The following is a 552,964-nucleotide window of genomic DNA, read 5'->3' as shown; positions in this document are numbered from 1 at the left end:
ACATGTTGGGTGCACATCCAAAAAAGGGGGAGAAGAACATGGAATTCACTTGGCAAAATGGGTGGGAGGGATAATAAAGAGCTGGGAGGGGGAAAGGAAAAGATGAGACAGAGAATCTGTGTAAGGGTAGGTCCTACATGGGTAAAGGGTCAAAAGAAACCTCTGTGGCAGGTGGACAAAGGGTATTTGAGCCCTGAAGTGTATGAAATGGTAGAAGTTGTTCATTGCACATGGAATGTAATCATTTTCTGTGACTCTCAAGACTTCAGTACAGGCCACACACTCAGGAATGCTTTCTGAGATGGGGCAGTTGTAAAGATGAGTGAGTAGGGAAACTGAGCAATGGGCTTTGTTTCTCTAAGTTGAAAAAAGAAACTACAGTCAAGACTATGAGAGCGCAAGCCCTTGTGGAATCTGCAGACATCCCCAGGTCGTCCAGCTTACAAGCATTATAAAATTTGAAAATTGAGGTTCAAGCTCATTGATTTAGATCTTAAAGAGGCAGGGAGGCCATATCTGATATTTGGGCTGTATCATTTGTGCCCCTAATAGCTACCTCCCTATTGCCTAATAGTTGAGCACCAGAGAGAGTACAAAACAAATCAAATTACATTGGACTGTCTTCATTTCCAGATCAAAGGCCAGGTAAGAATAGGAAGAAAGACAAAATTCTACCTTTTGCCTGGAATCAGACTGGCTAACAATTATGATTATTAAGAACCTCAAAACATTCTGAGCTCATTCACATCTTTTGTCTCAATTAGTCTTCCATGCAATCATGCAAGGTATGGATTGTCATCCTCTTTTTATAAATGAGGAAATAGAAGTCAAAAAGTTTAAGTGACTTTCCAAGGGCACATATCTGCTTAAATAGTTGCACTAGATAATAGGTCTGTCTGACTCCAAGTCCAGGGCTCTTTCTATTAGACCCCAGAATTGTGGTGGCTCAGTAAACATCACTGTGATTAAAAGTCTTACAAACAAGGAGCTCCCCAGTGGCTCAGTGACACAGTTATGTCACTGCTGTGGCGCAGGTTCAATCTTTGGCCCAGGAAATTCTGCATGCTGCTGGCATGGCTAAAAAGAAACGAACAAACAAAATTTCCTTAAAAGACTTTTCTAGTTGCCAAGAGTAATCAGTCTTCTCTAGCTCCCAATTTTTTACATGAAATATACAACTGATACTTTTTATTGAATAAGAATCAGTCACTTAGAAAAGGTAGTAGCCTCACTGTAAATCAACTATACTTCGATTTGAAAAAGAAAGATAGTAGCCTCAGTGTGGATGCCACTTGGAATGTTCAGATCTTTACAAGGTTCAGATCTATACCCCAGTACGAGTCCCTGATGGCCAGCCTAGGAATGTAACACAGGTTCTTTTTTTTTTTTTTTTTTGTCTTTTTAGGGCCACACCTGTGGCATATGGAGGTTCCCAGGCTAGGGTCCAATCGGAGCTGCAGCTGCCAGCCTACACCAGAACCAAAGCACTGGGGGATCCGAGCCGTGTCTGCCACCTACACCACAGCTCATGGCAATGCCAGATCCTTAACCCACTGAGTGAGGCCAGGGATCGAACCGGAGTCCTCATAGATACTAGTCAGGGTTCATTAACTGCTGAGCCATGACAGGAACTCCCCAGCTTAGGAATGTAGATGTGTGGTTTTCTCTGACTCCTTCAGTGGGTTGCCTCATATAATGAGGGAACTGAAGCAGGTACCAGGAAGTCACCACAACATGTAAAGCAGCTCTAGAAACACAGGGTTCCTGAGAGGGGTGGTAGAAGATAAGGCTGGAAAGAAAGGCAGAAACCAGATGGTCTAAGGCCTTATAAACCAGGTTAGAGTTTTGGGCATTTACCTTGCAAGCAAAGAGTTTGAAGCAATGGAATAACGTGGTTGCATATGCATGTAAGAAAGATAGCTCTGACTGTGGCGAGTGTGATAGATTGGATGGGAAGGATGAGAAGCAGGGAGAAAGGAGATCGGGAGCACAGATACAGATGGCCATAATAATCCAGGGGAGCGGTGAAGAGGACCAGAACTCACATCACTCGGGACAGTGGAACATAGAGGGATTTGATTTGTATTTAGCACCTGGTGACAGGTTAAATGGGAGATATGCAGGAAAAGGAATTGGCATCAACAACCAGGTAGGCAGTGAAGACATTTACTGATAACGGGAGGGGAGAAATTATTTCAGTTATCTATTGCTCTGTAACAACCACTCCCCAAAATTCAGTGGCTTAAAACGGCAATGGTTTATTACTTGTCACAATTCTGTGAGTGGCTGAAAGAGTTCATCTGCAGACTGTGCCTCAGATCACTCGTGAGCAGCATTCAGCTGGAAGGTCAGCTGGACTGGAAGGTCGAAGACGGCCTCACTCCTAGGGCTGGCAGTGGGGGATGGCTGAGGGCAGCTGGGTGCCATGGTTCTGCCCCATGAGGCTTCTGATCCACCAGTCAGCTAGACCAGTTTACATGGTGGTCTTGAGGCCGTGTTCCAACAGGGTAAAGGCAGAAGATACGATCTCTTAAGACCTAGCCTCAGAAACTGCATGACACCACATATACTGCATTCTACTGGCCAAATCAAGTCACAAGCCCAGGCCAGGTTCCAAAGGGCCTGTCTGAGAAGAAGAGCAAAGTCTCATCACAAAGGCAAAGGGATACAGAGAAGGGAGGAATCTATGGCCTTTAACCAGCCTAGCACAGAACAGGAACAGATTTGGACAATAATGAAAAATGACAAGTATCTCAAACACCACTTCATGCACTGATCATGCCTTCTTTCTTTGCTATGGTTCAGTTTTTTCACTTGTAAAATAAATGAAAATGCACACAGAAGACACTGCCCCATCTCTAGAGCATACCATGGTGAGCAGGGGTGGAATTGCTCACACACACACACACACACACACACACACACACACACACACACACAGACACAAAGCATCCAACAGGTGAATAGCAGAACCCAGGTCGCACCCACCACCCCTCCCTCTCCTTCACCCACCCTACCAGTCCTTCACCAGAGTCTGTGCCTGCTACCTCTTGAGAGCTCTCCATTCCATCCCTTCCTCTCCACCGCAGTCACAGCCTTCTCACTATCCTGCCCCCACAACTGTCTCCAAACTTCGTCTGTAATCCACACTCCAGGCTGAAGCAGAGGACTCCTCTTAAGCCAGCTTCAGTCTGTTTAATGTGCACATAATGGTTTCTGGTGGTCTGGCCTCACCTACCCTCTTGCCTTATTACTGGGCACTCCCCCGCATGACGTAAGCTCCAGCAACATTAAACTCCTTTGGGTTCCCAGAGTCTGACCTACTCCATAATATCTCCATGAATCTGCCTGCTTCTCCCATTACCTTGAACACCATTCACTCATCCATTCATTCACTCACACACCCACCCAGCAAATATCCCCTAAGCACCTGCCATACATCAGCGTGGAGAGCAAACAGTCCCTGACCCAAGCTGCTCAGAGTCTGGTGCAGGATAGCAGGCCATAAGATCCTCTGGTCTGAGTTCACAAAGGCATAGGCCAAATTGCAACTCAGCACGATGTATCCTGGATCATTCTTAGAAGGGTCAGAGAATATTTGCTGAATAAATAAGCATACAGATATTCACAAGGGATTCCTCGCATGCACCGTCTCATCTAATGTTCACGATAAACCAGGGATGTGGGCACCGATTCATACCATCGTGGATGTTAGGAAAAAATAATCAGCCCATGGTTTCTTAGCTAATTAAAGCAGAGAAAAGCAAAACTAAAATCAACCACATTAATGTATTTGGCAAGACATGGCTGTTTTCTCACTGTGGGACACATCGCCAGGGAGGAGCGTCAGAGTTAGGCCACATCCCATGCTGGGATGCAGGTCCTGGAAGGCAGACTTAAGCTGAGCCTTCAAGGATAAGTAGGAGTTAAACTTTTGGAGAAGAAACCCAGGCAGATGGACTAGCATGAGCAAACACTCAACGGTATGAAAAAAAAAATTTTTTTGGGGGGGGCTTTCTAGGGCTGCACCCGCAGCATATGGGGTCTAATCGGAGCTGTAGCCTCCAGCCTATGCCACAACCACACCAATGCTGGATCCAAGCTGCGTCTGCGACCTACACCACAGCTCACAGCAATGCTATGGGATCCTTAACTCACTGAGTGAGACCAGGGATCGAACCTGCGTCCTCATGGATACTAGTCAGGTTCGTTTCCGCTGAGCTTCAATGGAAACCCCAATGGTATGAAATTATATGAAAGTTTCAGGGAACTTTAAGGACTGTAAGTCCCTGGAAGCATAGTCACTATGGGCATAGAACAGGCAATGAGTGAGGTGGGAGGGAGAGTCAGAGCCAGAGGCCAGCCAGGGCCCAGGGAGCTATTCTGAGGATGGTGGACTCAAAGATCAGGCCAAGGCAGATCTGTTACACTGCTTTCTACAAGGGGAAGACTTGTCCAAATTTTTGCTTTGGAAAGATCTCAGCCGGTACAGTGGAAAATGGATGAGAGTTTCCCAAATACTGGGGACAGGGAGACTAGAGAGAAAGCTGGTGCAGTGACTTCAAAAGAGATTATGAGCCTGAGCTGGAAGAGGCAGGGGGACATTAAAGGAATGAAAAGGACATAATTTGGTGACTGTGTGGATGTAGATGGGGGAAAAGGAAACGGAGGCAACTGGAGAGCTTTCTGACTTGGGCGCCATTCCCTTTGAGAAAGGGAACAGGAGAGAGAGCCACGGGGAAAGACGGAAGACAGGGAACAAGAGCCTTGTGATAAAAGCAGCAACTGAGCTGGAAATAATTACTCATAATTGTCTTCATTAATTGTCTTCAGGTTTAAGCAAGCCCACCAGCATCTCAGTCAGGCCTAGCCCACAAAGCCCCGAAGCAGAATCCAGCACCATCCATCCCCTCTTCTCTTCGTCCCCTACCCTCTGAGCCTCTCTTTCCCTGGTCATTAGAGAGGTCAAAACTTGGCAAAGATGTGATCAGACAGCACCCTGATACCAGGGTTTTAGTTCAATAATTAAGATTTCACTGAGGAGCTAAAAGAACCTCAACTCAGCCCTCCCCCACCAATTCAACGTGGGAGCCCCCTCTAAAGGCTTGGCATGCTCACTTCCGAGGAAGGGAGAGTATCTTATTCAAGGCAAACTGCTTTGTCTCTGAACAACTCTTTTTGTAAGGAAAGTTCTCTTCTTTCCTGAAATACGCCTGTTTGTATCCTTCACCCCCTGCTCCTAGTCCTTCATCATCACATCATCCATCCCTTCATTCATTCTATAAAGATGCGTTAGTAGGTGCTAACCCTTTGTGGTGTTTTAGACACAGAGTACACAGATGTGTACTAAACAGACATAACCCCTGCTCATAAGGAGGTGATGAATTCTAGGGAGAGAGACAAACAATAAATGAGGAAACAAAATCTATAAGATAATTTCAGTTAGTGATGAGCACATTTAAAGAAATAGTCCAGAGTGCTAGTGGCTCAGCGAGTTAAGGATCTGGTGTTGTCACTGCTGTGGCTTGGGTCACTGATGTGGCCGACATGGGTTCTATCCCTGGTCCAGGAACTTCCACATGCCATGGGCGTGGCCAAAACAAAACAAAAAAGAAATAATCATACAAGATCATGGGGTAAAAAGGGACTAGGAGAGGGGTCGTTTTAGAATGAAAGCCTCTCTGAGGAAGTGACATTTGAGTTGAGACCGGATGGAAGAGAAAGAGTCAGTCCATTTTAAGGATGAGGGACTTAAGCGGCAGAGAGGACAGACAATTCTCCCAGGGTGAGACCATGGCTACATGACCAATGCTAAAGCCTTCTTCTCTTGCAAAGTGTTTACACAGCTGTGGCATGGGCTCAACTATAGTCAGTGGCTAGTGGTCCTTATGTCCACCAACCAACTCTCGGCACAACATCCCCCCTTGGTCTCATCAGTAATCAATGACTGCTGACCAGTCCTCTTTCTGGAACATTTCTGTTAAATAAGGGAATTCAGTTAAAATGAACTCCAAGTCTTTCTAAGGTTAACCAGTACGAGATCATTAAAAGAACACGCTTTGGAATCAGAGAGGTCAATGTTCAAAGTCAAATTTCACTGCTTGCTATTTATGAGATTGAATTTCTCTTGATCACATAGGTTGCTCATCTGTAAAAGGGGGATGAGAATTATTTCACTGGCTCCTTAAGAGATTTCAATTAAAAGTGATAACGTTAAAAAATGATAATGTATGAAGTTTTCGTCGTGGCTCAGTGGTTAACGAATCTGACTAGGAACCATGAGGTTGCAGGTTCTATCCCTGGCCTTGCTAAGTGGGTTAAGGATCCGGCGTTGCCATGAGCTGTGGTGTAGGTTGCAGACGCGGCTCCGATCTTGCGTTGCTGTGAGCTGTGGTGTAGGCTGGTGGCTACAGCTCCAGTTCAGCCCTAGCCTGGGAACCTCCATATGCAGTGGGAGCGGCCCAAGAAATGGCAAAAAGACAAAACAAACAAACAAAAATGATAATGTATGTAAAATAGGAGATGCATAATAGGGTATTTAAAAACTCAAGCTACTCTGGAGATCCTATTGTGGCTCAGTGGAAACGAATCTGACTAGTATCCATGAGGATGAAGGTTCCATCTCTGGCCTCACTCAGTGGATTAAGGATCTGGCATTGCCGTGAGCTGTGGTGTACATTGCAGACGTGGCTCAAATCTGGTGTGGCTGTGGCATAGGCCAGCGGCTACAGCTTTGATTCGACCCCTAGCCTGGGAACCTCCATATGCCCTAAAAGGACGCAGACACAAAAAAAGCCATAAGCTAATTTAAGGGGTCTGACAATACTTATAACTAAATACATCATAATTGCCAATGATTTCTCCCTTCAATACATGTCTACGGAACTTAAAAACAGTTGCCACTCACTTAGAATCTATAAAATGAATCAGGCTGCCTCTCTAATTTTGGAAAAATGTCTATTTCCTCTTTCTCAGAGGATTTGCAAAGGGACCCTTGCCAACCATGCCGGGTCACCCTTTGCAAAGATTTAGTTCCATACTCCCCCTTGTGCTCTAAATGGGAACTGCAGTCTCTCAGGGCTGACCAGCCCTCATGGTGCTGAAATCAGCCTGAGCACTGTGGCTGAAAGGAAGGGAATTGACATTTGGTAAGCACCTGCCAAATTCCAGAATCCTTCTGAGGTGCCTTCCATACATTATCTCATGTTTCTCATGAACCATTCAACAAGATGAAATTGAAGTTCAGCAAGGTTAAATGACTTTTCCAAATATCCACAGATAGTAAAGGGCAATATAGACTTATACAAGAGTTCCTACTATAGCTCAGCAAAAACAAATCCAACTAGTATCCACGAGGATGCGGACTGGACCTCGCTTAGTGGTTTAAGGATCCAGCGTTGTCATGAGTTGCGGTGTTTGCAGATGCAGCTCAGATCCTGAGTTGCTATGGCTGTGGCATAGCTGAAGCTCCGATTTGATGCCTAGCCAGGGAACTTCCATATGCCATAGGTGCAGCCCTAAAAAGAAGAAGAAGAAAAAAAAAAAGACCTAAACAAAGGAAAGAACTGGAAAAAATGCAACGTCCTTAACAAATTCAACCAGGTCCTTTTCTCTCCAGATTTATCTCCTACCACTAGTCCCCCTGGTCCTTGTTCTCTGGCTATGCAGAATGACTTATAGTCCCCAGAAACTGTTTAAACCTCAGCATTTTGCCAAGGCTTTTGTTTCTACATTGAGTGCCTTCCTGAACCCCTCTCCTTTACGAAGAAGACCCACCCCTACTCATTCTTCTCTCCACATCATCCTCGCTTGGAGAGAATTTAACCACTGCCTCCTTTGTACCCCTTCTGGACCTTAGGCTTGCACTTGGTACGTGATAGCTAAAGAGTTCAGCCCTAGGAAATTAACAGTGCCCATGCGTTAATTCAAGAATTATTCATTTATGGTATCCTAGGCATCACTAAGGTACTGAAAACCAGAAATACAATAAAGCAAAATAGATACAGTCCCCATTCTCACCGAACTTACATGCTAATGAGAATGAGAAAGGCAGACATTACACAAATAACCACATTAATGATTCCCATTGTGATCACTGTCTTGAAGGAAAAGCAATGGTAGATATAAAAAGAAAAAAGCTGGGAGTTCTGTCATGGCTCCATGATTAATGAACCCAGCTAGTATCCATGAGGACACGGTTGGATCCCTGGCCTCGCTCAGTGGGCTAGAGATCCAGCATTGCCATGAGCTGTGGTGTAGGTCGAAGACACGGCTCGGCTCTGGTGTTGCTGTGGCTGTGGTGTAGACCAGCGGCTGCAGCTCTAATTCAACCCCTAGCCTGAGAATTTCCATATGCTGCAGGTATGGCCCTAAAAAGGCAGATAGATAGATAAATAAATAAATAAATAAATGTAAAAAGCTATTTTGGTGCCACAATCAGGGAAGATTTCACAAAGCAACATTAGGTGGCATATCTGAAAGACAAGTTAGACAAAAAATGTGAGGATGGACCCTCCAAGTAGAGAGAACAGCATATATAAAGACCATTAGGAACTCTGAAAAATATAAAGAGGAGTTCCCTTGTGGCTCACTGGGTTAAGGATCAGGCATTGTCACTGCAGCTGCTCTGGTGCAGGTTCAATCCCTGGCCCAGGGACTTCCACATGACGAGAGCATAGCCCAAAAAAGGGAAAGAAAACAGATACGGCTGGAGTTTATGAGAGAATGAGAAAATGACATTCAATGAAGATGGAGAGAAAATTGGGAGCCAAATTATACCACCCATTTAAACAACAGTATTGATTTTGGATTGTATCCTGAGTAGTGGAGGAGAGACAATGAAGAATTTCAAGCAGGGAAATAATATGACCAGAATTCTATTATAAAGAGAGCCGTCTCTGTGGAAAATATTTGAGAGGGGCAAGGATAGCTTCAAGGAAACCACCTAAACAGCTCTTCATTTATTTAGCTATCTCATTAATATTTGGAGTGCCTACCACGTGCCAGATTCTATACAAGGCTTTGAGGATGCTGAAATGAACAAGATAGATAAAAGCCCTGCTCTGAGGGATCTTACACTGTAAAAGTCTAGGTGAAAGGAGTTCCCATTGTGGCTCAGTGGTTAATGAACCCGACTAGTATCCATGAGGATGAGGGTTCAATCCCAGGCCTCGCTCAGTGGGTTAAGGATCCAGCATTGCTGTGAACTGTGGTGTAGGTCACAGACACGGCTTGGATTCATGTTGCTGTGGCCATTGCGTAGGCCAGCAGCTGTAGCTCTGATGGATGCATAGCCTGGGAACCTCCATATGCCACAGGTATGGCCCTAAAAAGACAAAAAAACAAGTCTAGGTGACAAATCCCACATCTCCTACCATTACCTGAACTGAAAATATTTAGGCAGAGCTGTGAAGGCCAAAGCCATAGTGGAACAGGTAGAATGTCAAAGAGAAAATGAAGGAGATGAGAAAATTTTGACAGTGTGAGTCAGGCTGGAGAAACACATAAATTCTATGAATGGTTTATTTTTAGATGAGAAATACCAGTGCTTGTTTACATTTGCATAGGAATAACCCAATACAGATAGAGAGATTGACGATATAAGAGAGAGAAAGGAACACTTATGGTAAAAATAAAAATAAAGATAAAAATTAAAAAATATGAGGGCAAGGAGGGGATGACATCAGAACTCAATGGAAGGATTAGCGTTCGTTTTTGTTTGTTTGTTTGTTTTTGTTTTTCAGGGCCACAAGTGCAGCATACGGAAGTTCCCAGGCTTGGGGTCAAATTGGAGCTACAGCTGCTGGCCTACACCACAGCCACAGCAACACCAGTTCCAGGCCCTGTCTGGGACCTACGCCATCAGTCATGGCAACACCAGATCCTTAACCCACTGAGCAGGGCCAGGAATTAAACCCTCATCCTCATGGATACTAGTCAGGTTCATTTCTGCTGAGCCACAACAGGAACTCCAGGATTAGCTTCTATAAGTAGAAACCACCTCTTCTACTGGAGTAAGAGAGTAGGAGGAGGGGATGGGACAGATGCAGGCAAGGTCTATAGATTTGCCTGTGCAAAGTTGAGAAGATCTGGATAAGGTCCAAGCGTAATGGAAGGTGTTGATCAGTTAGGTTGAAAGGATAAACAGGTGGTGTGCTTAGAGAATGGAATTTCTGAATTCAAGATTTGAAAGATGGAAGTGCTAACATTTGAAGTGGGCAGCTGAAATAGAGTGGAGGTCACTGATGACAGGAAATCAAATCAATGAAAGGCCAAGGTATTAGATTATGTTTTTCATGGCTTTTAATGGCAAGTAATGGGAAACCAAGCTTCAACTGACTTAAATATAAAGGAATATTAGCTCATACATCTGGAAGTCTACAAAGCGGGATTCAAGGTTGACTTAATCCACTGGCTCCAACCACATTGCACTGCAGTGTTCTCAATCGTCCCCCACCCGCATGTGTTAGCTTCACACGCCATTGAGTGACAAGTAAAAATCTCTACCCTGTGAGACCTCCCAGAATTTCTAAAACATTACTTTGAATTATAAATCACTCCAAGGAATACATTGTTATCCAAACTTATTTAACCACAGAATGCCTTTCCGGGGGCACCAGTGTTGCAGTGGAACATCCTTTGGAAAATGCTGCTACACCTGTTAGGTTTGCCAAGGGAGGAACATGCAAGGCCAAGAAAATGTATTAATGCCACCATAGCAGACTGGGCTGAGATCATGATGGTGGGAACTTGTGGTGGGAACCATGAAGAGGGAGGAGGGAAGGTAAGGGGAAGGGTAGGGGGTCAAGTCACATGACAGAAGGTGGTTAATCTATTCAGGCAGTTGTTTCTGCCTGCCATTGTTTCTTGCTGCCCAACTTGAGCATCCACATTCTGGGAGAGGGAATAAATCTTGTGCCAGTCTATACCCATGTCCACAGCAGGTCTCTGAGGTGAACAGCCACACTGGGGGAGGGGGAGGTCTGTCACCATCCTCCTGGGAACCTATCATTCCAGCCTTCTGTTATACGGGATGGGGCAACGGTCCTATCTCCTGTAGCTACTTCCCACTGGCTAGGGGTGACGAGTCCTGGGTGGCTGGACATGGTACGTTCCTACTACGGTGGATGGGAAGAAAAGAAAAATAAAGTTAAGTAGGAGTTTGGGGTATAGATTGGTACTGGTACTGCTGAAGGAGGAGCATTTCTCTGGTAACTCTGTTGACCACAGTCTGGACAGTGTTTCATATGAAATTGATTAAGATATACATTAAACAAGGACCGAGGAGGAGTAATATTAAGAATTATAAAGGGAGCTATGAGGAGAAGAAGCGTAGCTTTATAAAGGGGGAGGAAAATGAGGCAAAGAGAGGTCCTAACCAGGAGGTTTCTAAGGCAGTGTGCTCTCTAGCCCTCTGTATTATTTCTTTTTTTTCTTTTATCTTTTTTTTTTTTTTTTTTTTTTTTTTGCTTTTTCGGGCTGCACCTGTGGCATATAGAGATTCCCGGGCTAGGGGTTGAATCACAGCTGCAGCTGCTGGCCTATACCACAGCTCATGGCAACACCAGAACCTTAACCCACTGAGTGAGGCCAGGGATCGAACCCACAACCTCATCGTTCCCAGTCGGATTCATTTCTGCTGCACCACAACAGGAACTCCTGTATTATTTTTATGTTATCTTTTAAATTTTTGTATTTTCTTCTCCTTGTCCTGTAGTATTGATATAAAAGCATCAGGTTTCATTATCTACGACACAAGTGCCTCGCGCTTCAGCAGTTAAAAGGTCTGGAGCGCTTCTATTTTGCAGACCACATCTGCTAGGCTATTAAGAGACCTCTGCTGGTCTTCGAATGCCTTCAGTGTGGCATTCCAAGCCTTTGTAAGGTCAGAGAGATGTTCAAGATAGATCTTTTTAGTAAGGGAATCTCTGCAAACCAGAAGAGACTTTACCATATGGAGGGGCCTATCCCTGGATGTCGAGAACCTATAGCCAAATCCAGGTGGGCCTATTTCCCTTGTCTTTATTTTGCATTTTTGTCTTTTTAGAGCATGTGCTAAGAATGACCCTAGATTAGGAATTAAATCTGAGGCAGCCATTGCCTGATGTCATAGGATTTGAGCACTGGGCGCTGGTGCGACTGTAGTACATGAACTTGACCAGCGACTTGGAAGTACTGGGTGGGTCCTACTGCCACCTAAGAAGTGTTCGGTTCCTAATAAAGAGAGGGATGTAGCGGTGGCAGTGGAGGCATCATATCTATGATCTCCTGTAAAATATTGGTCTGGACATAGGGCCGTATGGAGGTTACCTGGTTTTTTTTCCTTGTTGTCTTTTTGCCTCTGCTTTTGGAGTGTGCTGACAGGGTAGATTTTGGAATAAAAGATAAAAGAGGTTGTTTTGGGGGCCAGTTAAGGTAAAAGTTCCATGAGCCATGGGTTTAGTGAGAGTCTGTCCTGTTTGATACATTAGCCCAAAGAGTATAGTGTGAGAGTTACTAAAGATAAAGAGATTGGGTTCATAAGTTTTTGCATGGTAATTTGGAAATTTTCCGCTGTGAATTGTTACGTTACGTCTCCCACCAGGCTTATGGGCACCTAAAGGCCGCCACGTTCTTGTAGTGGCATTGAGTGGGAGCATGTGGTTGCAGTAGGAAATGCTCAGGTTCCCTAGGGGTAAGGACCAGTTGTAGTCAGATATACATTGGAAGCAGAGATAGGCCTTATCAGCCGAATAAGTAACTTTCCCTATCGGTTGAGACACTCATGGAAATGTACTTAAATCAATCCTTAACAGTTGATCTTCTGGGAAAAAAATGGAGGCTTTATGGTCATTTAAAGTTAGGCTGAGAAGGATCTCTGGACTTAGAGGAAAGGCCCATAAAACTATTGAGGACTCCTGAGAAGTTTTCAGACAAATCCAGCAATTGGTTAGGTTTGTAGCCTGTGCTATAGACTGGACAGTAGGGTTGAGGGGATGGCAAGATCCTCCAGAAGACAGCAGGTGTTGAAAGAGAAGTATTAGGGTTAGTAAGGTGGAGAAGGAAAGTTTGGGGGATCTTGTGCATCAGACAATCTCTCAAAGGATCCAGAAAAGTGTGTGATCCAATTCCATGGGTAATCAGAGTCTCCCTGCAGGAATGATTCCCACAAGAAGGTGAGGATATGAAGGCAAAGATGGAGAGAGGCCATGGCTAGTGTAGACAGTATTTGTAGAGGGAGGGGATATGGGGTGTTAGGATTTAGGGGGAAGCAGAGTGGGCAAGGATAATACAGTCTATTCACAGAGGACTCTTAATCTAGAGAGAGGAGCTCTTTTCCCAATAAATGCTTGGCGGAGGCAGTCTGGGAAGTACCAGGGAATTATGTCATAGGAAAGAGTAAGGAAGAGAAGAGAAAATGCTCAAATAAGCCCAACAGACCAAGTGCTATTCCTTCTCTTTCTATTGTATAGAGTTTGAAGGGTTGTCGTAAGTCAGGAGGGGAGAAAGCAGGGGCAGAGATAAAAAGCCTGCTCTAATTTATGGAAGAGAGCTTTAATGTTGACAGTCGGCTCCTTGGCTCCATTAGAGGCCCTAGTGGTGCCTTGGTACAAGGGAGGGGCCAAAAGCCTGAAGTTGGGGATCCAAATACTGAGGAACCCCCAAGGCCAAAGAAAGAGAGGAGTTCCTGTTTGACAGTGGGGGGAAACAAAGAGGCACTGAGCTGCTTTCTATCTACAATGATAGTGTGATGTGGGGGGTGTAACAGAGAGTCTGAGGTATTTGGCCTGGGGGGAGGAAAGTTGAGCTTTGGTGGGAGAGGCCTGATATCCTTTATCAGCCAGGTGGTTTCAGTGTTGCCAGGTGTTTAAGGGAAGTGTCGTAAGATGGGCTACAGAGTAAGATCATCCACACACTGGAGGACAGTACCAGGGGTGAGGTCGAGAGAGGTGAGATCTGAAGCTAGGGCCCGTCCAAAAAAAAAAAAAAAAAAAAGTGGAGGCTGTCCCAAAAACCCTGGGGAAGGACTGTCAAGGTAAGCTGACTCGACTGGTGGGTGTCAGGATCTGCCCAGGTGAAGGCAAAAAAGTCCTCTTCCAGAATCTGATAAACTACCTCTCCCAGGCTCCATTGTTTCGCCCCAGGTGTGGGATACCTCCACCACTTCCATAGCTCTGCATCGTGCTCCCTGGGTGTAAAGGGATAGTATAGAAGGCACACTTAAGACCGAGTACCATGAAATGGGCGGTATCTGGGGGAATAAGAGATAGGATAGTATGTGGGCAGGAACCACCAGGGGAACTGGAAGGACTGCCTGGTTTATAGTGTAGAGATCTTGGTCAAGGCAGTAAGAGCCATCTGACTAGGACTGGGTATGAGTGGGTCGGAGTAAGTTACAAGAAAGAAGCTGGTTACTAACAGGTTGGACGCCCCTTCTGCTCTCAAGGGAAAGGATATTGGGGTTGGCAGGGGTGTGTGGATGGGTCAAAGTTAAAAAAAAAAACTTAATTTGAATGGGAGCACGATGCTGAGCTATGGAAGTGGTGGAGGTATCCCGTACCTTGGGTGAAACAATGGAGGCTGGGAGAGGTAGCTGATCAGATTCTGGATGAGTAAGAAGGAGGAAGAGGGAGGGGTCAGACACAGAGATATGAGGGAGAAGCCAGTAAGGGAGACTCTGAATTTAGATAAAATGTCTCTGCTGAGAATCAGGGTTAGGCACCTGAGTAGTATCAGGAAAGAATGCTGGGTGTTCCTGATAAGGTGCAATTTAGAGGGGGTGTTGTTAAGGGTTTGGATATTAGGCCATCGACCGCCACAATGGAAACTTGAGAGGGGTCTATGGGGCCAGTAAGTTCAGGCAGTGCCAAGTAAGTGGCCCACATGTCAATAAGAAAAGAGATCAGCTCACCTGCCACCAGCAGAGTTACCCAGGGCTCCGATGGAGTGATAGGTGTGGGGATGGAGTTGGGGATGGGGAGGTGGTGCCAGGAACCGTCAATCTTCTTCAGCCAGGCCAAGGAGGCTCAGCAGGTTGAGGTCCAGTGATTCCAATCTCTCCACGGAGAAGGATGTGGCCTCCTCTGATGGGGGGAGGGGGGCAGGGAGGTGTCAAAGTCGACCTTCCAGTGGCCTCTCTCGCCACACTGTGGACAGGGCCTGGGGAAGATTGAGGGTCAGGGCAGGCTTTGGCCCAGTGGCCTTCCTTGTTGCACCTGTAACATGGGCCTGCAAAGGGCCTTGGAACTGTTGTTCTTGTGAGGGAGCCTATATCTCTGGGAGCCCTGATGGCAGTGGCTAGCATTTGATGTATAGCCTGATCTCTTTTTAAATTTTGGCTTTCAGCCTCTTCATCCCGATTATTAAAGACCTTGAAGGCGAGGCTCAAGAGCCCATTGTAGGGTTTAAGGGCCATCCTCCAATTTTTGCCATGAGTGTTTAAGACTTCCGGAGTTCCCATTGTGGCACAGAGGAAATGAATCCAACTAATATCCAAGAAGATGCAGGTTTGATCCCTGGCCCCACTCAGTGGGCTGGGGATTTGGTGTTGCCATGAGCTATGTTGTAGGTTGCTGATGTGGGTCAGATCCTGTGTTGCTGTGGCTGTGGTGTAGGCTGGCAGCTCCAGCTCTGATTCAACACCTCTCCTGGGAACTTCTATATGCCGTGGGTGCAGCCTTAAAGAGAAAAAAGAAAAGACTTCCTTCTACGGAGGATGGGTCTAAATTAGTATATTTTTGGAGAGGCTCCCTTAAGTGAGAAAGAGGACTGGGTTTTCATCTGAGCCTTGACTAATTTCCTTTAGTTTTTTCATTGTTAACAGCTGGGGAATCTACTTAATTGTCCCAGATTGGATCTTGTCTGGGGACCGATGCTCCTCCAACCAGCTGGTGGAGGGCGTCAGCATGGGCCCTGGGCCTAACCAGACCCTTTCCTTTTCCTCAGGGGAGAGGGTGGAGGAGAAGATGATATGCAGATATCGTGCCAGGTAAGGTCATAGGACTGAGTGAGATACTCGAATTCCTTAAGGTATGTAGAGGGGTCAGAAGAGAAGGAGCCTAATCTTTTTTCAACTTGAGAGAGGTCGCACATAGAAAAAGGGACATGGACCTGGACAATCCCTTCAGTTCCTATAACTTCCCCTAAAGGGAGTAAAGGGAGACAGGAGTTTGGGTATGAGGAAGGAAGAAAGAGGGGCTGGGATCTGGATTAGGATCCGGAGGAGCTGAGGAAGCCGGGGGTGGAGGAGAAGATGATTTGTGAGCTGGAGGGAGAGCTGGGGCATGGAGAGGGTTATACAGAGGAGGAGGATAATCTCAGGATCAAAAGCGGAGACATCAGAATCAGAGGTTGTGAATCTTTTGAATGAAGGAGAAGAATCTAAAGGTGGAGCAAGACGAACAGAGGGAGGGTCGGGAGCGGGGGGGTAAAGAAGGCCTGAACAGATGGCCAACAAGAACATGAAAAAATGCTCCACATCCCCGATTATTAGAGAAATGCAAATCAAAACTACCATGAGATACCACCTCACACCAGTCGGAATGGTCATCATAAGTAAGTCCACAAATAACAAATGCTTGGGGGGGAGGGTGTGGAGAAAAGGGAACACTCCTGCACTGTTGGTTGGAGTGCAAACTGGTACAACCACTATGGAAAACAGTATGGAAGCACCTTAGAAAACTGTACATAGAACTACCGTATGACCCAGGAACCCCACTCTTGGGCATGCATCCGGACAAAACTTTCCTTAAAAAAGACACATGCACCCGTATGTTCATTGCAGCACTATTCACAATAGCCAAGACATGGAAACAACCCAAATGTCCATCGACAGACAATTGGATTAGGAAGATGTGCTATATATACACAGTGGAATACTACTCAGCCATACAAAAGAACAAAATAATGCCACTTGCAGCAACATGAATGGAACTAGAGATTCTCATCCTGAGTGAGGTCAGAAACAGAAAGACAAATACATATGATATCACTTGTATCTACTATCTAATATACAGCATAAATGAAACTTTCCACAGAAACAAAAATCATGGACTTGGAGAATAGACTTGTAGTTGCCCAGGGAGGCAGGAGGGAAGTGGGCAGAATTGGGAGCTTGGGGTTAATGGATGCAAACTATTGCTTTTGGAATGGATTAACAATGAGAAGAAGAAAAAAAAAAAAGGAAGGCCTGAACATAGGGAACTTCAGACCACTTGCCATTATGACGACAAAAGCCAAGGAGATCACGCAGGATATTAAAATTGAAAATGCTGTTTTCGGGCCATTGAGAGCCATAATCCAATCTGTATTGTGTCCAAGTGTAACCGAGCAGGACCCTGTGAGTGGACCCTGCACTCATGTGCTCCACTTGCCTTTTTATCTATTAAAAACTTTAGTCAGGAGTTCCTGTCGTGGTGCAGTGGTTAACAAATCTGACTAGGAACCATGAGGTTGCAGGTTCGGTCCCTCCCCTTGCTCAGTGGGTTAACGATCCGGTGTTGCCGTGAGCTGCGGTGTAGGTTGCAGACGCGGCTTGGATCCCACGTTGCTGTGGCTCTGGCGTAGGCCGGTGGCTACAGCTCCGATTGGACCCCTAGCCTGGGAACCTCCATATGCCACAGGAGCGGCCCAAGAAATAGCAAAAAGACACACACACACACACACACAAAAAAAAAAAAAAAAAAAAAAAAAAAAAGAAAAGAAAAACTTTAGTCAAAGAACCAATTTAATCAGAGAAGGGAAAAAAATACAGAGGAAAAGGAAAACCATGGAGGAAGACAGAATAATCATCGTTTAGCCATTCAACAAAGTCAAGGACTTCTAGTTAGTTCTTCTTCAAAGACTATGGATAATATTCTGACCCATGTCCTTGGAGCTGTTTTGCAGGTGTTGAAACCCCACCAGCTGGAAGAGGTTAACTATGCTGCCTGTAAGCACACAGTCCCCAGACCAGCTGGAACCAGAAGGTTGATGACACTGACTCCTACCTGACTCTCAGTTACCTCCCACCCACCAATCGGGAAAATGTCCGTGAGCTGATCACACCCTGGTGCTCCAGCACTATACGACTCATCACTACCCCATCTAAGTGGGGGGTGCTGCCAGGATCCTTGAGGCTCTAGGCTGCTGTGTTCCCTCTTTGCCTGGCAATTTTTTCTTTTCTTTTCTTTCTTTTTTTTTTTTTTTTTTTTTTTAGTCTTTGTGTCTTTTCTAAGGCTGCAACTGCAGCACACAGAGTTTCCCAGGCTAGGGGTCTAATCAGAGCTGTAGCCGCCGGCCTACACCACAGCCACAGCAACACGGGATCTGAGCCACGTCTGCGAACTACACTGCAGCTCACAGCAACGCCGGATCCTTAACCCACTGAGCGAGGCCAGGGATTGAACCCGCAACCTCATGGTTCCTCGTCGGATTTGTTAACCACTGTGCCACGAGGGAACTCCTAAAGCTACATTTTCTGTTTCCTCCAACTCTCTCTGCATTTCTATTTGGCATCGCAGTACAGAGGCAGCGGGAGTTTCAGTCACACAAGTGGTATTATAAACTTAAGATGCTTGGACCTAATGTCTCATCTTAGTCTGAGACTAGCTGAAGTTCGTAAGAGGCAGCCAAGAGGCGTGTTCCTGGAGGAGTGGAGGAAGTGTTGTCCGTGATGAGAAGGAAAGAGGGGACAAGGGGACAAGGGAGGATGGAGGGTAAGTAAAGGACCATCTTTGGGAGTGCCCACTCCTCCGGCTGGGCGTTCTCCAGGGTCTGAGTGGTGGACCTGAGAATTGAGAGAGGCTGTGCTCTGATGGGGGCATCTCCCGCTCAGAGGAAATGGGACCCAGTGGCAGAGGAGTCTTCTGACCTAGTGCTAGAATCTGTTGAGAGGGTTGCACTCTGACGTGTCAGAGGAACCAGGACGCAATGGCCATGCCCTCAGAGGACCTGGAAAGGTGGCAATTACTCACCTGAGAATGAAGAGGCCGGTGGTGGATGTAGAGTCGGTAGTGGAAAGGCGAAGTTCCGGTTAGGCATTCCTGCCTGGCTGGGCTCCAGAGGCTTGGCAGGAAGGAGCTTAAGGATCTAACCCCGGGTGGCATCTGGAGGCTAGCCCAGGACAGACTGCCGCTCCTGCTGCTCTCCAGTTTGCATACACGGGGTTTGGGGCACCCCTGACCGGCTTCCTCTTCCCTCACCATTCTCCCCCAGGTTTCAGCACCAAATGTTAGGTTTGCCAAGGGAGGAACGTGCAAAGCCAAGTCAGTAAAGCGAGAGAGATTTACTAAGGCGTCCGAAGCAGACGGGCTGAGCTCAAGATGGCGCCAGCGCTGACTGAGGAGATGCTAGACTTACAAAGGATCTGTGGCTGGAACCCGGCGGGAATTTATGGCGAGAACTTGTGGTGGGAACCATGAAGAGGGAGTAGGAGAAGGTCAGGGGAGGGGGAGGGGTCGAGTCCCATGACAGAGGGCAGTTAATGTTATTAGGTGGTTAATCTATGCAGGCAGTTTTTTTCTGCCTGCCATTGTTTCTTGCTGCCCAACTTGGGCATCCACATTCTGGGAGAGGGTATAAATCTTGTGTACCCATGTCCACAACAGTTCTCGAAGGTGAAGAGCCACATTGCGGGGGTGGGGAGGGATCTGTCACCAACGTCCTGGGACCCTATCAATAACCTTTTTAAACGGCAGTGTTGTTTTGGTTTGGTTTGGTTTTTTGCCTTTTTAGGGTGCACCTGTTGCATATGAAAGTTCCCAGGCTAGGGGTCAAATTGGAGCTGCAGCTGTCGACCTACACCACAGCTCACAGCAACACCGGATCCTTAATCCACTGAGCAGGACCAGGGATGGAACCCATGTCCTCATGGATACTAGTTGGGTTCGTTACTGCTGAGCCACAATAGGAACTCCCACTCCCTAAACAGCAGTTATTGATTGCTATAGTGACTAGCCACAGAAACTTATTCTGGCTTATCTAAGGAAAAAAAAGAATTTATTAAATAACACTGACCCACTAAATAGATTACAAACTACCCAGGGAGGCTAGAGAACCCTCCTGGGTGGTTTGGGGGTGTGCAATGCAGACATGCTGGGAAAGACACCATTGCCGTCACCATTAAGCACTACACTGGTACTGCCAACACCACTAGCCCCCAACGCCAGACACCAGGAAGGCACTATAACCACCACTGCCCCAAGCACTCTACCGCAAATGCTGTTGCCTCTGCCGCAGAGGACTCTGGAAGGTGTATCTGATTTGCTGAGCCTAGGTTATTTTCCTATAGTCTAGCTGCAGAGGAGGCTGGAAAAGCAATTATCTGGTATTTCCAACTTCTAAAATGGAAAGGGGATCTGCCTCCCTCCGAAACACATAAGGTGAAGGACTTCTTGAATGTAAAAGGAAGAATTTATCAATGGCTAAAAAGAAACTTTTTTGGCCACTCCCAGGCATGCACAAGTTCCTAGGCCAGGGATCGAACCCACACCACAGCAGTACCCAAGCTGCAGCAGTGACAATGCTGGATCCTTAACTGCTGAGCCACCAGAGACTTCCTCATTGTAGTTTTAATCTACATTTCTCTATTGCCTAATATCACACATTTTCATGTGTTTGATGGCCATTCTTAAGTGTTTTGTGAAGTATCTGTTCAAGTCTTTGCCTAGTGGCAACATTGTAAATCCATTTTTCAATTCAAATAAACATGTTAATATAAACCTCTATGACAATTTAGTTTCAAATCCTAACTCTAAGATTGATTCCAAATTCTAGAAGGTGAAGACTTGTAATATATTTGTCACCTGGATAACTTCCAACTTCCATCTTCTCTTAGAACTCTCCCTTGGGAGAAATCCCTTCTTTAATAATAACTGAGAATTGCAAGAAGCAAATTTGCATACTTTCACTATACAGTATTTCCAAATTCTAAACACCTCCCAATGGTGCAGATCGCCCATTTCTAAAGTGAGTTTCCACTCTTGACAAACTGCTTACTACAACTAGGTATAAGACAAAAAGCCTCTAATCAAGGAAGCTTAGAACTATTTCCATTTCCCTTGGTTTGGTACCACAGAAGTTTTAACATAGTAGAGCGGAGCAATGCATCATATTAAAATTCAGGGTAAGAGGTATGCCTGTCTTCTGTAAAGTGAGAAAACATGAAGAGTGATAAAGGGAGGTGGGAATGAATCCTCTTGATGACATTTCTTGGGAATTTTTTTTTGTAATTTGTGTCCACTTTATAAATTATTTATGGTGTGTGTGTGTGTGTGTGTGTGTGTGTGTGTGTGTGTGTGTGTGTGCCATGCCCATGGCATGCAGAAGCTCCTGGGCCAGGAATGGAACCCAGTCATAGCAGTGACAACATGAGAGCTTTAACCCAGGGAACTAAGCCACCAGGGAACTCCTTGTTCTTTAATTGTGGTAAAATATACATAACAAAATTTATCATTTAAACCACTTTTCTTTTATTTTTTTTTTGGCTGCACCTGCTGCATGCAGAAGTTGGGCCAGGAATCAAACCTGTGCTCAGGTATTTCTCGTAAAGTCTCTATGTACCCCAGATTGAAAACTCTCGTTCCAAGTCACATCTTAGAACATAAAGGAGGTAATATGTGTGGTGGAAAAAGCATGAGTTTGTAGTAAGATAGGGGTGGTTAGAACCCAGTAGTGACTTAGTCTAGAAACTAAGGGGAAACCACTTTCCTCTCCAAAGTTTCCTTTTCCATAAAATGAGGCTAATGATACCTATCCCTTAGAACTGTGAATGGGATTTAAGAGGATGAATGAAAAGAACCTACCACAGAGCTTGACAATTCACTTAAAGAACATTGTTTTGGGTCCTTGGTACACAGGACAGAAGGGTCTCTGATGTAGAGGAGCAGAGCCTGAGGACAGCCACAGACCATAAACAAGTAACTACAATATGATGTGGTGCTGAGCCAAGACAGAGATATTGGAGGGAGGGGCATGTTATCCTCATGAGAAAAGCCAGGAGTTCCCTTCATGGCTCAGTGGTTAACGAACACAACTAGGATCCATGAAAATGCCGGTTTGATCCCTGTCCTTGCTCAGTGGGTTAAGTATCTGGCATTGCCATGAACTATGGTGTAGTTGGCAGACATGGCTCAGATCCCAAGGTGATGTGGCTGTGGCATAGACCTGCAGCTATAGCTCCAGTCTGACCCCTAGCCTGGGAACTTCCATGTGGGTATGGCCCTAAAAAGAAAAAAAAGAAAAAAAGAAAAGAAAAGAAAAAAGAAAGACCAGGAAAATCCCCCCAAAAGATGGCTCAAAACATGAAGAATAAGGGAGTTCCCTTTGTGGCGCAGCGGAAACAAATCTAACTAGAATCTATGAGGGTGAGGGTTCAATCCCTGGCCTTGCTCAGTGGGTCAGGGATCTGGCATTGCAGTGAGCTGTGGTGTAAGTTGCAGATGTGGCTGGGATCCCACGTTGCTATGGCTGTGGTGTAGGGCAGTGGCTACAGCTCCAATTTGACCCCTCGCTAGGAACTTCCATGTGCTGTGGGTGCGGCCCTAAAAAGAAAGAAAAAAGAAAGGTGAAGAATGAGTAAAAAGAACTTAGGCAGAGGAAACAAACCAAGCAAAGACGCAAAAGTATAAAAAGCATGTTGTGAGGGGGACTTGAGGGAATCTGGTATCATGACAACACAATACGCAGACATGATGGGAACAAATGATGTCGAGAAAGCGTCCTAAAAGGCCACAGGAAAGATCTTGACCTGATCCTGTGCCCTGGTTTCCTTGCCTGCTTCAGATTCTTCTATAAAATGGAGATGATAATAGTACCTTTCTCACAAGGCTGTTAGGAGATGGGATAATACACGTAAAGCACTTAGAAGAGTGCCTGGGTTAGTAACAGTCTCTCGACGATGGCAGGAAAGCCGCTAAGCCGTGGGTGATAAGTGCACGTCAGCACTTTGGAAAGATGAAAAGATGACTCTCGGGGAAAGTAAGGAGGATGGATTGTAGGAGAGAATACTGGGGACAAGCAGGCAAGTTCCAAGGCTGTAGCAATAAACAGACTAGGAAATGGACAAGGCCTGACCGGTACAAAGCAGTGATAGTGAGGACGGAGGGAATTCGGGTATTTAAAGAGTATAGGAGGAGTTCAGGTCATGGCACAGCAGACATGAATCCAACTAGGAACCATGAGGTTGCGGGTTCGGTCCCTGGCCTCGCTCAGTGGGTTGAGGATCCAGCGTTGCCGTGATCTGTGGTGTAGGTCCCAGAGGTGGCTTGGAGCTCACATTTCAGTGGCTGTGGCATAAGCTGGCAGCTACAGCCCCAATCTGACCCCTAGCTGGGAACCTACATATGCCATGGACGAGGCCCCGGAAAGACAAAAAAAAAGGTAGAGGAGAAGATCTCTGATGTTGACTCGTGTGTGGGAGGTGCTGGCCCAGGAGGAGTCCTAGTCAGAGCTCTTAGACCAGGCCTCTCAAGGTTGGTTAGTTTTCTTCCTGAAGTGCTCTCCTTCCCTCCATCCTCCAACAACAAAAAGGCCATCACAACAGATCTCCTTTCAAAGTTTTATTAAAGTGTAATGGAACAATTAATATTTTTTCACTTTTTTTGTTAACCCCAGTACAAAAATACAGTTGACGACTTGACAAAAATGGCTCCACCTAGGGCTTGAAGGTTTGAGTTTTCTCCAACAGTAACAGGGGAAAGCATACTTCCAGCTGGGGCTGAGTCCACGCACACAGCCAATCCTGCAAGTGCATGCGTGCAAACAGGGAAGCCAAGCCAGAGGAGAGGAAGGAAGATGCAGGGATTCAGGAAGAAGCCCAAGATTACTCCCAGGAGAAAAAGAGAAGAAACAGGCTGGTCCCCTTGCGGGGGGGCGGGGGGGCGGGGGGGGTGTAGAATTACTGATTTACATTTAGCATTTGTTGTTTTAACTGATAAGCTATTGCTGCAATTTTAACATTATAGAAAAGATGCTTCTGTTCTGTTCTCACCACCAAGGTGAGTAAAGCAGAAGGAAATGACAAGATTTAAATACTGCAGTGTGAGGAGTAAAACTCCAAATGGCTCAAGTTTTGTGTCAAAAGGTGTTATTCTTTACCTTCAGTGACAGAGAGACATTTTGGTGAGAGGGGACAGGAGAGGGATGTCTGCCACACTCTGCTGGATCCACGAACATGGAAACCAGCTTCTGGCGGCAGAAATTCCTCCGCAGTGAGGCCCCTTCCCTGTAGGCGGGAGCAAGGTTTCCTGATCCATTTAAACGTTCTGAGTGATTCCTCAATATTCCCTCCCCTGCGGCTTTCCTTCCAGAACAATAACTTTGATGAAAGAAGGGATACACTGAGGTTACAACTCATCTTCAAGATGTTTCTCTCTGAAGGCATCACCCGTCAGCCTTTCCTGAGCTTCTTTCATTCCCTGAACAACTGTGAAATAAAGGTTGAGGGGAAAAGCATAAAGCAGGCCTTTAATCTTTGACATTTGACAACCAATAAAGATTTTTTTTTATGTTTTAGGAAAAATATAAGAGGAGCACAGGAGCTGGATTCAAGATCTAGTGCTGGATTTTAGCTGTGGAAAGTCTGTTACATTTGTTTTCTCATCTACAAATAAGGTGATGCTACTTTCTTCACACAGAAATATTATAAAAATTAAATGAGTGAAACATAAATGTGCTTTATAAACTATGAAGTCCTACAAAAATGTTCGTAGTTACTTTGGCTTACCCTCCAGGATTCAAGCTGAACCCCCGACCTGTCAGTAGATGCTCACTTGACACTAAGGGGATAGATGAGATCTTTCTACCATCTCCATCCTATCTTCAGTGTGAACGCTGCATGTACTTCACTTCCTGTGGAGGTTACACTGACATGTGCGTGTGAGTGTGTGTGTGTGTGTGTGTGTGCCCGCGCGCGCACTTGGAGGGAGTAAGACAGTCTTCACTAAAAAGGTGGTCATGTCCAGTACCAATAACGTGTGGCAGAAGTCAAGTTCTCAGGCAAAAGAACCTGGAAGGGCCGGCGCTGGGTAGATGGAGATGTGGAGATGAAACGTCCTGTCTCAGGTGTCCCTCTTGTGGATTTAGACATCAAGGAGGGCTCCCCTCCTTGGTACAGCCTTGGTACAGGCTCCCATACAACAGCAGCCCAAGAGTTGGGTTAAGCCAGAGTCTGTGAATCTCAGCAGGTAAGAGCTGCCGCTGTGGTGCAATGGAATTGGTGGTGTCTTGGGAGTGCTGGGATGCAAGTTTGATCCCCGGGCCGGAACAGTGGGTTAAGGATCAGGCGTTGCCGTAGCTGTGGCTTAGGTCAAGACTGTGGCTCCAATCTGATTTCTGGCTGGAGAGCTCCATGTGGTGCAGGGCAGCCAAAAATGAAAAAAAAAAAAAAAAGAAAGCCAGGTAGTATAGTTTGTTAGATCCCTTTTGTTTCACCTAAGCCTTTAGTAAAGCCAGTTTGAATGTTCTCGTTTCATGTCAGCTGAGCCATGGGGAATTTAGGCAAGGTGTCCACATTGGAATTAATGTGTTAAAGGACAAGGCCAGTGTCGAGACAGCATGGTAACCTCCTGAAATATTCTGAAAGGAAGGTGAATTTCAAGGGTCAAGAGTTGGGGGTCTTCGAATCCCCATTGTGGCTCAGTGGTAACAAACCCAACTAATATCCATGAGGACGCGGGTTCCATCCTGGCCTCGCTCAGTGGGTTAAGGATCTGGCGTTGCTGTGAGTTGTGGGGTAGGTCACAGACGTGGCTCGGATCCTGTGTTGCTGTGGCTATAGGTCAGCAGCTGCAACTCCAATTTGACCTCTAGCTTGGGAACCTTCATATGCCGCGGGTGCAGCCCTAAAAATGGGGCGGCGGGGGGGGGGGGGTCCTGGGTCTGAAGTTCCGTTGCCCTTCTCCATGTGGAAAATTTCCCTCTATTTCTAACCTCCAGGGATCTGCATTTGGGTAAGAAAGATGGCATTCTCCTTACCATGGAAAGCAGAGGATAACCTCTCCAGATCTCTCTCTCCCTATCCTGAGAAAGAGTTCCAAGGACTCAAAACGTAAAGTGATCCACAACCCGGCAGCATGGCAATGGGAGGCACATGGCAACTTTCATGTGTCTGAGATGCCTTTTACAGGTGGCAGGGAGAACTTCAGAAGGAAGACAGTGACAGTATGTGGTACGAATCCCAACCTCTGCCTCGAGAATGACTGCGCTCAAGCAGTAGGAACAAAAAAGCATGAGTGACGTGAGAATTCAACCCTCCCTCAGTGTTTGTGCTGATGCTGTTCCCTCTGCCTCAGACATGCTTTCTGCGTTCTTCCGCTAGCTAGGTCTCACGTCTCAGGCCTCAATCCCGTTGCCATCCCTTTAGCATGCCTTACACGCTCTCCGTGTTGGGTGACACCCCCCCCACACACCCCCCTTGCTTCCCAAGCTTGAAATGTCCTTTTCGTATCTGTCCATAGAGATAATTCTTATCCTCCGAGGTCCAGCTAAAGTTTACTATCTGCGGAACCTTTTAGACTTGACCGGCTAACAGCATTCCCCTTCCTTTGAATTCTTACAAGAACAGCATTAGAGCACTGGGGAAAAAACTGGGTTCCAGACTGTCATCCTGGCTCTGGGAATTATTAACTGTGAGACTATGGGTGAGTGACTATTTCTGTGAGCCTCAGTTCTCCAGTTTCTTGTGGGTCAGTTAGCTCTCAACTGGATTGTTAGAAACAAGGGAAGGGGCTCAGCTTATCTTTCTCCTAGATTCAAGGCAGGAGCTAGCCAAAAGCTAGTCACTCAGTAAACACATTCAACTGAGTTTCCCATCACACCTTGCATGTGGTTTATCCTAGTTAAATGTAGCAGCAACCCTCCCTCTCCTCTCTCAACACAAGCATACCTTGCTCAGCATTGACGTAGAAATACTTGTAGCTGGGGTTTCCATGCTCATTGATGATTTCAGGCCGCACCTTGCCGCTGGGATCTATTGTAGACAAAATGGCACAGGGGTTGCAATAATTATGTAACAGAGAGGTATTTCCATCACTGTATGGTACACTAGGCCTTCTGGAAAACGAGACCTGCCCATCTTTGCAGCTCATTATCTCACTCCTTACCCCTTGCATTTTTATGTTGTAATCACAATGAATTCCTTGCAATTCCCTGAACACAACCCACCCCCTATTCCCACCATGCCTTGGCAAATGCTGTTCCCTCTTCCTAGCATGTTCCTTTTCTGTTTGATGATGGTGGGATCCTATGTTTTTATTTGTTTCCCTCATAGAATATAGAAGAATGCTGATCAAAGACTAGGTGGTCATTAAAATCTTTTATAAAATTGTTTCCGGAAAGACATTTGTCTGGTTATAGTATCCCATTGCCTCAGCCTCACTATAGGCTCAAGGGTGGGAATTGTGGCTTATCTTAGTCCCTGTAGTGCCTAGCACAGCGTCTGACACAAGACTGATGCACGAGTGATTGCTGAATGGATAATGAATGATCAATACTTTCCACTGCTCACAAAAGCAGTCAGTCTCCTGTTTTTTGTTTTTTATTTTTTCACAAAAGCAGTTACTTAATGGGAAAAGTTTCCCTGCAGATCTGAGGTTCTGGCCTTCAGAACTCCCCCATTCTCTTGAAACTGGTCTTTGGCTTTGTTTTTAACCATCCCAGTATTAATTTCACTAGGTGGAGTCAGTGCCTTGATTCATTTCTCTCCTCATCAGGGATCAGGTCCCCAGATTAAGACTTTTTACCTTACCCAGGAAAAGGATTCGTGGAATATAACCCCCATCAGGGCTGAAATCTTCATCTTTGGGTTCCTCTTCATCCTATTAAGTATAAACCTTAGGTCAGATCATGTTCCTTCTCTCCTCGAAAACTTTCAGTGGCTTCCCCTCTCACTCAGGATAAAAATTTTTAAGTCCTTGCAGTGACCTAAGAGGTCATACATCTCTGGCCTCATGGGCACTTCTCTAACATCATGTCCTATCCCTTGTTCAGTCGCTTCCAACCACACTAACTCACCTGCTTCCTGGCATTAAACAAGCCAGGCATGCTTCCAACTCAGGCATTGGTACTTGCTCTTACCCTCTGTCTGGACACACTTCCCCTATTACCCATGTGGCTCACTCCCTTTTTCTGCCTCAAATCTTTGCTCAAATGTCACCTTCTTTTCTAACCACCTAATTAAAATTGCAGACTATCCCCTCCATCTTTCATTTTTAGCTTCAGCATTTACCACATCTGACATTTTTTATTTGACTTGTTTGTATCCCCATATTTGATTCCCCGTGTGTTATTTATTTATTTTTTTATTTTTGTCTTTTTTGTGCTATACCAATGGCATATCAAAGTTTCCAGTCTAGGGGTCAAACTGGAGCTACAGCTGCCCGTCTTTACTACAGCCACATTAAGACGGGATCAGCGCCACATCTGCAGTCTACACCACAACTTGTGGCAACACCAGATCCTTAACCCACTGAGCAAGGCCAGGGATCAAACCTGCTCCTCATGGATGCTAGCTGGGTTCATTACCACTGAGCCACAGTGGGAACTCCCCTTGTGTATCATTTAACAATAGCAGATAATTTTGTTTCGTTCACTGCTGATTCCCAATACTCATATCACTGACCTACAGTTTTTCTTGACTGTATGAACTGATGAGACATTTTGCTACAATCAGAAGTCACAGTCCTCCCAGGAGACGTGACTACACAGTTCAGCTTTCTTTTAAAGAAATCTCTCAAGTTGGACAATGCTCCCTGAACACACTTCTCTTTCCTATGAGTGGTGATTCTAACTTACCACAGAAAGTGGTGAGCAGTCACTACTGAGGAATCAATAGTAATTTTGTCATTTATGGTATGATTCCCATATCAAAAGCTACATGGGGCCATTTCCTCAAGCAGTGAGTATCACTTTGCCTTCAGTGAGGTGTGTGAGCACTCAGGCTATCCATCAGCTCTGTAAACAATCCCTTATCTACTTCAACATTAACTGTTCATATGTTCAGAAGACTTCCAGTCCTATGTTTACATAAACATCATTTTATAGAAACTTAGGGCAAGGAGTATCATCATAGAGGATCTGAGGGTTCCATATTTGACGAGCACAGCCTCAAAGTCAGCACAGCGAGGTCACAGTACCATTCTTATCACTTATGAGGCTGTATGATCTTGACTAAATCACTCAACTCCTTCAGGCCTAAGATGCTCAGTCTGTAAAATGAGGACGGTACCAATGACCTAAGAATCCCTTCTAACTCTAAGATCTGATATTCTGACTTGGGATTCCAAGGCCTCTGGTCTCTGTGAAGTACATGAAGGCTATCTAATGAAGAAACAAGGAAGCTGTACATATAAGCCCAGCACAGAGCCGGGTTGTGGCCTGCATGTGTGACTATACTTTTAGTTCAGTTCTACAAAGATATAAAAACATGACATGGTCATAAACTAAAAATGAAGCGACCTTAAAATTTTGTCATCTTATCCAATCTTTCCTCTCCTGCTTCCTCCCACAAACGGGGGCTGGATGGCATGCTACCATATCTGTTACCATATGTTACCATATCTTAGAATTAGAGGTCAAGAGAAAAAACAAACGAGTAGCCACCTCTGCTGAGCAAGATTTTATACTATCAATGATACTAATTCTAAAATAGTAAAGACTTAAAATCATAGAAGAAAGGAGAAACTCTGGAAGTCTTACCTCAAGATTTACCATAACAAAATTATGGGCAAGTTCTGAAATTTCTGTAGATTCTGCAAATTTGGGCTTTAAAGCTGGGAGCAGGAGGAGAGAAAAAGATTTTAGAATAGAAGAAAACATTGTTATACCCAAACCCTAATTTACTGATTTTTTTTTTTTGGTCTTTTTGTCCTTTAGGGGTCCAATAAGAATGGTAGCTGCTGGCCTACGCCAGAGCCACAGCAACTCGGGATCAAAGCTGCATCTGCAACCTACAACACAGCTCACAGCAATGCCGGATCCCTAACCCACTGAGCAAGGCCACAGATCGAACCCGCATCCTCATGAATCCTGGTCGGGTTTGCTAACCACTGAGCCACGGCGGGAACTCCTACTGAGATGATTCTTGTAACTGATCCTTCTTCTAATCTTAAGACCTAGAAATCAGGACACTCAATTTCTGGTCCTGCTTCTGCCTTTTACTTGCACAGCTATGCATCCTTAAGTGACTGACTTCATTTCTCTGACACTTTCATTTATAAAATATGGATAATGGCATATGAATAAAAGAAATTATTACTATTTGCTTTTACATATTTCCCTAATTTAAGAATAGATATAATAAAGAATATTTAAGAATAGATATAATAAAGACAATAGAGTAACAATATTCTACCACAAATGTATATATATTATTACACTGATTTGTACTAATTTTATACTCCTTTTCCAACAAGATTTTATTAAGTGTCACATACAAACAAAAGAAAAAACCTGACTGGGAAGGGGCAGGGTGGTATAGCAGAAAGAATACATGCTACAAAGTAAAATAAACTGAGTTCTAATTTGGCTCCCACCTCCTCCAGACTTCCCTAACCACTCTTCATATGTCTCTCCGTACATACAACTGTCCGTACAACTATTGAGGCACTTGAACCCATATTCCACATAATTATATCTTAGTTGCCCCACCCGACAACCCCTTGCAAATGTAATTGCAAATTTCTCAAGGGCAGGGAATCTATATCATATATTTCTTTGGTATTCCTTAGAGCAATAAGCAGTGCTGAATCAAAGTCCACTGTAATATTTTTTAAATATTAGTATTTGTGAATACATCTGAGGTTTGAACATTTGCACCTACCTTTGCAAGCTCCACACCAGGATTTATGGATAATCACCATCAGGGGTAATCCACTTAAAAACAAAACAAAGAAATTATAATCTAGCAATTTCATTTCTTCAAATATATTCTAATAAAATGACCAGCCTATGAAGACAATGATTGATATACAAAGACTTCCATGTGGTATAATTTCAACTGGAAAAAAATTTTAGACAATATAAATATTCAATAAGAGCAGATTATTATAGCAAAATTATTGCTGAAGTTTGACATCCCAGTAAATTCTGCAAATTTGGGCTTTAAAGCCAGGGAGAAATGACTGTAGAAGAGAACAAATGTTACGGTTATACAACCATTGAAATGTTAATAAAATTTTTCATTGGTGCAATGTTAAATTAAAAGCAAGAATATAAAATTATAGTTTATACAAACATAGAAAAAAATTATGCCATTTGCAGCAACATGGACGGAACTAGAGACTCTCATACTAAGAAAAATAAGTCAGAAAGAGAAAGACAAATACCATATGATATCACATATCTGGAATGTAATATATGGCATAAATGAACCTATCCACAGGGGGAAAAAAAAAAAAAAAACTCATGGACTTGGAGAACATACCTGTGGTTGCCGAGGGGGAGGGAGTAGGATGGACTGGGAGTTTGGGGTTAGCAGATGCAAACTATTGCATTTGGAGTGGATAAGCAATGAGATCCTGCTATATAGCACAGGGAACTATATCTAGCCACTTGTGATAGAACATGATGGAGGATAATATGAGAAAAAGAATGTACATATATATGTATGACTGGTTCACTTTTTTGTACAGCAGAAATTGAGAGAACATTATAAATCAACTATAACTAATAAAATTTTAAAAAATATCAAAATATACAGAATCTAAAAGGAAATATACCAAAACATAATAGACATTATTTCCGATAAAAGGATTGTAGATATTCCTATACTTTTCCTACATTTTCCAAATTTTTCTTCAATTAAGTGTAATTTTTATAATCAAGAGGAAAAAGCCTTTTCTTTTATGCAATAACGAGCAACACAATTCACCTGAATCAATTTTGGCCAGTTGAAGCTCTTAGGCGCTTAAGGCTCAAATGTCAATGTGTAGAAGGGGCTTACATAGGAGCTCCCATTGTGGCTCTGTGCTAAGAAACCCGACTAGTATCCATGAGGATATGGGTTCGATCCCTGGCCTTGCTCAGTGGGTTAAGGGGCCAGCATTGCCGTGAGCTGCGGTGCAGGTCACAGATGAGGTTCAGATCTGGTGTGGCTGTGGCTGTGGCGTAGGCCAGCAGTTGCAGCTCTGATTCGACCCCTAGTCCGGAAACTTCCATATGCCTCAAGTGTGCTTCCTAAGGAAGGAACTCTTAGCTATTTTCTCTATTTCCCCATACCTAGCTAGCACAGAGAATTAATATTATTGGCAACGAAAACTTACATAGCATTTGCTATGTACCAGGCACTATTCTAAATATACAGTAGTTAATTTATGAATTATTCAGCTGTCTTTCCGTACACAGGCCTACTACAAATCTGGGACAGATTTGTGCCTCTCATACTTGTAAAAGCTTATAAACCAAATGAGCAGGACAAGCTTAGGTAAGTGGGATCTAGATGATCACAATAATAATAGCTAAATATGCTAACCATTTATTACATGACAATGTTGTATGTGCTTTACATGAGTTATCCCATTAAAATCTTCACAACAGGAGTTCCTGTTGTGGTGCAGCGGAAACGAAGCCAACTAGTTTCCATGAGGATGCAGGTTCAATCCCTGGCCTCGTTCAGTTAAGGATCGTGGTGTTGCCGAGTTGTGGCATAGGTCGCAGACATGGCTCACAACCCCGCATTGCTATGGCGCAGGCTTGCAGCTGTAGCTCCAATTTGACCCCTAGCCTGGGAACTGCCATATGCTGCAGGTGGGGCCCTAAAAAAAAAAAAAAAAAAAAAAATTTTAATTAAAAAAAAAATCCTCACAGAAATCCTAAGGCAGGTACCATTAATGGTCTCATAATATAAATGAGAAAACTGAGATATCTACGAGATTAAATATTTGGCCACACAAAATCTAGGTTCTGCCACTTAGTAGTTAACTCGTAAGTCTGTTTCCAAAATCAATGTTCTTTCTAACCATTACAGTCTACTTCAATTTAGAATGGTAATCGAGAATCCATAGGGTTAAACCCAATCTCCCAATAATCAACTAACCTGGAATTAGAGAATGAAGAATGGAAAAGACCTTAGAGGCTGCCTAGTCCAAGCCTCCATTTCATGCAGGAATCTACTCTCATATATCAGACACAAAAGGTGGCTCAATGAGCAAGAAAGACATCACCAACCAAGGCAGCCTATACTTTTAACAGTGCCATGCACGTACAGAGCAATTTAGAATGTCTTGCTTCCTCCTTTCTCCCAAACTCCAATTCATCCTCCTCGAGCAAAGGTCAGTAAACCTGTCTGCAGGCCTAACCCAACCCACTGCCTGCTTCTGTAGGGCTGTGATACACTGATGTGGCATCTTTACATTTTTAAATGCTTGGGAAAAAAATCTAAAGAATAGTATTTTGTGGAAGTCCCTGTGTGGCACAATGGGTTAAGGACCCAGCGTTGCCACAACTGGGGCGTGCATTCAAGCCCCAGCCCAGGAACTTCTCCATGCCATCTTGTGATGTGTTACAAAATTAAGTATTATTCACCTTCAATATACCTAGTTTCACTTAAACACATTTACACTCATTTGTGTACTTATTGTCTATGGCTGCTTTTGTGCTATCATGGGTGGTTGATAAGCTGCCAAGAGACTATGTCCCACAAAGCCTAAAATATTTACTATCTGGCTTGTTACTAACCCTTGCTCTAGAGCAACAGTTCAAATGTAAACCTTCTGTGACGCCTTCCCAAAACCACCTATCTCAAAAACTAGTTAATCCTATTCCTCCTCTGGGATCCCAAAGCATTCTAACCTCCAGACTTTTCATCCTCTAATCACCTGTTTACTTAATTTCTCAAGGGCAAGGACTGTACCTAATTCATCTTTGAAACACAAAGCAGTGGTAAAGGAGGTAGCTACCAATGTTTAAGGAAATGAATGAAAAAAATGAAAGACAAGCTTAAAGTACTATTTGCCTTGAAAAACAGAATGAAGCACAACAGTTATGGAATCTGTCATTATAGTTACTCTATAGTTAAGACCATAGTTGAAGACCAAAACATCTAGATTCCTGATGAGCACTATAAAAGTACTTTTGATCAAAGGTATAACAGGGAAACATGTGTATCTAAAATGTTACATTAAATAAGTTACAATAACATAAAGTTACATTAAGTGAAAGAGACGCCAGCAGACAGACTTCTGAAAGATTTTATTAGATGAAATAATCTAGTGGTTTTGTCTTTCACTTACACTAGAACCAAAACTTCCCAAAGCCAGAAACTAGTGGATGAGATCTGTGAGCCCAGGTCCCAGGACAAAGACTAGAAAAAGTAGGCAAAGTATTTTAAAAACTGTGGTATGAAAGAAGGCCCAGTTTAGACACTGAATTGTGCCATCTTCAGTGCTGTTCAGAATTGTTTTAAAACAATTCATCTACCCAGTCTCTCCTCCCACAGTTCAGATGAAAATCAATAGTGTGTGATCCTAACCTAAGCAAGCCCTATCCACCTGAGCTGTCCCTCCGGAGAAATTTGCGAAGATCCTCCAAGCTCCATTTCTTCATTTTCTCTAGTCTCAAATTATGCTCAAGATCTGGCACAGGCATTCAGGAAAGTATGAGTGAATTAGCCCCAACAGCACAAGTACCAGACATTAACAAAATCTGCAGAACTTTAGATTACTCTTCCCAAGGTGTAGAGGTGAGACAAGGAACCGTGGTTTTTCCCCACCAGTCCTGGTTAGTGCAAGCTCTGGCTCAGATACTGCAGAAACATGTTGGCTAGTTGAGGCAGGTTCTCATTGTTGGGATGCATTTTGGTGTAGGAAATAAACTGGCGACGGAGGCGACTCAGTTCTGCCATGGTCAAGGGCCGGGTAAACCGGAGGTGCTCTGTGGTGCCAGGAAGCTTAAGCAAGTCTCCGGGGACTGCGCTCTTCTGTGCTTCCATCAGTCCTGCCAACACCTGGCTAGTGACCTGGTCCAACTGGTGCAAAAAGCTGCCAGAGGCAAGTGGCTGGGACTGTGTAGACTGATGGGGTGGAGGAGCCCGGTTCTCAAAGAGGGCAGCCCTGATCTCTGCCAAGGGCAACGGCTCCTCTAAGCCCACCAAAGTGAACAGGGGCCGGTCCCAGCGGTTCCGAGAGTCGGGAGCTTCGAAGCGCAGCGCCAGAGCCTCCAGAAGTTCGGGAGGGTAAAAAACACCGGACACATGCTTTGCAGGTTTCTCGGATTCCGTATTCAAGACAGCTAGAAAATCTGACGCCCCGATTTCCTTCTGCTCTGGTTCCTTAAGTACATCTGTCTGGCGTCTCCCGTTGACTACGGAGTCCACTGCCTGCGGTTCCCCGAGAACACTGGTGTCCGCCGGCAGAGGTCTCCCTCCCTCCTCAGCGCGCGGTCTCCAACTCACACTGACGTTCAGGCTCCGATTCTCCTCTACGCCGGCCACCCGCGGTCCTCTGCCCAAACCACCTGGCCGCACGCAGTAGACCACGCACAGCGTGGTGCGCGCCGCCCGAGCCAGGCAATACAGCTCGTAGCGGAAGCCCTTGATGTAGTTAAGCGAGTCGATAATGACCACGTCGTGGCGACTCAAGCGCCGCTCCACGGCAGCTCGCAGGGCCCCACGCAAGGCCTTCTCACGGGCCGAATCGCCGTACACTGTCGCGTCCTCCGCGCCCAGCACCGCCGCTTCGTCCACCACGTATACCGCGCGGCCCTCGGCCGCCAGGGCGCGGCGGAGCTCTTCCGCGCGCCGGCTCTTGCCGGTGTACGGCAGTCCGCAAAACACCACGAGGGGCATCGTCCCAGGAGGCGGCCATGTGCAATTGCGCCGTCAACTTCCGGGTTGCCCGAGTTTCCGACGCAAAACGGAAATGCAAACTGCACTTCCTGCCTCCCACGACTCTTACAGGACCTCTTGTTGCTATGGAAACAGGAATTCTGGCCAACTAGAGCTAGGTCCCGGTCTCTCTGAAAGGAGAGGGAGCTTAGAATGGCTTCCGTTATTTATATAAAATATTACAAGTCTCAGAAGAATGTGATCTCTCAGTGGTCGAGGACTAGGTCCATCCATTTACAATGGGGCCTTAAAGAGCATTAAATATTGCAAAACCATTAGCACTAAGCACATAGAAGGCAGTTCACAAATGCTAATTCCCTTTCATTCCTTACAGCCTGTACACGCAGTAACTGTTTTTCGATAACCACTTCAATCATTAAACATCTTCATGATTGGGGATTTAGAAATGAACATAAAACAGTTCCCCCATAGGAGGCCAAAGGTCTGCATGGGAAAAATCAGGTACCTACTAGCAGAATAATATACACGCTAATGGATAGAGGTAGGTTGAGGTGTAAAAGAGAAAAACAAACTGCCCACAGATATTACTGAAGACTTTACCTAGGAATAGTCCTATTTCTTCTGGGTAAGGTTACCAGATAAAGTATAGGATACCTAGTTAAATCTGTATTTCAGATAATCAACAAAAAATGTTTTAAAAATAAGTATGTCTCAGAGTTACCACTGTGGCGCAACAGGGATTTGCAGCATATTTGCAGTGCTAGGACACAGACTGGATGCCTGGCACAGTGGGTTAAAAGATTCATGTAGGGAGTTCCCATTGTGGCTCAGCAGAAATGAATCTGTCTAGGAACCATAAGGTTGAGGGTTCAATCCCTGGCCTCGGTCAGTGGGTTAAGGATCTGGCATTGCCGTTAGCTGTGGTGTAGGTCACAGATGCGGCGTGAATCTGGCATTGCTGTGGCTCTGGCTTAGGCCAGCAGCAACAGCTCCGATTCAACCCCTAGCCCGGGAACCTCCATATGCTGCGGTGTGGCTCTAAAAAGACAAAAGACCAAAAAAAAAAAAAAAAAAAAAAAAAAAATCCAGTGTTGTTGCAGCTGCCACATAGGCAGATCTGATCACTGGCCAGGGAACTCCATATGCCCAGTGGAGGTGCCAAAAGAAAAAGAAAAAAAAAAAAAATCAATATATAAAAACAAGTGTGGGAGTTCCCGTCGTGGCGCAATGGTTAATGAATCCGACTAGGAACCATGAGGTTGTGGGTTTGGTCCCTGCCCTTGCTCAGCGGGTTAACGATCCGGTGTTGCCTGAGCTGTGGTGTAGGTTTCAGACTCGGCTTGGATCTGGCATTGCTGTGGCTCTGGTGTAGGCCAGTGGCTACAGCTCTGATTCGACCCCTAGCCTGGGAACCTCCATATGCCGCGGGAGCGGCCCAAAGAAATAGCAAAAAGACAAAAAACAAAAACAAAAAACAAACAAGTATGTCTCAAATATTGCTTGAGCATAATTAGAATTACTTATTGCTTACCTAAAATTCAGTAACTGGGCATCCTTTACTTTTACTTGCTAAATCTGGCAACCTTACTTCTGCAGAAGTAATGAGACTCAGCCATGAAGCTCTGTTCTGAGAAAAGCAAGCACTCTAGCTTGGTAGACACAGAAATATGAGTGTTTCTGTGCAAGTACGTGTGTGTGTATAAAATGCACATATATTGGGTCTCTGTATCTCTCCAATACAGTAGAGTAGAATGTTCAAGTCTTTTTTTTTTTTTGCTTTTTAGGGCCGCACCCACAGTATGTAGATGTTCCCAGACCAGGGGTCGAATTGGAGCTTCAGCGGCCAGCCTATGCCACAGCCACAGCAGTGTGGGATCTGAGCTGCATCTGCAACCTATACTACAGCTCACAGCAACAGCAGATCCTTAACCCCTGAGTGAGGCCAGGGATTGAACCCACATCCTCATGTATACTAGTCAGGTTCATAACCTGCTGAGCCACAAGAGGAACTCTGAGTATGCTCAAGTCTTGGCTTCGCCACTTACTAGCTATGTAAACTACTGTCAAGTTACTTGACTATTCTGTATCTCAGTTTTCTCTCCTGTGAAATAATAATGGTTTTTATTTCACAGGCTAAACCAACCTCATACACAGGTTTTGAAGATAAAAAAATTAATGAATGTAAAGCACATAGATCAGTGTTTAGCCTTTCCTCCCCCGCTCTGCCTTTTCCTCCTCCATCAAATCAGTTTTCTGTGCATATATTAAACCTACATGGAACTTAAGATCATTCAACTTGGGAGTATTAGGCAGCATGGTTTACTGGTGAAGTGTAGGCTCTGAAGCCAGGGTGCCTGGGTCTGAATCAAATTAGCTGTGTGATCTTAGGTAAGTTATTTAACTGCTCTGTGCTTTAGTTTTCTCATCTGTAAAATGAAAGAAATAGTACCCACCTCAAATGAGTTGTTGAGAGAATTAAATGAGTTAATTCATATAATTCAATGCCTGGTATGTTATAAGCACTTAATAAATGTTAGCTATTATTATTGTCATTCAGGCAACTACTCCATTCTTGCTCTGCCTGGCATAATCCTTTGCCTGAAATTAACGTGAAGCTGATGGCTGGAAAGGGTATTTACCATATAAACAACCTAAAACCATATCTTGTACCTGGCAGCTGCTTCTTTCTTCCCATCTTCTAGTGTCCTCCAATGAATGTGATCTCCAAAACCTGGAAGGAAAAAGCCTTATAAACATTCACGCATTAACAAAGGGCAAAGACCCAAGAAAGAAGTGTGGCGTGTTCACAAGATACCCATAAAAAATGTTATCCTTTGTCTACAGTGTGGTGTTTAAGTCCCAACTCCACCACTTTCTAGGTGTATGGGGCCACAGACAGTCCCATACCTCAAGTCTTGCTTTTCATTCCTGTAAATTGAGGGTAACATCGCCTAATTCACAATTTTTAAAGAGATTAAATAATGGTTATGAAATGCTTTGTAAACTAACTTAGAGTATGCAAATAATGCTATAAGAATGAATGATAATTTTCTATAGAGTAATAATAAAGCAGGTCATAACAAATGACTACTAACTGGAAACAATACAGCAATATAGTTTTAGAGTCAGAAAGACATGGGTGTGTGGCTCTACTTTCTATTAAATGTGTGAATTTTGTGAATGAAAGAAGCTCTCCAAAACCCAATTTCTTCATCTATAAAAATTAAGACAATCATATCTATACCTCCAAGGGGTGGTATAAGGATTTTGAGATAATACATTTTCAGATATTTAAGCTATTCTTGTTATCATTCCCCATACTTCAGCCAGAGGGATCTTTTAAAATCACATCTCTGCTGGGTTTAAAAAAAAAAAAAAAAAAAAAAAAAAGGCTTCTGTATGCCCTAAAAAGAAAAGTCAAATTCTTACATCAGGGTTTACAAAATCTTTCAGAGTACAGCACCCATCTGCCTTTCCAGGCTCACTTTTTTTTTTTTAATTTATTTTTTAAATGATTTTTATTTGTTCCATTATAGTTGGTTTACAGTGCTCTGTCAATTTCTCCTATACAGCAAAGTGACCCAGTCATTCATATATATATATATAATTTTTCTCACATTATCCTCCATCATATTCCATCACAAATGACTAGATCTAGGCTCCAGGCTCACTTTCCATACCTGTTCTAAAATCCTACACACAAAACTAACTTTCATTTCTTTAAATGCAGTATGCACTCTCTCCCCTCCAGCCTTCACAATCACCGCTTCCTCTGCCTTTCCTTCCATTCTCAACTCCAACTCATTCCTCAGGTATAAACCTAGAAGCCATTTCTTCTGGTAAATCTTCCCTGACTCCCAGAGCACCCTTCATAAAATATTGCTTCATAAAATAGTGCTTCATAAAATATTCATATTCTTGCCCCAAAAGAGCACTTACTAGGCTGAATTGTAAATGTTTATGTGTCTCTGTCTCTCCCACCCTAAAGGGAATTCTCTAAGGGCTAAGACCAAATCTGTCTTATTCCTTCCTGTTTCCCTAACATTTAGCACTACACATAGCCATAGTAAGTGCTTCACAAAATATTCACTGGGCAAATGAATCTTATATAGGCCTTATTACATAAATGACTTGATTTTATATCTAATAAATGTTAGCCATCAAAATAATGCTAGCTGTTATTTACCGACCACTTCATATGTGTCTGGCACACCACATGTGCTATGTCATGTAAATGTGGCCTTAACAATAACCCACTCTTACTTCTCTATACTTCCTTTAAAATAGGTATTAACAAATAGTTATATCTCATCAGATTATTGAATATTAAATGTTATATATCATATATATTATAGAGAGAGAGCTTAACATAGTGCTTAGCATATTATAACTGATCAGTAAATAACCCCTTTTTGATTCTTTATAGTTGAGATTTCTGAGGCTCAGAAAAGTTATATAACCTATACCAGGTCACATAGCTGGTGAATGGCCAAGGGGGGATTTAAACTTCAATTTTATGACTTCTTTTTTGGTTGCTTACTAGCTTCCAGGCCTTGTTTCCCAGACATAAGTTTAAATTTCCATCAGCATTACTACAGGAAAACAAACAGCTCACCTGGATTAGCACACAGAGACAGTATTCAAACTAACCATCGCCACTTTTCATTACTGATAGCATGGGCTGCTGGCCAAGAGAAAATGCGTCACTTGCCTAGGGCCCAAAGTCTGATCCTGAAGAGTGATTCACTGAGAGTGAAATTGGGAGGATGCCCAGGAGAACTGGAAGGTGCCTAATGTGCTCACCATCTTTCTACCTGTCAAGACAAACTCAGGCAACACAATCTTGCTTTGGAGGGATGCCTTGACTAAACAGTCTAGAGGGATGTCCACCTACAAAACAATGAAATCCTATATAAAATGGACTTTCAAAATGCACTCACTGGGCTCAAAGTAATAGACACAAACACAAAGTAAGGGAAAACCAGATGAGGAACTGTGAGCAACAAGCAAAAGGCAAAAGGCAAGGATGACCCGAAAGCAAATGTCTATGTGATGCAGCAAAATAGAGATGAACCTGAGGCTGCATTTTAACTCAGCTGTCAAAAGCGACTAGAATGCTTCCAGAGCAGTAGTTAGTACCTCTTGGTTTTCAGATGAATCAAATGCCAAACCTTTCTAGAGGAAAGCATTCCTAACTTTAGGCCTCCAAGATGGCCAATATGAACAACCATTATGAGCTCACAATCACAGATCACCAAATATGTAAGAAAAGAAGTTACAAGTTAAAAGTCAGCAGAAGCAACAAATAGGTTTAAACCCCTAAGGATTTCAGATATTAGACTTATCAGGCATAGGCTATAAAAATAACTATGTATAAACACTCAAAGAAATAGGACATGACATCACCCAAATGGGCATAAAATAATGCACAAAATAAAGAGGCAAATCTGCAAAGGCACTAAATAGAATCTTTTCAAAATTAAAAATGTAATTGTTAAAATACAAAATCAATTACTATTCAGTAATATATATAAATGAGCTGTTAAGCCACAAAAAAGACATAGAGAAGAGTTCCTGTCATGGCTCAGCAGTAATGAACTCAACTAGTATCTATGAGGATGAGGGTTCTATCCCTGGCCCCCACTCAGTGGGTTAAAGATCTGGCGTTGCCACAAGCTGTGGTGAAGTTCACAGAGGCAGCCTGCATCTGGCGTTGCTGTGGCTGTGGCGTAGGCCAGCAGCTGCAGCTCCGAGTCAACCCCTGGCCTGGTAACTTCCATATGCCATGGATGCAGCCACGAAAAAAAAAAAAAAAGACACAGAGGAAGAGTTAAGGATCTGGCATTGTCACTGCCACAGCTTGGGTCGTAGCTGTGGCGGGGATTTGGCAAAGGACAAAGAGGAACCTCAAATATTGCCAAGTGAAATATGCCACTCTGAAAAGGCTACATAATGTAGGATTCCAATTGTATGGCTGATGTTCTAGAAAAGGCAAAATTATGGAAATGGTGAAAAGATCAGTGGTTGCCTAGGGTTCACGGGGAAGGATGAATAGGTGGAACAAGGAATTTTTATACTAGTGAAACAATTCTGCATGATTCTGTAATGGCCGATATATGTCATGGACTAAATTGCATCTCCCTCCCAAATCCATACGTTGAAGTCCTAATCTCCAGTACCTCAGAATGTGACTGTATTTGGAGATGGGGTCTATAAAGAGGTAATTAGGTTAAAACGAGGTCATTAAGATAGGCCCTAATCCAATGACTGGTGTCCTTACAGAAAGAGATTGGACCATGTGAAGATATGGAAAGTAGACGGCCACGTACAAGAAGAAACCAATACTGCCAACCACTTGCTCTTGAACTGCTAGCCTCCAGAGCTGTGAAGAGAATGAATGTCTGTTGTTTAACCCAGTCTGTAGTATTTGTTAAGGCAACCCTAGCAAATAAATGCAGGTCATTATACATGTGTCAAAACCCATAGAATGTACAGCACAAAGAGTGAACTCTAAGGTAAGCCATGGACTTTAGTTAATAACATTGTATCAATACTGGTTCATCAAGGGCAACAAATGTACCACCCTGACATGAGATGTTCATAATAGGGGAAACTGGGGAGGGAGGTAACAGGCTGAGGGTTTATACCCGAACTCTGCACTTACTGCTGAGTTTATCTATAGATTTTGTTTTAATGGTTTTTATTTTTTCCATTATAGCTGGTTTACAATGTTCTGTCAGTTTTCTACTGCATGACAAGGTGACCCAGTCACACATACATTTACACATTCTCTTAGATCTTAAACTGCTCAAAAATAAACTCTACTAATTAAAAAAATTTCAATGGATAGGTTAAAATAGCAAATTAGAGACAGATAGAAATCTGGATCAGACATTATCCAGAATGCAGCCCAGAGACATGGGGAGATATAAAATGTAAAGGAGAGACTAAGAGAGAGTAGATTAAGAAAGACTGGTATATGTAAAGCTGGAGTCTCAGAATGAAAAGTTGAAGGAAAAGGACATATTTGAAGAGATAATATTAGTGGAGGGGGCACTCGGTGACTGGAAAACAAGAGTGGGAGAAAAAAATATACCTTTTAAATATTAAACCATGTTAATGTGTTATATCTACTAAAAATACATTTGCATTATTTTAGAAAGAAAAATAGAGATGATCATAGCATTTTTCAAGGACTGATATACATGAGTTTGTAGATATTAGGAAGCACAATGTATAACAACTGTGACAAGTTACAAAAAGAAAACACATATACTTGAATTGTAGTGAAGGGGGAGTTCCCATCGTGGCTCAATGGTTAATGAATCTGACTAGGAACCATGAGGTTGCAGGTTCAATCCCTGGCCTTGCTCAGTGGGTTAAGGATCCGGTGTTGCCGTGAGCTCTGATGTAGGTTGCAGACGAGGCTCAGATCCCGTGTTGCTGTGGCTCTGGCGTAGGCTGGTGGCTACAGCTCCAATTCGACCCCTAGCCTGGGAACTTCCATATGCTGTGGGAGTGGCCTAAGAAATGGCAAAAAGACAAAAAAAAAAAAAAAAAGGAAAAATTGCAGTGAAGCTTCAGAATATCACACTAAGATCTTATAAGCACTTCAAAGGGAAATGATATATTTCTATCAAAAAAATCAAAATAATTAGACAAAAACAAACTAGAAATCAGAAGACAGCAGAATGTCATCTTTAACATGCTGAAAGAAAATATCTATAAATCTAGAATTACATGCCTAGCAAAAATATGTTTCAAGAACAAGAGTAAAATAGGATTTCTCTGTGGTGTGGTAGGGTAAGGATCTCATGTTGTCACTGCAAGGGACAGTTAACAAAAGAATAATGGCAAAGTAGACTTTTTTTTTTTTTTTTTTTTGTCATATCCATAGCATGTGGAAGTTTCCAGGCCAGGGATCGAACCTGTGCCACAGCAATGACCCAAGCCACTGCAGTGATAATGCTGGATCCTTAAGCCAAAGAGCCACCAGGGAACTGCAAAATACCTTAGATAAACTGAGGTATTTTTCCACCATCAAATATTCACCAATCATTATTTCAATAAATAAATATTAACTGAGCCTAATTTCAGACTATACTACAAAACTACAATCATCAAAACAGTGTGGTACTGGCACAAAAACAAATACACGGCTCCATGGAACAGAACAGAGAATGCAGAAATAAACTGGCATACTTACAGTCAATTAATCTAAGCCATAAAAGGCAAGAATATACAATGGAGAAAAGGTAGTCTCTTCAGTAAGTAGTTCTGGGAAAACTAGACACTTACATGTAAAAGAATGAGATTAGAACATTTCCTCACAGTATATACAAAAATGAATTCAAAAAGGATTAAAAATCTAAATGTAAGACCTGAAACCATAAAACTCATGGAAGAGAACATAGGCAAAACACTCTTTGACATAAATCATAGCAATATTTTTTGGTATCTGTCTCCTAAGGCAAGAGAAACAAATGCAAAAAATAAACAAATGGGACCTAATTAAACTTAAATGCTTTTGTAGACCAAAGGAAACCATCAACAGAATGAAAAGACAACCTACTGAATGGGAGAAAACATTTGAGAATGATATGACCAATAAGGGATTAATATTCCACATATATAAACAATTCATAATGGTTCAATATAAAAAAAATCCAATTAAAAAATGGGCAGAGGGAGTTCCCATTGTGGCTCAATGGGTTAAGAACCCAACTAGTATCCATGAGGATGCAGTTTGATCCTTGGCCTTGCTCAAAGGGTTAAGGATCCAGTGATGCCACAAGCTGTGGTATAGGCCGCAGATGCAGTTTTTATCTGGTGTTGCTGTAGCTGTGGCATGGGCCAGCAGCTGCAACTCCTACTTGACCCCTAGCCCAGGAACAGCCATATGCCAGAGGTGCACCCTAAAAAGAAAAAAGGTGGGGAGGGCAGAGGATCTGAATAGACATTTTTCCAAAGAAGACATACATATGGCCAACAGGGACATGAAAAAATTCACAAGACCACTAACCATCAGGGAAACACAAATCAAAACCACAATGACAATGTATACATCTAAGGATAACCTGACCCCCTTGCTGTACAGTGGGAAAATTAAAAAAAAAAAAAAAAAAACACAATGAGATATCATTTCATGTCTTTCAAAATGGCTATCTTAAAAAAGCAAAAAATAGATGTTGGAGAAGATATGGAGGAAAGGGAACCGTTGTACACTGTTGGTAGGAATGTAAACTGGCGCAGCCACTGTGGAAAACAGTATAGAGCTTCCTTGAAAATCTAAAAATAGAACTACTATATGATACAGCAATTCCACTCCTAGATATATATCTGGAAAAAACAGAAAACTAATTCAAAAAGATACATGTACCACAATGTTCACAGCAGCATTATCTACAATAGCCAAGGTATGGAAGCAAACTAAATGTCCATCAACAGATGAATGGATGGGAGTTCCCATCGTGGCTTGGCAGTTAACAAATCTGACTAGCATCCATGAGGACATAGGTTCGATCCCTGGCCTTGCTCAGTGGGTTAAGGATCTGGCGATGCCGTGAGCTGTGATGTAGGTTGCAGATGTGGCTGGGATCCTGTATTGCTATGGCTATGACTGTGGTGTAGGCCAGCAACTACAGTTCCAATTTGACCTCTAGCCTGGGAACCTCCATATGCTGCAGGTGCAGCCCTAAAAAGCAAAAAATAAAATTAAATTAAAATTTAAAAAACAGATGAATGGATAAAGAAGATATAGTGTGTGTGTACTCACACATATACATATACGACATACTACACACACACACAATGGAATATTAGTCAGAAAAAAGAATAAAATTTTGTCATTTGCAGTAACATCGATGGACCTGGAAAGTACTGTGCTAAGTGAAATAAGTCAAACAAAGAAAGACAAATACCATCTGTTCTCACTTATATGAGGAATCTAAAAACTAAAATAAATGAATATAACAACAACAATAGGAGTTCCCGTTGTGGCTCAGTGGATTACGAACCCAACCAGTATCCATGAGGATGCAGGTTCAATCCCTGGCCTCGTTCAGTGGGTTAAGGATCCAGTGTTGCTATGAGCTGTGGTGTAGGTCAGCAGCTGCAGCTCTAATCGACCCATAGCTTGGAACTTCCATATGCCATAGGTGCAGCCCTAAAAGAAAAAATAAATAAATAAATAATAAAACAATAACAACAAAAAGAGTTTATAACAGTGTTTGGGACTGGAGAATTGCTACAAGTATTTGCTATTAATTAATATACCAGGCACTCTTCTAAGTACTTTACCAATATCGATCCTCCTAACAACCCTAGAGGTAGGTGTTCATGTTTAATCTCATTTTACAGATGAGAAAACTCAGGCACAAAGTTTAAGTAACCTTCCCAAGTTCACACAGCTAATGATTATCAGAGATGGAAGCCAAACTTTTGTGCTCAGTGTCCAGACTCCTTGCTTTTAAGCACTAAACAAGGCTGTCCTTCAAAGTAGGAGGAGGTTAGGACAAAGAAACAAGGGAGGGAGCAGACACTGCAGGGCCTGAAAGGCCACTGTAAAGACTCTGGCTTTTACTAAGCTCTCTGAGGGTTTTGAGCAAAGCAGTAACTTGATATGATTTCTGTTTTAACAGGATTGCTCTGGCTTTTGTGTTGAAAACAGACTACAGAGAGTGCTATGGGTTGAACTGTGTCCCTCCTAAAAAAGGTGTTGGAATCCTAACCCCTAATACCTCAGACTGTGACTTTATTTGGAATTAGGGTCTTTAGAGCCCAATATGACGGATGTCCATATGAAAAAAAGGGATCTGTGGACATATGCACACGGGGAAAACACAGCCATCTATAAGGAGAGGAGTATGGCTCAGATCCCTCCCTCACCCTTCAGAAGGACATGATACTGCCAACACCTTGATTTTAGACTTCTAGTCTTTAATACTGTGAGACAATAAACTTCTGTTAAGTCACTCAGTTTGTGGTGCTTTGTTACCGCAGCCCTAGCAAACTAACACAGGGGAGAAAAGCAAAAGCAAAAGAGACCAGGAAAGTGATTATTGCAATAATCCAGGCATGCAATGATAGTGGTCTGGACCAGCTGTGGTGGTAGAGGGAATAGGTAGGATCAGATTTTGGATATATTTTGTGGGCAAAGTCGAAAATATTTTGCTTCAGATATGGGATGAGAGAAGTTAAGGATGACCCTAAAGTTTTTGCCCTAGGCAACTGGAAGAATGGAGTTATCATTAATAGAAATGAGGAAGGGAGTAGGTGGAGTGAGTTTTGGAAAGGAACACTAAGAGTCTGGATTTGGATATATTCATTTTGAGATGCTTATTAGACATCCAAATAGAGATGCAAAATAAGCAAATGGGATTGAGGATACAGATGTTATTTAAAGCCTAAGACTGAATAAGATCACCAAGGGAGTGAGTGCAGTTGGAGAGGGCGTCCAAGAGCCCTAGAGAGCTCCCAGGTTAGGGGAGATAAAGAAGAACCAGCCAAGGACATAAAGAGAACCTGCCAGGGAGATCGGCAGAAAACCGGCAGGGCACAGAATCCTAGAATCCAAGCTTCCACTATGTTTCAAGCAGATGACCTACTGCTCCAATACTCCTGTTAACTCAGAAATGACCCCTGGATTTAGAAAGTAGAGAATAATGCTGACCTTGACAAGACCAGTTTCAGTAGAGGAGTGACGATGAAAAGATGATTAGAGTGAGATCAAGACAGCCAAGGGAAGAATTAGAGAACAGTTCGCACCACTCTCAAGCATTTTGCTGTAGAGGAAGCAATTTGCTAGAGGAAGTTGTGAGTCATGAAGGGTATTTATTCAATATGGAGGAAATAATGGATGTTGAAAGTTGATAGAAATGATGTAATAAAGGTAGGAAAATTGATGATATAGGACTAGAAGGGTGAGTCAAAAATATCTAGAGTAGATGAAAAGAGATGGAATTTAGTGTTCAAAAGGATTAGCCTTTGCTAGGAACACAGTTTATATGTAAAGACAGAAAAGGATGAATATATGGACACTGGTACTAGAAGATGGGTAAATATAGTGGTGATGATTTTTGAAAGGCCTTTTTGAATTCTCCTGTCTTCTGTTAAATAGGAAGCATGGTGACTGGCTGAGAACCAGGATTGTGGAAGAAGTACTGGAAGTTTGAAGAGACAAAAAAATAGGAAATAATCCCTTAGGAGAGAACAGAGAAACTAAAAGCATAAATAAAGGGCATGTTTTAGGACAGAAGTGATTCCAGAAGGAAGTCTAGAAACAAGGAACAATGAACAAAATTAATTGGTTAACATGTAGATAAATCAAAATATTAACTGTATGTGGGTTAAAGATTTGGCATTGTCACTGCAGTGGCCCAGGTTACTGCTGTGGCATGGGTTCAGTCCCTGGCCTGGAAACTTCCACATGCCACAGGAGTGGCAAAAAAAAAAAAAAATCATCTGTATAAAAAATTCCAATGCTCAACTTGTGGAGTTAAAAAAAAAGAGAGAGAGAGAACTAAAGTACTGGCCAACAACAGCTAAAAAATAAAGAGGAAGTGACTGAAGTCAAAATGTTCTAAGGCCCACTAACCACTGGAGGGTTAAGGTTAGATTTTGTTAAATATGTGAGTAAAATTTCAAAAGTAACCATTAAAAGACAAGAACTAGAGTATTAATCAAGGAGATAAAATAAGAACCAGCAAATACTCAACCCCAATGAAAGGGCAAAAAAGGGAGAAAAAAAGAACCGAAAAAACAGTAGCAATGGAAACTGGATGAGATAAATAAGACCAGCTCCATCAATAATCACCACTAAACATAAGAGAGCTAAACTTGCCAGTTAAAGTTAAAAGACAGAAATTGGAGTTCCCGTTATGGCTCAGTGGAAACAAACCTGACTAGGAGCCATGAGGTTTCGAGTTTGATCCCTGGCCTCACTCAGTGGGTTAAGGATCCAGTGTTGCTATGAGCTGTAGTGTAGGTTACAGACTCAGGTCAGATCTGATGTTGTTGTGGCTGTGGCGTAGGCCAGCAGCTGTAGCTCCGATTCGACCCCTAGCCTGGAAATGTGCTAGGATGCTGCAGGTGTGGTCTAAAAAAGAAAAAAACAAAAAACAAAAACAAACACTACCTCTATGATGTTTAAAGAGCACCTAAAACAGAACTCATAAAAGTCAAAAGGAAAATGATTGAAAAATACATCCCAGGCAATTATCAGTCAAAAGAAAGTCAGCAAAGCTAGATTAATAACAGGCAAAGTAAAATTTCTCCACAAACACGGGCTACCCAGAAGCTAGCTGACAAAGCTTACAGTCATAGGAGGTTATTGCTAAGAGAGACCCTAGGGCAGGGCTGTTCAATTGAACTTTCTCCAGGAAATGTTCTATACCTGCACCGTTCAATATGGTAGCCACCAGCTATTGAGTACTTGAAATGTAGCTACAGATTTCAGAGGAGCTGAGTTTTTTAATTTAATTTTATTTATTTTATTCTATCTAAAATTTAATGTGCCCCATGCTACTCTATTGGACAGCACAAACTTAGAGATTCGTCCAATCCTGTCATATTACAAAAGCCTGGAAAAGGTAAGATGCTACCCAATATCACAAAGGAAGCCACAACCAGAATTTAGTCTGATTCTTAATTAAGCTTGTCTAGTGCCCCACCACTTCCCTAAATGCCATACTGCATTATCCATAAGAGCAAGTCTAGAGTATAATTTGAAACAGTTCACTGCCTGTACAAAATTTCTTTGAAAATTCATATTAAAAAGTATACTGAGGGAGTTCCCTGGTGGTCTAGTGGTTAGGATTCAGTGATTTCACTGCTGCGGCCTGGGTTCAATCCCTGCTCTGGGAACTGAAATCCTGCATCAAGCTGCTGCATGCTGCAGCCAAAAAAAAAAAAAAAAAGCACATTGGAATTTTTCATAAGAGTAATAATAACCTCCATCATTTTCTGAGTTCTTCCTTTATGTGATCATTATAATACAATGATAGTATTGATAATGATTAAGGTCTAATAACTCATATATCATTTATTGTATGTCAGGTACTGTTTTTCATGCTTTTACATATATTAACATTTAATCCTCACAGTAAACTTAGGAGGTGGAAACTCTAATTGTCCTCATTTTACAAATATGGAAGCTGAAGTTAACTATATTGCCCAAGGCTACAGTGCCAGAAAGTAGCAGAGCTGGGATTAGCACTCAGGTAGTACAGTTCCAGAGTCCATACACACACACACACACACACACACACACACACACACACACACACCTGGCATATGGAAGTTCCCAGGCTAGGGGTCGAATGAGAGCCATAGCTGCAGGCCTGCACCACAGTCACAGCAATGCCAGGTCCGAGCCACATCTGCAACCTACACCACAGCTCATGGCAACGGCAGATCCTTAACCCACTGAGCAAGGCCAGGGGTCAAACCTGTGTCCTCATGGGTACTAGCTGGGTTCGTTACCACTGAGCCATAGTGAGAACTCCTCAGGGTCTGTAATTTAACCAATCAGTACACTTCACTGCCTCTCTAGCAAAGATAAAAATGAATAAAGGAATGTGGCTCCACCAAAGCAGAATGAAACACAGATTTCAGATCTAGAAAACCTGGGTCCTTTGGTTTCCCTTCAAAAATAACTTGAAAGGGTTCGGTGTTTACCTTGTTACTAAAATCACCTACTCCCTGATACCACCCACACTCACACCCCTGCCAACGTGGAACATCTGAAGACAGTCCAATTTCCTAAAGTGCCGCCTGCATAGCCGCTTAATTTACATCAGTTATCTGCAAAGTGAGGGGAAAGCTCCCACATCAGCAGCTCCTTCCCTAAAACATTAATTTTAAAAGGGGGAAAGTGACCATTTGCAAGCACATCACTTACATCAGAATTCCCAAGCCCTTCATCCTAAAACTGCTTTCCTGAGTGTAAGCTAAGGACATCAGAAGAGTATCATCCACCCCTCCCAGCTGACGAAACAAAAGGTTAAGTGTCAGAACTGGTAGCCACGCCTCTAAACAGGGAACGCTGTACCTGAGAGGTAGAATAACACAGTGGCTAAACAAAGTCTGTCTGCATCAAACAGATCTAGTCGGCCACTTGCTGTTTCCACATATACACAACATGACTAACAAAACTATCTATCCCAGAGGGTTGTTGTGAATGTGAACAGAACACAGTATGGAAGGTACATATTCTATATGGGTCAAAGTTTTATTCTGGAGACTTGATAAAGTCCTCTATTTCTGTTTCAGGCAGGAGAGCATATGAACTATTCCCGCTGACAACTTTTTCATTTCTCCTTTAAAGTCTTCAAAATAGTGTCTGTACTCAGGGCAGGAGTGGTGTATGGGTTGGGAGCACAGGCTCTGAGATGCACAACTCAGCTGGTCCACTCACTAGCTGTGTGACTACTGTGCCCAATTTTAGGTTTTTCATCTGTGAAATGGGGATGATGATAAAAAAATATTCTCTATCTCAGAGGGTTATTATGAGGATTAAGCCAGTCAATATACGACAAACGCACAGAACAGTTTCTGGAATATAGCAAATGTACAGTAAATGTTAATCATTACACATCTCCCCGCAGGTGATATATTCCACATTTTTAGCACACCAAGAACAACAAAATTGTTTTAGAACTCTAGAACGTTAGAGCTGGAAGGACTCTTAGCAATCATTTCTAGTCCAACTCTCTCATGTAATAAATGCTTCCCAGGGAAGATAAGAGCTGGCTGTACAGTCTGATCAGAATCAAAACTCAGGTCTCTTGATTGTTATCTGCTGCTCATACCACACCGTTGCACTTTCTCTTCTTAATGAAGAGAGTAGATCATTCAGTATCTCCTCTCTGCAAAGCACAGGTCATCTTCAGAGCTACTTAAACATCTTACTCATTACTGCTCTGGGTAGCACTTTTTGGGGAGGTGGGTTGGGTGGGCTATAATCTACTTCCCAAGAATTCATACCCAGAAGATACAAAAAAAAAAAGTTTGAAATAGTATTAACTCAACTCTTTTCAGGAACAATTAAAATATTCTTCCTTGGGAGGATATAATAATAAACATCGAATAAATACTTTCTAAGTTTGCAACACAATATTAAGTACCTTTTGTTTTTTCATTTAATCCTCACAACACAGCCCCCCCCAACTCTGTTGCCGTGTACACGTTCCTACAGTTACCTGCTATTTCCCTGTTCACAGTACATACATATCACAGTGTTATGTACTTGCCTGCTTACTTGTCTTGACAGTCTTCAGACTATAAGCTGAAAAAAGACAGGGATCTCAATGATCATGTGTACCATTCATTTCTTCTTTCAACAAATATTCCTGAACATGAATAAGAAATGGTCCTAGCTTACTGGGGCAGACTATACTTTCCAAAGACGGTTGCAATAATATCCCCCATTCCACATGCTGTTTTTACCATGTGACATAAACATTCCTTCCATGGGGAATGGGGGGTGTGTGTGTTAATGTCCCTTCCCCTTGAACATGCCCATAGAGTATAACAGAAATGATGCTGTGTGACTTGTACAGCTAGATGACAAAAATACAATGCATTTCTACCTTGTTTTCTTAGGGTGCTCTCTCTTGGAATCCAGCTGTCATACAGTACGGATGCCCACACTAGCCCATGAAGACAGACCACATGGAGATAACCAGGTCAACTGAGGCTTTAGACTTTGAACCAAGAGATACACCTTCCCCACCGTGCCTTGTTTGAATTCTTGGCCCACAGAATCATAAGCATAACAAAAAAATCCCCCTTTTTTTTTTTTCGCTGGCTGCATCTGTGGCAAAGTTCCAGGGGAACCTGCACCACAGCAGTGACCTGAGCCACTGCAGTGACAATGCTGGATCCTTAATGAGCTGAACCACCAGGGAACTCCATAAAATGATTTCTCTACACCACTAAATTTGGGGGTGTTTTATCATGCAGCAGTGGTAAATGGAACATAGCTTACAGTCTAACAAGGAATAAAAATACTGAATATGCAACTCCAAGATATTGCCTACACCTAACACAGTTAACTGGAATAGGGTAAATTATTTGTAGAGCGTCTGATGTAGTTGTTATGCTCCTTTTGCAGATAAGGGAATTGAGCTTTGAGAAATTTAGCAACTTGCCCTAGGTCTCTCAGCTGGTTAGCGTCAGAATAAATTAAAACTCAAATCTAAACCTACATTCCTAGCACTATACACTTCTGTCTCCTTCAGTATTTATAATTTTACATTACATATTCAGTACTCTGTCTTAAAATGGGATTTTCAGTACTTAAAACATTCTGGCCCAATCGAATTCACTTTGCAGTTTCACCACTGAGATGGAAACCCATATATCTCAGAGAAGCTTCCCCCGATCTTCCTAGCTCAAGGAATGCCAGCTCCTTCATCCTTCCCCAGTCTTTCCACTCCATCGGTTTCATTTTCTTCCCAGCATTCATTCCTAGCTGAAATTATCTTGCCTATTAATTTGTTCATGTGTCTGCTCCCTGTCTCTCTGAACTGAATATAAGCTTCATGAGAGCAGGAACCTTATCTGTCCCGTCCATTGCCATATCCCTAGTGCCTAGGACAGTACCTGGATTATGGGAGGTGATCAAAAATTACTTACTGAGTGAAGGAATGACTGCATTCAGGCACACTGAATGTCCACTCAATCTCATCACCCACCAATAAAGGTGCAAATAGGGAGGATAAAACAAAATTAAAAACAGCGAGATTGCAGCAGAGATATTCCACATGGTAAGGTCAGGTCAAAAAAAAAAAGTAAGAAGAGGGAAATACATACTATCACACCCACTTAGAAAAAGCATAAACCCTGATCTCCAATAAAGATGTAGGTAGTGGGATAAATGCAGTAGGGAACACCTCTTATTCTCCATTGGTAACCACTGTCCCTCATTCTTCCAAAAAAACCATTTTCTTCAATTACACTGAACCACACCGAGGACAACTGTTGGTGACCCTCTAACATCAGACCTTCGACCCTTTATATGGCCCTTCCTTATGCACCCAGTCACCCTCCCTGGGTGCAGGTTCTGTTCCCTCCAGGTCTGGAGGCAGTAATCTAGCTCTTCAGGTAAGAGGTGAGGAGCGGAATCTTCAGACCCACGAAAAGAATCCAAATATGAAAGTCCACCCTGAGGAACGGTGACGGATGTCTGAGGACCCACCAAGTGCTAGACACTAAGCTGGTTTCTTAAACATGCTTTTCCTAATATACGGGTCATTCCTTACCCCAACCCAAGCATTTAGGGAGGCCTCAAGTACAACTTCCCCAACTCAATATTCCCCAGAACCGCTACTCCCTACCCCAAGAGATCTTCCTCAAACTCCAGGAGCAGTTGGAGAGGATAAAAAGAAATCTAGGGTGGCCAGAGACAGAATGGGAAGGGGATCGTGTTAGGACAAGGAGAGGGTTGTACTGGGCTGGGGCCCAGAATGAGTAAAGATTAAGATAAGAACGCGGTCTGACCCTTTCCAAGCCCAACATGTCCATCAGAAGAGACGAGGAGCAGGAAACTGAAGCCCAGCAAACAGGTGGCCCCGAGACGAGGCCGCGGTTCCATGGTGGTAAGTCCGCGGGGCCCCTGGGCTGAGCAGACGCCGGGCCCGAGTCCTAGCAGATGGTCCGCGCGGTATCCCAAGTGCGGCTCAGCCCAACCCCTCGCTTTCCCAGATTTTTTTTTTTTTTTTTTCCCCTAACCCTGAAGGAAGTGATGTTAGACGGATGTGGGTGGTGCCTCCGGGGTCCGGTCTGGGACTGAGTTTAAAGGTGCAGATCACGTAGAAGGTTGCAGGCGTTGCTTTCGAGCGGTAGTTGCTTCCCCACGGTTCTGGACATTCCGTCCGAGGACCTAGAGAGAAAAGATGGGCCGAGATAGTGGGCGGGTGGGGAGGAGACTCGGGAGAACCGTTGCTGGTGGCGTCCGCCTTCAGGCTAGCCCCTCCCCCCACCAAGAACCGCTGCACTTAATACTCACTACGCAAATTATTGATCGGTGAAGTCAGCCTCTCCCAACTGTTGGGCTGGTTGCCCATTGGTTTCAGGTACCCCATCCCCCTCCGCAAATAAAAAAGACAGATAACCGGATTTCATTCTTAAGTTCCTGCTCGGGTCTCGAGAAGACCTGGCAAACCTGTTCTGCGGTGCAGTCTTGTGCCTGCAAGAATGTCCCTTACGGTTGGAGAAGAAACACTGGACCTTATTTTTTATTCCTTGTAAGCTAAATTCTTCCATTCAGGGATGATGCAACCAACTGATGCAAGCTCCGAGAAAACCAAACTTGTGATTTCTTACTGCAAATCTGACCTAGCTCTGCGGGGCACTGGGGCATAAGTCACTGCAGGCACTTAAAGTGTGAAGCTTCTTCTGATTAAATGTATTTGTTTTTGTTGTTTTTAAACTTTGTGGGTTATTTCTCGATTTTCCTCTCTTGAGGCATAAAAAACGGCTCAAAATTTCCCGTCTCTCCGAGTCTCCACTCTAGTTGAGTCCGACAGTGCGTACTTAATACCTAGCGAAGCATTCGACAAAAGTATACACCCAAACAAAAATACCCATTGCCTTTTTATTAGGCTTCCTATAAACTGCAGGCACGGACACAATGGGACGCCCAGGAGACTGCAAGCTCCAGAAAGCAGCGCGGCGGTCTGCACCTGCCGCGTTTCTGTTGGGAAGCGCAGAGCAGCCTGGGCTTTGTAGTTTGTATATGAGCTTCCAGGATAGGCTGCTCCGGCGAGAGAGAGGCGGGGCCGGGTGTGTCACGTGGGCTCCACTCCCGCCGCCGCGGCTGCCTTCGTCTTTCTCTGTCTCGACTGAGGCAGCCATCTTGCTCTTGCCGCGTGCTGGTGTTGGAGGACCCTCCCTGCTTCAGGTGAGACCCCCGGCGGTCCCGCCACTCCACGGCCATAGGCCGCCGCGCACGGTCTCCCCCCGCCCTTTTCTACCGACACCCGCCAACCGATCGGGCTGCCACTTCCGCGGTGGCGCGCCGAGTGGGGGCGGAGGCGGCTGTCTTGGCCTGTCGGTTAGCGGCGGCGCAGCTGGGGGTCGGCACCTGAGGGAAGGTCCCCAGCACCACCGCTTTCTGTCGGGGCTCGCGGGCCCGCGTTGTTGCAGCCCAGGTCCAGGCCCAGGTGGCAGGTGGTCCCCCGCCTCTGCCCTGTTACTCTTCATTATTCACAGCAATAAGGCTTGAGCTTTGAGCTTTGTACAGCCTATCTGCTGTCATCTCATTTGATCCTCCCACTCGACAGATAGGGAAACCGAGGTTAGCAGCCCCCGCCCCCAACCAAATTCCATTGCTGCGCTCTTCACCTCGTAATGGCAGTATTTGTTTACAAGTGTGCCACCCTCTCCGAGACATTGCCTTGCCCATCCTTGTAGCCCCATCCCACTGCGTGATGCATAGTAGGCTGTCAGGAAGTTGATGATTGACCGACAGGCAGTGTTACAAAGCTAGTGAATTGCGGTTTCAATTTCTGTTCCCACGTTCTTTCACTATACTATGTCTGTACCTTGGGCAATGGTAACAATAGTTACCAGTTTTTGAGTATCTGCTTGAGCCATACCCGGTACTTGATTACTTAATGTTTAACCCGTAAAACAGCTGTGAAGTATGTGTTGTTACACTTTTTCTAATAGGAAGGAATACAAGTTCAGAGAAGTAAAAGAACTTTCTGAAGCCCTAAGTGGAAAAACCTTGATCCTTCGGATTCCAAAGCCTGTGCCTCTCTTATAGAGTAACCCTTCATAATAAAAAGTCAGGATTAAAGATTGAAATTGTTTTATCTCTGTAAATATGATGTCATTGAAAGTGCCTACCATAATGCTTGGAATTTAGGCACTCAGTAAATATTAATTATAACTTAATTATTTACACCCTTTCTTGAATCCTTGAGGAAAGGGCGAAAAGATGCTAGGATCCCCAAGGAAGAATTCACTAATTATATGGCCTTAGGAAGTGACTTCTCCGTTCTGGGCCCTCATTTTCCAAATTATTAAATTGGGAAAGAGGTGAGCTGTTTTATTTTTTTCTAATTTATACCCTGCTGCTGCTTGCAAGTATTTGCCACACGTTCAAGACGGGAATAATGGGTACAAGAAAGTAAAGATTGCTTGAGGAATGGGGAGTTAAAGCAGGTGATCTCTGAGGTCTAGTCCAGATTCTGAGCTTGACATTTCTTCTTTCATAGACTGAGTCCAATCCACTTTCCTACTTGAACTCTACACACCTCAACCTGCTGTGGACAGGAGGGCCACCCTTCTCCCCCACCCCCCCACCAACCTTGTGTTTGCAACCTCCCTAAAATGCTTTTCTCTGATATTCCTTGGGAACAAGTTTTCTGTTGTCCTGATTATCTGGAATGGAATCTGTTCTTTCTTGTCTACACATTGATATAGAGTTAATTTTGTTCTTGCTTTGTTTCAAACAAGTCAGGACTCTATTTTGACTTCCATCACTTTTCTTCCATCTCTTCTCTTGGGGATTACCTCAAAATGCAGAAGAGTCCCAAAAGGTTTACCTGCTTTTTGGCTCTAATATTTTCACTTATCCCCTTTTTTTGTAAAAAAATTCTTTAGGCTCTTTGTTAGTTCACTACACCTTCCTGGCCACATTCCTTTGAAAATTGTGAATATTAGTCCTTTTCGGCAGGTATTGAGAATAGAGATTGGGATTTACATCAGCAGATTTAAGTATGACAGAGTTCAGATTGGTACACACCTAAAGCCTGCTTTGTACTGTAATCACATTTCATCCTATAAAAGTGTTTTAGCTGCTTGAACATTGTGATACAGTATGAATAAAGACTGAGGAAGTATACATTCTAAATATTATTTAGGAGCTATATTTTGGCCTTAAGTGGAGAGATAAGGGTTAGTGCCTTTGTATTCTGATACAGTGTCAGACTGTAGAATGATCAGTACTTACATGATCTTTGATTCTCTTTCATCTCTGAAGTGAAGAATGATCATTATAAAGAGTCGAGAGAATTGGCCAAAAAGTGTTGATAACAGTCTTATCCTTTTATTTCCTTTTTCATATCTCAGAAATGATCTTTTGATCTACAGAACAAGTAAAACAAGACTTTTAACATTGGCTTTTATTTGCTTATATAGTGTGAAATGTTATGACCCATTATGAACTTAAAAACTTTTTGTCTTAGTAGGAAAGGACTGGCCAGATGGATCCATGACTTTGTTATGGTCTTAGAGTTTTCAGAATCAAGATAACCTTTAAAGGTTTATTTTTAAGAGTCTCCTCTCCCCTTCCTGCCACCCATATTTGTTATTAGTATAGCAGAGATAGGTTTTTGTTAAATTGTGCAGGGAGGCATTTTACCTTGTATGTGAGAATATCTTGACAAGTATGACATAACTCTTATCAGTACAAGGTATTGAATGAACTCAGGGAAGTGATACAGAAGCACTGAATGTCTGAAAATCTGGTTCTCTTTTCGTATTATTAACATACCACCTGACCTTGCATAGAGGACATTACTACCTCACGTATTGACAGCTAGACAGCCTATTGTTGCATTTTTTTTTCTTTCTTTGTCCAGCTTCTCTCTTTCTACCTTTTTTTTTTTTTTAATCTTCTATTTATGGTTTAAAGAAATACAGAATGTGATTTGGGAAAAAAGTTTACTTAAATGTTATGCTAATTTGGTAACAGCTCTCTGCTGTAAAAATCTTTGGGGGAAAAACTGGCTTGTGTACAGATTTTATAATTGGTTAGGTTTTATTGTCTGCCAGAGTACTGAATCTTGTTTTTAAGGAGGGATCTTCAAGTAGAAAACTTTGAATCCCATTCTGTTTTCTGTTTATGTATTCAGCTCCCTCTTGGTATTATTGATTTCGATTTTTTTACTATCTGGTTTATGAAGCTAGAATAAGTTATTAATATTTTTTAAAAATATAGACCATATTAATATCATGGTGGTGATGCATATTACAAGTTCAGTGAACCAGAAGGTACTGTTGTATAAACAGTTATTTTGTTTTGGTAAATAAAACAGTGACTTTAACAAATTTATTTTTCCCCCCCTAGATTTACCAACAGCATGAATCAAGAAAAGTTAGCCAAACTTCAGGCTCAGGTCCGGATAGGGGGCAAGGTGAGTGTGGCATAAGAAAAACTGATAGGAGAATGTTTTATTACCAGATAGTATTACTATTTTTGGATTTGTGGTCATTGAAAATCTAAAATCTTCTAAGTAATCAAGATTAAACCACATTCCAATTTGAAAATAACTCATCTAGATTAAAATAGGTAACTAGAAGACCTCTCTCTGTTGGTACAGTTGAGATAGCAACCTTTGATTCCTCTTAACATCAGGTAGTTATATAAACAAGTCAACCAGTACTGTTAAGCTTCCTTTTTTACATCTGCGAAATAAAATCATCCTATATAAGATGCTTCTAAAGATTAGAATAATACTTATAAAACACCTAACACGGTGTCTTAGTAAACAGCTACTCACTTGCAGGGCATCCCAGTTATTAAGGTTACCTTATCTTAACTAGATACCCCTACTGCTTTAGTTAGGCTTACAGTGGGAAATGCTCAAGCTGATGATACATTTGTCCATTGCTAGATTTTCCTCTCAAATTCCTGCTTGGTGAACATGAACATAAGCATTTCTGTTTGGTGAACATGAACATAAGCATTTGTATTCATATACTTTGAAGCCTAAGGAGGAGCTAGTTCTGAACACTGAAAATCCTTTGATTCCCTTCAGTGCTAGCTCCAGGCACAAGGAGAATGTTATACCCTTATCTCTGCCTAATACAATCTTTGTGAAAGGAAAAGAATATACTGACTTCAGACCTAGGGAGGGGGAAGGTAGGACACTATGTAGCAACCCCACTGTGTTCATTTTACTTTGGTGATAACCACAACTCCTGGGAAAGGGGACAGGACAGGGAAGGGAAGAAACAACTAGTACTTTCTCCTTTTGTAGTGATACAGTTATATGATTCTAGAATCATATTACCACATTCTTGTAACCAAAGTACTAATCACATTGTAGCATCAAGTACAATGTAATATACCAATGCAAAAACTAGGGATATTTAAGAACCACAGAATAATATACCTGGGAGAGTTTGATGCAGCACATAACTGTTATATATTTCAAGCCAGGTGGTCGGCACATTTATTTAATTTATGTATTGAACATCTACTGTGGCCAAGCTACAGTAGATAAATAAGTCAAGTTTTCTTGCTCTTGACAGTTCAGCTTGGAAGAAAGGCATACTTACAATTACACTACAGAATAGAAAATGTTAAGATGAAGTACAAGGTGCTCCTGCCTAGGAGGGACAAGTCATCACTGAGCTGAGATTTGAAAAATAAACACAAAGCAGGTGGGAGGATAAGTGGGCAGAGTAAAGAGGGGATTGTCATTCTTGTCCATGCAAAGGCTCATAGGATGCTGAGATAACGTGCTTAGTGGAATGGCTTGCTTTAGTTTGTTACAACTAAAGTTTAGAATCTATAATGGATAAAGAATGGTAGCAAATGAAAACAACCAGGTAATTTAGGGTTAGATCATAGTTTTGCATACGGGGGGTATTGAGAGGATTTTATCCCTATAGGCAAGGGCAACTACTCAAGAATTTTGAGAAGGAAATAACAGTCATTTTTAAAGATACCTGCTGGCATTGGGGGAAATGAAATGAAACAAGTTTGGCATAGAGGAGAAAAATCGAGAAGCTACTATTATATGTGGGGCACAGATTGGGGGTTGGATTTGACACACCTTAATAACTGATGGAATGTGGGGAATGAAGGAGAGAGAGGAAACTAGGATGACCCCCAACCGTCTAGTTTTAAAGCTACAAAACTTAGGAAATAGAGAAAGATTAGTTAAGTGGACTGCTAAACTTTTAGACATACTGATTTTGAGGTGCCTGAGAGGACCATTTGAGCTGAAGTATCCAGCAAGCAATTGAGCTATCCTTGAGTCAGGAACACTTCATGAATTAATGGCCGTCTGTGTAAATAATCACTGTTCGTCTACCCGTCAGCTGGTTTTCATGCAACCTCTGCTGCTACTCACAGAACTCTCTTCCACTCCCACCAGAGTTGCTGAGACTGAGGCTTCTGCCTACCCTCTGTAGGACTAATTGCCTGCGTAATGCTGCAGGAGCCACTGAAAGATTAAAACCTCTTTTCCTTTTTCTTTACTCCTCCCACGTCTCAGAAAGATTTAATCCTCAAGACATAGGCTGTTTTTGGTAGTGTTCTGCTCTGCTTTCAGTTATGTTTTTATAAATTGGTCCAGGAATTGAAAATTGTATTTAGAATTTCAAAATGTCCATTTGGAAATGAGCTTTTGCTTTTCAGTAAATAGTATAATTTTCAACCTTTTTTCTCAAAGTTCCAAATATCATTGTAGATTCCTTTTTTCTTCATATCCCACAGCCAATCCATCAGCAAGTCCTGTTGGTTCTTCTGACAGTTTGAGCTCTCACCCACCTCCACTGCCACAGCCTTCATCTCTCATCAGGACTGCTACAGTAGCTTCCTGATTGATCTCATTATGGTTCATTTTCCACAGCAATGTCAGTCATCTTTTAAAATCATAAATCAGATCAAGTCATTGTCATGCTTAACACCTTCCAGTGGATTCCTATTGCAGCTGAAATAAAGTCCAGCCCCTGCCTCTGGCATTTTAGGCTATATGATCTGGCCCTTGCCGATCTTTCTGATTTCATTTTCCTCATCCTTTACCATTAGTAACTCCGCTCTAGCCATACTGGCCTGTTTTCTTGAGAAATAACAGGTGACTCTTGTTTCATTCTGCTTGGATCACTCTTCCCTTCGATCTTTCTGTGGGTCTCAGCTCATATGTCACCTCTTCAGAGGGGCCGTCCCTGAACATTTTAATAAAGCAGTGCTTTGCCCACTGATAGTCGTATCACTGTTATTTTTTTCTTAATATCCTTATCCTGTTTGAAATGATCTAATATGTTTATATATTTTTTGACTTTTCCTTCCCACTATAACGTATGCTTCTTGAAGTAAGGACTTGGTCTTTTTCATTCCTGGGTTCTAGGACTCTAAAACACTCACAGAATAGGCATTTGACTCTTAGTTATGTCATAATCTCCAAAGTTTCAGAACATTTTTAGACTTTATTGTCAGAGGGAGGTAGGTACTATAAAAAAATCATTCCTTGTAATGCTTGAAACTTGATATAAAGCACACTAAATTGTCTTGAAGTTGTAAAGTATTTTTATTTAAAAACTTTTGGGAGTTCCCGTCGTGGCTCAGTGGTTAACGAATCCGACTAGGAATCATGAGGTTGCAGGTTCGATCCCTGGCCTTGTTCAGTGGGTTGAGGATCCAGCATTGCCATGAACTGTGGTGTAGGTCACAGACGTGGCTTGGATCCCGTGTTGCTGTGGCTGTGGTGTAGGCTGGGGCTACAGCTTTGATTGGACCCTTAGCCTGGGAACCTCCATATGCTGGGGGCGTGGCCCTAAAACGACCCCCCCCCCCAAAAAAAAACTTGAAACATAATGTGTTAAAATGATAAAGGCTGGATATTGAAAAGAATAGGAAGAATTGGCTAGAAACTGACCTTCAAAACTCTGGGTTAGGCTGACAGTCACAACTCTGAGCAGTCTTATTACTATTACATCAGCAATTTCCTCTATGGGTTTTAATTAAGAGTACTGTGGAGAGGAAGACATGTGATTGCTGTTGTTAAATGGATCACATGCTAACACTTCTGTTTCGTTACTTTTTAGGGTACAGCTCGCAGAAAGAAGAAGGTGGTACATAGAACAGCTACAGCTGATGACAAAAAACTTCAGAGTTCTCTAAAAAAACTGGCTGTGAATAATATAGCTGGTATTGAAGAGGTATGATCACTTTATGAATTGTAATGTGGACAAATAGCACATTCCCAAATAATTATCTACACTTTCAGTTGTAAAATATCCACTTAGGTAAATCTGGTATTGTCTGTTTGAAGGACTGTGGCTATTGAATTTGCTTTTGGGATAAAATTAGATGATTATCAAAAAAAAATGGCTTTAGTAGACAGTTAAGGAATTCATTATATTTTTCAGACTTGAAGTATTTACATATATGTCAAAATTATGGAACCACTCTTGAATTTTAGTGTAAAATAAGATTTTTTTTCTAATAACACAGAAATAAACCCAAAGGTTTCTTAAAGTAAGGTGGAGTTTTTTTTCCATAAGAGTACCTTTCTACCTAACACAATCTCTCAAATTACTACCTCAGCAAAGAAGCTCATTACTATGTGTGGTACCACCACACAATTTTTAGTAGATTATTAATGCGCATCTGCTGAAAACAGATCAGAAACAATATGGAGACAAGAAATCACTAATAAAGAAATAGCAGATTACTGAAGAAAAGACAGTGAGGAGTCCCCACTGTGGCAAAGCGGGTTGAGGATCTGGTGTTATCTCTGTAGTGGCAAGGGTTCAATCCCTGGCCTGGCTTAGTGGGTTAAGGATCCACTGTTGCTACAGCTGTGATTCAACCCTAGCCTTGGAACTCACATATACTGCACGTGTGGCCCCAAAATAAATAAATAAAGAAGTACAGTTAATTTACAATGATATACAGTGTTGTGTTAGTTTCAGGTGTACAGTGTCGTGTCAAGTTTCAGGTTAGATTCAATTACATGTATATATACATACTTACATTACTTTTTCAGATTCTTTATAGGTTATTATAAGAAATATAATTACCTATGCTATACAGTAGGTTGTTTATCTGTTTTATATGTAGTAGTGTGTATATGCTATCCCAAACTCCTAATTTATCTTTCCCCCACCCACTCACCTTTGGTAACCATAAGTTTCTGTTTGTGGGTTGATTTCTCTTTTGTAAATTAGTTCATTCTTTCATTTTTTTGTAGGTTCCACATATAAATGATACCATGGATATTTGTCTTTCTCTAAATGGCTTTCTTCACTTAATATGATAGTCTCTGTGTCCATTTATATTACTGCAGATGACATTATTTCATTGTTTTTTATGGCTGAGTAATATTCCACTGTGAACATATACTACATCCTTATCCTTTCATCTATTGATAGACATCTAGGTTTCTGCCATGTCTTAGCTATTGTAAGTAGTGCCGCTGTGAATATTGGGGTGCTCGTATCTTTTTGAATTAGAGTTTTCTCTGGATATATGCCCAAGAGTGGGATTGGGCAGTCATATGTAACTATTTTTAGCTTTGTTGTTTTGTTAGTTTGTTTTACTTTTTATGGCCACACCCGTAGCATATGGAAGTTCCCAGGCTAGGGGTTGAATTGGCACTCTAGCCGCAGGCCTATACCACAGCCTCAGCAACACCAGGTCCAAGCCTCATCTGTGACCTACTCCGCAGCTTGCAGCAAGCCCCGAATCCTTAACCCACTGAGCAAGGCCAGGGATTGAACCTGCATCCTCGTGGATACTAGTCAGGTTCCTAACCTGCCGAGCCACAGTGGGAACTCATTTTTAGTTTTTTAAGGAACCTCCATACTGTTATCCATAGTGGCTACACCAATTTATATTCCCACTAACAATGTAAGAGCATTCTTTTTTCTCCACACTCTCTTCAGAAGTTATTACTTGTAGACTTTTTTTTTTTAATATTTTTTTGCTTTTTAGGACCGCACCCGCAGCATATGGAGGTTCCTAGGCTAGTGGCCTAATTGGAGTTACCGCTGCCAGCCTATGCCACATCCACAGCAGTGCCTGATCCAAGCTGCATCTGCAGCCTACACCACAGCTCACAGCAATGCTAGATCCTTAACCCACTGAGTGGGGCCAGGGATCGAACCCACAACCTCATGGTTCCTAATCAAATTCATTTCCGCTGAGTCATGACAGGAACTCCTATTTGTAGACTTTTTAATGATGATCATTCTCACTGGTGTGAGGTGATACATAATTGTAATCTAATTTGCACTTCTCTCATAATTAATGATATTGAGCATCTTTTCATGTATCTGTTGGTCATCTGTATGTCTTCTTTGGAGAAATGTTTATTTAGTTCTTCTGCCCATTCCTTTTTTTTTCTAGGGCCACATCTGAGGTATATGGAGATTCGCAGGCTAGGGGTCGAATTGGAGGCTACAGCTGCCAGCCTATGCCACAGCCACACCAACATTGGATCCCTGCCACCTACACTGCAGCTCAGAGAGCACTGGATCCTTAACCCACTGAGCAGGGCCAGTGATCAAACCCATGTCTTCATGGATACTAGTTGGGTTCATTACCACTTAGTCACAACAGAAACTCATGCCCATTTCTTTTTAATGGGTTGTTTGTTTCTTGGATGTTAAGCTATGTGAGTTGTTCGTACATTTTGGGAATGAATCCCTTGTCAGTAGCATTGTTTGCAAATATTTTTTCCCAGTCTGTAGATTGTCTTTTTGTTTATGGTTTTCTTTGCTGTGCAAAAGCTTTCTAAGTTTAATTAGATGTCATTTGTTTATTTTTGTTTTTATTTACAGTACTCTAGGAGATGGATCCAAGAAAATATTGCTCTGATTTATATCACAGTATTCTTCCTATGATTTTTCTCTAGGAGTTTTATAATACCCCATCTTGTATCTAGGTCTCTAATCCATTTTGAGTTTATTTTTGTATATGGTGTTAGAGAATGTCCTAATTTCATTCTTTTGCATGCTCAGTTTTCCCAGTACCACTTATTGAAGAGAATATATTTCTCCATTTTATATTTTTGCCTCTTTTGTCATAGATTAATAGCCTGTAAGTGCAAAGGTTTATTCTGGGCTGTCTATCCTCCTTCATTGATCTATGTGTGTTTTTTGTGCCAGTACCATACTGTTTTGATTACAGTAGCTTTGTAATATAGCCTGGAGTCAGGGATGGGATTCTTCTAGCTCCCTTCCTTCTCAGGATTGTTTTGGCTATTTGGGTTTTTGTGTGTGTGTTTTCCATACAAATTTAAAACTTTTTTCTTCTAGTTCTGTGGAAAATACCATTGGTGACTTGATAAGGATTGCATTGAATCTCTAGATTGCTTTGGGCAATATAGTAATTTTAACAGTATTGATTCTTCCAGCCAAAGAACACAGTGTATCTTTTCATCTGTTTTTGTTATCTTCAATTTCTTTCATCATTGTCTTTTCAGAGTACAAGTCTTTTGCCTCCTCAGGGAGGGTTATTCCTAGGTGTATTATTCTTTTAGATGTGATGGTGAATAGGATTGTTTCCTTAATTTCTCTGTCTGATATTTTGTAGTTAGTATATAGAAATGCAGAAGATTTCTGTATGTTAATTTTGTATCCTACAACTTTACTGAATTCATTTATGAGCTGTAGCCATTTTCTGATGGCATTGTTAGGATTTTCTATGTGTAGCATCATGTCACCTGCAAACAATGACAATTTTACTTCTTTCTTTCCAATTTGGATTCTTTTTTTTTTTTTTTTTTTTTTTTTTTTTTTTTGTCTTTTGAGAGCCACACCCATGGCACATGGAGGTTCCCAGGCTAGGGGTCTAATCGGAACTATAGCTGCTTGCCTGCACTACAGCCACAGCAATGCCAGACCCAAGCCACATCTGCAACCTACACTGCAGCTCACAGCAATGCCAGATCCTTAACCCACTGAGCAAGGCAAGGGATTGAACCCACAACCTCATGGTTCCTAGTCAGATTCATTTCTACTGCGCCACAATGGGAACTCCTGGATTCTTTTTATTTCTTTTACTTCTCTGATAGTTATGGCTGGGACTTCCAAAACTGTGTTGAATAAAAGTGTTGAGGATGTACATCCTTGTCTTATTCCTGATCTTAGAGGAAATGCTTTCAGCTTTTCATCATTGAGCATGATGTTATCTGTGGGTTTTTCATATATGACCTTTAGTATGCTGCGGGATGTTCCCTCTATGCCGAATTTCTGGGGAGTTTTTAATCATAAATGGATCTTGAATTTTATTGAAAGTTTTTTCTGTATCTGTTGAAATGACCATATGGTTTTTATTCTTCAGTTTATAAATGTGGTCTATCACATTGGTTAATTTGTGGATATTGAAAAATTCTTACATCCTTGGAATAAATCCCACTTGATCATAGTGTATAATACTTTTCGTTTGTTTGTTTTTTGCTTTTTAGGGCTGCACCTGCGGATGTGGAAGTTCCCAGGCCAGAGGTTGAATCAGAGCTACAGCTGCTGGCCCACGCCACAGCCACAGCAACACGGGATCCGATCCTTATCTGTGATCTATACCACAGCTCACAGCAACGCCAGATCCTTAACCCACTGAGCAAGGCCAGGGATCGAACCTGCATCTTCATGGATCCTAGTTGGGTTCATTAACCACTGAGCCATGAAGGAAACTCTCTGTAATACTTTAAAATATTGTTGGAGTCAGTTTGCTGGTATTTTATTGAGGATTTTTGCGTCTATGTTCATCATAGTGATATTGGCCTGTAATTTTCTTTTTGAGGGATATCATTGCCTGGTTTTGGCATCAGGATGATAATGGCCTCATGGAATGAGTTCAGAAGTGTTCCTTCCTCTGCAATTTTTGCAATGGTTTCAGAAGGATAGGGGTTAACTCTTAATGTTTGGTTCAATTCACTTGTGAAGCCGTCTAGCCCTAGATTTTTGTTTGTTGAGAGTTTTTAAATTACTAAGTCAATTTCATTATTGTCAGTTGGTCTGTTCATATTTTCTACTTCCTGGTTCAGTCTTGGGAGATTGTACCTTTCTAATAATTTGTCCATTTCTTTTAGGTTGTCCATTTTATTGGAATATAGTTCCTTGTGGTCTCTTATGGTCCTTTCTATTTCTGTGGTGTCAGTTGTAACTTCTTTTTCATTTCTGACTTTATTGATTTAGGTCCTTTCCCTTTTTTTTTCTTGATGAGTCTGGCTAAAGGTTTATCAATCTGGTTTTTTTTTTTTTTTTTTTTTTGGAAAGAACCAGCTTTTTGTTTCATTGACTTTTTCTATTCTTTTCTTAGTCTCTATTTCATTTTTTTCTGCTCTGATCTTTATGATATCTTTCCTTCTCTTAACTTTGGGTTTTGTTTGTTCTTTCTCTAGTTACTTTAGGTGTAGGTTATTTAGGTTTTCAAATTTTTCTTGTTTCCTGAGGTAAGCGTGTATTGTCGTAAACTCCTTAGAACTGTGTCCCATAGATTTTGGATCATCATGTTTTCATTTTCATTTGTGTCTTAAGTATTTTTTATTTTCTCTTTGATTTCTTCAGTGATTCATTGGTTGTTCAGTAGCATATTGTTTAGCCTCCATGTGTTTGTTGATTTTATATATATATATATATATATAGTTTTTTTTTTTTCCCTTGGAGTTGACTTCTAGTCTCAGTTGTGGTCAGAAAAAAATGCTTTTATGATTCCAGTTTTCTTAAATTTACAGAGGTTTGTTTTGTGGCTCAGTATGTGATCTATTCTACAGGATGTTTAATGTGTATTTGGAAAGAATGTTTATTCTGCTGCTTTTGGATGGAATGTTCTAAAAATATCAGTTAAGTCCATTTGGTCTAAATATGTCATTTAAAGCCTCTTTCCTTATTGATTTTTTTGTCCGAATGGTCTGTCCATTAGTGTAAGTGGGATATTAAAGTCCCCCACTATTTTTGTGGTACTGTCAACTTCTCCTTTTTATGTCTGTTAGCATTTGCCTTATATATTGAGGTGCTTCTAGGTTGGGTGCATATATGTTAACAATTGTTATATCTTCTTCTTGGAGTAATCCTTTGATCATTATGTAGTATCCTTCTTTGTCTCTTATAAACAGTCTTTATTTTAAAATCTAATATAAGTATGATATAAGTATCACTACTCTGGCTTTCTTTGGATTTCCATTTGCATGGAATACCTTTTTCCATTCCCTTACTTTCAGTCTGTATGTATCTCTAGATCTGAAGTGAGTCTTTTGTAGGCAGTATATTTATGGGTTTCTGGGACCCCTATAATTCAAATATTAACCTGCTTGACTTGTACCAAAGTTCTCTTAAACTGTCCTCCTCTTTTTTCTTTTTCTATTTGACAGCAGTGATTTCCATTGCTCTGTCTTACAACTTACTCTTCTGTTTTACTGTCTCATTTAGTCTTTTCCTTCCTTTTCCTCTTTTTTTCTTTTTAGGGCTACACCTGCAGCATATGGAAGTTCCAAGGTTAGGGGTCTAATCAGAGCTGCAGCTATTGGCCTGTGCCACAGCCACAGCAATGTGGAATCCAAGCTGCATCTTCAACCTACACCACACCACTTGGCAATGCCAGATCCTTAACCCATTGAGCAAAGCCAGGGATTGAACCTGCATCCTCATGGATACCAGTCGAGTTCATAACCCTCTGAGCCACAACGGGAACTCTCTTCATTTAGTCTTCTGTTAATTCATTCGAGTGTATCTTTCATTTCAGTTCATTCTTCAATTCTGTTTAGTGCTTTATATTTTCTAATTCTTTGTTTAAACTTCTAATTTCTTGCTCTGTACATGTGTTCTCCCAAGTTCTTTGATAAGCTTTATGATCATTAGTTTGAACTCTTTCTCAGATAGGTTATCTTTCTTCACATTACTTAGTTCTTCTCAGCTTTTATCTTGTTCCTTCATCTGAAACATTCCTCTGTCACCTCTTTTTTTTTTTTTTTTTTTTTTTTTTTTTGGTCATTTTGCTATTTCTTTGGGCTGCTCCCGCGGCATATGGAGGTTCCCAGGCTAGGGGTCAAGTCGGAGCTGTAGCCGCTGACCTACGCCAGAGCCACAGCAACTCGGGATCCAAGCCGCGTCTGCAACCTACACCACAGCTCACGGCAACACCAGATCGTTAACCCACTGAGCAAGGGCAGGGACTGAACCCGCAACCTCATGGTTCCTAGTCGGATTCGTTAACCACTGCGCCACGACGGGAACTCCTGTCACCTCATTTTTATCTAAATTACTGTCTGCATTTTTATGTATGTTGTAGGTTAGTTATGTTTCTTGACCTTGGAGAGGTAACCCTCTGTGGAAGACATCTTATGTATCCCAGCCATGCATGCCCCTCTCATCATCCAAGGACCGGGGCCAGCTGTTCCCAGGCTAGTGTTTGCAGACTTGGTCTGGTCTGCAGGCTGTAGGACTATAGTTTTCTTGCTCCTGGTGTCTGCCCTCTCATGGGTGAGGCTTAGTCTAGAGGCTGGGTAGGCTTCCTGGTGGGAGTGGCCAGTGCCCATCCATTGCTAGTGTGAGCTGAGTCCTGGCCCTCTAGTGGGCAGGGCCATGTTTAGAGGCGGCTGTGGGCTCAAGAAGTCTTTAGGCAGCCTGTCTGCTGACAGGTGGGGCTGTGTCCCCACCTTGTTTGTTGTTCAGACTGTGGCATCCCAGCATTGGATCTGTCAGGCTGTTAGCTGGGGCCAGGTCTTGGTGCTAAGAAGTCAGCCTCCAGGAGCGCTCACACAAATGAATACTCTGATATGTGCACCACTGCTGTCTGTGTCCTCTGGGTGAGTCATGGCCACCACCCCACCACCCAGCCTCCCCAAGAGACCGTCTTAAGACCAGCAGGGAGGTCTGGCCTAGACTCCTGTCAAATTACTACTTTTGCTCTTGGTCCCACTGAGTGTGAGATTTTGTGTGCAGCTTTTAAGAGTAAAGTCTTGGTTTTCTCCAATCCTGTGGCGCTCCTGCAAATTTACTGGCCTTTAAAGCTAAATGTTACGGGGACTCCTCTTCCCAGTGCCAGACACCCAGTCTGGGAGGCCTGACATGGGGCTTAGAACTCTCACTCCTGTGGGAAAACTTCTGCAGTATAATTATTCTCCAGTTTGTGGGTTGCCCACTCAGGGGCTGTGGGATTTGATTGTATCACAAGTCTACCCCTCCTGCCCATCTCACTGTGGTTCTTTCTTTTTATCTTTAGATATGGAAGATCTTTTCTGGTAGGTTGCAATCTTTTTCATCAATGGTTGTTCTGTAGTTATTGTGATTTTGGTTTGCTCATGAGAGGAGGTGAGCTTAGGGTTCTACTCTGCTGTCTTGGTCACTCTCAGATCTCAATTTCCCCTCCTTTCTTTTACAGGCAATTTCAAGTAGTATTCTGCTTCCTCTCCATCTTCATTTTACTAATACTCTGCAGCATTTTCTGAGATTCTCCTTAAAATTCTATGGTTTTCATCGTATCCTTTCTCCTATGCCAATGTGTCCTTAATTTCTTTTGCTTTCTCCTTCTCTATTCTGTCTCACTACTATTTCCTCGAAATTTTGCCATTAGTGTTCTTTATTTGCTCCCTTAATAATTCTCAAGAGTCTTGGGACCATTTCTTTCAGAAATCCTTTTAAAAGTTCAGACTCATCAATCCACCAGAGAGCTCCAGAATTAGATTCCCATTTTAACCATTTTTTAAAAATTTTATTAAAGGATAGTTGATTTATAATTCTTTGCCAATTTCTGCTATACAGCAAAGTGACTCAGTTATACATACACATACATTCTTCCATTTTAACCATTTTTAAGTGTATAATTCAGTGGCATTAATTATACTCACAGTGTTATATCCAGCTGCCATAATCTCTTTATAAAATGTTTCATCACCCAAATAGAAAATGTTACTGATTAAGCAATAACTTCCCATTCACCTTTCCTCCAGTCTCTGATAATCTCTAACTTTCTATCTCTGTGGATTTGCCTGTTGTAGATATTTCGTATAGATAAAATGATATAATAATTGTCCTTTCATGTCTGGCTTACTTTACTTAGCATAATGTTTTCAGGGTTCATCCATGTTTAGCATGTACCAGAACTTAACACCTTTTATAGCTGATTAATATTCCTTTTTATGGATAATACCACATATTTTATCCATTTGGTTTGGGATGGGGTTATTCTTTGTTTTTTGTCTTTTTAGGGCCATACCCATGGCATATGGAGGTTCCCAGGCTAGGGCTTGAATTGGAGCTGTAGCTAGCTGTTCTACACTGCAGACCCAATGGGATCTGAGCCACATCTGCAACCTACACCATAGCTCCCAGCGATGCCAGATCGTTAACCCAGTGAGTGAGGCCAGGGATCGAACCTGTGTCCTCATGAATACTAGTCAAATTCGTTTCCTCCAAGCCATGATGGGAACTCCCTTATCCATCTGTTTCCATTTGTTTGTTGATGAACTTTTTTTTTTTTTTTTTTTTTTTTGCCATTTCTTGGGCCGCTGCCACGGCATATGGAGATTCCCAGGCTAGGGATTGAATCGGAGCTACAGCTGCTGGCCTATGAGACAACCACAGCAACACGGGACCTGAGCCTCATCTACAACCTACATCACTGCTCACGGCAACGCCGAATCCTTAACCCAGTGAGCGAGGTCAGGGATCGAACCCCCAACCTCATGGTTCTTGGTCGGATTCATTTCCGCTGTGCCAAGGCAGGAACTCCTGTAAACATCTTTTGTTTTTAAAATAGCTTTTCCTGGAGTGTCCATCGTGGCTCAGTGGTTAATGAATCTGACTAGGAACCATGAGGTTGCGGATTTCATCCCTGGCTTTGCTCAGTGGGTTGGGGATCCAGCGTTGCTGTGAGCTGTGGTGTAGGTCACAGACTCAGCTTGTGTCCTGCATTGTTGTGGCTCTGGCATAGGCCAGCAGCTACAGCTCCAATTAGACCCCTAGCCTGGGAACTTCCATATGCTGTGGGAGCAGCCCTAGAAAAGGCAAAAAGACCAAAAAAAAAAAAAAAAAAAAAAAAAAGCTTTTCTTCTCTTCAGCATAAAAATGGATTGTCAGTATAGAAAGTTAGAAGTAAAAAGGAGTGTCCACTGTGGCTCAGTAGAAACAAATGCAGCAAGTACCCATGAGATTCAGGTTCAATCCCTGGCCTTGCTCAATGGGTTAGGAATCTGGTGTTGCTGTGAGCTGTGGGGTCAGCTGCAGATGCAGCTTGGATCCCACGTTGCTATGGCTGTGGCATAGGCTGGCAGCTGTAGCTCTGATTCGACCCCTAGCCTGGGAACTTCCATATGCCTTGGGTGCGGCTCTAAAACACACACAAAAAAAGGAAATTAGAGGTAAACATAAAATATGAAAAAGACACTAATAATCATAATTCCACTATCCAAAAATAACTACTATTAGTCTTATTGTTCTTTCCCATCTTTATGTGCATATATATTTAACATATCTGGGATTACAGCTAGATGGTCAATTTGGAATCTTTTCTTTTCCAAATAGCTTTATAGAAATTGTTTCATATCATTAAAAAAAAACCTCTTCTTAACCTTTAGTCTAAATTTCTGCATATACTCCAATATATAAATATACCATAATTTAACATTCTAGTGCTTCAGTAGTAAAGAATCACATGTTGGATGTTATATACATAAACATCTATCTTCATCTCTGATTTTCTTCAGATAGATTCTTAGAAATGCAGTTACTGACTGAAAGATCATGGATATTTTTAGCACTCTTGGTCCATATTGTCAAATTGCTTTTCAAAAAGGGTATGCTGGAGTTCCGGTTGTGGCACAGCAGAAACAAATCCAACTAGGAACCATGAGGTTACGGGTTCGATCCCTGGCCACTCTCAGTGGGTGAAGGATCCAGCGTTGCTGTGAGCTATGGTGTAGGTCACAGATGCGGCTCGGATCTAGCGTTGCTGTGGCTCTGGCGTGGGCTTGAGGCTACATCTCCAACTGGACCCCTAGCCTGGGAACCTCCATATGCCATGGGTATGGCCCTAAAAAAGAAAAAAGAAAAAAAAAAAGACAAAAAGGCTATGCTGTTTAACACTATCTACAGCATAGCTGTAGATAATCTACCTTATCAGACTCTGGCCACCAGAGCATAAGAGAAAGTGATCCCAGTGTTTCATATAGTCTGATGACATATGTTAGATTTTGCTTATTTCAACAATAATAGGGTACATTTCATACTAGCCTTTAGAAATAGGCAGAGATAAGGTGCTGAACCTTAAAAAGATTATTGAGGAGTTCCCGTCGTGGAGCAGTGGTTAACAATCCAACTAGGAACCATGAGGTTGCAGGCCGATCCCTGGCCTTGTTCAGTGGGTTAAGGATCCGGCGTTGCTATGAGCTGTGGTGTAGGTCGCACACGTGGCTCAGATCTGGTGTTGGCTATGGCTCTGGTATAGGCCGGCAGTTGTGGCTCTGATTAGACCCCTAGCCTGAGACCCTCCATATGCCTGGCTGGGGTGTGGCCTTGAAAAGTAGAAAAGACAAAAAGACAAAAAAAAAAAAAGATTGTTGAAAGATACTAATTTATGGGAGTGTGTACAAGGGTCATAATTCTCAAAATCTGACTATTCTTAGCCTCACAAAATACAGACACTTATGTGCCTTATTCTTTTCTTTCTTTTTTTTTTTTCTTTTTCGCTGCACTCGCAGCATATAGAACTTCCTGGGCCAAGGATTGAATCTGAGCTGCGGCTGCAACCTATGCCAGATCCTTAACCCACTGTGTTGGTCAGGGATAGAACCCACGCCACCACAGAGACAATGCTCAGTCCTTAACCTGCTGCATACAGTGGGAACTCCTTATGTGCTTATTCTTAAGATATCTATTATTTCACCCCATTAAAACATAGGAAGAAAAAAAAATTAATTTCCTGGTAAACATTTAAGTGCCACTACATAGAGGACAGAGTAGCAATAAAACTTGATTTTAAGACAGCTGTCAGGAATTCCCGTCATGGCGCAGTGGTTAACAAATCTGACTAGGAACTATGAGGTTTTGGGGTTCGATCCCTGCCCTTGCTCAGTGGGTTAACGATCCGGCGTTGCCATGAGCTGTGGTGTAGGTTGCAGATGCGGCTCGGATCCCGCGTTGCTGTGGCTGTGGTGTAGGCCGGTGGCTACAGCTCCCATTCGACCCCTAGCCTGGGAACCTCCATATGCCGCGGGAGTGGCCCAAGAAATGGCAAAAAGACAACAACAACAACAAAAAAAGACAGCTGTCAATTATGAATTGTAGCTGACTGCCCTAGTGGGAACTTGGATACAAAAAATCATATAGAAGAATTTAAACCTCCTCTGTGAACTGAGGTTACTTACCAGCAAGAGCTATGGACTCAAAATAACTTTGTGAGCCTCCTTATAGCCATGAAAATTTATCACCAAGTAGAAATGAAGCAACCATCAGATCTACCAGATAGAAGGCTGCTGTGGTTAACATATGTACCCTGTTCAAAGGGCTAGCAAGGGCAGGGGTTGTTAAGGTTTTGATAGCTGTGTGATTGGGCCACCCAGCGGTTGCTAGGAATGACTTAAAATGGCCCTGAATTCTGTAGGGCAGTTGGGCTGATTCTGAAAGGGCAGAACAATAAGAAAAGTCAGGCCCAAAATACAGCCCAGGTTCATGTTCTGAGTTTGCGTATAACCAGCTGTTTGTCCTTGAGTATGTTGCTTAACCAAGAGTTCTAATCTTCAGTATTTATTTATTTAACAAGAGATTTTAATTAGAAGACCTCTAATCAACAAATATATGGCCTCACCTTTTTTTAATGGCCTGACCTGTTTGGAGCAATATTGATTTCAAATCTCTTGTGACTTTAGTATTTATAAATTTAAAAATATATCATATTCCAGAGTTCCCATCCTGGCTCAGCATTTAGTGAACCCGACTGGCATCCATGAGGACTCGGGTTCCATCCCTGGTCTTACTTGGTTGGTTAAGGATCCGGTGTTGCTGTGAGCTGTGGTGTAGGTCGCAGATGTGGCTCAGATCCTGTGTTGCTGTGGCTGTGGCGTAGGCTGGCAGCCACAGCTCTGATTGATTGGACCCCTAGCCAGGAACCTCCATATGCTGCGGGTGCAGCCCTAAAAAGACAAAAAGACCAAATAAATAAATAAATAATAAAAATATATCGTATTCCAATATTTAAGACTCTTCACACCTGGAAATATTGTAGAAATCCTTTATTAAATTAAGTGGTTTGGTGTTTTGTTTTTTTTTTTTGTCTTTTGTTGTTGTTGTTGCTATTTCTTGGGCCGCTCCCGCGGCATATGGAGGTTCCCAGGCTAGGGGTCAAGTCAGAACTGTAGCCACCGGCCTACGCCAGAGGCACAGCAACGCAGGATCCGAGCCGCGTCTGCAACCTACCCCACAGCTCACGGCAACGCCGGATCCTTAACCCACTGAGCAAGGGCAGGGACCGAACCCGCAACCTCATGGTTCCTAGTCGGATTCGTTAACCACTGCGCCACGACGGGAACTCCTGGTTTGGTCTTAATATGGAAAATAGAGCCCTACCATATCTATTCTTTCCCCGTACTAAAATCATGTGATTCTAAGATAGATCCAGAGCAACATCTCATTTCATATCCACTGTACCACTGCCTTCTCAAGCCATTCTGCCCCAATTTTTAGCCATTTTTCCATTGAACTTTTCTACCTAAACATTAGTTGTCTTCAGAACTACATGGTTTTATTTTTTCTAAAATTAATGTAAATTATTTTTAACTTGTAGTGATTTTTGTTCAGAATAGCTGGATTGAATGCTTATTACTCTGTGTAATATTTATGGGGTTTAGTTACAGTTTTCTAGGGAATTTGCGTTTATTTTCTCTGTGTTCCAGGTCTTGCCTGAAATTTAGAAGCCCCTTTCTTCCCCTTCCTTTCTGGTGCTGTCTGTCAGTGGTGGTGATCACCTCTGAGGAAGAAAAGCCCACTTCCACTGACCATGGAGAACACTCAGCATCTCTGCTTGATTGTGACAAGGGCAGTTTTTGGATGGATCATGAACTGCTTCTAAAGTAGCCAAGAGTTAACTCTCCTAACCTTTTTTATAATAAGCATGTTACCACCAAGGTAACTTACCCAGTGGAATCAACTATGTAGTGGAATCACATTATTTACACATTTAACCTACATGCAGATACTCTACAAAACATAGAGTGAGAGAGAAAAGTAACATTTTAAATAGTGTACATACATTCATCCTTCCTTTTCAGTGAGTCCCAGGCAGTGGATTAAATTAAATCCAAAGTAGTTAATACATATCAGTAAAAACTATAGAAGGAATGTGAGGATGGTTTAAAAGACTTCCTAGTAATTGATAAATATTCACGTGGCCAGGCAAGTGGGCGGGAGAACTTCTTTGTCATTGACAAAGTTTATTGAAGGTTGTTGAAAAACCACATTTAAGAATTACAGGAACTGAGAAAATCCTATACAAAGAATGACGTGATGAAAACAAGTTGAAACTTGTGTAAATTTACTAAGTATTCAAAGGAGTGAAACATCTGATTAATTAAAATTCTGAGTGTTCTTTATGGGTTTTCAGTGGTTATTTTTACCATACAGTATTACCCCCTTACAACCTGTTCCATAAGTAAGATGCTAACCCCACCAAATAGTATCTGTACTGTTTTAATTTGATAGTGTAAATTAAGTAAGATAACAGGTAATTTCATTAAGAAGCTAATTCTTGGAGTTCCCTTGTGGCTCAGTGGGTTAAGGATCCAGTGTTGTCACTGCAGTGCCTTCGGTTGCTGCTGTGGTATGGGTTCAATCCCTGGCCCAGGAATTTCCATGTGCCATGAATGCAGCCAAAAGAAAGAAAGAAGACAATTCATGGCTCTGAATTCTACTTTTTTTAAATGTGGGCATGAACTTCTTATAGTAGAAGTCTTTGAATTTAAAACCTAGATTCTATAATAAAGTGATTATTTCTTGACCATCCTAGTGATTTATGCCATCTACACCATTTTACTTTGTTGCTAGGGTTTTTTCCACCCAAATCCACTGCTTAGATAAATACTACATTGGGATTGCCTAACTAACTACCAAGTAAAAAATAATTGGCTAAAGTGTTTTTTAAACAGTTTTTTTTTTTTTTGTTTATGATATAACAGTTGTATGAAATACGTGAAATATATTTTTCTTCCGTGATCCTACAGGTGAACATGATTAAAGATGATGGAACGGTTATTCATTTCAATAATCCCAAAGTCCAGGCTTCCCTTTCTGCTAACACCTTTGCAATTACCGGCCATGCAGAAGCTAAACCCATCACAGAAATGCTTCCTGGAATATTAAGTCAGCTTGGTGCTGACAGCTTAACAAGTCTTAGGAAGTTAGCTGAACAGTTCCCTCGGCAAGGTAGGTATTTCATTTTAATACCTCTCCCTCCTCACCTTAATTGGAGAACCTAGTGATTTAAAAGATGTCCATTCTATGCTGGAAGGATTTGCCTATATACAGATTTTACTTTTTATAATGTTATTTTTGTGCTTCATAAATTTTTGACTTTGTTTCTTTAATAATTATGCAGCGTAGCATGTAAAATATTTGGATACATTCTGGTAATAATATAGAGAGTTGGGAGGTAATTACCTAAAAGGAATATGCCGGGATCTACAGGCCACATTTTATGAACAGTTGATTTGGTATTCACTTATAACTAATGACACCAAGAAGATAGTGTTAAAACAAAACTATTTTTATTTAATATTATTGATTGTACTGTAGAATCAACAACCATTAGTTCTGAGTGTCCAGGATAGTCCTGGATTTCAAATGTGTCTTGTCACCCCTAAAAGTCTGAACCTATTATTTCAGTGCTAATGAAAAGGTACTTTTGATTACTATTACCAGTGCTAATAGCTAGGTACTTTTAAACCAAAAAGAGAGAGAAAAATACTTGAATACTGTTTTTTGATTTAGAGAATAAATTAACTATATATAATACTTTTATTTAAACTCATCTAGGGAGTTCCCATTGTAGCGCAGTGGAAACGAATCTGACTAGGAACCATGAGGTTGTGGGTTCGATCCCTGGCCTTGCTCAGTGGGTGAAGGATCAGGCATTACTGTGAACTGTGGTGTAGGTCTCAGACTCAGCTCAGCTCTGGCATTGCTGTGGCTGTAGCATAGGCTGGCAGCTGTAGCTCCAATTCGACCCCTATCTTGGGAACTTCTATATGCCACGGGTGCAGCCCTAAAAAGCAAAAAAAAAAAAAAAAAATCTAAATTCTATTTTGCATGTAAATTTTACCTTCGTTATCCATTGAAATTGCCAGCCATATTTAGTGTATATCTGATGAAGTTTAAACTTTTATTAATTTTAGTATTAAGTAAAAAATGTGGCATTAAATTAGAGAGTACTGGAGTTCCTGTTGTGGCTCAGTGGTTAACGAACCCGAGTAGGAACCATGAGGTTGCGGGTTCTATCCCTGGCCTCCCTCAGTGGGTTAAAGATCTGGCGTGGCCCTGAGCTGTGGTGTAGGTTGCAGACGCAGATCGGATCCCGCATTGCTGTGGCTCTGACGTAGGCCGGTGGCTACAGCTCCAATTAGACCCCTAACCTGGGAACCTCCATATGCCTCGGGTGTGGCTCTAGAAAAAAACCAAAAAAATAGATAAATTAGAGGTACTTAGCTTTTTCTGAGCAACTGTGTAAGATTTGTTTCTACAACTATATAGGCAGGAAAAAAGGGTAAACATTGTAAGTATTCAATAAATGTCTTTGTTTTCAATGACTAATTTTAAAATAAACTTTTTGTAGTGTTGGATAGCAAAGCACCAAAACCAGAAGACATCGATGAGGAGGATGATGATGTTCCAGGTAAGTGACATTTCTTTAGTTTTAAGATTTTTAACATGGAGTTCCCATCATGGCCCAGTAGTTAATGAACCTGACTAGTATCCATAAAGACACAGATTCAGTCCCTGGCCTCACTCACTGGGTTAAGGATCCAGCATTGCCATGAGCTGTGGTGTAGGTCATAGACATGGCTCAGATCCAGCATTGCTGTGGCTTTGGGATAGGCCGGCAGCTACAGCTCCAATTGGACCTCTAGCCTGGCAATTTCCATATGCTGCAGATTCGGCCCTAAAAAGAGATATTTAACATCCTGATAATCTTGTGTAATTCCTTACATGATGATTTTTCAGTTTTTCGTTGATGGTGAGCTTGTGAATTTAAATTAATTCACAATGGTGAACATATAGTCTAATGAAAAAGTATAAAAAAGCCTTCCCGTGTAGTACTCAGAATCAGAAATTGTCACCAGCATTTTTTCTGCTGTACCTCAGCAGTAACAAACCCAATTAGAATCTGTGGCTTCGGGTTCAATCCCTAGCCTCACTCAGTGGGTTAACGATCTGGCATTGCCGTGAGCTGTGGTGTAGCTGTGGTGGTCCCATCTGGTGTTGCTCTGGCTGTGGCATAGGCCAGCAGTTGTAGCTCTGATTCGACCCCTAGCCTGGGAACCTCCATATGCCGCAGGTGTGACCCTAAAAAGCAAAAAAAAAAAAGAAAAAAAGAAATTGTCACATTAAGTTCTGCTGTCTACATTTATCAAATTGGAATCACTGTGATAATCAATTTGCGTAGTTTTTGTTAACATTTCTGCGGGAATTATGATTGACATATGAAAATGCTTCACCTTAGTAGTTTGCATAAGAGAAAAAAGGCTAGGAGTTCCCATGTGGCATATGATCCAGTGTTGCTGCAGCTGTAACCTAGGGTTGCAGCTGTAGCTTGGACTCGATCCCTAGCCCAGGAACATCCCTATGCCGCGAGTGCAGCCAAAAAAGAAAAATGGGGAGGGGGGGGGAAGACTAACATTTCCTTAAGGTTACTATTTTAAGCAGAGAAATGAAGCATTATTAGTGAAATGCCACCAAATTATTTTTGCCTCTTGTCCTGTATATTTTCAAGCTAATTCTAGTGGCAACAATTTTGTATTTATTGAGCTAGAAGTTAGGGATTGCACTTATTCCTCTTTTTCTTTCTTTCCTTTTTTTTTTTTTTTTTTGTTTCTTTAACTCATTTACCTTTTTTTTTCAGATCTCGTAGAAAATTTTGATGAGGCATCAAAGAATGAAGCTAATTAAAATCTTTTCTGGTTTTTGGAAGCTGGCATGGACTAGATTTAACAAATCAGCTATGTGGTTCCAAAGTTTTACAGACACGGAGAACATCAACTGTTACTAGTTCAGTAATATAAATATTTTGTATATTAACAATGCTGTTTGTTCAGCATTTTTTGGTCATTTGATTTTGCATTTTGCACTTCCTCCCAGGATCTATTCTTTTGGTCAAAATACGAAGTGTCGGTGCAGTTTGAAGGTGTTTTGGTTTTTAGAGTCTTGGTTTTTTGTTGGAGTATTTTTGGTGTGTATGTGTATGTACGTGTGTGGGTACGTGTGTATAAAGTGGAGAGCAAATTGGAAAACAGTTCTATTTATCCTCCTTACCCCAGTAGAAATAAAACAAATCTTTACATTTGTTACTTTTTATTTTTTCTAATGATGCATAGAATTAATGAAAAGTGAGTATCTTGGATTTCAAATCTGAAGAAATTTTACCTTAAAGTTTGGTTTTAATTTGCTTGGTTAACATATTTCTTGTACATTTTCCTGGGTTTAAAATGTCTTGAGATATTTTGCCACCAGCTTCATGCTGGCAATAGTAAGTAGCATATCTTCAGTGCAGTTGTTTTGGATTCACTTACCTAGTCAGACCCCGAATTTATTCTACCAGCTTTCTTCCTAAATGCCTTGTTTCCTCTCCTTTTGGTCTCCAGACGGCCTGGTCAGCCTTTAGTAATGCTCTTCCTCATCTTCCATCTAGCCTGAGAAGGATGTTCTCCATATAGAGTTAAGTGAGTGCCTAATCCCTCTTTTTGTAAGACTGTTCCCGCATCTTGAAGAACAACAACTCCATCTTCAACTTTTTATTCCCTTGATTTTACAGTTTGGTAGATTTCAAACTGGAATAGCTAGCATGTGCTTGCTAAGTAATTTTAAGCCAGCCTTATCCCATATCCTAGCTGTTTTTAATAGCAGGTGCAAAAATGGCTCTTTCAGCAAGATTGAAATTGGGAATGTCCTTTTGAATTAGGAAAAAAATAGGCCATAAATGCATTCCCCAGCACAAGTGGGCATTCTGTGAACTGGTACTGGCCCCAGGAGGATTTCTTCAACCACTCTCCCGCTCTTGGCCTTGAACCTACCTCTGGATTGGATCTTACTATTGTAGCTGCTCACAGCATCCTCCTGCATGCTTAGAGTAATGCTTTGGGGGAACACTGGTAAACAGTATTTATTTTTTTCACCTCCTTTCAGAGGATTTGGAGGTAAGTTGCATTCATTCATTGAAGCGTCCCTCTTGCTGTCTGATAATAAAAGCTTGCATTTTGTTATATCAGCATTAATTATAGCCAATATTTAAGGATAAGATTTAGAAAATCTGTCATGGCCCATCATCAAACTAGGGCTTAGGCTTGCAGCATATCAGCTTTGTTTCAAGCTAGATATCTTTATTTGATATCTAAAGTGTTTATTTTAAAAGTGCAAGACTAACAATGTATCAAGAGATCGATACACAAAGGCAAAGCTCTTTTTTTTTTTCCCCATCTAGACACCTCAGTTTATTTTATACATTTGTTCATTTTACCTGTTATGTTTTATATAATATATGGATTAACTACAAAATAAAGTAACAGTAATAAAATAACAAAAGAGGATAATATTTCCTCTTGTGCTTCTCTTTTTGTTGTCTACAGAATTTCCTTCTTTTGTATTTCCCCTTTTGCTGCTAACCCCAAATGAATTTAAACCCGGTCACTTTTTGAAATAATGTTGTTCCATCCATTGTTAGGTCAGTACCTCTAAATGGTCTACATAGTCCAGATGTTGTTCCTCTGACTGTCCCCAAAGTGCACATTGTAGGGCAGAGAGAGTCAGGGGACTTCAGGAGGTTAGGGACACGTGAACCATAGGTAGTATAGGGGGGAAGAAAAACACTCATCTGGAAGTCAGGAGGTTTGGGTCCTAGTCCAAGCTCTGGAAGTTACTATACGACCTTGGGCAGGTCACCTAATGACTCTGAAATTCACCATCAATCAAATGAGAGGTTTCTAAGTCTTAACATTTCTTCTTCTCTGTAGTTCTCTGACTCTCACTTCTAAAAATCCTCAAGGAGGTGATTTTATCGTCTTTTTAAAGATATCTTTTTAATCAATACCCATGAAAGTTTCTTTGTGTATATATTTCTCCCACTTTTACATTTTTTATCACATTTTAACTTATTCAGAGGAGCTCTGGTCAGTATTTCCTTTTATCCTGTTGACAACAACTCTAATGGCTGGCCTTTCTTGTATGCAATGAGCCAACATTCTTTTTTGTTTTATATTTTCCCTTTCCTTTTCCTGGACAAAGCATATTGAAATCTTTTTTTTTTTTTTTTAATAATTTTTTTTATTTTCCCACTGTACAGCAAGGGGGTCAGGTTATCCTTACATGTATACATTACAATTACATTTTTCCCCCCACCCTTTCTTCTGTTGCAACATGAGTATCTAGACAAAGTTCTCAATGCTATTCAGCAGGATCTCCTTGTAAATCTATTCTAAGTTGTGTCTGAGCATATTGAAATCTTGATTGAACCCAAAGAAATGTTTCTGCCTTCAGAGTGAGTAGGCATGAGTGTGGGTGAAACTTCTGTAAATTGTGGTATCCTTGGCATAAATATGAATTAACTAATTTTTAACATATGAAGTAGTTATTAGTATTTACTTTTTCCTAAAGTTATGTATTTATTGCCAAGATAACTATAGAAGAATTTCTGGGGAAATTCACCTTAAATTTTGGGGATAATTCAAGAAAATGTCTGCAGAAAAATAATTCATAATCTTAATTTTTGTGGTTAGTCCTTTCAGTTTTTGTAAAACCCCTCATTTAGCTGTTTTGGGGAAGCCCAGAGTAAATAGTTGGAACCTTATATTTGTTTTACCCTTATTTTTCCTGTTAAGTAATGGTTTTAGAATACATCAAGCCTCTTGATTTGTGTTAAGTAACTAATGTTTATAGGATTCCATTAAATTAATTTTAATAAGCCTACCAAATTCTTGTGAAAACCCATATTGGTTTGTGTTTGATTTGTTTCTTTGTTTTAATTAGTTCAGTATTTAATCCTAAGTGTGCTATATATCCATAAATAAGATTCAGTAATAAGACATAGTATGAAATAGTAGGGAATGCACAGGTTTTCAGATAGAGATCAGTTCCATTACCTACTATACTGTAACCTTTCCAAGAAGGTTGCTATAATGCGTAACTCCAGGGGTCACCATTCATATGTGTTACGCTCCAGGGGTTGCCATTTTCATAGAATATCGCTCGATATTAGCCTGAAAGTCAATCCTTAAGAATTACTCAGAAAGTAAGTTTGAGGGTTTTGACTTTTATAAACTTAATAATTGGATATTTAGTGTACCAGACAAGATCTTTGATAGCTGTATTTGAGCAAAAATTCTTAGGTTACATATGTTGATCTCCTTGGCACTGGTGTTTCTTCTCAAAACTTTGCCACCCTTTAGGGATATGTTGTCAAAGAAAAATATTCTATAAACTTAAAGTGGTGATGAATTTATCCTGCAGCCACATTTTAAAAAATATTTTAAAGAAACTAGCCCACAAAAAAGTTAGAACTAATAAATGAATTCAGCAAGCTGCAGGATACAAAACCAACACACAAAAATCAGTTACACTTCTATACACTGACAATGAACAATCCAAAAAGTAGATTAAGAAAATAATTCCATTCATGATGACATCAAAAAGAATAACCTACTTAAAAAGAGTTCCCATTGTGGCACAGCAAGTTAAGGATCCAGCATTGTCTCCATGGCAGTGTGGGTTTGATCCCTGGCCCAGGGCAGGGAGTCAAAGATCCAGCATTGCTGCAGCTGCAGCTTGGATTCAGTCTCTGGGCCAGGAATTTGCATATGCCACGGGTGGAACCATGTAAAGAAAAAATCTCCTTATAGATGAAAAGGGCTGTTTTAAAGAGCTTGATGTCACTGGAGGGCTTCAAATAGGAATTTGATGTCTAATGAAGAAGTAGAAATAGATCGAGGTCATGTAGTGTAATGGTGAAAGAGGATTTGAGGTGCCAGCAGCGGCCCCATATTCAAGTCTTAGCTCCACCAGTTCATTTGTGTCTTAGATGACTTAACTTCCTACACCTGTTTTCCTATGTGGAGAGAGAGAATTCTTGCAGAATTATTGGGGGAAATAAATGTATATGAAGTGTGTGACATATACATAGTAGACACTTAATAAGTGAGTTTTTCATTGGTAAAGCATGACTAATATGGCTTGTTCAAGTCAAATCATGATCGTCTTGGCCCAATTTATGGTATATTTTTAGTTAGCAGAGTTGTTCTCAAGTTTTCACCCATTTGGCTCCACTTCATTACGTGCATCGTAGCAAGTGCCAGGGTGGAGGAAATGGATGAATCAAATGGCATGCAAATAGAATAAAGTTGGACTGAGCTACTTGGGAACAGACAATAGGTATTATTATATCTTTGTGTCTACAGTGTCCAGGACTGGGCCTGGCATATGGTAAATAAGCACATATTAGGTAAACTTGAATCAATTAAATTTAGAAATTCATGAATGTGGAAATATCTGAGCCAAGAGGTGGCCAAAGGTTTCATACAGTGTCATTCTCTATCCCACATTCCTCTAGTAACATGGGATCTGTTGCGTCAGCCCAAGAAGGGTGTTGCTCTTATCTCTGTGTTGATCTTCAGTCCCTTCTTGCTCTGGGCCCCAGTCAAAGGTACAAACCTGTATGACCAGGTGACTATAGAGGGCTGTTCTCTTGCCCTCTGTACATCCCCTGCTCATCCAGCATCTGCTTCACCTACACCTGTTCACATGACTAAGCTTCCTACAGACTTGCCCCAGGCCCGGGCTATTGTTGTTCTAGCTTTAGATCAGAATATCTCCACCATGATTAGCTTATCAGAGGGGTGGTGTAGGCTGTGCCCCTCTGCTGATTTCCCTGGTAAATGAAGAGGCAATCTGATGTCAATTCCCCCTATAACTGGTGACCTCCCCCTCGCCCTGAGAGAGAAGACTGCCACCATGTCCTGCCTGCCTTCTGCCGCACGGTGCAAGGTGTCATTCCAGGACCTTGCTTCAGACAGGTAAGATCCCTTCATTAAACCATTGGTGTTTCTGTTGCTGACTCAGTTCTTTCTTCAGTCTTAAAGTTCGGCAAGTACAGGGTTTGTCGGCCTGGTGAGGCGCAGCCTCCTATCTGCTGATAAATGAGTCTTAGTATTTCCAAGTGTGGATGATGCTGCCTCCAAAGTCTTAAAAGGCTTACAGAAGGTACTTCCTCCTTGGTGGTAAGATGTGCATTCTGCAATGGCTAGTTTTATCTGTTGGAGGCAATGTACTGAAGGGATCCAGATCATTAACCCGTAAAAAAACTTCACTGATTTGGTAGGCCTCTAAATAATATTTGTATAATTTCTCCCCCACATTCTGGAATACATGTGCCTTTCCAAGGCATCCAGAGTATTTGCTACTTAACTTCCTATCACAGCTGATGATATTGATATACTGGATCACTATGGATATGATGTTCTGTAAAATGTTCTGACAATTCAGATCCCTTTGTACTGTATTACGACAGAGAATGTGTGAATTAACCTGACACTGGGGAGCTGCAGCTGCCGGCCTACACCACAGCTCACTGCAATGCCAGATACTTAACCCACTGAGCAAGGCTAGGGATCGAACCCACATAGCATCCTTGTGGTTACTAGTCGGGTTCATTATCGCTGAGCCGCAACAGGAACTCGTGTACAGCTTTTAAGTGTCTTTTTCATTATAGATTTTCTTAATTCATTTTGAAAATCTATCTCAATGAATATAAAAAGAGTGAGGGAAATGTGCTATTTTCCTTCAAAGTTCAGACATGAATATAAACGAAAACGAAATAAAATGTCGATTAAAAAAAAAAAGATTGGGGCAAAACATGAATGTATACTGTTGCATCTCCTGTGGAAAAGAACACATTTTCTAGATCAATGGCTGCATACCAGATACCTTAGGCGCTGTTAATCTCCTTTAGAAAGATAGCACATCTGGTATAGCAGGTATCCCTGGAATAAAACAAGGACCGTCATTCTTCCATTCTTTACAGTTTTGTGGAAGATTCCAAACTCTGCCATTCCTCTAAAATGACAGGCTTTTTTATTTATTATTTTGACTTTTTTTTTTCTTCTTTTTAGGGCTGCACCCACGACATGGAAGTTCCCAGGTTAAGACCGGCCAACGCTACAGCCACAGCCATGCCATATCTAAGCTGTGTCTGCACCTTACACCATAGCTCGCAGCAACGCTGGATCCTTAACCCACTGAGCGAGGCCAGGGATCGAACTTGCATCCTCATGGATACTGGTCAGATTCTTAACCCGCTGAGCCACAATAGGAACTCTATTTTGGCCATCGTTGAGGAATAGTTTCAGGAGCTTCCACTTAGCTTTTCTTACTCCTACCTAGTGGTACTTTTTTTTTTTTTTTTTTTTGACTACTTTAGGTGCCTCATATAAATAGAATCAGATGGGTTTTTTGTTTTTTGTCTTTTTTTTTTGTCTGCTCATCCATTCTTGATCACTTTTGATTGTATAAAATGGGAAGTCCATCTATCTTGGCCCGAAGAACACCATGTCCTTTGAGCCATTTCCAAAATCCTTATTGGCCAGACCCTCCTGGCTACCATTCTCACATTAAGCCCCACCCTTCTGATGACTAAATACTGCCACTTGGTCTCTGCTAATCTGTGACCTCATTCCCTTTGCTTCTAGGGAGCCCATCTCCTATCATCAGTCCTGACTTAGAGACAACAGCTGCTACAGGATCCTCAGTGATGCTGGTAATTTCCTTATCTAGTGCATTTCCTGTTGCCTTGGTAAATGGAGCATCCTCCAGGCCTTTCCAAGAAGCATGGTCAACTGGTGGATATTTCACCTTAGATAATAGACCCATTATTGCAGGCCCACTTCATTGAGCCTTTTGATTCCTTTCACCACAGTTTACCATGGCAGTTCTGGCATCTCTATTTATGGATGTGGGCTACCACTTTTTTCAGGTGTCAAAGAGCCATCCCAGTAGTGTATAGAATCATCTCTTAGGGACCCTTGCTGAGTGTTAAATCTTAAGTCACAGCAGAGCACCCTGATATTGATGAACTCTCCTTTATCTGGCTTTAAATTCCACCCCCACTTTTCCAGCCCTCAGGCATACTCTCCTGGTATTTGCTATCAAATGTTAGTTGGATCCTGTAGCTATTTGGGGATATAATCTTGCCTACTTGGGTATTTGATCCTGGACATGGGGCTAGTGGCCAGGAGGAGAAATCAGAGAAGATCCTAAGGAGCACTTACATTGTCTTTTAGGTACCCACAAAGTGGGGAGAGATGGGCCTTTATCTTCCTACCTGGAATTGAGGGTCACTTCTGTAGGCCCAGAGGTTTCAGAGGAATCTTGAGATTCAATCTTCCCAAATGCATCTACCTAGATATCATCATCCCAAATCTCAAGCTCTTATTTCTTCCCCATCAGGGGCCAACTCTTATGAGAAGACTTTCCTTGACTAAGAGTTCAACCTTTTCTAAAATTTTCCCATTCTTGCAATTCTGCCTGATAATTAACCATCTCTGACCACTGGCTACAAAAGACATGGGTCTCTTTAAATGCTTGCAGTGAGGTCCTTCGCTTTTTATTATTATTATTATTATTATTATTTTGTCTTTTTGCTATTTCTTGGGCCGCTCCCGTGGCATATGGAGGTTCCCAGGCTAGGGGTCTAATCAGAGCTATAGCCAATGGCCGAAGCCAGAGCCATAGCAACGCCAGATCCAAGCCACATCTGAGACCTGCACCACAGCTCACAGCAACGCTGGATCCTAACCCCACTGAGCGAGGCCAGGGTTTGAACCCACAACCTCATGGTTCCTAGTCAGATTTGTTTCCACTGCGCCACGATGGGAACTCCTCATCAGACTCTTAACAGCAGTCATCCACTTCCACAATCCTAATAATTGATGTTTCCAATGTATTTTTCAAACGCCTGAGGCATTGCAGCAGTTAGACTAAGCACCCCATTCCCTTTCCTTCCACTTGTATCCACCCAGTTCACTAAAGGTGAAAGTCTTTGTGGTTACATTTACAGTATGCCAAGGAATCTTGTAGTCCATCTACCACACTGCCATCCTGACTTCAGAACCTCAACCTTAGGATCTACTCTCTAGAATTACTACTGGCACCAAATGTCTTAGGTTAGATTCTCTAGAAGCAGAGCCTGAAATAGGGATTCTGGCTTAAGTAACTTGTTGAGGAATTTGCTCTTAGGAAACGAGGAAAGATAGTAGCAGCACAGGAGATGGTAGAAAATAGGAGGGGAAAAAAAACTAAGAGAAAAATGTGGGGGAGTTCCTGTCGTGGCGCAGTGGTTAACGAATCCAACTAGGAACCATGAGGTTGCGGGTTTGATCCCTGCCCTTGCTCAGTGGGTTAACGATCCGACGTTGTCGTGAGCTGTGGTGTAGGTTGCAGATGCGGCTCGGATCTCACGTTGCTGTGGCTCTGGCGCAGGCTGGCAGCTACAGCTCCGATTAAACCCCTAGCCTGGGAACCTCCATATGCCGCAGGAGTGGCCCAAGAAATGGCAAAAAGACAAAAAAAAAAAAAAAAAATAGTGGGAGTTCATCGTGCAGCACAGTGTTAAGGTTAAGGATCCGACTGCAGAGGCTCGGATCACTGCAGAGGTATGGGTTCCATCCCCGAGTCAGTGCAGTGTGTTAAAGGATCAGGCAATGCTGCAGCTGAGGCGATTGCAGCCGTGACTCAGATTCAATCCCTAGAGGGGAAACTTCCATATTGACACCAGTGTGTCATTTAAAAAAAGAAAAAAAAAAAAAGCATGGATTCAAACACCAGCATTGGGAGTTCCCGTCATGGCTAAATGGTTAACAAATCCAACTAGGAACCATGAGGTTGCGGGTTTGATCCCTGGCCTCGCTCAGTGGGTTAAGGATCCAGCATTGCCATGAGCTGTGGTGTAGGTTACAGATGGGGCTCAGATCCTGTGTTGCTGTGGCTCTGGCCTAGGCTGGCGGCTGCAGCTCCAATTCAACCCCTAGCCTGGGAACCTCCATATGCCGAGGGAGCAGCCCAAAAAATGGCAAAAAGAAAAAAAAAAAAAAAAAAACAAAGACCAGCATTGGTCTAAACCCACAAAGAAACTCTGAAACAAGAACTGTACGTCCAAATGAGTCTTTTGAGACAAGGGCTTATCTCAGACAATATTGACAGGTTTTCTCCCCACTTCCCTCAACCCAAAGAGAAATGGCTCCTGTTTGGTTGAAGGCAAGTTCCAGGAAGGGAACAACTGAATTGTTATCAGCCACCACTGGCAGCAGCCGGAGGATGGGTGCATAAGCTGCTAAAAAGGATTTGGATTGGTACCAACAGCATCCCTCATTAAGAAACTCATATATTCTTAAGCCATGGAGACCTAGACACATATAGCACTCATAATATCTTCAAATAAAAAAGTGTTTATAATCCCTTATTCACAAGTCCAAAACCTCAACTAAATCCAAGGTAGTTTGAGAAGAAAAGTATATTTTTAATGAACTTGGTAAAAAAAAAACTCTGTAGAAATATATGTTTTGAATTATAGGATACAACCTCAGACTCAGCTGGGGTATTACTTAATAAAACATATATCCCATATTATATTTTTTATCAAAAAATTGCTGATTCTGGAGTTCCCGTCGTGGCGCAGTGGTTAACGAATCCGACTAGGAACCATGAGGTTGCGGGTTCGGTCCCTGCCCTTGCTCAGTGGGTTAACGATCCGGCGTTGCCGTGAGCTGTGGTGTAGGTTACAGACGCGGCTCGTGATCCTGCGTTGCTGTGCCTCTGGTGTAGGCCGGTGGCTACAGCTCCGATTCAACCCCTAGCCTGGGAACCTCCATATGCTGCGGGAGCGGCCCAAGAAATAGCAACAACAACAACAACAAAAGGCAAAAGACAAAAAGACAAAAAAAAAAAAGGCTGATTCTGAAATTAAGCTGGCTCTGAGCATTTTAGATACAGAATTATGGACCTATAGCTATCATTTTTCAAGGTATTAACATTATGTATGTCAAAAGTAACCCTTAACAACTCTGAAACAAAGATTTGCTTTCCCCATTTTTCAAATGAGGAATCAGAGGCACAGAAAGGTTAATTCACTTACCTAAGGTCTCAAGTTAGTGAATGGGAAAGTCAAATCTGTGAGACTTCAAAAGCGTGCTGCTTCCCACTACTCCCTGGCATCTGCTAGTGAAGTCATTTCTATTTTACGTGATATTAGCGGTCAGTAATCTATGAAGTTTTGGCAAAGAGCACTGTGACTTACAGGAGCTCTACTACTTGACTCATTTGAAAATCCGTAGATTTGAAGACTTTAATGGTCTTTTCTCCCCTCTGGGATTCTGTGAGATTCTGTAAATTCTAAGCACACTGCCGCCAATGGATTCCTACCATTGTTATTTAACATTTATGGTAAGTCTGTGCTTTAACTTTACACAAAAATGACAGTTTTCTATTTGCACAGAAATATTTGCACAGGAGTTCCCTTTGTGGCTCAGTGGTTAACGAATCCAACTGGGAACCGTGAGGCTGTGGGTTCAATCCCTGGCCTCACTCAGTGGGTTAAGGATCCAGCGTTGCCGTGAGCTGTGGTGTAGGTTGCAGACACGGCTCGGATCCCGTGTTGCTGTGGCTCTGGCCTAGGCTGGTGGCTACAGCTCTGATTAGACCCCTAGCCTGGGAACCTCCGCATGCTGAGGGAGCAGCCCTAGAAAAGGCAAAAAGACAATAATTTGCATAGGATTAGAAAAGAACTGCTTTTAAGTACATCATGTTGAAGTGAAAAGAAAATGGGCTTGGGAGTCAGATGTAAATTCCAATCCAGTTTTTGCCACTTCATTCATTCATTCATTCATTTGGGCTTCTATTTTGCTTGTCAGGCTTCTATTATGATTGAATAACATATTCATTTTAACATGTGTCTTCTTAATTTTTGCAAAATATACACCAAGTAATGAAAGAAATCATTTTCTTTATATAGATAACAAAAAATGCTTGTAAAAGTGACTTTTTCTTTTTTTTTTTTTTTTTTTTTTTTTTTGTCTTTTTGCTATTTCTTGGGCCGCTCCCGCAGCATATGGAGGTTCCCAGGCTAGGGGTTGAATCGGAGCTGTAGTCTCCGGCCTATGCCAGAGCCACAGCAACGCGGGATCCGAGCCAAGTCTGCAACCTACACCACAGCTCACGGCAACGCCGGATCGTTAACCCACTGAGCAAGGGCAGGGACCGAACCTGCATGGTTCCTAGTCGGATTCGTTAACCACTGCGCCACGACGGGAACTCCTGACTTTTTCATTTTACAAAATGAATATAAGAACATTCATATCTTGTATATCCTTTGTGGAATAACTGACCATCAAGGTCAGCTTATCTTGATCATACTGCATTCAGGGAGCCAAAATTTAGGCCACGGATAAATTTCTTAATGCTCATTTTATCTAATTAACTCTTACAATGGTATTGGGTTATCTTCCCCACTCACAGCTCCTGGGGCAAATGGGACAGCAAGTAGCATACAGAGATGGCTCTGCATTGCATGGCTTCTTCTTTTTTTTTTTTTCTTTTTCTTTTAGGTCCACATCTGTGGCATATGGAGTTCCTAAGCTAGGGGTCTAATTGGAGCTACAGCTGCCGGCTTACACCACGTCCACAGCAACACAGGATCCGAGCCGCCTCTGTGACCTACACCACAGCTCACGGCAACACCAGATCCTTAACCCACTGAGCAAGGCCAGGAATTGAACCTGCATCCTCATGGATGGTAGTCACATTTAGTTCCCCTGAGCCACAACGGGAACTCCATTGGCTTCTTGCATAAAGCTCTTTGCTCTCTGCCAGAGGAAATGCTTTCCTGCATCAGGGGCCACCCCTCCTTGACAAGCTAAGAGGATTCTTAGCTTGCCACTTGTTGTTTTGCCTTTTATCTGACTTTTCATACCCTTGCGCCCCCCCCCCCCCACCGACTCCTGCTTTTCTCCTTAGTTCGCTATAGAACACTTTTTTTTTTTTTTTCCCAGCCACCTCCATGGCATATGGAAATTCCCCAGGCCAGGGATCGAATCTGAGCTGGAGCTGTGACCTACACTGCCGCTGCAGCAACACCAGATCTTCTTAACCCACTTCATGGGGCTGGGGATCAAACCAGGACCTCCACAGAGAAGCAGGATCATTAACCCACTGCACCACTGCAGGAACTCCTAGAACACTTTTTAAGAATCAGGAATTCTCCCTCTCTGGATGGATGTGTCAGCTGGAGTCCTCCAGGAAGCAGACTCCAAGACAAAGTGCAATAAATCTGTTAGGAATAACATCTGTGGAAGATAAAGGAGAGAAGGACCAGGAGTATTAAGTGATTGAGGGTCAGACCTTTTACAGTCTTCCTCTCTCCTCTGAGTCATTGTTCCTTCCAAATTAAAATTCCGATAATATCTAGATTTAAATATACTCATCACAAGATCCAGCATTTAAAAACACATATATTCATTATGTTTAAGTGCTCCTTTTCCAAGGGGATTATTAGTCTGGGTCCTCAAATAACCCAAGATGGGATTAATCACGCAAGGGTTTTATTAGGGGAAATTCCTGTGTAAAAGAAAACAGGCAGGAAACTAAAACAGGCTGAGAGAGCTGTCAGACTGCTATGTAAGTCTGACCCTAAGTGAAGAATAGAGGTAGAAAAGTTTGGATGTGAGCACCCTAGGCTTCCTTGCAGTCAGAGGGAGTTTTGGCAAATCCATCAGAGAATTCCCAAGCAAAGTCCATGATCGGGTGAGTCTGCCTTAGTATCCTGCCATACTCAGTAATTGATGTACAGCCTTGGGAGCCCATGGGAGGCATGGCCTCAGTACAGATGTAGTGATTGATTTCACAGTTCAGCAGCTGGAGCTGTGGTCAATTACCCTTGCTGTAGTTGCAGATCTGCAAGTCACATTCTCATGGCCACCACAGGGAGTAATCATAAAACTATTACGTAATGCATACATAGGCCGCCATCTGCTTTACTTTTTTTTTTTTTTAATCATCATCTGAGATGAGATGAGATAGCTTTATGACAATCATTTTATTTAATTCCAATAAAAACTCTGCGTTAGGGACTATCGTTATTCTTGTTTTTATCAATGAGGAAAATTTGGATCAGACAGGTTGAATAACTTGTCCAAGATCACACAGTTTGCAGGTGTCCTGCCTGGAATTGAATTCGAATAGATCTAAAGTCAATGTGACAGGTATTGTGTTTGGGCCTGAGTGAATGCATGAGAGAAAGTCCAACCCTCAGGGAGTTGACAGTACCTGTTTTCCTCCCCGTAACCCTGTTCTTCCTCTGCTCCCAGCCTTAATAGCTGTCATTTACTGATGGCTTCTCTGTGCCACTGTGTCACTATGCTAAGTGCCTTATAGACATTAGCTCACCTAGTCCTCAAACCCCCATCCCTGCTGAATGGGTATTATTAGCCCTGTTTTACATATGAAGAAACAAGATTTAAAAATATCACTGCTATGAAGTATAGCTAATTTTTATTGGGCTCTACGTATAAACTATAACTATTGGCTGCATTTGCGGCATGTGAAATTTCCCCGTCCAGGGATCAAACCCGCGTCACAGCAGCAATCCGAGCCGCTGCAGTGACACTAAATCCTTAACCAGCTGCACCACAAGAGAACTCCCAAAGCATAGCTGATATTTATTGAGCTCTTACAATAACTTTATGAAGTAGCTGCTCTTATTATTTCCATTAAACTGAATTGAAGCACAATTGGTTGAACAGCCTTCCCAAGGAAAGGCAGCTAAGTAAGTGATGGAGTCAAACCCAGGTATTGTGGTTTCAGAGCTTGCTTAACCACTGTGCCAAAATGCCCAATGCCAGGAAAGTTGGATTTGCATCCCTAGTCTGTCTGACTCCAAGTTATTCTCTGTCCAGGCCATATATTGCTCCTCTGCTCAACTGATCCCCATTCCTTTATTCTTTTTTGGAGGCAGGGGAAACTATCCACTTTCTCAACAAACACTCACTGAATACCTACTATATATGCTATATATTAGGAAAACAGGATATCCAACCAAAGAAGGATTATGCAGCCATAAAAAAAGAAAAGATCTTAATATACTTATATGTCATAATCTCTGGTGGGATGTATTGTTTTTGTTTGTTTGCTTGTTTTTGCTTTTTAGGGCCGTACCCGGGGCATATGTAGGTTCCCAGGCTAGGGGTCAAATCAGAACTACAGCTGCCAGCCTATGCCACAGCCACAACAATGTGGGATCCAAGCTGTGTCTGCAACCTACACCACAGCTCACAGCAACACCAGATCATTAACCCCGCTGAGTGAGGCCAGGGATCAAACCCACAACCTCATGGTTCCTAGTTGGATTCATTTCCACTGCTCCATGACAGGAATTCCTGTTTGTTTGGGTTTTTTCTGCCATACTCAAAGCATGCAGAAGTTCCTGGGCCTGAGATGGAGCCTGAGCCACAGTAGTTACATGGTCAGATCTTTAACTGCTAGGTCACCAGGGAACTCTCATGGGATTATATTAAGTGAAAAAGCAAGGTGCAGAAGAATACGGTCGACCCTCCCTACTGGCAGATGTGTAAGGAAGAAAGGACCTTTGTCATTGCTATGATTTGAGTCACTGCTGTGGCATGGCTTTGATCCTGGCTCTGGAACTTCTGCATGCCACAGGTGTGGCCAAAAAAAAAAAAAAAAAAAAAAAAAAAGTCAGTGTGATAAATGACAAAACCTGGATAAAGGTAAATTTTTTTTTTTTTTGGCTTTTCTATGGCTGCACCCACAGTATATGGAGGTTCCCAGGCTAGGGCTCCAATCAGAGCTGTAGCTGCCGGTCTATGCCAGAGCCACAGCAATGCCAGATCCGAGCAGCATCTGTGACCTACAGCACAGCTCACAGAACACCAGATCCTTAACCCACTGAGCAAGGCCAGGGTTCGAATCTGCAACCTTATGGTTCTTAGTTGGATTCGTTTCCACTGCACCACAACAGGAACTCCGGATGAAGGTAAATTTTAAAAGGCACCAAAGAAACAAAGTAAATGCAACAACAACCCAACAAAAGAAAGTAAATGCAGCGCGTCATTACTCATTAGGATCCTAGATCTGGGCGGAAAAAGCTGGAAAGTGTTAAATTCTGAACTGTAAAGGGCCTGAGATATTACCTCACTTGCAGTTTTATACACACACACACACACACACATACGCAAAGCAACATGAAAAACCTCTGGATCTGGATCAGAGAGAGAACTGTTTTTACTGACATAACGATCTTAGCACCCGTTTTCTATGTCCTATTATCCCATGGGGTAACAGAGAGAGGGCCTGATGTCACCTGCACATACGGTGGAGTTTGTGCTCCATAAAATTATGAATCTCAGAGTTTATCTGGACTGGCCTTCACAGTTGCCCATCCTTTCCTCAAGAGATGAAGAGAGATCTTCGCTCTGGAATCCAATGCATCCTATTCAGGGAGAGGTTGGAGAGATCACTACTTCATCTTCCTGGATAAAATAGCTAGGGGAAGAGAGAAGGCTTTTTTTGTCTCCAGAAGTCTCTATTTTTAGGGTTGCGCTTCAATTACTCTTTAACCCAGATTGCTAGAATTTGTTTTCTCAGAAAGCCCTAACCATGCAGAAATGTGAAAATGTTTGTGGGGAGTTACCTCTTGAGCTAAAGGATATTAGTGGGGCAATGAGTGAAATTTGCATACAGACTATATAATAGACAGAAATATGGAATGAATGTTAAATTTCCTGAAATTGATAATTATATTATACATTTTTTAATGTCCTTAGGAGTAAAGGGTCATGATGTCTGCAACTTGTTCTCAAATGGTTCAACAAATGATAATAATAATAACAACAATAATACTTTGAGGAAAGAGAGACATCAAATTGGGGCATATTAATAATAGGTGAATTAGACGAATTAGGTGAAGGACAGTTCATTAAACTATTCTTATAACTTTCCTGTAGATTTTGATTTTTTTAAGTAAAGGATTTTTTTCAAAGAAAGAGGAAAGAAACGCAAACACAAAGAACTTTAGAAGCTGTAAAAATTTCTACCTATCAAGGGAGGAAAAAATGGGGTGGAGCAGATGAAATGAAGATATCTCTAGGGAGTTCCTGTCATGGCTCAGCGGAAATGAATCTGACTACCATCCATGAGGATGCAGGTTCAATCCCTCGCCTTGCTCAGTGGGTTAAGGATCCGGCATTACCATGAGCTGTGGTGCAGGTGGCAGTTGAGGCTCGGATCTGGCAGTTGCTGTGGCTGTGGCATAGGCGGCTACAGCTCTGCTTCAACCCCTAGCCTGGGAACCTCCATATGCTGCAAGCACAGCCCTATAAAGACCAAAAAAAAAAAAAAAAAAGGATGTCTCTAAACATAACTTTTAAAATATTTTTACTTTTTTTTTTTTGGCCACACCCAAGGCACATGCAAGTTCCTGGGTCAGGAATTGAATCAGAGCCACAGCTGCAATCTATGCTATAGCTGCAGCAGTACCAGATACTTAACCCACTGTGCTACAGCTGGAACTGTAAAATAATTTTACTTTTAAGCCATGTAAAATGTTACAGATTCAAAATGTTATTTTGTTTTATTTTTTGGTCACTCCGCGGCAAGCAGAAGTTCCTGGACCAGGGATCAAATCTGTACCACAGCAGTAATCAGAGCCATAGCAGCGACAGTGTGGGATCCTTAACCCAACTGAGCCACAAGGTAACTCTTCAAGATGTTATTTTAAAAGTAAACACTGGAGTTCTCATTGTGGCTCAGTGGCAAGGAATCCAACTAGGAACCACGAGGTTGCAGGTTCCATCCCTGGCCCCACTCAGTGGGTTAAGGATCTGGCGTTGCTATAAGCTGTGGTGTAGGTCTAAGACACAGCTTGGATCCCACGCTGTTGTGGCTGCGGTGTAGGATGGCAGCTATAGCTCCAATTGGATCCCTAGCCTGGGAACCTCCATATGCCGCAGCTGCAGCCCTAAAAAGACAAAAGAGAGACCAAAAAAAGAAAAAAAAAAAAAGGAAATACTAAAATTGAAAATAAATTAAAGCAAGTGGACCTAACTCTACATCAAATTACTATAATTATCATAGAGAAAAGAATTATTTCAAGTGTCTCCTAAACACAGTGCTGACTATACATCCTAAGTAGGATGTGGAGTAGTATCTAAGGAAAAGAAGCTCTGCAAAAATACCTTAAATTTGATTCTAGTCTCATTTTAGTACATTGGTATTATAATTTCCAAACTATTTTATGTATATTGTAGGAGAAAGCAAATAAATATGTTACTGTTATTAGAAACTATGATTTTTTCGTGTTAAGAAAAAACATAGAAATATAATAAAAGTTATGGAAAAACAAGCTTTAATTGGAAATACCAATATTTCTAGTTTATATTTTAAAAATCATGAGATAATATTGGTAATATTGGCAGAGCTAGAAAGCTCTGCCCACTGAACGAGCCCAGAAGCAATGAGACCTTAGTAGTAATAAGCACATTTAGTGCCCAGATCATGGCTTCTACGTATCATTCCCCAATAAAAGGAATCAGGGGTCCCCCAGAAAAATGACTGATTCCCAGGTCTAGGGCACACAAAGTACAAAGTGAATGTAAGATATCTTTTTGTTCCAGAAAGTAAGGAAATGCTCAAAGAATGATGGAGCCATATCAAAATCACACAGGAGGAGGCTTGGTAGGTGATACCAAGGCATATTGCCACAAGTTACTCGTTTATTACAAAGGTGTGGTGGGGGAGGGTGGTGATTGGCCGCCTTTAACCAATTGATAACAGTTAGCATCATTAAGAGTAGGCCATGGCTCAGTGGTTAATGAACCTGACTAGTATCCATGAGGATGCAGGTTCGATACCTGGCCTCACTCAGTGGGTCAGGGATCCCAAGTTGCTGTGACTGTGGTGTAGGCTGGGGGCTGTAGCTCAGATTGGACCCCTAGCCTGGGAATGTCCATATGCCTTGGCCACAGTCCTAAAAAGACCAAAAAAAAAAAAAAAAAAAGAGAGAGACCAACTTGACCTATGTGCCTCCCAGTGCAATGCAACATGAAGTTCACAGTATCACCTATGAAATAACACTGTCAAAATGCTTTTTGAAAAACATTTTGTTTTTGTTTTTGTTTTTTGGTGCAGCGAGCAGAAGTTCTCAGGCCAAGGATCAAACTCTTGCCACAGCAGTGACCCAAGTCACAGCACTGACAACACCAGATCCGTAACCCTCTAGGCCACTAGGGAACTCCACCAAAATATTTAACCTGTATTTAATCAAGACTTTAGATTGAATTTCTGCTTCATGAAAATCCAGACAATCCAAAATGTGGAACATTCTTTAAGAAAATAGGCCTCCTGTTTCTAAAAGGTCACTGTTAATTGAAAAAAATGGGGTGACTCTTTTAGATGATTTCAGAATGTTAAGGAACACAATAATCCAATGCGATCCTTGACCCTTGGTTGAAAATTGATTTAAAAAATCTATAAAACATATTTAGAGACAACTGGGAAAATTTGAAGATTGGCTGAATTATAGATGATTTTAGGGAATTGTTCATATATTAGGTGTGATGATAGTATTCTGATTCTGCAGGTGAATAACCTAATTTTTAGGAGGTTCATGCTGAAATATTCAGTGGTAAGGTGCCATGGTGTCTGCAACTTACTTTCATAGAGTTAAAAAAATATGCATAGAAATAAGTTAAATATTGATTATTAAACCTAGGAAGTTGAGCCTATGGATATTTATTTAACCTTTCCTGTATGTATGAGTTTTTCCACAAAAAATGAGTTTTGGAATAAAAGACATATTCTCTATTCTCAAGGAGCTCATGGAATAAAGGAGGGTCAGGAAATGAGAATAAATTTAATGGGTAAAACTTGGGAGAGATTCCTAATCTAAAGCCCATCTTTTTCCTTCTATGTTAGTATTTTATCTTTCCTATCAGCTAAGTTTTTGTTAAGGTATATGCAAGCAGAGACCATCTCTCCTACACTGGTCTAGTATTCACTTTGGCCCTGAGCCTGTTCAGCATATTTTCATTGAGTGAATCTCTAGTAACAACACTTCAAAGCTAGATTTGAAAAAGCTAGATTCCGCTCTTGAAACCCTATGTCTTTGTATCCCTGGAAAATTCTACCATTAAAACTCAAAGTTCTGGAGTTCCCATTGTGGCTCAGTGGTTAACAAACCCAACTACTATCCATGAGGATACGGGTTCCATCCCTGGCCTCATTCAGTGGGTTAACCATCTGGCGTTGCCGTGAGCTGCAGTGTTGGCTGCAGACACGGCTGGGATCTGGCGTTGCTGTGGCTGTGGTGTAGGCTAGCAGCTGTAGCTCTAATTTGACCCTTAGCCTGGGAACTTCCATATGCCCCACCTTCAGCGCTAAAAAAAAAAAAAAGAAACAAAAAACCATCAAAGTTCTACTCTCAGAAACTAAAATTTTACTATAAAAACCTACACAGATTCCATAATTGAGATTAGATTTGAAGATTTTAGAGCTGGGTCTGAAGTTCTGATAGTAGAACTTTGGACTTCAATTTTTTTTTTTTTTGCTTTTTAGAGCCAAACCTGCAGTATATGGAAGTTCCCAGGTTAGAGGTTGAATCAGAGCTACAGCTGTCAGCCTACACCACAGCCACAGCAATGCCAGATCCAAGCCTTGTCTGTGACCTACACCATACTCACAGCAATGCCGAATGCCCGGCCCCCTGAGCGAGGCCAGGGATCAAACCTGCATACTTTCGGACACTAATCAAATTTGTTTCTGCTGCACCAGGAACTCCCTGAACCACTGGGAACTCCCTGAACTCCAGTTTTTGGGATTAAACCAAGTTTCTTCATTTGGCACTTTCAGAATTGAATAATTTTATTCAGTTTCTATTTCATGAGTCACTCGTTCTACCATTGGACATAAAGATAACTCAAGATGCTACTGTTGGTATTATAGTTTCTATTAGAATAACTCAAGGTTCTATTTGTTAAAGCTCAAATTTTACTAATGGAATTTGAAGTTCTAAACTTTAGAATCAAGCGGTACTTATAGTGCTTAAAGGCATGAGCACTGGAGGCCTACTAAATGGTCAGATAACATCTCTGGGCTTCCCAGGTGTAACTTTTGGAAAATTACTTACTTCTCTATGCTTCAGTTTTCTCACTTGTAAAATAGAGATGATAATAATAGTAGTCACCTGACAGGTTTTTGTGAAAACTAAATGTAATAATAATAAAGGATTTAGAATAATACTTGGCACATAGTAAGCACTTAGTTTTAGCCATTAGCATTATTACTATTGAAGGCCGATTCTAATACTAATCTAATATGCTAGATTCCAATTTTGGAAATTCATAATTTAATATTGTACCTTAAGCTTCTTCTGTGGCACTTTGAGATTCTCTACTGGAACTCAAGATATGCTCTCTGAATCTCATATTCTGTACTTGTGTTTCAGGCTAAGCATTCTAACTTCAATATTGTATTATTGTAATGTAAAGTTCTAATCTCAAAACCCAAGATTCCGATAATGTAAGTCCATATTCTATACTTGTAAACCCACATTCAAGTTCAGGACCTCTAGGTTCTTCTTTCTCTGAAACTGAAACTCCACTATTGGACCTCTAGATTTTACTCTCGTAACCCGAGATTCTACTACTAGAACTCCAGGCGTCAGATTCAAAGACTGAGATTGGAGTACTGAATTCCACTATCTACTATTGAAAATTCAAGTTCTATTCTCTGAACCTCAGCATTCTACCATTAGAACTCAGCTGCTACTTGGAACCCAAAATGCTACTCTTGGAAATAAGGCTGTACTCTCTGATGAACCCTACAATTAGATTCCAGGAGTTCCCGAAGTGGAGCAGCGGAAACAAATCCAACTAGGAACCATGAGGTTACAGGTTCCATCCCTGGCCTTGCTCAGTGGGTTAAGGCTCCAGTGTTGCCGTGAGCTGTGGTGTAGGTCACAGATGTGACTTGGATACTGTCTTGCTGTGGCGTAGGCTGGCGGCTACAGCTCCACTTAGACCCCTAGCCTGGGAACCTCCATATGCTGTGGGTGCAACCCTAAAAAGACAAAGGGCCAAAAAGTAAAAAATAAAAATAAATAAAATTTTAAAAAAAGATTCCACAACACAGAAATTCTACTTCTGTAATTTCAATAAGATCGACCCAAAACTCTATATTGGAACACAAGTTCTAATCTGTGACTTTTATATTTTCTTTTTGACCTTCAACTTCTATCAAACTCTGAGATTTTAATGCTGAACTCCAGGTGCCAACTTGGAATTTTGGATTTTACTATTTTTCTCCAGATTTCTTTCCTCCAACCCCAGATATGACTCTTAGTTTTCTAGCTTCTTTCTAGAGGATGCCAAGAAAGTTTTCTTGAGAATTTACCAGGCATTCTTTTTTTCTTTTTTTTTTTTAGGGCTGCACCTGCATTACATGGAGATTACCAGGCGTTCTTTTTTTCTTTTTTTTTTTTTAGGGCTGCACCTGCATTATATGGAGATTCCCAGGCTAGGGGTCCAATCAGCCTACACCAGAGCCACAGCAACGCAGTATCCAAGTCGCATCTGTGACCTACACCACAACTCACGGCAACACCGGAGCCTTAACCCACTGATCGAGGCCAGGGATCAAACCAGCAACCTCATGGTTCCTAGTCAGATTCATTCCCGCTGCACTACAACAGGAACTCCTCACCAGGCATTCTTACTTGATTCTACACTGTCCTGAATTGTACTCTCATATTCCCAGGATAACAAATCCCTTGATGAATGGAGTCGTCTGGCAATGGCTACAGCAGCAGAGAACCAGGTTAGCCTAAGGCAAAATTAAGTTACTGACACTTCTTATAGTTCCCCTTCCTTCCCCTACCTGCCATGTCATCGCTGTGGCTCTTCTTCAGGTCCCCAGTGCCCTTATGCATACTTATTGCATCCATCTAACCCACTTAAGTCAAGTGGTTCTCAAAAATATATTTTAAACTTTTAACACTAGAGTACAAATGGATTAAAGTATTTCCTCCACTCCCTATCCCTAACCTCCATTTAAATATTTAAATATTAAAACCTCAGCCAAAGAGTTCTAGCTCTTACAGTAACACATTTTTTTTTAAAGGAGGGAGATAATTTGGAAGGAAAATCACAGGGCCTCTGGTGGACCCTTGAAGTCACCTTGCCTAACTGATAGATACTGTGTTCTGAAAAGATTCTGGAATTTGGAAATTTTCCCTTATTTCCCCCCTCGTTTGTAAAGTGGAGATTAAAAATTCATGTAGATGATATATGTAAAAGAGCTTTGTGACTATTATGCAAATGTTAGTAACTATGATCTCTCTCCCTTTTCAAAAGAGCTTTCTTGGGCTGCTTAAACAGTGAATGCTGTGCCGCCTGTTGGACATAGCTTGAATTGCACTGTTTTTTTCTCCCAAGTGTCACTCAATCATCACTTTACAGGTTTTTTTTTTTTCTTCTGGCATCCTTGAAGACCCATAAGAAAAAAAAAAAAAAAAAAAAAAACTCCTTTAATTGGTTTCACCAAATATATAATAAATAACTTAAGATTAATGAGTTCAAAAAATACCTATTGAACATTTACCAAGTGGACAGAGCCAAGGACCGCAAAGTGGAGAAGTCTTAACACCTGCTGTTAAGGAGATGAGAGATATGACAGCATGTTAGGGAAGACTTCACAAAGTAGGTGATCTCCTCCCTGGGTCTCAAGAAAGGAATTCTTTGAGAGGAAAATAAGAGTACTTCAAGCAGAGCGAACAATGTGAGCCCAGGCACAAAACAGTAAAACTGCCTTTGAGAATGATAATGTGCTGTGTAATCTGAGCATCAGATCTGAGGAAGAAGATGATGATAGTGATGAATAGCCAGTGTTCACAGCCTTACTGTACACAAAGCCCTTTTTACCATATGCCCCCAGAGAGGCTTTATACACAATGGCTGATGCCATGGACTATGATGGCAGCTAGATCTGGGCTTAAGTCTGTGCTACATTGGATACTTATTTAACCTAAGTTTCAGTTTTCTCATCTGAAAATAATAGTACCTACTTCACTGGGCTCTTGTCAGATTTAAATGAGTTTGTCAAAGTTTTGTACACTAGCCCGCACTTAATAACTGCAATAATTAGTAGCTATCGCAAGCTGCTATTATTTAACTATAAGGTAGAAATTACTATTTTAGCACCACAGAGAAGGGAAAAGGCTAAGTAGCTAAGGCGGGATGCCAAAACTTACACTTTTGGGATTTGCTTCCCTTTAATTCATGCCACAGCAAGTGACTGATAGAAGATCCTTTCCCGAAAGCATTCTTTTAAGAGAAAAGAGAGCACCTGGAGCAGGAAGGGGCTAGAGAGGGGGAAAATAGGAGGCTAAAATCCTGAGGACAATCTGGCCCTCTCTACTGCTTTTCCAGGAGCTGGCTTTTTGGGGGATTTAAGAGGTTTTTACTCGGGAAGATAGTGACTCCTGTTTCTGGCAGGGAACTCGTAGGAGCAGAAGAGAAATTTGTGTCCTCTCATCCCCACTCAAAAACACACTTTCCTCACATGGAATTCATTTGATGCAGAATATGTGTCCCAATTGTAAAAAGATCATTGGGTCCGTCAAAGAAATAGCAGAGCTCGGTTCTGTGGGAACTGTAGGCTGGGCATCAGAAGACCCGGTTCCAGCCCCAGGTCCATCACTATCATTCTTGGTGACCCTTACAAGTCCCTCCCCCTCTCTGAATTTAGTTTTTGGTTTTCTCATCTGTGAAGTTCGTTGTTTGTACCCAACTATCTGTGAGGAGTCTTTCAAAATCTATCAATCTACAAGTACTCCTTTCTAGGGCTTAAATTTTTCATGTTGCCCAATACCACACTGATTGGAACCTAGCGTCTTGATGGCCGGATCATGTGCTAAGTCACACACGTGGTTCTCTAGTTGATGTAATCCCCTCCAACCACAGAAGGTCTCTAACTAGACTGATCTCTTTCATCTGGAAAAAGAAAATGCCTCTTATCATGCTAATCACCCTGACACCTACTCTGGGTCTGAATTTCCATTTCCTTACTTAGCACATGAGTTGATCGTTGTTACATAGAAGGGAAGCATGATATGGAAGCAGAACTTCTCTGAATCTCAGCTTCCTCTTATAAAAAAAATTTTAAAATTTGTAAAGAACCTACATCACTGGGTTGTTGTGGAGGCTTAAATAAAATATATTTGACAGTATCTGGCATATATTTCAAATTCACCCATCCAAAGTTATCCATCTCCGCTGATGACCTGAGGCCCAGTCCAAGCTACCATCTTATTTGGATTTCTGAAAGAACCTCCCGTTTCCTGTTTCAAATCTTGTTTCTAGAATTCCGTTGCCTCTCAGCAGCCATGATATTTTAAATATAAATTAGATCACAGCCCTCCCCTCAGCTAGTTAAGGATCCAGCATTATCACTGCCGTGGTATGGGTTTGATTCCTGGCCTGGGAACTTCCACATGCCATGGGCCAAGGCAGAAAAGAAAAGAAAAGAAAACCCTTCAAGGCTTCCCATTGTCCTTGAGATAAAATCCCATATCCTTACCCTGGGCTATAAGTCCTTTGTGGTCTGACCTTTACCTATCTTTCCGTGGTCTCATTTCTTGCCTCTGCTCAGGCCGCTGCAGCCACACTGGCTGACTCTCAGGTTCCCCAGCCATTGCACAGGCTGTCTCCTGGCCAATTGCTATTGGCTTTCAGGCCCCAACTTACATGTCACTTCCTCAGTCAGACCTTCCTGGACCCTCCTGAATAACTGCTTTTCAAAGATCTTTCTGCCCCACTTATTCTCTCTCCTAACGATCTACTTATTATCCATGACTATCACTAATACTAATTCTCTGACTACTCCTAGACCTATGATGTAGTACTTTTGTGCCATGAAAGACAACTACATTTTGTGTCAGTATCTCTGGGTTCCAGTCCTTAAATTTATTACATGAACTTGGGCACCTTGATCTCTCTTTCTTTCTCTCTCTCTCTTTTTTTTGGCCATGTCCATAGCATGTCGACCAGGGGTTGAGCCCACACTACAGCAGTGACCAGAGCCACTGCAGTGACAACACTGGTTCCTTAAACTGCTGTGCCACAGGGGAGCTCCAGCACCTTGTCTCTTTGAGCCTCATTTCCCCATCTATAAAATAGGTTTAATAACCTTACCATACAGGGCTCTTACAGGGCTCAAACAGGATGGTGCCTTGTAAATCGTAAAGGGCTGTATGTAAAAGTAAAGGTCTGTTATTATTAATAATTCTCGGTTTGCCTCCTACAGAGACTCTGTATTAAGTCTAACATAGAATCTCTATGTTAGAGACTCTAAGCAAATAAGATAATATTGAAATGACATTCCAAATGACTGAGGCCAAGGAGAGAGCTTGAATCTGATCCTCTCCCACAGGGCCTCTGTTTAATCCCTCATTGAAGAGAGAAGCCTGAATATCTCCCCAATCTCTTTAATGCCGCAGGGTGTCTTGAGAAGAATAGTCTAAAAATAAGACGTGGCTTGTTTGCCTGCCCTGTTGCTGTCTGCCAAGAGGCACCTGGCAGGTCCCTTCTTGTGTTCTCATTCTTCTGGCCCTTCCTTCCCTGAGGCAAGGTACACAGCATTCCCAGGACTCTGGAGAGGCCTTTTTTTGTCTTTTTTTTTTTTTTTTTTTTTTTTTTGTCTTTTTGTCCTTTTAGGGCTTCACCCATGGCATATGGAGGTTGCCAGCCTAGGAGTCCAGTTGGAGCTGTAGCCACTGACCTATGCCAGAGCCACAGCAACGCGGATCCGAGCAATGTCTACAGCCTACACCACAACCCACGGCAATGGCAGATCCTTAACCAAATGAGCAAGGCCAGGGATTGAACCCCTGCCCTCATGGGTGCTAGTCAGGTTTGCTAACCGCTGAGCCTTCATGGGAACTCCAAGAAGGGCTTTTTTTTTTGGCTGAACTGATGACACCTGCTTTGTACCTCTTCACTGCCCATCCTCACTCTGCCATGTCATGGAAAACATATTTTCCTGGATACCCAGGGAGGTGGTATTAAAGTATAAAAGAATAGTACATGATTTGAAGGTTGACCATCCATCCATTCACTTGCTTGTAATATTGGGCAAATCCTAGGCTTCATGACCTTAACATGTAAAATAATAAGAGATGCTGGATTATAGGATCATTAATGTCCATTCCAGCCTGTGGTGTGTTGGTACATGTTTAATAACCAGCTCTCTGAGTATAGTTCTGACACGAAAGTTTTTTAACATTTTTGTTTATGTTAACAGGATAAAAGTGAAACAACAAAGATGTCTATTAGAACTTCACTCATTTGTCAATAATATAAGTGACTTTTTTTTTTTTTTTGCTGAATCAGGTAACAGTTTTCAAATGCTGGAAGAATATTTCCTCAATTTTTCTGGTGCTTTTTACAATGTGACAGCTAAAGATACAACACAGTTTTAAGTTTCATCTGCATTATTAACATTTGCTTTATTACTTTCTTAGGTCTAGACAATTAACAAAACAAACACTAGGGGTTTGATCCCTGGCCTTGCTCAGATTTGTAGCATTTGCCAGTTTCTATTATACAAATATTTCCACCATGACCAATTTCACAAAAGTTTAAAATTTGAAGTCCAATTTATCTTTTTTTTTGGCTTTTTGCTATTTCTTGGGCTGCTCTCGCGGCACTTGGAGGTTCCCAGGCTAGGGGTACAGTCGGAGCCGTAGCCACCAGCCTACGCCAGAGCCACAGCAACGCCAGATCAGAACCGTGTCTGCAACCTACACCACAGCTCACGGCAACACCAGATCGTTAACCCACTGTGCAAGGGCAGGGACCGAACCTGCAACCTCATGGTTCCTAGTCAGATTTGTTAACCACTGTGCCACGACGGGAACTCCCAATTTATCTATTTTAGTTAATTAATTTATTGCCTTTTTTTTTTTTTTTCCAGGGCTGCAACCACAGCATAAGGAGGTTTCCAGGCTAGGGATTGAATCAGAGCTACAGCTGCCAGCCTACGCCACAGCCACAGCAACTTGAGATCCGAGCCCTGTCTGTGATCTACATACACCACAGCTCACAGCAATGCCAGATCCTAAACCCGCTGAGTGAGGCCAGGGATCGAATCCACATCCTCATGGATATCTGTCAGATTTGTTTCTGCTGTGCCAAGATAGTAACTCCTACCAAGCGTAATTTAAACAGTGCTTTCCTTCTTGTGGTATAACTTTCAATTATAGTGACCAGTTTTTCTATGTGTTGCACATGGTCCTGCTTCTTTCTAAGTTTGAATCGGCTTTCAACTTTGTAAAGTATCTCTAAAAAAAAATTTTTTTTTCTTTTTTGGCTACCCTGTGGCATATGGAGTTCCCAGGCCAGGGAGCAGATCTGAGCTGTAGTTGCAACCTACACCACAGCTTTGGCAATGCCGGATCCTTAACCTACTGTGCTAGGCAGGGGATCAAACCCACAACCCAGTACTCCAGAGATGCTGCAGATCCCATTGTGCCACAGTGGGAGGGCCTCTAAAAATTGTAAAGTTTTTTTTTGTTGTTGTTGTTGTTTTTGCCAGAGTTAGTTTCTCTTAGACATCTTCATTCTTTTGATCACGACCACTTTCCCCACTTATATCAATAAGTTTACCCTCATTAAGTTCCTCTGGCTGCATATCTAGTATTTTTCAAATGGAAAGAGTATCAATATTCCCATGCCCAACTATTTCTTCCATAATTTCACTTATGTACAATTGACGTTTCACTTTCAGCCTTACCATTTGTGTTTCTTTGCTTCATTTGATTTTTTTGTCAATTACCTTTTAAATTATTCATTTCTATAAAATGTCATGCAGGTTTTGTCACCAGTAGAAGGGGCAACACAATATATACTTTACTGTCTGTGCAAAACATTCAGTCCATTGGGACATGTGTCTTTAGTTGACGTAAAAGTTAGAAAAGTGAAGAGCGGAGTTCCCGTTGTGGCGAAACAAAAATGAATCTAACTAGGAAACTTGAGGTTGCAGGTTCACTCCCTGGCCTCGCTCAGTGGGTTAAGGATCTGGTGTTGCCATGAGCTGTGGTGTAGGTCACAGATGCAGCTCAAATCTGGTGTGTCTGTGACTGTGGTGTAGGCCGGCAGCAACAGCTCCAATTGGACCCCTAGGCTGGGAACCTCCACGTGCTGCAGGTGCAGCCCTAAAAAGACAAAAGACAAAAGCCAAAAAAAAAAAAAAAAGAAAAGTGAGGAGCATTTTAATAGTCAGTTCAGGTACTTGTGGTTATTTTTTTTGATACTACATTAAAACTTGACAAATGGTAGTTTCTTAATGGTTAGCTGCAATGTGGAATCTGAAACCATATCAAATTATTTTGGCACTCTGTTTCACTAAAGTCTTTTGGTCCATATACACCTTGGAGGGACATTTACCCACGTGTATATTTATAACATCATGAACTGGTCATTTGAAAAAACACTAGTTCAAGGAGTTCCTGTCATGGCCCCACGGTAATGAACCTGACTGCTATCCATGAGGATGTGGGTGTGATCCCTGGCCTTGCTCAGTGGGTTAAACGATCTGGTGTTGCCATGAGCTGTGGTGTGGGTCTCGGACTTGGCTTGGATCTCGAGTTGCTGTGGCTGTGGCGTAGGGCAGCGGCTACAGCTCTGATTCCACCCCTAGCCTGGGAACTTCCATATGCCAAGGGGGTGGCCTAAAAAGACAAAAAATAAAAAATAAAAAACAAATACTTGTTTAACTGAGTTAGGCAGACCTTCCAAATAATGACATATTTCATTATATGATAAAAAAAAACAACAACACTCCACAAGCTTTTTTTTTTTTTTTTTTTTTTTTTTTTGGTCTTTTTAGGGCCACTCCTGCGGCATAATGGAAATTTCCAGGCTAGGGGCCAAGCTGCAGCTGCCAGCCTACACCACAGCCATGGCAACTCGAGATCTGAGCCATGTCTATGACCTGAATTCACTGGAACGTCGCTGCAATGTCAGATCCCAAACCCACTGAGGGAGGCCAGGGATTGAACCCAAGTCCTCATGGATACTAGTCAGATTCATTCCTGCTGAGCCACGATGGAACTCCACAGCTTTTGTTAATAACCACCCATCTCTTCAGAAAGGTTTGGGTATCTGTCAAGTTTATGTTGGTGAATACAAGCTTTTCAAATTCTAATATTTACTTGAAAGCTTAAATTTTATCATTGGTAATAAATGATAATGTTTTGTTGTTTTCCTTAAAGTGACAAGCTCAATTCATCCACTTGCTAGAAAATTTCTGCCAAATTCCCAAGTCTGAATAACTGTAGTTCATCTATTCTTCTTTAAAATAAAAACGAGGTTCAAAGAAAAGTGGTGGGTTTGTGTGTGTGCGTTTTCTAGCTGTACTTACTGAGAGACCCTGGAAGCAATGTCACCACAGAGCCAATGAGCACGGCTACCACTTAGATCTTAATTTCTAAAGCAACAAGGGTTTTTAGGGGAAATGGGTGATTCCAGGGCTGGGACTAGGAACGTACAAGGCCAGAAAGTAAGGGAAATGCTTTAAAAAATGATGGCAAGATGTTAAAAGAACATAGACGCCAACCAAATCTGAAACAAATTTTACATCAAAATAAATGATGGTAATAATTATAAAATTCATAGAATAAAAAAACTAATTTCATCTTGATATAAATCAATACACTGATAAAAGGAATAAATGGGAGAGAAACAAAAAGCTCTCCTATATAGTAGAAAGGCAAATTTTATTTTATTTTATTTTTAAATGATTTTTATTTTTTCCATCATAGCTTGTTTACAGTGTTCTGTCAGTTTTCTACTGTACAGCAAGGTGACCCAGTTACACATACATATATACATTCTTTTTCTCACATTATCATGCTCCAGCACAAGTGACTAGATATAGTTCCCAGTGCCATACAGCAGGATCTCATTGCTTATCCATTCCAAAAGCAATAGTTTGCATCTATTAACCCCAAATTCCCAGTCTATCACACTCCGTCCCCTCCCCTCTCCCTCCCCCTTGGCAACCACAAGTCTGTTCTCCAAGTGTCCATGAGTTTCTTTTCTGTGGAAAGTTTCATTTGTGCCATATATTAGATTCCAGATGTAAGTGATATCATATGGTATTTGTCTTTCTCTTTCTTACTTCACTTAGTATGAGAGTCTCTAGTTCCATTCATGTTGCTGCAAATGGCATTATTTTGTTCTTTTGTATGGCTGAGTAGTGTTCCATTGTGTATATATACCACATCTTCCTAATCCAGTTCTCTGTTGACGGACATTTAGGTTGTTTCTATGTCTTGGCTATGGTGAATAGAGCTGCAATGAACATTTGAGTGCATGTGTCTTTTTTTTTTTTTTTTTGGTCTTTTTAGGGCCACACCCTTGGCATATGGAGGTTCCCAGGCTAGGGGTCTAATCAGAGCTATAGCTGCTGGCCTATGCCAGAGCCACAGCAATGCCAGATCCGAGCCGCATCTGCAATTTACACCACAGCTCATGGCAATGCCAGATCCTTAACCTACTGAGCAAGGCCAGGGATGGAACTCGAAACCTCATGGTTCCTAGTTGCATTCATTAACCACTGAGCCACAATGGGAACTCTGCATGTGTCTTTTTTAAGGAAAGTTTTGTCTGGACATATGCCCAAGAGTGGGGTTGCTGGGTCATATGGTAGGTCTATATTTAGATTTCTAAGGTACCTCCATAGTGTTTTCCATAGTGGTTGTATCAATTTACACTCCCACCAACAGTGCAGGAGGGTTCCCTTTTCTCCACACCCCCTCCAGCATTTGTTATTTGTGCACTTACTGATTATGGCCATTCTGACTGGTGTGAGGTGGTATCTCATGGTAGTTTTGATTTGCATTTCTCTAATAATCAGTGAAGTTGAGCATTTTTTCATGTGCTTGTTGGCTATCTGTATATCTTCCTTAGAGAAATGTCTGTTCAGGAATTTTGCCCATTTTTCAATTGGGTTGTTGGCTTTTTTGCTGTTGAGTTGTATAAGTTGCTTGTATATTTTAGAGATTAGGCCCTTGTCAGTTGAATCATTTGAAACTATTTTCTCCCATTCTGTAAGTTGTCTTTTTTTTTTTTTGTCTTTTTGCCTTTTCTAGGGCAGCTTTCTCGGCATATGGAGGTTCCCAGGCTAGGAGTCTAATCGCCACAGCCACAGCAATGCGGGATCTGAGCGGTGTCTGCAACCTACACCACAGCTCACGGCAACGCCAGCTCCTTAACCCCCTGAGCAAGGCAAGGGATTGAACCCGAAACCTCATGGTTCCTAGTCAGATTCGTTAACCACTGCACCATGACGGGAACTCCTGTAACTTGTCTTTTTGTTTTCTTTTTGGTTTCCTTTGCTGTGCAAAAGCTTGTCAGTTTGATTAGGTCCCACTGGTTTATTTTTCCTTTTATTTCTGATGCTTTGGGAGACTGACCTGAGAAAACAAGTGCAAGGTTGATGTCGGAAAACGTTTTGCCTGTGTTCTCTTCCAAGAGTTTGATGGTGTCTTGTCTTATATTTAAGTCTTTCAGTCATTTTGAGTTTATTTTTGTGCATGGTGTGAGGGTGTGTTCTAGTTTCATTGATTTGCATGCAGCTGTTCAGGTTTCCCAGCAATACTTGCTATATTTAGTTTTTTGTTGTTGTTGTTGTTTGTTTTGCTTTTTAGGGCCACACCCATGGCATATGGAAGTTTCCAGGCTAGGGGTACAACTGGAGTATAGCTACCGGCCTAAGCCACAGCCACAGCAACATAGGATACCCAAACCACTGAGTGAGGCCAGATGTTGAACCTGCATCCTCATGGATACTGGTTGGATTTGTTTCTACTGTGCCATAACAGGAACTCCCTATATTTAGTTTTTTAAGGAACCTCCATACTGTTCTCCCTAGTGGTTGTACCAAACTTTTTTTTTTTTTTGTCTTTTGTCCTTTTAGGGCTGCACCCATGGCATATGGAGGTCCCCAGGCTAGGGGTCTAATCAGAGCTGTACCCGCCAGCCTATGCCAGAGCCACAGCAATGCGGGATCTGAGCCGAGTCTGTGACCTACACCACAGCTCGTGGCAACACCAGGGATTGAACCTGCAACCTCATTGTTCCTAGTCAGATTCATTAACCACTGAGCCACGATGGGTATTCCCCCAAACTTTTCTTTAAATATGAAATTATTTCAAAAGTAAAAAGTAAAAAAAAAAAACCAAAAAACCCACAAATATACTTTTTGATATTTCCTTCCCAATACTATATTTATATATTTTACAAATATATAAAAACATGATTGGGATCATACAATGGTCTTTTTTAGTTAACACTTAATTTGATATTGAATTATGAACAGTTTTCAATGTCTTTTAAAATTATTTAAAAATGCAGGAGTTCCCGTCGTGGCGCAGTGGTTAACGAATCCGACTAGGAACCATGAGGTCGCGGGTTCGGTCCCTGCCCTTGCTCAGTGGGTTAACGATCCGGCGTTGCCGTGAGCTGTGGTGAAGGTTGCAGACGCGGCTCGGATCCCGCGTTGCTGTGGCTCTGGCGTAGGCCGGTGGCTACAGCTCCGATTCAACCCCTAGCCTGGGAACCTCCATATGCCGCGGAAGCGGCCCAAGAAATAGCAACAACAACAACAAAAGACAAAAGACAAAAAAAAAAAAAAAAAAAAATTTAAAAATGCAATTGTTTATAAAATTTATATTTAAAATTGTTAAAAATACAGTGTTAATTGTGGTACCATAATTCATTTAATTCATTTAAGGTTTTCCTCATATTTTTATGTTATAAACCTACAGTAAAATATAATAAACACCTCTGGCGCACGTCTTTCTTCATATATTTGATTACTTCCTTAGACTCCATTCCTAAAATGGAAGTTGCTTTGTTCTTATTCTAATGACTCAAGTGATCTAACAAATTCCCAAACTTCCACAATTTCTTTTTAAGTTTGTGCTGCTTTCCTGACTTTTGGCCTGCTCTTGGGCTCCTCCTGTCTGGTGACAGGTAACTGAATTTGGGGTTTGACTCCCGGCTGTGATTGGTGATTACAGAGGGAGCCCATAACTGGCAGCAGCAGACTGGGTCAGTTCTGGGCTGTAGGGCACTCACCTGTTGAAGGGGAGTCTTACTCTTCCAGGTGGGCTCTGAAAGTTAGCAGGAAAGGCCTAAAAAGTAATCAGTGGGTGGGAGGCACTAGCCTGATGCACATCAAGCTAAGCACAGCTTAGTTCAGCTTAACATCGCTTGAGGTGTACTCTGGGCTGAGACTGGTTGTGGGGACACAGAGATGATTCAAATACAGTCTGATAGGGGAGACATCCAATTAAACAGCTACTGACAGTTTAGTAATGAGTAGTTATAAATTGAGAAGCACACCTATTATTGGGAGCATGAAAGAGGTGTTTATTTGTTTGTTTTTGGCTGTGCATATGAAACTTCCTGGGCCAAGGATTGAACCCAAGCCACAGCATGGACCTGGGCTTCTTCAGTGGCAATGCCTTAATACTTAGCTTGCGGTTCCACAAGGGAGCTCCATGAAAGAGGTTTTGTGCTTTGTTTAGACAAATTTTTATACACTATATACTCTTGTACACAAATGTAATAATCACTAATTCCTCCTTCCTTCCCCCTTTTTTCTTTTCATTCAGTGCACTATAATTTACTGAGTATATACCCAACATCAAAAGGGGTAGAAACGGAGTTGGAGAGGAAATTTAATAAAAGAAGTTGAATCTATCAAGTTTAGTGACCCATTGTCCAAGAGAGAGACAAGAATTAAGGATGATTCCTATGCCATTCACCAGGTCAGCAAAAATGATTATCTTTTCGGTCTGAATTTTTTTTTTCTCCAGCTTTATCGCGGTGTAATTGACAAATAAAAGGCCTGAAGGAGTTTCCTAGTGGCTCAGCAGGTTATGAACCTAGTTGTCACTGCTGAGACTCTGGTCACTCCTGTGGCACAGGTTTGATCCCTGGCCCGGGAATTTCCTCATGTTTATTTGGGTTGCTGTACTTTCAACTCACTTGAAGAGACCATTTGTAGAATACTGGCTTTCTGTAGGATGTCTATGGTATAAGAGTGAAAGTAGGTTTCCCATGTTGGGAATAAGGAGATATTTTAGAGTCACTGGATAGTAATAGAAATCAACGCAAAATTATTGAGGGTAGGGTAACCAAATCAATTGACAGCAGGTCAAGGTAGATCAAAGGAAATAGATTTACAGTAGAGGAAAAGAGAACAGATAAAAAAAATTTCAGAAGCAAAGAACAAATTGGGTAGGAAGAGTCAAACAATGGAATTAAACTGTAGATGAAAGGGTTTAAAGTGGGCTACTATAATCGGGGAGGTGGCAGTGAGGATAAAGGCAGGCTCTTTGAGCAACATAATTTGAGTAGAACGGGAGAGGGTGTGAAGCAAGAGGAAACTGGTCCTGGGAACAAATGAATCATCTTCACGTAGTAGCTACACCCTGGGTAGCATGATTATTCATAAACAAATGTAGATTTCCTGTGGTGGTAGTGAACTAGGCTTGGAAAGCACAGTGCTAATGTTAGGTTGCCAAACTAATCTTAATTAAAGGGCCATTTCTCTAGATTGAAACTGTTTAGCAACAGTAACTTAGTCTTACAGCCTTTTTTGAATATTGCAGAAAGGACTGGGAGAGTGAAGGAATCTCAGGGTCTGCTTCCAGCTTTTCCTTATATTGGATGTATTTCACATGTAAGATGGTGGTAGTATAGTACTTAATTCTTAGAACTGTTGCACGGATGAATCACAGCTTCCTTCTGAGCCCCAGTTTCTCTTGTTATAAAAAGGGGATAGTGATTTTTTTGTAATGTGACTCAGAAGTAGGTGGCGAAGGCAGACACAGGAACAGCTTTCATTTATTGGAAGAGAGCTGTTAGGTTATATTTTTCTCTAAGGTGGCTGCTCAATTATTATTTGAAAGTTCCCAGAGACCTTATATAATTTTCTCATTAAGATATATTATTATTAGGACATAACCTTAGGTAAGGTGAGATTGCCTTATAATTCTTTTTTTTATATAGAGGAATATATTGGTTCTTTGCAGATATCTGCTATGCAACAGAATGTCATAGGATCAGGTATACTAGGCTCTATTCTTCTTCAGTGGAGGGATGTTATATAAGTCCATTAGTGAAATTTAAAGAAATTTTACCCAGACCAAGAATGACGAAGAATAATGCACCCATTTTTTTTTAATGCACCCATCTTTCCATAGGAAAACACACACACACACACACAGATTTTGAAAGAAAAAGATGAGAAAAATCTTGAATTTAAGGACTGAGGGTGTTTCGGAATCAACAGTAATAGGAACTAACATTTATTGAGTAACTTCCATGGGCTAGTTCCTTTGCAAAATTATCTCCAATCTTTGCAACAATCAGCAAGGCAGGCATCAGAAAATCGAGGTTCCTAAATATTATATAACTTGCCCAGGATCATAAAATTAAACACAACAGAGCTGGAATTGGTGCCTCTGCCAGGATCTGTCTGCCACCAAAGACCCTGCTCATTCTACTACATACTTAATGATAAAATCATGTATTTGGAAAAACTGGGGACCAGAGGATTTGAACAATTTCTCTTTCCCTCTTTTCCCTCTGAGAGCCTTTCTTTTGTTTTTGGTTCTGATGTTTTCACCCTAGAGTTTGAGTGGGATCGAATATAGGGTACCTGTAAAGAGAATGATTCCACAGCCCCCACAATATAACAATTTCTTTCCTTTAGAGCCTTACCTGGGATGTGGAAGGGACTGGGGATGGATGAGCGGAGTGGGGGTGGGGGTGGGGGTGGGGGAGTGTGTTAGAATATGGATTGTTTTTCTCTTAATTTTAGATTGTTTATAAATTTCAGGACAACTCGTTTATTTTCTTCTCTTGCTTGTCTTATTATTATTAATTTGTTCTATTTTGGGGGAGGTTGGGTGTTAAGGGTTTGGTATCTGTTGGGAATTCCTGAAATGATTTGCCAATAGATCCAAAAAAAAGTTAAGGTCAAAGACAATTCCTTCATCTGTTTCAGGAAAGGATGCGTGGGGGGGGGGGTTGATTCTGGGTCACCCTTCTTACATCCAGACGCACTGAACGGATTACAAAGGCTACCCCTTGAATCTCGAGAGGTGAAATCCAGGAGATTCCCCTCACATCCCTGCTCTCAGGTGAAGGTCCGAGTGAGAGGAACGTTCACGTACCTTCTGGAGAGAAGGAAAAGGTGTAAAGATGCTCATGGCCTGAGGCCTAGGGAGTGGGGAGGAGACCCACTAAGGTCGGTGGGGACCGAGGGGCTTCCGGGGGGCGTCGTCGGGGGCGGTCCGGCGGCCCCAGGGCGACGCAGGGAGCCCGGGGCCCCCGCCATCCCCAGGCCGCGCTCCCTCGCGTTCCCTGCGGCTCGTGCCCGGGCGGCCGCCGCAGTCCCGGCGCCGTAGCCGGGCGTGGGGTCCAGGGGGCGCTGTGGCCCAGCGGCGCCGGCGGCAGGAGCGGCCACGGCGACGCTGGAGGCTTCGCCGAGGATCCCCGCCTGCAGCACCTCGGTCGTCCCGCTGCAGCCTCGCACCCCCCGCCCGGCTCAGCGGCGCTCCTGCGGGATCCGCGTGGCTGCGGCGGCCCGGGAGCCCGATGAGGCTCGGCGGGCGCTGGGCCTCAGCACCAGCGGCGACCACAGCCCCTTCAGGAGTGGGAGGCTTCGCGGCGGCGGCGGCGGCGGCGCCTGGGGCCGGGCGGGTGCCCTCCGGAGGAGGCTGTGGGCTCAGGGACGACCCCCCGGCCATGCTGAGGCGGCGGCGGCCGCTGCTCGAGGTGAGTGTGACGCGGCGTCGCGCGGTCCCGGGCTCGCTGGCCTTTGGCCGCCCGGGGAGGGCCCTGGCGGCGAGACCTCGGGCCGGGCGGACGGGGCGTCCTGCCGCTGCGGCCGCCTCCCCCACCCAGGCTCGGGGGCCTCAGCCCTTCCTCCCCGCGTCCCCCGGGGGGCTGGAGGCGCGTGGGGGACGAGTAGGCCCCGCGTCGCCGGGAAGCCCTTGCCCCGGCCTGGGCTCCGGGGCGGCCGCGTCTGTGGAGAGCGGGGCTGGCAGGGTCCCTGGCACCCTTCGGGTTGGCCGCGGGCCCGGGCCGAGCGCAGCCTCTTACCCTGGGCCCCGCACGTACATCCCGGAGGGAGGCAGAGGACGCCTGTTTGCAAACAGCCTGGGCTTCTCGCGCCCCAGGCTCAGTCCCGAAGAGTCCCGGGGGTCGGGGGCGGGAGGGTGAGAAAGCCGGTGCGGAAAGCGCGGGGCCCTGGAAGCCCTTGGAACTCCCTGGAGTGTCATTCACCCATCCGACTGGCTTGAAAACAACCTTTTGCGTCTTCTTTGAGGTGAAATTTCATCACCTACCGGCAGCTCATCTCTGCTGCTTCTGTTACCTTTTGCTTCTAAGCGTGGTCTGCCTCGGAGAAAGCCCCATTCCAGCTTTGAGATGTTAACGTCTCCCAGATAATACTCAAAATTAGAAAAACATCTTTTTTAAAAAAACAAAGGTCTGTTCCCCCCATCACCCCTCCCCCCCGTAAGAGTGTGAGTATTGTAATGCCTTAGTCCGTGGTTCAAAATTGTCCCCCTAAATAGATCCATAGGATGGATGACAAGAGGATTTTAAAAAGTCATGCTAACTATCCCAGTAACAGAGACCTGATGGAAATAGGACATATTCTAGATTTTAGTAATTAAGTGATTTATTTTGGTATTAATATAAAAAAAAGTTGGTGATCACGGTTTGATACCATTAAGTCAGCCCTTTGGGTATTTATGATAAATGTGGTTCAGGTTATTCTTGTTTTCCTATAATGTATGTGAAGTATGGAGGATTATTAAGTACTTATAAAACTTTTATAATCCTGAAAATATATGTTTATTGTAGAAAATTTGAAAAGTACAGAGAAGTACTGTGCTGACCCTCAGTAAATGTTTAATAATAGGGGAAAAGTCACCCATCATCTTACAGAACGTTTTGGTCACTTAAAGTTTAAAATGGCTTGTATTACTGGTGATTTTTAAATTATTATCTCTGTATTAGCTTCAGAGTTAACTGTTCCATTTTACTGTTTAACATCCAGTCATTTGTATAAAAATGTTTTGCTAAATTACGTTGCAGTCATAGTTGAATTTATTAGCTACTACCTAAAAGACCCCTGATTTACCTCCTGTGCAGCTTCAGTTTTAAGGAGGTTTTGTGTATTGAACTTTTTTTTTTGAGGACCTGTTCTATTAGATGCCATAGCCTTGTATTGTTTTTTTGTTAAGATTTTCCCTAAATATTTATAACTGTAAAAAAATTGACTTCATTAAAAAGTTGGGGGGAGGTAGATTAATTTAGGTTTTAAAAAATCCAGTTCAGTTCTTACTGTGTCCCTAAAGACTATCATTATTAGAATCACTGAGAGTGCTTATTAGCATATGCAGATTCCTGGCACTCTGAACCACAATTTCTAGAGTGGTAAGTGACCCAAGATGTTCATTTTTATCAAGCTCCCCAGTACTTAGTCTTACTAAAGTTTTCGAATCACTGATAATAAGTTTAAAGTTTAACTAGCCTTATCAAGCTGAATGAAAATACCTGTTTTCTAGCAAAGTTATCAGTCTTAAGTGGCTATACAGTCATTTCTCATAGCAACAGCTGATGGTGTTATAATCTCGAGAAAATGATGATCTTTCAAGGGACAGCTGAGTCAATCTACGTAAACTTATTGAGGGCCTTTTTTGGTAGTTGTGGTGTTACAGAAGGATGCCTGGCCTCTTGAACCTTAGCTCTTAGTCTTGGACTTTGGTATCATTGTAAAATTCAGATAGTTATTATACTTATCTTGAAAGGCTTTTAGGGTAAATACATCTGAAAAAGGTTTTTGATCTGTAAAATATCTTTGTAAAATTTTATCTATTGGTATTAAGTGCCAGGTCCTGTTTTTGCTGTTTTGAGGAACACAAAAATGACCAAGGTCTCTGTTAGCAACTAGCTAATTATGGAAGCAGGATATGTTTAATTAACTGTTACAAGGCAGAGTCAGACAAGTGTAATGGAGTGGAACATGCTAGAACTCTCTTTAAGGCTTCTATAAACTGTTTAATCCAGTAGCTTGCTCTTTATTAGTAATTTTTATATATGATCATTCTTTTTTTTTTTTTTCCAACTCCTGATGCAGTGTTTTATTCTTTACAAAGAAAATTGTGTATGTTGCCTGGTAAGAGATAGTTTTATATTAACTCCTTTAGAAAGGCTTTGAGTGGAGATGATCCTGTTTCTTCCTCTGTTACTAAGCTACCTCTTTTCATTCCATTCAGTAAACTTTTATTTGGCCCTTGTTCTGTGCTAGTCACAGACTAGTTGCAGGGCACAAAACTTGTTTAAAAGATAACTGCTTGGATTTTAACTTAAATTCTCCTGTTCTTGGAGTTCTTGTTGTGGCTCAGCTTGTTAAGGACTCAACATAGTGTCTGTGAGGATGCCGTTTTGATCCCTGGCCTCATTCAGTGGGTTAAGGATCTGATGTTGTGGCTGTGATGTATGCTGCAGCTGCAGATCAGCTTGACTTTTCCTAAAGGGATGGTGTGTTTTGCGGTTGTTAATTGCCTTTTTTTTTTGGTCTTTTTAGGGCCACACCCTTGGCATATGGAGGTTCCCAGGCTAGGGGTCTAATCAGACTGTAGCCGCGGGCCTACGCCGGAGCCACAGCAACTCGGGATAAGATCCGCGTCTGCGACCTACACCACAGCTCACAGCAACATCGGATCCTTAACCTACTGAGGGAGGCCAGGGATGGAACCCGAAACCTCATGGTTCCTAGTTGGATTTGTTTCCACTTCGGCATGAAGGGAACTCCGTGTGGTTGTTAATTGCATGATGTGCTGAGTATGGAGTCAAATGTGGGTAGGAATCCTTACTGTAATCTTATTACAATCTTAGAGCAATGTGATGTGACATTTAGGTCCTCAGTTTCTTCTCTTTTTTTTGCCTTTTTAGGGCCACACCCACAGCACATGGAGGTTCCCAAGGTATGGGGTGAATCGGAGCTGTAGCCACTGTCCTGTGCCACAGCAACTTGGATCCTAGCTGTGTCTGCGACTTACACCACAGCTCATGGCAGTGCCAGATCTTAACTCACTGAGTGAGGCCAGGGATGGAACCCACAACCTCATGGTTCCTAGCCGGATTCGTTAACCACTGAGCCACGATGGGAACTCCCCTCAGTTTCTTACATGCTACTGGAATAATTGTACCCCTTAGTACTCAGGGCAGTAGAACAGGTTCCATGAGATAAAAGTAATCAAAAGCAGTAACTCTGTCACACAGAAGGTGCTCAATAAATCTTGGAGTTCCCGTTGTGGCGCAGTGATCAAATGTGAATCTACTAGGTGATCAAAATGGAATCCGACTAGGAACCACGAGGTTGCGGGTTCGATCCCTGGCCTTGCTCAGTGAGTTAAGGATCCGGCGTTGCCATGAGCTGTGGTGTAGGTCAAAGACGCAGCTTGGATCTGGCGTGGCTGTGGCTTAGGCTAGTGTCTGCAGCTCTGATTCGACCCCTAGCCTGGGAACCTCCACATGCCGAGGGAAGCGGCCAAAAGACAATAAATAAATAAATAAATAATAAAAAAAATAAAAATAAATCTTCAGTTACATTCCTCCTTTCGGGGGAAACAAAAACCAAAACCAGGCATTGGAATTTCTGTGTAACTTAACACTTCATAGTTTTACTTTTTTTAAAGATTGAGTTTACTTTTGGAATTTTTTGAAATTTTTGATTGAAAACAATTTTGATCTTAACTGTTACACACATTTTTCATTTCATTTTTAGCTAATAAATGAATCTGTATTTAGCTAATAAATTAGTTATTCCCTGTAAATAGCTAATAAATTAGCTATTCTTTGAAAATGTATACTTGTTACATTTTTGGAGGTTTTTTTCATTTTCAGTTACTCATTTTCAGAGTTTTACACGATCATTGATTTTACTTGTGTGTATTTACATTATATAGAACAACATTCTTAGTATATAATAATCAGTGAAAGCTTATTGTTGCAGTTACTGAATGGAAATAATCGTATACTGAATTTTCAGTGATATCAATTTATAAAACTTACACTAATCTTCAAAATATAGACTTTTCTTTATAAACTGCAGTAAATTAGAAATAGATTTTTTTTTTTTTTTTTTTGGCTGTGCCTGCAGTATGTGAAAGTTCCTGGGCCAGGGATTGAACCCAAGCCACAGTAGCAACCCTAGCTGCTGCAGTGACAATGTGGAATCCTTAACCCCCGAGGGAACTCCAATTAGAACTAGATTTTTATTTTTTTATTGTTTATTTATTTTTTATTTTATTTTTGTCCTTCCAGGGCCACACCCTAGGCATATGAAGGTTCTCAGGCTAGGGGTCACATTGGAGCTACAGTTGCTGGCCTACACCAGAGTCATGGCAACGTGGGATCCAAGCCACGTCTGCGACCTACACCACAGTTCATGCCAATGCTGGATCCTTAACCTACTGAGCAAGGCCAGAGATTGAACCCGAATTCTCATGGATGCTAGTTGGGTTCATTAACTGATGAGCCACGACAGGAACTCCCTAGAATTATATTTTTATGACCTCTTGGATATGGGGTCAGTCTTATAACATATATGACCCTGGGCAAGTTTCTTACCCTTAAGCCTCAATTTATTCTCTTGTAAAATGAAGCTGATGATAGCCGCTTTCTAGAATTATTGTGAGGATTAAATGATAGAAAGTGTAAATCAGAGTTGGAATTCAATCCAGTGAGTCCTGGTAAATCAGTGCTACCTTAGAGGTGGAAAATGTAGTTCTTGTTTACTTCTGTTTGAAAGAACTTGAGGAGTTCCTATCGTGGCACAGTGGTTAACAAATCTGACTAGGAACCATGAGGTTGAGGGTTTGATCCCTGGCCTTGCTCAGTGGGTTAACAATCCCGAGTTGCTGTGGCTCTAGTGTAGGCGGGTGGCTACAGATCCAATTAGACCCCTATCCTGGGAACTCCATATGCCCTGGGAGCAGCCTTAGAAAAGGCAAAAAGACAAAAAAAAAAAAAAAAAAAAAAAAAAAAAACTTGGAAGATCATTATAGAGTTTACTACTAAGGAAACAATTAGTATGATTAATTTTATGTATTAGAGATTGCTAAATTAAGGAGAAACCAAGGTAATGGAATTGGTATTTTAATTGTGTATTTAGTAGAATGCCTTATAGTTTACAATACTCAGTAATTTTTATGTAATAAAATAATTTAAATGTTATTTATAAAATATTTCCTGTTAAATTTTTTTTCTTTGGAATTATTATAAATAGACCATTTATAAAACTGAACTATTAAGAAAAATTAAAACAGTATATAATGAAGTACTTTTTTTGTTTGTTTGTTTGTTTTGCTTTTTAGGGCCACACTGGCGGCATATGGGGGTTCCTAGGCTAGGGGTCCTATCGGAGCTACAGCTGCCAGCCTACACCACAGCCACAGCTACACCAGATGGAGCTGCATCTGCGACCTAAACCGTAGCTCATAGCAATGTTGGATCCATAACCCACTGAGTGAGGCCAGGGGGTTATTAGTCAGATTCGTTTCCTCAGCGCCATGATGGGAACTCCAATAAAGATGTACTTTTTGAGAACCTTTAATAGAATAAGGTAAAAATGAGGAAATCTTTTTGGACACACTGAAATAGAGAAAAAGACATTGAATGCATACTGGGCAAGGGAAAAGGAGAACTTAATGCATGTTGATGAGGCTCTTAAGGCTTTCGGGATTTTGCAGAACTCTTTTGCAAAAATCCTACAATTTTTTCTGTAAATTAACTTTTAGTTTAAATTTCTTACATTTATTTATGTTTAAAAATGGTTTTGTGGCCTTAGATTTTGACTATAATAGTTTATTTATTTTTTTATTACTCAGATGAATTTATTCACATCTGTAGTTATATAATGATTGTAACAATCTGATTTCACAGGATTTCCATCCCACAGCCCAAGCACATTCCCCCACCCCCCAAACTGTCTCCAAGACCATAAGGTTTTCAATGTCTGTGAGTCAGCATCTGTTCTGCAAAGAAGTTCAGTCTGTCCTTTTTTCAGATTTTACATGTCAGTGAAAGCATTTGATGTTGGTGTCTCATTGTGTGGCTGACTACACTTAGCATGATAGTTTCTAGGTCCATCCATGTTGCTAAAAATTTCAGTATTTCATTCTTTTTAATGGCTGAGTAATATTCCATTGTATATATGTACCACATCTTCTTGATCCACTCCTCTGTCGATGGACATTTAGGTTGTTTCCATGTCTTGGCTATTGTAAATAGTGCTGCAATGGACATTGGAGTACATGTGTCTTTGCGAGTCGTGATTTTCTCTGGATAGATGCCCCGGAGTGGGATTGCTGGATCAAATGGTAGTTCTATGTTTAGTTTTCTGAGGAATCTCCATACTGCTTTCCACAGTGGTTGCACCAATTCACAATCCCACCAACAGTGTACTAGGGTTCCTTTTTCTCCACGCCCTCTTCAGCACTTATTATTTGTAGACTTTTGGATGATGGCCATTCTGGCTGGTGTAAGGTGGTACCTCATCGTGGTTTTGATTTGCATTTCCCTAATAATGAGTGATGTTGAACACCTTTTCATGTGTTTTTTGGCCATTCATATGTCTTTGGAGAACTGTCTTTAGATCTTCTGTCCATTTTTTGATAGGCTTGTTTGTTTTTTTGGTATGGAGCTGCAGAAGGTGTTTATAAATTTTGGAGATTAATCCTTTGTCTGTCGATTCACTTGCAAATATTTTCTCCCATTCTGTGGGTTGTCTTTTCGTGTTGTTTAGGGTTTCCTTTGATATGCAGAAACTTTTAGGTGTGACTAGGTCCCATTTTTTTGTTTTGTTTTGTTTTTATGTCAATACTCTAAGAGGTGGATCTGAGAAGATGTTGGTGTCTTTTATGTCAGAGAGTGTTTGGCCTATGTTTTCCTCTAAGAGTTTGATAGTGTCTGGTCTTATATCTAGGTCTTTAATCCATTTGGAGTTTATTTTTGAGTATGGTGTTAGGGAGTGTTCTAATTTCATTCTTTTCCAGTTTTCCCAGCACCACCTATTGAACAAGCTGTCCTTTCTCCATTGTATATGCTTGCCTCCTTTGTCATAGATGAGTTGGCTGTAGGTGCGTGGGTTTAATTCTGGGCTTTCTATCTTGTTCCACTGATCTGTATTTCTGTCTTTGTGCCAGTACCATACGGTTTTGATGACTCTTGCTTTGTGGTATAGTCTGAAGTCCGGGAGCCTGATTCCTCCAGCTCCATTTTTCTTTTTCAGGATGTCTTTGGCTATTGTGGGTCTTTTGTGCTTCCAAACAAACTTTAAAATATTTTGTTCAAGTTCTGTGAAAAATGTCCTTGGTAATTTGATAGGGATTGCATTGAATCTGTAGACTGCCTTAGGTAGTATAGTTATTTCAATAATATTGACTCTTCCAATCCACGAGCATGGTATATCTTTCCATTTATTTGTTATTTCAATAATATTGACTCTTCCAATCCACGAGCATGGTATATCTTTCCATTTATTTGAAAGAAGTCATCTTTGACTTCTTTCATCAGTGGTTTGTAGTTTTCACTGTACAGGTCTTTTGTCTCTTTAGGTAGGTTTACTCCTAGGTATTTTATTCTTTTGGATGTGATGGTAAACGGGATTGCTTCCCTAATTTCTCTTTCTGATCTTTCATTGTTAGTGTATAGAAATGCCGTCGATTTCTGTGTATTAATTTTGTATCCTGTGACTTTGCCAAATTCGTGGATGAGCTCTAACAGTTTTCTGGTAGAGTCTTTAGGATTCTCTAGGTATAGTATAATGTCATCTGCAAATAGGGATAGTTTTACTTCTTCCTTTCCAATTTGGATTCCTTTTATTTCTTTTACTTCTCTGATTGCTGTGGCTAGGACTTCCAGAACCATGTTGAAGAATAGTGGCGAGAGCAGACATCCTTCTCTTGTTCCTGATCTCAGCAGGAATTCTTTCAGCTTTTCACCATTGAGAATGATGTTCGCTGTGGGTTTGTCATATATGGCCTTTATCATGTTGAGGTAGGTTCCCGTTATGTCCGCATTCTGAAGGGTTTTTATCAGAAATAGGTGTTGGATTTTGCCAAAGGCTTTTTCCGCGTCTATTGAGAGGATCATATGGTTTTTATTCTTCAGTTTGTTAATGTGGTGTATCACACTGATGGATTTGCGGATGTTGAAGAACCCTTGATAAATCCCACTTGATCATGATGTACAATCCTTTTAATGTATTGTTGGATGCGGTTTGCTAGTATTTTGTTGAGGATTTTTGCATCTGTGTTCATTAGTGAAATTGGCCTGTAGTTTTCTTTTTTTGTGGAATCTTTGTCTGGTTTTGGTGTCAGGGTGATGGTGGCCTCATAGAACGAGTTTGGGAGTATCCCTTCCTCTGTAATTTTTTGAAATAGTTTCACAAGGATAGGTGTTAGCTCTTCTCTAAATGTTTGATAGAATTCGCCTGTGAAGCCATCTGGTCCTGTTCTTTTGTTTTTTGAAAGTTTTTAAATCACCGTTTCAGTTTCAGTTCTTGTGATTGGTCCATTCATCTTTTCTATTTCATCTTGGTTTAGTCTTGGAAGATTGTACTTTAGCAAGAATTTGTCCATTTCTTCTAGGTTTTCTGTTTTATTGGTGTATAATTGCCTATAGTAGTCTCTTATGATCCTTTGTATTTCTGTGATGTCTGTTGTTACTTCTCCTTTTTCATTTCTAATTTTATTGATTTGAGTCCTCTCTCTCTTTTTCTTGATAAGTCTGGCTAAGGGTTTATCAATTTTGTTCATCTTTTCCAAGAATCAGCTTTTCATTTCATTGATCTTTTCTATGGGTTTCTTTGTTTCTATCTCATTGATTTCTGCTCTGATCTTTATGATTTCTTTCCTTCTACTAACTTTAGGTCTTGTCTGTTCTTCTCTCTCGAGCTGCTTTAGATGTAAAAGTTAGATTGTTTATTTAAGCTTTTTCTTGTTTCCTGAGGTGGGCTTGTATTGCTATAAACTTTCCTCTTAGAACAGCTTTTGCTGCATCCCATAGGTTTTGGAGTGTCATATCTTCGTTGTCATTTGCTGCTGGGTATTTTTTAATTTCCTCTTTGATTTCTTCAGTGATCCATTGGTTGTTAGTAGCATGTTGTTTAGTCTCCACGTGTTTGTGTTTTTTGCTGTTTTTTTCTTATTGTTGATTTCCATTCGTATAGCGTTGTGGTCAGAAAAGATGCTTGATATGATTTCAATTTTCTTAAAGTTACCGAGGTTTGATTTGTAGCCCAGGATGTGATCAATCTTAGAGAATGTTCCATGTGCACTTGAGAAGAATGTGTATTGTGTTGCTTTTGGATGGAATGTCCTATAAATATCTATGAAGTCCATCTGGTTTAATGCATTATTCAGGGCCTGTGTTTCCTTATTGATTTTCTGTCTGGTTGATCTGTCCATTGCTGTAAGTGGGGTGTTAAAGTCCACGACTATGATTGTGTTATTGTTGATTTGTCCTTTTAAGGTTGTTAGCAGTTGCGTTATATATTGTTGTGAGCATATGTTGGGTGCGTAGATATTTAAAATTGTTATATCTTCTTCTTGGATTGATCTTTGATCATTATGTAATGTCCTTCTTTGTCCCTTAAAATATTCTTCATTTTAAAGTATTTTGTCTGGTAAGAGTATTGCCACTCCAGCTTTCTTTTGATCCCTGTTTATGTGAAATATTTTCTTCCATCCTCTCACTTTCAATTTGTATGTGCCCCTAGAAGTGAAGTGGGTCTCTTGAAGACAGCATATATATATGGGTCTTGTTTTTGTATCCATTCAGCCAGTCTGTGTCTTTTGCTTGGGGCGTTTAGTCCATTAACATTTAAGATAATTACTGATATGTATGTTCTTATTACCATTTCATTAATTGCTTTGGATTTGTTTTTGCTGCTCTTTTTTTCTTTCCTTCTTCTCTTGTTCTTTTCTGCCTATAGAAGTTCCTTTAGTATTTGTTGTAAGGCTGGTTTAGTGTTGCTGAATTTTCTCAGCTTTTGCTTATCTGTGAAGGTTTTGATTTCTCCTTCAAATCTGAATGAGAGCCTTGCTGGGTAGAGTAATCTTGGTTGGAGGTTTTTTCCTTTCATCACGTTAAGTATATCATGCCACTCCCTTCTGGCCTGCAGAGTTTCTGCTGAAAAATCTGCTAATAACCTTATTGGGGTTCCCTTGTATGTTATTTGTTTCTTTTCCCTAGCTGCTTTCAAGATTTTCTCTGTCTTTAATTTTGATTAGTTTGATTAATATGTGTTTCGGTGTATTCCTCCTTGGGTTTTTTTTATATGGTACTTGTTGTGCTTCCTGGATTTGAATGAGTGATTCCTTTCCCATGTTAGGGAAGTTTTCAGCTATTATCTCTTGGAATATTTTTTCTGTCTCCTTCTCTCTCTCCTCCTTCTGGTACCCCTGTAATATGGATGTTGGTGTGTTTCACATTGTCCCAGAGATCTCTGAGACTCTCTTCATTTGTTTTCAATCTTTTTTCTCTTTTCTGTTCCGCATTCATAATTTCCACTAATCTGTCCTCCACCTCGCTTATTTGTTCTTCTGCCTCCTGTATTCTGCTATTAGCTGCTTCTAGTGAATTTTTTATTTCAGTTATTGTATTTTGCATCTCTTCTTGTTTAAGTTTTATATCTTGTATCTCTTTGGTCAGTGTTTCCTTATCCATCTTTGCCTCCAGTTTATTTCTAATGTCTTGCATCGTCTTCAGCATCAACAGTCTGAAGTCTTTTTCCTGGAGACTAAGAATCTCCTCCTTGCTTAGCTGATTTTCTGGGGTTTTTCCTTTCTCCCTCATCTGAGTTATAGTTCTTTGTCTTTTCATTTTTATAGGTTTTTGGTGTGGTGACCTTTTTACAGATAATAGAGTTGTAGCCTCCCTTCCTTCTGGTGTCTGCCCCCCTTGTGGCTGAAGTTGGTTTGGGGGGGCTTGCTGTAGGCTTCCTGATGGGAGGGGCTGATGCCTGCCCCCTGGTAGGTGGAGCCGATTCTAATCCCTCTGTTCGGTGGGGCTTAGTCTCTGGCTGGGATTAGAGGCAGCTGTGTGCCTGAGGGGTCTTTAGGCAGCCTGTTTACTGAGGGGCGGGGCTATGATCCCACCTGGATTGTTGTTTGCCCTGAGGCTTCTCAGTGCTGACTGATGGGTGGGGCCAGATTTTCCCAAAGTGGCCACCTCCAGAGAAAGGCAGCTGCTGGATATTCCCAAGAGCTTTGCCTTCAATGTCCTTCCCTCACAGCAAGCCACATTCACCCCTGTTTTCCCAGGATGTCTTCCAAGAACTGCAGGCAGGTTTGACCCAAATTCCGAAGGAGACCTCACTCTGCCCTGAGACCCAGTGCACGTGAAAGTCCGTTTGCGCCTTTTAACAATGGGGTCTCCATTTCCCTCAATCCCGTGGAGCTCCTGTGCACAAGCCCCACTGGCCTTCAGTGCCAGATACTCCAGGAGCTCTTTCTCCCAGTGCCAGATCCCCAGACATGGGGACTTGACGTGTGGCTCAGAACTCTCACTCCTGTAGGTGAGTCTCTGTGTTAAGAGTTACTTTCCAGTCTGTGGAGCTTCCCACCTGGGAGGTATGGGGTTGTTTATATCATGAAATAGCCCCTCCTACCTCCTGATATGGCCTCCTCTTTTTCTTCTGGAGTAGGGTATCTTTTTTAAGGTTTCCGGTCCATTTGGGTGGAGATTGCTCAGTCTTTAGTTGTGAATTTTGTTGTTTTTAGGAGAGAAGTTGAGCTCTAGTCCTTCTATTCGGCCATCTTAATCCCGTCTCCCTATAATAGTTTATTTAGTTGATAATTCTGTAGTGATTTGTCATCTTTTCAATTTTCTGGTTGTTTATGATATTCTCAAGGATATGTGACTTATTATCTTTGATGGCAGTTCTACTGTATTTTTTAAAATATAGAAGTAGTAAATTAAGACCTTAGATTTTAAAAATTAAACTTAAATGGAAATTTATTACCTTTTGAGGGAAGAAGTCTTAGGAAGTAAGCCCTGAAAATGGTAAAATAACTGTAGAATTTTTCATTAATTAAGGAAAATTTGGGTATTCTAGCCCCGGGTTCTTCTGGCAGTTTGAATAGCTGTAGAGAGTTTTCAAAATATGAAAAGGGGGAGTTCCCTGGAGGCCTAGTGGTTAGGACTCAGCATTTTCACTGCTGAGTCGGCCTGGGTTCACTTCCTGGTCTGATAACTGAGATCCCACATCAAAACCATTGTATGCCGTGGCAAAAAAAAAAAAAAAAAAAAAAAAAAAAAAGACATGAAGAACACATATATTTCAATAAATTTAGAATATTAGGTGAAGCTCAATTTTTTCTTTCTTTTTTGGCCCGTCTGCGGCATGTGGAGTTCCTGGGCCTATGCCACAACTGCAGCAACACAGGATCCTTTAACCCACTGTGCTGGACCAGGAATCACACCCATGACCTGGTGCTGCAGGGATGCTGCCAATCTCCTTCTGCCACTGTGGGAACTCCATAAAGCTCTATTTTTAAAGTGACAGCGTTGCCGAGATATAATTCAAAAACCATACAATTCACTGTTTAAAGTGTACAATTCGGTGCTATTAGTATATTCATAGTTATGCAGATATCACCACTATTTAATTTAACACATTTTCTTCACTCTAAAAAAAAAAACCCTTACCCAGGAGTTCACTAGTGGCTCAGCAGATTAAGGATCTGGCTTTGTCTTTGCTGCGGATCTAGTTTCTGCTGTGGCACGGAGTCAGTCCCTGGCCAGGGAGCTTCCGCATGCTGCAGGTGTGGCAAAAAAAGAAAGAAAGAAACAAACCCATACCCATTAGCAGTCACTTTCCACTTTGCCCAGTCTTCCCAGCTCTAGGCAACCTCTAGTATACTTTCTGCCATTTTGGATTTTCCTATCTATTCTGGACATTTCGTATGACTGGAGTCATGAGATGCGTGACTGATTTCATTTATTTAGCATAATGTTTTTAGGGTTTGTTCATGTTGTAGTCTGTATCAGTTTTTCTTTTTCTTTTTTTTTTTTTACTCTTAGATATTCCATTATATGGATATATCAGGTTTTACTTATCCATTCAGTTTGGGTTGTTTCTGCTTTTTGACTATGAGTAATGTTGCTATGGATATGTCTCATATTTTTCTTTCTCTTGGATATGTACCTAGAAGTGGAATTAGTGAGGTTAAATATTAACTCTGTTTAAAACTTTTGGAGAACTGCACCGTTTTACATTAAGCAGTGAATGAGGGTTTCTTCACATTCTCACCAAAGCTTGCTATTATCTGTCTTAAACATAGCCCTTGTCATGGGTGCGAAGTGGTAAGGTAAGGCTCTATTTGAATTTATAAATTCTTTTTTTGGCCTCACATGCAGCATGTAGAATTTCCCTGGACCTGGGATTGAGCCCAAGCCGTAGCAGTGACAATGCCAAATCCTTAACCATTAGGCCACCAGGGAACTCCAGAAATTTGTAACTTTTATTTATAATCTTTAGGTAAAATGTTGAAGCTTTTACTTGCAAATAGCCAAATGCTTTGATGATAAGGAGTTTTTTCGCTTGAGGATAAAAGCTGTGAACTTTCTAGTTTCGTCTTTAGTAAGCAGTGAGCTGGTTAACCACATTGGGTGGTGATAGGGAAAGTGGTGTGGGAACTTCAACTAAGATTGTCGTCTAAGAATATTTCTTAACAAAAGGCAGTTGTAAGCCATAGGTTTAGTTTTCCTTTAACTGCTAAAACATTTCTAAAAAGTTGAGTCCAATCACGTATTTACCTACTAACATTTTTAAGCACTCAGGTCTGACAGATTTTAAGGATTATTATTACCTCTCCATGATATATAATTTTATATAAACAGATTAGTCAGAAATACAAGTTATTTACAGTAAGATTCTTTATTCCTACATGTAGTATAATCCCCTATTGTTTGTTCCTGGTCAAGATATTAAAACTTCTCTCTGAGGTTTTGTAGAACATAGTTCAAAGTCAGCAATAGTGACTTACTGATGTTTCTAAAGCTTTTTCAAACTAGTTAGGAAATTCTGCAGGTAACCATTGTCTGAGAAAGCAGAGTGTATTTTGGGCCTTCATTCCACATACAGTGGATCACTCACAATATTTTTCCATTTGATTATGATCGCTTTTAGATCTTTTAATGCTGCCTTTGAATGGTTTGTTACACAATCTTATAGTTGCTTTGGATGCCATAATTTCTGTATGAAGTCATGAAAAACAGCAGTTCTGGAGTCTTTTTGCTGGGATTAATGAAAAGGTAATCATTTCTGTTTGTAATACTGTTATGTATTACAAACAAGTTATGGTAAGATTTGGTAGTTTATCTGCCAGTTTTATTAAAAGGAGGAAAGCGTAAAAACATGTTTTTATTATTATTTCCAAACATAACAGAGCCTACTCAGAATTCTCTTTTTTAAAACAAAGAGCAAGCAGTATTCAGATTTTGTGAAATTTTGCATGAGGCTTTATATAAATTTTAGTCTCCATTTTTCGTTTTCAATGGAATGAAACAACCCCTAAAAGTAACTGAAGTAAAACACTTCCAGTTTGAGAGAAAAATTTAAACTTCAGAATACATCATCTAGACCTTTTCTTTTTTTTTTTTTTTTTTTGTGATTCTGGTGACGTAGGAACTGCTCATAGTTTTTGTTTTAAATTAGTAGCTAAAGCAAATTATTTTTGAGATTAGCGTGAGGCAACCTTTGGAAATTTCTGCTCAATGGTTAAAAAACAAGGTTGAGATTCTTTAATCTGGCACAGCCTTTCGCAATCTGGTTCCAACCTAAGCATTCCTCACTCTTGTTTCTGCATGCCCCATTATCCAATCCTCCCAAGATTCCAGGTTTGCAAATTTTTCCTTGATTTCTTTTACCTTTATTACTAATTTGTATAATGTAAAAGTTTCGTTGTCTTTCTGCTAGGTGTTTCACATCTGTTATTTATTTATTTATTTATTTTGTCTTTTTAGGGCTGCACCTGCAGCATATGGCGGGTCCCAGGCTAGAGGTTGAATGGGAGTTACAGCTGCTGGCCTCCGCCACAGCCACAGCAATGCCAGATCCGAGCCATGTCTGTGACCTACACCACAGCTCATGGCAATGCTGAGTGAGGCCAGGGATCGAACCTGCATCCTCATGCATGCTAGTCGGATTTCACGTCTATTAGTTTTAATTCTTAAAATGATCCTATAATATCCATGGTATCATGCATGCTTTGCAGCTGAAGGACTTGAGGCTTGGAGAGTTTTATACACTTTCCTGAGCCCACATCCATGATTCAAACTGTATTTCTGACTACACAGTACACACACTTTTTCATCGTGTTAACTTCCTCATGTGTTCTATATTTGTTTTATCCTAAAATTTTCCTTAGGAAGTATTCAGATTAGGAGAGCACAACTTTAGTTGATTGGTTTTGGTGGATAATTTGCCTTTGAAGTACACTACTGGCATGTCGCACTTTGTATAAGAAAAAGAGGTGTATGTGCATGTATTTTGAGAATTTCAGCTTTCAGATACTGATTATTGAAGTAGATAAATGCCTGCTTTGTGATTATTGGATAACATGTAATAACCAATCTCTGGATCTCATTTCTGTGATGAGAAAATGAGCAGTGGACTAGATGTTAAGGCCCCTTCCACATTTAATATTCTATTGAACATTTCTAAAGAAGAGCTGAATGAAAAGATAGAGAGCATCTAGAAAAGTCTAGTCAGTGGAGACTATCAATGAAGTAACAGAATAGAGCCACTATGGATAGTAGCTGAGAAAGGTAGGAGAGAGATTGTAATTTACATAAAATTTTTCCCTGTAATGAGTAAAGGGAATACATACACACACACACACACACACACACACACACACACACATATTTTTTTTTTGTCTTTTGTCTTTTTAGGGCTGCACCGCTGCATGTGGAGGTTTGCAGGCTAGGGGTCTAATGGGAGCTGTAGCCACCGGCCTACACCACAGCCATGGCAATGCCAGATCCGAGCTATGTCTACAACCTACACCACAGCTCACGGCAACACCGGATCCTCAACTCACTGAGCGAGGCCAGGGATCAAACCTGCAACCTCATGGTTCCTAATCAGATTCGTTTCCACCGCGCCATGACGGGAACTCCAGGAATTTATTTCTGAATAAAGATGCAGAAACTCTGGAAATGAGCTGGATGAATAGTTTGTGACTGAGACCTCTTTCTTCTCTGCCTATTGGTCCCTTTATTCTGCCCTTTCTTGTGATGTGTATATGTTTGTGAAAAATGCATGTAGAGCTGTGTTACATGAAAATAACTAGGTCACCAGTAGCACACTTGAAATAATTAAAGCTTTCATATTGCTCATATGAATATGAATTCAGTAATTGAGCAATTAAAATGTGGGGCCATTGTAGATCTTCAGAGAATTTGTTGGTAAAGCAAAGGAGGCCATGTTTTGCATTCAAAAAGGATTAATTTTAGTGACAAAACTTTTATATATAGCTTTCCCATACTGGATGTCTTAGAGATGCTAATATTGACATGTAGATAATCAGGTGGTCTTTTGACTAGTGGGAAAATTGTTACCTAGCTGGAAAATTACCCATGCTTTTCCTTGTTAGCTTCTTCTGGAGTCCTTGGATCAGTGAATCTTGACTTAGCAAAGAAATCATCCTCAGCCAGGAGCAAGGAAGTATTCTTTCGTCAAATAAATGTGGGTTTTTTAGCATACTAGATCCCTCAGGTAGAGATTTGTAAATATACATTGATATTTTAAAAACTGAAGGGTAAAAGTAAAGAAACTTGTTTTACTTTGTTTAGCAATTTATTACCCAGACTAATTGGCTGTGGAACCCCTTTTTTCCCATGTAATACTTAGTAATATAGCTCTTACTGATCTAGGTCAACTTTGGTCTGTTTTATAGAGCCTCACCCTCACAATATCCATGACTGTTTGAACCCTCAGGTGATCAGCCCTTTTGCTTCCTGAAGGACCTCATTCTATTACTGTTACTGCTGATTATTAGAAAATTTCTTTGTTATTTAACCAAAGATCTGCTTTTCTTTAATATCTGTCCTTTTGTTGCTTTCCTCGATAAAATTATGCAGAATAACATTCTCATCTTAATATCTTCAGATGACAATATCTCGTCTTCCCTGGCATAGTGATTAAAAGCTCAGGCTTTAGAGTGAGACTGCTTGGGTTCAAATTTTAGTTCTACTGCTTTCGCCTTGTGATCTTGGGCAAGTTAATTAGCATTTCTGTGCCTCAGTTTCCTCATCTGTAAAAAGGGAATAACAATAATACTTTGGTGGGTTAAATGAGATGATCCATATAAAGAGACAATTACATAGTGTGTTGGTTTGGTCCCCTGGGAAACAGACACTGAGATGGAGTTAGTGGTGCAAGAGATTTTTATGGGGGCGGGGCTAGATAATGGAGTGCCTGTGAAGGGAAAGGGAGAGGAAGCTGTACTGAGCAAGGAGAACCTTAGTCTGTGATGCAGATATGAAAAAAAAAAAAGAAAAAAATATGTCAGCCGACCCATTAAGACGCTCCAGAGCAAAAACTGTTAGAGGAAACCTGCATTAGGAAGAAATGGCCAGGTTCCAGCACACCCACCGTGTGGAGTCACTGGCTGAGAGCTGCCGAAGAAGCTTGTGGTCTCCGAGGAAAAGCTGAGGTGAATTCTGATATGCTGCAGCCGGAGGTTTTTAGCTAACTGTACTCTTGCACCTGAATGCAGCTCCTTTTATGAAGGAAGATCCAAGTGGTTGCCATGTACCTTTCTTGTGCTGCATGGATCTGTGTCTCTAAACATGTTCTGAGAGCATCTCCTCCATTTTCTATGGACCTCTCTTCCTGATGGGAAGCTTAGAAGTAGTGGGATAGTGCGATAGGCCTCAGCTTCCATCTCTGTAGCTGGTCTCAGAGTCATAGTGGTTCTCATTGTCTCCTCCACCATCCAGTCTGAATTCTTGTCATTATCATTTCTGAAGGTCTTGATGGTTTACCTAGTGGTGTGACCCAACCCTCATTTCTGAGGTGTCTGAGAACCATATTCTTCTCAGGCTGGAGTTGTTGCATTGTCCATTCACAGTCACAGTTGAGCAGAGGAGTACCAAGTAGTACCCAAATAGTACCCACACATATTCTTTTACCCCGTTATGCAACAGCAGCCCTACTTCTCTTGAAGGTGAGGGTTAATTAACCCTGCCATGGTGGTGATTCTTCTTGCCTCCTGGTCCTGGTACATACAGAGTCCCAGATGCCCAGGCTGCAGCTGTAACCTGTAGTTCAGTAGGATCCTTGACATGTCTCCTGGCAAAAGTGTACTCAGGACCTCTAACTCTGTAGAGCCCAGTATTTTGGGGATGGAAAGCCCCAAGTCCTCCAGTGGCTCATTGGGAATCATGATAAGTGAAGGCTATTTCTGCTTCTCTCTCTTGGTTCTTGGACCTATGTGTTCTTCCTACTGGATCAGTGCATATTTTGCATCTTAGAGGGCAGCACACCATTCTTGTCTCTGAGTTGGTACACTGGCTATGTCTTTAGTGGGTCATTCCAATGGTATGTAAGGCTGGCTGCTTTTGTATAGTGCTGTTATTTGATAAAATCACTGGATCCCATGGATATGGGCCCACTGCCACAGTTCCTTCAAAATGAATTGGCTCCTTGGTTGCATGCTATGTTATATGGATTTCCATGTTTGTGGGTCAGGTACTCTCTTAGCCCCTTTTTATTCATTCATTCATTCATTTATTTATTTTTTATTTTTTTTATTTTTTTATTTTTTTTGTCTTTTCTTTTTTTTTTTTTTTTGCTATTTCTTCGGCCGCTCCTGTGGCATATGGAGGTTCCCAGGCTAGGGGTTGAATCAGAGCTGCAGCCACCGGCCTACACCAGAGCCACAGCAACGCTAGATCCAAGCCGCATCTGCAACCTACACCACAGCTCACGGCAACACCGGATCGTTAACCCACTGAGCAAGGGCAGGGACCGAACCTGCAAACTCATGGTTCCTAGTCAGATTTGTTAACCACTGCGCCACGACGGGAACTCCCATTCATTTATTTTTTGCTTAGGGCCGCACCCATGGCATGTGAAGGTTCCCAGTCCAGGAGTCAAATCTGAGCTGTAGCTGCATGCCTACACCACAGCCACAGTAACTCGGGATCTGAGTCGTGTCTGTGACCTACACCACAGCTCACTGCAACACTGGATCCTTAACCCACTGAGCAAGGCTAGGAATCGAACCTGCGTCCTCATGGATGCTAGTCAGATTTGTTTCCACTGAGCCATGATGAGAACTCCTCTCTTTTTTAATTTTTATTTATTTTTTTTGGTAAGCCCCTTTTAGTGGTGTAGCTGGAGCTCTATTGGCAGAAAAAACAAACCCATACCTGGAACACTTATCTATTGAATGTTTCTGAGGATCAGTTGCTAGCCCTTCTGAGATGGAAGCAATACAGTGTGGTTAACTTGCCAACTACTAGCCAGTTGGTCTGCTTGAGGCATAGTGTTTTGTTGGGGCTTGTTGTTGGTCTCTTGCTCAGAGTGGGCAGTAGTAGCCTGATTTTGCCTTGGTAAGTGGGATTCCATGATGCCTTCTCTGCTTCCATCTTCATTTCCATTACAGTGGCTTCTCTGCTCATGTCCTCATCATGCCAATTCTGGGGTGGGTAATGTCAGCTGTCTGAGTCATTTTGTACTGTTGAGTGTCTCTTTTGCATTGGATGCTTTCTGGTGGGCATTAACAATCAAAAACCTTTTCACACTTTATGCCCACTCCCATATGTTCATTCATTTGTCTCCAATCATATCTTCTTGTATCCATTGTACAGTCTTTTTCCTTAAAGACCCCTAACCAGGTAGCCAGTCCATTTGCCATTGCCCATGAGTCTGTGTATATTCTCATCTCAGGGCATTTTTTTTTTTTTTTTTTTTTGCTGCACATGTGACATGCAGAAGTTCCTGGGCCAGGGGTCAAACCTTCGCCGCATTTGTAACCAGAGCCATAGCAGTGACGACGCCAAGTCCTTAACCCAATGGGCCATGAGGGAACTCCTTGGGTTTGATTTTTGATGTACTGTTTTCATCTCATAATGGATTGTTGCCAAATTCTCTTGACTTCATGACTTGGAGAGTGCTGTTGAACCCAGCTCATTATGGGCAGTTCTAGACATGGTGCCCAGTGGTCAAGTATTCTGTTTCTTAGCAGAGCCCAGCAGCATACCAGGATCTGCTTTTCTAATACCATGACTTTTCTGCAGAACTCTAGGGGCCTGCATTGTGATTCTCCCACTGGGGCTTGTTATAAACACTGCTTGCACTATAACCTGGGCCTGTTTCAGAGTTGTTTCCCCTACTCAGAGCTAGCGGCCTTTCATATTGCTCATTACTTGAGCCATGGCAGTGTATAGAATGTGTTGCCTCTAGAACCTGAAGAAGGCCAGCAGACCTTGTGCTTCACCTCCTCCCCCGCCCCTTTTTTTTTTTTTTTGCTTTTTGGGACCGCACCCATGGCATATGGAAGTTCCTAGGCTAGGGGTGCCAGCCTACACCACAGCCATGCAATGTCAGATCCTAGCCACGTCTGCAACTTACATTGCAGCTCGCGGCAGCGCCGTGTCTTTAACTCACTGAGTGGGGCCAGGGATGGAACCTGCGTCCTCGTGGATACCAGTGGGGTTATAAACCTTCTGAGCCACAATGGGAACCACCCCCCCTTTTGTTTTTGTCTTAAAGAGTGGGCATGCAAGATGCAGCAGTTTGTTTTTTGCTTTGAAGGGGGTATGTTGGCATGACCTTAACCACTGGATCCCTAAAACTTCACTGAAATGGCATATCTCTGAATATTTGCAGAGTTTTTCTCCCATCCTTTGGAGTACATGTATCCTTCAGCATGTTAGCCATCTCTCGCTCATCTTGAATGATCAACATGATGTCATTGGATTGATTGGATCATATTAATGTGCTGTTATGAGTTCAGATCTCATCAGACTATGTTATGACGGAATAGGAGAATTAGTATAGCCCTGAGTTAAAACTGTGAATGTATACTATTGCTTACTCCATGTGAAAGGAACTGTTTCTGATTGGGATAGAAAATAACTCATTTGCCAAATCAGTGGCTGCATACCATGTACCTGAGGCTATACATATCAGCTGTAGCAAACATAATACATCCAGCATGGTAGCTATGGTCATAGCTACTCCTTGGTTGAACTTGTGGTAGTCTCTAATCATTCTCTAGGATCCAGTTTCTGCAGAGGACAGACTGGTGAATTAAATAAACATATGAAGGCGACCACTACCCCTGCATTTTTGAGATCCTTAACGGTGGCACTAATCTCTGCTATTCCTCTTACCTCCACCCCCACACAGTATGGTTTTTAATTTACTCTTTGGGCCAAGGGGTGGGGAGACATTTTCAGGTCTCATTTGACCTTCTAACTGCCAAGTATGCCAATCCCATTTATATATTCAGGGCCTGGGAAAATAACTGCTGGGTACATCAGTGGACCATTGGATACACTGTAAACTAGACTTTGGCAGGACTCCATTTATTGCTTAGGTTTTTTTTTTTTTTTTCCCCCCAGTCTTTTTAGGGCCGCACTTGTGGCATATGGAAGTTCCCAGGCTAGGGTTCGAATCAGGGCAGTACCGCTGGCCTACACCACAGCCACAGCAATGCCAGATCTAAGACATGTCTGCAGCCTACACCACAGCTCACGGTAATGCTGGATCCTTAACCCACTGAGCAAGGCCAGGGATCGAACTTGTGTCCTCATGGATACTAGTCAGATTAGTTTCTGCTAAGTCATGACGGGAACTCCCTGTTACTTAGTTTCTGTATTCCTTCACCTATAATAGGGCCATAATGATGTTTCAGGTTTCTAGATATCAATATTAACTCAGACTCTGTGACCAGTAGTTCTTCAAATGTCTGGATGTTTTCTGTTCCCCACAATACTGATATAGTCACTTGAGTCATGGGTTCCTTTGGGGAAATATATATATATATATATTTGCAGTCCTTACTCCTTAAGTCCAGCCATCTCTCTTAAGTCCATGGGTCTGGATCTGAAAACTGGCTCAGGTCCAGAAATGAGGCAAGGGAGGGTAGCTTTTTATTGAGGCAACCACTCTCAGTCTTGTGCTTATCTGTTCTTGCCTTGCTTTGATTGTATATGTATTAATAAGCAGCACTCTTGTTAATTGCCTGTCTGTTTTTCTCTAATGACACCAAGTTCTGCTCCCTGTGGATCAAGCTTTATTGGCTGTCATGCACTTTGCAAGTCAGGGTCGTAGCGTGGTCCACCAGCTTCTGGTTTTAAGTACTGGCGCCTGGCTGCTGTTGCTTCGGCGCCCCTTCTCATCATCAATGAACCAATCTCTGTGACAGCCTATACTGTAGAGGAGAGCCACCCCTTTTTAGTGATGCTGTGCCTGTCTCACCAGTGTATTTTTGATGGCCTTGGTGAGTGTTGTGTCTGATGGGCCCAACGTAATTGTCTGGTGGGTCTTCTAACCTTATGTGATATATGCATTCTAGCATTTAGCATTCCCACTTTTCTGAGCCTTTAGTCTCATTCTCCATTCTCTGCCATGTTAATTCGGTCAACCAAATTCCCAACAAGTCCCAACCAAACTTTACCTTATGTGGTCTAATGTTCTGGCCTTCTTGATTAAGTATTCTCAAAATCCAGCACGATGGAAATTTCCCTGTTCCTGCTAGCATACACTAGCTAATTCTTTTTTTTTTTTTTTTTTTGGTCTTTTTAGGGCTGCATCCGCAGCATATGGAGGTTCCCAGGCCAGGGTCAAATCGGAGCTGTAGCCTCTGAACTGCACCACAGCCACACCAATGCAGGATCCGAGCTGCATCTGTGATCTGTGCCACAGCTCAAGGCAATGCTGGATCCTTAATCCACTGAGCAAGGCCAGGGATCGAACCTGCATCCTCATGGATGCTAGTCAGATTCATTTCTACTGAACCATGATGGAAACTCCCACTATCTAATTCTTGTAGCAGCTTTGGGGTATTATCTCTTTTCTCTCTTATCAGGCCCAAGATGTCCTTAACAGGGTTAACATGAATTATTTTCATGGTAACTAGGAGTGAAGGTGGGAGACAGATTTTGAGGGGAGCTCTTGTTGCCTTGCAGATGAGAGAGCTTTGAGGTGTGTTCCTACAGAGTGGGACATGCTAACATCATCGCTGAAGATTCTCAGAGTGCAGAGGAGTCTAGACAATTAAAATCTTTGGGGGGCAGCCGTCTTAGTTGTAACTACCCCATCTGTCAGGCTCCCATGTTTTCCAAACCAGGACTCTGACCTTAGCGCAACAAACCTGTCCTGGCTGAGTATTCAGCCATCTTTGAAGTGTTGCAGCCTTTAAGTATCTTGAGTTTGGTCTTCATCATTTTCCGCTCTCTGAGCGAGTGATAGGACCTCTGTGTGAGTGACCAGAGAGCCTTCTGGCTTTCACACTTAAGTTTGCAGTTGTCAGCTGCCCTTTTATTGTCCTTCTGTGCATTGTTGCCCTTACACTTTGCAGACCTCACAATCATTACACCAGATGGAGTTTTCCTCTTTGGAAGCATTCTCCCAAGAAAGTTTTAGCACTTTTCCCAAGAAGGTTTTAGCATTTAGGCCACCGGCTTGTGCCAGGGACTGTCCGTGCCTTCACATACCACCCAGGATGAGATCTTACTGCCAGTAGGACAGCGATCTTGTTTCCAGACTTCATTCTTACCTTCTCTTTTCTCAGTCCATTTCTGCTACCAGCTGTGCCAGTTGGAGTTCATCTGGAAGCAGATGCTGAAATAGCTAGGAATGCAAGTGGTGTAAGAGGGAGGAGGAGGATTCCTATGAAGGAAAGGGGGAGGAAACCGAATTGGCAAGGAGAGCCTTAGAGCAGCGTTCAAATCTGACAGAGTCTCAGACCCATCGAAGGCTCTAGAGCAAAAATTCTTGGTTAGAGGATCTTATATTTGACAAAATGGCCAGGCCTTAGTGCTGTGCTATGATCAGTCATTGACTGGGGCCGCCCAGGAAGAGTGGTCTCAGCTTGAGAGCTCGGGATCCTGAAGGGACTATAGCTGGAGGCTGTCAGCTAACAATTTCATACCTTGCAGTCGAATACCAATTTCTTCCTTCCCTCCTTCCTCCCTTCTGGGCCAGGATTGAACCTGAGCCACAGCAGTGACAATGCTGAATTGTTAACCACTAGGCCAGCAGGGGACTCCAGTAATTTCTTTCTTGAAGGGAGATACCTCCAGGAGTGCCATACATGAGTGCTAAGTGAATGTTAGTTATTGTTATAATTATCTCATTAAATTTTTCTAAGTTGATCATGTCCCTTATAAGTAAAAACTTCTAGACATCTTAACTTTCTTGGTTATTTTCCTTTGGATATGTTTTGTGACATGAGTTTTGTGCTTAGAGCTAGAACTAAATACAATATTTCAGGTGTGGTCTGGCACATAGTAGGTGCTCCGTGAATGTTAGTTGAGGTGAACTGTGCAGTTGTTGATCAGTATTCCTTGGAACATGTAATCCCCACCCCCCTCCCATTTTGACATTTCTAATTTTGGAGCCTGGGGTTACAGTAGCTTGTTTCTTGATGACTTTTTATAACAGATAATTCAATAGTTTGGATCTTTTTGGACATGAATGTAGAGCAATGTATCTCTATAAAGTATCATGTTAAATTTAGTTTATTATTCTAATTTGATAAAATCTTTCAAATATTGATTCTTTTATCCAGGAAATCCAGCTATCACACTTTTCTTCCTATCATATCACACATTTCATCACCATGCCACAAATGGCCACATCCAACTCATTAATAAAAATGTTGAGCAGGATAGGCCTGAGAATCAAGCTCTAGGCCATGCCATTAATGATATGCCTTCATACAGATAGGTATTTATGGTCAACACCATTAAGCCTGTTAAGAATTCATTAACCATATTGATATAGGACCCAAATTTTAGCATTTGTCCATGAAAAGATAAGAAACTTGAAGTTCCCTTCCTGGTGCAGCAGAAACAAATCCGACTAGGAACCATGAGGTTGTGGGTTCGATCCCTGGCCTCGCTCAGTGGGTTAAGGATCTGGCATTGCCGTGAGCTGTGGTGTAGGTCGCAGACTTGGCTTGGATCCTGCGTTGCTGTGGCTCTGGCATAGGCTGACGGCTACAGCTCCCATTAGACCCCTAGCCTGGGAACCTCCATATGCTGTGGGAGCGGCCGTAAAAAAAAAAAAAGTGCAAACTTTGTCAGGTACCTTGCAGAAATCCAGCAGACCAAATGTAGGCTGTGATGCAGAGAAGGAAGTAAATCTGTTTACTTTTGACTCTTGTCTGCTGGACATCAGCTGAGTGGTCTTGGGAAAGTCATTCAGCTTTCAGGACTTGAGATTCTTTATAAGTAAAATAGTACAATTGGCAAGTTCATAGAAACAGAAAATAGAGTAGTGGTTAACCAGAGGGTGGGAGAGGGAATGGGGAGGTACTGTTTTGTGGATACAGATCTCAGTTTGGGTAGAGGAAAAAGTTCTGGAGGTGGGTGGAAATGATGGTTATAAAACAATGTGAGTGTACTTAGTGCCACCGAACTGTACACTTCAACACGGTTAAAACAAGGAGTTCCCTGGCTCAGGGGAGTAAGGATCCAGTGCTGTTACTGCTGTGTCGTAAGTTTGATCCCTGCCCCAGGAACTTCCAAATGCCATGGGTGTGGCCAGAAAAAGTTGTTAAAATGGTAAATATTTATATCATGGGTATTTAACCATAATAAATCAAAATAAAAAAAGTAAAGAATAGGCCAATATTGAACAGGAATAACAGCAATATTGAGGAGCTACTGGCCTGCTCTTGTTTTTAACTATATACATAGTTAAAAAAATTCATATACCAAGCTTAATGGTGAAATGTAATTAGACAACAGAAAGAAAGGACATCATTGGGGAAAAGAAAAGCAAGCCACTTGATGGAGGGGCCCATTGATCTCCTTATGCTCTGCATTGGAGAGACAAAGATCTCCTTAGCCTCTGCGTTAGAGAAATACAAATTCCAGTGGAAAGATTATAGTGTTACCTCAAAATTGGGTTTACTTTTTGGTAAGTGTGAAGCCAAAAGACACACAGGATCAGGAGAAGGAAGAATTTTATCTTTTTATCTTTTTAGGGCCACACCCAAGGAATATGGAAATTCCCGGCTGGGGTCAAATTGGAGCTGTGACTGCCGGCCTACACCACGGCCACAGTAACTGGGGATCCCAGCCATGTCTGTGACCTACACCACAGCTCACAGCAACACCAGATCTTTAACCCACTGAGTGAAGCCAGGGATCAAACCAGTGTCCTTATGGATACTAGTCAGGTTTGTTACCAGTCAGTTTCATTACCTCTGAGCTGCAATAGACACTCCCAGGAAAAGGAAGAAGAATTTATTATCACTTGTAACAAGGAGAACACAGAGGATCTTTCCCAAAGCATTGTCTCCCTGAACAGCAAAATTGGGATGTTTTAAGCTTAAGGGCACATCTGTCTTCATGAACAGGCTTGAGCAGAGGAGATTCAGCGTAGAATTGGGGTAAAGAATTCTATGGGGCAAAGAAGAACAGAGTCCAGGCTTTAGCTGTTTGAAGTCAGGAGCCTCAACATCTTCCTTCTATCCTCCACCTGGGCTGAGCCTTAGTTCCTGCAGAATTCAAAGACTGTATTAAAGATTGTTTTGGTTATCCTTTGAGGAAGAACCAGGACTCTGTTTTACTCCTGAACTATTGTTTTTTGAATGCTTTTCCTGTGTTCCTGCATTCTTTTACTTCCCTTAAGATCACTGATTACTGAGATCTGTTCAAGGCCAAGCATTGTGACCAGGCTTAGGTGACAAAATGGCTTCTCTTATGCCAAGAAAGCCATTCCTGGTTCTCTTTCTCTGGGGACCCCATAACCTATCTGCTTACAATGGGAACCCTGCATAATCTGCTCAGGAGGATATTGAGTGTGTGCCAATTATACATATGTGCGCATGCATGGACGGAAGCAAAACATCAGTTGAAACCTGGGAAAAAATATGATAGACCATCAGTGGGGGCCACAGAATCACTGTTGAGAATAAATAAAGGGGAGATAGAGGGTAAGTACATGGGTTTGTGTGTCTCTGCAATCTTCTGGCTACTACAGAGTACTTTTCTATGTGCTGCTTTTGAGGCTCTGCAGCTAATAGTACCACCTTACTCTAGAACCCTGTAGATTCTTGCAACAGGGAAGCTTAATATTTTTGGCTTGGCAATGGTAACATATTGTATACTTGAAATTTGCTAAGAGTAGATCTGTGTTCTTACCACATACACACACAAAAGGTAATTATGAGAGGTGATAGATGTGTTAATTAGCTTGATTGTAGGAGTCTTTCCACAATGTGTACTACCTGAAATCATTACATTGTATGCCTTTAAAAAAATCATGTTGTACAACCTAAATGTATACAGTTTTTATTTGTCACTCATAACTCAATAAAGCTGAAAAAAAAATTCAGGTTCAGTTTAGTAGTCAGCATCATTCCTGGAACATAGGATAATTGAGATTATAAGAAGAATCATTGAAGAGACAGGCATGTAAATAAATAATAATAAACTTAGTTGTCTTCTAGGCCATGTTATCAATTACTGGAGGATTGGAAGCATCTCCTATATTTAACCTAGCTCCTCTATGAATCCCCTTGTGCTGCTCATGCTTGTTTTTTTGCTTTTTTTGGCTTTTGCTTTTTAGGGCTGCACTTGCGGCATGTGGAGGTTCCCAGGCTAGGCGTCTAATTGGAGCTACAGCTGCTGGCTTACACCACAGCCATAGCAGCGCAGGATCTGAGCCATGTCTGCAACCTACATCACAGCTCATGGCATTGCCAGATCCTTAACCTGCTGATCCAGGCCAAGGATTGAACCTGCAAACTCACGGTTCGTAGTCGGATTCGTTTCCCCTGTGCCACGACGCATGCTCTTAGGAATTCCCTCTTTTCTTTGAAGTATGTTCCATGGAAAAAGTGGCTATTGAGTTTGAATATCAAATAATTGTGCAAACGCTTTCTCGAGATGATTATCACACTTCGGAGTGCAGCAGAAGTGCCTTATTATACTTGCTGTTTTTATAACACAAACATTAAAAAGACATTTACTCAACAGTTGAGATTTAACAAAATTAATAATTTTTATTGCTTCATCAGTCAAGTGAGCCTGGCATTTTTTTTTTAAACTAAGAGTGCACAGCAGTGCAGGATATGACTACTAATAAAATTTCCTGTTAACTGTCTTGATTTATGCTAAAATATAAACACTTCTACCCAGCATTGCTTTTGCAGTATGCAAATATGTCCATCAATGCAAATGTTGACATCGTGAAAAATGTATACCAAGTTGTTATACCTTAGTGTTATGATAAATTTTTTAAAATTGAGATATAACTCACACATAACATTATATTAGTTTCAGGTATACAACATAATAATTCAGTGTATGTGTGAAAATAGTTTTGACCTCATATATTTATTAGAAGAGTCTTGAGGGACTCCTGGAGTCTGGGGACCACTTAGAATAATCTAAACTCATAGTGTGAGGAAAAAAAAAATATATATGTGTGTGTGTGTGTGTGTGTGTGTGTGTGTGTGTGTGTGTGTATATACACATACATATATGACTGGGTCACTTTGCTGTACAGAAGAAATTGAGAGAACATTGTAAATCAACTGTAGTAATAATAATAATAAACTTATCCCATTTTGTGCTTGGATGCTTTCAAGCAGACTGAATTTTACCTTGTAAGATTACCTAGGTTGTTTTTTGTTTTTGTCAAGTCTGCGGCATGTGGAAGTTCCTGGGTCAAAGACTGAACTCACCCCACAGCAGAAGCTCACACAGTACTCACACAGTAGCTGCTGCAGTGACAATACTGGATCCTTAACTTACTGTGCCGCAGGGGAGTTTCCTACCAAGCTTTTTAAATTTTCATAAATTCAACCAGTTGGTTAGATAAACTCTATTGAATGTGTTTAACTGACTTAATCATTAAAATGTTTTAATACTGCTTAATCTTCACGCTTCCTCTTTTTAGTCTGAAGGCTTTACTGTGTGCTCATACCCATTTACTCTATCCTGATGGGTTTAAAATTAAAATTTTTTTTTTCATTTTTAAAGGTTTTATTGAAATGTAGTTGATTTGCAGTGTTGTGGTAATCTCTGCTGTACAACAGAGTGATTCAGTTGTATATGTACACGCATCTGTTCTCTTTCAGATTCTTTTCCCAAATAGATTATTATAGAATATTGGGTAGAGTTCTCTGTGCTATCCAGCAGAGAGGTTTGCATTGCATACTTTGAACAAATCTCTTAAAAAAAGTGTAGCAGTTGATCTTTTGACATTTAAATCCTGTGAGGTTCTTGCAACAAAAATTGTTGTTTCTCTAATTACTTTTGGATAAAGCAAATAAATTTAGGATCAGTGAAATATTTTCAGCAGGCTCTTGAAATGAAAGCAAGTAGAAGTTGTTGTAAACATTATAGTTTTATGTACACTTTGTCGTATCATACAGTGATTTCTGTAAAATTGGGGCCTGCCTTAGGAGTGAGATGGGACTTCTTTCATTTAATATAGTCCTTATTTAAGGAAACTATTATTAAAATCTCTCATGAGTGGAATTTGAAAATGGAAGCAAACTTGTGTTACAGATTAGATTCCTGAATAGCAAATTCTAGATAGATTACCAAGATTTCTTTTAGTATGTTGAAATTGTATTGTATTGATTTTTGTTGGAAATAATTGACAGTTGGTCAGCCTTCATCTGATTCTCCCATAAACCTCTTCTACTCAGTCTGTTCTTTGTCTTTGGTGTTCCTTCTGCTTGGAACTCTTTCCCCTAGATATTTGCAGAGTTGCTTCCTGACATGAAGGTCTTGACATGAATGCCCTGTCCCAGTGAGACCTTCTCTGGCTGCTCTAAAATTGTAACCCCCAAACTTTCCTTTCCTTTCCTTTTTAAAATTTTTTCCTTAGCTTGTATTACCTAGTATACCATATATTTTGTATGCTAATGTTGTTTATTCTCGATTTCCACCCATTAGAATGTAAGCTCCACAAGGACCAAGGTTTTGCTATTCACTTGCAGCTTTATCTCCGATGCTTAGATTTGTACCAAGAACATAGCAGATGCCCAAATGTTGGTTAAATGAATATATCATATAAATATGAATTATGTGAAGGTTTTGATTATAATTATATTTGTTGTAGTGAGAGTTGCTTAAAAAACTTGCTAATATGAAGTCTTAATATCCTAAGCTCCCTCTCCTCTTGTCCTTATATATATAGGACAAACATATAAGAAACATATTTTTGTTATGTTGTAATAACTGTATGCATTTCAAACAGCCTGGGATTAGTTTTGATTTTTACAGATTTAAGAAGATTTAGGAGTTCCCATTATGGCTCAGCCAGTTAAGGACTCCATGTTGCTGTAAGCTGTGGAGTAGGTCACAGTTAACAGCTCAGAACCGGTGAATGTTGTTATGGCTTTGGCATGGGCCAGCCGCTGGTGCTCCCGTTCAACCCCTAGCCTGGGAATTTCCATATGCTGCAGGTGCAGCCCTAAAAAGAAAAAAGATTAAAAAAATTCTTCTTTCCTTCTTTTTTCTAATTCTCCCAAATCTTACCTCTCTTTTATTTTATTTATTTATCTATTTTGTTGTTGTTGGCCACACCCATGGTATGTGGAAGTTCCTGGGCCAGGGATCAAACCGGCACCAGAGCAGCAACCCAAGCTGCTGCAGTAACAACATGAGATCCTTAACTTGTACCACTAGAGAACTCTCTACCTCTCTTTTAATACTCACTTGACTGCTTTTCCATGAAGCCTTCTCAGATTATTCTAAGCTGTAATGATTTTTTTCCTCTAAGTTTTTATAACATACTAATATCTATACATGTTTTGTGTTTTAATATCATAATTTGTCTGAATTCTGACTTGTATTTGGCATTACTTATCTTTTCTTTAGTTTATGTCTTCCTAATTCTCCACTACATATTGATAAGCTTTTTGAGAAAGGAAAATTATATTTCTTAGTAGTGCTCAGTACTTTACATTCACTCATTTGTTCATTTAACAACAGTTATTGACGCATTTACTCTGGTAGGATTGTGCTTAAGTGTCGGAGATAGAAAGAGGAGTAAGACTTTTGCTATCAAGGAATTAAAGGGTTAGTTGGGAAGGCAAATATACAAATAAGTAAATGCACCAGATTCTGTGAGGATGGTTAGTTTCACTTGGTACAAATCGGTACAGGTGATGCTTGTGTTCAAAATTGAAAAATTAGCAGGACTTTGTCAGGAGGATAAAAAAGTGAGGGACATTTTAAGCGAAGGAATGCCTTGGCACAAACCTGCGGAAGTATGTGGAGTAACAATGTTATATTTGGGGAGCTGTAAACAGTATGGTATGGCAGTTTTGAGTGAGGACGGGAGTTAAGGTGGAGACCTAGAAATGAAGCCAGATAATGAAAAGCTTCATATACGCTTTAAAGGAGCTAGGTTTTTTTTTTTTTTTTTTTTTTTTTTTTTTTTTTTTTTTTTTTTTAAGGTATGGGGAAACCAATGAAGAGTTTAAAATAGTAAACCAATTGATCATACTTGAGCTTTTAGAACAATTATTTTGGTGTCAGTGCAGCAGATGGGTGGGAGGAGGGCCAGAATGGATGCAGGAATGCCACGTGGGAAACTCTTGAAATCTAAGCCAGAGAACGTAGTGTAAATTAGGGTAATAACATCTGAGATTGAGAAGAATGGCTTAAAAAAAAAAAAAAAAAAGAAGAAGAATGGATGGATGCAGGAGGTATTTAAGAGTTAGAATTGATTGGATGTAATTGATGGGGAGAATGGTACCTAGGTGTCTGGCCTTGGGTTACTGAATATGTATGCTGAATCCTTTACTTTAGGATGCAGGAGGTTATTATAGGCTTTATGGAGGAGTAGTTAAAACCATGAGAGTGGATGAGACCATCCAGGGCGAATGAAGAGAGAAGAGGTCTGAGAGCATGACTGGATATACATCATACACACAGGGGAGGCCAGCCCACAAAAGGAGACAGAGAGAGGACAGATAGAGGAAGAAAATCTGTAGAAAGTGCCATCAAGTTTTTTTGTTTTTTTGTTTTGTTTTTTGTTTTTTTGTCTTTTGTTGTTGTTGTTGTTGCTATTTCTTGGGCCGCTCCCGCAGCATATGGAGGTTCCCAGGCTAGGGGTTGAATCGGAGCTGTAGCCCCCGGCCTACGCCAGAGGCACAGCAACGCAGGATCCGAGCCACGTCTGCAACCTACACCACAGCTCACGGCAACGCCGGATCGTTAACCCACTGAGCAAGGGCAGGGACCGAACCCGCAACCTCATGGTTCCTAGTCGGATTCGTCAACCACTGCGCCACGACGGGAACTCCGCCATCAAGTTTTATAGAAAAAAGGGAGGAGAGTTTTATTTTATTTTATTTTATTTTATTTTATTGGGGGGGAGAGTTTTAAAAAGGAGTGGTCAGCTGTGTTGGTTCATTTGGATAGACTAAGATGAGGATTTAAAGTGTTGGGCCTTGTCAATTAGAAAGTCATTGATGACTTGGGAGCATCTTCAGTGATTGAAGAGAGTGGATCGGTACATTAAAAAAAAACATATCTGAAGGGAAGGTGAAAAGGCAGTAACTAGAGGGAATGTGGAGTTGAAAGAGAGTTTTTGTTTGTTTTTGCTTTTTAGGGCCATACCCGCAGTGTATGGAAGGTCCCAGGCTAATTTACAGGTACAGCTGCCGGCCTACATCGCAGCCACAACAACACAGGATCTGAGCTGCATCTGCGACCTACACCACAGCTCACAGCAACGCCAGATCCTTAACCCACTGAGCAAGGCCAGGAATGGAGCCTGCATCTTCATGGATGCTAGTTGGATTTGTTTGTGATGTGCCACAATGGGAACTCCCTGAAGGAGAGGTTTTTAAGGCTTGTTATTAAAAGATAAAATGATACCTGTTTGTTGGGCTGCACCCCTCAAGCCTACAGGGTCCTGTGCCTGCTCAGCTTCAAGACCAAAGAATCAATAACAGATAAGAATGGTTTAATGTTTGGGAGAGCTTACTAGTCTGGAGAAAGGTCCTGGAGTGACATCCTCCGTGTGCGGAGGGACAGTGGCAGGGACGGTGGCAGGACAGGGTGGAAGGAAAGGGAGATTGCCAGTTATAGGGAGAATTGAGGTTGGCTCATTAGTTACCAGAGAAACCCCCAGGGAGCATGCCCTCACTGCCCCTTTGATAAACTGTTACTAGCCAGAGCCTGGGGCATGTACCTAGGGAGGTCAGTCTTGAGCACAGGGTGTAGATGAAACAGTCACTGGTCAGGCAGGGTATGCACAAAGAGCAAGAGAATAGCTGTCTTGAGTAGCCTGACCATATATGGTCATTAAAAGATATCTGAAGATATTTATAGACTATAAAAGAAGAAGTTCAAAAGACAGAGGGCAGGAGATCCCATTGTGGCTCAGCAGTAACAAACTCAACTAGTATCCATGAGGATGAGGGTTCGACCCCTAGCCTTGCTCAGTGGGTTAAGGATCTGGTATTGCTTCAAGTTGAGGCATAGTTGTGGCTGTGCTGTAGGCTGGTGGCTCCAATTTGATCCTTAGCCTGGGAACTTTCATATGCCTAAAAAAAAAAAAAAAAAAGAAAAAAAAATCAAAAGAAAAGACAGAGGGCATAGGCACTCAGTGCTTGTTGGAGTGTAGATTGGTTTCAAAATTAATTGATGTGTGTCTTGGGAGATAAGTTAATTTCCAGTTGACAAAACTAATTATGAATATTTGGGATATATTTTTTTGTTATAATTCATTAGAACAGCAAGCACCAACAAAGAACACTCAAAGTCAATTTTAGAAGTCAGAAAGTATACTTAGCAATTTTCTAGGCTGGTCTCTTCATCGAATAGATGAGTGAATTGAGACCTAGGTTGGTACTTTTGTCTTTTAAGTTATTAATTTTATTTATCTAAAATTAATTAAATTATGACTCTAAAGACTTAGTTTACTTTTCAGGACCAGTCTTTTTTTTTTTTTTTTTACATATATGCTTGTTTAGATAAATACTTTCAATTTTTAATATGTACTAATTACACATGCGACTAAAAAAAATAATAGACCAGCCTAGACAAGTGAACATGAGCTCCTTAAAAATAATGACTCATTCCTCAGATTCCACATTCACCTCAGATAGCTCTTTTGATCTTTGTTACTTTCTCTCAGATGCATCTCTGTGCTCCCATCTGTCATGGGGTTTTTGTTTTTGTTGTTTTTTGGTGGCACCCATGGCATATCGAGCTTCCCCGGGCCATGGATCGAATCTGAGCCATAGCTGCAAGCTAAGCTATAGCTGTGGTTAATATCCTTAACCCACTGAGCCACAGTAGGAACTCCTATCATGGATAATGTTGTATTATTGTCTCCTCCCCGCTTGGGCTGGAAGTTCCTTATTTTCAGAACTCTTAGAGTATCTTTTGAGCATACATAGTTGATGATTAATAAATATGTGCTTGAGTAGGTATATATTGGATGAATTCATAGACTGGACAAAAGATAGACTTTCCTTCTGTTCATGCATAAATTCCCAGTGTTCAGGGGAAGGAAATGTCCTGAACGTGAAATGTAACACTCTTGTTCTGGATGAGTTTAAATGGTCTCTGAGTTTATAAGCTTTATTTTCAACATTTAGGTATAATAACAGTCTCCCCACCCACCCCAATTCCTCTTGAAGCATCATAATCATATATATTTATTGAATTGTCTGCCCTCATCCTTCACGTTTATTATACAGAATGTTTCAAAGATATAATTGATGTAAACCAGCGTCTTCCTTACCAGTTATGAGTTGACTTTTATTAAGAAGATTGGCCAGAAAATGTGTTTGAGTTTTTGAAAACTGTGAACATACTTTCAGAATTCCTTTCTTCTTAGGTACTTTCCCTCTTCTGTTGTTATTTTTTTCAGCTTTGTCTTCAATACAAGCTTGTTAGAGTTTATCCTTTTATAAAAATAATTTTTATTTATTTATTTTTGTCCTTTTGCTATTTTTTGGGCCACTCCGGCAGCATATGGAGGTTCCCAGGCTAGGGGTTGAATCAGAGCTGTAGCCGCCAGCCTACGCCAGAGCCACAGCAACGTGGGATCCGAGCCGCGTCTGCGACCTACACCACAGCTCACGGCAACGCCGGATCATTAACCCACTGAGCAAGGGCAGGGACTGAACCCGCAACCTCATGGTTCCTAGTCGGATTCGTTAACCACTGCACCACGACGGGAACTCCTATAAAAATAATTTTTAAAAGGCAATTAAGAGTGGGGCTGCAGATGGGACATCATAGTTTTATGAAGTACTGCAATTGTCAGGTAATTTAGTACAGTTTTTACCCCTGGGAATATACCTTTCAAGCTAGCAACTTTAAATTTATTTCATGTTTCTAGTCATCCTTTTGGTGTTTCTTTAATGATGTGTGGATACTTCCCTAGTATGGGGTTCTTATTTTAGATTGCTTAGGATGGTGTTGGAGAAATTATTACTTTTGCCAAAATATTATTTATAGTATTTTGAAAATAATATGAAACAGGCTGACATGACATTTTTGTGACTTAATATTTTAAAAGCTTTAAGTAAAATAATTTTGAAGTCTGCTTTTGCAACTTTTTTTTTTTGCTGCACAAAAACAAATTCTTTCTTTACTCTTTAGGAAGATTACCACTGATAATGGTCCTTTAGATTTAAAAAGCTTCAATGTACAGTATAGAAGAATTGATAAAAAGCTTTGCAAATCCAATGGTATACTATTTTTTGTTCTTTGGAAGTATATATATATATATGTGTGTGTGTGTGTATATATATATATAACCTTTTAGGTCTCTTTCCCTCTAGTATGGACCACTTGCTCACCCCCATCCCAAATTTATGCTCTTCTTAAGAAGTGTTTGATATTTTCACCACCTTCTTGTCTACTTTTTCATTTTGGAGAAGGTAGTAATTGCATCTTACAGAATGCTTTCTCTTGATTTTCCCAGAAATCAAATAAAGATTTAAGGCACATATTTTTATTATTCCTATTTAGGAGGAATTGAAGAACAGATAAAAAGAAGTTAAGCAACTCTTGTAAGATCTTACCATGCTAAAAGATTGTAAATTCATGTGGAAAGCCTTATTCTGACAAAATTATTAATGCTTAGTGTAGGTGTTTTTCTTGAAATTACAAGCTGGGAGATGTTGCTCAGGAATGTCAAGTTCTTTTGCTTAGCTTTGTTAGGCAACCACAGAGTATTGGTACCTGATAAATCAGAAAAATAAAATATAGTACTTTTTGTGTTGAAAGTTTTAATATAGATCTTTTAACACTTTAAAATCTTTTGTTAAAAAATAAAATTGCAGTTATCATAGTTGGCATTTGATGAATGTTTTGAAGATGATTTCATTAAAAGTAATAGTTTTGAGATTTCCCTTGTGGCAAAGTGGGTTAAGGATCTGGCATTGTCACTGCAGCAGCTTGGATCATTGCTGTGGCGCAGGTTCAGTCCCTGGCCTGGGAGCTTTCACATGCTGTGCCTGCAGCCAAAAATAAATAAATAAATAAAAGAAATTGTAGTTTTATACAAAAAATAGTTTTGTAGGCCTTAAAATGAGTTTATGAGAGTACTGATTGTTAATTTTTCCATCTTGTAAGTGAAGATTCATTACAATGGCTTTTATTTTATTTTGTTTTTTTGCTTTTTTTTAGGCCCCTGCAGCGAATGGAAGTTGCCAGGCTAGGGGTCAAATCCATGCAACAGCTGCTGGCTTACGCCACAGCACAGCAACTCAGGATCCGAGCCGCATCTGTGACCTGCACCATAACTCACAGCAACCCAGATCTTTAACCCATTGAGCAAGGCCAGGGATCAAACCTTCATCCTCATGGATCCTAGTTGGGTTCGGTAATGGCTGAGCCACGAAGGGAACTCCCATTACAATGGCTTGTATGTGGTAGATTGTTGGACATGGCCAAGCATGCTAAAACCAGGCAGATTAGAAATAATAATTATTTCTAGTTTTATTTTGAAAATAGCTTTATTGAGTTATAATGCACATAAAATGCACATAAAATGTACAGTTGAGTGGTGAGAATTGTGTAACTGTCACCACTGTCTGATTGTAGGACAATTTCATCACTCCCCTGCAAAAAATCCTTTCCCTCTAGCAGCCACTCCCTGTTCCCTTTTATCACCCTTCGTTAGTCCCTGGCAACTACTAATCCATTTTCTGTCTTTCTAGATTTCTCTATTCTGGGTATTTCATGTAAGTGGCATCTGGCTTTTTTCACTTAGGAAATTTTTTTTATTTTTTTGTGGTCTTTTGTCCTTTTAGGGCCGCACCGGTGGCACATGGAGGTTCCCAGGGTAGGGGTCGAATCGGAGCTGTTGCTGCCTGCCTACACCAGAGCCTCGGCAATGCCAGATTGGAGATGCATCTGGGACCTACACCACAGCTCATAGCAACGCTGGATCCTTAACCCACTGAGCGAGTGGTTCCTAGTCAGATTCGTCTCTGCTGCACCATGACAGGAACTCCATAGCAAAATATTTTTAAGGTTCATCCATGTTTATAATATATATCAATACTTCATTTTTGGAGTTCCCTCTGTGGCACAGTGTGTTAAGGATCCCATTTTGTCTTTTTGGGGCTCAGCTCTCTGCCAAGGCACAGGTTTGATCTCCAGCCCTGTGCAGTGTGTTAAGGATCTGGTGTTGCCACATTTAGGGCCTAGGTTGCAGCTGTGGCTTGGATTCAGTCCTGGGCCCGAGAAGTTCCATAGGTCACAGGTGTGGCAAAACAAAAACAAAACTTAGTTTCTTTTTATTAATGAATAGTACTCGTTCGTATTACCACCTTTTATTTATCCATTCATCAGGTAATGGACATTTGGCTTGTGTCTTTTTGGTTATTGTACACAGTGGTGTTTTGTGTACAAATTTTTATGTAGACGCATTCTTTTGAGTATTAACCTGGAAGTGAAATTGTTGAGTCATATGATTATCTCTAGGGTCCCCCTTTCTTTTTTTTGGCTGCACCCGTGACATGCAGAGATTCCTGGGCCAGGAATTGTACTCGAACCCAGCAGTGTCCTGAGCCACAGCAGTGATAACACCGGATCCTTGTCCCACTAAGTCACCAGGGAACTCCTCCATGGTTATCTTTTTGAGGAACTGTGAAACTGGATTTTTAAAGCTGCTGTACCACTCTTCCTTCCTGTCAGTAGTGAATGTATCAGGGTTCTAATTTCTTCATCTCATCAACGCTTGTTATTGTTTTGTCTTTTTGATTCTGTCTGTTCTAGGAGCGGTAAAGTGAAATCTCAATGTTGTTTTGATTTATCTTTCCCTTAGAACTACTGAGGTTGAGCATCTTTTCATGTGCTATTGGCCATTTGCATTTCTACTTTGGAGAAATATATTTTCAGATTCTTTGCCCACTTTTAATTTGGTTATTTGTCTTTATTTTTGGTTTTAAGAATTAAAAATATATATATCTTATATGTCTTTGTATATTTTATAATTCTCTTATTGGATATGATTTGCAAATATTTTCTCCCATTCTGTGGGTTGTCTTTTCACTTTCATGATAGTATCATTTGAAGCAAGAAGCTTTAAATTTTGATGAAGATTAATTAACCAGATTTTTTCATCTTTTGTTACTTGTTCTTTTGGTGTCATATCTAAGAAATCATTGTTTAGTTCAAGATCACAAATACTTGCTTTTAAGTTTTCTTTTAAGAGTTTTAGCTCTTGAATTTAGGTTTAGAGTTTGTCATAGATGGGGCCCTAAAAAGCAAAAATAAAATAAAGTAAAAATTTTTGAGAGATTTTTATATTTATTTATTTATTGACCATGCTGCAGGTGGAAATTCCTGGGCCAAGGATTGAACCATGCCACAGCAGCAGCCTAAGCCACTGCAGTGACAACACTAGATCCTTAACTGGCTGCACCACAAAGGAACTCTGGAAGTTTTAAAATTAATACTGATTTATAGGTCTATTCAGAGTCTCTCTCTCTTTTTTTTTTAAATTAGTTTTGGAGTTTATTTCTAAGAATTTGTCCATTTTGTCGAGGTTGTCTTATTTGTCTTTGTAAATCATTTATTGTAGTCTCTTAAAATCCTTTTTATTTCTCTGGTTAGTAAGGTTTCTACTTGCATTTCTGATTTCGTAGTTTGAGTCTTCTCTCTTTTTCTTGGTCAGTCTAGCTAAAACATTTGTCAATTTTGGTCATCTTTTGAAAGAACAAACTTTTGATCATGTTGATTTTTCTCTTTTTTTCCTGCACGTTATTTATTTCCATTCTAATTGTTAGCAAATTCAGGTTTGGCTGCTTGCCACTCAAAAAGCAATACTCAAGAGATGTGTCAGTTGGAAAGGAAAGGCTGCTTTATTCAGGAAGCTGGCAACCTTTGGAGAAAGCAGGCTTTTGTCCAAAAACCGACTCTGAAGATTGTGCTTGACCATGGAAGTTTTTAAAGAGAGAATCTTTTGAGAGGGGGTCAGAGTCTTTGTTATCTTCCATTGTGTGCAGACTTACTTCTGATTGGTTGGTGGTAACAGGGTGGTGGTCCAGGAATCTCAGTCTGAAGTTACCATCCTCCACCTAGGTCCCTTATTTCCCATGGAAGAACTAACTCAAAGGTGTGCTTAATGTATATTCCTTGAGGGGGAACCAGGACCCTGCCCCCATGGGGCTGGCTGCAGTACTGGTTCTTCCTCTCTCCCTCCCTCCCTTCCTTCCTTTCTTCCTTCTTTGAATTGAAGTACAGTTGATTGACAATGTTGTGTTAGTTTCTGGTGTACAGCAAAGTGATTCAGTTATACATATATTACATATATATACACATATAAATACATATATACTTTTCCATTATGGTTTTTTTTTTCACTGTAGGAAGAATTTATTTGCCTGGAGTTCCCGTCGTGGCGCAGTGGTTAACGAATCCGACTAGGAACCATGAGGTTACGGGTTCGATCCCTGCCCTTGCTCAGTGGGTTAACGATCCGGCGTTGCCGTGAGCTGTGGTGTAGGTTGCAGACGCGGCTCGGATCACAAGTTGCTGTGGCTCTGGCGTAGGCCGGTGGCTACAGCTCCGATTCGACCCCTAGCCTGGGAACCTCCATATGCCGCGGGAGTGGCCCAAAAAATAGCAACAACAACAACAACAACAAAAAGACAAAAAGACAAAAGACAAAAAAAAAAAAAAAAAGAATTTATTTGCCTCATACATTAAAAAAATCTCAATAGTGTGTTCAACTATAAATTCAATCTTCTCATTCAAGGAGTTGCAAACCAAGTTTAAATAGAAATTTTTAATTGCTTTACATTTGCATTTTAAAAACTTTTAAATTTACCGAGGGGACATAGCAAAAAAAGGAAAGATTTAAAATGTTAAGGCATAAACTTTAATAAGTTTACTATTCCACCTCAGTGCCAATTCTGCACTAGATACCTCTCTCTACTCCGACCTACAGATAAAGAATGAAGTAAAATAGGTTCAAACTAAATCTTGCATCTACCACTGAAAGAAGCGTTATTATTTAGGGTAGAAGAGTTATCTGTATCCATATCTCACACAATTTCATTCTTTCCTTCAAGAGCAAACCGCAAACCCAAAGACTTAGCTCTTCCCCCAGCTCTGAAAATGTCCCCATCCACCCCCCTCCCCGAGATTCCTCCTTCCTTGTGGAACATGGAGAACTAACGGTTTCTGAGGTGGCCAGCCCTTGTCCTCCGTGGTGCTGAGCATCACTAGCACTATCCATTATCATTTATAATAGGATTTTTTTTTTTTTTTTGTCTTTTGTCTTTTTAGGGCTGCACTCATGGCATATGGAGGTTCCCAGCTAGGGGTCGAATCAGAGCTATAGCTGCCCTGCCGGCTTACGCCAGAGCCACAGCAACACCAGATCCAAGCCGCATCTGTGACCTACACCATAGCTCACAGCAGTGCCAGATTCTTAATCCTCTTAGCGAGGCCAGGGATAGAACCCACAACCTCATGGTTCCTAGATTAGTTTCCACTGCGCCATGATGGGAACTCCATATTAAAGGATTTTGAGTATAGTTCCCTGTGCTATATTTGGGTATTGTTTCTTGACTGCTCCTCCTTTGTTTCTGCATTCCCTCCTTTCCCTGATAAGTCTTTGAATCTTCCCTTTGGAACTCAGGGAAGGCCAAGGAAGCTGAATGAATTCTATTTCCTACAAACAAGAGACAAGGGACACAAAGGATTTGTACCCAGGAGGTCCACACAGGGTTCTGCTCCATTTCATGATCTGTATTATTTCCTTCCTTCTGCTTACCTTGGGTTTAGTTTGCTCCTATTGTTTTTTTGTTTTGTTTTGTTTTGTTTTTTTTAGTTTCTTAAGTTAGTTATTATTTGAAATTTCACTTTAAAAATATAGGTGTTTATGGGTATATTATTTCCCTCTAAGCATTGCTTTCCCTTTACCCGTAAGTTTTGGTAGGTTGTGTTTGCATTCTTAAAGTAATTTTCATTTCATCTCAAAGTATTTTCTAATTTTCCTTGTGATTTATTATTTGACTTGTTGGTTATTTAGTGTGGTGTAAGTTCCATATATTTTTGAATTTCCTTCTGTTATTGATTTCTAATTTCATTCCACTGTGGTCAGAAAACATACTTTGTGTGATTTCAGTCCTTTTAAATGTATTGAGGTTTGTTTTTTATGGCTTAACATAAGGTCTCTGCTAATCCATGTGTACTTGGGAAAAATGTATATCCCGCTATTGTTGGGTGAAGTGTTTCTGTGGATGGCTGTTAGGTCTAGATTGCATACCATGTTGTTCACATTTTCTATTTTCTTAGCAATCTTCTCCGTCCGTATTTTATCCATAATTGAAAATAGGGGAGTTCCCGTCGTGGCCCAGTGGTTAACGAATCCGACTAGGAACCATGAGGTTGGGGGTTTGGTCCCTGCCCTTGCTCAGTGGGTTAACGATCCGGTGTTGCCGTGAGCTGTGGTGTAGGTTGCAGATGCGGCTTGGATCCCACGTTGCTGTGTCTCTGGCATAGGCCAGAGGCTACAGCTCCAATTAGACCCCTAGCCTGGGAACCTCCATATGCCGTGGGAGTGGCCCGAAGAAATAGCAAAAAAAAAAAAAAGAAAGTAGGATAGTGAAACCTACAACTGTTATTGTTGAATTGTGTACAGCTCACTTCAGTTTTGTCAGTTTATGCTTCACGTAATTTGGGGCTCTGTTGCAAGGCCCAAATTATCTTTAATTCTGATGTATAAATTGGATACCATGTATGCAAGTACTACTGATAACTCAGTAAAATGTTTCCATCTTAAATGCCATGACCAGTAAGTGGAATTTTTTGATATGGCTTTGATGCTTAAATGATTTTGACTAGTAGTCAGTTGTTTTATTTAGGTTATATAAAGACACACTTGTCTCTTATGACTTCACCGTGAAACCACACTCCTTTCTGGGGGGCCTTGAATCCACCCATGCCAGATTGGGATATGAACCCGCGATCCCTGACTCAGGAGGAGACTTGGACCCACTGTCTTTTAATTGAAAACACTCACCTGGTGTCAGGACTTACTGAAGCTCAGGTTCTTTTGTTTCCTTGTAGAAAGATTTCATCGTGAGGCACAGTGGCAGGCAGGGTGAGTTTATTAGTGTAGGATGCTTGTGAGAGACACTAGCAGGCTGACAGAGGAATGCAGCAGCCCCGAGAACAAAGAGGGGAGGGGAGAAGACCACCTTCTTCCTCGTTTTTGGGTAGACCTCAAGGATTACATCCTTAGTTTCTGCTATGATCCTATATAGTTCAGCTGGGACTGTCATGGTGCTGTTTAAGTCATATGTATATTAGCAAAAGGGTGTTAACATATACTAAAATATGGCAGTTCATCTCAGATTTTAGTGTAATGTCCCCTTTCACCCCGTTTTTTCCCCTTTCACCTATATGTCTGTCTTGGCTACATGCAGAAATGCTACTCTTCAAAGACTATTAACTCCCTGACTTCGTCTAACAAAATTCAGACCCCATGTTTATTATCTTGTGTTCTAATTATTCAGCTGTGGCTCGAGTGTATCTGGAGCTTAGATATAGCTGTTCTTCCTTCAAGTTAGTGTGAAGTATGAGTAGGTTACTGGATTCTTTTCCTGGGTGGTCATTAGCTTACAACCATTTCCTAACTCCCTTAAATATCCCTGTTTTTAATTATTTAATTATTCTACTTTATCCCTATCAGTTGCAGCAGTGGTTCATTATAGGGGTTTATGTGTATATCTGTCACAGTAGCAGTTTAAACATGGTTGAGATAAAGTATTTAATAATGACTTTGCTGGTATTAATTTTTAGTGAGATTAACAGGCAGATGATAGTATAATGTTCCTTGACTGTACCTCAAGTAATTTGATTCAATACCCATTGTTATTAAACTATTAACAGTAGCTACCTTTTTTTGGCCACACCCACTGCATGTGGACGTTTCTGGGCCGGGATTGAACCCATGCCACAGAAGTGACAGTGCTGTATCCTTAACCACTAGGCCACTAGGAAACTCCTATATCGATATTATTTCTTTTTTTTGATGTTATTTCTTTTTAATTCTCAACAGTCTTTTGACAGTGGGTGGTATTGCTCTCATTTTTACAAATGAGCAGATTGAAACTCAGAGATTTATTAATTTGACTAAGGTCACTGGTAGGTGCTCTTTTGATTTTCTGTCGTTCTTTTAGTCTTTCATTCAGCAAATATGCCAGGCTTTGGAGATGCAGCCATGACCCGGTCAGACATGATCCTTGCCCTCATGAAGTGAATTGTCTAGTAGAGTCTTTTTGCTGAGTCTTTGAGCCGTATTTTATGTAGAAGGGACATATATTTGAAGAATATTTTATAAAGTATTTCCGCATTTAATTTCATAATTCTTTTTTTTTTTTTTTTTTTTTTGTCTGTTGTTGTTGTTGCTATTTCTTGGGCCGCTCCTGCGGCATATGGAGGTTCCCAGGCTAGGGGTCGAATCGGAGCTGTAGCCACCGGCCTACGCCAGAGCCACAGCAACTTGTGATCCGAGCCGCGTCTGCAACCTACACCACAGCTCACGGCAACGCCGGATCGTTAACCCACTGAGCAAGGGCAGGGACCAAACCCGCAACCTCATGGTTCCTAGTCGGATTCGTTAACCACTGCGCCACGACGGGAACTCCTAATTTCATAATTCTTATTGCAGTCTTATGACCTAGCGGAGTTAAATAATACTTTTGTTATTCCCATTTGAAAACTTAGGGAAACGGAGACTTAGGGATTTTAAGGTCATGTAGTTAGAAAATGGCTGAGTTAGTGCATAAACCCAGATCATCTGACACCAAGGATCCTGTAGTTCTTCTGTTATACCACATTGTCTGATTGTTTCACATGAAACTACAAGCTTAGATCACCAAGAGATATTTTGGAAAGTAGCCAGTCTAACAGCGCTTATCAAGCAGAGCCCTGCTTTGCTAAGACACATAGGAAGACAAATTGGGAGACCCAAACAGCTTTGTCTCAGTATGCTGAAGTGGATTTATTCTTAAATAACACATTGAGAAAGAATGCTTTGGAGAGAGATTAAATCATGAGAAATATCCCACAGACATGGTCTCAGCAGCACCTAGATAGGCTCAGGGTAAAACTGCCAGGGGCATTTTTTTGGTAGAACAAAGATTTGAAACAGACAGTGAATTTAAAACCCACTCAATGCTGAACTCTGTGCAGAGCTATCTGCAGCTGCAATCAGAGCATAATCTTTATATGAGGAAGGGATTGCTTTTTCTACATGGATTACCTCAGCTGCTTTCATGCAGTTACAGAGATAGCAATCTATTCACTGAAAACATTTGAGTGCTTCCTCTGTGTAAAAGCACTGTTAGGCATTGTGGGAGTGATACCAACATAAGTATGACACCATCCTTGCCCACAAGGAGCTTGTAACCTAGTAAGGAGATTTTGTGTTCATTCAAACAATACTTGTTTATCCAGAGTCTGTTATGTGTGTGTATGTACCAGGTGTTGAGGAGACAAAAGTGGATAAGATAGAAACTGTCCCTATACGTTTAGCTTATACTTTCCATGGTTTGGAGTATTTCCTTACCTCTTTCCCCTAAGTGTAAGCAATTAGAAATCCTTTAAAGTGGAGAGCGGGACCTGAAATTCTCTTGGACAAAATAGCAGTCGGTACTGCTGCTCTTGTGACTTGTCCACAAATAGAACTTGATAGTTTATGGGTCAGAGCTTAGGTGTTATGTTAGGAAATATTTCCATGATATTTCACAGCCACATCATTCAGAAAAGTACAGAACATCCTCAGAAAAAAATGAACAAAGGATTTGACAGATCACAGAATAAGAAATAACAAAGGTAAAAATATATGTCAGTTTTACTGGTGATCAGAGAAATGATTAAATAATAGAATAGTGTTTTTACCTCTCTCATTGGCAAAAGTAAAAGTTGATAAGAGTAAATTTAATAATGATAAGGAAAGTTTAATAATGATAAGAAATTAAGTACTTTCTCTGGCAGGCACAACAATCTTTACAATAATCTTAGTGAGGTAGATACTATTATTACTGTTTTATTGATAAGGTACTTGAGACACAAGGGTAGAGCAGCTTGCCCAAGGTCAGACAATTAACTAGTACTTGTTGAGCCCAAATTTGAACTCAGTCTCTAGAGCCTGCATTCTTAATCACCAAAGCAGTGCCCTTGTTCAGGTTGTGCTCTATGCTCAGCCTCTAGAAGTGTCTACCACAGAGAAGGCACTTAAATATTTGTTGAATGAATTCTTTTTTTTTTTTTTTTTTTTGTCTTTCCTAGGGCCGCACCCATGGCATATGGGGGTTCCCAAGCTAGGGTTCTAATTGGAGCTGCAGCTGCCAGCTTATGCTGCAGCCACAGCAGTGCAGGATCTGAGCCACATCTGTGACCTACACCACAGCTCACGGCAATGCCGGATCCTTAACCCACTGAGTGAGGCCAGGGATCGAACCTGCAACCTCATGGTTCCTAGTCAGATTCATTAACCACTGCGCCACGATGGGAACTCCTAAAGTCTTTTTCAGACAGGTTTCCTATCACCACTTCACTTAGTTGTTCTTCTGGGGTTTTGTCTTGTTCCTTTATCTGAGTCATGTTTCTCTGACTTTTCATTTTGTAGAGCTTTTTGCCTGGTATCCTTTCTGCAGACTAGAGGGTTGTAGCCTCTCTTCTGGTATCTGCCTCTTTGTGGGTGAAGTTGATTTATACAGGGGCTCATTATGGGTTTCCTGATGGGAGGGACTGGTGCCTGCCCACTGGTAGGTGGAGCTGGAGTTTTTTAATTTTATTTTTTGTCTTTTGTCTATTTGGGGCCGCACCCGTGGCTTATGGAGGTTTCCCGGGCTAGCGGTTGAATTGGAGCTGTAGCTGCTGGCCTATGCCATAGCAATGTGGGATCTGAGCCACACCTGTGACCTACACCACAGCTCAGGGCAATGCCAGATCATTAACCCACTGAGCAAGGCCAGGGATCGAACCCATGTCCTCATGGATCCTAGTCATGTTCTTTAACCACTGAGTCACAATGGGAACTCCAGAATTTTTTTGATTTTTTTAAAGTGTAGTTGATTTACAGTGTTGTGCCAGTTTTATTTTAGAATTCTCTATGTGGGTTAAAACACATGAAGTATTTGATCTGGAAAGCTATCTAAGATATATTATTGAATGAGAAAAGAAAGTTATAGAACTTTTCCTGCCAAATAAATTCTAAATGATGAAAGAGTAAAACAAAAATAACCATGAAAATATCAGAGAAAACATGGATGAATATTTTTATAATATTAGAATAAGGAAGGGTTTTATAAATACATGAAATATAGAAGCCATGAAGGAGATTGATGAATATGATTATAGGAAAATGGATGAATTTTACAGTTAACAAACATTAAACTGGGATAAAGGTTCTACACATGGTATAAGTAAAGAATATTTATAGGCAGTTTATATAAAAGCCAATAAACATATGACAGATGTTTATCTTTTGCTTATAATTAAAAATACAAATTAGAATGTCAGGTCTTGGAGTTCCCAAAGTGGCGCAGCAGAAACAAATCCAACTAGGAACCATGAGGTTGTGGGTTCAATCCTTGGTCTTGCTCAGTGGGTTAAGGATATGGCATTGCTGTGAGCTGTGATGTAGGTTGCAGACATGGCTCAGATCCTGTGTTGCTTTGGCTGTGGTGTAGGCTGGCAGCTGTAGCTCCGATTAGACCCCTGGCCTGGAAGCCTCCACATGCTGCACAGGTGCGGCCCTAAAAAAAAAAAAAAAAAACATGTCAGGTCCTGTTTCCTGTCTGTGAGATTGGCAGAGATTGATAATATTCAGTAATGACAAGAGCTTGTAGGAAAAATTTTGTATACTCTTGGGTGAGGTATAAATAAGCACAACATGTTTGGTAGAAATTTTGGCAACATTTATTAAAATTTAAAATTGGAGTTCTCTGTCGGCTCAGGGTGTTAAGGATCTGGTATTGTCACTGCTGTGGCTCTGATTACTCTTGTGGCACAGGTTTAATTCCTGGCCTGGGGACTTCTGTATGCTGCAGGTGTAGCCCCTCCCCCCCAAAAAAGATATACTACTTTTGTCTTAAATTCTGCTTTTAGGGATTTATTATATATTAGATTGTAAAGATATATGTACAAAGATATTCATTATATTGTGTATATGTATAAAAGTGTGGAGACAATTTAGATGTCTCTTGCTATGGATGAGAGTTAAACTGTAATACATCCATGTAATGGAATGCTATTCAGCTACTTGAAAAAACTGTGACAACTCTTAAGTATATATGCATGCCCCATTTCACAGTGTGCTGTGTAGTGCTGATTGATTATACTGCTGTATTAAACAACATATATGAATATTCTATAACAGTAGGCAAGTGTATATTTTAAAAGTCCATTATAGCAACCTGTTGATCTTTATCTCTTTCCCTGCTCTACTCTGAGTACTTTGATCTGTAGTGGGAGCACTAATAAATTCAGTCATGCTATAGTCCAGTGTTCAGGTGCTATTAAACTAGAGTTTCTTTTTCCCTTTCTTTTATTAGCAAAAAGGATAAGGACAATTTAGAGTTCATGAGAGCATTTTTATACTGCAAATACTTCTGAATGCCAAAGAGTAGAATAAGGAAGAATGTCTCAAAATATATATACATACCTAGTGGTTAAGAGTCAGAGATATGAAACCAGATTGCCTAGGTTCAAATCCTGGCTCTGCTACTGTGTGTGACTTTGTGCAAATTTCTTAACTTCTTTTTGCCTCCATTTCCTCATTAGTCATCCAGCAAATATTTGAGGGCTTGTCATATGCCAGACCTATTCTGGATGCCAGTGATAAAACAAGGATTAAGACAAAGTCTCTGCCTTCTTGTTGTGTATGTATATTCTGGAGGGCTTAATTCTATACCTGCTATTTAAGGTTATTTAGGATTGAGGGTTTAATATCTAAAAGCCCTTGGAATGATGGCTAGTACATAGTATAAGTAGACAATAAATAATATTATTATTATTCTCCCCTCCCAAATAATAGGCACACAGAGTGTGATTTATTAAATATTTAATGGAATTTTTTGTTAAATGTGACATTCAAGGATATATGAAACTGTATGAAACTATTTCAGTATAGTCTTATATTTGTCCACATTCTGGGTGCTTTCATACACCCAGTTACTGATCTGTAATTTGGTAAATAGTACTATATGCTATTGGCCACCCTGTATACCATATTGCAAAAGCTTTGAGCCGGTAAGTGTTCCACCACCCTACTGAGTGTGTTAGATGTTAAAGTACAAAAGTAACAGTGGTTCTTTTAAGGAGTCTTGATGGAAATGCTGGAGAAATCAAGAGGGTTAGGGACAAAAAAGTTAATTACCATTGGTAGATTAAAGGTATCAATAAAGCCTAGAAGGATTGACTAATAATTGTATGGCATTTAATAGAAATTAAATGTTGTAGTTACATTGATTAATTTGTGAATTTATAAAATCTCACCATATATTCATAGGACAGATATTTCTTTACTGCCTCCCAGTTGCTTTGTTAAATGCAGTCGATTCTTTGATGAACAAAATAGTCAGGGAACCTATTCTCATACCACTGATATTTCACAATGTTACAAAAATAATTACAGGTTTATAAGGGGACTGTGTAGGAGACCTAATCTGAGGGGTCAAAGGAGGTCTTCCTTGAGGAACTGAGATTTAATCTGAGACCTGAAGATTGAGTGAGTTTATGTGCCAGGAGGAGAGAGTCATAAGAAGAGTGGGAAACAGCAATGCAAGGGGGTGGGCAGGGTGGGGACAGCATCAAAAAGCGGTGGAAAGAACCTGATACTCTTAAGGAGTAGGAAGATGTCAATGTGGATGGAGAGAAGTAAATGGAAGATAAAGTGGCAAAAGATTAAGCTGGAGAGTTAGGCAAGGGTTAAATTATTCAGGACCTTATAAGAGGTAAGAGCAAGGAATTTTGATTTTAAATGCAGTGGAAAACAATTGAGCTTCGAGTTAAAGAATCACTTGGTTAATTTTTTAAATTGAGGTAGAATTAACATATAACATTTTATTAGTTTTAGGTATATAGTATAATGTTTTGATGTTTGTATATACTATTGTGAAACGATCACCACAGTAAGTCTAGTTAACATCTATCACATGTAGTTAGAAAAAAGTATTTTTCCTTTAAGAATTTTTACAATCTGCTCTCTTAGCTTTCAAATATGTAGTATGGTATTATTAACTGTAGTCACTATGCTGTACATTATATCCCATGACTTAAATAAACTGGAGGTTTGTACCTTTTGAATCATTCAATCATTTCACCACTCCCCATCCCCATTCCCTTGATATTTGGTTTTTTAAATTCCACATATAAGTGAGATCATGCAGTATTTGCTCTGTCTGCCTTATTTCACTTAGCATATTGCCCTCAAGGTCCATACATGTTGTTGCAAATGGCAAGATTTCATTCTTTTTTATGGTTGAATAATAGTCCATTGTCAATATAAACCAAATCTTTTTACTCCATCAATTAGTGGAACTTAGGTTGCTTCTCTATCTTGGCTATTGAAAATAAAACTGCAGCGAACATGGGGGTGCACATATCTTTTTGAGTTGGTGTTTTTCTTCGGATAAATACTAGTAGTGGAATTGCTGGATCATATGGTAGTTTTGATTTATTTTTAATTGAGGTGTAATTAACATACAGTATTACATTAGTTTCAGGTGCAACGTAATGATTTGATATTTGTATATATTGTGAAATGATGACCACAATAAGTCTAGTTAACATCTGTGATCATACATTTATGGAATTTTTTTTTCTTTTTCTTTTTTTCCTTTTTATGGCCATATCGGTGGCATATGGAAGTTCCCTGGAAAGAAGTTGAATCCAAGCTGCAGCTGCAGACCTATGTCACAGCCACAGCAACGCTGGAGCTGAGCTGCATCTGTGACCTACGCTGCAGCTTGAGGTAATGATGGATCCTTAACCCACAGAATGAGGCCAGGGATCGAACCAACATCCTCACGGAGACAATGTTGGGTTCTTAACCCGTTGAACCACAATAGGAACTCCCAGAATTTTTTTTCTTATGATGAGAATTTTTAAGATTTACTCTTAGCAATTTTCAAATATACAATAATAGTATGAACTATAATCATCATGCTGTAGATTATAGTCTTATGACTTATTTTATAACTGGAAGTTTGTACCTTTTGACTCCCTTCATCCATTTTGCCCCACCCTCATCCCCTCACCCCCCATTGCCTCTGGTAACCACCAATCTGTTACCTATATCTAAGAGCTTTGTTTTTTGTTTAGATTCTACATATAAGTGAGATCATGCAGTATGTGTCTTCTCTGTCTGACTTATTTCTCTTAGCACAGTGCTGTCAAGTTCTGTCCATGGTGCTGTAGGTGGCAAGGTTTCATTCTTTTTTATGGCTGAATTATACTCTATTGTCTGCATATGCCACATTTTCTTTATCTGTTCATTTGCTGGACACTTAGGTTATTTCCTGATAGTTCTGTTTTTATTTTTATGAGTTATATTCTTTTGTGTGTAGCTCTCCAGCTTTCTCGGTACTATTTATTGGAGAGACTGCCCTTTACCTGTTACATATTCTTGCATTCTTTGTCATAAGTTAATTGACCAAATACATGTGGGTTATTCCATTGATCTGTGTGTTCTGTCGTGTTACTTTCCCACTACAGTGCACAGGGTTCCCTTTCTCCAAGTCCTTGCCAACAATTGTTGTCTCTTGTCTTTTTGATAGTAGCCATTTAGACAAATGTGTGGTGCTATTTCATTGTGTTTTTGGCCATTCTTTTTTTTTTTTTTTTTGACATGCGACTGCTTCACGTGTGATCTCAGTTCCCAGCAGGGACTGAACTCAGGCTGCAGCAGTGAACGTGCCAAATCCCAACCACTAGACTCTGAGGGAACTCCCTCTCATTGTGGTTTTGATTTGCATTTCTCAGATAATTAGTGATATTGAACACATTTTCATGTACTTATTAGCCATATGAATGTTGTCTTTGGAAAAATGTCTAATCAGACCTCTGCTCATTTTTTAATCAGATTTTTTTCGCTATTGAGTTGTATGAATTCTTTATATATTTTGGATACTAATCCTTATTAGATATGTGATTTGCAAATATTTTCTTCCAATCTTTACAAGTCTTTTCATTTTGTTGATAGTTTCCTTTGCTGTGCCAGAAGCTTTATGGTTTGATGTAGTCGCACTTTTTGCTGACCACGCTCATGGCATGCAGAAGTTCCCAGGTCAGGGATCCAAGCCACACTGTGGCAGTGATCTGAGCCACTGCAGTGACAGTGCTGGATCCTTAACCCTCTGTGCCACAAAGGAACTCCTGATGCAGTCCCACTTTTTATTTTTGCTTTTGTTCCTTTGCTTTGGAGTCAGATCCCAAAAATCATTGTTAAGGTGGATATCAAGGAGTTTACCACCTATGTTTTCTTATAGAAGTTTTATCATTTCAGATCTTTTTTTTAATTTTTATTTTCGAGGGCCATACCCACAGCATATGGAAGTTCCCAGGCTAGGGGTCTAATCGGAACTGTAGCTACCGGCCTATGCCAAAGCGCCTGCAACACCAGATCCAAGCTGCGCCTGTGACCTACACCACAGGTCATGGCAACGTTGGATCCTTAACCCACTGAGCGAGGCCAGGGATTGAACCGGCAACCTCATGGTTCCTAGTTGGATTCATTTCCACTGTGCCACAATGGGAACTCCTATAATTTCAGATCTTAATATTCAAATCTTTAATCCACTTTGAGTGTACATCTTTGTCTTGTTCCTGACCTTAGGGCAAAAGCTTTCAGATTTTTACCACTGAATCTGATACTAGCTATGCACTTATTATATATGGGTTTTATTATGTTGAGGTATGTTCCTTCTATATCTGCTTTGTTGAGAATTTTTATCATGAAAGGATGTTGAATTTTGTCAAATGCATTTCTCTGCATCTGTTGAGATCTTCTGATTTTTATCCTTTTATTAATGTGGCATAGCACATTCCTTGATTTGCAGATATTGAATCATCTTTGCAACCCTGGCATAAATCCCATTTAATCATGGTGTATGCTCCTTTCAATGTTTTGTTGAATTTGGTTTATTAATATTTGTTGAGGATTTTTGCATCTATGTTTATCAGAGATATTGGTCTGTAATTTTCTTTTATTTTGGTGTGTGGTCTGGTTTTGGTACCTGGGAAGTGCTGGCCTCGTTAAATGATTTTGGAATTGTTTCTTCCACTTCTGTTTTTTTCAAAGGGTTTGAGAAGGATTGGTATTAATTCTTCTTTAAATGTGACTGACACTGGACTTCGCTGGGAGGTTTTTGATTACTGATTTAATTTTACTGGAATCAATCTATTCAACTTTTCTATTCATGATTCAGTCTTGTATGTTTCTAGGAATTTGTTTTTCCTAGGTTGTCCAATTTGACACATAATTGTTTATAGTAGACTGTTTTGTTCCTTTGTATTTCTGTGGCGTGTAATGTAATGTCTTCTTTTTCATTTCTGATTTGAGTCCTCTTTTTTCTTGATAAGTCTAGCTTAAGCTTTGTCAGTTCTGTTTATCTATTCAAAGATCTAGTTTTAGTTTCTTTGATCTTTTCTATTGTCTTTATTTTCACTCTGATCTTTATTTCCTTTTACTAACAGTGGGCTATGCCTGTCCTTCTTTTTCTGGTCCCTTTAGGTATAAAGTTAGGTTGTTTATTTGAGATTTTTCTTATTTCTTGAGATAGGCGTTTATTGCTATGAACTTCACTCTTAGAGCTGTTTGTTCTGTTATCCCATAAATTTTGTTATGTTGTATTTCCATTTTCATTTGTCTTAAGTTATTTTTAAAGTTCTCTTTTGATTTTCTCATTGACCCTTGATTAGTTCTTTTTAAAGATTAACTACTAAGTGAAGAATGGATTGGGGGAGGTGGCAAAAGTAATGTAAGGAAATCACTGAAGAGATGATTTCTGTAATCCAGATATGGTATAATAGTGGCTTGGATGAAGGTAGTGGTTGTAGACAGAGAAAATGGATTTTTATTAGTTTTAGGTCGTGATTGAATTTTTTTTTTTTTTTTTTTTGTCTTTTGTCCTTTTAGGGCTGCAGCCATGGCATATGGAGGTGCCCAGGCTAGGAGTCCAATCTGACTAACCCACTGAGCGAGACCACGGAGCAAACCCCCAACCTCATGGTTCCTAGTCAGATTCTTTTCCGTGGCGCAGCGACGGGAACTGAATGTGATTGAATGTTGATCATGGAGAGGAAGGGCAAAAAAAAAAGATTGGGTAGAAGAGGAGGAGTCAGGGATGAACGACAGCTTCAGTGAGGAAGCTGTCAAAGAAGTAGGAGAAAAATCAGAATTTTTACTGTCACATAAGTCATGGAAGAATGGTGTCATAAAGGATGTGATCTGTTACAATTGAATGTTGCTAAGATGGGAAAAGGAACCAGAAAAGAGTGGCGCATGCATGGGAGGTAAAGGGGAGATATTGAGAGTAGACAGCTCTTTTGAGAAAACATTTGTCTTGAATGTGACAGGTTAACTGTTTGAAATTCGGGATGTAGTAGAACATCTAGCTGGAGAAGTATTGTATATCAGGTAGGTGAAGCAGTGGCTCTGTAATTTGAAAGATGAGGGTTAGAGAAATCTGAGTCATTTACGTGGAGTTGATAGTTGAAGACTTTAGAAGAAAAGGGAGCCTAAGAACTGGGAGAGCATCTATAGTAAGATATTTTCTTTGGACTGGCATTAAATAATATTGTAGTGTTGATAGCACAAGTTATTTGAGCACTGACATTTTTCTCCAACTCAGTTATCCCAAGCTTTGGCTGATACACTTCAGGTTTTGCTCTTCTGAGTTTGACATTGTTAGGAGTGAAATACAGTGCTCCAAATGCTCAAAAAGAGGTGTCAAGGTAGGAGCATGCATAGTATCTAATTTTACTGCAGGTGTTAGGGTAAACAAGTTTACAAACCTACCTATTTGGCTCATTTTTCAATAGTTGTTACCTTGTACATGAAATATATCACTTGTAGTGACTGGATAAATGGTGAGTCAAAACCCTGCTTTATACAAACTTTTGTTATTACTTTTTGTACACACAGTTTGTGCTGTACAAATTATCTGTCAATTTTCTACCTAAAGTGATCCAAAAAATAATACCCTACTCTAGTGAATTTATGTCTTATCATCCACATTGGTCATAGAATATCTGAATTAGTGTCTGATCTTTGAAATTTTAGGTATGCGATTAAAGTTGAAACTCTGATCTTGATGTCATTTGTCTCAATTTATATACTTCTGTTGGGATATATTTATTAAGACTCCTGTTGCAAGTTAAAGCAACCAGTTGGACTTTATTTAAGGAGAAGGAAGGTTTTTATTAGAATACTAGGATATTGGCGTTCCCATTGTGGCTCAGCGGGTTAAGAACCTGACACAGTGTTCGTGAAGATATGGGTTCATCCCTAGTCTTGCTCAGTGGGTTAAGGATCTGGCTTGCTGCAAATTGCAGCATAGGTCACAGATGCTGCTTGGATCCAGCACGGCTGTGGTGTAGGCTGGCAGTGGCATAGGCCAACAGCTCCAGCTCTGATTTGATCCTTAGTTTGAGAACTTCCATATGCCACAGGTGTGGTGGTAAAAAAAAAAAAGAAGAAGAAAGTACATCATTAGAATACTAGGATATCTCACAGAATCTAAAGGCAGAGATTATAGTCATGTCTTTCAGGCATACTGTAGAAGTCTGTCATTCATTGGTTTAGATCAGTAGCTCACACCAGGTTGAAGTTGATTGGCTTCCCTAGAATGTGGCTTTTTATCTTGCAACAAAAATTTATGTCTATGTGTTGGGTGATAAGTAGGCAATCCTAGAATTCTATTGGCAAAAATAACCCAATAGGTATCTACTATCTAAAAATTAAAAGATATAGACTTGGGCTAATATGGTGTTAATTAATGGCTCTTTTCGTGGACAGTCTGTTGGCTACTTTAGCGATGTTGTATGTCTGAATAGCATACCGTATATAGAGGAATTTGTTTTTATGAAATTGAGTCTTACTATTTTTGACTGGAGAATTATGCATGTTACTTGTTTTAGTGCCAATCTCAGATCAGTTGCTATTTTAGATGTTTTGGTGCATATGCATATTTTTACATCTGTTATCACTGTGTTTTCCAATATTTGTTAAACTGCTTTTTTTCATTGCGTAGTAGGTTCTGATAGCTCTTGACTGAGAATTCAGTGTTTGTAAAAGATGCCAGATCAATATTCTGGAAATTGAAGCCCTGTGTGAATGCGGAGTAGCAGTAATATCAATTGCATCTTGCTCTCTTAATGTACTTTGGTCTTGATCTTCAGGAATAAAGCTCTTCTCAAAGATGATATCATTTCTTTTTCCCACCACTGTGAGTGAGGTTGTTCATATTTGAAACATGTTTTTATAGGACCAAATATACTTAGCCTCTTCAGAAAGTTGAACGGTCAGGGAGTTCCCGTCATGGCTCAGTGGTTAAAAAATCCTACTAGGAACCATGAGGTTGTGGGTTCGATCCCTGGCCTTGCTCAGTGGGTTAAGGATCCGGCATTGCCATGAGCTGTGGTGTAGGTTTCAGATGTGGCTCTGATCCCGCATTGCTGTGGCTCTGGCATAGGCCGGTGGCTACAGCTCCGATTAGATCCCTAGCCTGGGAACCTCCATATGCCTTGGAAGTGGCCCTAGAAAAGACAAAAAAAAAAAAAAAAAAAAAAGGAAAAATAGAAAGAAAGTTGAACAGTCAGATTACTTTGTCATTCCTGTATTTCTTTTCATTGTTCAAACTTGAATTGATCACTTAAGACCAGTGGCCCTGATGTAATTGTATAAATAAACCTGGCTGACTTTTATGGTTCAAATCACACTCTTTTATGGTTCAAGTTACACTCTACTTTTCTCCTGTAATTCTTTCACACAGATTGTTTTTTGATGATGAATGGTAATAGCTACTACTTACTGAGCACTTACATTTCAGACCTGTGGAAGACACTTTATAGAAACACATTCTTCATTATTAAAACCATCCTGCAGCTGTTTTCTGGTGGTGTAGTGGATTAGGATCCAGCGCTGTTACTGCTGTGGCTTCAGGTCACTGCCGTGGCATGCGTTCGATCCTTGGCTCAGGAACTTCCGCATGTTGTGGGCATGGCCATGGAAAAAAACAAACAAACAAACAAAAAACAATAGTAAAGCTATCCTGCAAAGAATAGTGTTCATACAAAGTGTAAAGAAAGAGACTTAAAGAAAGGTTAAGTAACTTGCTTAAAGTAGCAGTGGCTGTGAAATGCTAGAGCGTGAATTCAGACTTGGATTTGCCAGTGTCCTTGCTGTTGTTCTTACATCAAATTCCACTGATACTCATGCAAAATGTTCATTTGGATTAAACATCAGAAAAGCAAGTCTGTGATGTATTAATAATGGTTGATTTGAAATTCTGATCCTAGTTTTTCTAGATATTCCTTTGTTGCATATGTAAGTACCCTTGAATCACACCTTTTCTTTGTTTAAAGGTGAGTTATCAAACTAATGGAAACTGATTAAAGAGTTGTGATTAGGATAGAAAACCCCGATAACACACAGTTTAAATTTGAACTGTTCTTCAGTGTGCAAACTAATAATTTTATGTTGGCATTAATAAACTTTGAAATAGTAAGTACATGATCTTTGGCAGTGTTAGTCTTGGGCTCCTCCTGTGGAAAAATTTCTTAAGTGGAAGTATTTCAAAAGTTAGTCTTTTAGCGAGTTCCTGTTGTGGCTTGGCAGAAACGAATCTGACCAGTATCCATGAGGATGCGGGTTCGATCCCTGGCCTCGCCCAGTGGGTCAGTGATCCGATGTTGCCGTAAGCCATGGTTTAGGTTACAGACACAGCTTGAATCCTGAGTTGCTGTGGCTGTGATGTAGACCAGCAGCTGTAGCTCCGATTCGACCCATAGCCTGGAAACTTCCATACCAAAGGTGCAGCCCTAAAAAAACAAAACAAACAAGAAAGTTAGTCTTTTAGTTATTCTACTTTGGATGACAGGCGGTTAGTGAGCACTTTATCTTTGCCAAACATTGTGCCATGTACACCCACATACATATCACATACTAGGGATATGGTAATCAGTAAGACAGAAACAGTCCCTCTTCTGGAAAACTTCATTAGCCCAGAAAAAAAGAGAAAAACAGTTTAAAAAATTTATAATTCTGCTGATGAGTGCTGTGGTAGAGGAAATAAAAGAGATTCGAGGAGTTTCCTGGTAGCTCAGTGGGTTAAGGATCTGGCATTGTCACTGCTGTGGCTCGGGTTGCTGCTGTGGCATATGTTTGATCCATGGCCCCAGAACTTCGAAATGCTGCAGGCACAGCCAAAAAAAAAAAAAAAAAAAAAAAATTGAGAAAGAAGGAGCATTTATCCTAGACCTAGATCAGAAGGGCTTCAAGGAAAATGTGATGTATAGAATAGGATAAGGAGAATAAATAGGAATTAGTCCAGTAATAGTAGCAGGGGCAGAGTATTCCAGGCCTAAATAATAACATGTGAAGGAGTTCCTGTCATGGCTGAGAGGAAATGAATCTGACTATGTTTGATCCCTGGGCTCGCTCAGTAGGTTAAGGATCAGGCACTGCCATGAGCTGTGGTACAGGTCACAGACTCGGCTCAGATTTGGCATTGTTGTGGCTGTGGCATAGGCTTGCAGCTACAGCTCCGATTCAGCCCCTAGCCTGGGAACCTCCATATGCTGCCGGTGTGGCTCTAAAAAAAAAAGACAAAAAAAAAAAAAAAAAAAAAAAGCACATTCAGGAATTCCCATTGTGGCTCAGTGGTAACAACCCGGCTGGTATCCATAAGGATGCAGGTTCCATCCCTGCCCTCGTTCAGTAGGTTAAGGATTCAGTGTTGCCATGAGCTGTGGTGTAGGTCAGACATGGCTCGGATCTAGTGTTGCTGTGGCTATGGCTGTGGCTGGCAGCTTTAGCTCCAATTTGACCCCTACCCTGGCAACTTCCATATGCTGCAGGTGGGGCCCTAAAAAGCAAAAAAAAAAAAAAGAAAAAAGAAACAAAGAAAAAGAAAAGTACACATTCAGGGAGTTCCCTTGTGGTGTATTGTGTTAAGGAGCCGGCGTTGTTACTGCAGTGGCTTGGGTTTGATCCCTGACCAGGAAACATGCCTCGAGTGCAGGCCAAAAAACAAGGAGGGGGGGGGACCATTCAATGGTTTCCAGTATATTCACAGAGTTATGTAACCATCATGACTGCCTAATTCCAGAACATTTTCATCATCCCAAAAAGAAACACATACCCATTAGTACCCACTCCTTATTCTGTCCTCTCCCTGACCACTGTCAGCTATTAATCTGCTGTCTCTTTCTGAAGGATTTGCCTATTCTGGACATTTTTTTGTAAACAGAACCATGTAACATGTGGTCTCTTGTGCTTGGGTTCTTTGACTTAGCATGCTGTTTGCAAGGTTCATCTATATTGTAGCATGTATCAGGATGAAGGGCTGTTTCTAAGAATGGAGATAAGTAATATTAAGAACTGAAAGTGCCTAGAGCAAGAATTTGAAAATAAAATGGTTTCTTTCCTACTAGGGAGGTAAGCAGAAACCACGTTAACAAAGCTGTGTTATAGAGGTATGGACTTTATTCTGAGGGCAATAGGATACCAACTGAATGGTGTTAAGTATGAAAATGATATAATCAGATTTGCATTTTGTATTCGTGTAGAAAATAGGCTAGATGGACACAAAATGGAGACAGGAAGACTAGTTAGGATTCCTGCAAAAATCTGGCACTAGTAAGATGTCAGTGGTATGGGGCATAGCCTGCAAATGGAAGTTGTGGGTGGATGTGAGAGAATTAAAAGGCAAGATCGGCAATACTTGGTGTTAGAGTGAATGTAGAGGTGAGGAGAAGGAGAGGTGGTGTCTAGGATGGCACTTACATTTTTGGGTTGATGAGCCAGGTGGATTATGATGCATAGAGTAAGAAGTGGCTAGATAGATGAGTTCCCAGGTTGCCAATCTATAAGAGGTACTAAATTGGCACTGGAAAGCTAATGAGATGAAAAAGTGCCTTTCTCAGAACTCTTATTAGTAGAGTACTATATGTTTGGAGGAAAATTTTGGTAAGTTTCTAGAGAAGGATGTAAGACCACCTTCCTTACCTAGCTGCTGCTTTGAATAATGAAATAGTTCCTAAACTGTACTCTAAGAAGCCTGCTTTTTTTTTTTTTTTTTGAGTGGAATATGCAAATTTGGAGTTGGGGCTAAATAAGGCAATAGAGAGGCTGTCTTCAGTGTTTCTTCTTTTTTTGCCTGTCCTTATGGTTCTTACTCTTTTCTCCAGAATATTTATATAAGATTGGGTTGAAGAGTATGAAATTACTAATCTACTGTTTCATATATCTATCGTTATATAATAAATTACACCAAAACATGTAGCTTACAACGAAAATTTAACTATCTCTTGTGGTTCTAGAGATTGACTGGCCTCGCTAAGTGGTTCTCTCTTAGGGTCTTCATGAAGTTGTAGTAAGCTAGGACTAGGATCATCTTGAGGTTTGCTCATTCACAGATGTGAAGGGCCAGGTCACCTATGTGTAACCATCCTCTGTGTCTCTCTGGCTTGATATAACTGGATTCAGAGTGAGTGTTCCAACAGGAACAGGCAGACACTGCAGTACCTTTTATGACCCAATTTTAGAAGTTGTATCCCTCCTGTTTTGTTTTCTTAGTTGAGGTAGTCATGTAGATTTGTCTAGGTTTAGAGGAAGGGGACATAGATTTTATTACTCTTATAAGAAGATCACGTAGGATGGAAGCTATTGCAGCAGCCATCTTTAGAAATACAATCTGTCACCCCTTCCTTGAGAACGGTCCCACACTAGGATAAGAAAACAAGAAACACAACTTTGGGATTTTGAATGCAATTTTGTACATACTGAGTTTAACTCCTTGTCAGCCTTCTTGGTGGAAATGCCATTAAGAAGTTTGGTTATTGGAGTTCCCGTTGTGGCTCAGTGGAAACGAATCCAACTAGCATCCATGAGGAAGCAGGTTTGATCCCTGGCCTTGCTTAGTGGGTTAAGGTCTGGCATTGCCGTGAGCTGTGGATCCCATGTTACTATGGCTGTGGTATAGGCTGGCAGCTACAGATCTGTTTCGACCTAGCCTGGGAACCTCCGTATGCCGAGGGTGTGTTCCTAAAAAGACAAAAAAAAAAAAAAAAAAGAATTTTTTACTGAGCAGATACTGAATTTGTTTTGCAGTAAATAATATTAATCAGAGACAAGATAGGAAACATTATTTAATTGAAAATGTTTTCTAGTTTCTTTCTTTATTTTTTTTTCTTTTTTTTTTTTTTGTCTTTTGTCTTTTTGTTGTTGTTGTTGCTATTTCTTGGGCCGCTCCCGCGGCATATGGAGGTTCCCAGGCTAGGGGTTAAATTGGAGCTGTAGCCACCGGCCTACGTCAGAGCCACAGCAACACGGGATCCAAGCTGCGTCTGCAACCTACACCACAGCTCACGGCAACGCCGGATCGTTAACCCACTGAGCAAGGGCAGGGACCGAACCCGCAACCTCATGGTTCCTAGTCGGATTCGTTAACCACTGCGCCATGACGGGAACTCCTCTTTCTTTTTTTTAACCTATGGCTAGGGTTTTGAAAATTATTACCTTTATAAATCTCTTCTGTTGTAAACAAGTCCATATCAGAGATTCCTATAAGTTGCTTGTATTTTATATGTAAAACATCATCTTTATTCCTGTCATTTTTCCTTAATAGGTTTATAAAAAAGACTTTAAAAAATCTTGATTTCCTAATTTCAGATGGTTATTCTTTTTTTTTTTTTTTGTCTTTTTGCTATTTCTTGGGCCGCTCCCGCGGCATATGGAGGTTCCCAGGCTAGGGGTTGAATCGGAGCCGCAGCCGCCAGCCTAGGCCAGACCAACAGCAACGTAGGATCCAAGCCGTGTCTGCGACCTACACCACAGCTCACGGCAACGCCGGATCGTCAACCCACTGAGCAAGGGCAGGGATCGAACCCGCAACCTCATGGTTCCTAGTCTGATTCGTTAACCACTGCGCCACGACGGGAACTCCTCAGATGGTTATTCTTTTACTTTACCCATATTATAATTAAAATTTTAATCGTCTTTTGTATATCCCAGGGAGATAAATCTTTTTTTTTTTTTTTCTTTCCTTTTTTAGGGCAGCACCTGAGGCATATGGAGGTTCCCAGGCTAGGGGTCGAATCGGAGCTACAGGTGCCAGCCTATGCCACAGCCACAGCAGCGCCATATCCAAGTCACATCTGCGACTTAGACGACAGCTCACAGCAACGCCAGATCCTTAACCCACTGAGCAAGGCTAGGGAGCAAACCTGCAACCTCATGGTTCCTAGTTGGATTCATTTCCACTGTGCCATGATGGAACTCTTGATAAATCTTTAAAATACTTGTCTTCCTTATTTCCTTCCTTTTTCAGTTTTAATATTTGAAAGTAAAATTTTAGTAGCTTAGGTTTTTATTAATTGAAATTCATGTATCCATAATTATCTTTCCCTTTATTAACAAATGATACATTCATCCTGAGAAAAATTCAGACTGTATATAAGCTTTAATAAAATGTGAATCACCCAAATACTATTGACTCTCTATTGTATTTTGGTGTATATATATTTAAAGAGTTTTAAGTTTTTAAGTTTTCCCCCAAATATGGAGCCTTAACCATTTGTATCATTTTTGTAAATTGATCCTTTCATTTGACATTTAGATTTTTCTCAGTATTTACTATTTTAAACATCAGTCTAACAGTTAACTTATTTTACATCTTTTCTATTTATGTAATTATTTCCTTAAGATTAAGGGTAATTATTATGTCAAAAACCTGTGTTTATACAATAATGATAGCATTTTTCAATTATTTAAATCCTTGTCACTTTTTTCTCTCCTAGAGAATTTGTTTTTCCTCTCTTGTATTTGCCTACTGTCTCTCTCTCCTAAAATACACATATTTGCAAATATTTATTTATTTTTTTCATTCTGTATTTCATTACTGAAATAACATGTTCCTGCCCACCCCATCCCACAATAAAAATATCACCCAGCTCTCCCATCTTTTCTCCTCAACCCCCCGCCCCAGCAAACCCTGCACAAGTGTTCCAGGATTCTCTGCCCATTGCCCATTTTGGAATGTGTACACTGGGTAGCCACGTGGAAACCACCCAGGGCCTTTGTGGAGGGAATGGAGAGGGGGAAGGAGCTCTAGGAGGGGCTTATTTGAGGGCCTTGGCCACTTATTCGTAAGCCAACTTGATCTCCTCATCATCTAGATAGGTGGAGGCAAATACTTCCCAAGTGTAGGCTTTGAGATGCATTCTGCAAAACCCACCTGGAATGGAGAATCCCCAGTACTTTTTACATACCTAGCTGTCCTATGTGGAGCTTTGGTAATAGGTTGCAGTTGGCCAGAGTGAGTTCGTTGCCGTTTAAAACTTCCTCTGAGAGATGCCCTTATCCTCAGCACTGGTCTCATCCACTTCTTCTGGGAGTGGGGATGTCAAGTAATTGTCTAAGACTTTCAGGGCTTTCTGGACCCCCTTCTCCAGGTTGTCATTGAGGTCTGGGTGTGAATTCTTGATATAGGCAGAAAATTGAGCAAATATGTCTAGCCCAGCTGTGTTGGATTCAGGGTTCAGAGCTGCCAGCTTGGGGTACCTGGGAGGGCATAGCACTGCCTCCAGAAATTCCTCAATCTTGTTGGTATCTGTGTGCACTTCAGTGCCATACAACAGGAAAGGGAGCTGCCCCCCCTGGGCTCAGCTTCTGTACCGTCTCAGTCCATCTCTTGGTGTCAACAGTGATGACATTGAAGGTGACTCCCTTGATCCAGAGCACCATAAACAGTCTCTGGGAGATGGAACAGGTCCCAATTTTAGCCCCATCACTGCCAGCCTTCACGAAAAGTTCAACCTGCAATTGTTTTTCAGGCATGGTTTCTCAGAAGGACCAGGAAGTGGCTGTCACTGGGAAGTGGGAGGGGCTAGGGCCAGGGAAGGTGGGTCTCACAGAAGGGATTCTCTGCCCAAGACCCAGGACTAGCCCTTCAGCGCTGCTCAAGCCTTATCAGACCTTCTCACTCACTATGAGACCAGTCCCGCATACTTCACCCAACTCCTCTAGCTCTCGAAAAATTACTATGTGATGTGAAAAGTGTTATTGGTACAAATGTACTATGAGAACATAGAGAATTAGGTAGTTGTTAATTTTACATTGGGAGGTGACATTGGATAGAATATTAAGGGAGTTCTTTTTTTTCTGGTGTATCTTGAACTATATTTAAGGCATTATATACTATATTTTTATTCTGTATATTTATCCATTTACTGAATTTCTTTTGCTCCTTCCAAAAAGCAATTCCATGATGCCAGAATTTAATGAAAAGGCCATTAGTATAAAGTACACATTGAGCGTTTAAAGTTCTAGATTACTTGACTCTTAGCTAGAAAGTATGTTTTCTGTGTCAGGCCAGGCATAATCCTTTGCCTATACATTTCTCTGTCTTTCCTTCCCTTTGTTTATCTAAACTGTATCTTAATTTATGTGTTAAGACATTAGCAACTTTAAGGGTATCTTCTAGAAGGGATGCAATATTCCATTATATGTCAGAAAAGAATGGAATCTTCCTGTTAACTAGGATGGATTGAACACACCCCTCACCTCAACAAACACTCTCCTTTGTTTTATTTCTTCCTGAAAACCCCACTAAAATTATAAGAAGAAACAATGGAAAAGGAGATAACAGCAGATTTGAGATTTCAACAAAGGGAAGAAGCATAGAGAGTGGCCAAGATGGCTGAGTAGAAAGACTCTGAGCTCACCTCCTCTCTCACCAAAATCACAAGTATTTGCAGAACAACCATGAGAAAGACTGGAATGAATGAGAAAAGGTGTTCTACAGTGAAAGACATAAAGAACCACAATGAGATGGGTAGGAGGGGTGGATTCACGATAAAGTCAAATCTCATATCCCTGAATGAGTGAACCACAAACTGGAAAATGATTATACTGCAGACGTCCTCCCACAGGAATGAGAATTCTTCGCCCTGTGTTGGGCTCCCTAGCCCTGGGATCCTGTATTGGGAAGATGAGTCCCTGGAACATTTAGCTTTAAAGGCCATTTGTGCTTAATTTTGGGAGCCCCGCAGGACTGGGAAAAATGAGAGCCTAGACTCTTGAAGAGCACACACAAAATCTCACGTGCATGGGGACCCAGGACAAAAACAGTAATTTGATAGGAGCCTGGGCCAAACCTACCTGATGATCTTGGAGAGTCTTCTGGAGAGGTGGCAGATGGTTGCAGCTCACCCTGGGGACATAGATAGTGGAGTCATCTGTTTTGGGGAAGATTCTGTGGAACACTGCTGCTGGCAGTTGCCTTCTTGGCTCATTAGCACCAAAACCTAGCCCCACCCAAAACCCTATAGGTGCCATTGCTGGGATGCCTCAGGCCCAACAACTAACTGGGCAGAGACACAGTGCTACCCATCAGCAGACAGGCTTCCTAAAGACTTCTTGAGCCCATAGCCACCTCTAGACATGTTCTTAGATGTTGCCCTGACCACCAGAGGGCCAGGACCCAGCTTCACCCACAGTGGTCAGCCATTGGTCCTTCTCTCCTGGAAGCCTACACTAGATGAGTCTCACCAATCTGGGGGCAGACAACAGATGCAAGAAAACTCTGATCTCATAGCCTGTGGACCCAGCCCACCCATAGCAGGCCAGACCCCACCCTGGGACCAGTTAAACCCTGGCACTGCCCACTAGCAGGCCAGTGCAAGTTTTGGGACACCCCAGACACCATACACAATGGTGTCAGGAATTTCCTCCCTTTCCCCCATCTGAAACAAGATTTGGGGTCCCTGAGTCCTGCAGCCAGACTTCCAGGAAGCAGCTCTGCCTGGCAATAGTCTGTTACCCAGATGACTGGTTTCACATACCAGTGAGCTGTCAACAGTTTCAGAGTCTTCAGGACCTTGATTCTGCTCACCAGTGAGCCAAAACTCACACCAGGGATCCTCCCCACTAACTGGTTGCTAGCAGCATCTGCACAAGGCAGAGCCTGGCAACCAACTGGACCAAGGGCCAACCAAGATACCAGATTGCCCATGTAGCCTGCCACATCAGAAGGACCTACTTAAGTCTCTTGGGGGAACCCCTGCAGCATATAGCTTGGGTCATGAGAGGAGTGCACTGCTGGGATGCATAGGACATCTCCTGCAGAAGGCAACTTTTCTAAGATTGAGAAGTTTAACTAACCTGCCACATACACAAAGAATACAAATAGTAAATCTGGAGAAAATGAGATGACAGAGGAACATGTTTTAGAGGACGGATCAAGATAAAACCCCACAAGAAGAACTAAGTTAAGTGGAAATAGGCAGTCTACCTGAAAAAGAGTGCAGAATAATGATTGTAAAGATGATTAAAGAACTCAGGAGAAGAATGGATGCACAGAACAAGAAGTCACAAGTTTTAAACAAAGAGAAAATATAAAGAACAACCAAACAGAATTGAAGAATACAATAATAAGTGAAAAATAGACTAGAAGGAATCAAAAGAAGACTAAATGAGGCAGAGGAACAAATCAGTGAGCTGAAAGAATAGTGAAAGTCATTGTCACTGAACAGAAAAAAAGAATGAAAAGAAATGAGGACAGTTTAAGAGACCTCTTGGACAACATCACACACACTAATACTCACATTATAGGGGTCCTAGAAGGAGAAGACAGGAAAAGGGCCTGAGAACATATTTGAAAACATAGTAGCTGAAAACTTCCCTAACCTGTGAAGGGAACAGTCACCCAAATACAAGAAGTACAGATAGTCTCATACATGATGAACCTAGAAAGGAACATAACAAGACACATTGTAATCAAAATGACAAAAATTAGAGAATATTAAAAGTAGCAAGGGAAAAGCAACAAATAACATAAAGGGAACTCCCATAATGCAATCAGCTGTTTTTTCAGCAGACACTCTGCAGGCCAGAAGGGCATGCAGGATATATTCAGAGTCATGACAGGGAAAAACGTAACCAAGAATACTCTACCAGGTAGAGAGCAAATGCTTTACAAATGAAAACCAAAAGAGTTCAGCACCACCAAACCAGCTTTACACCAAGTGTTGAAGGAACTTCTCTAGACAAAAAAGAAAAGGCCATAATTACAAAATGGGGAGTTCCTCTCATGGTTCAGTGGTTAAAGAACCGACCAGCATCCATGAGGATGTGGTTTGATCCCTGGCTTTGCTCAGTGGGTTAAGGATCTGGTGTTGCTGTGAGCTGTGGTGTAGCTTGCAGATGTGGCTCAGATCCTGTGTTGCTGTGGTTGTGGCATAGGCTAGCAGCTACAGCTGTGATTTGATCCTGAGCCTGGGAACCTCCATATTCCATGGTGCAGCCCTAATAAGACAAAAGAAAAAAAAAAAAAAAGGAATAAAAGAAAATTGCGGAATGGGAAGTTCCCACATGGCACAGTGGGGTAAGGATCTGGCGTTGCCATAGCTGTGGCCCAGGCCACAACTATCATAAGATTGATCCCTGGCCTGGGGATTTCTACATGTCACAGCTATGGCCAAAATTACAAGATCAACAGCTTATAAAAAGCATGTGTGTGTGTGTGTATATACACATAACCTACAGAATGGGAGAAAATAGTTTCAAATGATGGAATTATCAAGGGCTTAATCTCTAAAATATACAAAAAACTTATAAAACTCAACAGTAAAAAAACCAACAACCCAATGGAAAAATGGGCAAAAGACCTGAATAGATGTTTCTTCAAAGACGATATGCACATGGCCAACAAGCACATGAAACAATGCTCAACATCATTGATTATTAGAGAAATGCAAATCAAAACTACCATGAGATACCACCTCACACCAGTCAGAATGGCCATCATTAGTAAGTCCACAAATAACAAATGATGGAGAGGGTGTGGAGAAAAGGGATCCCTCCTGCCCTGTTGGTGGGAGTGTAAATTGATACAACCACTATGGAAAATAGTATGGAGGTACCTTAGAAAACTAAATATAGACCTACCATATGACCCAGCAATCCCACTCTTGGGCATATATCTGGACAAAACTTTCCTTGAAAAAGACACATGCACCCGTATGTTCATTACAGCACTATTCACAATAGCCAAGACATGGAAACAACCTAAATGTCCATTGACAGATGAAAGGAGTAAGAAGATGTGGTATATATACACAATACTATTCAGCCATAAAAAAAACCAAAATAATGCCATTTGCAGCAACATGGATGGAACTAGAGACGCTTATGCTAAGTGAAGTAAGTCAGAAAGAGAAAGACAGGAGTTCCCGTGGTGGCGCAGTGGTTAACGAATCTGACTAGGAACCATGAGGTTGCGGGTTCGGTCCCTACCCTTGCTCAGTGGGTTAACGATCCGGCGTTGCCGTGAGCTGTGGTGTAGGCTGCAGACGCGGCTCGGATCCAGTGTTGCTGTGGCTCTGGCGTAGGCCGGTGGCTACAGCTCCAATTCAACCCCTAGCCTGGGAACCTCCATATGCCGCGGGAGCGGCCCAAGAAATAGCAACAACAACAACAAAAAGACAAGAAGACAAAAAAAAAAAAAAAAAAAAAAAAGAATTAGAAAGAGAAAGACAAATACCACCTGATATCACATATCTGGAATCTAATAGATGGCACAAATGAACCTTTCCACAGAAAAGAAACTCATGGACTTGTAGAACAAACTTGTGGTTGCCCAGGGGAAGGGGAAGGGAGTGGGATGGACTGGGAATTTAGGGTTAATAGATGCCAACTATTGCCTTTGGAATGGATAAGCAATGAGATACTGCTGTACAGCACTGGGAACTATATCTAGTCACTTGTGATGGAGCATGATGGAGGATAATGGGAGAAAAAGAAAGTATGTATGTGTGACTGGGTCACTTTGCTGTACAGCAGAAAATTGACAGAACACTGTAAACCAAGTATAGTAGAAAAAATAAAAATCATTAAAAGTTAAAAAATTTAAAAATAGAAAAAGAAAAAGAAACGCAAACATAACACTAAAGATAGTCATTAAATCACAAGAGAACAAAAGAGAAAAGAGGGAAAAAAGATGTACAAAACAATTCCAAAGCAATTAACAAAATGGCAGTAGGAACTTACATATTGATAATTACTTTAAATGTAAGTGGACTAAATGTGCCAATCAAAAGGCATAGAGTGACTGAATGGATAAAAAAAATTACAGAATTTAAGAAAACTGAAATCATATCAAGAACCCTTTATGACCACAACTTTCTGAGGCTAGAAGTCAATTCCAAGAAAGAAATTGCATAAAAACACAAACATGTGGAGGCTAAACAATATGCTACTAAACAACCAGTGAATCACTGAGGAAATCAAAGGGGCAATCAAAAAATACCTAGAGACAAATGAAAATTAAAACACGATGATCCAAAGCCTATGAGACATAGCAAATCAGTTCTAAGAGGAAAGCTTATAGCAATACAAGCTTACTTCAGGAAATAAGAAAAATCTCAAACAACCTGACTTTATACCTAAAGCAACTGAAAGAAGAACAAAACCAAAGTTAGGAGAAGGAAAGAAATCATAAAGATCAGCACAGAAAAAAATGAAATGGAGACTAAAAAAACCAATAGTAAAGATCATTGAAACCAAAAGCCTATCTTTGGAAAGATAAACAAAATGGATAAATCTTGAGCTAGACTCGGCAACAAAAAAAGGGAGAGGGCCCAAATCAATAAAATCAGAAATGAAAAAGGAGATGCTATAACCTCACCACAGAAATACAATTGACAATGAGAAACTACTCCAAGCAACTATACACCAATAGAATGGATAACCTAGAAGAAATGGACAAATTATTAGAAAGGTGCAATCTCCCAGGACTTAACCAGGACGAAGTAGAAAATGTGAACAGACCAGTTGCCAATGATGAAATTGAGTGAATGGAGTTCCTGTCATGTCTCAGTGGTTAACAAATCTGACTAGGAACCATGAGATTGCGGGTTCAATCCCTGGCATTGCTCAGTGGGTTAAGGATCTGGCGGTTGACGTGAGCTGTGGTGTAGGTCGCAGACGCAGCTTGGATCCCGAATTGCTGTGGCTCTGGCATAGGCTGGCGGCTACAGCTCTGATTCAACCCCTAGCCTGGGAACCTCCATATGCCGTGGGAAGCGGCCCTAAAAAACACAAAAGACAAAAAAAAAAAAAAAAGGCAGAATCAGATTCTTTTCCAAAAAGGAGATACAGATGACTATTAGGCACATGAAAAGATGCTCAATATCAATACTAATCATCAGGGGACTGGAAATTAAAACCATAGTGGTATCCCCTCACACTTGTTGGAATGGCTGTCATCAAAAATAACGCAAATAGCAAGTGTTGGCAATGATGTGGAGAGAAGGGAACCTTTGTACACTATTGTTGGGTATGTAAAATGGTGCAGCCACTATGGAAAACAGTATGGAGTTTTCTCAAGTAACTAAAAATAGAACTTCCATATGACCCAGAAATTCTACTCCTGGGTATATATCTGAAAAACAAACAAACAAACACTAATTTGAAAAGATACATGCACCCAATGTTCATAGCAATGTTATTTACAATTGCCAAGGTGTGGAAGCAACCTATGTGTCCATCAGTGGATGAATGGATAAAGATGTGGTATATATATATTCAATGTAATACTTCTCAGCCCTAAAATGAATGAAATTTTGCTATTTATAGCAAAATGGATGGACTTGCAGGGCATTATGCTGGGTGAATGAGTCAGATAGACAAATAGTATATGATATCACTTATATATGGAATCTAAAAACACGACAAACTAGTGAATATAATAAAGAAGTGGACTTAAATGATGGAGAACAGACTTGTGGTTTCTAGTGCGGGAGAAGGGGAGAGACAATATAGTAGTGGGGGAGTAAGAAATGCAAACTACCGAGTGTAAGGTAGGCTCAAGGATGTGTTGTACAACATAGGGAACATAGCCAGTGTTTTGTAAAAACTATGAATGGGAAGTAACCTTTAAAAATTGTATAAAATTTTAAAAATATAGAGTAAAATGAATTTAAAAATAAGGTATTATAAAACACAAAGTAAAGAAAGGTTTTAGAACAGAGAAGTGTAAACTGCTTGCCTGCAGAGAAGTCATGAGAAGCACGTCTGTTCCCCTCAGAATCTTAGACTTGTGGAGGCTCTAGGGATCTCTAAAGGGTTAGGTGAGACGTGGTGTTGGAAACAGATTGGTTGGAAGTCTGTTCCATGAATGGTTATTTTTGCAGGTATTCTACCTTATCTTTTGTTGTCGGATAACTTTCCTCCTTGTCCTGCAGGAGATTAGAGGTTTATTTTCTGGAAGAATCTTGAATTGTGAAAGCTTTGAATTGAGGGATTCCAGGCATCTCAGAAGACCCGAGGATGAGATAGGAGGTTGAAAGTAGATTAACAAGGAAGATGTAGTGTAAAGTGTCAAACGTAGAGTAGAGTCGAGAGGAGTTACCGTCTTGTGTGATTTTCCTTTAGCCACATTGAAGCTGTTTGGGGAATGTGCGGTGTAGGAAGTCAGGCTTGAGGTTTTGCCAGCTGGGGCTAGAAGTTCAAAGGGATCTAATTCCAGAAGAAAAATCTGATTTTTGAGATAGTTACGTAATATTATTGGACTTGCCTCACACATTAAAATAGACTTTGTAGTGTTAATTGTGTATGTTTAAAAAAATCTTTAATTAGCTTGGTATTAGAGCTATTACTTTGGCCTCATTCTCATTTTAACCTGGGAACTTCTACTCAATACAACCCTTTCTTCTGATAGATTTAGTCCTTTATTTGATAGGTATTAAGTCTATTCCTTAGCATCAGCAGCTCTTATTTAGAATATATAGCATGTTTGTATTTTTTCAAGTTCTCAAGACAGGAAAATCTTTCATAGTGATTTTCATGTCTTTTTCTTTTTTTTTCTTTTTATGGCCACACTCATGGCATATGGAAGTTCCCTGGCTATGGGTGGGGTCAAATCAGAGCTGCAGCTGCCGGCCTTCGCCACAGCAACACTGGAACTGAGCCACATCTTCGACCTAAAGTGGTACTACCGAATCCTTAACCCACAGAGAGAGGCCAGGGATCAGACCTGCATCCTCATGGACACTGTCGGGTTCTCAACCTTCTGACCCACAATGGGAACTCCTCATTCCGTATTTGTTATTATTCTCTGAAAACTTGAATTTCCAGCCTTTTAGAAGACTCTTATTTTAGTAAGCACATCATTTTTACATCAGATACTAGACTTATATTTGTAATAGTGTTAGGAAAATTTCTTTTGGTGCCTCAGTTTATCTTAAGTGATGTTCATTAGATCTCTAAGATACCCTGCTGTTTTGAAAATTCTACGATTATAGATTAGATATTTTATGCAGATAATATGAGATTCTTAGTTTTAGTCTCATTAGTTTCAACTACTAATCCATTGCTTCTAAGCATTGGAGGAGGACTGGAATCAGAGACACCATTAGGAGGAAAAACAATGATTTGGCAATAAAAAAATCTCAGCAGGAAGCTTTTGGATCCCAGCTTAAGAATGCTGTATGCATAGAAAAAAATCACACCAACGGAGGACATGAAGCCACAGTTTTGTTACCTTTGTTACCTTTGGATTCTTGAAGGGCCTATTGAAATGTAAATAAGCAGGTTCCCCCCAACCCAGCACCTGAGACGTGGTCAGGGACTGAACCCGTGCTACAGCAGTGACCTGAGCCACAGCAGTAACAACCCTGGATAATGAGTGGTATTTTTATGAGTTAACATAGTTAAGTTCACTGGGTTGAAAGTGCCTGCCTTTGATCTTTCACTTTGTGTCATCCAGTGAAAATAAGAAGTATGCAAAAATTCTCAACTATTCATTGAAATGTTTAACTTTTGCCCTTCTTAGATGATATAATGTGTCTGCTGCTATATTCCATGATGGCCAGGTCTCTAAAGATGTAATTTATTGTTTAAGCCCCTTAGCTTTTATATATTTTATATAGCTTGTTATTATTTGTTTTTTTTAAAATTTGATTTATATGAAGAAAATCAGGCTATTGCTTTAGCAAATGTAATGAATAATGTGTTTTTTGTTTTTTGTTTTTTTTTTTCTTTAGCATCAAGCAGAGCATACTGAATCAGCAGGACTGGCTGGTGGTGCAGTAAGCATCATGAGTAAGCATAAAGAGGTCTGTTCCTTATCACATGTGTAAGGGGAAAAAGGTAAGAAAACGAATGTAATCTGTGGAAGACAATGCTCATGTATAGATACGCTGCTTGCTTCATTTATAAATGAATTTTGTTAAATCAAGGAATGTAGTTTTTTAAAAAAAGATTTGACTTAAATCCAGAGTGAAAGGGTATTTGTAATTACTGTTGAATTATGTCAAAATGCTAATTTCTCTGCAATTGCTTGGGTTCTCCCCTTTAGAGTCAGTTCTACCTTGAGCATAGAAAGGTAATTTCAGCATGAAAAATAACATGGGACTTGAGCAATATTGTTAAGAGGAAATAGTGGTATATCCTTCCAATTAATGCCGTTAATATTTCTTTATAAAAAAATTTTTTTTTAATTTTTAATTTTTTTTTCTTGCTTTTTTGGGCCATACCCATGGCATAGGGAGGTTCCCAGGCTAGGGGTCAAACCAGAGCTGAAACTGCTGGCCTACACCACAGCCACAGCAACACCAGATCCGAGCCGTGTCTGCAACCTACACCACAGCTCACAGCAATGCCGGATCCCTAACCCACTGAGCGGGGCCAGGGATCAAACCCATGTCCTCACAGGTACTAGTCAGGCTCATTACTGCTGAGCCACAATGGGAACTCCATCATTAATATCTCTTAAGCGTGTAAGAGTTAAACAATTAAAGCTCATTTTAGGACTGGGAAATCAGAAATGTGGATTTAATTATTTTGTATATTTATTTTTATTTTATTTTTTGGACTCTGTCCAAGGCATGTAGGAGTTCCTGAGCCAGGGATCAAGCCCACACCACAGCTGTAACCAGAGCCACGGCAGTGACAACACTGGATCTTTAATCCACTGAGGCACAAGGGAACTCCTATTTTGTACTTTTAGACTAGTTGTGAAGAGCAGTAATTTCCAGCAAAAAATTGGAAGCATTTTATTCTTGTAGAGCAAGAGTCATTAATCATTGACTTTTTCCCTAACTGGGAATCTTCTTTGCTTTCTTTCAAGTCTCCATGATCACTTAAGGGGTAGAAAATGGTGGTGGGAGAGGAGGGTGTGTGGGTGAGATTGGTTTCAGAAACTGATTATGCCATTCACTAATGAAGTGTTGCATACTCCGGCTGAGTTCTTTGATTTTTCCATGTAAGCTTCAAGGATAGAGGCATGGGCTGACAATGATAATGTGTGGCAGGAGACCGAGTTCCTGAGGCATGTAGCAGTAGTACTTTCCTCACCCAAACTTCTGGGCCTGCATTTGGCAAGGTATTCCTTATCTTCTAGCTTTCTCACATGCCAGTGTGGGAAGGGAGTGCCTTTGTCTGCTTCACCTGCCAAAATCTTATTCTTCAGGCATCTCCTCTTTAGGAAGTTTTCAACCCACTGCACAGGCCATCAGTAATAATAAATCCTAACTAGTAAGCAGTAATAAATTATTGGAATATTTGTTATAGTAGCCTACCCTACCCCAAATAATATACCCCTGCCTCAGTGGGATTTGGGTTCACCTCTTCTTTGGCTCCAGAGTATCCAGTGCATATATCAATTACCACATATGATAGTATTTTATATTTTAGAAATTAATTGATCCATCTTCTGTGAAACATTGAGCACCGTTAGGTCAAGGACATTGTCTTGAAGTTCCTGTCTTGGCCCAGAGAAAACGAATCTGACTAGGAACCATGAGGTTTCGGGTTCGACCCCTGGCCTTGCTCAGTGGGTTAAGGATCTGGTGTTGCCGTGAACTGTGGTATAGGTTCCAGACGAGGCTTGGATCTGGCATTGCTGTAGCTCTGGTGTAGGCCAGCAGCAACAGCTCCGATTAGACCTCTAGCCAGGGAACCTCCATGTGCCACGGGTGTGGCACTAAAAAGACACAAAAGGCCAAAAAAAAAAAAAAAGTAAAATAAAAAGGACATTGTCTTACTTGTCGCTATAACCTAATGACTAAGACGATGCCTGGTATATAGTAGATGCTTGATAATGTTTTATGCATGACTGTATACATGTTCGTTGTAATTAGTATATGGCGTAAAGAGAAAGTAACAGTGGAGGAGACATACAAGGATCAGTCAGATAAATGCTGTGAAAGTGGGACCCTTAAGACTGAGATTCAGTAGAGTGCCCTAAAGGACTCTGGTCAACAATGAAAAAAGAAGAGGTCCTCGGGAAGACAGTGTACTAAGTTAGGTAATTCTCTTCCTCTTCGAGATGTACTTTGACCCTTGAACAACATGGGGGTTAGGGGCCTGACTTTCCACACAGTAGGAATCTGCATATAACTTATAATCAGGCCTCCATATACATGGTTCTTCCATATCCACAGTTCTGTACTCATGGATTCAACCAATTGTGAATCGTGTAGTACAGTAATACTGTTGAAAAAAAAATCCACGTATAGGTAGAATCGCATTGTTCAAGGGTCAACTATATATATATATATATATTTAGTGACTTTTCTTTTGAATAAGAGATGGATGCTTCTTTAAGGCATGTAAAGAATCTTGATATAAGATTTAAATGCTCTGAGAGGTCTAGTGTATATGATGAGAAGCCTACTCTTCTCCATGTCCTTGGGAGACCACAGGTTTTTCTTTGGAAAATGGAACAAAAGAAGCTCAAGACTTGGGGGACATTAGACATAACAGAGACCAAGAAATGAGGCACCAAAGTGAAAGCAGACAGATAAAGAGAAATGCTACTTTTTAATTTAATTTTATTTTTTGGTCTTTTTAGAGCCACACCCACAGCATATGGAAGTTCCTAGGCTAGGGGTCGAATGGGAATGGGAGCTGTAGCTGGCGGCCTACACCACAGGCACAGCAACACGGGATCTGAGCCTCATCTGTGATCTACACTGCAGCTCATGGCAACACCAGATCCTTAACCTACTGAGTGAGGCCAGGGATTGAACCCTCATCCTCATGGATACTAGTCGAGTTTGTTAACCACTTAGCCACGACGGGAACTCCAGAAATCTTACATATTAAAGTGAGACCTGGAGTTTTTGTCATGGCACAGCGGAAATGAATCCGACTAACACCCATGAGGTTGCGTGTTCAATCCCTGGCCTCACTCAGTGGGTGAAGGATCTGGCATTGCTGTGAGCTGTGGGGTAGGTCGCAGATGCGTCTCAGATCCTGTGTTGCTGTGCCTGTGGTGTAGGCTGGCAGCTGTAGCTCGGATTCAACCCCTAGCCTGGTAACTTCCATATGCCTCAGGTGCTGCCCTAAAAAGCAAAAAAATAAAAATAAATAAATAAATAAATAAATAAATAAATAAAGTGAGACCTTTCCCCTTGCTTCTTACTCTACTCTTCTTTCAGACAGTGATTGCCTGGTATTAAAAATCAGGAGCCCCTTCCAGGCAATTATATGAGTCTTCTGTGAGGTCCAAAGAAAAGACACACACACAACACACATAGACATTTGAAGGTTTCCCAGTGAAATAATTGTGTTCTCACACAATTAGCATGCAGTGGAAGCCTTCCAGTTGAGAAGCCACACATGCAGAGCTTCCAGCTGGCTTTTAGTACTTCTTTTGTTCAATGTTAGGCATTTGGGGAAAGTGTTCAATGTGAAAGAGACCAAAACACAAAAGAGAAGCTTGGAGAAAATAATATTGCAAACAGAGGAGGTTTGGGGAAAAGAAAAAAAAGCCAGATCAAACTGCAGGTAATTACATTAGAGAGGTAAGAAAAAAAATTATATCCATGAAATAAGATCAGTATATCATAAAAGGATGCCCCCTGCATCCTCCTCCCTGTTTATACAATCTTAAATTTTTTTCTTTTCTTTTTCAATTTTTTATTTTGAAGTAATTATAGAATCAGTGGAAATTGCAAAAATAGTATAGAGTTTCTGTGTGTACTTCATTTGTACACTTTTTCTCATTCGTTACATCTTACACAACTAGAGAAAATGCAAAACCCAGGAAATTAACATTTTGCTTGTCTGTTCATCAGTTGATAGATATTTGGGGTGTTTCTACCTTTTTGCTGTTATGAATAATGCTGCTGTGAGCATATTCATGTATATAGGCCTTTCCTTTTGATCACTTGCAAATTTGTGTAGCCACCATTGCACTTAAGATACAGCATGATTCTGTCACCACAGATACCTCCCTCGTGCTCCTCCTTCATAATCTTCTCTTCCTACTGTCCCATATTTAATGACTTCTTAAAATTAAGAACATTATTACAAGTCACAGGAAAGCTGAGTAAGCATAGAGATAAACTGTGTTATGTTCACAAATGGGAAGACTTAGTCTCATTACCATTCCTGAGGGAGGGGCAGGCTAGGAATTCTAATTTCAGAAGGTTCATTTTATTGGCACTGTCTTCCATCCTGCACCATTGCTGAGTCTTGGAGCCACTTGGGGCAGTTTTTTTTCTCACGCTTCTGGCTTTATCAGAGAGACCAGTCTGGCCCCTTGTACTGTAGAAATTTGCAGCCAGTAATTCCCATCCTCCCTGCTAGCTTTCAAGTCCCAGGCCTGAAAGTTGCTGTCTCGTTTTGTAACCCATGTGGACTGCCACTCTTCAGTTCTCACTCATTGCTGTGGTTTGATTTCTTCTTGGTTAATGGTGTCTCTATATTTCCCTTCCTTGTTTTTGAATTTGGCTGTATAAACTCTAAAAATAATGTATTTTGTCTAGAATTTCTCTATTCAAAGTGGGAAGGGAATGCTTCCTCTCATGAGCTCAGTACACTTTTTTCCTTGTCTTTTGAAAAATTTCAAGCCTTTAGAAAATTGAGAGAATAATGCAGTGAAGACCCATATATCTGTCCTTCACCAGATTCATCAGTTTTTACCATTTTGCTTCTTTATTGAGCACCTCTCTACTTCTCTCTCTGCCCATCCCCACCACTCGCTCACACTTACATTCACATGCTTTTTTTCTGAATCATTGGAATTAGTTGTAGATAACACTTCTTCCCTAAATAGTTCAGCAGGTATCTCCTAAGAGTAAGAATAGTCTCCTACAAAATTAAAATACTATTTTCATATCCAAGAAAATGATGTGATATTAATTACGTGTATATGTGTATTTTCTTTTCTTTTCTTTTTTTTTTTTTTTTTTTGCTATTTAGGGCCATATTTGCAGCATATGGAAGTTTCCAGACTAGGAGTCTAAATCGGAGCTACAGCTGCTGACTGGTATTACAGCCGCAGCAACAGCAATGCGGGATCTGAGCCATGTCTGTGACCTACACTGCAGCTCACAGCAATGCCGAATCCTTAACCCACTGGGCAAGGCCAGGGATCGAACCTGGATCCTCCTGGACATTAGTGGCGCTTCTTTTCCGCTAAGCCACGATGGGAACTCCTCTATGTCTATTTTCTTGATCCAGGATCCAGTTAGTTTTCATGCATAGCATTTAGTTGTTTAATCTCTTTAGTCCTTCAATTTAGAGTGATCTTTTTTTTCATAACACAGAATTTTTTTTAAGAGTTCAAGGACAGGGAGTTCCCGTCGTGGCGCAGTGGTTAACGAATCCGACTAGGAACCATGAGGTCGCGGGTTCGGTCCCTGGCCTGGCTCAGTGGGTTAATGATCCGGCGTTGCCGTGAGCTGTGGTGTAGGTTGCAGACGCGGCTCGGATCCCGCGTTGCTGTGGCTCTGGCGTAGGCCGGTGGCTACAGCTCCGATTCGACCCCTAGCCTGGGAACCTCCATATGCCGCGGAAGCGGCCCAAGAGATAGCAACAACAACAACAACAAAAAGACAAAGACAAAAAAAAAAAAAAAAAAAAAAAAGAGTTCAAGGACAGTTGTTTTATAGAATGCCTCACATTATAGATTTGTCTAGTTGTTCATGATTCGATTCAGATTAAACAATTTGGGAAACACTTTAAAACTTCTTGTTGTGTCACATTGTGAGATGTATAATGTCAACTTGTTAAACTGTCAGTGATGCTAAGCTTGATCATTTGGTTAAGGTTGTGATTATATCTTTTCACTGTTAACATGCATTTTTTCCTTTGGAATTAATAAGTCATCTGTGAAATGATATTTTGAGGCACAGTGAATATTTTCTTCCCCACTGTTTACCTAAAGGTTTTAACATCCATTTTTGAGGCTCACCTGTATCAGTAATTATAACTGGAGTTCAATACAACTTCTTTTTTTTTTTCTTCCTAGGGCTGCAACCACAGCATATGGAAGTTCCTAGGCTAGGGGTCTAATCGGAGCTGCAGCTGCCTGCCTACACCACAGCCACAGCAACACCAGATCTGAGCTGTGTCTGCAACCTACACCACAGCTCAAAACAATGTCAGATCCTTAATGCACTGAGTGGGGCCAGGGATCAAACCTGCGTCCTCATGTATTCCATTCGGGTTCGTTAACACTGAAACATAATGGGAACTCCTTATTATACTTTTATTTCTTGTGATGAGAGCTTTTAAGATCAGTTCTCTTAGTTACTTTCAAATATGTGATGCAGCATTGTCAGCTATACTTAGCATGCTGTACATTATATCCCCAGAACTTACTGATTGTCTAGCTGGAAGCTTCTAACTTTTGACCACCTTCACCCATTTCCCTCACCCTTCATGCCCTGCCTCTGGCATCCAGGCCCCTGAATCTCTTCTCTATTTCGGTGAGTTTTTTTGTTTTTGTTTTTGATTTTTGGAAATCCACATACAAGTGGTATGTCTTTCTCTGACTAATTTACCTTAGCATAATTTAAGGTCCATCTATGTTGTTAAAAATGACAGGGTTTCCTTTTCACAGCTGAATAATCCGCTTCTCCCCCCCATCTCACACACACACACACACACACACACACACACACACATCTATGTTGTTAAAAATGACAGGGTTTCCTTTTCACAGCTGAATAATCCGCTTCTCCCCCCCCATCTCTCTCACTCACACACACACACACACACACACACACACACACACACACACACACACACAGAGCATAGATTCTATATCCATTCATCTGTTGATGGCTACTTAGAAGTTGTTTCTGTGTTTCAACTATTGTAAATAATGCTGCAGTGAACATGGAGTTGCAAATATCTCTTCCAGATTGTGACTTTGTTTCCTTTGGATGTATACCCAGAAGTAGAATTTCTGGGTTATATGGTAGTTAGATTTTTAATTATTTGAGGAATCTCCATCCTATTTAACCGTAGTAGCAGCTGCATCAGTTTACATCCCCACCAGCAGTACATAAGGGTTCTCTTTTCTCCACATTCTTGCCAATATGTGTTTTCTTTTTGATGATAGCTGTTCTGACAGGTGTGAGATGATATCTTCATGTTTTGATTTGCATTTTCCTTATGATTAGTGATGTTGAGCACCTTTGTGTGTGCCTGTCGGCCTTTCCTGAAAACTGTCTATTCAGATCATCTGTGCATTCTTATTTTTTTAACCATGCCCACAGCATGTGGAAGTTCCTGGGCCAGGGATCGAACCTGTGCCATAGGAGCAACCCAAGCTGCTGCAGTGGCAATGCTGAATCCTTAACCTGCTGTGCCACAAGAGAACTCTTTATTTATTTATTTGTTTTTGCCTCTGCCCATTTTAAAATTGAGTTGTTTTGTTTTTATTATTATTTTTTTTTATGGCTGCACTTGCATTATATGAAAGTTCCCAGGCTAGGGGTTGAATCAGCTGCAGCTGCTGGCCTATACCACAGCTTGTGGCAATGTCGGATCCTTAACCCACTTAGCAAGGCCAGGGATTGAACCCGCATCCTCACAGAGACAACATTGGGTTCTTAACCTACTGAGCCACAATGGGAAATCCACTTTTTTTTTTTTTTTGGATGTTGAGTTGTATGAGTTCCTTGTATATTTTGGTTTTTAACTCCTTATTGGTTATTCTATTTGCAGATATCTTTTCCCATTCACTAGGTGATCTTTTTGTTTTGTTGATGGTTTCCTTTGCTGGCCGAAAGCTTTTTAGTTTGATATAGTTTCATTTGTTTATTTTTATTATGTTTCCCTTGCCTGAAGAGACATATCCAAAAAAATATTCCTAAGACCCATGTCAGTGAGAGTACTGCCTGTGTTTTCTTCTAGAAGTTTTATGCTTTTAGGTCTTATATTTAAGTCTTTTAATTCATTTTGAGTTTATTTTTGTATATGGTGTGAAAAAGTCCAGTTTGATTTTTTTGCATGTAGCAGTCAAGTTTTCTTAGCACCATTTATTGAAGACACTGTTTTTCCTCCATTCCCTTTGTCATAGATTAATTGCCAATACAAATGTGGATTTATTTTGGGCTCTCTATTCTGTTCCATTGATCTTTGTGTCTGTTTTGATGCTACCACCATACTGTTTTGATTAATATAGAGTAGTACAGTTTGGCATCAGGGAGCATGTTATGGGGTGTTTTTATCTTTTTTTTTTGGTCTTTTTTTTTTTTTTTTTTGCTATTTCTTGGGCCGCTCCCGAGGCATATGGAGGTTCCCAGGCTAGGGGCCTACGCCAGAGCCACAGCAACGTGGGATCCTAGCAACCTACACCACAGCTCACGGCAACGTCGGATTGTTAACCCACTGAGCAAGGGCAGGGACCGAACCTGCAACCTCATAGTTCCTAGTCGGATTCATTAACCACTGTGCCACGACGCCACGATGGGAACTCCTGTGGGGTGTTTTTAAATTAGTGATCCAATCACCTTATTAGTAACTGATCTGTTCAGTTTCTCTCTCTCTCTCTCTCTCTCTCTCTCTCTCTCTCTCTCTCTTTTTTTTTTTTTCCGCTTTTTAGGGCTGTGCCCGAGGCATATGGAGGTTCCCAGGCTAGGGGTCTAATCAGAGCTACAGCTGCTGGCCTATACCACAGCCACAGCAATGCCAGATCTGAGCTGCATCTGCAACCTACGCCACAGTTCACGGCAATGCCAGATCCTTAAGCCACTGAGCGAAGCCAGGGGTCAAACCTGCAACCTCATGGTTCCTAGTCGGATTTGTTTCCACTGAGCATGATGGGAACTCCAGATTTTCTATTTTTTTATGATTTACTGTCGATGAATCATATACCAGTTGGTTGGCATATATCTAGGAATTTATCCATTTATCCTAGGTTGTCCAATTTGTTAGCATGTAATTGTTCATAGTAGTAGTCTCTTATGAGCCTTTATATTTCTGTTGTATCAGTTGTAATGTCTGTAAATTATACTTTAATAATTGAAAGTGAATTCAAATTTGATCTATTTTCTAGATTTAAACAAGTCTCTTGAGTGGTGTTTTCTCACTGATGGAGAATTACTTTCAAGCAGAAGCTTACAACCTGGACAAGGTGTTAGATGAATTTGAACAAAACGAAGGTGAGAATTTACTTTGTTGAATCTATTTGCATGTATTTATGATATAGAAAATGGGGGGTTTTAAGAGGATACAGTACTTTAAAAGATGAAAGTCACATCCAATGTCTTAATGATAATATATTAATATCCAGAGGAGGAACTAACATTTTTTTAGCACTAACTATGTGCCAGATACTATGCTAAATCATTCACATGGATTGATTATATAATTTAATCTTTAAAATAATCTCATGAAATTAAATCTTAGGTACATATTACAGATGGGGATAGAGGCACAGAGAGGTTAAGCATCTTCCCCAAAGTTACTTTGTTAATAGGTACAGGGTTAGAATCCAGGCAATGTGATACTACAACCCAAACTCTCTCTACTCTGTACAACCAATTTATGGTCAGGAAAGGCTTTAAGATGTGTGATTATATTTCCCAAGCTAAGAAAGATGGCTTCTTGCATATTGATTAACCAATAAAGCAAAGGTACATTTTAAATCTAATTTTAGAAGATTTACATTTTTAAGTATCTGCCAAATGGTGAATTAAATTATACATTCTCAAGGCCCAGTCTAAAAATGTCTGGTGAATGCGTTCTTGTTGTGGCACCGAGGAAAAGAATTTGACTAGTATCCGTGAGGATGTGGGTTCGATCCCTGGCCTCGATCAGTGGGTTGGAGGTCTGGTGTTGCCGTGAGCTGTGGTGTGGGTTGTAGATGCAGCTCAGATCTGGCGTTGCTGTGGCTGTGGTGTAGGCCACGGCTCCAGCTCCGATTTGACCCTTAGCCTGGGTGTGGCCCTGAAAAGAAAGTCTGCTGAAGAATCACTTCATTTAGGGAAAGCTTGTCCTTAAATTTACCTTTCGGTATGACTTGAACAGATAAGCCATAATTAAGTCTCCATCTTTTACCTTACCCTCCTTCCCTCATGTTCTTGGTTTCTAACCGAAAATGGCATCTAACAAGTTTACAGACTGATAGATTTCCGTCTGAAGCCCATGATTTTAATAATAGTCTCCAGACTTTTACTAGATCAGTAATTCAGGTTGTTCTTTGACAGCAGTTCAGAAATGAGATAGTTTTGATTTTGTTGCTTTGGGTCCATGCTAGAGTAAGCACTAAAGAGATACAGGATCATGGGGGGAAGAAGGGAGAAGGGTATATGGAGTGGCCTGCTCTTCTTATATTTTAGCATTGATCACCCAAGCTAACCCATAACCCTAGGCTCTCTCCTAAGTCATGTAAATACGAAACCTAACATTTTGGGATTTTACTGGATCTAGGTGGGCTTTATACGTACCAAGGTGGAAAGTATATTGTCCTCTTAGTTTCAGTCATTTATACAAGTATTTTCTCAATCCTTTCTTTGGTTTGGCCTTGTTTGTGTCACAGTTATTTGTCATGAGTTATCTATGTAAGTACTCCACCTAATCATGTGAATACTGTTCTTCCAGAATACCAGTGACTCTCATTAATAAAATTATTAGTTCTTTCCTCCAGTCTCTCTGCAACTTCTGTAGATTCTAGTAGGGTGTTTGTATATATTGATTAGCAGTGCATTTTTGTTGAATTACTAAAAATTGTCATTTTAGTTTGAAATACAGCATTTACTTAGCAAAAATAACTCCTTTAGAAGGAGAATAATTTCAGAAGCCAGCTTGTTTGTAATTATGTTATTCATTTGTTTTGAACTATTAAAAAAATCTCAGTACCAGTTACATTAAGGCTACCACCTCTAGCCTGGTACCTTTCCAAATATATATATATATATATATATAATTTTTTTTTTTTTTTGCTTTTTAGGGCCGCACCTGAGGCATATGGAGGTTCCCAGGTTAGGGGTCGAATTGGAGCTACAGCTGCCAGCCTATACCACAGCCATAGCAATGGTGGGATCTGAGCTGCGTCTGCGACCTATACCACAGCTTATTGCAATGCTGGATCCCCAACCCACTGAGCGAGGCCAGGGGTCAAACCCTCATCCTCATGGAGTCTGGTCGGATTCGTTTCTGCTGCACCACCAAAGGTCCCCAAATATATTTTAAATAAAGTGTTTTCTCATTTTGTGTTAACGTACTCCTTTAAATGAAAAATACACCACACAAAGAGTGTGATGATACTAGATAATTGACATTATACCCAGTTAATTGGTAGTTGAATAATGAAATTTTTAATACCTGGTCATTTCTGTTTGAATATTATTAAATATTCTTGTAAGAGGCAGTATTTCTTTTTTTATTTCCGTGAACCAGCCTGTAAATATGATTTCTTTTTTTAAAGAATCCACGTGTTACCAAATCTCAAGTCTCTGCTAACACAAATTTGGTAAATTTGGGATTAACATTTGACACTCATAGCTTACTAAATAAACCCATCCTACACATGATCTGATGTTTACGGCCTTTACCATCCGCCCTTTCTAGCTTCTTTTCACTACTTCCTTACACTAATTTACACTAACAACCCAAATTGATTTACTTACTGCTCTCTCGGATTGTTGTATTTGGAGCTGTATTTGTCCTTATTCCCCTTTTATGAATGCCCTCTTTCCCAAACTTATATAAAATTGTCTTTGAAGCCCAGTCCATTTCCTCCTGCTTCCATGAATTCAAGCTTGCTGCCTCAGCCTGTAAAATATCTTTGTCCTCTCTATTTATTGCCTACTACTACATAATAGTTTTCACATATTTATGCTGTCTTGTACTGCTAGTTAAATATTCATGTGTGTTGTATCTGTTTCTTATTTTTCCAACTAGATTATATACATTTTGGATGCCAGAGCTATCATTTAATCTCATGTTCCTCAAGCCCAATGTTTTTACTACAGTAGATACTCACTTAGCATATATTTACTGTGTACCTACTATATATCAGGCCCTATGCAAAGCAAGGATTTACATTGGTGGAATGAAATGGTTCCTACCTGAAAAAGTCAGGTAAATAAACCATTGCATTATAGTGTAATAAATGCTTTAAGGGAGACATGGATAAAGTGCTAAGGGAGCATAAAGATTAATGTTACTACTGAGGTGAAAGCATATCACATAATTTCAGGACTGTGATTATCAGATTACCATAGGAAGAAAGCAAGAAAGACAGTAAGTGCATAAGTGCATTATTTCTTGTTTCTCTAATTAGACATATACATAGCACTATAACTTGGGAAAACAGCCACCAATTATGATTTATTAAAAAATAAAGAGGTGTTCCCTAGTGGCTCAGTGGGTTGAGGATCTGGAGTTATCAGTCCTGTGGCTCTTGTTACTACTATGGCACATGTTGAGTCTCTGGCTCAGGAACTTCTGCACACTGTGGGTGTAGCCTCCCCCCCAAAAAAAAAGAAGGAATTATGCTTATGGGTAGACTATAATGAGATTGATTTAAAATGGCAAATGAGGAATTCTTGTTGTGGCTCAGCAGAAACAACGGTGACTAGTATCCATGAGGATATAGCGTCCATCCCTGGCCCTGCTCAGTGGGTTAGGTATCTGGCGTTGCCTTGAGCTGTGGTGTAGGTCGCAGATGCAGCTGGGATCTGGCGTTGCTGTGGATGTGGTATAGGCCTGGCAGCTGTAGCTGCAGTTTGACCCCTAGCCTGGGAGCTTCCATATGCTGCACCTGTGGCCCTAAATAATAGTAATAAAATGGCAAGTGAAAGTTTTCTCCCAAATTGTCTTCAGATAATAGTCTATAAATATGAATCTAATAATGTGACATGGTTATAAGTGGAACTTCACATACTATAGCAGACTTTTAAAAACGTATTATTATGGACACATTTCAAATATACGCAAAGTAAATAGAATATTATAATTAACTCCAGTGTACCCATTATCCAGCTTCAGCAATGATTGACATGCTGCCGTTTTTTATTTCATTTATATCTTCATTTGCTCCTCACTGCCTGCTTCATTGTTTTGTTTTGTTTTTACAGCTTTTTAAAGATTAAATTTTAGGTTAAAATATATGGATCTTAACTATACAGTTCTCTCAAATAGATATATCCATGTAACCCACATCTCAGTCATGATGTAGATTATAGAGCATTCTGCCTTCACAGAGAATTCCTTTGTTTTCCTCCCACTCAATTACTACATCCTTATCATTGTTCTGATTTGTTTCCATCTCAGAGGATCCCCTACCCCATGCTTTGCTAATCCAAGGCCTTCCCCATTACTGCCACCCCACCCCAGGCCCCAAATATAGCCTGTGGACCACTTTAATTATGTTACTAGACTTGTTTGGAATGTTCTGAAGTATTAGCATTTGATGACATGTAATACAGGGAGCAGTATTTTCTTATCCTCAGCTAACAATTGGAAACTCCATATCCTAGGAATATTCAGTTTTCACATATCCTGAGAATATTTTATTTTCAGTGCATATTTGCAAATGTAGTTCATTAACTTAGTTCTAGCCTTATCAGTGTTATAGCAAACTTATTGTAATTATTTATTTTTTCAGATGAAACTGTTTCTCCTATCTTATTGGATACAAAATGGAATAAGATACTAGATCCCTCTTCTCACCGACTGTCATTTAACCCTGCATTGGCCAGTGTGAATGAACCTACAGTTTCTGAGTCACAGCCACAACTGAAAATCTTCTCCCTGGCTCATTCAGCTCCTCTTAACACAAAGGGAGAGGACCATTGTGCTAATGGACAGGATTGTAGTCTGAATCCAGAGATTAGCACAATGTGGATTGATGAAAATGCAGTTGCAGAAGACCAGTTAATTAAGAGGAACTGTACCCAAGATGATCAATGCAGTACTGTTGAAGTGGGAGAGAAGAAATGTGGAAACCTAGCTTGTCTGCCAGATGAGAAGAATGTTCTTGTTGTAGCCGTCATGCATAACTGTGATAAAAGGACATTACAAAGTGATTTGCAGGACTGTAATAATTATAATAGTCAATCCCTCATGGATGCTTTTAACAGTTCGCTGGATAATGAAAACAGACAAACTGATCAATTTAGTTTTAGTATAAATGGGTCCAGTGAGAAAGGAATGAACTCAGAGAAACAAGTAGATCCATTGAGTAGACCAAATGCAGAGGGGGATTCTGTTAAATATATGTGTACTACTTCATCTGATAATCTGGCCAGTGTCTGTTCCCCTGCACAGTTACAGGATGATGAAAATACAGATAGAGAACCCTCCATGTCTTTGATTACAAGTTTAACACTTGATTCAGTAATCTCATCCCAGGGAACGGATGAAGGTCCTGCCATAAAGCAAGCGGACTCTACACCAGATGAGGTTCTCACTGGCCAAACCAGCTCTCCTAGGACAGATCTAGGGAGCCCCAATTCCTTTTCCCACTTGAGTGAGGGGATATTGACAGAAAAAGAGCCAGCAGAGGAGAGAACAACAGAAGAATCCATCCAGTCTGGTTTACCTTTGCTTCTCAAAGCAGACGTGCCTAATGGGTCTGGAAGGGCTGATAACTGTGAGCAGTTTTCAGATAGCCTTGTACCCCGTGACATTGGAGCTGATGAAAATGAAGGTTGTAAACATGAAGAAATTCTTGGCACCTCAGAACTTCTTAATATGACAGAGCATTTCTCTGAATCTCAGGAGATGACTAATTGGAAATTGACTGAACCAAACAAGATGAATGACAGCCAGGTAAATATGGAGAATGAGAAGTTTCTGCAGATAAGTCACCCTGAAGACAGCCACGATGATAGTGGAGGAGAGTGTGATAGATTGGCAGAAGCAAGTCTAGATTTAAAAGGAAACTGCATGAATGAAAGTGAAGGATGTGATTTCTCCACTGTCATGGATACACCAGCAGCAAATTCACTATCTAGTTGTGATTCCTATGGAATGCAGAGCCCAGTTGTTTGTTTTGTTCCAAAGACTTTACCCTCCAAAGAAGATTCAGTAACAGAAGAAAAGGAAATAGAAGAGAGCAAGTCTGAATGCTACTCAAATATTTATGAACAGAGAGGCAATGAAACCACAGAAGGGAGTGGACTACTTTTAAACAGCAGTGGTGACCTCATGAAGAAAAATTATTTACACAATTTCTGTAGCCAAGTTCCATCTGTGCTTGGGCAATCTTCACCTAAGATAGTAGCAAACCTGCAATCTATCAGTGTTCCTTTTGGTGGTGCAAGACCCAAGCAACCCTCTAATCTTAAACTTCAAATTCCAAAGCCATTATCAGACCATTTACAAAATGACCTTCCTGTAAACAGTGGAAATAATATTAAAAACAAAAATGATGTCCTCGGGAAAGCAAAATTAGGGGAAAATTCAGCAACCAATATATGCAATGCCTCTTTGGGAAATATCTCTATTGCTGACACAAATGGGGAACATTTAGAAAGTTATGAGTCTGGAATATCCAGTAGACCGTGCCTTGCGTTAGCTCCGGAAAGCCCAGATAATGATCTCAGAGCTGGTCAGTTTGGAATTTCTGCTAGAAAGCCATTTACCACTCTGGGTGAAGTGGCTCCAGTATGGGTACCAGATTCTCAGGCTCCAAATTGCATGAAATGCGAAGCCAGGTTTACATTCACCAAAAGGAGGCATCATTGCAGAGCATGTGGGAAGGTAAGTTGTGTGTATCAGCTCAGGAATCTGGCATGCACATTTTGTAATGCTGAGTTAGAAGTAGTAAGGGCAATATAAAGTAAGCATACTTCTGGTTGAGATGACATTGTAAGTAGCTTTTGAACATCTAGTTATAGTAAGTTTCCAAATGAAAAATGACCTCATGGAGTCCTAGTGTTTATATACATTTTGTTGTTGTTGTTGTAAAGATTTAAGCTGAATCAATGTTTATGAATACATGAGAATTGAGGAAGTGTTAACTTTGTGGTTAGTTGCTTAATGGAATAGTTTGAAATAAGGAAGTTATTCTTTTGATTTAAGAAATATTTGCAATTGGCTCTTTTTAAATTCTTGAGTAACTGAACATTATAAAGACCATTCCAGTTTTTACTATAGGATTTTTGCCATTGTACTGGACATTCTGGAACTTTCTGCACATATATACACATATTTTTGTCTTTTCCCCCGTATAACTGATACAAAAAAAAAAAAGAGCTGAAGGCTTTAGATCCTTGTGATAGGGTTATAGGAATAATTGATATTTCTTAGCTCTCCCTTAATTCTCTTAGCTAAAGGAGGAAAGGGGATTTTGTATTTTTAAAAAGAATGCAGGCTTTGGTGTCAGGTCTGGGTTTGAACTTCAGCTTTGTTACTATCACTGTATAACTTTATTAAGCTTTAGTTTTTCATAAAAACAAAAAGATCATTTTCATTGGGCTGTTATGAAGATTAAATGAGATTACAAATGTAATAGTGCTAAGTAATTAACCTCTATACCCTTCTTGCCTGATTTATTGGTCTGTTTGTATTAATTAGAATGCCTTCACCTTCAAAGAGCAGAGTATCTGGCCCTCAGTGACTTAGACAAAATAACATTTCACATAGCAAGAAACCTGAAAATAGAGACTCTGCATGCTTTGTATATGGTCAGAATCGTTGACGTGCTCTTGGTCTTCCCCTTGTGGTCTCAAGATGTGGCACAGCTCTAAGCATTAAGTCCAACCTGGCCTCTTCCCAAGTGCAAGAAACTGATTAGGGGCAAAACAGCCTATTCCTCTTGCTGCCCCCACATCAGGGAGGAAAGAATCCCCAGCAACTTCTTTCAATTTATTGGCCAGCTTTACACCACCGGTCTAATTTAGACCAGTGATTGACAATAGGGAATGAGATTGCCAGGATTGGCTAAGATCAATCATGATTCATCCCCTGGGGCTGAGCCCAGTGTTGCCTGGAAAAAAGTGGGATTTTTTTAATAAGGAAAAGGGGAAGAATGGTTCCTGGCTGGGTCTTCACCACGGGGTTCTCTAAGGTCCTAGAACAAAAGAACCAAATGATGGGGAGCAGGAGGTAGTTAAAGCTGTGGCTGGACCGTTAGTCTCTGATTATTCATATTTGAAGGAAATAATGTGTCCGATTCCTTAATATTTTGCAGTCTGAAGTAAACCTATGGTCAGTAGCCTGAACAGTCAGTTTTCTATTAGGGGATTAGAGTCTGTGTTTTTTTGTCATCATTGTTCTGTGTTTTGCTTACTGTGTGTAACACTTTCTGAAAATATAGCTTTCTTAAGCAAATAATAAAAATGCTTTTTTGTTCCAGACCAGCATATCCAGATGTAGTGACTAAATAGATAACTTCGGAGGATTCAGAAAGAAAATGGTGGCTAAATGCATAAAGTTGAAAAATATGGAATTTTTGTTGAATGGAATTTATAAATTTATGGATTCATGTGGATTCTAGATTCATATTCCATTTTTTTCTTTTTCCATCTCATTTCCTCAGGGATGTTCTAAGGATTGTTGAGATAATATCTGTAGAAATTCTTGAGCTTCTTAAAGGAAAGAGGCTTATAAATATAGGTGTACTTTCTCTAGATATTAAATTAATAATTATACTTGGAATTTAGCTAGGAAAGTACTCCAAGCAGTGTGATTTTGTAAAAAAAAGTCTACTGTTGAAAAGAGAAATTTAGTCGTCCCCCCCCATTCTGGTATATCTGCTGTCCAGTAATTTCCAATAATTTCTTTACCTACTGTCTAATACTAATTCTAAAAGCTCATAAATTCTCTTTAACAAGCATATATTAAGCCTTTAATATATGAAAGTTATGGGTTAGGTACTAGGGATTCAGAGATACATGAATTGGAATGTATGACCTCATAGAGTTTATAATCAGAGGCACTGATTTTGGTGAGTGGGGAGAGGAATATCTAAATTTCCTGTAGTTTTTCAAAAATCCTTAAGAAACCGTTATAAACTACTGATCTCAATAGATGAACAGACCATCCCACAAGTTTTAATAGAGTATAGTAAGAGCCAGTTATGTGAGCTTTATATTCACTCTCATTTAATCCCCATCATTAGAATGAGTGGTTAATTTTTTCCTATTTGACAGATCTAGAATTAGAGACTCAGAGAGGTCAAGGGATATGCCCAGGGAATATGCCCAAGGTCACTTAGCTCAAAAGTGCTAGACCCATCTTTATTTATTTATATATTTTTTTGGCTTTTTGTCTTTTCTAGAGCCACATCCGCAGCATATGGAGGTTCCCAGGCTAATCAGAGCTGTAGCCACTGGCCTACACCACAGCCACAGCAGTGCGGGATCGAGCTGCGTCTGCGACCTACACCACAGCTCACCGGATCCTTACCCACTGGGCGCTGAGCAAGGCCAGGGATTGATCCCACAACCTCATGGTTCCTAGTTGGATTCATTAACCACTGAGCCATGATGAGAACTCCTAGACTCATCTTTAAAGCTAGTTTCCTTTCCCGTGACTCTTTCCTTCAGTCATAACTGCTTCTCCTAGCATGTCTCCTTATTCATGATAGCAGTATGAACAAAATAGGAACACTGAGAAATGAGAGCTTAATTTTTCCAAGAATGGCACAAGGATTCAGGAAAATCATGATACAAAAAGTGACTACTTGAAGAAGGAAATATAAGAAAGTAGATGTAATTTATGGATCAAAGTTTTAAAATATGTGAGAAAAATGGGATCACAGCAGAACACAGTGGGGAGTTAGAAAGCAGGGAAAGGGAAACCGTCATATAAAAGAATGGGCCGTGATAAAAATACACTTGAATGTAGAAGTAATAGAAAATTATGGGAAATTATTTAGCATAGTATAGGGCTTTTATTCAGCTTTCGATGAGTAGTAGATATTATAGTTGTTATAACATTCATCTTGGAATGTTATTAAATAGAATATAAAATAATTGTGTTGAATTTATGAGCAATTGTTAAATATTGCATTGTTAAAATATTGCATTTATTTCTTTATTGCTATAATGGTGATCAAGGCATCTGAATTTCATTCTTTGTTATTAGTGGGCAACTATGTCATGCTCGAAAATGCTGAGCAAATGTGAGTTTTATGATTTCATGTATTATTAATTTAGATAATTGTTCCACATAGCAGCATAATTTCTACTTCTCCTGTATGATAGATGATAAATTATAGAATAGAAAGAGTACAGAGAGCTCCTTCCCCAACAAGTGCCTCCTAAATTCAAATGACCACTGTTATTGTATATTCGTATTAATTTCCTATAGAAATCACTGAATCTACCAGATCATAGTTATACGTCTTGTCAAGCTCCATTTGCCATGAATATTTCGACTCTTTTTTATTTGATTATTTAACTTTAAAGGCCTAAGAAAGCCATTGAGTTTAAGAGTACAGGAAAGAGTTTTTTTGAAAGTGGAGAATTTCTAAAAGAAAAAAAATTTGGGAAATTCCCTTGTGGCCAGCTGGTTAAGGATCTGGTAGTGGCACAGGCTGCAGTTGTGATGCTAGTTCGTTCCCTGGCCCAGCAGCATGCCATGGGTTTGGCCAAAAAAATTTTTTTTATCTTTTATGTAGTCATTCACAAGGCTTTATCACACTTTATCCATTACTGTCACTGATGTGGCTGGTTGTTATTTATGAGATGCTAGCTGGTTAATGACTTTTATCTACTGAAATAGACAAAAATAGCCATCATTATTATTATTATTATTATTATTATTATTATTATTATTATTATTATTTTGTCTTCCTGTGGCATAATGAAAGTTCCCAGGCTAGGGGTTGAATCAGAGCTGCAGCTGCTGGCCTATACCAAAGCCACAGCAATGTGGGGTCCAGGCTGCATCTGCGACCTGCACCATAGCTCACAGTGGCAACACAGGATCCTTAACCCACTGAGCGAGGACAAGGATTGACCTGGCATCCTCATGGGTACTGGTCATGTTCATTACCTCTGAGCCGTGCCAAAAATAGCCTTTAAAAGTATGAAAGGTGAGAATAGAATAAAATTTTTGAGCATTTCCCTTTATGCTAGGCTTATCTAGTCTAACAGCACAATTCTTTGAGATAGTTACAGGGGAGAAAAGCGTGCTTCAGAAAGGTTAAGTACCTTGCCTAAATTCTCAGTTTATAGATGAGAATGCATGGATTTTAACACAAATTTCTCTCTTTTTACTGTATTTGACATAGCAACAAAATTTATCTGTACTTCAGTTGCTTATTAGAAATAGAAGTCATTGTCTTTGGTGAACATTGGCTTTGGACAATGATAAAAGGATTGGGAATTTGAAAGGAAGACAAAAATGTTGAATGATTGGTGCTATCAATTCATTGGGGAGGCTAGCAAAGGTAGCAGGATTTTAGGTTTTACATCACCTGTTAGATCTTGAACTACAAATTAGGAAAAGAACATAGGTGCCAAGTCAGAGAATGAGGAAGGATTTAGGGGCAGTAATATACACCATTCCAATTTACTTACACAATTTTTTCCACATTCATTGACATTATAAAGTATAATTCAAAATAGATAAATTTTTACCAGTTTGAGTAGAGAGTGATTTGATCAGACAGACCAGAGACGAGAACTATAGGAGAGGTAGTATGGGAAGAAAACTGGGGAGTTCCTGTTGTGGCTCAGCAGGTGAAGAACCTGACGTAGTATCCATGTGGATGCTGGTTGGATCCCTGGCCTAGCTCAGTGGGTTAAGGATCCAGCATTGCCACAAGCTGTGGTGTAGGTTGCAGATGCGGCTTGGATGCATAGTTGCTGTGGCTGTGGTGTAGGCCAGCAGCTGCAGCTCTGATTTGACCACTAGCCCAGGAACTTTGATATGCTGCAGGTGTGGCCCTAGAAAGAAAAAAACAAAACAAAAAAGAAAATGATGGAATGTGTATGAAGAAGCTCTGGGCTTCTGTTTCTTCTTCTGTAAAAGGAGGGGATTGCATAGACTTTATCTCCTTGCAGCTCTGAAAGAGTTTGAAGTTCGGTGTTTAAAAAAGAAAGGAAAGGAAATGGAGAGATTTGTGCTAGCCCTGATATATCTCTGTCAAATTATTACTAAATGTAATGATTAGCCAAGGTCATTTTGTGGGAAGAATATGCCATTAAATATTTTAAAAAGTGCTACTCTGAAAGTATGTTTTCTGGAAGTCATCTCAGTTCAACTGGAATGCTATTTATCATAGTACCACTTAAGTGGGCTACAGTGAGGGTTTTATTTTGCAATTACTGTTTCCTTTTTTATTCATTTCCAATAGTATTAATCTTTTTAGACACACATTATCCTCATCACATATATTTTAAAACAAATAGCTTTTGTAAAGCAAGTATACTTCAATTTAAAAAAATAGCTTGATGATTTGTATATTGTCAACGTAGCATATTGAAAACTGATCTAGATTAATTTTTAATATAGTTCTAGAAAGGTACCTTCTATACACCTGGGATTATAGGAATTTAACATATAATGAGCATTTATAAATGTAATTATATAATGTTATATTTTATATAATTTTATACCTATGTATCAAATATTTTATAAGTTTATATAATTTGTATAATACTATATGTGTTTATGTATAAAACGGCAAACTTGAACAGTATCTAACTCCATGCTTTTCATTTGAATTGCTGTTCTGCAGTAGTCTGGAGTAATTTTTTCTATAAAGGTATATAAAAGAGCTATATAATATTTTGATATTATATCATTGCATATTAAGTGAAAAATAGAGACTTGAAATAACGTTAAACTTAACTGTTTAAATTTGAAATTGAAAATAAAACACATTTTGAGATGGGATGAAGAGGGTTAGTGCTTTTTTTTTTAAAACAGGGTAATGATTGATTATATCTTGAAAGATGGCAATTTCTATCTACATGTGTATAATCCCTATTCCAGCTCCCTGGACGCATCCACCTTAGGAAATTAATAGACTATTTCAAAAATTGTAGTTGATTTACAATATTAGTTTCAGATGTACAACATAGTGATTTAGTGTTTTTATAGATTATACTCCAATTAAAATTATTTTATTTATTTGTTATGGCTGCACCTGCAGCATATGGAATTTCCTGGGCCAGGGATTGAATTGGAGCCACAGCTGTAACCTATGCTGCAGCTGTGGCAATGCCAGATTCTTTAACCCATTTGCCAGGCCAGGGACTGAATCCATGCCTCTGCAGTGACCCGAGCCACTGTAGTCAGATTCTTAACTTACTGTGCTACAGTGATAACTTTTAAAGTTATTTTAAATTTATGGCTAGATTTTCCTGTACTATGTAATATATCCTGTATATGATATTTCATTTATTTTATGCATTGTAGTTTTTCTTTCTTTCTTCCCAACTCCTATCTTGCCCCTCCCCTCTTGCCTCTCCTCAGTGGTAACCACTAGTTTGTTCTCTGTGCGTCTTTTCTGTTTTGTCGTATTCTTTCATCTTATTTTTAGATTCCACATATGGGTGATGACATAGAGTTTTGTCTGTCTTTGACTCTTCACTAAGCATCATACTCTCCAGGTCTATCCATGTTGTTGTAAATGGCAGAGTTACATTCTTTTTAATGGATGAGTGCTATTCCAGTGTGTGTGTGTGTGTGTGTGTGTGTGTGTGTGTGTACATATACAGTGGATCTGTTGGTGGGCATTCGGCTGTTTCATTATCTTGGATCTTGTAAATAATGTCATGATGAACATAGGGGTGCATATATCTTTTTCAATTAGTGTTTTCGTATTCTTTAGATAAATAACCAGAATTGGGATAGTTGAATCATGTGTTAGTTCTATTCTTAATTTTTTGAGGAATCTCCATACTGTTTTCCATAGTGACTGGACCAGTTTATATTCCCATCAACAGTGTATGAGGGTCCCATTTTCTTCATATCCTTGGTGACATTTAGTATTTGTACACTTTTTGATGTTGACCATTCTGACAGGTGTGAGGTGATATCATAGTATAGTTTCGATTTGCGTTTACCTGATGATTAGTGATGTTGAACATCTTGTCATTGCCTGTTGGCCATCTGTATGTCTTTTTTGGTAAAATATCAGTTCATGTCTTGTGCCTATTTTTTAACTAGGTTGTTTGATTGATACTGAGTTATTTGAGCTCTTTATATATTTTGAACATTAGCCTCTTACTGGTAATATCATCTGCAAATGTTTTCTCCTATTCAGTAATTTTTTTGTTTTGTTGATGGCTTCCTTTGCTATAAAAAGGCTTTTAAGTTTAATTAGATGCTGTTTATTTTTATTTTTTACTTTTTTTTGGTCTTTTGTCCTTTTTTTTTTAGGGCCGCGCCTGCGGCATGTGGAAGTTCCCAGGCTAGGGGTCTAATTGGAGCTGTTGCTTCCGGCCTATGCCGGAGTCACAGCAACGCCAGATCTGAGCCACATCTGCGACCTACAGCAACACCAGATCCTTAACACACTGAGTGAGGCCAGGGATCGAACCTGCAACCTCATGGTTCCTAGTGGGATTCATTTCTCTGTGCCATGACAAGAACTCCGGTTCATTTTTAAATTGTATTTCCTTTGCCTTAGGAGACAGATCCAAAAAAATATTTGTTTTATTTGTGTCAAAGAATGTTCTGCCTGTGTTTTTTTCCAGGAGTTTTATAGCTTACAGTCTAATATTTAGGTCTTTAATACACTTTGAGTTTTTTGTATATAGGGTGAGAAAACGTTCTGATTTTATTTCTTTACGTATAGCTGTCCAGTTATCCCAGTCTCTTTTTGAAGAGACTCTTTTCCTCGTTGTATATTCTTGCCTCCTTTGTTGTAGATTAATTGACCATAAATACATGGGTTTATTACTGGGCTCTCTTTTGTTTCAGTGATCTGTGTGTCTGTTTTTGTGCCAGTAATATGCTGTTTTGAGTACTGTGTAGTTCTGTAGGATAGTCTGAAGTCAGGAAATGTGATGCCTCTAGTTCCATTTTTCTTTGTTAAGATTGCTTTGGCTATTTGGGTTTTTTGTGGTTTCATGTAAGTTTCAGGATTTTTCAGGTAAAAAATCTCATGGGTATTTTGATAGGGATTGCGTTAAATCTGTAGATTGCTTTGAGTAGTCCACATTTTAACAATATTAATTTTTCTAATCTACGAACACAAGATATCTTTACATTTCTTTGTATCGTCTTCACTTTCCTTAATGAATGTGTTGTGGTTTTCAAAGTGTCAGTTTTGGGAGTTGCTGTTGTGGCTCAGCAGAAATGGATCTGACAGTATCCATGAGGATGTGGGTTCAGTCCCTGGCCTAGCTCAGTGATTCAGGGATTTGGCATTGCTGTGAGCTGTGGTTAGGTCTCAGATATGGCTTGGATCTTGTGTTATTGTGGCTGTGGTATAGGCCAGCAGCTGTAGCTCCAATTCAGCCCCTAGCCTGGGAACTTCCATATGCCACAGGTGTGGATCTAAAAAAGCAAAAAACAAAACAAAACAGTATTGGTCTTTCACCTCCTTGGTTTACTTAATTGTAGACATTTTATTCTTTTTGATGCAATTTTAAACGAGATTTTTTTTTTCTTCTCTTTCTGGTGGTTCATTATTAGTGTATAAAAAAGCAACAGATTTCTGTGTATAAGTCTTGTATCTTTCAATTTTACTAAAGTCATTTGTTCTAATAGTTTTTTGGTGAAAACTTTAGGGTTTTCTGTATGTAGTATCATGTCATCTGCAAATAGTAATAATTTTGCTTGTTCCTTTCCAATTTGGATGCCTTTTATTTCTCTTTCTTATCTGATTGCTCTGGCTAGGACTTCCAATACTATGTTAAATAGAAGTATTGAGAATGGGTAGCCTTTGTTTTGTTCCTGATTTTAGAGGAAAAGCTTTCAACTTTTCACTATTGAATGTGGTTTGTTATGGTTTGAATATGGTTTGTTAGAAATGGCCTTTATGATGTTGAGATATGTTCACTGTGTACCAACTTTTGATGACATTTTTTTCATGAGTGGCTGTTAAATTTTGTCAAGTGCTTTTTCTATTGAGATGGTCATTTTTTTTTTTCTTTGTCTCAATTCCCATTCTTTTTTTTTTTTTTTTTTTTTATTTTCCCACTGTACAGCAAGGGGGTCAGGTCATCCTTAGATGTATACATTGCAGTTACAGTTTTTTCCCCCACCCTTTCTTCTGTTGCGACATGAGTATCTAGACATAGTTCTCAATGCTATTCAGCAGGATCTCCTTATAGAGATGGTCATTTTTATCCTTTTGTTAATGTGACGTATTACATTGATTGATTTGCTGATATTGAAACATCCTTGTATTCCTGGAATAAATCCTACTTGATTATATTGTATGATCCTTTTTATATATTGCTGAATTCAGTTTGCTAATATTTTGTTGAGGATTTTTATGTCTATATTTATCAGAGATATTAGCTTGTAATATTTTTTTTGGCTATGCTCACAGCATGCAGAAATTCTCAAGCCAGGGATCAAACCCATGCCACAGCAATGACAATGCCAAATCCTTAACCTGCTAGGCTACCAGGAAACTCTTCTAGTTTCCTTCCTTCCTTCCTTTTGTGTTTTTGTCTGGTTTTGTTTTCAGGGTAATGGTGACCTTGTGGAATAAATTTGGAAGTTTTCCACTGTAAACCAGCTATAATGGAAAAAATAAAAATCATTTTAAAAATTTAGAAGTTTTCCCTTCTCTTCAATTTTTTAGAGTAGTTTGAGAAATAGTTAACTCTTCTGTATATGGTTGATAGACTTCTCTTATTAAACTATCTGGTTCTGGACTTTGTTTTCTGGAATTTTTTAAATCAAAAATTCAATTTTACTACTAGTGATTAGTCTGCTCAGATTGTCTTTTTCTTCCTAATTCAGTCTTGGAAGGTTGTACATTTCTAGAAATTTGTTGTCCAGTTGTTGGCATATGACTTTGTCATATTCTCTTGTGATTTTTTGTATCTCTGTGGCATTGGTGGTTATTTGTCTTCTTTATTTTTTTATTTCGTTTATTTGAGTCCTCTTTTTTCCTTGCTGAGTCTGGCTGTTGGTTTATCAGTTTTGTTTATCTTTTCAAAAAAAGCCCCCAGCTCTTCGTTTCATTGATCTTTTCTATTTTTTTTTTTAACTCTGTTTAATTTCACTCTGGTCTTTATTATAGTCTTTTTTTTCTGCTGACTTTGGGCTTTTGTTCTTTTTCTAATTCCTGTAGATGTTAGTTTACGTTGTTTATTTGAGATTTTTCTTCTTTCTTGAAGTAAGCCTGTATTGCTGTAATTCTGCCTCCTAGAACTGCTTTTGCTGCATCCCATAGCTTTTGGAAAGTTGTGTTTCCATTTGATTTTTCTCAAGGTATTTTCTGATTTTTTTCTCTTTGTTTTCTTCGTTGACCCATTGGTTTTTTAGTAGCATGTTGTTTTGTCTCCATGTGTTTGTGTTTTTCCCATTTTTATTTCTTTAACTCATCTCTAGTTTCATACCATTGTGTCTGGAAAAATGCGTGGTATAATTTCTATCCTCATATATTTGTTGAGATATTTTGTGTCTTAGCATGTGATCTATCCTGGAGAATGTTCCATGTGCACTTGAGAAGAATGTGTATTCTGCTTTTTTTTGGATGTAATGTCCTATAGGTATCTATTAATTCCAAGTGATCTAATGTGTCTTTCAAGACTACTGTTTCCTTTTTTAATAGACTATTTTCTACAGCAGAAAAATTGAGCAGAAGGTACATACACCCCCTTCCGCTGATCCCATTATTAACATCTTGCACCAGTATAGTACATTTGTTGAAGTTAATGAACCAAGATTGATATATCATCACTAACAAAAATCATGTAAAAGAAATGTATACTATAGTTTTTGTTGGAGTTTACTCTTTGTGTTGTACAGTTCTAGGGGTTTGATAAATGCATATTATTTATCTTATTATAGTGTCATACAGAATAGTTATACTATCCTAAAAGTCCCTTGTGCCCCATTTATGCATTCCTCTCTTACTTTCTTGGAACTCTGGCAGCTATTGATCTTTACACTGGCTTGGTAGTTTTGGCTTTTCCAGAATGTCTTTTTTTTTTTTTTTTTTTTTTTTTTGTCTTTTTATCTTTTTTGCCTTTTCCAGGGCCGCTCCCATGGCATATGGAGGTTCCCAGGCTAGGGGTCTAATTGGAGCCATAGAGGCTGGCCTCCGCCACAGCCATAGCAATGCGGGATCCGAGCCGCATCTGTGACCTACACCACAGCTCATGGCAACCCTGGATCCTTAACCCACTGAGCAAGACCAGGGATCGAACCCGCAACCTCATGGTTCCTAGTCGGATTCATTAACCACTGAGCCACGAAGGGAACTCCCAGAATGTCTTATAGTTGGTGCTATACATTATTATGTTGCCTTTTAGACTGGCTTCTTTTGCTTAGAAATATGCATTTAGGATTCCTCCCTGTCTTTTTAAAAATTGAGTATAATTAACATGTAACATTATATCATATGCTTTAGGTATATATTATGATTAAATATTTGGGTATATTGTGAAATGCTCACCACCATAAGTCTGGTTAACATCCATACAATACATAGTTACAAACATTTTTTTCTTAGGAACTTTAAGATTCACTCTCTCAGCAACTTATAAATAAGCAATAAAGTTTACCATGACATGCGCTACTCCCTATGAGTTACATAATTTATAACTGCAGGTTTGTACCTGTTGATGGCATTTACCTGTTTCACTCGCATCCTCCATCTCTGGCAACTACCACCCAATCTATTCTCTGATTCAGTGAGCTCATTATTTTTTTTTGTTTTGGCATTTTTTAGATTCCACACATAAGTGAGGTTATCTGGTATTTGTCTGACTTACTTCACTAGCATACTGCCCTCAAGTTCCACCCGTGTTGTTGCAGATGTCAAGATTTTATTCTTTTTTTTTTGGCTGAGTAATAGTCCATTGTGTGTGTGTACGTGTTTGCATGTCACATACATACATACTGTAATTTCTTTATCCATTTATCTACTGATGGGCACCTAGGCTGTTTCCATATGTTGACTATTGTAAATAATGCTGCAGTGAACATGGTGGTACAGATATCTGTTTTAGCTGGTGTTTTCATTTTCTTTGGATAAGTACCTAGAAATGGAATTGCTGGATCATGGTGGTTCTGTTTTCAATTCTTGAGGAACCTCCATACTGTTTTCTGTAAATGGCTACATCCATTTTCATTCCCACCAACAGTGTGCAAGTGTTCTCGTTTCTTCATATCCTTGCCCACACTTGTTATTTATTGTCTTTGATAATAGCCATCCTGACAGGTATGAGTTTATGTATCATTGTGGTTTTGATTTGCACTTCTCTTATGACTAGTGATGTTGAGAACCTTTTCACATACCTCTTGGCCATTCATATGTCTTTGGAGAAATGTCTGTTCATGTCTTCTGCCCATTTTATAATTGGATTATTTTTTTTCCTATCGAGTTGCATGAGTTCTTTGTATATTTTGGATATTAACTCCTTATCAGACACATGACTTACAAATATTTTCTCCCATTCCATAGGTTGCCTGTTTATTTTGTTGATGATTTCCTTTACTGTGTAGAAGCTTTGTGGTTTGATGTAGTTCTACTTGTTTAATTTTGCTTTTTTTTTTTTTTTTTTTTTTGGTCATTGTCAGGACCAATGTCAAGGAGTCTTCAGGTCTTAATGACAGGATAACTAATTATTTTAAATTGCTGAGTTGTGTTCTACTGTATGGTATACCACAAGATTGTTTATTCATTAAGCTATTGAAAGATACCTTGGTTGATTCCAGTTCTGGACAGTTTATAAGTAAAGCTATTATAAATGTCCATGTGCATGTTTTTGAGTAGACATAAGAAGTTTTAATTCATTTGTGTAAATGCATAGGAGCTTCATTTCTGGATTGTATAGTAAACACCTGTGTTTCTCTTTGTAAGAAGCTGCCAAACTGTCTTCCAGAGTGGCTGCACTAGTTTTGCATTCCCATGAGCAGTGAATCCTTACTAACTATTGGTGTTGTCAGTTTGAATTTTAGACATTTTAATAGATGTAGTTTCTCATTTTTGTCTTAATTTGCATTGCCCTAATGACATATGATATTAAACATCTTATCATATGCATATTTGCTATCTGTGTATCTTCTTTGATGAAGTGTCTGTTCAGATCTTTTGCCCCTCTTTTCATTGGGTTGTTTTCTTCTTGTTGAAGAAAGTTCTATATTTTCTATATTTTCTCTATATTTTCTATATTTTCTATATTTCTATATTTCTACAGTTCTATATTTTCTATATTTTCTCTATTTTCTATATTTAAAAGTTCTATATTTTGTTTCAAGTTTTTTATCAGATAAGTGTTTTGCAAATACTTTCTCCCAGTCTCTGTTCCTTTCATTTTCTTAGACACATTCACTTTAAATTCTTTTAGAAGTATCTCTTGGAGTTCCCGTCGTGGCTCAGTGGTTTAATGAATCTGACTAGGAACCATGAGGTTTCGGGTTTGATCCCTGACCTCGCTCTGTGGGTTAAGGATCCGGCATTGCCATGAGCTGTGGTGTAGGTCGCAGATCCATGCAGATGCAGCTTGGTTCCCGCATTGCTGTGGCTGTGGCGAAGGCTGGCCTCTACGGCTCTGATTAGACCCCTAGCCTGGGAACCTCCATATGCCATGGGAGCGGCCCTAGAAAGAAAAAAAAAAAAAAGATGAAATTACCTTACGGTTATATATTACCTTCCTCCTGATATTGGGCAGGACACTTATATCGTCTGTAAAATAAAGGCGATAACACTTAACTTGCACAATTACATATATTAAAGATATGTTGAATGAATTCATTACAAGTGTTAAGAAGTAACAAATATGTTACCTAGCAGTGTATGTAGTGGGTTGTCCCTAAATGACAAGTTAGCTGCAGTTTCTTTGTAGAGTGTTGTTTTTTGTTGAGTGGTAGAATTCTTTTTTAAATATAACGCACACCTGTGGCATGCAAAAGTTCCCAAGCCAGGGATCAAACCTGTGCCACAACAGTAACCTGAGCCACAGCAGTGAAAATGCCAAGTCTTTAGTCACTAGGCCACCATGGAACTCCTAGACTTCTTTTTTTTTTTTTTTTTTTTTTTTTGTCTTTTTGCCTTTTTCTAGGGCCGCACCCACGGCATATGGAGGTTCCCAGGCTAGGGGTCGAATCGGAGCTGTAGCCGCCAGCCTACGCCACAGCCACACCAACACTGGATCCACAGCCCACTGAGCAAGGCCAGGGACTGAACCTGTAACCTCATGGTTCCTAGTCAGATTCGCTAACCACTGAGCCACTACGGGAACTCCTAGACTTCTTTATATATTCTGGATATCAGATATCTTGGTTTGTAAATATTTTCTCCCATTCCATGACTTGCCTTTTCACTGTCATTAATGACCTTTGATGTGCCAGAGTTTTAAATCTTGATGAAGTTTAACTTACCTGTTTTTTCTTTTGTTGCCTGTGCTTTTGGTATCATAGAAATCATTGCCATATCATATGTCATGAAGCTTCTTCCCTATATTTTTTTCTAAGAGTTTTGTAGTTATAGCACTTAAGTTTAGGTGTTTGATCCACTTTAATTTTTGTATAAGGTGTAAGCTTAGAATCTGATTTCATTCTTTTGAATGTGGATATCTAGTTTTCCCAGCCCCATTTGTTAGAAAGACTATCCTTTTGCCATTGAATTGTTTTAGCACCCATGTCAAAAATCATTTGACTCTCTATTTATGTGAAAGTTTATTTCTGTGTCATCTGTTTTATTCTCTTGCTTATATCTGTGTTTATGCTAGTATCATACTCTTTTGACTACTGTAGCTTCATAGTAAATTTTAAAACCAAGTGCGATTCTTCTAAGTCTGTTCTTGTCAGGTTTGTTTTGCCTGTTTGGATCTCTTGAGATTGCTTATGAATGAACTTAAGGATAAATTTTTCTTTTCTTTTTTTTTTTTTTTTTTTTTTTTTTTGTCTTTTTGCCTTTTCTAGGGCCGCTCTCACGGCATATGGAGGTTCCCATGCTACGGGTCTAATCAGAGCTGTAGCCGTTAGCCTACGCCAGAGCCACAGCAACACGGGATCCCAGCCGCGTCTGTGACCTACACCACAGCTCACGGCAACGCCAGATCCTTAACCCACTGAGCAAGGCCAGGGATCAAACCTGCAACCGCATGGTTCCTAGTCAGATTCGTTAACCACTGAGCCACAACGGGAACTCCTGGGGATAAATTTTTCTTTTTTTGGGAAAAAAAATCATTGGGATTTTTGATAAGGATTGCATTGGGCCTGTAGATCGCTTGGGTAATATTGACATCTTAACAATATTTAATCTTCCAATCCAGGGACATAGAATTTCTTCTTGAAAATTTTTTTGTCAGTCTTTTGTTTTCATTGCACAATGAAACTCATTTTCTGAGTTTAATTAATAAATATTTTATTCTTCTTAAAGCTATTATAAATGGAATTGTTTTCTTTCATTTTTGGCTTGTTCATTATTATTAAAAATTTTTTGTATTGAAATTTAATTGATTTATAATTTTAGTTTCAGATGTACAGCACAGTGATTCAGTATTTTTATAGATTATACTCCATTAAAAGTTATTCTAACAGCTATAATTACCTGTACTATGTAATATATCTTTATTGCTTATATATTTTATACATAATAGTTTATAACTCCTAATCCCATACCCCTAATTTTCCCCTTTCCCCTTCTCTTTTACCCTTTGGTAACCACTAGTTTGTTTTCTGAATCCGTTGAGTCTGTTTTGCATATACATTCATTGGTATTATTTTTAGATTCTACATATAAGCATATCATACAGTATTTGCCTTTCTCTGACTTATCTTACTATTGGCTTATTTATTATTAGCGTATAGAAATACAACTGATTTTCATGTGTTGACTTTGCGGCCATCTAACTTTGCTGAATTTGTATATTAGTTCATACATTTTGTATGTGTGTTTGTGCAATCTTTAGAGTTTTATGTGTGTGCTGTCTATGAAAAGATACAATTTTACTTGTTCATTTCCCACTTCAATGCCGTTTATTTGGTTTCCTTACCTAATTTCTCTGGCTAAACATTTAATACTGAGTTTGCATGCAAGTGGCAAAAACACACATTCTTTTCTTATTCCTGTCTTAGAGAAAAAGCTTTCTGTCTTTCACTGTTGCATATGATGTTAGAGATGGGGTTTTTATATGTGGCCCTTATAATGTTGAGGTACTTTCCTTCTAATCCTAGCTTGGTGAGTTTTTGTCATGAAAAGGTGCTGAATTTTGTTAAGGGTCCCTCTTCTGTATCAGTGATCATGTGGACTTTTTTTTCCATCCTGTTAATGTTGTGTGTTCCATTGACAGATTTTCCTTTGTTGAACCATCCTTGCATTCACAGAAAAAAGTCCCACTTGGTTGTGGTATATAATCCTTTTAAGGTGCTGCTGAATTTGGTTTGTTAGTATTTTGCTGAGGGTATTTTGCATCAGTGTTCATAAGGGATATTGATCTATAGTATCTTTGTATTTGGTATTGGTAAAGCTGGCCTCATAGAATGAGTTGGGAAATATTCCTCCCCTTTCAGTTTTTGGAAGTTTGAGGATTGGTGTTCCTCAAATGTTTGGTAGAGTTTACTGTTGCAGCCATCTGATTTGAAGCTTTTCTTTGTTAGGTTTTTGATCACTGATTCAGTCTCCTTACTATAGATGTATTTGGGTTTTCTATTTCTTCCTGGTTCAGACTTGGTAGGTTTTGTGTTTCAGTGAATTTGTACCTTCTGCCTAGGTTGGTTACAGTTTTTCTAAACTGGAAGAGAATTATTTGAAATACTGAAGTTAGGTTCTTGAGTCTTAAATCAAGGCTTCCTTTGACAGAACAAATCAAAAGGTGGTTACAGAATGTCAATTAACAAAAGTATCTTTGCTATGTAAAGCATTCATAAAAATTATTAAAACCATCACATTTTCAATATATAAATGGGCAAAAGATATATTTAAGTGGGTTAGTAAACAAGGGAGAAATATTTAAATTTATATTAAGAGGTAGAAATTAAAATTATGCCTAAATAGCAAAAAATAGAAAATGTTGATAATACGCAATGATGGTGATAAGTTGTAACCAGCATGTTTTTATATTCACAAAGCCATGTATATCACTTCTTAGAACTAATAATTCCTTTTGGGGGAAATAATGTCCAAGAACAAGAGTTGTAGCAAAAAGTGATCATTTTAGTGTTACTTAATTTACCAAATACATTTGCAATAATTAACTGTTGATAAGTTAAATATGATAATGTAATTAGATTGGCCATTAAAAATTATCATAAGGCAGAGTTCTCGTCGTGGCGCAGCGGAAATGAATCTGACTAGGAAGCGTGAGGTTGCAGGTTTGATCCCTGGCCTCCCTCAGTGGGTTGAGGATCCGGCATTGCCCTGAGCTGCAGTGTAGGTCACAGATGGGGGCTTGGATCTGGCGTTCCTGTGGCTGTGGTGTAGACTGGCAGCTACAGCTCCAATTAGACCCCTAGCCTGGGAACCTCCATATGCCGCAGGTGAGGCCCTAAAAAGACAAAATAATAATAATAGTAATGAATTACTATAAGGCAATATGGAAAATACTTATGTTGATATATGAGTAAAATAAAGTGCATAGTCAGAGATAGGCTCTGTTTATAATTATAAAGATTGTTCTTGGGCGTAAAAATAAGAATATCTAAAAGGAATATGTACGGAGTTCTCTTGTGGTGCAATGGGTTTAGGATCCAGTGTTCTCACTGCAGTGGCTCAGGTTGCTGCTGTGGCATAGGTTCGATCCCTGGCCTGGGAACTTGTACATGCTGTGGGCATGGCCAAAAAATAAATAAAAGGAACATGTAAAATTGAAAATGGATCATTTTGGGTAATTGTCCTCTTTTCCCCTCTGTTTTTAATTCTTTTTTGTTTTGTTCTGTTTTAATGGCTGCACCCTGGCATATGGAAGTTCCCAGGGCAGGGATTGAGTCTGAGCCCCATTTGTGATTTACCTTTTGGCAACACTGGATCCTTAACCCACTGTGCCAGGGATTGAACCCACAACTACTCAGTGACCTGAGCCACTGCAATTGGATTCTTTCTTTCTTTTCTTTTTTTTTTTTTTTTTTTTCTCAGTCAGATTATTAACACACTGAACCACAGTGGAAACTCCTGTTTTCCATTCTTATAATGGTTTTTAGTATTGATTTCATTAAAAAAAATTAGGATCTATGAAATTGTCTTGCCAAAAAGAAATCAAAGTTAAATCTGATCAAATTTTTGTATATATATATATATATATATTTTTTTTTTTTTAGGGCTACACTCATGTCATATGGAGGTTCCCAGGCTAGGGGTTGAATCGGAGCTGTAGCTGCCAGCCTATGCCAGAGCCACAGCAACACAGGATCTGAGACGCATCTGCAGCCTACACCACAGCTCACAGCAATGCTGGATCCTTAACCCACTAAGTGAGGCCAGGGATCAAACCTGCATCCTCATGGATGGTTTGTTAACCACTGAGCCACGAAGGGACTCCAAATTTTGATATTTTTCAGTCAGTTTTAGGAAATACTATTCAAGAGAAACATGTTAAACACTGCCACAGGAAGGCAATCAATGAAATCAAGTGAAATGAAAGTATAGGACAAATGACTCAATTTCTTCAATAAAATATTTTTGAAGGAGAACTTGTAGAAGAGACTTGAGGCATATTCACAGTGATAATGTATGAACTTTGATTCCTGATTTCAATATAACATTAAAAAGCTAAATAAAATTTAAAATTTAAATATATTCATAAAAACTTAATAAAAATACTATATTAAAATATAAAACTAACAAACAGGAGTTCCGTCATGGCTCAGTGGTTAAGGTACCTAACTAGTATCCATGAGGAAGCAGGTTCGATCCCTGGCCTCACTCAGTGGGTTAAGGATGTGGCATTGCCATAAGCTGTGGTGTAGGCCAGTGGCTACAGCTCTGATTTGACCCCTAGCCTGGGACCCTCCACATGCCATGGGTGCAGCCCTAAAAAGAAAGAAAAAAAAATATATATATATAAAACTAATACAGTGATGAATGCATATATTAGAAAAGAGAGATCTACAGTCAATCATCTAAGCTTTCACCTTAAGAAGAAGAGCAAATTAACTCCAAAGTAAGCAGAAGAAATATTAAAACTTAGAGGAGAAATTAAAAACACAAAGTCAGTAGTGAAAACTCATTGAAACTAAAGGCTAGTTCTTTGAGAAGATTAGTAAAATCAATAAGCCTCTAGACAGGCTAATTAAAAAAGAGAAAGGACACAAATTACTAATACCAGAAATCAAAGAAGGGACATCACTACCCATTCCATTAAAAGGATGATAGAGGGACTTCCCCTGTGGCCTAGTGATTAAAGTTCCAGCATTTTCACTGCTGTGATGCAGGTTCAATCCCTGGCCCAGGAACTTCTGCATGTCGCAGACAGGGCAAAACAAAACAAAACAACAACAACAACAACAAAAAAAAAACACTCCCCAAAACAAACCCAAAACACAATCCAAAAAACTAAAAGGGTAGTAGAGGGATACTATGAACAACTCTATGTCCACAAAGGTGATAACTCAGAAGAAATGGAACAGTCTCTTGAAAGACGCAATTTGCCAAAACTCACACAAGAAGCAATAGACAGCACGAATAGGCTAGTATCTATTAAAGAAATTGGGTCAGGAGTTCCCTGGTGACTCAGTGGGTTAAGGATCTGGCATTGTTGCTGCTGTGTCATGGGTTCAGTCCATGGCCTTGGAACTTCTGCATGTGGGCATGGCTAAAAAAAAAAAAAGAAAGAAAGAAATTGGGTTAATAATTAATAACCTTCCAAATGAGGAAGTACCAAGCTCAGATACATTCTCTGCTGAATTCTATGAAGCATGTGAAGAAGAAACTATGCCAATTCTCCATAATCTCTTTCAGGAGATAGAATCAGAGAGAATATCTCCTGACTCATTCTATGAGGCCAGCATTTCCCTAATTATAAAACCAGAAAAGACATTTCAAGGAAACCACAGACCAGTATCTATTATGAACATAGATGCAAAAATCCTTAACAAAATATTAGGAAATTGAATCCAACAGTGTGTAAAAAGAATCACGTACTGTGACCAAGTAGGATTTATCCTAGTCAGGCAAGTGCAGTTCAACATTAGGAAATCGATTAATGTAATCCATCACATTAACAGACAAAAGAAGAAAAATCACAAGATAATCAACAAGTGCAGAAAAAGCACTTGACGGAATCTAGCACCGATTCATGATAAAAACTCTTAGTAAATTAGGATGAGAGAGGAACTTCCTCAGCATGATAAAGAGCATCTACAAAAAACTGACAGCTGACATACTTAATGGGGAGAAACTTGTAACATTCCCACTAAGATCAGGAACAAGGTAAGATGTCCCCTTTCACCACTGCTTTTCATCATTCATACTGGAAGTCCTAGCTAAGGCAATAAGACAGGAAAAAGAAAGAAAAGTAAGCAGATTGGGAAGAAAGAAAGAAACCTGTCTTTGGTCACAGACAGCATAGTCACCTATGCAGAAAGTCTGAAAACATTTACCAGAAAACCCTTTCCTGGAGGCAATAAGTGATTACAGCAAGGGTGCTGTATGTATATAAGGTTAATATACAAAAGTCAGTGGCTTTCCTATATACCAGCAGTGAATAAGTGGAATTTGAAATTAAGAACACAGTACTATATTTGCACCCCCTAAAGTGGAATATGTATGTATAAATCTATCAGAATATGCATGTACATGATTTGTATAAGGAAAACTACAAAATTTTGATGAAAGAAATTAAAAAAGAATAAATAAATGGAGAGTTATTCCATATTCATGGAATAATCAGTGTTGTCAAGATGTCAGTTCTCTACACTGATCTATAGATTCAATGCAATTCCAGTAAAAATCCCAGCAAATTTTTTAGTGTATATCCATAAACTGATTCTGATATTTGTGTGGAGAGGCTAAAGCCCCAGTATAGACAACACACTATTGAAGAAGAACAAAGTTGGAGGACTGGCACCACCAGACTTCAAGACTTACCAGAAAGCTATAGCAATCAAGACAGTCTGGCACTAGTGTAAGAGTAGACAAACAGATCAATGGAACAGAAGAGAGAGCCCACAGAATAAGAGTCAACTTATCCTTGACAGAGAGAGAGGTGACACAATGGACAAACAGCATCCACATGCAACAAATTAAATCTAGATGCAAATCTTACACATTACACAAAAATTTACTCAAAATAGATCATAGAAAGTATAAGACACCTAGAAGATAATGTAAGAGAAAATCTGGAAGACCTTGAATTTGGTGATGAGTTTTTAGATACCAAAGCTCAATCCATGATAAGAATTGATAAGCTAGATTTTAGTAAAATGAAAAATTCCTGCACTGTAAAATAAATTGTCAAGAGAATGAAAAGGCAAGCCAAAGACTGGGAAAAAATACTTGCATAAGACATTTCCAATAAAGAAATGTTATCTAAAATATACAAGGAACTCAATAAGAAAACAACTCAATGTAAAAATGGGCCAAAGACCTTAACAGACACCCTATGAAAGAAAATAACCAGATGGCAAATAAGCATATGAGTAGTTGCCCACAGCTTTTGTCTTAAGAGTAATGCAAATTAAGACAACAGTGAGGGAGTTCCTCTCATGGCACAGCGGAAACAAATCCAACCAGGAACCATGAGGTTGCTGGTTCGATCCCTGGCCTCACTCAGTGGGTTAAAGATGCAGCACTGTTGTGAGTTGTGTAGGTTGCAGACGCGGCTCAGATCTGACGTGGCTGTGGCTGTGGCATAGGCTGGCGGCTACAGCTCCTATTAGACCCCTAGCCTGGAAACCTTTATGCCGCAGGTGCAGCCCTAAAAAGACAACAACCAACCAACCAAACAAAAAAACGACAGTGAGATACTACTGCACACCTATTAGAATGCCCAAAATCCAGAATGCTGACGTCACCAAATGATGGTGAGGATGCGCGGAATGCAAAATGGTACAGCCACTTTGGAAGATAGTTCGGCAGTTTTTTGTAAAGAGAAACATAGGCTTACCATACAATCAGGTGATCATACTCCTAGGAATTTATATAACTGAGTTGAAAACTTATATTCAACAAAAACCTGTATGTGAATGTTTATAGCAGCTTTATTCACAATAGCCAATCTTGAAAGCAACCAAAATGCCCTTCAGTAGGTGAATGGATAAGTAAACTGTGGTACCTCCAGCCAATGGAATATTCAGTGCTAAAAAGAAACAAGCTTATCAAGCCTTGAAAAGAAATGGAGGGATCTTTAAATACATATTATTAAGTGAAGGAAGCCAATATAAAAGGGCTATATACTGTATGATTACAACTAGATGACATTTCTGGAAAAGGCAAAACTATCGGTGATTACAAGGGTTAATGGAGAGGGAAAGATGAAAAGGGAGAGCACAGGAGATTTTTAGGGCAATGAAACTACTCTGTGTGATACTATAGTGGTGCATAAATGGGACTGTACATTTGTCTAAACCCGTGGAATGTGCAAGACCAAAAGTGAACCCTAAGGTAAACGATTGACTTCTAAATGAGAATGATGTGTCAATGTCGGTTCATAGATTGTAAAATATGTACCGCTGTGGTGGGGGATGTTGATAATGGCAGAGGCTAGGCATTTGTGTTTAGGGGGAGGGATATATAGGAAAGCTCTATACCTTCTGCTTAATTTTGCTGTAAACTCAAAACTGCTCTAAAAAACAGTCTATTAAATACATATATATGACATAAAAATGTTGCTACTGCTTAATATTTGATATTGTGAAATGGTTTATTTTTAAGGTGTGGTATTGGTATTGTTATGTTAAAATAGTCTATGTTTCAGAGATATATACTGAAATATTTAAAGATAAAATGATACCTAAAATGTATTTCAAAATTATTAAATGGGAGAGAAGTGGGTGGCTTTGATAACTGTTTCACTTGAGTAATGGGCACTTGGGGGTTTATTATGCTGTTATGTATACTTCTACATGATTGAAATTTCCTATAATAAAATTTTTTTAAAATCAAGAATGGGAGTTCCCATTGTGGCTCGGTGGTAACGAACCTGACTAGTATCCGTGAGGATGTGGCTTTGATCCCTGGCCTCACTCAGTGGGTTAAGGATCCAGCATTGCCGTGAGCTATGGTGTAGGTCGAAGAGGAAGAGGCAGCTCGGATCTGACATTGCTGTGCTGTGACATAGGCCAGCAGCTGCAACTCTGATTTGACCCTTACCTTGGGAACTTCCATATGCCATGGGTGCAGCTCTAAAAAAAAAGATTAAAAAAAAAAAAAATCAAGAATGGCCAGAGTATCATTACAAAAATAGGGATATGTTTTAATTGCTTGCTTTTATAAATTAGCACTTTTGGCCCACATATTAATTTTACAATGCAATATAAGTGTGTTGTTTATTTATATGGTACTAACAGGATATATAAAAAATTAATTCAGAGTATATTAAAGGATATGTGTCTGATAACTTTGTACAGACTTGAGGTTTTATGTTGAATGTTGTTTTCTTACAACTCTTCCTGTTTATATAGGCTCACTTGGAAATAAAGTTGAAAGGTTTAGTTTAGAGATCCTTTGTAGCCAGCTCTTTGATATACTCTTAAAATGACTTTAGTAATTATTGTTTTCAACTGAAAACAGTAAAGTTGGATTAGGTGTTTGTACAGAGGCAGAATTGGAATCTGATTGTACTGCTTTAGCTCTTATGTTGATTTTGGTATTTGTTAATAATAAGGAAGGGTGTAAAGTACTCTTTTTCACTTAAGAATTTTTACAAGTTATTACAGTCACGAGTCTTCGCAAATGGCTGGATATTGGTCGGTTATAAGCACTGTCCTGTTTTTTGTTTTTGCAAGGCATAATTACAGAGTTTTTTTTTTTTTTTTTTTTTTTGGAAGACCTGGAACATTATTTTTTTCTACTTTCTAGTGTGGAAAGAAATAAATGAGAATTGGATAATTTGAATTTTCAAGAGTTGCAAAGGAGTGTTATTCCCACTGTAAGGGAGTATGAACAGGCACAAAAAATACTGAAATATTAAGCTTATTCGTAAATTTGGCAGTAGGATTTGTTATGTGGAAAACCATGAGTGGAAAATTTTAAAAGGAAAGAATTATTATTTAGCACCTGTAATGCACTACATTTCACAATGTGTTATCTCATTTAATTTTCACAAAAGCCTTACGCGGAGACTATTAATATTGAAGTTTTACATGTGAGGAAAAACAGGCTCAGGGATTTTAAATTATTCATGTAAAATCATTTGGATAATGAATGATAAAGTTGAGATTGGAACCCATAAGTGCCTCATTAAGGAAAATTATATATATAAACACACAAGTTTAACATTTTAACCAGTACTTAACTGGAACATTATATAGTATATGTATTATAAATCATAATTTGTCTCTACAGTTAGCTAGTTCATACAGATCCTGTCATTTAAGGTCATTCATAACCATTTGGCTATAAAACTTCAGGTCGCAATTATTAATAAACTGCTTAAAATGTGTTTGTTAAATTGTGACTTGAACAGTTGTGACTGTTTATTTATGCAGTAATTTTACAAATCAAGGGAGCAGTAAACATTTATTGAGTACTTATGTTATTTCAGGCAGCTTGATATCAGTTTTACAGTACTTTCCTTCATTGTTCCATGATATTTACATTTCATTTTTCATTTATTTTTTTATTTTTGTCTTTTTAGGGCTGTACCTGTGGCATATGGAGGTTCCTAGGCGAGGGGTCAAATCAGAGCTATAGGCACTGGCCTACGCCACAGCCGAAGCAGTGCGAAATCTGAGCTGCATCTGCGACCTATACCACAGCTCACGGTAGTTCCGGATCCTTGACCCCCTGAGCAAGGCCAGGGATTGAACCTGAGTCCTCACGGATATTAGATTCGTTTCTGCTGAGCCACAACGGGAACTCCCATCGTGTTTATACTTCAGTTTGGGAAAAATGGAGAATATGTTTAATAAATGCAATAGATTGTGTTAATTGTCATAATAAAGGTATATGATATATTTCAGTAAGTGGTAAGTTCACATGTACAAATATGTAATTCTCTTTATTTCTGGAACTGACTTTTTGACAGAGCCTATAGCTCAGGGAACTAGTGAAGATACTTAGATGACATTTGGAAAGCTGTGGGATGCTTTTGGTAGTCACAAAGACTGGGGCTGTTAAAACTGGCATTTTGTAATCTGGGACCAGGACAATGCTGCCTAGTGTAGAATTGGCTCCCCCAGAATGTCAAGAGGGCACTTGTTGAGAAACACTGACTAACCTGGCTCATGGCAGACAACTTCATCTTAGTCTTTTAGGCAAATTCAGTATTATCCAGTGACTTAAAATCTAGGATTATTAACCCATTCTCAGTTGGTTCAAATCTCTTAGATTCTGCCCATGTTTTCCACAGTACTAATTCTAATGACTTGGGGATCTTATTACATCATTGTCTTTTTGAGAACAAGGGCCAGCGTTTGCAGGTCTCTCTTCCATTTTATGTCGTGGTACACTCTATGTCAGTCACAGGCACTGTCCATTGGTGGTTTTGTGGTGTTAAGATACATCAGTTTCATGTAGTTTTCTGGCATGAGCCATCCCTTCCCCTGTCTGCCATTTCTTTGCCATTCCACATACTCTTTTGGCAGATTACCCACTTTTCTAACTAAAATCTATGCCTTTCTCTAACCCTATGGGAAATGTAAAGGATTCCCGCCACACTGTTGTTAAAACCTATGGAATGTTGGTACAGATGGATATTCTTGATTCCTTCTGTTTAACTGCATTATGCTGCCCCCTAGCTCACTCCTTAAAAAAGATATATATATTTTTTCATTCTTTCTGAGGTTATTGTCCTAAAACGTAAGACCCCTTCTTCTGAAAGTTGACAACTGTATTAGTTTGCTAGGGCTGCTACAACAAAATACGACTAACAGGGTTAACTTTAACGAAGGGAACTTACTGTGTCACAATTTCAGAGGCTAAGAAGGCTGAGATTGAGGTGGTGACAAGGTTGGTTCCTTCTGAGGGCTGTGAGAGAAAGATCTGTTCTGTGCTTCCCTCCTTGGTTTATAGATGGTTGTCTTTATGTTCACATGGTATCCTTGCTGTGGGCTTGCTGTGTCCAAATTTCTACTTTTATAGGGTCACCAGTCCTTGTGGATTAGGAGCCCACCCTAATGAACTCATTTTAACTTGAATATCTCTATAGTGGCCTCTTTCCCAATGAGGTCACATTCTGAAGTAGTAGGCATTAAGATCTCGTATGTATTTGGGAGAGATGCAATTTAACCCTAACACTAGTTAATATATTCTTTCTTATTCTATTTTTTAAAATACAGAAAAAGTCTACTCACAGTTTAAAGATCCTAATCCAAAACCTTAAAAAATCATGTAAAAAGATAGAAAAAAGCCCTATTTCTATCCATCTTTCATCCTCTAATTTGACTACCACTTTTCCATGTCAGTCAGTACACGCAGACTACCTCATTCTTTTTTTTTTTCTTTTTCCTCTTTTTAGGGTTGCACCTTCAGAATATGGACGTTCCCAGGCTAGGGGTAGAATCAGAGCTACAGCTGCTGGCCTACGCCACAGCTACAGCAACGTGGGATCTAAGCTGCGTCTGTGACCTGCACCACAGCTCACAGCAATGCCAGATCTTTGACCCACTAAACAAGGCCAGGGGTTGAACCCAATCCTCATGGACGCTAGTCGGATTCATTTCCACTGTGCCGTAACAGGAACTCTGAGATAATTCTTACAGACATCTCTTTGCACATGGGGGTTTTTTTGTAGGATAAATTATGAAACTTGTATATACTGAGTCATAAATAAACACTTAAAAATTTTAAAGATATTGTTAAATTAACCTTCTGATATGCTGTATCAGCAGGATACGAGAAAAAGTTCCTCTTTTATCTAAGCCTTCTCCATCATTGGATAATATCAGTTAAAAAATAAAGCTTTGCCTGTATCCTATAATATCTCATTCTTTTAATTTTGTCACAAGTAATATTTAGTATGTCTTTATTTATTGGCAATTTTATTTAATTTTCTGTGAATTTATCTCTGTGAGTTCTTTGCCCATTTTTGGAGGCATTTTTATTTTTCTTATTAGTTTATAAAGCACTTTGTATGTTACGATTTTAGCCCTTCCTTTGTCCATTGTATATAATACTAATATTTTATCCCATCTGAAACTTTTTCTTTTAGATGCTATTGCTAATGGAAGTATTCTGTGATTTCCTTTGCAGATTGTTCATTACTAGTATGTATAGAAATACAACTGATTATTGTTGACTTTGTACCCTGCAACTTTGCTGAATTCATTTATTCTAATAAATTTTTTATGGAATCTTTAGGGTTTTCTATATTCAAAATCATATCTGCAAACAGAGGTAATTTTACTTCTTCCTTTCTAATTTGAATGCCCCTTATTTCTTTTCTTTTTCTTTCCTTTTTGCTTTTTAGGGCCGTACTTGTGGCATATGGAAGTTCCCAAGCCAGGAGTTGAATTCGAGCTACAGCTGTGGCCTACGCGACAGCCACAGCAATGCAGGATCCAAGCCATGTCTGCAACCCACACCCCAGCTCATGGCAATGCAAGGTCCTCAACCCACTGAGCAGGTCCTCATTGGTAATAGGTTCGTTACTGCTGAGCCACAGTGAGAGCCCCCCTTTTATTTCTTTTTCTTGCCCAGTTACTCTGACTAGAACTTCTAATATTGTGTTGAATAGAAGAGGTGAAGGCAGGCATCCTTGCCTTATTCCTAATCTTAGAGGAGAAGTTTTCAACCTTTTACCTTTGATTATGTTGTTTGCTGTGGGTTTTTCATATATGGCTTTTATTATGATATGATACTTTCCTTCTAATTCTAGTTTTTTGAGTGTTTTTATTATGAAAGTGAATTTTGTCAGATGCTTTTTCTCTATTAATTGAGATGATCACATGTTTTTTCTTTTTCATTCTGTTAATGTGTATTAACATTGATTTTTTTTTTATGTTTATCTATGCCAAATTTATTCTTGGTCCTCTCTGTTCCACCTCCCCCCAGATCTGATCATGTATTTCTCCTTGTTTTTGGTCTTTTTAGAGCCACACCCGAGGCATATGGAAGTTCCCAGGCTAGGGGTTGAATTGGAGCTGTAACCACTGGCCTCTGCCACAGCCACGCAGGATCTGAGCTGCATCAGTGACCTTCACCACAGCTCACGGCAACACCAGGCCCTTAACCCACTGAGCGAGGGCAGGGATCATCGAACCTGCGTCCTCATGGATGCTAGTCAGATTTGTTTCCAATGAGCCATGCTGGGAACTCCATGACCATGTATTTCTCTTTGATTAAACATTTAAGTGTTCAATTAAAAGATCAAAGCTATTAATACAACCTAAAGAACCTTTGCTTTGTCTGGCCTCATCTTCTTCCATGCATCCCTTAACCTTCTGGGCCTCTAGCCACCTTAACTCTTTTTAAAAGTTTCTTGAAAGAGCCATGTAATGACCCCGAAGGAACCTTTGCATGTAGTGTTTCCTCTGCTTATTACTGTCTCTTTCCTTGGTACCATTTTATGCATAGAAAACTTTTACCTATGCTTCAGATTTTATCTCTTGTCATTTCCTAGGTACAATCTTCCCTGACCCTGCCAATCTAGGTAAAGCTTAGATTACGTGATCTTTTTTTTATCTTGTACTTCTTTTGAAGGAAGAAATTTTACATCCACTTGTGTAATGATGCAACTTTATATTGTAACCTCTATAGACTGTGAATTCCATAAAAGCAAGGGCCATATATACATCTGTTTTGTTCACTGCCATGCCCAGTGGGGTGGCCTAATGCCCAGTACTTAATCAGGGCTCAAATAGTTGTGGAATAAATGAGTGAAGGCTTCTTGGTTTTACTTCTTGATTAGAAAGATTATTGAAGCATTTCAAGAAGATTAACATAATTCAGTTTACTCTTTAAAATGTTCTGTTATTTAGTATTTATGGAAAAGCTGAATAGGAAGTATACATCTGAAGATTTGGAGGACAAATGATCTTCTAGGACTCACAGAATAAAAGGCTTGAATAAATCAGCATAGGATGGAGAGGAAGAGATGGGATTTGGGGAGAACCATTTAAGGGAGAACCAACAGGACTTAATGACTAACAGGATGTGGTCATAGTGTTGGAGAAGGAAAAGTCAAGCCCCAAAATACATGAATTGTATGAGGCGGTTAAGAACAGAGCCTTTGGGAGTTCCTGCTGTGGCACAGTGGGTTAAGAATCTGATGTCTCTAGAGGTGCAGGTTCAATCCCTGGCTTGGCATGGTGCATTAAGGATCTGGTGTTGCTGCAACTGTGGTGTAGGTTGCAGCTGTGGCTTGAATTCAGTCCCTGACGTGGGAACTTTGATATGCCAAGCATGCAGCCGCAAAAGAAAAACAAACAAACAAAGAACAGCCTTTGGAGGCTTATTACATAACTTACTAGCTATGTGACTGAGCCATTTGTTTCACATTTATTTATTTAACTCTGGTAATTATAAATGAATGCCTTCATAGAGTTTATGAGGTTAAATGAGATAAAACACATATGGAAAGTGCCTAGTATTCCTACAGTTTGCTGTAAACATGAACAAGTCATTTAACCATCCAAATTTAGTTTCCTCTGATAGAAAATAAGGATAATATATTCCCTTTTCTCCCTCTATCACAGAGTTACTTTGTGAATGTGAAACCTCTGAAAACTGTAAATTTATCATCATGGTAACTAGGTTTATTAGTAATACTTGGAAGAAAAAATGGTTTCTCTCACTTTATCTTTAAAAGGACCTCATCTCTTGGTTCGTTTTGGTAAGATATAGGATACGTCTTGGCCCTTAAAACTGGATTAGTAAAATTTACCCTCTTGGGAACATCTTTCTGTTTGTATGATGCTGTCTGTGATGAGGGAACTAATGAATTCTCAAGAAAATAAATCATGATAGGGAGCTACTTAGATTCTTTTTGCCTTTGTGGAAAAGAAAAGTAAAATTATCAAGAGCCAACCCTGGAAAGTGGAATTAAGGTGCTGGAAGTTGGCATGACCAATTTTTGGTTACCTGTTCTGATTGCCCGTAGCTGGGGCTGTGCTTATTTTTATGATTGAGTTGTGTATTTTGATCTTTCCTGGCCTTCATAACAAACCAGTGAAAACAGCTGGTATAATTTTTATTCTACCCATAAAGATAGTTTTAAAAAGCAGAGAAAGTTAAAACGCAGAATTCCCAGTCTTTATTTTACCTGCTATATTGCCTTTTCAAACAGAAATAACAGATGTTACTATTGTAAACACCCATGTTGTGGGATGTTTGTTGTCTATAGGAATTTTGCCTGAGGACAGCTTAGATTTTTTTTCTCCTGCTATGTAGTTGTGTAATCTTGGCTGCGATTTTTATTTTCAGCCAACACCTTCACTTTGCTTATTGCTGACAGATGTGTTAATCTCATTCTTGCTTTTGAATTGGGTCTTGTACTCAGTTTCCTCAACTACATTTTCCTTTGAAGTTTTGGTGTTACACTAGACTAGACAGGTTTCCTGTCAGTCAGTGTTGGTCAGTATTGGTTTGCTTCCTTTTATACTGTGATCCTAAGTAAATTTAGTATGTTCTTTTTCCTGCAGGTTTTCTGTGCTTCCTGTTGTAGCCTGAAATGTAAACTGTTATACATGGATAGAAAGGAAGCTAGAGTATGTGTAATCTGCCATTCAGTGCTAATGAATGGTAAGTATTAAAACAGGTTATTGAGACAGAACAGGAGAATTCCTATGAAAAGGCTGTTGTTTTATTTCTGCCTTGCTCCGTGAGTTGTTCACCTTCTCAAGTGTCATAAATTTAACTGAAAAATTCAAAAAATCTTAGCATTTTAGAATTCCTATGTCTAATTTAATGAATAAATGCTAAAATCAGGTAAGTTGCAGGAAGATTGGAAATTCTTGCAGAAATCTGGTGCTGTATGGCTGTTAATTTTTCTGTGAAATGATTGGAGTGGGAGAAGGTAGGCTACTATTGATCATTTAGATGAGGAAATATTAAATTGGGCTGAGATTTTCCTTTCCAGAGATGCTATCTCTTTCTAGGGAATATCATAATAACTTAGAATATATTCTTATTAACACCTAGATTCACTCACCTTGTTAAAATTTTAGAGTCTAGGATCAAATAAAAATTGCATTTTTCTATCAGTTATTACCTTAACACTACTTAGATTTATTATAAGTATAATGGTTTTGAATTTACTTATGTGGTAAAAGAATATGGCCAAGAGAAGGTAAATAGAGCTTATCGAGTGTTCATCTTTTGTGGGACTGGAAATGCATCCAAGGCATTTTAGTTAAAACACAAACAAAAAAACGCCAGAGTGTTCTTCTAAGAGATACAATAGAATTGATCAGGCTACGGTATTTTCTCTTTGAGTGCATCTTTGTACAGTTGCCAGAATAGTTACTAAGAGACATAAAATATTGAACTTGGACACCACTGCCGCCTGTGCCAGGGTAGTATGTCTCCTGGAGGCTAAAACTTATCTGCTCAAGGCCCCTCCTGCTCTGTGTGTCTGCGTTGCTGTAGTGATGTTTCCCTGTCGCTGGCTTATTAACCTATTGCATGTCAGTTAATCTAATCTGTTCTAATTTCCTGTGATCCACCCAATTTCCTCCCATTTCTGAATTCTTATAATTTTGATCAAATATGAATTCATTCTCTTTACTCTTATGGATCATTTTTCAGACGATGGTTATTTCACTCTGTGGCTCAATTGATGATTTTTATTCCCGCTTTCGTTTTCAGATATTTATCCACAGATAAGAGCATGCTGCTTAATTACAGTACCTAACACCTCTTTTATTTGATGAGGTCTTCCAACTTGATAGCTTTTTTTTTTCCTAACTTGACATAGCTAAAGATGAAGGAAATGGCAGAGGATTCATATGGAATACCCACTTTTTATTAAGCCAAGGATGCCCCTAATACGGGATCCTCTAATCTACTTTTCCTGGTTTTTCCAGCGTCTTTTCTCTCGCATGGCTTAGCCTGGTCTTTTACTGAATATTTAATTTGATGCTTTTCAGTGTTCCCTATCCCTTTTCCCTTTCTCCTTTTCTCTTCCTTCCCTCTTCCTGCCAGTGCTTTCAAAGGAACATAGCTGTTGTTTCTAGCTTTGTCCTGCAGTTTGGAGGCAATAAATATTCAAAATCTTACGGATCATTCTTTGATGTAAAACGAGATTTTTAAAAAGATGCTCCCCAAATTGGGTGGTTTCTATTCTTGGGCATGTGATAGTACCTGAACCTAGAAAATAAAATTTATATTTTTGATTTCTGTAGCATCTTTCATCCTATTTACTTTAAAGGTAGTTTTTGATATATCAGTATTTAGTTATTAAAATTATAGAATATGCAGAATCTTAACACATTTGTGATCACTCATATTGGTTGATGGCACTTACATGATATTGGCACATTTTCATGTTCAAATGGGTCCTGTACTTTTGAGACACACCAAAGATGTGAAATGGTTGTTTTTGCTGGATACTTTTATACAGGGTAATGATTGCATAAAAGAAGAATTCACAAAAATGTTGAGATGTGTTCTCCTGAGCTTTAGGCTTCAGAATTTTTCAAATGAGGCTTTTACCTCAACTAAGAAGAGCCTAAAAGTCTAGAAATGAAACAGAAAATATTATGCAGTGGGGTTTTGCTGTTTTAGCCCCTGATTTTGATTTCTGATAGACTTCTATAAAATGCATTGATTATTAAACTGTCCTGCCCACCAAAAATGTCTCAGTGCTCTCTGAGTTACAAATTTATTTGTTTTAATCCATCTTAAGTGAATGTTTGGTCTCCTTTAAAGAAACCAGGGGCCTAGTCATTAACCTCAGACTGATTTGCTATCAGTCTGTGTCAGAAGTGTCATGTAATTCTTATTTGTTGCTTCCAAATAGTTTACTTAACTACATAGCCTCCTTTGTTGAATAATACCTGCCAATACCTTCACTAGCTGGAGGAGAGACATACTGTGAATGTTAATGTGGAGGAACTACATTATTTATCCAGTATTGTGGAGGTCTCGATGTCCATATTTTGCAATCCATTCACATTGATTGTGTCTGTATTTGCTTTAGCTCAAGCCTGGGAGAACATGATGAGTGCCTCAAGCCAGAGCCCTAACCCTAACAATCCTGCTGAATACTGTTCTACTATCCCTCCCTTGCAGCAAGCTCAGGCCTCAGGAGCCCTGAGCTCTCCACCTCCCACTGTGATGGTACCTGTGGGAGTTTTAAAGCACCCTGGAGCAGAAGGTAGGGGATCGTGTGCTATTCTCTCTCTTTTTCCTCACCAAGTTCCTCTGAAAAGGTGCTGATGTGATTTTACAGCACAAGTCTTTAAACACTGCAGAGAAGTCCCTGTGAGTGATTATTGAAGTGGAAGAACAAGGTGAGAAATGTATTGAGACTATTTCTGGGCAGGTAAAGAATAACACTGTGTTGCCTGATATTTTGGAGGCACCCCTAAAATATGCCAATACCCTCTCCAATTTAAGAATGGAGTAATTACTTTGTTTCTACTTGAAGAGTTTAGAATTTGAAGTCAGCCTGCAAAATCCTAGCCTCATGCCTACCTTAGTGTTCTTTGTAGGAGTTTAGTAAGTGATGAAAATGAGAATTCTTTTTTCTAATCAGCCCATTCTAGTATTGCTTTTTGGAATAGATATTGCCATTTTGTCTTTTTATTTTTAATCTGTCCATATAAAAATATGAAAATACTGTGGCAGATACACAGACCTTTATAAAATGCAAAACTTTAATTCTGATTGTGTCATGTGATAGGTAGAAAATTTCAGGCTCAACTTGAGTTTGTTCTGTCTTTTTGATTGTGATACTGTCAGATGAAAGGCACTTGTAAGTTCAGAGAATTATCAATAGTAAAAATAATTATATTTCCTTAAAATGACCTTGTCAAGATGTTTCCCTTGATAATTAAAATCTGTCTTCTTTCATTAATTTTATATCTTTTTGTCTAATAATATTCCCTTCCCCCTTGCAAAATAGCCCTCCTCCCCATTTGAAGATCAGAAACTTCTATTGACATTATCATATTCTTTCCCATTTCCCCTTCTTTCAGATCATCGCTTAGTCATACTCCTTGTATTTTTATGTGCTTAGGCTTTCTTTTTCAAAATCTTTATTCTCTTTACTTCATTTGTCATTTTTGTTGTTCTTCCCTAGTCTCTCTTTGTTTTGGCCGTTTGAATTGATTTCCAAAATAGATTTAAAGAGATCATTTCATCAGACTGAGTTTTCCAGCTTTTCCCTGTCCTTTTACTAAAATACAGACTACTTTTGCACTACCAGATCAGTCTTTTTCTTCGTCAGTTATACTTTAGCCAAAGATCTGGTCAGTTTGCGTTCCAATTCTTACATATCTGTGCTGACTCTTCTTTCATTAATTAATAATTCTTCAACATTCTTCCGGAAATCTTTTGCTACAATATCACTTTTCCAGGTATTTTATTCCTCATACTTTTAGGAGCTGTGACTGTCTATTGCTAGATATTTTCCCTCTGGTATTAGTTTATTTCCTAGGTACTTCAAACACTTTCCTTAGTTTCTCTATCAGTGATATGGGACAGAGTATTGACATAGCCATAGGCGTATTTAATATTTTAAACCAAAATGTTTTAAATCTTTACATGTAAATTATAGAAGTAAAGAATATACTTAAATGTGTATTCCTATTCATTTATAACCACTTATATACAATTACAGTTACATTTATAATTATAAAATGATAAATGGTGATTTCTTTGTACATCTGGAATTGGTGACCTTCTCTTCTTTGATGTTAGAAACCCTTCCACTGTCACAGTGATGCCTGTTTTATTTTTCTGGCTCCTCAAGTGGCTCAGCCCAGAGAGCAGAGGCGAGTTTGGTTTGCTGATGGGATCTTGCCTAATGGAGAAGTTGCTGATGCAGCCAAATTAACCATGAATGGAACTTCCTCTGCAGGAACCCTGGCTGTGTCACATGACCCAGTCAAGCCAGTAACTACCAGTCCCCTACCAGCAGAGGTAAGAAAACAAAAAGAGCAACTTAAAGTGAGTACTTAACTTTACTCAACATTGTGCTGCTTCTGTCTTGCCTTTTTCTTTTTTTCTTTTCTTTTTTTTTTGTCTTTTTGCCATTTCTTGGGCCGCTCCGGTGGCATATGGAGGTTCTCAGGCTAGGGTTCCAGTCGGAGCTGTAGCCGCCAGCCTACGCCAAAGCCACAGCAATATGGGATCTGATCCGCGTCTGCAACCTACACCACAGCTCACACAACGCCAGATCCTTAACCCACTGAGCAAGGACAGGGATTGAACCCGAAACCTCATGGTTCCTAGTCGGATTCGTTAACCACTGCGCCATAATGGGAACTCCTGTCTTTCCTTTTTCTAAGTTGAGTGATCTTTCTGTGGAACTCTATAGACTTCAGATACAGTTTAGTGTATGTGTGTGTGCATGCTTGTGTATGTGTGTTGGGGTGAAGTAAATGTTGCAAAATCAGTTCTTGTTTGTTCTATATTTGGATTTTTTTTTTTTTTCCAGGAGAAAGATTCTTATAAAGGTTGTTTTCAGGTGAGCTCAGCGTACTGCTGTAGCTAGAGGTTGTGCTAGAGAGAATCCTGGCCCCTTGATATGTTGGTTTTCAAAGCATATTTCCCCAGGTTCTGTGGTAGCCTCTAGGGAGTAGCCATGGTGAGGAAGGGCCAGGCAATGTGAGGTGGCTGAGGAGTCCTATTCCTTTGTCTTCAACCTGAGCATCCCAACTTTTTTTCTGGTCTACCTGTAGTGTTTCTACATAAGACTTTTAAAAAGAATTCCAAAGCCTAAAAATAAGTTGAAAAACTTAATGGAAGGGGAGTGCCTGTTGTGGCTCACAGGGTTAAGAACCTGACATAGTGCCAGTGAGGATGCATGTTCGATCCCTAGCCTTGCTCAGTGGGTTAAGGATGCATCGTTGCAGTGAGCTGCAGCACAGGTCATAGATGTAGCTCAGATCCTGAGTTGCTATGGCTGTGACATACGCCTGCAGCTGCAGCTCTGATTCAACCCCGAGCCTGGGAACTTCCCTATGTTTCAGGTGCAGCCCTAAAAATAAAGAAAAAAAGAGAGACTTAATGGATGAAAGACTCCTACCATTTACCTAAGGAAACTAGCTCAGACTGTGTTATAATGTTTAGTTTGACTCTGTAGGATATACTGGTCACAATTTGGTGCTAATTTTCAGAAAGGGACAAATACCAGCTACATTTTTTTCAAGTCAGTAGAGAATAGAACCACCTAAGACCATAATTAGAAAGTATACACATCAGATTGTTTATACTGTGGGTCTCTTTCTTATCACTGATTGCCTCCTTGAATGTGGTGGTCAAGAATATAATAAGGTGATTAAATCTAGCTAAGTTTGTAGGTCTGTCTTTTTTATTTTTATTTATTTATTTATTTTTGGGGCCATGCCCACAGCATGTGGAAGTTCCCAGGCTAGGGATTAAATCAGAGCTATAGCCACTGGCCTACACCACAGGCACAGCAATGTGGGATCCAAGCCGTGTCTGCGACCTACACCACAGCTCATGGCAATGTTGGATCCTTAACCCACTGAGTGAGGCCAGGGATCGAAGCTACATCTTCATGGAAACTAATCGGATTCATTTCTGCTGCGCCACAATGGGAACTCCCTTCCTCTAATTGTTTATGTGGAAAAATTTCAAATAAAAAAGTTGCAAGAATAATGCAGTGAACACCCAAACATTCTTTACCGATTGTTACCATTTTGCCACATTTACATTATACCCCCGCCATAGACTTTTTTTTGATGAACCATTTGAGGGTTAGTTGCCCTTTATTACTTAATACTTCGGCTTGTGTTTTCCAAGAACAAGTCATTTTCTTACATAAGTACAATTATATGAGAAAGAAATTTCACATGTAATTCTGTTATCAAATATATAGTCCATATTCAAATATTCCCAGTTGTCCCATGACGTTCTTTATTCTTTTATTTATACACAAGTGCACATATATAAATAAGGTTTTTAATTAAGTTTTTTTTTTTTTTAATTAGGTTCCCACTGTGGTGTAGTGGGTTAAGAATCTGACTGCAGCAGCTTGGGTCCCTGCAGAGGTGTGGGTTTGATCCCTGGCCCAGTGAAGTGGGCTCAAGGATCAGGCCTTGTGACACCTGTGGCATAGGTCACAGCTGCAGCTTGGGTTTAGTCCCTGGCCCAGGAACTTCCATGTGCTATGGGTACAGCCATAAAAAAAACAGATCCCATCAAAGGCTCACAGTTGTATTTAGTTCTTATGTTTCTTTGGTTTTCTTTAATGTAGACCATTTCTCCCACTTTTTTTTTTTTTTTAACTTTCACATCCTGAACATTTTTGAAGCGTCCAGGCCGTGTTTGGCGTAAAGTTCTTAATTTGTGTTTGTCTATTTTTTCCCTCATGATTAGTTTCAGATAAACATTTTTGGCAAGAATAATACTGCATAAGTGATGGTCCTTTCTTTTTTCTTTTTCTTTTTTCTTTTTTTTGGCTTTTTAGGATGACACCCACGGCATTTGGAAGTTACCAGGCTAGGGATCAAATCGGAGCTATAGCTCCAGCCTATGCCACAGTCATAGCAACTCAGGATCCGAGCTGCATCTGCGACATACACCACAGCTCATGGCAACACTGGATCCCCAACCCACTGAGCAAGGCCAGGGATCAAACCCGCATCCTCATGGATACTAGTCAGATTCGTTTCTGCTGCGCCAGGATGGGAACTCCCTTTTTCTTTTTTTTGTGATGGTCATTTCTTAATGGAACACATTAAGATGTATTAGTTTAATAATTGGTTAAATTGATGTCTTCTGTGTTTCCTTCTCTACTACAAAATTAGCTTTTTCTCTTTGCAATTAAAAAGTTATGAAGGGTGATGCTTTGAGACTGTGAGTGTCCTGTTCCTCTGTAATCTTTTCGCCAGTGATCTTGCTGGGCTTTGACAATTCTTGCCTCAGACAGTTATAACTATAGTGTTTATGCAGTGATGACTTTTTTCTGTTAAGCTTCTTAAATTATCTCCTAAATCTCTTAAATTATATGGTAGGTTCTTGAAAGAGAAATTTTGAATGAACGAGGAAGCTCTAGTGAATGAATATAATATATATCCATGCATAGAGAGAGACACACATACTCATGTGGCCACCACTCAGGAGAAGATAAACAGAACATTTCCATCACTCTAGAATGTTCCTTCATGCCCTTTTTCTGTCAGTAGCTGCCTCCTTTCCCCCAAGGTAACCATTATTCTAACTTGTATCACCATGGATTAGTTTTGCCTGTTTTGGGATTTCATACAAATGGAAATATATAGAATACAGTGTTTTGTGCCTAGCTTCTTAAAGTGTAATACTTATGAGATTTATCCCTGTTGTATGCATCAAAAGTGAATATTTTTTATTGCTGAGTAATAGTCCATCATATGACTATACCACAGTTTCTGTTTTCCTATTAATGGACATTTGGATTGTCTCCAAACTTTGGCTGTTTGAATAAAGCTGTTACAAATATTTATATACATGTTAAACAGTTTTTATATGCTTGTCCTTTAACTTTTTTAAAGCTTCCTTTTTTTAAATTGAAGTACTATTGATTTACAATGTTGTGTTAGTTTCTGGTATAGCAAAATGATTCAGTTATATATATATATATACATAACACACATACATATATATACACACACACATACATATAGTTATATTCTTTTTCAGATTCTTTTCTGTCATTGGTTATTACAAGATACTGAATATAGTTCCTTGTGCTATGCCATAGGAGCCCGTTGTTTATCTGTTTTATATAAAGTAGTGTGTATCTCTTAATCCCAAACTCCTAATTTATCCCTTCCCTGCCATTTCCCTTTTGTAACCAAGGGGAAATTTGTTTTCTTTTTCTTTTTTTTTGCTCTTTCTAGGGCCGCTACCACGGCATATGGAGATTCCCAGGCTAGGGGTCTAATCAGAGCTGTAGCCGCCGGCCTACACCACAGCCACAACAACACCAGATCCGAGCTGAGTCTGTGACCTACACCACAGCTCACGGCAACGCTGGATCCTTAACCCACTCACTGAGCGAGGCCAAGGATTGAGCCCGCAACCTCCTGGTTCCTAGTTGGATTTGTTAACCACTGAGCCATGATGGGAACTCCTGAAAGTTTGTTTTCTGTGTCTGTGAGTCTTTTTCTGTTTTGGAAATAAGTTCGTTTGTGTAATTTTTTTTTGGATTCCATGTATAAGTGTTTATCATATGATATTTATCTGACTTCACTTAGTATGATAATCTCTTTCATCCATGTTGCTGCAAATGGCATTATTTTGTTCTTTTTTATGGCTGATTAATATTCCATTAATCTTCTTTGTCCATTCATCTGTTGGCGGATGCTTAGGTTGCTTCCATGTCTTAGCTGTTGTAAATAGTACTTAAAGCTTCTTTTTCTTAAGTTATGAAGAATATAGAGAGTAGAGACTAACTTTAATAGATCTTTGAGCATGCTCTATTAAATTAATTAAGTGGATTTAGCCCCACTCAAAATGTATTTTGCAACATTATACTTTATTAAGTGTAGTTAATATGGTCTTCATATTAAGGCAAAGAAAAATAAACTTGAAGTTTAATTCTGTTACATAGTAGACAAAAACTATATTTTATCAAAGTTAATTTTGTCTTATGTTAGTAAAATATACCTAACATAAAATCTGTGATTTTTAACCATTTTTAGTTCCATTCATATTGTTATATAACCATCACCCCAAATTCTCAAAAGTTATTTTGAAAAAGCAGTATCAGTAAGACTTTAAGTAGATCTCAGTGCAGTAAAGGTTCAGAAATTACAAGGTAATACTGAAATTTTTCCACTGCAAGTTTTAAAAATATTTTCCCCTTGTGGCGCAGTGGTTAACGAATCCGACTGGGAACCATGAGGTTGCGGGTTCGGTCCCTACCCTTGCTCAGTGGGTTAACGATCCGGCGTTGCCATGAGCTGTGGTGTAGGTTGCAGATGCGGCTCGGATCCCGCGTTGCTGTGGCTCTGGCGTAGGGCGGTGGCTACAGCTCCGATTGGACCCCTAGCCTGGGAACCTCCATATGCCGCGGGAGCGGCCCAAAGAAACAGAAAAAAAAAAAAAAAAAAAAAAGACCAAATAAATAAATAGAAATGAAAAATTTTAAAAATATATATATTTTTCTCTTATAGAAAAAGAAACCTTGGAAAAGAAAGTTTTAACCCAGGTTACAAGGCCTTTTCCTTCATCACTATGATTTGATGATGCCAAAAGGAGAAACTATTCAATTAGAAATACTTTCATAGTATAAACCCAGTCCTTTTCGGAGTTCCCTTCATGGCGCAGTAGTTAACAAACCTGACTAGGATCTATGAGGATCTGGGTTCAATCCCTGGCCTCGCTTAGTGGGTTAGGGATCTGGCGTTGCCGTGAGCTGTGGTGTAGGTCTCAGATGCGGCTCAGATCCTATTGCTGTGACTGTGATGTAGGCTGGCAGCTGTAGCTCTGACTCAACCCCTAGCCTAGGAGCTTCCATATGCTGTGGGTGCGGCCCTAAAATAGCAAAAAAAAAATTTTTTTTAAATAAAAATAAATAAACCCAGTCCTTTGGGAAACCTCAGGTTCTTGAATATCTGTATTTTCAAAAAGGATAAATTCCAAATCTTCAGTTACATTCCCATTTGTAGTCTTGACTATATTGTGCAAAGTCTTATACTCTCTGTAATTAGAGTGCAAAGTCTTGAACTCTCTGTAATGCTCTCCTTACTAATTTGCTTTACCTAGGCGGATATTTCTCTCTTCTCTGGGAGTATAACTCAGGTTGGAAGTCCTGTTGGCAGTGCAATGAACCTTATTCCTGAAGATGGCCTTCCTCCCATTCTCATCTCCACTGGTGTAAAAGGAGGTATGTGGACTTAGACAGGGATGCTTATAGATGCCAAATGTTGCCTTCTAATTAAGGGAAGGAGATAGAATTCAAGTGATAACTGTCCTTCTCTTCTCCAGCCAAAAAAAAAAAAAAAAGTGACTACTCCATACCATGAAAAGCATTTTTGCTATTACTGATTATTTTAGAGAAGATATTTATGTGTTTATGTTATCATTTCATTTATTGGAAGGCTATAATATTTTTAATTGTAATATTAATGTAGCTTATTGGCATTTTTTTTTTACTTCAAAGCATATACTCTGAAGAGTTGCTTATAGTTCAAAGATTGGCCCACAAATACAGTCAACATTAACTTTTTGTTGAAGTATAATACACGTTTGGAAATGCACATGTAATAAGTGGAGAGCACTGAACTTGATTAGCAAAGTTACCGTTCAATGGAAAGAATGCTTATCTTTATGTGAAAGTTTCTTGTTAATAGATTCAGATCAGCATCCAGTCAGTACATTTTCAGGAGATGGGTTATCAGTAATCTCGCCTCAGTAATATCCTAGTCTTCTACCTGGTCTCCTTGCCTTCAGTCTTTCTCTCCTTTATTTAATCTTCCACACTGGTGCCCATTGTCTCTTTAAACATAGATGTTATCATATATTGTTCTTGCTTAGAAAATTCAATGGGCTTACATCGCCTTCAGTATAAATTATTTACCTTGGCATGCAGTGTTCCTTTGTAGATTTATCTCAGCTATTTCTCTGACTTTATTTCTGACCAACATGCCAGTACTTTACATACATACTGTAGATTATACACTGTTTTCTGAATAGTCACATTTCATGCTTCCATGCTTTTCTTGTGCTGTAGAAAAGTGGGAAGAAAATGGACTTCAGAGCTGGACAAACCTGACTTTTATTCCAAGTACCATTCCATTCTAGCCATATGGGCAAGTCCTCTATCTTCTCTGAATCTCTTTCATAGCTTAAAAAGAAAAAAAAATTACGTAACTACACCTACTTAAGTGTCATGTGAATATTAAATCAGATTTTTGTATTTGAAAGTACATAGCTAGAAAATTGGTAAAAAAGGCATGTAATTAATATTTTTTATTATCTTCCTTTTCTCTGTCTAGAATAGAATATTCTCCTATACCTAGACTCCTTGAATAACTCCCCAAGCTTTTAAAATGCATGTAAATGGAAATCTTCTCTGAATCTGCCTCAGCTGTCTTTGTCGTAGTGTTTCACATCCTTACCTCTGTTCAAATAGAAATTCTTAGAGACTGTTACTATATTAACACATTTTTCATTGTAATTTAGATACTTCATAGGTCTGATTCTTTGACTGAGAGGATGAGGTCATGCAGTCTAAATTCATGTTCGTTGTTTTCTGCTCCCAACATGGTGCTGGGCCTCTAGCAGTCTCTCAGCTGTGTTGGCTGAATGTATCTTACTGTCAAATCCAGCTTGGGGAGTTCCTGTTGTGGCTCAGTGGTTAACAAACCCAACTAGTATCCATGAGGACTTGGGTTTGATCCCTGGCCTCACTCAGTGGGTTAAGGATCTGGTTTGCTATGAGCTGTGGTGTAGATCGAAGACACGGCATGGGTCCCGCATTGCTGTGGCTGTGGTGTAGGCCATCAGCTACAGCTCTGATTTGACCCCTAGCCTGGGAACCTCCCTATGCTGCAGGTACGGCCCTAAAAAGACAAAAGACAAGAGACAAAAAAAAAAATCCAGCTTGGGTCTTAGAGAGTTGAACAGTGAACTTTCATATGAAATTAAGCATTCTTTTTTTTTTTTTTTCTGGCCACATCTGCTATATGTGGAAGTTTCCAGACCAGGGTTTACAGCTATAACCAGGGACACCACAGTGACAACACTGGATCCTTAACCTCTTGAGCCATGAGAGAACTCAGAGCGTTCTTTTAATTGTGTCGTAATGCCTTTGCTCCTTTATTAGGACCCTCTAAAAATACTCTTTTGTAAGTAAATTTGCTGCTTAAGTTTTAAATTTTGTTTATTTTAGTAAATCCTAGATTAATAAGAAATTAAATTGGCCTACTCTGTTGTTAAAATAAATAAGATTTAAGAGTTCCATTTCCCTTTAAAAGTCACAACCATTATATCTAATTGTCAAAACCACTCTTACTAAAAGGTAACTAGTTTTTTTATTTTTTTTGTTTTTTTTTGCTTTGCTTTTTAGGGCTGCACCCAAGGCATATGGAGGTTCCCAGGCTAGGGGTCGAATTGGAGCAGTAGCTGCTGGCCTATGCCACAGCCATAGCAATGCAGGATCCAAGCCATGTCTGCAACCCACACGACAGCTCACGGAAACACCGGATCCTTAACCCATTGAGCAAGGCCAGGGATCGGACCTGCATCCTCAGGGATCCTAGTCAGATTCGTTAGCTGCTGAGCCATGGTGGGGACTCAAAACAGCAACTGCTTTTCTTTTTTATTTTATTTTTTTGGCTGTGCCTGTGGCATGTGAAATTTCCCAGACCAGGGATCAAACCCGGGCCACTGCTGTGACAATGCTGAATCCTTAGCCCATTGCACCACAAGGGGACTCTGCAACTAGTTATGTATATTCACTTACTTAAACCATATTACTTTCTCTTCACTAAAATTTTGCTATTTTGTATTCCAGTGGAATAACTCCATTAAAGTTTTTTTTTTTTTTCTTAGTATTCCTCTTTCCAATAAATATTTTCATTGACAGGGCAGACATTTCCTATAACATTAGAAAAATATTTTTTGGTTTCTTTTGGTCAGTGGAAAATGGTGTTATTTTGTTCTATTTTGCCATCCCTTGATGCATTTCATATAAGACCAAACAACATACAACTTTCAGGTTTTTAATTCCTTTCCCATATCTTTAGATTCTGCAGTGGTTATTCCCCATGATTTTAACTTCAAGTTGAGAGAACTCCACCATTCAAAATGCAGTGGCTGAGCATTACATACTGTATTTGCAGAGATTAAATAGGAAGGGTTCTATGCAGCCTCAAGTGTTATCTTGGCCATGCTCAGAATCTGCTATATGATTTACTGCTGATTTTGGTGATATACGTACTGAACTTTCTTGACTTAGACTTAGAGGAATTTTTTCATAAAACCAGTTGCTTTTAATCCTTTTATTTTCTGGGTGCATTTTTCTGAAGTTTAGTTTTTTAATAGTAAAATTTCTCAATACTACAATAAGATATAGAGTATAAAAAGTAGGAGTCCCCTCTCCTTCAACCCCTAGACATCCTTTCTAGAGATAACGAGTGTATTATCACTTTCTTGTATATTATGGATTATTTTAAGTGTTGTTCTTAGAACATATAATATGTGAAATTCTTATCATGATAGTTGGAGGATCTTTGGCAAACCAGAGTTGTTTTTAGACAATGGCATAAAACATTGTGTGGAGAAGTCTGTACATAGGATAATCATGTTACCATCCAAACTGGACTAGATCACTTTTGAAAATGAAAGGGGCAGTTATTAATAGGACCCTGGGATAGAAGGTATAAACTTGTGTGTTTACTCTACCTATTGCTTATCTAATCAATTGCTTATTTCTTTCCTGTGAATAGTTACCCCATTCCTCCATCAGATTTCTTGCTTGCTTCATCTCTTTAACCAATTTCTTGCATTGTTTTCTCCTTTTGCAGACTATGCTGTGGAAGAGAAACCGTCACAGATTTCAGTAATGCAGCAATTGGAGGATGGTGGCCCTGACCCACTTGTATTTGTTTTAAATGCAAATTTGTTGTCAATGGTTAAAATTGTAAATTGTAAGTTTGAAATTTGTTTTTTAAAATTAAAATGAGATATCGATTGATAGATAACAAATCTTTTAAAGTAGTATACACAAGTACTTTTATATAGAGCCACATCTTAATGAAAACTGGGCACTAAAGAAGTTGGTTTGTGTAAAATAATATATCCCAGAGGACAACTGTGAGACTAACTGAGACACTTGCTTTTAGTCAAAGAGGTGAGATAGGTGAATTCTCCCTGGAGGAGTCTAAGTTCTTTCTGAGAACTTTCTGGGTATGCTAACTCATAGCTCAACATCAGAATAACTGAAGGTCTATAAATTATCCAGGAGGGTCATTTTACATACTAGATTTAAATCTCAAAAACCTTAATCATGGTGCAAAACCTTAATCGTGGTGCAAAACCTTATTGGGACAACTGTTTGTTAACCACGCAGTAAAACTTCTGTATATCACAAGTTAAGATTCAGAAAAAAACCTGTCAATTCTTTTTTTTTTTTCATTTATAATGATTTTTATTTTTTCCATTATAGCTGGTTTACAGTGTTCTGTCACTTTTCTACTGTACAGCAAGGTGACCCATTTACACATACATGTGTACATTCTTTTTTCTCACATTATCATGCGCCATCATAAGTGACAAAACATAGTTCCCAGTGCTTTACAGCAGGAAGAAACTTGTCAATTCTTGATGCTAGCTTCTTATGCATCAAAATGAGAGAAAAAGATAGTAATTTAGAATCTTGAACCAACATGGTATTGGAAAATAGAGAATGTTAGTAGGTAGAGTTTTGGAGAATGGAAGGACGCTTTGGGGAACAGTCTTCCAGTTCCCACTGTACATTTGTCTTAAGTTGTCCTTGGAAACTAGAAATACTAAATTCTTTAGAGGGTTAAAATAAATGAAATGCAAGTTTCTGGCTTGCTTGCTAATCACATCCTTGTGTGTTTGGCCAGTTAGTAATACTTGCCACCTTTCCTTCAAAGATCATATTGTAAAATAATTTGCTTGAAATTTCAATTTACCAGGAGTTCCTATCATGGCTTAGTAGGTTAAGAATCTAACTAGTATGCGTGAGGATGCAGGTTCATTCCCTGGGCTCGCTCAGTGGGTTAAAGGATCCGGCATTGCCATGAGCTGTGGTGTAGGTCATAGACGTGACTCAGATCCCAAGTTGCTATGGCTGTGGTGTAGGCTAGTGGCTGCAGCTCTGATTTGACCCCTAGCCTGGGAACTTCCATATGCCACAAGTGTGGCTCTAAAAAGACAAAAAAAGAAAAAAGAAAGAAATTTCAATTTGCCATATCTAGTTTATAAGTTAGACTTAGAAAAATAGCTAACCTAGAATTCCTTAAGTGTGTACCATCTAGGATAGTTGATACAGCACTTTCTGTTTAGCTATATAAAGAAACAATTCCTAAAATGAACAAAAGAGATCTTTTATGAGTGTTGATTTACATGGTGATATCCATGATTTTATTTGAATCCTTTTTCAGTTCCATTGGAGATCTTATTTTATTGGAATACAAATGATCAAAGTATAAGTTTTGAGGAGTTCCCGTCCTGGCTCAGTGGTTAACAAATCTGACTAGGAACCATGAGGTTGTGGGTTCGATCCCTGGCCTTGCTCAGTGGGTTAAGGATCCTGCGTTGCCGTGAGCTGTGGTGTAGGTTGCAGACATGGCTCAGATCCTACGTTGCTGTGGCTGTGGCTTAGGCTGGTGGCTACAGCTCCGATTAGAGCCCTGGCCTGGAACCTCCATATGCCGTGGCCTAGAAAAGACAAAAAAAAAAAAAAAAGTATAAGTTTTGAACATTATTTTTAGCTACATAGGCTTGTGCTGTTGTGACTCTGTTTAACCTTAAAGTGAAGAAGTGGGAATAATTAATGCAGTAAAGCCATTCATTTCACCTCTTTTTACATAATGACGCTAACTAAAGTCCTGTTGCTGTCTATCTAGAATTTTCTCACAGAAAGGACTATAAATAGCTAGACTCAGTCACAGATTCAATTTAATAAGTGTACATAAAAATATATTTTCTTTAGGCTACAGCCTGAACCCAAATCTATAATACAGCCTTTTATTTTTTTGTTGTTTCTAGATTTTAATTAAGTAATTATTGCCCATGGTAAAATGATTTTTAAAAATAAAAATCATTAAAAAAAAAAAAAAAGAAAGGGAGTTCCCATTGTGGCTCAGTGGTGTGGTTAATGAATCCAACTAAGAACCATGAGATTGAGGACTCGATCCCTTAGTAGGTTAAGGATCCGGCATTGCCGTGAGCTGTGGGGTAGGTCACAGATGTGGCTTGGATCCCAAGTGGCTATGGCTGTGGTGTAGGCCAGCGGCTACAGCTCCTATTAGACTCATAGCCTGAGAAACTCCATGTGCTGCAGGTGCGACCCTAGAAAAGACAAAAAATAAAAATAAAAAAGAAAGAGAAGGAGCTAGAGGGAAAAAATACATAGGTGGGGAAATATATCTTTTCATCATTTTAGCCGAGAATGAGTAGTTTGTTTATTTTTAATGGAATATTGTTTCTTTTAATACTTACACCTCTTTATAATAGAAGTTAAAAGTTTTTAGTGTAATTTCTTTCACTGTTCTCTTCCTTTCCAATTGTTTTTCTAAAATATTTGCTTAGAGTCATTGGTATGCTTTATTTTTTGCGATAGTTCTTTGGCTCAGTGCAGTGACAATTCACAGTTGAATTACATATTCAGTATGATCTATTTTATTCTTTAGTGTATTATAGCAAATATTTCTGTGAATTTTTTAAGGGTAAAGATTGAGAAGAATGTCTACATGTGTATGTTTTTATTTCATCTCTAGATGTGAACAGGAAGTGCTGGTGTTTCACAACCAAGGGAATGCATGCAGTGGGTCAGTCTGAGATAGTCATCCTGCTGCAGTGTCTACCGGATGAGAAGTGTTTGCCAAAGGATATCTTTAATCATTTTGTGCAGCTTTATCGGGATGCTCTAGCAGGTGGGGATACTTTATGACTCTGTCTGCACCCTTTATAGATGGTAACAAATTTTTAGACTCAGGTGCAAAATAATAGTCTTAAATTTGGAAGCCTGGTGTTTGGCTTTGGTATTATTGGCAGGTTAGAACTTGGCATAGTTGGAGGAAGTTATAAATTATAATACTTTACCTGGTACTGTTGTGTTTTTTTGTTTGTTTGTTTGTTTGTTTTTACAAAGGGTGGGGCCAAAGCTGTAAGATAAACCATTGACCATGATTTTAGAATATTTTTCCTTTGAATGGCTTATGGGACGTGATATTGCTATCTAGTGGAAGGAAGCATAATGAGAACTTATTACTTAAATTAATATTTATATAATCATAATGCAAATAGTCATTTAATTTTCAAGTTTCAAAAATCACTATCGTGGACAACTTAATTATGGTTTGAAAATAAATTGTAACAATGTAAAAGTAAATGCATCACTGTGAGAAAGTGGAAAAAGATTAAAGATACCTAAATAAAGATATACTATTAAAAGTTAAGAGAGAAGAAACATACTTAAGTATCACAAAGTTAACCTAGTTCTGATTTAACAGAGGAAGTAAGAAGTAGTATAATTGAGCTAAATACTCATTTATCATGATAAAAATAAATAATATCTGTAGTTGATAAATAGAGAAAGCAGTATGAGAACTAAGACAAATGAATAATAAAGAAGATTGTCTCCGACAGACAAGGCTGGGTTGGGGTGAGGGTGGCCAAGGTATTAAAATTATTTTAGGAGTTCCCATCATGGCACAGTGGTAACAAATCCAACGAGGAAACATGAGGTTGCAGGATCCATCCCTGGCCTCACTCAGTGGGTTAAGGATCCGGTGTTGCCGTGAGCTGTGGTGTAGGTTGCTGATGTGGCTCGGACCTGGCGTTGCTGTGGCTCTAGCGTAGACCAGTGGCAACAGCTCTGATTAGACCCCTAGCCTGGGAACCTCCCTATGCTGCGGGTGCGGCCCTAAAAAGACAAAAGACAAAAATAAATAAAATTATTTTCATATATTACTTGATGTTTTATAAATATATTAAAATAATAAATTATTCGTATGTTCTGAATGCAAGTAATTCCCCTTATGGGATTCTGTGCCAAAGAAATGAATTGAAATATAAAATAAACTTTGTACATGAAAGTGGTTATTGCACCACTACTTAAATTTAACATAAAAATTTATAGGCAACCTAAATGCCCAGCTATAGGAGAAAAAATTAAATGTGTTATACTTTTTCGATGAATGCATCTTTTTTAGAATATTTTTTAACTACTAAAAGTAATATTTTTATGGAAAATGCTCTTGAAATGAGTATAAATGCATGATATAAAATTGCACTTTTAGGAGTTCCCTGGTGGTCTAGTGGTTAAGGAATCCAGCACGGTTACTTCTGACCTTGGGTCACTGCTATAACAAGAGTTTGATCCCTGGCTCAGGAACTCGTGTATTCTGCAGGTGTGACCAAAATTATTTGCATCTTTAGTGTGATTATAGCTTGTGCATAAAAGATTATTCTCTTGGAGTTCCCGTCATGGCTCAGTGGTTAACGAATCCGACTAGGAATCATGAGGTTGCGGGTTCGATCCCTGACCTTGCTCAGTGGGTTAAGGATCCGGCGTTGCTGTGAGCTGTGGTGTAGGTTGCAGACATGGTTCGGATCCTGAGCTGCTGTGGCTGTGGCTTAGGCTGGCGGCTACAGCTCCGCTTAGACCCCTAGCCTGGGAACCTCCATATGCTGCAGGAGCAGCCTAAGAAATGGCAAAAAGACAAAAAAAAAAAAAAAAAAAAAAGAGATTATGCCCTTATGTCGTAAGTAGTCTCTATAGTTAGGGTGAAATATAGGAAGGCAAGGTGACATTTTAGAAATTGACCAGATGATGCCTGTGAGGTACAGTTCAGTCCAAAATATATGAGGTTAATTTGAAGTCATTTGGAGCCTTTAGGCCTAAATTTCATCTCAGAAATTACTTGAAATATTCATTTTTCCCCCTCAGTTTGAATGTACTCACATGTAAAAACAGAAATGGGGAGTTCCCGTCATGGCGCAGTGGAAACGAATCCAACTAGGAACCATGAGGTTGTGGGTTCGATCCCTGGCCTCTCACAGTGGGTTAAGGATCAGGCTTGCCATGAGCTGTGGTGTAGGTTGCAGATGCAGCTCGGATCTGGCGTTGCTGCGGCTGTGGTGTAGGCCAGCAGCTACAGCTCTGATTAGACCCCTAGCCTGGGAACCTCCATATGCCATGGGTGTGGCCCTACAAGGACAAAAGACAAAAAAAAAAAAAAAAAAAGAAAGAAAAGAAAAAACCCAGAAATGGCATTGGGGCTTGCGTATGAGTAATTGCATATTCATATGGTTTTTGCAAGGGCACCAGGCACTAGGGCATGGGAGGTTCATGAATGTCTTTATTAGGAGTTTGTCCTTTATTCTGCAGGCAGTGAGGAGCCATTGAAAGAAATGAGTGACATAATCAGATTTGCATTATAGGAAGATGACTCCAGAAACATTATGAAAATGGATCAAAGACTGTTTGTCTGATCGCAGTTAGAGCAGTTAAGAAGCAATTACAGTGGATAAACAAGCAAAAACTTACAGTGGATGAGCACTAGAATACTGCATAATAATGAAAAATAAACTGGTGATATATACAACAGCATGACGAGTCTCACAGACTAATCAAAAGAAGCCAGACACGGAAAAAGTACATATTACATAATTACATTTATATGATTCTCTGCAACAGTGAAATGAATCTGTGGTGAGAGAAATTAGGTCAGTGTTTGCCTGGGGTGAGGTGGAGGTGCAGATGCTGGAATTGATTAGAAAGGGGCCCTGGCTGCCCTTCTGAGTGGACTTTGTTCTTATTCACTGAGACAGTGAATAGAAGAGCAGATTTGGCAGAGGAGTGGAAGATGAGTTCTCTGTTCATTGTGTTGAATTTCAAGTAACGGCAGTAGATGGTGATATGTAAATGGAAAATGCATATATGGATAAGGATCTCAGGAGGTAGACCTGGGCTAACATAAAGATTTGAAAGACCCGGCATTTACCTGGTAGTTTTAAATTACCGTTGTGAATGGGTTAGGCCATTATGAAGAGACTGGAGCTATGAATGGAGCTCTAAGAAACACCAACAGGGAAGGGGTGTGACACAAGTCATTAAAACATGTTTACCACAAATGGTTACTCATTTTTAAAAAGTATCCCTATGTATCAGTAGAGTGCATTTTGAAGTGTCATATTAAATGTAAAAGTTCTGTAACAGAAGTTACTTGGAACTGATGGCAAGGCTAAAACTAAGGTCAGACTGTAATACATCTAAGCTGTTTTTAATGTTATCTGTGAGGTGAGAGCATGAACATATCTATCAAAGTAATATTTCAAATAAGCATAAATGAGTGAGCTATAAGCATCTCCCCTTGAATAAGAATAGTTTTGTAGCTCATAAAATATTGGAACTAGTTAGGTAAATTAGATTATCTAGTATGACCTCTTCATTGTTTAGATGAGGAAAATGAGACCTAGAAGAGTGAATAGATTTCCCAAATCACAGACCTAGTTGATGACAGAATTACAACTGAAGTATTCTTTAGTTTATGTCAGTTGGCTCTGTGTATATATTAATAGCACAGCAGTTTTTAAAAAAACATGCACATAATACCTATGTGCTATGCCTGTTTTATTAAGAATCTCATTTTTAGATAATCAAGATAGAAGCTGAATGTATTATTTCAGCATGATTTTTTAAATGGAAACATATTTTAAGTGTTTTTAAATGATCCTGTTCATTATTTTTCTTCCTCTTTGACACATTGAGTGGAATTGGCAAGTTGTGTCTTAAATTTCCCCTGAGTATAAAAGCCTTGAATACTCTTTTCGCTTGCCTACTGGTTTCTCCATCGTAACTCACTCAAAAGGCTGCAGAAGCCTTTGCGTAAACTCTTGTTATAATTTTCTATGGATTTTAAATCTAAACTACATATGTTAATAATAATATGTGTGTATGTATGTGTGTCTATGTATGTTTCTTTACATAAAAAAATTTTATTACGTGATTGATCATGCTTTCCACAGTGAGGAGAAAAATTGTATTTTGTGAAGAGTGTCATTCTGAGAGTTTCAAGATGCCTTTGGTTATTGTAGTGCTATGAGAGATTCTAGATTGTATTATTTCTCCTCCTCTCCCCTCTCTTTTTCTGTGTTTTATGCTTATGTTTTGCAAACAGACTTTAGAACATGAATTTGAATGAAATGGGAATTGTTACCTACCAAATTATTTTTTTGGAGGTAGTCTCTGGTTGTTTCCCTCTCTTACAAACTTTTACTGGCTTTGTGTTGTCTTTGTGTTGCCTGTAATAAACTGTGTTTATTATATACTTCCGTTGAAGCCAAACTAAACATTTCTTGGTTTGTTATGTACTTTGGTGATTCCCTCCTTCATTACCTGTGATCGTGATGCCCCTCCACCACCAGGCTATTTCCCCAGAACCTCACTATCTGAATCCTGTCTGTTCTCTTATGTTGTATAAAAGACCTCTTTCTCCATTCTTCCCTGATGATTTTCCCAGAGAGTCAGTCTCTTCTTCTGAACTCCTTTAATTATCTTTAAAAATTATTTGGGGAATTCCTCTCATGGCTTAGTGGTGACAAACCTGACTAGAATCCGTGAGGATGCAGGTTTGATCCCTGGCCTTGCTCAGCAGGTTAAGGATCTGGCATTACTGTGAGCTATGGTGTAGGTCACAGATGCGGCTCAGATCCCAAGTTGCTGTGGCTGTGGCATAGGCCAACAGCCGCAGCTCCTATTTGACCCGTAGTCTGGGAACTTCCATATGCTGCTCACGCAGCCCTAAAAAGCAATAAAATAAAATAATTTGGTATGTACAAAAGTGTATAAATATATATTCATAATTGTTCATGTTGTAAAGGATAATGACAAAACTCTCAGTTTGGGAAATAAAAATGACCAATCCACTGAAGCGCCCTGATTTCCAGACTTCCCATCTCCAACTAGAGTAACCACTGTCTTCAATTCGGGTTAAATTTTTCTTGCTTTTCTTTTTAATTTTATCACAGATGTTTGCATCTCTAAGGATTTAATATAGTATTTTGTATTATATTTTGTATTTAGTATTTATACAAATGTTATCACACTGTGCACATTTTATATGCTTTTGCATTTTTCACTACAGCATATGTTTCTAGCCTTCGTTCATGGTTCTAGTTCTAATTCATTCATTTTCAGGCTATTGTTTTACACTGACATAATTAAACATAGTTTATTAATTTTCTTTGTGATGAACAGTTTGCTCTTCTTACCAGTTTACTATTATTCAGACATTCTTTAAATTTTTGTACATGTACATTTAGGAGTAGAATTGCTGATTCGTGGGTATGGGTATCTTGGACTTTATTAGATGATGTTAAATTGTTTCCCAGAGTAGTTTACCAGTTTATATCTATCTATCCCCAGTTTCAGTGTATAAAAGTTACCAATGTTTGGTATTACCAGTTTTAGTTTTTGCCGGCCTGGTGGGTATAAAATGGTGTCCTGTTTTAAATTGGATTTCACTTATTATTAATGAGGCTGAGCATGTGTTCATATATTTATTGGGTGTGTATGTTTTGTCTTCTCTGGCAAATACGTCCCTGTTTATGTCTTTCACCCATATTTCCCTTTGTTAGCATTCTCTTTGGGATTATTTTAATTTTTTCAACATAAATATTCAACTATGACTTTCCTCTGATAGTTATTCAGTATGTATTAGTTTTCTGCTGTGTATTTCTAAGCTACAAACTTAGTGGCTTGAAACAATACAAATTTATTACCTTAGGGTTTCCATAGGATAGGAGTCCAGACACAGCTTAGCTGAATCTGCTCAGGGTGCCTCAAGGTGTTGGCCATGCAGGGCTGCTCATTTGGAGCCCAGGGTCCTCACATTGATGGCAGAATTCATTTTCTTACAAATCCCCATTTTCTTATTTCAAAGCTGTTGGTTGGGGAATACCCTTGGCTCCCAGAAGCTGCCTGCAGAGGCTTCCTTGCCTCCTGGTTCTGTAGATAGTTTACAACTTGGATGTTTTCTTTCTTCCAGGTCTTCAGGAGTGTGTCTCTGCTTTGACTCTCTCATCTCTAGACCTCGATTTAAAGATCTTTGTCAGGCCTGCTCTGATAATCTCCCTATTGATAAATTCAGAGCTTGTTGATTGGTAACCTAATCATGGCCCATGATATTTATAGGTGTTTTCCTCACTCAAAAGGAGGGGATTAGGAAGTTCCCATTGTGGCTCAGGGGTAAGGAGCCTGACTAGCATCCATGAGGATGTGGGTTCAATCCCTGGCTTCACTCAGTGGGTTAAGGATCTGGCGTTGCCATGAGCTGTGGTGTAGGTTGCATATGTAGCTAGGATCCCGTGTTGCTGTGGCTGTGGTGTAGGCTGGCAGCTGTAGCTCCAAATCGACCCCTAGCCAGGGAACTTCCATATGCTGCAAATGCAGCCCTAAAAAGCAAAAAGAAGGAAGGAAGGAATAAAGGAAGGAAGGAAAGAAAGAAAAAGAGAGGAGGGAATTAAACGAGGCATGTATACCAGAAAGCAGGCAGAATTCTGCCTACCACATAGAATTTCTGTCCTCCCAAACATTCGTTATAACCTTTGCTATTTTTTACTGTTGTTACTTATAGTTTATCTTTTGTAAAAGGAAAAAAAAATTATATTCACTTTTCAGTATCAGTATCAAAAATCAATATCAATATTCAATTCAGTCAAAATTATTAATTAAATTTACCATTATATTTTTTTCCATATCGATGGTTTCAGTATCCCATGTTTCCATTTGGTCTTGTTTTTCTTGCTGAAATGTGTCTTTTGTTTTGTTTTGTTTTTGTCTTTTTAGGGCCACATCTGCAGCATATGGAAGTTCCCAGGCTTGGGGTTGAATTGGAGCTGCAGCCGCCGGCCTACACCACAGCCACAGCAACGCGGGATCCAAGCAGTGTCTGCAACCTACACCACAGCTCATCAAAATGCTGGATCCTTTAACCCACTGAGCAAGGCCAGGGATTGAACCTGTGTCCTCATGGATGCTAGTCCAGTTCATTACCCCTGAGCCACAATGGGAACTCTCTGAAATACATCTTTTTATTAGTTCTTTTGGTAAAGAGCTATAGTTGTTAAACTCCATTGGTCTTTGTGTGTCTGGAATGTTTTTATTTTGCCCTCACTCTTGAATAATTGGTTACAAAATTCAGGCTAATGGATTTTTTCCTTCACTCTCTTCCTTCTTTCTCTCATCCCTTCATTTCTTCCTTTACCTCCTCTTAGCGAGTACTTTGAAGTTACTGAATCATTGTCATCTGGCATCTCCTACAGTCTAGTTGTTTGTTTTTTTTTTAATAGATTGTTATTTGTCTTTTCTCTTTATTCTTGATTTTCTGTAAGTCTGCTACTAAAGTTCTCTATGAGTTTTTATTAGTCAGGTTTATGAGGTATAATCTATATATATAATTATATTTGCCTTTTCAGACATAGAGTTCCATGAGTCTAGACAGATACAGTCAGGTAACAACCACCAATATCAAGATACATAATATTTTTATCATTTCTAAACCTTATCTCATGTCCCTTTGTGTTTATTGTGTTTGAGCCCCTCACCTTCCTTTCCCTCTGCTCCTGGCAGCTAGGATTTTATTTCTGTCCTGCAGTTTTGCATTTTCCAGAAGGTTATATAAATAGAATCTCACTGTGGTGTTTGGCCTATTTCACTTAGCATAACGCTTTTGAGAGTCATCCATATAGTTGAATGGATGTATGTATCACGATTTGTTTATCCATTCACCTGCAATGTATGAGAAGTTCCAGGTGTTCTGGATCCTCGCCAGCACTTGATATTCCCTTCTTTTAAAAAATTAAAAAAGGAGTTCCCGTTGTGGCGCAGTGGTTAACGAATCCGACTAGGAACCATGAGGTTGCGGGTTCGATCCCTGGCCTTGCTCAGTGGGTTAAGGATGAGCTGTGATGTAGGTCGTAGACGCAGCTCGTATCCCACGTTGCTGCAGCTCTGGCGTAGGCCTAGCAGCTTTAGCTCCGATTAGACCCCTAGCCTGGGAACCTCCATATGGTGTGGGAGCGGCCCTAGAAAAGGCAAAAAGACCAAAAAAAAAAAAAAAATTTTTTTTTTGCCTTTCTAATCAGTGTGTAGCGGTATCACCCGTGGTCTTAATTTGCATTTCCCTAATGACTAATGAAATTGAACATCTTTTCATATGCTTATTTGCCATCTGTAGCTCTCTCTTTTTTCTTTTTTTTGCCCATTTAAGAATTGAGTTGTTTTCGTAATGAATTTTTAGTACTTTATAAATTTTGGATACAAATCCTTTATCAGATAATGTGTTTTGCAAATATTATGTTCCAGTCTCTGGCTTATTTTTTTAATTTTAACTGTCTTTCAAAGAGTAGAAGTTTTAAATTTTGATGAAAGTCCAATTTATCAGTTTTTCTTTTGTAGTTTACACTTAAGTTTCCTAAAAAATATTTGCCTTAACCCAAAATAACGAAAATGTTTTTCTGAAAGTTGTATTATTATAGCTTCTACATGTAGATCTGTGATTCTTTTTCTTTTCTATCTTTTTTTTTTTTTTTTTTTTTTTGTCTTTTTAGGATTATACCTTAGGCACATGGAAGTTCCCAGGCTAGGGGTTGGATTGGAGAGGCAGCCACTGGTCTACACCACAGCTACAGCAGCGTGAGATCTGAGTCATGTCTGTGACCTACACCACCGCTCACAGCAACACGGGATCCTTAACACACTGAGCGAGGCCAGGGATCAAACCCTAGTCCTTATGGATACTGGTCAGGTTCATTACCCTTGAGCCACGACAGGAGCTCCCAGATCTGTGATTCATTTTGAGTTAATTTTTGTACAGGGACTTGAGTTAAGTCTTGACATTTTGTTTGGGGTGTGTTTGTTTGTTTCTTCGTTTTTGCTTTTTTAGGGCTGCATGTATGGCATATGGAAGTTCCCAGGCTAGGGGTCACATTCAGAGCTGCAGCTGTGGGCCTACACCACAGTCACAGCAACCCAGGCTCTGAGCCACATTTGTTTTGGGTTTAAAAACTTTTTTTTTCTTTTTTAAAACAATTTTTCTGCTTCTAGATACTCAGTTATTGCAGGAGCATTTGTCAAAAAGACTATACTTTTGCCATTGAATTACCTTGGCCCTGTTTTTTAATATTAATTTACCTTCTGTATATGGGTTTCTTTCTGGGCTCTAATCTTTTCCACTGGTCTGTGTATGTGCACACATGTGGACTTATTTTTATTTTTACTACTGAGTGTTGTAAATATTTTGATCTGAACACACATTTCTTTTTTTTTTGTTTTTTTTTTTTTTTTTTTTTTGGTCTTTTTGCTATTTCTTGGGCCGCTCTCACGGCATATGGAGGTTCCCAGGCTAGGGGTTGAGTCGGAGCTGTAGCCACCGGCCTACGCCAGAGCCACAGCAATGCAGGATCCGAGCCGCGTCTGCAACCTACATCACAGCTCACGGCAACGCCGGATCGTTAACCCACTGAGCAAGGGCAGGGACCGAACCTGCAACCTCGTGGTTCCTAGTCGGATTCGTTAACCACTGCGCCACAACAGGAACTCCTGAACACACATTTCTTTCTTTACTTTGGAAAATTCTGGATTATTATCTCTTTGAATGTTACTTCTCTTTCATTCCCAATACTGTCTACTTTGGAACTCCTTTTTGATGTTGGAGCCTCTGGGATCAGTCTTCAATATCTCTTCACTACCCTTTATGTAATTTTTCTCTTCGCCTTTTTTTTCTGGATCCTTGGCAGTGAATTCTTCCCATTTAATATTTCTCTTTCTAAGATGATTAATTTAAGAAAAATGTTGATGTGAATTGATTAATAGTTACACTGGCATAATAAGATTTACAGTTACTGGTTTTCACCTTTCAGATTTAACATCAGAACATAGCAAGAAGACAGTTGTCACCACAAAATATAAATATTAAACTTGTAGGCCAAATCATTTTTACATTTGAAAATGGCTTTTTGTTCCCTTTCAGTCATTCATATTTTATGTTTGCAAACTTGCTTATCTTCTCTCATCTATTCTTTGGGGTGTCCTAAATCTAACCCTTTGAATTGAGAGCACATTTGTATAGTTTAGTATCGTAGTGAGGCTATGATGACACAACTAAAGCTGCTTTAAATCTTCCATTGATGTCTCACGATAGTTAGAATAAACAGCAGTTTCATAAAGGTCCTATTTGATCTAGTCCCTAAGGACTCTTTGACTTTATCTCTTACTACTCCTTAGCTTGCTTCAATTACATTGATCATCTTTGTGACTTTTGAACTCATCCAGACCTGGAATGCTGTCCTTTTAAGATCTTTACTGGCTGATTTCTTCTCTTCAGTCAGGTCTTATTTATTTATTTATGTATCGTATAGTTGATTTACAGTGTTAGGCCAGTTTCTGCTGTGCAGTAGCACCTTGTTGCTTATCCATTCTAAATGTAATAGTTAAAAAATAAATAAATAAAAAATTAAAATTAAATGTAATAGTTTGTATGTGCTCACCTCAAAGTCCCAGTTCATCCCACTCCCCCTTGGCAACAGCAAGTCTTTTTCTCCTCATTTGTGAATCTGTTTCTGTTTTGTAGATAGATTCATTTGTGCCATATTTTAGATCCCACATATAAGTGATATCATATGCTATCTGTCTTTCTCTTTCTGACTTACTTCACTTAGTATGAGAATCTCTAGTTGCATCCATGTTGCTGCAAATGGCATTATTTCATGCTTTTTATGGTTCAGTAGTATTCCATTGTACATGTGTACCACATCTAAATCCCTTCATCTGTCAGTGGACATTTAGGTTATTTCTGTGGCATGACTATTGTGAATAGTCCTGCAATGAACATAGGGCTGCATGTATCTTTTTTAGTTATAGTTTTGTTGGGATATGTGCCCAGGAATGGGATTTTTGGATCATATGGCAGTTCTATATTTAGTTTTCTGAGGAATCTCCATACTATTTTCCATAGCGGTTTTATCAGTTTACATTCCCACCAGCAGTGAGGGAGGGTTCCCTTCTCTCCACACTCTCTCCAGCATTTATCTGTAGACATTTTGATGATGGCCATTCTGACAGGTTTGAATTAGCATGTAATTTTGACTTGCATTTTTTCAAATAATTGGCAATGTTGAGCATCTTTTCATGTGCCTACTGGCCATCTGTATGTCTTCTTTAGAGAAATGGCTAGGTCTTCTGCCCATTTTTCCATTGGATTGTTTGTTTTCTTGTTACTGAGTTGTGTGAGTTATTTGTATATTTGGAGCTTAAGCCCTTGTCAGTTGCATCACTTGCAACTGTTTTCTCCCATTCTGAAGCTTGTCTTTTCCTTCTGTTGATGGTTTCTTTTGCTGTACAAAAGCTTGTAAGTTTGATTAGGTCACATTTGTTTATTTTCGTTTTTATTTCTGCTGCCTTCGGAGACTGCAGGCCTGTTCTTAAATGTTTCTTCCCTGACTTCTTTGGCTAAAGACGTATTCTCTCCCCGGCTCCCATCAGACATTCACATCACCTTCCTTGCATTCTTTTCAGAGCATTTATCACTAACTTTACTAACTGACATTGTTTGTCTTCGATACGATGTAAGCTCTTCGAGGGCCAGGGTTTCATCTATCTAGTTCAACCCTGTATACCAACCTTTAGAACAAAGGTTCTGGTACATTAGGGAGGCTTAGTTGTAAAAACTGTGGGTTGGAGGAATGAATAAATTGGCGGGGTGTCACTAGCAAGCATTTTTTGTCATTTGGTAGAAAAGCACCTGGAGGAAAGGAGTCCTGAGAGAACAATAAAAATGCTGTGCTTGTTACTCCTGACTTCCTATTCCCATTGGGACTTAGGGACAAAGGAAAACTATTTCGGTCAGTTTAAGAGTGTTGTGAGACCCAGTATCTTTGCTTCCTGAACAAGAAATACCATGAGTCACTCAAGCAGGTCAGCTGGGAAGTTCCTAGAATTTCAGATCTTTGATAGATTTTTTCTTTCTACTATCTCTTTTTGTCACCTACTCTCATTCCTCATTTTGTATCTTTAAATTGTGGCCACTTGAGGAGTTCCTGTTGTGGCTCAGCAGTAACAAACCCAACTAGTATCCATAAGAATGTGTGTTCGTTCCCTGGCCTTGCTCAGTGGGTTAAGGATCTGGCATTGCCGTGAGCTGTGATGTGGGTCACAGACACTGTGCAGATCCCACGTCGCTATGGCTGTGGCTGCGGTGGAGGCCGGCAGCTGCAGCTCCAATTTGACCCCTAGCTTGGGGACTTTCATATGCTGCAGTTGCAGCCCTAAGAAGCAAAAAAAATTTTAAAAATTAATTAATTAATTGTGGCCACCTCGATTAACCCAGATGTGCTTTTGATTAGTTTAAACTTATTTTCTTATAGTGTATAGATTTATCAAAAGGCAAGTAAACTTTAAGGCACTATATTACTGATTTGTATGTTGATAATAAACTGCATTCATCTTCTTTCAATTTTAATTTTATTAGTTTTCTAATGTACTAATAAAATTATAGGTCGCAAATACAGTGAAGTTTGATGTTTCATTTAAAAAATTTTTAGTTGATTTACGGTGTTATGTCAGTTTCTGCTCTACAGCAAAATGTCCCAGTCGACATTCTTTTTCTTATATTATTTTCTATCATCTTTTATCACGTGCCTAGATATAGTTCCATGTGCTATATAGTAAGACCTCATTACTTATCCATTCTAAATGTAATAGTTTGCATCTGTCACCCCAAACTCCCAGTCCATCCCACTCCCTCCCCCTCCCCCTTGGCAACCACAAGTCTGTTCTCCTTGTTTGTGAATCTGTTTCTGTTCTGTAGATAGGTTCATCTAGTGCCGTATTTTAGATTCCACATATAAGTGATATCATGTGGCATTTGTCTTTCTCTTTCTAACTTACTTCACTTAGTATGAGAATATCTAGTTCCATCCATGTTGTTACAAATGGCATTATTTTGTTATTTTTTGTGGCTGAGTAGTATTCCATTGTGTATATGTACCACATCTTCTTAATCCATTTATCTGTTGATGGACATTTAGGTTGTTTCTGGATCTTTTCTTTTCTTTCTTTTTTTTTCCTTTTTAGGAAAAAAAGCACCCAAAGCATATGGAGTTTCCCAGGGCTAGAGGTTGAATCGGAGCTACAGCTGCCAGCCTATGTCATAGCCACAGCAAGGCCAGATCCAAGCCGTGTCTGTGACCTACACCACAGCTTACAGCAACGCCAGATCCTTCACCCACTCAGAGAGGCCAGGGATCGAACCAATAACCTCATGGTTCCTAGTCAGATTCATTAACTGCTGAACCACGACGGGAACTCCAGATCTTTCATTTTTTAGTGTAGAGGTTTCTCTCAGTCTAAGAATTAACATATAAAAATGTATTTAGAATATTTTAAAACAAATTTTAAAGCATGCCTTTGATTTGAAAATGCATTTCTTTCTTTAGTTTGGAAAATCCTTAGTTATTATCTCTTTGAATATGACTTCACTTTCATTGCCGGCATCGTCTTCTATTGACATTCTTTTTAATGTTGGTGTGTCAGTGTAAGTCTTCAAATGAAAACTTTTTTGTCAACGTCTCATACCCAGTGTTTTATTTTTGTTGATATCTATACCCGTGGAGTATTCTTTGTTTGTAGATGAGGTGATCACAGTCTCAACGAAATCATTTATTAGAATTAATAGAGATCTATCCATTTTTTAATTTTTAAGAAAGGAAATGCTTAAAGAATAAAAGATTTTAAAATGTGAGGGGACATAATGGCGAATCTGAGTGTGAATGGGATGGAGAGGAAGGTTGTTAGGTGGTAGAAGCAGGAAGGTTGTCACTATCTCTGGAAGAATACCCAGTAATAGATTGCAGTCTCTAATAGGGAAATCCCAAAAGCATACTCAATGAATATTTTGAGCACCAAGCGCTATCAGTTCTCACCTCTGAGCTGTATTCACAAGGGGATTCTTACGAAAGGTGACCATTGTGCTCTCCTTAGAGCTGTGGAGGACTGCTCTTGTGCACTCTACATTGTGGAGGGGAAAAAATCTCTCTCTTTTGTTTCCCATTCTCTCTCTTCCTGCACCTACTCAAGTGAAAAGATGAAAATTTATACAAATCTTGTACTAGAATTTTTGATAAAGCAAATGGGAGTTCCTGTTGTGGCTCAGCAGATTAAGAATCTGACCAGTATCCATGAGGATGCAGGTTCAATCCCTGGCCTCGATCAGTAGATTAAGGATCCCATGTTGCCGCAAGCTGTGGCTCAGATTGGGCATTGCTGTGGCTGTGGCTATGGCATAGGCCAGCAACTGCAGCTCCAGTTTGACTCCTAGCCCGGAAACTTCCATATGCCATGGGTACAGCCTTAAAGAAGAAAAAGAGAAAAAGTATGGCATAGTGGAACTCGTATCACATTCACGGTTTTAACTTTTTATTAATTCAAATAATGATTTAATTGATCCTTTTCTCTCTCTTGACTAAATTACGTGAGGGCAAGGAATATAGACATTCTTTTTTTCCCATTGTAATTCCATTGCCTAGCACAGTGCCTGACACCTGGTTGCTTCATGGTATTTGTTGACTAATTTTTAAATTGGAGGTGGAAAGCTCTGATTCAACCCCTAGCCTGGAAACTTCCATATGCTGCAAGTATGGCCCTAAAAAATATAATAAATAATAATAAAATAAAAATTTTGGTAAAGCAAAGAAAAACAAGTTTTATAATGTTTGATCATTATATGTATATTTGCACTATAAAAACAATAATTAAAACTTTTTTGAGAACACTGTGCAAGGTGCCATTTGATATTATTCATTCACATCAAGTCTGAAATTTAGTGTAATCTTCCCCAATTATCACAGATGTTGTGGCTCACAGAATTCAAGTAACTTACCCCCATTTCATAATAGTGTGATTGAATTAATGTTCAAATCCATGTCTCCCTGACTCCAAAATCTATGATTTTTTAAAAAATAACATACTAGTTCCTTGATGTGGAGATTATTTTATCATCTGGCCCAACAGCTTAAATGTGCAGCCGCATTTGTTTAATCTTGGGGCAAGGGTACTACCGGTGTTTGGCAGATGATGACGTGAACATACATGGCTTTCAGCCACAAGCCTCCGGGTTTTGTGGGGACGTGTTCCCCTCACTTGTGGACCTTACTATCGGCATAGGTGCTTCTTCACCCAAGGATTTTATGAGCCATCACTGAACTGTTTTGCAAATAGACTCTAGTTTTCAAGGAAAGTAAGCATTAACTTCTCTGATGGCACTTTGTGTATTTGCTGTTGTTTCTTTCAGAGGTATCAGAGGAAGCTTGCCCTTGTCTAGTGAACAAGTCTGCTGTTACATTATTGAACAGCTCTCGTCAGGAAGTTCTTTTGTAATTCTAAACTGAGGAAAATGTATCCTTAATGAAGGGGTGATTTGTTAGTTTCATTCAAAAAATATTTGAATTAGAAAGTCTTATTTAGGAGCATTTGCAATTAAAAGAAAAAAACCAACCCTGCCTAATATGAATTTGAATAAGCCCTAAGTTGTTTGTGTTTTGTATTTGTCTCAAACAAAATCAGAATAAATCCTATCTGTGGTACTACTTTCTCCATAAATTTTCATCCCTTAATATCTCATAGTTACAACTGTACTTAATGTCTTAATTCGTTATGTTCATCAGTTGAATTTATTTATTCAATGGGATTGTAAACTCTGTGAGTGCAGGTGCCTAATCTTGACATTTTTTGTGACCTTTGAGGCAATGATTCTTATCCTGAGACCTCCAAACTAATTCATACAATAAAGTTGTATTATCCAAAAGAAGGCATCAATATTTTTGGCTTGTAGCCAGACAAACTACAGTGTGATAACACAAGGTATTTCATATGCACCAGAAGGGTAATATAATTGGAAAACAAATTTTCATTTAATAAATGCCATTTATTTTAGAACAGCTTTATAAACATAGGTATTTCATAGTGAAAGATTGGGAATTCATGTTTGGTAGTGTCTGGCCCAGTACTGATATTAATGATTCTTAAAAACATGATTGATTTATTGATAGTAATTAATGTACTTTTTTGTTTTAGGGAATGTTGTAGGCAACCTGGGACATTCCTTCTTTAGTCAAAGTTTCCTTGGCAGTAAAGAACATGGTGGATTCTTATATGTGACATCTACCTACCAGTCACTGCAAGACCTAGTCCTCCCAACCCCACCTTACTTATTTGGGATTCTCATCCAGAAATGGGAAACTCCTTGGGCTAAAGTGTTTCCCATCCGACTAATGTTGAGACTTGGAGCTGAATATCGACGTAAGTGTGAAATACTCTCTTATAAGCCTTATGACCAAGATTGATGACTAAACAAAGACTTGTGATATGCAGAGTCCCCTGGTGATCCATTTAAACAGAAGTGGGCTTTTGAAGTAGCAAAAGCTAGATGTGACCAGTGTTTCGACTTGTTTTGGCTATAATGGGAAAGGCTCAAAATAACAAATGAGGAAGTTAGTGATTATTGCCTTGAAACTTGCTAGTTTTACAGGCTAACTGATAGATACATGATCATCTTCAGAAAGAATGAATTTCAACTTAAAGTAACTTATTTTTTGTAGTATCTATATATGGTGAGCATGTTTTTTGTTACTTGCTTGGCAGCTAGTAATGAGAATTATATTTTATATAATATAACAGGCGCTGGAAGCTAGCAGTGTAGAGATCACTCCACTGGTAAAGTAAGCGGCAGAAGAGCTTCCTTGCTCACGATTGTATTGTGCAACTAAGCTGAAATTGTTTCTTTTTTTGTTGTTTTTCATTTGTTTATTTGGTTTTGGGGGGGTGGATTTTGTGTGTGTGCATGTGTGTGTGTGTCTGTGCTTTTTAGGGCTGCACCTGCAGTATGTTGAACTTTCCAGGCTAGGGGTTGAATCGGAGCTACAGCTGCCAGCCAACACCACAGCCACAGCAGCATTGGATCTGAGCTGTGTCTGCGACCTACACCACAGCTCACGGCAACACTGGATCCTTGACCCACTGAGCGAGGCCAGGGATTGAACCCACATCCTCATGGATACTAGTCGGGTTCTTAACCCATGGGAACTTCCTGGGGTTGTTTCTAAAGACGTTAAAGTCTAAATGCAAGCTTATTTTAAACTTTATGTCTTCTCCTAATCAAAGTTGTCCTGGTCTTGGAATCAGATCACTTGAATAAGGTTCTTAACTCTGCCACTTACTAACTATGTAACTTTGGGTGTCACTCAAGTTGTCAGTTGTCAGTTTCTTATGCAACTGGAGATAATACTTGCCTTTTATATTACATAGTATTATTAAGAGGATCAAATGAGATAATGAAAAATTATTTTATAAGCCATTGACCAGTATATATTTTCAGCAAGTTAGCTTTATTCTTTCATTAATTTATTAGTTCATTCAATAAGAATTTAATAAAGACCTACTACATGCAATAAATTGTGGGAATTCATAAGTGACTAAGTCGGAGTTCAGTGGGTTAACCACCTGACATGGTGTCTGTGAAAATGTAGATTTGATCCTTGGTCTTGCTCAGTGGGTTAAGGATCCAGTGTTGGCCCAAGCTTCAGTATAGATTGCAGATGTGGCTTGGATCCATTGTTGCTGTGGCCATGGTGTAGGCCTCAGTCAGCTGCAACTCCCATTCGACTCCTAGCCTGGGAATTTCCACACGCCAGAGTTGCAGCCATAAAAAGAAAAGAAAGAAGAAGACAGGGAGGAAGGAAGAAAGAAGAAAGAAAAAAAGAAAGGGCTGAGATGTGGTTATAGGCTCTTGGGAACCTTTGTAAGGAAGACTACAGAAATTAACTTCACCAAGAATGAAGGACCAAGGTGTCTTTGGATTAAACTATGAAAGATGCGTATGAATCAGCTGAATGAAGTAGAGAAAGGGAAGGATTGTATGCAGAGGAAACAACATTTTTATCTTCCCATCTTGTACAGGCAGTTGAAACTATAAAGTTTAAGGAGTAAGCCAGCTAATAGGATCACCTGGGGTTTAGCTTTTCTAAGAAGGTCCTGTTTGAAATGTGTAGGAGTGAACGCTTCTAGCCTTCCTGAGCACAGAGGAATCAGGAGATACTTCTTTCCTGGATCATATTAATCCAGTTTAGAAAAGAGTGCTTCCTAAGACCATGTAGCTCATTTTTGAAACCACTGCATCAAAAGACTTCCTCTAGTGTGGTTTGTAGAAGACTCCAAATGTTTCTGTGATGCTGTCATGATAAATACTTTTTGAGCCCTAAATTTCATATGCTCTAATTGTCATTCTAATTATATTTTGAGAATTTTATGAAAAATTCTTGTACCAGAATTTTAAGCTGCCAAACTTAGTATGACCATTTCTCATTTCCTTAGTTTATCCATGCCCACTGTTCAGTGTCAGATTTCGGAAGCCATTGTTTGGAGAGACGGGGCATACCATCATGAATCTTCTTGCAGTAAGTTGGGAATTTTTATTTTCTTTTTCCTTGATAGAGTTTTTATGGGAGAAGGAAGATAGGGATTTTATTATTTTCTTAATACCCTGCTACTACAGGGAGGTGAAGATTTATACTGAAGGAAAGGAACAGAACAGAACATGTGTATTCTTTGGAAAGTATATGGAGCTTTGGAGTGAAATAGTCCAGGATTCCGGCCCTTAGTTATACACTTACCATCTAAGTGACCTTGCAGGATTATCGTGAGGAGTAGTGTATACTTAAACCACTATGTCTTGTTTTGATTTTAAGCCTGGCATCCTGGTGGCGTCCCATATGTCTGTTTGACTTACTGTTTAGCCAAAGAGTGGTCAGAGATTCTGTTCAAATACCTCTGGCCAATAAGACATCTATTCTTTTTTGATATATCTGTGTGTGGACAGGGATTCAAACAAACATCATTCTTTTCCTTTCCTCTGGACTCTCTTATGTCTCCTCTGCACATGCTTGGGGTCTGACTCTGCTGACCAAGGAGGTTGGTTGGCTTGGGCCCACTAAGGTTTCTGCTGCACATGTGCACAGACTAAGGTTCATCCGGGTATTTGGAGAGTTTTTGAAATTCCCTGTGGCTGTCTTACTCCCAGAACTCTTTGTTAAATCTCTGACTAGTCTGCCTGCTCACTACTTGCCCTAAGTAGGCTGGCAACCCAGACTAACAGAGCTGCTCTTTTCAGAAGCCAAGATTACCACGTTAACTGATGATGCTCTTAGTCAGGCAGCATCCTTCAAACAGCAAACCTTATTGTTTTCACAAACTACCTCGCCTTGGTTGGACTACTGGGCATGGCTCAGGTCAGCCCCAGGCAAGAATATCAACAGATTCAACTCTACTCTTCTTTCTTGAAGTTCAGTAGTTTTCATGAATAAACACTTCTCAGTGTGTCATATGCCTTTGGTCTAATTCCAGGGCACGAAAATAGTTTTGTTTTTTAAATACATTTACCCAACTTCTTAGTTGCTTCTGGGGACTTGATTTGTTTATTTCCTCACTCTGTCATGTGGTTGTAGTTATAATTCTACTTATCTTGTAAAGGGATTCAAACAATAAGAAAAGTTCTTGTAGATTTACCTGTGTAGTTGCCATTTCTATTGCCCTTCACTCCTTTGTGTAAATCTGTATTTCCATCTGATCTCATTGTCCTTTTGCCTGAAAGATTTCTTCTAATGTTTCTTGTAGTGTAGCTGGTGCTTAAGTCTTTTAGCATCTGTATTTCTAACAATGTCCTTTGTATTTAAAAGATATTGAATGTAGGAGTTCCCATCGTGGCTCAGCAGATGACAAACCCAACTAGTATCCATGAGGACTGGGTTCTATCCCTGGCCTCGCTCAGTGGGTTAAGGATCTGGCATTGCTGTGAGCTGTGGTGTAGGCTGGCAGCTGCAGTTCCAATTCCACCCTTCGCCTGGGAACCTCCATCTGCTGTGGGTACAGCCCTAAAAAGATATTGAATGTAGAATTCTATGTTGACAGTTTTATTCTTTGAGAAGTTTAAAGACTTGCTCTATTGCCTTCAATCTGTGTATTTTCAGGTGAGAAATATGTTTTCCTTCCTGTCTTTGTTCCTCTCTATATAACGTTTTTTCCTTCTCTGTTTGCTTTGAAATTTTTCTTTTTATCATTGGTTTTGAGCCATTTGATTATGTGCCTTGGTATAGTTTTTTTCATGTTTCTTGTGTTTGGGGTTTTTTGAGCTTCTTAGATCTGTGAGTTTATAGTTTTGATCAAATAATTTTCTGTCCACCCCTCCTCTCTTTCAGGGACTCCATTGTTATAAACTTGCTTATTAGGCTGCTTGAAATTCTCACTAATGCTTTTTTTAATTTCTTTTTTGTTTGTTTTGGGGGTTTTTTGTTGTTTTTTTCTTTCTTGGCTCCTCCGCGGCACATGGAGTTCTCAGGCCAGGGATTAGATCCAAACTGTAGTTGCTGCCTAAGCCTCAGCTGGGGCAATGCTGGATCCTTATCCTGCTGTGCAGGGCCGGGGCTCGAACCTGCATCCCAGTGCTCCCAAGATGCTGCTGATTCTGTTGAACCACAGCAGGCACTCCCTTATTAAATTTCGTTTTTAGTGCTTTCTCCCCCCTCTCTCTGTGTTTCATTTTGGACAGTTTTTGTTGCTGTGTCTTCAAGTTCACTAATCTTTTATTTTCCAATATTTAAACTGCTGTTAATTCTGTCCTTTTTCCCTCTATAATCTTAGAAATTGTAATTTTCTCCATCTCTAGAAGTTTGACTTGGGTCTTTTTCTGTATCTTCTATTCCTGTACTTAACTTTTTAAAACATCTGAAATATAACGAAAATGAGTATTACAATGTCCTTGTTTGGTACTTGTAACACGCATTTCGTTTCTGACTCAGTTGCTGTTAATTGATTTTTCCCCTTTATTTCGAGTGGTATTTCCCTGCTTCTTTGCATATTTGGTATTTTTTAAATTTTTTATTGAATGACAGATATTGTGATTTTTTCTTTGCTGGATACCAGATGTTTTTATGTTCCTATAAATATTCTTCAGCTTGGTAACAACTCAATGCAGTTAATTTGTCTACAAACAGTTGGAGGCTTTTGAGTTTTGCTTGCAAAATTTGTAAGGTGGAGTGAAAGTCTTATTTAGTATAGCGCTAGTTATTTCCCACTACTAAGGCAAAACTCTTCTCAGTACAGTTGACCCTTGAGCAATGCTGGTTTGAACCATGAGGGTCCGCTTATACATGGATTTTTTTCAATAGTAAGTACAATAATACTACATGCTCCATGGTGGGTTGAATCCCTGGATGTGGAACCACAGATACAAAGGGCCAAGTATAACTTATACGTGGATTTTTGACTGCACAGAGGGTCAGTGCCCCTAGCCCCAACGTTGTTCAGAGGTCAGCTGTGTTTATAATGACTTTTGGGATTGTCTGGAATTAAGCCAAACTTCGCAGATTAGGGATACAGTCCTTCACAAGGCTGCCATTACTTCCGATGCTAGCTGCAAGCTCAGGGGTCCCCAGACTAACTGGGGGTAAAGGTAGAAGACCTCACTAACCCATCCGGTTAGATAATTCACTAGAATGATTCACAGAACTCAGCAAAGTGCTATGAAGTTGACCCTTGAACCACATGACCTTGAACTGCTGAGGTCCACTTATATGTGGACTTTGTTTCAATAAATATATACTATAGCACCTTGCAGTCCATGGTTGGTTAAATCCACAGCTAGGGAACTGCAGTTCAGAAGGATGAATATAATGCTATGCATGGATTTTCAATTGCGCAGGGGCTGAAGCCCCTCACTCCCGTGTTGTTCAAGGGTCAACTGTACTTACAATTACAGTTTTATTATAGCAAAAAAGATATAAATCAGGAGCAGCCAGTAGTGACACACATAGGGCAAGGTCTAAGAGGGTCCCAAATAAGAAGCTTCTGTGTCTTCAAGGGCATGTCACCTTCCCTGTACACCGATGTGTAACATTATGCACAGATTAAGCTCCTGAGCTCGTGTGTCCTGACTTTTTATTGGAGTTTCCTTACTAGGAAATTGAATCATTGGCCATGTGATTGAACTCAGCCTCCACGCCCTCTTTAGCCCCCAGAAGTCAGGCTGATATCATGTGCTTCAGAGCCCCAGTCTCTCATCACATGGTTGCTGTTTCTGCAATGGCCACCCTCCACCCTGCATCATCCTGTTAGCATAAATATCACCAAATTGATACAGACTCTCAGAGTCTACCAGGAATAACAAAAGTACTCCTATGATTCAAGAATCTCTAAGGGTTTAGAGGCCACCTCCCAGGAACTGGGGCAGAGGTCAGCCAAATTCTTTATTATACGGTAGTACTCTACAATGCCCATGAATTATGAGGGTTTGCTCTCTGGATTTCAGGTGTAGGCACCATTCCCAGACCTGTGTATCAGATAATGCTCCCAATAATCATTCATTTCTTAAACTCAGGAAGTTTCCTTGTGGGAGTTCCCATTGTAGCTCAGCGGAAACGAATCTGACTAGCATCTGTGAGGACACAGGTTCTATCCCTGGCCTCACCCAGTGGGTTAAGGATCCAGCGTTGCCATGAGCTGTGGTGTGGGTTACAGATGCAGTTAGGATCCCACGTTGATGTGGATGTGGTGTAGGCCAGCAGCTATAGCTCCAACTTGACCCCTAGCCTGGGAATCTCCATATGCTGAGGGTGTGGCCCTAAAAAGACAAAAAAAAAAGAAGGTATTTCCTCATATGTATTTCCTCATCGGAACACTGCTGAATACTGGAAGGGACCCTCTGCAGATTTTTATAGTTCTTTCTCTGCAGTTTTCCCCTCTCTGATACTTTGTCCATGAACTTTACCTTGGATTTTCTTTTCTTTTCTTTTCTTTTCTTTTCTTTTCTTTCTTTCTTTCTTTCTTCCTTTCCTTTCTTTCTTTCCTTTCTTTCCTTTCTTTCCTTTCTTCCTTTCCTTTCTTCCTTTCCTTTCTTTCGTCATTTTTCCTTTTCTAGGGCTGCTTCCCTCAGCATATGGAGGTTCCCAGGCTAGGGGTCGAATTGGAGCTGTATCCACTGGACTATGCCAGAGCCACAGCCACACCAGATCCGAGCCCCATATGCGACCTACACCACAGCTCACAGCAACGCCGGATCCTTAACCCACTGAGCAAGGGCAGGGACCGAACCCGCAACCTCATGGTTCCTAGTCGGATTTGCTAACCACTGTGCCACAAAGGGAACTCCGGATTTTCTTGATTTTCAGTTTTGTTTCCTCAACTCAGAAAATCTGCCAGCCTCTGCCTGGGTTCCCTGCATCTGAACTTGGAAACTCTCCTAAAGCATAACCTGGACCATCATAAAGCTCTTCTTGTTTGTATCATGTCTCTCTGATCACTGTCCTTGGTGCCTGAGATTCAATGTCTTGGAAATCATTGTTTCCTGTGTTTTGTGCAGTTTTTTGGTTAAGGCAGGAGGGTAAATCCAGTCCCGCTTTCTCCATCTTGCCCTGAAGTAGAAAATTTTAAATTCTGCTTGAATCAAGCTATCTCTCTGTCTTCTTCTCTACCAGTCCCCTTCCCTTTGTACCTCTGTGGTAACTCTAGTTTTTAGTCACAGTTTTGACAAGATGATTTTTCTTACTAACTGTAATTTGTTTTGGAATGAAAAGGAGATATTTATCCTATAATCTAGCAACAGCAATCAAAGATTTTTATATCTATGTCAATTCATTTATAAAATATTATCTATTGAAGTATCTTGAAGTATCCACATCATCACCTCCTCTCTAGTTTGCTAGGATTTACATCTATTTTTTTTTTTTTTTTGCTGTTTCTTTGGGCCACTCCCGCGGCATATGAGGTTCCCAGGCTAGGGGTCGAATCGGAGCTGTAGCCATTGGCCTACGCCAGAGCCACAGCAACGCGGGATCCGAGCCTCGTCTGCGACCTACACCACAGCTCATGGCAACGCTGGATCGTTAACCCACTGAGCAAGGGCAGGGACCGAACCCGCAACCTCATGGTTCCTTGTCGGATTCGTTAACCACTGCGCCACGATGGGAACTCCGGATTTACATCTATTGATTTCAACACCTTTTCTTTGTTTCTCACTCCCCTTGCTTTTCTCTTTATCTTTATTAGGATTCCATAGTTTTGTAATTAAAATCACTTTTACTTAAATTCTGGTTTCTTTCTCTCTTTTACTCTCTGTTGTGATAGCATGGCAAAATATAAACCCTACTTAAATCTACCTCTTTCATTAAAATTTTTTTAATCTATGTACAGTGAAATTCCCTGTTTTTGGAATACATTTCCGAGAGTTTTGACAAATGTATACATTTGCATTACTACCTCTGTCACAGTCAAGGTAGAGAACCGTTTTATCACTCTAGAAAATTTGCTGGTACACTCCTAATATCTGGTAACCATTGATCCTTTGTCCCTATAGTTTTAGTTTGTTCAGACTGTCCTATAATGGAAATTACACAGCATGTAGCCTTCTCAGTCTGGCTTCTTTTACTTGTCATAATGCATTTGAGATTAATAAGTGCTGTTAACATACATTGTTGGAAAGGAAGGAAAATCTTTTTCCTCTACTCATCTTAGGCTCTTCAGCGGGGGTCCTATAAATTAGGCTGGCCAAAGGCTGATTAACAGGGGGCATATTTGGGGTGGTACATTCTGATACCCTTCAGAATCAATAGGTCATGCATTTTATTGCTGAGTAGATCCATTTACCTGTTGAATGTTTGGGTTTTTAGTTTCAGGTGACTGTGAATAAAGCAGCCATAAACATTCATGTAGGAAATTTTGTGTGAATATTAGTTTTCATTTCTCTGGGGATGGGATAGTTGAGCCATGTTTTATGCTTAGCATTATAAGGAACTGTGAAATTGTTTTGCAGAATGCCTGCAGTACTTTGCATTCATTAGGTACAAAAATTATTATTATTTTTTGGCCAGCACTTGTTATTTGTCTTTTTTTTTTTTTTTTTGTCTTTTCTAGGGCCACACCCCCAGCATATGGAGGTTCCCAGGCTAGGGGTTGAATCGGAGCTGTAGTCGCCAGCCTACACCAGAACCACAGCAACTCAGGATCCAAGCCGCGTCTGCAACCTACACCACAGCTCACGGCAACACTGGATCCTTAACCCACTGAGCAAGGCCAGGGATCGAACCCGCAACCTCATGGTTCTTAGTCGGATTCTTTAACCACTGCGCCATGACAAGAACTCCAATTTCTCCTTTTTTTAAAAGAAATTCTTTGCTATTCCCATAGGAGTCTGGTGGTTTTAATTTTTCTGATTTTAATTTGAATGTTTCCTGTGGTAAATGATTTAGAGCATCTTTTCATGTGATTATTTCGCCCTCTTTATGTCTTTAGTGAATGTTTAGATCTTTGCCCATTTTAAAAATGGTTGTTGTTTTCTTGTTGAGTTTTGAGAGTATTTCATGTATTCTGAAAATGAAAATGGTAAATTGTTATTATTTTAAAATATTTTCTCCCAGTCTGTAGTTTTTTTCATGATCTTAAGTGTCTTTCACAGATCAAAATTTTTTAATTTTGTTGAAATCCAATTTATTTCTTATGGATTATGCTTTTTGTATCATATCTAAAAACCCATCGGCTGAAACTTAACATTGCAGGCATTTTCTCCCAGGTTTTCTTCTTAAAGGTTTGTAGTTTTATGTTTTATATTAGGTCTGTGATCCATTTTTACTTAATTTTTGTTGATGATTATGAGGCATTGTTTGAAGATTTTTACTTTTCCCACTTGTCCAATCATTTCAGTACCATTGTTGAAGGAACTATTCTTTCTTCATTAACTTGCCTTTGCGCCTTTATCAAAAGTCAGTTGGGAAGTTCCCATCATGGCACAGCAATAATGAATCCGACTAGGAACCATGAGATTGCGGGTTCGATCCCTGGCCTCACTCAGTGGGTTAAGGATCCGGTGTTGCCGTGAGCTGTAGTGTAGGTTTCAGATGCGGTTCAGATCTGGCGTTGCTGTGGCTGTGGCATAGGCTGGCAGCTGTAGCTCTGATTGGACCCCTAGCCTGGCTCTATATACCTCGGATGTGGCCCTAAAAAGGACAAAAGACCAAAAAAAAAAGTCAATTGGGAGTTCCTGTTGTGGCTCAGTGGGTTAAGAACCCTACATAGTCTCTACGAGGATGTGGGTTCAATCTCTGGATTCACTCCTTCGGTTAAGGATACGGTGTTGCCTCAAGCTACGGTGTAGGTCACAGAAGCGCCTCAGATCTGTTGTTGCTGTGGCTCTGGCACAGGCTGGCAGCTGCAGTGGCAGCAGCTGCAGCTGGGAAACTTCCATATACCATAGGTACAGCCCTTAAAAAGGAAGGAAAGGAGGGATTGGAGAAAGAAAGAGAGAAAGAAGGAGGGAGGGAGGAAGAAAAAGGAAGGAAGGGAAGAAAAGAGATTGATTTTTCCTGTGTGGATCTGATTCTTCCTTCATTGGCAACTTACATCTAAGCCTCAAAGTGAGTGAGGACATGAGAGTAGCCTGCTCACTGGCATCAGGTTAGAGTCATGACCAGTACCACTAAGGAAGCTGTAAGACCTACATGGCAGTCCTTCCTGGTCCATGATACATTCCTGCCCTCCTAGATGGCTTTTTGTACATGACCTCTTCCCAAGCCTGCAGGGCCTCCTCTACTTTCCTCAGTTTCCCTGAGTGAATAGAAGCAATCAGAAGACAATTTTCGCATAGTTCAATTCAACAGCTTCCTAGTATCTACGCATTTTCTTTTCTTAGCCTCCAGGGTACCGTAGGTTCTTCTCCTGCAGGCTTCTGACTTGCCACCTTCTACTTAACATCATTCTACATCTCAGTAAATGGCAGTCCCTGTCTTCTACTTGCCCAGGCCATAAAATTCATAATCTTCTTTGACTCTGGTCTTTTTGGCATAATCTGCACTAATCTAGTGGCAAGTACTGTTGGTTTTCCCTTCAGAATATATCTAGAATCTGATAACTTCTCACTACCTTTTTAACTATTAACATTTTGGGTCAAGTTATCACTATTTTACCTGGCTGGATTATTTTTATCATGTTTATCTGATTTTCTTTCTTCTATTTTTGCTGCATTTCCATCTATTCTTTACAGAGAAAATCAGAGAGATCTGTGAAAATAGGTCAGAAGCCTCAAAGTAAAGACACAGGTCCTTATGGTGATCTGCAAGACCCTATGAGCTCTAGCTGTGTGCTCTCCCTTTGACCTCAACTCCTACCTCTCTTGCTCACTTTACTTCAGCCAAACTGGATGTGTTGCATGTTTGCATGTGTGTTTTACTCTACATGTATTTATTGAGTCCCTAGGATGTTCCAGCACTTGGGATATAAGAAGAGCAAAACAAGTGAGCACTCTCTGAGCTTACTTTAGAGAGAGGAGACAGTTAACAAATAAATACGGAAGTTGTTAAATGATGATAAAGTAGGGTAAACATTCAAGTACTTGTTTAATATTGTATATAAAGGCTATGTAAAACTTTTTGGTCTGCTCCCTTATAAGAGTTTACAGTCTAATTGGAGAGCTAGAATGCACACAGTGGGGCTTCCACTATACATTTTCTTATTCTTTAAATAAATGAGATCTTTCAATTTTGATGTTCTTCTTATTTGTGCCAATTTTAGTACTATAAATCGAGTCCTCCCACTGATGAATTCTTTATTCCACTTCAATCTGCTTTTGCCTAGGACTTTAGAAATTACCAATACACGTTGCCAGTGGTTCAAGGTTTGGTGGTTGATATGGAAGTTCGGAAAACCAGCATCAAAATTCCCAGCAACAGATACAATGAGGTAAGATGTACCATGAAGGCATATATTTCATAATTGAATATCATAAATGAAGGTGAAAAATAGATGATTATATATAAATTTTTAATTGTCAGTGAAATCAGTCTACCAGTGGTAGAGAATTTCATAACAGAAAGGCAAGATGTTAAATTTGTGATTTATTTAGTCATTTGTTGTATTTTGACATTTTGATTCTATGATAATCAGTGACAGATTTGCATTTTGATTGAGGTATAAAATTAGCTTTATAATATTAGTGGTGGGATCTTTTTATTCTCCTCTTTTATCTTTTTATTCTCCTCTTTTTATCTTTTTTACTATCCTTAATGTTTAAGCATAGCTCATGTGTTGTTAGTTCCCAGATGACTTTTAAATAAGATTTTGAAAGCAAATGATTGCTCTTGAACTAAGCTGTATTTTGTAACTAAAATGAAATTGTACATATTAAACACACATTAACAGAATTATGGAAATACTGTTCTTGCCTAGTTGCCATGTGAAGTAGTTCTTGAATTTAAAATTTTCCTAAAATTGGTTATAAAGTGTCTAATAGTAATTTTATTTTTTTTTTTTTTTTTTTTTTTTTTTTAATTTTTAAGAATTTATTTATTTATTTATTTTTTTGGTCTTTTTGCTATTTCTTTGGGCCGCTCCCGCGGCATATGGAGGTTCCCAGGCTAGGGGTTGAATCGGAGCTGTAGCCACTGGCCTACGCCAGAGCCACAGCAACACGGGATCCGAGCCGTGTCTGCAACCTACACCACAGCTCACGGCAACGCCGGATCGGTAACCCACTGAGCAAGGGCAGGGACCGAACCCGCAACCTCATGGTTCCTAGTCGGATTCGTTAACCACTGCGCCACGACGGGAACTCCTCTAATAGTAATTTTAAAACTTAGTTTGATATAATGTTAAAATTTGTTGTTTTATTAGGCAGAGTGGTAACTCCTCAATTACTTCTTCCCCTTGGTTTAGAATAATTTCTTCTCTCCTTCTCTTTCTTTCCTTTCTTCCTTTTTTCCTTACTCATTCAGCCATTTATTGGCTTATTCATTTGTACATTCAATAAACATTTTGTACTTGATATACATTTAAAATCATACAGATGTCGTCTTACTGTACTTGCAAGCTTGGGGCTCGGTATTATTATGTGGGAATGACCTATATAGAGAAAGCATTTACTGCATGGCTTTCTACCTGATGGCTTTTTTCAGGACACTAGAAAAGAATAGTTAGAATGCGTGCTTAATTTTTTCTGGGTTGCAATCAGCAGTTTTTAGCTGTCAGATACTCCTGCCTTGGAATATCAAATGGTAATAGATGCACTAAAGTAGGTATTGTCGATTCTTTAAAGTGAACTATTTTTATGTAATTTGTGCCCTAGTCTTTTTTTTTATTATTATTTCCTTTTATTTTTGTTGTTGTTGTCATTGTTTTTGCTTTTTAGGGCCACACCCGCAGCGCAGAGAGGTGCCTAGGCTAGGGGTTGAATCGGGGCTACAGCTGCTGGCCTACGCCACAGCCACAGCAACATCAGATCCGAGCTGCATCTTCCACCTACACCACAGCTCATGGCAATGCCAGATCCTTAACCCACTTCTCGAGGCCAGGGATCGAACCCACAACCTCATGGTTCCTAGTCCGATTCATTTCTGCTGCACCACGATGGTAACTCCTGCCTACCCTAGTCTTTTAGGAGACTATGCTTTGAAAACTTTTTTTATTTTTCATATTTGAAGTTTTCTTATCTATTTCACAAATATCTATTAAATATATTCTGATGTGAAATGCAAAGATGAATAAGACATGCTTGGCGTCTGGGAACTTGTTGTCCAGAAGTGAGATTGATCAGATGTTGTTCCTTAATGGATAATATACACCGCTGTCCTTGGTTTTTGCAAGATGGTGCATTTGTGTTTGGTAATTGGGATCTTTTTATACAAGTATATCTGTAAAAACGGTGAGGCCCCGTAATTATTTCAGTACCTGACTGAGGACATTCATGACAACTGTCATCCATGTTATCTGTCTTTTTCTGAATTCTGCCTTCTAGGTTTAGGGTTGTGCAGGTTCAGAAGTCTTTGTTCAAAAACAGTAACTAGTCATTTACTACATTTCATTTTCAGTAAAGTCTACCAATTATATATCACTTATTTTTCTTACGTGTTTTAGCAGACTGACTTTCTTTCTGATTCAGTTTTTTTGTTTCAACTCAGTGTAATTTTATCTCTCATCTCAGACGGTTGAATTATGTTGTGTCTAATAATTCTCTTCACATTATAGTTGTAAAAGTAATTTCTTGTACATTATTTCATTTAATCACCACAACATTCCACTTTTCGTCTCACTCATTTTTCTTTATTAGTACTTTTAGTTTTTCTTATCATTCCCCAAACTTTGTTTTCTTTTGCTTATAGCCTTTGCACAAGCTATTCCTTATTGTTGCACTTTCCCTGCTCTGCATTTACATAACTCCTATTCATTTTTTTAGATTTCAGTTTAGATGGAATTTTCTCAGATAAGTTTTAATTTTTTCCACATATTTATTGCAGATAGTTTTCATTTAATTTCTACACATCCTATGTGTAATACTCACTACATTTTAAAATTCCTTATTCAGTATCTATTTTCTCTACTAGACTTTTAGTTTCATGAGGGACTGTGTCTTGTTTACTACTATATTTTTAGCAATTTACCTAGTTTACGGTAATTGCACAAGAAATATATATTGAATAAAGACATGAAACAGAAAATCAAACAATACAAAATACAAAAATATATAGATATATAGGAAGTTCCTGTTGTGGCTCAGCAGAAACAAACCCGACTAGTATTCATGAAGATGCAGGTTAGATCCTTGGCCTTGCTCAGTAGGTCAGGGATCCGGCATTGCCATGAACTGTGGTGTAGGTCTCAGACACTGCTTGGATCCCGCATTACTCTGGCTGTGGTATAGGCTGGCAGCTGTAGCTCCGATTTGTCCCCTGGCCCGGGAACTTCTATATGCTGCAGATGCAGCCCTAAAAAGCAGAAGAATAGATTTAGATATAGATAGATAAATAACATAAAATAACTAAAAGTAATATGGAAACGAGTGCTGAAGCTTATTAGAAGATATACAGATGGCCAACAAGCACATGAAAAAATGCTCAACATCACTGATTATTAGAGAAATGCAAATCAAAGCTACTGTGAGATACCACCTCACACTGGTCAGAATGGCCATCTGTTATTTCTTAAGTTCACAAATAACAAATGCTGGAGAAGGTGTGGAGAAAAGGGTACCCTCCTGCACTGTTGGTGGGAATGTAAATTGGAATGAAAACAGTATGGAGGTACCTCAGAAAACTAAATATAGAACTACCATATGACCTAGCAATCCCACTCTTGGGCATATATCTGGACAAAACTTTCCTTGAAAAAGACACATGCACCCGTATGTTCATTACAGCACTATTCACAATAGCCAAGACATGGAAACAACCTAAATGTCTGTCAACAGATGAATAAATTAAGAAGATGTGGTATATATACACAAAGGAATACTACTCAGCAATAAAAAGAACAAAATAATGCCATTTGTAGCAACATGGATGGAACTAGAGACTCTCATCCTGAGTGAAGTCAGTCAGAAAGAGAAAGACAAATACCATATGATATCACATATCTGAAATCTAATATATGGCACAAATGAACTGTTCCACAGAAAAAAACCTCAGGGACATGGACAATAGACTTGTGGTTGCCAAAGTAGAGGGGGAGGGAGTGGGATGGACTGGGAATCTTGGGTTAATAGATGTAAACTATTGCCTTTGGAATGGATAAGCAATGTGATCCATAGCACTCATAGCACTGGGAACTATATCTAGTCACTTGTGGTGGAGCATGATGGAGGATCATGTGAGAGAAAGAATATGTGTGTGTGACTAGGTCACTTTGCTGTACAGTAGACAATTGACAGAACACTTTATGTAAACCAACTATAGTAGAAAAAATAAAAATCATTTAAAAAAAGGAAAAAATTTTAATAAATGAAATAGCCATTGTATAAATTTTTTAGTCTCCTTCATCAAGGCCATTCAGGATCTTCATTAGTTTAAGTACTTACTCATATTCTTAATGAGATTATTTTGATCATTTCATTAACTAATGTTTATTGTACCAGGCACCATTGTAAGCATATATGTATCTTCACACTATCTCTATGTGTGTTATGCTTAGTGAAATAAGTCAGGCAAAGACAAATACTGTATGCTATCACTTATATGAGGAATCTAAAAAAAATGAATATAATCAGATAGAAACAGACTCCCAGATATAGAAAAGAAACTAGTGGTTAACAGTGGGGAGAAGAAAGGGAGAGGGGCAAGATATGGATGGAGGTAGGAGGTACAAACAACTGTGAATAAAATAAATAAGCTAGAAGGATATATTGTACAGCACAGAGAAATACAGTCATTATTTTATGACATTTTTTTGGCCATGCCTGCAGCATGTGGAAGTTCTTGGGCCAGGGATCAAACCCAAGCCACAGTGGTGACAATGCCAGATCCTTAACTCATTATGCCACCAAGGAACTCCTATTTATTTTGTAACTTTAAATGGAGTATAATCTATTGAAATATTGAATCATTTTGTTGTACACCTGAATGTAATATAATGTTGAAAATCAACTATACTTCAATTTTAAAAAATAGCAAAACCACAAATTACTATTATGAGATAGAAGAGAAGGGTATCATTACAGGTCCTACAGACAGTAAAAGGACAACAAGGGCCTGTTATGAATACATTTATGCTACACATGTTCAACTTGGACAATGGACAAATTCTTTGAACATCCACTTTCATACCTCTATCAAGAAAAAAATAGGTACCTGGCATAGCCCTGTGTCTATTTAAAGAAATGAATTTATTATCATAGAGCTTTTCACAAAGAAAAGCCCAGATCCAGTTATGTTCTCTGGTGACTTTTACAAAAGCAAGGAAGAAGTAACACCAGTTCTATACAAATACTCTTAGAAAAATATGTGAGGAGGAAATTTCATTATATGAGGCCTTCATTATGCTAGTATCAGACTAGAAAAAAATGCAATAAATGTTTGCAATTATTTTCTCCCATTCCATAGGTTGTCATTTTTTTTTTTTTTAATGGTTTCCTTTGCTGTGCAAAAGCTTGTAAGTTTGACTAGGTTCCATTGGTTTGTTTGTTTTTGTCTTTTTAGGGCTGGACCCACAACATATGGAAGTTCCCAGGCTAGGGGTTTAGTCAGAGCTGTAGCCTACACCACAGCCACAGCAATGCTGGACCCGAGCTGTTTCTGCAACCTACACCACAGCTCACGGCAATGCTGGATCATTAACCCACTGAGCAAGGCCAGGGATTGAATGTGTGTCCTCATGGATACTAGTTGGGTTCATTACTGCTGAGCCACAACAGGAACTCCCAATTTTTGTTTTTTTTCTATTGCCTTGGGAGACTGACCTAAGCAAACATTTGTGTGGTCGATGTCAGAGAATGTTTTGCCTATGTTCTCTTCTAGGAGTCTGCTGGTGTCTTGTCTTATGTTTAAGTCGTTAAGCCATTCTGAGTTTATTTTTGTGCATGGTATGAGGGTGTGTTCCAGTTTCATTGATTTACATGTGGCGTCCAGTTTTCCCAGCACCACTTGCTGAAGAGACTGTCTTTTTCCCATTTTATAGTCTTCCCTCCAAAGACTAGTTGACCGTAGGTGTCTAGGTTTATTTCTGGGTTCTCTATTCTGTTCCATTGGTCTGTATGTCTGTTTTGGTACCAGTACCACACTGTCTTGATTACTGCAGCTTTGTAATATTGTCTGAAGTCTGGGAGAGTTATGCTTCCTGTTTTTTTTTTTTTTTTTTCCCCTCAGGATTGTTTTGGCAATTCTGGGTCTGTTATGGTTCCGTGTATGTATATATATGTACATGTATACGTATATGTATATGTATATATTTTTTGCTTTTCAGGGGCACACTCATGGCATATGGAAGTTCCCAGGCTAGGGGTCAAATCAGAGCTACGTGGGATCCAAGCCACGTTTTTGACCTACACCACAGCTCATGGCAATGCCAGATCCCCAACCCACTGAGTGAGGCCAGCGATTGAACCTGAATCCTCGTGGATACTAACCAGATTCATTTCCACTGAGCCACAATGGGATCTCCCCATACAAATTTTTGGATTGTTTGTTTTAGTTCTGTGAAAAATGTCATGGGTAACTTGATAGGAATTGTATTAAAACTGTAGATTGCTTTGGGTAGTATAGCCATTTTAAGATATTAATTCTTCCAATCCAGGAGCATGGGATATCTTTCCGTTTCTTTGAATCCTCTTTAATTTCCTTGATTAAGGTTTTATAGTTCTCAGCATGTAAGTCTTTCACCTCCTTGGTCAGGTTCCTAGGTATTTAATTTTTTTTGGGGGGTGCTATTTTAAAAGGCATGGTATTCTGATATTCCTTTTCTAATATTTCATTGTTAGTATACGGAAATGCACCTGATTCCGAATGTTAATCTTGTATCCTGCTACTTTGCTGCATTCATTGATCCGTTCGAGTAGTTTTTGTGTAGAGTTCTTAGGGTTTCTGTGTATAATATCATGTCATCTGCATATGGTGACAATTTTACCTCTTCTCTTTCAATTTGGATGCCTTTTATTTCTTTTGTTTGTCTGATCGCTGTGGCTAGGACTTCCAATACTATGTTGAATAAAAGTGGTGAGAGTGGTCATCCTTGTCTTCTTCCAGATTTTAGTGGGAAGGCTTTCAGCTTTTCTCCCTTGAGTATTATGGGTTTGTCATAAAGTGGCTTTTATTATGTCAATGTATGTTCCCTCTATACCCACTTTTTATCATGAATGGATGTTGGATTTTGTCAAATGCTTTTTCCGCATCTATTGAGATGGTCATGTAGTTTTTGACTTTTGTTAATGTGGTGTATGACATTGATTTATTTGCATATGTTGAACCATCCTTGTGAACTTGGGAGGAATCCCACTTAGTCATGGTGTATGATCTTTTTTATGTGTTATTGGAAACGATGTAAAAGACAAGGGCTTAATCTCCGAAATATATAAAGAACTCAACAGAAAAACTACAAACAACCCAATTGAAAAATGAGAAGACCTAAATATACATTTCTCCAAAGTAGACATGCAGATGGCCAATAGGCACATGAAAAAATGCTCAACATCACTAATTATTAGAGAAATGCAAATCAAAACTATAATAAGGTACCATCTCACACCGGTCAGAATGGCTATCATTAATAAGTCCACAAATAACAAATGCTAAAGAGGGTGTGGAGGAAAGGGAACCTTCCTCCACTGTTGGTGGGAATGTAAATTGGTACAACCACTATGGAAAACAGTGTGGAGGTACCTCGGAGAACTAAATATAGAACCATCATATGATCCAGCAATCCAACTTCTGGGCATACATCTGGACAAAACTTTCATTCAGAAAGATACATGCACCTGTATGTTCATTGCAGCACTATTCACAATAGCCAAGTCATGGGAACAACCTAAATGTCCACTGACAGATGAATAGTTTAAGAAGACATGTTGCATATACACAATGAAATACTATTCAGCCATAAAAAAGGACAGAATGCCATTTGCAGCAACATTGTGGGAACTAGAGACTCATATTAAGTCAGAAAGAGAAAGACAAATACCGCCTGATATCTCTTATATCTGGAATCTAATAAATGGCACAAATGAAGCTATCTACAGAAAAGACACAAACTCATGGACATGGAGAACAGACTTGTGGTTACTGACGGGAGGAAGTAGGATGGACTTGAGTTTGGGGTTGGTATATGCAAACCATTGCATTCGGAGTAAATAAGCAATGAGATCCTGCTGTATAGCACAGGGAATTATATCTAATCATTGTGATGGAACATGATGGAGGATAATGTGAGAAAAAGAATATATATAAATGTATAACTGGGTCACTTTGCTGTACAGCAGAAATTGACAGAACATTGTAAATCAACTATAATAAAAATTTTTTTTTAAATATAGTAAATGAGGGAGTTCTCATCGTGGCTCAGTGGAAACAAATCTGACTAGCAGCCATGAGGATGTGGGTTTTATCCCTGGCCTTGCTCAGACGGTTAAAGGATCCGGCATTGCTGTGAGCTGTGGTGTAGGTCACAGACACATCTCCGCTCCTGCGTTGCTGTGGCTGTGGTGTAGGCCAGCAGCTACAGTTCTGATTCGACCCCTAGCCTGGGAACCTTCACATGCTGTGGGTGTGGCCCTAAAAATACAAATTAAAAAAATAAATAAATACAGTAAATGAAATCTGCAGACCCATATCCCTCATCAGTGGTTACATAAATAACAAGTTTTTAGTGTAACTGGTTCAGTAATATGCAAAATAATAAGGTATTTCATAACTAGGTAGGGTTTATTCTAAGAATACTAAATTGATTTAACATTCAAAAATCAATCTTTAGGAATTCTCTTGTGGTGTACCTGGTTAAGGATCTGGCATTGTCACTGCAGTGGTTTGGGTTGCTGCTGTGGCACAGATTCAGTCTCTGGCCTGGGAACTTCAAATGCCATGGGCTTGGCAAAGATAAAATCAATCTGCAAGTCACCATATTAGCAGAATAATAAAGGTAGACATATTTTTTAAAAATGAAAAACATATACTGTAAAAAAAGCATTTGATGAAAATATACATCCACTCAAGATAGATGTATATGCAGTTTACAGATAGAACTTTTACAATTTAATAGCTTCTGTGAAAAACCTAAAATTAACATAATGTTGATAGGAGTTCCCATCGTGGCTCAGTGGTTAACAAACCTGACTAGTATCCAAGAGGACACGGGTTCAGTCCCTGGCCTCACTCAGTGGGTTAAGGATCCGGAGTTGCCGTGAGCTGTGGAGTAGGTCACAGATGTGGCTTGGATCCTGCGTTGCTGTGGCTGTGGTGTAGGCCAGCAGCTGCATCTCTGATTTGATCCCTAGCCTGGGAACCTCCATATGCCATAGGTGCGGTCCTCAAAAGACGAAATATATACGCATATATACACATATACACACACACACACGTGTAAATATGTGTGTGTGTGTGTGTAATGGTGACAAATTGAATGGTTCTTCTTAAAGATTAGAAACCAGGAGAGGATGTCTACTCTTATTTCTGTTCAACATTTCAGTGGGTTTTCTAGCCAATATAATAAGGCAAGAAAACCAAATTAGATAAATACAGATTGGGAAAAAAAAGTAAGATTGTTCACAAATAATATGATTGTCTATGTAGGGAATTCTAAGGAATTTATAAAATGGCTACTGGCACTAATGAATTTATCAGAATTGCAATATCATTGTGTAAAAATCAATTTTATATGTGTATTACTAACAATTAGATTTTGGAATTCTAAAACTGTACAATAGCATCATAAATATGACATACTTAGGGATAAATTTGACAGATGATTGGTGATACCTATACAGTGAAAGCTACAAAACACTGCTAAGAGTAATTGAAGAATATCCAAATAAGTGCAGAGATATGTTTACTCATCAGAAGACTCAGTATTGTTAAGATGTCAGTCCTCCCCAGATTGATTCAACCCCAATCAAAATACCAGCAGGCTATTTTTAAATCAAAGTTGAAACACTGATTCTGAAATGTATGTGGAGATGCAAAAACCCAGAATAGCTGATACAACTTTGAAAAAGAATGTGATTTGAAGACTTACACTACCTGATGTTAAGAGTTAATTTCAAGGTAGTTTAATCAGATAGTATTGTTTTGGTATGATACGTGTATCTAGATCCAGTGGAACAGAATAGAATGATTTTAAGTGGTGTTTATATGGGCATAAGCACGTGTCAAAATTCGTCAGATTTTACCCTTTAGATATGTACATTTTGTCAATTAAATATAACTAAAATAAAAAATTTTGGAGTTCCCGTTGTGGCTCAACAGTTAACAAACCTAACTAGTATTCATGGTTCAGTCCCTGGCCTCACTCAGTTGGTTAAGGATCCAGCGTTGCCATGAGCTGTGGTATAGGTTGCAGATGCAGCTCAGATCCCGTGTTGCTGTGGCTCAGGTGTAAGCCAGCGGCTACATCTCCAATTGGACCCCTAGCCTGGAAACCAACATGTGCCATGGGTATGGCCCTAAAAAAGACAAAAAGAAAAGATTTCAAGACATGTAGAAATTATGTGACTTTTATGAGGTAACAGGGGAACAGAACCAAAGAGTTATTAACCTAATGTCAAAGTCTCAAGCAAAAAGGAACAGAATTGTTAGCCATTTACTCAAAACTAGAGAGAAATAGGAGTTCCCGTTGTGGCTCAGTGGTTAAGGAATCCGACTAGGAACCATGAGGTTGTGAGTTCGATCCCTGACCTTGCCCGGTGGGTTGAGGATCCGGCGTTGCCATGAGCTGTGGGTGTTAAGTTAGACTCGGCTTGGATCCCGCGTTGCTGTGGCTCTGGCGTAGGCCGGCGGCTACAGCTCTGATTAGACCCCTAGCCTGGGAACCTCCATATGCTGAGGCCTAGAAAAGAGAAAAAGACAAACAAACAGAAAAACCAGAGAGAAATAGAGAAATTTGTTTTGGTTGTTTTATAATGCAAGAATCTGTGAAATCATGTATTCATGCAATCCTTATGTAATTTAGGCTGAATGGCCTCTAGAGATTCTTTCCTCTTGTTGGATTCTAAAATAGGAGTCTTGGCTCATTTTAATTCAAAGCTACACATATTCTTCAGAGAAATGTGAAGTTACAAAAGCATAATTTTAAAGGTTCATTGAGGTACTTGCAAGAACAGATGGCCCCAAAATCTGTTTGAGAAATGTTTTATTTTCTGGCCTTCAAGGAATTCATCTCTTTTCTCTTAGGGAAGAGGAACTAATACTCTTTATTTTTAAAAGATGAAAGGAGTTGGTGAAAGGTGCTCTGGAAAACAGTGCAGAGGAGAGAGGTGATCTTCTATTGATTATTAGCATAGCTGTTCCTAGTGTTACACATGGAAGACAATATTTAATCACAGCTTAAATGAAAATAAAAGCATCCATAAGGACCCCTGGCCACTATCCCTCCACTGACTGCAGCAGGAGGTCACTGAAAATTGCATAATCAGAGCTAGATCGCCCCGCCTCGTGTCACTGCATGCCCATTGATGGAGTGAACAGTGGCTCCAGAATGCTGCTTCTAGACGAACCCCTGGTTTTCCCTATTTCCCAGCACTCACCAGCTTGCTTCCACTTTTGGCTTTGAGACAGCCAGCTCTAATCTCATTGTGTTTCAGCACTGCAAGAAGCCCTGGACCCCTTTGGCATCCTTCATCTCCTACATTTTAATTCCTGTCTCTGTACATCCCCCATTTTGACCCCATTTTTCACTTGTTTTGAAAAACTCAAGGGTTCCATCCTTGAAAGTTTTATTTATCTCTGTCCATTTCCTTGGTGATCTATCCAATCCCCTAGCCTTAAATTCTGTCTCTGTACTGATGTCTTCCAAATATCTTTCTTCATCCTGACTTTCTTCTCTTCTTTGTAGACTGGAGTGTCTAATTGCCCACTTGACATCTCTACTTGCATAGGTGTCTCAAGCTTAGCAAGTTCAATTCTCACCTCCAGATCTTCTCTCAAAACCTGCTCTTCTGAGTTCCCATTGTGGTTCAGCAGTAGGGAACCCATACCCATGAGGATGTGGGTTTGATCCCTGGCCTCACTCTGTGGTTTAAGGATCCAGCATTGAGAGCTGCGGTGTAGGTCACAGATGCAGCTTGGATCTTGTGTTGCATTGACTGTGATGTAGGCTGGCAGCTGCAGCTCCGATTCGGTGCCTAGCCCAAGAACTTCCATATGCCGCAGCTGCGGTCCTTAAAACAAACAAACAAAAAACCCTCTTCTTGCAGTCTTCCCTAAGTTATTGGCAGGGCCGTCCTTTACTTACCAGGCTTAAAACTTTGGAGTCATCTTTGAGTTTTCTTTCTTTCATGTTCTCCAGTCTGTTAGGAAATTCTGCTGCTTCTACCTTCGAAATATATCTACAACCCAACTACCTCTCAATCTTTGGGCCAGTCTTGGTCTAAGTTAATCTTGGATTTGTGCAGTAGTCTCCTAACTGTTCTTCTTGTTAGCAGCCTTTCCTCCATCAGTTTATTTTTTGTTTGTTTGTTTATTTTATTTTATTTTTATTTATTTATTTATTTATTTTTGTCTTTTTGTCTTTTAGGGCCTCATTTGCTGTATATGGAGGTTCCCAGGCTAGGGATCTAATTGGAGCTGTAGCCGCTGGCCTACGCCACAGCCACAGCAATGCCAGATCCAAGCCGCGTCTGCGAGCTACACCACAGTTCACAGCAACGCCGGATCCTTAACCCACTGAGTGAGGCTGGGGAACGAACCCGCAACCTCATGGTTCCTAGTTGGATTCATTAACCACTGAACCACAACGGGAACTCCCATCAGTTTATTTTCAGCACAGCAGCCCAAGTGATGCTGTTAAGATGAAGTCAGATCATGTCACTCCTCTGCTCAAAACCCTCCAAAGATCTTTCGTCCCTGCCAGGGATGACTTTTATTGAAGTCTTCTCTACCCTCTGTACTCCTTAAACCATTATGCCTCTAACCTAGCTTCTTATTCCCTTCCATTTCCATCACACTGTCCTTAATTAATGTTCCTTGAAACTGCCAGGTTTGCTATCATCCTCTGACTCCACAGCCATTGTACCAGTTGTTCTAAATGCCTATGAGACTCTGCCTTTGGAGTTCCCGTTGTGGCTCAGTGGTTAATGAATCCTACTAGGAACCATGAGGTTGCGGGTTCGATCCCTGTCCTTGCTCAGTGGGTTGATGATCCGGTGTTGCCGTGAGCTGTGGTGTAGAGCGAAGATGCGGCTTGGATCCTGCATTGCTGTGGCTCTGGCGTAGGCCGGTGGCTACAGCTCCGATTAGACCCCTAGCCTGGGAACCTCCATATGCCTCAGGAGCAGCCCTAGAAAAGGCAAAAAGACAAAAAAAAAAAAAAAAAAAAAAAAAAGACTCTGCCTTTGATATTCCCATGGCCTTTCCCTCGATTTTCAGTAATACCTCTCTTGAGTATCCTCTAAATGGCACCTGCCAGTGTTCCTAGTCCTCCTTCATGGTTTATTTTTCTGTATAACACTTTTCAATGTCTAACATTTTATGTATTTTACCTATTTACTTTATTTATTGATTTTTTTTCCCCTTTCCCTATATACCCAAGAATGTGAGTTCCATGAAGGAAGATTTGTTTATTCACTACTGAATAAACTAAATGCTAACACAGTGCCTGGTACACATTAGATGCTCATCGAGTGTTTGCTAAACGAATGAGTGAAGGTCATAGTTCATGCCATGTAGACCCATAGACCTGGAAGGTGGTGCTCCGACTTCTAGACATGAGTGAACCCCAGCTAATTAGAAGGACAAATATTTATATCTTTCCTAAATAAAGGATATTCCTCTACCTGTTCCATTATTATTCAGCTCAGTGTTCCTTTCTTAGTTCCATTTCTCATTCTTCACTCATGCTTTTCTCTTTATCCAAAGTGTTCTTACGCTGTACCTGACTTCAGTTCACATGTTAGTCTTTTTAGATTTCCCCATTCTCCAGACAGTGCCACTCTTTCCTTCTTTTATCTCCCATCTTTATTCATGTAACGTGTAGCTGATGAGTATGAGCCCCTTGAGCGCAGGGAGTATGTCTTTGCTTCCTCATTGTATCCCTGATGCAGTGGTTTGCTTTCGTAGACTCTCCATTCCTCTGCAATGGAGCTTCCTACCTGAAGTTGTCAGTTGCTTGGTAAATGATTCTAGAATTAAATTCTTAAGACTTATTTTATTAGATACGTAATCTGTGTGACACTGATTATAAATGAACCAAAAGAAATTTTTTTTTTTTTTTTTTTGTCTTTTTACTATTTCTTTGGGCCGCTCCCGCGGCATATGGAGGTTCCCAGGCTAGGGGTCTAATTGGAGCTGTAGCCACCGGCCTACACCAGAGCCACAGCAATGCAGGATCTGAGTAGCGTCTGCAACCTACACCACAGCTCACGGCAACGCCAGATCGTTAACCCACTGAGCAAGGGCAGGGACCAAACCCGCAACCTCATGGTTCCTAGTCGGATTCATTAACCACTGCGCCACAATGGGAACTCCCCCCCAAAATTTTTTAATCGTGCTACAAATTTACTTTCAGTATAACTTCATAAATAAGACAAACCCTCCAATTCTAGTTAATATATTCAGCAAATATTTATTGAATACCTGCCATAAGGAAGGCCTTACACATTTTATATACAGATTGCAGCTGTTCCTCAAAGCCCTGCTTATTAGACTTCTCCTTTAAAATCCTTTCCACCTCTAATAAAGAGGCTGTTTAGCCTCTTTATTTAAACTGTCACTTTTTAACATGAGATTTTAGGGAGGAAATCAAATGACATGGTGTATTAATTTAGAAATGCATTAGATTTTATAACTCCTTACCAGTTCCTACAGCACAATCATTCCTGCAACTTTATTCACTTATTTATTTATTTATAAGTATCATTTATTAAAATGTTGATGTGTCTATTACATGAAACCAGTGGTGGAAAAATATCATATATGACTAGATAGGGTGGCTGTGAAATATTTGGATCTCTTATTTATTTATTTATTTATTTATTTATTTATTTATTTATTTGTCTTTTTGCCTTTTCTAGGGCTGCTCCCGCTGCATATGGAAGTTCAGGCTAGGGGTCTAATCAGAGCTGTAGTTGCCGGCATACGCCACAGCCACAGCCACAGCAATGCCAGATCCAAGCCGTGTCTACGACCTACACCACAGATCATGGCAAAGCTGGATCCTTAACCCACTGAGCAAGGCCAGGGGTCCAACCCGCAACTTCATGGTTCCTAGTCGGATTCATTAATCACTAAGCCACAACAGAAACTCCTGGATCTCATATTTAAAAATGAGCAGGAAGAGTGGCTCAGTGTTAGTGAATCCAACTAGTATCTATGAGGACATGAATTCAATCCCTGGCCTTGCTCAGTGGGTTAAGAATCTGGTGTTGCTGTGACATAAGTCAGCAGCTACAGCTCTGATTCGATCCCTAGCCTAGGAACTTCCACAAGCTGCAGGTATAGCCCTAAAAAGCAAAAAAAAAAAAAAAAAAAAGGAAGGAAGGAAAGAAAAAGGTACTCATAACAAGTACATGTATACACATTTTCATAGTAGCATTATTCACAACAGCCAAGAGATAAACATAGCCCACACGTTCATAGAAGGATGGTTAAACAAATTGTGGTGGATAGACACAATGAAATATTTTATAGCCATCAAAGGGAGTGAAGTGATGATATATACTATAGTATGAATGAGCTCCCAAAACATTATGCTAAGTGAAAGAAGCTAGACATAGTGGTCACACATTGTATGGTTCCGCTTAGAGGAAATATCCAGAAAGCAGACAGAATGCAGATTGGTAGTTGGAGGGGGGAATGGAAAGAAACTAGTTAATGAGTAAGAGATTTTACTCTGTAGTGAGGGAAATGTTTTGAAACTAAATAAAAGCAGTTGTTGTAGAACATTGCGAATGTACTAAATGCCACTGATTTGTCCACTTTAAAGTGGTGAATTTTATGTCATGTGTATTTCATTTCAATAATTTTTTTTAGGCAAGAACAGACTTATTAGGATAAGATGCTTATAAGAGATCCACGTGGGCAGGCAAGGAAGCTCTCTCAATACATTTTTTTAACGTAATGATGTAGGAATATAAAAGGTATCAGAACACTCACCCTACTGTTTTTCACAGTGTAGTACTGAAGTTTATAACATAAGAGGAAGAGGAGAGTAAAATAAGTTTCAAAGGATTGGATTAGAAAGTTTAACAGATGGCATGAAGAAAAAGATAGGAAATAAAAACAAACAAATTAGCGTTGCCCTATTTCAGCTAGAAGCCAAATTTTATTTTACTTTTTGTCTTTTTGTCTTTCTAGAGCCGCTCTGGCAGCATATGGAGGTTCCCAGGCTAGGGGTCGAATCGGAGCTGTAGACGCCAGCCTACGCCAGAGCCACAGCAGCGCGGGATCCGAGCCGCATCTGCGACCTACACCACAGCTCAGGGCAACTCGGGATCCTTAACCCACTGAGCAAAGGCCAGGGATCGAACCTGCAATCTCATTGTTCCCAGTTGGATTCATTTCCACTGTGCCATGATGGGAACTCCAGAAATCAAATTTTAATGTCAAGAGAGTATAAGCTCAAATTTGTTTATGAGATACAAAATGGTGGCTGGTGAATTTTTCCAGCTTAAGTAAATTATCATCTTAAATCTCTTAATAAGACCAAAGAAAAATATTAGTAAGTGATTTCATTGAAGATGTCAAACATAAGTTAGTAAAACTAAGAAACCGTGGAGTTCATGTATTTGTAGAGGAAAGCCCTCCTTCATATGGACATGGAAAAAGAAGCCAGATACACTTAAATAGAGGTATCTTTTCTTTTGGTGCCATGTTTTTTTAAAATTACTGCATGAGTTTTATTGCATTTATAGTTGTACAACAATCATCACAACCAAATTTTATAGCATTTCCATCCCAAACCTTCAGTGCTTCCCCCTACCCCCCAACCTGTCTCATTTGGAAACCATAAGTTTTTCAAAGTCTGTGAGTTAGTATCTGTTCTGCAAAGAAGTTCATTCTGTCCTTTTTTCAGATTCCACATGTCAGTGAAAGCATTTGATGTTGGTGTCTCACTGTATGACTCACTTCACTTAGCATGATAATTTCCAGGTCCATCCATGTTGCCAAAAATTCCGGTATTTTGTTCCTTTTAATGACTGAGTAATATTCCCTTGTGTATATGTACCACATCTTCTTTGTCCATTCCTCTGTCAATGGACATTTAGGTTGTTTCCACGTCTTGGCTTTTGAAAATAGTGGTGTAGTGAATATTGGAGAACATGTGTCTTTTCGAGTCATGGTTTTCTCTGGATAGATGCCCAGGAGTGGGATTGCTGGATCAAATGGTAGTTCTATTTTTAGTTTTCTGAGGAATCTTCATACTGTTTTCCACAGTGGTTGCACCAATTTACAATCCCACCAACAGCATAATAGGGTTCCTTTTTCTCCACACCCTCCCTAGCACTTACTGTTTGTAGAATTTTTGATGATGGCCATTCTGGCTGGTGTAAGGTGGTGCCTCATAGTGGTTTTGATTTGAATTTCTCTAATGATTAGTGATGTTGAACATCTTTTCATGTGTTTTTTGGCCATATGTATGTCTTTTTTGGAGAACTGTCTGTTTAGATCTTCTGCCCATTTTTGATGGGGTTGTTTGTTTTTTTGGTATTGAGCAGTCAGAGGTGTTTATAAATTTTGGAAATTAATCCCTTGTCAGTCACTTCATTTGCAAATAATTTCTCCCATTCTGTGGGCTGTCTTTTCATTTTGTTTAGGGTTTCCTTTGCTGTACAGAAACTTTTAAGTTTAGTTAAGTCCCATGTATTTATTTTTGTTTTTATTATCATTACTCTAGGAGGTGGATCTGAGAAGATGTTGCTGTCGTTTATGTCGGAGAGTGTTTGGTCTATGTTTTCCTCTAGGAGTTTTATAGTATCTGGTCTTATATCTAGGTCTTTAATCCATTTCGAGTTTATTTTTGTGTATGGTGTTAGGAAGTGTGGTGCCGTATTTTCTATTAACTTTTTTTTATTAAAGTATAGTTGATTGGAGTTCCCGTCATGGCTCAGTGGTTAACAAATCCAACTAGGAACCATGAGGCTGCAGGTTTGATCCCTGGCCTTGCTCAGTGGGTTGAGGATCCGGCTTTGCTGTGAGCTGTGGTGTAGGTCACAGACGCAGCTTGGATCCCTTGTTGCTGTGGCTCTGGCGTAGGCTGGTGGCTACAGCTCTGATTCAACCCCTCCCCTGGGAACCTCCATATGCCACAGGTGCGGCCCTGGGAAAGACAAAAAAAGAAAAAAGTGTAGTTGATTTACACTTTTGTGCCAATTTCTGCTGTACAGCAAAGTGACCCAGTCATACATGTATATGTGTCTTGTCTTCCATCATGGTCTCTCCCAGGAGATTGGATATAGTTCCCTGTGCTGTACAGTAAGACCTCATTGCTTATCCATTCTAAATGTAATAGTTTGCATTTACCAACCCCCAAATCCCAGTCTATCCCACTCTCTCCTCCCTCACCCTTGGCAACCACAAGTCTGTTCTCTATGTCTGTGAGTCTGTTTCTGTTTTGCAGGTAGGTTCATTTTTGCCATATTATAGATTCCATATATTAAGTGACATCATATGGTATTTGGCTTTCTCCTGATTCATTTCATGTAGTGTGAGTCTCTAGTTGCATCCATGTTGCTTCAAATGGCATTATTTTGTTCTTTTTCATGGCTGAGTAGTATTCTATATATATATATATAATATCTTCTTAAAACATTCATCTATTGATAGACATTGATGTTGTTTCTATGTCTTGGCTATTGTGAATAGTGCTTCTATGAACATAGGGGTGCATGTATCTTTTTGAATTATAGTTTTGTTCAGATGATATGCCCAAGAGTGGGATTTCTGGATCACATGGCAGTTCTAGATTTAGTTTTCTGAGGAACCTCCATGGATCACATGGCAGTTCTAGATTTAGTTTCCTGAGGAACCTCCATGCTATTCTCCATAGTGGTTGTACCAGTTTACATTCCCACAAACAGTGTAGGAGGGTTCCCTTTTCTCCACACTCTCTCCAGCATTTGTTATTTGTATACTTATTAATGATGACCATTCTGACTGGTGTGAGGGTGGTACCTCATAGTAGTCTTGATTTGCATTTCTCAAATAGTGATGTTAAGCATTTTTTTACATGCCTGCTGGCCATCCATATGTCTCCTTTGGAGAAATGTCCGTTTAGGTCTTCTGCCCATTTTTCAGTTGCGTTTGTTTTTTCGTTGTTGAGTTTTATGAGTTATTGTATATTTTGGAGATTAGGCCCTTGTTCATTGCATTGTTTGCAACTATTTTCTCCCAATCTGTAGGTTGTTCTTTTATTTGTTGCTGGTTTCTTTTGCTGTGCAAAATCTTGTAAGTTTGATTACGTCCCATTGGTTTATTTTTGTTTTTATTTCTATTGCCTTCAGAGACTAACCTAAGAAAACGTTTGTACAGTTTATGTCATAGAGTATTTTGCTTCTGTTCTCTTCCAGGAGTTTTATGGTGTCATGTCTTATGTTTAAGTCTTTAAGCCATTTTGAGTATTTTTGTGCGTGGTGTGAAAGAGTGTTCTAGTTTCATTGATTTACATGCAGCTGTACAGTTTTCCTAATACCACTTGCAGAAGAGACATGGAATTAGAATTTCAGTGTATATATCTTCCAAGAGAATCTGGAAGCTTAATTTTTTTTTTCTTTTTAGGGCTGCACCCAAGGCATATGAAAGTTCCTAGGCTCGGGGTCAAATTGGAGCTCCAGCTGTCGGCCTGCACCACAGCCAAAGCAATGTGGGATCCAAGCCTCATCTGCGACCTACACCACAGCTCACAGCAACACTGGATCCCCAATCCACTAAGTGAGGCCAGGGATCAAACCCGTGTCCTCATGGTTACTAGTTGGATTCATTTCTGCTGCACCACAATGGGAACTCCCCAAAGTTTAATTAGCTAAACTAATTTTAGTTACTTGAGTTCATTGCAGCAATAAAAAGACAAAAAAATAAATGCAGAAATGGGTCTTTTGCTTAGGTTTCAACATAAATCACCTATAAACTATATAGAAAACTTTTGTGTATGTTGAATTTTTACTTAATAGTGACTGATTTTTTTTCTTTATTTTTTCATTATTTGGTAGCTCCTTTGGCACTTTAATAAATAATAATCGCTTTTGTCTTTGAGAAGATGAAGTTGTGCCATGTCAGACCTACCAAAAGATGCCCGTTCTTGGCAGAGTAAGAAAGTTAGCTCTCTTCTTTGATTGCAGATGATGAAAGCCATGAACAAGTCCAATGAGCATGTCCTGGCAGGAGGCGCTTGCTTCAATGAGAAGGCAGACTCTCACCTCGTGTGTGTACAGAATGATGATGGAAATTATCAGACCCAAGCCATCAGTATTCACAATCAGCCCAGAAAGGGTGAGTGTTTGGGATGATTGGGGAGGTTATGAGAATGGAAGATTGTACTGCAATTGGAGATTTCTCAGCCCCATACCCCTCACTGTCTACATTGGTGACCACAGGGTTTGATTAAATTTACCTTTAAAGCCAAGCTTATTCTCCAGGGTTATGTTGACTGCCTAAACAGCCAGACTTAGAGTTGCAAATGGGATCTCAGTTACTGAGGGGAATGTCTTGAAAATACTGCCTCAGGATGTTGACAGGGCCGACAATGACACTTGAATGTAGGAAACTGAGCCCCATAGAATGTGCTTAGGTAGAATTTAGGGCATTTTGGAGTTCCTTTCATGGCTCAGCGGTTAATGAACCCAACTAGGATCCATGAGGATGCGGGTTCTATCCCTGGCCTCGCTTAGTGTGTTAAGGATCCGGTGTTGCCATGAACTGTGGTGTGGGTCACAGACACGGCTCCGATCCTTTGTTGCTGTGGCTGTGGTGTAGGCCGGCAGCTGTAGCTCCAATTCGACCTGTGGCCTGGGAACCTCCATAGGCTGCAGGTGTGGCCCTAAAAAAAGCAAAAAAAAAAAAAAAGAATTTTAGGGTGTTTTGAATGGCTGTACCCAAAGACTGTTAGTTAGTAGGTTGACAGGATTCTGTAGAAAGCTTCTAGTTCTGTAGTACTCAGAATCTGGTGTCATCCCTTAGGAGATTTTTAAAAATGAAGAATCAATACCTCAGATCTGCTAAATTGGAATTTGTACTTTAACACGATTGCCGTTTGATTCGAATGCACATGGGAATTGAAGAAGCACTGCTCAGCCTATTTTCTCAAGTGCCTTATCAGGGTCTATGGATTTTTAAATATTCACATAAATAAATAAAGTTTTGCTTATTATATTAGACTGGGAAATCCTGTGTTAAACAAGTTTAAGCAGATTGTTTTACCTTTTCATAAAAGGTATTTAGCACATATATATTCAAATATGCGGTCTCAAATAAGGTAGATGATAAATCCACTGTGTTCTCTATTGGCAAAATCATATCTAGAATATTTGAATAAGTTCTGAATAGCATTAATATAATTGGTGATATCGATTGATAAAACTAGAGGGTCTTCAGAAGATGATTGACTGCCTGTGAGAAGTTTGGAAAATCAAACTCTTGAGTAAAGTATAAATGTTTAACCTGGAAAAGCCTAGATTGAAAGAGGATGAAAAATAGCTGTCTATTTTTAAGATTTTTCTATTACATGGAAATAAGATTCAGCTTATTCTCTGTAGCTGCGAAAGACCAAAACCAGCATTAATGGGTGACGGTTATAAGGATCTAGACTGGGGCTCAGTTTGAAAGCAGACTCGGTAGCACTGAGAGCTATTCAGAATAGAATGGGTCGCCTTGTGCTGTTGTGGGCTCCCCGTCACTAGGAGTCTCTGACAAAGGTGGGTGACACACCCATAGGGCCAGCAGGTGGGAAGTGGGAATAGCTCAGGCCAATTTAAGATGTGGAGAAGTAAAACAGTGCAGTGTACTTTTTGTTTTTGTTCCTGTTTTTTTCCACCCGCAGCACATGGATGTTCCTGGGCCAGGGATCAAATCTGAGCTTCCAGAGACAACGCTGGATCATTAGCCTGCTGTACCACAGTGGGAACTCCTGTAGTGTAGTTCTCATAAATGTAATTAAATATTCTTTCTTTTATAAAGAGCTATTTGTCTTTTAAATAGTTTTTTTTTTAATATTTCCACTTGGTAAATAAAACTATTTGGCAACTAAATCTCCATATTCAAAACATATTTGATCTGAAAAAAACAATGAGGGAGTTCCCATCATGGCTTAGTGGTTAATGAACCCAACTAGGATCCATGAGGATGCGGGTTCCATCCCTGGCCTCTGTCAATGGGTTAAGGATCCAGTGTTGCCATGAGCTGTGGTATAGATCACAGACATGGCTTGGATCTGTAGTTGTTGTGGCTGTGGTGTAGGCCAACAGCTGTAGTTCCAATTCAACCCCTAGCCTGGGAACTTCCATATGCCCCAGGTGTGGCCCTAAAAAGAAAAAAAAAACAAAAAACCCAAAGAAACCCAATGAAGAGTTCCTTTGTGGTGCAGCAGGTTAAAGATCTGACATTGTCACAGCAGCAGCTTGGGTCACCGCTCTGGCGCAGGTTGGATCCCTGGCCCAAGAACTTCGCATGCTGTGGGTGCAGCCAAAAAAATTAATTTAAAAAAATTAAAAATTTTTAAAAGAATAAAGTAAGAGGAGTTCTCTTCATGGCTCAGCAGTTAAGGAACCCAACTAGCATCCATGAGGACATGGGTTCAATTCCTGGCCTCGCTCAGTGGGTTAAGGATCCAGCATTGCTGTGAGCTGTGGTATAGGTCAAAGACTCAGCTTGGATCCTTCATTGCTATGGCGTAGGCTGGCGGTTACAGCTCCGATTGGACCCCTAGCCTGGGAACCTCCATATACCACAGGTACAGGCCTAGAAAAAACAAAAAGATAAAAATAAAATAAAATAACAGTGAATTAGATCAGGGGTCAACAAACTTTTTTCTGGGAATGGCTAGATGATAAATATTTTAGACTTTGCAGGCCTGTGGTTTTTGTTGTCAACACTCTGGCATGATACTTCAAAAACTGTCATGGACTCTATATATAAATAAATTGATATGGCTGTGTTCCATAAAATCATAAAATTTTATTTACAAAAACAAGCTGAAGGCCAAGCCCTAGTCTTGACCAATGAGATTTCTTTGCTTCTTGACTGAAAGAAAAGCAAAACAAAATGGGGGAGTGTGTCTTAGCACCTCAGCCTCTAAGCGGTCATAAGCATTTGAATTATTGGTTACTTGCATATGGCGGTGTATAGAGTCAGTGTTTTTTATTTTCTATATGATGGTGGTTGGAGTTCCCAGCTACCAGATACTTCATTATTATTCTCAATCCCTCCATCTCCAAGTCTTTGTTCACTAAACTCTTTCCATTGCTATTTTAGTGACTGGTGCCAGTTTCTTTGTGTTCAGTGGCGCTCTGAAGTCCTCGTCGGGATATCTTGCCAAGTCCAGCATTGTGGAAGGTAACGAATGAGTTACTGCATGTACCTTATACAGTCGTAATTATACAAGGGTCATGAATGGAAGCCTTGACACTTTGGCGTTAGACTTCTGACTCGTTTATTCAGTAGCATCTCACTCAACAGGTAGTTAAAACTACCACAAGGGTGCCTTCTCTCCAGAGAAGGAAATAAGTGGGAGAAATACCATGGGACACCAACATAAAAATTAAGAGATGGCTTTTCAGAGAAAGACAAAATACCATGTGATGTCACTTCTATCTGGAGTCTAATATGTGGCACAAATGAACCTTTCCATAAAAAAGAAAATCATGGACTTGGAGAATAGACTTGTGGCTGCCAAGGGGGAGGGAGAGGGAGTTGGGTGGATGGGGAGCTTGGGGTTAATATATGCAGACTATTGCCTTTGGAATGGATTAGCAATGAGATCCTGCTGTGTAGCACTGGGAACTATGTCTGGTCACTTATGGAGCATGATAATGTGAGAAAAAAGAATGTGTACATGCATGTGTGACTGGGTCACCTTGCTGAACAGTAGAAAATTAACAGAACACTGTAAACCAGCTATAATGGAAAAAAAATAAAAATCATTCTATAAAAACAACAAAAAAAAAAAGAAAGAAAAGAAAAAGAGAGAGAGAAAGAGATAGCTTTTCAGAGCTAAGGTACCCAAGGGGACGTAGTCTGAGTTCAAATATATCATTGGGTGCGAATCTGTAAATATGCAGATGAATTTCAGCCCCTGTTATCCATGAGAATGCTGCAGTCACCATTTGGTGTACAGAATGATGCATTTGCTGCTGGTTTGCTATAATTAGATAGGACACATATCCTGACAAAAGTTAGTTTAATGAAAATCAGTGAAAGGCTAATGGGCATACTATTTATTGTCTTTGTCAATTATTCTTCACTGTATTTTGGTCTGGTTACTCTTGGTGCATAACAAATTAAACCAAAATTTAATGGCTTAAAACAGCTATTTTACTGTGCTCACTGATTCTTCTGCATCTGCCCTTGACAGGGCAATATAGGGATGGCTTGACCCTGCTCAGTGATGTCTGGGGACTCAGTTGGAATGCCTGAAGGGTGGTTGTTACCTGATGGCTGAGAGCTAGAATTATCTTAAAGTTTGTTGACTTATGTATCTGGAGCCTGTCCTGGGATGATTTAAAGACCAAAAGTAGTCCCTGGAGTCCTTGCACACTGGACTCCTTAGCATGCAGCTTTGGGATGGTTGGACTTCTTACACGGTGGCTCGGGACTCCAAGCACAAGTGTCCAGCACAAGGTAGAAGCCTCGTTGCTTTTTATGACCCAAACTCAAAAGTCCTACAGTGTCACTTCCACCATACTCTAGTGTTGGAAGTGGTCAAAAGCCTGCTCAAGGGCTGAGGACTTACTCTTTCTCGATGGGGAAATGGGAAAGTAGCATTGTAGGAAAGCACGTGAGACAGGAGGTATTGTGGTCGTCTCCGGAAAATACAATCCGTACCCGCAGTGACAGGTTTTCATTTCCACGTGAGCTCACTCCAGCACCTGAAGAGCAGTTCTTCTGAGGGTGGATTTCATTGTGTTCATTGAAATACATAGATAATCTTGTGTATGTTAATAGAGATTGATTTTGATCTCCTTTTTTGGTAAACTTAATAAAGCTGAAAGCGAAGAACAAAGCATGCTAATATTTCACAACTAAATGTCACAACTGCAGAGCAGAACATGCTATTAAGAAATTGTTAGGAAATCTAGGTGTTAAGTAGTTGTTTGGTCTTAGCGACTAATTAATGCCTGTGTGATCAAGTATTGACTGCATTTGAAATCTATCCTGACAAGATGATTAAAAAGCACCCTTTAAATGTTGTCAAAGTGATGATTCAAATGGACACAGATCCTTACAAATGCAGAGTAATTATATTTTAAAATTATGTCTTCGGGTTAGGAATTTCTTAGCTCTTATGTTTCACTAAATGTGCCAGTAGAGCACTTGGTTGCCCATTTATGAAAATTTTAGTCATGCTCTTCAGAAATTATTTCACCTGACAAAATTTTGTATTAACAAAGCAGGTTAATTGCTCAGCATGTGACAACTTTCACCCTCAGTTTTCAGTGTTTGCCTTTGACTTGGGTATGTAGCAGCCCCTAACAGTTATAATCTGTTGGCTATATGATAGCCCAGGTAAAACGTATGTGTAGGTTGGTCTTACTGTTAGTCAGTACATGAATTTATTCTCCTTCCCAGTGATTTATTTAACAAACACTGGGCATTCACTGTATGCAATCATAGGACAGTGGGAGAGACAGAAATGCAAAGAAATAGATATGATTAGAGCATGATAAATGTCACCGTGGAAGCAGGAACAGAATGCTCTCTCTGAGTCCAGAAGAGGGATGTGACTGTGCGTAAGTTTTCCCTTTGAACAGTCTCACGAGAAGCTCTCAGTTGTGCCTGAAGTGAAATCCATAGGTAGGAGTTTTAAGCAGACTCCATCTTGGCCTTTGCGCTTTGTAACACGTTCAGCCAGTAAGAGGTTCAGCTCAAAGAGCAAAACGTCTTTGCATCTGTCAGCTTTAGAGGGCAGAGCAGAGTTTTACATTAACCCTAGAGGGATTTGCTCGATGCCAGGAAGGGGTTTTGTCTCCCCTCCCTGGCTGTGCCTTGCTCCCACCTGTGTTATCTCGGTGCTGCTTCTCAGACGGCGTCATGGTCCAGATCACTGCGGAGAACATGGATGCCTTGCGGCAGGCTCTGCGGGAGATGAAGGACTTCACCATCACCTGCGGCAAGGCGGATGCTGAGGACCCCCAGGAGCACATCCTCATCCAGTGGGTGGATGACGACAAGGACGTCAACAAGGGGTAAAGCGCTGAGCTTCCCCGCTGCGGCACTTCCTTCTGGGCCAGGCTCTGGGTTTTGGCCATCCTGATGTTTTATAACTTTACTGAAAGCCCTGCCTACAAGAAAGGACGGCTTTGTACAATTTGCACATGGAATTTGTATTTCTGGTTTCTTGGCTTAATTTCTTTTCTTCTTTTCTTTTCTTTTTTTTTTTTTTTTTTCCAGGGCTGCACTTGAAACATATGGAAGTTCCCAGGCTAGGGGTCGAACTGGAGCTACAGCTTTGGCCTATGCCACAGCCACGGCAACACCAAATCCTTAACCCACTGAACAAAGCTAGGGATTGAAGCTGCATCCTCATGGATACCCATTGGGCTCCTAACCTGTTGAGCCACAACGGGAATTCCTCTTGACTTAATTTCTAAAGCAGTTTTGGTACATGTTTTTGAAGGGAGGATGAAGGAAGGAGTTGATGAAACAAAACAATCCGTCTAAAGTTATTGAGATAATAGTAAAAGCCAAGCCTTTTATGGTTTACAGACCACGTCTACTAATATCGTTTCATTTGATATAACAACTGTTGTTATTTCCACATTACAGATGAGTAAATAAACACCAAAAGGCTAAATGACTCCGCAAGGCTTGGCAGTGGTGGGGATAGGTCTTAAAACCATCTCCTTGGGCTTCAAATCCTCTTTCCTAGTACATAGCAACTCTGTTCTGATGGTTCAAGCCAAAAGCTTGTAGTCATCTTTGACACTTCTCTTGCACACTCTATGCCTGACCCAGCAGTAAATCCTGTTAGCTTTACCTTAAAATATATCCAGAATTGTACTACTCTCTCTGCCTCTACTGCCATCATCGGGTCTACATTATTGCAGTGGCCTTCTAATTGGTTTCCTTGTTTCTAGTCTTGGCCTCCTCCCTCCCTCAACCTAGTCTGTTTCCACTCCAGCAGCCAGAGCAATGGCACTTCCTTGCTCAAGACCCACCACTGGCTTCCAGTATCATTCAGGGTAAAAGCCACAGTCTCTCATGACTTATAAGGCCTTACACAATCCCTCTGCCCACCCTCCTCTCAGCAGCACCATCTGCCTCCCTGCTTGAACACATCAGCTGTACTTCTGCCCTCAGAGCTTTGGACTCTGTGTTTTCTCGGTTTATACTCCCTTCCTAGACAGCCACATGAGCTACTCCTTTCCTGCCTTGAGGTTTTTAATAAAATGCCACTTTCTCAAGAAGACCTTCCCTGGCCAACCTACTACATTTTAACCCTCTCAGGCATGTGCCCCTCCCTGCATTATATTTAAGAGCACCTATAACTCTCTAACATATTTTTACTTATTTATTTTACTATATTGCCCTTGGGATGTAAGCTCCATGAGGGCAGGTTTATTTACTACTATGTCACCAGCACCTACAACACTGGCACTTAATAGGTTCTGAAAAAAATTGATTAATTGAATTTCATATCAATTTTGTATCAAGCTTTCGCCCATCCCTCCTTCAGGCAATAATTCCGTGTGGGCTTCTGGAAGTGCAAAAATGAATTCCACATGGTCCTTGCTAACAAGTGACTCAGCCTGGTTTGGAAGATAGTTATTAAGTAGTGCGCCAGAGTATGGAAGATGCTCATAGAGAACCCCATGGGATACAGTGAAGATTAAAAAAAAAAAGACAGGCGGAAACGTGGTGGAGGTGATAGGGCAGTGTTCAGGAATGGCCTCATAGAGGCGTATCTGGTGGGATAAGTCGACTGTGCCACAAAGCTGTGGCAGAGAGGGCGTCCCTGTCCAAGGCAGTTCAAGGGCATTGACAACATGGCATGCTGTATTTTTTTAAAAAGCTTTTAAAATTTTTGTTATTGAACAACAGAAAAAAGGCAATGTTTTCTAAACCAGTGAGTGCATTTGCCTATTTTACAAATAACCTTTCATCTTCCTGGGAAATTTAACTTCAAAATCAATTTGTGTTTCATTCTCTATTATAGTTGGTTATTAGGTTGCTGAATGTGATCTGATGAACAAGCATCTGTATTATCTATCACAGCAAATTCCATGGACATTAGGACAAAAAAAAAAATTGGGTAATCTGAAAATCTGACGACGTAAGCTATTGGTAACTAAGAACAAGTAGGTTCCCCCTTCTTCCAGCCGCCAGCGCAGGTGCCGCCTTAGGAAGAAGCACAGGGATCAGTCAGGGAAGGCTCTCAAGTCTAGGAGTTCCGTCTATAGGGTGTAGACTGAATGTTTTCCAGCTCTAGGAGTTCCGTCTGTAGGATGTAGACTGAATGTTTTTCAGCGTGTCCCTCAGGGTCAGAGTACTTTTCTCAAAAGAGTGCCAGTCACCTGGGGTGCTCTGTTTTTTGACATTGTCTGATGAGTTAGAAATTAAACTTAACATTGGTTAAATAATTTTAATCCAGCCAAATAAAGAGAATCCCTGATACTCAAGTTTAGGTTAAATTTTACCTTTTACACACAGAGATTCAAAAACATAAACAGGTCTGAAAGTTGTTGGGAAAAGTTTGAAAGTTTTACAACAGTTACTTCGAGTCCTCATCGGAATGACTATGTATCTCCACATATTTGTACTGGCTGTATTTCGGAGAGGAAAAGGCTGTACAGTGTGGCCTTTCTGCTGGGGAATCTAGGAGTGACAGTGTAGCACTGAAGGGAATTTGTTGTGATAGATGCTTGTTCATCAGTTCACACCAGCACTGTCTTCATGATCCTGCTTGGTCAGATAATGCCTTTAGTCAGAAAACAGTTATTAAACTTCAGCATCCCAAGCAGTGTATCAGAACTGGGAATACAGCACACAGAGGCGAGCGTATCGTATTCCCTCCCCTTTGCTTTTTTGTCTTTTTAGGGCCGCACCTGTGGCACATGGAGGTTCCCAGCTAGGGGTCTAATCGGAGCTACAGCTGCCAGCCTACGCCACAGCCACTTGGGATCTGAGCTGCATGTGTGACCTACACCACAGCTCACCGCAATGCCGGATCCTTAAGCCACTGAGCAAGGCAAGGAATCGAACCCACAGCTTCATGGTTCCTAGTCGGATTCGTTTCTGCTGTGCCACGATGAGAACGCCTCCTTCTCCTTTGAAAGTTCACTTGTGAGGCAGATACACAAATGTATGAGGAGTGTGCAGAGTGCTGGGGGGGAGGGAGTTGGGGGGGAAGCAGGGTGGGGCGGGGCCAGTGGTCACTGCAGGGTGGGAAGGGCAGTCCTGAGTAAAGTGTGTCTTTACATTCAAAGAACCAGCCCCTGGAATCCTGGCTCCTTTTTCATATGTGTGTTCTTTGAATTAGCGCGTAGGCTCTTCCCTGAGAGCTCTGTTCACATATATTATTGTGCAGTGTCGTCTTGTGTGATGTGGCACAGATGTGACCAACAAGGCCGCTGTAATTGGTAGCAAGACTTGATATGTGGTTCTTCTAATGTTAAGAGCTGCTTCCACCTCTTTGCTTCTGTTTTAGTGTCGTAAGTCCTATAGATGGGAAGTCCATGGAGTCTATAACAAGTGTGAAGATATTCCATGGATCAGAGTATAAAGCGAATGGAAAAGTCATCAGATGGACAGAGGTAAGGGGCTGAAACTTGGGCATGTGTGACCCTTCTGAGCACAACTTTTTGATCAGCCCAGAGACACATTCTGGGCTGATTCTGGAGGGTAAGAAAAAAAAAATCTCTGTTTACCTTTCATACCGCAATTCCCTCTGGTCATTCTTAGCTCACTGGCAAGAAACTCAGCCTGCCGCAGTCTGAGGTCTCCCCCGTCCTAGGAACTAGCTTTTAGGGATAGTGTTCACATCAGAATTCAAGAAGAGTGCTTCTCTGAAGGGTACATACCACCTCTGCTGGATTCTTCAGAAAGCTGGGCTGTTTATGCTGCACTCAGTTATAACTGTCTTAGATAACACAGTCTTTAAAAATAGACTTATCTTGGAGTTCCCATCGTGGCGCAGCAGAAATGAATCTGACTAGGAACCATGAGGTTGCGGGTTCCATCCCTGGCCTTGCTGAGTGGGTTAAGGATCCAGCGTTGCCGTGAGCTGTGGTGTAGATCACAGACGCGGCTCGAATCTGGCGTTGCTGTGGCTGTGGTGTAGGCTGGCGGCTACAGCTCCAATTAGACCCCTAGCCTGGGAACCTCCATATGCCATGGGTGTGGCCTTCAAAAGACAAAATGAATAAATAAATAAAAATAGACTTATCTTACCAATGAGAAAACTAAAGCTGAGAAACTAACTTGTCCAAGATTTCATGGCAAGTAAGTAATGGCAGAGTCCTAAATCAAACCCAGATCTGACCCACTCCTAAGCTCTTCCCCACTGTATTTTTCCTTAACTTGAAAGTAGTGTTGGAGGCTAACCTGGGAATGAGAGGAGCGGGGCAGGGGCCTATATATGTGTACATATCAGACAAATCAGAAAGTTTATTTTCTGAGAATAAATAGGTAGGTCCTAGGTCTCTCAGTTTCTTTTGAGCTTCATTTATACTTATCTTTAAAATAAAGCATTAAGTCATTAGACCCCTAGGATTTCTTGCACCTTTAAAAGCCTTAATTTTTTAAAAATTTAACAGGTTCTGTGACGTATAGCTTTCCATTTTACACACAAGGTAACTGAAGCCGAGGGAGAGGTTCCGTGCCTTACCCAAAGTTTGCTAGCTGATTTCTAATAACACAGAGATGGGAACCTGGTCCTTCAGTTCTTGAGATACTGTCCCAAGTGACTTACCTATCATACTAGTCCTGGTGCTTTGAGAAGCAGCCAAATGCTTTTACTTTCTTACTTTGTAACTATTATCCCTTTGGCATATTGTGAGTAGCATAGGGTCTGGAACATGTAAAACTCTTTATTTCTTATGGAGTAGTTTGACCTCTGTTCCCTTCTTTTTGCTTTGTTTTTCCCCCTTTTTCTCCCAGTAACCCAGTGACGTAGAGAGAGAACCCATCTCACTTATATACCAAGAAAGCAGTCTCAGGCCGTGTGACTTTGCGACCTGCCTAATGCTGGTCACTGGCAGATCAGGAGCAGAGGTCTCCTGCCTCCACTCCGGAGCCCTTCCTGTCACTTCGTGCTGCCGCTCTCACTAGTGTACCTCAGGCATAGAGCTGCAGAGCCCTTGCAGTATTCTTAGCATAAGCCACTGACGGAGCAGTAAGCTAGGGGTTGGCATATAGAAGCATTGCATGTTTACATATCTATATCTTTTTTTTTTTTTGTCTTTTTGCCTTTTCTAGGGCCACTTCCTGCAGCATTATGGAAGTTCCCAGGCTAGGGGTCTCATCGGAGCTGTAGCCACCAGCCTACACCAGAGCCACAGCAATACGAGATCCTAGCCACGTCTGCAACCTACACCACAGCTCAGGGCAACGCCGGATCCTTAACCCACTGAGTGAGGCCAGGGATCAAGCCTGTAACCTCATGGTTCCTAGTCAGATTCGTTAACCACTGTGCCAGGAAGGGAATTCCTACATACCTGTATCTTTTATGTTTTGCTTTTATATCATTTCATTTTTACAATAGCCACAGAGGAGAGGTGCTTCCCATTTTACAGAGGCAAATTCGGCATTAAGAAGCCAAAAGAAAAAAAAAAAAAAAAAGGAGTTCCCGTCGTGGCGCAGTGGTTAACGAATCCGCCTAGGAACCATGAGGTTGTGGGTTCGGTCCCTGCCCTTGCTCAGTGGGTTAAGGATCCGGCGTTGCCGTGAGCTGTGGTGTAGGTTGCAGACACGGCTCGGATCCTGCGTTGCTGTGGCTCTGGCGTAGGCTGGTGGCTACAGCTCCGATTCGACCCCTAGCCTGGGAATCTCCATATGCCGCGGGAGCGGCCCAAGAAATAGCAACAACAACAAAAGACAAAAAGACAAAAGACAAAAAAAAAAAAAAAAAAAAAAAAAGAAGCCAAAGGACTTGCTCATGACCCTCCTCTTCTGACCAGGACTCAGGTCTCTTTATTCCACATTTGCTGTGCATCTGCCTACACCCAGTGCAGTGCTCACTTCAAAGGCACTGACACAGCTCTGGCCTCAGCAGTGACAGAGCCACGTGGAGGGAAGGGTCCTGTCTGTTGTAAGAGGTAGAAGGCTCAGATTCTAGCCTTGGCCCTGAGCAAATCACCTCATTTCTGTGAGTAATCAATAATATGAAGGGGTTGGGTCACACGATCCGTAAGGGCTGTTCTCTTAGATTCTGAGATCACTTCCTAAGAAAATTATTCACATGTTAGCAATTCCTTTTAGAAGGACACATGCAGAACGTAAGCCTTTCCTGGTTTTGAGTGGAATGTACCATTAAGACCATGGCCATGGCTTTGAGGGAAGATAGGGAGGTGGCAGCTACTATTTTGTGGATGTGGCGACTCTGAGAGGTAAGAGATGGTTTCTTAGATGTAAGACGTCAATGCCCTACTTTTCTTGGCCCAAGGACTTGGTGGTGTCATGTCAGGTCTTCCTGCAGGTCTAGGGAATCAGGTGCTCACACACATGCGTTTCTTCCCACATCTCCTGGACATGGGTTACAAGTCTCTTTTGTTTGGGGAACAGGTGTTTTTCCTAGAAAATGACGAGCAGCACAGTTGCCTGAGTGACCCTGCAGATCACAGCCGACTGACCGAGCACGTGGCCAAGGCATTTTGTCTTGCTCTGTGTCCCCACCTGAAGCTTCTGAAGGAAGATGGAATGACTAAACTGGGACTGCGAGTGACACTTGACTCAGATCAGGTAGAGTCTTAGCCTTAGCGGGCCCTGGGCAGTGTCTGTGTTTTCTGACATGGGAGTTTTCCTGCTGCAACGCAGAGAGTATAATTCTCTGGACCTTGGGCCTGACCAGATGGAGTATTTGGCCTTCCCTCGACTCGTGATACTCCTGGATATGCTGCTTGGCCAGACTCTGTCAGAGCCTTCTGAACCCCAGCTTCCTGACCTGAATGTCTTGCAAGAACGTTCTCTCTTTTTAGCGTGGGGTCAGGAGACGTGAGTGTGAGGACCTGCCACCCTGTGTGAATGTCATCGGGGCCACCCTTTGAGACTTCCCAGCCCCACCCTGTGCGAATCACGCTGCCTCCTTTAGAGAGCAGGTCCCAGGCTGTTCCATATCCTGTTGGTTTCTTGGTTTTTGTTTGTGTGTTTCCCTCTTTTCACGGCCGCACCTGCAGCATGTGGAAGTTCCCAGGATAGGGGTTGAACCATAGCTGCAGCCACAGCCACACCAGATCTGAGCCGCATCTACATCCGCAGCAATGCCAAATCCTTAACCCACTGAGTGAGGCCAGGGCTCAAACCCACATCCTCACGAACACTGTGGCAGGTTCTTAACCTGATGAGCCACAGTGAGAACCCCCATCCTGTTTTCTTAATCCAGCTACAGCAGGCTTCTGCTGACTGGCCTCTGGAGCTCCCACTCCTTACGGCTTTCTTACTGTCAACACTTCCATGCTAGTTAGAGGACCGGCCTTGAGCTATTTCCCCATTGGTTTTCTCATCATCTCAGGTCTCCTGTGGCCGGCCAGGCTTCCTTTTCTTACGTAACTTTTGTTACTGTTTGTAGTCACAAGCCAGTGCCCCTTTCCTTTTCCTGGTCTCCCCTGTGGCCTAGCACTCTAATCTCACTGGATTTCTTCTGAATTTTGGGTCCCTGTGCCATGTCCCAGTGCTCCTGCATTGGTGTGAAGTTGTGTCATTAACAGGGAAAATGTGAACGGTTATGTGTTTGGCTCCACTTCCTGACGAGTCATCAATGAACAGGTACTTATTTTCTCCGTAAGCTCTCGCCCAGCGCTGTACTAAGCATCCAGGGTGAGGCACAGTAGTTGTTACAGTCCTTTCTCAGATGGGACTGATGATCTGCCTAGAGAGAAAATTACCTCGCATAAAGCGATTTAAGAACAAGCATTTTCCTGCTAAATATGTGAGCCTTTTGAGGGCAGGGGCCTTGTTTACCCTTATCTTTGAATTCGTGTTTGTGGGTGCTCAGAAAATGGTGACATAGCTTCCTGCTGTGTTAAGGAGTCGAACGCAGTATATTTCTCATTTTAAACTTCACAACCAAATGTTTATGTGTTTCCTCAGACATTCTATGCCTCTCCTTGCGCCCCGGCCCCCCTTCCCGGGAAACTAAGGCCCTAACAGATGAAGTGTCTTGCCCAAGGCCTCACAGGTACCAGGTGAATAAACGATAGCCTGAGCGATGACAGTTCAGGGAAGAGGAGGAGAAATCTGGGTTCCCTGCTGTGTGTCTAGCCCGCAGCCAAAAAGGACACCTCCTTTCCTGCTCAGCCCTCTGGAGGGATCTTCCCTGTCCAGTAACCTGTCATCCCCTTCTCTCTGTGGTGTAGGTTGGCTATCAAGCAGGGAGCAATGGCCAGCCCCTTCCCTCGCAGTATATGAACGACCTGGACAGCGCGCTGGTGCCGGTGATCCATGGAGGGGCCTGCCAGCTCAGTGAGGGCCCCATCGTCATGGAACTCATCTTTTATATTCTGGAAAACATCGCATAGACAGACAGGACTTCATTTTTCTGTTCAGACCTGTTGCAACAGCAGTCATACCCAAATCATTTGCACTTTAGAACTGGAAGATTAAGCTTTTGTTAACACTATTAATGGGGGGTGGGGTGGGAGTAGGGGTTCGGGGACAGGGGTGGGAAGGGGTGGTTGGGGGGACAGATGTTCCATAATTCTAAGTCTTCTATGCATTGTCCACCGAGAAGATCTGGGCAGCTTCTGTTATTGCACAACAGTTATGCTATCCTTGCAGCTAATCCTCTCCTGTTACTGTTTAGACAAGAATTCTGCTCCTGTTTTAAGACTTTGGGTCTTGTACTCAGAAATGCTCAAATGGGTACAGCCATCACCAGGGGTGGGGTGGGAGGGCAGAGGGGAAATAAAAAATGAAGCATCAGTCTTGAACTCTTTGTACAGAATTGATATAAAAAGGACAGTTTCACACTGATCTTATCCCAGTTGGATCACAGCAACTTCAAGCAGAAGTCACACCTAGACTTTCATTTTTACTACATTATTCACTGAAGTGAATAAATCAAAGACCCAAAAGATTCTCTCTCTTCTGTCCAAGGAAGGGCAACTCACTCGTTATAAATGAGGTCACTTGGACAGCAGAGCTGAGTTCAGTTCCCTTGGGACCTGCCACAGCGGATGATGGACAGTGAACTAGGTCTTTCTATGAAAACTGACAGAAAATACCCAAGACATTTTTAGTCATACAGTAGAGGTATTTTATTTTATTTTTTTATTTTTATTTTTTTGCTTTTTAGGGCCACAAATGCGGCATATGTTAGTTCCTAAATTAGGTGTCCAGTCGGAGCTGCAGCTGCCAGCCTACACCACAGCCATAGCAACACAAGTCCAAGCCACATCTGCGACCTACACCACAGCATAGCAACACGCACTGAGTGAGGCCAAGGATCAAACCCTCCTCCTCGTGGATACTATTTAGATTCGTTTCCGCTGTGCCACAGTAGGAACTCCTTTTTTTCTGTTTTCTTTTTTTTTTTTTTCCAGTAGAGGTACTTTAAAAAACATTTTATTGAGAAATAATTTAAACTTCCAGGAAAGTGGTAAGTTAAAAAAAAAAACAACACCTATGTATGCTTTACTCAGATTTACCTATTGTTCACAAATCATCTGCCTCATTTATCAGTATTCCTTTCTCTCCTCTTCTCCATTAAAAAAGTGAGACATTTGTTGAGTAAGATGCATACCCCTAAATACTTTAATGTTTATTTCCTAAAAGTAAGGACATTCTCTTACATAACCACAGGACAGTTATTGTGATGCTTTGACCCAGCATTCGTCCAACAGCGTCCTTCATGGCATCGTTCCCCTCCAGTGAAACCTCCAGTCTAAGGGCAGACGTGGCAGGTACCTGTCATGCTCACCTTTATCTTTTATGTCCTTGATGTTTTTGGTGAACATAGGTTCCTCCACCCCACTTTTGAACTAGAAGATGTCTCATTTTGAATTTGGTTGGTATTTGCTTATAACTAAATGAATTTTGCATTCTCAGCCAGAACCCTTCCCAAGGGATATGATGTCCTTTTTAGGACATCACATCAGGGGGTCACTTGATGGCCTCTGCCCCTCACTGATGGTAAGTTTGGATTAGCTGGTCAAGGTGTTAGCCAGTTTCTCTACTATATATTGCTCAAAAAATGTCCCCTTAGGTGTAGCATCCACAGTGTTTCCTGTCTGAACTGACCTTTTACTGTGATGGCTACAAATGATTTTTCAATTCCAGCACTTCCTCTACCTTTATCAGTTGTGCTTGATCATCTATAGGCAAAGGCCCTTCTTTCCTTCTATTCATTTTTTTTTTTTTTTTTGTCTTTTGTCTTTTTGTTGTTGTTGCTATTTCTTGGGCCGCTCCTGCGGCATATGGAGGTTCCCAGGCTAGGGGTCCAATCGGAGCTGCAGCTGCCAGCCTGCACCAGAGCCACAGCAACGCAGGATCCAAGCCGCGTCTGCAACCTACACCACAGCTCACGGCAACGCCGGATCCTTAACCCACTGAGCAAGGGCAGGGACCGAACCCGCAACCTCATGGTTCCTAGTCAGATTTGTTAACCACTGCGCCACGACGGGAACTCCTCCTTCTATTCATTTAATTTTCATTATGAACTGGGATTACTTTTCGAATGGTTCTAATTCATCATTTTGGTGCTCAGATGGTCTCCGTTTTGGCCAGAGAGAACCCCTTCACGCGAGCTCCCACATTCTTGTGACAGGATCTTAACGTTTTTTTGAACATTTGCTTTTCTAGCCTAACCGGATGCCCCAGAGTCTCACCCTGTCCCAGCCTTGGAATCAGCCAGATTTTATAGCGGAAGTGGTATTAGAAGCCAAGATTTGGTTTACCTATGATATATGTGATGCGCTTTGATCATTTTCTCCTTCATTAAACATTTATTTTGGTCACAGACCAGTGGATTTCACAACCCAGTTTGGAAAACACCGCTTTAAGGCAACTCACTCCCTTGTCACTGGCATTTTCTAAAAGCCTAGACCATGCAGGTCAGTCTCTGCTGTGGAAGCACAGCTCCAAGAATCCTCTGGAAGCTAGTGCAGGCCTCTGAGACAGTGAGAGGCTGCGTTGAGCACTTGGCACTTACAGGCTGTGGAACTGTGTTAGGGCAGCAGCTGTTTTCCAAAGGCTTGGCCTTCAGAGTGTGTCCAACTAGGTTTATCTCTCTTCCATTGGGCTGGGGAGGCGGCAGGTGGAGGCGGGGGGTCCAAATTCTACATTTGCTTCTCCATAGGCTTTGCCAGTGTGGCTGCAGAGAGCTGGGATTGTGACCTTTCCCGTAGACTTGGAGGTACCCGAAGCTTCTAAGGCAAGAAGGAATGGATGCCCACAGAACAACTTGCAAGGACCGAGCCCTGGGACCATCACCCCCTTCCCCAAACCTGACAGGCACAGGCACTTGGTTATAGGGGTAGTGGGTATTTGGGTGTTGATATCCAGTTTGGTCTAATGCACCTTGGAAGTTTGGAGCTTCTGCAGGAGCTGGTTCTGTTTTCCGGTAGAAGTTATCCTTTCTGCTCAGCTAAATGGGCCTTGCAATTGTACATATTTATTCTGAAATTCATTGCAAGCCTTTAGATTCTCCTACAATGGATAGACTCTGGCCCTGCATAGTCAGGTCCATTCTCACCTGCATAAAATGTCCTTTATGTTTAGGTTAATCATCTTGAAGAACTTGGCATAAAATCGCCAAGGCTAGTTTACTGTTTTCTTCCTTGTTTCATTTTTGTTTTTATACACTGTATATGGTATAGAACCGAAACATTACATTTCTAAGGCAGATTCTTTATAATGTAAACTTAGATTGAGGTATAGAGCGCCTTTAAGTTAAAGAGGAATGGAATCACCTTTCTGATAACATTAAATTTTTAAAAATTACTAAATCCTTGGAGTTCCCATCATGGCACAGTGGAAACGAATCCGGCTAGGAACCATGAGGTTGCAGGTTCGATCCCTGGCCTCGCTCAGTGGGTTAAGGATCTGGTGAGGCCATGAGCTGTGGTGTAGTTTACAGACGCAGCTGGGATCTGGCGTGGCTGTGGCTGTGGTGTAGGCCGGCAGCTGTAGCTCCGATTAGACCCCTAGCCTGGGAACCTCCATATGCCGCGCGTGTGGCCCTAAAAAGACAAAAAGACAAAAAATAATAATAATGAATTCTGACTAAATGTTAGGCATTGTCTCCTTTATTAGCACTTTTTGAGCACCTACTGGACTCTGGAGCAATAAAAATGTGGAACTTTTCTCTGTGTAAGTTCCCATCTACTGTCACCCCTCATCCGCAGTGGTTCCTGAATGCTGGTAAGCCCCAAATTTCCAACTGAATTTAATTCTATCATAACTAGTCACCCAGGGAATAATTTATGCATTTAATCCATTTCAGACAACAAGCAATCTGCCAAATAGTATGTTTCTAGAGTAAGTCTGAGTGTGGTTTCTGTTTTAGTAATAGTGCTAAAATAATTTTAATACTAATGGTCATGGGATCTGGCAGATTGTGATGTAGCCAGAAGGGATCAGGAGCAGAACGGGAACAATAATGCCCATTTTAGAGTTTGGGAAGCTGAGGCCCAGAGAAGGAGGAATCCATCCGTGATGAACAGCATCAGGCCTGGTTTCATCCTAAAAGCAGTTGCCTTTACTTCAGGGGCAAGATTTTTTTTTTTTTTTTTAATGGCCGAACCTGTAGCATATGGAAGTTCCTGGGCCAGGGACTGAATCCGAGCTGCAGCTGCGAACTACACTGGATCCTTTAACTCACTGTGTTAGGACAGGGAATGAATGAACCCACACCTGAGGCAACAAGAGCAACTGTAATCAGATTCTTAAGCTACTGTAGCATGGGAGGCATCCAAGGGGCAAGATCTTTTGTCTTTTTGCCTTTTCTAGGGCCGCTCCCGTGGCATATGGAGGTTCCCAGGCTAGGGGTCTAATCAGAGTTGTAGCCACCAGCCTACACCAGAGCCACAGCAACGCAGGATCCGAGCCGTGTCTGTAACCTACACCACAGCTCACAGCAATGCCGGATCCTTAACCCACTGAGCAAGGCCAGGGATCGAACCCACAACTTCATGGTTCCTAGTTGGATTCGTTAACCACTGCGCCACGACGGGAACTCCTTTTTTTGTTGTTGGGGCAAGATCTTTTAAGAGCTGCCCACAAATATTTGGAAAACAAGCCCTCAACAACTGGGAAGCAAGAATGCAGGTTTCAGAATAGTGCTATGAAAAAGGAAAATAATTAAAACACAAAAATAGTCTGCCCTTTTATTGTGAGCAAAGCTTTCCTGACTCTAACCATATTGTAGTCAGTGCACTAATTCAGAAGAAAGTGTGCCCTGCATTAAACTGGAGAGAAAATTTAAAAGTGATTTGGGTTGTGGATGGTTCCCAACTGCCCACAAGTCACTAATCTGCAAAGTGGAGCTGCTGCATTTGGATAAATCTCGGGACAAATGAAGCTGGGCTGGATCCTCCCACTTCCAGTGACCCCTGCGTGCCGTGGTTACAACAAAGGCCTTTCAAGAACCTCAGTCTCTAGGTCCAGTAGGCGGCTGTCATGCCTCCCTCAGCCTATTGGCTCTGTTTTCCAAAATGCAAAGGGCAGTGAAGCAGAATGAAACTGAACAGGTCATGAAGGGAAATCTTTAAGCCACAGAATACTTTCTACCAAATTTCTAGCAGAGGCCTTGGTTTAAAATTCCCAGGGCTGTAGTTGTCCCCTAGCCCTCTTAGTAAGCCTGGTGGGTGGGGGCAAACCCCAGCGGAAGACTAAGCTATGTCAGGACCCCCTCCACCACCCCTCTTTGCTGTGAGCCACCTTCCAAAAACTAACAACCCTCCTTTTCATCTTAGATGACACACAGCTATGACATTTAAGTGTTAAATAGCCCATCTGTGGAAGTTTTGGTAGTTCACTCTGATAGGTAAGTAAAACTGGCCAGAAAGCTCTCAGAAACTTATGTTTTTCCTGCTCTGTTACCCACTAAAAGCTTTGCTCTTGTGGGCAGGGACGCATGGTCCAGCCCCATCCCAGGAAAAGACACACACAAAAGCTCAATCCCTGTGCTGTGTGTACATTTGCCAGGACTGTAGCGATCAGTAAAAGATTATCTTGAGGAATGCTTTGTTAACTTGATGCTTCAAAAAAGGGGGAAAAAGATAGTGTGTTAAAATTTATTTCTAAGAAATGAAGAATATTGTGGTTTTGAACATTAAATCTGTTGCAACTATAAATCCCTTCATTGTCACCATCCATTCAGAAGAACAAAGTCGAGAATTTCTTAGGAAAGAACTAAGGGATTTCTCTAGGTGATTAGCTGAAGAAGCGAGACTGCCCTGTCCCCTCTCAAAAGAGGAAGACACAGGAGCAGTTTCTGTCAATTAACAAATGTTACTGCTACCCTGGCTTTCAAAAAGTGACAGGAGGAGCAGGGCTTTTCTTTAGGACTTTTGATGGTTATTTTGTAGGGAGAGCATAAAACCCCTACAGTGAATTAGACCTAGTATCTTAAATAAAAATGGCTACATTAAAAAACATATATATGTACACACACACATATACATATACGTATATATTGTTTTCCCCTTCCTCGGTTAACGTAACAGGCTCTCGGTCTTAGGTGCATGGACCAAACCCAAGACACAGCCTGCCCCCACTTCCCACCACACAGTCCTGAACTGAGAGCTCTGGGAAGCAGGGAGGCTGGTGCAGCAGTGTCAGGAACCAAGGCACAGGCAGGGCTGGGGCGAACAGCTGTGCAGGACAGGGAGTCACAGGACCCTGCCCCCATCTTAAGCGAGGTGGGGGGGTTCCAGATCACACTCGTGTTTTCCCATCCCTTAGTTTTATCTTTAAAGGCACATCTAGAAACAGTGCAACTGGGGACTGAGGTAAGCTGCAAACAGTTGCTACACAGGGGTTAAGGGGTAACAAGACTCCATGCAGGGCAATGCGGCTGTCCATGCCTTCACCCAGAGGGCGGAGGAGGGGGAATCCTGCTTTGGTGGAGGCCTGGGAAGGTGCCAGTAGGGCCCTGGGCCATAGTCAGTGATGCCAGTACTTGATAGGTCTTTGGTGCTTGGGTAGCAGCATCTCCTTTAGGACAAAGGCTTCCACAGCCAGCAAAGCTGAGGAGAAAAACCTGGGGAGGAGTTGCTGGCCTGACTCCTCTCCCAGCATCGATCCTCTGTTGTACAAGGGCACAAAGCACAGGAAGTAAGTCTAAACTGCAGTGAACATACAAGTAGATTTTAGAAAGGATCTCCTGAAGAACAGACCTGGGAAAGTTAACTTCCCTCCGCGGTTCTACTCAAGATCGTGAGAAACTCAGCCTGAGCCTTACCCCAGAAGTTTGCCTCTTGGTCCTCCTCACAGATGAGAAAACCCTAGGCTTTCTCCTTAGATACGGGCTGCGAGCTAGAAGGGTCTCCATGGGGGCCCAGGCAGCGAGCTGGGGCAGAGGTTCTAAGGGCCCAGAAAGCTGCGCACCTTACAGGCCCCTGGGCTCCAGGACCAGCCAGTTCTCGGTGACCGTCTGCACGTCCTGGCCACTCAGAGGCTCCCGCAGCCTCACCTTCACCTCCAGCTTGCCCCCAGTGGGCTTCCTTCCATCCAGAACCTGTGAGGACCATGGAAAGATGGTAACCGAGGGGACAGGAGCTGGGAGCGAGCAGCTCCCTACACTCCCAGGTAAGGAGAGGGAGGAGGTCAAGCATCCTGTCTGTCAGCACCGGAGCCTCCACTGCTGCACAGCCCCACCCTCCCGCTATTTGCTGGCAGTGGTCTTGGGTAAGTCTTCTGGTAACATGTAAATCCAAATAAGCACCAATGCCCTGAAGTGGAGGTGAGAAATCCAGGGCTCTGCTCAGTTTTCCCCACAGTCCCCACGGCAACTCCTGGAGGAAACTCTGGCTTCAAGGTGCAGCCTGAAAACAGCCCAAACCTTCCCTTCACAGATGGCCCAGTGAGAGTAAATGACAGTCACACAGCCACCCTGCAGCAAGGGCAGGACTTGTTTGCTTTTCCACCCATCGTGCTGCTTCCTCCTGTGCAGGAGAGGGGGCAGCTAGAATGCAAAGCTGTGCTATGGGCTCAAGAGGTCAGAACCACCTCATTGGGGCCAATACAAAGCAGGTCCCACTTCAGAATGGCTCCTCCAAACAAGCAGAGAAAAGCTTGTGGGAAAAGCTCCCGCCTATGAAGGCATCAGCAGGGTATGGGCCCACCTCTGCCAGGACTGCTCTGCAGGAGCTTGTGCGACACCCTTCTCCTCTCTGGACCTTAATCGCCTCATCATCAGAGGCAAGCTCTTGGTGTCCCTACCTGTGAAATTCACTGAGTTCCTGGACACTTATGGAGCTGACCTGGATACAGACCAGCTGCATTCTGGTGGGGATCTGGAAATACCTTAACAATTTTCTGTCCAGAGCTTGTTCGACTTTGTCATGTTGCCAGACAACTTCCCCAACCGTCACCTGCCCCCAGAAACCTAGGAATTTGCATGTGCCAAGCTGACAGCAGGATCAGACCCTCTGAATCTCTTCACTTGTAAAATGGGAGTAGCATATACTCTACAGCACACTTAGGAATATTTTTAAATTAATGGGCACAAAAAGCCTACAACAGGGACTTTCAATGAATGTTGGCTCTTTCCTTGCCAAGTCCTTGCCCACCCTACCTCCACGATCTCTCTGATCTCACACTCATGCTCCAGCCGTTCCAGTTTCAGGTGGGCTGTGCCGACCAGCTTGTCACTTCTGAAGAAGGATCTGGAGAGCCAAGAGTAAGCAGAGAGGATTGGCTTCTGGCAGGAAGGCAGAAATGAACTGGCTAAACCCACTGCAGGAAAACCCAGTGGTAGCCAGGACAGCAGCAGCCACAGAAGGCAATCCTTCCTCCAGCCCACCCTGGCAGTGCCACTGTCAGGGACCCTCACCCTTTGTGGAAGATTTCAAATTTGATTCCTTTACTTTGAATCACCCTCCTGAAGCCCCGGTGGTTTCGGTTGATGTTTAGTTTGAAGAGTTGATCAAATTCTGCAAGAAAGGGAGAAGACAGAGGGACCTGGCTCTGAGGGATTTCCTGACCAAGAGGAAATTAGGTCTCCCATCTTTCTCTGCCTGCAATTCAGAGTAACTGCCACCAGGGGGACACGGAGCAAGAAGGTCCTGGCCTTGAAGTCCACTGGGACAGTTCTTGTTAGACACACATCATACCTAAATGGGACAGGTTTGGAATACGGCATCCGGATTCCTGGATTGAAGTCCCATTTCCACCACCTCTTTGCTATGAGGCCCAAGGCAAGCCCCTTTATCTCTCTCAGTTTACAGTCTACCCAACTACATTATAGGCGTGGGAATAACACCTCCCTTTAGCTCCCAAGTTGACCAGGTAAGATAGATTTGAAAGCACCCTGGAAACACAATTGCTGCTCACATAATTCAGCCCTCATGTGGCTACTCACCTGGAGAGTTTGTGTTTTTCACCACCGCAGTTTTGCTTTTTTGAGCCTGGTCCTAAAACAGTGAGAAGGGAGAAATCAGGACAGCTTGAAGAAACACATATGGAGCCAGGGACTCTGTGCTATATGGGTGTTGAGGGAGGGGACCCACAGAGGGAATGGGTCCAAGAACCTTCAAACCCCTCCCCCGAACCAGACTCCAAGGATGGAAGGAGACTGGCCACAGGGAGGATGGGGTTCACAGGACCCTACTGCTGCCTGAACCTCACCGAATTAGGGTAGTGGAACTCAAACCGCACAAAAGCATCCAAGTCATCAGGGGTCACCCCTAGGAAGGAGAAGCAGGAGTCAGGGTCAGAGGACGTAGCTGGGAGCCCAGCACTTGATACAAAGGGAGAGTCAGTGCCTCCCACTGGCCAGGGTGGCATATCTGGACAAGAGCCTCCAAGGGTAGGGGTAGCCCCAGGGCTACCTGGAGGGGCTGGGAGGTTCATTCCCCGGACAATAAGCAGGTGCATTTCTGTGCTGTTGAGTTCTGCAAAGATCCTGCAGCCAGGAAGGGAAGAGAAAGAGCTCAAAGTGAAGGAGAGCAGTGAGGAAAGGTCCTCTCTTCCACTGCCCGCCCACCTGCCCAGCTGGGTGGTGGCCAGGAGAGGGGGCCCAGGGAACCAGAGCTGGCACGCAGCTCTCGGTCTGTGACCACCACGGCAGAGCTCCCTCCCCAGCCCCGCTGAGCGCCTCACTGTCACCATGTCCTTCTCCTGCCCAAGCCCCGAAAGCCTCCCTCAATGGGCTACGTTTCCCCATCCCAGGCTCCCAGCCTCTTGCCCAGTCCCTGCTTGGAGCCACGGTCTCCCTTAGGCTTTGGCACCTCACAGTTTGGAATGTCCTCAACTCAAAGTGGTGGCTCGGAGGGTCAAGGCCCTGGGCCTGGGCCAGCTGCAGGATCTCAAGCTGCTTACTGCGGTCCTGAGCAAGCTTCTCAAACCTGACCGGGAGAGGTGTGCACATCAGCACGGCAGGACTCATATTCTGCCCCCCAACATCATGAGCCCCAGCCCCGCACTCACCGGGTCGTCTCAGCCACATTGCCCTGGTGCATGAACTGCTTGGAGAACAGCAGACACTTCTGAAAATAGGGACTCAGAGTGACTCCAGAGCCCAGAGCAGAGCCCATCCAGGCTGCCTTCCAAGTGACTGCTGAAAAGTCCACTATCTGTAGCCTCACTCTCGCCTCACCCAACACATGCAAGTCCATTACATTTTTCTAAGTTTTCCCTGTTTCCTCTCCTGAGACTAGCCATTCTCCTGAATTCTCTTGGCAAACTCCTATTCTTCCTTCAAAACCTAATAGAAACACCAGTTCAGAAAGCAGACTTGCAGGCAGCCGTTCAGACAGATATGCGCACACGTATTACATATACTTAACGATTCCCCAAATGCTGCTTCCTCCCCTCTTCAAGGTAATTCCCCCTCTTTGAACTTCCTAACCACTCTGCAAGAGGCTATTTTATTTTACAGAAGAGGAAAATGTAGTTTAGAGGAGGGAAGTGCCTTACCCAAGACCACAAAGCCAGTAAGTAGAAGAGCTAGAATTTAAATCCTATCTGGTCTGAGCCCCTTGCCTTTCCCCAAGGTGGGGGTTGAGGGGGCTGCGGGTGCTGAAAGGGGAGGACAGATAAGCAGTCTACTGACCTCATGTTGCTCCAGAAGCAATTTTTGTAGCTGGGCATACACCTCCTCGGCCTTCTGGGAGAGCCGCAGGTCCTCGTGGTGGATCAAGATGAAGTCACTCTCCTCATCCGTTAAGGGTGAAGGCACCTGCCCAGGTCACAAGGCCCCTCAGGGGCCTCAAGAGTCAGATTATTCCTCTATTGAGCCTGACAGACACAGGAATCCAAACTAAATGTTTCTCCACGTCTGACCTTCAATGATGGGGACTCACTGCCTTCCTCCTACCCCAGGCTGCTGCAATGCTCTGCTTTCCAGCAGCCTTGCCCTTTGTGGTCAACTCTGAACCCCCAACCTTTCCTGGCCTCTCTTGGGCCCATGGAGCAGAGAGACATGTGAGCAAAAGGCTGTCACCACCTCCTATTCAGTCCTACCTCTTTCAGGCAGCTACCTTTCACAGCCCTGCCTGTAAAGCCTGCCTCCCACCTCTCTGCCTGAGAAGTCCTGCTGCTTAGCCAGGTGACACTCACCTTGGAGAGGTCCACAGGTCGGCCGGCTCTCACCTGGATGATCTGAGCCTCAAGGCATTTGGCCACCCGCAGATGGGCTTTGGCCTGTTCCAGGTCCTGGCCGCGCTTGGCCTTCAGGGCTGCCCGCTGGTACTGCAGCTTCCGTGCCTCTAGCAGGGCCAGCTGCTCTCCCACTGAAGGGAAGGGACAAGGTTACAGCCATGCCTGCCCCTCACTAAAGCTTTCCCTCCTCCAGCCCTCTCCTTCCCAACTCACCAGAGGGACTCAGCAGCTCCTTAGAACGCGAGGCCTTGGGCTCAGGCAGGGGCCGGGATGAAGGGACCCGAGGCTGTGCTGGCTTCTTGGCCAATGGGGCCTGGGTTGGGAGCTCATCCTGGAGGTGCCCAGGAGGTTTTCAGAGGGGCTCTGTTCCACCCCCTCCACCCTGGGCTACGGCAGTTCCCAGACCTGGGCTCTCTTCCTAACGCTGCACTACTTGCTGTGTGACCGCAGATGAATGGCTTCCCCTCTGGGCCCTAGAGAGTCCCAGCGCTAGAAGCAGCCTCAACAGCTCTCCAAGCCAACCTCCCAACACGAGATGGCGGGGTAATGGGGATCGAAGCTGGCCTCTGAAGTCAGAAAGACCTTGGTCTGAATCTAGCTCTGCTCGCTCCTAGCTCGGTGCCCTTGCCCAAGTTTTTTCTCTATAAAACAGAATACCTCCTTGCTGGCTGGGCATGATACAGGTTGATCGTTCATCTGCTGTCCCCCCCACCCCACCCCCTGGAGTTTGGGCCCTCAGCCAAACCTTGTCCGCATCCTCATCGTCCTCTGCTGGGGCTGTATCCTCTGAGGAGGCCAGTTTCTGGGCAGCTGCTAAAGTAGCTGCCACCACATCCTCCTCAGGACCCAGAGTGGGCTCCAGGCCAGGTATAGGGGGGAATCCTGTAGGAGAGAGAGAGCTGGGAGAGGGGTCGGGCAGCCCTGGGGAGGCACAGGTATGAGGTGGGTCCCAGCTGGGTCTTCCTGGGCATGGCTAGGAGGGATGGTGCCCCCAGAGTGGAGGTGGATATATGAGAAATCATTTCCCCCTCCCTTCATCCTGCTCAAAGACCATCTAAGCCCCCAGACCAAGCAAGCCCTGCTCACCCGGAGGAACAGGCAACTCGGCAAAGTCAACTTTTCGTCCTGCTCGGTGTGCTCGAATGGCATCTTGATATTGCTGCAAGGGAGGAGGGGGGAGCTATGGTGATTCACGGGCTCCACTAAGGTACAGGCAGGGAGAGGAACACAAAGACAGCAGCCCCGGGAGCAAAAAAGAGACAGAGGGATGGAGACTCAGGCCAGAGGGCAGACAGAGCACCAGCCAAGCAGAGGCTGCGGGCCCACCTTGGCAATGCGCTCATGCATCCGGGCCTTGCGCTCATCCCCACTGCCCCGAGCCTGGACGCCCGCCTCACGGTACTTGTTCAGCCTCTGCTGCAGGGCGTCTAGCACTGTCTGTGGCTCAGCAGGGGCCACTTGAAAGGAGGAAAAGAAGATGGCATCAGCTCTTCCTGCCTCCCCCCAGGTCCCCACTCTTAAGTCCCATCATCCCGTCTTACCGGGGGTTGCTGGGATGTCAGCGGCCATCACTGGCTGTACTCGCTCCACTGCTGGAGATACAACTGAGGGTGCTGTGGGGGCATTGGAAGCCTGTGGAAGGGGCTTCAGGTCTAGGGAACCCAGAGCAGAGGTGTAGGTGGGGGTACCTGTCCAGCCCCAGCCCCATCCTGAGTAACACCCCCCCCCCACCATTCCCCTACTGACCCTCAGGCGCTGGGGGCAGGGCATTCAGGTCCACAGGCTGCCCCTTCTCCAGGGCCTCCAGGATGACACCAACTCTCTGCATTAGGAAGAAAAGCAGGTGCAGGCATCAGCCAGGATCTGGCCTGAGAGAACTCCCCTTCAGGCCAGTCTCACTCGAGCCCAGTGGAGCCCTGTGACCTTAAGCAGGTCACTGCTGCTATTCTGTGAAATGAGGGTCTGGACACAGGGCCTCTGAACCAGTTGCCGTACCTTACCAATCCTCATGAGCTCTCGGGCGTGGTCCAGGTCCCCAGCCCGCTTCGCATTCAGGGCAGCCACTTTGTACTCTCTCTGTCGAGCCAAGAGCAGGGCCCGGAGATCTGGGTCTGAATCAGGTGGGGCAGAAACGCCAGGGCTGCCCAAGAGGCTTGTCTCGGGCTGGGAGGGGCTGTCTGGAGAAACGAAAAGTCCGCAGAGAGGATATGAGGGTCAAAGAAGAAGGGTCCCAGTGCCTCCTGGAATGGTTGGCCAGAGGACCTCTGTGGGAAGGTGTGACTACCAGAACGGACAATGCCAGGGTGAGGAGGCAGCCCATGGGCTCTGACCTTGGGAGCCAGGCCAGGACTCAACTATCTCAAGATACCTGGCCCCGTGGCAGGGGGAGCTGGGGATTCTGCTTCGGGGTTCCTGTTGGTTGTTTCCTGGGGGACCAGGGGCCTCCTTCCCAAGGCCACTGGGGGTGGAATCTCATCCTCATTGATCTTCCTGCCTTTCCTCACAGCAGCCAGCTGGGACTCCAGAGTCTGAGGGAGAAAGAACCAGAAACCTAGCCGGCCATCGCAGCTCAAAGATCTGGACTCTGCTCAAAGATCACTCCCCCCTGCTGGCCCAAGCTCCTCCCCGGCCTCACCCTCAGCCCCACACCTCCCAGCCCCATTCCCTAGCTGAGCCCCACGCACCTTCAGGCCACGCTCACAGCGCCTGGCTTTGGCTGCTTCACCTGCCTCCTTGGCACTGGCCGCGGCCTCCCGGTAGTTGTGGATCCGATCCTCCAGCAGAGCCTGCAGCCCCTGAGGCCCTCCAGCCTGTAGATACTTCAGTTCAGGGCCTGGCCCCTCCAGGGCCAGCTAGGCCCTTGCTGCTCCCTCCCTGCAAGGAAGCTGCCCCAGAAAACGAAGCTCTTGGATTCAAGGAGAAGGTAGAGCCTAAAAGCCTCAAGGTGGGAGGCACGCACTCACTGCAGAGGCCAGAGGCCATGTCAGAGGCAAACACAGACAATCTGTGGTGACCAGGAAATGGCTGCGGGGGGCGGGGGGCTGGGAGAACAGAGAGGCCTTTGAGGCCGGCAGCCACCAAGGAGTTTCTTGTGCTCAGACTCCGCTTGGGGCAGCTGCTAGAGGAGGGCCCTGGGAAGGATCACTGTGCCTTCCTAGGCAAGCTGTCCTCTGTGGGTGCAGTATGTGGACATGGAGGGCACAGAGGACAGGGGCAAAGGACACACTGGACCCCTCCAGAACCTACCTGAGCCGCTGGGACGGGAGCTGTTAGGCAAGCTGTCTGCACTGGAGGTTCAATGTTTTCCTGCCCCTTCTCCTCCTCAGAGTCACCTGGACTGGCTGTCTCATTGTCATCCATGGGCACAGCCTCCTCATCTGCACCCAGGACTTCCTGCAGCTCAGTCTGGGGAGACACAATTCCCAGGAGCTCAGGAGCCACCTGACCAGACCCACAATAGGACCTGAGAATACAAGATCCTCTCTCCCAGCAGTATTTCTCAGTATCACTCCCTGTGTCTCCAAGTCCCCTTCACCAAGACACTCCTCCTCTAATCTGACCAGAGAGCCTTGGAAAACAGTGAGCCTCTAAATCTAAGAATCCACAAGTACAGAGCTCAGACCAGACATCAAAGGAACCAATCTCACACCAAACAGTCAGAAAAAGGGCCCAGAAAGGCAAGGCACTCACTCAACATCAGAGCACCCGGAGGAACAAACCCCAGGCCTCCTCCATAGGCCCCAGCCCAACAAACGCACCAGCAAGTCTGCATCCTCCTCCAGGCCGTCCTCCTCCTCTTCCTCCTCCTCCACATCCCGCATACAGTCCGCTGCCAACTTCTCAATATGGGCCATAGGTAGGGGGGCTGGGGGAAGAGGGTCACAGAAGGTCAGAGCAACTCAGGAAAGGGTCACGAGGATTAAAGAAGGGTCTTCAGAAGTTCCCACTGCGGCACAGTAAGTTAGGAATCCAACTGCAGCAATTGGGCTGGCTGCAGAGGCGTGGATTTGATCCCCGGCCCAGCAAAGTGTGTTAAAGGACCCGACACTGCTGCAGCTGCAGCGCAGGTCTCAGCTGTGGCTCAGATTCAATCCCTGACCCGGTAACTTCCATATGCCATGCGTGGAGCCATTTAAAAAAACGTTTTTTTTTAAAAAAAAGGAAGGTCTCAATCCACTGCCCTGGCAGACACACTCCGTTAGAAATCCTCCTTCCCTTCCACAGCCAGCGGCCCACCTCTGCTCTTCCTTTAGGAGCCGGCACAGGAGACCCTCGGCAGGGAAGCCTTCCCAGACCGTCCAGCAGGCAACAAGCTGCTCCCTCCTTGGCATGTTTGCTGTGGTCATGAGTCACAGACAAATCTACCACTCCACCAAACCACACCTTTCACATAGGTAAAGATTTTTAACAGTCATTTGAGCTTTGCAATAATTTTTATGAGTAAACTGAGAACTTGATTAATTTTCATAACATTGCAATCCTGGTAAACAGCAGAGCTAAGATTCAAACCGAGGCTCAGCTAACCCAAAGCAGGTTTGGACTGAGAAAAATGAGGGCCACATGCTCCCAGACCAGCGAGCCTCTTCCTGGGTCCCCTCCTTGTCCTTAGTTCTGGGGAACATGGGATGGCAGTGGCTCTCTCTGAGCATTGCTGGTGAGGAGAGGGGATGATTTAGATCCTCTGACCCTACCAGGCCTCAGATGTCTGTCCTCTTCCAGGCTGGGGTGGGGAGACACCACTTATTCATCCATTTGACCAATTTCTATGCACTCTTATGTGCCCAATTCAGTCTGAGCTGAGCCTCTCCTCCATATCAGGCCCTGGCTAGAGCTCAGGATGGGGGCCGAGTCAGCCTGGGATTCAGACTGCTGACTGTCCACCATCAGTCAGCTGTCCAGGAAGGAGTGAGCAGGGCAAAGGGCCTCTGGATGGGAAGGGACATGGACATCAGAAAGACCAGGAGATCTGGCTGGCTCCCCACCACCTCCCTGAGCCCACCTGGTCCCAGCACCAAGTGCTGCAAACTCACCCTGCCCCTTGGGAGCTGGCTTCCTGCCTGTGGTTCCTGCTTCCCCAGTGAGGGCCAGCAGCTCGGCCTCCAGGTCCCCGTCATCTTCAGTCTCCTCTGCCCCTAGCAGCACGTCCTCAGGGTTGAACTCCACAAAGAGCCCGAGCTGAGAGGAGAAGGTTTCTTAGGAATCATGAAATGATGCAGAGGATGGAGCCCAGCCCCAGAGCCAGTCTCCAAGAGGTCAGTGGCTTCTTCACTGTCTGTGGGGTCCAATGTGCAGAAAAGAAAACTGAAGCCTGCAACATTACCCATTGGGACACTTATCCCCTTGGTGACTCTACAAAGAACCCAGTAAGACTACACTGCCATTATTATTACTAACAACAGTAACAGCACCAGCTGCCAAGCAGGGTCCTTAGCACTCGACATGACTGTTAATCCTGAAGCAGGTCCTATTTTCTTTTAAATTGTGGTAAAACACGTAGCAGGAAAATTACCACCTCAACCATTTTTAAGTGTGGAGTACAGTGTCGTTAAGCACATCCACACTGTTGCGCAGCCATCACCACCACCCATCTGTAGAACGCTTCTCATCTGCAGAACTGCAACCTTGTACCCAGGAAACAACTCCCCGTTCTCCTCTCCCCCAGCTCCTCGTAACCACCCTTCTACTGTCTATGAATTTAACTACCCGAGGTAAAGGTAGGTCCTATGTGCATCTCCGTTTTCAGATGAAACAGGCAGTCCTGTATATGACAGAGTTAGAATTTAAAATAAAGTCTTGTGACTTGAGTCTTTGCCCATTAACCACCTTCCTCTTTTGAGACAATAAAAATGGGCTAAGAAGTCTCAGCACTTGTGCCCAGAAGAAATAAAGGGAGAAAACTGGAAGGCAGACCCATCAGTCTCCAACTTAGGCCAGAGCCAGGCGAGCAAAATTGTGGCCCTAAATGAGGAGCCCATGAGAGCACCTCAACTCTGGAGGTTCCCGAATCCAGATCATTCACACACAGGTGGCCATGGCAGGAGGATGCCTGGGTTGAAACACTGAGAGTTTAGGCCTCATCTCCCACATGTTTGTGGCAGGGGGTAGACAGAGGGTCTCTAAGGGTTCTTTCTGCCAACTCCCCGAGGCATGCCTCAAAGTCTCTCGGACTAACAGGAAAACCAGGTAGATGACCCAGTTCGCCCAAGCCCCCACCCTCAGACTCACCCAGAAGTGAAGGTAGAGGCTATATTCATACCTGCTTGGCAGCCGCCACACCCTGGCCACTGGCCTGAGGGCCCTTCCGAGGTCTTGGCCCTGGCATCTTGGCAGCCTAGATACCTGTCTAGTGGGGAGTGGAAGAGACTCAGACTGGGGCAGCCTACAAGCCCCTCCCCCAACAGCACTACCTATGTTTACTTGTGGTTAGTAAACTCCCAACTCAGAGAAAGAACACAACGCCTAACACCAAAGGATGAAATATTTACACTCAAAGTACAGCGCTGATGCAAGCAGCATAGGAAATGGAAGGGATGGGACATCTGTTCATAGGCTTAAGGGGGGAGTGTTGACACAATAAAAAGCTACTGAACTGACTGACAAATGTGGATTAAACCCAAGAGGCTGAGTCGGGAATGGTCTAAGAAGGCCCAGATACAGGGAAGCAACTAGGTACAGGGTGGGTACAAGGCTGGGTAGGATTCAGAAAGGCTCTAAAACTGTGCTGTCAAATACGGTAGCCATATGTGACTAGTCCACATTTAAACTTAATTAAATTAAATTAAGTACTGTAGCCATATGTGACTAGTTATGTTTAAATTTAAATTAATTAATTTACGGAGTTTCCATCATGGCTCAGTGGTTAATGAATCCAACTAACATCCATGAGCTTGCAGGTTTGATCCCTGGCCTCGTTCAGTGGGTTAAGGATCTGGCGTTTGCTGTGAGCTATGGTGCAGGTTGCAGACATGGCTCGGATTCCCCATTGCTGTGGCTGTGGTGTAGGCCGGCAGCGGTAGCTCCGATTTGACCCCTAGCCTGGGAACCTCCATATGCCGTGGGTATGGCCCTAAAAAGACAAAACAAATAAAAATAAATTAATTAATTTAAAATCCTGTTCAAGAGTTCCCATTGTGGCTCAGTGGGTTAAGAACCCAACTAGTATCCATGAGGAGGCAGGTCTGACCCCTGGCCTTGGTCAGTGGGTTAAAGGATCCAGCAAGTTGCAGTGTGGCTCGAAGATGTGGCTTGGATCTGGCGTTGCTGTGACTGTGGTGCAGGCCTGCAGCCGTAGCCCCATTTCGGCCCCCAGCCTGGGAACTTCCATATGCCTCAGGTGGGGCCCTAAAAAGACAAAAAAAATTTTTTTTTTAATCCTGTTCCTCAGCTAGTGGCCTACTGTTGGCCAGCACAAATAATGAACATTTTCATCACTGCAGAAAGTTCTATTGAACAGTTCTGCTCTACGGAAATCCCAATCGGCATTCTGATTCTCTGAGATTTCACAACCATTCAAGGACCTACTAGGTGTCAGACCCTGGGCTGGGCACCGGGGAGCAGGAATGAACCTGATGTGATCTCAGCCCTCAAAGAACTTTTACTGGTCAGAAAGGCCTCATCACTGGACAAAAGCTACACAGGGCTGAGCCAGGGGTGGTGTGCTCAGGGGCAGCTCCTTATTCAGCAGACAGTAGGTTTCTGGAGAAGGTGATGCCCATGCTGAGTCATGAAGAAGTTGGGGGGAAGGACAGGGAATAGGATTCCAAACAGAGGGAACAACCTGATAATGGTTCTGAGGCGATGAGCAGAACTGCACAAGGAAATTAAACTGGGATTACTGGGGCCGAGAGTGTGAGACAAGAAACGGCACACGCGAGGATGAAACGGTGAGCAAGGGGCACAACAGAAACACCTTTCCGCCTAGAGGAGTTTGGGCCCGATTCTGAGCGCAATGGACGTGACGGGGTCAGGTCGGCGATTCAGAAACCTCCCTCTAGCTGCAGAAGGGAAGGAAGCAGGGGGAGAATGCAGGCTGCAAGCCCACTCAGTACCGAGCATCTCGCAACGCTCCGGGCGAAAGGAGCGACGCTGAGGGAGAGCGGGGGCGCTGGGGATGGAGAGAAGCGGACGGAGTCCAGAGTTAGGGGGTAAAATCAACAGGGCTCCGAGGCTCAGATGTGCGCGCTCGGGAGGGGGCGCTCAGGGTGACACCAGGCGTCAGAGGTCGGTGACTTGGGTGAATGAGCGGCGGTCAACTGAGCGGGGGACACGGAGTGCGCGGGTCAGTCAGACGCTGCGGCTCCGGGGGCTTCGGTCCTGGACCCAGGCCCGGGCTCCGGAGAGAGGAGGGCAGGCAGTGCGCAGGGAGGCGAAGCCGGGGACCCCACGCAACGCGCCGAGGACGCGCCGCCCTGCCCTGCCCTCCCCTGCCCAGCCGCCTCATCTCCCCCGCGGTCCCCTCAGCGCCCCTTGCCGGGGGACGAGTTCGCAGCATACCTCGCAGCGGATCCGAAACCAACCCGGGCCTCCTCCCGCCCGGCACCGCCCAGGCCTCTCGCGGCCCCAGGGCCGCCGAGGCAGCCGTGACAGGAAGAGCCCCCGGGGAGACGGCTCGCGCCCTGACACGTGACTCCACGGCCCGTGCGGCGCGTATCACGCATGCGCAAGGCGAAGAGGGCGCGGCGCTCCAACAGGTGACTCCGAGGGTGGGGTTCTGAGCGCGCAGGCGCCTTCGGGCAGGTAGCGAGGCTCGCTGGGAGGGTGTTTGGGCAGTTCGGGGTTGTCCAGCTACTTGAGGAGGTGCAGCAGGTGCGCACACCCCCGTCCTTTTCCGTTTACAGCTTCCTCGCCAAGCTTGCTCCTTCACTTGCTCTCCAGGGCTGCTTGGGCGCACGCTCACCTAAAATAGCCTCAAGTCCTCCTACCGCCCCTCTGGAGGTGAGGATGTGAAGGCTCCGCCCTGGAGGAGGGGCTTCTTGCATTTCCTTTTTCAGTGTACTGTGTGAGTATCTAGGGAAAGGGAGATGGGGCTCACCACGTTCTACTTAATCATTCAGCACCTAAATGTACCTTTTCCAATCAGAAGGCGGATTGACTACTTAAGATCTAACAGCTCTTTGCACTCCTTCATGAAGTCACTTCAGATAATTTAACACCAGGTTCTCACTCCGCTTGTGGGGGTGGGGGAGGTGGAAGCGGGGAGACATTAAGAGAAATTTCCGTCCAAATCGCTTCCTACTGCCTGTTTTTAAACTTTTGAAAGTTATGTTTTGTAGTTAGTTTTGAAGGTCTCCCAGTTTCCTTGGACAAAGAGCTTTTCCATCTCCTTATTGCTTTGGGATTTCCTGAAGAGAACCCTCTTTACTATCTTAAAATTTAAGTTTCACTCATTAAAAATTAAAATATTTTAATGAAATATTTAAGATATACACAAATATACGATATTTTACATTTGCTGGAATGCAAGATCCATAAAGGCATAAGTTTTTGTTTGTTTTCTAAGTTATCTCCTGTCTAAAGTGATGCATGGTACCCAGCAGGCACTCAAGAAATAGCCTATTTCTTGAGTGAATTAACAATACATGGGCACTTACCACAAGTTTAAGAAAAGCCAGTAGGATAAAACTGAAGCCACCTGTCCACCTCTCATGTTGCAACACTTGCCCAAAGAGAGATCCACTTTGCTGAATTTGGTGTTTATTATGCCTGATCATTTCTATTTCTGCTATTTCTTCCTCCCTCCCTCCCTTTTTATGGCCACACGTGCAGCATATGGAAGTTCCCAGGCTAGGAGTCAAGTTGGAGCTGCAGCTGCTGGGCTTCACCATAGCCACAGCAACTCGGGATCCGAGCTGCGTCTGCAACCTACACCACAGCTCAGGGCAATGCCAGATCCTTAACACATATTTGTGTTATGAATATTTTTTAAAAGAAACCACTGCTTTGCAGACATTTTCCCCTCAATCCTGATTATCTGCTAATTTTTCTCATCAGTAGATTCAGGGCAAATATTTCTGGCAGGACTCTGATACAGGTAATGTTTTTCTCAGTACTGACGTGAAGTTTTAGATGTCAGTTTGTTCCATTGTTTGTTTATTACAATTGACTTGAAAAGTTATACCATAAATTCTGCCAAGATTTTAATTGGAACTGATTTACACTTAGAGTTAATCACATCTCTTTATTAGATTTATTCCTAGGTAGTTTATTTTTTCTGTGCCATCTAAGTATTTTTTTATTTCAAGTTTTGTTTTTATGATAAATGGTGCCTTTTAAAAAATTCCATGTTCTAGCTGTTTCTTGCTAGGGATTATTTATTACTGATGTTATTTCGAACAGTTCCTTTTTTTTTCCTTTCTAGGGCTACATCCACACATGGAAGTTCCCAGGATAGGGGTTGACTTGGAGCTACACCATAGCCACAGCAACACAAGATGTGAGCTGCCTCTGCAACCTACACACAGCTCACGGCAACACCGGATCCTCAACCCACTGAACAAGGCCAGGGTTCGAACCTGCATCCTCATGGATCCTAGTAGGTTTCCTTACTGCTGAGCCTTGACAGCAACTCCCTCCAGCGCTCTTTTCAACAAACTAAGTACTTTAGGAGTTCCCTTCGTGGCGCAGTGGTTAACGAATCTGACTAGGAACCACGAGGTTGCGGGTTTGATCCCTGCCCTTGCTCAGTGGGTTAAGGATCCGGTGTTACTGTGAGCTGTGGTGTAGGTTGCAGACACGGCTCGGATCCTGCGTTGCTGTGGCTCAGGTGTAGGCTGGTGGCTACAGCTCCGATTCAAACCCTAGCCTGGGAACCTCCATATGCCTTGGGAGCAGCCCTAGAAAAGACAAAAAGACAAAAAGACAAAAAAAAAAAACAAACAAAAAAACAAAAAAACTAAGTACTTTATACTCACATTGTTCAAACATTAAAAGATACATAGTGACAGACAGTGAATGTCTTCCTCTAACCCTGGAAGTAGCCATCCAATACTTTCCTAGAAGCAACCAATATAACTAAGTTCTTACAGAACTATTTTATATAGACACAGTAAGGGTGTGCATGTATTTATATATATAGTATGTTACCATTAAATAAACGGCGGGGCTACTAACAGAAATAAAAGCCAGAGAGATGGCCTACTGTAGGAAGGATGCTTTGATTTTATACTTTGATGTATGTAACAACTATTAAAACTTCCCAAACTCTCTGGAAAAAGGCAAATGATTTAATGGAAAATTCCAAAATACGTGACATCCATTTCCATTCAGGATACTTTGCTGCTAGGACTCCCCGTGCTTAGAAAAAGGAATCAGCAGGTCGGTCCTTCCTTGCGAAGCCCTTCACTCTTCTTTCAGTGCATACAGAACGTCATCCTGACTGACGTTGAGGCGCACACGAAGGAGCAGGTCGTTCCTGCTGGGCTCCACGAGTAGAAGGCGGCAGGAGCCCAGGTGAGAGCACACGGCCATGGTCTCCGACATGGTGGGGTATGGGAGCCCCTCCATCCTGCATAGCGCCACGTGTTGACTGTATACCTGGAAGCAAAAAGCAGATCTGACATCAGCTGCCATGGAGGTAGTCCTGCGTCTGTATCTGATCGTTTATTTCTTCTTTGGGGAAGATGAGGCACTCCTTGGCAAGGATACTCACTACCCCAGAAGGCACCAATGGGTGCCCGACTGGGGCACAAACACAGGGCCAGAATGCAGTATTGGCCTCAGAATCAGGGAACAGCAGGTCTGAATCCTGTTTGTATTAATTACCTAAATAACCAACCCCTGCCAGTCATTTGACTTTTTTGAGCTTCAGTTTTATTAAATACACTACAATGTCCTTCCTGAGTTAATAGATATAAAATGCCTAGTAACTGTCACAATTATATAAACAGTCCTTGCCTCCAGGGGCTGAGCATTCCAATTGAGATTGTCATACTTCAAGTCAAATTTTGTTTTAAGAGCATTTTCCTCGGCAGATACAGTAAACAGGTGCCAAGGCCTGACCCTTGGAAAAACGCAAAGGCCCAGAGAGAACTGAGTAAAAAGAGGTAGGAGGATGGCTGGAAACATTGACTGCCACCCTAAAGCCCCTCAGTGGGTCAGCAAATCTGCAGCACTTTCTGCTCACTCTCTGTTCTATGTTTAAGTCTCCCCCCAACTCCCCCAAGACTAGGAGCTTGTTAGGAGCAGGGATATGCATCAGTTCAGCTCAGGGCATGCATCACAATTAAGGGCACGCTGCACATGTTCAAGCAATAGCTACAAGCTAAAATGAAAGTCACTCTCTGCAGGAGAGCTGTCTCAGGCTTTAGAAGAATATGGGCAAAACATGACCAGCGATTTAATGTTTAAGAAAGAAGTTAAAGAAGAAAAGCTGAAAGGAAATAAAGTAGCTGGAAGGAAAATATTTTTCTGATCTATTTGCCTAAAACATGCTCATACACACAGAGAGACATACAAACTCCCAGTAACATACTCAAACACCTTTCATAATTCATATTCAAAGGCAGCCAGTACTCTGAGTTCCTGCCATGGCTCAGTGGTTAATGAACCTGACTACTATCCATGAGGTCATGGGTTCGATCCCTGGCCTCGCTCAGTGGGTTAAGGATCCGGCATTACTAAGAGCTGTGGTGTAGGTCGCAGACATGGCTTGGATCCCGCATTGCTGTGGCTGTGGTGTAGGCTGGCAGCTACAGCTCCGATTAGACCCCTAGCCTGGGAACCTCCATATGCCCCAGGTGCAGCCCCCAAAAGCAAACAAACAAAACAAACAAAAAGTCAGCCCAGTACTTTTGGACACCAGTTTTTTTTTTTTTTTTTTGTCTTTTTCCCATTTCTTGGGCCGCTCCCACTGAGCAAGGGCAGGGATCGAACCCACAACCTCATGGTTCCTAGTCGGATTCGTTAACCACTGTGCCACGACGGGAACTCCTGGACACCAGTTTTAAATAAACCACTAAGGCATGTTCCCTAGAGTTCACTCAATATAATTGATCTTTTTTTTTTTTTTCTGTTTGTCAATATAATTGATCTTATGCTCAGAGTGTTTGGATTGATCCTTGTGATTTGTTTTTAAACAAGGCTCATTCTGAAAGCCGCACCTACGGCACATGGAAGTTCCCAGCTAGGGGTCAAGTCGGAGCTATAAGCCACTGGCCTACATCAAGCTCATGGCAACACCATATCCTTAACCGACTAAGCAAGGCCATGGATGGAACCCACGTCCTCATGGATACTAGTTGGTTTTGTTACTGTTGAGCCATGATGGGAACTCCCTTGTTCATCTTTGAATCGCCTACTCCCAGAATAGATTCTGGCACATAGTAAAGCTTCAATCTAATATGCAGAAATCAGTTGCTAAAGGTCTTTCAAGCAACTCAATAAAATATTACATAAAAATAGGTGCTAGTCTGATATTCTTTAGCATAATCAGGTTGGCACAAATAGAGACAGACTCTATTTACACAGCAGTTAAAATTCCCACCTATTTTAAAGACGCCAGACCAAAATCTAGAAGGATTTTTAGCATACAGAAGTTCCTGGGCCAGGGATCGAACCCAAACCACAGCAGTGACCCAAGGCACAGCAGTGACAATGCTGGATCCTTAACCCACTGAGCCACCAGGGAACTCCAAGAACTTTTAAAAAGTAGATCAGTCACCTGTTGAAATGTTGCTTCCTCCAGTCCTGATCGGCGGAACTCTGTGAGGATGGCTCTCAGAAAGCTTTGTTCCAGAACGGAGGAATTTCTTAAAGAAAATGAGATGTGAATTCACATAAGTGGCTGTACCCCCAATCCAGAGGAAGGCCAAATAAAACTTATCCATGTCTCTAAAAAAAGAGAGGAAAAAACTGGAGACTATTTCCTCCTATATTTCTATATTATTTGGCAATGATTTCCCTTGCCTCCAAAGTCTCAAAATACTATGAAAACACTGCTATGCAAGTGAGGGAACACCACAATCATATCTGGACAATTGCCAGCACCCCCTTTTCATGGCTGAGTCTATCACTCAGGGTGAGAGAAGTAGCTGCCTCCTTGTCTCCATGCACTTCACTTCCTGAACACCTATGATGTAACTCAGTACATGGCAATTATTCTCCCATGATAGTGATGAGATCACATTACTGCTTCCCTGACTAGACTGAGAAACAGGACAGCATCTTCAGTAAATGCAGGTTGAATGAGTAAAAGCTCTGAAAGGGAAACCCTCTCCAGTGTTCTTCCAAGGGAGATTCAGGGTCAGGAAACAGAAGTGTCTTACTTGATGGCAGTGATGTATGACGATGAAAACATCTCATCTACTGCTTCCAGTAAGTGGGCTGTAGTGACCAGGCCAGGGGAGTTGGGCTTCTGGCAGGAGGACTCACAAATCTCGGTGGCACGCCTACAAATGTCCAGGCAGCGCCGTGCATCTCCAGAGAGGGCTGCTACCTACAGGAGGGAACATTTTATTCCTTGAGATCCCCTTGCTGTCTCAACCCAGGAGAAAAACCAACTGATTCTGTGTTTAGGTAGGAAAGAAGGGCAGGGCTGGGAGTGGACTTAAGCCTGAAATTAAGAACTTCACCCTGGCTGGGAACCTGGTGGGAGCCCAAATGTAAATTATTATACTGTGTCTGGGGCTCTTCCCCAAGTCCACACGTTTTTCTTAGCCTTATGGATAATTCCATAATGGAAAAAGCAGAAATTCTCCAGCTTTATTTAATATTAGCAACGAAGAAACCTAAGAGAAGAGGCTCCAGGCCCCAGACTGTTACTGAACCATCTGGAAACACAAGGGTTCTTGTTCCTTGCATGAACAGAAAAGGCTGAGAGGCTGAGCTAGAGCCTATTTTGGTGATAAAGCCACAGACTGAGCCTCCTTCACAGCATGTGGTAAATTCTGGAAACCGCCGGGTCAATGGCTAAATGAACCAGAATCAAGAGGGAAGGAAATCACAAAGCTGGAGGACCCAGAGGCATCTGGTTAGACGACCCCATTACGCCAATGGCTCTGCTTCTGTGCCTTCCTGTCCATGTGCACAGAGGCTGAGGGGCTCCTGGGCTCCCTTTGTGGGGAATCCTATACTCTCTCCCAAGCTGACATGGGAGGGCTCTTGGCATTTTAAATTTCACTGAAGGAACCCTTAGCCTCACCGCTGCCTGCAAGGATCTCTTAGTTCTGTATTCTCAGTGCTTACCAGCAATCCCCACCAGTCCCCCGACAACCATCACGGGCGATGATATCCTGCCTGATGGCATCCCAAATAACTGCTTCCTTCCAAAATTCATACAGCATTAAGTTTAAAAAGCAAACTGTATAGACACACACACACTACCCTCCCCTAAACGAAGACGTTAAAAACGGTCATTTCTGGGAAGTGGGATTATAGGAGTTTTTAAATGTTTTGTGTATATTTGTTTCCAGAATTCAAATATAAGACACGCAAAACAAAAATCACTTTTCCTGTCATGCCAGACAGAAACCTGAGCATCAGCATTTATTATTCCCTCCTTCTGGTCTCCTATATCCGAGTGGTGAGGAGGCCTGGGGATGGAAACACGTCTCCTGCCCCCCCCCGGGGGAAGCGGTGCTGTACAGGGGTTAACAGCATGGCCGCAGGGCCTAGAATCAAAGTGGACACGGGACCCCGGGAGGCAAGAAAACACCCAAAGCAGTTCTCACTCTGAGGGCATCTGTGAACCTTGGCAACCATAAGCACCCTTTCTGACCAAAGCTGGAGTGAGGGAGACGAAAGAAAATGCTGCCCTGCCCCCCATGGAATCTAAGAGAGTAAATTTGGGACCTGATCTCCCTACAGCCTCAGTATGAGGGGGAGTCAGAGACTCATGCAGAAGGGAGGGCAAGAAAAATGGCCTGTTTTGACCTTGGTGTTAGGTGGGTATAGGGTTAAAAATAAACTTGAGTCAAGCCCTCACATGGGTTAGTAGCCCGAATTTTTGCTGTGTCTCCTAAATACCTCAAGTGGAGAATTTCATTTAAAAATGGTCCCAGTTGGGAGTTCCTGTTGTGGCTCTGTAGTAATGAACCTGACTAGTATCCATGAGGATGCAGGTTCAACCCCTGGCCTCGCTCAGTGGGTTAAGGATCTGGCATTACTGTGAGCTGCAGCATAGGTCACAGACTAGGCTTAGTTATGGTGTTGCTGTGGCTGTGACTCTGATTTGACCCCTAGGCTGGGAGCTTCCATATGCCATAGGTGTGGCCCTAAAAAGAAAAAAAAATGAAATTAAAAAAAAATATGGCCCCAGGTGGTAGTGCCCCTCAGTAACTGATAGAAGCACAAAGTAAATGAATTCAACTTCAACTCAAGCCTCAATCAACTCTCAGATAAGGTTCTAAAAAACATGAGCACACAGTTAAAAAAAAATCAAGACGCAAGAACAAGGAAACAAGGCTATATAAGCATAGGAATCAGCAACCAATAGAAGACTTGCAAAGACTTCAGATATTCTAATTATAAAACAAAGAATATAAAATAAGTATGTTTATATGTTAAGAAATAAAAGAGAGTTTTAAAATTAAAGGCAAGAGCTTTAGGTAAAAACAGCAGCCAAATTTGATGCCTTCTGGAACTTTATTTAAAGACCAACAACCCTAAATAAGAAAAAGAAGCAACCGGAGAGCAGTGACAATATTCAATTCTGAGAGTTAGAAAGAGGGGGCAGGGTAGCAGTTAACTCAGCAGACAGGAGAAAGCCCATTCCTAAGCCAGCAGTGAGGAATCCAAGAACAAATCTAAGTTACAATAGAAATCTTCAAAATGCTCTGGAGTTAGTGGTAACAGAACTGGAGGGAAGGGGGGTATTTGGCTAAAATAAGGACTGGCTGAAAGTGAGGAAACTGGTGCCCTAGATCAGGAGTCAGCAAAATATGGCCTGTCACATGTTTTTGTAAATAAAGTTTTACTGGAACATGGGTATGTGCATTTGTTTACATGTTAGGCAGGGTTGCTCTGACAATACAAGGGCAGAGCTGAATAATGGTGACAGACCATTATGGTCCACAAGGCCTAAAATATTTACTATTGGCCCTTCACAGAAAAAGTCTGAAGTGTTCCCATTGTGGCTTAGAGGGTTAAGAACCTGACTAGCATCCATGAGGATAAGGGTTTGATCCCTGGTCTCACTCAGTGAGTTAAAGATCCGGTGTTGACATGAGCTGCGGTATAGATCATAGCAGAACCTCGGATCCTGTGTTGCTGTGGCTGTGGTGTAGGCCAGGAGCTACAGCTTGGATTCGACCCCTAGCCTGGGAACCTCCATATGCTGTGGGTCAGGAAGGGAAGAGGAGGGGAGGGAAGGAGAGGGAAGGGAAGGGAAAATTTGCTAACTCTTGCTCTAGATCCTTCCTCCATTTCATGCTGTTTAGTGAACATTAGGGCCGCTGATGGAGGGTTTAGGGTTCTATGAGAAACTTTCGTGCCTTTGCAAATCTTACTGTTTCCATAAAAACCTTTGCCCCAGAGTTATCTCTCTTATATCATGGCAGGAAACCAGAAATTTATTCTCAAGCAAGGATAAACAAAAAGTCTCTGGACGGGGATACTAGATATTGTTGCAGGGGAGGGATGTCCCTTCCTAAATATAGATGATTACTATTTGCAGGATGAATGTGAAGCCCTCCCCCTCCCCGACTCCAGCCACCTCCCCTGATCCTGGAACACTGCCCTCCCGGCAGGACAGGGGAAGCCTACTCTTTGAAATCTGACTCTCCCAGGAAGCATGGGAAAGAACTGAAGAAACTAAAATGGACTCAATCGGATTATTGGATTACTTGTAGCGGAAGAAGCTCGTAAACAAGCCCCACTCTGCATCAGCTCTATAATCTCCACCTTTAGACCTGAGTGGACCACCAAGACATCTGCGGAAAAGTCTAACAATGTACCAAAACCAACAGACAAAAACATCTTGGAGGAAAAGGGAGAAAAAACCGCAAATAATTAGTATGGCATAAAAAAGGACCATTCAAAGGAAAAAAAAAAAAAAAAAGAATTTTTAGCAATTATATGATAGCAGAGGTGGAAAAACTCTACCCAAAAGAAGGGTTAGACAGTAACTTTGAGGATCTCTCTCCTAGAAAGCAAAGCCTGGAGATACATACTCTATGAAGCTCACCTCTGACCGCAGAGCTCTGAGCAGGTGTTACAGACGTGTGTGGCTACTACAGAGTTCGCATTGTTTTGGGCAAGAAAACTAGAAATAGGCTTATAATTCTTTTAAGTGCTGAAATACTGTGGATGTGTGGTTTCTTCTGTTCAACTCAAGGCAGATATTTAATCTGCTTCGTTCCTCAGCATCTTCAGAGAAGTCTTAGTGGAATCTCAGTTGGCATTCTCTCAGTGAGCCTGCAGAAGTTAGGCATCCCACACTCCATACCTACCACAGCGTGTGCACCTTGCCAGGTGCATTAAGTACAGTCTCATTTAATTCTCATATACACCAGGTTTGTCTGCCTCACTGACTATATTGCCCTTTTGATTATACAAAGCTCTGTGAATCAATTCATCTCTGTATATAAGTCCACCATATGCAGAGCCTTCTATTAATTATATAATAAGAAGGTTAAGTACTTTCTATTTTTTTTGGTATTTGTGTTACAGGACTTCCTAAATTTCTCTTCATCTCCACAGCACCAGCAAGGGGCCTCACATGGGCAGGTACTCAACAAAGAGTGCTGGGGCGGCCAGGGGCTCCTCGAGGCCACTTACCTTCCTGGCTACCAGCTGGATGGCATCACCCTCAAAGGCCTTTAAATGCTGGAGTCGGGACAGCAGGATCTGTTGCAACTGGCTGTAAGTATAGGGCTGGAAGGACATCCTGGTTAGACCCTGGGGAGTCAAGAGACAGATGAACAAGTCACTCTGACAGTCCTGCTGGAAAGCCACCCTCAAATCCCCAAGGCTGATTTCCAAGTTTCATAGAACATTTATACATATCATCCCAGGACTAGCACTGCTTCCAGCTCCTTTCATTCCTGACAACGACCATGGTGTCCTGAAGTGCAATAGTTCCCAAGTGTATTTGCATTTGGTTTAAAAGCACCTTTGGAGTTCCCATTGCAGCTCAGCAGGTTAAGAAGCTGACTAGTATCCATGAGGATGAGGATTTTATCCCTGGCCTCGCTCAGTGGGTTAAGGATCCAGTGTCACCATGAGCTGTGGTGTAGGTCACAGTCTCAGCTCAGATCTGCTGTGGCTGTGGTATATAGGTCAGCAGCTTCAGCTCTGACTCAACCCCTACCCTGGGAACTTCCATATGCCACGGGTGTAAAACCCCTGCCCCCCCAAAAAAGCACCTTTTGTTCTGCCAGCATCAGCAGAGGCGGATTGGAGCCAAAGTGCTCTAGAGAGTGGGCGGGAGGATCTTCAGCCCTACAGTGTGCACGACTCTGGGCTTCGTTCATGTTCTAAGGACTTGCTATAGTGCTTCCTCCTGAACCATAGGATCCACAAAGGCAGAGATCGTGTCTGCCCTGCTCACTGCTATACTCCACGCATCCAACACTGCCTAGCAAGGGTGAGTGCTTAAATAGTTTTAAAAATAATTAAATTTTTAGGGCTCTGTGCAGTTTAAGAGCGGTATGTTTGCAGGAAAAAATTTCAGAAATCCCATTTCTTACTTTTCCCCATTTATTTTAGTTTCCTATGTGTTCATTTCTGCAGAACTCCTTGGCCCGGCTTAGGGGTCTATATGGACAGCCTGAGAAGAACCCTACCAGTCGGCTGGACACCCGGTTCATCATGATGCGCTCTGGCAGGTCCATGGTGTTGGCAATGGTCAGGACCACAAGCCGGGCCTTCTTGTGAGTGGGCCAGTCAAACAGATTGTACATCACGTCTTGTTTATGGGTCCACAAAAGGTCGAGCTGCCAGGAAAGGAGAGAGGTGCAGAGTCAACAACAGAGACGGAGCCAGGGCCCCAGAGTGAAGAGTGGTTACCACTGCCCTTAACTGCATGTGGTCTCAGGTCAAACCACCACAGCAGCAAGGACATCAAGGGACACATGCCTCTCCCCACCAGAGAAAGAGCTCAGGTAAAGGAAGTAGAGAGCCGAGACTTTCCTGCTGCCCAGGTTTTGCTCCCGATGTGTCGCAGCCACACCAGTTTTTCTCCAGTGCTCTCATGGCACCTCCTTACCTCATCTACAAGCAGCACAGTGGTTTCCTGAGAGGCCCCTTGGGTGCAGAATCGTTTTGCCAGCAGTTCTGCTGCATGGTTAGTTGTTGCCTTTTGACCTGTCAGCTTCTGTATTGGCAGGGGGCGGGGTGGAGGGACAGGTGTGGTAAACTGTAAGGATTTTACTCCCCTGGCTTAAAGTTAATAGAGGAAACTGTTTAGTCTGAGGACTTTGTTAATCCCATACTCTGTCTTCCACTCTCAGCCCAGAAGTAGAGAAGGCACCAAAGGAGGTGTTAAATGGTGTTTGAAATGCAAATGAGCCACAGGCTGGTCCCAGAGCCCAAGCCATTTTTGGTCTCCAGAATCATTGCTCCATGACTCTATTTACAACTGGATAGTACTTGTCCAAAGATAAGAGCTAATGAATGAAAGAGCAAGATTCAAACTCTGGCCTACCTCTAACCCCCTTTCCAGTTTGCCTCTGTATATGAGTGGTTTTCACCATGTTATAAGCACCGGCTTCCAGAAATTCCTATCCAGCTCTTAGACTTCAAGATCCTTGGGGGTAGGAATTCTGTCTTCCTTGCCCTTGCTCCCTATGCCCCAAATTAAGTAAACTTTTCCCTTTTCATGTACTACTCAGAAACTATAATTTCCAAAAAAGCCCCAAGAGCTTTGCTTACCTGCAAGATTTGCACGTAGACCTGGTGGGGCTCCGTCAGCTTCATGCCGTTGACCTCAACGTATTGAAAGGGAGGAAGGTCATTTGCTCGGGCCGCCTGCTGCAGGCAGCGTATCACCTCGTGCACAGTGGCAGTCTTCCCTGTTCCGGGGACCCCGGAGATGTACATGCACCTGGGGCAGGAAGAGAAGACGCCGGCTAGGTCTGTCATCGGTGATGAGTGAGGGAGTGTGTGCCAAAGAAATGATGGAGGCCGCTGGGAATGGGGAGGTGGGGGCAGTGAGGACCATCCTTGGGCCCTGGTCATGGCAGGACCTGTTTATCAGAGTCATTCATTCCATACGCAGTGCTGTATGCAAAGTGCCCACACAAAGATGGCCAGTGCCGTCTTCTCTGTAAGGCAGAATTTCTATTCCAGAGAATTATTTTGACAACAAAAGCTGTGTCAAAAGCTTAAGGCTTCAGCAGTGACCTTGCTGAAGGTCACTGACAGTAGGGAAGGACCGCTTGGTTGAGGTGGTACCCTGGCAGGGGCCTTCTGCCCTGGTCATCCTGTCTTCCCTAACATGACTCACCCTCCAGTACGGTCAAGGAGTTTGCTTTCCACAAAGTTGTAGATGTCTTGGAATTCCTGTTCCCGACAAGGAAGCGACTCAGGTACAGCAGAAACATGCAGCCTAGGTTGGTGGTAAATGAAGGAAAAGGAGAGTTTTAGAAGCATTTCCCTATAGCCTCAGCAATCAACAGAGAAGACCCACCCATAGCTCAATCACAAATCAAAGGGAATGCCTTCATTCTTACATCTCTTCATCTGGCCTCATAATCCCTTTCTCCACCCAAATCACCCAATTCAGTCGTTCTAACTAAGGGTACATGTGACCTGGGGGAGCTCTCCCCAGATCACATGCGTGGACCTCATCCCACCTGAGATGCTGACTCAGTTGATTTCTGGCAGGATCTAGGCCTGTGTATTTTGAAAACATCCCCACACAGCTCTAAAGGGTACCGCAGCCGAGAAGCAGTGTCCTGACTAAACCTTCCATCCCCGAGAACATGGTAGTGCTGGGCGGCAAACTCCTTCCCAGCCGGTCTACCCTAGCTCACACAGACAAGCTCGAGTGGTTTCTTCTTTCTAAAGATACACATTCATTTTACCCTCTACCCTTGTTATATACCCTAGTGACTACAGATCACTCTCTCATGTGAATGAAAGCAGAGCCCGATTCTGCCTATCTGGAAGGGAACCCCACCCTGCCCCCAACAATATCACCTTAGCCGGGCCTCCTCCAGCACATTGGTGGGCTCCTGGGGGGCTAGGTTTCGGCTGCGGATCTGAGGAGTGGCATGACTTGGTGTTCTAGGCCCAGGCTGTATTCAAAAGAGAGAACACGTCTCAGAAGGGAAAAATAAATCAAAACTCTATTCAGGACACATCAGCAAATCTGATTCATGATGATCTGGTAAAAAGAAGAGAGGTGGTGAATTCCTTAGCTTCTTCCTAGACCAAGATTTCTCCCTTTCTCACCTCACATGACATGTATATTTTGCTCATAGTCCAAACACAATTTCTTACTTATTTGCATATAGTATTAGGATTAGAAAACAAAAAAGAAGGGAAAAAAGTGTGGATTAAATACTTTTTCAGAGTAAAATATTATCTTGAAACCAAGACAAATTATTAAGAAATCTTAAATATTCTGCCAAAATACGGGCATAAACTGAGTTTGATTCATTAGATCCTCTTCTAGATTTCTTTGAAAATATTATCAACCTTTAGCTCAGAATGTCCACAATCGACAACACAGAACTCAGAGAAACCTTCCCAGATTTTTCCACTCCAAACCCCAGGGTCACTGTTCAGTTTAGGCCAACAGCTCTGTTCTTCTATTCTCTTTTCTTGTTACTGGCTTACTAGAGCAGGCCTGCTATCTTGTAGCATTCATGGTGTTTCCACGAAGCACTCGGTTCTGTGGGGGCGCTTCCCCTCCCCACCCTCGGCTTCTAGCCAAGCTATAAAGTGATAATCTCGCCACCCCTTCCTTGCAGCTGAAAGCATTTAGACCCCATCTAACAGTTGTACATCTATTCACCTTGGAGAAAAGAGGAAAGGAGTAACAAAATCTTACTGAGAAGATAGCAAAAACTGGGTGGACCTAGGATCTTTTTTATTATGCTAAGAGGCTCCCCACACCCGAAATCGCTTCTTCTGGATGGGACCCAGGAGAGGCAATCACTCCAGATCACCCCTGAGTTACGTGCACGGTAGGCCTGTCTCTAGTCCAAAGGTGGGCTCCTGGACTTCCTTCCCTAAAGACTTCAACCCAAGCCCGATCACATTTTTCTTGATATGGAAAAACAGAGATCAGCTTTAGAAAAAGACTCCTAATTAGGCATTTCTAAACTGTTCTAAAGAATGAGACGCTCCAAGAAAAAATGTTCCTGATATTTAATGCTCTCTTGGGAGGTCACAATAACATTAGTAAATTAATGGCTTTGAGAAGGCATGTGATAATGAAACCAATTTAGCTTTGTTTAGTCCAAATATTTCTCAAACGTATTTGAACACAGACTCTCTTTTTTATTCTTTTTTCTTTTCTATTTTTTGGCCATGTCCATGGCATATGGAGGTTCCCAGGGCAGGGATCAAACCTGCACCACAGCAGTGGCAATGCTGGATCCTAAACCCACTGTGCCACAAGAGAAATCCCAATTATTTTTTAAATTTTTTATTTAAATTTTTTTGGCTGAGCCTGTGGCATACAAAAGTTCTCAGGCCAGGGACTGAACCTACACCACAGCAGCAACCTGAGGCACAGTAGTAACAACACTGGCTCCTCAACCTGCTGAGCCACCAGGGAACTCCAAGACCTTTCCTTAATAACTTTCAATATTCTGCTAAAGCGCCAGAGAAAGCAGAGACATCCATCAGCCTCTTCCATCTTGCTGCTACACAACTCATGACCAACACCTCCTGGTGCTCCCTGTTCCTCAGGTGTATCAAATACACAATAAAACAAGCAACATGGCCCAGTGACCCTGGATTCAATACCCACCAAGCACTGACCACACACAAAGCCCTCTGCCAGCTTTTGTGGGAAATGCAAAGACAAAGAGTCGGTTCTTGTGGCCCTTGTCCTTCCCTCAGGAAGTTCAGCTCTTGGCCATTCGGTTCTGTATCTTAAAAGGAATACGGGAGTTCCCGTCGTGGCGCAGTGGAAATGAATCCAACTAGGAACCATGAGGTTGCAGGTTCGATCCCTGACCTCGCTCGGTGGGTTGAGGCTTTGGCATTGCCGTGAGCTGTGGTATAGGTTGCAGATGCAGTTCGGATCCGGCATTGCTGTGGCTGTGGTGTAGGCCGGCAGCTACAGCTCCGATTAGACCCCTAGCCTGGGAACCTCCATATGCCGCAGGTGCGGCCCTAAAAGGACAAAAGACAAAAGACCAAAAAAAAAAGGAACGTGGACTCAAAAATCACTGTCTGCTGAGCTCGTTTTCAGTCCTAGGGTTCGCTTAGAACCTTTCCTCTATGAATCTCCAAATGGCATAGCTTTGAATTTGAGAGACCTACGTTCAGAATCCAGCCATTACCAGTTGTGTGACCTCAGCCATCACAATTTCTTTTTTTTTTTTTTTATTCACAATTTCTAAATTAAGAGAAGGATGCTTCAGTGGAAAACAAACGCAAAAGAACCTTACAGTTTTCTTTGGTGTCTTGGAGGGGGTCCGCATGGATGACTTCAAGGAAGAGCTCGGGTTCCTGGACACACTGTTGAGAGTTCTCCTGGGAAGGCGGGGTGTGGAAGCCTCTTCCTCCTCACTGCTGGAGTCTGAAAACTCTGCTGCCGGTAGAAACTCTTCCTCTTCTTGGTCACTTTTACTCTTACCTAAAAACCTGAATGGTGGGATACATTTTTCTGATATTCAGTGTTTGAAGTCTAAATAATAGGTTCCTAATAGGTCAGTGTGGATTCAAGGTATTGAAGCCTTCCCTGCAACCAAGCAGTACGGAATGTGCTCCACTTCTTGGGCCCTTGCTACTGAGATGCTCTGCTAAGGGCTTTATTTATATTATTTCATCAAACCCTTCAACAACTTTGTGACTTATTATTATTTCCATTTTATAGATGAGGAAACCAAGGCTCAGAAGGTTAGGTAACCAAGGTTACACAGATGATAAACAACGAAGCTTAGGCTCAAATCCAAGTCTACTGGAATCAGAGTTCACGCTGTTAGACACCCCACTAACTGTCTTGCTGGGTGTGATGATCATGGGGCCCTGGGAGCCACCTAAGCCCCAGCCGGTGTTTCTTGCACCTTTCAAAGTATGACACTTACATGAAACGAACTTAATTCTAGACAAACTAGGCAAAGGTGAATTTCAGTGTATGAGCAAATAACAAACAAGAAAGAGGCTTTAAGAAAGAGGATTATAGATGTCACAGATGGCAACGATCTTTTCTGGCTGCCAAGGAACAGTCTTACCTAAGCTGCTGCCTAATCCGATCCAAAGTCAAAAGAGAGCTCTGTCTGCGGACACGATGGGGAGTAGAGGTAGCTTCGTCCTGAACTTCTGGTCCTTTGGCCTCCCTGAAAGATACCACAGCAAGTTATGGGAAGCAGTTTGGGGCACTAGGGATCAGAAGCAGGACTAGAAGATAGGCGGATGGATGGACTGACTGGCTCCTATTCTTTTCACAGTTACTTTGGAAGGAGCTAATCACATTGAAAAGTTTGTTATTAAAGTATGACTCAAACCCAGAGACCAAAGTTCGCCAAAAGCTTATCAGTTAACTCAGACTGACTACCTTCCCAGCCAGAGATCAGAATATACATAATCCTAGGCAGAATTTCTTATCCTTTTTAAATTTCTGATGTATCTATAAATTTACTGTCCACTCAGGCTCAACATTAGCAGCTATATTTTTTTTCTTAGCTTTTTAGGGCCGTACCCGAGGCATATGGAGATTTCTAGGCCAGGGGTCGAATTGGAGCTGCAGCCTCTAGCCTACGCCACAGCCACAGCAACGCAAGATCCTACATTACAGCTCACGGCAACACCAGATCGCTGACCCTCTGAGCAAGGCCAGGGATCGATCGAACCTCCGTCCTCATGGATGGTAGCTGCATTTGTTTCCATTGAGCCACGACGGGAACTCCAGCAGCTATATTTTCAATACAAAGCATTTATCAAGCAAACCTATTTATCATGAGTCAGGTGCTGGAGATTCTTTTTCTTTTTTTTCCCTATTAGGGCTGCACCTGCAGCATATGGAAGTTCCTGGGCTAGGAGTTGAATTGAAGTTGTGGGCCTATGCCACAGCCACAGTAACTTGGGATCCAAGCCACATCTGTGACTTACACCACAGCTTGCAGCAACATTGGATCCTTAACCCACTGAGTGAGGCCAAGGATTGAACCCGCATCCTCATGGATACTAGTCAGATTCTTAACCCACTGAACCACAACAGGAACTCCAGGAAAACACTGAAATTTCAGGCTTGTCACATTATTTGTGCAGCTCATTATTTATAAACATTGTCCAGGGTCAAGTTTCAGAGTTTGCAATCTGGCACCCTGAAGCAATTCAGGTTTGGGAAACTATCTTTTGGAGCAGTGATCCCCAAAAGACAGCTGGGTATATCAGAATCATCCAAAGAGTATCTCAAAAATGCAGATTCCTGGGCCCAGTGCTGGAGACCAATTCACTACATCTAGGAAGAGGCTGAGAAATCTGTATTTTGGAAAAGCGGGTGATTCTGTGACATGGGCAGATTCATGCCCTGTTGTTCTAACTTTATTGACTGAGACCCACGCATTTCACAGCATGTGAAGGACAGGCTCTGTGGAGGCAGGGTAACACCCGCAGTCACCTGTTTTTGATGTTTACTGGTTTCAGAATCACATACGGCTCCACCGAGGATTTCCATCCCCCCATGGTGGGGCTAAGGGTTCTTTCTTCACTAGTCTCTGTTTTCAAAGCTGGGGGTCGCATTCTCAGGATCATGCGACAATCTGGTGAAGCTTTCTTGTCATCTTTGGCACAAGAGGGTTGAATCTTTCCAGTTTTCTCTGGGGCTTTCAGAGCTGGAGATAAGGTCAGAGGCCCATAATGCTGAGACCTCTTTGAAGGCGAGGTGATCTCTGAGAAGGCCATTTTCCTTTTTGCTCTTCCGGGAGAATCCAACGAGGCTGAGGATGTCTGCTGGGATATCCTAGTGTGACGCGTCCTAGGGAAACCTAGGTTCAAGAAAATCACCATAGACAGTGGGTAAATTCTACAACAAGCACTCCACAACGCCCCCCCCATCTCTTTATAAATTCATTCACTAAGTGATGCAAAGACATGAATTGTCCATATTTTGAATTATTCTAGACTTTCTTTCCCCAGGCCAAGTAGCTCTTATTATTTTTAGTCTGTCTCTTAAATCCATGGGTAATTTTCCTAATCAATAGTTAAATCACCTTCTGTAGCTAAATGTTCAGATGAGGTTTTCCCTGAAGTAATCTTCCAGAACAGTGGTTCTCAACCAGAGTGATACTGCACATCCTCAGGCCCCATCCAATAAATTTGAGAAAATCTATACCAATGGTCTGTTGAGTCACACCAAGACCTAGATTTTTCTTAACCCAGATTATATGTACCAGTGGAGAAAAGATGGGTCCCGGGGGCAATCAAATGCATTCTAAAACTACAAAGAACTATGTTTGGATCTGTTCCTCTCTCACCATGACCAAAGGCACGAAAAACCTGGCCGTTCGTTCACAGACATCAATTGAGCTACTAAAATGACAAGGCATGTGCCAGGTGCTAAGAGGAAACAAAAGTTGGATGAGACTCAATTCTGGTTCTTATCCACAACATACTCTGGTCTAACAGGGGAAATGATACACATAAATGACTATAACATGAAGTTTAATAATTGTCCTAAAGCACCCAAATGCTAGGGAAAAAGACCTTGAAAGAAAGGCAAAATTTAGGAGTCGAAAGGGGAAGCAGGTGGATAAGTGAAGAGAATAAATGAGACTGATGTGAGCTAAGGCAATGAGGCAGGAAAGCATGAGGCCCAGAGGAGTTCACTTTCGTCAGAGCACCGGCTATGGGTGGGACTGTTGCAGATGAGGCGAGAAGTCATCTACCAGTGCAGAGTGGTGAACAGGAGGGTAACTAATGTCCAGGTTAATACAAAAATGTCCCAGGGTCGGACTTACCGTCATGGCTCAGTGGTCAACGAAACTGACTAGCATCTATGAGGACGAGGGTTCGATCCCTGGCCTTGCTCAGTGGGTTAAGGATCTGGCGTTGCTATTAGCTGTGTGGCTCAGATCCCTCATTGCTGTGGCTCTGGCACAGGCCAGTGCTACAGCTCCGATTGGACCCGTGGCCTGGGAAACTTCATATGCTGTGGATGCAGCCCTAAAAAGACAAAAGACAAAAAAAAAAAAGTTCCAATGTTCTAGTCTCCGTCATGCTCATTCCTTCATCTTTCTGTCAAAAACAATGAATCCAACATATTTTCATCATATTCTGCCTTGTCTACTTATGTAACTGTGTCAAGGTTAAGTTTCTTACCTCAACTTTCAAGGTCTTACAAAATCAACAGTGAAAAAAAATTACTGCAAATATTTCTAAATGGTAACATTATACATTATTTCTTTAGTAGTCTTTCACATTTCCAAAATGTTTTATATATTGTTTTTTTTTAAATGGCCACACATGAAAGGTCCTGGGCCAGGGATTGAATCTGAGCGGCAGCAATGCTAGACCCTTTAACCCACTGTGCAGGGACGGGAATGAAGAATGGAACCTGTACCTCCACGGTGACCTGAGCCACTGCAGTCAGATTCTTAACCCACTGCGCCATGGTGGGAACTGTTTTATATGTTTACATTCTGCTTCTAAACATATACTGTAGTACAGAGCTATCCAAAATACAAAGAATACTCAATGAACTTGGCACATATACAAAAAAGTTAATGACACATAATAGAATGAGGATAGCTCTCACAGTGGCCATGGAGTGGCTTTCAGATACATTATTCATGCAAAAAGTTAAGATGGAAAAGAATATAGCCAGTACGATATCCTACTGGCAAGAAAGAATGGGAAATACAGTTACAATAAAATAAAAATTATATGCACGTTTGTATACGAGTGCGTGTATATATGCCTGTCTATGTTTAGGTTTATCTGTTGAATTTTGCAAAATACACAGGAAAAATAAACCGGAAACCAAAATAAAATTGATTACCTAAAAAGATGAGGTAAAAACAGGGTCGGAGGGTAAAGAAAGGAATGGGGCTTATCTGAATATACTTGTTTTAAATAGTTTTGACTTCTATGCTAACGTTTCACATGTTTTTTTAAAAAATCAATTACAGATAGGAAAAGCCTTAAAATTAAACAGAAATAAAAGAACCTTACTGCATAACATGACCATTAGCAGAAGAAAAAAATTAATCAGAGTAACTTTACTCCCTCAGCGGAATAGATTCTAAAGACATAAAGAACTGCAAATCAATTTTGAACTTTACTTGGTAAATTTACTACTGGTTGTCGTACTGGTACAGCAGTTGTGACACTATGAACCTAAAGAATCAGCATGAACTAACAGTTCACGCACACACTTCTTAGCTCTTCCACTAAGGATTTAAAAGCAATGTCACCTCGTAGCTGAGCTCTTAAAGAATTAGCTGATTACGGAGTTTAACATCATTAGTCATTAGGGAACCTAACAGTGACATACTCCCCACACCCTCTAGGATGACTACTATCAAGACCACAGAAAACAATAACATAAAACAACATAATAGCAACAAGATCTGAACAGTTGGTGAGGATTTGGGGAAACAGAACGCTTGGGTGTTGTTGATAAGAATGTGCAATGATATAGCTGCTATGGAAAAGAGTGTAGTGGTTCCTTCAAAAATTAAAAATGGACTACCATATGACCCAGCCATTCCACTCCTGAGTATAAACAAAGGCAGGGACAAGTGGGTATGTGGATACTCATTTCATAGCAGCATCAGTTATAACAGCCAAAAGGTAGAAGCAACCAAAGTGTCCACGGACAGTTGAATGGATCAACAAAATGTGGTATATACATATCATAGCCCATGATTCAATCTTAAAAAGGAAAAGAACGGAAATTTTATCCCACATAGCCAAAGCAATCTTGAGAAAGAAGAAAGCTGAAGGCATCACAATCCCTGATTGCAAACTATATTAAAAGCTACAATAACCCAAACAATATAATTTTGGCATTAAAAACAAGACACAGAGATCAATGGAACAGAATAGAAAGCCCAGAAACAAACCCACATATACATGGTCAATTAATTTATAACAAAGGGGGCAAGAATATACAATGGGAAAGGACAGTTTCCTTATTAAAAAATACTGGAAAAACTGGACAGCCACATGCAGAAGAATGAAACTGGACTATCTCACATCATATACAAAAATTAACTCAAAATGGATTAAAGACTCGAATGTAAGACTTGAAGCCGTAAAACTCCTGGAAGAAAACATGGGTGGTAACCTCCTTGACGTGGATCTTGGGGATGATTTTTTGAATCTGACACCAAAAACAAAGGCAACAAAAGCAAAGACAAGCAAGTGGGACTACACCAAACTAAAAAGCTTCTGATCAGCAAGGAAACCATCACTAAAATGAATGAGATTAAAAACTGGGCAGAGGACCTGAAAACATTATTCTTTGAAGATGTACAGATGGCCAGTAGCTACATGAAAAGGTGCTCAACATTGCTAATCATCAAAGAAATGCAAATGAAGGTCACAATGAGGTATCCTCTCAATGTGACAGAATGGCTATTATCAAAAGGATAAGAAATAATAAGTAGTGGAAAGGACGTGGGAAAAAGGAAATACTTGTGCATAGTTGGTGGGAATGTAAATTGGTGCAGCCACTATGGAAAACAGTATGGAGGTCCCCCAAAAAACTAAATAAAACTACCACATAATCCAGCCAATTTCATTTTTAGATATTTATCTGAAGATACAACAACATTAACTTGAAAAGATAAATGTACCCCCATGTTCACTGCATCACTATTTACAATAGCGAAAATACAGAAACAACCTAAGTGTCCATCAGTGGATGAATGGATAAAGAAATGTGGTGTGGGAGTTCCCGTCGTGGTGCAGCAGAAACAAATCCCACTAGGAACCCTGAGGTTGTGGGTTCGATCCCTGCCCTCACTCAGTGAGTTAAGGATCCGGCATTGCCATGAGCCGTGGTGTAGGTCACAGATGCAGCTTGGATCTGGCATTGCTGTGGCTGTGGTGTAGGCTGGCAGCTATATATCCAATTCAACCCCTAGCCTGGGAACCTCCATATGTTGTGGTGTGACCCAAAAAAACAAAAAGACAAAAAAAAAAAAAGGAGAGAAATGTGGTATGGATATACAATGGGATATTATTCACCCATAAAGAAACAAAGAAATCCTGTTATCTGTGACATGGATGGATCTTCAGGATGTTATGCTAACTGAAATAAATCAGACAGAGAAAGAAAAATCCCCTATGATCTCACTTATACGTGGAATCTCAATTTAAAAATGAAAACAAAAACAAGCTCATGAATACAGAGAACACATATTTTTCATATTCTTTTCCATTATGGTTTATCACAGGATATTGAATATATCCCTGTGCTGTATAGTAGGACCTTGCTGTTTACGTATTTTATATGTAGTAGTTTATATCTGCTAATCCCAAACTCCTAATTTACCCCCCCCCAATCCTCTTTCCCCTTTGGTTACCAGAAGTTTGTTTTATATGTCTGTGAGTCTGTTTCTGTTTTATAAATAAGTTCATTTGTATCATACTTTAGAATCCACATATATGTGCTATCATATTTGCCTTTCTCTGACTTCACTTCGTATGATAATCTCTAGGTTTAACTATGTTGCTGCAAATGGCATTACTTCATTCTTTTTAATGGCTGAGTAGTATTTCATTGTGTGTATATTTATCTACACGACATTTTCTTTGTCCATTCATCTGTCAATAGACATTTAAGTTGTTCCCATGTCTTGACAATTGTAAATAGTGCTGCTGTGAACACAGAGGTGCATGTATCTCTTCAAATTGAGTTTTCTCTAGATACACGCATAGGAATAGGATTGCTGCATCCCATGGTAATTCTTGCTGTAGTTTTTTAAGGCACCTTCATACTGTTTTCTGTACTGGTTGCACATATGGTGACAGATGTGATTAAACTTACTGTGGTAAACATTTCACAATACATACAAACATCAAATCATTATGTTGTATACCTGAAAGTAATATAATGTTACAATGTTGCATGTCAATAATACCTCAGTTTTTAAAAAAGCAAATTTTGACGTGCTACAACATATCGAATCTTGACATGATACTAACTTTAATAAACCAGGCAGAAAAAGATAAATACTGCATGATTCCACTTATAGGAGGTATTTAGAGCAGTCGAATTCAGCAACAAAAAGTAGAATGGTGGTTGCCAGAGGATGGGGAATGGGAAGTTATTGCTTAATGGCTGAAGAGACTAGCAGTTTTGGAAGATGATGAGGATGGTTGTACAATGTGACTGTACTTAATGCCACTAAACTAAATACTTAAAAATGATTAAAATGATAAATCTTATGTGATATATATTTCAAAATGTGTCTAATCAATACCTGGCCCACTGCTGCACTAACTCAACAGTGTAGCATAAACTAATATTTGATCATTTTCCTTTAGCTTCCATATTGCTCACTGTGACCCATTTCAACTTACTGTTGAGCTCCAGCTTCTTCCTTGCCCTTGGGGTGACAGGATGGGAAGGAGTTTGGCGAGATTTAGAGGTGGAATGCTTTGATTCAATCCTTTTGACCTCATATTTTGCTGTGGTCCAAGAAGGGCTTTCCGTGCTCTTAGTTTTGTCTGCCACAGACTCCTGGCATCTACGTTTGCCTTCTTGTCGTTCATCCCACTGTGCAACTAGTTCTGGAGACAGTGGTTTGAATATTTTCTCATTCCAAGATAGTTTCACAAAGAATGTCTTCTCATTTTTCAGGTCCATGGGTATCACTTCATCTGGGGCTAGAGCTAGTACCTGAATTTGGGAAGCATAGATGATACCAAAGAGTCAAGGAACGCTCTATGAGAGCTATGAGTAAAAAGCATTCTTACTTGGAACATTACTTTTCTAAACCCAAGAGGCATGGACGTGGTGCAGCATATTTCCAGACTCCTCCTCACTGATTGCCATACCTGGTATGGCATTCTTTTCTAGTCCATTCAGTTTATCCATGCCCCATTTCCCCGTGGAAACTTCTATAAGCACGCCTCCCTGCTCATGAGTCTACAGTGGCTCCTCACTCTACCAAGATCAGATGACTTAAATTCATGTTCAGTGCCTTCTAACAACTGGCCCCATTTTACCTCCTGAGTGCGCAATACTCTCCCACCTGTGGCTGAGCTTGGCCTGTCACAGTTATGCTCATTCCCACCACTGTGCTACCACCTAAACACCCGCTCTGTCTTTCCAAATTCACCCATTTTGGTGTTTCAGCTTCTACATCTGCCTATCACCTCTTCATTCATTTACCTCAGAGAGAAATTATTTTCTGGCATATGACATGCTGGGTCCGTAGACAGGAAAAATCTGACTACGGTCATGGCAGACCGTAGTCTCCCTGCCCTACCATTAAACCAACCACCTAATCACCATGTGCCACACTTCCCATCATGATCTAACCCCGTCTGGGGGGGCCTAAGTAGCTTGAGAAACAACTTATATCCTAGTCTCCAAACCAGTGTCTCAATTCGGCCTGCAACTCATTAGAACCTGATTTATCATAAAATCCCATAACACACACTTTCCGGCAGCAGTGAGCACGTCTTTGTGCTGATTTACTCAAGGTGAAGTCCTCATTTAAGCAAGCATCCTCAGCCTCACAATGCTGTACGCCTGTCCCAATCATAGCTAAATATAATTTCCCGGTGAGATACATTTGCTAAATCCTGCTCATCCCTCAGGTCACAACCTAAATGTCACTTCCTCCAGGAGACTCCTAACACATAGTCAGTGCTCTCAATAAATATTTGTTGAGACGAAATAGGCAGGCAAGCAGAGAAGATGACAAACAGGAAAAATTCATTTCTGTGAGATACATTAGAGCCAGTAACATCTTCAAGGTCATGCGGTTTAGGAGGCAGCCAGAAATAAGCTTCAAGATAGAACGGAGGATCAAAGCATCACCTACCCGCACATTGGCAATGATGGTTTCAGTGTTAACGTTGTTGTTGTAGGCACAATTATCATACCAGAATATCTCTTGTGCATCAGGCTTCCGGCCCAGCAAATGCTGTTTATGGACTGGGATTTCACAGAATCGGACAAACCACTGTACTCGAGCGTGTTTCTTAGGATAAGGTTCAGAATCTAGGAGGGATGGGTAGAAATGGTAAGATTAGGAAAATGCGAGAACATTTTATTAAGCACTTTCCAAGTATCAGACACTATGCTAAACACCTGATGATACTTGATTAACACATTATCTTTAATCCTCACCACAATCCTACAAGGTAGGTAGGGTACTATGGCTGTCTCCCCTTTACAGGTGAAGTAATCACATTACAGACTTTAAATAATGTCAAAGGTCACAGGACCAACCAGCTGCAATCTGACTCCATCCAGCACCCATTCTTCTCACTTTGCTCCACTTCCCAAATAGTGCTATCAGTCATCAAATAAATTATTAAAGTTATGATAGGAGCAATTCTAATCACATGCACTGAACAAATTTTGCAAATCAGTGTTACAAAGAAACCATCAAACAGCAGCAAAACAAAACTCCTAGCCAGACTCAGAGCACCAGCCACTGAGATGACTTCTGGCAAAAGCATGCTTGCAATCTTCAGGTTTATCACTTCATACCAAGGTTAGCTCCAAGCGAAGAACATAAACTCATCAGTGCCACCACCACCACCGACTCTTCGCCTCCTTAGCTCTTTTCAGAGAAAGACTTAGCTCTTTTCAAGCAATCCAGTGTGGCACAAAACACGAATTCTAAAATCTATATATGGCGAATTCCTGTGGTGTCGAGTGGGTTAAGAACCCAACACCTGGGAGTGCCTGGTGTAGCTCAGCAGGTTACAGACCTGACTAGTATCCATAATGATGTGGGTTCGATCCCTGGCCTCGCTGAGTGGGTTAAGGATCTGGCTGGCATTGCTGTGAACTGTGGTGTAGGTCACAGCTGCAGCTCAGACCCCATGTTGCTGTGGCTAGGCGTAGGCTAGCAGCTGTAGCTCCAATTCAACCTCTAGCCTGGAAACTTCCATATGCCCCGGGGAGTGGCTTTAAAAAGAAAAAACAAAAACAAAAACAAAAACAAAAAAAACAACAATCCAATAGCAACCACTCAGGTCGCTGTGGAAGCATAGGTTCAACCCCAGTCTGGTGCCGCAAGTTAAAGGATTCCACGTTGCTGCAGGTTCAATCATGGGTCACAGCTGCAGCTCAGATACAGTCCCTGTCCTGGGAACTTCCATATGCTGCATGTGCGGCCATTAAAAAACAAAACAAAACAAAAAAACGTCTATACACGGGAGTTCCTGATGTGGCTCAGTGGTTAATGAATCCGACTAGGAACTGTGAGGTTGCGGGTTCGATCCCTGGCCTTGCTCAGTGGGTTAAGGATCAGGCGTTGCCGTGAGCTGTGGTGAAGGTTGCAGACGTGGCTCAGATCCTGTGTTGCTGTGGCTCCGGCGTAGGGTGGCAGCTATAGCTCCGACTGGACCCCTAGCCTGGGAACCTCCGTATGCCGCGGAAGCTGCCCAAGAAATGCCCAAAAGACAACAACAACAACAACAACATCAACAAAAAATCTATACACAAATGCCCAAACCTCAAGGACAAAAGCCCATCCTGCTGCTATGCTCCCCCTAGTGGATGTTAGTTTGATTTTCCTCTATCCTTCTCAAATATCCCCCTAACTTCCTAAGGTAAAACATCATCCACCCTTCTCCAGCCTTTCCTTGTAGGCATACAAACTGCCAAAGGACTAGGACTAACTACCACACACTCCTCTCCTAGCTCTTGGAAGAAGCAGTTTTACATAGTTTAAATAAATTGCTATCCTTCTTCTTAGTCTTCCTTTTGGGGTTCTGCCCCATTCCTACCTTTCTGTGCTCTTTTCTTCTCTGCAGAGGTTAAGAGCTGAGAAAATAGACTGAGGCACTGTGTGTGGCCTTGCAGGCTCTGGAGAACACTAGCTTCCCTTTTGCTATTCCAGCCTTAGGGGCAGCAGTGGCTGTCTGCACTTACTGCTCTCTGGGAAACACCATTGTTTGCCTCTCCAGCCTTTTCAACACTTATACACAAGTCCCTGGGTAAAGAGGACACCTAAAGTGTTTTTGTTTTCCTGACTGGACATCAATCAATTGATACACCTGCCCAATCCAATTTACCTCTTCCTCCCTGGTAAAAGTGACTTTGCATTTGCAAAATTACTAACTTCTCATGCCAAAACTAAAGGACACACCTCTATGAAAGTGCAAATCACCTATTTTTTTTCCCTTCCCCACTTCTCCTAAATTCATCCTTTCTTTCCACTCCAACAATCCTGCCTTCATGGCCATTCTTATCCACTCCTAAAAATAGTGGAAAAGATAAATTCCTGAGCACCCCTCCATCCCATTCTTACCCAGTACCGCTCTAGTGAGTAGAGAGGTTCACTATGCGGAAGAGGGTACAGCTAGAGCTTAAGTGACCCCATACACACACCCTGCATGCTGCAGAGGAATCAGTAAGTGCCCTTCTTGCCCACCACCCAATCAGTCATGGCAAGGAATGTTTTTCACTCCAGCCCCAAACTCACCATCTTCAAACAACTCAACCAATTTAGCAACATATGGATTTTCATCATCATCCCCTTTAATCAACACAAACTGTCCAACTTTGATGAGAACCTCAGTCGAACAATCTGTTATTTTCACATTCATTTCTCTAGGAAATAACAGAAAAACATGTTAGGAAGTCACTTAGGGTGGGCCAGTCTCTTCAGATCCCTGAGGACAGAGGAATGGGCTCTTTAACTGGAAAACCCCCTGAATGGTTTCTCGCTGCTGGCCGATTCTACTAGAAAGCAATTCACTCATAAAGTCATATGCAAGAGTAGATGAAATGAGTTGAATGAATTGTTTCAGCATGGATGATTAATCCAGAGGCCTTAGTAGGAACCCTAACTTCTCTCAGTTACTGGCAAAGAAGAAAAGCTTCCCAAGACTTGAAGGCTGCCCAGTAACATCAAATTGTTCATTGATCTCTAGTGCGGAGAGGACCTAGTAACAACATCCACTCCTATCATGTTATCATGCAGAATGACAAAGAACCTGTCTTAAATAGACACGACATTATCATACATATCAAATTTTATTAACTGGACATGTTTTCCTGTCTCACTAGCTGCTATATTTATACTATATCCTTGCACCCAACAAATCCTCCCCTTTACAATCAATTCATATTTACTGTCCACCTACAGGAGCTAGAACACCCTGGATACAAATTCTTAACAACTTAGCTTAGAGAAGCTGTTGGGTCTAGGACAACCAAAGGATTCCATCACTCACTTGGAGGGTTGGTAGTGCAGTTTCTGATCTAACGATGGGGTGCCAGCCCGTGAGGAAGTCTGTCTGGTCCTCAGCCTTGTAGGACAGTGCGCCATGGCTCCTGTGTAGAAGTTACTCACTTTGAGTTCACATGACAGACTTCAATGGATTCTAAGGCACAGACCCTTCCTTCAAAGGATTCGGCCTTCTTTTCTGCCCCTGCTACACTTCTACAATTTTAAACTAAGAAAAAAAATACTTTCTTGAGGAAAAAGTCAAGCTCTATGAAAATCGAACATAGGCAATGCGGTATCATCTGTGTACATCTTATACTATGCCTTATCTCTTCCTCTCCAGGGAAACAGGAAGGTCAATATGTAAGAAAAGAAACTAAAGATGTTTAGAAGTACTTAACTAGGTACAAGGCACAATGACAGGTATGCAACCTCTAACAACTTGAAACTCAAGAGAGTGAAACAGTAGTTTTAAGTGTCTTTATAATATTTATAATCTAGGCAGGGATAACATATAAACACACCAAGGACAACTAACAGTGCAAAGAGCCCAGAGAAAAAGCCAGAGAGGCTACTACAAGTTAGTGGACCAGGTCTCATGGCTGTTCAGGGAGAAAGCGTTCCCTAAATGGGTTTTCTAAACTGAATATTGAATAATGGATAGCTATTGACAAGATAGCGGAAATGAGGGATTCCAACGGATGGAGATAAAGACATGAAAGAGGCATTTGGGGACTGGAAATGGATTTCATCCAATGTATCATTCCACGTACATTTAAAAAACAAAACAAAACCCCGGTGGCACTAACCTGTACTGCTCTGGTAATTGAAAGGGGTATTTTTCTTTGCAGCTGACAGGTCCTAGATGTAAGTACTATGAATAGCTGAAAAGAAACCCTTGTATTAAAGTACATGGAGGAGTTCCCGTCGTGGCTCAGTGGTTAACGAATCCGACTAGGAACCATGAGGTTGTGGGTTCGATCCCTGCCCTTGCTCAGTGGGTTAACGATCCGGCGTTGCCGTGAGCTGTGGTATAGGTTGCAGACACGGCTCGGATCCCACGTTGCTGTGGCTCTGGTGTAGACCGGCAGCTGCAGCTCCAATTCGACCTCTAGCCTGGGAACCTCCCTATGCCGCGAGAGCGGCCCAAGAAAATGGCAAAAAGACCAAAAAAATAAAATAAAATAAAGTACATGGAAAAAAAGACAATTTTTAAACCAACAATACAGAAATGTGAATGAAAAATCCAAATACACCTGACAATCCTTTTTACAAACTATAAGCTATAATTGGAGTTCCTGTCATGGCGCAACGGCGTAAACAAATCTGACTAGGAACCATGAGGTAGCGGGTTCAATCCTTGGCCTCACTCAGTGGATTGAGGATCCGGTGTTGCTGTGAGCTGTGGTGTAGGTCACAGACGCAGCTTGGATCCCATGTTGCTGTGGCTGTGGCTGTGGCTGGCAGCAACAGCTCCAATTAGACCCCTAGCCTGGGAACCTCCATATGCCACGGGTGCGGCCCCAATAAGACAAAAAAAAAAAAAGACAATAAAAACCCCCCAAAAACAAACTATAAGCTATAATTTACTAGTTCCAATAATAATCATCTTAAGTTATTAAGAAATCCATTAAATTCAAAGCTTTTCTTATGGAGCTAAAGTTTGACAAAATTGAGGTTAAAATTTTTTTTAATCCAGTCTGAAAGAATTACTGATAGAGGGGCCAACAATTTCAGTCCATGTTGAAAACAAGATAGATAGAAGAGCACTGACATCCTCATTAAACAAACTGGTTTCCTAAAGTTCAGTAGCATTATGTCCTACATTCCACTTGGGAACATTTTGACCCATAAATTTTTCTGCTCTTAAAAAAAGGTATTTTTAATTTACTTTGAGGAAACTAATTAGCAAAAAGAAGATATTGAGTCATTAGTAAATGCACAGCTTACAAACGATGCCTGAATGGTAACTATTAAGACCATTGAGTATATTTCACAACATAGTACTATTAAAATCAATCTAATTTTAATTAACTGCAGTGTAGAAATAGACAGCAAAGAAGACGGATGAGTTAAAACGAATAGAAGATTGTGCTCAAGTAAAAAATGCATTTGGATTTATTATCTCCAATCACTTTTTGGTTAAAAGTTACTAAAAGTGTTTGAATCTCAATAAATGTTCACAGAAATATATTAACACTAACTTACCTTCACTTCAATATATGCTCCTTTTAGTGGAAGATGTAACATGCAACTATCAGAAGTAAACTCAGAACTTTTTACAACAAAATCAGGCAAAATGGGCTACTGAGATACAGACAGAAGATGCAAGAAAACAGCAGTACTCACTAAGCTCCATTATTTAATAAAAACTGGAGTGTCTCTGAGAATGCTTTGTACCAAACCAGAATCTCCCAACACAGTTTCTACAGTTCTTGTATAATCCAGCTGCAGGATAAATGCTCTGACTTGTCACACTGTCTATGATATTTCATTACACTGGCACAAGGATCTCATTTTTTCAAACCACAAATTGGCATACAGAAGGACTATCTCCATACTCCTACAGTACTCGTGTATACCTAAGTCATCAAATCCATGCTCTCAACACTTTTAAATCAAGACCATATTTTGGCTTACTAAAGCAGGCATCTTCCCTCAAAAACTAGGCCGAGATAAAAATGAACACTCCTTTTTCAGATGGTGAGCTGTAGTGAGGCCAGTATAAGCAAATGAGTGTCTAAGGGTGGGTGATTTATCCATGGCTGAGCAGACAGGGACAGAAGGCTCTCTGAGCCAGAACCACATCATCTGCCTCACCTCAGCCTATCACTATGCTGCAGGCCTGCTCTTCCAAACCTCAAACAGATCAAGGTTGTTCATGACCTCAGATTTACACAGTTGCTCTTCTCTCTTCCTGTATGTCTTTGCAAGGATGGCTCAGGTCTCAGCTCCAGTGAAACTTCCTCAGAGAGCCCTTCACTGATACCCAGTGGATAAAGTTACCCCCCTACCCCCTGATACTGCTCTTCAGGGTCAGGTTCCACTGCACCACCCATTATCAAAGCAATAACCATTATATTATATTCTTATTTGTTAAATTTCAAAAAAGCAAGGATCTTGGGACCTTTTCCATCTTGTTCATAACTGCATCCCCAGGGCCTAGGTTAGGACCTCACACACATCAGGTGAACAAATGAACAAACCAGTTTTAAAAAATGGTTAGGACAATACCAAGTGTGGTAAGGATGTAAAGCAGCCAGAACTCTCATACACTGCTGGAAGGCATGTAAATTGGTAAAAACTACTTTGGAAAATTGGCGGTAAATACTAAAGCTGAACATATGCATATCCTACGATCCAGCAACTCCAAGAGAACATAGCCAACAGAAAAACATACATTATCATCAAAAGAAATGAACCAAAATATTCATAGCAGCACTATTCAGCAGTGAAATTAAACCAACCATAACTCCACACATGTGGGAGAAAATCTGACAAAATAACAATAAGCTAAAGAAATCACACACCAAAAGAGTACATACTAATTGATTCCATTTACCCAAAGGTGAAAAAACAGGTAAAAGTAACCTATGGTGTTAGAAGTCAGAATAGAAGGAAATCTAGGTGACAAAAGAAGCACAGTGGAGGAGCAGGGTGTTTCTGGGATGGTTTCTGACTTGGATGCTAGTTACACAGGTCTGTTCTCCTTAAGAAAACTCATTGAGCTGTACACTTATGACATGTATTTTCCTAAATGCTATTTTTCAAAGAAAAGTTCAAAAAATTAATCAGGAGTCCTTCTGAAGAGGCAGCATAAGGAAGTTACAGTATTTATCAGGTGTCTTTATATCGTTATTCCACTTTCTTACCCTTAACCTAGAGCTGCATCTAATCTACCATCAGCAAAGGAGATTTCCCCAACAGGAGCAATGAATGGGGTGGAAAGACAGGCCTAACTTGGCCTAACAAAGGCTTTGACTTCTACAAGAGATACCCACTGCAGGCTCTCAATGCTGCAGATACCAGAAATCTGGAACATACACACTACCCAGTCCAGGTGCCCCACCCAAGGAAAAAAGATAAAGGAGCTGCAGTAAAATGATGGCAGCAGATATTTATTGATCCAGTAAGACAGAAGATAGAACCAAAACTCTTGATAGGTTTATCTCATTTAATCCTCACAATAATCCTAGAACAATGCTAGTCTATATACTAAGGGCAAAGTAGGTGCTCAGTAATAAATATTTGTTGAATAAAAAGTAGAAGCAGGAGTTTCCATCGTGGCGCAGAGGAAACAAATCCAACTAGGAACCATGAGGTTGCAGGTTTGATCCCTGGCCTCGATCAGTGGGTTGAGGATCCGGCGTTGCCATCAGCTGTGATGTAGGTCGCAGACGTGGCTTGGATCTAGCGTGGCTGTGGTGGAGGCTGTGGTGGAGGCCGGCGGCTACAGATCCAATTAGAGCCCTAGGCTGGGAACCTCCATATGCTGCGGGTTCGGCCCTAAAAAGACAAAAGACAGAAAAAAAGAAGTAGAAGCTATTAGTATTTCAAGATGATAAGGTGTCCCAGTGTTATACGGGATGGCATAGCATGCTGAGCAGCTGGATGAGAACAAAGACTACTCTTTTTTTTTTTGTCCCAGCACATGCAAGTTCCTAGGCCAGGGATCCAATGTAAGCCTCAGCAGTGACAACACCGGACCCTAACCCACTGTACCACAAGAGAACTCTCCAATGACTACTCAACTTCCCCTTAGAACAGCTTGTGTGAAAGTGGATAATGTTAATACATGTCTAAGAGAGACAACTTCTGGTGTGCTTATTACAATAAGCCAGGCTTCACTGACTGAGAGGTCCAATGGGCCTCAATTTCCTTACCCACAAAATGGGGATAATAACAGAAACTTCCTTTTATTCAACCAATTCAAAAACCATTTAATAATCATCCAAATCCAATCTGTGTTAGGCAAAACTACTCTAGGATTACTGAAGATAATTCACTCTGCCACTCCCTTATCCCCTAGGTTTATTTCTAAGGGACAGTGGTTCCTTTCTTCCTTTTTTGCTTTTTAGGGCTGCATTCGCGGCATATGGAAGTTCCCAGGCTAGGGGTCTAATCGGATATACAGCCGCTGGCCTACGCCACAGCCACAGCAATGTGGGATCTGAGCCAGCCGCGTCTCGGACCTACACCTACACCACAGCTCAAGGCAACTCCGGATCCTTAACCCACTGAACAAGGCGAGGGATCGAACTGCAACTTCATGGTTCTTAGTTGGATTCATTTCCACTGTGCCATGACGGGAATTCCTCCTTTCTTTATTTTAAAAAATTATTTGAATGTTATGAAATATATACAATTCAAACAACATTCTGCATTCAATTTCAGGGAATTAATAAATCTTCTAAAGTCCACATATTGCCCTTTGTTACATTAAAAACTGTTGCAGAGGGACTTGATAAACAAAATCTAACATCAGAAACCTCCAATGGCCATCTCAAGCACCCAATACAGCAGGGAAGAGGGTATCAGTTTTATAGAAAATTAAAATCGAAAACTGACATATCTAATCATTACAATTTTGCAGATTAGTAGCCTAGGGTAAGAATCTCGCATCTCATGACTTTTAAGTCCAATCCTTTTTTCAACTGTCAAAAATAGAAGGCCCTTTTATTCCGGGGTTAGACTAGAGAAAGTAAAGCAGGGGCCATAGCACTCTCCTCCTGGAAAGAAGGTGGATACGAGAGAGCCTAGCAGTTAAGAGCAGCTCATCTGGGACTTAGGTAGGAACTCAGGCCGCTTAGTCACGAAAAGGGACTTAGACAAATCTCTCTGCGAACTGCTACACCGTAAAATCGGATAATAACTTCTGCTGTTCCGCCTTCCCCGTGGTGCTTGTTACACTCCGCCGAAAGGAGGAAAAGATGCGAATACCATGCAGATAGAAGGTTCATATGTTTCAGGTCATTACTAGGTCTCAGGGTGCTGAGGACAAGAGCGTACATGCTTCTCTGCTGTTGGCTTCCGGCTTCCCCACTGCAAACTCGCAGTCCCCGACAGAGCAAGGGAGCCTTCAGAAATCCAAAGGTGGAAAGAAAAATGCTCCTACTGGGCTCAGAACAGTACCTGGCACTTAATAGGCGCTTAGGAAGTATCTGCTGAATGGATCAACGTCTGAATGAGTCCGCCGAGAACTCTCCCGCCCGCGGGACGCCACACTCACCGGGGGCCGAAGCTTGCTCGAGCTGGCGCAAGCCTAACGCTTCCCACCGTCTCCGCTTCAGGAGCTCATGGAGTTGCAGCAAATCTAAACTGCCCAGCTGGACTCTTCTCGCAGCTGCCAGTCGTGCAACAGAGCCGAAACTGGCGCCTAGCTAGGAATCCAAAGAAGGTGAGGAAAAGGAAATTCGCGCCAAAAGCCGAGGCCCCGCCCCTAGGCTGTCTCCACGTTCCGTCAGCAGCCTGCCCTCCGGCCCCGCCCATCTAGGGAGGGGACGCGTGACGTACTTCCGCCAACGTGCCCTGGGCCTCGGTCGCGACGCGATTCACGGAAGTTCCTGAAGCAGAAGCGATTCCGGTTTCAAGAGGATCGGCTAAGCTGTTCAGTGAGACTTCCTCCAACTTTCTCAGGCCCTCTCGGGTTGTTGTTGCTTTTTTTTAACCTGGATGTGACGTACTAAAGGAGTCGACGGAAGTAGAACCGAAGGGGTTCTAAAATGGCGAACCGTACGGTAAAGGATGCGCACAGCATCCACGGCACCAACCCTCAGTATCTGGTGGAGAAGATCATTCGGACTCGAATCTATGAGTCCAAGTATTGGAAGGAGGAGTGCTTTGGCCTTACGGGTGAGCAAGAGCGCGTCGACCCCCCCCTTCCCCCACCAGCCCTGGGCGTCCCGTGGCCCAGTTCTAACCTGTCGAATGGGACTGGTCCCGGGGTGGGGGGGGACTGGTCCCGGAGGGTGGGACTGGAGGGAATCTCAGTCTTTCAGAAAAATCTGAGTGCCCACTCTGTGCCTAGTCTTGTGTTGGGCTTTGGGGACCCAAATGGGTCTGATAGGGCCTTTATTCTGAAGGGTGTCAGTTTGGTTCTTTGAGTCATTCCATGTTTAATGGTATCTTGCTAGGTTCCAAACAGTGTTAAAAGTTCAGGGACCCTGAAGATCTTAAAGGAACGTGAATATGCCTGAAACCAAATTCATGATCTTATTATCCCTAAATCTGGCCCGTTTGCACTATTTCCACATTCCGGTCCTGGTATGAATAGAAGCTCTTCAGAGAAACCTTCCAGGCAGTCTGATCTTTGTTGAATTCTGGCTCCTTTTTTGTTCACTGTTCCACCATTGTAAGAGGAACATAATAATATCCACCTCAAAGGTTGAAGGTTTGTTCTAAGGATTAAGTGAAATAATGTATAAAAAGTGTTTGGTATGGTTACAGTATATGTTAATAGAAAGTACTCAGGAATTAGTAGGGGTGGTGCTAATTGTTACCACTGTTAACCACTCCAGTGCTGTTGTTACCGCTCCTGCCAGTTTGTCCACAGAAGATTCATACTGTTTTTATGAGTTGCCATTAAATTTTGGAGTCAAATAAGTTTGCTCCGCGGGCCTTTTCTCATTCCATAGTTTTTTCCTTAGATGATCTCCATACCACAGTTACAGCCTACATATAGATGCCTTCAAATTGATCTCTTCAGCCCAAATTTATATGAATCTAATTCTAAAACGTGCCAACTCAATATGTTTCAAAAGGCAACTCGTGACCTTTTCCCCCAACACTAGGTTACATTCCCTTGTCATATATTTTCATTGATTTCCGTATCTTTCAAATACTGATCCCATTTTAAATTAAATTATGTTTTCAATGCTTTCTGCTTTGCCAGACTGTAAACTCCTTAAGAGCACTGTGTCCTTCTTTACCTGTTATCTCTAGCACTTGGTACCTAACTTTAAGTTGCCAACTGTAATGTGGAATGAATTAATATAGAATTTATACTAAAGGAACTTGAAGTTTGATTTATAAAGTGATTTCCCATTAATAGTGTCTAACATTTGCTGTGTGTCAAGTAAGTATTATCATGTATTCGTATTGTCTCATTTGAGTTCACTATAGGCCTTAACGTTGTACTTTTATTATTCAAATTTGGAATAATACCTCAAATTATTCCGATAATACCTCAAATAATACCTCAAAGAGAGGTGAAATGACTTGTTCCAGTTCACACAGCTGACGTTTAATTTTGACAGCAATATTGGAAGGTTATTATCCTCATGCTCTAGATAAAGTGTTATCTTTTTTTCTTCTAACTCCTGATCTGGTGGTTTTTCCCCTAACATGGTGGTGACAGGCATGGACTATGAAGTTAGACTGCCGGGATTGAAATCCAGGCCCTGACACATTCTGGCTGTGGACATTAAGCAAGTCACGTAACCTTTCCTGGCCCTTATTTTCCTTAGCTGAAAACAAAGGCAGTGCTAGAACCTATCTTATGGCTTGTTGCGAAGATTAAATGAGATAATATGAAGTGCTTGGCAGAGTACCTGGCATATAATAATCTTTTGGTGTATATTAGCTACTGTTGTTATTATTATTAATTACTCATATAATAATCTTTTGGTGTATATTAGCTACTGTTGTTATTATTAATTACTCTTGCACACTTGTTATCCTAATATTAAACTGTTACTGAATATTCAGGAGAATCAAACCTTTAAGGAACTACTCTCCACTTCAAGCCTGAAAAAGCTAAGTCCTAATGTATCTGAGATGCCACTTTATCTGTTTTGTTTTGTTTTAGCTGAACTTGTAGTTGATAAAGCCATGGAATTAAGGTTCGTGGGTGGTGTCTATGGTGGCAACATAAAGCCAACTCCCTTCCTGTGTTTGACCTTGAAGATGCTTCAGATTCAGCCCGAGAAGGATATCATTGTAGAGTTTATCAAAAATGAAGATTTCAAGTAAGTGAAATGTTGACTAGCTAATATAACTACTTCAATTTCAGTGGTCCAGAATTGGCTTTGGTTAAGAGGAGTGAATTCCACAGAGTTCCACTCTAGGATTTTGCTCTTGAGCCTCTAGAGTTTGTGTTTTGTCTGTTTTGATTGTATTGATCTTCTCCTTTACTTTCTCAGTCTTGGTGACTTTTCCCCTCCCCCAAAATTTCATGATCTCTCTGAACGAGTATTAAGCAGAAGTGAGTGCCTGATGTATTTCTAGCACTGAATACTTAAGGACGAAGAAAACAACCTAGTGTGGTAAAGAAGGGGGAAACTTTGGTGTTAAATGTAGGTTCATGTCCAGACCTTGTTACTTATTAGCTGTGACCTTGGAGAAGTTACTTTTCAGTTTTGTTTTCTTTACCTATAAAATGGAAGCAATAATACCAACTCAGGATAGATGTGAGGATTAAGGAAGATAGTGTTGTAGATCTCACGACACAGTGCCTGTTGCATAGTATAGGCCCCAGAACATCAGATGCTCATATTATTATCCATTCCCAAGGAGCTCGCAGACAAGTACAGGAGACAGATAATAATAGCTTATTATCCACCACCTTCTATTCTAAGGATTTGTGTATAATATTTAACCATCACAACAAACCTTTATTTAACCTTCACAATAAACCTGTAAAATTATTATCCCCATTATATGGGGGAGGGAAATGTAGGCACAGAGAGATTGATTTCCCTGAGGTCAAAAAGTGGTAAGTGGTAAAACCGGCTTCAGAATCCATATTCTTTCCACTCTAGTCTGTTTTTCATATGAAGAAACTGTTAAGTTTCAAATGCCTACTAATTATCCAAGTGGAAATTTGAGTGGGTAATTGGGACATAGGAAAAAGGGAAAAGGGGAATCTTACAGACATTAACCACTAGAAAATAGCTAACTTTTCTTAGGCACTTATCATGTGCTGTATGCTTGCTTAGCACTTTACAGACTTTTTTTTTTTTAATGTCTGCACCCATGGTGTATGGAAATTTCTGGGCCAGGTATTGAATCCAAGCTGCAGCTTTGGCAGCGTCGGATCCTCTAACTCACTGTTCCAGCCTGGGGATCGAACCTACACCTCCACAGTGACTTGAGCCACTGCTATTGGCTTCTTAACCCACTGCACCACAGTGGGAACTCCCAGGCATTTTTAACTTAATACTCCAAGCCATCAAATTAGGGACTATAATCTACATTTTACAGGGATTGAGAAAGCACGTAAATTGCTCAGTGTTAAAAAAGTTAGTAAATAATGGAATCAGAATTTGACCTAGATGACTTTTTTCCATAACCGACATTCTGCTTCCTAGCAATAATTTATGTATTCATATCTATGTGAATTAGTTGCTGTATTGCTAGTAGGTAAATCTTAAAACTTTCTCTTGTTAAATTCAGTATCTTATTTGATCCTTAAAATAATTCCATGAGGTGAATCGGTTGTATCTTAGTTTTACATATGGTATAATAGACTTTCAAAGTTGAGCAATATGTCCCAAGCCACCATAACCAGTGAGTGGTCAAATGGGAGATTGAACCTAAGTCTCCATATTTTAGTTATCTGTCTACTGCCCTGTGCTGCATCTAAAATTAAGAGAAGAAAGAACTTGGAATTCCCTTCATGGCTCAGCTGTTAACAAACCCGACTAGGAGCCATGAGGATGCAGGTTCTATCCCTGGCCTTGGTCAATGGGTTAAGGATCTGGCATTGCTCTGAGCTGTGCCATAGGCTGGCAGTTGGAGCTCTGATTTGACCCCTGGCCTGGGAACCTCCATATGCTGTGGGTGTGGCCCTAAAAAGTAAAAAAAAAAAAGAGAGAGAGAGAGAAAGAGAAGAAAGAACTTGTTTATCCACTACTGTCATGAGACAAGTTGGTTGTAAAATTCAGAAACTTTTTAGGATGGCCTGTTGTTTGACTGTCATCTCTCTGTCAGGTATGTCCGCATGTTGGGAGCACTTTACATGAGGTTGACAGGCACTGCCATTGATTGCTACAAGTACTTGGAGCCTCTGTACAATGACTATCGAAAAATCAAGAGCCAGAACCGAAATGGGGGTGAGTATGGTGCCAAGTGTCATTCCTGAGCCAGTTTTTATTTCACCAGTGTCTCTAGCATCATGTTGTCAGATGCATTGTGAGTGCTTCTCTCAGTGTAGCTCGTTACTGTCTTCATTCAGGTCCTCCATCTCCCTCCAGTAGACTACTAGTCTGCCTCACCAGCTGCCCATCTGCCCGTCTTTCCAGCTGCAACTTCTGTTGATCCTGGCCTTGCGTCATGTGCTCCAGCCCATAAGATCTAGCTCCCAAATGACCTTCTTTATAAATTTCTTCCCCAGTCCTCCCGAAGTTAGTTTTCCTTATGTTACACCCCCACAGTTCTTTCTCCTGACCTCTCTTGTACAATATCCTGCAGTATATAGACTGAGTGTGCTCATACTTATATAAGAATCCCTCTGAAAAATAATAAGTATATCCAGGAGGGGCAGCTCCATACCTTTTACAAAGAGACATATTTTGTGGTAACATGCAATTCAGAGACTGTAATCAAAATCTTTTCTCACTTAATATCAAAACAAAAGATTAGTACTATTTGCTTTTATTCTATCAAAATAACATTAAGCAGTAGAAGATTAAGAATTTGGTATTATTCTTTAAATTAACTTATTCATTCATTGAATAAATATCTATTAAATGACAGTGTCATGCTAGGTACTGTGCTCTGCACTGGAAATAACATGGTAAACAAGATGGACGTGGTCATGGCCATCCTGAAATTACTTATTTATAACTATGTTACGTTACACTAAGATAGGGTTTTTCAACCTTGACACTTTGGGCCAGATGATTCTTTGTTGTGAGAAGCTAATTAGTACATTGTAGGATGTTTAGCAGCACCCCTGGCTTCTACCCACTAGAGGCCAGTAACACGGCCACTAGTTGCAGGGGGCAACATCCTTGGTTGGCAACTGCAGGACTAAGGTGATGTTTACTGTAGAAATTCTGCAGAACTGGTGCTCTACTGACCATAAGAGACACATGATTCTCAAAAATATCAAATCACTATATTGTACACCTAGAACTAATATTGTAAGTCAATTATATGTCAATTTAAAAAATAATTTTCTGACTCAGCCAGGGGAAAAGAGACATATTCTGTATTCAGAAACTTAGTGGGTTCATGTGAGAAATTGCACTTGAGTTACAAGTTTTGTTCAAGAACATCACCTCTTTATATTTCTGGACTCTGTGTTTGTCTCTCCTGTTAATTGGGACAGCTTTATTTATCCCTTTATCTCCAGCTCCTAGAAGACGCATGACCCATAAATGGCCTCAATAAAGGAGAACTGAATGAATGAAGACATGGGCTTGTCATTGGGGCTGTAGTTTGAGCCCAGGTTTGACAGCAGTCCTTTCAGTGCAATTGCCATACTACAATAGTTTTATTAGTGAATGTGCAGACAAAGGGAAGCTGCAAAGAATTCACATTTTCTATACCAAGTACTCTTCACTTACATAAAGAGTCTTAAACTTGTTTTACTTTTTGGTTATTTAAATTTATTTCTGAGTTGCTTGAGCCTTATGATTTTTCTTTCAGAGTTTGAACTGATGCATGTAGATGAGTTTATTGATGAACTACTGCACAGTGAGAGAGTCTGTGATATCATTCTTCCCCGGCTACAGGTAAGAAATAAAGGTCATACATACCCAATACACAGTACACAATAAAATGTGTACAAAAATTCCTTTACACACATATGCAGTAAAACACCATGGATCTCAGGATCTTCATTTTTTTTTTTAATTGAAATGTAATTGATGTATAACACTGTGTAAGTTATAGGTATACAGTGTAGTCAGTCATAATTTTTAAAGGTTATACTCCATTTATAGTTATAAAATATTGATTATATTCACTGTGTTGTATGGTATATCCTTGTAGCTTATTTTGTACATAATAATTTGTATGACTTAATCCACTATCCCCTACCCCGCTTCCCTCTCCCCACTAGTAACCACTAGTTTTTGTTTAAGAGTCTGCTTCTGTTATATTCACTAGTTTATTGCTTTTTTGATTCCGCACATAAGTGATATCATACAATATTTTTCTTTCTCTGATTGATTTCACTTAGTATAATACCCTCAAAGTCCATCCATGTTGCTGCAAATAACAAAATTTCATTCTTTTTTATAGCTGAATTGTATTATACTACATCTTCTTTATCTGCTCATCTGCTGATGGACACTTAGGTTGCTTTCATGTCTTGGCAGTTTAAATAACGCTGCTGTGAACGTTTGGGTGCATGTATCTTTTCACATTAGTGTTTTTGTTTCTTTCAGGCAAATAACGAGGAGTAAAATTGTTGGGTCATAAACCAACAATTTTCTTTTTTTTTTTTGTTTTTCTTTTTTTGAGAAACCTCTATAATGTTTTTGGTGTTTGCACCAATTTACATTCCTACCAGTAATGTACAAGGGTTCTCTTTTCTCCACATCCTTGCAAACATTTGTTATCAGCAGTTTTTTGTTTTTGTTTTTTTTTTTTTTTGAACAGGTATGAGGTGATAGCTCATTGTGGTTTTGATTTGCATTTTCCTGGTTATCAGTGATGTTGAGTATCTTTCATGTGTCTGTTGGCCATAAGCATGTCCTCTTTGAAAAAAAGTCTATTCAGTTCTGCCCATTTTTTATCAGGTTGGTTTTTTTTTAATCAGGGTCTTCTTAATAAGCAGTGTTCGTGTCTATGAAAAAGATAGGAGTTTGGGAGTGAGAGGAAAACAGATAAGTATTTGAAGGGTAGGGTTTTAAAAGTGAATAATATAAGAAAACTTTGTTCTCTAAAATATATTAAGGAGGTTGTAGAAGAGTAGGTTTTTAAGCTTTGTGAGCAGTTTTTCAAATTGATCTCCATATAAAAATACAGGATATAGGAGTTCCCATTGTGCTCAGCAGTAACGAACCCGACTAGTATCCATGACGACATGGGTCTGATCCCTGGCCTTGCTCAGTGGGTTAAAGGATCCAATGTTGCTGTGACCTGTGATGTAGGTTGCAGACGTGGCTAGGATCTGGCGTTGCTGTGACTGTGGTGTAGGCTGGCAGCTGCAACTCCAATTCGACCCCTAGCCTGGGAACTTCATATGCTGCAGATGTGGTCCTAAAAAAAAAAAAATATAAGATATAAAACATTTAAAAGGAAGGTCAGGAATGGGAGACTGACCTATCTTAAATACAAATTTATTGTGCTACTTCCACTTCCTAGTGAGATATGATTGTCCGTGAAGCATCTTTCAAGTATGAGTTTTACAGTATATGATTTTAAAATTACTGTTGTAAAGTACAAAGAGAAAAGAGAAACTAGTAGGCAGCCTAAAGAGAAAGGGAATAGGTTTATAGTGAAGAGATGACTGACAGGGAATTCTGAGACCTGCTTCTGAGTGGAATCTATATCATCACAATCAGGAATAGTGAACAGAGCTATCCCCCCCCCAAAAGTTTTCTCATTTCGTATAATCTTTCTCTCCCACTTCTCTATCTCTCCCCTAAGCAACCACTACCACTAGTATGCTATTTGTCACAATAGATTGGTTTGCATTTTGGAATTAACACAGTATATGCTTTTTTTGTTGTCTTTCCTCACTCAGCGTAATTATTTTGAAACTCATCCATGTTGATCATGCATCAATGGTGGTTTCTTTTGTGTTTTTTGGGCCGCAACTGTGGCATATGAAAGTTCCCAGACTAGGGGTCAAATTGAAGCTGCGGCTGTTATCCACAGTCACAGCCACACCAGATCTGAGCCACATCTGCAACCTATACCACAGCTTGCAGCAGTGCCTGATCCTTAGCCCACTGAGTGAGGCCAGGGATCAAACCGGCATCCTAATGGATACCAGTCGGATTCTTAACCTGCTGAGTCCACAACACTACTAGACTCCTGCATTAGTAGTGTTTTAATTTCATTTATTGCTGAATAGTCTTGCATTATATGGATAGACCAGTTTGTTTACCTCTTCATCTGCTTATGCAGAATTGTGGGGTGCAAGGTCAGTCTACAAAAATCAGTTGTATACACTAGCAATAAATAATCTGGAATTTGAAATTTTATTTTAAAAGATACCAGCATTTCCCTTGTAGCTCAGCAGGTTAGATATCCAGTGTTATCATTGCTGTGGCCCAGGTCTCTGCTGTGACTGGGTTTGATTCCTGGACCAGGAACTTCCTCATGCCACAGGTGTGGCCTAAATAAATGAAATAGATAGATACCATTTACAGTTGCATCAAAAAATATAAAATAATTGAGGATAATTTTGTCAAAAGATGTATAAGATGTATACTTAAAACTATAAAACATTGCATTACTGAGAGAAATTAAAGAAGATTAAATGGAGAAATATATCATGTCCATGGTATGTCTTATACCATGACAGAATTGTTAAGTTGTCAGTTCTTCCAGATTAATCTATAGATTGAATTTGGTTCCAATCGAAATCCCAAAAGAATTTTCCCTGGCTTTTAACTAATAATCATAATAATGATTATAATGATTATTAACATGAATTAAACATGCATTAGTTGCCAAAAACACTGCTAGGCACTTTACATGCCTTCTTTTTAATTCTTCACAACAAGCTATTGAGGTAGGTTTATTTGACTTCTTGGTTTTACAGAGGAGGAACTTTAAACTTTCAAAGGTATTTGATAACCTGCGGAAAGTCACCACAATAATTAGAACTGAGATTGACTTAGCTCTGCAGTTTCAAGAAGCTAATTGTGAAAATATGCTTGTGTTTTCAAGATGCTTTTTCTCTCTCCAGTCTAAATATAATGCAAGCATTTCTGAGGGTCTGTGGATTTCATAAGGAAGGGACCAGGAATAGTGCACATATGTATGGTCAGTGGTTTTCTGCAGAGATGTCAAGGCAATACAGTTGAGAAAGGATAGTCCTTTCCACAAATGGTGCTGAAACAATTGAATAGCCATATGGAAATAAATGAATCTCTGTCCTTAGCTCACATTATATATAAAAATAAACTTGAAGGGGATAATAGACTTAGAAAAGCTAAGAGTATAAAGCTTAAGAAAAACGTAGGTGAAAATCTTAATGACCTTGGGTTTGACAGATTTCTGTAATAGGACATAAAAAAATTACTCATTAAAAATTGGCCTTTATAAAAATTTAAAACGGGCTTTTCAGAAGACATGATTACAGAACTAAAAAGGCAAGCCACAGACTGGAAGAGTATGTATTACATATATCCACATAACCTAATAACAAGAACAACCCAACAGAAAAATGAACAAAAGATTCTAACAAACATTTTACCAAAGAAAATATATAGTTGGCCAATACCACATAAAAAGGTGTTCCATACAATTAGTCATCAGGGAATGCAAATTAAAATTATAGTGATATACACCACATACCTAGTAGAATGTGTAAAATCAGACTGGCCAGATCAGGTATCAGAGAGGATGTGGAGGAACTAGAAGTCTCCGTATCCTAATGGGGCCAGTATAAAAAGTACTACCTCTTTGAAAAGTTTGGTGTTCTTAATCCAGCTGTTCCACTCCTAGGTATTTACTTTAGAAATGAAAGCACATGTCCACACAAAGGCTTAAGTACAGATAATCATAACAGCTTTATTTTTTTATTTTTTGTTTTTGATCTGTTTGGGGCCTCACCCATGGCATATGGAACTTTCCAGGCAAGGGGTCAAATCAGAGCTGCAGCTGCCACCTACACCACAGCCACAGCAACACGGGATTGGAGTTGCAGCTATAGCCTATGCCACAGATCACAGCAACACCAGATCCTTAACCCACTGAGTGAGGCCAGGGATCGAACCTGCATCCTCCTGAATACTTGTCGGGTTCGTTTCTGCTGAGCTGTGACAGGAACTCCCCATAACAGCTTTATTTGTAATGGCCCAAAACTGGAAATAATCTAATCATCAATCGACTAGATAAACAAATTGTGATATGTCCATATAATGGTACTACTCAGCAGCAAAAATGAACTTTTGATAAACAACAGCACAGATGAATCACAAAATAATTGTGCTGAGTGAAAAAGACAAAAAATGGTAAGTACTGTATAATTCTGTTCTAATAAATGTAAACCATAGTGACAAAAAAGATCAGTGGTTGCCTAGGTGCAGGGTGAGGGAGTAGGGAGGAGAGAGAAAGAGAAATCACAAAAGAGCACAAGTGAACTTTTGAGTAGTGTGGATAGATCCATTATGTTGATGACCATAGTGGCTTACAGTTATACATAATACTTGTCAAAACTCATCAAGTTGTGCACTGTTTTAGGGGGGGGTTTTTGTCTTTTTGCTTTTTCTAGGGCCGCACCCATGGCATATGGAGGTTCCCAGGCTAGGGGTCAAATCAGAGCTGCAGCTGCTGACCTATGCCACAGCCACAGCAACGCAGGATCCAAGCTGCGTCTTCGACCTACACCACAGCTCAAGGCAACGCCGGATCCCTAACCCACTGAGCACAGCCAGGGATTAAACCCAAAACCTCATGGTTCCTAGTCAGATTCGTTAGCCACTGAGCCACGACAGGAACTCCAAGTTGTGTACTTTCAAAATGTATTTTGGGAGTTCCCATCATGGCACAGTGGTTAACGAATCCGATTAGGAACCAAGAGGTTGTAGGTTTGATACCTGGCCTCGCTCAGTGGGTTAAAGATCTGGCGTTGCCGTGGGTTGTGGTATAGGCCAGTGGCTACAGCTCCAATTAGACCCCTACCCTGGGAACCTCCATATGCCATGGGTGTGGCCTTAGAGAAGATAAAAAAAATGTATTTTGTATCAGTTACACCTCAATGAAACTAAAATGTATTGCAGAAAATCACTGGAATACCAGTAGACTAAGGGTCCTTGGCTTTTAGTGCCCTTTTATTCTCTGATTCCAGTCTATGTAAGAATTTGTAGCATTAACTAAAGGGTCCCAGAGACAAGTGTTTAGATGGGGAATGGGAGCAAACTGTTACATGTTTTAAGCAACTACGGAAACCCCAACTGGGAGGATCCAGTACTTCAGGTCTCCTTTTTGATGCTAGTGCAGTTTAGTAATTCTGAAGCAGTTTGCTGTATCCCACCTGCTTTGAAGTATTTTGTTTTCTTGCTAGATACATACCAAAAGGAATCATGTAACAATCAGACGTCACATTATGTATGCTTTTTTTATATGTTATATCCAAACATAAAGACAGAAAGCAGGTTAGTGGTTACCAGGAGATTTGGGGAAGGGGGAATGAGAAGTGATTACTTAATAAGTATGGGGTGTTTCTCTGGTGTGATAAGAAAACTTAAACTAGTGAGAGGTGATGATGGACCAGCACTGAATTTTACACTTTGAAATTGTTAATTACGTGTTATGTAAATTTCACCTCAATAAAAAAGCAGATCAAAGGGGTCTGAAAAACTTAACAGGGGGGAATAGAATGGATTTCAGATATATGATAAATGGGTGAGATAAATTTGATTGAGGCAGTTAACCAGCTGGATGAAGGTCCTTGGTAGGTGAGTGCTCACACTTAAATGCAGTGAAATAGCTCTTTCTCTACAATGACTCAGTTACAGAAAATCCTAGACAATTATCCTGAAAATTATTTCTCCTTTTCCATATTGGCAACTATAGGCTATGTAGCGAAGGGAATGATATTTCAAACCTGAAACCTGCTTTCAGGGCCAATTCTCACACTTATTATCTTTAGCTCCTTTTATTATTCTTAGAAATACTGCAAGAATCTGAATACTTTAAAGTGTAATCAGAAGTTCCTGTCGTGGCTCAGTGGAAGTGAATCCAACTAGGAACCATGAGGTTGCAGGTTCGATCCCTGGCCTCGTTCAGTGGGTTAAGAGTCCGGCGTTGCAGTGAGCTGTAGTGTAGGTTGCAGACGAGGCTCGGATCCCAAGTTGCCGTGGCTCTGGCGTAGGCCGGCAGCTGTAGCTCCGACTCAACCCCTAGCCTGGGAACCTCCATATGCTGCGAGTGCAGCCCTAAAAAGAAAAAATAAAGTGTAATCAGGTTGTAGCTAAGGATTCCAATGCCCAATCATCTCGAAGCAAGCATATTAATGCAAACGAAATAGTTTGCCTGGAGTCTAGAAGGAAGGACCACAAAACAAACTTCACTGAGAAGAAACTGAAATATGACTGATACTGTGTTATCATATTACAAGAGTTGTGTTCTGGTGTGGGCCTCTTTATGTCCTAGGTGAAGTGACCCATATGCTGCCTTTTGCTTTGATTTCTGTTCCTATCAAGCAACCCATAGGTCAGTAATTTAGCTTCTTCCGTGCCCTGACACTGGCATGGAGTCATTCTGGAGTGAATTCTGATTTTATCAAACACAAATACTCTTGAGTTCATACACTGACTTTAGTCACTTCCGAGTTTGGTGAGCATTAGGGATTCTTGATGCCTTCATTCAGTCCTAGATCCCAGACTGTGGTGATCCTTTCCGTGGATCCCATCTTTGTCTCATTTCTCCTAATTTTGTTAGAGATGAGAACAAAATGGCTTACAAACATTACTATTTATTCTATGTCTATCCAGCAAACTTTATGTCCTTGGCACAGAAAATAGTAAAGGGTCTTATGATCCAGCCAGTCCATTTGTCAGTTTTGAACTTACCTTTGCCTTTTAGGTCCTTAGTCACTCAGTAAGGACCCCTAAGCCACATCTCAGGAGAAAATGGAACCAAGAGATGGATTGTTTATATCCTGAGCCTTGTTTAATTACATGACTGTAGACAACTCCCTGAATCCTGGGTCTAGAGGGTTGGTACTACTTTAGAGGAGGATCCAAACCCCCAAACTGGGCTGATCCTCAGTAACTCTGTTGGGGTAGATTCTGGTCTGAGACTCTCCTAGCAGAACTACCAGCCAACACAGTCTCAAACTATTGGCCCTTCTGTGCAAAGCCTGTATTTGTTTTTTTATTCAAGGCTATACCTATAATGATTGATAGTCTAGTGACCTTAGAGTATAAGATCACAAGGAATAGAGGCAAAGTAAAGGAAGATGCTCCCTTCAGCTTTGTATTTCTCTGTTTACAGGGGTTCTTAAAAATGGTGCAGATTCCAGGCATGCTAAACTCCTTAGAAAAATCTTGAACTATCTAGGATGTCTTTGAAATGAAATCACCTCAGCTGTTGTGCCATAGTTTTTCTGTCATTCTAAAGGCCCAAATGTTGGAGCTTCAGGACATAGAGGAGATCACAGGGCCCCATAACTCTCATTATGTTCTCTGTAGAAACGCTATGTACTTGAGGAAGCTGAGCAACTGGAGCCCCGGGTCAGTGCTCTAGAAGAGGACATGGATGATGTGGAGTCCAGTGAAGAGGAGGAAGAAGAAGACGAGAAGGTCAGGCACCTGGGGAGCTTAAGGGTTGGAGGGGGAATAGTTAAACGGAATGGAAATAATCTTTTTTGTTTTCAAACTCTAATTTTTAACTTTCTTTAACCAGAAAATACAAGATTTAGTCATTAAGAATATGAGCTTTAGAGTGAAGTAGACCTTGATTCAGATTTCAACTCTGCTGTTTACTAGTAGTATAATTTTGTACAAAGTATATGATCTCTCTTTTCTTTTCTGTGAAGCAAAGATTTTGACACCTTTCTTTTATGACTGTTGTATTAAATGAAATGATAAGCAAAAAGCCCTCGGCATGAAATTATGACATTATAATTGCCTAATAAGTAGAAGCTACTAATACTTCGGATAAAAATAATACTCTTCATAGTTGAAAGTATACTAAGGAGTAGACATAGTTTAGGGGAAAAAATGCCTACTGCATGGTCATGCTTTCACTGTTAAAATGCTGAAAAGTTGAAAATAAGCAATCTATCAGAGTAGTCAGGTAAACTGTTATTATCAATTCAACAGACTATTGTGTAGCCATTGAAACTATGAAAAGTTTACGACAATGTGGAAATGCTTATGGTAAGTTAAAAAAGGATCTAAAACATTTGCGATTAAAATCTAAGCAACAGGGAGTTCCCATTGCGTTGCAGCGGAAATGAATCAATCCAGCTAGTATCCATGAGGACTCGGGTTGGATCCCTGGCTCACTTAGTGGGTTGAGGATCTGGCATTGTTGTGAGCTGTGGTGTAGGCTGACAGCTGCAGCTCTGATTCGACCCCTAGCCTGGGAACCTCCATATGCCCCAGGTGTGGCCCTAAAAAGCAAAAATATAAATAAATCTAAGCAACAACATATGTACAGAAAAAGGCTAGAAGGAAATACAAGAAATGCTGATCAGTGGATAGTGAGACTGCAGACGGGGTGTAGCTCTGAGCTCGTAGGCTCCCTTTAAGGTGAATGCTAAAGGAAGCACAATCATTCATGAATTGAAAGCCAGGCAAGGCTGAGGTGGTCATCTGTGGTGGGTAAACCAAAAGCAGGCGTTCTTTTTCTTTTTTTCTGCATACCAAAGTGGAGAAAATGTGCCTCCATCTTCCCATCACCTAGCTTCAGCAGTGGTCCACTCAGCTGTTTTGTTTCCTCTGCATCTCTTATCAGTTGTCCCCCATCAGTTACCTTGAAGCAGATCACAGCCATCATTTATTTCATAACATTTCAGAAAAGGGCTCCTTTTCCCAACATAACCCCCAAATCAACAGTTATTCCTTAGCATCATTAAATATTTGATGTTCACATTTCCCCAGCTATTCCGACATTTTTAATTGTCTGAATTTGTATTCAAACAAGGTCCATTAAATGTAACTGGTTTTTATATCTCAAGTATCTTGTAGTCTATTTCATCCATTGTTCAGTTTCTCTTATAGTTTTTAAATATATCAAGTCATATCATTCTGCACAGATTTTCACAATCTGTATTCTTCTGATTGTGTTCCTGTAGTTCACTTAACATTTTCACCTGTCCTTTGCATTTTCTATAAACTAATTCTTGGGTCTAGAGGCTTAATGGGATTTGTGGTTTTTATCCCCCAGGATGAATAAAGTCTGTCTATCTTTTGATAATATTAGGAACCACTGCTGTCTTTGCTTAGATCCATTACGGGGTGTAAAATGGTTATATACTAGTTAGTTCTTCATCATTTGTTACCTGTAACACTGCTATAAAAAGAAACCTCCCAAATCAACATTTAGTTTATCATAGGTACAGTTTATATAAGAAAGGTAAGATATTTTCCCTTTATCAGTTTTTAAAATAATGAGTTGATTCTGTAGTATCCTCCCAAGAATGAAAGCTTTTACCCTTGGTAATGTTGAACTCATGAATTTAAGCTTATTTGGGGTGTTTTGGACTATAATTGTCCTTGTTGATGCTCAAATTGTCCCATCTTTGGCCAGTGGAGATCTCCCAACTTGTCAGACTTGTGAATACAACAATAGTAGTCTCAGCTTCCTTGCTTTCTGATATGTTCTAGTCACATCTTGTTATCTTCTGGCCCAGACCTGGAATTAGCCATTTTCCCAAGAAGCCCATTAGTTTCATTTATTGGGATATCATATTTAGAGACCACGATATGGGCTCATTGCTATGGGTTTTGTATTTCTAGGCCCTTACAGTTTGACAGACCTAGGAGAAAAATTTTTTTAAGCTTAAAGTACATCATGAGTTTGTACTTAACCTTCTATCTGCATCTTTTCTTTCACCTTGGAACGCCAACTTCTTTTATTTTTACAGCCACACTAGAGGCATGTGGAAATTCCCAGGGCAAGTACTGAATCTGAGCCACAACTGCAACCTACGCTGCAGCTGTGACAATGCCAGATCCTTTAATCCACTGCACTGGGCAGAAGATCGAACCCACACCTCCACAGCAACCCAAGCCTCTGCACTCAGATTCTTTTTTTCCCCCCTTTTTACAGCTGCACCTGTGGCATATGGAAGCTCCCAGGCTAGGGGTACAATCGGAGCTACAGCTGCTGGCCTACGCCACAGCCACAGTGCCAGATCTGAGCTGCATCTGCAACCTGCACCACAGCTCACAGCAGTGCTGGATCCTTAACCCACTGAACGGGGTCAGGGATCGAACCCACATCCTCATGGATCCTAGCCAGGTTCGTTAACCACTGAGCCATGATGGGAGCTCCTGCAGTTGGCTTCTTGGCCCACTGTGCCACAGGAAGAACTCTGGAAATCCAACTTAAGGAGCTAAGCATAGTTACTTATCTCTCATTACTCTCATGTATGCCAGAATAATGGTACCAGCACTTAAACAATAATGGGATTACTGGAAATAATTGTATTTGCTAGTTCATCCTGAGGGTTATCCCTGTATATGTTCAAGTTACTATGTTTTAAAGTCCCTCGGAGTTTGGGACATGATAGGGAGGAGAGTGTAAACTGTATTCCTAGATGACTCGCTCTCAGCCTGTGCTGATCACTGACTGACCCAGTCCATCTCTTCTAGCTGGAGAGAGTGCCATCACCTGATCACCGCCGGAGAAGTTACCGAGACTTGGACAAGCCCCGTCGCTCTCCCACACTACGGTATCGGAGGAGCAGGAGTCGATCTCCCAGAAGGTAAGGCCCTTGTCATTGGCCTCTTCCAGGGAGACTTTAAGCACTGTAGCACAGAAGCTTGGACTTTGTGGAAGGAAAATGCCAGCTTATGGAGAATGTCTGCTGGCCAGTTTATTAGTTGCTGCAAAACCACCACCCACAAAACCTCAGTGCCAGACATTTATTTAATCTTTTTTTTTTTTTTTTTTTTAAAGGCTGCACCCATGGCATATGAAAGTTCCCAGGCTAGGGATTGAATCAGAGCTGCAGCCAACGGCCTATACCATAGCCACAGCAACTCAGGATCCGAGCCGTGTCTGCAACCTACACCACAGCTCACAGCAGTGCCAGATCCTTAACCACTGAGTGGGGCTAGGGATCGAACCCGCGTCCTCATGGATGCTAGTCGGATTCATTAACCACTGAGCCAAAATGAAACTCCCATTTATTTAGTTCACAGGTCTGTGATAAGTGATTTAATCTGGGCTTAGGCAGTTTCTAAGGAGTATGAGTTATGGTCACTCACCTATTTTGCATTCAGCTGTTTTTTGGCTGGTATAGGACGGCCTTAGCTAGGACGACTGGAGCAGTTCATCTCTTCTCTGTGTCACGTTCTAGGCTAGGTTAGGCGTGTGCAGTGGCAGAATACAAGAACAAATAAGCCCAACCATGTGTCTTCCCAGTATCTGCATCTCATGTACATACATCCCACTGACCAAAGCAAGTCATGACCCAGACTTTGAATCTGAGGGTATTAAAAAGTTAGTTACATGACAAAGGACATCTGTAACAGAAATGGGTAAAGAATTAGGGCAGTTTTTTGCAATTTACACTATCCAATGTACCTATTAAGGTTCTTCTTCCTCTTTTCTTCCCACATAGGCGGAGTCGGTCTCCCAAAAGAAGAAGGTAGGCTCTTTAGTGGCCTGTGGTGAGAGATGGGGATTTGGGGAGGGTGGTGGTGTTCTTGTGCTTCTATTGTTAGACAGACATGAGAGTCTGACCAGTAATTTCCACAGCCCCTCCCCTCGCCGCGAAAGGCATCGGAGCAAGAGTCCAAGACGTCACCGTAGCAGGTCTCGTGACAGACGGCACAGATCCCGTTCCAAGTCCCCAGGTATAGCTTTTGGGCCTTTTACTATTTATTGGTTACCTTAGCAAAGAAGCATAATAGGAGCAATTAGCCTCCTGCAATACAGAAGTACTCTACTTTGTTACTGCCTAGAAAAAAAGGAAGTGGACATAGAATGTGAAAATTAGAGTTTACATCGTAACAGTCACAATTGTTGCCAATAGGATGATGAGCTTCAGTTTTTTCATCTGAAATTATATGAATAAAGCCTAACAAGAGTAGTGGTAAATACCCAATGTGATGTTTGTGAAATTCACCATAAAGTCCTGAACGGACACAAAGTAGGATCAGTTCTCCTCTCCACATCACACACACCAGTTAAGAGAGGTGCTCCCAACAAGGTTTCCCTAGCATAGGCCAAAAAGGATATTAATCCAATGAAAGAAATTAGTAGAAATGACAGTGGGGGAACCGGAGGATACAATCTCATTCATCCAACATTCTTTCCTTCCCCAGGTCATCACCGTAGTCACAGACACAGGAGCCACTCAAAGTCTCCCGAAAGGTATGGATTAATCTCTATTCTTTTTTTTTTTTTAATGGCTTGCACCCACGGCACATGGAAATTCCTGAATCCAAGCTGCAGCTGGGGCAATACCAGATTCTCTTACCCACTGTGCTGGACCAGTGAATCAAACCTGAGCCTCTGGAGTTCCTGTTGTGGCTTCAGCGGAAACGAATCCAGCTATTGTCCATGAGGCTGCAGGTTTGATCCCTGGCCTCGCTCAGTGGGTCAGCGATCTGGCGTTGGCATGAATTGTGTTGTGGGTCACAGATGCAGCTCAGATGCCTTGTTCCTGTGGCGTAGGCCGGCAGGTGTAGCTCTGATTCAACCCCTAGCCTGGGAAATTCCATGTGCTGCTAGTGTGGCCCTAAAAAGCAAAAACAAATAAAAACCAAAAAAAAAAAAAAAAAAACCCTGAGCCTCCACAGTGACCCAAGCCACTACAGATAGATTCTCAACTCACTGTGCCACAGCAGAAATTCCAGGATTAACCTCTATTTTGACTCAAGAATTTCACTCTTGGAATTCCCATTGTGGCTCAGTAGATTAAGAACCCGATGTGGTCTCAATGAGGATCCGAGTTCAATCCCTGGCTTTGCTCAGTGGATTAAGGATCCAATGTTGCCACAAGCTGTGGTATAGGTCATAGATGCAGCTTGGGTCCTGTGTTGCTGTGGCTGTGGCTGTGGCACAGGCCTCAGCTAGAGTACCAATTCGACCTCTAGCCTGGGAACTTCCATGTGCCACAGGTGTGACCCTAAAAAGAAAAAAAATATAAAATATATTTATTCAGAAACTAAAGTCTCAATTACAATTAAGTTAGACCTGAAATTCCTTGTATTCTCAGAGATATTTAGGAATTCTTACTAATATCAGGACTAAGTTGGGCTATTGCCCTGAGAATTATTAGAATTATGTATAGATTTTGTGTTTTGTTTTTCCTTATAGGATTGCAGTTTTGAATAAGGGCATAAGCTTTAATTTCAAGAGACCTGGGGTTCAGCCCCAACTTTTCAGTACTTAACAGTTCAGTGACATTGCATAAGTCACTTGCACTTGATAAGCTTTCATTGGAAACCTCTATATGCTCCATACTGTTAGGTGCACTTTTAAACCTCTCAGAGGTCATTTCCTCAGTGGTAAAATTTGGATAGTAATGCCTAACTCAGTGTTGCTCTTACACATTAAAACACCAAGCACTTTTAAAGAACATTGGGTATCATCTCCACCCCCATCAGTGTTAGCAGTTACACCAGTCTTCCTCAAAGGTCTTTGCCCAGCACCTCGAACAGCTGTTAATGATTTGTATGTGTTGCCATTTCAGATCTAAGAAAAGCCACAAGAAGAGCCGGAGAGGGAATGAGTAATGGACTCAGTCTGGTTTTAGTCCAGATGGCCTTCTGTGGAGGAGACAGCATCTGTGTGGGAGAACAAATGAAGATCTATTCCCCAGGCAGCTATGGGAATATTTTAGATTTGTTTTTTAACACCAAGTTTCTTCACTTTTTCTTTTTTTTTTTTAATGAAAGAGGTACTGAGTTTTGTATCTCTTTTTGAATTGTAATCCACATATTTGAGGGATGATGCTTCCCAAAAGCTGCTTTTGACCTCTTTGTATGACCAACCTTGTTTGTACTCAAATTATGAGGGTAGAATGCATTTGGATAGAGGGTACGAATGATGGGGAGGATGTAGCCCCCGGTGACCTTTTGCTATTAAATTTGATATACCCATTTCCTATTTTTCTGTGGTTTAGTTTTGGTTTACTACAGGATTGTAATTCTTCTGAGGATCCTGAGATTTGTGCTACTGCTATTATGGTAAAAACTCAAAGTCAGTAAAATATGTTAGCTCCAGCTTTTATTTCCAGCAGCAGCAAGTAGTAATAAACATGAAATCTGACTGGTTAGCAGCTTTGTAAGAAAAGAATGCATTCAATTGTAAAGCTTCTTCTGAATCATTTAATCCAGTTGCACTGAATATTCAACAAATAGTAACACTTAACACCTTTTATATACTGTTTTTGTACAGTGTTGAATTGAATTCCAGGTTAAGGTACTCAGAGCTTTTATCCTACAAGCATTGCCATTCTCCAAGTCTAGGTAGTAGGGCAACAAGATTGAAAAGTATCTAATGCCACTCAGGGTTTTAACCTGAATTGCTGGACAACAGCACCAATATTCACAAAACCAAAATATACAGTAGGAAGAGACCAGGTTTTAGAAAGGCAGGTAGTGAGAGTTGTGGTAGTAGTGAAATGATGGCATTGTTCAACTTGAAGTTTGATTTGAACTGTGGTGTATCTAGATAAAGCTTAGCCACTGGAAATAAGCACCAAGAGTTGAGCATAGTGACCTAGCTCTGAACTGACAATGTTTAGGTAATTGTGGAAGGTACAGAATGAAATGTGGTTGCCCAGGGAGTGTGTGCATATGTAAGAAAAGCTGATAATAGAATCATAGGCAACACCAACACCAGTGAGGAAGAAGTGTGAATGCCAATTGAAAACTGAAATGAATCATTCCAAGGCAGGGGAATTAGGAGAGACTGGGTTAAGAAGCCAAAGGTGTTAAGGACCCAGAAGTAAAGGAAGGACTGAATAGTGCCCATAGGCATTGATAATCAAGAGGGTGTTGGGATCCTTACCAGAAGAGTTTTGTCTACCTGTACTTACCTTTCCTCCTTTAAAAAGGAAAAAATGATCAAATGACTTTCTGCAGCTCTCTCCTTGGCAAGAATTGCGAAGACCAACTGCCTCACAGGATTTGGTTCTTGGGAAGCCGTATCTGGTCACAGGCTAAACATTCCCTTGCTTGCTGTTCAACTGAAGGATCTTTGTATCAGTATTAAAGCATTTGGGATCATATTTGAGATTCCATGTTCTTCGGTGATTCCTCTCCTAATAATACTTGAGCTAATAAGAGTTGTCCATAAGAGTATTATGCTTCATCATACAATTATATATAGAACTGCCTTTAAAAATTAAATATAAGCACCTCTATCTATATCTGTTACAGAGATTTTTAGCTATTATTTCCTTATCAGAGTGTTCTAAATAGCAAAGTCTTCTGGCTGAATGACCTATGGACCAATCAAGTCATCATCCAGTATATACTGTTAAAATTTTAAAAGTATACTTTATTTTTGAAGTATACAAATTTATAAACTCACCCAAAAATCCCAACAATTTTTAATGCCAGAAATAAACCTTACTGAGCATCAACTATAAAGCAAGTAGAGTGGACACATCAAACCTCTCTCTAGAGGAGATGGAATTTGAAGGACAAACCTTGCTGAAGGATCATTTCTGTTATCTATCTGCTAGCCTACTGGATTTGTGAGGTCTTAGAACTATAGCTTTACACCTTTCTTTGGCCTATATTAAGAGATTCACTTTTGGAGTTCCTGTGGTGGCACAGTGGTGACAACCCAACTAGCATCCATGAGGACATGGGTTCTATCCCCAGCCTCACTCAGTGGGTTAAGGATCCGGCATTGCTGCGAGCTGTGGTGTAGGCTGCAGACACAGCTTGGCTCCCGAGTTGCTGTGGCAAAGGTCAGTGGTTATAGCTCCAGTTTAACTCTTAGCCTGTGAACTTACGCATGCCACACACACACAATAAAAGACACACTTTACATCTAACTTCTGTATACATATATACATTTTGTACTAAAACATTTCAGGAAAAAAATTCTTATTCCTTATGCAAAATACACTCTGATATTTCTTGCACAGTATCAGTTTTATTGTTGGGTACAAACCACTAAATTGATTTAATTTCCCACAATTTTGACAATGTTTTAAAATCTTTGCCAAAACATAAAAAAATTGAAAAAAGCTTTGCCATGGGGCACAATGACCTCTTAATACCAAGGAATGAAGAGATATGTGTTCTCAGGGGAAAGGTAATAATGGAATATAACAACCTAATTTAGGAGTTCCCATTGTGGCGTAGCATAAATGAATCCAACTAGCATCCATGAGGACTTGGGTTCGATCCCTGGCCTTGCTCAGCGGATTGGGGATCCAGTATTGATTGCTGTTAGCTGTGGTGTAGGTCGCAGATGCGGCTTGGATACCGAATTATTGTAGCTGTGGTGTAGGCCGGCATCTGTAGCTCAGAATCGACCCCTAGCATGGGAACTTCCATATGCCACAAAAAAAAAAAAAAAAAAAAAAAAAAAAAAAAAAAAAAAAAAATTTAAAGTTCATTCCAGAGTTCCCATTGTGGCTCAGTAGTAGCGAATCTAATAACCATGAGGTTAAGGATTCGATCCCTGGTCTCACTCATTGGGTTAAGGATCCAGCATTGCCATGAGCTGTGGTGTAGGTCACAGATGCGGCTCAGATCCTGCATTGCTGTGGCTACAGTGCAGGCTGGCAGCTGCAGCTCTGATTTGACCCCTAGCCTGGGAACTGCCAAATGCCACACCTGTGGCCCTAAAAAGACAAAAAAAAAAACAAGTTAATTCCCCTAGCCCCTTTCCATTATTTTTAGTACACTGAGTTAAGGTTAAATAAGCATTAATCAGAGAAGAATCATCACAGATGCTGGCTTCTTCTTGCCAAAAGTTAAAGTAACAAGTTTCTAGAAACTCAAAAAAAAAAAAAAAAGTGATTTTAAAAATTCAAGAATATAAGAATTAGAGTTACCATTGTGGTACAGCAGAAATGAATCTAACTAGTATCCATGAGGATGCAGGTTCAATCTCTGGCTTCACTCAATGGGTTGAGGATCCAGCATTGCCATGAACTGTGGTGTAGGTCTCAGACATGGCTGTGATCCCGAATTGCTGTGGCTGTGGTATAGGGTGGCAGCTGTAGCTCTGATTTCGACCCCTAGTCTGGGAACTTACATTATGGCACAGAAAAGGTCCTAAAAAGAAAAAAGAAAAAGGCAAGAATACAAGCTCAAGGACATTAAGAGATTTAAAAAAAAAAAAGGCAGAGTTTAAGAAACAAAGTTTGAAAATTGAAAAAAATGAAAGCCTTATTGGTAAACAAAAAATAAACAGAAGGCATAGAGAAAATAGGCTGGAGGAAATAAAAAATGGAAAATAATAAAAGCTATAGAGATAATAAAAGACATGAAAAGAAATTCTGGGAGTTCCCATCATGGCACAGCAGTAACGAATCTGACTAGGAACCATGAGGTTTCGGGTTCATCCCTGGCCTCGCTCAGTGGGTTAAGGATCTGGCATTGCTGTGAGCTATGTGGTGTAGGTCGCAGACGCAGCTTGGATCTGGCGTTGCTTGGCTCTGGCGTAGGCTGGCAGCTACAGCTCCGATTAGACCCCTAGCCTCAGAACCTCCATATGACTCGGGTGCAGTCCTCAAAAAACCAAAAAAAAAAAAAAAAAAAAAAAAAAAAATTCCGCATGTGCATAACTTTTTTTTGATAGAATTGAACAAATTATACTTTAAAAAATTCAAACAGGAGTTCTCTTGTGGCACAGTGGGTTAAGGATCTGGTGTCACCTGCAGCTGATAGGTAGCTGCTGTGGCGAGGGTTTGATTTCTGGCCTGAGAACTTCCATATGCCTTGGACATGGCCAAAAAAAAAAAAAATTCCAATAGAAGAAAATCACCTTCTTAATTTTAGACATAATTATAGGGGCATGCAAGCAGAGAAATCAAGTCATGCATAGTGAGGAAAAAGATCAAGATAGTCTCAGATCTTCATTAAGGGAGTAAAGCAAAAGGCCCCAAAGGTGTGAAGAAAAGGAAGTGTGCCAGGAACTTCACACCCAGCCAAAGTTGTCTTTAAAATACAAAGGTAACAGACATTCTCAAGTATTTAAGTATTTAAAAGCATATAGCTACTTGGGGAAAAAAACTGCCTGATAATGAAACTTACCCAAAAAGGAATGAATCAAATTAAGGACTTAGGGAAAAAGCAGTAAAAGGAATGGTAGTAAACTTTTTAGAAATTCTGAATAAAAATAATGGGAAATGATCATAACACTCAAAAGAAATATTTGAACATTGTGTTTGTTTGGTTTTTTCCCTTTTTAGGGCCCAGGGCTAGGTGTCGAATCGTAGCTGCATCTGCCGTCCTACACCACAGCCACAACAAAGCCAGATCCAAGCCACGTCTATGTCCAACACACTGCAGCTCACAGCAACACAGGATCCCTAATCAAAGGGGGAGGCCAGATATCGAACCCACATCCTCATGGATATTAGTTGGGTTCTTAACCCACCGAGCCACAACAGGAACTCCTATACAATACATTTCAAAATGATGAGATCTTATATGTGTTTGTGCTCTGCATAAAACTGATCATTTTACACTTTTTAATTGCTCTGCAGTAAATCTGAATTCATAATCAAAACCTTAAGTTTGCAATTTATATGAAAAGTTTGCAAACTTGTAAAATTAAGCTACCACTGTGTATGTTAAAACTAAGAAATCTCTATTTTTCAACTTGGAACAGTTCTGCCAGTTATTAAACAACTAATGAAGGAAGGACAAGTGAGATGCTGAAAATTACTATAAAACACTTAAATAAGTAAAACCTAGGTTACTGGGGTTTACTGCCCCAATGATACCTTTAGATGGTATACTGCCATCTAGATCACTATACTGCCTTTCTTTAGTAAAAAGGCTGAACTGGGGGCAGTATCTAGTTGCAGATGGTTTTCTTTTTAATGAATATTTCAAATATATACAAAAGTATAACAGTAAAATGAACACCTTGTTCTGTGAGACCTGAAAGGAGATTAAATACTTAGAACATGAACTTTAAAAGAAAATCTTGAATGCTCCAAGTCATATTTTAACAGAAAAGCATAAGCTAGGCCAGGTATCTCATTAACAAAACAAATATCACTAAACTTCACCATTTAGTAGGACTCCATGGGATGCTGAATGAAGTTTTTTTTTTTTAATTAAGTATCACTGACCTAGAACAATACCACCAGGCTATGTACCAGGTGCATAATAGCACAGTGATTCCATATTTCTATATGTTACAAAATGATCATCATGGGATGCTGAAGCTTTAACATGAAAAAGTATTTTTCATACACCTGATCTTAACATTTAAAAAGTAGCTTTCCAGGGATATAAACATTGCAGGAAAGCCTTCAACCTTCTGCAAGAGATTTTAAGCATCCTCTTTCCATGTTGGAAAATATGACAAATGCCCAAGTACTCTCCTATTTTAATAATGCGTATCTGAGGAAGCAAAACAAAGATAATATACTATTCTTAAAAGACATCTATGCTTATTCTACAGATTTCCAAATCTATAGCATCACTTAGCCTAAAATTAATGGCAAATTTCCTTAGGTGAGTTTAGACAAAATGATCTCACCTCAAATATCTAGTACCAATCCAGCTATAATCACTGATCACAAGGCATTATTCATAAATACTACCCTTGCAATTGTACTTTCTAGGAAGTAGTACAAGACTCAATGTATAGTCTGGCACATATTAGTTCCTCAGTAATTAAGAATTACCTTTCATCTATTCTGTCAGTTTCAGTGTTTAAACACTCCTTCAAAAGATGTTTCAATTCTATTTCCAACAAGTAAGTATGCTATCTTTAGAATTAATTTTGTTTTGCACCTCAATTTTCTCAACAATAAAATGACATAATGTCTACTTCTATCAACTTCATATGGGTATTGTAAAGATTCAAAAGATTCTTGGATCTGGAGTTCCCATTGTGGTGCAGCAAAAACGAACCCAACTAATATCCATGAGGATGCAGGTTTGATCCTGGCCTGGCTCAGTGAGTCAAGCATCCAGTGTTGCCACAGCTGTGGCGTAGGTTGCAGACATGGCTTGAATTCCTTGTTGCTGTGGCTGTGGCTGGCAGGTATAGCTTCAATTCGACCCTATCCTGGGAACTTCCATATGCCATGGGTGTGGCCCTAAAGAGCAAAAAAAAAAAAAGTTCCTGGATCTTTTTCTAAAATTAAGTCTGTGATTTAGACTATTCACTAAGAATAAAACACATCCCTGAATTGTTACATTATATTTCTATCATCTAAACAACCAGATACATTAACCAAATTTGACTCTTGTCAAAAAGGTTTATTAACTTAAAATAGAACTACTTCAAATACAAACAAAAGCAAATTTCTATTCAAATTGGAATATTTTCAATATACAAGAATGTAAAACAAAAAATTCTTTATCTTCATGTTGAAGTTTTATTTTATTTTTTTTAAACTTTTTAAAAATTTTTGGCACTACAAGGTTCTGTAAAGAATAGAAGTGACAAATTTAAAACACATGAAAGTCTTTCCTAATTCTTAAGAACGATATATATAAAGTCTGAAGCAACCAAAGTATGAATACAGCTAATAGAAAATAAAGAATGTAATTTTTTAAATTCTCTCTTTGTACAATTCATCAAGGTTAAACAAAACATAAAATTCCCTTAAAAATAGGGTAATAAAATAGATGAAATTTGTATCACTCAATTTGGTGATACTAGTAAAAACTATAGTTCATATTTATATACAAATAATACAGTCTTTAAAAACAGTCTTTGAATTTAAATAAGCTATCTAAACATGTGTTAAAATTTTAAATCAGGACCTGATTTGTTTTGCTTTCCATTAAATTTCACTTTTTCTGCTGAATGTAACTGACATTGAGGTACGGATACCCTTGAGACAGCAGGATTGGCTGGTTGCTGTGCATCGGTAGACCAGCTGAAAGAAAATGGACTTGCATTACTCCGACACGTTTCCTCTTGGTGGGTGGGGGCAACGCTCTCTACACCGACGGGCGGCACATCTGTCTGTTGGACACAACACAGACGGGAAACTGAAAGGCTTGTGCCTATTTATCTGAAGACCCTTTAGAAATAACTTGTAGCTAGTTCTCTTCTTTTCTATTTATACACTAAGAGATGAAGCATGTCAAAATATTTAGCGGGGAAGAAAGAGGGAAGGAAAATGTATGTGAAAGAAAAGAAAGGAGACAAAAGAGAGGTGGAGGAATTAAGGGGATAAAGGCCACTAGGGAAGAACTTCCAACTCTCCCCCTCCCCCAAAAGGGCTTGTATGACCAATAGCAATTTCCATCAGCCCTAGTTCTTTGCTCAGAAGAAATCAGCTACTGTCAAGGTTTAGAGAGGCTTCAATATGTCAAGCCTGACAATTATACCAGGTGCCTCCCCTTAAAAGTTATTTTATTTAGTCAACATTTCCAAAGTGCCTTTCTTTAATTTCCTGAACCCCTAGTTTAACTGTATTAGCTCTGACTCTAGCTTTTAGAACTCCTAGGGTAATTAACCAAGAGCTGAAAGCCAGACTCAGATATTTCCTATTCTGAGATACCGTTGAGGCAAGTAGTCTAGATAAAATACTATGCATTACTTGGTATATTAGCACCAACAGAATATGGTGAGTTCTAATGTCATTTGAGTCTTAGGTCTACTAAACAAATTTGACTCTGTCACTACTCAACTCAAACTTCTATTAGATCCCCACCACTTACTAAGTCCCAACTCCTTCATAATAGCCTTAGCCTAACTTCTCTAGCCTCATCACATACACATTTTCCCATTTACCTCATCCTCTAGTCCTATTATTTTCTTTTCTCTTTTTTTCCTATAATTTTCTCATTATGGGGAGTTCCCGTCGTGGCGCAGTGGTTAACGAATCCGACTAGGAACCATGAGGTTGCGGGTTCGGTCCCTGCCCTTGCTCAGTGTGTTAAGGATCCGGCGTTGCCATGAGCTGTGGTGTAGGTCGCAGACACGGCTCGGATCCCACGTTGCTGTGGCTCTGGCGTAGGCCGGTGGCTATAGCTCTGATTAGACCCCTAGCCTGGGAACCTCCATATGGCATGGGAGCAGCCCAAGAAATAGCAAAAAGACAAAAAGACAAAAAAAAAAAAAAAAAAAATCTCATTATGCCAGGTAAAACTCAGTGACTTTGCATACATTACTGCCTCTGCTAAGAACACTCTTCCTCTCTAATCTCTGTAGAAAAAAAAAACCCATATCTCTTTTAAGATCTAGTTCAAATGTCAAAATCTTATGTGTTTCGATCCCTGGTGTCCATATCCTGTTCCCTCTGCTAGGGCAAAGTTAACTGATTCCTTTAAACTCCTATTCTTGTCTATTTCATATGTCCAACTCTTCCAATAAAGTATGCGTCAAGTGTAGGAGTTTTATTTAATTCTTGAGCAATAAGCACCAAGCACAGTCTGACACATAGCATGTATGCTCTCTCAATAAATGTTTGCTGAATTCATAAATTTTCACTCTCAGATCCTGGCTTTTACAAAGGCTCCTTGACCCAGAACAAAACCCATCTAGCCCATTAACAAATATGTAAGCAATGGTACCTTGAGTATAGAAAGGTTTGTTGTGCTGAAATCTGGCATTTCCCTGATGCATGAAGTTCTGATGCAAACCATAAGGCCACGAAGCTGGGACAAGAGGAAAATGGGGTCGTGGTGCATGTTCCCAAGGAATTGGAGGATTCAGTCCTGGAAATCCTGGCTCTGCATTTCAACAGTAAAGGAATAACATTTTTAAACATCAAAATGTTTGTTCATTCAAATATTCCTTCATTCCACAAAGATGTACTGAGTATCTAGCAATGACCAGGAAACATGTAAACGGAGAGGCTAACAGAAAAAAAATTTAAGGAATAAAACACTGTAACTGTACTCAAATTATTCATAAAGGAAACATTTAAGAAGACATATATAGTAATAAGTGGTAACTGATAGAACAGATTGGTAGAAAGTGTCTAAAGAGGAGACTAGTGCAATTGTTCAATGATAGAAGTTTTCCTAAAATGATTGACTAAATTGAGTTTTAAAGGACAAGGAGGATTTCTCAGGTGGCTCAGGGGGTTAAGGATCCCGCACAGTCAGTGCTATGGCTCTGGTTACTACTGTGTCGCAGGTTCAATCCCTGGCCCAGGAACTTCCCCATGCCATGGGCACCACGAAAAAATAAAGAAAGGACAAGGAACAAATTAGTCAGGCAAAATGGGACAAGGAGGGCATTTAAGACAGAAGGAGTAGTTGTGTTCAAAGGCCAGGAAGTAAACGTGTAGAGCAAGTTTGGGAAGACGCAGAACAATTGGCAATATAGAAACAGGGTTAAGGGAAGCAGTGCTAAGAGAAAAGGCTAGACAGTAGGTAGGATTTGTATTTCAAAGAACCTTACCTACATCATTAAGGAGCTTACATATTATCCTAAAGACAATGCCAACTATCCTAGAATCAATTATACCTTTTTTCTTTCTTTCTTTTTTTTTTTTTTTTTTTGGTCTTTTTAGGGCCATACCTGCAGTACATGGAAGTTCTCAGGCTAGGGGTTGAATCGGAGCTGCAGCTACCAGCCTACACCACAGCCACAGCCACAGCCACGCTAGATCCGAGCTGTGTCTGTGACCTATGCCACAACCACAGCAATGTGGGAATTAAGGCGCATCTGCGACCTACACTCTAGCTCATAGCAACGCCAGATCTGTAACTCACTGAGCAAGGCCAGGGATCTAACACACGCCAGCATAGGAACTCCACTTCAGTAAACACTTAAAATAGAAAAATAATGACTAACATTTGTGTTTATTACCTCATTTAATATTCAAAACATCTCTGTGAGCTGGGGGCTACTAACACAACTATTTTATAGATGAAACCAATGTACAAAGATATTAAGTAATTGCCCAATGCCACACAGTAAATGGCAGAGCCAGGATTCAAATCCAAGCAGTCTGAATCTGTAGCCCATACTCTTTACCTTACCTAACCCCATATTGCCCCTCCACAAATATTGCTTGCCATCTTTGTCCTCACATTTATTCCCCTAGGTTCTACCAATACCAATCATGCAACCTTTCTACACATAAATACAAAAGGAGAAAAGGAAGAGTTACCTGAATTCCCCACTGTACCATTGTTCACCAGGGAATTTGGAGCCACAGTACGAGGCCAGTGTCCATCATGAGAGGAGCTAGGGATTGCCACAGGTCTGGCGGCAGGCTGTGCAAAGATGATGCTGGGATCATTCAGGCCAATATTGCTGGGGGCACTGCCTGGTGCAGAATGGATCACTGGGCCATGAATAGGCCAGGATGGGGCAGGAATCTGGAGGGGGTGCATTGGCAACAATCCCATATTGTGCATGGGAGAATACTGAGTTGGTGGTGACTGAGGAAAGTTATACATAGGCATCTGAACCTGATGAGGGGGCTGGGCTCCCTGCTGAGGTGGGCCAAGCTTGGGTTGGGATCCTGGCTGGGATGGAGCCTGGGTAATGGCAGTGGATTGGGAAGAGTTCTGTGGAAATGGCTGAGGCTGAGGAGAGTAAGATGGCGAATCAGACTGCAGAGGAAAAAAAAAAAAAGATACATTTTAAAACTTACAAACATCTTAATTTTATAAAAGCAGAGATTATCAAATATAAAACTATGGAATTATTAGCACATTATAAATAGAATTCTATGACATACATAGTAACAAATAATAACAAAACCTCATTTTATATGAAGGTAGAATTTTTCCCAAGGTTCTCAAACCCTCTCTCATACAGATTTTATCTCAAAAAACTTTTTTTTTTTTTTTTGGTCTTTTTGCCTTTTCTAGGGCCGCACCCACGGCATATGGAGGTTCCCAGGCTAGGGGTCTAGTCAGAGCTGTTGCTGCCTGCCTACACCAGAGCCATAGCAACGCCAGATCCAAGCTGCGTCTGTGACCTACACCACAGCTCACGGCAACACCGGATCCTTAACGCACTGAGCAAGGCCAGGGATCAAACCCACAACCTCATGGTTCCTAATCAGATTCGTCAACCACTGAGCCACGACGGGAACTCCGATATCTCATAAACCTTTTTACTGTCCAAAGAAGAAAGAACCCAGACACTACTCCCATCATGTAGAACCGACAATTCCAATTGTAACCAGAAGTTTACATTTAAAAATCTCAGTCACTTTCATTTAGCTCCTTAACAAGCATTTACTGAGTGTCAATTATGTACTGGGCGTTGTTCTTAGCATTAAAAATACAACACTAGGGAGTTCCTGTTGTTCAGCAGTAACGAAACCAACTAGTATCCAATTGGATGCGGATTTCATCTCTGGCCTCACTCAGTAGGTTAAGGATCCAGTGTTGCCGTGAAACACGGCATAGGTCACAGACACGGCTGGGATCCCACGTTGCTGAGGCTCTGGTGTAGGTCAGCAGCTACAGCTTCAATTTGACTCCTAGCCTGGGAACTTCCATATGCTGTAGATACAGCCCTAAAAAGCAAAAAAACAAAACCTAACACATATGCCCTCGTAGACCTTAAAGTCTATGGGGGAAAAGAAGAGGAACTGATAAGGATTACATAAGCAATCACAATGAAGTAAAATGATTACTATGATAAAGACTGTCAATCTGAAATTGACAGAATATTGTAAATCAACTATACTTTCATAAAAAAAATTTTTTTAAAGACTGTATAATGTAGGAGTTCCCATCATGGCTCAGTGGTTAACAAATCCAACTAGGAACCATGAGGTTATGGGTTCCATCCCTGGCCTTGCTCAGTGGGTTAAGGATCTGGCATTGCTGTGAGCTGTGGTGTAGGTCACAGACACGGCTTGGATCTGGCATTGTTGTGGCTGTGGTGTAGGCCGGCAGCTGTAGCTCCGATTAGACCCCTAGCTTGGGAGGCTCCATATACCATGGGTGCAGCCCTAGAAAAATATAAATAAATAAAAAAATAAAGAGTGTATAATGTATAATGAAATCCCAGAGCAGGAACATCTAAATCCACTTTGGGAGAAGGAAGAGAGTTAAGATGAAGGAAACCGGAAGTCAAGGAAAGCCTCCTGAAGGAAGTGACCTTAAAGCTGAGACTCAAATAGAAACAAGTGTGATAAAAGAGGGTACGAATAAGGGGAAGAGAAGACTCAATCAGAGGCAACAACATAATTGAAGGTCTATAGGTATGAAAGCACATGGCCTTTAAAAGTAACTGGAATCTGAAATGATGTCTGACTAGGCTAGGGAAGCAAATGGTTGTAAACTATTCTTTGCACAAAGTCCAGAAACAACAGGACTTTGTGGCTGACTGGATGCAGAGGTTGAGGGACAGCAGAAAAGTTCAAGAAGCTAGACCGATAGTGGGATCATTCAATGAGATGGAGAACACAGGAGAAAGAGGCCAATGAGGCAAGCAGTTCACTGTTTAATAGTGTTAGCTTTTAAGTTACATAGAACTGGGTTTGAATCTTTTAATTTCTCTTATTCTCAGCTTCCCAATTTGTAAAATTTGATTATAATAATATCTATCACTTCAAAGGATTAAATTTGGTAATAGGTATAAAGCACTAAAGCATAGTGTCAGATTTAGAGTAGGCACTCGATTAGTATTGGGAGTTCCCTCGTAGCTCAGTGTATTAAGGATCCAAGTTGTCACTACTGTGGCTCTGGTTACTACTTTGGTGCAGGTTTGAGTCCTGGCCGAAGAACTTCCATATGGCCATGGGTATGGTGTGGGGGGCGGGGGGGGGGCGGGGAATGCAAGGTAAATTCACATTTAGACAACATTAGAACTCAAGAAACTTAATATGAAACCTGCGAATCTGAATTTTAATTAAATACTCTTTTACAGGGTATATTTCACTAGATATCCTTATCAGCTATGAAAGACACATAAAAATTTCAAGCAAGTGAAGAATCATGCATGTATTGCCCTAACAGTACTAAACGCTTAATATATCTCAATTTTGGGATCTACTTTTATTAATGGCACTCATATTCTTCCGTTACGCAAACCCTAAAACCTAAAAGTTTTTACCTTATTTTAATCCAAGCAGCAATCTTATTTGGCAGTTATCTTATTTTACACAAGCACAGAATAGGTTCACTGAAGTTATTAGGGAGCTTGCCCATAGATATAAAGTCGGATCCACATTACTCCAAAAGTAATGTTCACTTTAGCTGATGTGCCTAGCAAGAACACCCCTGTAAAATATATGTAATCTGGAATATTGTATTTTCCAATCTGAAAGATCAACCCTATCACCCACCATAATCAGTGCTATCGTCCTGCCAGGACTAACCCATCTGCAGGCAAAGTACTCACACATTCAGAGGACTGTCTAGTCCTTATGGACTGATCACCCTGTTGTTGGGATGAACCAGCCACCTGCTGGGCGTTTACAAGGTTGCGGACCAGCTGGGCTGCTAAGAGAAGACATCAAAAAGAAATTCAATAGATAAAAAAATAGCAGAGAAATGACAATCAATAAACTCTCTTCTGTACAACAGTCTCAAATCTCTCTGAACTTATCTTGGACTTTTAAACTATGATTATGTTAGTGAAGGACTTGGAACAATTCATTATTTTTGTTCAATACACTGGTCCCGGAAATAAGAACAAGTGTCATACTACTTTTCAAAAGGAGATGATATATTTATTTAAGAAAATAACTTCTACAACAAGAATCTGATGGGAAATCATTACATAAAATAGTTTTTTCTTTCAATAACCTCTCATGTGGGTTTTTAATTCATAAATTGCTAATGAAATATAACAGAAACAGATCTCCCTCTCTCATATAAGCAGTGAGAAGAGATATGATTTCTGGGAGTCCCCACTGTGGCTCAATGGATTAAGAGCCTGACTAACATCCACAAGGATGTGGGTTCGACCCCTGGCCTTGCTCAGCAGGTTAAGGATCCGGCGTTGCCACAAGGTGCAGCACAGATTGCAGATGGCTGTGGCATACGCCTGCAGCTCCAGCTCCAGCTCCAAGTCAACTCTTAACCTGGAAACTTCCATATGCTGCAGGTGTGGCCCTAGAATGAAAAAAAAAAAAAAAGAGAGAATTTCTCCCCATAAGTCCCCCCCCCAAAAAAAACCCTCTTATTAACTTTTGAGGGGAAAAATTTTCCCTCAAGAGAAATAGAGAATGTGACTCAAATCTAAAAAATACTTTAAGGGAGTTGATTGAATAGAACAGACTGCTAACTGAATACATCCATGAACTATTTAAAATAAAAGCTTGTCTAAATTTCCTCTCTTTAATGGTTCAGAATCATAGAGCTATGTTTGGAATAGAGAAGCTCCTTAGAGTATCAACATAAATGACTTTATCTCCAGCAGGAACTATTTTTGGCCTTTTCTACTTACCTGCCACACTGCTATTCCTCTGACGGGCCAGCTTGACCTCTGGGCACTCCCTTCTCACATGTCCTGCATCTCCACAGATAAAACATCTGAGGTCTCTGGGGTCTCTAAAGTCTCGAGTGTCGTGGAGGTCTCGGGGGTCAACAAGGTCTCGGGAGTCTTTCTCTTCTTCATTCCCTTCTTTCTCTTCTTCACTATCTTTCTTCTTTAGTCTAAACAGTAAACTGCTGATACCAATAATGTGGGGCTAGGGACTTATAAACTGGGTGATTCATAAAACAAACTAAGCAATACAAGAGCGTCACAATGAAGGAACTAACATGCCCATGTTTCATGCATCTTTCTGAAGGCAAAGGCTCTACATTTACAGCACACCTACTCATATGGCAGGAACAGGGTATTCTAGTAGTTTTAAAATACAACATAAACTTTTTAAAAATGTTTAATATTGAATTTTAATCTTGTAACAATCTGTTGGTATTTATCATCTCCATTTTACAGAGGAAGAAACTTGAGGTTTAGAGAAGGCTAAGTGTCTTGCTCAAATGTAATAAATAGCAGTGATGGAAACTAGGAGTTTGTTCTGTCTGAAAAGTTCAAAGCTTTTTATATTAAGCAAGATTTGATGACTTAAGAAGTCATCAAGAGGCCATCATTCTGTCCTATTAACATAGTACACAGAACAACAGTAAAGTCTGTTTCATAGATATATTTTCAGGGAGCATAGAGAATGTACATTTTTTAAGGTATATATTATATGTATACTTCACAGCATATACCTCAGAGATTCAGTTAATTTTAATTACTGGTTTTTACAACTGTGAGGTCCTCAGCAAAAACCTCTTAACTTGGTCTTTTTTTCCCTTTGACTCCTAGCACAGTTCCCAGCACACAGTAGGTGTTAATAAATGCTTCCTCAATTAAGAAAAAAAACTGAATGAATTAATGAATAAAAGAAAAAATAAAATAAACCTCATGAAACATAATTATACCCAAAATAAATCTCCCTGTTCCACAAAATGCCACTCAAATATATATCTACCTAAGGTGCAAAGAAAGCCCTGAACTTTTTCAACTTAAACATACTTGAACATAGTTATAGCTTCAATTTGCCTCATGTTTATTTTCCCTGTAATATTGATACACAATCATTTGCCAACCTTCTCCTTTTAGGGCAGTCTTTCATGTAGTGACCGATTTTTCCACACACACGGCAACATCGATCATTGGGAGCCAGTTCTCCATCTGTTAGTACTCTGGAATCAAAGAAGTATTCCTACAGAGAAAATACAACTTTACTAAAAAAAAAAATCACTACAAACTCTTGAGTTCAAATGGAAAGGAGATCAAGATGCAAAAGTGATTTTTTTTAAAAAAAAGGAAATAAATATCAACTAATATTTCACTGTAACTAAAACCATGATATGAAAAGATTCAAAGTTATTATTAATATCACAGCTGCTAACAGTACTAACCACACCTACGGTGTTTTCTCATTCATCTATAGCATCTTTGTGTAATATTTTAATAAAGTGGATAGTACTTCATGCTCATTTTATAGATGAGGAAACTGAAGCTCAGAGAGTTCAAGTCATTTGCCCAGAGCAAAAAATCTGGTAAGTAGCAGATAAAGAATTTAAAGCTAATTCTGTCTGACTATAAATTCATGCTTTCTGCCCCATCATGCTACTTCTAGAAAGGAATTAAGTCTCTTTACAAAAGAGCTCTATGTAAATAAATCAATCCTCTTGGTTTATTTAAAATATCACTGGATTTGCAGTCAACAATTCAAGACTATATAACATTCATTATATAAAGTAGAGTATACCTAAAAGAGACAGTTGGGAAACAAAGAGAATTAAATCATTTTCCCAAGTTTCAGAACTACGTTCATTTTGCTTATCTTTCTATGCTTTAGCTCAGTTTTGCACTATCACAAAGACTAGTCTATCCTAGCAGTACCCATATAACTATGACTGCAAGAGAACACATCTACTTAACACTTTTCAAAATCTGTCTAATCCCTGAGGATAAACATGTTAAGAGACAGATCCATTAGGATGACTTGTAAAAAACAGATAATAACAGGAACTGGTGAGGATATAGAAAAACTGGAACCCTCATATATTGCTAGTAGGAGTGTAAAATAGCACAGCTCGTAATTCCCATTGCAGCTCAATGGGTTAAGAACCTGACTAGTATCCATGAGGATACAGGTTCAATCCCTGGCCTCACTCAGTGGGTTAAGGATTCAGCAGCATAGGCCAATAGCTGTGGCTACAATTTGATCCCCAGCCTGGAAACTTCCATATGCCACAGGTGCAGCCAGAAAAAGCAAAAGAAAAGAAAAGAAAATGAAATAAAACAGCACAGCTCCTTTAGGAAACAGTTTAGCAGCTACTCAGAAAGTTAAGCGTAAATTTATCAAAATGACCCAGCAATTCTATTGTTAGATATATACCTGCCAAAAAAGAAAACATAAATAAACACAAACTTTTGTACAAATATTCACAATAACATTATTCATAATGGCCAAAAAGTAGAAATAATCCAAACGTCCAATAAATAATAAAATGAATAAAATGTAATATAACCATAGAATGGAATATCATTCAATTATAAAAAAGAATGAAGAACTTTACCATTGTATCCAAAAGAATAAAATACCTAGGAGTAAACCTACCTAAAGAGACAAAAGACCTGTACTCTGAAAAGTATAAGATGCTGATGAAAGAAATCAACGATGACACAAATAGATGGAAAGACATACCATGCTCCTGGATCGGAAGAGTCAACACTATCAAAATGACTATACTACCCAAGGCAATCTACAGATTCAATGCAATCCCTATCAAATTAACCAAGGACATTTTTCACAGAACTCCAACAAAATATTTTAAAGTCTGTTTGGAAGCATAAAGGACCCAGAATAGCCAAAGACATCTCGAAAAAGAAAAATGGAGCTGGAGGAATCAGGCTCCTGGACTTCAGACTATACTACAAAGCTACAGTCATAAAAACCATATGGTACTGGCACAAAGACAGACATATAGATCAGTGGAACTGGATAGAAAGCCCAAAATTAAACCCACACACCTACAGTCAGCAAATCTATGACAAAGGAGGCAAGAACATACAATGGAGAAAAGACAGCTTGTTCAATAAGTGGTGCTGGGAAAACTGGACAGCCACATGGAAAAGAATGAAATTAGAACACTCCCTAACACCATACACAAAAACCAACTCAGAGTGGATTGAAGACCTAGATATAAGACCAGACACTATAAAACTCTCAGAGGAAAACATAGGCCAAACACTCTCTGACATAAATGACAGCAACATCTTCTCAGAGCCACCTCTTAGAGCAATGACAATAAAAAAATAAACAAATGGGACCTAATCAAACTTAAAAAGTTTCTGCACAACAAAGGAAACCCTAAACAAACAAAAAGACAACCCTCAGAATGGGAGAAGAATCTTTGCAAATGAATCAACTGACAAGGGGTTAATCTTCAAAATTTATAAACACCTTCTGCAGCTCCACACCAAAAAAAAAAAACAACCCCATCAAAAAATGGGCAGAAGATCTAAACAGACAGTTCTCCAAAGAAGACATACAGATGGCCAAAAAACACATGAAAAGATGTTCAACGTCACTCATGATTAGAGAAATCCTAATCAAATCCACTATGAGGTACCACCTTACACTAGCCGGAACGGCCATCATCAAAAATTCTACAAACAATAAGTGCTGGAGAGGGTGTGGAGAAAAAGCAACCCTAGCACACTGTTGGTAGGATTGTAAATTGGTGCGACCACTGTGGAAAACAGCATGGAGATTCCTCAGAAAACTAAACATAGAACTACCATTTGATCCAGCAATCCCACTCCTGGGCATCTATCCAGAGAAAACCACGACTCAAAAAGACACATGTTCTCCAATGTTCACTACACCACTATTTTCAAAAGCCAAGACATGGAAACAACCTAAATGTCCACTGACAGGGGAGAGGATCAAGAAGATGTGGTACATATACACAAGGGAATATTACTCAGTCATTAAAAGGAACAAAATACTGGAATTTTTGGCAACATGGATGGACCTAGAAATTATCATGCTGACTGAAGTCAGCCATACAATGAGACACCAACATCAAATGCTTTCACTGACATGTGGAATCTGAAAAAAGGACAGACTGAACTTCTTTGCAGAACAGATGCTGACTCACAGACACTAAAAAACTTATGGTCTCTGGAGGAGACAGTGTGGGGGGTGGGGGGATGTGCTTGGGTTGTGGGATGGAAATCCTGTAAAATTGGATTGTGGTGATCATTACACAACTACTGATGTGATAAATTCATTTGAGTAATAAAAAAAAAAGAATGAAGTACTGATACATGATAAACATGAATGAACCCTGAAAACATTATGTTAAATGAAAGAAACAAATCACAAAAGGCTATATATTCTGTGATTCCCTTTATATGACATGTCCACAACAGGCAAATCTACAGAAGTGAAAGGAAAAAGGAATGAGGATTGAGGATTGACTGCTAATGGAGACCTAAGTTTCCTCTGAGAGGACAAAATATTCTAAAATTAAATGTGGTAATGGTTGCATAACACTGTGAAAATAATGACAACCAAAGAATCGCTCACTTTATATAGGTGAACTGTCCAGTATATGAATTATTTCTCAATAAAGTTGTATTTCTAAAAAAGGGTGAGATATAATTCTTTACATTTACTACTGTAGCCCATGTAACTAATTAAAATCTTCACCATCATATTTTCTGACAGGGCAAAATGAAGGTCTTTTTAAAAATTTTATTTTGCTTTTCAGGGCCACACCCACAGCATATGGAAGTTACCAGGCTAGGGGTCAAATCAGAGATGCAGCTGCTGGCCTAAGTCACAGCTACAGCAATGCTGGATCCTTAACCCACTGAGTGAGGCCAGAGATCAAACCCTCATCTTCATGCATACTAGTCAGATTCATTTCCGCTGTGCCTCAGTGGGAACTCTCAAATGAAGGCCTTTCTCAATTTACCCAATTGCTTATGTAATCATCAGAAACCTAGGAATCATCCTGACTTATTCTCTTCCATTGATCACCTCTAAAAAAGAGATCTGCAGATGCAGGCAGATTTATAGATCTGATGGCAGAAAGTTAAAGGAATACCTATCTATTATCATTTGTCTCAAAGGGAAAACACCTAAGAGTGAGAAAGGGAGAGATGAAAAGTCCAATGAGTACTGAATTTTGAGTAAAATAAATAAAATCTGAAATAATTCTTATTGAATGGGAGACATAAGTAATTTAAGAAATGTAATTAAGAATGTCAGGGGAGTTCCCGTTGTGGCACAGTGGAAACGAATCCAACTAGGAACCATGAGGTTGCCAGTTCGATCCCTGGCCTCACTCAGTGGATTAAGGATCTGGCATTGCCATGAGCTGTGGTGTAAGTCGCAGATGTGGCTCAGATCTGGCATTGTTATGGCTCTGGTGTAGGCGGGCAGCAACAGCTCCGATTAGACCCCTAGCCTGGGAACCTCCATATATATGCCATGGGTGCGGCCTTGAAAAGACAAAAGACAAAAAAAAAAAAGTCAGATAGTATTGAAAGTCCAGTTGAGGGCTGGTGAACACTACAGTTGTACTAAATAAAACTGCCCAGTTTTAAGACTTTTTTTCCATTAGTGCTAAGCCCAAGCATAGAGGCATGGGGTACATGGCTGAGTTCATGTACGGTTGAACACGTAACAGTGCAAAAAAGAACAATGGTGCAAAGGAATTTAAAGTACATGCCAGAGACAGACCAGGGAATTTAAGTTAAATGGGGGGGAAAAAATGAAGACAGGAGATAACAGCTGGTAAACTGGGAGAAAATGTGTCAATATGTCAGAAGACCCAATTAAGAGAAGAAGAGTTGAAGTGGGAGTGTCTGAGTAAGCAAGAAAGTTCAAAGAATAGAAAATATACTTGTCTTATTATCATAACATCGTAAATGAACTATACCTCAATAAAACTTAAAAAATGAAAAAAAAATATTTGTCTTCATTTTCATTAGACTCTAAGGGGATGAAACACATCTATTTTAGCAGAGAAATAGGTAAAAAGTATAATTTCAATAAATATGTGTTGAAAGAATAATCTTTACCATGGAAAGGGCAAAGTATAAAAGCATGAGTAACAACACAACAAGATACTTTTCTACAATATTAGTTACAACACTGATATCAACCTAAATGTCCATCAAAGGAGAATAGTTAAACTGGTACATTCAAGCTATAGAATATCATATATTGACTTTTAAAACAGAATAAAGTAAATTTAAAAAAATGACTGACAGACTTAAAGGCCCCAAACTGCTATATGGCTCCCAAGGCAAATCACATTCAAGACCAAAGACTTTGATATGTACTAGGACTAGTATAACATACTGAATAATTTAAGAGTTACTAAAATTTTGTATTGCAGATTAAATTTAGCACATTTCCAGTTTATTGAGGACTCTACATTAGTATTCTACTGAAAAGTATGACTGCATGGAAACTGCTAGGTTCCTACCAAACATACGCAAGTATATTTAACACCAAAAGAATTCCCATAATTTTTAGGTAAAAATACTTTATCAATGCATCACCAGATTGTTGCTATGTGACTGTGCTTTTCATTCACTGCTATTTTAATTAATATGTTAGTAAAATTACTGTTGTATTTTCCTTGTGTTAGACATTTTGTTCCTGCATGACTTTTGCATTGTTTCAACACTGTCATTTTTTTTTTCCGTTATAATCATTATCACCCCCACCCGTCATGAGATAGGACTATCAAAAATGTTCCAAAGGAAAAAAGCTCTAAACTTTCTCCGCTTTTCTTAACCCCACACAGCCAAGAAAAAGTGATGACAATGGACTGAACAAGATCGAGTATATTCATTATGCGGTAACAGAGACATGGTTTTCGAGATTTTTTTCCTGTTGCCTTCTGTGAAACTAAGACCTCCTCCCATTAGAAAACAACGAAAAACCAGAGTAAGACCAAGAGGAACGGGAAACACTATACCATTCAGTGCAGGCAAAAGGAATCCTCTCAATTCCATGCCAATTCAGCTTACCAAGGGCTATACTGCAATTAAAACAAGCCTCAGCAAATGATAAAGTATTTCTTTGGTGTTGTCCTCTCTGTTTATATTTTCATCAATATTTCTAGAGACAGAAAAGGGGCAGTGGGCAGCACCTCAAATTCAAAATTTAAGGATTCTGAGTCTTGACTATCCACCCTCATTCATTCAACAAACGCTTATTTGGTGCATCCTTTGTGCCAGAAACTATGATAGGCAGTGGAGACATTATGGTAAACCTTAGGGGCATGGGCCTTTTCCTCACGGAGCTATAGCCTAGTGTGGGCGAGACAGAATAACAAAGAGATTAAATGGATAGATAAAATTTATTTAGCAAACAGGTATTTCACAGAATATGTTAAGTGCAATAAGAAAAAAAACAGAGGGAATTATAACCATCTCTTTCACTATTCCTAACAATTCAGAAACAGGATTAGGTTTCTTGTGCTACCAAAAAAAAAAAAAAAAAAAAGTTCTAGAAGAAAAAAGAAAAGATTCAGAATTCAAATTATGTAAACTTACAGCTTCTCTGCCAATGAGTGGATAAAAGGGGGTACCAAAAAGTTTCCTTCCATTGATAAATGCTTTCATGATGAAATTGGTCACTATTGAAGAAAGAAGAAAAACAATAAAGATGCAGACCTTAATGTGTAAGAGCTTTTTTTTTTCTTTTTTCTTTTTCTTTTTTTTGTCTTTTGTCTTTTTAGGGCCATACCCGCAGCATATCGAGGTTCCCAGGCTAGGGGTCGAATTGGAGCTGTAGCTGCCAGGATCCGAGCCATGTCTGTGACCTACACCACAGCTCATGGCAACACTGGACCATTAACCCACTGAGCAAGCCCAGGGATCAAACCCTTGTCCTCATGGATGCTAGTCAGGTTTGTTAACCACAAAGCCATGACGGGAATGCCTGTAAGAGCTTTAAAGCAGGGGATTTCTATAATGAAAACTTACTCTTTCTAGAAACTCCAGCACCAAGGTTATGATTCAAATCAAAAGGATCTAGAAAAGAAATGTTTAAGTTAAGAATTATGCTCATTGTAACAAAAATATACTTAGTAGCCATAACTAGAATCTAATACTATGTAAAATCAGTCTCATCAGAAAATTATTCTGTAACAATTACAGATTTAAGGATGGAAACTGATAAAAATCAAAAGGAAGAATCTTATACATTCTAACATGTTTCAGTTTTCTTAATTTCATTGGCCAAATAAATCCTGTTTTTGTTTTGTTCCTGAATATCAGCTAAATTATTACCTTCAATCGCAATACATTTGGAAGTCCACTGCTTCTCAAAAGTTGTCAACAGTTTTTTCTGCCGAATGCTAATTACATACTCTTTGAAATCAAACTCTTCAGTATAGAAGCGAAGCAGTCCCAACCAAAGCTCTCCTAATGTTTCTGTGTTCTTTCCAAGTGAAGGTAAACGTTTTTTCTACAAATGAGAAAAAAAAGGAGAGAGAGACAGACATATCTATACTGATCCAAAATATGTACTCCAAATCAAAGTAAAATTAAGTTAATTATGCAAATCCTAACATATATCAGTGAGCATTCCATAGCATTAAAACTATGAAAAAAATTACCAGTTCTTCCGTTTTATCAAAGAAAAAAGCATTCCATCCATCAACCATTCTCTGTGGAATCTGTTTTCCATCAAAGATCTGCATTAAAAAATCAATTTTATTAGATTTTGAGTCATCCAATCCAAAGCTTAAATACATTCATATCATTTTAGAATTTACTCAATAGACATACTAAAATACTTATTTCAAAATGAACACGTCAGAATGGTATAATTTCACGCCAATTTACTAAAAAATAAAATATGTATCTGAAAGACCAAAGCTGGGGAAAGGATATCTTAAGGGCATCAGACTCTCCAAATGACACATTTGCCATTATCTATTTGGCCTATCAAAACACAGTGGGGGGGGGCTGGCAAGATGGTAGAAGAGTGCTCACCCTCTCCCACAAACACATCAAAAAACACACATCTACATGTAATACGATTTGCACAGAACATCAACTGAATGCTGGCAGAAGAACTTAAACCTCCAAATAGGGCAGGACACTCTTGACAGAACTGCATAGAACAAAAGAAAAATAGAGAGAAAAGGAATCAGGATGGATCTAATACTCCAGTGAGGGAGTTGTGAAGGAGAAAGGGAACTACACCCTGGGAAGCTACCTATCCAACGGAAAGATCAACTGAGTCAGAGGGAACTCCAAGAAGCGGAGAAAAGCACAGCAGCAGGTCTGAGATCCAAAAAGCAGAGTGAAAGACGCACAGACCATCTGAGCCACTGACACAGACACCACAGACTGAGACGGTCGGTGGGGGTGGGGTGCTGAGACTTAGGCTCCAGAGGTCAGTCCCGGGGAGCAGGCTGGGATTGGAGGTGTGGAGACAGCCTAAGAGACTGGGGAGTGGTGCGCTGCTGGTGGGGGGAGTGGTATGCTAACGGTTGGGGAATGGAAAGCCCCAGCAGAGGGCACCCGGGAGAAAGTCCGGACCCGCAGGTGAGGCAAGGCGCCAGTGTTGGGAGGCGCCACTGTTGGGAAGGGGACAGGAGGAGGGGCAGGCTGCCACAGAAAACTCCTTGGGCCCCAGTGTGCACGCCTGCCCATTGGACTGAAGAGAGCTGAGTGCCCTTTCCTGGTGCCTGTGCCCACCCACGCAGATCCCGCCCTGCTGGCACCCGTGCCGCACCCAGCACCTGCGCCCATCCCACGCAGATCTAGCCCCCATACACATGGATCCAGCCCTGCCAGCACCCTCACGCGCTCCTGGCACCTGCAGCCAGCCTGCGTGGATCCCACCCACCTGCACCTTCACACACTCCGGGTGCCCCCCCTCCCCCTCAAGGAGCCAGCCCCGCTAAACCACCCTGGACTGTGCCAAACAACAGTTTGACTTCCCCAAGTTCGCAGAAAAAGAAAAACACAAGCACAATGAAGAAGCTCTGAAAACCATTCTCAGTTAAAGCAAGAGGAGAATTCACCTAAAGCAATCAACAATGAAACAGACCTCTGCAGTCTGACAGACTCTGAGTTCAAAAGGGAGATAGTGAAAATACAGAAAGAATTGAGAGGATATGAACAGTAATGCATATTCCCTCAGAAAGGAGCTAGAAAATAGGAGGAGCCAAGATAAACTAGAAAATTCATTTGCAGAGATACAAACCGAGCTAAAGGCAATAAAGACCAGAATGAATAATGCAGAGGAACCAATTAGTGACGTGGAAGACAGAAAAATGGAAATCACCCAAAACAGGACAGCAGACACAAAACCAAATGAAAAAAACATGAAAGCAATATAAGAGACTTATGGGATAATATAAAGCTGGCCAGTCTACACATAATAGGAATTTCAGAAAGAGAAGAAAAAGCAAAGGGGATTGAAAATATACTTGAAGAAATCATGGCTGAAAACTTTCCAAATCTAAAGGATACTGATATCAAGATACAGGAAGCACAGAGGGCCCCAAACAAGTTGAACCCAAACAGGCCCACACTAAGACATATTATAATAAAAATGGTAAAAGTTAAAGATAAAGAGAGGATTCTAAAGGCAGCAAGAGAAAGGCAAAGTGTTAATTATAAGGGAACTCCAATAAGGCTAACAGCTGATTTCTCTACAGAAACACTACAGGCCAGAAGGGAGTGGCAAGATATATTTAAAGTGCTGAAAGGAAAAATTCTGCAACGTAGAATACTCTATCCAGCAAGAATATCATTTAAAATAGAAGGGGAAATAAAGAATTTCTCCAACAAACAAAAGCTGGAAGAGTACAGCAAGATGAAACCTATTCTAAAAGAAATACTAAAGGGCTTCTCTCAAATGAAAAAAAAAAGAACTAGGATGGAGGAAATCACAATTAGAAAGCAGTCACTTAAATAAGCCAGCATACAGATCCAAACATGCAGATGTTTACAAAAAAAAAGACATCAAAATCATGCAATGTGGGTAAGGAAGTAAGAAAAAATAGATTCTTTTTTTTAATCTTAATGATGTGTTTGAGCCTATATGATTATCAGGCTAAAGTAAGCAGATACGGGAAAGTGTTAACTACTTAAAAAACAGGACAACCACAAATCAAAGCCAAACATCACGTTCACAAAAACTGAAAAGAAAAATACTCAAGTATAAAATGAATAGAAACCATCCAACCAAAAAAAGAAAAGAAGAGAAACATAGTCAACTGGAAAACAAAGCTTAAAATGGCAAAAAATAGATATCTATCAATAATAATAAATATCTATCAATAATCACCTTAAATGGCAATGGACTGAATGCTCCAATCAAAAGACACAGAGTGGCTGAGTGGATAAAAAAGCAAAAACCTTCAATCTGCTGCCTACAAGAAACTCAGCTTAGAGCAAAGGATACATATAGATTGAAAAGTGAGGGGATGGGAAAAGATACTTCATGCCAATGGACAAGACAGGAAAGCAGGAGTAGCAACATTCATATCAGGCAAAATAGACTTTAAAACGAAGGTCATAGAGAAAGACAAAGAAGGACACTATTTAATGGTTAAATGATCCATTAAAGAAGAGGCTATTACAGTCGTCGATATATATGCTCCTAATATAGGAGCACCCAGATACCTACAACTAATACTAACAGACATAAAAGGAGAAATTGATGGGAATACAATCATAGTAGGAGACTTTAACACCCCACTCACATCAATGGACAGATCCTCTAGACAGAAAATCAATAAAGCAACAGAGATCCTAAAGGAAACAATAGAAAGTTAGATTTAATTGACATTTTCAGGACATTACAGCCAAAAAAATCAGAATACACATTCTTCTCAATCAAGTGCATATGCAACATTCTCAAGAACTGATCACATATTGGGGCACAAAGCTAACCTCAACAAAGTTAAGAGTACAGAAATTTTTTCAAGTATATTCTCTGACCACAATGGCATGAAACTAGAAATCAACCACAGGAAAAGAAATGAGAAAAAACCTACTACATGGAGACTAAACAACATGCTACTAAAAAACCAATGGGTCAATGAGGAAATCAAGAAGGAAATTAAAAAATACATCGAGACAAATGATAATGAAGACACAACCACTCAAAATCTATGGGATCCCTCAAAAGCGGTGCTCAGAGGGAAGTTCATAGCAATACAGGCCTTCCTCAAAAAAGAAGAAAAATCTCAAATCCACAACTTAACCCACCACCTAAATGAATTAGAAAAAGAAGAACAAGATAAACCTGAAGTCAGCAGAAGGAAGGAAATCATAAAGATCAAAGAGGAAATCAATAAAATAGAGATTCAAAAAACAATAGACAAAATCAATCAAACCAAGAGCTGGTTCTTTGAAAAGGTAAACAAAATTGACAAACCTCTGGCTAGACTCACCAAGAAGAGGTGAGAAAAAACCCAAATAAACAAATGAGAAATGAAAAAGGAGAAATCACAACAGATACTACAGTAATACAAAAAACCATATGAGAATACTATAAGCAATTATATGCCAACAAATTTGACAACCTAGAAGAAATGGACAACTTTCTAGAGACTTACAGCCCGCCAAAACTGAATCAAGAAGAAACAGATCAACTGAACAGACTGATCGCTAGAAATGAAATTGAATATGTCATAAAAACACTCCCTGCTAATAAAAGTCCAGGACCAGATGGCTTCACAGGCAAATTCTACCAAACATTCAAAGAGGAACTTATACCCATCCTCCTTAAATTTTTCCAAAAGGCTGAAGAAGGAACACTACCAAAGATATTCTATGACGCCACCATCACCCTAATTCCAAAATCAGACAAAGATACCACCAAAAAAGAAAACTATAGGCCAGTACCTTTGATGAATATAGACGCAAACATTCTCAACAAAAATTTAGCTAACTGAATGCAACAGCATATCAAAAAGATGGTATACCATGACCAGGTGGGATTTATCCCAGGTTCACAAGGATGGTTCAACATACACAAATCAATCAACGTCATATACCACATTAACAAAAGAAAAGTCAAAAACCACATGATCATCTCAATAGATGCAGAAAAAGCATTTGACAAGTCCAACATCCCTCCATGATAAAAATTCTTACCAAAGTGGGTATAGAAGGAACATTCCTTAACATAATTAAAGCCATTTATGACAAACCCACAGCAAATATAGTAACTCAATGGAGAAAAGCTGAAAGCCTTCCCACTAAAATTTGGAACAAGACAGGGATGCCCACTCTCACCACTGTTTTTCAACATAGTATTGGAAGTCCTAGCCACAGAAATAAGACACACAAAAGAAATTAAAGGTGTCCAAATAGGAAGAGAAGAGGCAAAACTGTCACTGTATGCAGATAACATGATAATATACTTGAACTGATCAACAAATTCAGCAAAGTAGCAGGATATAAAATTAACATTCAGAAATCAGTTACATTCTGTATACTAACAATGAAATATTAGAAAAGGAATAAAAAAATACAATACCTTTTATAATCACATCCGAAAAAATCAAATACCTGGGAATACATCTGAACAAGGAGGTAAAGAACTTATATGCTGAGAATTATAAAACATTAATCAAGGAAATTAAAGAAGTTGTAATGAAATGGAAAGATATTCCATGATCCTGGGTTGGAAAAATTAATATTGTAAAAATGGCCATATTACCCAAAGCAATCTACAGATTCAATGCAATCCCTATCAAACTACCCATGACATTTTTCACACAACTAGAACAAACAATCCAAAAATTTATATGGAACCACAAAACACCCAGAATTGCCAAAGGAATTCTGAGGAACAAAAACCAAGCAGGAGGCATAACTCTCCCAGATTTCAGGGAATATTACAAAGCCACAGTCATCAAGACAGTGTGGTACTGGTACCGAAACAGACAGACAGACTAATGGAACAGAATAGAAAACCCAGAAATAAACCCAGACACTTATGATCAATTAATCATTGACAAAGGAGGCAAAAACATAAAATGGGAAAAAGACAGACAGTCTTTTCAGCAAGTATTGCTGGGAAACCTGGACAGCTGCATGCAATTCAATCAAACTAGAACACATTCTCACACCATGCACAAAAATAAACTCAGAATGGCATAAAGACTTAAATACAAGACAAGACACCATCAGACTCCTAGAAGAGAACATATAGGCAAAACATTCTCTGACATCAACCTTATGAATGTTTTCTCAGGTCGGTCTCCCAAAGCAACAGAAATAAGAGCAAAAATAAACCAACGGGACCTAATCAAACGGACAAGCTTTTGCACAGCAAAGGAAACCAAAAAGAAAACTTACAGAAATGGGAGAAAATAGTTTCAAATGATGCAACTGACAAGGGCTTAATCTCTAAAATATACAAGCAACTTACACAACTCAACAGCAAAAGAGCCAACAACCCAATTGAAAAATGGGCAAAAGACCTGAATAGACATTTTTCCAAGGAAGAGGTAACAGGTGGCCAACAAACACATGAAAAAATGCTCAACATCACTGATTACTAGAGAAACGCAAATCAAAACTACCACGAGATACCACCTCACACCAGTTAGAATGGCCATCATTAATAAGTCCACAAATAACAAATGCTGGAGGGGGTGTGGAGGAAAGGGAATCCTCTTGCACTGTTGGTGGGAATGTAAGCTGGTACAGTCACTATGGAGAAAAGTATGGAGGTACCTTAGAAATCTATACATAGAACTACCATATGACCCAGCAATCCCACTCTTGGGCATATATCTGGACAAAACTTTCCTTAAAAAAGACATAGGCACCTGCATGTTCACTGCAGCACTATTCACAATAGCCAAGACATGGAAACAACCCAAAAATCCATCAACAGATGATTGGATTAGGAAGATGTGGTACATACACACAATGGAATACTACTCAGCCATACAAAAGAACGACATAATGCCATTTGCAGCAACATGGATGGAACTAGAGATGCTCATACTGAGTGAAGTAAGTCAGAAAGAGAAAGACAAATACCATATCACTTATATCCAGAATCTAACATAGGGCACAAATTAACCTTTCCACAGAAAAGGAAATCATGGACTTGGAGAATAGACTTGTGGTTGTCAAGGGGGAGGGGGAGGGAGTGGGAGGGATTGGGAGCTTAGGGTTAATGGATGCAAACTATTGCCTTTGGAATGGATTAGCAATGAGATCCTGCTGTGTAGCACTGGGAACTATATCTAATCACTTATGATGGAGCATCATAATGTGAGAAAATAGAATGTGTACATGTATGTGTAACTGGGTCACCATACTGTACAGTAGAAAAAAAAAGTATTGGGGAAATAATTTTAAAAAATAAAATAAGTTAAATTTAAAAAACAGTCAGTACAAATTTAATGAAGTAAAACTAAAGAAAAAAACAAATGAAAATGGCATTTTCATTAAAGGATTATAATGTAGAAATACATAAGAGGTAATATTACCCATATACCTTAAAGGAAATCTATGAAGTAGTTTGTTGTGGGGAAGAACTCTAGTACCTTTAATCAGTTATCCATACCAGATGAGGCTGAGAAGAGCCTGGACACAGATTTTTAAAACAGAAAATTAGGTGCCTTTCATGACATTTTGATAGAGATTGTGAAATCTTTATGACTAATTAAAAATAGTAATTTTCTGTCCTAAGGAGAGGAGAGAAGGTAATGCTATGTTACTGGAAAAAAGTATTCCATAAGACACTTGTACAGGTACAACTGACCTCTACAAGGAATTTTGAGACTTATTTTATACAGGAATTTTAAGAAAGAGATGCAATAAAGCAAAAAGTTGGAATAGGTTCAGAGTCAGCAGATCTCACTTCTACTCTTAGTCCTTGCCAAGAGGTGATTGTGGACAAGACAATTACCCTTTCAAATTCTCAGTTTTCCCAATAAAAAATGAGAGATCAGATTAATTAGTCAGTTGTTTTCAAACTTTATTTTTCTTTTAAGCTGTAGAACCCCTTCCTATAATGGAACTTTCCTGGAAGCTCAATACATGAAACAGATAAAAACAGAGGTACTCTGATAAAAGCATGAGTGGAAAAAATTAATTAACTTTTCCTTCCTCCATTCATCACACATATACTCATACACTCCTAAGGTTTGTCAGAATATATTTTAAAACCACCAGATAAGGTGATCTCAAGTGGCTCCTTCCATTTTAGATGAGACAATGATTTACAAAATTTACATGTCTGCTCTTCTAACTTCACTCTTAGATTTAAGTTCCTTATGGGCAAGGACTATAATTTATCTCTAGAGCTAAAATTCCTACTACATCAAAGCCTACTATATCAAAGTATAGAGAATACTTCATATACATTTGTTAAATGAATATATTTACTCTGTAAGCATGTCTACATAAATATCAGGTTTACAGAGACTTAAGCTAATAATTTTCTTTTTAATATTTACATGTAACTTTGTTACCTGGAATCATCTAGCATAAATTTCAACATCTCATAAAACAAAAACGTGAAAAATCTAGCAATTACAATATCTAAAATAAAAGACATGGGATCCTGCCCTCAGAAAGAAAGAAAGAAAGAAAGAAAGAAAGAAAGAAGAAAGAAAGAAAGAAAGGAAGGTTTTATAGAGCCTGAAGCATGATATTTTGCCCTCATAAATTAAAATGCTATTATACAAGCTGCCTCTTTAGACCCTGATTATTTTAACAGAATTCTTACTTTTAAGAAACAACCAACATCCAAACCCAGTTATGGTGGCTAATAACACAGTAAACCAGACCTGTGGGCTCTGCAGGGCATTTAATCACTGATTAATTCTCATTAATCATGAGAGTTCCCTAAAACTATCCTCTCTTTATCTTACACACACACATACACTCTCTCTCCCTTACTGTTCTCTCTTCTTTCTCTCAAAACCAATCACCCTCTACTTAAGCACTCAAGCCTTCCCTCAAAAACATCACCTAACATGTCAATTACATTTACACAAGGAGTGGTCCCAGACATTCCCACGTTTACTTTCTTATTTTCTTATAGCATTTTAATATCTTTTGCCATATTTAAATTGTAAATTTTTGTTGTGGTAAAATACACATAACGTTTAACACTGTAAATCATTTTTAAGTGTACAGTTCAGTGGCATTAAGTACATTCACACTGTTGTGCTATTGTCAACATCTCTATCCACAGAATTCTTTTCATGTTGTAAAAATGAAACTCTGACCTCATTAAACAATAGTTTCCCATTCATTTTTCCCTCAAACCCCTGGCAACCACCATTCTACCTTCTGTTTCCATGAATCTTTTTTTTTTTCCTTTTTTATTAAAGCATAGCTGATTTACAATGTTTCTTCAAGTTCTGCTGAACAGCAAAGATTCCATGAATCTGAATCCCCTAGGAACCTCCTATAAATGGAATCCTGTGTGTTTGTCCTTTTGAGACTGGTTTATTTCACTTAGCATAATGCCCTCAAGGTTAATCCATTTAACTGCAATTTTTAAGCTGATATAAAATAAGAAAACAAAGAAAGTTCATAATACTGAGTGTAACTAACTTTCCCCAATCCTCTTAGCATTACTTTTTATGTGAAAATTTGTTTTTACTTATGATGACTCCTAAAATACAGCAAAATTATTCTGCTTAGGGAAGCTCCTTTTGACCTAAAGACCTCTGTACTGTTGACCATGAATAACACTCTTAGCAGAACCTTACCTATTACCCAGTCACTTAAAGTCTAGGTTTAATTACAAGTGGAGTCAAAGATCATCAGCTTCATTAAACATATCCTTACCCTTAAAAGTTGATCGATGCCAATGATCAATACTTAAATGACGCCAGAGCAATGGACAATGGGGTCCCATATGACAAGCAAAAAAGGCCAGAAGCAAAAATCCATATATCATCAGTTCATATGTATCACAAAGCCCCCCACAATCAGAGCTCATTATGATGGAAAACATTCCATGGACTGTCTCTCATTTCATCAATCACTGTCTGTTAAGCAGATAATGGAACAGTTCTTGAAGTTGGCTATAGCAATCCTACCTACATTTTCCCAATAATAATATTATAAAGCTGCTAATAATAATAATGACAAAAGTAGTAACAAAAGCAACACCATGTATGAACTCCTCCTTTATCATCTACTACATTCAAAGGCATTTGATGTGTCTGTTCTTTTCATCAACACTGAAATACTACTACTATTACTACATTTTTATCAATGATGAAATTAAGACTAGTGGCAGGCAGCTTGTTGAAGGGCACATGTCAAAATCAGGATTCAAACCAATTATTTCTGGCTCCAAAATCATGTTCTGCCTGCTCTTTCTACTGTATCATGCTGCCTCAATGGATCTTTATCCATGTATGGGTAACATAATGAGAGAGCAGAGACAAACCACAATGAAAAAAAAATTTGTGTTCCATTTGGGTTAATCATAGTATTTTATCAAAGTCATAGGAAATTACAGCAAATGGCTGCTATAATATTTCTGGGGTAATTATGCATTAGATCCAAAAATTTTAAACTTTAACAACAATTAGACTAATAGAATAATCTTGGCCTTAGCAGGCCTAATTAATAATACATGCTAAATTTTAAACATCCTATAGTACACAACCTTGTTAAAAAACATCATTCAACATAGATCAAAGAAACTTAAGTTTTTCTGTTAGGAAAGGATATTTTAAATTTTTATTTCTTTCCCACTGTTCCTTTAAAAGAGGGAAGAAAAAGCTATTAAAACTTGGAGTAAATAGGAGTTCCTGTCGTGGCTCAGTGGTTAATGAATCTAACTAGGAACCATGAGGTTTCAGGTTCAATCCCTGGCCTCGCTCAGTGGGTTAAGGATCTGGCATTGCTGTGAACTGTGGTGTAGGTCGCAGATGCTGCTAGGATCCAGTGTTGCCATGGCTCTGGTGTAGGCCGGCAGCAACAGCTCCGATTAGACCCCTAGCCTGGGAACCTCCATATGCTGCAGGTGTGGTCCTAGAAAGGACAAAAAAAAAAAAAAAAACTTGGGGTAAATAGATGCAGAATGTTGCCTTTCGGATGGATTAGCAATAGGATCGTGCTGTGTAGCACTCGGAACTCTGTCTAGTCACTTATGATGGAACACGTAATGTGAGAAAAAAGAATGTATAGTAATGTGAGAAAAAAGAATGTATATATGTAAGTGTAAATGGGTCACCATTCTGTACAGTAGGAAAAAAAAAATATATATATATATATAAATAAAACAAACAAACAGAAAAACTACAATGAACTTGGAGTTTCCATTGTGGCGCAGTGGAAACGAACCTGGCCAGTATCCATGAGGACACGGGTTCAAGCCCTGGCCTCACTCAATGGGTTAAGGATCCAGTGTTGCTATGAGCTGTGGTGTAGGTCGCAGATGCAGCTCGATCCTGCATTGCTGTGGCTGCGGCATAGGCCGGAAGCTACGGCTCCAACTAGCCTAGGAATTTCCATATGCCCCAGGTGCGGCCCTAAAAGGCCAACCCTCCCCCACAACAAACCCGCAAAAAACCTACATGGAACTCATTAGAACTTTTTAAAACTTACTAAGGCCATCTGATTCGTACATATGGCTTGCTATTTTACAATATTTTTCTTTGCCATTACTATCAAAGTTTATGTGAAATCAGAATATGTGATTTTCGAAATAATTCTGATGCTTCTTGCTTACCTCAAAATAATCACCTTTCTAAGAAATTAGAACCTGATCCACCCAAAGCTTGAAAATCCACTTTGTGCCAAGAATGAGGAATAACAGATGGATGATTAGGAACTTCTTTGCATCTAATTTAGAGAGTATAAATTTGCTATAAGAAGGGACTCCATAAGTCACCAAATCCGAGTAAATATGAGTATAACTTGTTCTTCTGATGCATATCCTTATGCTTAAGGCAACTAATATGATCTTACAGAGATAAGGAAGAACTTCCTTTTTTTTCTCAATCAAAATTTACAAAGTTGACCAAAGTATACACAGGAATAAATTAAACTTCATTGCCAAGCAGGTGGAGTGAGAATACTCTGGAAAGGAGAAACATGTATTTGCATCTGAGTGACTATGAGTTCATGAATGGCTACAAATTTCATAATCACTAGCAGCATTCTAAGAGTGAAATACAAAAATGCTGCAAAAGCTATTCAATAATTCTATTCATCTAATATTCTTTTGGTAGTCTACATTCTCTCATAATAAACTTTTCAAAAAGGTTCACTGTTTGATTATACTATTGACAGAAGAAAACTTAGGACATCCATAATGGGAAAAATCCTTCATGATCCCATGAACTAAGCAAGATCTACTATATTTAGATCTATTGTTTTCACAAGAAACACCTTTATAACTTTCTTAAACACCTACCTCTTGTAGAACTGGGATAACAGGTGGTTTTCTCTGCTGCAGAAAGTACAGCACCATAAGGATATAAGCATATGAAGACAAACTACCTCTGGAAGCATCTCCAATGTCACATCGCTAAAGAAACATAATGATTGAAATAAACTTTAGAATTATTCTATGCAGAGGTACTCACTACTTTAAGACAACATTTTTTTAACCCATGAAACTATCAAATATCCATAAGTCCAATAACTAACTGCTACAGAAGGTATGGGTAAACAGGCACTTTTATACATTATATATGAGAATATATAGCAGCATAAATTTATGAAGAATAATTTCACAGTATCAAAAATATAAAAGCACATCTTTAATGTAGCAATTCTATTCTAAGAATTTATCTTGCAAATATGCCAAAAAACATGTAAAATGACAAAATGTTTATTGTACCACTATTTTAAGAGCAAATAACAGAAAGAACTTAAAGCTCATCACTAAAGCACAGGTTTAAAAAACTGATGACTATCCACACACTGGAACAGTATGTAGCCACTAAAAAAGAACAAGGGGTTAAAGAACCCGACTAGGATCCATGAGGATGTGGGTCTGATCCCTGGCCTTGTTCAGTGGGTTAAGGATCTGGCATGTTGCTGTAATCTGTGGTATAGGTTGTAGATGTGGCTCAGATCCCACGTGGCTGTGGCGTAGGCTGGCAGTTGTAGCTCTGATTTGACACCTAGCCTGGGATCTTCCATATGCTGTGGGTGTGGCCCTAAAAAGAAAAAAAAAAAAGAACGAGGAGGAGTTCTTTTCACGGCTCAGCAGTATCGAACCCAACTAGTGTCCCTGAGGACTCAGGTTCAATCCCTGGAAGTGGGTTAAAGCACTGCCATGAGCCACGGTGTAGGTCATAGACGTGACTTGGATTTTGCATGGCTGTGGTATAAGCCGGCATCTGTAGCTCCAATTCTTCCCCTAGCCTGGGAACCTCCATATGCTGCAGTGACAGCTCTAAAAAGCAAAAAAATAAAAATAAAAAAGAACAAGGAAACTCTTAGGAAATAATCTTCTACATCTACTGCTCAGTTAAAAAAACAAAGTACAAAACAATCTTTTCAGTATGTTTATACCTCTAATTAAAAAAGAGATAGGAAATTTATGTAGTTGCTTGTATTGGAATAATACACTTCTGGAAGGATACAGAGGAAACTTTTGCACCAGTTGTCTCCAATAAGACACTGGTTGGCTAGGAGACAGATGTGGAACGGGGCATTTCTGCCATAAACCTTATTAGACCTTTTAAATTTTGAACCACATGAATACATTGCTATTTCAATTTTTTTTTTTTTTTTTTTTTTTTTTTTTTTGCTTTTTAGGGCCACACCTGCAGCATGTGGAGGTTCCCAGGCTAGGGGCTGAATTGGAGCTACAGCTGCCAGCCTATGTCACAGCCACAGCAATACAGGATCCAAACTACATCTGGGACCTACACCACACAGCTCACGGCAATGCCAGATCCTTAACCCACTGAGCAAGGCCGGGGATCAAACCCACAACCTCATGGTTACTAGACAGATTTGTTTCTGCTGTGCCACAAAGTGAACTCCCTAACCTAAAGATTCTTAACTAGTAATAGTATGCCAACTCCCATGCCTGTGGTTGAAAATCAGTACTGCAATGAGAAATTTTACTATGAGAAATTTACTAGACACAACAAGAGAGCACACACAGGAAAAAAAACTAAGAATTACTCTAGTCTAAGAGGTGTAAATTTAAACCACGTAATACTGACTGTTTTGTTTTAAAAGCTCAGGTAAACAAAACTTGAGAAAATATTTTTCCTAAGTCTGACATTGCTATGTTTCACTTTAACAGAGTGGTATTATAAGAAAGCAGATCATTAACTTTTTCATAAATACCTTAGCAAACACTTTCATAGTATATCCCAAGTACTGCACTCTAGGATCAATAGCTGCATATGTAGCTAGCATTCTTGTATTATGTTGAGCCTAAAAAAATAATTACATATTTGAAAACATTTCAAATTTTTTAAAATTTAAACTTATGGATCAGATAAAAAGATACAATAAACTCCAAACAACATATAAATGTTAAACTTAAAATATCTGTAAATGAGTCAAATAAAAACTAATCTTCAATTTGTAGGAAATTTAAGACAATTAATAAAGTATTTTTTTCCCTATACTGTTCACATTCACAAGTTTTAAACATAAAGGTATAGTCAATGATCTGTAAGCTTTAAAAATGACAAGTGTAAACATACCTGGGTCTTAACAGAAAATGAAACTTACCAATGTATTATATAAACTGATATCTCCTTCTAGACCACTTCGTCTGTGTTCAAATTTTACTATAGGCACTTTGGCAGTAGTTATAGGCAAAATGTTTCTTAACCCTGATTTAAAAAAAAAAGGAAAACTTCACTAGGTTAGATAATTTTCATAAAACTAAAAACAATTTCTATTGTTTTAAAGCTGTAATTTAAAGTTTCATACCTGGATGTCTTTTAAGAATTTTCGCCAAATTTTCTATTATTTCCTTACAATTTAATTTCTAAAAAACAAAAGATATAAATAATAAAGCTTGTCTGACTCAACTTGACCCTGTGCAAATTTTGTTTTAATCTAAACATTTAATACTAGTGTTTAAAATCTCCAACCAGAAGGTCTATATAACCTTATTAGTCAAAGAATATGGTCCACAGACCCGGAGTATCACCAACACCTGGAAACTTGAGCGAAATGAAGAATCTCAGACCCTACTTCAGTCTTCTGAATTATAATCTGACTATTAAAAAGATCCCCAGATAATTCACATCCACATTAAAGTTTGAGAAGCACCAAGACAGGAGAATAATGTTTTAAAATACATGAATGAGTAACTAGAGATAGGTTGATGGGTTTGGTGAAGGCAAAACAGTAAAATGATAAAGAACATAGGCTCTGGAAGATCCCGTCTTGGCTCAGGGGAAACAAATCTGACTAGTATCCATGAGGATGCAGGTTGGATCCTGGCATCGCTTAGTGGGTTAAGGATCTGGCGTTGGCATTGCCGTGAGCTGTGGTATAGGTCACAAACACAGCTCAGATCTGGCATTGCTATGGCTGTGGCGTACGCCAGCAGCTACAGCTCCGATTCGACCCCTAGCCTGGGAACCTCCATATGCCGCAGGTGTGGTCCTAAAAAGACCAAAAAAAAAAAAAAAAAAAAAAAAAAACATAGGCTCTGAATTTAGACAAACCTGGATTCAAAATGTTTTTATTGACCATGCCCCCCAGCATCCATAAATTCACAGGCCAGGGACTAAACCCAAGCCACTGCAGTGACAATACCAGATCCTTAACCTGCTACATCACAAGAGAACTCCCAGATTCAAATCTTAAACTAAGTATTGACTACCTGTGAACTTTTTTTTTTTTTTTTTTTTGGCTTTTTAGGGCTGCACCTGGAGCATATGAAAGTTCCTGTGCTGGGGGTCAAACTGGAGCTGCAACTGCCAGCCTATGCCACAGCCACAGAAATATGGGATTTGAGCCATATCTGTAACCTACACCACAGCTCATGGCAATGCTGGATACTTCCCACCCACTGAGTGAGGCCAGGGATTGAACCCACATCCTTATGTATACTAGTCAGGTTCGTTTCCACCACTGAGCCACAATGAGAACTCCCAAGTTGTGTACTTTGACCTGATCCTTAACCCCTCTGAGCCTCATGCTACTATTATAAAATCAAGATAATCAAAAACTCCTACAATTCTATAAAGTACCTGGAAAGATGACATAAGACACATATGTAAAGCATTCAGCAGCAGAGGTCATACAAAGCAGCACTTTAAGTCTGTGAGCTATTTATTGCTATTATGTTGATGAAGAAAAGAAAAATAATTCTACTATTACCAGCACTTACTTCTTTAAAAAAAAACTTTTATCTCTGCAAATTTAAATGTGTTGGTTATTTAAAAACTAGACAGTGGAGTTCCCATCGTGGTGCATAGGAAATGAATCCAACTAGGAACCATGAGGTTGTGGGTTTGATCCCTGGCCTCACTCAGTGGGTTAAGGATCTGGCATTGCTGTGGCTGTGGCGTAGGCCGGCAGCTATAGCTTCGATCAGACCCTAAGCCTAGGAACCTCCATATGCCGCAGGTGGGGCCCTAAAAAAAAAGACAAAAAAAAAATTAAAAAATAAAAACTAGACAGTAAGACTGATATGGTAACAATAACCATAATATAAGGCACAGGGAAGATAATGGCATAAATTAACTGGATTAAGCTGAAAGGTTATCAATACCTATACTTGCTACTAAAATCACTTTTGCATAACCCCAATAGGCTCTTTTTATTTTTTATTTTCTTTTTTATTTTTGGCCACGCCCACAGCATGTGGAAGTTCCCAGGCCAGGGATCAAACTTGCACCACAGCAGCAACATGAGCTACTGCAGTGACAATGCCTGATCTTTAACCTACTGAGCCATAATGCTCTTTTTAGCTACAAGAGAGCAGTAGCCACTGCAGCTTAACCTGGGGATTTTGAAGGAACTTTAGTTACTAATTAACACATAATAAAAGAAGTTATTTTCTCTTTATTATGCAAAGATACAACTTAAAACCTGCAATTATGGCTCATCTGGAATAAAATATTCTTTTTCATTCTTTCAGACTTTCCAATGTGAATGGCACAGATAACATATAGTATACAAACCCTTTGTGAATGGAATCTGATTATTAAATTTTACATAAAAGATCTCTAAAATCCTAACCTCCTCCCTGGGTAAAAACCATTTCCTATTCCCTCAATTCCTGCCCTTCAGAATGGAAAGAGGGGAGTTCCCGTTGTGGCGCAGTGGTTAACGAATCCAACTAGGAACCATGAGGTTGAGGGTTCGGTCCCTGCCCTTGCTCAGTGGGTTAACGATCTGGTGTTGCTATGAGCTGTGGTGTAGGTTGCAGACGCGGCTAGGATCCCGTGTTGCTGTGGCTCTGGTGTAGGCCGGTGGCTACAGCTCCGATTGGACCTCTAGCCTGGGAATCTCCATATGCCGCGGGAACAGCCCAAGAAATAGCAAAAAGACAAAAAAAAAAAAAAAAAAAAAAAAAGAATGGAAAGAGGGAACCGCTTTCCAAGTAAATAGATGGCACTGAGTAGCAGTTACTTAAGGAGAACTAAAAAATTTAAACTTTTTAGTTGCTTTATATCACAAGATGTTAACATCAGAAGCAATTTCTTAGGACCAGAAATAAGGACCTACCAGGCATCAGTCATCTTTTCTTTGTTTCTAACAAATGTTAAAAAGACATTTTTTGAAAAAACTATTTTGGAGATACACAGGTCACTATTCCGCTGAATTCTTTTATAATACAACAAAGGCTATACTGACACCATTACAGATGCCAGAAGCTTAGCCCCACCCTGATCTTGCAAGCAGTCCTGATTTTTGAAATGTAAATACCAATGGCTATGCTGGTAAAGAAATGAGTAACTACAGGGATACCCTCCTTTTCTAGTTGTTGCTATGAAGACTTGGGACACTTTTCCCCTGTCCATTCAATTCCTTTCCTTACTGGAGCTTGGCAATCTCATTCCCACTGTTGAGGCCTGGTATACAATGAAGGAAAACGTTAAGTACCCATTCTCATTGCTGAGACTGCTCTGGGGGAAGGTTTGCTCCTGGCATCTCACGGTGGAACTCAGAAAACTTTCGATTTCACAAAGCAGTGGTTAGGTTCTACAGCACCATTAGTACTATATTTCAACTACATTATGGGTTAAATAAATTACAGAGACGCAGTGAGATACAATGGAAAGAGCATGAACTCTGGAGTCAGACAGACCTGGGTACGAATCCCGGCTCCAACATTTACTAGCTGTGGGAACTTGAGCAAGTCAGTTTATCTCTCAAAGCCTCAGTTTCCTCATCTGTAAAATGGGGGAAATTATCTACCTCGAAGGTGGTTTTAAGAGTGAAATGAGATAATGTATGTAAAAATGTATATTGGGGATTCCAATGTTAGTTCCCCTTCCCCCAGCCCCCAAATGAGTTTCTAAAAGCTATCCTAGAACACATCATTTATAACAATGCTTCTATGGAGAAAATGTCTTTTGAGCACCCTTAAATTATAATTAACTTGTAGAACACAACCCACTTATAAATCAAATGTACGCCTTTATTTTCTACCTTTAGTGATAGAAAGACATTACCTAACAGAAGAGATAATGAAAAAGACAAAGTAAGTGAGATCAATGTTTACTACCAAACGGAAGCAACAGCTTCTCATTGGCTCTAATGAAAAAAATACCAACTCTATGGTATAGTAACTTTTCCAAAAAGTCATTTAAGAGCACTTGCAACTCTCAGTTACATGTTTTTTGTACTATAAAATTACCAAAACAGTAAATTTACTTACTTAAATATTTGAATGTCTTCTAAAATGATAATGGTAATGCTTTTACATTTTAAAAACAACTATTGCTAATATATTCATACAAAGAATAAACTTTTATCAATTCTATACACAAAATTAAAAAGATTCATCATTGGAAGAAAATAAACTCCCACATCCCTTTCCATTCACTAACTCTTACCTCTGCATTTTCATGGCCTTCAAGGGTCATGCAAATATCCAAATCACTATCACGAAATCCAAATCCATTCTTAGAAGAACCAAATAAGCACAATCTTGCCTTTTCTAAGCAAAAGAAAACAAAAGTCAAAAGTTTATCATTAGCATGGAAGAGGAGTATTCTATTAACTCCTAATGGCCCACCACAGGATGATGTTATCCAATACAATGGCTTAAATTACCTACCATTGGTACTGGCACTGAAAAATTCCAACACTCACATAAAGCTCAGACCTTCTGCCCAAGATCCCATATCCATGTATCTAACTGCTTTTTCCATTTTTCCATAGATATCATAAATACAACAAATCAGAACTAAACTATCAACTTCATCTCAATCCTACTATTATTCCTATTTCTCAGAAAACAGTATCATCATCTACTCAGTTACCTAAGTCAGAAATACACGTCATTTTTAACACCTCTCTCAACTTTCACATCTAAACACTTAACAAATCCTTGAGTTTCTTCCAACTATCTCATAAATTTATCTACTTTTATTCATTTCTCAATATCAATACCAACAGTTAAGACCAACACTTAGATCACCTTAGAATATAGAATTAATTCTCCTCTAAAAATGAGAGATTAATCCATTTGATATAAATTATGATAGGGTTATTTCTTCATGCTTAGGTGCCACAGCAAACAAGCTGTGATGTAACAGGATTGGATTATTCTCCCTATTAATTCTTGTAGACTACACATTTAGATAATAAATTCTATATTTTCAAAACTTAATCCTCCTATTTAGTTCTGATGTCCTACTTGAAATCAATGACAACTTAGAGATATAAATAAGAAGCTACATTCATTAGCAACTAAATATGTGCATGGGGTTTAATATAATAGGAACCTAGATTTGGCTAATACTTTATATACTAGCAAATATAATTTAAAATGGAATCTTGTAGCACAAAACAGATCTTGTAAAAGTATAAGTTCATTCTGTTTATAAATCAACTTTATCCTTTTTTAACATTTGGCCACAGGACTCTTGATTCCTTACCCCCATACCCCAAACCTGCTCCCTTCTGCTGTATTTGCCGTCTCAGTTAAATAGCACCACTTAACCAGTGAGGGAAAAAGCTTGAAATCATCCTTAATGCCTTTCTTTTTCTCACATCTAACATGAATCAGCAAAGCTTGTTGTCTCTACATTCAAAATACATCTTAAATTTAATTACTTCTCATCTATTCTTCCAACTCACTATTTTGTCTGAACTTATGCCTCCTAAATATTCTGCTTGCTTCTATAATGGACCTGCACTCTATTCTCTCAGATCATGTCACTTTTGTGTTAAACCCTTCAGAAGCTTCTCATTAGACATTCAAAATAAAACTCAAAAGCCCTACTACCAACAGCTATAGGACTCTAATGATCCAACCTCTAGGTTAACTCTCACCTTTCTATTACAATCTACCACACACACTCCACCCCAGCCACAATGACTTTCAAGCATGTCAACATAATTCAGTCATGGCGTATGTGTACTTGGCTCCTCCTTCTCTCTAGAATGTTCTCTCCTTGGATATTCATAGTATTTGCTCCTTCATATCATTCATTGTTCTGTTCAAACGTCACCTTATCAAAAAGAACTACTATAACAGCTCATCACTATCCTTTTAACTCCTGAACTTCAACAGTATTTTACTATTTCCTGATATTACATTATTTACTTACTTGTTAACTGAATATCTCTCACCCCTCTTAATCTAAGTTTCATGAGAACAGGTTTTACTTCTTTTCTTAGTACTGTACCCCTAGGACCTGGAATAGTACCTAACACATAACATGCAATAAACAGTTTTTAAACAAATGAATGAAACTCACACCAGGTGACTATAATAATAAAAGCAGTTGATTTTAACACATGACATACCATCATATTCTTTCTGAATAAACTTTTCCAAGCCAATTAAAATTTGTTCCCTGTTGTGTTGTTCAGAGAAAGGTGGTGATAATTCATCTAAGTTTAAAAAAGAAAAAGAAAGTAAAGAAAATGAAATGTGAAAATGTCTTTAATTTTTTACCCTAAAATTTTTACTTTTCTTAATTATCTGTTGACTTCTATGATTTTAAAGTCATAAGTATTACTGGAGAAAGAAGCAACTGAGAAAAGCAGAAAAATAATTCTAAAGATCTATGTACATTTCACATGATCATTTTCCCTATGAAATAGCCACAATATATTTACTTCTAATATATATATTTTTTCAGACAATCCACTCTCTTCCACAAAATGCATGTTTTCCCTCTTGTTAAGACTACTGTTATACGGAGTTCCCACTGCAGCTCAGCAGAAACGAACATGACTAGTTTATCCATGAGGATGCAGTTTTGATCCTTGGCATACTCAGTGGGTTAAGGATCCCATGTTGCCATGAGCTGTGGTGTAGGTCACAGACACTGCTTGGATCTAGGGTTGCTGTGGCTGTGGCTTAGGCCAGCAGCTGTAGCTCTGATTCAACCCTACCTTGGCAACTTCCATATGTCACAGGTGTGGCCCTAAAAACCAAAAAGACTATTCTTACACTGTTACACTAGGTACCCAATTCAATCCAACAGTTCTCTTAAGTACCTGGTCAAAATTCATATCTTCCCTATAAGATGCTCTGCCCAATCATAGCCTTTAATGATACCTACTTAACTGAATTTCCTTAGTCTCCAAACTACTTGCCAGTTTAGTTTATACTGTCCTTTCAACTTTCTGGTTATTTCATTTATATTCATTTTATTTTTCCAAATACTACCATGCATTCATCTTTAAGAAGAGTCTTTTTTTTTTTTTTTTCTATCTCCACCTCCAGACTCATCCCCAAGATGAGTATGGGAGCAATATGGGAATGGGAAGAAAACAGTAATTTACTGTAATGAATTAAACTAACATCCATCTTTTGAAAAATAAATGCAGCATCAGTAGCTGCAAACCGAATAAGAGAAATTCAGGTGATTTTTTTTTTTTTGAGTGGAGAAACTAATCTCTAATGGTAATATATGACATGTGCACTTGTCAAAACCTCCAGAACTTTGCAGTACAAAGAGTCAACTTTCTGATATGCAAATTTAAAAAATCATCTAGGAAGTCAGAGAATTTCAGGATGATGCAGGCTATAACAAGAGAATCTAACTGTGCTATGAATATATAAAGAAAACTTCAGGAGTTCTTGTTGTGGCACAGTGAAAACAAATCCAACTAGTAACCATGAGGTAGCAGGTTTGATCTCTGGCCTCAGGCAGTGGGTCAGGGATCTGGCTTTGCCTTGAGCTGTGGTGTAGGTTGCAGACATAGCTCAGATCCTGAGTTGTTGTGGCTGTTGTGTAGACCAGCAGCTATAGCTCTGCTTTGACCCCTAGCCTGGGAACCCCGACATGCCATACGTACGGCCCCAAAAAGCCAAAAACAAACAAACAAACAAAAAAAAAACCCAGAAAACAGCTAAGGGATCATGAGATTCTGTGGCTCCAGGAAAAAGATTTTAGACTGTTGATGCTGATGATGCAAGACATTGGAAATAAATTGGAGGCAAAGATGGATAATCTACAGGAAACACTGAGCAAAGAAATACAAAATACAAAACTTAAGCAAAAAGAGATGCAAAATACAATAACTGAAATAGAAAATTCATTTAAGCAGCCAAGAGCAGCATAAAGGAGGTAGAAGAATAAATAAACGAGGTGGAGGACAGATTAGTGGAAATCACTGATGCAGAACAGAAAGGAGAAAAAAGATTGAAAACAAATAAAGAGAGTCTCAGAGAACTCTGGAAAACGTTAAATGCACCAACGTCCATATTACAGGGGTGCCAGAAGAAGAAGAGAGAAAGGGACAGAAAAAATATTCGAAGACATAATAGCTAAAAACTTCCCCAAGATGGGAATGGAACCACTCACTCAAATCCAGGAAGCACAATGAGTACCATATAAAATAAACCCAAGGAGGATCATCCCAAGACACATATTAATCAAACTGACCAAAATTAAAGACAAAGAGAAAATACTGAAAGCAGCTAGGGAAAAGAAACAAATAACATACAAGGGAACCCCAATAAGGTTATTAGCAGATTTTTCAGCAGAAACTCTGCAGGCCATAAGAGAGTGGTATGATATACTTAATGTGATGAAAGGAAAAAACCTCCAACCAAGATTACTTTATCCAGCAAGGCTCTCATTCAGATTTGAAGGAGAAGTCAAAAGCTTCACAGAGAAGAAAAAGCTGAGGGAATTCAGCAACACTAAATCAGCTTTACAACAAGTACTAAAGGAACTTCTCTAGGCAGAAAAGAAAAGGCTGTAACCAGAAACAAAAATACCACTAATGACAAGGCTCACCAGTAAAGGTATATAGACAGTAAAGATACGAAATCATCCATGCATAATTATGCTACAAAAATCAGAAATCCTGAGGAGGGTACAAATGCAGGACACTGCAGATGCACTTGCAATTAAGAGACCAACAACTATAGACTCTATATCAAAACTTCAGGGCAACTACAAACCAAAACTCTGTAAGTGACACACAAACAAGTAAGAAAAATCAACTCAAATACAACACTAAAGATAGTCATCAAACCACAAGACGAGAGAACAAGAGAAGGGAAGAAAAAAGAGCAACAAAAACAAATCCAAAGCAATTAATGAAATGGTAATAAGAACATACATATCAGTAATTACCTTAAACGTTAACGGACTAAACGCCCCAACCAAAAGACAAGGACTAGCTGAATGGATACAAAAACAAGACCTATATATATGCTGTCTTCAAGAGATCCACTTCACTTCTAGGGACACATACAAATTGAAAGTGAGAGGATGGAAGAAAATATTCCATGCAAACAGGAATCAAAAGAAAGCTGGAGTAGCAAAACTCATAACAGACAAAACAGACCTTAAAATGAAGACTATTTCAAGAGACAAGGAAGGACACTACATAATGATCAAAGGATCAATCCAAGAAGAAGATATAACAATTTTAAATATCTACACACCCAACATAGGTTCACCACAATATATAAGGCAACTGCTAACAACCTTAAAAGGACAAATCAACAATAACACAATCATAGTCGGGGACTTTAACACCCCACTTACAGCAATGGACAGATCACCCAGACAGAAAATCAAAGGAAATGCAGGCCTTGAATGAAGCATTAATAGATATTTATAGGCCATTCCATCCAAAAGCACCAGAATACACATTCTTCTCAAGTGCACATGGAATCTCTAAGATTGATCACACCCTGGGCTACAAAGCAAGCCTCGGTAACTTTAAGAAAATTGATATCATATCAAGCATCTATATCACTGGAAATCAACACGAAAAAAGTACAAAAAACACAAACACGTGGAGACTAAACAACATGCTACTAAACAACCTATGGATCACTAAAGAAATCAAAGAGGAAATTTAAAAATACCTACAAGCAAATGACAACAAAGATATGACACTCTAAAACCTATGGGATGCAGCAAAAGCTGATCTAAGAGGAAAGGGCAATACAAGCCCACCTCAGAAAACAAGAAAAAGTTCTAATAAACAAGCTAACTTCACATCTAAAGCAGCTAGAGAGACAGGAACAGACAAGACCTAAAGTTAGTAGAACATGATAAAGATCAGAAAAGAAATCAATGAAATAGAAACAATGAAAAGCATAGAAAAGATGAATGAAACGAAAAGCTGGTTCTTTGAAAAGATGAACAAAATTGATAAACCCTTAGCCAGACTTATCAAGCAAAAAAGAGAGAGGACTCAAATCAATAAAATTAGAAATGAAAAAGGAGAAGTAACGACGGACACCACAGAAATACAAAGGATCATATGAGACTACTATATACAACTAAACGCAAATAAAATGGAAAACCTAGAAGGAATGGACAAATTCTTAGAAAAGTACCATCTTCCAAGACTAAACCAAGATGAAATAGAAAAGATGAACAGACCAATCACAAGAACTGAAATTGAAACTGTGATTTAAAAAAAACTTCCAACAAACAAAAGTCCAGGACCAGATGGCTTCACAAGCAAATTCTATCAAACATTTAGAGAAGAGCTAACATCTCTCCTTCTGAAACTATTTCAAAAAATTGCAGAGGAAAGGACACTCCCAGACTTATTCTATGAGGCCACCATCACCCTGATACAAAAACCAGACAAAGATACCACAAAAAAAGAAAATTACAGGCCAATTTCACTGATGAACATAGACGCAAAAATCCTCAACAAAATACTAGCAAACCGCATCCAATAATACATTAAAAGGATTGTACATCATGATCAAGTGGGATTTATCCCAGGCAAGGATTCTTCAATATGCACAAATCAATCAGTATGATACACCACATTAACAAACTGAAGAGTAAAAACCATATGATCCTCTCAATAAATGCAGAAAAAGCCTTTGATAAAATCCAACACCCATTTCTGATAAAAAAAAAAAAAGAACCTTCAGAAAGTGGGCATAGCAGGAACCTACCTCAGCATAATAAAGGCCATATATGAAAAACCCACAGATAACATCATTCTCAATGGTGAAAAACTGAAAGAATTCCTGCTGAGATCAGGAACAAGACAAGGATGTCCACTCTCGCCACTACTATTCAACATAGTTTTGGAAGTCCTAGCCACAGCAGTCAGAGAAGTAAAAGAAATAAAAGGAATCCAAATTGGAAAAGAAGAAGTAAAACTATCACTATTTGCAGATGGCATGATACTATACCTAGAGAATTCTAAAGACTCTACCAGAAAACTGTTAGAGCTCATCCAGGAATTTAGCAAAGTTGCAGGATACAAAATTAATACACAGAAATCAACGGCATTTCTATACACTAACAATGAAAGATCAGAAAGAGAAATTAGGGAAGCAATCCCATTTACCATCACATCCAAAATAATAAAATACTTAGGAATAAACCTACCTAAAGAAACAAAAGACCTGTACTCTGAAAAGTATAAGATGCTGATGAAAGAAATCAAAGATGAGAGAAACAGATGGCAAGACATACCATGCTCCTGGATCGGAAGAGTCAACACTATCAAAATGACTATACTACTCAAGGCAATCTACAGATTCATTGCAATCCCTATCAAATTACCAAGGACATTTTTCACAGAACTCCAACAAAATATTTTAAAGTCTGTTTGGAAGCATAAAGGACCCAGAATAGCCAAAGACATCCTGAAAAAGAAAATTGGAGCTGGAGGAATCAGGCTCCTGGACTTCAGACTATATTACAAAGCTACAGTCATAAAAACCATATGGTACTGGCACAAAGACAGAAATATAGATCAGTGGAACAGGATAGAAAGCCCAGAATTAAACCCACACACCTACAGTCAACAAATCTATGACAAAGGAGGCAAGAACATACAATGGAGAAAAGACAGCTTGTTCAATAAGTGGTGCTGGGAAAACTGGACAGCCACATGGAAAAGAATGAAATTAGAACACTCCCTAACACCATACACAAAAACCAACTCAGAGTGGATTGAAGACCTAGATGTAAGACCAGACACTATAAAACTCTCAGAGGAAAACATAGGCCAAACACTCTCTGACATAAATGACAGCAACATCTTCTCAGATCCACCTCTTAGAGCAATGACAGTAAAAACAAATCTAAACAAATGGGACCTAATCAAACTTAAAAAGTTTCTGCACAACAAAGGAAACCCTAAACAAAACAAAAAGACAACCCTCAGAATGGGAAAAGAATCTTTGCAAATGAATCAACTGACAAGGGGTTAATCTCCAAAATTTATAAACACCTTCTGCAGCTCCATACCAAAAAAAAAAAACAAACAGCCCCATCAAAAAATGGGCAGAAGATGTCAACAGACAGTTCTCCAAAGAAGACATACAGATGGCCAAAAAACACATGAAAAGATGTTCAGCGTCACTCATGATTAGAGAAATCCTAATCAAATCCACTATGAGGTACCACCTTACACTAGCCGGAACGGCCATCATCAAAAATTCTACAAACAATAAGTGCTGGAGAGGGTGTGGAGAAAAAGCAACCCTAGCACACTGTTGGTAGGATTGTAAATTGGTGCGACCACTGTGGAAAACAGCGTGGAGATTCCTCAGAAAACTAAACATAGAACTACCATTTGATCCAGCAATCCCACTCCTGGGCATCTATCCAGAGAAAACCATGACTCAAAAAGACACATGTACTCCAATGTTCATTGCAGCACGTTATACAATAGCCAAGACATGGAAACAACCTAAATGTCCACTGACAGAGAAGTGGATCAAGAAGATGTGGTACATATACACAAGGGAATATTACTCAGTCATTAAAAGGAACAAAATACCAGCATTTTTAGCAACATGGATGGACCTAGAAATTATCATGCTGACTGAAGTCAGCCATACAATGAGACACCAACATCAAATGCTTTCACTGACATGTGGAATCTGAAAAGGGGACACAATGAACTTCTTTGCAGAACAGATGCTGACTCACAGACTTTGAAAAACTTATGGTTTCCAAACGAGACAGGTTTCAGGGTGGGGGTATGGACTGAGTGTTTGGGATGGAAATGCTGTAAAAATTTGGTTGTGATGTAAAAATTTGGTTGTGATGATTGTTGTACACCTATAAATGTAATGAAATACATTAAGTATTTAAAAAAAAAGAAAAAAAACTTCACTCAAGGGAATGGGGGAAAAAGGAGCTAAACTAAGTTACTTTTAAAGTAAGTGGAGTTTGTATGACCAAGGGTTAACAAAACTGCGCATAAGCACTGCACTCAAATTGATAAAGTCACTTCCCAAAGGGGTATAGGATAATAATAGGAGTACAGCATCTGATAATCCTAGACATATGTACTTAAATGAAACAATTAAATAAATGGGTGGCACATGGTGGGAGCCAGTTTCTTACTCTTGGAGGGGGAAATGTACAGATAAGCAGAAAGAAGAGGTTATAAAGAGCCATGTGGTAATGTAATGATGGAGACATTAGTACAAAGCCATGCTTAGCTTAATAAATTTGAGATGGTCACACTGAAATATTTACAGATATGTGTATATAAGTGGGCTACTATACACATGTAAATTTTCCTTGCTCTGAGGGGACCTAGAAACAACACTCAGTAATAACAAGCACTCTAGTATCCAGAACTTGGTTTCTAATACCATTGTGCAATCAAAGGAACCAGGTCTCTTTGGAGAAATGTCAATTCTAGAACTAGGATAGAAATTTACATGATGAGCCTGAAGTATCTCGAAATGCCAGAAAATAAGAAAGTGCTACAATACAAACAAACAATTACAACAAAAATAAACAAGCAAAAAACCCTCCAAAAGACAAAAACAAAATACTTGACGGGAGTATATCAAAGGGTCACAAGAACCCAATGAAAGCACTCCCAATAGCCAAATCTGGAACAACCTGAGCAACAAAAAATAGAAGTTTTGGATTATAACCCAGTGTGAAACATCCATGAGTCTATACTGAGGTAAATAAATGACTGAATAAATAAAAACAAAAGTAGCAAACTATATCTTAATAAAGCTGCCAAGAAAAAAAAATGTGCCATGGTCCATCCATTCAACTCCCAGGTATTGTTATCCAAGAGAAACTAACGCATATGTCCACACTCAGACCTATATATTAATGTGCATAATAGATTTATTTAGAAACAAACTGAATATTCATCAAAAGGTGAATGGTATACAAACTGTGGTACAGCCACACAATGGAATACAAACTCAGCCATAAAAAGAAATGAACCATTGATACAGACCACAATATAGATTAATCTCTAAACAATAATGCTTAGTGAAAGAAGCCAGGAGTTCCCGTCGTGGCTCAGCGGTTAATGAATCCGACAAGGAACCATGAAGTTGCGGGTTCGATCCTTGGCCTTGCTCAGTGGGTTAAGGATCCGGTGTTGTCGTGAGCTGTGGTTTAGGTCGCAGACGTGGCTCGGATCCTGCGTTGCTGTGGCCCTGGCATAGGCCGGTGGCTACAGCTCCGATTCGACCCCTAGCCTGGGAACCTCCATATGCCGTGGGATTCACCCTAGAAATGGCAAAAAGACAAAAAAGAAAGAAAGAAAGAAAGAAAGAAAGAAGCCAGATTCCTCCCCCCAAAAAAGAAAAGCGTACATTCCACACAATTCTACTTACAAAGAACTCTAGAAAAATGCAAATTAATCTGCAGTGACAAGAAGCAGACAAGTGCTTACCTGGCAGGAGGTAAAGATAGGGAAGGGCAGAAGAGAAGGATTACTTGACTAAATGTTATGGCATCAGTAATTTTATCTTAACTGGGACACAGCAAGTAATTTAAAAAATGTGTGCTGAGTGAAGGTTTATTCCAGATACACCATAAATGTTTGTTGAAATATGGTATGTAAGCCTTTACCCAAAATCTTTATAGCCTTATCTCCCTCTATTGCTTTTTTTGCCTCTACCAAATTTAGGGCAATTATTCTCCCAAATTATACATTCTACAATTTTATGTATAATCTCCTATATCTGAAAATGCAGTCCATCTCAAATGCCACATCATTAATTCCAACTTCTGTGATCCACCTGAGTTAAAACTGCGTTTGAACTGCATTTTGATTACCACCACTATAGCATGTAACACATCCTGCTTTCTATTATGCCAAGTTTCGTACATGTCTTACACAGCCATTTAGAGCAGCACTATGCAAGAACACTGCAACGGTGGAAATGTTCTCCATTTATACTGTCCAACGCAGTAGCCACAAGTAGCTACTCAGTACGTGAGGTGTGGCTAGTAAGTTTTCTATTTTATTGAATTCTAGTTAATTCAAATTTAAATAGCCATACATTAACTAGTGGCCACCATGTTGACAGCACAAATCCAGAGTCTAAACTCCTTAAAAACAACATGATGCATTCTGTATTCCCCTTAGTATTTATCACAGTGCCCTACACATATTAGGCTTCTCATAAATATCTGTGGTGGGGTCCCTAAACTATTCAAAAAGCTCTACCCAAACAATACATAGGCAAACTCTTTTCAAATAAGAAAATAAATAACTTTTCAAGATATAAGAAACAATCTAGTCTCTAGTTCTAGCAATAAAAGACTTACCAAAACATCTTTTACATACTAAATCAAGTATTTCCCGAAATCGATTTGTCATTGGTGGGAGAGGTTTTAGATCAATTTTCCTGAAATCCTCTGGGCAATCATTTTTTGAATGGCCATCCTTTTTGCAGATGCTGCATACTATTGTTGGCGGCTACACAAAGGTTAAAAAAAAAAATAATCGAATAAACTACTGAGTGACTTCATCATCACTTACAAAATGGTACAAAAAGAATCTTTTATGTAAATCAGTCCGATAACCTGCACTTTCGAGAGGTTTTAAAAAAGCATATTAATAACATTCAGTGTTAAATGTAAAAAAAAAAAAAACAACATATTTTGAGCCAACTGCTCTCGTCCCCACTAAAATATTATCAAAGATTAGATCTACCTGAAGATGTAAGAAAAGGTAAAGGAAATAACAAATGCAAAATGTATAGGTTAATTCACACAATTTTATCAACTCCCAAAATGAAATACACACATCACACTTTAACCTACTAAGGTCTTTAACAAGGTAAATTATAAAGAAATTTCAGGAGTTCCTGTCATGGCTAAGCAGTAACGAACCTGACTGATTCGAGTTTGATCCCTGGCCTCGCTCAGTGGGTTAAAGATCTGGCATTGCCATGAGCTGCAGTGAAGATCACAGGCTTGGATCTGGCATTGCTGTGGCTGTGGTGCAGGCTGGGAGCCCTAGCTCCATCCGAATTGACCCCTAGCCCAGGAACTTTCATATGCCATAGGTGCGGACTTGGAAAAAAAAAAAAAAAAGAGCAAAGTCTCAACTATCCAGTTGGGGCAAAATTGTCAGTGTGGATTCAAAATAAAAATCCATCAAAAAAGGAAAGAAAGAAAGAAATTTCAAGTCACTTTTCATTTCACTCCAAATATTTTCTATCTTCAACTGGTTATAGAACTCTCACTTGGTAGGTTGGCTCAGTTCATTACATTAGTATAGCACTCAAGAAACCAAACCACAGGGCTGAACTCTAAAAATAAATTAGCTTCGGAGTTCCTGTTGTGGCTCAGTGGAAACAAATCTGACCAGCATCCATGAGGATGCAGGTTCAATCCCTGGTCTTGCTCAGTGGGTTTAGGATCCAGCATTGCTGTGAGCTATGGTGGAGGTCACAGATACGGCCTAGATCCTGTGTTGCTGTGGCTGTGGTTGGCAACTGGAGCTCTGATTCGACCCCTAGCCTGGGAACCTCCATATGTTGCAGGCACAGCACTAAAAAGACCAAAAAAATAAATTAAAAAAAAAAAACCCTTAGCTTTATAGAAGGAAAAACTCTCATTCAATAGCTACAAACTTAACTTTCAAACCCTATTACACCATTTTAAATGTATTCCAGTAACTGCCAGACAGACAGCCAAAACGGTAAAAATTCATCCCAACTACCTGAACAAAATACATATGGTTAAGGAAAAGCATTACTTTTTTCTTTATTATAATATACTGGCAAACTTGGCTTCTTCTTCGAGGTTAGTCTGGACATTCACCTCACCAAATATACACAGAAACTTTTATTTTTGGGAATGTTGTGCTGCGGATGAATTAAGAGTAGCAGAGAAAATTTCTATCAGTTTTTCAAAGCTTTAAAAAATTTATCAGAAAATTCTAATCCTGCTGTATAGCACTGGGAACTACATCTAGTCACTTATGATGGAGAATGATAATGTAAGAAAAAAGAATGTATATATGTATGTGTGACTGGGTCACCTTGCTGTACAGAAGAAAATTGACAGAACATGTAAGAAAAAAGAATGTATATATGTATGTGTGACTGGGTCACCTTGCTGTACAGAAGAAAATTGACAGAACACTATAAAACAGCTATAGTGGAAAAAATAAAAATCATCTTTAAAAAAATTTTTTAAAAAGAGGAGTTCCCGTCGTGGCTCACTGGTTAGCAAACCCAACTAGCATCCATGAGGATGTGGGTTGGATCCCTGGCCTCGCTCAGTAGGTTAAGGATCCAGCATTGCTATGAGCTGTGGTGCAGGTTACAGACTTGGCCTGGATCCAGCGTTGCTGTGGCTCTGGTGTAGGCAGGTGGCTACAGTTCCAACTGGACCCCTAGGCTGGGAACTTCCATATGCCGCGGCTGTGGCCCTAAAAGACAAAAAAACCAAAAAAAATTTTTTAAATAAAAAAATTTTTTAAATAAATTTAAATTTAAATTTTTTAAATAAATAAAAAATTTTTTTAAAAGAAAATTCTAGAAAAGTGTTACAATTAACTAGAGAGAAAGATAAAATCAGACAAACAGTTTCCCTAAGTTTCCAGCAAAAAAGTATAAAGTATAAGGAATGTAAATTGTAGTTACATTATTAGGAGGTTTTTCAAAAAATCTGCATTTAATCTTTTTAATAGTCCATATACCACAAATACTGCAACCTAAACAAAATGAATAAAGCATCCTTACAAAGGATAAAGAAACACAGCTTAGTAATAAGGTTACAAAATTTAAAGCTTGTCAATAAATAATTATCAATGAAACAATAAAATTTGACTTTCCAGGGTCTGTAGTTTTGATTTGCTTTTTTTTTTTTTTTTTTTTCTGTATTCTACTTGATTCACACATGATCTATATAATCATTTTTTTCCTCCAGGGTGATGTGGTACTATTTCAATTACGTACACTGTACTTGAAGCAATGTGACCTAGCTAAAACTTTATTTTCTTAACGAAGTAGCTTATTTTCTGTTCATTCAGGTTATTTTTTTCTATAATTTATCAAGTTAAAATTCAGACTACCTTAAAAGTAAAAAAGTTAAGACTCCTTCAATTTGTAAGAGATATGCCAAAATCCAAAGGGAAGCTCAGTGGCAGAGACAGAATCAGAATTCTTCATTTTTGGGTTCCTGATTTTAGTTTTAAAGCAATTATGTCTAGTTAAGTTTATACTCTAGCCCCTGACCCCCACCAAAAAAACATTAAAAATATTAAAGTTTACCAACACTATATTCTCCTTTGCTGGAAGTAAATATAGTCATACGTATAAAAAATAAGCAAAAATTTTAAATATGCTGCCTGTGCCAAACTCACTTTTATAAGATATTTGATAAATCCTTTCATGTATGAGAAAGTTAAGCAAAACAACAACACAGTGCTGAAACCTTTCAGGGCTTCATATACATTCTTAAAGGCAACTACAGGCAAAAACACAAAAAAAAGAAGAAATATATACACCAAAATACCATTCCAAAACAATAGTCTACCATCGCAAAAGCTATTTTTACATTTCTAAATCTAAAATCTATAAACATAGAGTCATACAACAACCACAAAATCTTACAGATTCTTTACAAACTGTAGCCTACCTTGCCAGAGGTTAAAATAAACTTATCAAACACATAATATAACTCCTGGGTGGGGTGGCTATCATCATCATTAAGGTCAGAAGCATCTTCTGTAGCTTTGCAGTTGCAAGAGGTAGTAGATGTATCAGTACATGTGTAGCAGGTGTGTGAACTTTCTCTTTCTAAATCTGACCTGCAGTCTGTACCAGCAGATTCATCTGGTTCAGGGGATTTATAAACAACGCAATTACACTGGCTGCACTCCTTTTTTAAACAAGTTTCTGAAGGTGCTAAAACATCTTGTTTCTTAATTGATTTTGGCGCTAATTCACTGCCTTCATTGGTAGAAAGAGGTGAAGATTCCTGTCCATGTTCAGATAAATCAAGTTCATTTATCAACAAATTATCATCTTCAGTAATACATCTCTGTGATGTACATTCCACCTCATCATATTTACCAGGTTGACCTCCTTCTGCATTTATTTTTTCTGTGCTTTCCCCAAGTAGAATGCAACAAGCGGATGCCATATGGTCAGACTTCATTGGTTTCTTATTGCTTATTTTCCCCTTTTCTTTCTTCATGGAATCCACTGAAGATTTATTTCCACCCTTTCTCTGAGGACAGGCAAAATACCGATAAGCTGCCCTGAATCTCTCCACAACATATTCATAAACAAGCTGGCTGTTTAAGCTCCGTGCAACATTCCGTTTGACTGAAAATGGATCTGGTAAAAAAGAAAATGGTCAGTAGCTAAGTATCTACTAAGAAACTACATTTCCAAGCTTATACAAAGAACTAAATACAGAACTAGCAGAGTACATTTTCCCCAATTTTTTCCTAATCTAAAGTCCCAATGAGAGTTCCTGCAAACTGGGTAGAAGAAACAAAAGAGCAACATCTTTCCTTTGCTTCTTATCATAAAATAAAAAAACTAAATGCAAAGAAGAGAAAAAAATAAAACAAAGTAACCAATGAGAGGATGGCTGAGGAGGCCAACTCAGTAATTACAAATTTTCAAAGGTGAAATTGCTAGAAAAAGCTATGCCAATATGTTTCCCTTATACTGTCTTTGAATAAAATTTTTCAAGCTCCAGGACCTAGTAACAATTTTCATCCCTTAGGTGATAGTGTTCTTTAGTTACATATACTTTGCAATTTAAACCAACAAAATATAACCTAAAATTCTCAAAGCTTCAAGTTATAATAACTTTAAGATTTAACTTTGGGAGTTCCCATCATGGCGCAGTGGTTAATGAACCCAACTAGGAACCATGAGGTTGCAGGTTCGATCCCTGGACTCACTCAGTGGGTTGAGGATCCGGCGTTGCCATGAGCTGTGGTGTAGGTCGCAGACGTGGCTGCTGTGGCTCTGGCGTAGGCCAGTGGCTATAGCTCTGATTAGACCTCTAGCCTGGGAACCTCCATATGTCGCAGGCACAGCCCTAGAAAAAGACAAAAAAAAAAAAAAAAAAAAAGAAAAAGAAAAAATTTAACTTCATAAGATCAGAAAATTAAAGAGAGAAAGGAGAAATAATAGAAAGAAGAAACTAAGGTCCAAATTAAACCAAAATTTAAATTCTGATCCAATCTAAAATAACTATGCTGAAAAAGCTTGCATCAACTGAATCCTCATTATCAAAAACATAGAACAGAATTCTGAAAATGTTTATGGGTTTGGGGGTTTTATAAATCTTAAATACAAATATGCCCCAGAAAAAAATAACAGTGCCATCTAAAAGACAATATACATTTTCTCTACTACTGAGGATCATTAAGTAACAGGATTATCAGGCCAGGTATCAAACTGTTAAGACTGGGGCATCTGTTACTTTTTACTGCTATCTAAATCTAGTCTTTAAAAAGCTTTACCTAGCTTCTTTGCCTTTTCTAGAAGAAGGAAAGAAAAAAAAAAGGAAAGAAAAGAGAAAGTATGATGGTTGCAGGCTTCAGAGCTCATTTATTTACTATACGTAAGACAGTAAAAGATGTTAAATGTTTGAGGGTTTGAGAAGATTTGTACGTTCAACTCACAGCAGAGAAAGCCAGGAGGGGTTTCTGAAGGAACAAAAGAATATATATAGTTTATACAGAATAAAATGAGGGACAGAAATTCCATTTCCTATTTATGAAAAGTGAGCAAAATGTTGTGGAATTTAAACTTTTTATTAAGAATTTAGAAGCGGAGTTCCTGTGGTGGCTCAGTGGTTGACTAGGAACCATGAGGTTGCGGGTTCGATCCCTGGCCTCGCCTCGCTCAGTGGGTTAAGGATCTGGCGTTGCTGTGAGCTGTGGGGTAGGTCCCAGACTCGCCTTGGATCCAGCATTGCTGCGACTCTGGCGTACACCAGCGGCTACAAATCTGATTTGACCCCTGGCTTGGGAACCTCCATATGCTGCGGGAGCGGCCCTAGAAAAGGCAAAAAGACCAAAAAAAAAAAAAAAAAAAAAAAGAATTTAGAAGCCATACTATTAATTTCTGTAACTCTAAAGATCTTAATGTTTTTGGGAATTAACATGAAACCTTATTTATCAAAATCAAGGAGTCTTTTTTCCTTTTGCTTAGCCACATTTAACAAATGAGGTACTTGACAAGACAATGAAAAACTAGATTTTAAAATCATACTGAAACATAATTTTAAGACACAAGTCTATTCAAAAACATCTTACAGTATTCATAGAGTTAATCTCTATTCAATAAGGAATTTATCCAAATATGTAATGACAACCTAGTGGCATATATAGTGATACAAAGTCAAGGGATAAACTTTATAACATTTTGATAGAAATAGATGATGAGTAGCCCACACACAAAATCCTCCAAACAAAATATATCATCTCACCTTCAATGGCTATTCGCCTTTTAGGCCAGTTTTTATTTTCTCTTGTTAAAATATCTTGTATCCGTACACATATGACATATTCCTCCAAAGCAAAATCCAGTGTATAAAATTTTAGCAGCTCTAACCATAACTGTCCCAGGGACACCTGATTTGGTGTTTCCAAAGTTAAAGGAGACTAGAAAAGAAAAAAATACTTTTCATTTAAGCTTCACAAAACTATAGAATAATTTTCAGTTTAAAAGGCTTTACAAATCAATCACCTTTTCAAAAACTGGGGCATAAAGGAGTAAGTTTCCAAAAAGCAATCTGTGGCACAGTTGACAAATTACTCCTAGAATTTTGTATTCTTTCCACTAAACCAGTGATTCTCAGCCTTAGCTGCACATTAGAATCACAATGGGAGCACCAAAATCCACCAACACCCGAGTTCAACACCCCTCCCCCACCTCCCATACTCTTCCCAAGATTGTGATTAAATGGACTGGGCATTGAGATTGTTAAAGCTTTGTGACTCTTGGGTGCAGCCAAGGTTGCTAACCACTGTATAACTCCTCTGTTGCAGCAATTATTTTTAAAAATCTATGTAAATGTCTGTGCTTTAAAAAGCTAATTCCTTCATTCAGTAAACATTTTAGAACCAACTAAGTCCCAGGTATTGTGCTGAGAATTATAAAAAAATAATGGGAGCTCACATTTAAATCATGTATCACTTACATTTAAATATTAACTCAAACGACTCTATGAAGAAGATACCATAGGGCAAGGATCTGACTTAGGACCACTGAACTACTGGGTCCATGTTTCTAATCATTTATACGACGCTGTCATTCAAACAGGTAAGGTCCTATTTCATAGACTATTAGGTGAGGGAAGGACCATTTAACAATTACAGTAAAGGCTATATGCTTAAAATGGGCCTCTAAATCATGGAGACCCTAACAGAAAAAGTAATACCTGAATTCTAAAGGAATTAGCTAGATGAAGGCTGGCTAAAAGTCACCATTAAGATGTATAAAGGTATAAAACAGCCATTCACTCATTCCATTCTACAACTATTCACTGAATGCCTACTATATGCCAGGTACTTGGGATATATCCATGAAAAAGAAAAAAAAAAAAAAAAAAAAAAAAAAGATCCTTGCCTTAAGTGGAGCTTACATTCCAGGGGAAGAAGACAATAAACTTAATAAGTAAATCACACAGTAAGTTAGGAGAAGAAAGGTGCTGTGGAAATAAAAAGTTGAGTAGGTTTAGTAAAGGGGATAAGAAATAGAAATAGAAAAGCTGAGTGTTAAATACAGTGGTCAAGATAGGGCCTGAAGGTATAATCTGAGGAAGAGGGAAAAGCGTTGTAGGAATAGGAAACAGGAAACACACTAAAGTAGAAATGCGAATAGCCTGAAAAAGAAAGCAAGTGTGGTAGAGAGAAGAGAAAGAAGGAAAAGAAGAGCTAACCAGTAAGAATGCCGTAGCTTTTACTCTAAATTAAATAAAGAGCAACTGAACGATTTCAAGTGTGGGGAGGGAAAAGGGCATGATCTGAGTTAAGTAAGAACCATTCTGAGTGTTGTGTTGACAAAAGAGAACAGACTACAAAGAGGACAGCTACAGATAGATGCACGAAAACTTATTATGAGGCTGTGGCAGTAATTCAGACCAGGGATGACCTGGCTAGGACGAGCATGGTAATGGGGAAGTGGTCAAATTCTAGATAACTCTGAAGTAAAGACGAAAGGGTTTCTTGACAGACTTGGTATGGGGTGTGAAAAAGAGAAGTAAAGGATGACACCAAGGTTTTTGACTGAGCGACTAAAAGATGAAGTGTCATCAACTGAGATGGGCAAACTGCATGTGGAACAAGGGGAAGACCAGGAATTCAGTTTTAGACAAACAAAGATTCAGACATCTAGTGGACATCTAAGTGGAGACATTAAATAGATAGTTGGAGATACAATCACAGATTTCAGGAGAGAGGTTTGGCTTAAGATTTAAATTTGGGAGTCATCGTCATATAGATGGTACTTAAAATCCGTGGGACTGGATGAGATCACCAAGGGAATGCAGATACAGGAAAAAAGGAGTGGATCAAGGACTGAGCCCTACAATACTCTAGCATTAAAAGAGACTGAAGAGAAAAAGAAGAACCAACAACATTATCAAGAACGACTAATTACATGTGTGTGTGGTATCCTGAAATTCAAGAAATTTTTTTCAAAAAGGAAGTGATCAATTGGCAAATTTTGCTGGTAAGTCAGAAAATAAAATAAAATTTGAGACCTGACCACTGGATTTAACCACATGGAGGACATAACATTGACAATACAAGTTCTGGAAGACTGATGGAAGTCAAAGCTTGAGTAGAGTGAGTTAAGAGGAAACAGAGAAATTGGAAATAGTGTATACAGACGATTTTTTCAGGAAGTTTTACTGAAAAAAAGGAGCAAAGATATAACTGGAAGGAGAAGTAGAGTCAATGCTTTTCTTTAAAATAAGACAAATAAAAGCATATACGATTCAGTAGAGAATGAAAAATTGGTAACTTAGGATAGAAAGAGAAGAACTATTAGAGCAATGTTCTGAAATAGACAAAAAGGGGTGGGACTGAATACACCAGTTAAGAAAACAACTTTAGATAGCAACATAAAATTCCTTTATGGGAGTTCCTGTTGAGCCTCAGGGGTAAAGAACCTGACTAATAACCATGAGGACGTGGATTTAATCCCTGGCCCCACTCAGTGGGTGAAGGACCCAGCACTGCTGTGAGCTGCGGTGTAGGTCACAGACATGGCTCGGATCTGGCACTGCTGTGACTGAGGCAAAGGCTGGCAGCTACAGCTCAGATTTGACTGCTAGCCTGGGAACTTCCATATACCACAGGTGCAGCCCTAAAAAAAGGACCAAAAAAAATTCTTTTGTGAAAGCAGGCAGCAAGGCAAAGTATATGAGTGCAGATAGTGGTAGATGGTGGTGGAGGTGTGTCTTAAGTTCTCTTTTGATTGCTTCAGTTTTCTCAGTGAAGAAATAATAAACAAGATCATTAGCTGAGAGTATTGATGGTCTGAGGAGAAGGTAGAAGGAATTCTAGGAAAGTGGGAGAACTGAATATATGTTCAGGGAACTACATATCATTCAGTATAGCTAGAGAAATGATTTCTGTAATTTTTTCACATTTCTGTAATAATATGTCTACTTCAGAAGACTACATGGTTTGGGAGTACACAATCCATATATTCATCTAGGGTTCTCTGGCACTCAAAAGAATGCCCGGCACATAGCTGGTCTTTAATAAATGATGGATGATTAAATAAGCAAGCCGACCCCAAAAGGAGAACAGGGCCTTTATTTCTCTACCAATCTGGCAACATAATCCCCATATGTTAAAGTTTTGGTCATAGCCCAACTCTTGAAGGAAATTTCTCTTATCTAAAATGAAAAAGATACAAAGAATTACCTTGACATGATTCAAACAATACAAGTCTTCCAAAATGAGGTATATATTCATTAGGGAATTGTGGTACCAAAAAACTAAACCAGATCAACCCCTCACTTTACAGATGAGGAAAATGAGGCCAAGAGGCTTACTCAAGGTCAGTCAGTCAATCTACTATTAAAATAGCTTCAATCGAAAGCATCACAAATTCTACAGATATAAAAGCCAAAAACAAAAACAAAAACAGCTTACTTTGCCATGTTTTTCCTTCATGGCATTACTTTGGTTGTCTGTTTCTGTCTTCTTGGTATCATCTTTTGGTTGGTCTGCCTTAGCTTTGTTTTCCTCAGCAATTGAGTTTTTCTCAGTTGCACTACTTGAATTATATTCCCACTTCACAAACTTCTCTTCTACTATGCCCTTCAGCTGAAAGTCATCCATTCTTTTTGGATCAAAGCCTTCAATCTATATAAAAAGGCATTCCAAATTGGTAGTGGAAAAATTATTAAAAGAAAAAAAAAAAGATGGACAAACAGATAAACCAGAATTCCAGCTTTAAATGTTTGAACAGACCACACTGCAAGAGTGAACTACACATATACGTGCATATACATATCACAAACTCATGCTTACCCAACTTCCAAGTAAGCAAGGAAGAAGAGGGTGTTTTCTTTGTTGTAGGAAAAACATCACCATTAAAGCAAAACAGTAAGAAGGAATTCCACCATCAGTTTGGGAGTCAATATAGCACAACTGAAAAATGAAGGGGAAAAAATTACTACCATTTAGATTTCCTTTTTTTTTTTTTTTGGTCTTTTTGTCTTTTCTAGGGCCGCTCCTGTGGCATGTGGAGAGTCCCAAGCTAGGGGTCTAATCGGAGCTGTAGCCACCGGCCTACGCCAGAGCCATAGCCACACCAGATCTGAGCCACATCTGCGACCTACACCACAGCTCACGGCAACACCAGGTCCTTAACCCACTGAGCAAGGCCAGGGATCAAACCCACAACCTCATGGTTCCTAGTTGGATTCGTTAACCACTGAGCCACAATGGGAAATCCCCATTTAGCTTTCTTTAATTTTCTGTTCCCCTCACAATAAAAGTAACTTTGTTGGAGTTCCCTGGTGGCTTAGGGGGTTAAGGACCCAGCATTGTCACTGTTGTGGCTCTGGTTACTGCTGTGACATGGGTTGATCTCTGGCCCTGAAACTTCCACATGCTGCAGGTGCAGCCAAAAAAAAAGGGTAACTTTTTTCCTCACCATAATCATTGTTAAAACGTCAAACAATAAAATGTATAAGGAATAACCTGAAATCACACTATGCTGAAATAACTACTTCTATATCGGTAACCATCTTTCCATTCATTTCATCTTTCCATTCATTTCATTACTGCACATGAATACGCATACATATTTTAGTTAATGGAATCATACTATACATGGTGCTTTTACTGAGGAAATCTTTTGAAAATATTATTTTCTTACCATGCTTCTACTTCTGCCTCAATTAACTTCTATGTACTCTTCCATGCCTTTTGTTTGTTTTTCTTTTTGTCTTTTAAGGCCACACCCACGGCATGTGGAGGTTCCCATGCTAGGGGTCCAATTAGAGCTGATGGGGATCTGAACCACATCTGCAACCTACACCACAGCTCACGGCAACACTGGATCCTTAACCCACTGAGCGAGGACAGGAATTGAACCTGTGACCTCATGGATGCTAGCTGGGTTCATTAACCACTGAGCCATGATGGAAACTCCCATGCCTTTTTCTACACTCAAATAACTATATACAAATATATACACATTCCTATTTTCTAATTAAATACAGAGAAGATTTTATATTTTTTGTCATGGTTTCACCAAAGTTGTGTATTACAGACATTTCCCTGTATATTACTCTTCTCCCTTAACAATGTACCAAGAAGGTCCCTCTAGGTTAATCACCAAAAAAAAAAAAAAAAAAAAAAAGGACACAAGAATAAAATAAAAGGACATTGGAATTCCCATTGTGGAGCAATGGAAAAGAATATGACTAGTGTCCATGAGGATGCGGGTTCGATGCTGGGCCTTGTTCAGTGGGTCAAGGATCCGGCATTGCCTTGAGATGTGGTCTCATATGTGGCTTGGATTCTGTGTGGCTGTGACTGTGTTGTAGGCTGGCAGCTATAGCTCCAATGTGACCCCTAGCCTGCGAACTTCCATATTCCCTACCTGCAGCCCTTAAAAAGGCAAAGAAATAAAATAAAATAAAAGGAAATCATCCAACCAAAAAAATAAACAAAGGAAAAACATAAAATCAACTGGAATACAAAGTTTAAAATGACAATAAATACATACCAATCAATAATTACCTTAAATGTCAAGGTAATTTTGTTTGGACTGAATTCCAAACAAAAGACAGAGAGAGGCAGACTGGATTAAAAAAACTAAAGCCTACAATATGCTGCCCACAAGAGACTCACCTTAGGGCAAAGAATACATATAAATTTAAGTGAGGGGATGGAAAAAGATATTTCATACAATCAGAAATGAGAGGAAAGCTGTAGTTGCAATACTCACACCAGACAAAATAGACTTTAAAACAAAGGCCATTAAGAAAGACAAAGAAGGACCCTAATGATAAAAGGACCAATTTAAGAAGAGGATATTACACTTGTCAATATATATTCCCCTAACAAAGAAGCACCCAAATACATACAACAGATACTAATGGACATGAAAAGAGAAACTGTTGGGAAAAAAACAGTAGGAGACGTTAACATTCCACTCATATCTATGGACAGATCCTCTAGGCAGAGAATAAACAAAGCAAGAGAGATCCTAAATGACACAATGAAACAGACATTTTAGGACATTACATCCAAATAAACCTGAGAATATACCTTCTTCTCAAATGTATATGGAACATTCTCTAGGACTGACCACATGCTGGGGCACAAAACTAACCTCCACCAATTTAAGAGTACAGAAAGTATTTCAAGCATCTTCTCTGACCACAATGGCATGAAATTAGTAATCAACCACAGGGAAAAAAAAAGAAAAAACATAGAGACTAAACAACATGTCACTAAAAAACTAATGGGTCAACGAGAAAATAAAAAAGGAAATTAAAAAATATTCTGAGACAAAGGACAATGAAACCACAACCATACAAAATCTATGGGAGGCTGCAAAAGCAGTTCTTAGAGGGAAGTTCACAGTGATACAGGCCTTCCTCAGAAAAGAAGAAAAATTTCAAAAGAACAACCTAACCCACCACCTAAAATAATCAGAAAAAGAAGAACAAACAAAACCTAAAATCAGCAGAGGAAGGAAATCATAAAGATCAGAGAGGAAGTCAATAAAATAAAAATTCAAAGAACAATTTAAAAAATCAATAAAATCCAGAGCTAGTTCTTTGAAAAGGTAAACCAAATTAACAAACCTGTGGCAAAACTCACCAAGAAGAATAGAAAGAGAACCCAAATAAACAAAATAAGAAACAAAAAAGGAGAAATCTCAATGGATACTGCAGAAATACAAAAAACCATAAGAGAATTCTATTATGAACAATTATATGCCAAAAAATTTGACAACCTAGAAGAAATGGACAACTTTTTAGAGATTTAACAGTCCACCAAAACTGAATCAAAAAGAAAAAAGATTTGAACAGACTGATCACTAAAAATGAAATTGAATATGTAATAAAAATACACCCTACAAACAAAAGTCCAGGACCAAGTGGCTTCACAGGTAAATTCTACCAAACATACAAAGAAGAACCCATCCTTTTTAAACTTTTCCAAAAAACTAAAGAAGGAACACTTCCATTCCAAAAGAAAATTTATGAAGCCAATATCACCCTAATACCAAAACCAGAGAAAAATACTCCCAAAAAAGAAAATTATAAGCTGGTACCTTTGATAAATATAGACGCAAAAATTCTCAACAAAATCTTAGCCAACCAAATCCAACTACACATAAAGAAAATCATAAACCACAACCAAGTGGGATTTATCCCAAGTTCACAAGGATGGTTCAACATATACAAATCAATATCATATACAAATCAATGTCATACATATTAACAACAAAATGATCAGCTCAATAGATGCAGAAAAAGCATTTGACAAAATCCCACATCCATTCATGATAAAAACTCTTACCAAAGTAGGTAAAGAGAAAACAGAACATAGTAAAAGTCATTTATGACAAACCCACAGCCAATATAATACTCAACAGAAAAAAGCTAAAAGCCTTCCTGCTAAAATCTGAAACAATATAAGAATATCGACTCTCACCATTTTTATTCAACATAATTTTGGAGGTCCTAGCCACAGCAATCAGACAAACAAAAGAAATAAAATGTATCCAAATTGGAAGAGAAGAGCTAAAATTGTCACCATATACAGATGACATGATACTACACACAGAAAACCCTACACGCTTCACACAACTACTAAACTGATCAAAAAATTCAGCAAAGTAAGAGGATACAAGATTAACATTCAGGAACTGGTTGCATTTCTCTATACTAACAAATATTAGAAAAGGAATATAAAAATGCCTTTTAAAATTGCACCCCCCAAAAATTAAAAACCTAGGAATAAACCTGACCAAGGAGGTAAAAGACTTATATGCTGAGAACTATAAAACATTAATAAAGGAAATTAAAGAGGATTCAAAGAAATGGAAAGATATCCCATGCTCTTGGATTGGAAGAATTAATATCGTTAGAATGGCCATACTACTGAAAGCAATCTATAGATTTAATCTGATCCCTATCAAATTACCCATGACATTTTTCACAGAACTAGAATACATAATCCAAAAATTTATATGGAACCATAAAAGACCCAGAATTGCCAAAGCAATCCTGAGAGGGAAAAAAACAAAGCAGGAGCATAACTCTCCCAGGCTTCAGACAATATTACAAAGCTACAGTAATCAAGACAGTGTGCTCCTGTTATAAAAACAGTCATACGGACCAATAGAAGAGAAGAGAGAGCCCAGAAATAAACCCAGACACCTATGATCAATTAATCTTCAACAAAGGAGGCAAGAATATAAAATGGGAGAAAGACAGTCTCTTCAGCTAGTGGTACTGGCAAAACTGGACAGCTGCATGTAAATCAATGAAATTAGAACAAAAATAAATTTGAAATGGCTTAAAGACTTAAACATAAGACAAGACATCATAAAAATCCTAGAATAGAACATAGGCAAAACATTCTCTGACATCAACAGTAAAATATTTTCTTAGGTCAATCTCCCCACGCAAAAGAAATAAAAACAAAACTAAACCAACGGGACCTAATCAAACTTATAAGCTTTTGCACAGCAAAGAAAACAATTAAAAAAAAAAAAGAGAGAGAGAGAGAGAGAACCTATAGAATGGGAGAAAATAGTTGCAGATGTTTGCAACCAACAGGGCTTAAATCTCCAAAATATACAAACAACTCATACAATTCAACAATAAAAACAAAAACTCAATCGAAAACTGGGCAGAAGACCTAACCAGACATTTCTCCAAAGAAGATATAGGGAGAGCCAGCAGGCACATGAAAAAAATGTTAAACATCACAAATTATTAGAGAAATGCAAATCAAAACTACAATGATGTACCAACTCATACCGGTCAGAATGGCTACCATTAATAGGTCTACAAATAACAAATGCTGGAAAGGAAACCCTCCTACACTGTTGATGGGAATGTAAACTGGTACAACCACTATGGAAAACGGTATGGAGGTTCCTCAGAAAACTAAATATAGAACTATGTATGATCCAGCAATCCCACTACTAGGCATAGATCCAGATAATTCAAAAAGACAGATGCACCCACATGTTTAGAGCAGTACTATTGGGAGTGCTGATACATGGAAACAACCTAAACATCCAACAACAGATGAACTGATTAAGAAGATGAGGAACATATACACAATGGAATAGTACTTGGCCATTAAAAAAAAGCCACTTGCAGCAACATGGATGCAACTAGAGATTTTCATATTAAGTGAACTAAGAAAGAGAATGACAAATACCAGATGATATCACTTACATGTAGACTCTAAAATGTGGCACAGATAAGCCTATCTACAGAACAAAAACAGACTCACAGGCATGGAGATCAGACTCATGGTAGTCAAGGAGGGAGAGGGGAACAGAGTGGGGTGGGCTGAGTCTGGGGTCAGTAGATGCAAATGATTACATTTAGAATGGATAAGCAATGAGGTCCTACTATATAGCTCAGGGAACTATATCCAATCTCTTGTGATAGAACATGATGGACAATAACACAGGACAAAGAATGTATATATGTATGACTGGGTCACTTTGCTGTACAGCAGAAATTGACAGTACATTGTAAACCAACTGTAATTTTTAAAAATTTAATTAAAAAAATAAAAATGTCTTCCTTTTAAAAAGGGGGTCCTACATTTACTTTCTTTAAGAAAGATATAAGAATACTGTAAATCAACTCTAATAAAAAAGATACAGTTGTGATAGTACCATTTATTAAATTATTGTTTTATCACTGAAATAAAATCTTTTATTTTTTTCATACATTAAAATCTCATTTACACTAGGAACTTTCTATTCTGGACTTTTTATTCTGTTCCATGCATTTACTTGACTATTTCTATGCCAAGGGTATATATACACTTGACTAGAGCAGTTTTGTTTTTTTGTGGGGTTTTTTTTTTTTTTTTTGGTCTTTTTAGAGCCACGCCCACAGTATATGGCAGTTCCCAGGCTAGAGGTTGAATAGCCCATCAACGCAGAATCTGAGCCTACACCACAGCTCACAGCAACGCCGGATCCTTAACCCACTGAACAAGGCCAGGGATTGAACCTGTGTCCTCATGGACACTACTCAGATTCGTTTCCACTGACCTGCAATGGGAAATCCGACTAAAGCAGTTTTACAGGGATAAAGTACATCCTCCTTCATTAGTCTTCTACTTCTCAATTTTTCTGGCCATTCTCCAACATTCATTCTTCCATGCTAACTTTAAGATTATATCATAATTAATGAAAAATTTTTGGTAATTCTAATTAGTGTACATATGAAAATTAACTTAAGGAGATTTTACATTTTAGCAGAACCATCTCCCTATCCAAGAAATTTGTATTTTCCAAAAATTTTAAAGCTGTCAATTACTCACTTTCCCTCAACTCATATCCAATACCTCTGTAAGTCTTATATTCAAAATTTATCCTAAATATACCTGGCTTCATATCCACTCTAACTTAGCAGTTCATCATCCTCCCTTAGCTGATCTACCACAACAGCTTGTTCATTGGGCTCCTATTTCTACTCTTTATCCCAGAAGGACTTTTTATAAGCATAAATCACATCAAGTCATACACACTTTTAAAACTCATTATGCTAAGTGAAATAAGCCAGGCACAAAAAAATAAATATTATAATAATCTCACTTACACAAGAAATTTAAAATAGTCGAACTCATGGAAGGAGAGAGGAGACTGGTGTTTACCAGAGGCTGAGGTAGAGGGAAATGGGAAGATGTTGGTCAAGGGGTATAAAAAAAGAGAATTAAGTTCTACTGATCTAATGTATAGAATGGTAACTATAGGTAACAATATTATACTGTATATATGGAATTTGCTAAGAGGTCCCATCCTAAATGTTCTCACCACACACACACATAAAAGGTAACTATGTAGGGTAATAGATATGTTAATTAGCTTGATTGGTGATTATTTTACAAAGTATTCATGTATCAAATCACCAAGTTGTATACCTTAAATATATACAGTAAAAAACATGTTAATCACAAAAAGTGGCTCTGAGTCAGGAAACTTGACTATAACGGACTGCTAAGGCTAAGAGTTTAAGAGTTCTGCTGCCCAGAGTATTAATAGGCTTTACTAGAAAACTATTTATTAGTTGAATGCTAAGAATATAGCTACTTCAGAGTGGAGATAGCCAGAGAAAAATCAACAGCAATTTCATAATATCACTTAGAAGAATAGATTATATTCATACATACATCTAGAATTTTTTTTAGCCTTCAAATCATGGAAAATCTGTTTACTAAAATAATGTATAATGTGAACTAAAACTTCAAGATAAATAAATCTGTTAGAAAAAAAACTTTTTTTTTTCCTTTTTACAGCTGCACCTGTGCCATATGGAAGTTTCTGGGCCAGGGGTCGAATCAGTGCTGTGACTGTGGCCTACATCACAGCTTGTAGCAATGCCAGATCCTCAACCCACTGAGTGAGGCCATGGATCCAACCCACATCCTCACAGAGACAATGTCGGGTCCTTAACCCACTGGGCTACAATGGGAACTCTGTAACAAATCTTTGGAAGGAATTATTTGAGAGAAATCATTTCTAGGTTTTTTACAATAAACTCAGAAAATGAAAATCATGGGAAAAAGCTCTTTGCAACTAACACAGCTGTCAAAAATGAGACCCAAAAATGAGACCCCTTTTGTTCTGCTGGAAACAAAAGAAACCACTCTGCAACCAGCTGAGTAACATGTTCTTTAGTGTCCTTTCTTGATTGGTATGTTTAGAAACAATATAAATTTGAGCAATCTTTTCAAAGAGCCACTTCAGGAAACAAAGTTTATAGGCTCCCCCTTTTTTTTCCAAATGAAAATAACTTGAATACCACTTATAGTCATCTAACATAGTTTGCTTACTTAAGAAAAGAATGTCTGGGAGAAAACCAAGACTATTTATTACCGCTAAAAAATTAAGTAATAATGAAAAGCACCATCCAAGAAGCAGATATTTATTCCTCCATTCCTAGAGTTCATTCAGTTTCCTGAGTGATGCCTATGCCTTATCTACCAGTCTCATCCCATACTCTGAGCTACTTTTGTTACTAGGGTTGTCACACCATTCCTGTTCCTGTTGACTTATCAGTGTTTAAACAATATCACTTGCCAATTAAAAAAAAATATATATATATATACATATACATATGTAGCATTAGAATTCAAAGTATGTTCTTATTATCTCCTATTTATAATCTCTCCAGATGGAAAAAATTGAGCCTCAAACAGGTGAAGTACCTTGCTCAAAATGACATAAATATTTAGCATAAAAACTAGATTTGCCTTTGGAATGGATTAGCAATGAGATCCTGCAGTGTAGCACTGGGAACTATGTCTAGTCACTTATGATGGAGCATGATAATGTGCAAAAATAGAATGTGTGCATGTATGTGTAATTGGGTCACCATGCTATAGAGTAGGAAAAAAACTGCATTGGGGAAATAACTATTTAAAAAAATAATAAAACAAAATTTCCCTGCAAAAAATAAAAAAATAAACACCAAAAAAAAAAAAAAAAACCAAAACTAGATTTGGAATTGCTTTATTCCATTTCATGCACTAAATTTCTGTAGTATGCCAGGCATTATGCTAGGCACAGAATATAATGAGATAACTAAGAGATACACACCTTCCCTCAGACTGGTTCACCACTCCCAGTCACTTCCAAGGGTTAAAAATCTCCTTTCTGAAGAAACTGGGCCATGTACTCAACCAATATGCATTAAGTGCCTACTCTATACTGCCACAGTAAAGTAAGAAACATTGAGACCAGCAGTTTAATAAATAAAACAGACTAAAATCCTCGACCTTGCAGGGTTTAAAATTTCAGAAGGAAAAGAGATCATAGTAAATATATAAGTACAGCTGGTGGGGAGTAAGTGCTATGAACAAAATAAAGCAAGGTAAAGGCAGGGAAAGAGATGGAGGCAATGCTATTTTATGTGTGATTCAGGAAACTCTGATAAGCTGAAATTTGAGCAGAAACTTGAAAAAAAGCAAGAGTGAACTATTCTGGATAGGTGGGCTAAGAACATTCTAGACAAAGGGAACAGCAAACACTAAACCTTAGGTATGAAGACACACCCCAACTTTAGGCTTTCTGACTGTTCCCTACTTTTTTTTTTTTTTTGCTTTTTAGGGCCGCACTCATGGCATATGGAGGTTCCCAGGCTAGAGATCCAATTAGAGCTACAGCTGCCAGCCTATACCACGGCCACATCAACAGCAATGCAAGATCCCAGCGGCATCTGTGACCTACACCACAGTTGATCACAATGCTGGATCCTTAACCCACTGAGTGAGGCTAGGGATTGAACCCAAAACCTCATGGTTCCTAGTCGGATTCGTTTTTAGGGAACGGGAACTCGAGTTACTTTTCAAGCTGTTCCTTATTCAGCCACTTGGATCTCTCCCAACTATGGAGAGAACCCTTTAATCAAAAGTATTACTTTACCATTCGTCACTATCTCTGGGGTAACCTGGAGCATAGAGGGAACCACAGCTTTTAATAACATAAGTTAATTCTAATTTAGGAAACATATACTACTTCTTAGCTGGTGTTTATTCAGAAATTGCTGCAAATTATCGATAATTCAGAGGAAAGAGAATAATGTTTTAAGATGGAGATTGGGAAAAAATATGCTAACAAAAAAATCTTAACTAGCTAACCATAACATACAATCTTACAACTTTAATTTACAACAAAAGTGAAAACTTGAGTCTCAAATATCAAGATGTGAAAGAGAACATTTCTATACTACATAAAAAGAGTACAGAATAAATAAAAATTCTAAATTAGTAGAATAAATAAAAGTAGAATAAATAAAAATTCTAAATATACCAGTCATTCTACATGCCTATGAAACTTTATTTTCCTGTCCATTATCAGAACCCACCATACCACTTTCTGTCTAGCCCAGATAACTATTTTATTTCCACATATTATGATATATTTTACATGTTAGTCCAAGAAAAAGCCTGAGTTGGGAGTTCCCTAGTGGTCTAGTGGTTAGGACCCAGTGCTTGCACTGTTGTAGCCAGATTCAATCCCTGGTCCAGGAACTGAGATCTCACATCAAGCAGCTGCACACTGCAGCCAAAATAAATAAATAAATAAGAGTTATATTTTAGGTACTTTTTTTTCTTCTGCTTTACTTACCTTAGCCCAATAGCGAAAGGCTAACACCAAGGGAATAAAGACAGGTTCCATTTTGCCAAGAGCAGCAAGTAAATCAGTAGTGAGGCATGCCATATCATTTCCTGCACTCACTCTACAGAGTAAACCACTGTGAATAAAAAAAAAATAAATTTCACTGTATTAATACCTTAAAACCAGAATACTTCAAATCCTATGGCTACTCCTCTCCACTTACCACAGTTACTATCGAAGAGATCATAATAAACAAATGCTTGGAGTTCCCTGATGGCACGTGGAAGTTTCCAGACCAGGAATTAAACTCAAGCCACTGCTGTGACAACACCAAATCCTTGACCACTAAGGCCACCCGGGAACTCCTCAATTTTCTAAGAAAAGAAGTAAGCTGAACTAGACCTCCACAGGCCTTCTAGCTTTGAATAAGAAAATACATTAATCTTAAAATGTAAGAAACAATGGTTAACAATCAAGAAAATAATACTTCATTGTTTCTGTATTATTTCCAACTCTCCCACATTGGTCTCAAAAAGGATTATTTTTGTGTCCTTTGTCAAAGGCATTTTGCTCTCTCAGTCTTATAAATATCTGAACAGAAAGCCAAGATTAGTCTTCAATGACTCCTTCAATTTCAGTGAATTAAAAACTAGATTCTAAGAGATAGTGAGTTCCTTGAGAAGAGAGAGTATTATTTATATTTGAAATAATCAAAGCAGTACCTAACATACAGTTAATGCTCAATACAATTCAATTGGTTGGGTGAATAAACTTGAAAAACAAAAAGTTTTTTTGGGGGGGGAGGGGTTGCTTTTTTAGGGCCGCACCTGCGGCATATGGAAGTTCCTAGGCTAGTGGTCCAAACAGAGCTACAGCTGCTGGCCTATGCCACAGCCACAGCAACGTAGCATCCAAGCCATGCCTGCAACCTACACCACAGCTCACGGCAACGTAAGCTCCCCGACCCACTGAGCAAGGCCAGGGATCGAACCTGCATCCTCATGGATACCAGTCGGATTTGCTTCTGCTGTGCCACAATGGGAACTCCAGGCTTGCTGTTCTTAATAAATATAAATTAGCTTAGACATGTTAACCCAAGGAGAAATCTAAAATGAAAATTTTCTCCCTTAGAGATATTCACTGCATATTTAGTTATTATTTTAAAAAATACTTTATTTTCTCTTCATTATTACCAACCTTTTCCGATCTCTGCACACCACAACAGGAACTTTAGCATGAAAATCAGATTCCACATCCAAATATAATACTAATAAGGGGGAAAAAAAACAAGTAAGTGAACGTCAGCATCTCTTAAATGTTTATTCTGTGGTAAACATTAAGTAATAGTTTCCTGCTCAAAATCACTCTCATTGCATCTGTGGGATAATCCACTCTTCTCATTATGAGCATCAATCCAACAGAATCTCTTACCTCTCTTGGTGCCATTTGCTGTATTATCACAAACCACAGGCAGAGTCCCAAATAATGTCCAAACATTATAATCACCTTAAGAAGAAAGGTTTTAACATCCCTAAAAGTCTGAATATTTCCAAGTAAGTACAGAATCTAGTCAAAGTTGTTAAGCCTTCATAGTTAGCTAACAGAGAACACCACTTACTTCTGAGGGCTACTTGCACAGGAGTCATGGAATGAGAACCTACAAAGCTTTAACAATTTAGTTCCTTTAAATTATCCATGGCAGTAAAAGGCTAACTCTGCTGGTCCCATTTCCGGTTACTATACAAAGAAAGAATCAGCCCAATCAAAGATCCTAAGGAAGGACTAACAGGTGAAGCACGTTTCCACTACGAAGTCTTTCTCTACATCTCCAAGGTAGACCCCATGCCATAAAATATCTCAACAAAATGGATATTATTTCATTTGAAGTTGAAAGAAAATCTCTTAGTATTACTTGTTGAAATTAATCACTTATTCAAAGAACATGTGCTGAAGCCCTGTATTTCAGGAATTGCATTATGCATGGTGGATATGACAATGAATAGATGCATTCTAAAATTACCCAAAAGATGGCTGATTTTGATACATCAATTTGAAATAAGACACTTTTGATATGACATGTAAATGTTGTAGTATACCTACTAAACACATATGTGTATGTATATATCCATTTGTAATACAATGACTCAAATATGCTAGCAGTTTTAGTTTAAGTTGGTTAGCCATATGGAAGCAACACAGAGCAAATATTCTTGAAGAATTTTCTTTAGAAAAACAACTTTTCAAAAAAAAAAAAAAAACTCACCGCTTTTTTTTAAAATCCCAAGCACTTGTATCAGAAGATCTGGATGATTCATCTAAAAAAGTTTAAAATTAGATCAGTATACCAACTTCAAAGTTAAAACTGCAGAACTTTAGAGATAATTCAATTTCATTAGACATGAATAAAATCATGCTCTGTACTTTTTTTTTCTTTTTACACCTGTTCCTGCAGCATATGGAAGTTTCCAGGCTAGGGGTGGAATTGGAGCTGTAGCCGCCAGCCTACAGCCAGCAACACCAGATCCAAACCACAACTTTGACCTATGCCGCAGCTCATGACAATGCCAGATCCTTAACCCACTGAGCTAGGCCAGGGATCGAACTGGTGTCCTCATGGATACTAGTCAGGTTCTTAACCCACAGAGCCACAGTGGGAACTCCAATGCTCTGTATTTTAAAATAATGAAAACAGGAGTTCCCATCATGGCACAGTGGTTAACGAATCCGACTAGGAACCATGAGGTTGCGGGTTCGGTCCCTGCCCTTGCTCAGTGGGTTAACGATCCGGCACTGCCGTGAGCTGTGGTGTAGGCTGCAGACGCGGCTCAGATCCCATGTTGCTGTGGCTCTGGTGTAGGCCGGCAGCTACAGCTCCTATTGGACCCCTAGCCTGGGAACCTCCACATGCCGCAGGAGCGGCCAAGAAATGGCAAAAAATAAAAAAAAAATAAATTAAAAAAAATAAAATAATGAAAACAGAATAATGTTTTATGTTAAGAAATTTTATTCATGGAAGTAGATTCTAATAAATCATGCAGTGCTATTACTCCAGCAATGCTCCTAGAATTAATGAGTTCTTAGAGTGAGAAAAGATTCTGCAATTTCACAGCTAAACAAATCGAAAGGAAATTAGTTTACCAACTTATTTCTAAAGAGAAGATGTTGAGGTAAGAAATTTAAGGGATACTGACAACTGGCAGCACGGCAAAAAGGCATAAATTAAAATATTACTTAAAATAATACGCATGTCAAATATTTAGTTTAAATGTGTATTTTGCTACTATTTAAAAAGTATTTAATATTCATACATTACGTATAAGTTAAGGATTGTATCAGACTAGAAACTAAAACATCAAATTTTCACCCACATCGAACACCTATGAGCATAAACTAGTTATTCAAAAAATTAAAAACAGGAGTTCCTGCTGTGTTGCAATAGGATTGGTGGCATCTCCACAGCACCAGGACTTGGGTTTGATCCCTGGCCCTGCAGAGTGGGTTAAAGGATCTGCACTACCACAACTGTGGCGTAGGTCACAAGAGCAGCTCAGAGCTGATCCCTGGCCCAGGAGCTCCATATGCTGTGGGGCAGCCAAAAAAGAATCTAAAAACACATAAAATGTCAAAAGATTATTTTATTTATTTATTTTTATTTATTTTGCTTTTTAGACTGCTCCCTCAGCATATGGAAGTTCCAAAGCTAGGGGTCGAACCTGAGCTACAGCTGCCAGCCTACACACGCCACAGCCACAGCAATGCGGGATCCAAGTGTCTGTGAACTACACCACACCTCACGGCAATGCCAGATCCTTAACCCACTGAAAAGAGGTCAGGGATGGAACCTGCATGCTCATGGATTCGTTTCCACTGTGCCACTATGGGAACTCCCTAAACAGATTATTTTAAATGTCAGATATGTCAGTAAACAAGCAATGCTAGCAATGCTAAACAATACTGGTATTTTACTAATCGTCCCAGCAACTACTTACTGAAATTACCCATAATGTACTATGCATTATACAAAAAATTTGATACATATCATCTTATTTAATATAAAAGTTATTATTACCCCTATTTTGGAAATTGGGAGCTGAGGTTCAAAAAGGTCAGGTAACTTGCTCGTTGCAGCCAAGATTTGAACAGAGATGTATAATTTCAAAATTCTTTCCTCTTTCTATACTGCTTACCATAAACAATAACTGTTCAACAAGCTCAAATATAAGAATTTTCCCTTTCTTTTTTTTATGACTGACTTCTTTTCCTTTTTTTCTGTCCCTTATTCCTTTAATTCCACCAATGTCTGACACCGAGAAAGTATTCTCCATAAGCAATGTTTAATCATGATGGCTAACATTCTACAAGTCAGAGTTTTATAGTCCCCCTCATCTTCTTTAAAAAAATAATCAATTAAAAGAAAACACCAAGCACTGGTTAAGAACTACACAAGAAAGGTTCTTTTCTAATTACTTACCTTGGGAGGAAATTTTATATCTATATTAACATCACTACTCTTCAGAGCAAACTTGGTGAGAGATGAGCCATACAACCTAAGTGAACATTCTGAAAATAAAGGAAAAATATCAAAGCATGAAACAGCATGCAAATAATGAGAATTTCAAAAAAATAGCAGAAGGAAAATTTCACACAATTCTATGTTTTCCAATTCTGGTACAACAATGATGGAAGAATAACCACCTTCCTAACTAACTTGCAAAATAAAAAAAAAAAAAAAAAAACCCTTAGTTACAGGGTTCAGGACCAGAGAAGACAGAAAGAAACAACTCACATAAGCTCTGTGTCTAAACAAAATTTTAGTAATAATTCATTTTAAAATGACTAGAAGTATGTTTCACGTTTAATACGTAACAGTAAAGAATTACTAATCTATTTATAGCTATTTTTACTCACAAACTACATTTTTTTAGATATTTATATTTATATAAAAAATAGCACCAAATTTTTGTCTTTTAAAAAAGCATATGGAAGTTCCCAGGCTAGGGGTTGAATTGGACCTGCAGCTGATAGCCTACACCACAGCCACAGCAATGCCAGATCCAAGCCAATTCTGTGGCCAACACTGCAGCTTGCGGCAATACCGGATCCTTAATCTACTGGGCGAGGCCAGAGTTCAAACCTGCATTCTCATGGATACTGGTCGGGTTCTTGACCTGCTGAGCCACAACAGAACTCCCAAAAATAGCACTTTAAATAAGGAAAGGATCACAGACACTCAGCCAAAGCTCTTAAAGACACAAAGTGAAGCCAAGTCAACTGATATTGCAAACCTAAAATCAAAAAATCTCTTAGATTTCAAGGCTACCAGCATCTTTCGTAAATTACCAATTACGTTATTTTTAAAAATCCTAAGGCAGGAGTTCCTGTTGTGGCTCAGCAGTAACGAATCCAAAGTATCCATGAGGATGCAGGTTTGATCCCCGGCCTCACTCAGTGGGTTAAGGATCCAGAGTTGCCGTGAGCTGTAGTGTAGGTTGCAGACATGGTTCGGATCCCACATGGCTGTGGCTGTGGTGTAGGCTGGCAGCAACAGTTTTGATTTAGCCCCTCGCCTGGGAACTTCCATGTGCTGTGAGTGCGGCCCTAAAAAGCAAAAAAAAAAAAAAATCCTAAGACAAAATTTTACAGCATCTCACCAGAGAGCAAGTTGAAAAATAACATGATTGGGACTGATAAGGTAGGTTTAGTATGTTTCAAAGTTTAAGTTTATAAACTCAGCTGTATATGTAAAAGTCTACTTTTCAAGTTCAGAAAATGTCTGAAAGTCATCCAAGTCATTAAAATTATAAATATCTCATTTCTATCCTTATAATAATAGTGAATTATTCCCATATATAATTTAAATTAGTATCAATATAGATAGAAAACTACATTACAGAAAAGGGAGAAATAAAAAATTTTCAATTTCAGGAGTTCCCTTTGTGGCTCAGCGGTTAACGAACCCAACTAGGATCCATGAGGATGAAGTTTGATCCCTGGCCTCACTCAGCTGGTTAAGGATCCAGCATTGCCGTGAGCTGTGGTGGGGGTCACAGACGTGGTTTGGATCCCAGATTGCTGTGGCTGTGACGTGGGCCAGCAGCTGTAGCTCCAATTCAGCTCGTAGCCTGGGAACTTCCATATGCCACTGGTGCAGCCTTAAAAAAAAAAAAAAAAAAAAAAGGCAAAAAAATTTTTTTTTCAATTTCAACTTTTTATTCTTTCTTATAAATCTCACATCTTTATACAAAATTATAATTTATCAACTGTCCAAAATCCATCTGGTCATAAGAAACAAGTCTTATTTAATACAAATTTATTCAAATTCAGTATTAATGCAAAAAAAGATGAGGGCCAAGCAAATAATCTACACATAAGTGTCTATAATAAACCTGGCCCAACTCCCCCTTGCACCCAAAACAAGCTTTCTGTAAAGAAAGAGCAAGAGTCAAAAAATAAATAAATAAAAGTGCAAATTTTACCTCTAACATCCTTAAATTAATTTTCCCCACTATCAAGCAATAGGAATTTTATTCAGTGACTGGTTCAAATGTATATACTGAAAATAATATGATCAAAATGTCTATTCAGAAGTAAACTATAATGAAAAATTAAAACTTAACAACCAACTACTAAGCAACTAACCTTGCATTAGGCATTTTTAAAATCTTTTTTTTATTATTACAAAAATTAAGCTGTACAATAATTCATTTTCCTTTTCTGAAATATTTCCCCCAAAAGTTTTAAAATAATTAAATTCATCTACTTTTAAGATGGAGGAAAAAAGAGAAAAGAAAACATTAAGAAATCTACCCTCAGCTGAAGAGGAAGCAAGAGGAAAAGTTTTTAAAAGTGTGGCTTTTAAAATTAAGTATAAAATGAAGTTGTACCTGGTAAAAATGCTGTTACGACCTTTGACATTTCCTCCACAATTTCCTGACGGACTCTGAGGTCATCATCTGTTATTCCTTGTTCTTTTGCTAATTCAATAACTGCAACACTTAAAGCAGCCAAGTGGGCAGGTGAAGGAGGTGGCAGAGAACGAAGCTCACTTTCTTCTTGTTTTTCCTATTAGTGTTATGTTTGACAAGAACAACAACAATAAAAATTTGACAACAATTATTTTAATGTCTCATATTTAAGAGAAAAAGACAGAAAAATATTAACAAATATTCAGACTTTAGACACTGAGGATTGGGAAATGAAGAGACAGATCCCTGCTTTTGGGAAGCAGGATTAGAAGAATAAGAGGTGCTATAGGGAGGGTGCTATTAAATATTAAAAAAAATAAATAAAACTTGGCTGTATTTTACTCTGTATAAATTCTGAAATACTGCATCGAAGCCAAGATTCCATAAGTACAACATTTAGCTGTGGTCTAAATGCTACTGTATTTTGTTACAGCCAAGATACTGTCTTAGATGTGGCAGAGGTCTTGAATGTCTCTGACTGGCATGTACAGTATCAGATTAAATGGTAATAGAAAAACACCCTAAACATTATCATCATGTTTCCCTGAGGACTATTTTCCTTTAGTCTAAAATACAACCCTTAGAATTTTCCTTTGTCTTTTGGAGGTTAACATTGATTTCATTTGTCCATCAATATATTCTGTGTTCACTATTTTTAGACAATTTCACTAGGTATAAAAATACAGGTTGACAGGAGGTCTTCCTCCCTTGGAATTAAGTTATTCAACTATCTTCTGGCTTTTGATGCTGCTATCGATAAGTCAGCCACATTCCCAACTTTTGCACCTTTATGAATGATCTTACCTTTTCTTTTTGAATACTTTTTAACAAACTTACTGAAATATATTTTATACAAAATGCATTCATTTTAAAACTTTAAATGCTCATGTTCCTTTGTAATCACTCCCTCCCTCTTCCACACCCATACTCAGACAACCACCAACTGGCTTTCTATGACTACAGATTAAGCTGAATTTTTCTCTAGAGTTTTATATACATGTAATCGCAGTATGTACTTATTTTTGCCTGGCTTCTTTCACTCAGAATAATTAAGATTCATCTATGTTGTTCTGTAATCAACAGTTCACTCCTTTTTACATCAAACAGTGTAAACAAGGTATGGATATACCACAATTTGTGTATCTGTTCATGCACTGATACATAAAAACTGCCAAAATGTTTTCAAAAGTGAATGTATTACCATATGATCCAGTAATTCCACTTCTGGGTATTTATCCAAAGGAAATGAGAACACTAATAGGAAAAGAAATCTGCACCTCCATGTTCACTGCAGCCTTATTTACAATAGCCAAGACATGGAAACAACCTATGTGTGATGGAGGACAGAATAAAGAAAATGTGGTCTATGTATACAATTGAATATTATTCAGTCATTAAAAAAAAAAAGAAAATCTTGCCATGTACAACAACACAGATGGACCTTCTGGGCATACTACTAAATAAAATAAGTCAGAGAAAGACAAATATTGTTATGATCTCGTTATGATCTCATTCATATGTGGAATCTGAAACAACAACAACAAAAACTGAACTCATACAGAGAACAGATTGGTGGCACAGAGGCAGGGTGGGTGCTTAAGGGTGAGCAAAATGGGTAAAAGTAGTCAAAAGGTACAAACTTTCAGTAATAAATTAGTTCTGGAGATATAATATTCTTCTTGGTGACTGTAGTTAATAAGACAGTAATGTATATTTGAAAGTTGCTAAGAGTAAATCTTAAAAGTTCTTGTCTCAAGAAAAAAATGTTATGTATGGTGGTAAATATTAACTAGATTTATTGTGGTGATAATTTCACAAAATATACAAATACTGAATCATTATATTGTATACCTGAAACAAATGTTATATATGTCAACTGTCTCTCAATTAAAAATACAATTTTTTTGGCCTTGCCCACAACTCATATAAGTTCCCGGGTCAGGGGCCAATCCCATCCCACAACAGCGATCCAAGTCATACCACTGACAACACTGGATCTGTAAACTGCTGAACACTAGGGAACTCCTAAAAAATAAACTTAAAAAAAAAGTTGATATACTTTGGTACATGTCCACCAGTACTGTTTCAGACTTGCAGTTCATTCACATCCTTGACAACACTTGGCATAGTCAATCTTTCTAATTTTAGCTGTTCTAAAAAGTGTTGCGATTTTCCTAATGACAAATAACACTGAGCATTTTTTCATGTGTTTGACATCTGTGCATCTTCTTTAATAAAATACTGGCTCAAATCTTTTGCCCATATTTTTATTTGATTGTTTACAGTATTCCACTGTTATTCTTAGGGGATAAGTTTCAAGGCCTCCAACGGAGACCTGAAACCACAGATAGCACCAAACCCTGTAAAAACTATTTTTATACTACACATACATACCTATGATTAAGTTTTATTTATAAATTAAGCGCTGTAAAAGACTACTCTAATGGCCTGCATCAATACTCTGCACTTTGGGGCCATTATTAAGTGAAATAAGGATTAGTCAGACAAGCACTGTGACACCACCAACAGCCAGTCTGATAGCCAAGATGTCTATTAAGTGACTAACAGGCAGATAGCATATACAACATGGATCTGCTAGACAAAGGGATGCTTCACATCCCAGTGGGGAATGAAGCTGAATGACATGAAATTTTACCATACTACTCAGAATAGCATGCAATTTAAAACTGTAAGTTGTTTACTTGTATTTTCCATTTACTATTTCAGACATGGCTGACCAAGGTTACCAGAAACCATGGAAAGCAAGTAAGAATAAGGGGGAGTTACTGTACTTACTACTGAGTTTTGAAAGTTTATATCTTCTATAAACAAATCATTTACCAGATATATGATTTGCAAATAAATTCTCCCAATATGCAATTAATATTGTCATTCTTTAAACAATATCTTTCAAAGAGCAAAGGTTCATAATTTTTAGAATCTGTTTTTCAATTTGGGATTTTGGTCAGGATTGTGTTCAGTCTATAGATCAGTTTGCAAAGACATTTAACAGTATTAATTCTTACAACACATAGATGAAGTTTATTTCTCCATTTCTTTCTCTCAGGAATGTTTTGTACTTTCTGTACAAATTTTGCATATTTTTAATGCTAATGTAAGTAACAGGGTTTTTTGGGTTTTCTTTGTCTTTTTAGAGCCACACTTGCAGCATGTGGAGGTTCCCTAGCTGGGGGTCTAATCGGAGCTACAGCTGCTGGCCTACATCACAGCCACAGCAACGCAGGATGCAAGCTGTGTCTGCGACCTACACCACAGCTTGTGGCAATGCCAGATCCTTAACCCACTGAGCGAGGCCAGGGATCAAACCTGCAACCTCATGGTTCCTAGCTGGACCGGTTTCCACTGTGCCACGACAGGAACTCCATAAATAGCAGTTTTTTTAATTTTCAATTTTGTACTATTTATTACTAGTAAATAAAAACTAGTTGATTTTTGCATATTGAGCTTGTATTCTGCAACCTTGCTAAACTCACTCATTAATTCTAATAACTCTTTTCTAGATTTCACAGATTATTATGCATAAACAGTTAAACTGCCTGCAAATTTAGTTTTACTTTTCTAATTGGGATAGCTTTCTTTTTCTTGCACTGGATAGAGTCTCCAGAATTACACTGAATGGAAGTGGTAAGAACTGACATACCTTTTTTTAAATGCTTTATTGTGATAAAATATACATAACATAAAATTTACTATCTTACCATTTTTACAAATGTACAATCATCATCATTCATCAGCAGAATTCATTTCATCTTGTAAAACTGTAACTCTATACTTATTAAGAATAACTCCCCATTCTTCTACCACCCCAAGCCCTGGCAACCACCACTCTACTTTCTGTCTCTATGATTCTGACTACTCTAAGTACCTCATATAAGTTAGGTGTAAGAGTACCCATCATGGCTCAGGGGAAATGAATCTGACTAGCATCCATGAGGACGCAGGTTTGATCCCTGGCCTGATTCAGTGGATTAAGGACACAGTGTTGCTGTGAGCTGTGGTATGGGTTGCAGATGTGGCTCGGATCCCACGTTGCTGTGGCTGTGGCGTAGGCCGACAGCTACAGCTCCAATTCGACCCCTAGCCTGGGAATCCCCATATGCTGTAGGTGTGGCCCTAAAAAAGACCAAAAAAATTTAAAAGTTGGGTATAAATACAGTATTTGTCGTTTTGTGACTGGCTTTTTTAAATTAAAAAAAAAATTTTTTTTAAGTTCCAAGGCTAGGGGTCGAAACAGAGCTGTAACTGCCAGCCACAGCCATGCCAAATCCAAGCCATGTTCTGTGACCTACACCACAGCTCATGGCAATGTTGGATCCTTAACCCACTGATCGAGACCAGGGATCGAACCAGAGTCCTCATGGATACTAGTCAGCTTTGTTACCACTGAGCCACAATGGGAACTCTGTGACTAGCTTTTTTTTTAGTTAGCATTAATTTACTTAAGATTCTTTCATGTTGGAGTTCCCGTCGTGGCGCAGGGGTTAACGAATCCGACTAGGAACCATGAGGTTGCGGGTTCCGTCCCCGCCCTTGCTCAGTGGGTCAAGGATCCGGCGTTGCTGTGAGCTGTGGTGTAGGTTGCAGACGCGGATCGGATCCCGCATTGCTGCGTGCGGCTCTGGTGTAGGCCGGCGGCTACAGCTCCGATTCGACCCCTAGCCTGGGAACCTCTATATGCCACAGGATCGGCCCAAAGAAATAGCAAAAAGACAAAAAAAAAAAAAAAAAAAAAAAAAAGATTCTTCCATGTTGTAATATACTGAATTGTCTTCCTTTTTAAGGCTCTATAATATTCCATGGTGTGTGCCATTTTGCTCATCTATTCATCTGTCAATGAACAAAACATTTACTCCCAAGATTTAGCTATTGCAAATGATGCTACTATAAACATGACTTTACAAATATTAGACCCTGCTTTTCTTTTGAGCATATACTCAAAAGAGTAACTGCTAGCTCATACGGTAATTTCACTTTTAATTTTTTAAGGAACTGCAACACAGTTTCCCACAACAGCTATACCGTTTTCATACCTATCTTTTTTCCTAATCTTAGGGAGACAACATTCAGTGTTCCACCATTAACTATAATGATAGCTATAAATTCATCATAGATTTTTTTTTTATCATGTTGAGAACGTTCCCTTTCATTCCTAGTCTGCTGAGATTTTTTTTATAAGGATGTTTTAAAATGCTTTTTCACCATCTACTAAGATGATCATATAGTATTCTTTTTCAGTTTTGTTAATATGATGAATTACACTGACTGGTTTTCTAATGTTAAACTCTTGGAATAAAGTCCTATCTGATCATGATGCATTTTCTCCTTAAATATATTACTGGATTCAATTTTCTTATATATTTAGAATTTTTGTATTTATGTTCAAGAGGGATACTGATCTGAAGTCGTCTTTCATTGTAATGTCCTTTTCTGGTTTGGTAATAAAGTAATACAGGACTCATAGACTGGGTTGGAAAGTATTCTTCCTCTTCAATAGTCCTGGAGGAGTTTGTTTAGAACCAGTACACAAGTACCAATTATCCCAGAGCTCAGTGATGCTCTTTTCTTTCTTTTTTTCCCAAGTTCATTTTTCTTTCTCTTTCATTTTGCATAGTTCGTTGCTATATCTTCAAGTTTACTAACCTTTTCTTTTGCAATGTCTGATTTGCCATTAGTCCTACAAACTGTATTTCTCATCTCACACATTGTAGTTTTCATTTCCGTAAGTTCAATTTGAATCTTTTTTTTTAGGGCCGCACATGCAGCATATGCAAGTTCCTGGACTAGAGGTTGAATTGGAGCTGCAGCTGCCAGCCTACACCACAGCCACAGCAATGCAGGATCCAGCCTTCACCCACAACTTGTAGCAACACTGGATCCTTAACCCACTGAGCAAGGCCAGGGATCAAATTCTCATCCTCATGGATACTAGCTGGGTTCTTAACCCACTGAGCCACAATGGGAACTCCTTGAATCTTTTTTATATTCCCCATGTCTCTATTTTTCAGAACACCACGAATACAGTTGTGTTAACTGTCTTAAATGTCCTCCTCTGCTAATTCTGCTTTGTCAGCTCAAGGTCAGTTTCAATTAGCTGATTTTTCTTCCCTTCATGGTTTGTACTTTCCTGCTCCCTTGAATGCCTGATAATCTTTAACTGAATGGCAGACAATGTGAACTTCTGGAGGTGATAGATATTTTGTATTTCCATAAATATTCTCAAGCTTTGTTCTGTAGTGATACAAAATACTTGTAAATAGTTTACTATTTTGGGTCTTGCCTTTAAAACTTTTTGGTTGGGACCAGACCACATTTAGTTTAGGGATAAATATTCCCCACTACTGAAACAATACTTTTCTGAGTACTCTACTCAATGCCCCACAAAGTATGAAGTTTTTCAGTCTGGATAATGGGAAGATACTATTCCCAGCTTTGTGTGAGCAACAAGCACTGTTCTAATTCTCTCAGTGTTCTTTCCCTAGCTTGAGGCAGCTTTCTCAGATCCATGTACCAATCACTACTGTGCTGAATACTCTGAGGAGACAGTCCATAGATTTTTGGGTTTCTCTATACATAGCTTTCTCCTTTTTGTTATTCTGTCCTATAAACTCTAGCCACACTGTACTTCCTGGACTCAAGTCCATCTTCTCAACTCTGGGAGTCCCCTGGGTTCTGATCTCTACAGTACAATCCGAAAATTCTCTCAAATTGAAGTAAGCATTGAGTTCATCTCATCTATTTTCCATTCACTGTCCATTCTTCAAGGCTTGAAAACCATTGTTAGCTACTTGTGTCTGTTTTTTGGGTTTATTTTGTTTTGGTTTGGGGTTCTGTGGTGAGGGGGGTTGTTTGTTTGGGTTTTTTTTTTTTTTTGGTTATTTCAAAAAGAAGATAAATCCAGTCCTAGTTATTGAAATTTCACCAAAAGTCCAGTACAGCTGCTTTTCAGGTTGGTTTGTTTTTTACAATATTCTAAAAATTTTCCTATAATGTATGTAATGTTAATTGGCTTTCTTTTTAAGTTTCTTTTTTTTCAATTCCCTGAGCTTCCTGCCACTAATGATCAGCACCTTCAACATTTCTTGAAATTTCTCTCAACTACCACTTTATTTCTATTCAATTAAGTCTTTTGAACTGCTAATTAAATCAAAACAGGCTGATAAAAAAATAAATGATTTCTAAGTTCCACATTTTTTTTAATGCATTCATATTTTTTGGCCACGCCCACAGCACACAAAAGTTCCCAGGCCAAGGACTGAACCCATGCCAGAGCAGGAACCAAAGCCATAGCAGTGACAACACTGGGGTCTTAACCCACCAGGCCACCAGGGAACTCTAATACATTCATTTTTCCCAAAGAAAATGTACTGAGCACCTACAACATGTCAGTCACCGTACTAAGCAATGCAGAAACAAAAATAAATAAAAATTAAAACTGTCCTCTAAAATATTGGATACTGGAGTTCCTGTTGTGGCTCAGTAGTAATGAATCCAACTAGTATCCAGGAGGACATGGGCTTGATCCCTGGCCCCACTCAGTGGGTTAAGGATCCAGTGGTGCCTGTACCATATGTGGTATAGGCTGCAGACATGGCTTGGATCTGGCATTGCTGTGGCTGTGGTGTAGGCCAGCAGCTGGAGCTCTGATTCAACCCCTAGCCTAGGAATTTCCACATGCTGTGGGTGCAGCCCTAAAAAGACAAAATTAATTGATTAATTAAATACAGTACTGAAGACTGAAGTCTATGAGAGGAGAGAAGGCAGACATTTATGATACAGTGTATTAAGTTTTCTGATCAAGCCACTATGAAAGTACAGGGAAAGAGCACCTGTAACACAGACCTGTTGGGAAGGTCAAGTGAAAGAATATTTCTCAGAGAAAATATCCTAGGTTACACAGAATATTTTAAATTTGAAAAGAAAAACTTAAGTAGCTAACATACTATGAATTCTAAAAAAGAAAATATTCTACTTACACTATGTCTATATGAAATGTTCCAATAAAAATAACTGAAAACTTATGAATTTCCATAGTCTAAAGCTTATCAAGCCTTACATGGCCTGGACTTCTCCAACTTCATCTCATATTTTCTTCCTAGCTTTCTTTGCTCCAATCATACTAAACTCTTTCAGTTCCTCACGTGCCATGTCCTTTCATGACTAAGAGACCTTTATTCATGCTGCTTCTTTGTATGAAATGCTCTCATCTCACCTCTCTTATGCTCCTCTTCTTTCTGCCTTTTAAACTACTATTCTGGGAGTTCCCATCATGGCTCAGCGGTAATGAACCCGACTAGTACCCATGAGGATGTGGGTTCAATCCCTGGCCTCACTCAGTGGGTTAAGGATCTGGCGTTGTCATGAGCTGTGTGTGGTGTAGGTCACAGCTCAGATCCCGTGTTGCTGTGGCTGTGCTGTAGGATGGCAGCTACAGCTTCAATTCAACCACTAGCCTGGGAACTTCCATATGCTATGGGTGCAGCCCTGAAAAGACAAAAAGATTTTAAAAATTTTTTAAAAACTACTACTCCAAGGTTCAACCACTCAAATGTCACTTTTTCAAAGGAACCATTCCTCCTCTAGACTAAGTAAAATATCCTTGCACACTTCCTTAGCAGCACATTTCCCCCTTTAATAAAGCTCACCATACTTAATGTATGCCTTCCCCAGTACTTCAGATACTCTGAGAGGATTATCTTTATATTCACCCTCCCTTGACCAAGCACATAAGAACTTAATAAATACTGGTTGACTAAGCAACTGTACCTGATTTTTAAGCTTAGGAATCAGAACACTGTATGATGAGCAGACTGGTCTCTGAGAAGATTCCCCTCCTGACCACCTAAGGTAAGGAGGACAATCATGGCTTTCAACACTATTTTTTTTATTTTTTGTCTTTCTGCCTTTTCTGGGGCCGCTCCCTCGGCATATGGAGGTTCCCAGGCTAGGGGTCGAATTGGAGCTACAGCTGCTGGCCTACACCACAGCAACGCAGAATCCGAGCCGCGTCTGCAATCTAAACCACAGCTCACGGCAATGCCGGATCCTTAACCCACTGAGCAAGGACAGGGATCGAACCCGCAACCTCATGGTTCCTAGTCGGATTCATTAACCACTGAGCCACTATGGGAACTCCATCAACACCATTATACTATTTCAGTTACTACCATAAGAATGGACAAAATATTTGATATTTAGCTTCATTAATAAAAAAAATTTGATATTGTTTTACCATTCAATAAATAAATATTTTGTAAAAAAGAACTTACCAAAATGTTTTTCTTATGCCGTTTCTCTTTTATATGCTTATGTGCTCCCTGGATGTTTTCAATGTGAATTAAGCAAAGCTTGCATAGATATCGACAATTGGTGTATTCTGGAGAGCGCTAAAAAAAGTTAAAAACACATTTTTTTCAGAACAAAAATGTAAAATTTTTCCTGAATGTAAACTATGTAAATATATCAGACACGAGGTTTTTTTTTAAGTTTCTTTTTTAAATTAATTTTTTTTACTTTTTTTTTTTTCCTTTGGCCGTCCCCAACAACATCATATCCTTAACTCACTGTGCCAAGCTGGGGATTGAACGTGCATCCCAGCACTGCAGAGACACTGCTGATCCTGTTACACCACAGCAGGAACTCCCAAGAAATACTTTTCAATAAACAATAAAGTACTTACTTATCCAAGAGATAGTTTTCCTTTCAAAATAGTCATCCTAGGAGGTAATATACTAATTTCAAACAACACCATATAATGCTAATATTTGATACTTATTTAATGTTATATAACATTTCATACTTATTTCATATAGTCTTTAGAATCCACTGTCAGATAAGAAAGGCAGTATGGGAGTCCTCATCGTGGAACAGCAGAAAAGAATCCGACTAGGAACCATGAGGTTGTGGGTTCGATTCCCGGCCTCGCTCAGGGGGTTAAGGATCTGGCACTGCTGTGAACTGGGGTATAGGTCGCAGATGAGGCTCGAATCCTGTGTTGCTGTGGCTGTGGTACAGGCCAGCAGCTGTAGCTCCGATTCAACCCCTAGCCTGGGAAAGTCCATATTCCGTGGGTGCAGCCAGCCAGTATGATTAGTCTTATTCCAACACTGTCCCAAAAACTGGTTTCAAAGTTTCAGTCTTTTTGATTATTATAAAAAATAAAATCTGTAGAAAATTGACAGAATACTGTAAACCAACTATAATAGAAAAAATAAAAATCATTTTAAAAAATAAAAATAAATAAAATCCACCCTCAAATAGGGGGTTTCAAAAGAATGAATTCCAAAAGCTGAGTTCTGAAAACACTCCAATCAATTACAATCACATGGGGAATAAATGGATAACCTCTTGAATTAACTACTCTAATGGGACAATTCTGACACATGAAGTCTCAATCACAGTACCTAAATCATACTTTATACAGGCATTCTTGAAATAATAAAAAATAATTCCGAAATGTTTATTATATACTAGGCACTATGCTAGATGTTTCACACACAATTTGTCATTTTAACTCTCCTCATAATCTAATTAGCCTGGTATTATTCTCATTCTACAAATGTGAAAACAAAAGCTCACAGAGCTTACAACTTTCACAAAGACACAATATTAAGTGGTAGATACCGGATTTAATTTCATGTATACGTGAATCCAAAGTCAACACTCTACCCAAAAGATTACACAATAAAAAACTACAAAAACACAATAAATACATACTGAATTTTAAAACATTGTTTCTAGTGCCTTACATCGAAACTGCAGCAATGCTTATTTTTTACCTCAGATTCGTCTTATAGGCTGCAAACCTGACATAAAGATTCTCTCACTTAGGGACATAACATATATTTTCTTTCTTTTTTTTTTTTTTTTTTTTTTCGGTCTTTTTGGGGCCACACCAACTGCATATGGCGGTTACCAGGCTAGGGATCCAAGTGGAGCTGTAACCGCCCGCCTATGCTAGAACCACAGCAATGCAGCATCTAATCAGTGTCTGTGACCTACACCAAAGCTCACAGCAATTCTGGCTCCTTACTTCAACTTCACGGAGCAAGGCCAGGGATTGAACCTGCACCCTCAAAGATGCTAGCTGGGTTCGCTAAGTGCTGAGCTATGATGGGAATTCCATAAATTTTCTTTAAATATGAAACCTGACTCATATTTAACAATAGTCTTAACAGAGATTTAAAATAAATATAGCCTTCTGGAGCTCCCATGATGGCTCAAGCAGGTTAAGTAGCTGACTAGTACCCATGAGGATGCAGATTTGAACCCTGGCCTTGCTCAGTGGGTTAAGGATACAGCATTGCTGCAATCTGCAGTGTAGGTCCCAGATGTGGCTCAGATCTGACACTGCTGTGGCAAGACCAGCAGCTGCGACTCCGATTTGACACCAAGCCTGGGAACTTCCATATGCCCTAAAAAGAAAAACTAAATAAATAAGTAAAAATTGGGAGTTCCCATCGTGGCACAGCAGAAATGAATCTAACTAGGAACCATGAGGGTGCGGGTCCGATCCCTGGTCTCGCTCAATGGGTTAAGGATCTGGTGTTGCCGTGAGCTGTGGGATAGGTCAAAGATGCAGCTCAGAGCCCCCATTGCTGAGGCTGTAGCGAAGGCTGGCAGCTGTAGCTCCAATTCAACCCCTAGCCTGGGAACTTCCATATGCCAGGAGTTCAGCCCTTCAAAAAGAAAAAGAAAAAGAGGAGTTCCCATCTTGGCTCAGTGGTTAGCGAACCCAACTGCAGGTTCGATCCCTGCCCTCACTCAGTGGGTTAACGATCCAGCATTGCCATGAGCTGTGGTGTAGGTTGCAGACTCGGCCCAGATCCAGCGTTGCTGTGGCTCTGACAAAGGCCAGCAGCTACAGCTCCAATTACACCCCTAGGCTGGGAACCTCCATATGCCGCAGGTGCAGCCCCAGAAAACGGAAGGAAGGAAGGAAGGAAGGAAGGAAGGAAGGAAGGAAGGAAAGAAGGAAAATTCAGCTCAATCTAGTCAATTCTTTGGTATAAAAATTTTAAATTTGTCCTTATTGGGAAGTTAATTGAGCCCTCACAGAGACCTCTACCTTCCAATTTTTAACGACACTACTTCTTAATTCACCAAATGTTTTCTGAGCTGTGGTGGTGTTGGTGTCTCATCGCATGGCTGACTTCAGTCAGCATGATAATTTCTAGGTCCATCCATGTTGCTAAAAATGCTGGTATTTTGTTCCTTTCAATGGCTGAGTAATAATCCATTGTGTATGTGTACCACATCTTCTTGATCCACTTCTCTGTCAGTGGACATTTAGGTTGTTTCCATGTCTTGGCTATTGTATAACGTGCTGCAATGAACATTGGAGTACATGTGTCTTTTTGAGTCGTGGTTTTCTCTGGATAGATGCCCAGGAGTGGGATTGCTGGATCAAATGGTAGTTCTATGTTTAGTTTTCTGAGGAATCTCCACGCTGTTTTCCACAGTGGTCGCACCAATTTACAATCCTACCAACAGTGTGCTAGGGTTGCTTTTTCTCCACACCCTCTCCAGCACTTATTGTTTGTAGAATTTTTGATGATGGCCGTTCCAGCTAGTGTAAGGTGGTACCTCATAGTGGATTTGATTATGATTTCTCTAATCATGAGTGACGCTGAACATCTTTTCATGTGTTTTTTGGCCATCTGTATGTCTTCTTTGGAGAACTGTCTGTTGACATCTTCTGCCCATTTTTTGATGGGGCTGTTTGTTTTTTTTTTTTTGGTATGGAGCTGCAGAAGGTGTTTATAAATTTTGGAGATTAACCCCTTGTCAGTTGATTCATTTGCAAAGATTCTTCTCCCATTCTGAGGGTTGTCTTTTTGTTTTGTTTAGGGTTTCCTTTGTTGTGCAGAAACTTTTTAAGTTTGATTAGGTCCCATTTGTTTAGTTTTGTTTTTACTGTCATTGCTCTAAGAGGTGGATCTGAGAAGATATTGCTGTCATTTATGTCAGAGAGTGTTTGGCCTATGTTTTCCTCTAAGATGTATTTTTTTTAAATTGGTAAAATATCTTATGTTTTTATAAACAATGTCTAATTGGAACATAGTCTTATAATAGGGAACACATCCCTATTATCTGTGGCTGCTTTTGTGCTACATGGCAGAGTTGAGTTTTGAGGTGTTGCTGCAGAGAATATATTAACCACAAAGCATAAAATATCTATTTACCAAAGCATAAAATAACTTACTGAAATACTATTTTGTCTCTTTACAAGAAGTTTGCTGACCCCTGATAATATCCCTTTATCAAAAAGATATTGAGAGGAGTTCCTGTCATGTCACAGCAGAGATGAATCTGACTAGGAACCAAGAGGTTGCAGGTTCAACCCCTAGCCTTGCTCAGCAGGTTAAGGATCCAGCGTTGCCATGAGCTGTGGTGTAGGTCACAGACGCAACTCGGATCCCATGTTGCTGTGGCTGTGGTGTAGACCAGCAGCTATAGCTCTGATTGGCCCCCTAGCCTGGGAAACTCCATATGCCGTGGGTGCAGCCCTAAAAAGCAAAACAAACAAATGAATGAAAAGATACTGAGAACTTATTATATTCTAGATATGTGCAAGTCACTGGGGATATGTTGGAGAAGAAGACACAGTTTCTGTCAATTAGAAGTTAACAGTTCATTTGGAGTGACAAATAAATTAGCAAACGCTGCAGGATATTGTATCGTTCCTCCTTCTCCCTTTGGTTTTCTCTTTCCTCTTTTTTTCTCATATTTACTGAATATCTCCTATGTATTAGGATCTATTTTACCCTATTCTATCCAGGTATCTTATTCCTGAGTACTAATTAATTTTTTAACCTAGAAATACACATTCCTACCCCTAACAGTAAAACACTGCTGGATATTGAGGGAAAGAATTATAATTCAGTTCTTAGATATTTGGGATATGTAAGTATGCATACAAGGAAATAGATCATCATTCTTGATAAATAGGGAAGTAAAGAAACAGTATGATTTTGTATAGCTAGAAAAATGAGGTCATATCTAAACTGAAGAATGCAGTCCTGGGTTATTAATAAACTTAGGACAGAGTAGTCATCTTATGAAAGTAGAAAGGAATATCAAGGAGTAGAGGCCTATAATGTAAGAGAGAGTTTAGCTTGTATAGTTAATTTCACAAGAACTTAGCAGGAAGTTGTTTTTGCAATTTGCTATTTTACTTAGTTCTGTCTTTCCTCTCACTCTTTCGTAAGTCTAGAGTTAGTGGCTATTCTGGATCTGTGTATTATCAAAGTAAGTATTGAGTGCCTTTTCATGTGCCATGATAACCATATTAAAAAGTTGAGTTGGGCATTTTTTAAAACCTTAATACTGCTTTTCTAGGAGTTTCTTTTAGAGAAAGAAAATAATATGGTAATAACAATTTTTTCCTTTCATTTTTGGCCACCCTGTGACATACGTAGTTCTGGGCCAGGGATCAGATTGGAGCTACAGTTGGGACCTATGCCTGAGCTGCTCAGCATCAGATCCCCAACTCATTGTGCCAGGCTGGGGATTGAACCTGCATCCCAGCATTCCAGAGATAGGGCCAATTTCATTGCGCCCCTGTGGGAATTCTAGTTTGGTTGTGTTTTTTTTGTTTTTTGTTTTTGTTTTTGTTTTGTCTTTTTGCCATTTCTTGGGCTGCTCCCTCGGCACATGGAGGTTCCCAGGCTAGGGGTCTAATCGGAGCTGTAGTCGCCGGTCTACGCCAGAGCCATAGCAACGCAGGATCCAAGCCACATCTCCAGCCTACACCACAGTTCATGGCAATGCCAGATCATTAACCCACTGAGCAAGGGCAGGGATCGAACCTGCAACCTCATGGTTCCTAGTCGGATTCGTTAGCCTCTGAGCCACAACGGGAACTCCAGGAATTTTTTTTTTTTTAATTTCAGGTTACTGCTTTTATTTTCTTTTCAGTTTTATTGATAAATAATTGATATACCTGGCTATATAAACTTAAGATGTATAGCATGATGGTTGGATTTACATGTATTGTGAAATTATTACTATAATAGATTCACTTAACATTCATCTCATAGATACAATAAAAAGACAAGAAAGAAAAAAAGGAAAAAATATTCTTGTGATGAGAACTTTTGGGATTTACTCTCTTAACAGTTTTCCTGTATACCTTATAGCAGTGTTCATTACATCCCTAGTACTTATAAGTTTGTACCTTTTGTCCATCTTGCTTCAATTTTCCTCTCTCTCATCCTCTGTTTCTGGTAACCACAAGTCTGATCTCTTTTTCAGAGGGTTTTTGTTTTGTTTTGTTTTTGTTTTTTTAAGGATTCCACATATAAATGAGATCATACAGTTTTTGTCTTTCTTTGTCTGACTTGTTTTACTTAGCATATGCCTTCAGGGACCATCCATGTTATTGAAAATGGCAGGATTTTCTCATTTTTTATGGGTGAATAATAGTCTGTTGTATGTTTGAGTGTGGTGTGTGTGTGTATATACATATACATGTACATATACATATACCACAACTTTTTTATGTGTTCATCCATTGATGGACACTTGGGTTGTTTCCATGTCTTAGCGAATATAAATAATGCGGCTATGAACATGGGGTGCAGATGTCTTTTTGAGTTAGTGCTTTTGTTTCCTTTGGATATATTTCCAGAAGTAGCATTGCAGGATCATATTATAGTTCTGTTTTTTAATTTTTTGAGGAGCCTACATACTGTTTTCCATAGGGGCTGTACTAATTTACTTTCCTGCCAGCAGTGTACTAGAGTTCCCGTTTTTTCTTTGTCAACATTTGTTGCCTTTTGTCTTTTTTGATAAGAGCAATTCCAACAGGTGTGAGGAGGTACCTCATTGTGGTTTTAATTTCCATTTCCCTAATGACTAGCGATGTTGAGCATCTTTTAATGCACCTGTTGGTCTTTCACGTATCTTCTTTGGAGAAACATCTGTTCAGGGCCTTTGCTCATTTTTAAACTGGGTCATTTGGTTTTTTGCTGTTGGGTTGTATGAGTTCTTTGTAGATTTTGGATATTAACCACTTATCAGATATATGGTTTGTGAATATTTTTCCTGTTCCTTAAGTTATCTTTTCACTTTGTTAATAATTTCCTTTGCTGTGCAGAAGCATTTTAGTTTGATGTAGTCCCACTTATATTAGATTTTGTTGCTTATATTTTAAGTGTTATATCAAAAAAATTACCAAGACCTATGTCAGGGAGTTTTATGCCTGTATTTTCTTCTAGGAGTTTCATGGTTTCGGGTTGTACATTCAAGTCTTTAATTCATTTTGGGTAAATTTTGGGGAGTTTTGTAAGATATGAGTTCACTTTCTTTTTTTTACTTATGACTATCCAATTATCCCAGCACCATTTCTTGAAAAGACTGTCTTTTTTCCATTGAGTATTTATTCTTGGCTCCCTTATCAAATATTAGTTGACTGTATATGTTTGAGTTTATTTCCAGGTTCTTGATTTTGTTCCATTGGTCTGTTTTTATGCTAGTACCATACTGTTTTGATGACTCTAGCGTTGTTATATAGCTTGACAGCAGGAAGCTTGATGCTTCCTGCTTTGTTCTTTCTCAAGATTTCTGTTGTTATTCAGGGTTTGTTTATTTAGGTTCCATATAAACTTTAGGAATATAAAATTCCATTGGACTCTTGATAGGGATTGCATTGACTATTGATAACTTTTGGTATTATTGACATGTTAAATATTAATTCTTCCCATCCATGAACATGGGAATTCTTTCCATTTATTTGTATCTTCTTCAACTTCTTTCATAAGTGTCTTGTAGTTTTCAGAGTAGAGATCGTCACTGCCTTAGTTGAATTTATTCCTATGTATTTTATTATTTTCACGTCTTTATTTTTCAGAAAATTCGCTGTTATTGTATAGAAACATTACTGATTTTTGTATGTTAATTTTGTATCCTGCAACTTTATTGAATTCATTGATTAGATCTAACAGTAAAATCATTTTATCTTCACATATAGATGATTTGACATCTTCTTATCCAATTCTCACACCTTTTATTTCTGTTTCTTGCTTGATTGCTCTAGCTAGGACTTCTAATACTGTATCGAAGGGCACTCTTGTCTTGTTCCTGGTCTTAGAGAAAAACTTGCTACCTTTCAGTATTGATTATGATTTAAGCTGTGGCCCTGGCATATATGGCCTTTATTGGGTTGAGATATGTTCCTTCTATATGTGGTTTGTTTAGAGGTTTTGTGGGTTTTTTTTTCTCCATACCTGTGGCATGTGGAAGTTCCCAGGCCAAGGATCGAAACTGTACCACAGCAGCAACCCAAGGTGCTATAGTGACAAAGCCAGATCCCTAATTCACTGCACCATAAAAGAACTCCCTGTTCATCACAGGTGAATTCTATGAAACATTTAGAGAAGAGCTAACACCTCTTCTTCTGAAACTATTTCAAAAAATTGCAGAGGAGCGGATACTCCCAAACTCATCCTATGAGGCCACCATCACCCTGATACCAAAACCAGACAAAGATACCACAAAAAAAGAAAACCACATGGAGTTCCAGTCATGGCGCAGTGGTTAACAAATCCAACTAGGAACCATGAGGTTGCAGGTTCAATCCCTGGCCTTGCTCAGTGGGTTAAGGATCCAGCATTGCCATGAGCTGTGGTGTAGGTTGCAGACGCAGCTTGGATCTCGAGTTGCTGTGGCTCTGGTGTAGGCCAGTAGCTACAGCTCCGATTCGACCCCTAGCCCAAACCTTCATATGCTGTGGGAGTGGCCCTAGAAAAGGCAAAAAGACACACATACGCACAAAAAGAAAACTACAGGCCAGTTTCACTGATGAACATAGACGCAAAAATCCTCAACAAAATACTAGTAAACCACATCCAACAATACATTAAAAGGATTGTACATCATGATCAAGTGGGATTTATCCCAGGGATGCAGGGTTCTTCAATATCCACAAATCAATCAGTGTGATACACCACATTAACAAACTGAAGAGTAAAAACCATATGATCCTCTCAATAGACGCGGAAAAAGCCTTTGGCAAAATCCAACACCTATTTCTGATAAAAACCCTTCAGAAAGTGGGCACAGCAGGAACCTACCTCAGCATAATAAAGGCCGTATATGAAAAACCCACAGATAACATCATTCTCAATGGTGAAAAACTGAAAGAATTCCCGCTGAGATCAGGAACAAGACAAGGATGTTCACTCTCGCCAGTACTATTCAACATAGTTTTGGAAGTCCTAGCCACAGCAGTCAGAGAAGTAAAAGAAATAAAAGGAATCCAAATTGGAAAGGAAGAAGTAAAAGTATCCCTGTTTGCAGATGGCATGATACTATACCTAGAGAATTCTAAAGACTCTACCAGAAAACTGTTAGAGCTCATCCATGAATTTGGCAAAGTCACAGGATACAAAACAAATACACAGAAATTGATGGCATTTCTATACACTAACAATGAAAGATCAGAGAAATTAGGGAAGCAATGCCGTTTGCCATCACATCCAAAAGAATAAAATACCTAGGAGTAAACCTACCTAAAGAGACAAAAGACCTGTACTCTGAAAACTACAAGCCACTGATGAAAGAAATCAAAGGTGACACAAATAGATGGAAAGACATACCATGCTCGTGGATTGGAAGAGTTAATATTATCAAAATGACTATATACTACCTAAAGCAGTCTACAGACTCAATGTATTCCCTATCAAATTACCAAGGACATTTTTCACAGAACTCCAACAAAATATTTTAAAGTCTGTTTGGAAGCACAACAGACCCAGAATAGCCAGAGACATCCTGAAAAAGAAAATTGGAGCTGGAGGAATCAGGCTCCTGGACTTCAGACTATACTACAAAGCTACAGTCATAAAAACCATATGGTACTGGCACAAAGACAGAAATATAGATCAGTGGAACAGGATAGAAAGCCCAGAATTAAACCCACACACCTACAGTCAACAAATCTATGACAAAGGAGGCAAGAACATACAATGGAGAAAAGACAGCTTGTTCAATAAGTGGTGCTGGGAAAACTGGACAGCCACATGGAAAAGAATGAAATTAGAACACTCCCTAACACCATACACAAAAACCAACTCAGAGTGGATTGAAGACCTAGATGTAAGACCAGACACTATAAAACTCTCAGAGAAAAACATAGGCCAAACACTCTCTGACATAAATGACAGCAATATCTTCTCAGATCCACCTCTTAGAGCAATGACAGTAAAAACAAAACTAAACAAATGGGACCTAATCAAACTTAAAAAGTTTCTGCACAACAAAGGAAACCCTAAACAAAACAAAAAGACAACCCTCAGAATGGGAGAAGAATCTTTGCAAATGAATCAACTGACAAGGGGTTAATCTCCAAAATTTATAAACACCTTCTGCAGCTCCACACCAAAAAAACAAACAACCCCATCAAAAAATGGGCAGAAGATGTCAACAGACAGTTCTCCAAAGAAGACATACAGATGGCCAAAAAACACATGAAAAGATGTTCAGCGTCACTCATGATTAGAGAAATCATAATCAAATCCACTATGAGGTACCACCTTACACTAGCTGGAACGGCCATCATCAAAAATTCTACAAACAATAAGTGCTGGAGAGGGTGTGGAGAAAAAGCAACCCTAGCACACTGTTGGTAGGATTGTAAATTGGTGCGACCACTGTGGAAAACAGCGTGGAGATTCCTCAGAAAACTAAACATAGAACTACCATTTGATCCAGCAATCCCACTCCTGGGCATCTATCCAGAGAAAACCACGACTCAAAAAGACACATGTACTCCGATGCTCACCGCAGCACTATTTGCAATAGCCAAGACGTGGAAACAACCTAAATATCCATTGACAGGGGAGCGGATCCAGAAAATGTGGTTCATATACACAATGGAATATTACTCAGCCATTGAAAGGAACAAAATACCAGCATTTTTAGCAACATGGATGGACCTAGAAATTATCATGCTGACTGAAGTCAGCCATACAATGAGACACCAACATCAAATGCTTTCACTGACATGTGGAATCTGAAAAGGGGACACAATGAACTTCTTTGCAGAACAGATGGTGACTCACAGACACTGAAACACTTATGGTCTCCGGAGGAGACAGTTTGGGAGGTGGGGGGATGTGCTTGGGTTGTGAGATGGAAATCCTGTGAAATTGGACTGTGATGATCATTACACAGATGTGATAAAAATACATATATATAGACAAAATATATATAAACAAAAAAAAAAAACAAAAACAAGGAGGTAGGCCATAGTCTGCTGAGCCCTGGGATGAATGAATGAAGTCAGACTCACAGATGGAAGAAAAGAGAGAGGAAGAGAAGAAGACAGGAAAGAAGGAAGGAAGGAAAGATGAATGGTATCTCCGTCTAAGGAATATTAAAAGAAAAAAAAAAAAAGAGCTGTACTTGGGGAAGAAAAAGTTATGAAACATGCATTGTCCTCCAAATAACCAAAACAGCATAGCATACTTTTTCAAGTCGAAAGATGTGATCTCTTTCTAAGCGTTCTTCTGCTTGTTTCAATCCTAGCCTCTGCTCAGGTGTCAATGTAGATTCATCTATTACAGTGGCATTTTCTAAATAGTCCATCTCTGAAGAATTTTCTTTATTAGATTCATCATTCTTCGTTTTACCTAGAAAAGGAAGGTAATCACTTAGTTACCATCATCAGAATTGATAAATTTTTTAAAAATTTTATTGGAAAATAGACATTCAATTTATACAGATAAGAAAAAGTTCTTCCTTTATACTTTCCTTGATTATATAAGTTGGTATATCTATGTAAAATATAAGTAAAATATACACATGGTATCAAAATTCACAAAGAAAAATCTATTTCATGGATCAAATGCCTATCTTCTTCCAACCCACCTATATCAAAAAAGACAAATATGATTAAGACTCACTATATAATGCTAACATAACTATCTGAAGACTCTGAAATATGATACAAAGTGGATATATAAAGTAAATATAATATAAAGTAGAATCTCTGAAGTAAATACAATGTAAAGCTATTTTAAGTTCCAGAGATGACTCACTGAATGAAAGTCACTACAGTGACTTTATCACTATACAGTAGAGGCTAAAAGAATACACACACTCTAGACCACAAACCCACACCAGACTCCTTCTTCTTTGCTTTCACTGAACTCATGTATATCTCTATCACAGCAATGTTTTTTCTTTGCTTCTCTGCCTCCTAACTAGACTGTAATCTCTTTAAGGCATAGACTATGTATTTTCAGTCTTTCCATTTCTAGCATCTAACAATATGTACCTGGCATACAGTAGGTTCCACCATCAGTGTGATTTTTTTTTACAAATACAAATTGAATCATGTTATTCTCTTGCTTAAATATGTAACAGGCTTTCGTAGAGTTCAGTAAGGTTTAAACTTTCTAACTTATAACACACAGTCCTTGCCTCTTGAAGGCAATCAGCAGTTTAAATATAGTAATTCCAAGCTGTAGTAAAAGCTATAAAGGAGAAAAAAAAAAAAAAAAAACCAAGTAACAGAGTGGAAATAAACTTTAGTTATGAGAGTCAGGGAAGGCTTTTCTGAGATTTTAAGCCAAGACTTCGAGAAAGAGAGCTAAGTTGTCCCTATAACTAATTTTATGTCCTGCCCTAACACTTTTCACTCCATTCATAGCAGATATGCTAGAATGGATCACTGGTACTTCAAGTATCAATGATTTTACATGTTCTGTAACCTTTACCATCAAGGCCCTTCCCACTTTGACTAGTAATTCAGCTTAAGCTGTCCTGAAAAATTCAACTTACTTAGTTATCACATGTTTCAAAAGATAGTCTAATATTCTTTATATTTTCATAGCACCCTCTGTTATCTCACATTTTCATAGTAATGTAATTTGTATTTATTTATCTACCTTCTACATTAGATAATGAATTCCTTGATGCTAAATGACCAAGTCTTACTCAACTTTGTACCTTCAGTTTTTAATACAATGCCCAGACCAGAGATGACACTTATTATTAGAGTGCTGAATAAAGAGATCTGGACATATCTAAAAGCACTTCTAAAAATTAAAAAAAATGCTCATAATCAATAAATCTCTTCCCTCTGCCCTCAAAAGTTATTCTCCATGCCATTTACAAGAACCCTAACAGTCAGTTCTATCTTTTGACAGTATTAATTTTCTGAACAAAAAGAGTGTACCTCTGGAAGTGATATATCTCCTACTACAAAAGGAGCACAAGAGGAATACTCAGCAATAAAAAGTAATGATGTGCTGATACATGTTACAATATGGATGAATCTTAAAATACTAAGAGAAAAAAGCCAGACACAAAAGGCCACATGTTGTATAAGTTCACTTCTATAAAACAGGCAAATCTTGAGACAGAGAGCATTTTGTGGTTGGCAGTGCATAGGAGGAGAGGGTAATGAGCAGTGACTGCTAATGGGTATGAATTTTCTTTTGCAGATGATGAAAATATTCAGGATTTAGACAGTGGTAATGTCTACACAGCTTTGTAAATAAACTAAAAAATACTAAATTGCATATGTTAAAATAGCAAATTTTATGGCATATGAATTATATCAATAAAACTAATATTAAAAGGTAAATAAGAAAAACTTTAATATGACAGATAATAAATAAGAACCATGGAGAAAAATCAAACAGATAAAAGGAATAAAGAGGAGTTCCAGATAGAAGGCTATAAATTGTAGAAAAATGACTCAGCAAAAGGCTGAGAAGGTAAAGGAGATAAGAGAGCTAGCCATATGGACATCTGAGGGAAGAGTGTTCCAGGCGGAGGAAAAAGCAAATGCAATAACCATCATGTGGACACCTGTCTTCACATTTGAGGAACTGCAAAGAAATTGTGTAGTTATTAGAACAGAGAAAAAGGGTGAGTAATAGATGAACGAAGGCAGAGAAGTGGTGGGGAATGCTGAAGAGGCCACTGCAAGGACACTAGCTTTTACTCTGATGTATGGGAAACCACTGAAACATTTCAAAATAACCATGGTAACATGGTCTGAACAATTTTAACAGGATGATTCTGGCTGCTATGTTGAGAGTACAACGAAGGGTGGTATAAATGAAAGAAAGAAGATAAGATGATGCTCAAAAGCATGTTTCTGACAGCAGCACCAGCTTCACTCAGAAGCCTGTTAGAAGCCCAATATCTTAGACTCTAGATGTTCTAATTCAAAAATCTCAGAAAATGGAGCCCAAGAATGTGAATTTTGGAGTTTCCTTGTGGTGCAGTGAGTTAAGCAGCTCAGATCACTGCTGTTGCGTGGGTTCAATAAATGGCCCAGGAACTTCCACATGCTGTGAGTATGGCCAAAAAAATTTGTTTTAATTTTTTTAAAAAGAATCTGAATTTTAAGGAGTTCCCCTTGTGGCTCAGCAGTAACGAACCCAACTAGTACCCATAAGGATGCAGGCTCAATCCCTGGCCCCGCTCAATGGGTTAAGGATCCAGCATTGCCTGAGCTGCTGTGTAGGTTGCAGACGCATCTCAGATCTGGCATGGCTGTGACTGTGGCGCAGGTCAGCAGCTATAGTTCTGTTTAGACCCCTAGCCTGGAAACTTCAATATGCCGCAGGTGTGGCCCTAAGAAGAAAAAAAAAAGGAATCTGAAGTTCACTATAATTCCCAAGTGATTCATATGCACATTAAAGTTTGAGAAGCCTGAACCTAGAAGAGTCTCCACTCAAATATTCACCAGGCACACTCTCTCACCTCTTACCTTCCAAGTACTTTGCTCTAATGTCACCTTCTCAGTGATAATTTAAATCTGAAACACCACCACCAGACACAGCAGCATTATTCCTTCCCTGCTTTATTTAACTCATAAGAATTATCACCAACTTATTATATATTTATATACTTATTATATACTTTAGTTTTTTACTATGTTTGTTGTCTGCCTCCTCCACTAGAATATTAATTCCATAAGTCAGTGTTGTCTGTTTTGTTTATGCTATATTCTTAGCGACTAGATCAGCACCTGACATATAGCAGACTCTCCCCTCCCAAAATATATATGGAATAAATGAATGGCAAAAAATAAAATAAAATTAAAAAAAAAAACGGTGGAAGTGCAAAGGGGAGATAAAGTTGGACCTAATGGAGACTAAGCACTAACCTCAGGTGGGCCCAAGATTAATCAAAATTATATACAGCTTAGCATGTCCAAATAGACAATGACCTATATATAAAGACTTTAAATTCAATTTAACTTACAAAGAAGAAATCATTAATTTAAATATTAAGTTCAGTTTCTTCACATGGGGCAGTGGTTAACGAATCCGACTAGTGGGTCGCAGATGCTGCTCGGATCCCGAGTTGCTGTGGCTGTGGTGTAGGCTGTCAGCTACAGCTCCAATTGGACCCCTAGCCTGGGAACCTCCATATGCCGTAGGAGCGGCCCAAGAAATAGCAAAAAAAAAAAAAAAAAAAAGACAAAAACAAAAAACAAAACAAAACAAAAAAAAACCCATGAAAAACATTTATGAAAAATGACTGTAGTACTATAACTCATTCTTCTTAAATTGTTAAAGCAAGTATCCCAACAGGACCCCTACTTGGTCTACTTACTTCTTTAAACTAGTTCACCATGTTAACAAATAACACAAATGCATTATTTAAATATGAGAAATAGTAGTAATAAAGGATACTCACTGCCATTGCATGCCTACTGTCCCAAGGACTACATGAAATATTCTATTATTTCATTTAAACTTTATAGCAAAGGCAGCAAGCAGCTCCACTTTTTTTTAAAAAATGAGGAAACTGAGACATGTTTTAAAGGATAAGCAGCTTATCCAAGATTACTAAGTTGTTAAGTGAGAAAGGTAAGATTCAAAACCTATGAAAAATTTACTCCAGAGCTCACAATATTAATCACATCACTGATACCTTATTTTGTCACTTCAAAAGAAAAAAAAAAAAACTTTAGGAGTTCCCTTCATGGCTCTGTGGCTAATGAACCTGACGATGATCCATGGGGATGAAGGTTCACTCCCTGCCCTCACTCAGTGGGTTAAGGATCTGGTGTTGCTGTGGCTGTGGTATAGGCCAGCAGCTACAGCTCCAATTCAACCCTAACCTGGGAACTTCCATAATGCTGTGGGTGCAGCCCTAAAAAGACAAAATAAATAAATAAATAAAACGAAGGATAATCTAAACATTAATATAAAAAATTCCTTCAAAAATGTGACTTGCATGATATATCCTAATTTGTACTTACTCAAATCATCTGATATGTCTTCAGTTCCTGAAGCACTATCATCAGAATCACCAGTATTATCTGTACATGTTTGTTGCTTCTGAGGTGGCTGTGAGTTTTCCAGAGCAGATTTTACTCCTTCTGCAACACCAATATTCACTTTGTCCAAAGAAGTAATAGGGCTTGGAATTTTTTTCCCAATCTTCTGTAATTCTGTCTGCCCCATATTTTCTTTCAACAGTAAACCAGGTACCTTCTCAGCTTCCGTTGGTAAGCTGGGCACCTTTTCTGATTTCATCTGAGAACCAGGTGCTTTTTCTGCTTTCCTCTGTGAATTAAGTGTTTTTTCTGCTGCTGTTGCCTGTAAGCTGGAGGCCTTTTCTGTTTTCACTGGTGAATTAGGTGACTTTGGTGATTTTTCCGCTTTTGCCTGTAAAATGGGTGCCCTTTCTACTTTCGCCTGTGAAACAGGTAGCTTTTCTGCTTTCACCGGTGAACTCGGTGATTTTTTTGCTTTGCAATGACTTTGATCTCGAAGGACTAATCCCAAATCTTTAGGACCTGGAACACTGGCGGCATTTACTTTACACGATTTAACTTCTGTTTTTTCTATACAAATATCATTTTGCTTATTTTTTTTACTAGTATTCTTATTTGGGGAGTTGGTCCCAATTTCTTTTATGGATTTATCATTTCTAGCTTTCAAAGTTTGATTGGTTATAACTTTAACTGCTTTGCTTTCTTCAGAAAAAGCCCAAGCATTCTTCTTTGGTTCATGATTTTCATTTTTAGAGGTCTTAGACTCTTCCATTATTTGAAAACCTGCTTCTTTCCAATCGTGATATTGTGAAGTTGTAGATCTCCAGTAGTTTGAATTGCTTCAAATCCAGTTTAGGCAAGCAAACTATTGGGTTAAAAAAAAAATGTATTATTTAAAATGCAAAAGCCGTTTTTACAAAATTGGTTAGACATTTAAAAAGCTTTTAAAATTTATTCTCAAAACCAGATAGTAAAAAATTTTTATAAACTTAAACTGAAAACCGTATCAAAAGGAGTTAAAACCCATTTGGTAAATAACAGCAAAACACCCTTAAGGGAGGTTCTAATGTAATTCTGGCAATACGACATCAAAAAAGGGAATTTTAGAAGTAAAACATTGTTCTACATTACTCAATAAAAATTTCAACTAAAAGGAAAATAAAACCTGCAACTGATGTACCACAATTAACATAAAAGGAAATGAAACAAAGAGCACAAGAATTCCAGTATATATGTAACATAGGAAATCAGTTTATAAAAGCTTAAGTGGCGAGATCTTTCCCACATGACTCTCCCACTAAACACTACCTATCTATACTACTAACCTCCTTCTAACTTGATTCTGTAAACACGGAGAATCAATGTCAACAGACTGTCTCTACTTCAGAAGCACAAAAAGTTAAAGAAATTCTTTTGATGTAAGAAAATTTTAAAAACCAACATCAACCCAGAATTAAAAAGTGATAGTAATAGTCTGTATCACGATACAATGGTGGATACATGTCATTATACATTTGTCAAAATCCACAGAACGGATATTCCTAAGAGTAAACCCTAAGGTAAAGGATGGACTTTGAATGATAATGATGTGTCAATGTAGGTTCATCGACTGCTACAAATGTACCATCTAGTGCAGCGATGTTGATAGTCAGGGAAGCTAGTCCTATGTAAGGGAAAGGAGTACATGGGCACTCCGTAATTTTTAGCCCAACTCTGTTGTGAAACTAAAACTACTCTGAAAGAATAATAATGTTTAGGAAAAAAAATTATAGTAGGAAAGAACACAACTACTACACTTTATAAAAGGGCAAAAACTATAAACAAATGGAAATACTGTATTTTGTTAAATTACTTCTTTATTGGAAATAACTCATATACCATATAGTATGGAAACCAGGATTTTTTATTTTCAATTTGCCCCATATGCCTTAAATTCATACTTACAGTGTTCAACAAAGATTAATAACATGAATAAAACTTAAGAGTAAGCAAAAGAGGGAGTTCCCGTCATGGTGCAGCAGAAACTAATTCGACTAGGAACCATGAGGTTGTGGGTTTGATCCCTGGCCTCGCTCAGTGGGTTAAGGATCTGGCGTTTCCGTGAACTGTGGTGTAGGTCGCAGATGTGGCTCGGATCTGGCATCGCTGTGGCTGTAGCATAGGCCAGAAGGTGTAGCTCCAATTGGCCCCCTGGTCTGGGAACCTCCATATGCCGCGGGTACAGCCCTAAAAAGACAAAAATTTAAAAAAATAAAAATTTAAAAAAATAGTAAGCAAAAGAAAACTGCATGTAGCACCTTTGATTTTACTTGGTTAATTTATTAAATCACAAATTTGGGCAGTCAAATACCTCTAATCATGTCATATAACTATGCATCATATCAACACAAAAATATAATCTAAATTCAAACACTCAGAACGCAATTCATTTACTCCCAACTATCTATGTTTATGCCAAAGAGTATTTCGAAAGAAAGAAAAAGCAAGAAAAAGAGAAAGAAGGAAATTAAACTTACCTAGTTATGTCTCCACTGAAACATCTTACTCAACTTGGACCTAATTTGTTTTCATTTTTGTTTTTGTTTTGGCCACACCCACGGCATGTAGAAGTTCCAGGGCCAGGGATCAAACCCATCCCACAGCAGTGACAAAGCCAGATCCTTAACCCACTGAACCACCAAGGAACTCCTAGACCTAGCTTTTATAATTCCTGTTGTAGTACAACATTCTCTACATTCTCTGCGCAATTATCATCTTTTAGTTTAAAAAAAAAAAAAAAACTATTAGAGGCAACAAGCATATACTGTATAGCACATGGAATTATAGCTATTACTTTGTAATAACTTTTAATGGAGTATAATCTCTAAAAATACAATCACTACACTATACCCGAAACTATTATCAATTATACTTCAATTTAAAATAAAAAACTTACTAGGTGCTTCTTTCTAAATTACTTTACAAAATAGTATTTAAACAAATTATGATAATTTAAATTTAAGCCAAAACCATACTAGATTTTCACCATTAATTTCTTTTTTGACTAATATTTTTTTCCAGCAAAGAGATGTAGTATTTTTACTTGTAAAAGAATGTCTGTGCTCCTGGTTTTTCAATAATTAAATTTAATACATTTTTTCGTTATTCTTGATAAAAGTTTTTTTTTATATAATTGTCAAAACAGTTGTCAAATATACCTAACTTCTTGTAGAAATTGCTGCAGGTTTCTAATTTCAAAAATAATGCCCGAGTTCCCGTCATGGTGCAGTGGAAACGAATTCAACTAGGAACCATGAGGTTGTGGGTTTGATCCCTGGCCTTGCTCAGTGGGTTAAGGATCCAGCACTGCCATGAGCTGTGGTGTAGGTCGCAGACACAGCTCGGGTCCCCTGATGCTGTGGCTATGGCATAGACTGGCAGCTGTAGCTCCGATTGGCCTCCCTAGCCTGGGAACCTCCATTCGCTGCAGGTGTGGCCCTAAAAAGCAAATGATAATAATAATAATAATTTAATTAAATAAATAAAAATAAAAATGCCTTTTATGCTAAAAGATTAGTTTAATCTTATGCAATAACTAAAATATTTAAAATTTTCTAAAGCTATTCTACAATAATGACTAATAATTTTGTAGATGACATCTTACACAAGCCTAAACAATAAAAACTTGATATTGCAATGCTGATCCACAATTCTGTTTATAAAACTTTTTAGACACACTATTTCTTCATTCAAAACAAAACCTCCATAAATCATTTTTGTGTGTATAAATAAAAGCTACAAAGATTTTTTAAAAATAAATCTACTTAATATAGATAAATGCTAGTGCGGAGTTAAAGACTCAGAAAATTGCCAAGTTTCATTTTAAGTTGTATCTGTTTCATATAACTGAAACTGATTTTTAATAAGAATAATATTATGAAAAAACATCATAGTTATTTTCTAATTTTCCTCTTTTTTTTTTTTTTTTTTTTTGGTCTTTTTGCCATTTCTTGGGCCGCTCCCTCGGCATATAAAGATTCCCAGGCTAGGGGTCTAATCGGAGCTGTAGCTGCCAGCCTACACCACAGCCACAGCAACTCGGGATCTGAGCCATGTCTGTGACCTACACCACAGCTCACAGCAACGCAGGATCCTTAACCCACTGAGCAAGGTCAGGGATCAAACCCATAATAACCTCATGGTTCCTAGTCGGATTCGTTAACCACTGAGCCACAACGGGAAATCCTTCCTCATCTTTTCTTACATGAGTAGCAAATGTTCATTTGCTTGCAAAATAAGTGTGGTTATTTTATAGTAAAATTACTGTTTTAAACTTTTTCTGTTATCAACAGTACAAAAATTCCCCCGAAAAGCCATAATTCCTAGAAATGAAGTTTTCTCTGAGGAGGCAGTGTTTTGAAAATAAGGTTCACTGATTCCCAGTGTTCACTCAGCAAAACTGGTTGACTCAAAAACATTAGACCTATTTTTCGGTTTCCAGTTACTTTATAATTTTAAAAAAAAATTTTTATTATAGTTGATTTACAATGTAAAGTGAATCAGTTATACATAAACATACATTCTTTTTTTCACATTATCCTCCATCATGTTCCATCACAAGTGATTATAGTTCCCTATGCTATACAGCAGGACTGGTTACAATTTTAGAATGAAGTAAATGGGTATTTAATAAGATTCTAACCTTACATAATCAATTATTAACAAGAAAACATATAATTTTAACAAATTTATTTTAAAAGTGTTTAATATAGAAAACAATAGCATTTAGAGTGTATTCCATTTCATTTTTAGTAAATTATTAAACATCAGTCCATTTCCTACTTCTAGTTCTAATCATGTCTTCTATCTTCTATCCTTACAATGCCTACCACAATGCTAGGTACTTAGGAAAGATTCAAAATCACTCGCTAGTAAAAGAATAGGGAGTTTCCACTGTGGTGCAGTGGGTTAATGATCAGGCTTGTCTTTGTGGTGTTGCCAGTTCGATCCCTTGCCAGCACAGGCTAAGGACCCTATGTTGCCACAGCTGTGGCGTAGGTTATGCACACGGCTCGGATTCAATGTCTGGCCTGGAAACTTCCATATGCCACTGGTGCAGCCAAAAACGGGTGAAGGGAGGAAGCGAGGGAGAGAAAGAAAGAAAGAAAGAAAGAAAGAAAGAAAGAAAGAAAGAAAGAAAGAAAGAAAGAAAGAAGGAAAGAAAGAAAGAAAAATCTACTCCAGACTGATGCCTTTACATCACTTTTCCTGCTACAAACTGAAGTCTTTGACAGAAATTGTAATTGTTTCAAGAGAATTTTCTGATGTCCTTCTGTAATTAACATTCAATTGGCAGACTGGCCAACAAGTTCTGGGACCTAAGACTTAAAAGAGTTGTTTGGATACACTAGCTGAGAAAGTTTACTTGAAATAACTGTTGCATAACTAATGGAAAAGCTGGTCACAGAAAGAGTTATTACTCAATTACCCCTTTAGGGGACAAACAAGGGAAACTATCATAAGGCATAATTACAGAAAGTTATCAGAAACTCCTACTGCTTTGGGGGAAAAAAACTTACATAATGAAACAATTTCAGCTAAGGTTTCCAACTGAGGCCCACCAACTACTTACTGAGTTACCCTAAACAAGAAGAAACTGACCCTGAGTTATAAATTTCTAAACTATAAAGTGAGTGGCTGAACCAGAGTTTACTCCAACTAAAATGGTGTAATTCAATGCAAATCCTGACACACAGTGATGCTACTGTTATGCGGGTTCTGGTAATTTTACAAACCACAGAAAATTACCAGGGACTTCGTAGGCTCGATAGAGACAAAGCATTTGTACAGGTGTTAACGAGACTTTACTGTAGTAAGCATTTCCCAGTATACACGAATATTGAATTTTTATGTTGTACAGCTGAAACTAATAATATTGTGTATCAATATTACCTCAAATTAAAAAAAAAAGAGAGGAAAAAAAACCCCTAGCATTTGTAAACAATGCTCTCATACATGGAAAAAAGCTTCCTAAGCATAAGGAATCCACATAAGCTAGAACTCCAGAGGCCGATTTATTATACATGGTATGTACTTAATAAATAAATTCTAAATTAATAATTATTAAACATTTTAAATCATTACACACTTTAATAATTATATAATCTAGCATTTGCAGTTGGTTATTTTTAATGCTAAAACACTAGCAATTAATAAACCAAACTTGAAATATTGATTACTTTTAAGGCAACAGTTCTCAAATTTTAGCATTCATCAGAATCATCTGGAAGATCCCATTCCCAAAGCTTCTGATTCAACAGGTCTGGGATTGGGGCCTGAGAATTTGCATTTCTAACAAGTTCCCAGATGATTTCTATGTGGCTAACCTGGGGACTACATTGAAAACTCAATGCTCTAAGAATGGTTCTGAAAGTACAAGTAAAGGGAAACAAAACTCTTCTGTACAATCTTTTTTTCTTTTTAATGGCCACACGCATATTAAAGTTCCTGCGCCAAGGACTGAATCTGAGCCACAGCTGCAACCTATGCTGCAGCCACAGCAATGCCAGATCCTTTAACCAACTGTGCCTGGCTGGGGATTGAACCTTGTCTCCACAGCAACCCAAACTGCTGCAGTCGAATTCTTAATCACAGTGGGAACTCCCTTCTGTACAATCTTATACACAAGATTGTAAGCTTCAAGAGGTTAAAAAAAAAAATTTCCCCTTTTTCTTACCATTACATCTTCATTACTTACCATAGTGCCTAGTACAAAAGAGATATTCAATAAATGTGTTAAATAAATAAAGAAGCTTAAATTATTTTTAATTGTTCACACTTTAAAAACAGAATATAATGGAGTCCCCATCATGGCGTGGTGGTTAACAAATCCAACTAGGAACCATGAGGTTGCAGGTTCGATCCCTGGCCTCGCTCAGTGGGTTAAGGATCCGGCGTTGCCGTGAGCTGTGGTGGAGGCTGCAGACATGGCTCAGATCCCACGTTGCTGTGGCCCTGTCCTAGGCCAGTGGCTACGGCTCCAATTAGACCCCTAGCCTGGGAACCTCCATATGCCACGGGAGCGGCCCTAGAAAAGGCAAAAAGACAAATATATATATATATAATATAAGAAATCCAAGACATTTAATTGCCTCATACTTTACACATTGTCTACAATGTAACTAGAAATTTTTCTCTCCCTTCCAGAAAGCCTTCCCTAATCCATCCCCTACCCTCCTACCATCCAGGCTGAACTGGATAAGGATGCCTTTTTCTGTGAGCTTTGCTCTTACCTTTCTCACAGTACTTAGTACTTAATATTTTTCATGTGTTTACCTTCTATTTAAACTACAGGAATTTTTTTCCATTTTCTTCTTATTAAACAAATACATTTGCACATTTAAAAAAAGTAAGTGGTACTACAAAGCAAAATACTATTCTTCCACCAACTATCAATCTCCTCAGAAGCAACTATTTCCAACTGTTTTGACTGTTTCTTCTGAGTTTATATTAATATTTCTAAATTACATGCTTAAGCTGACCTTATTTTTTTTAAGTTCTTGCTTCTTTAATCATCAACCTACGATTTCAGTGACCCTGAACCAAAAGGAAAATTGTTCATAATGCCACAAATCAACTACAGATGTCCTCATGTAGTTTTGTTCACCTACAGGTACACATTTAGAATAATCTGTTACCCAAAGGAGAAGTGCACCACCAGGAAATGAAATACTACAGAAGCTTTAAAAATGGGAAGCCGTTGTCTTCTGTCCCACTTCACCCAAAAGACACAGACACCACCAACCCCTTTTACCCATTTCTAGTTCTTCTTCAGGCCACCTCTGTAATTCTGACCTTTCACAGTCTCTGGACTTTACTGACTTCCTGCTCTGATAAGGAGTTTAGATTTGACTCACATTGCTGCTCCTCTATTTGCTTCCAGTTTTTGCCACATTAGTTCTGAGTCTCCTAAGTAATCTAATGCATTCTATTTAAAAGCCCACTTCCTAAGATGGGGATACAGGGACACTGGGAGTTCCTGTTGTGGCTCCGTGGGTTAAGAACCCGACTAGTATCCACAAGGGCTCAGGTTTGATCTCTGGTTCCATTCAGTGGGTTAAGGATCTGGAGTGCTGTGAGCTGTGGTGTAGGTCGCAGACAAGGCTCAGATCTGGCATTGCCGTAGCTTGGTGGAGGCTGGCCGCTGCAGCTCTGACATCTCTTCTACTTCTGTTTCCCCTTCCACTTTGCAAAGGCTGCAGTCTGTGTCATTACTATTGGTGAGAGGACTGGGAACAATGGCACTCCACTCTGTTGCCATTATGAAACCCCCGTGACACTGATGCTTGTTTTAGCTTTAGATATTATCAAATGACTCCCTACAGATAGAATTGTACACATATATACGTTCCCATCCCACCACCATCTTCCCGGGATGATATAATATGATATACCAATACTAGTCATGGCTAAGCCGAATAGATCATAGCACAGAGTTTTCTAGATATCTACCAAAATTCACTTTCTCCTTTTTCCTGGGCACATGGCTAGACTACATTTCCCAACCTTCTCTGCCATTAGGTGTATCTTTAAGATCAAGTTCTTAGCTCCTCCATGCTCCCCCCTTCTCACTGGATAAATTTCTCAAGTATCAACCTTCAATCATATAGCCAACATTTACAACCCAATACAAACCAATGAGTTAAATTTTGGGCACAGGAATCATCTAGTTCCTAGGTGCAGATTCTTTTTTTTTTTTTTTTGGTCTTTTTTTTTGTCTTTTTGCCATTTCTTGGACCGTTCCCGTGGCATATGGAGGTTCCCAGGCTAGGGGTGTAATCAGAGTTGTAGCCGCCAGCCTACACCAGAGCCACAGCAACTCGGGATCCGAGCCGCTTCTGCAACCTACACCACAGCTCACGGCAACGCCAGATCCTTAACCCACTGAGCAAGGCCAGGGATCGAACCCGCAACCTCACGGTTCCTAGTCGGATTTGTTAACCACCACGCCACGACGGGAACTCCCTAGGTGCAGATTCTGATTCAGTAAGTTTGAAATGAGAAATACTAACATTCTGTATTTCTAACAACTCCAGGTACAATCCATGCTGCTAGCTAGCACTTGGCCATACATCTGTCTGGACAACATCATCAATGGAACTTGGTCATTCCTGAATGACCACACACAATAAACTTTATCTGGATCAGGTGACCACTCACCTAGCAACTACTACATGAGATAGAAATAAAACTATCTTCACTATTCTACCAGATCTCCTTGTCACAGGAGCCTAGCCTTTTGGCTTAAGTAACATATGTACTATAATCGCATTTCCATTTCACTATACTCTTCAGTTATACCTGGAATTGTCTCATTTTTTCCTATTTATATAACTATCAATAATTCATTGACAGAACTGTAAATCTTCTCTCAATGTGTTCAAATACATCAATTAACCCATGTGTTTGTTTTGCTGTTTTCATCTTCTTGGACATTACCTGTCTGGCACTTTCTGGTCACTGCTTCCACAATAGTTGTCACCCTGACACCTCCCTTTCACTACCATCCTACAAATTCCCATCTACTCCCTCATGCTGACATTTCTATTTTCCTATTTTCTATGTTTTTTTGTTTTGGGGTCACACCTGGGGCATATGGAAGTCCCCAGGCTAGGGATCAAATCTGAGCTGCAGCTGCAGGCCTATACCACAGCTCTCAACAACACCAGATCCCCAGCCCACTCAGTGAGGCCAGGGATCAAACCTGCATCCTGATGGATACTAGTTGGATTTGTTTCCGATGCACCACAACAGGAACTCCTACTCCCTCTTTTTTTTTTTTTTTTTTTTTTTTTTTTTCTTTTGTCTTTTTAGGGCCGTATCCACGGCATATGGAAGTTCCCAGGCCGGAGGTCAAATTGGAACTGTAGCTGCCGGCCTACACCACAGCCACAGGAACGCAGGTTCCAAGCCACGTCTGTGACCTACACCACAGCTCACAGCAATGCTGGATCCTTAATCCACTGAGTGAGTTCAGGGATTGTACCCACGTCCTCATGGATGCTAGTCAGATTGGTTAAGGGCGGAGCAATGATGGGAACTCTTTTTTTTTTTTTTCCTCTGTTTAAAGGGCCACACCCGCGGCATACGGAGGGGTTCCCAGGCTAGGGGTTGAATGGGAGCTACAGCTAATCATGCCCTACTTCTGACATTTCATTCTACATAAAAGATATTCATTATCAAAACATACCTCACTTCTTTCTACTCCCTTCATCCATTCCTTCCCTAAGAAGACAGGGTAACTTATTTCATCAGTAAGTTTAGAAAATCGATCTGGGCAAAACTTAGCATCTTCTCTCCTTCCTCTTTACATCCAGCTGTTCTCAAGAAAAAAACAAAATTCCATTCTCTCATTCATACTCTAACATTTACAGGGCCTGTCACTGTTCAGCTCTGTCTGTGCGTGAGTGGGCAAGTCTGCCTAATTCTGAGTAGATCAAACATTTGAAAATATAACCCCCATTCTCCAATGCGTATCTAATCCATAATAAAAACAATACTCTTTTTCCATATGCTTCCTTTCTCTCTCCCAATTTGTTCAAAATTCAGGAAGGGACACAGAGTACTAGTTATTGGGCTGCCTTACGCCTCAGTAGGGGGTAAGTTTTATCAGACTTAGCATGTATGAAGTATCTTTATTCTATCTTCATACTTTGTTTAATTAGATTTAAAGTTCTATGTTAGAAATCATTCACTCAAAATATACAGTATTGTTTCAATATTTTCTAGCTTCCAGTGTTACTACTGAGAAAATTATGTCATTCTTTTTTTTCCTTTTCTTTCTTTTCTTTTTATGGCTGTACCTGTGGTATAAGGAAGTTCCCAGCTTAGGGGCTGAATTGGAGCTGCAGCTGCAGGCCTATAGCACAGCCACGGCAACATAGGATCTGAGTCCCATCTGTGACCTATGCCATAGGCAACGTGGGATCCTTAAGACACTGAGGCCAGGAAATGAACCTGCAGCCTCAGAGAGACAAGATCGGGTTCTTACCCTGCTGAGCCACAACTGGAACTCCAATTAGGCCATCTTATTCTCCATCTTTCACTGAACCTTTTTTTTTTTTGTCTTTTTAGGGCCATACCGGCGGCATATGGAGGTTCCCAGACTAGGGGTCCAATCAGAGCTACAGCTACTGGCCTATGCCACAGCCACAGCAATGCAAGATCCGAGCCATGTCTGCAATCTACACCACAGCTCACTGTAACGCCAGATCCTTAACCCACTGAGTGAGGGTAGGGATCGAACCCGCAACCTCATGGTTCCTAGGCGGATTAGTTCCTGCTGTGCCACGACGGGAACTCCTAAACCATTTTTTTCTTTGTGGAAACTTTTAGGATATTCTCTTTGCCTCAGTGATCTATAATTTACAAGTTATATAAGATATACACCCTGGTGCAGATACTTCTTCATTATTTTGCTGAGCATATAGCTGGCTCTTTTAATCTAACTCAAGTCCTTCACTTCTGGAAATTTTTTCCTATATAGATCTTCCATAATTTCCTCCCTTTCATCTTCTCTATTCTTTTTCCAGAGCTTCTATTAATTGGACTTTAGACCTCCTACAATGACCCTTCAATTATCTTACTGTTTTTTCTCCACTTCCCTTTTCCTTTTTTGTCCTTCCTGGTTGATTTCTCTCAACGTTATCTTTCAATCTGTCCATATTTCGAGGGAGATCATGGAGAAAATCTCTTGCATTTTCACTTCTAAGAACTCTAATTCTCTGATTATTCCTTTTCACAGCACTCTGATATTCATTTCTTATTTCTGAAAATGCTAGTGGTTTTTCTGGAATTTTTTCTGCTCACTATATTGTTTGGTTCTTGAGTTCTTGATTTGCTTTCCTTCTTCTCTACTATGCATATTAACATACGCATAATAGGAGTCTCAGAAGCATAATAGAGAATGGTAAAGAAAAGAAAAAAAAAGTGAAGAAAAAAGACCCAAAAACTCCCCAAATCTAATGAAAGACACACTGTATACATACAAAAAGCTCAACAAACTCCAAAAATAATAAACGCATAGGAATCCACACTAAGACCTATTATTGTTAAATTTTTAAAAATCAAAGACAGGAGTTCCCATACTGGCACAGCGGAAACGAATCTGACTAGGAACCATGAGGTTGCCGGTTCAATTCCTGGCCTCGCTCAGTGGGTTAAGGATCGGGCATTGCCATGAGCTGTGATGTAGGCCACAGATGTGGCTCAGATCCCACGTTGATGTGGCTGTGGCATAGGCCAGCAGCTGTAGCTCCAATTAGACCCCTAGCCTAGGAACCTCCACATGCCGCAAGTGTGGCACTAAAAAGCAAAATAAATAAATGAATAAATAAATAAATAAAAACCAAAGACAGAGGAAATTTTAAAAGCAACAAAACAGAAGCAACTTTTTGTAAACAAAGGAGCCGCAATAAAAATTAACAGCTAAATTCCCATCAGTAATCATGAGGTCAGGAGTTCCTATCTTGGTTGGCTCAGCAGAAACAAGTTTGGCTAGCATCCACGAGGACACAGGTTCAATTCCTGGCCTTGCTCTGCGGATCTGGCGTTGCCATGAGCTGTGGTGTAGGTCACAGATGCGGTCTGGATCTGCCAATGCTGTGGCTGTGGTGTAGGCCGGCAGCTTCAGCTCTGATTGGACCCCTAGGCCTGCAAACCTCCATATGCCGTGGATGCAGCCCTAAAATGAAAAAAAAAGAAAAAAAGAAATCATGAGGCCAGAAGACAATGGGATGACACATTTATTGACTGATTGTCTTTTGTCTTTTTAGGGCTACAACTGTAGCATATGGAGGTTCCCAGGCTAGAAGTCAAATTGGAGCTGTAGCTGCCAGCCTATGCCACAGCCACAGCAAAGTGGGATCCGAGCCACATCTGCAACCTATACTGAAACTCACAGCAATGCTGGATCCTTAACCCACTGAGCAAGGCCAGGGATCAAACCAGCTTCCTCAAGGATACTAGTTGGGTTCGTTAACCACTGAGCCATGATGGGAACTCTGGAATGACATATTTAAAGTCCTGAATGAGGAACACTATAAACCAAATATTCTCTAGCTATGTAGAAAAATTATCCTTCATCAATGACAGAAATTATGACATTTCCAGATAAACAAAAGCTAAGAAAGTTCATTATTAGTAGACTTTCCCTATAAGAAATGCTAAAGGGAGCTCTTAAAGCTGAAATGAAAAGAAATTAGGCAGTAATTCAAAACCATAAAAAGAAATAAAGGACACTGGTAAAGGTAACTTAGTAGGTAAATATAAAAGCCAGTATTATTATACTGCTTATTTGCAACTTTTTCTCCTACATGATTTAAAAGGCAAATACATAAAAAGACAATTATAAATCTATGTTAATGGGCACAGAATGTATAAAGATGTAATCTGTGACAATAACAATGAGAAGGGACAGAGACGTGAAGGGACAGAGATGTAGAGGGGCAGAGTGTTTGCATACCATTGAAACTAAACTGGTATTACTCAAACTAAGCTGTTATAAATTTAAGATATTAGTTACACTGTTATCTTCAAGGCAACCACCACCAAAGTAATGTTTCAAAATACAAAAAAGAAAGAGTTCCCATTGTGGCACAGCAGTGATGAACCCAAATAGTATCCATGAGGATGTGGGTTCTATCCCTGGCCTCGATCAGTGGTTAAGGATCCAGCGTTGCCATGAGCTGTTGTGTAGGTTGCAGACACAGCTCAGATCCCACATTGCTATGACTGTGGTGTAGGCCGACAACTATAGCTCCAATTCAACCCCTAACCTGAGAACTTCCATATGCAACAGGTGTAGCCCTAAAAAAGACCAAAAAAAAAAAAAAAATTCAACCGAATACATCAAAAAGCAGTGATAGAGAAACTGAGGAACAAAATCATGAGACATATAGAAATGAAATAACTAAAGGTTAGAAGTAAATCTTTTCATATCAATAATTACTTTTTGGTCTTTTTGTCCTTTAGGGCCACAACCGTGGCATATGGAGGTTCCCAGGCTAGGGGTCCAATCGAAGCTGCAGCTGCCAGCCTACACCGGAGCCACAGCAATGTGGGATGTGAGCCACGAGTGCGACCTACACCACAGCTCACAGCAATGCCAGACCCTTAACCCACTGAGCAAGGCCAGGGATCAAACCCGCGTCCTTGTGGATGCTAGTCGGGTTCACTAACCACTGAGCCATGACAGGAACTCCAATAATTACTGTAAATGTAATGAATTAAACTCTCCACTTAAAGGCAGAGATTGGAAATATCCGTCATCTATTTAGAAGAAATTCACTATAGATACCAGAAGCAAAGAGGTTGAAAGCAAAAGGATGGAAAAATATTCCATGCAAACAGTAATCAAGAGAGAGCTGAGGAGTTATATACATATTTGAGAAAGAGAAAGAGAAATAGCACTGAGGTGGTTATATAATCATTAGAAAAAAAAACACACATTAAGTCAAAATCAGTTACAAGAGACAAAGAAGGATATTACATATTGATAAAAGGTTCAGTCCAGCTAGAACATGGAACAATTATAAAAATATATGGACTGGAGTTCCCGTCGTGGCGCAGTGGTTAACGAATCCGACTAGGAACCATGAGGTTGCGGGTTCGATCCCTGCCCTTGCTCAGTGAGTTAACGATCTGGCGTTGCTGTGAGCTGTGGTGTAGGTTGCAGACTCAGCTCGGATCCTGCGTTGCTGTGGCTCTGGCGTAGGCTGGCAGCTACAGCTCCGATTAGACCCCTAGCCTGGGAACCTCCATATGCCGCAGGAGCGGCCCAAGAAATGGCAAAAAGACAAAAAAAAAAAAATATGGACCTAATAACAGAGCACCAAAAATATGAAGCAAAACTTAACAGGATTGAAAACAGAAATAGACAATTCTATAACAGTTGCAAGACTTCCATAACCTTCTTTCAATAATGGTTAGAGAAATGACAGAGAAAACCAACAAGGAAATAAAGGGCTTCAATAATACTATACACCAGTGAGACCTTAGAGATATATCCAGAAGACTCAACCCAACATCAGCAGAATACATATTCTTCTCAAGTACATATGGAACATTCTCAAAGATAGACTATTATTATGTTAGGCCAAAAAACAAGTCTTAATAAATTTAAAAATACTGAAATCATACAAATGATCTTTTTTATGACAATAGACTGAAATTAGAAACCAAATTAATAACATATTTAAAAACTGGAAAATTCACAAATACGTGAAAATTAAACTATGCACTCAAACAACCAAGAGGTCAAAGAAGAAATCACAAGGGAAATTAGAAAATACCAAGAGACAAATGAAAACAATGTACTATTTTACCATAATTTTTAAATGAAGATAAAAAAGTATTTCATATGATGTTTATTTTATTTTATTTATTTATTTATTTTTGCCTTTTTGTATTTTCTAGGGCCACACCCACAGCATATGGAGGTTCCCAGGCTAGGGGTCTAATCGGAGCTGTATCTGCCGGCCTATACCACAGCCACAGCAACACCAGATCCAAGCTGCATCTGTGGCTATGGTGTAGGCCAGCAGCTACAGCTCCTAACCTGGGAACATCCATATGCAGTGGGTACAGCCCTAAAAAGACAAAAGGCAAAAAAAAAAAAAAAAAAAAAATTGGTTGAAGGAAAAGAAAAATACATGATCACCTCAACTGATGGAGAAAAGGAATTTCTTGAACATGTAAGGCCCATCTATTAAAACGACAGAAAACACAGCTCTCATACTCATTACTGAAAAGCGAAAAAATTTTCTCCTAAGATCCAGAATAAGACAAGGATATCTGTTTTTACCACTTCTATTTAACGCAGTACTACAGGTTCTAGACAGAGCAATTACGCAAGGCATCCAAACTGGAAAAGAAGTAAAATTATCTGTTCGCATATGACATGATCTTAAATATAACAAAATCCTAAGAACACACAAAAAAGCAGATATAATAAATTCACAAGTTGCAGGATACAGAAGAAACACAAAGTTCAGGTCTATTTCTATACAATGGCAATGAACAATCTATAAAGGAAATTAAGAAAACAATTCCACTTAAAACAGCATCAAAAAGAATAAAATACTTAAGAACAGGGGTTACCTTTATGACTCAGCAGTAATGAAACCCACAAGTATCCATGAGGATGGGTTTGATTCCTGGCCTTACTCAGTGGGTTAAGGATCCAGCGTTGACGTGAGCTGAGGTGTAGGTTGAAGACATGGCTTGAATCTGGCATTGCTGTGGCTGTGACACAGGTTCACAGCTATAGCTATAATTTTACCCCTAGCCCAGGAACTTCCATATGCTGCAGGTGTGGCCCTAAAAAGATTTAAAAAAAAAAAAAAAAAAGTAAATTGAACCAAGAAGGCAAAAAAAATTGTACACTGAAAACTACAAAATATTACTGAAAGAAATTAGACAGTTAAATACATGCAGCAACATTCCATGTTCATGGATTCCATTCCAGTCTACTTTCCCTGCCTATCTCTTTCTTGGTGATCCGTATTCACACTGATCACTGCCCATGGGTAATAAAGGAATCAGGAAATATTTTAAGCTCATGGGACCTATAGCCCAAGGGAGTAGACACTGGAACACACACCCTTTACAGTGTTCATCATTCACTTAAAAGAATTAAGTACTCCATCCCTTGCTTATTATTATAAAGCCTAAGAGTCCTGAAAACTGCTTTCCCAGAGCTGCCAAAAGCTGAAGACTGGGAAGAATTCATAAACTGCAACCCACTGTGTACTCACCCATTTGTTTGCTTCACTTAAGTCATTGCCAGTGATTTATACAGTTAACAATACTGTCAAGATGCCAATATCACCCAAAGTGATCTACAGATTCAATGTAATCACTATCAAAAACCACAATGGTGGAGGTTCCCATATTGTGGCTCAGCAGGTTAAGGACCTGACATTGTTTCTCTGAGGATGTGGGTTCAACCTCTGGCCTGGGAACTTCTGCATGCCATGGCACAGCACACACACACACACACACACACACAAAAAAACTATACAAAGCTACAACAACCAAAACAGCCTGGTGATGACACAGGAAAGACATAGATCAATAGCAGAACACAGAGCCCATAATTAAACCCTCACACACATGGTTAATCAACTTGACAACAGGACTAAGAGTACTGAATGGGAGAAAGGGCAGTTTTTTCAATTAGAATCACTCAGCTGGTGTCTGAACTTACTGAAGTTAAGGTTCTTTGTGTTTCAGCACAGAAGGAATTCAGCAAGGGACAAAGTAATAGGCAAGAAATAGATTTTTTTTTGGGGGGGGGTCTTTTTGCCTTTTTCTAACGCTAACCCCAACATATGAATGTTCCCAAGCTATGGGTCTAATTGGAGCTATAGCCACCAGCCTATGCCACAGCCACAGCAACTCAGGATCCATGCCTAGTCTGCAACCTACACCACAGCTCACAGCAACACTGTATCCTTAACCCACTGAGCAAGGCCAGGGATCGAACCTGCAACCTCATGGTTCCTAGTCAGATTCGTTAACCACTGCGCCACAACGGGAACTCCAAGAAATAGATTTATTAAGAAAAGATGCTTGGGAGTTCCCGTTGTGGCTCGACGGAAATGAATCTGACTAGTATCCATGAGGACGCAGGTTTGATCCCTGGCCTTGTTCAGTGGGTTAAGGATCTGGCACTGCCGTGAGATGTGGTATAGGTCGCAGATATGCCTCGGATCTGGTGTTGCTGCTGCTGCAGCATAGGCTGGCAGCTGTAGCCCCGTTTCAACCCCTGGCCTGGGAGCTTCCATAATGCCCCAGGTGCGGCCCTAAAAAGCAAAAAGAAGGAAAAAAAAAAAGGAAAAGAAAAAGATAGGATGCTTATGAGAGATACAAGGGGGCAGGCAAAGAAGAAGCACTGCCCTGAGAATTAGGTGAGCTACATTTTTATAATCCTCGTTCTTCAAGTAGAGGTCAGGCTTATATCACTAGCTCCTTCTTCATATCCAGTAAGAGAGTATCTAACCCTATGAGGTTAAACTAGGACTGTCATGGTGCTTATTCGAATCAGCAGAAGGGTGGTAACATATGCTAAAATATGTTGAACAATCTCAGCTTTCTGTATAATGACAGACTCCTACTTTGGAATGTCATCTTTCCCTTAAACTCCTGCCTTGGTCCTAAGGGTCACTGTCTGCCTGAATGCAGGCCTCATTTTATCTTTCACTTAATGACCTGAGGCATATCTCCTGCTTTTATTTATGGTTTTATAGTTAAGCAAGCTTCCTTTGTTCTGGTGGCTTTCTAGAGCATTATTAACTTACAATGGTCTCCCAAAGTTCCCTCTATCTAGGTTTCCTCTCTATCTACGCTTCCCCACTGGGACAACTCCAACTACCTGTGTAACTATCCTACTCCATCCCTATCAAAACTACACACACTAAACTACACACACTAACACGCACGACAAAAAAAAACTATAAATCTTAATAACCTTGCATTTAACAACTATTTCTTTTCTTTTTTTTTTTTTTTTGTCTTTTTTTGCTATTTCTTGGGCCGCTCCCACGGCATATGGAGGTTCCCAGGCTAGGGGTCTAATCGGAGCTGTAGCCACCGGCCTATGCCAGAGACACAGCAACGCGGGATCCAAGCCGCATCTGCAACCTACACCACAGCTCACGGCAACGCCGGATCGTTAACCCACTGAGCAAGGGCAGGGACCGAACCCGCAACCTCATGGTTCCTAGTCAGATTCGTTAACCACTGCGCCACGACGGGAACTCCCCACAACTATTTCTTAAATATGACATCAAAAGTACAGACAACAAAAGAAAAAATAGATTAACTGGACTTCATCAAAACTTAAAATTTCATCACTGACATCCATCTTGACAATGATTTTTTTGGATTTGATACCGAAAGCAAAGGCAACAAAAGCAAAAATAAACAAGTGGGACAGCACCAAACTAAAAAACTTCTGCACAACAAAGGAAACCATCAACAAAATGAAAAGGCAAGCTACTGAATGGGAGAAAATATCTGAAAATCATATATTTGATAAAAGGTTACTATCTAAAATATACAAAGACCTGACACAACTTAGCAAAAACAAATAACAAACATTAAGATTAAAAATGGACAGAGGCTCTGAATAGACATTTTTCCAAGAAGACACAGAGATGGCCAAAAGACACATGAAAAGCTGCTCAACAGCACTAAGCATCAGGAAATTGCAAATCAAAACCAAAATGAGATATCACCTCACACCTGTCATAATGGCTATTATCAAAAAGACAAGAAATAACAGGTATTGGCAAGGATGTGGAGAAAAGGGGACTCATGCACTGTTGGTAGGAATGAAAATTGGCACAGCCACTATGGAGGTTCTTCAAAAAATTAAAAACAGAATTACTATATGATCCAGTAATTCCACTTCTGGGTATTTATTTGAAGGAAATAAAAACACTAACTTGAAAAGATACTGTACCCCCATGTTCACTTCAGCATTTTTTACAATAGCCAAGACATGGAAGCAACCTAAGTGTCCATCAATGGATGAACGGATAAAGAAAATGTGATAGAGGAGTTCCCGTGGTGGCGCACTGGTTAACGAATCCAACTAGGAACCATGAGGTTGCGGGTTCGGTCCCTGCCCTTGCTCAGTGGGTTAACAATCCGGCATTGCCGTGAGCTGTGGTGTAGGTTGCAGGTGTGGCTCAGACCCTGGTTTGCTGTGGCTGTGGCATAGGCTGATGGCTACAGCTCCGATTAGACCCCTAGCCTGGGAACCTCCATATGCCGCGGGAGCGGCCCAAGAAATAGCAAAAAGACCAAAAAAAAAAAAAAGTGATAGATAAAATAGATAGATAGAGACATACAGATACATAAATTACTCAGCCTTATAAAAAAGAAAATCTTGCCATGTACAACAACATGGATGGATCCTGCAGGCATAATGCTAAGTGAAATAATGAGACAATGAAAGACAAATACTATATGAGCTTTCTCATATGCAGAATAGAAACCAAAAAAAACTGAACTCATAGATACAAAGAACAAATTGGCGGTTGCCAAAAACCAGGAGTTGGGAGGGTAGGGAATTGGTTATACAGGTTAAAGTGGTCAAAAAGTACAAAATTCTAGTTATTAAATAAATAAGACCTAGGGATGTAATGAACAGCATGATGACTATAATTAAAAGTACTGAACTGGAGTTCCAGTCGTGGCGCAGCGGAAACAAATCTGACTAGGAACCATGAGTTCAGTGGGTTAAAGATCTGGCGTTGTCATGAGCTGTGGTGTAGGTTGCAGACGCAGTTCAGATCCTGTGTTGCTGTGGCTCAGGCATAGGCCAGCAGCAACAGCTCCGATTGGACCCCTGGCCTAGGAACCTTCATACGCCGAGGGTGCGGCCCTAAAAAGAACAAAGGACAAAAAAAAAGTACTGAACTGTGTATTTGAAAGTTCTTATCACAAGAAAAAAATTATAATCCAGCATGATGATGGATGTTAACTAGACTTACTGTGATTATTTTGCTATGCAAATAACATTGTTGTAAACCTGAAAGTAATAATATTTTGTCAATTAAATATCAATATAAAAAATTTTAAACTTCTGTTCAGAAAAGACACTATCAAAAAAGTGAACAGGAGTTCCCGTCATGGCCCAATGGTTAACGAATGGGACTAGGAACCATAAGATTGCAGGTTCGATCCCTGGCCTTGCTCAGTGGGTTAAGGATTCAGCATCGCCATGAGCTCAGACACGGCTCAGATCTGGCATTGCTGTGGCTGTGGCGCAGGCCAGAGGCTGCAGCTCCGATTAGACCCCTAGCCTGGGAACCTCCATATGCCATGGGTGTGGACCTAAAAAAGCAAAAAATAAAATAAAAGATAAAAAATTAAATTAAATAAATGAAATAAAAACAAAAAAGTGAACAGAATGGAATAAAGTATTTGCAAATCATCTATCTGATAAGGGTCTACTATCCAGAATATATAAAGAACTCCTACAACTAGAAGAAAAAAAAGATAAACAAAACAATCCAGCTAACAAATGGGCTACAGACCTGACTAGACACTTCTCCAAACATAAACAAATCGTATTAAGTACATGAAAAAATGTTCAGAATCATTCCTCATTAGAAAAATGCAAATAAGAAACCATTTCATACCGACTAAGATTATCAAAAAAGCAGAAAATAACAAATGTTGGTGAGGAAGGGGAAAGACTGGAATCCTCATGCAATTGCTGGTAGAAATAAAGTGATGCAGCCAATACAAAAAGTTTAGATGTTCCTCAAAAAGTTAAACATGAAAGTGTCATATGATCCAGCAATTCTACTCCTAGGCAAATATCGAAAAGAACTGAAAGTAGAGACTCAAACACATTTTTGGGCACAATGCTCACTGTGGTATTACTCACAACAGCCAAAAGGTAGAAGCAGCCAAGCATCTATCAATAGATGAATGGATAAACAAACTGCGGTATTTACATACAATGGAATATTACTCAGCTATTTAAGGAAGGAAATTCTGACATATGCTATAACATGGATGAATCTTTTTTTTTTTTTTTTTGGCTTTTTAGGGCCACACTGTGACATACGGAGATTCCCAGGCTAGGGGTTGAATGAGAGCTGTAGCTGCTGGCCTATGTCACAGCCACAGCAACACCAGATTCAAACCGCATCTGCGACCTAAACCACAGTTCAAGACAACGCTGGATCCTTAACCCACTGAGCAAGGCCAGGGATCAAACCTGTGTCCTCATGGATGCTAGTCAGATTGGTTTCCACTGAGGCATGATGGAAATTCCACATGGAATTTATCCATAAACTTGAGGACACGGTGCTAAATGAAATAAGTCTCTCACAAAAGGACAGATATTAGACTTCACTGGTGATATAGCGGTTAAGGATTCGAACTTGTCACTACTATGTTGCAGGTTTGATCCCTGGCCCAGGAACTTCCACATGCTCTAGGTGCAGCCAAAGGAAAAAAGAAAAAAAAGGACAGGTATTGTATGATTCCAACTATGTAAGATATTGAAAATTAATAAATTCATTGGGACAGAAAGCAGAACAGAAGTTATGAGGGTTGGAGTTCCCATCATGGCACAGGGGAAACGAATCCAACTAGGAACCATGAAGCTACGGGTTCGATCCCTGGCCTCGCTCAATGGGTTAAGGATTCAGCGGTGCCGTGAGCTGTGCTGTAGGTCACAGGCGAGGCTTGGATCTGGCATTGCAGTGGCCATGGCATTGACCAGCAGCTGCAGCTCTGATTGGACCCCTCCATACGCCGTGGGTACAGTCATAAAAAGCAAAAAAAAAAAAAAAAGAAGAAGAAGTTATGGGGCTGAGGAGAGCAGGGAATGGGGAGTCATTGCTTAATGCATACAGAGTTTCCGTTTGGGACGATTAAAAAAAATTCTGGCATTGAGAACTATGTCTAGATACTCATGTCGCAACAGAAGAAAGGGTGGGGGAAAAAACTGTAACTGCAATGTATACATCTAAGGATGACCTGACCCCCTTGCTGTACAGTGGGAAAATAATAATAAAAAAAAAAAATAGTAAAAAAAATTCTGGAGACAGTGGCAACAGTTAGGCAACAATATGGAAGTACTAACGCCATTGAGTTGTACACTCAAAAATGGTTAAAACGGTAAATCCTGTCATATATATTTTATCAAAATAAAAACATTTTAACTCAGAAAAATTAAAATAATGTGTACTAAGCTTACATAAAGTAACACACATCTCAGATTTTAAATGTCAGACATAAAATAGCTAAGGTTCAAAAAAAAAAAAAAAAAAAACTTTTTCTTTATAGGGTTGCAACCACAGCATATGGAAGTTCCCAAGCCAGGGGTCAAATCAGAGCTGCAGCTGCTCAACTACACCACAGCCAAAGCAACAAGGGATCAGAGCAGCATCTATCACCTATACCACAACTCATAGCAATGCCGGATCCCCAATCCACTGAGCGGGGCCAGGGATCCAAACCCGAATCTGGATACTAGTCAGATTCATTTCCACTGCACCACAACAGGAACTCCTACAGTCAGATTCTTAACCCACTGTGCCACAGAAGGAACTGTGCTGGTCCTACAAAGCTTACATTTCTAACACCACACTCATTTTGAAATTTCACAAACTGTATCACTTGGAATAGGCCAGATTATGCTGCAACAACAACCCCTACAACTTAATCCTTATCATAACATAAACTGACTTAACAACTCATGCAAAATCCTCTGTGAATTAAAATTAAGGTGACTCTCTAAGGCAGCTGTTTCAAGCATTGGCTCAGCATTCCCAGCTGCTTTTAACTGATTTAGTCTTATGTTACCTCCCACTATTAGCAAAACAGAGAAAGAAGAAATAGCACTGGTCACCTCTGTATACATTTCATTTACTAAAAAAAAAAAGCCGTATGGCTAAATCCTAACTTTGAGGCAACAAGGAACACAATCCTCAGAATGCTTCAAAATAAAGTAATAGTAACAATGATTATCACATTAGTACAAGGTGAAATACAGCAGTCTCTTTGGATGCGTGTTATTTCTCTCCCATCTTTTTTTTTTGTTCAGGGCTAATTTCGTGAACTGTGATCTGTGCAGTTATATAGGGCTCCATCCTCAGAAAGACACTGCATTCAGTTTAAAGCTTTCCTGTCCCCAACGTGAAATTCTTAATAATTTTATCTTTGAGTTTATGTTTTGTGGTGAAGTCTAATGGGACAATAGAGCATGCACATTAGCAGTGGAGATACATGTAAAATGTGTATCTGCCATTCCTTTCCACCTCTTTCTCATTTAGTTTTTTTTTTTTTTAAATGGCTGCACCCATGGCAAATTGAAGATTCTGGGCCCAGGATGGAATCTGAGCTGCAGCTGCACCCTATGCCACAGCTGCGGCAACACCAGATCCTTAACCTACTGAGCCAGGCAGAGGATCGAACCCACACTGCCACAGTGGGAACTTCCTCCTTTAGCTTTAATAATGCCTCATGAACACATAATATCAGTGAATTCATGAGGTATGGGGAGTTCAGCAAGACTCAAAGTTAATATAAAGGAAACATGTTGTCTACAACTAAGTAAGCAGGGGCACTAAGAGTCTAAGAAGCCACATTTTATGTTTGAATCATAACTTGCTTAAAACACAGAAGAGGAGTTCCTGTCACGGCTCAGTGGTTAACACACCCAACTAGGATCCATGAGGACCAAGGTTCGATCCCTGGCCTTGCTCAGTGGGTTAAGGATCCTGCATTGCTATGGCTGTGGTGTAGGCCAGCAGCTGGAGCTCCGATTCGACCCCTAGCGTGGGAATTTCCATATGCCTCAGGGCGGCCCTAAAAAGACAAAAAAAAAACAAAAACAAAAACACAGAAGAAAGTCAATGGAATTGCAAGAAACATGAATGACCAAAAAGCCTATCATATCTTTTCTTACATTACTTCCCTGAATTAACCACTTATGTTAAAAGTGACAACACAGAAGGAAAGAGAAAGAGCAAACCACAGTTCCTTTTAAGTCCTGCCAAAGCTAAGGGTAGAGACTGTTGATACAATATAACAGTATAAGAAATGAAAACAGCTGAGTAAGTTTTGTGCAATGTTTTTCCTGTTCTGATGATAAGAATGAAATATATGTATAAGCTATGAAATACCAGCAATTTCACATGAGTTAAATAATAATACATCATGAGGAGTTCCTATCATGGCTTAGTGGTTAGTGAATCTGACTAGGAACCATGAGGTTGCGGGTTCGATCCCTGGCCTTACTCAGTGGGTTAGGGATCTGGCGTTGCTGTGAGCTGTGGTGTAGGTTGCACACTTGGCTCGGATCCCATGTTGCTGTGGCTGTGGCACAGGCTGGCAGCTACATCTCTGATTACACCCCTAGCCTGGGAACCTCCAGATGCCACAGGTGTGGCCCTGGAAAAGACAAAACAAACAAATAAATAAATAATAATAATACATCTGCACTGAAACCTGGCATTGCACGATATAAAGACAACCAGTAAAATTCATGCTTAATAATTTAACAATTTCTATTGTTCTTTATTTAGAATGATATAAAAAATAAACATGACAAGTTGAGAGAAAGATCAAAGAAGAAAGAAAAAAACTTTTAGTAACTTTAACAGTAATTTTTTCCTGTTTTTTGAACAAGAGACCCTGCACTTGTGTTTTGTACTAGGCCCTACAAATTATTTAACTGGTTTTGCATACATTCAGATGAACAAATGTAAATCTGGAATTAATTTTAACAAATATTAATTGTCAATATTCACATATAAGACACTCAGTTAAAAGCTAAGAATATAAATAATAGGTTCATGTCTAAAGGAGAGACAATCATATAAACAAATAATGACAATACTATGTGACACATGCTAAGGAAATCCTGAGGAAAGAGCCTAGGGAAAAGCCTTCATCTAGAGATAACAGCTGAGCTGAGAAAGAATTTCCCACTTGGGAGAGGGAGTAAGAAAGAATAAGATAAGATTTGTATGTACTAGACAAAATACATTTATAAAACTCTGACAAGCTGGGTTGGTTGGTTTGTTTTTCTTTTGGCTACAGCATGCGGTGGCTTGATGTGGCATCTCAGTTCCCAGACCAGGGATCAAACTTCAGTCCAAGTGGTAGTAGAGCCAAATCCTAACCACCAAACCACGAGGAAACTCCCTGGCAAGTTTTTTAGGACCATAAAATAACATGCACATAAGTTCCCACTATGGTACAATGGGATTTGCGGCATCTCTGCAGTGCTGAGACACAGGTTTTACCCCCGGCCTGGCACAGTGGGTTAAAGATCTAGCACAGCTAGAGTTCCCATCGTGGCGCAGTGGTTAATGAATCCAACTAGGAACCAAGAGGTTGCAGGTTCGATCCCTGGCCTTGCTCAGTAGGTTAAGGATCCGGCATTGCCATGAGCTGTGGTGTGGGTCGAAGATGCGGCTTGGCTCTGACATTGCTGTGGCTGTGGTGTAGGCTGGCGACTACAGCTCCAATTCGACCCCTGCCCTGGGAACCTCCATATGCCACAGGAGCAGCTCAAGAAAAGGCAAAAAGACAAAAAAAAAAAAAAAAAAAAAAGATCTAGCACTGCGGCAGCTACAGCACAGGTCAAAACTGCAGCTGAGATCTGATCCCGGGCCTGGGAAGTCCATATGCCACAGAGTAGTGTTAAAAAAAAAAAAAAAAAAGAATGCATATTGAATACAGGAGATGAACTATGAATGTAAACTGGTACACATTTGCACAGCAAGTCGAGTTTAGACTTTAGCAAAGAGACGTCATTAATTATAAGCAGAAGTAGCACAATATGCACTTTAACTTCTGGATAACAGAGGACAGAGGTGAGAGGAAAAGGAGACATCACTCAAGTAAATAAGAGTAATTATCAATAATAGTAAGAAGTATTAGGAGGTTATTTGAGGCCTTATCATAAGCAATTTTGGTGGAATTAGGGAGATAGAAAGGCTGCGTTAAAGGTTAAATGGGTTTCTTCCCAAAAGGACCTTTCAGATGCTTCAATATACTAATAAAGACTCTAAATCTCTACAAGAGAGATCTAATTTGTAACAATTCTCAGATGTATTTGGCTAAAAAAAGCCTCTTTTGCCAGGACCATCTATTGGCATTTCAAAGAACTATGAGGAACACAAATGTTATAAAACTGCTCTATGAAACAGAAGGCCAGCACTGACTGAGAAAAGCAGAGGGCAGTAGAGGACCTAAGACATGGGTAAACCAAGACTGAATGTGAGAAACAGGAAAGAAATCTGATCAAAACACTGCCAGGCTGTGTTAAAGACCTAATTATGATATTATAAAATACCAGTCTACTAGTTCATACAATTTGCAAACATTTAAATTCATACTGGTTAGGGTACTGGCAGAACGACTACTTCAACAGGGTAAGTGAACACAACAGTAACAGTACTGGTGAGGGGGAAGGATAAAGCCCAAAAAAGGTTAGGGATAGATGAGAAAACTAAAGATGAAAAAGATGCATAGATATTAAGGAGACTGTGGTCAGCAGGACAATCTTTGAACCATATGAGCAGGTTTGTCAAAGAAAGCAGAGTTGAATACCACTGGGATATAGAAATTAAGGAAAAATAAAGTTGTTAGGTAACCTTCAGTGTTATGCTTCCAACTCTAATTGTCTGATATGACATCAAGAATCATATCAACGAATCAGTGGGGAAAAAAAGTATCAGTGAATATAGGGGAGTGACCTAGAGATTCCTAGACTGAAATGACAAAGTCAGGTAAGAAACAGCCAGCAAGGCATCAGTCTTAAAAGAAGAAAAATTTTAGAGGAATACGGAAGAATAAACAGACAATATATAGAAAAACATGGGTCTGGTTTTCTGACTTTGAGGAAGTAGGTGTGAAGGAAACAAGCTACATCCCTTAGAGGATTCAGCATAGTGGTTCTCCATCTCTTTTCTGTTCTAATACATCTGAGAAATAGAATATATGCCCAACAGGGATAAAGAGGAACACAAGAATAAGAGGGTAGAGGCGGCAAGCTGTGAGTGGTTTATACAGCCTTCCAAAGTGATTATGAAATACCCTCCTAAGAAAGCGTAACTCTCATATATAGAAAAAAATCACTGGTTTAAAACAGGTACTACTTGGAGTTCACGTTATAGCTCAGTAGTAACAAACCTAACTAGCATCCATGAAGATGTAGGTTTGATCCCTGGCCTCACTCAGTGCATTAAAGGATCTGGCATTGCCTACACCATATATGGTATAGGTCACAGACATGGCTCAGATCTGGTGTTGCTGTGGCTGCAGTGTAGGCCGGCAGCTGCAGCTCCGATTTGACCCCTAGCCTGGGAACTTCCATGTGCCTAAAAAGACAAAACAAAACCAAACCCTTGTTACTACCTGAGAAAGCTTAAATACAAGTTTCAAACACAAACAATATAAGTATTATGAAAGAATTCAAAACACTGTCACATAACAATATCATAAGTTCCTACAAAAATCTTGGAGCTCTCAGCAATATTTCAGTTTAAAAAAAAATTGAAGATACAGGGAGTACTCATTGTGGCACAGCCGAAATGAATCTGACTAATATCCATGAGGATGCGGATTCAATCCCTGGCCTCGCTCAGTGGTTGGGGATCCAGCATTACCATGAGCTGTGGTGTAGGTCACAGATGCAGCTGGGATCCCAAGGTGCTGTGGCCAGCAGCTGCAGCCTCGATTCAACCCCTAGCCTAGGAACTTCCTAGGAACACCTAGCCTAGGTGCAGCCCTAAAAAGCAAAAAATAAAAAAAAAAAATTTTAATTGAAGATACAGCATCAGCTGATATATATGTCCAGTATGCCCATTCATTTATCTTTACATATCTTACAGTATGAAAAGTCAACACAGTCTTGCAGTATTTCCGCCTTATACATTAATGAGGCACCCTGAGTATATGACTTGCCTAAAAGGACACAAATGGGACTAGTTTATGACAAGAAACAAGAGTCCTAATTTTTGGTTCAATACTTAGGCACTAAGTTATGTCCTTAGCCTAAACCAGCAGTTTTCAAACTTTTGACTTCAGGATGCACTTACACTCTTAAAAATTACTAAGGATTAGAGTTCCCATCGTGGCTCAGTGGTTAAAGAATCCGACTAGGAACCATGAGGTTTCGGGTTCGATCCCTGGCCTTGCTCAGTGGGTTAAGGATCTGGCGTTGCCGTGAGCTGTGGTGTAGGCTGCAGACACAGCTCAGATCCCAAGTTGCTGTGGCTCTGGTGTAGGCCGGTGGCTACAGCTCTGATTCGACCCCTAGCCTGGGAACCTCCATAAGCCGCAGGAATGGCCCCAGAAAAAGTAAAAAAGAGAAAAAAAAAATTACCAAGGATCCAATGAACTTTTGTTTTTGCAGGTTATAGCTATTGACACAACAGCAGATACTAAAACCGAGAAATTTTTCAAATACAAGAACACACTATTAACTCATTCAATAAAGCCAATATTACTCTAATGCCAAAACCAGACAAAGACATTACAGGTAAACCATACACCAATGTCTCATGACTACAGATGCAAAAACCCACAACGAAATACTACCAAAACAAATCCAGCAACAAAAGGTTATACATCAAGATCAAATGTATTCTCTCCCAGGAATGCAAAATTTGTTCAACACATGAAAATCAATCAATATACCATATTAATAGAATACAGGACAAAAACCACATAGTCATCTCAACTGACACTCACAAAAAAAGCATTTTATAAAATCTATGACCCTTTTACGATAAAAAACACTCAACAAATGAGAAATCAAAAGAAACTTCCTCAACCTGATCAAAAACGCCCCCCATATGACATCATATTTAATGGTGAAAGACTAAGAGCAGAAATAAGGCAAGGATGTCTGTTGCCTTCACTTCTATCCAACACTGTACTAGCCAGAGCAATTAAGCCAGAAAATAAATAAATAAATAAATAAATAAATAAAAGGCACCAGATTGGTAAGGAAGAATATCAACTTGCTCGTAGATATATGATCTCGTATATTGAAAATCCTAAGGAATCCACAAAAAACTATTAGAGCTAAAAAATGAATCCAGCAAGATTGCTATCCAAGATCAATAAACAAAAATCAGTTGTATTTCTACACACTAGCAATGAACAGTCCAAAAGTGAAGTTAAGAAAACAATTTTTAGGAGTTACTGTTGTGGCTCAGTGGGGTAAGAACCCGACTAGAATCCATGAGGATTTAGGTTTGATCCCTGGCCTCACTCGGTTAAGGATCCAGCCTTGATGCAAGATCGAAGATGTGGCTCAGATCTGGCATGGCTGTGGCTGTGGCTGTGGCATAGGACGGCAGTTGGAACTTCAATTTGACCCTTAGCCTGGCAACTTCCATATGCCAAAGATGCAGCCCTAAAAAAAAAAAACAAAAAACAAAAAAAAAAACAACAACAACAACAAAAAAAACCCACAACAATTCCACTGCATCAAAAAGAACAAAATACTTAGGAATAAATTTAACAAAATAGGTACAAGATTTTCTTCAGAAATTGACATTCTGATACTAAAAGTCACACAGAAATATAAAGCACTAAGAATAGCTAAAACAATCTTGAAACAGAAAAACAAAGTTGGAGAACTCACAACTTCAGCTTCTCAGCTTCAAAACTTTCTACAAAGCTACAGTAGTCAAGACTGGGTAGTACTGGCTTAAAGACACACATACATATCAATGGAGAATCCAGAAATAAACAGAGACATTGATGGTCAACTGATTTTCAACAATGATGCCAAGGCTATTCAACAAGGGAAAGAATAGTCTTGTCACTAAATGGGCTGGGACAATTGGATAACTACATGCAGAAGAATGAAGTTGGACCTCTACTTCACACCCCATACAAAAATAACTCAAAACGGATCAAAGACCTAAATGCAAAAGCTAAAACAATAGAACTGTTAGAAGAAAACATAGGTGTAAACCTTAAATTATATGGGCTTCAGCAATGATTTCTTAAATAGGACTCCCAAAGCACAAGAAAAAAAAAGATAAATTGGACTTTATCAAAATCTAAAATTTGGATGCATGAAAAATATACTCAAAGTGAAAAAGAACAAAATGGTAGTTTCTCAAAAAATTAAACATGGATTTGTCATATGATCCAGCAATTCCACTTCTGAGTATATTCCCAAAGAACTGAAAGCTGGGACTCAAATAGATATTTGCAAGCCCACATCCAAAGCAGCATTATTCAAAACAGCCAAAAGGCAGAAGCAACTGGAAGTGCCTATCAACAGGTAAATGGATAAACAAAATATGGTATATACATAAACAATAGCATGGCCTTAAAAAGGAATTTCCGACACATGCTACAACAGGGAAGAACCTAAAGACACCCTGCTAAATGAAACAGTCAAAAAAGGACATATGTATGTCTGTAATTACACTGAGTAACCAAATTCATAGAGACAGAAAGTAGAATGGTGGTTGCTAGAGGGTGAAGAGAGGAAAAAATGAGGAGTTACTGCTTAATGGGCACAGAGTGTATAGGAAAAAATGAAAAAGTTCTGGAAATGGATAGTGGTGATATGGTTGTGCCACACCGTGAATGTACCTAATATCACTGAATATACACTTAAAAATGGTTAAAAAGGTAAAATTTTATAGTATGCCTATTTTGCCACAACTTTTTAAATTTAAAAAAAGACAGTTTCCTGATGGTTCAGCAAATTAAAGATCCGGTGTTGTCACTGCTGTGGCTCGGGTTTGATCCCCAGCCCAGGAACTTCTGTATGCCACAAGTGCAGCCAAAAAAAATAAAGGGGACATGAAAAAAAACAACTCACAAAATGGGAGAACATTTTTGCATTTCATTTATCTGATAAGGGTCTCGTATCCAGAATATATAAAAAACTCTTCTTTTACATTTTAATGAAATATGGTTGATTTACAATAGAGACTATTATAAAGAATTCTTACAATTCAACAGTAAAGAGGGAAATAATCCAATTGTTTTTAAATAAACAAAGGATTTGAATAAACGTTTCTCCAAATAAGATATACAAATAGCCAAGAGGCACATGAAGAGATGCTCAACATCATTAGTCATCAGGGAATTGCAAATCAAAACTACAGTGAGGTATCACCTCAACAGCTGGATGGTTATAATTAAAAAATGGACAATAGCAAGTGTTGGTAAGGATGCAGAGAAATTAGAACCCTCATACATTGCTAACAGGAATATAAAATGGTGCAGCCTCTTGGGAAAATAGTTTGGCACGTCCTCCATAAACATAAATGTATCAAAACACTAGGCAATTCCACTCCTGGGTATACAGCCAAGAGAAATGAAAACATACATCCACACAAAAACTTTTACATCTATGTTCAAGGTAACATAATTCCTAATAGCGAAAAAGTGGAAACAACCCAAATGCCTACTAAATGATGGATATATAAAATGTGGTATCTCCATAGACTATATTCTATAGAATGTATTATTCAGCCATAAAAAGGAATGAAGCACTAATACATGATATATTATGGATGAACCTTGAAAACATTGTGTTTAGTGAAAGAAGCCAGGCACAAAAAGCCACATGTTGTATGACTGCATTTATATGAAATGTCCAGAAGAGGCAAATCTATAGACAGAAAGCAGTTTAGTGGTTGCCAAAAGGTTGAGATGGAGGGGGATGGAGGATGATATGCTAATGGACACAGGGTTTCTTTTGGGAAGATGCAAATGTTCTGGAATTAGGTAATAATGATAGTTACATTACGAGTATACTGAACTGCATACTTCTCTAGTTTTTTTGGCCACGCCCAAAGCATTCAGAAGTTCCTGGGCTAGGGATTGAACCCAAGCCACAGCAATGACAGTGCCAAATCCTTAACTGTTAGGCCACCAGGGAACTCCATGAGCTGAACTGCATAGTTTAAGAGTGAATTTTATGGTATTATAAATTAAATCTCAAAGAAAAAGAAAAAAAAATCCTATTACACGTTCCGATATCCATCAAAGTAATAATGTTTTCACATGTATCCCTCACTCTACATTCCAGATGAGAAATGAGAGGAGAAAAGTTAAGTATCTTCTTACTATCACTATGAAAACATGTGAGACTCAGAGACACACCTCCGCCGGAAAAAAGGTATCCAAACATAGTCTGAAAACCACTGACCTAAACTAACACTCAGCAGGACTAGAGCTTAAACGAGTTAATGACTATCAATTTTAATGATAATTAGATTATTAAAACTATAGTGTACAGCTAGACTGACAAAATGCAACCAGGTTTCATTATCATGTATAATTCATACTTTATATTCTTACAATATATTTTTTGACAATCTATGACTATAATGAATTTAACAGCCTTTGCATACTAAGTTTTGGCAACCTAAGCTTGAGGTGCAACATAGTAGAGTGGTTAAGAGCTCTGACTCCAGACTCAGATATCCTGTCCAGGAATGTTTCTGAGTTCAAATCCTAGCTCAAAACAGCTTTGAGGTCTAATCCAAGGTACTTAACCCTTCTGCACTTACTGTCCTCACCTGTAAATGACGATAATAAAAAAGTTATCACTATAAATAAAATACGCATTTAAGACTATCAGACTAGGGAGTTCTGACGTGGCTCAGCAGAAATGAATCTGACTAGCATCCAAGAGGACACAGGTTTGATCCCTGGCTTACTCAGTGGGTTAAGAATCCTTCCTGCATTGCCGTGAGCTGCAGTGTAGGTCACAGACGCTGCTCGGATCCCACTTTGCTGTGGCTGTGGTGCAGGCTGGCAGCTGCAGCTCTGATTTGACCCCTAGTATGGGAATTTCCACATGCCACAATACGGCCGTTAAAAAAAAAAAAAAAAGACACACACACACACAAAACCTACCAGATTATTGTGGGACTTAGAAAATACCTAATTTTATGAAAATACAGATTGTTTTGTATAAAGATTAGGGCTTTGCTCATCTTCACTGATGAACACTAAGTTTGCATGAATGCTGCCTCTGCTTTCCTGCCCACGCTCCCCAATAACCTATTCTATTGCTTTCTAGTGATAAATTAGAAAGTAGTCAACTAATCCAAGCCAAGGAGTGAAAACATTTCTTGAGTAACCATAACAAGGTGATTTCTCCCAGAGGTATCTTTATCTCAAAAGAATCTTCTAAGAAACATTCTTGGACAGTAAGACTTGGATCACAAGATCCTCAAAAAAAAAAAAAAAAAGCCTGAAATATAGCAACTAGGGAGAGGAAAAGAGACAGGCAAAGACTATCCACTGAAAACAAGTAAAATCTGTTGGTAGAGAAGCCAAGAAATACTAAACTAGGGAGTCAGAACACAATTTTAATTATAGCTCAACCACTATCAACCACTATCCTACCTGGTGATTTATTTCACTTTACAAGATAAAAATCCAAATGGCTTCATTTAACATACACAATAATCTTCACAATCTGACTGCTACTTCACATAATTTTTCTCACCACTCTATCTATAACTCAATTCTTAAACTACCTTTCACCCTACCAAGCCCTATAACAAACTATCACCTTTGCAAACATTCCTTTACTTTGGAAGGGCCTCCTGTCTCTCCCCTTCTCCATCTAGAAAAATCCTACTCATTCCTCAAGAGCAAGCTTCTTTCTTCTGACCTCCCATAATCTACTGTGTTGTACGTATTATATGTAGATTGAGTTCTCCAAAGTAAGACACCGTCTTCAATAATTTGGTATCTCTAAAATCTTGCAATGTCTAGAGTAAAATACAAATGCAAATGTTTGATGAAATAAATGATTTAATGATGAATGAATGAGCAACCTTAGGCAGTTTCTACTATATAAGTGGGGAAAATACAATTATACAAAATGTTATAGGGCTTGGTGTTTAGGGAAGGGTGAAATTCAGTTTACACATTGTGAGAAGCAAGGGAAGCAACATGGTACATATAGAACACAGAGCTGCTTTGAATCTTTCTATGATTTTTCCGCAAATTAACCTCTGTGTCAGAGATGGCTCATCTATAAAACAGGTTTCATAGGTGTGCTACATTGAACAAATGAAAAAACTACATAAACCTGTCTAGTAAATGCCTGAAACAAAACAGGTAAAAGTTTAGTGAAAACTATTCTAATTTACTTAGTTCAGTATAAAAATCCTAATTCTTCTAAAATTAAGAAGAAAAAAGTCTACAGTTTCCCTTTCCCTGGCCTGTTTCAAGTATTTCTAGAATTGTTCTTTTTTAGACATATTTCTCTCAGCAGTAACAATTAACTGCATTTGTAACATTATGAATTCAAGCATTTGCAGTTTAGGAATTAACACATCTCACTGAACTCTGTTGTATCAAGTCTTTTTTTTTTCCTTTTCTTTTTCCTTTTAGGGCTGCACTCTGCATATGGAGGTTCCCAGGCTAGGGGTCAAATTGGAGCCACAGCTGCTAGCCTGTGCAACGCAGGATCTGAGCCATGCCTGCAACCTACACTGTAGCTCATGGCAACACAGGATCCTTAGCCCACCGAGTGAGGCCAGGATTGAACCTGCAACCTCATGCTTACTAGTCAGATACATTTCCACTGAACCACAACAGGAACTCCAACAGGTTAAATCTTAATAGTTCTGAAACCAAAAACTTTCAGCAGAAATAAAATTCAAATACCTTTCTCTACCCACAGATACTGATTTGATATTCTTTAAAACACTACATAATAATGCTGCTTATTAGGCATGTCAAGGTTAACTTTGAGTTAAAAAAAAAGTTCTCCAATTACTTACTTTTACTAAAATGACTCTTCTCTGAGAACAAAAATTATCTTTAAACAGCTTTTTATTATTCAAATATTTATATTACAATTACAAATTTTTACTTTAATATGTCTAAAATTATAATGGAGACACTGTACTGTTCCAGCTAAATTAACTAAAAATAAATGTATTTCTAGGTGTGATTTAGAATTTACAATATTGAACTAAACTTATATGCATGATAACATCTTAGTTTATCTGTATTACTAACAACTTGACCTAGGACAATGAAAAGATTTTAATTTCCTTTCTGTATTTAGATATTTGCTAAACTCAAAACATTAAATGCAAATAACTTTCACTTCCACTTCTGTATTATTTCAAGTAAACTTTATTTTTTTCATTTTCCACACAAGTCAAATGAAAAATTGCAAACAGCAGGAAATTTTATCTAAAAGCTTTTTTTTAAAGCAACTTTCTTTTGTTTGTATTATCTTTTGTATTATCTTTTGTTTGTATTATATCATCTTTTTAAAGCATAAAACAACTTAAATTTCTTATCTTCCCCAAAGTAAATGGTTTTTAAGAAGCACTCTTTACAATTTGTTTATAAAAGGATCACGGTACGCTAGACACTAGTGAATCCATTAATTATTTAAGCACGGTTTTCTAAAAGAATATGTAATAATTTTTAAGTTGTGAGTAAGCAGTACTAGGATGCAATTTAGTGCAACAATTTTAAGGAGACATATAAGAGTTCTGAGCCTAAAGAAAATTTCAGCGTACATTTTACTCATATACAGAACATGCTGACTGATAGTAACAATAAAAAAGAAAAACTTTTTTTGAAACATCCTACAATTCACCACCTTGATATGGCATTCTCTCGAAATTATCATATCCAGTTGGGATTATCCGGTTTTATTAGCTAATAGTTCTCATTAATTGAAAAACAGAAAACAGGATATGTTCTGTTTCACCAAGTGTTACACATTTCGCTACTACAAGACTGGGGGGGGGGGGCGATCTTTGGAAACAAAAGGTAATCTGATCCACTCCAGCTAATTACTAAATGCATGCCAAAAACACACAATTCGAACTGCATTTCTGAACACTAAAGCGATTACAAAAAGGGTCGAATGTCAAATGTGTAAGGAACTACTTTTGTACCAAAAATATATCAAAGCGAAGATACATGGTACACCGAAACTAAAATCTCGCGCAAGGTACAAAATTCATCTAATTAAAGATTTGATAATCTTTTAAAAAGAAGGTGTTTAATCAACGTTGTTAAAATAGCAGTAATTCATCCCATTCAGGTACGGCTAGAAACCCCGATGCTGTGCTTCTTTCAGGTCTAAATATCTCATTCTTTTGCAATCACGATACCAAAAGGACCTGAAACCTCTCGCGGAGGCGTACAATACACTCCGCGAGTGCTGTATGTTTACAAATACCAATCTCACAGTTTCCCACGTCAAAAGCGTTCATTACCACCCTTCGACTGGGGGGCAAGGGAGAGAGAAGGCGGGCGACCAAGAAAGGAAACCCTCTCACCAGACACCTCGGCCTTCTCTCCACCCGACAAGGGCGGGCCCGGAATAAGTGTTTATTATGTATTATTTGCGTGTGTGTATTTATACATTACATACGTATATCTATGTCTAAGCAGGGGTGAAAAAAAGGCACACATGGCAGGGAATCCTATCGCACCCAGAAAATGCTCACTGCTATCCCGTTAACTCCAAATCCGCCGCCCGGGTCCACAGGTTTCGGCCCGCGGCCGAGAGCCCCAGCCTCACTGTGGAGTTCGGCCCCTACGCGCCCCGATGCCCACCTCAGGCCGCCCAGGCCGCCGCCCCTACTTCCCTCATCTCTGCCTTCCCCTGGGACACGCGAAGCCCATTCCCGTAAAGAAAGAAGTGTCAGGCCCCAAGGGGGCGGCTGACACGCGCTCGGGCCGGGCCCCTGACACCTGCGAGGCGCGGCACCTGAGGAGGGCGAACAGGGGGCCGCCCGGCCTGCCCAGAGCACACCCCCTCGGCGCCGGCGGCTGCGCCGCGGCCAGAACCTCCGTACCTGCGAGGCCCGCGAGCTACAGGCGCGCGCGGCGCCTCCTCATCTCAGTGGCTCCCGCTCCCCCTCCGCCTCCCGCTGCCGCCGTCACTGCCGTCGCCGCTGGAGGCCGGGACACGACGAGCTCAGGACTCCACCGCCATGTCCGCCGCGCCGCGAACTGCATTGTGGGGGGGAAGGGATGGGGAGGGGGAGGAGAGAGGGGGAGAGAAAGAGGAGGACCTGCTGAGGGGAGGGGGCCGAGGGAGAAGGTGGGGGGAGCCGAGGAGAGGGGGAGGGGAGAGAGGGACAGAACCCTGAATGGAGTCCTGACCCGGGCGAGGGTAGGCGATAGATGCCCCGGAGACCCCAGAGAGGAAGCGCCGAGGGAAGGCTTTAGGGGTGCCCCCTCCCTTCGTTCTGGGGGCCCCAGGGCACTGGCTGAACCGGGGCGGGGGACAGTAAACACCAGTGGGGGCGGGGCTACGTTCGGGGGCTAGAGGTGGCGGCGAGAAACAACGGGAGGGGGCCGACGTGGGAGGACAGCGCACTCACAGCCACGCTGAGGGAAGGGGCGAGCGCGCGAGGACACTCGTTAGCCCGCGAGGAGGGGGCGGGGCCCTCTAGCGTTGGGGGAGGGTCGGAGGCCGCTCGGGCTCGCGGGGAGGGGCGGGGCCACCGAGCGAGGGTCGCAGCGTCGGGCCCCGGTCCGGGAGCCCCCTGGGGAGCTCGGAGAGGCCTGAGGAGGCGGGGGTTGCGGGCATAGCCGCGCCTCTCAGATCTATTCATGGGCCTGCGGACCTCCCTGCGGAGGACCCCCAAGCGGGAAGAGGGGCCGAAAGCCTCCCCCGCCCCCAGGAAGGAAGACCGGTTTGGGACGTGCACCCTCCGGCCTGGCCCACGGGCATGGCACCCGGACCCTCGGCGGTTAGTGTGGGCTTCTAAACACCTGAGAGAGTAGGTGGACAGAGGAAGCCCCGGGGTCGTTCCCACCCTTTCCTGACCCCGCCTATGCTGTCAGCCCCCCAAAGCTGGAATCATCTTCTTTCAAGATGCAAGCAATTTATTTTACTTTATTTTGCTTTTTAGGGCAGCACGTGGAGGTTCCCGGGCTAGGAGTCAAATCTGAGCTACAGTTGCAGGCCTACACCACAGCCACGGCCAGATCCCAGCTGTCTGCGACCTACACCACAGCTTACAGCAACGCTGGATCCTTAACCCACTCAGCAAGGCCAGGGATGGAACCCGCAACCTCAGGATTCCTAGTGGAATTTGTTTCCACCGCAGCGCAATAGGAACGCACCAGACAATTTCTTTTAAAATGGAGTAAAGGAGGTCTGGAGAAATATCTGGAGCATCCCCCCAACCCCCCAGAGAAAAGATTTTAGAAGTCATTTATTTAGTTTCACATGGGTTTGGAATCAGCTGCCAACCATCAGCCTCCTTCCTCTCCTGCTTTTAATGTAGGTTCCTCAGCATACTTATTTAAAGTCGCGATCCGAATGGACTTAAGTTTTTGGGGTTTTTTTTTTTGGTATTTTTTTTAAGGCCCCAGCCTTGAAGATTATTCACCCAACCTCTAACCTCAAAGCTAGACAAATCACACAACTACAGTCCAACTGCATTTGACACATGCTAAGGCAGGAAAAGGATATGATGCGGTGGATATGAGAGAAGATGCAGAATCTTGAGTATTTACAAGATTCTGCTTTATAAAATTTCTCATGATGTAACTCAGAGGCTGTGAGCTATAAAAGTTTACAGAAAGGGCCTTCCCTCTCTGCAGAGTCCATCTACTTTGCACCTCAGAAGTGAATACTTCTCATTGATCTATTTGTTTAGATGAAACTGAAGCTTAATGAGAAGGGTTTATACATTGCCCACTAAGTGTTAGTCACTGAGTAAGAGATTGCACATATTTCAGCATTTAATCCTCATTAACAATCCCATGAGGTCCATGCTATTGCTCCTATTTTTAAACAAACCCTGAGAATAAGTACATTTTACCCATACCATGTCTCATGCCAGAGGGCTCCAGTGAAGCGCATAGAGTAGTAGATTTCAAACCAAAAGAGCCCTACCAGGCTTCAGCACTTATCAGCTGGATGACGTTGACCAAATATACCCTCTGAGTTTAAATTTTTAAGTTTTTAACAACAAAATACCTACTCCACAGAGATGATGTAAGAAAACTAGCAGGTCCCAAATTTAGAGCCTGTAGAAACATTAAGATGATACTAACACGTCCTTTTTAGTGAAGGATATCTGTATCCTTGAAGCAAGTTCAATTGAACAAAATTTCCCCCTTACTTAATAAGAGCAAAGCATTGAGTTAGAGTTACAAAGACAAACCAGATTGCTGTCTCCAAAAAAGTTTACCATTGAGCAAGGAAAGTCATTTTATCAAAGCAATAAGTTATATGAACAATGAGCTGGGCTAATAAAGCAGAGAACATGATAAATTCTACTTGGGTGAGGCTATAATGGAAGAGGTAGAAGCTGAACCTTGAAGGCTTGCCGGCTATGTGTAGGACACTGGTTTGTGATTCTGAGAATATCCTTTTGTCTGGAGTGTGCAGAAGATAATGAGTCTGAAAACAAAGGCTGGTGCCAAACTGAGAATCCCAGTGCCTTTCTACACCTATCCCTTCCAGATAACTCTCTTCTATCACCTTTCCTATTCCTCAAGATCCAGCTCAACTTTTACCGCCTTTATTAAATTATCCTGATAACCCCCCTTTACTGAATGTGAGTCCTCCATTCTCTGAATCTCTGCACATTACTTTCATGTCTAACCCCATTAAATTATAAACTTGTGAACATACTTAATATTTGTATTCCTTATAACACCTCCATACTTGATAAATTGAAATTTTTGTCACTATACTCTGATTCATCATCACAATAAAATGGAATTAGAGCAAGTATTTCTATGTGAAAAATGAGGAAACTTAGGGCATAAGAGACTTAGTGACCAGGATCATACAATAGGGCCTAGAATACCAGTTCTGTGTTTTTTTCCAGTGAATCACCAATAGCTTAATGAGAAATTAAATGGTAAATATGTGACTGCTCTGGGTAAATACACTAAGGACTTACATCTGATACTTGCAAAGAGGACTTCATGATTGTGGTTAAGTCTCCAAATTTAGCCTTCCAATTCAGAAATTCTGGGAACTCAATTTCATCCAAACTCAGGTGAAAATTACTGACAGCAAAAATCTTATTTCACCATGTGTGATGCGAACTATTATTGTCCAGTGGATCAATATTCATATTCTATTCTCTTCCTAGGTGATAAGAAAACCCAATCAAAAAGCATCATATTGGATGAAATGATTATTTGGTGAATAAAATCAGAACAGAAAGATACCTTAAAGATTAGTCTGCTCAAAACAAGTAGATCTGGAGTTCCCGTTGTGGCACAGTGGTTAACGAATCCGACTAGGAACCATGAGGTTGCGGGTTCGGTCCCTGCCCTTGCTCAGTGGGTTAAGGATCTGGCCTTGCCGTGAGCTGTGGTGTAGGTTGCAGACGCGGCTCGGATCCCGCGTTGCTGTGGCTCTGGCGTAGGCCGGTGGCCACAGCTCCGATTCAACCCCTAGCCTGGGAACCTCCATATGCCGTGGAAGCGGCCCAAGAAATAGCAACAACAACAACAACAAAAGACAAGGAAAAAAAAAAAAAAAGTAGATCTATTGGTAAATCATAAAGGGAACAAATCATAAAGGGCAATGTACACCATTCCAAAGCACAGATTGTATCCTATAGTGAATGAGGAATTATTAAATGTTCATAAGGAAGGAAAAGATATGATTGGATCTGCTAAACTTCCATCTGAGGCTCCTTTTTTCCCTATAACTGATTTCTTCAAGGAAAGAGACTTCAGGGATTGGTAAGCTTTTGTAGGCCCTGGCTGATGATGAGCTCTAGGCAAATAAAGTGTTTGGGAGTTCCCGTCGTGGGTCAGTGGTAACAAATCTGACTAGTGTCCATGAGGATGCAAGTTTAATTCCTGGCCTCACTCAGTGGGTTAAGGATCCATTGTTGTCATGAGCTGTGGTGTAGGTCACAGATGTGGCTTGGATCTGGAGTTGCTGTGGCTGTAGGTGTAAGCCGGCAGCTACAGCTCAGATCAGCCCCTACCTGGGAACTTGCATATGCTGTAGGTGCGACTTAAAAAGACACACACACAGACACACAAAAACGAATGTTTCAGTCCCATGATATTGTCCTAACCATGTCTTCTTCACCCAGAAGAAGAAGCACCCAGAACAATTCTGAAACATAGAAAATACCTAGAAATAGCTTGTTGACACTCTACATTGTCTGCAAAATAGTAAAGCTCAAAGTTTAAAATTTTTGTGATTCTTAGAAATAACATTGCAATACCAAAGCCTCTAAGATAATATAACAGATCAATTTCTTTTTGTATTTTTTGCATTCTTGAAATTGAATAAGCTAAAATATGTTAAAATGCCTATTTCATAGTGAACAGTCAACAAAAATTAATTCCCTTTCTCCTGAAAATAGTTTCTTCTCATCTGCTCCAGTTGAGATTTCATGTGCCCATTAACTCACAGTAGCACATGTGAGTACTTGCCACCCATTGATTCCATTTAATTTGCTCTGAGGATTCAATGTGTGGAATTTTTAATGACAGCCACACCCTTTACCTTACTTCCTTGAACTATTAGAAACGGCCTGTTTTTTTTTTTTTAAGGTGGCTTTTTCTTTAATGTGAATAAGACCTGAGGGTTAGAAAAGATATTAGAGTTTATATAGGTAGATATATCAAAAATACAGATACAGGGCAGGAGATAATGCTATAATTGTAGCCTAGGACCACATCATAAGGGCCATGTAAGCCCCCCCCCCTTTTTTTTGCTTTTTAGAGCCCCACTCCTGACATATGGAGGTTCCCAGGCTAGGGGTCAAATCAGAGCTATAGCTGCTGGCCTATACCACAGCCACAGCAGCCCAGATACAAGCGATGAGCTCTAGTCAAAAAAAATGTTTCGGAGTTCCACTGAGCAAGGCCAGGGATCGAACCCGCATCCTTATGGATCCTAGTCAGGTTAATTATCATTGAACCACAATGCGTACTTTCCATGTATACCATTTTAAAAAGCAGCCTTTTGCCTTTTTTTTTTATGGGCTGCACCACCTGCAACATGTGGAAGTTCCCAGGGGTCAAATCGGAGCTAGAGCAGCCGGCCTAAGCCACAGCCACAGCAACGATCAAAGCGACATCTGTGACCTACACGACAGCTCACGGCAATGCCAGATCCTTAACCCACTGAGCAAGGCCAGGGATCGAACCTGAAGCCTCATGGTTCCTAATTGGATTCGTTTCCACTGTGCCACAATGGGAACTCCCAGGCTAGCTGTATTTTATCAACAGGATGCCACAAAGGATCATGATAAAACCAGACTGAATTAGCTAGGTCCAAGATGGTGCGCAAAGTGAGCTAAAAGTTCAGATTTCCTTGCCTTGATTTATCTCTGTTTCCATACCAACCCCTGAGAGCTGAAATATACTTGCCCTAATTTATCTCTGTGCTTGTTTCAAAATACCTGCTGGTATTGGTAGAGATGCTTTGCAGGTGTACTCGAAGAGATATGCTCTTTGATAGATAAACAATGGTCAACCACACCTAACCAGCTCTGACTTGACCAAGGAACTTCCTGCTCAGATGAAACCTGGAGGTATCTGAAAGTTTCCTTTGTTTTATGACCATGCTAAGATCTCTGCCCAAAGTGGGGATAGGTACAAATGGTGCTGCATGCAAAAGACCATGAAAGACTGTGCATGCTCCAGCTGTCCCTGAAGATCTCCGCTCCTTTCCTAGAGTCCTGTTGACCCCTTTGCTTAAAATTCCCTTACTCCTCTTCCTTTGGGGAGAGGTGCTTTTAGATTATAAGTTCCCTTTCTCCATTCTCTAGCCATTGAATAAAGGTTTGTCTTGCTTCACACCAAACTCAGTTGCATTATTGGCAGTGTGAAGCTGAGTGGGAAAGAACTCCCTGACAAAGCCAGGGGGTCTTCAGTTCAGCTAGGGCCCCAAGAGAGGGGCCTCACAACGATTACTGTAACACAACTTCTGTTTGAATATGTGTACTTAGAGAGCTCATTTCTTCCCCCATCTATCTATGCTAGATATTAGAAGTTCTTTCTACACTGAGCTGAAATCATCTTCCACAATGTCTGTCTTTCGGTAATTCTTACCTCAAGAGTAACACAGGAGTTCCCGTCGTGGTGCAGTGGTTAACGAATCCGACTAGGAACCATGAGGTTGCGGGTTCGGTCTCTGCCCTTGCTCAGTGGGTTAATGATCCGGCGTTGCCGTGAGCTGTGGTGTAGGTTGCAGACGCGGCTGGGATCCCGAGTTGCTGTGGCTCTGGCGTAGGCCGGTGGCTACAGCTCTGATTGGACCCCTAGCCTGGGAACCTCCATATGCCGCCGGAGCGGCCCAAGAAATAGCAAAAAGACCAAAAAAAAAAAAAAAAAGAGTAACACAAGGCCTCTTTTTCCTCATATAAAAACAAGTATGTGAACTAGGTGAACTAGGGCAGGAAAGGGGTCTGAAGGTCTATAATTCTAACACGAATTCCCTTTAAGTCAGCTATATTATTACTCCATCTACCTCAAATCTTTTCTCCAAAGCAAAAAAAGACTCCATTCTAACAATCTCTCTATGACCAATTCTAGTGTGTGAGGACAATCTGTACTCAGATTCATCTTTGTAGCCTATAAAATGTCAGGCATTCTGTCCAGAAATAAGTCCTCACATATATGGTCAAATGATTTTTGATAAGGGTGCTATAAGACCATTAAAATGGGAAAAAGTTCTTTTGACTGGAAAAATGGTACATGGATTTCCACATGCAAAACAATGAAGTTGGACCCCCCCCTTACCTAATGCCATATTAAAAAAAAAAAAATTCAAAATAGATCAAAATAAGACCTAAAAAGCAAAAAAAAAAAAAAAAAAAAAAAAAAAAAAAAAAAAAAAAAGTAAAGACCTAAAATAATAAAATCCTTAGGTAAAAACATAGGGCATTTCTGAACTGCAAAACATTGGATTTGGTAGTGATTTCTTGGATATGACAACAAAAGAAAATATGGACAAATTGGACTTTAAGAAAATTAAATCTTTGTAGGAGTTCCCATCCTGGCTCAGTGGTAACAAAGCTGACTAGTATCCGTGAGAATGCAGTTTTGATTGCCTGGCTCAGTGGGTTAAGGATCCAGCATTGCCATGAGCTATGGTGTAGGTCGAAGACTTGGCTCAGATCTGGTGTTGTGGCTGTGGTGTAGGCCAGCAGCTGCAGCTCCAATTCGACCCCTAGCATGGGAACTTCCATGAGATGAGGGTGCGGCCCTAAAAAAGACAAAAAAAAAAAAAGTGTGCATCAAAAGACAGTATCAGGAGTTCCCGTTGTGGCACAGTGGAAACAAATCCAACTAGGAACCATGAGGTTGTGGGTTCCATCCCTGGCCTCGCTCAGTAGGTTAAGGATCCAGTGTTTCCGTAAGCTGTGGTGTAGTTCACAGACACATCTCAGATCTGGCGTTGCTGTGGCTCTGGCATAGGCCAGCAGCTGTAGCTCTGATTAGACCCCTAAACTGGGAACCTCCACATGCCATGGGTGTGGCCCTAAAAAGACAAAAGACAAAAAAAAAAAAAAAAAAAGACGGTATCAACAGAGTAAAAAGGCAACACACAGAATGGGAGAAAATATCTGCAAATTACTTCTGATAAGGAATATCAATAGCTACAGTATAGAGAAAACTAACACTCAGCAACCAAACAAAAGCAAAAACAAAACCTGATTCAAAAATAGGCAAAGGGCCTAAATACACAATTCTTTGAGGAAGATATGCAAATGGCTAGTGTATACATGAAAAGATGTTCAACTTCACCAATCATTAGAGAAATTCAAATCAAAACTACAATGAGATACCATTGTATCTCATACCCATTAGGATAGCTACTATTAAAATACAATAAGCTGCTGGCTTTGCTATGAGCTGTGGTGTAGGTGGAAGATGAAGTTCAGATCTGGTGCTGCCGTGGCTGTGGTGTAGGCCTGCAGCTGAAACTCTGATTGGACCCCTAGCCTGGGAACCTCCATATGCCATGGGTGCGGCCCTAAATAAAAATTAAAAATATATATATATATGTGTGTGTGTGTGTGTGTGTGTATATATATATATATATATATATATATATATAAAACATAGGATTGCCACATAACCCAGCAATTATACCTCTGGGCACATATTCAAAAGACTTGAAGAAGTAGCGGAAACGAATCCGACTAGGAACCATGAGGTTCTGGGTTCGATCCCTAGCCTCGCTGAGTGGGTTAAGGATCCAGCATTGCCGTGAGCTGTGGTGTAGGTCACAGATGCAGCTTGGATCCTGCATTGCTGTGGCTGTGGGGTAGGCCGGCAGCTACAGCTCTGATTAGACCCCTGGCCTGGGAACCTCCATGTGCCCCAGGCTCTGTCCTAAAAAGCAAGAAAAAGAAATTTCTGACACATCCTACAAAATGGATGAACCTTGAAGACATTGTGCTAAATGAAATACTGTGTAATACTATTTACATAACGTACTTACGAGGTAGGAGGTAGATGGGCCCCTGGGCTGAGAAGAGCTGGAACTTATGAGGCTGAGTAAATTGAGCTTTGTTTCCCTTTGACACCTCAAGGAGAAAGTTAATGGCAGGAGCTGAGCTCTGCTAGAGTTAAAAAGATAACCACTTCAGTCACTCCTGGGGTCAAGGAGACCCCAAATACACATGCGCAATAAGACTCCTAGGGGTCAGAATGGGGGCGGGGGGTACGGTGCCAGGCCATAATGAGTCCTGATACCTTCCCAGAGCTTTCTGCTCTGGAATCCATCTTTGCCGAAAGATGCACACCATGTTGGGGAGGGCCCCTGGGTCCAGTCAGGTGTGAGAAATAAAACAAGGTAATTGGCCAAAGGAAAACAAAGACCCGGAAGAACTGTCCTATATAAGTGATTTAAACCACTTCTCTGGCAAGCTCCCCATTAATGAGGATGCCTAAACAGCCCTCCACTTTTGTGTATTACTGCTTTGCTTCTGACAGAGATAAATAGATGACTTCTCTGTGTGCTCCCACATGTTGTACTGTGTTTCTAATAATAAACTTTATACTTGTTTTTACAGTCTTTGCCTCCTTGAGACATTCTTGCTTTCGACAGGGGGCAAGAATAAGGTCAGTTCTGCTTCTAGCCTCTAGCTAATCTAGTGGCTAGGATTCCTAGTTTTCATGCAGGCTGCCCAGGTTCAACTCCTGAAGAGAGAATTAAGATCTCACTTCAAGTCATCACTCACTGCTGTCTCTCCGAGATCACTTAGAGTAGTTGAAATCATAGACGGAAAGTAGAATGGTGGTTGCCAGGGGCTAGGGGGAGGAGAAAATGAGGAGTTATTGTTTAATAAGTATAGAGTTTGAATTTTGCAAGATGAAAAAAGTTCTAAAGATGAATGGTGGTGATGGTTGCACAACAATATAAGATAGTAAATTTTATATGTATTTTACCAAAACTTTTAAAGTTTGTAAAAAAAAAAAAAAATGACATGCACTCTGATGAGTTCTGGATCCGCAAAGCTCTCTTCCCTCAAGGAGCTCTCAGAAATGTAAACAGATAATAATAGAACATGTAAAGGTATGTATAAAATAACCTGAGGGCACAAATAAGGGCTATCTAATTTTGCCTGAGAGAGAATAATATTTGTTAGGAAAGAATGATCAACAAGGGTTTGGATAATAAATATCCTTGAAGTGTGAGTGAAACTTAGCCATCTAGAGGAGAGGAAGAACATTCAAGAAGTGGAGGAGGAAAAGGGCAGGGCATGTTTTAGGAATCTGCTAGTAACTGGCATCCTGGAGGGCAGGGTACAGGAGTTGACACTGGAGAGATGGGTAGGGTCAGATCATGAGACCGGCAATACAATGGCATTAACCTAAGCACATGCCTTAACCTGAAAGGTCGTCCTTAAAGGGTTTTAACCAGGAGAATGATGTAGTCATATATGGATATTAAAAAAGATTAATCAGCAGTGCATAGACAAGAACAGAAGAGCCAGAACTGAAGACAGGGAAGACAGTAAGGGGTTGTTGCAGAAAATCAGGTGAAAGTGAAAGCTTGAAATAAGCAGAAGCAGTAAGAATAGATGAAAGGGACAGATTGGAGGGATGTTAGAATAACAAGACTTAAATGACTTATTAAATGTGTTGTGAATGGTAAAGATAAAAGTTCTCACGTAGAAGAGGTTATTTTTGTCCAGAGAGGTTTCACCAATGCCAACTCTGAACAACCAATAGTGACCTATAGTATGCAGGTTAGAAAAAAGAGCCCAAAACTCAATTTTGCTCAGTAGGAAAGAATGATGAATCAGTAACGTCTGCCATGGATGCTGAGTGGGAGAGCACCAGCACGTGACATATATTTAACATTCCTATTCTCAGGCAGAGGAAACATTAAGATGTCTTGTGTGTTTTAAAGCATACATAAGGCATGTTTCCATTTCTTAAAATTCAAGAACAAGAAAAATTAATCCTTGTTAATAGAAGTCACTCTCCACATGGGGATGTAGATACAGCCAGGAAAGGGGTGCAGGGGAGCCTTTTTAGAAAGTGCTAGAAATTTTCTAGATCTTGATCTGAGTGGTGGTCACACAGGTGTACATTTGTGACCAACCATTGAGTTGTACACTTAATTTTTGTGCTTCTTACTATGTGAATCTTATACATCAATTTTAAAAAGTGAAAAAAGTTAATATGTATTGAAGTAATGGCAAGCAGTCTGATGTAACAGAATAAGAAAGAAAGAAAAAGGTCAGCTGATTACTGAGGAATAAAGTTGGAGAAGTAGAGTGGCTATAGATTGTGAGGGGTTTGGAGAGCCAAATTAAAGAGTTTGGGCTTGTCCCTACAGCTGTTGGGGAGTATCTAAAATTTTGAAGTGGGAGTATATTCCCATATCTCTGTTTTGGCTGTGCAGAGTCTGCTTTGGAGAGGAAAGAATGAAGAAAAATTTCTCTGACCCAGATAGGATCTCAGACCTAGTACCTTCTTGGCTAAAAATTTATCAATTTAATTTCTATCCTTGTAAATCATGAAGGGGAGGGGAATTCAGTAGGTACCCATGAAAATACTTGGCAAGTGACTTAAACTTTAAACATTTTTTGATTATAAACCTAACATAACCATCTTGCAAAATCTCAAACCTAAAGAAAAATGGCATAAACTATGGATAATCCTACCACAGTACTACTAGCATTTCGGTATACTGGATTTCCTATCGGTCTTTCCCCTTTTTTAAAAAAACAGCTTGCTCTTCAAAATAAGACAGCTGGCTCAAGCTGATAGCGGATTACCAGAGACCAGGTCAGATACGAAGAAGCATAACCAAAAGTAATCTCTGAATATATTTTAGCAGGAGCAAGGCAGACTCTAAAAGAAAACCAAACTGGAAATACGTGTCTCAAAAGAGGAAGCACAGTTCCCGTTGTGGCACAGTGGTTAACAAATCCAACTAGGAACCATGAGGTTGTGGGTTCGATCCCTGGCCTCAAAGATCCAGCGTTGCCATGAGCTGTGGTGTAGGTTGCAGACGCGGCTTGGATCCTGTGTTGCTGTGGCTCTGGCATAGGCCAGTGGCTACAGCTCTGATTAGACCCGTAGCCTGGGAACCTCCATATGCCACAGGTGCAGCCCTAGAAAAGACAAAAAATTTAAAAATAAATAAATAAATAAAATGAAGAAGCAAAGGGCAAGAGTTCAAAGAATGGAAAAGTTCAAGTGCTAGCCACTCCAGGAGGGCAGTATGTATAGGGAAGTTATTTTACCAGGTGGCCTACTGTATATTGTGAGCTGGGTGTAGCTGCTTATAGTGTTGGACTGGGTAGTTGTAATCTTAATTATTTTGTCCTCGTTTCATTTTACCTTAAATCATATGCATTTCTCATGTTCTTATACAGCCTTCATAACCACTCGTATTTTCAGAGATTAAATTTTTTTAATAAGATAAAAATTAAAGGAGCTCCTGTTGTGGCTCAGCAGTAATGAACTTGACTGGTATCCATGAAGAGGCTTTCAGTGAGTTAAGGATCCAGCATTGCTGTGAGCTGTGATGTAGGTCTCAGACATGGTTCAGATCCCAAGTTGCTCGGCTGTGGTGTAGGCCGGCAGCTGCAGCTCCAATTTGACCCGTAGCCTGGGAACTTCTATATGCCACAGGAGCAACACTAAAAAGGAAAAATACATAAGTTTTTTAAAAATTTAAAAATATTTTTAAAGTTTTATTTTATTCCTTTTAACAATTTTGTTTTAATATTTCCTTTAACTTTTTTTTTTTTTTTTTTTTTTTTTAGGGCTGCACTTGGGTCATATGGAAGTTCCCGGGCTAGGCGTCAAATTGGAGCTGCAGCTGCCAGTCTACTCCAGAGCCACAGCAACGCAGGATCAGAGCCATGCCTGCGACCTACACCACAACTCACAGCAACGCTGGATCCTTAACACACTGAACGAGGCCCGGGATCTAACCCACGTCCTCAGGGATACTAGTTGGGTGGGTTACCTCTGAGCCATGATGGGAATTTGCTTTAACATGTTTTTTTTTTTAAACTTCTAAATCTTTTGTAAAATTATTTTTGACTAAATGACTATGTTTGTATTTAGTTTTCGTAAACTTTTAAAACTAAACTTTTACTTTTTCTGATTATAATAGAATTACATGCCCTTCGCAGATGATCTGGAAAACTTACAAAAATATAAAGAAGAAAATAACAATCAAAAAAAGACCTTACCCTATTATCTTAACATAATCAACCGAAACAACTTTTGGCATATTTCCATCCAATCTTTTTTTTAAATGCATTTTAACATAGGTGAGAGAATACTTTGCATACATTTTTTAATGTTTTATCGTAATTATTTCTCCACATCAAGAATTCTTCGAAAATACAGTTTTAGCAGCTGCAAAATATTACATAAGAGAAGGTGCCAGTTTGCTTAACCAGTCCTTATTGTTAAGCATTTACATTACTTCTAATTTTTTTCCATTCTAAATAATGCTTTTTGTATAAATGTACAAGGCACTGTAAGGAGGGAGTACCCTCGGTGACATAGCAGATTAAGGATCTGGCGTTTTCACTGCAGCAGCTTGGGTCGTTAGACCAGGAACTTGTACGTCCGGAGTGCAGCCAAAAAAAAAAAAAATTATTTCCTCTGAGAAAATTCTCACATGTGGGTTTTCTATATCAAGTAGTGTGAAAATTTCAAAAGTTCCTGATATGTACTGCCAAATTGATTTAAAAGGTTTGTCCTAAATTCCGCTTCCACTATTATGTGAGAGAGAAAACCAACTCTTTTCAAGCTTCAAAAATATGGGCATTCCCACTGTGACACACCAGGTTAGTGATCCAGATTGTGGAGGCACTGGTTTGATCCCTGGCCTGGCACAGTGGGTAAGGATCAGAGTTGCTGCAGCTGTGGCATCGGTCACAGCTGCAGCTCAGATTCGATTCCTGGCCCAGGAACTTCCATATGCTGTGGCTGTAGTTGGAAAAACAAACAAACAAACAAACAAACAAACAAAAACAGGCTTCAGGAGTTCTTCTGTGACTCAGCAGGTTAAGGACCCAGAGTTATCAATGCTGCAACTCAGATCACTGCTGTGGTGGGGGTTCAGTCCCTGGCCCAGGAATTTCCACATGCCGAGGGCATGGCCGGAAAAAAAAAGAAAAGAGTGATAGGCTTCTCTGAGTCTCCGAGCAAAAGCTATAATATCTACTAATATATTTTCCTTCAAAAAATCAAAACTAACTGGAAACACAGAAGTACCAGATTTGGGGAAAGGGGGTACTTGCCACATTTGACTTACTTTGATGTTCCCCAAGAGCCTGAAAAATATACCTTCCAAAAAGTAAGTACCCCTACCTTGCAAGTTAACAGTATTTTAGAGATTTCCTTAAGGTTAGGCAACATCAACAAAACATCCTGCTGGGTCTCCAAAGTTGCCCGGAGAGTATGACCCAAGATCACTTACAGCTTTGGAGGGGAAGCTCTTAAAGGGGTCCCTGGAGGGATTACCAGTTCAAGCAGATGGTATATGCAGCTCTGAATTTTTGTTCCAGAAACTTTGCCCAGCCTCAGATCTCTCCCAATATTCCTCCAGGGCCCTTCAGCACCTTGAGAGAAACATCAAGAATCCCTCTTTGGCGCTCTCGTTGTGCTCAGCAGTAACGAACCCCACTAGGATCCTTGAGGATGCAGGTTTGATCCTTGGCCTCGCTCTGTGGGTTAAGGATCCGGTGTTGCCCTGAGCTGTGGTGTAGGTCACAGACGAGGCTCGGATCTGGTATTGTTGTCGCCATGTGTAAGCCAGTGGCTATAGGTCAGATTCGACCCCTAGCCTGGAAACTTCCAGGTGCCGCAAGTGGGGCCCTAAAAAGACAAAAAAAAAAAAAAAAAAATGCGCCTTTGTCACTCTCTCTCTCTTTTCTTTCACTGCCGCAACTGTGGCATATGGATGTTCGCAGGCCGGCGGTGGAATCAGAGCTACAGCTGGGGCCTATAGCATAGCCACGGTCACACTAGATCCGAGCCACAACCAGATCCATGCCACGGCTTGCGGCAACGCCAGATCCTTAAGCCACTGAGTGAGGCCAAGGATGGAACCTGCATCCTCATGGACGCTAAGTCAGGTTCTTAACCTGCTGAGCCACAATGGGAACTCTTCTCACTCCCTTTTCTGCTCCCTTTCTCCCTAGTTTTTCTTCTTTTCCCCCTTTCTCCTCACATACTCACCCACCTGAGTTTCTCTCTGAGCTTCTCTCTCTCTCTCTTTTTTTTTGAGGGGGGTCCACCCGTAGCACGTAGAAGTTCCAGGCCAGGGATCGAATCTGAGCCACAGCAGCAACCTACACCACAGATGTGACAGTGCCAGGTCCTTAACCCAGTGTGCCACAGTGGGAGCTCCTCTAAGCTCCTTTTTTAATATTTCTCTCTCTATCTCCTGGTTCTCTCAAGCTTTCAGCCCTTTCCTTTTCTTCAACAGGCACACAACAGACCTTCACTAGAAGTCGCCTCTCTCTGTCTTGTCCCCAAACTTCTTTCCCTTGGACGTATCCATTCTCTCCAAATGGCCTACACATCCCCAGTTTTGCAGGAGTTTCTCCCAGCCTCGTTCATACTTAATGTAGCTTTTTTATACCTTGTTACTAAGGAATACTCTTAGCCGAGCCCGGTTATTCCTCTAACCAATGTATGACTTCCTTCTGGCGTTTAACTGTATCATAAAGTCCAAGAAGGGATCCCTTACGTGATGACTGTATTTTCCTCTCTATCCAAAGTAGGAAACATGAAAGCACAAGTTTATAAGCATATTTACAGTTACAACAAGACAGGTTATTTGAAATCTGGGCTGTCCTCAAAAATCTGGGACATAATGTTGCTATAAATTCCACCTATCCAGAATCTAGCTCTCAAGCAGTTTCACATGCAACAACTCTGAGCATCCTCAGAGTTGTCAGGAAGTTTGTGGTCCACGTATTCCACTCAGACTAAAAGAGAAGTGTTCTCTCTTTGTCCACTCTGGAAAACAGAATTTTTGTTTTTTGTCTTTTTACGGCCGCACTGGTGGCATGTGGAGGTTCCCAGGCCAGGGGTCTAATCAGAGCTGTAGCTGCCAGCCTACGCCACAGCCACAGCCACAGCCACGCCAGATCTGAGCCTCACCTGTGACCTGCACCACAGCGCACGGCAACATGAGATCCTTAACCCACTGAATGAGGCCAGGGATAGAACCTGCATCCTCATGGATACTAGTCAGATTGATTTCCGATAAGCCATGACAGAAGCTCCCTGGAAAACAGAATTTCTTTTTTTTTTTTTTTTTTTTTTTTTTTTTTTTTTTTTTGCTATTTCTTGGACCGCTTCCGCGGCATATGGAGGTTCCCAGGCTAGGGGTCGAATCGGAGCTGTAGCCGCCGGCCTACGCCAGAGCCACAGCAACGCAGGATCCGAGCCGCGTCTGCAACCTACACTACAGCTCACGGCAACGCCGGATCGTTAACCCACTGAGCAAGGGCAGGGACCGAACCCGCAACCTCATGGTTCCTAGTCGGATTCGTTAACCACTGCGCCACGATGGGAACTCCAGAATTTCTACTACATGTCAAGTAGAGCCTAGCCTCCCAGATGGCTATCCAAGGTCATACATCAAGGGATTCTTTAACTGAAGACTTCACAAAGGTCACAAAGGGGTTCACTAAGAAAGACTGAACTTGCGCTCCGAAATGCGAATGTACAGTTTACTACCCACAAATCTGGCCGACACACAAATCTGTATAAAGATCTTCAAAGGCGGTTTAGTAGATTCTGGTTTAAACTTTCAGTTCCTCCTCCCTTAAAAAAAATTAGGGAAAGCTCTGATTGATGTGCATTCCTCAGGTCCAATTTCGACATGCCTTTTGCCCCATCCAAGTTCTGTAGATACGCTTCTGCCTGGGGCCTTTAATCTAAATCTCCATGGCTATAGTTGCTCAAGTTTCACTTTAAGTGCACTTTTTTTTTTTTTTTTCGTCTTTTTGCCTTTTCTAGAGCCGCTCCTGTGGCATATGGAGGTTCCCAGGCTAGGGGTCCAATCAGAGCTGTTGCCACCGGCCTACACCACAGCCACAGCAACTCAGGATCCGAGCAGCATCTGCGACCCACGCCACAGCCCATGGCAACGCCAGGTCCTCAACCCACTGAGCGAGGCCAGGGATCAAACCCGCAACCTCATGGTTCCTAGTCGGATTTGCCCACCACTGCACCACGACGGGAACTCCACTTTAAGTGCATTCTTAATCAATCATATTTATGAGGAAGTTTGCTTCCTCCAATAAGCCTGTAAAGTTCTCTCTCATTGTTCTTGATTGTCCCCTGAAGTGTTTCTTTTTGTGACTTAATATGACTCTGCCTAGCTCTAGGCAAAATCCTAACTTTGTGTCGGTGTCTTGTCTGTGCGGCATTTTCTGCCCACTTTTGTCCACCCTCCCCCCATCCCCACCCCCCTACCCCAGCTTACAGTGAGGAAACTATTTTAAACTTTTTCTGTTTCAGAGAGAGCACCCTGCTAACTGGAGGATCCAAGTTTAAAAAGGACCCCCAGAGAAACACGTGTGGCTTGAGACATCCTGTGTAATCCAATAAATATCCCCCCCTACCCTATCTCCACCTTTGCTGGCTAAAGCAAATGCAAGAGTCAGGGAGGGGAAGGAGTTATTTTCAAGCATTTTTATGTTGTCTTGTGCAGACTGCACATGTGGGAGAGTTCATGCACTTTCTCCCAGAAGTGACTTGCAACTTTTACTTTACGAGCAGTTCCAACAAGTGTGACTATCTAGTTGCCGTAACTATAGCAGATCAAAATCCACAGC

The 552,964-nt window shown here is 40.2% G+C and overlaps 8 protein-coding genes, 3 long non-coding RNA genes and 1 pseudogene across 40 annotated transcripts in view; 5 read left to right on the top strand and 7 right to left on the bottom strand.

The window, feature by feature from the left end:
- On the bottom strand, positions 23,502–54,983 carry TXNDC12 (thioredoxin domain containing 12). Its single transcript, XM_021096661.1, has 8 exons — positions 54,747–54,983; positions 54,239–54,620; positions 38,408–38,468; positions 30,776–30,828; positions 29,653–29,726; positions 27,704–27,773; positions 26,843–26,926; positions 23,502–24,382 (listed from the first exon to the last, which is right to left on the bottom strand). Exons 2-8 carry the CDS (start codon positions 54,330–54,332, stop codon positions 24,303–24,305), a joined length of 516 nt encoding a protein of 171 aa, XP_020952320.1. The 5' UTR covers positions 54,333–54,620; positions 54,747–54,983; the 3' UTR covers positions 23,502–24,302.
- KTI12 (KTI12 chromatin associated homolog) lies at positions 34,127–36,813 on the bottom strand. The gene has a single exon (XM_021096660.1). The coding sequence runs from the start codon at positions 35,735–35,737 to the stop codon at positions 34,673–34,675; it is 1,065 nt and encodes a 354-aa protein (XP_020952319.1). The 5' UTR covers positions 35,738–36,813; the 3' UTR covers positions 34,127–34,672.
- Positions 55,520–82,235, top strand: BTF3L4 (basic transcription factor 3 like 4). 6 transcript variants are annotated; one of them, XM_021096655.1, is made up of 7 exons: positions 55,581–55,640; positions 56,673–56,782; positions 58,818–58,884; positions 62,528–62,641; positions 77,638–77,839; positions 79,245–79,304; positions 80,532–82,235. In XM_021096655.1, the coding sequence occupies exons 3-7, from the start codon at positions 58,831–58,833 to the stop codon at positions 80,576–80,578; spliced, it is 477 nt and encodes a 158-aa protein (XP_020952314.1). In that variant the 5' UTR covers positions 55,581–55,640; positions 56,673–56,782; positions 58,818–58,830; the 3' UTR covers positions 80,579–82,235. The 6 variants fall into 6 exon arrangements, with proteins under 6 accessions (XP_020952313.1, XP_020952318.1, XP_020952316.1 ...); XM_021096656.1 differs by having other exon boundaries at positions 55,589–55,640; positions 56,668–56,782; XM_021096654.1 differs by lacking the exon at positions 56,673–56,782 and having other exon boundaries at positions 55,520–55,640.
- On the bottom strand, positions 117,011–118,088 carry LOC110261408 (annotated as a pseudogene).
- On the top strand, positions 117,251–318,992 carry ZFYVE9 (zinc finger FYVE-type containing 9). 3 transcript variants are annotated; one of them, XM_021096647.1, is made up of 20 exons: positions 117,251–117,582; positions 190,825–190,930; positions 200,082–200,187; positions 204,639–206,737; positions 237,752–237,851; positions 240,250–240,426; positions 242,026–242,195; positions 247,992–248,112; positions 251,756–251,878; positions 254,699–254,854; positions 271,057–271,281; positions 273,352–273,434; positions 282,652–282,756; positions 302,750–302,900; positions 305,877–305,957; positions 308,644–308,806; positions 312,268–312,373; positions 315,342–315,518; positions 316,866–316,960; positions 317,132–317,253. In XM_021096647.1, exons 3-19 carry the CDS (start codon positions 200,118–200,120, stop codon positions 316,920–316,922), a joined length of 4,164 nt encoding a protein of 1,387 aa, XP_020952306.1. In that variant the 5' UTR covers positions 117,251–117,582; positions 190,825–190,930; positions 200,082–200,117; the 3' UTR covers positions 316,923–316,960; positions 317,132–317,253. The 3 variants fall into 3 exon arrangements, with proteins under 3 accessions (XP_020952306.1, XP_020952305.1, XP_020952307.1); XM_021096646.1 differs by lacking the exon at positions 316,866–316,960 and having other exon boundaries at positions 117,252–117,582; positions 317,132–318,992; XM_021096648.1 differs by lacking the exons at positions 240,250–240,426; positions 316,866–316,960 and having other exon boundaries at positions 117,252–117,582; positions 317,132–318,992.
- CLIC1 (chloride intracellular channel 1) lies at positions 180,020–181,618 on the bottom strand. Its single transcript, XM_003127976.3, is given in 4 exon segments — positions 180,020–181,050; positions 181,052–181,116; positions 181,119–181,437; positions 181,439–181,618. Coding segments are annotated over 4 exon segments (714 nt in total). The 3' UTR covers positions 180,020–180,900.
- Positions 319,364–337,447, bottom strand: CC2D1B (coiled-coil and C2 domain containing 1B). 5 transcript variants are annotated; one of them, XM_021096652.1, is made up of 25 exons: positions 337,032–337,179; positions 334,795–334,881; positions 333,569–333,713; positions 332,297–332,403; positions 331,785–331,943; positions 331,223–331,348; positions 330,907–331,066; positions 330,534–330,715; positions 330,285–330,360; positions 330,080–330,190; positions 329,865–329,995; positions 329,625–329,697; positions 329,284–329,420; positions 328,752–328,869; positions 328,497–328,669; positions 327,991–328,116; positions 327,366–327,424; positions 327,167–327,283; positions 326,768–326,841; positions 326,565–326,623; positions 326,299–326,350; positions 325,771–325,870; positions 325,513–325,603; positions 324,324–324,453; positions 319,364–320,140 (listed from the first exon to the last, which is right to left on the bottom strand). In XM_021096652.1, the coding sequence occupies exons 2-24, from the start codon at positions 334,858–334,860 to the stop codon at positions 324,325–324,327; spliced, it is 2,571 nt and encodes an 856-aa protein (XP_020952311.1). In that variant the 5' UTR covers positions 334,861–334,881; positions 337,032–337,179; the 3' UTR covers positions 319,364–320,140; position 324,324. The 5 variants fall into 5 exon arrangements, with proteins under 5 accessions (XP_020952311.1, XP_020952312.1, XP_005665484.2 ...); XM_021096651.1 differs by lacking the exon at positions 319,364–320,140 and adding an exon at positions 323,392–324,021 and having other exon boundaries at positions 337,032–337,178; XM_005665429.3 differs by lacking the exon at positions 319,364–320,140 and adding an exon at positions 323,392–324,021 and having other exon boundaries at positions 330,080–330,151; positions 337,032–337,178.
- On the top strand, positions 337,144–348,336 carry LOC110261230. The gene is made up of 3 exons (XR_002345202.1): positions 337,144–337,228; positions 347,142–347,333; positions 348,204–348,336. It is a non-coding gene; the product is annotated as an uncharacterized LOC110261230 (long non-coding RNA).
- Positions 339,421–372,425, bottom strand: ORC1 (origin recognition complex subunit 1). 7 transcript variants are annotated; one of them, XM_021096649.1, is made up of 17 exons: positions 368,174–370,255; positions 365,973–366,072; positions 365,219–365,346; positions 362,600–362,778; positions 361,128–361,446; positions 355,216–355,582; positions 353,828–353,932; positions 353,042–353,237; positions 350,613–350,710; positions 349,918–350,019; positions 349,344–349,515; positions 348,679–348,786; positions 348,257–348,406; positions 347,250–347,369; positions 342,800–342,969; positions 342,196–342,283; positions 339,421–340,070 (listed from the first exon to the last, which is right to left on the bottom strand). In XM_021096649.1, exons 2-17 carry the CDS (start codon positions 366,065–366,067, stop codon positions 339,876–339,878), a joined length of 2,592 nt encoding a protein of 863 aa, XP_020952308.1. In that variant the 5' UTR covers positions 366,068–366,072; positions 368,174–370,255; the 3' UTR covers positions 339,421–339,875. The 7 variants fall into 7 exon arrangements, with proteins under 7 accessions (XP_020952308.1, XP_020952309.1, XP_005665477.1 ...); XM_005665420.3 differs by lacking the exon at positions 368,174–370,255 and adding an exon at positions 372,098–372,425 and having other exon boundaries at positions 339,673–340,070; XM_005665419.3 differs by lacking the exon at positions 368,174–370,255 and adding an exon at positions 372,195–372,424 and having other exon boundaries at positions 339,673–340,070.
- PRPF38A lies at positions 372,475–393,035 on the top strand. The gene is made up of 10 exons (XR_002345201.1): positions 372,475–372,817; positions 374,772–374,931; positions 376,895–377,016; positions 378,557–378,642; positions 386,230–386,340; positions 389,362–389,474; positions 390,336–390,362; positions 390,473–390,570; positions 391,042–391,090; positions 392,415–393,035. It is a non-coding gene; the product is annotated as a pre-mRNA processing factor 38A (long non-coding RNA).
- ZCCHC11 (zinc finger CCHC-type containing 11) lies at positions 397,277–536,069 on the bottom strand. Of its 13 annotated transcripts, none has more exons than XM_021096637.1 (30): positions 535,523–535,679; positions 498,141–499,023; positions 493,376–493,539; positions 482,176–482,292; positions 472,808–472,985; positions 470,395–470,483; positions 468,187–468,238; positions 467,121–467,190; positions 465,933–466,059; positions 455,606–455,725; positions 455,225–455,437; positions 451,543–451,717; positions 448,723–449,426; positions 445,396–445,546; positions 436,199–436,285; positions 434,278–434,381; positions 430,187–430,244; positions 429,983–430,086; positions 429,590–429,679; positions 427,692–427,805; positions 415,924–416,001; positions 415,595–415,772; positions 415,289–415,336; positions 414,857–414,939; positions 408,367–408,482; positions 407,210–407,433; positions 406,160–406,260; positions 402,960–403,407; positions 401,410–401,568; positions 397,277–399,853 (listed from the first exon to the last, which is right to left on the bottom strand). In XM_021096637.1, exons 2-30 carry the CDS (start codon positions 498,928–498,930, stop codon positions 399,786–399,788), a joined length of 5,010 nt encoding a protein of 1,669 aa, XP_020952296.1. In that variant the 5' UTR covers positions 498,931–499,023; positions 535,523–535,679; the 3' UTR covers positions 397,277–399,785. The 13 variants fall into 13 exon arrangements, 12 of the variants coding, with proteins under 12 accessions (XP_020952296.1, XP_020952297.1, XP_020952298.1 ...); XM_021096638.1 differs by having other exon boundaries at positions 407,210–407,430; XM_021096639.1 differs by having other exon boundaries at positions 407,210–407,418.
- LOC110261229 overlaps positions 552,623–552,964 on the top strand; it is a 20,048-nt gene continuing 19,706 nt past the window's right edge. The window contains exon 1 of the long non-coding RNA XR_002345199.1: positions 552,623–552,964. This exon is cut by the window's right edge and continues 1,283 nt beyond it. This is a non-coding gene — a long non-coding RNA (uncharacterized LOC110261229).

Source organism: Sus scrofa, chromosome 6, assembly GCF_000003025.6.
Source record: "Sus scrofa isolate TJ Tabasco breed Duroc chromosome 6, Sscrofa11.1, whole genome shotgun sequence".
NCBI lineage: Eukaryota > Metazoa > Chordata > Mammalia > Artiodactyla > Suidae > Sus > Sus scrofa.
This window is presented reverse-complemented; position numbering and strand designations above follow the sequence as displayed.

Excerpts from the sequence above, each read along its gene's own strand:
- KTI12 (XM_021096660.1), bottom strand. The coding sequence starts at position 35,737 with ATGCCCCTCGTGGTGTTTTGCGGACTGCCGTACACCGGCAAGAGCCGG.
- TXNDC12 (XM_021096661.1), bottom strand. The coding sequence starts at position 54,332 with ATGGAACCGCGGCCTCGTCTCGGGGCCACCTGTTTGCTGGGCTTCAGT. Across the intron at positions 30,829-38,407 it reads AAGAAAGAAGCAGCTGCCAG|TGGATTACCCCTGATGGTGA; the intron begins GTACAAGATATG and ends TTTGTTTTTAAG. Across the intron at positions 24,383-26,842 it reads CTACGTCAATGCTGAGCAAG|TTGTTCAGGGAATGAAAGAA; the intron begins GTATGCTTGTGT and ends TTTATTTCACAG.
- BTF3L4 (XM_021096654.1), top strand. The coding sequence starts at position 58,831 with ATGAATCAAGAAAAGTTAGCCAAACTTCAGGCTCAGGTCCGGATAGGG. Across the intron at positions 58,885-62,527 it reads AGGTCCGGATAGGGGGCAAG|GGTACAGCTCGCAGAAAGAA; the intron begins GTGAGTGTGGCA and ends GTTACTTTTTAG. Across the intron at positions 77,840-79,244 it reads TGAACAGTTCCCTCGGCAAG|TGTTGGATAGCAAAGCACCA; the intron begins GTAGGTATTTCA and ends AACTTTTTGTAG.
- ZFYVE9 (XM_021096646.1), top strand. The coding sequence starts at position 200,118 with ATGGAGAATTACTTTCAAGCAGAAGCTTACAACCTGGACAAGGTGTTA. Across the intron at positions 200,188-204,638 it reads TGAATTTGAACAAAACGAAG|ATGAAACTGTTTCTCCTATC; the intron begins GTGAGAATTTAC and ends TTATTTTTTCAG. Across the intron at positions 242,196-247,991 it reads CCAGTCCCCTACCAGCAGAG|GCGGATATTTCTCTCTTCTC; the intron begins GTAAGAAAACAA and ends TGCTTTACCTAG.
- CC2D1B (XM_021096652.1), bottom strand. The coding sequence starts at position 334,860 with ATGCCAGGGCCAAGACCTCGGAAGGGCCCTCAGGCCAGTGGCCAGGGT. Across the intron at positions 331,067-331,222 it reads GCTGTGAGCGTGGCCTGAAG|ACTCTGGAGTCCCAGCTGGC; the intron begins GTGCGTGGGGCT and ends TTTCTCCCTCAG. Across the intron at positions 330,361-330,533 it reads AGCTCATGAGGATTGGTAAG|AGAGTTGGTGTCATCCTGGA; the intron begins GTACGGCAACTG and ends TTCCTAATGCAG.
- ORC1 (XM_005665420.3), bottom strand. The coding sequence starts at position 366,067 with ATGGCGCACTGTCCTACAAGGCTGAGGACCAGACAGACTTCCTCACGG. Across the intron at positions 365,347-365,972 it reads CTGCACTACCAACCCTCCAA|AGAAATGAATGTGAAAATAA; the intron begins GTGAGTGATGGA and ends GTTATTTCCTAG. Across the intron at positions 361,447-362,599 it reads CCATCATTGCCAATGTGCGG|GTACTAGCTCTAGCCCCAGA; the intron begins GTAGGTGATGCT and ends TCCCAAATTCAG.
- ZCCHC11 (XM_021096634.1), bottom strand. The coding sequence starts at position 498,930 with ATGGAAGAGTCTAAGACCTCTAAAAATGAAAATCATGAACCAAAGAAG. Across the intron at positions 470,484-472,807 it reads CGTAACAGCATTTTTACCAG|AATGTTCACTTAGGTTGTAT; the intron begins GTACAACTTCAT and ends CTTTATTTTCAG. Across the intron at positions 455,726-465,932 it reads CCTTTCGCTATTGGGCTAAG|TTGTGCTATATTGACTCCCA; the intron begins GTAAGTAAAGCA and ends TTCATTTTTCAG.